Source organism: Emydura macquarii, unplaced genomic scaffold (assembly GCF_026122565.2).
Source record: "Emydura macquarii macquarii isolate MOO-44397 ecotype Brisbane River unplaced genomic scaffold, CSIRO-AGI_Emac_v2 contig_2636, whole genome shotgun sequence".
NCBI lineage: Eukaryota > Metazoa > Chordata > Testudines > Chelidae > Emydura > Emydura macquarii.
Genome location: NW_027132773.1, coordinates 26,298,328 through 26,836,938, shown reverse-complemented (window position 1 = coordinate 26,836,938; position 538,611 = coordinate 26,298,328). Strand labels below are relative to the sequence as shown.

The following is a 538,611-nucleotide window of genomic DNA, read 5'->3' as shown; positions in this document are numbered from 1 at the left end:
AAAGCCACTTCTGGGCTGTTTCAGTGAAATCGGCTGTAGTTGGAGACAACAGTCTGGCTAGGTGTGGTCTCTGAAGAGCTCTTTTAAAAGGGCGATCTGAATCGCACACTTTTATTTAATCAGTACTAAGATTAATGCTGGGACATGCAAACAACAAGACAAGGAAGAAGGCAAGGGTTGCACTCTGCATTACACACAAGGTCCCTGCCAAGTGGGGGTTATAAGGCCCCAGCCAATTCTGCAAACTGGTACCTACTGGCTAATCCAGTTAGTTGCCTGTGTAGACCCCAATGGTTTGTCCCAGTGAGTAGTTTGATCCTAGATAAACATTGCACTGATAAAAGTAGAGGAGAGTAACCAAAAGGTGGTTTTGCAGTAAACTTTTGTAAAAGTTTTTTGTAAAAGAAAAATAAAATTTACTTAAAAGCAACTGCTGTTTTTGTGTACATGTCTTTAAGGACCCAGGCACAGGTGTTTCCAGCCCAGTTTGATTCAGGGGCTGGAGGGAGATTTGTGCAGTGCTTGGGAGACACTGGGGAGTTATTGTTAATTTTATATTCCAGTAGCACCTAAAGTCTTCCACCAATTGGACTGGCGCCCAATTGTGCTGGGCACTGTACGGACACAGAATGGGAAAAACACCCCGCCCCAAAGAGGATAATTGAAAAAGATTGTGTAAATAAACAGATATAAACAAAAAATAAGTTGATTATAGTGAAAAGTTGTAATTTCCAGTAAAATTTCTTCCTACTTTTCCTGTCACATAACATGCCTCTTTTTACTTTTCCCCATCCCCCGACCCTCTTATTTTCCAGGTGTCAGAGTCAAACTCCTTCACAACTCCCCATTTCCCTGTCCATCTCCCTCCTTCTTCACACCACTTCTGTCAGTAATGTGGCTGCTCACTACTCAGATGCTGTTCTCTCTCACTGACCATCAGCTGTCCCCATGGTGCCTGGTCAGTGGGGAGCTGAACATTGATGACTTGATCATGTTTTTTCAGCAGAGATGACTGACAACTGAAGGAAAGGAACGGCTTAACAAGTAGCAGTGATCCTATGATCCTGGTTCAGTCAGGAAAGGCAGTGAGCAACTGTGTCTGATTCAGTGTATCTATTCGTGACAAAAATATCTTGCCACCTTCTTCCCCTAAAAAGTTATTGCAACATCTTCTTGATCTCTGTTGGTACTTCTCCTTTCTCTTTCCTTCCTGATGTTATTGTATTCTTCCCCCTTTGCTTCTTTCCTTCTTTCTATTTTATCTGTTCCTATTTCTCTCTTTTGTATTCCTTCTTGCTTTTTCCCCTCGCCTCTTCTCGTTCTTTTGCTTCCATTCTCAAAGGCTCCTGTAAACTCCTGCTTATGATTATTCATATTGTAGTAGCAATTTGGGGCCCAATTGTATTAAGCACTATACACAAATGAAGACTGTTTTTGCATCAAGAATCCTGCAATCTAAGTGCTTACAATCAAACAGTGAAAGTGAACAACTTTGGTAAATATCACTTTGCTGTAAGTGCAACCTTAGACCTTAGTTCCTCCTGTGCCGCTGACACATCAGGCTATTCAGTTCCTACATTCATTATAGTCGCTCACTAGTTGTAGTACATCTTCTGAGGTGATGGCAGTGCATTCAATATCCTCTGTGATTGTCTTCTGCCAGTTCTTCCTTGGCTTTTCTCGCTTTCTCTTTCCTCCCTTGGATACCCAATTCAATGCTTGCTTAACATGTCTCCCATCTTCTGTATGATGTTATGTCCCAACAACCTACGTCTTCTTTCTTTACTGTTATTTTCTAGCATGTCCTGCTCTGTCAGCTCCCTTACTCTTGCATTTGTTATTCTGTCTTCCCATAAAATCTTCCTCAGTTGTAGTATCTTCCTCAGACATCTGTGGTGGGCAGCTTCCAGTTTCTTTTTGTTAGCAACTGTCATTGGTCAAATCTCTGCTCCATACAGTAACATGCTCAGTATAATTGTATGTTATAATCTGACCCCTAGTTTGGGGTAGAGATCTCTGTCAGACCAGATGTTGTTCATCCTTCCAAAAGTGGTTTTTGCTTTTCATAATCTTGTATGAATATCTTTATCACAGCCACCTTCAAATGTCATCACACTCCCCAGATTGCAGAACTCTTCTACCTGTTCAATTTCTTTTCCATCAGTGTACATTTTTGTTGTCCAGTTTCCTGCCTTCATAATCTTGGTTTTCTATGCATTTACTTTCAATCCAATCCCATTCTACCCCTGATATAAGGATAATCCTTCGGTTCCACTTCATACTTAATAAAGCAATGTCATTGGCAAATCAAGATCATGTAACTTGTCTCTGCTAACCCATTTTACACTATCCATGATGCTTTTTGTTGCTTGCTTCATCACCCACTCTATTGCGAATGCAAAGAGGATTGGTAATAACGCACATCCTTGTCTGACTCCGCTCTCAATATTGAACCCACTCACGCAGGCCTGTATCTCATATTAATTTATATCTCCATCCATCATATTATGTTGCTAAGCTTGTCTGGTATCCCACAACTTCTAGCAATATTCCACAGGGTCTCTCTGTGGATGCTATTAAATGCTTTTTTAAAGTAGATGAAGTTAATTAAGATGTGGTGGTGTTGCCAACCAGTAGCTTTTTCAATGATCTATCTGTTCACAGCATGACCTACCTGGACAGAACCCACACTGTTTTTTGTAATACTTCATCCACTACTGTCTTCATTCTATTCAGCATAAAGGTAGCCAATTCTTTGCCTGGGATTGATAGCAGTACAATACCTCTCCAGTTTGTGTAATGAGTAAGATCAGTCTTTTTTTTGACAATGCCATGATTGTACCATCTTTCCAGTCTTGTGGCACTTGTTACTTCACCCATATTTCGCTACAGAGTTTTGTTAGTGGCTCAGTCTCCAGCCTTTATCACCTCTGTTTGAGATCTGTCAATGCCAGGGCCTTTCCCCTGTTTAAGACCTTTGATGGCTGCTTTAGTTTTATTAGATGTGTTTGGTCCCTCTTCTGTTTCTAATTTAGCATTGGCATTTCTCTCCAAGCTGTGTGTGATCATCAGCTCTGGACTGTTTAACATAGAATAGAAATTTTCTTTCCATTGGTTGCCTTTTTCTTCATACATTATCAACCCATGTGCATGAGAGTCCCTGATGGGCACCACCTGTGACAGTCTGGTTCTTCCTGAGATATTTTTCACTATTCCATGAACTGCTTGAAATCTCCTCTCTGTGCTGCTTTTTCTAGCTCTGCAGCCTTCTCCTGAACCCAGGCATTTCTAGCTTGCCTGCATCTCTTCTTTATTTCTACATCCTTTTCATTGTATCTCGCAACCTTCTCTAAGAGTTCTGCCTGTGTCTTGCACTGTTCTTTTTTTGCCTTCAGAGCTTTCAGCTCATAAGTCGCTGACCATGTTCCAGATGTAAGCCATGCATCTTTCTTTGAATTTCTGTGGTGGCCTGCTACTTCCTCTGCTGTCTCAACTACCATCTTTTTCTAGTTTGACCATCTGTCTTCAAGGCTTTCATCAGCCTGGTCCTGTAAAACACTGGAATGGTTGCTAAGTGCAATCTGGAATCTGATCTGGATTTCTTTGTTCTTGAATTTCTCTACTGGCATAATGCTCTTTTGTCCAGCTTCATAATCTCTTTGAGTTTAAATTGTAATGTGGCCACTAAAAAGTAATAATCGGAGCCAGTATCTGCACTTCTGCTGACTCTGATGTGCCTCAAAGAAGATGCTTATCTCTTAGATTTACACACATGGCCTGTCTGGGTGACAGATTGTTTGGTGATCTGCATGTGAGCGTGTCAATCCTCTTGTGGTGGAAGAGATTGCCTTCTATCTTTAGTGTGATTGTGCCACAGATATCCAAGAGCCATTTGCCATTATTGGTTCATATGCCTTCCGTTACTGTGCCCATGATTCCTTCCCAGCCATTAGAGTTGTTGCTGATTTGTGCATTGAAGTTGCCTATCGTCAGCTTGACGTCATGGTTAGGCATATCATCTGATACTTGTGCACCTGCTCCTAGAATATATTCTTTTCACTGTTGCCTGCTGAGTTTGTTGGTTCATATACTTGGATTATTGTACACTTGATGTGTCTCATTTGCTGCCCTGGCTATTACTATTCTGTCATTCACTGAATCCCAAGCCAGCAGGGTCTTTGGTGTGATGTTATCCAGTGTAATTCCTACATTTGTCCACATTTGTGTGTTCCTCTTCATGAGTATAAGATTGTAGCACCATCAGACTTCATCCTGCCACTCCCTGCCCATCTTGTCTTACTGATGCCAGGTATGTTCAGATGATATTTTTTCATTTCTCATGTGACCTATGCCAGCATTCCCATAGTAAACAAAGCATATACATTCCACGTACCGATTCTTGTTACAAATGTGGTCTTCCAGATTCAGTGTCTCAAGATCTCACCTTCCTTTCTGTTTTCACTGAGACCTTTTAGATGCACATGGAGCTCAAAACCCATTGTTCTCAAGTTTTGATTTGACTGTACTGTTTCTGTTGCAGTAATGTTTTACCTGAGTGGGTCGCAAACCCTGTAAGTGCAAAGCTCAGGGAAACTTCCCAACTGTGATCATTTTCACTGGGAAGTCCATTGCTTTGATGCTTCTGCAGCATCACAGGCTCTCCATGGTGGCATCTGAGCCTAGAACAGAGGTGTGGGGAGCCAGAACTGGCTGGAGAAAATTGGAGGCTAATTGGGGAATGGATCTGTAATATGGGATGCTATCACTTCAGGTGAGAGGCTTAGTAAGAATAGCAATAGAGTGGGGAAGAAATTAAAAGTTATAGCCAAGGGAGAAAAGGTTTATTTTCAATTTTGGTTTAAAATGAGAAAGTGGCTATAAATCGTGAATCCACTGCCGTTATTGGCATGATGTTGGTATAAAAGGGTGTAAATTGAAAGAGAACTGTCTCTGTGGAGTCACTGCAACAGAGACGCACATGATGTCTGTATTAGGCAGCAGCCACAGAAGCCACACAGGTGAAGACATTTGCGCCAGCAGTCGTAAGACTGTGGAAGCATAAGAAGCCTTAACTGGGGCAGAAGGCACCACCACTGTGTGAAAGTGATTCTTCAGTGCCATATGGAGGGGTTGTTATGCCACTTCCCCTTCCTGCAGCTGGGCTGCACTAGTTGCCTTTGAGCTATGTCACTGCTTGGTAGTTTTTTTGGCCTCCTATTGCCATAAGCCCCTGGTGTAAGCTAGAGCGGGAAGTGCAAAAGTGAACTTTAAATCATCTTTGCACATCTGCACCACTGGCCTGTGGTCGCTGCTGCTCAGCCTTATCCCAGGAACACTCCCTAAATTACAACGATATTTTTAATTAGTAATAAAAAAAGCTCCAAATCAGCAACATATATTTGACTTGTATAATCTTTCAATGCAAGCAGGCTGGTGCATATTTGCAGGAAAATATGCATAAAGCAGCTTAGAATAATTTCAGTGTAGGTATATGGAGTTTAAGCACCTTGCCAGTGTTTCTTTAGTAAACATAGCCAGTAAGATATGCGTAGAACAAACACCTACTTTTAAAAATGTTCTACATTTTGTGTGTGTGAATATAATTAAAATTCTTTTCATTGGCGAGCTGGTGAAACCTTTGTTTTGTCTGACTTCCCCCCTGAGCAATGTCACTGAGGTTAGATAATTCAGGCTTGCTGTCACTGGTGTTCTATTTGTGACATAGCTTGAAATTGGCTCTCAAACTCCACCTGTGGACAAGTTGATTGTTCTGTTCACCTTTTTGATAGTTGACATGGGTCCAGTCCTGTTCATGTGTAAATAGCAAGTTTGGAAAAGCAGCCCCACCTCTTTTCACCTGCTGATTTAGCTGTCAGACACAGGAGAAAGACAAGCTTTCTAAATTGTTTGTGGAGACACATTGTAAATTCATTCGCAGCCACACTAGAACAGCTCTGATATCCTTTCACAACATAGATTATTTTCCATGGCCATTCTCTACTGATAGCTGACCTGCTTGACTCCCTGTTTTAATTAACATGGAAACTATAGACCTTCTGACATTTGGCAGGTACTTTAGTACAATTTGTGTGTATAGTGTTCAATTAATTTTATAAAACTGTTTTTTAAAAGGTAGGACTCCAGTAGGATTGCTTTATTAAAATTAATGTACTAACAGATGATGGTATAGCTTTTATGGGATGAGTTGGCTACAGTTAAATCTAGCATGGTTAGAGGTGGGCTGGGTCACTCATTGGGTAGTTGAAGCAAGTTTGCTTCTTATTCAATTTTCAGCCAATCTATTATATACTTAAAGCATATCTAGAACAAATATATGCTTGTATCTGATTTTATAGTGAGTGTGTGCCCCTTCACAACACATCCCAGCACGTGATTGCTCTTTTTCCCATTCCAGGCTCTGGCAAAATAATTCCACCAGTCATTTATGTATTTATTTATTTTGGTTATTCAGGGGAGAGAGAGTGATGGTTGATTTGACAGTGAGGGATCAACTGAACCAACAGCAGGACAACAATTTTCACTTGCCAGAAGCTCAGAGTGTTATAAAGCAAAAGCTGACTCTTTCTAGTAGAGACCGTCCCAAACACCTGAGGCTAATTCTTGCTCTTTTCTCCTTTCATCTAAGTTACTATTACAAATAATGATAATATGCCCAACATTGTTGCATTTGGGTGCAATGACAGGGTAGATGAAATGCAAAACAGGCTTTTCCCAATAAGCAGCGGTACATACAGAACAAGCCCATGACAAGAGCAAATAAACTTCCCTGAAAGGACTAGGAATTAACACTGTGAGACTTGGGGAGGGAAAATATGTGACTGATATGCACCTCTATGATATCTGAGAAAGGAATGAGCAGAGTCACTAACATACATTATGTCCACCTCTGCCACATCTCGCAATCAAGTCATAGCATTTGTGCTCAACAGTATCCAGCTGCTGGCACATCTGACATTGTCTTCTGGTTAAAGGAAATCTATCACTGAGACTAATGTTATTGCTATATCCTAGCCCAGTCCTGAACCCGATTGATTAGTGCTAAAAAAGAGGAGTGATATAAGCTGCTGTGGACATTGGCACATTATTTAATCATTTACATTACAGGAACGGTAGCATCAGCGATCAGATCGCCATGATCCTAGGTGTTGTACAAATGGGAAGCAAAAAAAACAGGCCCTACCCCTTGAATTTATAATTTTGTGGCATGTCTACACTGCAGTTGCAGGTGTGATTGCAGCATGTGTAGACATATCCAAGCTAGCTTTGATCTAGCCAGTGTGACTACCATAGCAGCTATGGTAACATGGGCTTCAGCGCAGGTTGTACAAGCCTGCCCGTGACCTTGGATATTTATTTGGCAGCTGGCCTGTGCTGAAGCCCATGCTGCAGTGACGTCATTGCTGCTGGTGCACTATCTAGGCTCTGTCTACACCTGCTGCAGTCACATCTCCCACCATAGCGTAGATATACCTGTGGTTGTATAATGACAAGCCACAGCAAATAGATAAAACAAACGTGTGATGAAGGTGGAGAAGGATGTAACTACAAAATATGGTTTGCAAGGTAAATACGAGTCACACGTTGTTTGAAACACTCTAAAATACAGCCCAAAAACAAGGCCCATCAATAGTAAGATGGAGCATTTCCATTTCTAAAAAGTAACATACAGCTTTAACTATGTGAACATCCCTGCCGTCTCAATGCCCTTCTCCATAAAGGGAAGGTTTGCAAGTGAGCAATAGGTGGCAAGGTTGCTACTGACAAGAAATGTATATATTTTTAAAAGGGCCAGACCACAGCCTGTTGGAAGGTTGCCAGCAGCACAGAGGCACAAGTGGTAGATCAGAGATGTGGAGTAAGTACAGTAGCTCTCATACCTCCCTCTCCAGGTGCTGATAATTTAGTTTGCACCCCTTTACACTCACAGGGACAAGCTGTGTCAGAGGAAGGCTCACTCTTGGTCCTACAGGATGACACTGGGGAGATCAACTCTGCGCTTCCCGTGGGGTTCTGCTGGGGACGATAGCTATTAACTCTGGTCAGGACTCAGTAGTAGCCCCACCAGCACAGGCTGCCTCAGAGAGGTGCTGCTGATTCTGTACATTTCCCAGTCACACCCACTCCTGGGACAGCCCTACCCACTTTGCTTGCTGACCTGCCAACTCTGGACCCTGAAAGAGAGAGAGAGAGGGATGGGGTTTTGCAGGTATTTTACCCTACTGCACCCTCAATCCAGGCAACTGGCCACATGGGTTCTGCTGTGGAAATGAGGTGATTCAAACTCACCAGGAAAAGCAAACCCCTCCCAGCCCGACTGCTTAAATGATAGATTTATGTATATTTCCAGTCAGAACAAATTAAAGATGTACATGATTCTTACTGTCTACTTAGTTATGTGCTTTTAATAATGAGATTTTAACAGTGCATTTAAAGGATGTAGTTCTATTGCCCATATTCTTACATTTTGAGCTAAAAACATTTCAATAAATATAAAATAAGGCAGTGTCTTGCTGCATCATTAAAGGGTATTTCCTAGGTGTGAACTGATTTGTTTCTTAAAGGAGCTTCCTCTCCCCCCTTTGATTAGCCACATTCATAATCTTCCTTCTAGTCTACTTTTTAAAAGGCGTGTGTTTTTTAATGAATAGAACTTAGTTTGTCTGAAGGAAATAGAATTATTTAAATCAATATTTCTCCTTGTTTGAAAAATTAAACAAAATCTTTTTCTGCTGAAAAATCCTTTTCATGATGTTCTCTTCACTATTGTCTCAACCCTTCCATGCCTGAACTGCTGCCAAGTTTTTTGGTTTTGTTATTATTGTGACCTCTTCTCAGGGTCCTCTTATTCAGATTTGTTATGTAAAACACTAAGTACATTTTTTTGTCACTAAATAAATAATTTCAACACTACTTGGAAAGGAATAAATACCAGCCATCTGAATTCTTTTTATAAATTTGCATTTTATAAATCAATCTGTTTGGATGCTATAGTGACAGCCTATTGCTGACCTACAGCTGTTATCTACTGTTTTGTTGGAGGGACAGGCAGAGGAAATGAAGCCAATAGGATGGGTGGTATGTTAGCTGTCATGACTGATAAAACACACTTGTCTGTAAACTCTCACATATCCACTATCCTATCTTCCTTCAAACCCTGCCTTAGCACCCTCATCCACAGCAATACCTAAATGAAACTACCAACTGATAAAGGGATGGGTAGAAGCCTGGGGTGTTGTTATTTATGTAAATTATTTGGCATTATGGAGTTATACATGTCACTGGTTTATGCAACCCAACATTCTGATTGGTGTCCCACTCATCCTCCCTTCCTTGGCTCCCTTATATTTTTATTTCACTCATTTATTGTTTCTGTTTTAACTAGATTTGGAAGCTGGACAGGGCAGGAGCCTATCATATTATCTTTGTAGGGTGCCTAGCACAATAGAGGCTCAGTTCTGACTGGAGCCTTCGGGCTACTGTAAAATAAATGGTAATAGTAGCTCAGTACTAATCTACAGCACACCACTAAGAAGCACTATAAAGAATAAGGTGCTGCTGATCAGAGGCTGACAACTATGCCACATTATGTGGCAGTTATCAGACAAATAGTCACTAGAAACTAGGCAGAGACCATTACACTCATTTCACTTTTGCCTTAGTTCAGATCTTTAATTAAAAGGCTAGGAATTCTAGCTGACTAAAGCCCCAATCCTGCAAATGAGTTAATTTGACAATAATTGAAGCCAGTGAGTATACATGAAAGTAAAATTAAGCATGTGAATGTTTGCAGGATTGAGACCTGAATGACACAGTTTTGCTTGTTATAGAGACTTACAGTATAACAGATTGGATGTCAGACACCTCACAGTGCGTCCACTCCCTTCAGTGGAAATAGATTGAATGTCAGTTTGATATTTTATATCACAGCCGTAACAAAGTCACTGGCAGCTGCACTACTGTAGGTCTCCAACCTTCTTGATGTTAGTCTCACAAAAATCCTTACATTTTCATCTTCACCAGCTTACATTTAGTAATGCACATTGCACACTGGGTTGAAAACCAACATTACTACCTCATAAATGAATTACACTTGGTGCTACCTCTCTGTTTGGAAGTGCTGCTTCAAGAGAGTCAGGTTTAGTAAGCTGCAATATGCTTATGAGTGCTAGATGCTTGTTTCACATGGAGCACCTTGTCCCAATGAACTCTGCTGTTGCTCCTACCCCTGCTGAGAGAAATAGAGGTGCTGTAATTAGCACTTAGATTCCTAATAAGATTGACACTGTGACAACAGTAGGTTAAAACATTTGCTGCTACTAAAAAAGGATAGAATTTATCCAATGAACAGTGTTCAGGTTTTGTGCTAACAAACCTAGGTATAAAAATCTTTTCCAGAATGGAATTAAAAAAAACGAAAAAAAAAAACCCCAAGCATACTTGTATCTCCAGCACATTTTTCAGAGATTCATGAGTGGAGCCTGTGATTACAAATATTGCAAAGGATATTAAGGTCATCTTTGACTAAAGTTAAACGTGCCATAGGTGAAGATACTTTCTTCACAGATTCACATTTGGGCAGGTTCTGAGAATTAGAGGAGTGTGTATGTCCTTACAACCTAGAAATATGTAGAGGAAGGAAGTGGTTTTTACACTGAATGCTCTTCAACAGCTTCAAAGAGAGGGTAGAACTTGATCATTGAACTTAACTAATTGAAGAACACTTTTTCTAGTAAATGTTCTATCCTTAAACATTTTTTCAGAAGTATGAATGAGCCTGATCCTGTGAGATACTGAGCCCCCATCATTTCTTTAATCCCTTGCAACAGTTTAAAAAAAATGGAGAGGCCCTGCTTACAGGATGGGGGACTCTCTACTGGGAAGCAGTGTCTTTGAAAAAGATTTGGGGGTTGTGGTAGATAATCAGCTCCCAGTGTGACGCTGTGGCCACAAGGGCTAATGTGATTCTTGGATGCATAAACTGGAATCCTGAGTGGGAGTAGAGAGGTTACTTTACCACATATTTGGCACTGGTTCAACTGCGGCTGGAATACTGTGTCCAGTTTTGGTGCCCACAATTCAAAAAGGGTGTTAATAAACTGGAGAAGGCTCAGAGATGAGCCACGAGAATGATGAAAGCATTAGAAAACATACCTTAGAGTGAGAGAGTCAAAGAGCTCAATCTATTCATCTTAACAAAGAGAAGGTGAAGGGGTGACTTGATAACAGTCTGTAAGTACCAATGTGGGGAATAAACATTTGATAGTGGGTTCTTCAGTCTAGCAGAGAATGGTGTAACACCATCCAATGACTGGAAACTGAAGCTAGACAATCTCAGACTTGAAATGAGACATACACTTTTAACAGTTCCAGAGGGGTAGCTGTGTTAGTCTGTATACAGCAAAAACAACGAGAGTTCTGTAGCACTTTAAAGACTAACAAATTTAATGTCAGCAGGCATAAGCTTTCTTGGGCTCCAGCCCACTTCCTCAGATGCAGTTGGTAGAAATAATACAGCAAATATTGGCAACATATATAGGAGGCAATATATACATATCCAAAGGCATAGACAACAACTCTTTAGGGAGTTTATTAAGGCTGCCAAACAACTCTCAAACACCACATTCTACAAGCCACTACTGTCTGATCCCACTGAGGAATACCAAAAGAAACTAAAACATCTACTTAATAAACTCCCTAAAGAAACACAGGAACAAATCTACACAGACACACCCCCTGAGCCCCGACCAGGGTTATTCTATCTACTACCCAAGATCCACAAACCTGGGAATCCTGGACACCCTATCATTGGCGCACTCACAGCAGGACTGTCAGGCTATGAGGACTCTCTCCTCAGGCCCTATGCCACCAGCACTCCTAGCTATCTTTGTGATACCACTGACTTCCTGAGAAAACTACAATCCATCGGTGATCTCCCAGAAAATACCATCCTAGCCACTATGGATGTAGAAGCTCTCTACACCAACATTCCACACAAAGATGGACTTCAAGCCATAAAGAACATTTTCCCTGATGATGATATGTCACACCTGACAGCTGAACTTTGTGACTTTGTCCTGACCCACAACTACTTCAGATTTGGAGCCAATCTATACCTTCAAGTCAGTGGCACAGCTATGGGCACCCACATGGCCCCACAGTATGCCAACATTTTTATGGCTGACCTAGAATACCACTTCCTCGAAACTCGTCCCCAAACACCTCTTCTTTACCTATGCTACATTGATGACATTTTCATCATCTGGACCCACGGGAAAGAGTCCCTCGAAGAATTTCACCGGGATTTCAATAATTTCCATCCCACTATCAACCTCAGCCTGGACCAGTCCACACAAGAAATCCACTTCCTGGACGCTACAATACAAATAAAAGATGGTCACATTAATACCACCCTATACCGAAAACCAACTGACCTTAATATGTATCTTCATGCCTCCAGCTTTCACCCTGGACACATTACACGATCCATTGTCTACAGCCAAGCCTTAAGATACAACCGGATTTGCTCCGATCTCTCAGACAGAGACAAACACCTACAGGATCTCTATGAAACATTCTTAAAACTACAATACCCACCTGGAGAAGTGAAGAAACAAATTGACAGAGCCAGACGGGTACCCAGAAGTCACCTACTACAGGACAGACCCAACAAAGAAAACAACAGAACACCACTGGTTATCATCTACAGTCCCCAGTTAAAATCTCTTCAACACATCATTAAAGATCTACAACCTATCCTAGCAGACGATCCATCTCTCGCTCAGACAATGGGCGACAGACCCATCCTGGCTTACAGACAGCGCCCCCAACCTGAAGCAAATACTCACCAGCAACCATACACCCTACAAGAAGTCCAATCCAGGAACCTATCCCTGCAACAAACCTCGTTGCCAGCTCTGCCCACACATTGACTCTAGTGACAGCATCACTGGTCCTAACCACATCAGCCACACCATAAGGGGCTCATTCACTTGCACATCCACTAATGTTATATATGCCATCACGTGCCAGCAATGCCCCTCTGCCATGTACATTGGCCAAACTGGACTATCACTATGCAAAAGGATAAATGGACACAAATCAGACATAAAAAATAACATCCATAAACCAGTCGGAGAACACTTCAATCTCCCACGACACTCTGTCTCTGACCTCAAAATTGCTATACTTCTACAAAAAAAACTTCAAAAACAGACTCCAAAGAGAAACTGCTGAGTTAGAAGTTATCTGCAAATTTGACACATTCAAACTGGGTTTAAACAGAGATTTGGAATGGCTATCTCATTACAAGAAGTAATTTGCTCTGATCACCCGTTCTCACCTCCTACTCAATGGTTGTCATTAGACCTCAAGTACCTGGCTTTCATCCACCTACCCCATTGTTGTCTATGCCTTTGGATATGTATATATTGCCTCCTATATATGTTGCCAATATTTGCTGTATTATTTCTACCAACTGCATCTGAGGAAGTGGCCTGAAGCCCACGAAAGCTTATGCCTGCTGAAATTAAATTTGTTAGTCTTTAAAGTGCGACAGAACTCTCGTTACTTTTAACAGTGAGAGTAATTAACCAGTGGAACAGCTTACCAAGGGTCATGGTGGATTCTCCATCATTGACCATTTTACAATCAGGATTGGATGTTTGTCTAAAAGCTATACTCTAGGAATTATTTTGGGTCAGTTCTATGGCCTGTGTTATTCAGAAGGTCATACAAAATGATCACCCTTCTGGCCTTGGAATCTATGAATCCATAATAGGATTTTTAAAACTATTTAAATCAAGTAATTGGACCTCTTACCCACTGCTGCATAATGTACTTTTCATATTTTACCATTTTGTGGGTGTAGTTTTCCACTTTGATTCTGTTCTGCTACAAATTCCAAAATGCATTAGCAGCTGTCAGCTGATATTTAACCTTTGCTCTCCTCCTAGGAGTATGTGGAAACTCTGGTACATGATAATCAAGTACAGTGATGTGCTTTTCCTCTTCACTCCCCACAACTTTACTTCCGACTAGTGTGCCTGTAATTTAGAGATTTCTCTGGTTCATGTTTACTTTTGCTTTGGCTGTGGTATGTGAATTTCAGATTTATTTCTAACTCTTGGGATTTGGGGGTTTATGCTTTACTGAGTTGCTAATGCATATGGCACAATAGTCGAGTGCTATATACAAGCCTTGCAAGAAAAGCTTTATTTTAAGAAAAGGATTTTTTAAATAAATTACCATAATTGGCATTGCATTTAAAATTGATTAGCGTTAGAAATTTGATAGTGGAGGGCTCTTCAATCTAACAGACACAGGTATAGCAAGATCCACTGCCTGAAAACTGAAGCTATTCAAATTCACAATGGAAATAAGGTGCAAATTTTTAACAGCGAGGGTAATTAACCATTGGAACAATTTACCAAGAGTTGTGGTGGGAACATCACTGAAAATTTTAAAATCAAGATCAGATGGATTTTCTAAAAGACAATCTCTAATTCAACCAGAGGTATTGGACTTGAAGCAGGAATTAATTCAGGGCAGCCCTATGGCCTGTTATGCAGGAGGTCAGATTAGATTATTATGATTGTCTCTTCTGGCCTTAAAATCTATGAATATGCATTCTGTACAAAAATACATACATTATGTACAAAGGACATATAATTTGGTTGCAATAACCTGACTAAGCAAAATGTCAGGATAGTAAAGAACATACATACAGCAACAGGCTCCATTACTGCAAGTTATATAAACATAACTTGGGCCAAACAAGCAAACCAAATCAAATAAAATGTTCACCAGTTTAAAAAAAAAGAAGCATTATAAATATGCTCTGTTTTGTAGGTCTATTCTATTAGGCATGAAGAGACTTGCTTCTAAAATGCTTTCCTACGTCAAACAGTCTATTTTGGCTAGGCTGATAAATGATTTCTTCACCTGCATTCAAATGATAAGCATTGCTAGCAATAAATCTTCACACATATCTACTTCAAGGAGGTAACTCCCTTTCAATTACCCTGTCCTGCCGGTGTAAACTGATAAATTTATCACATTACCATAGCATAGGGGAATCTCTGACCTAAAACAGGAAAATATTTTGATTATTGGAATTTAAGTGAAGCCATAAGAAAATCCCTTGGTACCTTTTACAAAATATCTCCCAGAACTTAAAAGTCTGGGAAAAGAAGGTTGCATCTGAACTTCCGTTTATTTAGACATTCAGGTGAGATTATGACATTTTATGCTTGTGATAGTTGAGCTCACATTAGCCTTTACTTAGGATATTTTTACACTGCAGCTTGGAGATGTAATTCCCTGAGCAGCTAGACAAACAAGCACTTTCCATTGACTTCAGCAGACTTTGGATCAGGCCCACAGTGATTGCCTATGATTTCACATTGATTAAATCAGTCAGATTTGCTGGGAATGGTGAATTTTGTGTAAGCCACCCCAAATGACTTTCCTGACTGTGTGATGAAAATTATGACTGGTTCATCTCCAGAAATAGAATGTACTTGATCTACTTTATTCCTCTTACTAAGTAATCAATGTCTTATTGTCTTGAAACATTTTAATGTTGATTCCATAGCCTGCTGTACATCCCCTTTAATACCTAAGAGCGAAGAATGTCAGGGAAGGCATTTGGGGTGGCTTACACAAAATTCACAATTCTCGGCAAGTCTGACTGATTTAATCAATGTGAAATCATAAGCAATCACTCAATGGCCCTAATCCAAAATCTACTGAAGTCAATGGAAAGACACCCACTGCCTTCAATGGACTTTGGATCAGGCCTTATACACAGTGCTTTATGAACAAAAAAATCATGCATACAAACTATTGCCACGATCATATTCTACTGAGTCTCAGTTGGCTTAACACAAGCACTAGATTTGTTCATTCATCAGTAAAATTATAAAGAAAACAGGTTTTCACAAATAAAATGATATTGCTGCATCTGACTATTTACCATGAAGTGAATAAATACATACTTTCCCTTCCTAGAATTACTACCTCCTGTGAAAGTATAGTGTTCACATATTTTCACTTAGGTTAAGTCAATCATTAATAGTAGTCAAGTGCAATGGAAAACTAAAATTTCCTTTTGCTTTTTTTGTAGTTGTTTATTAAGAAAAAAGATCAAACAGCAAAAATACAGTGAAAGTAAACAAATGTATTCAAATTCATCAGCTGATAAAATAGCTGTACCATACAACCCAATCTAATGGCAAAATCATCACAGTAACAAACAAAGTAACAAAATTAATATAAAAACAAACAACCCCTCAAAATGAGACACTGACAGAATGACACAACGTGACAAACTACACAAAAAATGAACAGCATCTACTGGTGTTTGCAATTGTGAATCACAAAGGAATGAGACAGACATGGCCGTATATTAACCACCGACCAAAAGATGTTAATAATAATGTTCCTTTATCATGGGCACACTTCTAGGGGATAAATGAGATTATAGGGTTAATTCTTTAAGACATCTCGGCATCTGATATATCCTACTATGAATGAGCTTTAAATTTAGATCGTCTAGCTCTTCAGAGCCATTGAGCCTGGTAAAATATTGTTTAAAATGCAATTCCAATGAGATTGTGATACTTTGCTTTTCACAAATGTCCAAACTATTCTTAAACCTTATCCTTGTTTTGTTTTTTAATCTCAAATATTATGTTGGCATCGGATGGACTGACTGAAGGAAAATCAGAGAGTAGGGAGATGTTGCATTCAATGCTATGAGCTGAACACATTATCCCTACATTACAATCTGTGGTATTCTTTGATGAGGTTTCTGGAAAACTACAGAAATTCCACAAAGCATTTGTGGTGTGAATTTTTGTAATTTGTGTAAATTCATTAACGCAGTCCATAGTAGTATCAAAAAGAAACACTGTCTCTCAAAAACTTACACTCTGCAGTTTTAAAGACTGTAGGGAAAATAATGAGAGCAGACACTTTCAATGGCAACAGGACAAAGATTTATTCATTGACTTCCAACTGGTGTTAAACCACTCAAGAGACATCCAGCATGTTTATAAGACCACCACACATATGACTATATTTGCATATTTTGTCTAACTCACTACCATGCCCTCTTTTTTTTAAAGGCACTAGCTATAAATAAAAAACAAAAACCAGAGAAAATTAGAGTAATGGCAGGAAACAATTGGTTGCTTGTATGGACTTCTACTTTCATGTTTGCATACATTCGTGCTTTAAATGTACAATTTCAAAAAAAGTATATTCAAAATCATAAAAAGTTACCTTCATTTTTGGCATTACAACAGATAAAATGAAACATGCAGAGAATACAGCTAAACAGAACTCAGTGCATCATTTTGTCAGAATAAAGCAGTTCTTCATCACCTTTTATGTTCTGTGATTACATTCATAGTACAAGGCAAAAAACAAAAAAACAAAAAAAAACCACCCAACGGACAACATCTGGCTTCAGTATCATTTACCTGCTCTTCCATATCTTCTCCAATATCTTTGGATAGTAAAATATACTCTTGGGAACACAGGCTAAATTGTGATGCTATGTTTTTAACAGTCTTGATAGTGCAGCAAGGTAAAACATAGCTGGCTGTATTTACTGCTCTATTTCCAGGCTATCCAGTTTTAAATCAGGTGGTTTAAAGCTAATCACTTCTTCATATGTAATCTCTGGAGGGGACAAAAAAGAAAAATAGATATGAACTATCTGCATCTGAAATACATAGCATTTACATAGCGACTGCATGTGGATCTTTGGCCTAAAAGTAGCTGACAAGCATCATACGGCATTGATTTAAAAAGAAAAATATTCAAGGTAAAACAATTACACAGGTGCTATGAAATGGTTTGTATTTCTAATCTTACTAAGGACTGGATCAAAAGCCTGCTGAAGTCAGTAGGAATCTTTCAATTGGCTTTAATAGGCTGTGGATGAGGCTCTAAGATCTTATTATTTTATGACATATTTGCGTCCAGCATTTGACTGCTAAAACACACTAGCCCTATAAAGGAAATGCAGAGTATGCTGTCAAAGACTTGTCAGAATGGCTTAATGAAGGACTAAATATAATGTAACATGTAACCTGTAGAAAAAGGTTTATTTGAATGTACATTTTGCCATCACATTTCTTTAGCTGCAGAGTGTTCTTCATCCATTTCCTAATCCATTGCATTCAAACACAAATGAAACCCTTGAGCCTCTGCAGTTATGCTTTGTTCTTTGAGGGTTCTGCTGTAATGTATGTAGCTTTAAGGTGTTCTTACAGGATATTCGTTTGCTGCACAGCATGTTAGCTCTCAAGCCTGCTTGCACCAAGACTCGCCCAAAGTAAGCATGTAGTATGCACTGCCATTTGCCCTACTTTCTGCCCAGCCCCTTTTCTCTCCACGAGGACAGCAATCTCCCTTTAGCAAGCAGCAAGTTAGGTCTTTTAACTAAGTGACAGAAAATCACATTTGTGGCTCCTTTCTATTAAATGCACTTTTTTCTCAAACTGAAAAGAGACTTTAAGGCCTGATCCTGTCCACGCTGACGTAAATGACAAACTTCACACTGGTACAGGAACAGGTCTTCAGTCACTGGCCAGAGTTTAAAGCTGATTAACCTGCTCATATGAAGGGGGTTAGTAAAAAGATTCATGTACCGGGCCAATAAACATGTGTATGCACGTGCAGTAAATGTGTATGGCATTCCTTTAAAATAGCCTTTCAATGTAAGGTAGTCATAAGGCCAGATGCTGGCCCAGGCTCTAGCTGCTTTGTACTGCTCAGGTGGGGCAAAGCAGCCCTAATGGCAGCTTACCTGACTACCAGAGGATTCCCCTAGTTTAAGGGAAAAAAGAGCAGCCGTGAGCTACTGAGCCCTGCTCAGATGCAACCCGAGGTCAAGGCCTTAATTTCTCACAAAACTGGTGTCGGAGACTGTATTAGAAGGGGAAATTGTAGGTTGTGTATGCTATGCTTTTGTCATGATAAAGGTTCTTATTCTATTCTCGTGCCATCTGTTTTACTGAGAGTACAGATGTTGTGCCAAAATGAGTGGAAGAGCTGCAGTCTCTAAGGAAAGTTATTGCATAATGCATTCAACGCCAAATGGCCTGCTCTGGGCCTTTGCATTTTGAGATATTTTCTAACTGATTAAACAGCCAGGAATTTCCTGGTTGCAAATCTCAGCAATATGTAATGGAGACTCAGGAAGCGCTCTGGACATAGCCTCAGAGATGCCAAGCACTTGTAACCCCCATTAACTGTAGGTGCTCGGCTCCCCACTCAGGATCAACCACTTAGGGATTTTTAAGTTTGAAGAAAATGGGGAGAAATATGCTATCAATTTATTTTGAAACTGGGCCAATATTCCATTAACAACTCAGAGAAATCCTTAATGTAAATGGGGCTTTCAAGCTCTCCCTATTTCAATGTAGTACTTACTATGCTTGAAAAGCAGTCATAAATAATATTAATTATCATAATAAAACGTGTAGAAATTTCTGCTCGCAGGAAATATTCACAATCACGTTATTCATGGAAAGAGATATTTGTTTCTGTCATGAAATGCAGTCACTGTGGAAACGTACATGAGTCTGGAGTTTGTATGGATTAATGAGAGGACCTGCTCTCTGTAGTTGACACTATGGATTGGTTTCTATTGAAATCCCAGTTTTGATGACCACTCAATTTCATCTAACCTACATTTATCAATCTGAAACTTCTCTTGTGTTGTCCTGTGCCAAGGAAAATTCATTTAGGAAAGTCTGGAGGAAATCAGACAGGGAATTCTTGAAACAGTCCAGAAAATCAGCAAAGTGCACTTTTAGAAATCTTTCTTGGCCTTTTTTCACCCCCCCCCTCCCCCCACATCTCTCAAAAACAATTTGATCTATAAATTCAGAGTTGGTTTATCCTGCTTTCCCTCAAGAAGTGTTAACACTTTAGACTGCTTGAATGAAGATAACAGGATAAACATATGAATTAATGTTACTTTTCCTTTTATTTTTATTCATAATATAAAATAAAAATAGACTTTTACATTTACAGAATTTAATCAAAAGAAGAAAAATCAGCCTTGTTTCCCTTGGTACATTGTTTGAGTGAAAGTCAGTTTTTTAATACATATCTTAGTCCAACAAACTTGAGTCGACTTGAATATGAGTATTGGTTACCTGGCTGAGAGTTAAGTCATTATAAACATAAAGTCCCAATTTTGAAAGTCAGTCATCTGAATCCTGATTTAGGCACCTAAAAGAAAGACTGATCTGATTTGCAGAGCTGCTGAACTGGCACTAGTGTTTATGGATGGTGAGGGTACTCAGCACCTTTGAAAATCAGGCCATGTTCATTCAGGTGAATAAATATAGTTTTAATTTTAAGCACAGAACTTCATAAATTTTGACTGGAATGATCTTATTATTGGGGGGTGGGGGGAAGGAGGGAGGGAGAGAGGAGAGATTGTCTTCCTAGAAGGATTCTTCTATTGTCATCCATTTCATGTGTCCTGCTCTATTAACTACATGAATATAGTAGGACTTTTCTACTATTAAAATGGCTTTCATTTAAAAAGTTATGCATATGCTTAGGCTTACCCACTGGAGAATTTCTCACCTGAGAGTTGAATAAAGGAAGCCAGACACCTAAGCACTTGGTGATTTTCTGTCTTTGCTGTTTATGATTTTTTTTTGTTGTTAACTTTTCTGTGAACACTATTCCCCAGATTTTTTTATATCATGTATCAATGGGAGGGACTATCCTCCCCACTGCCCTGCCCTACACCAGCTCAAATAAACCTCTGTAGATACTGTATGAGTTGATGAATATTAAGGCAGTGTGCACTTTAAAAGATGAATCATTAAATGGCAGTCCTTGTAAAGTTACTAACATGTCATTAGGCAAAGTGCAATTTTTTCCCCAGTCTAGTCACAAATTTTGCTTGAAAAGCTTTATGCTCCTGGGGGAAAGAGCTCTCTGACTGAATGGGGCTGGGAGATGGCAGTGGGGAGACAAGTGTTAATAGGGAATAGGGAGGATTGTGTGAACTTTGGCGAAGTGGCACTCCCAGGGTACTTTTTGTACTTCCTCTCAAAATATCTTAGAACTGCCTGATCCTGAACATACTGACCAAAAACCAGAAGATTCTTCATGCACTCCCAAAACACACCTGAGATCCCTTGTCTAGGCAAGAAGGATAGCAGTGGGTAATATCACCCACAATCAAAATACCATAGCACAGTAATTGGAGCTGCTCACGGAAAAGAGGATTTTCCCAGACAAACTTCTCTTTTGTCAAAAAGCTTTGAAATTCAAAATGTTTCTATCAGCTCTAATAATAATTCATATGTGAAACAAGAATAACCACGCCTAGCTAACCTCACCCAGGTGTTTTTTCACTGACTTCAGTGGAGTTACTCTTGGTTTGCACTGGTTGGTGTAAGTGAAAAGAATATCAGGCTCTTCATTTCATTATTGTTGCAGCTACTGGGATTCTCCCACTGGCAGGAGGAGAAGTGAAGCTCAAGGGGCAGAATTAAGGCTGTTTTAGGTGCCTCAAAAGGAGTATTCTTTTCGGCAGTTAAGTGTTGAGTTTTGTATTTTGTTTTTCAATAACTAAAACATTTTAAATTCCAGACTTCTAACCCACCCCCACCACCCCTGATTTGAAACCATCATATTAAACATTGTTATAAAGGAATGGCTGATTTACAGTCCTAACTCTACCTTACCAATGTGTTTGGTTGGGGAACACAGTAAATACTGTGTTTGCTAATCTCTCCTTTATTACTGCTCTAACTACATGCAATACAGAATGTTCAAAATGCATTAATACAAAGATGTTAAAGTGACGTGGTGCTTCTACATGTTGCAGGATTCGTGTCTCAAAAAACAGCTCCTTCATGGAATTTTTTTCTTTTAAACAGACATGAGATTAGCTGTTTCATTTATTTCTGAGACCCTTGACAACCAACAAGGAATGGTATATTGTTATACCTCCCATATTACCCTTTCAATGTCCCAAAACTAAATGAAGTACACTCTACTATTCTGTGAATGTGCTTAAATAGAACGTAGCTTTTTCCTTGCAAACCAATAAATAAAAAAAATTCAGATTAAAATATATTTTTAATAACAGACTAAAAAAGCTACAATGCACGTCCTTCACCTAGTTATTTGAATTTTCCTATGAAGTTCCTCTCAAATGGAATAGAAATGTCTCTCACATATTAGATTTCTTAATCCAGTACTTTGGGTATAATTCTTCCATTGGTTGGGACAGGGGTTATTTCTATAAAAGCTAGAGAAGAGACATGCAAAAAATCATACAGACTGATGGGAAACCAGATTCACAAACTGAGCTGAGCAGCTGTGTGAAAATGTAGCTGGTAAATCAGGATTTCAATGGGCAACCTTCTATTCTTATCAAGCAAAACATGTTTTAACAAAAGCACATGCCCACTGCACTTGTCTAACTTTTCACTTCTTAAAAAATGACAACAATCAGTCGAGGAACTATTTGGCTAAACAACGGCCAAACTCTCTCCTTGTCTATGCCACAGGTTATGTGGGTATAAATTATTTCACTTAGGGATGTGAATAATCCACACCCCATGTGTGACGTCAATTATACTGACCTAGGTGCCAGTGTAGACAGGGGAGGAGTTATTAAGCCAAGGAGAGAGCTCTCTCCTGTCAGCTTAGGGCATCTCCACCACAAGCCCAACAGTGCTGCAGCTGCACCACTGTGTCTGTTGTAGTGTAGATGTAGCCTATAAATTAAAACTGAATTTTTACTGAAGATCTAGGTAACATTACTTTTTCAGTGACGTAAGCTGTGACTCTCCGATTCAGTTCCTATCTGACTACGTATACATTCAAAGAGTCCCTTCAAATTAAAAATACCAATAGCTCTTGTATATGCAGTGAAGTAGAACAACCAGCCCCTCAACACAGCAGTAACATTGCCAAGAGCAGTCTTCTAGTCTCTAGAGAAATTCTAACAAAAGAAAGACAAAAATACTACATCAAAGCTTCAAAATACGTCAATTTCTGGTAATACAGACAAACCTCAGCTGTGATAAAATTAGAGGACCTGCAACTTCTTCAGCTTTGTGAGGAATTTTCTAGTAAATGTCTGCAAGCGATCATGCACAAATGGCTCTATTCCTTTATTTGGAATATTATTCTTCCATAAGAAAAAAGGATAATATTTTGCCATGTTTTAATGTTCTTCTAGCTAATGCAGCAAAAAGATTATTTCAGTAGAGCCATTCTTTAGACTTACAAAGGAGTTAAGGACATATCTTTCTAAACAACCCCAAACCCTTGACTGTTTCCCCTTTCAAGAATTTCAACTAGGTTAGCCTCACTAAGGAATGCTTTTACCTGACCCTATAAAAGAAATGCTACCCAAACAAACCTCTCAAATAATTCTTATATAAGACTGCCTGTGCACTTCATTATTCAGCACATGGAATAAGAACACACATTTGCCAGAATGCAGCTTCTGAAATATTAATTGTGATTTTCCTCAGAGAAATCATTTGATCACCTAGAAGTTTCTGCTTCTATTCACACAGTTAAAAGTCAAAAATAATTAAACTGAAATAATCAGACTATAGAATTAGACTTAGTATTTATCTTATTGGCAGAGGTATTTTCAAGGGCCATTTTCTAATGCTAGGTGAAGTATGTAGAGAAGAGTGCTATATGTCTCGGAGTGAAATTCATCCCCATGCAGAGGGCCAACAGCAGCCTATGCTCTGCTTCAACCCCATGCAAGCCCTGTTTTGAAGGCTTATGTAGCCCAAAGGACTCGGGCTCTTTGAATGAAGGTTAATTTCACCATTATGCATAAGAAGGTTTTTGATGTAATGGAATATGATGCTGCTGCATAAAACATTCTTGCTTTTTTATAGAGAAGTTATCCTTACTTCCCAGTTTCAGCTCAGGAAGCATTAAGCCAAGTTTGCCCCTGCAACCATTTTAAAAGAGGCTTGCATCATGAAGAGGAATTAGTTTTGTGAAAAGGAAATTGTTAAACCTTCCTGTCAAGGGCTCGGCCATCTGAGAAAATAGCAGACAAACAAATTAAGCACCTGTACTAACAGCAGCAAATGCAGCATGGACTCATGTTATCCAAGATACATGCAAGGTGACATGTGCTTTCAGGCTTTGCTGCAGACAGATTTTGTGGCGAGAGTATCTGATGGCAATCAGCTCTCATCATCTATCCAGAGGTAGCAGGATTATGGGAGAGACCTCCTCAGGCAAACAGACAGTTGCTCCTCCTTGACTGGACGCTGTGGCCCATTTCCTGCCCTGCATTAGCATAGCTTTGTACCACGACTATAACGCAGCTGCTGTAGGATTTCACCAGTGTAGAGGGTTCCTTGGGTGGCACAGATATAGGCAGCCATTTTACAGGGACATGATTGTGGGGGGAAAGAGGAGGTGAGGATCCCTTAAGCACCAGTCATCTCTAGCTGCTGGAAAAGATCCTTGAAGCTATGGGTAAGAGTGTAATTTGGAGTAGTCACCTGTCTGCTCTCATTTAAAAACAGGGACCAGCTTCAGACCCGGGGGAATGTAAAGATCATTTACAGTTATCTTTGCAACAACCCCTTCTGTGCTGAGCATTCCCCAGCCATAGCTCAGATCTGGTCTAGAGATTCCTCACAAAGAACAATTTTCTCACTCTTTGGCCTCCCACTCAGAGAACCTGCCACTTTATGGCACTTGCATCAACACAACAAAACTCCCCAGAAGAGCATACAATGAACCAGGCTCCCCATAGCTCTACTACAGGCACAAATAAGCTGTATAAACCAGCTCTGGCAAATGCATTTTGTGATGTGGGAATTGCACAAAGAGGCAGGGCAGGATTCTCTGCTCTGCTATGGCCACTTAGTGCCACAGAAGCACGCAAAGTAGCTTTAAATTGTCTGGGGACAGTAGAGAATTCTTGCCCTCCCCCTTCCGCTAGTGTAAAGCTGGCAGAGGCAGCTTCATTGCCTCCTGTGCTAGCCGTCCCCACCTCTGGCATAAGGGGAAAGCGGTGGTGTGATGATGGTGTGACAGACTGGTGCTTCACTACACAGATTATCCACTGGAATCAAGTCCCTTATGCCAGTAGTACAGGTTAGTTAGAGTGGGCCCTTGCGCTGGTCAATCCTGAATTAAGGGCTGCATCCAGCTACCTGAAGCCACTAGTGTGGACCAAGTAGAGAATCAAGCCCTCAAAGTCTGGATGCCCATCAAAAACAAAGCAGCACAATCCTCTGCCCACAGACTTTCCACCTGTGTACCGCTATGATAATGTGAGGAACGTACCATTTATGAATTCTGGTGGATGTTATGAAATGGCTGTATTTCTGTATGCCTGTGTATGTGGAATACACTGTTTGCTGACAGGTCTCTGGCAGACCAGGGTAAATGGCTGGTCATTAGACCTAAAATGGTCACCTATTCTGGTGGAATTACTTTGGGAAAATGGGTTGGCTGAAGGTTGAAGAAGTAGTTTGCTGAAGGAAGTGGGAGTGAAAAACCTCCATCAGCAGACCAGAGAAACCAAGGTATTGATGCTGGCTTTTAAAAGCCACAGAGGTTGGGCGGGTCAGGGAGACTCAGGAAGGCTTTGGGCAAGAGAGAGTGACACATTTTCGTTGCAGGGGTGTCCTATTTAACAGCGGGACCAGCCAAAGTCAGAGAAAGCTAGCTGAGACAGAGGGAGAGAAGAGTCAAGTTTCTGAAGACAATCCATGAGCTACAGGAGAAGGATCCTGGACACTTCAAAGAACTCTACAGAGTGATAAGGAAACAGGCAGAGAAAATGCATATAGGTATGTTTCTTAGATCTGTGTATTCCTCATGGTAAGTAAAGAGTAACTGTGTCCCAAATCCTGTGCAAAAGTTGGCTTTCATTGTCATGTGTCCCTGAAGCGTTATACTGTAAAGCCACAGCACCCATGAGGTGGAATCCTGGGAAAGGATGTGCTTAAGCTACGGAGAGAGTCTGAGGGATCATCATTGGTCCTGGGGCTACACAGTCACATGGTGGGGTCCCAGCTCTTAGGAGGCGGTGCTAGACAGAGAGTGTGCCTAGAGAACCTAGCCAGAGGCAGTGATTATTCCTGCACCCTCTCCGACATACACATGGATAGGAGATTCAAGAAAGAATCAAGATGTCTTGTGTACTTCTCTTTATCTTGCCACGTTTTTCATTTCCTCCATCTCAAATGGAATATGTAAAAAATATTTCAAGAATATTGTGAGAGTTTCTTGTTTACATGTGTGTATTGAAAGGCAGAATCACAACAGACCTTTTTAATGGCAATAGCAGCTGGTCATGCGTGCATGGAGTCAAATTTCTGGAAGCCAACTATACAATTGGAACAAATAGTTTGGGCAAGCATTGGGGTTCAAATTCACCCTGTAGAAAAGGTGAACAAAAAGCACACCCAGCACTTCAATCCCACAAAATCCTTTTTGGAATTTAAGTAGTGCAAAGACCACAGGCTGGCTCTCTACACAGAGTGAACTTCACCCTGGGTGGACATTTACAGGCCGAATTTGCTTTAGCTTTTACTGTGAACGCATGCATAAGAAACAGTTAACAGGCCATTTGTGGACATGTTTGCTATGACTGCAGAAGAAGGATCAGAACCAAAACCTCCCATGTAAACTGGCGTAGTGCTATTATCCCAGCTGAGGATCTGGCCCACAAGAGTATACAGGAGAATGAAAGTATGGGATCCTTACAAGATCACTGGCATCTGCCTTCTGGTGGGACCATATGTGTTGAGCAAAATTCATTGATCAGATGATGGAAAGAGAGACTAGGACCAGAGGGGACAATACTCACAGATTTGCCTTGTTATTCTGAAGTTTCTGAGTTCAAGTCGTATTGCAATTTCTTGGGCAAGAAACAGAGAAAAACTGTTCTTTAAGCACATTCATTTTTGGCTGCACATTTGAACCGCTCCATACAATTCTCCCTTACCTTTCCATTCATCTATGGTTCGTTCTTTATTCTCTATTGACTCATCATATAGCCCGGCCTCAGGCTCATCATCAGGATCATGATACTGAACAAAGTAAGCATGTGCGAGTGCTTCTGAGGCAGTTATCCTTTTATCACTGTCTAATATAAGCATCTTCTCAAGAAGGTCTACAGCTAGGGCAAAAAAAAGAAACTCAAATTAAACGTAAAACATGTCACCTGGCTAAAGAGAAAGTCTAGAAGTAAAGGTATTATATAGTGAAGGTTTACAGACCACCTCAGAATCATCCCTTTCCTAGTTCTCGATATTTAATGCAAGATAAAGGAAAATTAATGGGAGAAAAATGATGCCAGAAACATAATGCGTCTGTACACACAGAGTATATCACCCTTCCTCCCAAGATCATGTAACAAGCATTTCTTTGCGCAATACAGCCCATGGCCTAAGAACATACATATTCAGGGTAAAATGTTCAGCCCTTAAATGGGCCTCTGTTTTGGTTGGTGCACGGCACAAGTTATAATGGGTGCAATTTAGGTTATTTTAGACATCTGAATCCTGATTTAGACTTCCTCCAAGGGGCCTGATCCTGCAAACACCTATGCACGTGCTTAATGTTAAGTACATCAGCATTAAGCATATGCATGTGTGTCTGCAGTATCAGGGCCTAAACTGTGAGTACAAGATTGCACTTGCAATTATTTGCGCCCATTAAAAAAAAAAAAAAAAAAAAAAGGTTCAAATGACGATTGTAAAATAGTCTTCAAGGGGACAGTCACATAATACCTACAAAATGTATTCACTTTACATTTGTACAAAACTATGCAATATTATACATGAGATAATTGGAGGACAGGAAGTGGTTTATATATTATGTTTTTAATATATTATAGTCTAGATTTTTTGTTAAATTTTTCCTCTTTAATGTATTATTTCTTATGATCATCTTTCTCAAATCACACTACCTGTTGCTTAAATTTGTTCTAGTGGCCCAGAGGAAGTGGCAAGATTTTGATTTAGACAGTTTATCTTTTAAATTAATTTGTATCAGAGAACTGCACTCCATTTCCTAATTAAATTGTGAGCTCTCAATCAAACTTTATCAATAATAATGTTGCTTTACTTTGGTACATTTTCAGACGAAAATACTAATTCTCCAAAACCTTTTCTACTTGACCTTTGCATGGTATTAGAAAAACTGACAAATTCTCTCTTTTAATTTTTTATTGTGGGTTGATGCAGAGTAGGATTAAAGCCCAGATTTTTCTACAGATTTAGTTACATTTTAATTTGATTTGAGTATTGAGAATGTTGCCTAATTCTCAGTATTTATAGATTTTTTTCTAAATGTGGGCCATATTTAAGAGGAACCCCATTTAAATAAAATATCGATGGCCTGGTATGTCCCATGAGAGCATTATAATCTAAGATCTTTGGTTTGAACGACACTGGAGCAAAAAGATGGTGGGTATTCACTTCAGATAACACATTTTCCATAAATCTTCTATTAGGCAGGTCCACATTTTCTCTTTGTTCTAACTCAGGTTATATTTCTATCTGTGTAGCCATGGAATATGTGACTGGCTGTTACTTTTTGAAAGCAGCCATTTGCCCTGTAATCCATAGATTGCTATTCACTGGGAGCCAGGTACCTATTCTTCCTACCAAAAAATGGTTCTGAATAGGCTTAATTGGAGTAGGCAGAATCAAAAGGTTCGGGAATGCTTACAACATTCCGCTGGATTTAGTACAGCACAGTAAAACTTGAGCTCAGAAGCTGGGGAAGGAACCTAATTACATCAGGCTGAAAACCCGAACAAATTCTTACCTAATGGGTTGGCACCACGAAATACTGCTTTCAAATCCTGTTGAGGCATATGTGGTAGAGATTCAATGTATTTTCTAGCCTGGGAATAAATCAAGGCACATATACAGATTAAACTTTTGCTCAATAGTAAGCATAGTAACTCTGCAAAATAAAAATCTCTAATTGTTATGCTTCCACATGTGTGTGTGTCTAGGTACAGTCGATCATCTTTATAGGTCTTATAATTATAAAGTCCACAGGCAAAAGAGTTTTAAAAGATGAATTTTCCCCTTAAAGTTATTTCATATGGAAACACTTGTTTATGTTTTCACCTACAAGCACAACTGGATTATCATCATAAATCCTAAAATAACCATCATATCTGCCACATGTGACTTTCAACCAGGAAGTCAGGCCTATATCACCTTTCAGTTACCATTGGCAAATAGGTACTATCCTTCTACCCTTCCCAACCAGTTCACCACTGTCAAATACTACTGTTTAGTCAATTAAGGATCAAATCCTGACCTACGATACCTCCAAAGTGCAGAGCCTCAGGATCTTTACAGCTTGCCTTGGCTCCATGGCTGTGGGGGAATCCTCAGAGCCCCCACCCTAGAGATGGCCACATAGTATGTACTCAGCTACCCAACCCACATATTGCAGTCAAGGTGCTGGGACTTGACATCATAGGAGACGTTGCATTTCTGATGTCCAAGCTGATGGGTAGGTGACCTGATTATGGGATGGTTATGGGACAAAAGAGAAGACTAACTGGGGATCTTGAGGGTAGACAGACAGACAGACCTCACAGATGAGAGCTCTGAAAATGGAATTGTCAAAGGAGAGAGGACAGGGCAATTCTGCATGCATGAAAGAGAGTTTCTGAGTAAACCGTAGTTCTTTAAGAAAGGTTGTTAATAATATAAGGATTTCACCCCTGACCATTTCTCTTCCCTATATATGGGTTATTTCCTCTCTTCATGTGTTATTGCAGGAAATTGGGTAACCCTCCAAGGCCCCACAGAAGACAGAAAGAGGGACAGAATATGCAAAGTGCTGCTGAAGGTGGTGGGAAGCTCATGACAGTCAACTCCATGGCTCCTGATCAAAAAGCAGGCACTGAGACTTGTCTTTTCCTTCTCCTCTGGACTTGACTAGCTTCAGGATCAATCAGCCCTGCACATCCTGGTTCACACAGTAATAAGAGGTTACTGGTATGTAATCTGGGTCAAGATACAACCACTGGAGAGATGGAATCCTGCTCCTTACCCAGTTCTCTCTGCATGACATCACATCACTGCCATTTCTCTAATTTCCCTGCAATCTTTTTCAGCTTTCCAATTGTTATGCACTAAAGCAAAAGATACTTTAAAATATTTTGACAGATCATTCCATGATACAGTCCCATTTCAAAACATATCCAAGTACAGGGTTAATTTTTAACTAACACGTAACAAACTTGTGAAACAGGAAGTAGAAATATATCTCTTTTTTACTTTCTACTTTACTGGAAAGCTGTCAAGAGGAGTCTGACAAATATGACTGTCATTACCAATTTACCAATTTTTGTTATGGAGGTTGGCAGCTTAGCATTCTAAAATTGTGATTGCTCTTACTAGCGGTAGCCAGTCACCTACAGAGGCCGCAGGTTTAAAGGACAAAGACACAGGATTCATTTCCCCCTTTTCCCCCCCATGAGAATACATCCCTGCAAGAATGTTGTGCTCCCTGGAAGATGCTGCCAAGCATCCTCTATTCCCATGGAAGTGGAGGCTGCTCAGCACCTCAGAGAATCAGATCTTTGGGGACATATGTTGATATAACTTGCTGCGCAGTTTTAAAATATATAGTAGTTACACTTTCTTGCATGAAAACTATGGGTTAAGGTGGAAATCAACCATTAATCAATATAAATCATCAGACGTGCGCATTTGATCAATCTGTGATGATTTATTCACATTCCAATTCCTCATTTCAAGAAGCCACCCATGATTGTCATGGGCCAGGCCTGTTTTGTCTTCAGGCCACCTCCAACTGAGATCAATATCAGTTTGACTCCCTCTTGTTTACTCACCAGCCTTTCCTCCATATCTTGGTCATTAAACCAGAAACCCACCCACTAGAGCCCAGAGTATTTAAATAATTCTGGATCTGGAAATACTGAAAGTGGGATCGTGGGTTTAGCCCAAATTAAGACCGCAGATCTGCAAACTAACTCACAGACATCTGAAACATCTGGTGAAGTTTATATAAAGAATTCTCTATTTTTTTCCAGTTCTTTAAATCCTCTGTTTATCACTGAAAATAAGTTTGGATTCTCCTTTTAAGTCTTAATCCTGCCTTGAGTGGAGAGCAGCTGGGAATGCAAAACTGTTGCTCTGCAGGACAAGTCTGAGTGGCAGCTACAAGCAACATTAAAAAGTAGACACAGTCCTCTGAGCAGAAGTTGAAAAGTAAAAAGGAATAGGATGAAGGAAGAGAATGGGCTTAATTTGAGGAGATGGGGAGGTAAGCGCTATCCTCAGCTTGCAAATGAGGTATGCAGTTATGCGTCAGTTTCCCTGGCAATTACTCCAGCCATGAGGAGGACGTAACTTGGAAGTCAGGTAATAGGACTCTCGTTAACTGGGATCTGTTGCACTTGGTTCTCCTGTACTCTCTATGCCGCTCAGCACTTTTTCACTTGTACACATAACATTTTTAACTTGCTATATGCAGGATGAAGCTATAAAGAAGTAAAATAAAACCTTCTACCTTACCTAGATTAAAAGCCCAACAACATGCTGATCCTTTTCCATATTTTCAATGTCTGAGAGAAGAGGATGGCCTTCCATTTTAATTTTGAGAGAGAAAGAGGGATTTTAACCAAGAGCCAAATATCCATTGTTTTGTCTGACCCATCAGGCTAAAAAACTCAAGGAGAGGTGCTACAGGCCAGATTGATCTCTGTGGTAACATTAGGGCTAGCAAAGGCCCTTATACTATTGCTGCTGCTGGTGCCCCAGTTGCAATATATGGCAAACCCTGGGACTGCTCTAATTTGTGCCTTCTGGTGCTATTTTCCCTGTTGGCCTTGCAGCTGTGAGGAATCACCAAGTGCAGGTCTGCCCTGGTCACTCTTCCATTCACCTCATTCCTTTTCTGATCCTCATTATGCCCCCCACCATACTCCAGAATTCCCGCTGAACCAAGGCTTCTATGGAGGTGGTATAGAACGGCTGTGCCCTAGGTAAAGGTGTGTGTTTTGCAGCAAAGGGAATTCACCAGAGGAGGGGGGAACTATAAGGGAGGTGGGGACTGTATAGACCCTTTGTGACCACTTTACACAAGCTAGGATATAATGCAAGAGGTGAGTTCCCCCTCAAATTCCCAATTGCTTTAGGAAATCAGACTTTTATTAATCAGGTTTTAGATCTACAATTATACCAGAATACAAAATTTTAAGCTTCTTAAACCTCATTTCTCATCACAAGATCTTCCAAGGAATCACAAAATACATCTTTGCAAAAAACCAATGAATTATAAAAAGGAAAAAAGAGATTCCTGGCATCGTTTATTAGACTGACTGTGCTTTAGCCAGTGAACATTTTAGAATATGCAATAGTTCGTTATTAAGCAAGTTTCATATTTGCAGATAACACAGTAAAATATTTGTGCAAAGCTCTGAACAGGAATATCAAACAAACAACATATGTGCAGGCAAACTAGTGCCCAACTGGGACTCGCTCACAAAACTAAACAGACTTGCCCTCCAGATAAGACACAATCCTAGGAATTTAACTTGTAAGGAAATATTACCACTAGAAATAAACCCACCCTTTGGGGCACGCACACATATACACACACAATCCGACTCATTAAGGTCTTTGAAACAAAAGAAACTAACTATGAAAAGATAAAAGCCACCATAACAGTAAGAAATCTACCCTTGACAGCCCAATCCAAATCACAACTCCTTAAGAATCCCTTGGGGCCTTTATTTTACTGCTTAAAAATCTAGCTTTTAGATTGGGGTCGGCAACCTGTGGCACGTGAGATGATTTTGAGTGGCACTCACTCTGCCATTGGCGCCAGGGTTGTATAATTTTTGGTGGTACCAGGAGCGGCTCCTGGCCAGGACGCTGGACTTGGGAGAGGGGCAGGGAGGAAGAGGCGGGGCTGGGATGGGGGAGGGGCTTTCACATGGCACTGCTGGGCCTACAACATGTGAAAGGGGCGAGGCTGGGGCCTTATAAGTGTTAAAATGTATTAACTGGCATGCAAAATCCTAAATTAGATTGACTGAATGAATGAAGACTTGGCACGCCACTTCTGAAAGGTTGCTGACCCCTGTTTTAGATTAAAAAAAAAATTAAACAAATTACTATAGATTTAATGGGAACCTCACACAAAGCGAAACAGCAGTTTGGGTGGAAAACATTTGTTTTAATGGGTTATCCCATTCATGCATCTTATGTGTAGAGTTATAATTATAAAATTATGCCTTTGGTGTTTCATAATGAAAGCTGATTCCATACAAGTAGTCAGCAAAGGTGAGTGCATCTGAATCACAAAACTGGGATCCAAACAACACAGCCCCACTCAGAACATAGGGGTGTATTTGGATCCAACATTTTTGTTTGGGTCTATTTCCAATATAGACATAAGTTGAAATCAATTGATAATAATAATCTTTGCTAAACATCTATTTTATTTATTTATTTTTTAAAGTACAACAGCAAAATAAAGGATCATCTGAATTGACTGTGAAATTCCTGACTACATTCATACATATTCAGCGATTGTTTTTCCAAGTACTGAAATTAACCATTACAATTTTCAAGAGCACCTAAGCAATTTAAGAGATAAGTCTCATTGAAAGAAGAAATCTTCCAAATTACTTTTGAAAAATGTTACCCCACTTGCTAAATGTTGCCACGAGCAGCAAGAAAGGAAAGATTTTAAACTGATTTTCTTATTTGGATTGAGCAGCATGCTATCTTAACAGAGCCAATCACATACCACACCAATTACTATGGAAAAGTAGATGATTAAATCATCTAATTTATGGAATGGTAAACTCACATGTTCCGATGATATTTTCTTGAGAAGTTCAGAACTCGGTGTTCCCACAACTTCCATTATTCTCTTTAGCTGGTCAATATCTGCAAGCATTTAAGAAAACTCCAAAAAAGATAGTAAAAATAAGCAACAGACAAGCCCTGCATGTTTAAATAAAACAAACTCCTGCACAGATGGTCAGATCCTCAGGAGAGGAAGTGACACAGCTCTATTGATTGCAATGGAGTAACACCAATTTATACCAACTGAAGATTAGGTCCAGGGAGTCTTATTCTCCATTGCCCTGAATCTTGTGTATTCATTTACACCTATGGAAAGTGAGTGTAAAATGCTACCACCATAGTAAATTCCCAATTCAACGAAGTCATACGCCTAACTTTGAGTTGGATGGGCCTTTAGCATGTACTGAACAATTTCAAGAACATTGCTGAACAGGGATGACCGCTGACTTGGGAGCTAAGTGAGTGGAGAATTCTGATCGGATAGTATATTACACTTACTTTGCAGTGAGGCAAAGGAGTGTAGAACCAGGCCCATAACCTTTAAAATGTACACTTTCTGAGTTAGTATAGGATCTGGAACGTGAATCACATTAACACTTCCTCTAGTGATTCAAGATTAGTTTAACGTCTCAGTGAAGTTGATGAAACACTATAACCTGAGACTGTATTTCATAAAATAAAAAATTGGTCAGTCTATATTATGCAAAAATATACTATTTTTGGAAACAATACACACCAGCTAACCAAATAGTCTGAACAGCAACTTAGTCGAGGGATGCTAAGCTCAAGGTATTATTAAGAATATTTAGGTGATGCCATGATGCTATTGGTGACAATAGAGTCTGACTGATTTAAACACTAGAGAAAAGTCAATGGCAAGATGTTACCGTGTCTTAGGCCTGGTCGACAAAAGTCAGCTTTTGTCGACAAAACAGTGCTGGTGTACACACTGTAATCAGCCCCCCACTGACAAAAGTGCCCTGGTTTTTTTGACAAAAATAAAACCACCTCAATGAGAGGTGTAGGGCTTTTGTCGGCAGAGCTAGGGTGATGCAATGTCAGTGGAGACACTGTGTCCCCTCATAGCAGTGGAGGGGCTGTCATTCTTGTCAATTTCCTCACTACCCTGGAGCAGGGAAATTGACACGAAAGCGGCTAGGAATAGGGCAAGAAGCCCCACCTGCTGCAATCCCGGGGCGGCTGGTTCTCAGCCAGGACCAGGCAAGCCACGGGCTGTTGCAAGCCCACTCCTGGCTGCTAGCCCAGCTCCTGGCTGGGAACAGGGAGGGGAGAAGTCCCAGCATAGCTGCCCCAGCTCACAGCTGGGGCCAGCGAGTGGGGGAGGTAGCCCACAGGAAGCCAACACTGCTTCTTAGGTCAGTGGAAGTGCTCCTGGTGAGGACATCTTTCCTGTTCTCCTATCAGTCAGAGAGACAACACGAGCTGCAGTAGAATCCATCAGTACTGCAGCATGAACCATAATAGTCCCACTGCTTTATGCTGGATTAAGGGATTTTTATGTTGCCTCTTCTGCCTATATACAAATGAAGAGCAGTTCTACAGCCGTAAGTGACATGCATATTAAGTCAATTTTAATAAATGCATGTTGTTTTTGAGAAGCTGCACAAATGAAAGAAACTAGGTCATTATTTAAATATCAGGCATAAAATAAAGATTGCATGTAGCTTCTTGTGGTTTGAGAAGATCTGTTATTGCTTTTTCTTCTGAAGGGTCTTATGTTCAGCTGTCATACATAGTAAATTGAACAATTAGCAAAGCTCTGTTTGCTGTATCGAAGGTTTGTTACCTGGCAAATGTAGCCATAAGAACATTTTGGTGACTGGAGAACAGGAAGAACGGCATTGCATTTGCAATTCGTGTAACTGCATTTTATGTTAAGGATACAGTCGTTTCCTGGAAAAAGAGCCTTGCCTTTTAATAGCTCTGCCATGATGCATCCCACTGACCAAATGTCAACTGCCAAAAATAAAGAGAGAGGGATATGCATGATAAACATAGTAAAAATGGTTAAATGCAGTTGCTTTTATTCCTGTTGTGATTATATTGTTTGTAGTTTTTTTTAAAAAAAGGACTTTACCTGTTTGATTATAGTGCATCCAGTTTAACATAATTTCTGGAGCTCTGTACCATCTTGTTGCTACATATCCAGTCATTTCATCATCAGTTTGTCGGGCTAAACCAAAGTCTAAAATCTACAGGAGAAAAAAACCCCAGATTTCTCATTATTTTTATTATAGGAGTTGATTTGTTCCTTCTTCTTTATTTCCAGCTTACTTCAGCAGTCTAAACATCTCAGTTTGCAATGAATTCAACCCTCAACATTTCACACACAGCCTAAATTTGCTTCCCCGTCTCGTGCTTTCTAATCCTAACACTAAGAAAGATGGACTCCTTTAATGACCAAGAACCTGATTGTGATGTCAGTGGACAGACTTATGCAGTGCCTCATTAAAGTCACTGGAGCTATGTGCTGGTGCCAGGGTCTGTCCCTGGTAATATGACTGTAGGGTTGGAGCTTCAGTGGAATTGGTCTTAAGTTTAATTTTCCTGTTATTTTGATAGCAATAATCACAGCTACTATATAAGAGCTCAAGAACATCAACAGGGAAAATCAAGCCTGAATTGTATATGTATAAAGTGCCAACCTCTCAAAACATCAGCTCATGACATGTTAAAAGCACCACTGTATTATTCACAATTGCCCCAATGTACCCTTGTTTCCTCAGCTCAGTTACTTGTGCTTAGGTATTGTAGCATAGACAGCATATATTCAATCATGCACATTTTGATATCACTAAGAGAAGCACATAAAAGCTACATAAGTAAAAGCCTATTGTGTACCATATACACCCCACTGAAATGAAAAAGGAGTTTTTCCTAAAAATATCAAACACATGTGATGGCACAATATTGCCCATTGAATGCCCTCCTTTCGGAAAGCTTATGTCCAACAGAAAGTTATTTCAGCTTTATTTTTCAGTTCATTTCTTTGCTTTAAGGTCTCTAATTTCTTCATTTGGACTAGTCAGCATCCTAACAATGACTGCTCTGTATAAACATTCCTAAATGCAGAGGTGCTGTTGGGAAACCATAATATAACATAATATAATATAGCTAGAATACTCAATCCACTGGGGTATCAGCAGCTTTTGAAGTAAGATGGGAAATAAAGGCGCCTAAATACTTTTAAAAATCTGGCCCCTACCACCTCTCTCTCAGGACAAGCTCAGCACCTTGTGTAATGGGATCCAATCCTGCTCTTGTGAAGCCAATGGCAAAACTCCCGTCAATTTCAATGGGAACAGGAAAAACACCTAGGATTTCACTCAAACGCACTAATGCCAATCCAGTTTTAATGCTACATTATGTACAAATACTTTTAAAACTACTTAACTAACCTGATTTTAATACATGAGATTAATATATATTAAAATGCCATCTTTACTTGTAGTACTCTTTCAAAATAACTTTTCTATTTATTCATTTTCTCTAAACAGGCAAATAATGAAATACAGCCTCTGAAGCAAGAGCCATATGAATTAATGGTTTGAATCTGCAACATTAGTACAAAGAGAGGGAATTTCAGCAATATGTTTTTACGTTTTTCTTAACTAATCATTTCCTGTTGAAATATGTTGGTTTGTTTTTTATTTCCTTTTTGGCTACTCCTTGAAGCACCACCAATTTAGATTTTGCCAGAACTGTTTTGCATCACACAAGGGAATGATGTAATGAAAATAATGAAAAATGGAATGTAACCCAGCCAAAGGGTGTGGGGAGGGAGGAATGTTGGATTCTAGAAAATTCTAGAAAATAAATTCTAGAAAATAAGATATAAAGTCTCCTTTATCACCTTAGAGTATAAAGAATGTAACGTGCTCTTATAAGAGAATGATCAAGCAAAGACTTCCCATAATCCCTCAAAAATGAGACTCCACATACAGGCATGAAAATATTAAAGGCCAATCAGGAAATTTGCTGAGCATCTTCAGCTTCCACTGAGGTGAATAAAAGCTGCAGGTGCTTTAATCCCACAGGTTAACTGCACTTTGCATTACCAAAGTACCCATTCCTATATTTCAGCTCAGTTTAATCATTGTTAACTTTATAAAAATGTATGTCCTGTAGATGTAGGGTAGTTGCTGTATATACTGCTTAATCTCGACACCTGGGGCCAGATCCTGGAGCCGTGTCACCAATCAGCTGCGAATCAGCTAAAATTTTGGGCCCATCAGCCCATTTTTTAGCCCATTCTAAGTGTTTCCTATTCTCAGTTTTAAGTATTAAGAGGATTTATATTCACAGTAAACAATTTGCACAAGGTAGCTGAAATAGTAATTAATGTTTGTGAGGATACAGATATTAATGTAATTTTTTCTATGCCAGTGCAGCAACAGTAACTAAATACATGGATGTGTATTAACATAAAAATGACAATTGATGTTGGCTCAGAAAAGTTCTAGTTTCAGAGATATTACATGAACCTTCATCACAATAGCATGAATCCTACCCTTAATTCACAGTCTTCATTTACAGCTAGGTTACTGGGTTTCAAGTCCTGTATCAGAACAAACATAGAGTTAGTCATGCACACCTAATAAGGTTAAATTAGTACCATAACAACATCACCACAGCAAGCCTGACACAGTGTACTGATTTGTATTCTGTGGCTAACTGAACTCACCCGGTGGATGATTCCAGCTGAGTGGATATACTGTGGAACAAAGAAGGGGAAAAAAAGAAAAAGATAAGAATGCAAGGTTAGAAGAAAGTGGAAAAAGGGAACAGGCACTTATTCTATTAATATTTTTTTCTCTGCTATGTTTGATGGTTTTATAAAGAGTTAAGATTTAGGTCAGGAAACATTCCTATTTGAGCAGCAACCACTCACTACGAACAATACTAACAGGCAGGTAACACAAATGTCACTGACTTGCTCCTATATATAACTGTTCTCTCTCTTTCAAATACAAACACTTCAAGAAAACTAACCATGAAAACCACACTGACATTCTCAGAGCGGTTACACTAGCCCTTCTATCAAAAATAGCGCTACAGAGTATTTGATAAAAAGACATCAATTTCATTCCAGTTTGGACTTCCATTTTGGACCTCCATTTTGATCATCTGGACCCACATGCTACCTTCTTATGCAAGTCAATGGATGCATACATGGCTAAAAGCTAGGCTCTTCTCACACAAAACAAATGGCTGTGTAACTGCATTTATATTGAAGAGGAATGGTGGGTTCGCTACAAGCAGATATTCATGTGCATATTTTAAAGGGAGTCCTTGCTTTTCACAAGAAACAAGAGGAAAACTCTTTTAGCATACTGATAAGATAAAGTGAAATCTGAGCAAAGACTGTTTTAAAAAGAATAGTTCTATATTTATGGTATAACTTACCTAAAGTTTGAAGAGCAACTCTATTTTGAAAAATGACAGTATAAACGGCACTTTGGGGTTTCATGTTTATTGTCTCTCAGTGTCTCATCAAAATTAGATACGTTTACATGTAAAAAGATGCATTTTTCTTATAATTTTCAGCCCTGTGAACTTGCATTGGGATATGAAAGTCAAGCTGGGTTTTTCCCCTTCTTGGCACATCAACATCAGTAAAGAGGGTATAATTAGGCCCAAAAAATCTTTATTACCGAGGCCAAAATGAAGAAAGAAATAACCTGATGTGACTTCCATATCCAAGGGGGAGTTTACAGCACCGACAACTAAAGAAATAGATATATATTTTACTTACAAACTGAGCAGATTAGATATAAAATTATTGCAAGTCTATAATCTTGTAATCCTACTATGCCATTTTTCAAATCATAGGCCCCAATCCTGCAAATGCTCACAGAGGTACTTAATTTTATACACGAGTAATCCCACTGAAATTAATAGGGCTACTCACGTGCAAAATCAATCTTATGTGTAAGTGTTTGCAGGATTGGGGTCTTGTCTTTAGTGCTAAAAGGAATCTGGACAGTTCTAAATTTACTATGTTTTATAAAAAATAAATCACCAGAGGTATCATGAATATTTGTAAATCTGTTCAGCTCTGAAAATGTATTTAAACATGGCCTTTGCAATGAAATACTCATTATTACAACATTTTGGTTGCTGAGTATAAAATAAATGCAATCATGCAGCTTGTACCTTAAGACCTCTGAGTAACTGGTATATGAGAAATTGTATGTGGTCATCTGTTAGCTTCTGGCATTTTACAATGTTATTCAAGTCAGCACCCATTAAATTGGTCACAAGATACCTGTAAAATAAAATAACTTATTTTATGACAAGCAGCAGATAAATCTATTTTGTTTAATTTCATACTAATTACTCACTTCCATATGTATTACTTCTCCATCCACCAATAGTGAGGTAAAAATCCCCTTCTTCCCCAGAATTAGGAGATTAAAATTTGCCAAGTTAAGAATAAATCCTTATAGCCCATAAGACATTTAATATGTTTTTTTTTGCCAGATAAGTTTGTACAAACTCAGTAAATTGGGCAGTTTACAAAAAAAATAAATAATGTAACAATCGTAATTCATAGCCATAGGTACATGGTCAGTGTATTCTCACTGCAACTGTAGAAAGCCAAAAAAATGATCCATAGAACAAGAGAACTGTTGGCCAGGAAGGACCACACTGTATCTATCTGGGTTCCCATCAGTTCCCACTGAAGTCAAAGGCAAATCTCCCATAAAAAAGCCAGGCCTGTTTTTGCTTGTAAGACTCCTGTTACAGATTCCCTTCAATGAGCAGAGATGGACAAAATGGATAAATTGAGTCCCAGGGGAAATTCCGATATTTTGAAATTAGTTTTAATCCTAAATTGAGATGAAAAGTCAAATTTTGCAGAATGGAAAATTCTGAAAAATTTCCATTTAGAAATATCAGAATGTTTTCTTTCTATATTTTTGATTGAAACAAAAAAAAATACACATTTCTCAGTCAAAATGTTTCATTTTAGTTTATCAACCAAGATCAAAATGTTTTGTTTTGACTCTGTTCAACACTGAACTGTGTCCATCTGAACAGCTATGGTGCCTCCTGGGAGCTGTAGCTCAAGTGCCTCATGCCCTTATTCACAGGAGTAATCCCATGAGTGATTTCTATAGGACTGAAGCGAGGAAAGTTTACATGATCAGACCCCAAACATCCAGGCTAATACCTATAAATGCCTACATTTTAAAAACAAACATTTGAAAGTCAGTTTTTTATTTATCGGCACTTCAAGTGTCCAAAGCACTCTACCAACTTTAACCAATTAATTTATTTGCTATGCCTCAGAATCTAGATTCTGTGAGCATAATCCTGGCCCCATTTGAAATCAGTAGGAGTTTTGCCATTGACTCCAATGAAGTCAGAATTTCACCCAGTGTTTTTCCTGACAGACTGAGGGTCTGATTGTTCTCATTTTAACCTGTGTAAATCAGGAGCAACTCCACTAAGGTCGATGAAGCTATACCCAGTGCTTAAATTGCAATGAAAGAGGTACTGGGGCTCAAGCAATTAGATGCTGGGACTCAAGCAATTTTTTTACTTTTATAACTGATGCAGCAAGCCTAGAGGTGCCAGATCTATGAACTGACAAGCATACAGGTGCACTCAGCCCTGGCACTAATTTAAGCACTGGCTACACCAATGGAAAACTAATGCTAACGGAGAGGAGAATCAGGCCCAGAGATGACATCACTCACTACAGAATATTTTCCTGCATTCCTTATGTTGCTGAAGCCATACACACTGGCTAGAATAAACATTCCACATCCAAAACAAGGTTAAGGTGAACAGACCACAAATTCAATGGGACACAGAAGATCAAATCATGTGCCAGACAACAGAGTGAGCCCCTGTGATCTATTAAGTACCAAGCCCTAAGGCCTTCGGGCAAAATCCCATTGTGAATCCCTCTTTTGAATAGGGGACCAAAGGCACATCACAGTCTCTCAAAGCTCATTTTGGCTGCAACTAGACTAGAAAATTGTGTATGTTTTCCAGCAACACTGAAGCATCTATCTTAATAGCTTATCAATTAGTCATATTGATGTTAAATTTTACTTACACTTCATTAAAATTTTCTATTGAAGTTGCAGGTGTAAAAACATCTAGTAATCCTATAACCTGAAACAGAAAAAGTGATCTCCTTTTTATTTCAGAAATTCATGATACACATCATTTATGCTAGCTATGCTTAAAATCTCTGAAACTATGAATATGAACATGGTTTCCACCCTGAAAACTTAGCAAAACCAACACAGGAGCTGGATGAACTTGAATGGAAATGGCTGCTGTTTTTTGTTTTGTTTTTGCCTCTAGAAAAAAGGTATCTAAGTGCAAACAAAAATTACATTGCTTTATGAAAAAATGGAACAAGACTTCAGAGGAATCAAAGTCAAGAGGAAGGAGACCTAATCTCCCATTATAGAACAAACAGACTATGATTAGGATTTGCTTCCATTGTACTTAAAGTTAAATTATGCTTTACGTTGTCTTGTATACATGCTTACTGAAATAAGTGTAACCTCCTCTCTCCACCATACTTTTCAATCCACTGTAATGCCACTTCTCAACTGTTAGTATTGCGTAACTGCCTGTCACAGGCGGCATTCTTTTTCGTTTTTGTTTAAATCTGGGAAATCAACAGCATTAAGGCCCCAATTCAGCAAGGTACTTAAGTGCATGCCTAACTTTAAGTATGCTGGTAGTCCCATTGAAATCAATGTAACTGGGCTTAAAGTTAGGCACATGCTAAGTACCTTGCTGAATCGGGGCCATAAATCCTAGCAGCTTGCACCCATGTCAGGGGCCAAACTCAGTATTCAGATGAACACATTATACTCCCACTAACTTCACTGAGAGCTGTATATATAAGAACAGAATCTGGCCTTAGTTGCGCAGTAGAATCCCAAACAGACAAATGCAGATTGGAGTTTTATTTAGGTTTAATGCTTTACTCTGCCCTTCTCTACTAGTGTAACAACACGCTTTCAACAAAAGACACCTTTGTTAATGTCTATTCACACATATTCATGTCAATGGAATTCTTTCCATCGACTTTAATGGATTTAGGGTCAATTCCTGGAAGAGCAATGGTTTCTTGTGAAGGCAGGGAAAAGTCACATGTCCTTTACCAATATGAGTGTAGGTAAAGTACGTTAAACTTAAGTTTACAAATTTTCATTTATAGAAACAATGGAAAGTACAAACTCTTCACTTACATTTTCATGTTTCATGTGCTTAAGCAACCTAAGCTCTCGATAGGTCCGTCTTGCATGAATAAGCGACTGAAAAGGTCTTGAAAGCTTTTTTACTGCCACCTTCTGTCTTGTTTTGGTATCATAAGCTGAGCTAAGAGAAAATTTTAAAAAATTAAAAAACATGATCTACCGTGGCATTGCTAGGTAAGGCCCTCATGATCTGTAACAGTCCAAAGTCAACATGAGAAAGTTTGAGTTTGAGATTCTATTTCATCCTGCTTTATTACTTGAAACTCAATAAGTGATCGCAGCTGGGAGAGCTATTTGAAGACAACCTCCTATATTCAAAGATAGCTCCCTTGCAATCTTCCTAACAAATTACCAACTCCTAATGATATTGTTCATCCATAGGTATTACCTGTCCCCATCTGGCATGGAAAATAACCAGAAAATTAGCTTCATTAATTTTGCTTTCCAGTCCCTGCCCAAACTCAAGGTGCTCCTAGGGAATATAGGGATTTGAATTCTAGCCCTTAGTGAACTGACTGGAGCCTTTAGTAATTATAGGGATGCTGCCACACTGTCTAGCAAATATTAATTATGTCTGGCGAGCATTGGCATGGTATATGACATCTTCACAAATCTACTGGTACCAAATTAAAATTTCAAAATAGCCTCTTTCAGACTATAGAAGTTGCCTCAGGAGCCATTACCATTAAACAAATCTCCAGTATAAATACACACACATGCAATTTATCTCCAATCCCACACACACATCTAAGTGTGCACTTAAGAGGATTGCTCAGGTGTATAAAATTATCTTCAGTGGGAGTCCTCAGATGCATAGAGTTAAGCATGTATGTAATCATTTGAAGGAATGGGGACTTAATTTCAATATAGTAACAAGTCTATATAACAAACAGCAATCCCCAAATAGATACTGCTCATTATGTTCCAAATGAGAAAAAAATACGTTATTTTACATTTTATTTTCTGACAATGTATAGAACATAGAACATTTGAAAACTACTTGTTTGGCTAATCAATAATCAAACTCTACCTCTACCATCTCTGCATTTTTACTTTCCCATTAAAATAAATTCAGTTCAGCTAAAAAACTGCAAAGTTGTCTACTTAAAGACATCTGCAATGTTGGCGACAGCATGAGCATAAAGAGATAATGTTTAACACATTATTGTGTATTATCAGTTACTATTTTAGTGGTATCCAAAATTGTGCTTGGAGCTCTCCCATAAAGACATATGTTTTGCCATGAGCAGTTTACAAACTAATGCGCTGTTTCTGCAATTGATGTGGCTGGAGCCCCACATCTGCATGGCACCTCACTGAACTGAATGGGGCTCTACTCATCTGAAGCCAGTTACAGGATCAGGAGCTCTTTTCTGACAAGATGCAAGAAAAAGGGGGCAAACAAGACAACAATAAGGTAAAGGAGGAAGAAACAGTGTAACGTCAGTAAGATTATACAGCTCTAGTTATCCTAGATTACATAGAAACTCAGCAAAGGTTAATGCAAAGCAGGATGGAGCAATGCATTTTAAAAAAAATTAATTACATTGAAAGAAGAAGTAAACTTAATCAGCACATTTTTTGTAGGCATTACGTAAGAAGTGAGTCAATCATGAGATAAATAAATGAAACAGAAAAGCAGATTACTTAGATAGTTTGTAAGCATCACAGATCTGGATCTTCAAAAGGGATTTAAAGGTGGAGAGGGTAGTGGCTTTGCAGAGCACTCCAGAAAAGACATTCCATGAGTAAAGGAAAGAGTGGAAGAAAGCACGGGCTGTTGCAGGAGAAGGCTGGCATCTCTGGATTAGGGGAGGAGCAGCGGAGTAATACAATAAGAGATGTGGTCTGACAAGTAGGGAGGGAGCAGAGTTATGTAAAACATGATGGTGCTAAGGCAACACAATCTGATATGTTGCTTGAGCAAGCAGAGGGGTTTAGACATGGACTGGTGTGATAAGAAGTACAGGCAAGGAAGATGATTTTACTGGCTGTTTTTCATGACTGGAAAAGGGGATGATGTGGACAACAGTAAGTCCTAAGAGAAATATATAGCCACATGCCTCATAAGCAAGATGAGGACTGGACCTAAAACCTAGACTGAAATCGTGACCCCACTGAAGTCAATGAATGAAATCTATTGATTTCAATTGGGCCAATATTTCACCCATGTTTCCTCAGGAATGCCTATTCTTCACTTACATTCCAGCTCTTTTAAACTCAGCACATTTGAGAGGAAGGGAAAGGATACACAGGTGGTTTAATGCTGCTCCTGTCTACTGCAGAGCACTGCCTAGCAACTAACCTTATTTGTGCAGATGCATAAACCTCCACTCATATTTTCATTGGCACATAAAAGACTTGCATAACCTGGGTGCTCTGTACAAGGACTTGGGAAGACTCGGGCCTTTAAAATCCCATCATTCTGATAAACATCTTCTCCCCCACTTCAGTTTAATTGTGGGATTCAGTAGCTTGATAAATGCTGAGCTTAGAGATGGATTGCTTTCTACCATCTGAATGAGTCAGGGTTTCAGAGATTTCAGATGGTATAAAGCATTGCTTTTTAGCCTAAGAAGTTTTTAAGACAGCAGGTGCTTTTAGACCAGACTGGAACAGAATGAGGGAGAAAAAATAAATAGAAACCAGAATTGTGTGACTTTTAAATGGAAACTGTGTATAAAATTAATGCCCAGATACTCGGCACAGCTCCTTTACAGTCAATGGACTGCCCAAAGTGATGTCCAGCTCATTATATTTTTGAAGTGTTCTCCTCACTTGCCTCACCAACCCCTTCCCCACCCCATTGGATATTAAAACTGAAATTTTTGAAATCTCGTTTCCTTTCCACCATTTATGTTCTTTGCATTTCATTCACCTTGGACAATGAAAATAAACTACTCAGTTTTGTTACTGTGTATTTTTAGTTTCACTTTCTGGTTCTCAAGCAGTACCTGGCTGCAAACACTGCGGAAGAACAGTTCTTTAAATGGGCTTTTTCCCCCGACAGAAATTCAAAAACATTAATTTCTTGGAAACATTTTTAATGATGTTATTTTTATAAAAGCTAACTCTGGGACCTTACATTTCCTTAGATTGACAGATGTGACTTCTGTCAAACCAGAACTCAGTGGTTATCAGCATTGGTTTGCTACCTGGAAGTGGTCAAGAGAAATCAAGTTTGAAAAACAGCCACTACTCTACTTGGAGCAATAGTGTTGCTTTAGCATTGTTCAAAACCCTCTGCTCAGTGTAATTTTCAATCACTGCTTAATTTATATAGACTGTTTCATTGTTTGCTGATTCTCTTGATATTTAGTGCTTTTCTGAAAGCTCCAGCTGCTTAAATCAAGAGATCATGTGAGAAGCTGAGCTTTCATTTTGTAAAAGAAGTAGCTTTCCAGCCTCCATGGTTGCAGAGAAAAGCTTGAACAATTGAAACAAGAGTAGCTTAATAGTTCAGAAACCAAAAGTCAAATGACAAGAACCCAAAATGTATTATTTTAAAACAATCTCATGATTTTCAAACCAATTTCATGATTTTGGAGGCCTGACTCATGATTTTTGAATGTTTGGGATTGGCAATACAGCTGTTTATACATAAAGTGTGGTTTATGTATTTTATGCTTATGAATTGCATTGTTAAAAATAATTACAATATATAATTTTGAATTTTTGGTTTCTTTTGGTGTGCTTCTGAATCAGGTCAGAAAAAGCTAATGATTTTATCTGATCTTATTTTATATCATTTACTTATATACATTTACTATTCCCAGTCATGAAATTTGGTTTCTGTACAGTTGTGATGAATCTTGATTTTTTTTTATTCGTGTTATGCCATAAAGGTGAATGCCAATGTCAATCATGCATTTATTTTTTATAACAACAAAACTACTAAATAGAGAAGACATCACAAAGTTTACAAACATCAATGTCTTGGAAAGGACCCAGAAGAGACTGCTCTTAAAGCAGCCACTGTTTACTGAATTATGGAGCAAAAAGCACACACGTCATCAGTCCAACGACAAAGAAATGTTCCATAAGAGCAATTGGCAGCATGGCAGGATCAGGAGAGAGCTATGTTGCAGTGCCAATGTAAAGAAGCAAGCATTTCCCATTGGCATGGCTTATCCAAAGCTGACAACAAACAAGATAAACAGACATACAAGAACTGGAATATTCCCTTCAGCTCTTACCCCCAAACATGCTTTATTTTTTATGGCAGTTCAAGGAAGTTAGTGAATGTAACTTTCAGAGAGCCAGACTTACCATATGAAGCACAGAGGGCTTCTTTGTCTACTAGGAAACACACACTTATGTACAGGGACATGCATAAGATTTAATCTATAAAAAAAAATATGAAAGGTAGCTAGACAAAAGGATAAAGGATGAGTAATGGTCTACAGGGAAACATATTAACCTCACTGCTACAGGAACAACCCTTACTTCACCCTACAAATGGTGATGCGATACTGCATTGTAAAACCATAATATATCACTTGGATATTGCTCTTACATACCTTGTAAGCATTATGTTCAATTGCTTTAGCTCCAGCACAAGCAATGTCAATTACTTAAGATGAATTTACAGCTAGCATCTGAATACCAATGCAGCAACCAGCTATTATATTAATTTACATTGCATATATTGTATTAAAAACATCAAACTGCACACATCTGCTTCTTACCATTTTTCCAATTAGTCATTTACAAGCAAAGAAACCTAGTTCTTAACTACAAATGTTAACCAATGTCAATCTAAATCTATTACCAACACAATTTATAAAATAAAAATAATAAATATGCTAACTATACTCATCCCTTGAGCTATGAGGGTAGGCCTCCAACCTGCAAACACTTACACATGAGTAACTTTACACAAGTAGTCACACTAAAGACTTTTTTGGGGAATGGATATAGAGATTATGGCTGAAGCCAATGGGACTAATCACACGTGTAAGGTTACTCATGTATGTAAATGTATGCAGGGCTATAGCCTTGGAATGGTTTGCTCTGTTAGTGCAGAGACCATTTGGAATTTGTATATTGTACAGCTTTTGAGTAGACTGCCAATGCTTAAATAACAACAAAGATCTGTCACTGTTGCAAAGCAGAGATACTATTGAAGATCAAGCTGCATTCTATTCCACCTTTCATCAAAAAAGAAAACTGTCAAGTCGCTATAGACTATGGAATAAGAAACTATAATTAAAACTATCAACTTCTGAACTGCACACAAAATTTACCTTTTAAAAAAAAATAGCGCCATCAAGATGCATGCAATAACCCAGGTATGCACAATCTCATTTATACTACTATTGTCTTTCTTTTCCCTAAGTCCTCCCATTTCTTCTTCTCTCTTTGCATAATGGTCAAAATTTTCAGAGGTAGGACTTGGGCTCCTAAGTCACTTAGGCACTTTTGAAAATCCCACACTTAGGTCTTAAATATGGATTTTGGAGCCTAGAAAATCTTGGGCATTAGTCTCAGGTTTAGGCCCTGATCTTACAAAGAGCTACATGCAGTCATGCATTAGATCTTAAAGGTCTTTGGAATGATGTTTTACTCTATCTGTAAATTGCCATGTTCATTCTGGCACTGTATAAACAATAACAACATTATTAATAGTTACGATGCTGGAAACAGAAAGGAAACTACTCAATTTCCAAATAGCAAGTTGAATTAACTGTACTCGCAGAAAAATGTGCTCATATATGGTTTTTACCTTTCCTGAAGGTTGTAACTATAAAAATGATGCTCTACAGAACTACTTTTTTCACCAAAAATACAGGAGGTCCTGCTACAAGCTATCCCTGTGCTGTCCCAGTGTCCCTTCTCTCCCACCCAGATCCTTGCAACCGTGCAACTTGGTTGTCTCCTTCCCCTTCCCTGAGAAAAGCACTCAAGCTGCCTGGCAGATGTTGTGGGAATCAGCATCAGGGAGCCAATTCTGACCCAGTCCCTGCATCCTAAGTACCTTCACAGAATTTTTCAAACTCTCCTCCCCTCGCCCAATCATCATCCATCTGCTGCTCACCCATGGCTCTCATCACACCCCTGGTGCATCATATCATCTATCCTCCTCCTGCTCTCCCCTCCATGTCCTCCCCCGACTGGCTCCATTTCCACATCCTTGTTACTCTCCCCCTCACCACATTCTTTTCTTCCCCTCTTCATTCCAATCTCCCCACTCCTCCAACCAGCACCAATCCAGATCCTACATCCACACCCTTCTCTGCCTCCTCTACCTCACACCTGGTGACATTTGCCCCAACCATGGCCCTCCCTTCTTCCCCACCCTCATCTCTTCCCTTCTTGTGCTACCATTCCTAACCCCATGCCCATCTTCCTCCCTCTCCTCTTCCTTTCTCTTGCTGTCTCTGGAATGCCCACTCCATCTCTTAAAAAAAAAAAATTCCCAGCCATCCCCCTCTTCATATCTTGCTCCCCACAGTTCCTGGCTCTCACAGAGACCTGGAGCCCTTCATCTGACACTGCCTCTGCAGTAGATCTCTTTTACAGAGGCCTCTCCTTCTCCCACTCCCCACCCTGGATCAGCCTGGGTTGAGGGGGGGGGGGAGAGAATGGTTGACTTCTCCTCTCCTTCTCCCCCTTCCCACTTCCCCTCCTTCCTCCTCCCCCTTCCCACTCTTTCTCCTCTTTTGAACAACATGGCAGCCAGCTTTCCTCTCCTCTTCCTCTCAATGTTGTTGTCATCTATTAACCACTGACTCCTCCCCATCAGCCTTCCTCTCTGACTTTTTCTGTCTTCCGCTCCTCACAGTCTTCCACACTCATCCTTGGCAACTTGAACTTACATGCATGTGACCCAGCCGACCCCTTAGCTGCATGTTTCCTTGCCCTCACCTCTTCATTTGACCTGCAGCCCTTGTTCAACTCTGCCTGTTGACATTCACCAAAAGGGCCATTCACTGAAGCACTTGGTCTTCACTAAGCATTGCTCTCTCTGATTTTTCCCCCTCTCTGGCCATCACCCAATCTGTTTTAGAATCACCCATCAGTGCCTCCTCCTCCCTCCCTCCCCCATCACTTGACCCTTCCGTGACTTCCAATTCATCAGGGTTGATGACTTCTCATCAGTTCTCGCTTGCCTGCCCTCTCTTCCCTTTCTTCCATTGATATGGCTGTTGATTATCTCAATTCTTCACTCTCCTCCATCCTTGACTCTTGTGCGCTTCCCTCCCATCACAAGCTTTGCCCTACCAACTCCCAGCCCTGGCTTGCCCCCAACATCTGCTTCCTGTGCTTCTGCTCTTGCGCTGCAGGGCATCTCTGACGGAAATCCCATGTCCAGCCTGACTTCCTCCACTACAAATTTGTTCTCACCTCTTTCTGGTCTGCCATTTTCCTAGCTGTAGAACTCTGCTTCTCCAACTTAATTGAATCCCATAGTCAAAATCCCAGCCACCTTACTTGCCACCTTTGATTCAGTCCTGAAACTATCCCTCCTGCCTCCACTTCTCTCTGCACAGGATCTGACCAATTCCTTCCAAGAGAAAACTGACAAACAAAATGCATCTTTCCTCTCAGCACACCTTGTCTTCCTTTGTCCTCTTCCCTCCTACAAATTGTTCTGCCTCCATGGCACAGATGCAGAAGCTCTCATGTGCTCTCCTTTTCTGACTGCTCTACTTGCCCCAGGAACCCCATCTCATTTCCTGATCTCCCTTGCACCCACTTTCATCCTCTCCCTCATTTTTCTCCTTCATCTCTCACTCTCCTCTGGCTCTTTCCCCTCCCAATACAAGCCTCTCTCATCTTAAAAGATGTCTTAGTCTCTCCCATTTAAAAAACAAAACTATACAAAAAAACCTACCCTTGAGCCACTGGCCTCTCCAACTACCACCCCATGTCCCTTCTCCCTTTCATTTCTAAGCTCACTAAACATGCTGTTTGCAATCGTTGTCTGGAGTTTCTCTCTTTGAATTCCATCCTAAACAGCCTCCAGTCCAGACTTTCACCCCTTGCACTCCACTGAAACTGCTCTCACTAAAGTCGATACTGACTTCTTCCTAGCCTAAGTTCAGAACCAGTGCTCCATCCTCATCCTCTTAGCCGCCTTTGAAACAGTTGACCGTACTCCTCTTCTTGAAATCTTGTCCTTCCTTGGCTTCCATTTTTCTGTCCTCTCCTGGTTCTCCTCAGACTTCTTTAATCACTCCAGCATGTCCTTCAGAAGATCCTTCTCATCCCCCTTCCAACTTTCTGTTGGGGATCCAAAGGATGCTGTCCTTTTACCTTTTTACTCCAGACTTGTCTCATCCTGTCCAAACTAAAATCTGAGCCTCTCTCTCGGACATCTCCTTGTGAATGTCTAACCATCAGCTCAAGCTCAATGAGGCTAAAACAGAGCCCCTAATATCCCGCTGCTCCCTCCAGCCCTCCATGCTATGTCTCTCAATCTCTGTGGATCACATCACCATTCTGCCAGTCATTCAGGTCCATAACCTCTAGATCCTCACACTCAGAATATGTCTTGTTGATTCTTTCTGCCTCTCTAAGATAGTCTTTCCTATCCATCCACACAGCTAACACTCCTCCAGGCTCTCATTATGTCACATCTCGATCTGCAACATCATTTACTCTGGCCTTGGGCGAATGTAATCTTGCCCTATTCACATCCATTCGTAATACTGCTGCAAAGATCATTTGCCTCGCCTACAGCTTTAACCATGTTACTCCTCTCTTTGCATCCCTCTACTGGCTCTCCTTTCTCTTTAGCATCAATCAAAAGCCACTTGTCTTCGCTTTCCAGGCCCCTTACAGCCTTTTCCCACCAGATCTATCATCTATTATTAGCTGTTGAGATGCTGACTTCCACCTCTGATCGACACATAACGCCAGCCTCCACAGTTCACTTGTTAAATTTTCAAACAAGGAACTTCATGCTTTCTTCCATGCTGCCCCACATGCTTGGGAGGAGCTCTCAGTGAAAAATGAATGCATTATCCCTCTTCCAATCCCTTCTTGAAACTCTCCTTTGCCATGATGCCTACAAAAAACATTGACAACAGTTAGGATGCGGGTGCATGATGACCACCGCCAATCATGCTGACCAATATTGTCTCATTGTTTCCTTGAGCACCCTGTCAGTCTGTATCCATCCGCTGTCTTGTCCCATATTTAGATTCCATGTTCTTTCGGGCAGGGATTCCTTTTTGCTCTGTGTTTGTACATTGTCTTGAACGGTGGGGTCCTGCTCATGACTAGGGGTTCCTAGGCTCTGTGATAACAGAAATGAACAAACAAACAACTATAACTCAAGGCTCCTAAGCAACCAGAATCATGCTGTGTTTGTATCAAGATTCACTGTGAAATGGGGGAGACTGAATGAGAGCAGTAGAGATTTTATCTAAAACCCAAAATGGTGAAGCTGTGAAAGATCAGCAAGAAGGCAGACTCTGCTTGGTTCATTTTTCATCTCAGGATAGCTGCTCGATTTCTACCTGGAAACAGAAATGCAAACTCAAGGGAACAAATCAGTCTTGAGCCTGTCTCCTGGCAGGGGTCCTTCCATTTTCTCTACAAAATATATTAGAAAAAACCCAAATCTCCAGCAGTAAGTCTCCCCTTGCTGCCAAAAGAGATGGTTTTTATATCTCCTTTGCCAGCCTTGCTTTGAGATCAGTACTCAGCTCCTATAAATAAGATCCATATCTTGTAATTCACTATAAAGCTTTGCGTAGTCATCTTCAGTGAGAATCATTGGCCTCTTTAAAACACAGACCTCATCAGAACCAGCACAGACATCAGCAGAACCATATTTAGGATCAAGTTCAGCCTTGATGTAAGCAGGTGCACCTTCAATGAAGCCAATGGAGCTAACCCACATCAGGGCTGACTGTAGGCCCAAATCCTACAAAGGGATCCCAATGAATGCACCCTTCAGACTGTGCAAAGCCCATTGAAGTCAACTGGATCTGTAAAGGCCCACTGATGCAGATCTGATTGCAGGATCAGGGCCTTCACGTTTACAGACCCTTCAAGTCTGGTTCTCAAATATATCTATATACAAAAACTGTGTGTATTACTATGAAGTATGATTGCTTCTGTACTGATTTAGCATTCAAGTAAGCAGGCGCTTTCACAAATGATACAAATTACAGTGGTGATGTTTTACTTAAAGTTGAAAGTATATATTTAATATCACTGTAATTAATGCTGTACTAATCTTTCCATTAGAAATACCTATTTGCCCTGGTTTAAAACTGCCATAAAAAGGTGCTGTGTGCTAAAAGTCCTCAAATAAGATCTTAGCTCAGGAGTGCCTATTTTTAGCCAAAGGTGATTTACATCAGTCTCACCATTTAGTATAATTTTAAAAAATACCAACAACCTCCCCCGCTGCTCCCCACACACTACTTAGTGGCTGTTTTGGTGCTCTTAACATTAAGACAATGTATAAAATGAGTTTGTTAAGCAATTGTTTTATACCTTAGGTCCCAGTCCTGCAGTTCACTGTGCCCCCAAGCTGATTTTAAAACAAGCAAAATCACAAGATCAGGGCCTTACATTTTAGAAGTTGGGAGCCTTGATCCTCCTATTGCTTCACTTTCCTTCTCAACTCTTCAAAATATAGTAAGACTCAATTCAGAAAGGATTCCATTTCAGAATAATATGTAAGCTTAACTTTAAGCACATGCTTAAGTTTCATTAGTCAATGAGAGGTGAGCATATGCTTAAGTGCATTCCTGAACCAGGGTTTATTTTATTATAGCCTGTGGAGAATGAGAGAGTTGTGTATTTTTTAAAACAAATATATGCACCTCAGTTTACCTGTGATATTATCGTACCTGAACATGTGGCGTTAAATCAAAGGAGGCTGCAAGAGGGTAACCAACAGGAAATAAAACAATGGCAAAAAAATAAGGTATTATCATAAATATCATCAAGGGTCCTTGAGGAAAAAAAGAGGAAAGTGACTGATTGCAGAATAACTGCCAGATGCCAGCTAGTCTGGCAAGGTGTACTCTTCCCAGATCTACACCTAGGACCAAAGGAGAGAGGAAGCTAAAACCTTAAGCATGCTGACCTAAAAAAAGGGGTGGGGAGAGTGGGTGATCAGCATGCTGTCAGAGAGACCCAGTAGTGGAGACAATCATAAAGAGCATGCTGCAGAAGGCAATCTATGTCTCTCCCAGCCAGAGATGGGGATAACTGGGCAAAGGAGAGCTTACAAAAGCTGGCAAGGAAAGATTAAAGTATAGGTATGGGGAAATATGCATATAGGCCTTTGTCACTTTTGCCCTTTGCTCTACGTGCTAGGTACTTTTGGGTGAATAAATAATGCTTTGTTCCGATGAAGCTGTTTTTCAGTCACTTAAATCAGCTGCAGTCACAGATTCCTGCAGGAAAAGTTTTACAGGTGGAAAACTCAATTTGGCCTGCTTGGTTAACAAGGTTGGGAAACTGGGTGGGGCTGCAACCTAGTCATCAAGTCTAAAGGCATGTCTGTACCACATTCCACTGGGGTCAGCGTGCAGGGTATGTGTAGCTACATGCCACAGTAAAGAGCAGGTTGTATTCACACTGCGTGTGTAGTTACCCACAGCAGTGGAAGGCTTTGGAGCCAGTAGAGACTTTCCATGCTGCCTCCCTGTGGCAGGGTATACCTGGTCTTTGCAGCTCTCTACAAGAGACCCCACTCTCCTACTAAACCCCAGCCCAGTCAGCACCAAAATGGGAGAAACAGAGTAGCGAAGGTGGATTCTCCAGGCCTGCCTTTGGAGCAGCCACTTTGGAAAAACAAGATTACTTACCAGTAACTGATGTTCTTCAAGATGTGTTGCTCATGTCCATTCCATTATAGGTGAGTGCACGCCACCGTGCATGGTTCCTGGAACATTTTTCCCCTTAGCAGACCCCATAGGGCCGGCTCTGGTGCCCCCTGGAGTCCCATGCGCATGCCTCGGTATATGAGGCACTGCCGGCCCTACGCCCCCTCAGTCCCTTCTTTCTGCCAACTCCGGCAGCAGGGACAGGGGTGGGTTGTGGAATGGACATGAGCAACACATCTCGAAGAACAACAGTTACTGGTATGTAACCTTGTTTTCTTCTTCGAGTGATTGCTCATGTCCATTCCATTATAGGTGACTAACAAGCAATACCTTGGAGGTAGGTAGGAGTTACAGTGAGCTGCTGTCAGCGCGGCCCTGCTGAATCCCATGTCCTCTGTCGCCTACTGGTCGATGGCGCTTGAGCTCTGGTTGGGCACTGTGATGGTTCCCGGAAGGGACACCCTCGCTGCTGGTCACAGAACTTGATGCACGATGTAACCCGCAAGGAGATGCCATCTCCTCTCCTCCTCCAAATCGTGCGGTTTGGAAAAACATGGGGAGAAATTTATTTTGGTTATAATGAAATTGGGAAACCACCTTGGGCAGGAAGGCTGAATGCAGCCTCAACTGCACCTTATCCTTATGGAATACTGTATAAAGGGGCTCCAAGGTCAAGGCCCTAATCTCAGAGATCCTCCTAGCTGAGGTAATGGCCACCAGGAAGGCTACCTTTCCTGAAGGCACGAGCAGGGGGCTTGAAGCCATGGGTTCAAAGGGGGGCCCTGTGCGTCTCGAGAGGACCTGGTTGAGACCCCAGGGAGGTCCCGGGTCACAGACCTGCAGGTAGAGCCTCTCCACCACCGTGAGGAACCTGACCGACATGGGGTGGGAGAGCAGCGGTCTCCCTTCTAGAACATCACCACCACGTCTGGGTGCAACGGCCAGTCGTGGCGGGGTAGGAACGACTTGCTGAGGCTACCTGCCTCGTCATTCCCCACTCTCAGGAGTCCTTGAAGAGGGCCGAGGGGTGCTCTCACCCCTGCCTGTCTATGCAAATCATGGCTGAGGTGTTGTCTGTCAGTATCTTCCCCACTCTGGCTGTTGGGAATCAGAGGGACACCTCATACGCTAAACGGATGGCCCTCAGCTTCTTCACGTTGCTGTGCAGGAGCTTCTCCTCCTCTGACCAGAGCCCCTGATTGCCTGGGTCGGCGCTGATGTTGGCTCCCCATCCTACAGTGGAAGCATCAGAATTTAGAGTGACCGACTGGACCAGTTCCTTGAATGGAACACCTTTCATCATTGCCTGGGGAGTCCGCCACCAGCGGGTAGGCCAAAGGGCAGGGATAAACTATTTACCTGTTGTCTGACCCCGTAGGGGACCATTGTTGGGGGGGTGAGGACGAACTGGGGGGTTGATTCCTACTTCTGAACCCCCTATTCCTGTCTCTATTTCCATAGGGTTGAAACGGCCTAGAGGGAGGCCTTGGCTGCTGCTGCGCCTGGGGCCATGCCTGCTGCCTGGTAGCCTGGGGTGTGTACAGGCCCAGGGAGCGAAGCGTGGCTCTGGAGTCCCTCAGACCATGCAGCTTTGCATCAGTCTGATCAGAGAATAGGGCCAACTCATCGAAGGGGAGGTCCTGAATTGATTGCTGCACCTCCTGGGGCAGGCCTGAGGATTGCAGCCACGAGCACCTTCTCATGGCAATGGCGGAGGCTACGGCCCTACCTGCCGAGTCAGCAGCGTCACTGGCTATCTGGAGCACTGCCCTAGCCACCGTGATTCCCTCATTCAGGATGGTGGTAAGGTCTGCGTCCTGGTCCTGGGGCAGGGCCTCAGCAAACCGCCAGAGGGAGTCCCACAAATTAAAATTGTATCTACCCCGGAGGGCCTGATGACTGGCAATTCTGTACTGCAGGGCTGCTGATGAATACATTTTTCTCCCAAACAAATCCAGCTTCTTGATGTCTTTGTCCCGGGAGTGGAACCTGGCTGACCTTGCCTGTCCCTGTGGTTGGCTGCATCTACCACCAGGATTCCTGGGGCAAGGTAAGTAAACAAATACTCAAACCCTTCAGTCGGGACATAATACTTTTTCTCGGCCACCTTTGACGCAGGGGTGACCAAGGAAAGGGTTTGCCACAGGGCCTTTACAATCTTGGACTGTCGTGGACTGGTAAGGCCACTCTCGCTGGGGCAGCCATTGCCAGCACATTGAAGAGGGTATCATCGGCCTCCTCTAACTCCTTCACCTCCAGCCCCAAGTTAGAGGCCACCCTCTTGAGGAGCTCCTGAAATCCTCCAGTGGCACCATATTGTCCGGGAAACTGCCTCGTCTGGTGAGGAGGAAGAGGACTGCCGAGGCGCATCCTGTGGGTGTTCCCTCACCTGACGAAGGAATGCAACGTAGAGGGTCTCTCCATGGGGTCCAACTCCTCGTCCAAGGAGTCGTGTGTATGGGCCTTCTCCTGAGCCGGAGGCATGGACCGAAGCCCACTGACAGGATGGATTGTAGTCCCTGTCCATCTAGATACCCTATGGGGCCCTGGGGCGAAGCTGGGGCTGACTGCGCTGCCAGCTGTGGTGCCTTCTGGGGGCGTCAGCTGTCTCGAGGACTGTCCCCCCTGTGGGACTCTGAGCTACTAGACCTGTGGTGCCGTGCATGGCCTCAATCCCGGGCACCACCCAGTGCCGGAGACTGTTCTCTCGATGCCTCCAAGCTAGAGGACGATGAGGACCACCTCCGTCGCCGCGAACAGTGCCAGCGAGTATAGGTGCGCTCTGAGGAGCTCGAGGTACCGAAGCGCCGTCTCGGCAATGAGGACTTACGGTGCTGCTTACCCTTCGGTGACTGAGACCAGCGCTGCTCTGAACTCCGCAGTGCCGAGCCTGACTCTGGCGACTGGGCTCCGCATCTGGGACTGCACAATGCAGGGTCTTCGCATGGTGACCGGATTCCGTGCCGCGGCGGCCCCTCGGTGCTGAATCCTCCGACGGTGACTGGGTTCTGTGCTGCCTCGGTGTGGGCGAACTCAGTGCCGTGGATGTGAAGCCGGAGGTGTCTGAGTGTTGCCTGGCGGACCTCGAACGGTGCTGCCTCTTGGCCTGCGCTGCCTCCAGTGCCGGGGACTGACATCGGCGCTGAGATGGAGACTCCGCATCCCAAGTCAAAGCAGGCCAGCTTGACGATGCCGACCTGGAGCGACTGCTGGGGGAGCGTCCTCACTCTACCCCCGGTAGCTGTCCGGTGGGAGATCTTCCTCCCCAGACCGGGAATCTCCACCGCCCTTCAGGGGGACCCAACGCAGTCTCGTCCGGGGACACTGGCCCCTTCTCCCTCGGTGGAGGTGGCGGCGGAGGTGGCGTGGGCAAGGCCAACAAGGCTCTTGCCGCCTGAAATGCCTCTGGTGTCGATGACGTCAGCAGGGGCACTCTCCCACTTCCTGGAGTCGGGGGAGGCACCGGAGAAGACTCGACGGGTCATGGCCGGTGCATCTCTACACTCGACCCTGCCCGTTCCGACGGTGCAGGGGAGTGTCCGCACTCTGCACGCTGCCTCTTCTTCGTCACTGGGGATGTTGCTCGGTGCCGAGTCGATCCCAGTGCGGGTGGTGCACTTTGCACCGAGGTGACACTCGGTGCCGTGGAGCGGGACAGCTTGGACGCCGGGCGTAGCACTGCCTCCATGAGCAGGGCTTTTAACCAGACCTCTCGGTCCTTCTGGGTCCGTGGTTTAAAAGCCCTGCATATCTTACATTTATCCTTCCTCTGCTCTTCCCCCAGGTACTTAAGGCACTGATTGTGGGGGTTGCTGAGCAGGAAAGCCTTCCCGCAGGAGGCACATGGCTTTAACCCAGGTGACCCGGGGCATGGCCCGGCCACCTTAAGCCCCTCAGGGACTTTCTATCTAACTACACTTAATACTACTTAAAACTAACTAAAGTACTTTGAATAACAAAGAGTTCAAACAAGGGGAATGGCACTTGCAGAGAGCAAGGCTAGTTCCAGCAACCTTCACGGGAGGAAAAAAGGAACTGAGGGGGCGTAGGGCCGGTAGTGCTTCATATACTGCGGCATGTGCACGGGACTCCAGGGGGCACCAAAGCCGGCCCTATGGGGTCTATTATGGGGAAAAAGGTTCCGGGAACCCTGCACAATGGTGTGCACTCACCTACAATGGAATGGACATGAGCAATCACTCGAAGAAGAACCACAGAAACCTGGTTCTCCAAGGGTTAGAGGGGCTAGCAACAGCCAATCAGGGCCTGGCTGGCTCAGACAGATGGAGCTACAGAGTCTCAGCAGGTCAGTTCCCGGGTGGGAGCGGAAGAGTGAAGGAGGCTGCTCTCTGGGCAAAGAAACCTGACAGTCAGTCAGATTTTATGGCTGAATTTACTCAGTTGGGATTGCAGAGAGAGAAGGACCTGGGGACACTGGTCCTAGAATATGGCTAGAGATAAAAAGGGCCTGGTAGGATGAGACCCACGGAAATAGCAGCAAAGGATTGTATATTGCAGCCCCATATTGCTGACTTCAGGGTCCCTGGGTTGGAACCCAGAGTAGCGGGTGGGCCTGCGTGCCTATGCCGGCCACAGGTAATGTGGTATAAGCCCCAAGGAGGAGACAGGGCTTATTTGGGATCCTGCACAAAGGGCTGAATTTAAGGTGCCAGAGTTGGGGCTGAAGATCCTACTGAGGGCAAATGGCCTATTTATTTATTGGACTCTTTAATACCCCAGAAGAGGTTTATTGGGACTTTGTAACTTGGCTAAAAGGCCAAACAACTGAAGACTTGGCAAGGATGGCCAGCAGCCCACAGGAGGCACCATGGGTGAGAACTGACTGTAGTACCACACCTAATCACTTGCAGGCACTCAAGGTGAAAACCCCTTTACACTTCCCCCTCCCCCCCATTTTCAGAACCTTTCATTGCTTCTAGAGCCTCTCTCTATGAGAGGGCGAAAGCAATGTGGGCTACTACTCTGCGAAACATAACTGTGTAGATGGGGGAGGCATGGCTTGGGTGTGTAGACAGTTGAGCAGTGTACATGCCCTATGGGTTCAGGTGTGATTTTTATCGTATTTACCTTAAATAAGTAGGGTAAAAATCACATTGACTCTGCTTACCATCGACACCACTATTTAGCCCTGTGCTAGGTGGTGCGCATACGGTACATAGTACATCCCTACCATGGGTATAAATAGCAGTGTAGATAGCTAGGCACTGCTTTGACGGGTCAAGTAAAAACATGCCTGAACCTTTTGGGTACGTACTCTACAAGGCTCTCTTCTCATCTAAGTGGTGCCTCCCCATCCACACCGCTATTTTTAGCAGTGTAGTTGCCCACTGCCACAGGGAAAAGCTCCAGCAGCAGGGAAGAGCTCCAGCAGCTCCCGCTAACAAGCCTTTCCCACCGCTTCCCCCCACCAGAGCCTTTCACTGCCTCTGTAGCTACCCAACTCAGTGTGGATGCAGCCTGCTTTTCACTGTGGGGTATAGCTACTCGCTGCCACAAGAGGTCTACAGTGTAGATGTAATCTATGGGTGTTTGGACCACTGGGTTCCACCCTTGGGAAAGGTGAGGGAAGCCAAGCCAGTCAGTTGAGGAGTGCACTCGAATGGGATAAAAAGAGATTGAAAACAAAGCTTGCCCTGTAATCATGACTTAGTCCAATTTTATTTTATTGGTCCTAGAACAGAAACAAGATGGCAACACAGATTTACCTCACCATGCATTTCACTGCACTTCTTTCCCATCTAGGTGGGCAGATATTATAATATGCCAAGGGTGGCCAAACTTACTGATCGTCTGAGCTGCATATGATAATCTTCAGAAGTTTGAGAGCCGGGTGCACCTGCCCAGGCTCAGGGCTTCAGCCCCAGGGGAGGTGCCACTTGTGCTCCAGTGGGGCTGAAGCCCCATGCGCCTCGTGAGGGACTGAAGGTCCTAGCCCAATGAACCCACCTCAGAGCAGAAGACCCAAGCTCCCCCGCCCCAGTCTGGTAGGCAGAGAATGAGAGGAAAAGGGAGGCTCTGTGAATTGGACCTTAACTGAAAAAGAGCTCATGAGCCATGGTTTGGCTACCCTGTAATATGCCTTTTGGAATACTGGGGAGGGGAAATATAAAGTTAATAAAAAAAGTGTAGTTTAAATCCAGAATGGTTTAAAAACTCACTAAGAGTAGGGTGAAATCTTGGCCCTACTGAAGTCATTGGAAGTTTTGCCACTGACTTACAGTTACTCTAATTATTTGTATTATGTCAGGAGTAGTTATAGTTAAAGGTTGCATAATAGTTTCTATTTTAATCTCTTATCTGTTACTTACAACTTCCAGAAATATTCACTTTCTGGGATGATATGTTTATGCTTCTTCTCTGCACAAAGAAATTTTGGGGGAAGTTTTAAACTAAAACATTGCAGTGATTTTTTTTTATATATTCAAAAACCACTTTTCCATTATATAAAAATACTTGCAATTTTTGAGAATTGCAAACAAAACCATCTCTCCAAGATAAATGGCTGGGCATTGAAAGTCGATATTTGGCATCATATAAATACCTCCAAGTGAAAAGAAATGCCGTGGAGTATTACAGTGAAATTTATTTTTTATTTGAGTAAGTTATGACCCTTTGAAGTTTATGGGACACACAAACATCATATCTTCAGAGCGTTTGGGGTTTTTGTTTGTTTGTTTTTGTGTTAAGCTTAAAGGACCTGATCCTGAACCTACTGAAGTCGATGATAGAACATCCACTGTCTTCAATGGGTGAAGGCTCAAATGCAAAGTGCTCAGTTAAGGAAGACTGTGCAGTGTACATCTGCAGAGTTAGCTGGTGAAAATATAGTGTAGGGGTGCAGTGCCTGAGGCAAGGACTCCACAGAAGTTCTTTGTGCAGTGTTTGTGGGCTCTAGAACATATGAACATAAGAATGGCCATACTGGGTCAGACCAACAGTCCATCTAACCCCGTAAGCTGTCTTCCGATAGTGGCCAATGCCAGGTGCTTCAGAGGGAATGAATAGAACAGGTAATCATCAAGTGATCCATCCTGTTGGCCATTCCCAGCCTCTAGCAAACCGCAATCCCTTTCCTGACTAATAGCCATTGATGGACCTCTCCTCCATTAACTTATCTACTTTTTTGAACTATAACATAGTTTTGGCCTTCACAACATACTCTGGAAAAGAGTTCCACAGGTCGACTGTGCATTGTGTGAAGAAATACTTCCGTTTGTTCGTTTTAAACCTGCTGCCTATTAATTTCATTTGATGACCCCTAGTTTTTGTGTTATGATAAGGAGTAAACAACACTTCCTTTTTTACACCAGTCATGATTTTATAGACCTCTATCACATCCCCCCTTAGTTGTCTCTTTTCCAAGCTGAAAAGTCCCAGTCTTATTAATCACTCCTTATATGGAAGCTTTTCCATACCCCTAATCATTTTAGTAGCCCTTTTATGTACCTTTTCCAGTTGCAATATATCTTTTTTGAGATGGGGCAACCAGATCTGCACGCAATATTCAAGATGTGGGTATACAATGGATTTATAAAGAGGCAATATGATGTTTTCTGTCTTATAATCTATCCTTTCCTAATGATTCCCAACATCGTGCTAGCTTTTCAGACTGCCGCTGCACACTGAGTGGATGTTTTCAGAGAACTATCCACAATGACTCTAAGATCTCTTTCTTGAGTGGTAACAGCTAACTTAGACCCCATCATTTTATATGTATAGTTGGGATTACGTTTTCCAATGTGCATTACTTTGCATTGATCAACATTGAATTTCATCTGCCATTTTGTTGCCCAGTCATCCAATTTTGTGAGACCTTTTTATAACTCTATGCAGTCTGCTTTGGACTGAATTATCTTGAGTAGTTTTGTATCGTCTGCAAATTTTGCCACCTCACTGTTTTTTCCAGATCATTTATGAATATGTCAAACAGTAATGGTCCCAGTATAGACCCCTGGGGGACACCACTATTTACCTCTGTCTATTCTGAAAACTGACACAAACCTACCCTTTGTTTCCTATCTTTTAACCAGTTACTGATCCAAGAGAGGACCTTCCCTCTTGTTCCATGACCACTTAGTCTGCTTAAGAGCCTTTGGTGAGGATCTTGTCAAAGGCTTTCTGAAAATCTAAGTACACTATATCCACTGGACCACCTTTGTCCACATGCTTGTTGACCCCCTCAAAGAATTCTAGTAGGCATGATTTCCCTTTACTAAAACCATGTTGACTCTTCCCCCAACAAATCGTGGTCATCTCTGTGTCTGATAATTCTGTTCTTTACTATAGTTTCAACCAATTTGCCTGGTACTGAAGGTAGGCTTACTGGCCTGTAATGGTTGGGATCACCTCTGGACCCATTTTTGAAAATTGGCATCACATTAGCTATCATCCCGTCATCTGGTACAGAAGCTGATTTAAATGATAAGGTTCCATACCACAGTTAGTAGATCCGCAATGGGGTATTGGGGCAGGGTTGCTATCTGCTTTGTAAAGTTTCCAGGAATGAGCCCTCTGATGCACCTTGAGAGTGAAGAGACTAATCTCTGGGTCAGAGATCATATTTTCCATATGGTACAGCATCAAAGCATGTTGTCAGCATTTAAATAGATACCTAGCAAAAGGGACTGCAAAATATTTGTTTAATAACAAAATCATTTTGAGCTATAGGAGCACAAAAACATCTGATCCCCCATTTCATTTCTAGCAACTTTAAAAATATACATGTAGTCATACAAAATTTAATTTAAAAAAAAGTCACTCCAAGGCTGAGATGTTGTCTGATAGAATATTTACTAATGTGTTTTAGCCCAACATATTTAATGCCACAATTACAACATTATGTTACCCAAATGTCCCTCACATGCAAGTAACAAGTTACATTAAAAAGAAGGGAAAGATTTGCAGAAAAGTTACACTGAATCAGAAAGGAGGGGAACATTTCACTATGAATAAAGATTTATTCGAGAACTGTTAAGAAACATATGAATCTATTAAAAACTTTGAACCTATTTCAAAGCCAGTGTTTGGATTTCCGACTATGGCTTCGATTCAGCAAAGCACTTACACATGTGCTTAAATGTCACTGACTTCAACAGGACTTAAGCATGTGTTTAAGTACTTTGCTACATAGGGTTGGGATTCATTATATAAGGGGCAGAATACATTAGTTAAGAGAATGACCAGTTCTCCAAAGTGAGACATACACTGGTTATCAACATATCACTGCTTCCACTCTGTGGAAATTATTCCAAATATCAATTGATATTCAGATTATTGTACAATGTTTTTCTTTTCTTTTTACAAGTCATATTATGAAACCCTTTCTAACAATGACAGGCTTTTGCTCACATCTATAATCTCACTGGGGTCAACTGGACTACTCATGTAAATAACAGTTTACTACTTTGACCCCAAAATGAATATTTCGGCAATAAGCCCTCACCACCACTTCCATTTCAGATGCATTTTGCTGCATTCTATGTCCTAATTTCTAAGTTTCCCCATTTGTCAACAGCTAGGATTTCCTTAGAATCGGGGAGGGGCAAAAATAAGTAGAAGAAATTGTAAACTCTACCACAGCTGAAAATAAGCCCGCTGCACAGCATATGAAACACCACGTTTCCATTTCCTTTATTATGCTTGAAAAGCTTTTTGGCATTACACTACAGATTTTTCTTAGAAATATTTGAGCTTAAGGAAAAAAAGACAGAAAAATCAGGTGCAATTGGAAAACTAAAATGCTTGTTTTCATACTGTAAACATATCATAGTTTGAGAACTATTAGGAAAAAAACCCCAAATACTCAAACTAAGAGTTTATGGTTTAAATAACTTAGGAACGGAGATATTCACATAATTGTGCCCTTAGCTGGAAGGAAATGTGTGAATATTCACACAGATTGTTTGTAGGAAAAACCTGAAGTCTAGTCAATTTGGGAAAATGAGTTAAGAGAACTTCCAGGTTCTGCATCTGCCCCGAGACCCTCTGCCAATTATTGTGGGGGGTTCTCATCACATTTTCCTATTTTAAAAGTATTTCTCTCCACCCTTGTGTGAAAGACACAAACAAACAAAACCCTCAGGAAACTGACAATATAGGGAAAACAGTGAAACTGACTATTCAGAAGATTTTGAATGCACAACACAAATCAACTGGAAACAAAATTTAGAAAACTTTTTCTTCATTAATGCATTTGATTAGACTTATGGTAGAGATTTTGTTGTTAATAGAAGGTAAAATAATTCAGATAGAGGTATGATTTTTAAATGGACAGTGACCTTTTAAAAGTTAAAACAGTTCTGAAAATGATTCAAAGCTTCTACAAATGTAGTTAAATATGAACGAAATAGGAAAGAAGTTTGATCCTGCAGGACTGTAAGCACAAAGTAAATGAATTATATTACATAGATAACTAAGCAATTATTAAAAACAGAAGTGCTGAATGGAAAGGACACATCATGGAGCAGTGCACAACATTAACAGTCTACAGTCTTTGGGACATTCTGCCCTGACTCACAACTCCACTGAAGTCAGTGGGCAAAATCCTGTTCTCATTTATACCAGTGTAAATCCAGAGTAACTCCACTAACTTCACTGATTTACACTTGCATATCCAAGAACTGAATTTGGCCAAATGGGGCCATATGGGGTAAAAGTCAGAGCAGAATCTGACACCATGTGCTTCTCCATATATCCTACTGCTCACCTCAAACACTGTTTATCACTATATCATTCTACTTAGTTGTTCTCCACTCCTATGATGGCACTCTGATTAACCTGTTTGCCAGGAACCATATAACTCACAGAAACGTGGGTAGCGGTATTATTTCAGACACAAATACGGAGCAAACAAGTTGCAGGCAAGACAATGGGTTTCTCAGTAAATCTAAAAGATGCATGACAGAATGCAATGAAGTTTCTCATTACATTAACAAGGAGAACTTTGCTATTTCATGCAACAACAAAAAATCTCTCAGGCCTAAGGTTCTTACACTTCTCTGCCTGATTCTGAAGAGGCAGCCAGGTTTCATTTCTGATTCACAGAGACAATGACACTGCAAGATCCCTGGCAATGTTGCAATTTTCATTGCACTAAAAGTGCACATAAAATGAAGGCTTCCTTGATAAACGGATGGACTCTGTAAACAAGCTCCCTCGTCTCCCTACACCTAGACACAGGTTTAAATGACGTACACTGAAGTGAAGGCTTACAATGATGCAACAATCTGTTACACCAACCAGTGTGAAGGCTACTGAAGGGGGAAAAACAGTGGTTCTGGTGATGTAGGCACCTAAAGTTTTGTTTGAAGAGAGCAATGTGAAGTTGCTCAAAAGGCACAGTGGGTCACTCCCCCCCCCCCCGCCCAGCAGTGTGAATAAAAGAGTTATCCTCGCAAACTTTAATCCACGCACGCTGCTCACTAGTGAGGAAGGTCTTAACGCTGGTCTAGGGGGACGCCTCTTTTCAGTGGGCCGGAATGACCCGGGTTACCCTTAGCAACCCCGGAGGAATTCCAGAGCCGCGCAGGCTGGGGAGAGCTCAGCTCCGGCTCCCTCCCCCTAACCCTAGTGCGGGGAGGAGGGGCGAGAGCAAGTCGCACACACGGACACAGGATACAGAGCGCTCCGACCGCGGGACAGGACCTACAGCACGCGGGCACAGCGGGGCGAGGTCCTAGGGCTGCACTGCACGGAAAGCCGCCCCGCCTCCGTCACACGCCCAAATCCAGTCCTATTGCAGGCGCCTCACACACACGCCCCGACGCCGGGCGTATCGCAAACACACCCCCAGTGCCGGGCTTGCCAACGCTAACCCGGGCCTAGCGGCTCCCGGTCCCCATGCACACGGCTTCCGTTCCGTGCATTGTTTGCTCCCAGCCAGTGGCAGGGGCAATTCCTGCCGGACAGCTCGGGGGGGTGAGGGGGAGCGGAGCTGGGGCGCTGCCCGGGGGGGCCCCTGCCCTGCCCCTCCGCCCGCGGCTTGCACCTACCAGACGGAGCCATAGGCTCCGGAGCCCACCGGGGTCAGGTTCTGGTAGCGCTGGGGAACCTCCCACACGGTCTTGTTCAATTCCTGCCGGTAGAAGCCGCCGCGCTCGGACATTTTCCGGAACAGCCGCCGCCGCCGCAGCAGCTCAGCGAGAGCGGTCCGGCTGGAAAGAGCCGCCACCCGGGCGGGCACCGCCAGCGCGGGCAGGGACTGGAGGAGGGACCAGGGGAGGGGAAAAGGGAGGGGTAGGCACTGGGGGAGGAGTCACCTAGCAGGGTAGCCAGAAATGCAAGCTCAGGGCCAGTGGCCACTGTCACTGCACCCTTCCCCCAGTGTGGCGGGCAGCGGCAGGGCAGCGCTACTCCCCGTCACCTGTCCCAACGCACCGAGCTGATGGACAGGGCTGGCCAGTTCAGAAAAGCCTGCCAGGGCACAGACTGCCTGCCGCAACCCAGAAGAACCAGGGCATCCCCCCGCCCCTTTCCAGTCCAGCGCAGGGGGAGGCCGATCTGGTGACCCAGTTTTGCCAGGTCCGCTGTTCACCTGTATTAGCGATATTAGGTCGAGCATGAACTTACTCGGGGTACGTCTACACTGGGGAGTGAAGTCGATTTATTCACCCGATGAATTTTAGCAGTCGGAGGAGCGTGATCACACCATGGTCCTTGCATCGGGGGATTGTGCCCCCCACTAGCCGTGCTTGGGTCGACAATCAAAGCAGTGCACCGTGGTAGCTAGGCCACAGTGCAACTAGCAGCAGAGGCTTTTGGGAAGGCTGTCGTCCTCCCATGGTGCAACATGCTTCCTCTCCCTCACTTCTTGTTCCAGTCCAAACAAACGGACTATCACCTTTTTGCACCATTTTTTCAAAGCCTTCACTCTCTGCCGCACGCACGCCCTTGCCTGAGAGGAATGGAGCCCGCTCAGCTCTGCGCTATTACTGTGAGCATCACAAACACCTCATGACTTATTCTGCAGTATTTTCAGGGGTGAGACAGGAGCCGCGGCGCTGAAAATTGCGATGTTACAGAGGCCGCCTTGATACAAGCCATAGAACGAAACAATTCTCATTTGCTGCAGGCTGTCACACACCAACTGCAGTCGGTGGAGCGCCACTTCTGGTCCCGGGAAACAAGCAGGGACTGGTGGGATCGCATCGTTATGAAGGTGTGGGATGATGAGCAGTGGCTGCAGAACTTTCGAATGCAAAAGGCCACTTTCTTTAAACTTTGCGGCGAGCTCTCCCCAGCCCTGAAACACATGAATACTAACTTGAGACCAGCTCTGACAGTGGGGAAGGGAGGGGCCATTGCTCTGTGGAAGTTAACAGCGCCAGACTGCTACTGGTCAGTTGGGAATCAACTTGGAGTCAGTAAATCCACCATGGGAGCAGCTGTGATACAAGTGTGCCGGGCCATTAATAGACTTCTGCTAAGAAGGGTAGTGACATAGTGGAAGGATTTTCCGCAATGGGGTTCCCAATGCTTAAGCACACCAAGTACGAGGAAGCACAGCCTCACTGCTACACACACCACTTTTACCGCCGGTACAAGATTCTGGACTGGGGATATAACCAAAGACATGCATTTTACTGTACATACTCACCAGATGTACTTTCCCCAGCATCCCGGTCAGTCATGGTTTCCTGCATCTGGGTGGGCTGCTCCTGTGTTGCAAACAGCTCCTGGCTTTCAGGAAGAAGGGATACCCCACTCACCTGCCCCCTATTCTCCTCCTCCTCCTCCTCCTCCTTGTCCACAGATTCGTTCTCATTCTTCCTGGCCTCAGATTCCCCCAAGGTATCAATGCTACATGGTGGCACAATGGTGGGGTTTCCGCTGAGAATCACATGCAGCTTCTCGTAAAAGTGGCATGTTTTTGGTGAGGAGCCAGAATAGTGGTTAGCTTCTCTAATTTTCTGGTAAGCCTGCCTCAGCTCTTTGATCTTAATGCAGCATTGCTGCACATCCCTGTTGTGCCCCTTCTCCAGTATGCCGCGAGGTATCTTCTTGTAGATATCCAAATTTCTTTTGCTTGCTCGGAGCTGAGCCAGAAAAGACTCTTCACCCCACAAACCGATGAGATCCAAGACCTCAGGTTGACTCCAGCCTGGAGTGCATTTGGGGTGTGCAGTCGCCATGATCAGTTGGGCTGGCAAGCTCTCTCCACGCTGACCAAACAGGAAATGGGAATTCAAAATTTCCCTGGGCTTTTGGGGAGGAGCTATTTCCTGTTTATGTGGCCAGAGTGCAGCAGACTGTGAATGTGCAGAGCGGTCAAAACAGAGCATTGTGGGATACCTCCTAGAGGCCAATGATGTCTATTTACATTGCGCTCTGCCTACCCTGACACTCATTCGACCCACAGAATTAAACTTCAGCGCTACGCCACTTGCAGAGGTGGTTTTATTAAGTCAAATTTTACCGTGATTTAGGTTGGCGGAACTGACATGCCAGTGTAGACTCATACTTTAGGTGATCGAAGTAAGCCGCATTACATCGACCTACATTGTCAGTGTAGACCAGGCCTGACATGGTAGGAGGCTGTTCCACAACCTCATGGATCTGGCTGTCAGGATGTTTTACCTTGTTGCCAGCTCTCGCAATTTTATCGTGAATCTCATGATAAATATTTTGTTTGGTTTTTTAAACGTTTTGTTAAAATGTTTTTTTCTTGAAGTCCCAGCTCATGGAATAGTTTGATTGTCTTAGACTTTCAGCTTCCATTTATAGAAGAGCTAAGTTTCTAGCCCTCAGGGTTAAAATGAAAAGCTTGAAAAACACAACTCTTAAAGGCTCAAAAACCACAACGCAAATAAAAAGGACCCAAATTTTTTTTTTTTTTTTACTATCTTATGATTTTTAGGCCAATCGCATGATTTTTGAAGTCACGAAGTTGGCAATGCTGCAATATTCACCCTTTATTTACCCACCCTATAGTTACTTCCCATTACTCATTATACCCCCTTGTGCAGCTCTAAATAATTTATCTTCATCTTATGTTTACATTATTTAAATATCTACAGATTCCTATGCAACGCTTCTCAATCATCATCACTTACACAAAGTATACATTTAATTTTTCTTCATAAATCCCCTAATAAGTCCTCATTTTCCCAGATCATTTTGTTGCTCTGCTCTGAAGTCCACACAGTTTGACAATACTATCACCATCCCACTGTCTGAAGGATGTCAATGTGAGTGTTGTGGTACATCAGTCTCTCCGACGTCTGATAGTGTGATGGGTGTACCGTGAGCTGGAAAGCAAGTGCTGGAGGCACTCCAAGCCTTGGGGACTTCAGGTTCTAGCTTTCAGCTGGGTTCCCAAAAAACATACACTTTGCATAACACAAGATTCCTTTACTAGGACTGCCAGAAATAAATAGTGCTAATATCCCAGGAACACTTGCTTTAACAATTTCAACAAAAAACAGCAGCAAAAGCTAAGCCCAACATTTTGCCCCAATTGGTTGAGTTGCTATCTAGACAAGCAGTGTGTAGGTAACAAAATCCAAGTGTTTTCTGGCACCAACAGGGTATGCCTGTATCCTACGTTTAGGCCCTCCAGCCTGCCTGATATTCAGACTTTCCCTCATAGCCAGCTCCCAGGCTGCTCATCCTTTCACAAAGCATCTCCATCTCTATCCTGAGCAGCATCCCCTCAAGAGCACTTCTCTCTTGTGCTGGAGGGATCATGGAGCCCTCTCCTGGATGGATGGGGAATTGAGTGGTAAGAATGCCCAATAATGAGCCAGCAGGTGCATTACAATAGGTTATTTTTCTCAGTATCACCTTTCTGGGTTTTTAATAAAAAATCCCAGTGTAGTCACACGAGAGCTATATAGAAAAGAATGATCACCTCATCAATCTGTGATGTGATTCTTCTAAGTATGCAGGCTAAAACCTTTTATACTGGCAAATTGCAAATCTATCTCATTTGCAGCCTTCTACCACACTTGAGTCTCTTTCAGAATTATTACCTTAGGAATTTCTCCCACCCATTAAATATTGGATCATTTGCATTTTTCCAAGCTGAATCTATCCTTGTTACTTTCTAATGTATGTTTCTAATCATTCAAAGGTCCCTTTGCATTAATTTTCTATCCTTGTTAGTAATTGCAATCTCCCTCACTTTTGTATTTGCTCTGAGTTTGTGTCAAGGTATTTATATTGCACTCACCACTGTATCTGTTTAATTTAATTAGCATACTGCTTATATGATGTTCTCTTCCAGATAATTAATGAAGATGTTAAAAGACTGAACCCAATACTGATCACTGCTATACCCCAGTAAACACCTCCCACCAATTCATTATGCTGAAATTTACAATTTCCCTTTGTTTATGGTCTTTCATCCACTTGTCCATCAAAATAAAGACATTTTTTTCCCACTATTTATGTTAGTTTTTTAAAGTAAGATTTTAGGAAACTAAAATCCAGAAATATTAAATCCAGAGGAGCAGCCATGTTCTAGTAAATAAAGCACATGGGACTCTGGAGACTCTGATGGACAGCAGATTTGGGCTGTTTCTGACCAATGTGGGGATCAAATTTAAAAGCAGAGGGACCCTAACAAAGAAAACCCTGCCAGCAGCTCTCATTCTATGTTGAGGGAGATCAAGCATCTCTGCTGAACTCAGCTGTGGTCAGATGGCAAAAAGGAGAGTGGTAGTTTCTTGAGTAGGCAGCTCCTAAGCCCTTTAGAGATCTAGGCCCCAATCCTGGATTTTTACATACATAAAGTTATGCATGTGTGAGAGTCTTTGCAAGATCAGGGCCTCATGTGTCAAACTCACACATTAAATTCAATTTGGAAACTTGCAGGCACTCAGAGCAGATAGTGGTGCACAAGAAGAGCCACTATATTGATGTGGAGGACAAATGTTTATTAAAAGAGTCATCCTAACCATAGTCTGCCAGGAGAACAGGTATTTCCCTCTTTTTTTCCCTCTGATATTTTGGTAAAAATCCTTGCTGACCACATTACAATTCCTTTGGCTCCCCATCTTTTCTGTCACAAGCTTTAGTATTTGGTTTTCAACTTAGAAATCACTATTTTAATATTTAATGCAATTTAATGATTGCAACATTCATAATAAATAAATAATAATAATAGTAATAAAAAGTATGCAAACTCAAAAGGAGGAAATAATGCTGCTTGAATACCAGAAAGATAGCATCTCTTGGTTGGAAATGGAATTATAGCACTATAATTCAGTGTAGCATTTTAGAGGGCAGGCCTGGGTGTCAGCAGATCTTGCTCTCAGTTACACCATTGTAAACCTGGTGTAACTCCATCTAAATCAAGGGATTTACCTCATAAAATCAATCTGATTTGGTTCTGTTTCCAGCTCTAATACAGACTGGCTTGTGATGTTGGGTGCATCAATTAACAGATGTTTCCATATCCAAAAATGGGGATAATTATATTTACTCTGGAGCTCTCTTACAGAAGTGTTGTAAGTAGAGATGTGGGGGAATAGGATTTTCCTTTCCATATAAAATTGAGATTTTGAATTTTGTTTCACTCCAAATTGGAACAAAATAAAAACAAGAATACCTTGACATTTTTCATGGGATGGGAAGGCAAGGGTGGAAAAATACTGTTTTGGTAGAACTGACATGGACATTTTCCAGCTTGCCAGCTTTCCTACATGTCTAGTGGATAGGCTGAGAATTGTCTGGCTCACCAGGCTCTGATGGCCACATATCTGGTGGGCAGGCAGGCTGTCAAGCTCCCTGGCTGGTCAGTGTCCTAGGCTGCTCAGGAGCAAGGTAGTTCAGGGAACCATCTAGCAGGAGAGCCAGGGAGCCCTGGGAACTGGAGAGCCCAGCTCCCTGGCTGTCCACGTGGCAGCCAGCTGGGGAACGAGGGATCCCACTAGCCAGGAAGCTGACCAGCCCAGCTTCTGAGGAGCCATAGAGCCTGGAAGCACTGAGAGCCCCAGCAAGCAAGGTCTAGAGAATACTTAGTCCTGCCTCGAGTGCAGGGGACTGGACTAGATGACCTCTCCAGCTCCCTTCCAATCCTACATGTCTATGATTCTATAAGCATTCTGCCTTGGGGAGATGGAGTTTCTGCCAGAGCTCCTGGGCATGCAGAATCTACACAGCCACTAATACTCTCATTTGTGGAGTACAGCCTTCTAACCCCACATGGGGGCTAAGCCATTGCATAGAGGAGGTATGCAGCCTGGCAGGTTCCCAAGGAGTCATAGAATCAGAGAAGCATAGGACTGGAAGGCACCTCGAGAGGTCTTCTAGTCCAGTCCTCTGCACTCAAGGCAGGACCAAGAATTATCTAGACCATCCCTCACAGGTGTCTATCCAACCTATTCTTAAAAATCTCCAATGACAGAAATTCCAGCAACTCCCTTGCAATTTATTTCAGTGGTTAACTATCCTGACAGTTAGGAAGTTTTTCTTAGTGTCCAACCTAAACCACCCTTGCTGCAATTTAAGCCCTGCAATTGTAACTCTGGGAGCTGCAGAGCCTAGGAATAATTTTCTGATGGGGTGGGGCAGGGGGAGAATAAGATTTTCCTTCAAGATTTTGTGGAAGTTTAATTTTCCATCAGAAAAAAATTCAAATGGAAAATCCCAACTAGCTCTCTAACTGTAAGGTTTTATTCATGAATGTTTATAAAGCACTTTGAGATCCTAGAATGGAATATGATATAAAACCACAAAATATTAAAGTTATGTTATTGTGGTATTTTAGCTACAATTATGCCCTTATCTGTAGGTGCTTGAAATTTCAGAGACCATATGTTACAAATATAATTTTAAAGTAGAAAACATGTCACCTTATACAATAATATAAAGGCTACATACGGGCAGCAAGACAGAGTTACTGGTGCAATAGAGACCATACCTTGGAATTTCTTGAATATAGGTGCTCAGACATGACATTGTGTTAATGTAGGAGTTTGCATATGTTTGTTTGTTTTGCAATAGTCTGTGTATCTTTGTTATTGAATTTCAAAATACTTGTGCGTAGGCTTTCAAGGTGGTAGCATTAGCCAACATTTCTGGTTTTAACAACATACTGACTTCCTGTTTCTTGCCAAGTCCCTATCTGTAACCTTACGTACAGTCCAAGGTCTACTTCTCCAAACTGAAAATGTGCTGTCTTATTACAAGTTAGTCATGTATGCTAGATACTGGAGAAACTCTGTTTTTAACGTTGTAAGGATCCCAGTGATTCTCTCTTGTAGAAAATTAGTCACTTAACACTCCTTTTGAACCTGAAATTTTGTAATTGAAGACACCAGCTTCAGTCTGCTGCCACTAGATATAGAGGAAGGATACTCCATTGGATAGAGTTCTGGCCTAGGACTTGGGAGACCTGGATTCAATTTACTGCTCTGATGTAGCTTTCTTGTGTGATGTTGGGCAGTCACTTTATCTCTCTGTGCCTCAATTCCCCATCTGTAAAATGGTAAAAATATGATTTCTCTACCTCATGGTGGTGTTGTGTGGATAACTACATTAAAAGATTGTGGTGTATTCAGATACTGTTAGGCGACCATATGATACCTAAGATTCTTGTTTGCAGGCATATGTGACAAGAGCCTGCACACCCCTCTTTAAGTTTGCTCCATAACATAAAATGTGGAAGTTTACAAGAATCCTATTCTCTGAATCTAATCTTGAAAAAAAAATTTACAACATCCTTATACACCATGTTCAATACCACAGAAATAACCCCAGCATCTCAACTCTGAGATCCTCCAGCAAATATGGAGGACAGTTTTGCATAATTCAAGGCAAACATATGCATGTTACTCCATGAGTATATTCTGCTTACAGTATTGACATTGTTCGTTCTGTGCTGCTATGTTATTTCAGTAATCTGTATTAGAGGTCTCCAGTATGTATTTGATCAAATACAGTATCCTGTTCAGTCATGTCAATGAGGTCCTCTCAGCATATCAACTTCGAGAAGGAGGCTGCAATGAGCCAAATAAATACACATTTAATGTAAGATAATTCCACATTAAATGAGACCCAGGTCAAGGCATCATGAAACAAGTCCAAGATAGGGTAATAACACAGGTATCCCACTTTTTGCTTTGTATTTGACTTGCAAGACATATAGTAATATTGCAATGCTGCTTCACAACACCGTGATATTGTATTCTCAAGCATGATACACCACTATTCTGACAATATCACAATATGGACACAAGAATTAGTGGATACCAAGGGCCCAGTCTTTGCTCCCATTCAAGTCAATGGCCACATTTTCATTGATTTAAATGGGAGCAAGACAAGATCCCTAGATTTTAAGGCCAGAATCAAACACTTTGAGTCTGATCTTCTACATAGCACAGATCATGGATTTCACCCAATGATCCCTGCACAGAGTTCAACAACTAGTGGTTGTTACATCAAAAGGCTCATCATAAATTGGGGGTCTACATTTTTAGGGTACAGGACTGAGACAAGCCTGTTTGACTGACCAATACGTTGTCTCCTTTGGCCCCCAAAAAGGCCATTTAGTGCCCTTCACAGAGCATACATGCTTAGCTGTAGGTCTGATCCTGAAGACCCTTACATATGTTATTTTTACTCATGTGAGCAGTCTTATTGCTTAAAATCATTCCCATGCATAAGTACTGTTGTGTCTATTGATCTTTTCACAAAAGCAATATGAAGAAACCACATGGGCTCAGTTGGGTCTCAACTAACTGTGTTTAATAAATGTACACATACATGCAAGGCCTAGCTACATACATACTATTGCTCTGACTGTCCGTTTCTAAAAACCCAGAACAAGGTGAGCACCAACTGAGAGCTTGTAAACTTTTTAAAGAGATACTACCTTATTTCACCACATACTCCTCCGTTAATGTAAAAGGATATACAGAGAGTTACAAATGAATGGCTATTTAAACTATTGTCACTAAATATACAACGTAACTACAAATTAAGGCTTCTCTCTGGATAGTGTCTCGTAGGCATCAGAACAATATCTGGAAGAGCATCTGCACTTTCTGGTGTAGCTGTATCAGCAATGTCTTCCTGCTCTGTAGTGTTGGATTCACTTGTAGAAACAGGGACATGAGGCTCACTGGCACTATGACAAGTCACTATCTGTGGCTGTACTGTAGGCTTGGTATTTTCAATAGGTGTCACTTGGAACTTGCACTTAAAAGCTAGTTTATGAGTCTTCTCCATTTCATGTTTGGTGCTACTTCTATCCAATAAGACAAAGGACCAGTCTGTGGTGTAAGCACCCTAGGTTTCATTCAGTTATCTCAGTAATCTCTAACCAAGGCTTTCTCCCCCATGAAAACTGCAGGTGTGACTATTGATCACACTGTTTCTTAGGAATGTTCCTCTATAGACGGGGCTTTAGTAAGTCCAAGAGAGACCTTAAATTATGTCCCATAAACAATATCACTGGTGTCTGGTTTGTACGCATGGGCTGCATTACAATAGACCTACAGAAAATTCCAAGTCTTGTGTTATAAGCTATCTTTATGTGGAGCCATAGCATGGATCCATTAGCTGAACATTTGGATAAACCTTTCTGTTATGTTCATGACATGCACAAAGAGAAATAGAAGAAAAACCATAAATATTCTTTCTGGAAGGTAGCAACATAATACCACTTTATTTCTTAGACTCTAGAACCCTAATACACAACAACAACAGAAAGAGATCACTAGGAGCTGTATATGGTCTTTATCAATCGGACCAAAGCCTTAGACGGTGAACCGTGAGGTTCTGTGGAAAATCATGTCAAAGTTTGACTGCCCCAGTAAATTTCCCACCACGGTAAGACTCCTCCATGACCAGATGATTGCCTCCATCCTGTGCAGTGGCTCTACTTCTGAACCATTTGCCATCTGAACTGGCATTAAAGCAAGGCTATGTCTGACACCCACTCTCTTTTCCATTTTCCTAGCATCTATAAAAATGCTAATCCAAGACCATCTTCCACAGGGCACTGGGAACCAATATCGGACTGACGGCAACATCTTCAACCTCTCTCACCTCCATGCCAGAATTAAAGTAACATTGCAACAATAACCGAACTCCAGTACACAGATGATTGTGCTGTAATTGCAAACTCAGAGGACGACCTACGAACAGCTCTTCTTCTCTGAAGCTTAAAAAACACTGAACAAAAGTTTTCTACCAGCCTGCTCCTGGTCAATCATCAGACCCAGCAGAGAAGATCTACACTGACAGAAAGGAACTGGAAAAGGGAGAACACTTTGCCTACCTTAGCATCCATCTCTCACAGAGGGCAAACACAGAAGTCGAGATTCAGCACAGAATCCACTGTGTCAGCCTTGCCTTTGGCAGACTGTCTTGCCGTATGTTCAACAACTACACCATCAGAACACACACTGGAATCTTAGTATACAAAGTGGTGGTAATTTCGACTCTCTTCTAGGCTGCAAGACCTGCACAACCTACAGAAAACACTGAAAAACCTGGAACACCAGCACCAGCACTTTCTCTGGAGGATCCTCAACATAAAGTGGGAGAATTGCCGCACTAACATGAGTGTTCTCATGGAGGCCAATATTTTAAGCGTTGAGGCCCTGATTATCCAGCACTAGCTGAGGTGGAGCAGGCACTATGCACATATGCCTGATGTATGCCTACCAAAACAATTGCTGTACACCCAACTCAGCAAAGAAGAAAAGAAACACTTTAAAGACATCCTCAAGATAAACATCAAGAGAGATGGCATCGACATCACACATGGGGAGACAGTAGCCCAAGACAGAGCTAACTGGAGAAGACTTGTCAGAGAAAGAATGACCACTTTTGAGGAAAATCGCCTCACCCTCTTCACAGAAAAACACCGGAAAAGAAGGGACAGACAACTGTCATGCAACACTTGTGGCCCAACTCTATCTCCCAACACCACCTGCAATGTCTGTTAATAAGTCTGTGGCTCAAGGATTGGACTCCTCAGTCATCAAAGGACCCATAAAAATAAAACATGTGAAAGAGATCATCCTCAACTTTGGAGATATCACCGACGATTTAGAGAATGTAACTTTGTAGCTATGTTTGGCAAGACCCTATGATAATAACTGATCGTCCCCTGAAAGGAATGTAGAGGAACATATTTTCACATTTTGTGGTTGGGTGTCTCAAGAACAGCTTCAACTTTCTCTGTGATTTATACAAGCCATCTTTGTCAGTGGTATAGCCATAATATGCAACCGAAACTTTGAAAATTTCATATTTTCTTTATTCTTTCTAAAACTGTACTCGGACCGATTTGCAAATACCTTTGGGAGGGTCTCATAATTAGTTTCCAAGACCAGTTTATCATCAAAGTAACACTGAGGGCTGGAATATCCTGTAAAACCCTGTCATTGCCTTACTCAAATAACAGGTGCAAATGCTATTCCAAACCCCAGCCTGATACAATGTTAAGCCCTTGTATGTGTTAATCATGAGGTACTTTTTTTCACTGTCTTTAATCTCCATTTGCAGATAGACTTTGGCTAGGTCCATCTTGGAGAAACATTTAATGAGGCAAATATATTCTGTATTCTAGGTAAAAAGATACCGATTGACATGCAATACTGGGTCAATAGCAATGCTGAAATCACCATACGCATGGCCCAGCTTCATTCTTTTTCATTATTGACACTATAGGTGTGCTTCATTCACTCCCATTAATCTTGCATATAATTCCAGAGTACTGTAAGTGTAAGTGCTGACGTTCTGCCTCTACCTTTGGCCATATAGCAAAAAGTACTGGATGAGCGTTGCAAAAATCAGCAATAGCTCCCTCTTGAAGCGGAGTTCTTGCTTTGATATGTTTTAAGGTTCCAGTAACATCTGGAAAGACATCAGCTGCGTTTTCCAACAGTTCAGCTATTTTTTGTGTTGACCAAAGCCCATAATTTTAAAAATCTGGATCTCTGTTATTCTCTATCAAGTATTGCTTGACCCCCAGTCTTCACAACATAGAGGTTTAGCATATGCTGTTCATCCTTTGATGTTATCTTCACTATAATAATGCCTAGGTGAATGAAGATTTCTCATGTATGTTTTTAGAAGCACTATGGTTTACTGCAACTTTATCTCTTTAAGTAGTCTCTGATAATTCTGCTATGAAATTACAGATACAACAAGATCCTGTATCAAGATACATTTTAAGTTTTATTGCACTCACTTATAAACAAACCCCCAAGCCCCTTTGCTTACTGTTTTCTAAATGAAACAGCTGTAGAGATGCTACAACATTCTCGTTGAACTGCACATTGCCATCTACAAGCTGATGAATCAGAAATTCTCTGGTATTACCCTCCTGAGGTGGTGATTTGCTTTTTGCACTGACCTGAATATTTGTTGTGTGCAACCTCAATTTGTTGAGGTTTATACAAGGTTTGTCCTCAAACCAGCAATCATGTTCATTGTGAGACTCTGCTTATGTTGCAGGGAACAGTCTTTGAGTGTTATTCATGTTGTGGCTTATGCTTGACCCCCCGTTATTTTATTGTACAGATCACTTAATGCTGTTGTAGCTCACTGGCATATTTAGTAGTTGTCTTCATTGACACAGCAATTACTAGTGTACAATTTAGGGTCAAATCAGTTTCAGTCAATAACCATTTTGGGTTGCTTCATTTAGCATAACACCTACTACTCAGCCTTTTAATGCATCATTAAATGATCTCCAAACTGGCAATGCTATCAGCTTCTTAATTCAGCCACATATTCAAAAGTTGTTTCACTCTTTTATATTCCATTTATAAAAGCAGAAATGCTTTGTAATCACCCATGGCTTTGGTTATAGGGTGTTTTGAAGAATTTGTCTCATGATGAAGACAGCTCTGGCACGTGTCTTTTCAATGCTGTGGGTATATTCTTCTTCAACTGTCTCTTTGCAACAGTCTGCCGGTTTCTCTTCTGCTCTGCACAGACCAAGGGAAGGGAACTGAAGCCATGAGGCCATTTCCCTGCTTTCCCCACAAACCAGAGGAGGTGGCAGCCAGGAGTCTTGAACAGGAGGACTGGCTGACTGTGACCCATCCATGCCTAGGGAAATGTCTGAAAATGCCAAGGTCACGGCAGGCTGTAAAAGGAGAGCAGATTCTCCCAACACTGGTGGGTGACACTGAAGTCAGACTTCCCAACCAGCCACAAACAATGCTTCTGATTCCCCACACTGGTTATCAAGAAGCCTAAATAGAAATATACACAGCCTCCCTTACTGCATTTCAGTCTCTGGCTCCCAATCAGCCATTAGGTCCAGTAAAGAGATCAGTTATTTAAAACTCTATGCTCTTTACCAAAAGGTTTATCCTGACTCCAAAGGATCAGCCACAGTACCAGATCAATATAAATTTAGATCTTACCCAAAATACCACATTGTCAGCCAATCCTTTAGTAAATAAAACAAGGTTTATTATAAAAAGAAAGAAACAAACTATAAGAGAAATGTTAAAGGATTAAAGCAATCAGATACATACAAATAACTGGAAAGTCCATATATATCAGGTTTCTAGTAGAACTGTGGAGTTTGCAGGCTTGTATAGTCCCTCTGGTGTACATGCAGTAACTGGATGGGTCTCAGTCCTTTGTTTCACAGCTTCAGGTCAGTTGTAGAAGAGTTGATCCAGAGGTAGGCTGAAGACTGAAGACCAAAGACAGAAGACTGAAGACAGAATGGATGTGGGCCAGCTGCCTTTTATGTCCTTTGGCCTTTGCCATGCTGCTTGTGGAAATTTACAGGAATAAGATGGAGTCCAGAGTCACATGAGTAAGTCCTGGTGTCTCATCAGATATATCCCTGGCTTCTCCGCCTGGGCCCATTGTAGCTGTCAATTTCCTTAATGGGCCATTAAGCAGGCAGTGCTGCAGCCAACCTGTCTGGGGTGTTGCCCAGAAACACAGTACAATATGAAATACAGGTACATCAAACATATCCATAACTTCCATTACACACAACACATGAACAAACATGATCATCTTACTTAGCACATTATAGCCTTTCTAACGGTACCTGACATGGCATATCTCACATGAATTATTATGATTCTCACGTATTGATGTTAAAAAGTATAATAAATGCCTCCTCCCCCCGCATCCAGCCAGCGTGACACTGACATTAACCGATACTGCTGTGCTACTGATCACATTAATTTACCCAAAATAAGCAGATGAGACCTACATTTTGCATTGATCAATTTGTCATGCTGGGTAGATGGGGGGAGCGCATTTGTCATATTGATTAACATCAATATGTTAAAATCATAATAATTCATGGGAGGTATGCCATGTCAGGTACTGTTAGAATGGCTATAAAGTGCTAAGTAAGATGATGATGTTTATATTAATGTGTTACGTGTGCAGTGGAAGTTTAGGGACATATTTGATGTACCTGTGTTTCAAACTATGCTGTATAAGACACACCCCAGACAGAAAGGCGGCAGGACAATAGCCCGCTTAATGGGCCATCAAAACCTTTACAGAAGCAAAGGGCCCAGGAAGAAACTAAAGGCATACCTCAAGAGTTACCAGGATTGGCCCATGTGACTCTGGACTCAATTTTAGCTCCTGTAAGTTTCCACAGGCCGCATGACAAGAGACAGAGGTTATATAATATCAAACCACATAAACCATTTTGCCTTTGTTCCTGTTCAGTTACTGACATATACCTGCCTCTGGACCAATTCACTTTGCAACTGAACTGAAGGACTTAGACCCATCCAGGTACTGGATGCATACCAGAGGGAACTATACAAGCCTGCAAATCCACATTTCTTCCAGAAACCTGATGTATATAGACTCAATCATTTATATGTATCTGATTGCTCTAATCCTTTAACATTTCTCTCATGGTTTCTTTCTTTCTTTTCACAATAAACCTTTAGTTTTAGTTACTAAAGGACTGGCTGGGAGCGTAGTATTTTAGGTAAGATCCAAACTTATATTGATCTGGTACTGTGGCTGACCCCTTGGGGTCAGAGGGAACTTTTTTAGTAAAGTGCATAGAGTTTAAACAACTGATCTCTTTACTGGACCTACTGCTGATTTGGGAGCCAGGAACTGGAATGCAACAAAGGGGGCTGTGGGCATTCGTGGACTGGCTTCTTGATAACCAGTGTGGGGAATCAGAAGCAGTTTGTGGTTGGTTGGGAAGCCGGGCTTCAGTGTCACTCACCAGTGCTGGAAGAATCTGTTCTCCTTTTGCAGCCTGCCCTGATCTTGGCATTCTCAGGTGGCTACCCTGGGCACGGATGGGTCACACAATTACTGAATCCTGATTTTGGTGCCTGATTCTGTGTTCCAGTGCAGCCACTTTGTGCCCTTTATTGATACAAAGGGGCCATAAAGTTGGAGGATCAGGCCAACTGGGAATTCCCAGATGGCACAGAGCCAGAGTAGTGTCTTTACAGTTCAGCTGTTCCCAGCTGCCTAAATGGCCTCTTACGGCTGTGAGTAGCTGGGCATACACAGTAGCAGCCTTGAACCTGCTCTAATTTACGTCTGGGCTGGATCAGCCTCTGGCCTGCCCCAAAATCAGGAAGCTACAGAAGTGATGTGAAGCTACTTTAGTTCCCCTCACCTCTTCATCTTTTACCAGGATTCTTGTGCATCATATGGTGTCAAAAGCAAAATAAATATTTCCAAAAATGGAGCAAAGATAGCAACCCTTATCTCTCAGTCTAGAGGATAACCTGCCAGAGATCTAGGAGAGGTGTTTGCAGTGCCTCCAGCTTTTGCTGGAAGCATGTTGTATTGCAAAGCACTCAAAGAAAGCGAAATCCTCTACACTGTGGCATGTGGCTGGCAACCTGCTATGGTAATAGCTGTCTTACTTCATAACTTTCATAATACAGGGAATCATGGTCTTTCTTAAACAGAAGATGTTAATTAAAGAACACAGCTACAACTACAGACACACAAACAAACCTCAGCACAGCCTGAGTCCCAGCTTTCTCTCCATTATTTACCAAAGACCATAACCTGCAGGAACTCCATGCAGCACACACAGATATCTAGTATCATCTAGTGAGAGGAAGTATAATGCAGTGGTTAGGATACTAGCCTAGACCCTGGGGACCTGGGTTCAGTTCCCTGATCTTATGCAAGTCACTTAATCTATGCCACAGATCCCTTTCTGTAAAATGGGGATAATAGCACATCCCTGACTCACAAGGTGTGGTGAGGATAAATGTATTAAAAATTACTAGGTGCTCAGATACTATGGTGATGGGGGGCCTGGCATGGGGTGCAGCAATCACTGCTAGTGTGGTGCTTCCTCCTGGGCACTCTGGGGATTAGCTCTTGAAGTAGATGCCCCCTTCTTCAGTTTGCACGCTGTCACTCCGCTCTGGTCTGCAGCTTCTCTCACTCCAAGATCCTCAGCGTCTCCTTTATGACTTAGCCGTCTAGCTAGGCCACACTTCCAGGGTACAGTCTATCAGCAGTCTTCCCATTCACTGCCTCAGTTCTATGCCATGCCCTCAGTGACTGATAGGGGAACCTGGGCCCACCCTCTACTCCAGGTTCCAGTCCAGGCACCCTCAGTTCAGCAGTTCTAGGCTCTACCCACTCAGCTTTCACTGCTCCTTCTCTGGACTGCTTCCTGCTCTTCCTGGTTCCCCCCTTCTCTGGCAGTACCAACTCCTTCTTCTCAGGGAGTGACTGCCCCTTCCCAGCAGCCCCTGTCTGTTGCCAGCTACCTGGCTTTATACAGGCCCTGTCTGTTCCTGCACAGCTGAGCCTGCTGTCTAATTAGTTGCCTCCAGCCTAAAGCTCCCCTGTTTGCAGCCTAATCAGCTAATTAGGCCCACCTGGCCCAACTCAGCTCTTGCAGGGCTAGTGTGATGAGCTCACCCCATCACTGGGCCACATAACCACTTTAGATAGCTAGAATTATTACAATATTACTTACAACAATAATCGGTTTTACAGGAGACGAATCACCAAAACCAATGCCACTGGCTTTCTATGACTTCACAAAATCCAGAATTCTGCAGGTTGTTTGACAGAAATAATAAAAGTCCACACAATCGCTGAATGAAGAACACAGGCTCCAGAGCCAAACAGACTATTGCAGTAGGAAGTGTTATGAGAACAAGAGTTGTCTGTTATCAGAAAGCCACTGAGTTTCAATGATAGCAGTTACGGATAGATGTCCACCAATTCTCTCATTTGCTGAGGAGGTAGATCAGTTCATCTACCCTGATTTTCATCTTAGATATCTTATTTGTTTATTTTATTAATTGGCTGTACTGGTTTGTGGATGGTGGTTTTGGTTTCTGTATTTTGTTGCATTTGATTTCTTTTTTTTTTAAAGGAAGATGTACAGTAAACAGCAGCCACTGGAGTCAGTTTCTAGAAACCCCTCATATGGGAGGGTATAACTTTTAGTAACTTTGAACTGTCATATGATTGGAACCAGGAAATAAAGACCACTCTCTGATTAGCACTTCTGCATTATTACACTAAGCAATTCATTTTTATATTGAGGTTTAACATACAGAAAACTTTCAACACATGCAAACATTTCCAACACTGAGGACAGTATCAAGGATTGGAATCAAATCTCCATTTTAGCTTTAGGGACCATCCCTTTTTATGCCTAAATCATCAAAACAAAAACATTCTTGAGTTAGCAAGAATAAGACACTAATTATGAGCCATCCACCATAACCTTTCAGCAAAGCATAACAAATGATTCATAGTGATATGAACTCCACTGACACAATGCACGGCCAAGACAAATATTATGGAACAGCGTGTTACGCTTGATTAAATGGAATGTTTGGGTACTTAACATTTGACAAGTGTTTGCATAAAGGAATTGTGTCAAACTATGCCTGTGAACAAGGAAAGTTTTAAAATAATGTCCCCCCAGTAGTGAGTGTTTACAACCTTTTTTCCCCTTTTACTTCCCTTCCCCTCTGGCCAGGGCAGTCTACACCACATGCTTTTTTTTAAAGGCATCTATCACCAAAGTACCTAACTGCATATTATATGTCTCAGACTCACATAAAGTGGGCCATACTTTTATCTCCCCTTCCTCAGCTATCACTGTATTACTAACATAAGGAGGAGACATTTCTAGGTGGAGGCCACACCGAGTGACATTGCCAGGTTGATTCTGAAGCTCTGTTAGTTGCCAACTTCATCAAAGAGATGGGTCTTACAGAAAGTGATAAAGTTTGGGCTCAGTAAACAATGTGGTGGCCCACAGGAGTGAACTTCACAGGAACAGACTCTCAGTTCAAAAACGTCTGACTCTGCCTCCACAAATTCCACCGTGGGGAATTCCTCACGGGATGAAGTGTCCCTAACAATTTCAGCTGCTGTGGTGGGGTGCAGAGGGAGGGGTAGTTTTATGATTGCCAGGCCCCAGTCGTGTTAGGATAAATAAGGACCAACACCTTGAACAGCTTATGACTCATAGATTCTAAGGTGAGAAGGGACCAATATGATCATCTAGTCTCACCCCCTGCACAATGCAGGCCACAGAACCTCACCCACCCACTCTTCTAAGCTTCTCTAACCTATGTCTGAGTTATTGAAGTCCTCAAATCATGGTTTAAAGACTTTAAGATACAGAGAATCCATCAGCAAGTGAGCTGTGCACCAGGCTACAGAGGAAGGTGAAAAACTCCCAGAGCCTTTGCCAATCTTCCCTGGAGGAAAATTCCTTCCCGACCCCAAATATGGCAATCAGTTAAACCCTGAGCATGTGGGCAAGACCCACCAGCCAGACACCCAAGAAAGAATTCTCTGTAATAACTCAGAACCCACCCCATCTAACATCCCTTCACAGGCCATTGGCATATCTACCACCAGTAGTCAAAGATCAATTAATTGCCAGAGTAGGCTGTCCCATCATACCATTCCCTCCATAAATTTATCAAGCTAAATTTTGAAGCCAGCTAGGTTTTTTGTCCCCGCTGTTCCCCTTGGAAGACTATTCCAGAACTTCACTCCTCTGATGGTTAGAAACCTGCATCTAATTTCAAGTCTAAACTTCCTGATGACCAGTTTATATCCATTAGTTTTTGTGTCCACATTGGTGCTAAACTTAAATAATTCCTCTCCCTCCCTAGTATTTATCCCACTGATATATCAATAGAGAGCAATCATATCTCCCCTCAGCTTTCTTTTGGTTAGGCTAAACAAGCCAAGCTCTTTGAGTCTCCTCTCATAAGGCAGGTTTCCATTCCTCGGATTATCCTAGTAGCCCTTCTCTGCACCTGTTTCAGTTTGAATTCATCTTTCTTAAACATGGGGGACCAGAACTACACACAGTATTCCAGATGAGGTCTCACCTGCGCCTTGTATAAAGGTACTAACACCTCCCTATCTCTACTGGAAATACCTCATCTGCTGCATCCAACAACTGCATTAGCTTTTTTCACGGCCACATCAAATTGGCGGCTCATAGTCATCCTGTGATCAACCAATACGCCCAGGTCCTTCTCCTCCTCTGTCACTTCCAACTGATGCGTCCCCAGCTTATAGCAGAAATTCTTGTTATTAGTCCCTAAATGCATGACCTTGCACTTTCTACTACTAAATTTCGTCCTATTTCTATTACTCCAGTTTACAAGGTCATCCAGATCTAGAACTGAATCTACACCTCTTAGCATTTTATAAATTTAGGCAAGAAATTATCTGCATTCTGAAGTATTAAAACCACTCATGAAAAATCAAACATTACAAGAAATTATGCCCTGTTCATAAATAATCTTTTCATTGGACTAATTTAGACTGTGACACATGGTTTGGCCATAGAGACCATGACTGGCTAGTAACAAAATATATGATACCCAAAGACTTAAAATGTGTGAGAAAGGCCTAAAGCAAGGGGCATGCACCAAATGGAGATGGAAGTTGCAATGAGGCTGGACTTGTAAAAATGCCAGTCCATTAACCAGGGCCATCACTAGGGGCCCAGGGCAAAGCACACTGTGTGGGCTCCCCACCCGGCTCCAGTGGCATACCCTGGGTCTCCGGCACCCAGGGGCCAAGCCTGCATTTGGGCCCCCCTCCCCTGGCCTCACGCCCCCCCCGCTCCTCCCCCCACAGGGCAGGAGAGGTCTCCGGCTCCCACAAGACAGCACTGCCCCCCAGCTGCCCCATGGAGACAGAGGTCTGTACCTAAAAGGGAGGGGAACATACCACTTACTTTCTCCTGTGCAGGGCGGCGTCTCCAGCCCGCACTTATCCGCTGTGCAGTGCCCGGCTCTCCCACTTCAGCCTTGCAGCCCAGCACTGGCTCGGATGGGGTGGCTTCATCCCCCCTAGCCTGGGCAGGGCCACTGGGCAGGCCCTTTATGACGTGCAGCAAGGACAGGGGTGCAGAAGACTCTGAGGAGCAGCGGGCTACACCCTCTGCCCCTGCTGTGCGTCGTGAAGGGCCAGCCCGGCAGACTGGTGCCCGGGGGCCTTGCCCCCTCAGTATGCAACTCTCCAGCTCACACCAGGTCTTGGCACGAAGCTGGGACCATGGCGGCAGCCGCCCGCCTCCCACCCAGTCCGGCGTGTCTAGAGCGGGGCCCCCCAAAGCGTGGGACCCGGGGTGGTTGCCCCGATCTGCCCTACCCTAGGGACGGCCCTGCCATTAACTTATTTTGCATAGTCTTCCATGTCTTCATTGTCTGACAAAAACTGAAGCTCATGGAGGTCTACACGTCTAAATTCACCAACAATTGGTTGGATGCTGTAGCTTCAGAGATAACATATACTATGCACAGCAAAGCAGGCCAGGAACTGCCACTGTTTTATCATATATTGTTCAGAATAATACACACAGCATGCCTTTACATCTCTTAACTTCAAAGCTAACAGTTCATAACCAAGCAATGAGCATTTCACAGCTGCTTTATGTTTTTTGTCTATCAGTAGTTGTGGGTGTCCCTTTCTGTGATCACAAATTATGGTTTCCAAATGAGAGGATGTATTTAACAAAAGGGGTGATATGATGAAATCTTCTATACGTACAGCTGCTAGAATTCAGTGAGAATGAAATCTCACACCATGTTATCTATACTTCTTACACAGCATTATCATGAACGGTCACCAGAATAATGCTTCTTTTGCTCCTTATAACTGCTGCTTGCATGCACTGTAACATTTGCATGTTTTATACTTTAATTCCAGGAAGTGTACTGTCTGCACAGGATTCTGCTTATGAAGAATGACGCTTTCAGCTTCAGATGTGCCATGTAACACTGCCAGAATTTGAAGCCTTGACATGCTGACAAAGCCCAATCTCGCAGGCTCTTCACAAAAAAACTCATTGAAGTCAAAGGAAATTTTGAACACGACCTTGAATTAAGGCTTCAGAGAGAGATGCAAGTTTACTCTTTTGCCAGATTTAGTCCTTAAAGATATACTCATTTTAAAATGCTTTATAGTTTTATTAAATGTAACAAAAATAGCAAACATAATCCCACCTGCATGAGAAAGAAAGACAGGAGGTTCTGCATGTGCATAATCAAGCAACAAAGTTTAAAAGTGTGTGATATCAGACAAACTGGAGCAAATAATGTAAACACTTATCTATCTGCTAAATCTTTAAATAGGATGTATTAATTTGATTAAAAAAAGGTATTAGAACAATTGATTAATTTCTTTTAACAGATCAGTTTCCTACTGCATACTTGCATTGGATACCTGTACCTACTAGTCAGGTATTAACATAAAGTCTGCATTCAATTTCTACTTAAATTTCTATTTATGGAATGGACTATGGATTCTCTTAAAAGATCTATTTCATTTATGAATGTCACATTGTCTGGAGTGGTTCATGATCATGACTGCAAAGACTGTCAAGAAGCAGGGCAGAGACACTCAACAGGTAGTGTGTTCTGTAATTAGATTTCACCAACCCAGTAACAAGTGTGAACTCCTAAAGCATTATAACAGTCTTACCAGGGAGTCACAGACAGTCCCATGGGCATGCCAGTCTATCTTGCCACCCAAGCAAGCTGGGCTTAGTGATAGTTGGTTGCTAAACACCAAAGATCACAAAATATTCAGGTTGCTTCCAGGCCCAAGAGACCAGTCACTTACCCCAGGTCAGTCTGTACTTAGATCTCTCACCAAAGACAAAGCTTGCAGTCAATCCTGTAATAAACTAACTAAAGATTTATTAACTAGGAAAAACAAATGAGAGTGTTATTACAAGGTTAAAGCAGGCAAACATATTTACACATGTAACTTTAGCACCCTCGTGGCCACGATGGAGTTTGCTCTGCAGGCAGCAGTGCCCAAGAAAAGGTGTGTGCAGAAATGCAGCAGGGAGAGTCCCTTCCACTCCAGGGGCACCTGTTCTAAACCCCCCAGCGTGAACACACACACACACCAGGATAGTACAATGAATATAGGAGAGGGAAATATTTATTTGCAGAGGGATGAATGGAGGAAAACAACAGAGGGAAAGAGAGGGGGAGCAGTAAAACGGGGTTACATTCAACACAAGGCTCCATTGGCCCAGTGGTACTACAGGGCAGTACTGAACAGGCAGACAGTGAGCAATGCGTCTGCACTCAGAGTTCAGGAGTCCTGGGCAAAGTTCCAGTCTAGTGGTGAGTCTTGAGCACTTCTGGTCGACTTCAGCGCCAGTAAGCTTTCTGCAACAAACCCTTCCGGTGCCCTCTTCTGCAAACCCACATAGAGCGACAGCCTCCCCACATAGCAAGCTACAGCCTCCCTCCTTATTCCCAGTGCAAAGTCACAGGCCCCAGTATTCACGGCCCCATGAAGCTCTGGGCAGCAGTGATACTGGGTCCAGCTCTGGTTTGTCCTTCTCGGGTGATTCCTCCCTGGCCCGGTGCTCTTCCTATCTCCTGTCTTGGGTGCCCCTGGTCGGCCGCTGCGCCCCACCTAGGCTTCGGGCAGGTTCTCGGCTGCTTCACTCTGTGAAGGCCTGTTTGCCATAGTCCTTCTGTCTGGAGCTCCGGACACACACCTCTCGCTTCTCTCACCCATCCCCCCAAAATAGCATTTCCTTCTTCTGAAACAATCAATACTTCCCCCGCAGGACAAAGATTGAAAGGGGCCATGCTCTCTAAACCCCAAAGGGGTTACACACCAATGAGTTACAGTCCATGGTTTTAAAAGGTGACAGAGTTGTAGAAAACTGTCAGCTCTGAATGTCTTTTAGGGCTAACCCAGGTTGACCCTGGGGATCTCTGCCTCTTGTTTCCTAGCTCCAGTCCTGTGAGAGTCCAAACAGCAAAAGATAGGTGACAAATTTTCTTGTCAGCATTTTTTATCTGCTTCTCCCAGAATTCAAGCTGATGGAACGAATCCTTTTGCATGTAGCCTTTTCATGTTTCTAAAGTTTCTGCTTTATAACTGTAAAAAATGTTTGCTCCGAAACAGTGAACCCAGTTAGGAGGGATTGTCTTCTAATCATCAAGAAGGCCTATCAAAACTAAATGAGCCATTGTAGGACATCACAATACTATGACTATGTTAATTGCCCCCATCACAACTTCAGCCAATTATTTACTGCACCTGGTACTAGGGTGACCAGATGTCCCAATTTTATAAGGACAATCCTGTTATTTAGGGCTTTTTTCTTAAATAGGCACCTATTACCCCCCCACCCCTGTCCCGATTTTTCCACACTTGCTATTTGGTCACCCTACCTGGTACCCAATTAACCTTGTTTTAGTTCTGTTACTTCAATCCAAACCTTAAATCAGATAACACTGATATTTCAAAGAATCATTATAAGTTTAAACACAATACTCTTATTTCTCATGATCTTGTTCCTTTTGCTCACATTCTTTGGGCCTATTGCTCGTGCTAATATCCCAACTCAATTTAAAACCATAGTTCATCCAAATCTAATATGGGTCTACATTCCTACACTGGTGTTAACCAGGAATGACCTCACTGATGCCAATGGAGTTGTACCAGTGTAGGGAGAGGAGAATCAAGTCCATTGTTTCTGTGCTATAGCTATAGCTAGTTGCTCCTAACAACACAGGCTAAGTCACTCTTACTTTTCCCCTATGGCATTTATGGACTATGGCCAATTTTATTTCATTTTTTTTTTAAGTTATCCTGCTGCTGAGGAAATCCGCTCATGGCACCACAATAAAAAGGGCTCTCCAAAGCTGATTGTGAACTGGTATTCTGCCAATCAGATGCAGAGCGCCTTCCAGGAAAGTGTCTTTTCCTAAAATATATGTATTTTTAAACATAATTAAATAAAAAATTGATGAAGATCCAGGATCTAATCGGGAGAGGAGGAGAGAACTCTAAAGTAAAGGAAAGTTTTCTTCCATTTAAGTGAGAAATCCAAATGCACAGGTGGAGAGAGCTGTCTACTGTAGGTTATCTAATATGTAGTTCTCAGAGTATGATCCATGGTTCATGTGCTAATGGTCCACAGAGAGCTGGCTGGACACACCGGTCTTTAGTGTCCTCTCATTTAGCCCAGTGTAAATCAGGAGTAACTCTGCTGATATCAATAGAGTTGCACTGAAGTAAGAAGAGATTCAAGCCCGTGCTGCTGGCTCTTTCTCCTCTTTTTTTAAGCTGCTTTTACGAGTGATCAGGTGCTCCACTGTGAAGGCCTAGATACCTATAAGAGCAGTTGGAATCAATGACTTAGCTTGCTTGCCTTCAGCAGAGACTGCTGTTATTATGCAAGAGGAGAAGAAACATGAGCTACTTTCAAGGACTTGAATCACCATGGCAATGGCTCGCTTTAGCAGGAAATAAATGTCAGAGGAGACGGGAACCAGGTAGCTGGCTGGGCACCATGTGCAGGACGATAGGAGGATTAGGCAGCTGGGCAGCAAATCCAAAGGAAAAGAAGTATCAAAGCTAGATTAGATGGTAGGGGAAAATATAATTGAACCCAAAAAGACAGCATATGAATAATATTTTTCAAAAACAAGAAAACACTGAAGACCATTAAAATACACAAATACTTCCCTGATATTGCTTCTCTGTAAACAAGTGCTGGGCATTGTAGAACTGTGAATGGGATTATTATGGGACAGCTGGCAAGGGAGATGATCTACAAGACAATCTCTGTATTAAGATGTAGTCCATGCTATTAAAGTCTGAGAGCCTCTGACTAGTTGATCTCCATTATTATGATGGATTTCAACCTTTTATTCCACAGCTGAGCAGGGCCACACTTTCAGTGTAAGGAATCAGGCAAGAAAAAGTGCAATAGGGAGGAGGAAGAGGGTCCATAAGAAATAGGTCCCAGACTGCAGCAAAGCCCCTCCAGAGCAGCTCTGTCCCATGCTGCAATGCAATTGTTTTAGGGCACTGGATCTGTGTGAGAATCCTATGACCTCCCCTCTGCTTTCCTCCAGCAGATCCCTCCATTGCATCTTATTCAGGATGGCACAGAGAGCATAGTGCATAGGCGGTGTGGAGAGCGACTGACCCACTGGATTCTCCCAGCACAACAAGTTTGTCAGGTGGAAGGCCTTGTGTGAGCCTCTGCCCTTGGGTCAGTTTAATCCTCAGTTCACTCACTGAACATCCAAGGGCAGATTTACTTTGTCATAGTGGGCTAATTTCATAAGTTGTATAATGCCACTTGGAATCAAAGGTATTATACATGGGATGAATTTGTCCCAGTATATATACTAGATTATGCTAATAATTACACACGTCATACTTTAGCAAATATATTCTGCTATTCACTACAAAAGGCTATTCAGAATTTTGCACCACTGAAATAAAAGATTATAGGTAAACAGCAAAGGGTGCAGTAGGGCACAGTTCTTGGTGTAAAGGCTGTATTATCTCACAAAGGAAATCAACAAACATTAATCCTTTTAAGAGCTCAGTTCCAGAGGGGGATATCATTAGACATGGTAGAGAATCAGAAATACAGCATATACTGTAGGGATTAGTCTGCACTATTGAGAGAGATGAACTAGGTGAACAGATTAATCATTTTAATTGCCATGATTCCATGTGAAATATGCTTTTTTTTTTCTCTTCTAAGTTAAATTAATTTTGAACAGCTCTTTGTATTCTTCTGATAACATTATGAAAGGCAATGTAATGATATTTGTTATAGATGTACAGTTATTATTTCAATACTAATATTTCTGTCACTTTATCATCCTTTGGAGTCAGTTTTAGGGAACCTTGTCATTTCTCTGGTTTAGGCAAGAAGTACAGTCAATTTATAGTTGTGTGCCATAAACATTCAGTTCTGTTGAACAACACCCAAGGCAACAGCTTTAGAGAACACAAAAACATGTCTCTGGAAACAATGTGACAAAGATGGCAATTTCCTGCAAAAGCTTGGGGAGACCTTACTGTGTTAAGTTTATTTATCATTGTGGTCCAGGAATTGTATCTAATTCCATGGGGGAGGGTAACCACAGCCCCTCCAGGAACTAAGAATAGTAGGGGGTCATTAGGCAAATTCACTCAGGTTACAATCTGAGTGAATTTGCCTAATCACATCCCACCATCCTCCACCTCCCGGGGAACCTCAACTATACTAGTTCATACTAGATTCTCCAAAGGCCAGCAGACAAAGAAAGGACTTTTGGATATACATCCTGAGTGTAAACTGACTTAGGGCCTTCCTTCTGATCCAACAAATGGACAGGACCTTTTGTTGAAGGGAAGCTCCAATCCCAGTCAGTGTGTTAGTTCTGAGCGAAAGCTGTTATCAGCTTGTGACCACAGCAAAACTCCTGAGGGACTTGTTTACTGGCCAGAGCCCTTTTTTGGAGTTGGGGTGATCTCCAGGAAGCTTATTAGCATTCATGAATGTATTGTTTTAGTATGTTTTCTCTGTAATGCTTTTACCTTACAAATAAATGTACTTGCTTAGAAAAAAGCTGCATGGTAACTTAAAACCATGGGCAATTACAGCTACTGATAGCCTCTGCAGAGAAAGCAAAGTATAGATTTACTTTGCTGGGGGATTCAGAGAGTAGTCAAGGAACTGTAGAGCCTGAATAACCCCCAGGCAAGAGGATGAGAAATGTGAGTTTCTGCCCAAGAGAAGTCATGGCTGAGGAGCTGGGAGCCTAGAGTGAGTGCCCTTGCAGGACCATGGAAGAGGAATTCAGGTGCAGTTGCCTTGAACTTTGACTGTTAGTATACCAGCATTGATATAAAATGAGTTAGGCTGCCCTTTTCACACCTGCCCAGACTCAGACATCTGAAACAGACAAGCCCAGCCTTGAACCTCTGAACATTTTTCCATTTCCCCCTGGTTGTAGTACTTACAGAAAAATGTTTGTCAATCCATCAGACCTCAAACTTTGCATAAAAACCTCTGCACAGTCTCAGGAATTCTGAAAGCACTAACCAGAAGGCAGACAAAGTGCAGTGTACTTCAAGAAGTTGATTAATTGGTTTTGTTTTGCCCTAAAATCAGATGGACAGAGCCCTTCCATACACCATTTGCTGTGCAAGACTACACTGTAGAGAAATGAATGGGGAGTCTGTTCTCTCTCTCCACTCCAAAACTAGGTTTATGTAATACAGTCCCTATCCACACAATGTTATGTAATCTGTTTCAGTAAAACTTTCCAAATACCAATATAGCCAACTATCGTAATTTTGTTTTAATCCACACATTGCACAGTTACAAACCATCTTTATTACAAATAGGCCAATAAGCTGTGCTCTAGCTAATTTAAACCACAGTTTCTTAACAGAGTTGTAACATAGTTTACAGCCATGTTTTGTGTGGCTGTAAAATAGATTACAGGGATGGCTGACTGTGTTTTTACAGTTACAAGCCACAGTAAGAGCCTTGGTCAGAATAGGGAATTGATGACATAGCATCCAGGAGAGGACAATAGTACATTTACACATTTCAGTACTTTATACTGAAAACTCTTTCCATTTGAAATTTACATTAAAAATCAATAAGGATTATGGCATTCTGAAACACACCGAGTGCATTTTGAAATGGACAGCATGGTATCAAAATCTAAACCTTATAGCAATTAAGATACACTTCTGGGAAGAGTGGTTGCTAAAGTATGCCATCACTGTTGACATTAAGGGCAATATACACTGGTCTTATGAAAAGCTCAGAATAAAATCCAACACCGCACCACGTTCACCAGGCTTTGGGTTCAGCACCAACTCAAAATTCAAATTAAGTTTGTCAAAGTGTTCATTAAGGTTCACAGATCTTTTAACCAACTTGGGCCCAATGTTCAGTCGAGTTTGGGACCGTTGTTCTAGGACACCATGATACTTTCTTTTATGAGGGGCGACAGAAATAAGATGTTTAACATGAGATAGCGGAATATGTGAGTTGATGGATTTTAATATTGTCATGTCTGCATTCAGTGGTGCTTGGTTATCTTCCTAACTGCATTTGATCTGATTTTTTTTAATCTAGTTTTTTCTGAGTTCTGTACACTGCATTTTCCTGATTAACTGACATTCTGCTGAATGTATAGATATATTTTAAGCAATTCCTTTATAAGAACAGGAGAAATGAGGAACAATAAGTCAAAGTAGCTAACTCTGTGAGCACCCAGCCAATTAAAGGAACAAGAGTAGCTGACCTTTAAACTACTTTTAAAAATAAATCTTCATTGTTGTTCCCTTTTCAACTGATTTAGGGCCAGACTGTACCAGACAGGTCTAAGCCCATGTGGGACTGTGCTGCCTTAGGAAGAGTGCCAGGAACAATTGTGGCTCAGGAAGCACAATCTCTAATCAAGTTCCCTGGTATGCAGGGGGAGTGTCCCTGCTTCCCTGTCCCTTGAGATGATACAGCCTGGCCAACTCCAAGGGACAATGTGGGAGGGAGGACAGGGTCATGACACTGCCTCCTTCCTGTCTGCTGCAGAATGTTTTGTAGGCCCTTTCCTTGAGTGCAGGGACTGGACTCGTCATGGTTAGGTGTGAGAGAGAAAGGTCCTTGCCCCAGCATCTGCACTAGGGTCAGATACATTGAGGCCCATAAGAAGCAACAATGAAAGGCTCAGAAGGGATTCACATTCAGCCCTCCAAAGAAGGATCTTAAAAGGAAGTGGTATAATCATAGGGACCTCCTGCCTCTGTCTGGTGCAGAGGACATCACAGAAGAAAAGACACTTCCAGCTTTATAGATTGCTTCCCCTCCCCTCCAGTGCAGATATGAGGGAATGAAGGGTTGCCACTAGGTGGCCATCAGAGCTAGTGCAAATCCCTGCTCCCTTCTAGTGCAGTTCAAAATGGTTTGCAGCAAGTATTTCTTCTTACTTAAAAAGAAAAGGTTTCCAGATGTTGGAGTCTACATTAATATAATCATGCCTGGGAGGACCTGATGACTCAGTGCAGGGGTAATAGGACATGGAGCCTTTTATTCCTAGGTCGCCAGTTCAAACTTGACCCATGGGTATATTGATTTTATTTATACAAGATCAGATTTTAAAAGATATTTAGGTACCTAAAGATGAAGCAAGGCCCCTAGTGACATTTTGAAAAGCACCGAGGCAACTAATCCCAGCATCTAGGCACTTCTGAACATTTCATTAAGTACCTCTTTGTATCTTTGGGCACTTAAATACCTTTACATATCTAGCCCATCATCACCGAAGCTGGGCAAACTGTTCAATATTTTTCTGCAGATTTCTTTGAATTTTTAAACAAATGCATTCTACCTGTGTTTGGACCCTTTTTCTGTGCATGTTTTCTGGTAGTACTTCAGTGAATGAATTACTGGTGTGACTATTTGCTGAAACAGTGAATTTTAAGAGACTAAACAGCTACAGAGAGGAAATTTCAAATTTGCAGTCAAAGCCCAGAACCTCGAGGGGATTTTGGTGCCTAAATACATTTGAAGATGTGAGCCCAAGAGTACTGGCACCAAAACTCTGGTACTGAGATGCTCATCCAATCAGGGAACAGAACTATCCTATGGCCTGTGTGCCCAGTGTCAACAGCTTCCATTTTGGATGTCACAAGGAACTGCTTAAGAAGAAGTTGCAGACCAAGAATTATTCTAATAATCATGAATAAGAAATCTGAGAACACTGGATTTGCTTGCATGAACAAGAAAAGAGGCAAAGTTTGTCATATATATTATTTGTTACAAATTACTCACCCAGCTCTAGTACTGAGCAAAAGTCCCCATCAGATGACTGTTCATTGGACTATATGAACAAAGCTTTTGATGTCAGTTCCTAGTGGATGGGTGTCAACATCAATAAAAAAAAAAGCAAAGAACACTGTAACTGAATTCCTGTTTGCAGGCTCAGCAGAGTATAAGAGTTGATTGGGCATGAATACTGAGCTCACCTAGCTCTCAAGAGAGGATCCCTTCCAGATCAGGGCTGAGAAAGATTGCTGGGGAAGTCTGTCCTGATACTGCCTGCGGGTACCTGTTCTGTAAATAAACACAGGGACCTATTACTGTCAGTTTGGCATCTTCAATGAACACAAAATTAACATTTTTAATGAAAGATCCCAACAGTAGGAAGGCATTCTCCTTCTTACTCTAGATTCTAGTGGCAATAGTGTTCCTCATATCTTGTGTAGCAGTAAGCTTTTAATAAATTAAATACTTTTCACATGAGCATTACAGCTTATAGTTGTGACAGCATTTTATTTTGCAGCGAGAGGGAGTCATTTCTTAACACCTGAAGAAGCGATTCAATCTGTAGGATTTCCAGATTTGTACTGGTGATGGTCATTGACACACTTTAGTATTTTTGTTTCTTATTTCCCCCCCCCCCCCTCCACACACACACACACACACTTTTTTTTTTTGGTTTTGAAGGTTTAGAAAGTGTGAACAGTTTATTTTACTCAGTGTTTGTTATACCTTTACAAGCTGCATATCACACTTATATCTGAGAGAAAATAGAAGGAAAAATAGCAAAGTTGTTGTTAGGATGGATAGAATCAGAATAAAAGAGAAAAGTCCTGAATCTCTTTATCTACCAAGATAAAAAAAAAAGGGGGGGGGGGGGGACACACAAGAAAAACAATAGTGCAGGAATGTTTAAAACTATATAAGGTTTTATTTTATGTTTTTAGCAGTGAAGGCCTCTGTCAGTTGATCCAGCCTCTCTGATATAAGTGGTCTAAAGTTAGAAATATGAGAGAACACTGAGTTTGTGTGGTAGAGAAGTACGTTGAGGAACATGCTTTGTAATGTGGGACACTCAACAGAACGGAAGCAATGATTTATTTCTTCTAGTTACCATTTTGCAGAACTTTCCAGGTTCTTTTGTATCGGCAAAAACAAACATTTTAATAAATTGGATTTATTTACAGTAACTGGTTTGGGGATAAAAATAACTGCCTTGGCACTGAAGCAAAGAAATGTAATTGTCCACAGCTGAGACAGACATTCCAGATGTGACGTGGGGCATTCTATTAAAGGTCAGCAGGCCTTTATTCTGATTTCAACTCACAGCTGGATTGGATTAGACTGTCACAGGAACTGCCTGGGTACAGAGGTAATATCTTGCAAAGATGTAGGTCAGTTCTCCCCAAATAGAGACAATATGTTGTTTTGGGGCAAATGGAGAAACAGCTTCATCCCAGCACTCCATTTAAAAGTAGGAAACTGATAGCTTCATGAGAACCCCTGCTCACAATACCTCTCTTTAATGAATTGTGGAGCTTGAAATTTTAGCATAATCTACCTAGCAATAAATTGTCATCTAGCTCCTCTTAGTGGATTACTATAGTGAGCGACTGTCAAATTAACACACACTCATGAATGCATCTACATTTGTGAAAAACACAGATCAAATATCAGCAGCTTTTAGCACACTGCTTTTCATATGAGACTGCAGATATTTTCAATTATTTTTAATATACTTGTGGCCAGATGGAGGTGTCCAATTTGGTCTGAACTACTGCATCTGCATATCCAGCTGTTGAGAGACAAAAAGACCGCTTCACCTTGAAATCCTAGGAAAAGTGCCATCCGAGGAAAGGGAGAAGGAATTTGCAGGAAAGCTGAGAGTTCAGTTTTCCCATATATTATCAGTGAGAGATTAGTGTTCTCATGAGCACTCACAAGCTTTCCCATGACTCCCCTGGCTTGTCAGCAGACAGTGCTGTGAATGTGACTGTCTATACTTCTCATTCATTCAAGGGAAATCACACTTACTCAGGGATATATTGTCACAGGATTAATACTCATTTTAAACTAAGACTAAAGGGACGTTAATTAAATTAATCAAATTGAAAAGCACAGCCTTTATAGTTCAGATGTATCTACTGATTTTGGGTGTCTCCATTTTTGGTTGGCCACCTGAACACATTAAAGGGGCTTGATTTTCAGAGGCCAAGGATGCAGTGAGTCCAAAAAACCCACACCCCTTTAAGAAGTCTGAAGTTGGGCACCCAAAATAACTATTTATTTTTGACATAGTGATACTGTACAACAGGCAGAAGAGGCATCAGAGGGCAGGGACAGGGCAGGGGTGGCTGTACTGTATAATGGACACTGGGGGCAGCAGCATGTGGAGGCGGGGAAGGGCGGTTACACTGTATAATGGTCCCAGTTAGAACAGCACTCAGCTCCAAAAGATGAGGATGTGTTTTAAGTTTTAGCAGAGGACATTTGTGCACAGAATTAGACGTGAGCCAGGCCCAGCACTAGGTCGTTGTGAAAGAAGATTCCAAGCCGTATGTCACTGTAAATACTTTCAAATGACTGTTTCCATATAATCGGTTACCTTTTGGTAACCTTTTGGTACCTTTTGGTACCTTCTTCTATTTTCCAAAGCCACACGGCGGGATTAATGCAAAGATTTCCATGTGTGGCAGGGTAGCTAAATGACACTAATCACAGGGCCACAGAACAGGGCTAACTTTAAAAAATTAAGGGAATTGGGTGGGGGAATGGACTGGACTGAAGAACTCATGGATCTAAAAGTGGAGGAGGCTTGGAGTTACTTCAAGTCAGGGTCGCAGGAACTATCTGAAGTCTGCATCCCAAGGAAGGGGAAAAAAAATCATAGGCAAGAGTTGTAGACCAAGTTGGATGAGCAAGAACCTCAGACAGCAATTAAGAGAAAGCAGAATGCCTACAAGGAGTGGAAGATGGGAGGGATCAGCAAGGAAAGCTACCTCTTGGCGGTCAGAATGTGTAGAGACAAAGTGAGAAATGGCAAAAGCCAAATAGAGTTGGACCTTGCAAAGGGAATTAAAACCAATAGTAAAAGGTTCGATAGTCAGACAAACAGGAGGAAAACAAAGAAAGAACAAATGGAACCACTCAGCACTGAGGATGGGATGGAGGGTGAGGAAAATAGGCATGGCCCAATATCTAAACAAATACTTTGCTCCGTTTTTAATGGGGCTAATTAAGAGTTTAGGGATAGCGGCAGGGTGGCTAATGGGAATGAGGCTATGGAGGTAGAAATTACCACATCCGAGGTAGAAGCCAAACTCAGACTGCTTTAATGAGACTAAATGAGAAGGCCTGGATAATTTACATCCAAGAACATTAAAGGAACTGACATGTGAAATGGCAAGCCCATTAGCAGGATTTTTGATGAATCTGTAAACTCAGGGGCTGTACCGTATGACTGGAGAATTGCTAACATAGTTCCTATTTTTAAGAAAGGGAAAAAAGTGATCCAGGTAACCGCAGGCCTGTTAGTTTGACCTCAGTAGTATGCCTGGTGTTGGAAAAAATTTGGAAAGAGGAAATAGTTAAGGACATCGAGGTTAATGGTGATTGGGACAAAATACAACATGGCTTTACAAAAGGTAGATGGTGCCAGATCAACCTGATCTCCTTTTTTGAGCAGATAATAGATTTTTTGGACAAAGGGAATGCAGTGGATGTAATTTACCTAGATTTCAGTAAGGCATTTGATACGGTTCCACATGGGGAATTATTAGTTAAATTGGAAAAGATGGGAGTTAAAGGAGAGACTACAATGGTTCATATTGAACTGTCAGGCTGGAGGGAGGTTACAAGCATCGTTTCTCAGGGATTGATCTTGGGACCAATCTTATTAAACTTTTTTATTACTGACCTTAGCAAAAAAAGTGGGAGTGTGCTGATAAAGTTTGCGGAAGACACAAAGTTGGGAGGTATTGCCAGTACAGAGAAGGATCGGGATATCATATAAGAAGATCTGGACGGCCTTATAAACTGGAATAATAGAATCAGGATGAAATTTAATAGTGGAAAGTGCCAGGTTATGCATTTAGGGACTAATAACAAGAATTTTTGCTCAAAATTGGGGATGTATCGGTTGGAAGTGACAGAGGAGGAGAAGGACCTGGGTGTATTGGATGATCACAGGATGATTATGAGCTGTCAATGTGGCCATGAAAAAAAGCTAATGTGGTCCAAGGATGCATCAGACGAGGTATTTCCAGTAGCGATAAGGAGGTGTTAGCACCGTTATACAAGGTGCTGGTGAGACCTCATCTGGAATACTATGCGCAATTCTGGTCCCCCGTGTTTAAGAAAGATGAATTCAAACTGGAAGAGGTGCAGAGAAGGGCTGCTAGGATGATCCGAGAAATGGAAAACCTGCCTTATGAGAGGAGACTCAAAGAGTTCGGCTTGTTTAGCCTAAGCAAAAGAAGGCAGAGGGGTGATACGATTGCTCTCTCTATACATACATCAGAGGGATAAATACCAGGGAGGAAGAGGAATTATTTAAGTTCAGCACCAATGTGGACACCAGAACTAATGGATATAAACTGGCCATCAGGAAGTTTAGATTTCAGATGTTTCAGAAAGAGAAACAATCGTGCAAACTGCATTGCAGAAGACGTTAGAGACAGAGAGGGGCAGAGGATTCAGGCAGCAGATGTCAAGGGGCATCAGCATCCGGGCTCCTTAGAAAGTCCTGCTTTTTGAGTGATGCCTTCCTCTCAAACACTACATTTATCCACTGTCCCCTTTACACAATGCCCTGTCAGTGGCTCATTGGATTGGGTGTTGAAGGGACTGGAAGAGCCAGGATCCACTTTAAATGGCTCAGCTACCCTGCTGGGACCCACCTGCTTCATTCTCTGTTGGTCTAGGGGTGGATTTATCCCCTGCGCTATGTACAGTCAATGCCTCAAGCCCCAGGGGAGTCTAATTCTGACAATGACTCAGTTTAATTCTTTCCCTCTCCTGGAGACATCGGGTGCTTCCAGCTGGAACGCCAATCAATGGCAGGGGGCACAGACCAGGGTCCCTGCAGATCTGTCTCTGTCATGGGAAGAAATTTACCCCAAGGTGAAATTATAGAAAATACTTGTTCAGAAGCAAAATTGCTTCCTGACCTTCTTCAGCTAATGGCTGGCTCCTGCCCTGAAGCATGAAGGTTTGTGTCTCTTGCGCTCGTTCCAATTTTGGGAGAATGGGTGTGCTGGGTTAGAGCAATGGGGGAGAGGAATCAGGACTCCTGGGTTCTCACTTGGGCCATGGGAAGGGAATGGGGTCCAGTGCATTTGAACAGGGTGGAGGAAGACTCAGGACCCATGGGTTCTTTTCTCAGCTCTCAGAGGGGAGTGGTCTCTAGTGGTTAGAGCAGGGCCAGCAGTAGCAGTTAGAACTCCTGGGTTCTATTCTCAACTCTAGGGCAAACGTTGAGGCTGGGTTTGAACGGATGGAGAACTGCACTGGAGAACACCATCACACTTCCAGCACGCTTGTGGAGTGGCTTGTGGTCGTCCCATCATCAAACTCAGACAACAACACAGTGATGGCTTTGCAAGTATCAGGCTTTATGGAGCACAGAGAATGGCGGACAAGAGGCAAGGTTTCAAAGTGAAGAAATGACAGTGAACTGGGAGGAATAGGAGATTTCCCACTACCAGGCTGAAGGCACAACACCAGCAAGGTGACATGGAGGGATATTTCTTAATGAAAGGACAGGTTTTTAGGTGGGCACTAGGCAGGGGGGAGAACAAGACGGGGACGGGGTGGCTCTACGTATAATGGGCACTAAAGGCAGCAGAGGGGAGTGGTGGAAACACTTAGACAACTGACGTACGTTCAGAGGTGGGTGGGGAGCTGGGGGCAGCAGCGGGTGTGGACGGGACAGAGAGGGGTGAAAGGAAGCACCAGGGACCCCTCCCTGCTCAGCCTGGGTCCTACATCTACTCTCTGAAGTACACAGCGAGCCTGTTCCAGCAGCCGATGACAATTTTCCGAGAATCGAATTCATCATTGGGGTAGGAACCGGTCTGGCGCCTGTATCTGCAGGTGGTGATGGGGATGAAAGCTTTGCTCTGATATAGGCCACCCCCGAGAGGCGTCCCATTTCCTAAGCAGATGCTATTGATGGATTGGCTTGGTTCGTGGATGAAGGTGTTGACCTGGGTCCCGTATAATCCCCGTTCTCTCATCACGAAGTCGCAGTAGCTGCCAATGAAGGGGGGTGAGGGCCGTGGATAGTCCACGTGGTGTTTGAGGAATATTTTGTGCAGCTCAGCCCACGCCTGCCCACTGGCCAGGGCCAGGCAGGCGGCCAGCAGGCCGAGGGTCAGAAGGAGCGTGGGGCGGGGTCCCCGTGGAGCCATGGCCGTGTCTGCTGCTGGATCGACCTGCAGAGGGGACATGGATGGAGACTTTGTGGGTGCTGATCTGCCTCCTCCATGGAACTGCCTGGGTCGAGCCCCCGCCCATCCCCCTCTGCCCAGTGCCTCTCCCATTACCCCTGCCCCATCGTGCCGGATGCTTCATGGGCCCTGACACACCAAGAGCTCCCTTGTGCCAGGTGCTGCATAGACCTCCACAGAGATAGGGACCTTCCAGCCGCTAGCCCATTATTCCCCACCCAGAGGTGGAGATTGAACCCAGGAGTCCTGACTCCCAGCCCCTCTGCTCTAACCACTAGACAATGCTGCCTCCCAGACACAAGCCCGGCCGTCGCAGCCCCACGTGAGGCTGTTCTCTCCTCTCCCCCGGCTGCTGGGATCTCTCGCAACTCACCCGAGTCCTTCTTTCTTCGCTGGTGTGGGAGCGACGGGTCCCGGCCTGTGCTGAGCTGAGTCTCACCCTGATCCTCCTCCCTGTCTTGGAGCATGTTATATAGAGCCCTGCCAGACGCGGAGAGGGTGGAGTGGAAGGGGAAATCCAGGATGTTAATTAGTTAAGCATCATTTCCCTAAAACTGGCAATTAAAAACAGTGACTTAGCAGGGCAGGGCAGGGGTGGGGAACTAATGGAACGTGTCATATCAGAGACCCGAGTGCCAGAAAAACCTCCCCGGGTGCGTCTACCCACCAAGCGAAGACGCGATGGTAGCACGGATGGGCAGAGCCATGCCAGCTTTCATCTGTCTAGTGTGGGTACCAGTAGCAGGCGGCACAGACCTCGCCACAGGGTAGCTGCCTTGGTCCCAGCCAGCCAGGGACCCTGGGTACCTTCCCTGGCTGCCAGCCCATGCCCCCACGCCCCCACTGCTATTGTTAGCCGTGCTGCAGTCACCCCTTCCTCAGCTGTGTAGATGCATCCTGACTCCTGACCCATGGCACCTTCCTAATCCAGTCCTAGCTTGGAAATGCACGGCTCTGCCAGTGACCCCCATCCCGACCCACAGCCCCGGCTGTCCCGGCCCTGGGCTCTGTTTTAGGAGTAGGATGGAATACCTGGGCCCAATGGGTCGATGCAGTTAATGTGACCCTCCCACTGTCCGAGATTAAACAGTGTTAAACTCAGCAAGCAGTGGACCTGGCCTTGTGCAGATGTCTGCAGTCGAGCCATGAGTCGTTGGTTGGTGACGGTATGAAAGAAATTGTCACTAAAAGCCTCAGGGGATTTAAACTCACGGCACATCTGTGCCAACCACCAACAATTCTACCTGTGTCTGCTGAAGTCAGCAGGATCTAGTCCACGGATTTGGTCTTGACACCTGTATTGTGGCGGTAACCTTCAAGTGCAGACCTCCTTCGCAGACAGGACCCAGGAGTCCAGGCTCCCAGTCCCAGCTCACTAGACCTTCCCCTCCCCCCAGAGCCAGCGATAGAACCCAGGAGTCCTGACTCCCAGGCCAAAATCCCCCCAGAAGCCAGAAAAGGAGGTTGGTTCAATTCACAGCCCTTCCCAGAGGAGATAAGGCAGGCACCTAGATCTCCCCCTCCTTGAATGGGGCCAATCATTTAATGTCTCTGGTCCCTGCGGCGTGGGCATCTCGTGGTCTCACTCCACTCACCGTTCTCATTCTCTCGCTTCTCCGTGTTCCTGCTGGGGCTGTTTTCTCTGACCCTCTTGTTCCTTTTTGCTAGTCACTGGGCCTCCATCTGCCCCTCCATTCATAGACTCCTACAAGATGGGGGTTGGAAAGGACCTCAGGAGGTATCTAGTCCAACCCCCTGCTCAAAGCAGGACCAACCCCAACTAAATCATCCCAACCAGGGCTTTGTCAAGCCGGACATTAAAAACCTCTAATGATGGAGATTCCACCACCTCCCTAGGTAATCCATTCCAGTGCATCACCACCCGCCTACTGAAAAACTTTTTCCTAATGTCCAACCTAGATCTCCCCCACTGCAACTTGAGAGCGTTGCTCCTTGTTCTCTCATCTGCCACCACCAAGAACAGCCTAGCTCCATCCTCCCTGGAACCCCCTTTCAGGTAGTTAAAGGCTGCTGTCAAATCACCCCTCACTCTTCTCTTCTGCAGACTAAACAAGCCTAGTTCCCTCAGCCTCTCCTCATAAGTCTTGTGCTCCAGCCCCCTCATCATTTTTGCTGCCCTCCCCTGGACTCTCTCCAACTTGTCTACATCCTTCCTGTAGTGGGGGGCCCAAAACTGGACACAGTACTCCAAATGTGGCCTCACCAATGCCGAATAGAGGGGAATAATCACTTCCCACGATCTGCTGGCAATGCTCCTACTAATGCGCCCAATACGCCATTAGCCTTCTTGGCAACCAGGACACACTGTTGATTCAGATCCAGCTTCTTATCCAGTGTAACGCCCAGGTCCTTTTCTGCAGAATTGCTGCCTAGCCCTTCGGTCCCCAGTCTGGAGCTGTGCCTGGGATCCTTCCGTTCTAAGGCCAGGCCTCTGCACTTTGGACGGAAGTCCTGCCCTTTTTCTGCACAGAACCTGTTTGCACCCAGTTCTAGCCGCTGGCGCACTGACTCTGGAGATGGGGCACGGAGCTGTGCGGATCCCTTTGTCTTGCTCTTTCCTTTGAGTAACCTCATTTTTGCTGCAGCTCTGAACCCAGCCACCTACCTCTTTGTCCTCCAGCTGGGCCGTTTGCTGTGCTTCCCTGCTGAAGGGTGGGGATGGAATCCCCTTCCTCCTGAGTAGTTGTGTGCTTGGTGGGAACAGACCGCCCATTGCAGGGGGTCCCGTTTTCTTTCCCGACATGGGTCGCTTTCAACCCATCCTTTCAGTGTCTCATTCATCCCGCACTGGAGATTTTCGTGACACACACACCTTGTGTCCCCCGCTGTGCCCCAAGAGCAGCCCTTACACTCTGCAAGGCAAAGCGCAGAGGGAAACCGAGGTGTGGATCGGCATCATGAAACGGTTACCAGCATTCCCACTTTGTCATGCAAGGCAAAACAGACCAGAGTGTCTCCCACAAAGAGACACACACGTGGGACATGGAAAGATGCAAAGAAAAAGCAAGAGTGCTTTCTATCCTGGTAGAGAGCCTGGTTATCCTGGTACACCTGCCCCACACTAGGGCTTCTGTTGGTACATGAACTGCTATCGCTCCATCCATGCGCCCCAGACACACTCATCTCTCTGTCTGCTGCCATCTGTTCCCATCCCATTGGGGGAGTCTCTGAAGCCTGGCAGCTGCTACTGGGCCATGGGAGGTTGTTATTACCCTGAGCATTCCTGGCAGGTGGAGGCCGTGTATAATTACTGTTCTAGTTGTCAGTCTAGAGAACTTGTTTACTTAAAAGCGTCTGAACTCACTAATGTCCTAGTTCTGTCAGCAGGTCATGTTGGTCCCTGTTGCACCCCTTCCATCCCAGCAGCTTTGATTCCATCATTTCCTCTCCTTGCTGCCAGGGTGGATTTTGGATCTGTGCAGGGGGTCTGAGAGCCAGGACTCCTGGGTTCTACCCCCACCTGCGGGAAGGAGGTGAGGTATAGTGAATTAGAACAGAGGGTTGTGGGAATCTGGAGTTGTGGGTTCTGTCCCTGTCTGTCACAGGGGAGTGGTTGTGGTGCTTGGGGAAGGGGAACAGAGAGCCAGGACTCCTGGGTTCTTGCTACATGTATCTGAGCACTGAGGTTTGAAGGGTCCCTCCAGCTGGTCATTGCCCCAAGTCAGCTGACATAAAAACAAATGGTCCCGGGGTGTGATGCAATGGCCTGGGGCACCCCAGTGATCTGGTAACTCAGATGTGTTGAGTTTAAATCCTGCTTAGGGCTCTCAGCAGCTTTTTATTTCACACCGTCTTAAACTGCAAGGCTTGGAGTTGGAGAGAAGATATCAGTAGCAGGTACGTTTTACCGGTTAGATCCTGGTTCCGGTGCAGACTTCTCTTGACCTCAGCTCTCTTCCTGTAAGTCCAGGGGACTTCTGCAGGCAGAAGAAAGGTGGGATTGCAGCACAGTTCCTCAGACTCTGCCAACCGCATGGGAGTTGCTGGTGTTCAACAAACCTGACCGAGTACAGAAAGCGGTCCAATTGCACTGGGGCCAGCACTGACTGTGAGGGGAGAGCTGCCCTCCTTCCAGACCGCTACCCTGCAGCACAGAACCCCTGAGCAAAGCCATGGGGTCATCACCCCTGACTGAGCATCTCCTCTCTGCACAGCTCTGTTGGCTGCCCAGGGCTCAGCACAATGGGGAACCCTGAGCGTGCCCTGCTGATTTATTCACAGGTGGTAAGCGGCTGTGGGAGAAGGCGGCAAACAAAGGCAAGGAAGGAAGACCATTCCCTCGTAGGTGCATGGAGTTTAAAGCCAGAAAACACCATTAGATCATCTGCTACATTGCAAAGGCCTTTAGTAGCTGGTAATTTCTCCTCGCAAAGGTTCTCGTACGCTCTCATCCAGTCCTCTCTGGATCCTCAGTTTGGGCATTTTCTCCAGCCCTTGAGTTATTTTTGTGGCTCTTTTCTATACCGTCTCCAGTTTTTCAAGAGCCTTGGGAAAAAAATGTGGATGCCAGAACCGGACACAGGAGTCCAGTGTCGGGCTCACCAATGCTGTATCATCACTGAAGGCTTCTTCCAATGCAGCCGTTCTGAGATTTGCCATGCGGGGCCAGCATGTTACAACGGACAAGTTCTGATCATCTCTTCTCCTCTAGGAGCAAAGAAATGGGTGAGTGTATAAACCGCTGACACCTGCTGGTGACACCTGGTTGGGAACCCGGGTTGCTGTGCACAATTAGAGCAATAGAAGAAAAGCAAAAAAATACTCCAACGCTCCACCTGTATAACACCTGTATCAAATTGTCAGCCTGGGTTTGCTCATCCATCCCTATGTCTCCTTTGTACCCTCTTGTCTCATACTTAGATGTGAGCTTTTTGGGGTGGGAACCATCTTCCTGTACTGTCTTTGCACAACGCGCTGCACGGCAGGGTCCTGGCCCAGGATTGGGGCTCTGATGTGTTACCATAATACAAATAATTAATAATTAACTGTCAGCGCGTATCCATCACTGGTCTCTGTCTGACATTGCTCAGCACCAGACGTATCAGAGGAATTGGGCTGTTATAACCCTGAATGGATTCCCCCTCTGGACACCCACTAGGCTGTTGCACCAGATCCAAACCTTGCAGTGTTGGGCACAGCTGACACTAGGTCTCTCTGGCTCTGAGTCTCCAGGCACACACTCCAGGTGCACACCACGTCTTGGCAATGGGGACTCCAGAGTCCATTCACGCAAGCCCTGAAACTAATCTGGTTCTCTTGAGTCTCCCCACAATCCCAGAGTCCCACCAAAGCTGCAGGACCCTCTGGTTTCTTGTCTCACTCTTAGGGGACTGTGTCAGTAACACACAGAATCTGCAAGGGAATTTCTGACACACACACACACACACACACACACACACACACACACACACACACACACACACACACACACACACACACACACACACACAACTCATTGAAGAAACACAAGGGAGAAACAGAGCAACAGAAAAACAACAAGACATACAGGCTAACCCTCCCTTCAGTGCCCTCACCCCTCCGAGAACCCCCTGGCCTTTGAAGGTTAGAGTTATACATAGAGTATAACAAAGAGTTATACGTAGCGTTCATACAATTAATCAGAATTCATGAGGTTTAAATGCATAGAGGCCACAAACCGTCACCTGGGAAATTATGGAAAATCTTTCCAATAGCAGCAAACTTCTGACAGGTAGAAATTAGACTTATGTACAGAAGCAGATTAAGCTGTGGTGACTACATTAACATTTTAAGGCCACAAGGTACCATAAATCTGCTGTATTCTGATCTCCTACGGATGGACAATCCACCAGGTTCCTTGATAAACTGTCCCAATGGATAATTCTCTTCCATGTTAAAAAACCACGCCGTCTTTCCACCTGGAATTTCGCTAACTTCAACTTCCAAGCACTGGTTCTCACTCTGCTTTGTGAAATTAAAGAGCCCTGTGCTATCAGAAATCTCCTCCCCAGGTAGGTACTTACAGACCATGAGCAAGTCACCTTTTAACTTTTTCTTTCACTTGCCAAGCGCAAAGAGCAAACCACTGCTTTTAGACATATGACTATGATGTGTACAAAGGAAAGTGGGAGGAATTTCAACATGGGGCACAAATGCCAGAGATCTCAGTCTGCGTCTTGCAAAATATCCTTGGAATTTCTCAAAATAATAGATGATAATCTTCACAGGTTCAGGTGTGGGCTCGTAGTTCACTGAGCTGAATCCAGCCAGGTCTGGGCCATCCAAGGCAGCCGGTTGTGCACCTAGGATGCCGTGGAGGATGCTGAGCACATACTGGCTGGTTGCTGTTTTCGTGGCGGGCTCCTTTCAGGTGTTCTGCAGCAGAACACTGTGTAGTTCAGTGGCCTGGCTGAAGACTATGTGGCTGTTTTCTAAATCTACTTGGCTCGTCTTACCCACACGCAATTGCTACGTGTAGCTATGGATGACAAAAAGGGCATCTTCTCATACGACTATCAAGAGCTCACGTTTCTGAAAGAACAGCAGATATAGAGGGGGAGAGAGAACTGTACGTCCAAACACACCAGGGGTTGAGATTTTGCAATGTGTCTAAAGGATTTGGACACCACAAAAATGAGAGGGAAACTGGGTGTCTAAATCCCTTTAGTGATTTGAAGGCTGCAGTCACAGCACACGTGTCTCTTGGGCCGCAGTGCTGTCAGCACAGGAAGAGAGGAGCTTAGCTGGCCTCTGGATTTCAAAGATGCATGCTTTAATTATGGAGCCATCAATGGAGGGCTGCACGGGGGTGTTACGCCTGGGATAGCATGACAAGGGGTGATGTGCTGATGTGCACTGCACATCCTGGCATCTAAGGGATACGTTATTCTTTCCCTGCGGGATCAGAGTGATCCTTTGAAGGCAGACAAACTGCCGTTGGGCGTCTGCCCTGCTTTTGAGGGACAAGGTGGGTGAAGTAATGTTTCTGTAGTTGAGAGAGACAAGTTACCATGGGAGCGACATGGCTACAGCAGCCCTGCGGGCCATTATTGTTGAGGGTCAGAAACGCGCCCTTGGAATTTGAGTAATGACAGAAGGTGACAAAGGAGGAAGGACACGAGGTGAGTGAGAGGTGGTGGGAGGAGGTGCAATTATTTCCTTTTGGGATCTAAGCCAGGTGCAGGGTGTTTGAAGGATCCAGGCTGGGATGGGTGACGAGTTTTGGCCGTAGGCCAGGAAAGGAAGGTGGCGTGTGGAAAGGGACACTTCGCGGCGTGCAGTCAGGGACACACAAAAGACAGAAACAACACCAGAGCCAGACTGGCGGTGACAGATATAAGCCATAGGAATAACGACACAGAAACACCAACAAAAGAGACAAACACACACACGAAACATAATGAGACGCACAGCACTCACACAAGCAAAGGGTTCACATACACTGAACACAGGCACAGGGCAATGCAGGAAACTCAACACAAGACTGACTCTCACAGACGCACACACAGGAGACACAGAAAGTTGTGATCACAAAAGTGAGGGTTTGGGGTTTTCCTTTTGGGGCAGTGAATACCGGTAGAAAAGTAGTTCTGGTGGTATAGCTTATTGCCATCAATAGCCAGGAACAAGCTATACTGGTTAAACTGGTATACCTGCATCCACACCGGCAGTTGTACTGATGTAAGAGTTGAAGGGGTATGGAAATGGCTCACATTCCATCCACCCACAGATACACAAAAGCTCTTTCTCTCTCTCTCTGGCTGTCTCCACCTGTCCCGGGACACACCCTTCTCTCTCTCCTGACATCTGTGCTCGTCCCACTGTGGGAATCGCTGCAGACTGGCCAACACCACAGGAGTGTGGGAAGTTGTTATTGCCACCCATGAGTGTAATTAATGGAGCACTCAAGCTGGGGATGAGGACAGGTATAATTACCATGCAAATCAGGAGTCTAGGGCCCTGGTTTCCTTAAAGGCTTCAGAATTAGCTAATGTCCTAGTTTCCCTTAGGACGTCGCTTCGGTCCCTGTTACAGTCTTTCACCTCTTCCCTTTCATCCGCTTTCCAGTGGCCAGCTCAGCTCCTCGCTTCTGGTGAGGATCTGGCATGTGAGGGGTGGGACTTGGCGCCAGGACTCCTGGGTTCTCCGCCAGCTTTGGGAGAGCAGTACAGGCTCGAGCAGCGTTTGCGGGGCATCAGGACTGGTGGGTTGGGCCTGGCAGTGAGGGCTCCTGGGTTCTTCCTCGACCGCTACAGCTGTCTGCACAGTGAGGGCTCAGCTTGAAGGTTCCCTCCAGGATACGGGCATCAAGCACTAGGCATGTGAGATAGATCCACACGGCTTGAACGTGAAGGGCTGGAATTATTGTACAGAAGCTCCGTGGGCCCATCAGTGGCCTGATAAACGCTCTGTGGCGAGTTCAAATCTCCCCTGGGCCTTGCTCAACAATCCCTTTCGTGCCGTTTCCAACCCAATGGCTTGCTGTGTGACCGGAGACATCTGTAGTTGGCCTGGAAACACCGAGGCCCAGATTCTCCAATGATTTAAAGAGTTCAGGGCTGGAGAATCTATGACGACCCTCGGTAATTTGCTGGTCAGTATTGTTGTGATAAAATATGTGTGCCAACATTATATATGAAGTTATAAGATTTCATTATAGGGTGTTATTAACACAAGTTCCAAACTGAAGTTGGCAAACAGGTCTGTCTGAAACAAAGGAATATATGCTCTGTTTAATTTGCTCTTTTGGCCCAATCCTCCAGTTTGTTTAGGTCCTTCTGTATCCTATCCCGATCTTCCAAGGTTTCTACCACTCCCCCCAGCTTAGTGTCATCTGCAAATGTGATGAGGGTGCAATCTACCCCATCCTCCAGATCATTAATGAAGATGTTGAACAAAACCGGCCCCAGGACCGACCCCTGGGGCACTCCACTTGTGACCAGCTGCCAGTTAGACATGGAGCCATTGATCACCACTTGTTGAGCTCTATGCTCTAGCCAGTTCTCTGTCCATTTTATAGTCCATTCATCCAACCCATACTTCTTTAACTTGCTGATAAGAATACCGTGAGAGACCGGAACCAGAGCAACAAAAAAGCAATTATTGAATACTGGAGGAAGAGGTCTTGAAATAAAAAATGTGGTCAGTAAGACTACTGAAAGCATGAGGTGAGAAAACTTTGCTTTGAATTTAAAGGAGTTTGTTAAGTTAGGCACCAGTTACATTTTATCTTTATTTTTCTTGTAACCATTTCTGACTTTGGCCTCATTATTTGTACTCACTTAAAATCTCTTTTCGTAGTTAACAAACTTGTTTTATTGTTTTATCTAATCCAGTGTGTTTAAACTGAAGTGTTTGGTAAACTCCATTTGGGGTGGCAAGTTGTTTGCATGTTATGTCTATTAAAGAAATGGACGTAATTTAAATTTGTATTGCCAAGAAAGGGCTGGTCAGTACAGGACATACACTTCTGGGGGAAAATCTAAGACTGGGAATGTGTTGGGGTCATCCTGCAGTATAACCAAAGCTGGTAAGAGCCATGGTGGCTGGCTGGCTGGCTGCAGCACACACAGAGACATACCTGGGAATGAATTATACTCTGGATGCTGTTTGCGAGCAGTCCAGGCTGGAGGCTACAGCAGCAAAGCACTGTAAAGCACACCCCAAGTTAGAGGGCAAGGGCATCACAGCTACTCATTAGTCTGGATTGTACTCTGGTATGTCACAACCAGCTTTTCCTATTGTGAAATCTTCAGTGCTGCTTTCTCTATCTCTGAGTGGTAAGTGCTAACAGAGATCGCTGCATTACAGAATCCAAAAGCAGTGGTAAATTAGTTTTATATAGTAAAGGAAGGCATCATGAGTAATTATGGTCACGTATTAACAAGAGGTCTCATGAAAAAGAAAGAATTCCTAAAGGAAATAGCCAAATCCCCACATTAGCCACCATAACTGATGATTTCTCCATTAATGGAAATGTCCAGCAAGTGGAGATTTTCCCTTAAGTATTTTTAAACATTTGCTGTCTGGCAGTAGCCCAAGTCAAGTTTTAAGGTATTGTGCAGCAAATTTCAGATAGATGAGGATGTTATGGAAAGGGATGGCAGGTTTTATCCTTGAGCAAACAAGCTTTTTCTAGTTTTCTCCGTAATGTGTCAGAAACAGCTGTTCCACCTTCTTGTGAGAGAGCCTGAACTCCGAAATAAGGATGTACCTGGGGACAATAAAAAATTATAGGAAATGGTATAGCCAATACAGCACAGAGGCAGAAAGTTATGTATAGTCTAGCAGGTGTGAGTGGGGACCATTATTGTCCTGTGGAAGACACATTAATTGTGTTGGTGTAATCATTTTTAGATTGTAAATATTTGCACAGCTAACTTTGTAGAATTTGCTTCCCTTGCTGATCTCCTCTAGCCCAGATTTGCTAGACTTTGCATTTCATCACTTTTTCTCCCGACATATGGGAAAGCGATGAAGGATGTGGATTTGGTTAGTGCTAGTGATGTTAAACCCATGATTGTCAATATTAGTAGATGGATAAATATATAGCTATGTGGTAGAAGTAATTCTTTGTTAAATTCAGTGTTAAATTGTGCAATGTAGCTTTGTTTAATTTTTGCAAAAGCACCCAGAGCAATATGAAATTTAAAAAACAGAAATTAACTAAATAATAAACTTGTTTAAACTGCTAATTTTGTCTGTCATACAAATATTGGCAACTACAGAAGAAAAAACAATAAAATATTGCATGGGATAGGAAGGGTAGGGAGGACTAATTCCTGAGATGGTGGCATATCCCCAAAGACTTGGGAGTGGAAAGAAGCCATTTTGGAACAAAACAGCATCATGAAAATACATAAACACGCTTGGAAATTAGACATGCTCCTTCCCCACACACCGCACATGGCGTATTGGCAGAATCTGTTTCTGTCTCTATAAATATACACACTCATGATGAACACAGCCATGAGATTTCTGTCAAAGAAATAGTAGTGACAGTGAAGCAGTCCCTATTGATCAAGAGAATGGAACTATGGAACACATTTAGAAGTACAGTGGAAAAAGTTAAAAATTTCCACTGAGAGTATCTCACTTTTTTGTTTTGTTTTATCTGGGCAGCTACAATGACTCTTTTCGCCATATTTGTTCTCAGTTTTGTCTGTGAAAAATAAAATGCATCTGTTTTTCCAAAACCTCAGGTGATGACAATGTCTGGATAGAAGGATATCAGTGCAAGAAAAACTCAAATTCTGTTCCTATACTCCTTTCTGTTAGCTGCTTCATGTTATTTTATTCTTAGTAAAGATATTTCTCCACAGCTATGATCCTGAGTGATAGACATCAACTAACATGAATTCAATTTCAGAAGACGGAGACAGACAACGTTTGTCTGTCTGATGCTATTGCACTTGAGACTGAAAATCATACACTTGAGAGATGGGGCTGGATATTACTGATATCTTACTCCTTTTTCTTCTGATAGGAAATGACACACATGGTTGGCAAAGCCACTCAAGATACTACTGTTGCAATGCTAGGTTATCAGATTAAATGTAGATGATGCATTTCTGAAATGCCTATCATCATCCATCAAATAAAATCGGGTCAGTGGATATAACAAATACATAGGAAGAAAATGTATCTAAAAAGAGAAAGTAATAAGCATATTAAGCAATAACATCTGATTTCATATATACACACTCTTTTTATCCCATTTCTTTGGAGATAAGGCATTATCAGCCATATGTACAGGTACTACCTTACACCAGTAATTCATATACTGCCTCGTGGTATTAGAATAACCCTGTAGAATTGTTTCTTTGAGGTCCTAGAGTGGACTAAATTCAGTTAAATTCTAGTGAAACCTAATTTTTTGATAATAAAATCCATCTCCAGCTCCTAGTAGGTCTGGGAAGCTCTGCTAAGCTAGCTGCAGACTTGATATTTTTACTTCACATTTTGTGTGGGAATATAATGTTCATTAAAAGTGCCAGATTGGAATCTGGAGTCCTTTCTTTATCCACAGAACAGGCTGGCAATGGTAGTGCAGGTTTTTACACAGTGCGCCACCAACATCTCTTAGTCATGACACTGGGGGAGCACTCCTAACAGTTAAAAGAACCATTCAAGCCCCATGACCAGTGAGTGTTGCACTTCTCTGCTGAGACTACCGAAGGTGCCTGTTATGGCATTGGTAAGTGGACACAGGAAAGCTGATTGTGACAATCAACTCATTTCCGAGGGGGACCTACCAGTCAGCTGGGAAACAGCTATAACCATTGACAGGCTGGTGATAAAATGTTCTGCATTCCATAACCAGTTCACCAAGTCCCCCAGTCTCCCAGCCATCAGGTGCCTTAAAGCAGAGTTTCCCAACCTTTTTGAGTGAAAGTCCCACTAATTAACACTAGGTGAAGCACGCGCCCCTCCACTCCCCTCCTCATCAGCCATAAACACATATAATGATAACAACACCACCACTAAATTACATAAATAATAATAAATTACTCTTACCTGAGTAAGAAGCTATGTCTTCCCTGGCACAGCCACCTCTGCACGCCCAATGTGGCCCCACCTCTTCCTGACCCTAATGGACTGAGGGTAATGGAGATGGGCCCTGGCAGGTTGGCCAGGGCTGCTCCAGGCCCCTACCGGTGCGGGGCTGCTCCTCCACTCCGGCTGGAGTGGAGCTCAGGGTTGCTGCTCCCTCGGGAGGGGAGAGACACTTCTTTGCTCTGGCCGGTATGGAGTTTGGGGGGCTGTGCCCATTGCGGAGCTTGGAGGGGGGGGGGGGGGCTAAATGACCTCATTATTACTGAAACCTCATGGACCCCCTGTAATCTTTAGCTTCCTCCCAGGGGTCCCGCACCCCAGGTGGGGAACCGTTGCCTTAAAGAACTGAGCTAGAGGAATATTTTCAGGAGCATGTCTGTCTTAGCAAGAAAGTCTCCAGAGTGCAGCAACATGGGATAATGGTCAATCTGGTCCGTGCCCAGCATAGAAATACAGTATTAAGGCAAAATACCTAGCTACTGATCGACAAGCTTCTCCACCTCCAAAGTTAAAGAAGAGGCTTTAATAACAATGGGAGATATGCTTCATAGAGAACTGTATGAAGGATTTGCACAGGTGAAGGACAGACTACCGCAGTGGTAAGGGAGATGGGCTGGGTGTATTGAAAAGTCCATGTTGGGCCTGGTAACATGATAGCTGGGGACAGTTTATACACACAAAGCAAACAAAAACATGGGACTAACAGCAGACAGCATATATATAGTGTGTGTGTATGTAAATGCCAGCCATGATCCTGTCCACTCTGCTTGTACATTTTCTTCCCTCCTGCCCCCTTCCCCCTCCCCCCATGTCTGTTTTTTGTCTTTTCAAACTCTTTGGGTAGAGACAGTGTCTTTCTGTCTTGTATGTATGTGTGGCACCTAGGTCCTGTTGGATACTAGTGTAATAGAAATAAATACTTCACTGCTAATAATCTGGATGGCTTTCCATGATGAAGGTCAGACCAGCTTTCCTTTCTTCAGGTTTTCCTTAAAAGAGGCATGGATTAACGCTACCCATGCAGCAGCTCCTTACTCAGGCACAGGGCTCACGCATAGATGGCCTGAGAGTTAGCTTTGCGCATTGAGAGAGGGATCAGGGCACAACAGCTGTGCTCACTAGTTCTTCTCCTGGCTGTCTTTTCCCCCCCACACACAAGAACCAGCAGAATTTGGCATGTAGATTTTTTTTCTCTCTATGAGTAGAGCTCAAGGACCTGTAGTGTCTCTTTGGGGTTGTGTTAATTCAGGTAGCCTTCTTTTCCTGTTCTCAGGAGTCCAACAGCCCTCCTTTCTGGGGCTAAGGTGATTCAGGGCAACTTCTCTCCTCTTTCCTTCCCTAGGCTGAAGGATCAGCAGACAGCACTACTTCCCTCAATGGTGTCTCCTCTGTCACGACCCAGGAGGCAGCATATATACTGCTCTCCTTCCCAGGGCTCATTCCATTGTCCGGGAGAGAGGGGAGCCCTGTCCCAACCTACACTACAAGGCACCTGAATGTAAGAACATAAGAATGGCCATACTGGATCAGACCAATGGTCCATCTAGTCCAGTATCCTGTCTTCCAACAATGACCAATGCCAGGTGCTTCAGAAGGAATGAACAGAACAGGTAATTATCAAGTGATGCATCCCCTGTTGTCCACATGGGTCCTGGGCCTTTAAAGAAATGGTAGCCTGGGTCACCGTCACACCCAACCCCCAAACATTAACTATTTCCTGGGTACCATCTTCCTCTCTCCCAGCACCTGTCTCTTCCCTACACTAGGCCTTCATCCAGGAACCTCAAAGGGACATAACATGGATCGGGGTGGACAGACCACTAGTCCCTACTATCCTTAAAGGGGGACAGTCCCTATTACACTCACCATTTGTGGCTGCTTGGAAAACCTTGAAAATGTAGACCCTAAAAACTCAAAAATTAGAAGGCAAATAAAAAGAACCCTGCATTTATTATTTTTGTAAAGTCCCATGATTTTTGAGTTAATCTCATGGTTAATCTCATGGTTTTGGGGGCCTGACTGATGACATCAGAACTCCTAGGGATGGCAATATTGCCAACTGAGGATCTAGCCCTTTAATTGCAGAAGTCCAGAAGTTAGCTTCACCCCCTAGCATCAGTTCCAGTAGAAATGGAGTTTTCAGATTGAAGTAAGATGGGCTTGAAGGGACATATCATCAAAGAAGCATAGTCATGTGTTAAGTGAGACAAAATTATGTAGAACTAGCCTGGTCAATTAAATTTAAAGATCATAGTATAAAAATCTAATCTTGTTTTTCCATTTTTTCTGAAAATGGTGTGTGTTTTTTTGAAATTCTCAATAGTGACTAGTCGTTCATGTATCAAGTTAAAGACTATTGCTTTATCTTCTAACTAAACATTAATTTATTATCATCATTATGTTGGGTACATTATGCATGTACTTGTAGTTTATGATTTTAACTGTTGACTTGCAGTGTCCTGAGTCCTTGAAAAAGGCCTTCTGGGCCTGTTTCAAGAGTCTCTCCTGGAGTGGATACAATTTTAAAGAAACAATATATGTAAATAAGCAAACTGTAAGCAAACGAAACAGAGCTTTCAACAAATGAGCGCTAGCATTTATTATTACTACTACTACTCCAGCAGAACCAGAAATTCTAAAGATAGGTTTCCTGAATTCGAGTCAGTTGCAAACAAAGGCAAAATTCCATCCCATTTTTTAAGTGAGCACATTCAAGTTTGTTCTTGACCTTTGATATTTTCCCTTTGGTCTGAGCAGATTACTGTGGTATCAGTGGAATGCCACAGATTGTAAAGGAGTCAAGGAGACATTTGAAAATAGAGTTCTTCCAGCTTGCCAGATAAACAGCACTTCTGTTATTGACAGAGTGGAAATACAGAGCCTGAAAGGAGTTTGTACTAAATATAATTCAATCTCAGTATCCTAATGCTTGACTAGAGCTTGTTTATTTACATATTTTGCTTATTTAAAATTGCACACTCTACGAGATCCTCCCTAAGCAGGTACAGAATGCCTGTTTTATAGGATCTATGATACTGAAGGTCATTATTTAAATGATATACTTCAAGTACATGTACAATCATATTTCTGGCTCATCCAGCATAATTATAATTTCATAAAAAAATCTTTGTTAAAAGAACAATAAGATTGTAAAGTCCATAGCTCAAAAGTTAGTAAATACTAGAATTAAGGTAGCCTGTGCAATCTTAATTTGACTTTCTTGTGGGTATGCATTATGGTACGGTTCTTAATTGCATGATCACATTCTACTTTTTCCACAGGACCCCTGCCTCATCAGGGCACAAGATGGGTGGTGCTCACTAAGGGGAGCTTTTTCAATATTTCATGTTAGCCTTCTCATTCAGTGTGTGGCCCCAGGCCTCAGATATTGTATACCATCCAAACTATGTCTTGAATACAAAGTTATTAATTTCCCCCTGGGCATTGCTACAGTGCACTCACTATACCATCAGAGTACTTCACCAATATTAATGAATTCATCTTCACAACACCCCTGCAAGGTAAGGTGGTATTGCTATTCCCTTTTTCAGATGAAGAACTCAGCCAGAGAGAAATTAAGACTACAGCTGTCAAAAATGTCCACCAGTCTTGGGTATCAACCTGGAGGATATCAACTAGGACCTGTTTTTTCAAAGTATTTAGCATTTTTATAACACTTTATATGTTCAAGTCACAGCTCTTATTGCAGTTGTAAATGCTTGTCTTGTTTTCCCCCAGTATGTCCCTGCTCGCACCCAAACATCCAAGTCAGGCAGCATCCGCCTTCTCCCCACCTTCTGCCTATTCTCCATTCTGATGCCTGGTGCCACAGTGACCTCAGTAGCCAAAAGGAGCAATTGCAAGAAAAGTCCTGCTCAGCCCTGGGTTAGAGCAAATTCAGGCACAGTAGGCAGGACCCCGCCTCAGAGGTCTCTGGAGTGATAGCTGGGAATCCTGAACTGCTGTTGTGTGGGTGCAGGGGGTTTGGGGCTTGAAGCTTACTAGATCTTCTTCTCACATCTGTGCTATACGGGACAGTTTGGACTCAAAAAAACATAGCAAGGCCCCTCCAGCTACAGGTATGGAGTTGTCCCAGGACAACTGAAACTCTTCTCATTTTATGCCATTCAGATGCACTCTGAACACATAGTGGCTATGATCTCATTTCCTGTCACTCCCAAGTCCTTTCCAGGTCCAGTTGCAAGGACATATACAGGTCTCTGCTGCTGACTGTTCTAAACTGGAAAGTGCATGGGGAATGGAAAAAGATGTAACTAAACGTCTGCACTAAGCAAAATAAAAATCCAGGGGGAAATGCAAGAGAGTTCCACAAGAAATGGATATTTCTGAAGTCTGCTGCTTGGAGGGGGGGCAGAGAGGGTGAGGGAAAGAGGGTCAGGAGGAAGAGAAGGAGGAGATAAGAAATGGAGATATGGGGAAATTCAGAGCCCTTCTTTAATCTACTAGCAGGGCTCTAAACTTACCTCCTAGTGTGATCTGGTCCCACTCTGATCTGGTCTCACCCTCAGTTGGGTTGGGGATGGCAGGATCCGTTCACAAAAGAACCTTCCACTAGGATGGCAGGGGAACCATCACCAGTCTTTGGGCAGACTTGAGAGCATGCTGTCCTCCAGCTGCAGAGAATGGCATCACCATGTGACTCCCACAGCCAGTGGCCCCAAACACAGACCTATTTCACCTTTTGGCTAATCTGACTTTGCTGTCTGTCTGCCTTTCCTTTTAATTCATTCCATTACTCTTTCCTAGCGTGTACCTCCTAAATAACTCTTCCTGCTATGTGGTGATTACATCCTTCAAAACGCTTGTAGTAAAGCTGGTCACAATCAGTATTCCTCTTACAGCATTTCGTGCTAGCATCCAGAATGTCTGTCTATTGGAGCATCACAAATCCTGCATTTCTATAACAAAGGGTAACAACAACCTACCTCCTGTACTGTAAAATTAAGAGTTCAATTTTGCATCATCAGACAATAATGAGTGGCACCATAGTCCATGGCAAACCCATTAATCCCCTACTAATCCCCACCCCCAATTTAATTTTTTTATTATATTAGTGATTGTCTGAGGATGTAAGTTTCATACTTAAAATCAAGATGTTGGGCCAAACTCCATACCCATGCATACACTGTAGATAATGGGCTGAATTCAGAAGCAACTGGCTGGTGCTGTAAACTGAAACTCCTTATACTAATTTAGATGTTCTTGTGCTCTTTAGACTCCCTTAGTCTTACACCAATTCTACTGATGTGTAAGTGAGTCTAAAAGTGTAATAACTTACGTGCCTAGAAGCCAAAAGAAAGTGTAACTTAAAATAGGCTCATTTACATAGGTGGAGTGAGCATACATAAATCTAAGGGAGTCTGAGCAGAAGGGAGTATAAATTAGTGGAAGAGAATGTAACTTACAGAATTTAGCACATCACTTCTGATTTTGGCACATTATCTGGAGCCTGTTTGTGTGTGTGTGGCGGGTGGAAGGGGTCTGTGTAATTCAGTGTTTCTCAATTAAATTTGGCCACGGAACCCTTTTGAGCTCCATAAATAATTGCGGAACCCCCCAAACTCTTAATTTGGTGTAATTTGATACAAGAGATATATAACTCTCGACATAGGTCAGTCACATACGTTTAATTATTTTCTTTAAAATAAAAAGTAGGCAACAGAATTTTCAAGACGAAGCTGTTCATATTTCATCTTCTAAAACTGAAGATCAGTTATATGACAAACTGGGTTCCATCTGTCAATTTATATGTGATAGAAAATAAATTGGGAAATATAGAATAAGAAAGTGTGGCCACTGTAATTTTAAGCCTGTGATTGAAAGAAATTGACCTGTTGACTAATCAATGAAGCAAGTGTGTGTCAGGACACATTGGAAGTACAGGACCATTGCTGTGTGTGTGAGTCTTACTCTGATGAGGTATAAACTAATAAAGGATATTAGCAGAGCTGTGTATGAATTCAGATAAGTTTCTGAAATTAACCTCGGAAAGAATAAGTGGCTGATGACACCTGGTCTTCCCAAGGAAATAAGTTGCCCAGCATGATGGGTGCATGCCCCACACTGGCCTGGAAAGGTTTAAGAAGGCCTTTGGAGAGGCTGCCTGAAAGGCAGCCAATAGGAAGGGGCTGCCTGGCAGCCAATCGGGGCCCAGGAGGCCAGTATAAAAGGGATCTGTAGAGCAGAGCAATGGGAGTGACACCCAGCAGCCCCAAGAGGGAGGACTGTCAGCACTCTGCACAGAGCAGTGGCTGGCTGCTGGGACTCGGCAGAGCTGAGTGCTCTGAAGCAAGGGTGGAGAAGATACTGGGATTGCAGAGAAGTGGCCCAGGGAAATCTACAGAGGAGTTGTGGGGGAGACACCACAAAAGGCTGCCACACTCAGGGTCTCTGAGCCAGGATCCGGAGTAGTGGGCGGGCCTGGGTCCCTCCCCCAACCCCCGATTGTCATAGGAGTGGTGGCAGGACTGCAGTGGCCATGAAGGGAAGTGGCGAACACAAACTACAGAATCCCCTGGCAAGTGGGGGGAGGACACGGATTGTGAGTCACAAGAAGGAGGGTTCAGTGGAGACAGGATGGACAGCGAGACACTGCAGAGAGGGGCATCTGTCTGGCTGAGAGTTGATTCCCAGATAGCCAGTAGGAGGTGCCAAAGCAGCGAATCAGACCACGTTACACCCAGCAATAATAGATGAAACCAGGACAATAGATTTTGGATGGCACAATGTCTTTTGATGCATTTATACAGATATTTCTGCAATGATATGAAACACAGAGGATGCACATTCATGCCTGGCATGATAATGACATCTAGATTTCACAGGGTTTGAAGCTATGTAACAAGGGAGGAAAAATTCATGGGTTGGGTCTCTGATGCTGGAGTAACAGGTAAGGCTAACAGTTGGAGAAGTCCAACAGGCTGGCTGTTAAAACAGAGAAGCCAAGAATGTGAGCACTTTCCTTTGCTATTTTCTTTATTATTTAATTACACTCACTGTCTGTTTTCTAGATTAACTGTTTTTCCAGCTCGGCCTGTGTATGACCGAATACCATTTATTTTAACTTGATATGTTAATCTTTAAAACATGGGGTTTAAACCATTGTGGAAACCCACACAGTCAAATAATACCTCCCTTTTACACAATGCTTTTCATCAGATCTCAAAGCCCTTTACAAGGAGATCAGTATCAGTGTCCCCATTTTACAGATTGGGAAACAGAGGCACAGAGAGATTAAGTGAGCTTGTGCAAGGTCACTGAGCAGGCTATTGGCAGAGCCAGGAAGAAACCAAGTGTCCTGAGTCCTGGCTGGTGCTCTATTCACTAGGCAACACTGCCTCACACTTTTGTGGACAGCTAAAGAAGGGTGTCTGGAATCTGCCTCTTGCTTGTGTTCTTGGTTAAGAGATTGGACCAAAGTGACCTGGTCTGTAAGGTGTGGTGGATGCCCTCAAGGCTGCAGACAAGAGTAGAGTTTGAAACACAGGTAAACCAGTTATTTTTGGAATTACAACCCTTTTCCTTCCTGTTAGCACCAATTCTGAATATCAACATGTAATTTAAAAGTAAATGCAAAGCATGCCAGGAATGGTATTGCAGTTAATAAACTGTCCCTACATTTAAATAATCAGATTGTACATTCATTACAGCTGTACTGAATTAAATGTTATTTGCAGAGAAGAGATCTTAATCATCAGCATTTCAATAAAATTTGTTGAGAAACCAGCGTTAGTCATCATGTTAATTTTAAAAGAACAACATGTTTACTCTTGGATTATTCTTCTGCAGCTGAAAATAAACCAAAGCTTTTTGGAAATTATACTGAAAGAGCTCAAAATTATAAACATGGAATCAATGCCTTAATGCTGTTCATTTCCAAACAAACAGAGGATGATGATTTCAGTCAAATCCTACTAACAATAACAGGAACCAGAGACCAATTTCTACATCCACAGCCCTAAATGCTGACTTTTTGTGACAGTCAAAGACTAAGAGAAGACTTTGAAGTCTTCCAGATGGACTATACCCAAAGAAACACTGTATATAGAATAGTAAGACCTCCTCACAAAACACTATCATGAAATGGCTGAAACATGAGACATCGTTGACGTTGCTGACAAAAGATGGGAGATATTTTTTAAACTTTCTCTGTGGCCTTCTGTACAATTGTAAATAATGCACCTAATCCCAGAAGGAAAAATATCTTCAATGATATTACTGCTCCTTCTTCTTTTTTTTTTTTTTTTTTTTTTTTAAATAAAAAACTATTTCTGATGTGATATCTTAATCTAAAATATTCTTAACTAACATGTAATAGATTTACAGAGCTGAAGGCCACAAAGAGACCATTAGACCATCTAGTCCGACCTCATGTATGGTACAGGCCATGGTATTTCACCCTGTTATCCCATAGTGAGCCCAATAACTGTTTAACTAAAGCATTTCTTCCAGAAAGGAATCATCAATCTCGATTTCAGACACTGAGCGCTGGAGAATCCACCACTTCCCTTGGCAGTTTGTTCCAATGGTTAATCATCCTCCCAGTTAAAAATGTGTGCTATATAGCTCATTTGAGTTTTGTCAAGCTTTAATTTACAGCCATTCATTCTTGATATGACTTTTTCTGCTAGATTAAAAAGCCCATTAGCCCCTGGTATATTCTCCCTATGAAGGACACTTAGACATCATGATCAAGTCACCGCTCACTCTTCTTTTTGTTTAGATAAACAGCTTGAGCTCCTTAAAATTCTCACTGTAACGCATTTTTTCAAGCCCTCAATTTTTTGTGAGTCTATTCTGTGCTCTCTCAAATGTTTCAATATCTTATTCAAAATGTGGACACCAGAACTGTCACAATATTCTATATTGGTCTCATCAATGCCATATACAGAGGTAAAATCACCTTCCTATACCTGTTTACTACTCCCCAGTTTATACATCCAAATATTAGCCTTTCTTGCAGAGCACTGCCATGTATGCTCATGTTCAGTTATTTGTCACTATGACCCCTAGAATCTTTTCAGAGTCACTGAGTAGATAGAGTATCATGTCCTTAGTAGTGGCTGGTTCACATAGTGATAAGAGCCTACTACTGTTACTAGCTAACCAAGTTACTCTTTTAGCTCAATTATTTGATGCCTGTGCCTTTTGTAGCTGAAATTCCCAGGTTCTGTGTGCACTGATGACAAAGTGATCATGAGCATCTGAAGTCCACAGGATTTCAAATTCCTATATATGCCACTGCCTTGAAATGACATCCCCTTCCCCACCGGGTCATGAGGTATAGAACCTGAGCACTTCAGCAGAGATTTTCAAAAGCACACGTCAGAACTGAAAGTCAATAGGTCATGGAAGACTAGCTCCTTTAGACCTTTGCCACTTCAGCTAGAGTCCACTGACCATACCTAGTTTCCACACCTTAATGACTGAATTTAGTCTCCAGTTTCACAAACTCTCTCTTCATAGGGTAATTCAATTTCCCATAAGATTTTTTTGTCAAAGATTTACTTGGCTTATTTAAACATAACCCCTTTTTGAAAGTCCCTGGGAAAATATTTTTTTTCAGACCCTTTGTGAGGTAACCTTAGGTGTCTGCCTATAGCGTGAGATAGCCTCATCTGTGCCCACCAGGGGAAAGTCTCCCAACTTTGCCAGCTGATGGCAACACAAGTGCGCCACTCTGGCTCCACAATCACTGCTGTTTCCCAGTGCAAGCTGGCGATTTATACATTCCACTTTGTTACATTTGAATACCCAGTCTCTTATCTTCTGGAGACACACAATGAACACCGAATCCGCTGCCTCCGTGGAAGCAGTGCATCCCAATTGACTGGGTTCACCCCAGTTCAACACTATTCTATTTAACAGGGCTTGAGATGGAGATTCAAATAAAACCAAGTATAAGGGTTTGAAAACATGAGGCTACAGGTAAAAAAACAACAACATGAAGTGCAATCTATAGCCTATATCTATTAACAAGCTACTGTGTAATAAGGTATTTCTCACCCAGTGGTCAGTCCATACAATGCTTGTCCGAGCCTGAAAGCTGGGATCCACTTTTCATGAAATAATCCCACTGATGGTGTCGCCTTCCCTGCAGCAAAAAAAGTACAGTCATTAGAACACCCTGAACTACACGCACATCTCAGGGCAGTATTAACATTTTGAACATACACAACAAAAAGCTAGTCCACTTAATCACCATAACCAAACCACTTTTCATAAAACACCCCACTGACAGTGTCTCCTTCCCCTGTAGTGAAAAAAGTGCAATCATTAGAACACCCTGAAACACACACACACACACACACACACACACACACACACACACACACACACACACACACACACCCCTACCTATCTCTCAGGGCAGTGTTAACATTTAAAACATACACAGCAAAAAACTATTCCACTTACTCACCATAACCTAGTTTAGCTATATAAAGGCAAGCCAATGGACTGTCAAATTCTGCCTTCACATTTCTAGTACTGCCCAGAAACTTTACCTTGCGCCAGATGCACGCCTCACATATACCCCAACCACCACCCTGACCCTGGAGAGCCAGGCTGGGCATCAGCAGGCATGGAAGTATGAGTTGGAGTGTGTGGAGGGGTAGGCAATAAAGTAGGACTGTGGGGGGCAAAGGGGGAGCAGAAGGTGAAGCAGGAGGAGTGGGATTTTATGGGGGCCAGGAGTGGGCTGGAGCCTTTTAGTGGTGGTGGTGATGGTGATCAAGGCTGCTCAGGAAAGCGAGGATGGGAAAAAGCACAGATTCTATCTATGAGGGTTTGGGTGCTCGAAAAGTTCTTCACAGTGCTGCTGCCAGGTGTGCAGGGGAATTAGAGGCAGAAGCACCCATGTATTGGTGCTCCCAGGGCTCCCCACAATACTGCTACCTCAGTGCCCCCAGCACACTGTGCTGTGGTGAACAGAGGGGAGGGTGAAGGGCAACCAGGTGGGGGTGGTGAGTTGATTGGGGATAGAGGAATGGTGGTGCAAGTGGGGCTAAAAAAGGAGCGAATGGGGCTTTGGGGAACCTGGGAGAACAGTGCTACAAAGGGGACATGAGTAAATAGACTTTGTGGGATGAGTGTGTGGGCTGCAGAGGGAGTGGGGGGAGAGTAAGAAGGGTTGGGGGAGTTATGGGGAGAAGCAGATGCTTCATCAACAGAGAAGCTACCACAAACCTCCTATGGGTTGCCAGAGGAGTTCTGCTATAACACACTTCCCATGGTCATCAGAAACGGGAGCAGTCTTCATGGTACATTTGAGCCTGAAACCAGAGACCTTGGTTTTGTTGGAGTTGCTTCATCACAATCTGCTCCATACATACAAATTGGTGAAATTATAAACAACATTGAGCAGATTTCTTAAAAAAAGATTTCTTAAAAAGGAGCCTAGTCACTTTGGGCTCTAATGCAGCAGGAAATTTGTGCTCACTAAGGGGATTCATTAACAATTCCCATCAATATGGGTTCCAGTTTTCCTCACTGTTTTTCATTAGCCATGAGGTACTTGGATTGTGGCAGCTGAGAGAAGGAAGCAGTGTGCCCTCAGGTGGCCTGCTGGCCAAGCCTGCTCACATCTCCCATCCAAGAAGGCAGTCTATCACATTCCAGGGTGCAATCCAGACTAGTGAGGGGTTGTGCCACCACTTGCCCTGCAACCTTGGGGCCTCACAATGGTTTGCTGCTGTAGCTCCCAACCTGGGCCCCTCACAAATGGTCAAACAGCATACAAGTCACACCTTGACTATCTATGTATAGCTGCAACCCTGATCCAGCAACACTCCAGTCACACTCTGGCTTCCACCAGCCTTGGTTACCATTTGCAGGGTGACCCCAACACATTCCCATTTCCAAATCTTCCCTAAAGCATGTGTTCTGTGCTGTCCAGCCCTCTTCAGGACAGTTCAGATCTAGGTCTCTCACCCTGGTAAGGACTCTATATTCAACAGTTTGGATAACTCCAGTTAAAGTTTAAACACAATACTGTATTAGTTTTGATTAAAGAATAAAACAAATTTATTTCACTACAAAGAGAGATTTTTAAGGGAGTACAAGTATAAAAGTCAAAAATGGCTACAGGACAACTAAAGATAAAATGCTTTCTAGTAGCTAAAACTTGAAGCCTCACGGACGCCTTGTAATATTTGGCACCTCCCTTTACCCACAGGGGCCCCACACTCCAGGCTGGGAACCGTTGGACTAATGGCACCACTTGAGAGCTCCACCTCATACCTCTGTATGTGGCCCAGCCACCACCAGATGGACTTATGGGCTGTCCATAACTCTGTGGAGACAGTCAGGTGACAGCCACACAGCATGGATGTTCCAGTCCTAGAAGGATTTCTAAGTATCAGGTCTCTCTCTTTTTTTCAGTTGTGTATCAACCAGTAAGGGTACTTATCTCTCCACCTCCTGAAACAGTCCAACTGCGTTTTCTAGTCAACTGGATGAACAGTAGGTGTGGGGCAATTCTCCAAAAAGAGTTGTATTTTTGGAGTTTAATGGACCCACCCTACACACACCCACACCATATGTCATTAGAAAGCTTATTTTATATACGTTTAGATGAAGTATGAGGTGGAGCTCTCAAGTGGTGCCATTAGTCCAACGGTTCCCAAACTGGAGTGGGGGCCCCCTGGGGGGAAAGGTGGACGCCAAATATTACAGGGCATTTGTGAGGCTTCGGTAATATTGAGGTCATTTAGCTCCCTGAGCCCCATGCTGGCTGGAGTGGAGGAGCAGCCCCCATGATCCCCACATGCCAGCTGGGTGCAGCCACCTTGAGCTCTGTGCCAGCCAGGCACCTGGCCTGAGCGAAGAAGCAGTCCCCCCAAAGGAGCAACAGGATGGGTGCTCGGCTGGAGTGGAGTAGCCCCGCACTGGTGGGGGCCTGGACTAGCCACGGCCAGCCCACCAGTGCCTGCTGCCTCCATTACCCTCCGTCCATGAGAAACGGTGGGGCTACATGGGGTGTGTGGTGGCGGCTGTGCCAGGGAAGGCTTAGCTTCATACTCAGGTAAGAGTAATTTATTATTTATATAATTGAGTGTTATTATTAACATCATTATATGTGTTTATAGGGGTTATATGTGTTTATGACCAGTGAGGGGACAGGGGCCGGGGCAGGGTCGGGCACGCACTTGTTTTAACCTAGTGTTAACTAGTGGGGCTGTCACTCAAAAAGGTTGGGAACCACTGCATTAGTCTGTGGGCCAGGTGAAATAGTGGTACCCAAAATAAGAAAGTGCCATTTCTGCACAGTTTCAGAAACACTGCCACATGACTATGACTTCAGTTTTTACTGTTTAAGTTAATTTCAACATCTTAATGTGTTGTGTATTGATCAAAACTACCAAGTGACAATCTACTAAAAGATTTGTATTAGTTTTGTGTGGGCAAGTTGTTTTTCCCCCCAAGAAATGATAAAGCTGTGGTAAAAATGGCAAAAATCAGCATTTTGCAATATACTAACGTGAAATGTTTTCACATCACCAATTCTTAATTGCCAAAATATCTTGTAAGTGATTAAATAGTATTCTATATTTTCAGCTGAAATTTGCTGACCAGATCAGTCTTATACTGAAGACTGTGCACCGGCAATATATTGTGCGCCCATATTTTATACTACGCAGTGAATAGATATAAATATATATGAATTCCTCATGTAATGCTTCTCCATTTGTAAGCTTTTGTGCATACAATGTAGTATCTAGTCTGCCTGGTAGAAGGTTTCAATTTATAACTGCTTATGCATGCAATACTAGCCTTTGAAACTTATGCACAGGTCAGTATTAATGTAAGAGATGACAATACATAGCTTCACATTATGAATATGCAAATGCTAGGAGAGAAATAAGTGGCCTAACAAAAAGTAGTGAAGACAAAGTCTACTAACAAGTCCTGGCATCTCCACTGAGGAGGGGTGAAGAACATGTTACAGCTCTTACCAAACATCATCATCAACATGACAAACCCATTTGATCCTGAAGCATATCCAGAGGTGCTCATCAATATATTTACTGGACTACGTGCAATATCAGGTGTACGAAAGTCTCCACTGAAAACAGCTGATGTTGGTGAAAAACAATCGGAGAGATTTGAGAGAGTTCCATCAGCCTCATCAAGAAATCTGGCATCAAAACATTTGATGACATGAAGACCAGGGAGGAACAATCACAGTAGCTATCAGTCTAGAAATTGTTTTCTGCTGAGCCATGGTTTTAGCAAGATGCAGAAATGATGTTTCAATACAACTGTTCTTAGGCACAGGTTCTATTGGGAGACTATGTTCCTCTACTAGCCTGATGGAATAACGATAAGAACAGAAAAAGCTGAATTAGGACATCAGATGGAAGCTCGGGCTGAGAGAATTCATGATCTAAGAATGTGAAACAAAGAAACCACAGTGTTCAGTGATGCCACTGCTGTCATACAAATGATGGCTAGAGACAAATTCCACACACTCAGTGAATTGGCTGCTGAGTATTTGAAGCAGATCCTAAAAGGATTTGACAAAGCTAATTCTATAATTGAAGTTTTTGACAGACATGACAATAGTAACTCTTTGACAATTGCAGAAAAACAGCACCAGAGACGATCTAAGATTGAATGCAAGAAACACCATGTGATTAATGGACACTCTGTGCCTTCATAGAAAAAGTTCCTAAATATGGGATCCCATACGCAGTCACTTGTAAAATTCCTCTATGAATATATGCTTCAATATGAACCTGAGAATGCAGGAGCACACCCAACACAAAAACTCCTTTCTTGATGAAACCTTTTCCAATGGTGAATTACCAAAGTCCATCACCAGTAGAGGCATTGAAGAAGTCCAAGACTTGTACAGTACTTAAGAAGAAGCAGACACAAGGATGCTTCTGCATGCTGTTTGTGGTCTCTTGGAGTCAAAGAACCATAGTAATAAGGTCACCTTATACAGATGTTTTGGTCCTTGTTGGTCACTACTTTCCAAAAATGGAACACATAGATAACATGTGGATTGAAACAGGCACCATTATCAGTACAACTGACAAGCGTTGCTTCGTTCCTGTACGTGCAATTTGTGACACACTCCCTCCTGACTTCTGCAACATACGTCCTGCTGTATGCACGTTAACAGGATGTGATGCTGTGTCATCCCTATTTAGTACTGGGAAAAATATCTGTGTTTAATGCTATCAAAACAAAGGGAGCTTACTGCTTCAGAGATCTTGCCAAAGGGGAGCGAATGAGGGACAAACTGCAATTTCTGCAGCAAGAAAGTTGATAGCAGTTCTGTATGACCAGGGAGAGAAAGAAAAGGAGACTCCACAGAGACCTGAACTGCTTGCACCTCAAACTAGCCATCAAAAAGGACAAGTCACTGGCCAAACTCCCACCATGTGCAGACAGTTCTGTTGAGCATGTCAAAAGAGCAGCTTGGCAAACAAAGATATGGATTGCATAGCACGTATGTAAAACACTGGATCACTATTGCAACAAGGTTGGAAAAATGTGGATGATGAACTAGTTCCTGAATTCTTCAAGGGTCCAATGGCATCTGAGCGTCTACAAGACCTTATTTGTGCCCATACCAGTATAGGGTCACTGCACAATCAACTGTCTGTAGTCAGAACAATATTCCCTGCACAGAGCTGTGCACATGCCAAGGCAATGAAGACTGTGGTAACCACACACTCTTGATGGAGATCATAATGATGAACACTATGATGGTACTGATGTTAACTACAAATGGCACCAGTGTGATTACATTTCAATAATACTGGTACAAATTTATTAGCAGATTTTGTTGCTGTGCTGATTTGAGGTCACAAAGTACTGTCTAAATCTATTATTAATATAAAGCGTGTTTAGGGTGGCACTCCCCACCAGCAATGCACCCAATACAGCTTAATTTGATTTTACTAGCCAATTAAAAAAAATGCAAATAACAATATCAGCCACCACAGTATCAGTCACTGCAGTAATTATTTGCTAGTGTAGACAAGGCCTTAGTGATCTAAATTGGTAAAAACACAGACTAGTGACATATGTCCTGTTCCGACCTGGAGCTGAACCCAATTTGATGGCTTGAAATAATACACATGTAGCCTTTCTTTTAATTTAAATGTAATTTTAATGATGTGAATTATGCCATCAAGGAATCAGCTGTGGTGGCCACAGTCTGAAGTTCAACAGAGTGACCTCTGTTTGGTTTAGATTTAGCGCTTATATAAACACATGTGCGATAGTTACACATAGCAAGTGATTGATCAAATTTATAATGCACCCCTGTTTTTTAAAAAATAAATGATGCCCAGTAAACAGGGTTCCTTCAGATTTACAAGTGAAAATATATGTATTTTTAATTCGTATTACTACTCGTTTAGATAACATGGCTGTGACCTGGTTATTTGCAAATGGTGCTAGTATCCTGGGTTATCCTAATGATAAAGGGGATAATTTAGGATTTTTATTATTGATTATGCTAATTGATGCCCCAGTATCAATAATAAATTGAAAAGGGTGGCGCCCCCTTATTAGTGCCAAGATTGTGGGGCTTCCATTTACATCTCTTCCAAAAGTGGCTACAGCGCTGCATGGGGTCTTTTGGCATCATGCTCTCTGTCCTTGTGAACTCATACTCTCCCCTCTTCCTGGCTTTTATACTCCATGTGTGGAGTTGAAATTCAGGACAAATGTTTAGTAGCTACTGTAATTGGCTGAAGAGGGGCATGTTGGCAATTTAAAATTCCAGAGTTTATCTGCTGCTGCCTTTTCTGCATTTTACACTTGTGAGAGTTTAGTGTTGCCCCATCTGGCAAAATTTTTGATGCTCATGTTTAGTTGGGATCTGGGGGTTGACAGGCTGGGCTTTTTGGGCAGGGATGATAACGAGTCATGTCAGGCATGAATTGTCTTCTGATTGCGGTTGGTGAAGATGGTAAGGGCACATGCCCTTACCCCATCATTCATGTTTCTAGGGTTATGGTATTTGGGAAGTCGTGATATGGTTCCCCCTTGGATTTGATTGATTTTTATTATTATTACCCAACCCTCCCGGACAAGGTAGTTTTTTTGTGCCAAACTTTGTGAGCCTTTTATTTAATTACTGGTTCACCTGAGGCTTTTTGAACAGTTGCTAAAGGAGGATGAACTCTCTTGGAACTTTTTCTGTTGAGGCTTAATATAACTATAATCTTTAGACAATCAGTTTAAAACTTTTGGAAAGGTACTTCTGTTGTGTACATGCATTACTTTGCCTCAAACTGCTGGTAAAGAATTGTTAACAAGGAAATTAATATACTGGGGGGGTCCTGTTTTTTCTTTCAGGCATTTTATTAGCTTTATAAGTGGCACACAGTTTATTATGACATTGATGTGCAGATTTTTCATCCCTTTGTCTCATTGTTAGCTACCAAAGTAACTGTCTGTCTGTCCTGGATGCATATTTTGTTTTAACACACATACATTATTTTTAAATGATTTTTTTGAGTGGAAATGTTGGTGGCAACATATTTTATAAAGCTTTGTCTACAGGTAACTAAAATCCTAACCAAATTTTTTTTATTTAGCTAAAATATTTTTACTACTGTTTTTAAGTGTGCTGCTTGGGCAGCTATTGGCCTTTTTTTTTTTTTTTTTTTGGCCCTACCATTTTTGCAATAGCATCTGAAGTTTTTACATTTGTTACCATCACTACTGGAGAAATATAACTACTGGATTCTGATAGTTTTACATTAGAAATTGATGCTTTTTTATTTTTTAAATTATATTGGGGAACCTGTGTTCCTCTTTCTTTAAAGGATCCTTTCAAGTTTGAGCCACTTTTATAGTAGACATTTTGGTGGGAAGTTTGGCTTTAACCCTTTGCTTTTTTTTTTTTTTTGGCTGGAGTAGGTGCCTGCACCTTAGGAAGGTCTGGCACTGGCAAGGATTTTTGTGGGGATTTTGGTTTTGGCTCTGAAGGGGCTTTGGATATAGTGAGTATATTGCATTTAGCATCAAATAGGCCACTTTTTTTTTTTTAATTGCTTTTGGCTTAATTAGCTTAAATATATTAGAATTATTTGCTGGAATTACAGGTTCCAGAGACTTTTTTTTTCTGGGTGGTATTGATATTTAAGATTGCTTTCTTGCAAGCCCCTACAGCAAGTTCTATAGTTTTCTGGTTTTTTTGATAATAAGTGGCACAGTTGCGGATGGGTCTGTGACATATATGGTTTTGTTTTGATTTTGATGAATTCTTTGTGACTGATTTTTTTTTCACTTTCACGACAGCTACTTATTGCTATGTGTTCCATTTTTTTATTTCAGCCTTTTAATATTTAACCTCATTAGATTTTTTACCAAGATTGCCTGTGACTTCCCCTCCCAGTTTACTGCTGACAGCTACTTTAGCCCCTCCTCTTTCTCCCCCCCAAATCTTTTGAGTCTATGTTTAACACTTCCTTTATTTCTAACTTCCCAGACTGTTCAACTTTTTTTTTTTTTGTTTGGTTTTAGCTAATAAGTGAGGGTGATATTCTCTCTCTGCTTATTGTGGGAAATTTTTTCCAGGTTCCACCATGGCTACTGAAATGTCTGGTATTATATTAACAACAAAAACAGGTGGCAACTTCATTTTTATACGAACATTCTTATTTTCTGGTATATCTTGGGGTTTTTGTCCAACCTCACCTTCAGTATTTATTACCTCACAGTACATATTTTCCAGAATATCACAGGTTTGTTTTAAAGCCTGCATTCTGTGAGCTAACGTCGCTATTTTTACATCTTGCCCAAATGAATACTTCTGCCCCATTGCTTTTTTCTTCACATAATTTTATGACCAGCTTTTTGTAATTGTTATTTATTGTACGTCAGGTTTTTTGCAAGACTCTGACAGAGAAGCATAGAATTTACTTTCCTTGTTTACCTCAGCTGTTTCTTTAAGCTCGCCCCTTCCAACTGTTCTACTTTTCTCTTTTACCACTTGATCTTTTTTTTCTTTATTTTTTTCTTTTCAAAGAGGGAACACATTAAAATCCATGGATATTTATGTGCCCAGAGGGCTCCATTACTTGGGGTATGTCTACACTGCCGCGGCTGCATCAGTGCTGCCAGATCAATACCATGGGATCGATTGAGCAGGCAGTGGAGATCTGGTCAACACTGTAAATCCACCCCCCCCCACAAAAAGCATAAGGCTGCATCACTCGAAGGGCATCTTCTGTTGGCACAGCACAGTGGAGACTCCGTGGTAAGTCAAAGTTAGTAAGTCGATGGCAGTGAAGACCAGGCCTTGGTTTTATTACTAATTCTTCCCCATGGGTTTTAATGTAATCTTGCACAAAGACTTCCAGGGTTTTTGGGATCTGTTGAGACAAATGTCTTACCAGAAACTTTATTTTGTTCCATACTTTTCTTAGAAATAAAAGGCGCTCCTTCCTTGCTTCCTACAAAATATATTTATGGGGATTTTTTTCTGCTGAGAAGTGCTTGTGGTGCTTACTTTTCCTTCAGCTGTTTACAGCTGAGGTACACCGAGAGGAGGCGTGGTGATCAAGGTACCCCACAAGGTTTTTTTCAATCCTCCATTGGTGGTGCAATCCAGAAAAGTCCAAAGTTTGAGTAGCTTATTAACAAAATTTGGGGAATATATTAATGACAGGGAACTTTCGACTTACTTTGCCATGTCTGATAGGTTTTCTACCCGTATGCGAGTGTTGGGACCCTCACACACAACTGCTATTTTCCTTTTGGCACCACAAAAACAAATTTCCTCTTACAGTTTTTACAAAATCACAGACAAACAAAACTACTTAAAATGAAAGCCAGCATAAGCGAAAGCAGGCAGTCTTTTTTTCTTGGTGAGCATTATACCTTTGACATATTTTTATCTTTAAATAAGACCTTTTTTCCCATTGGTTTTGTATGGCCTCACTAGGTGCCAAATTGGTAGCCTTTTATTTTTATTTGAAGTTAACTTTAGTGATGCGATAGTACACCATCGAGGGTTCGGTTTTGGTGGCTACAGTCTTAAGTTCAACAGTTACCTCTCTTTGATTTAAATGTAGAACTTATATAAACACATGAAAACCAAGGAAAATAGCCCAACAATTACAAGGATAAGGTTTAATATTTTTATTAGTTTTATTAAAGTTACCAGCATATTTAGGAATATTACAGCACATACAAATTGTAAATATAGTTATGCAAATATTATAGCTACAGTTATACTTTCTATTAAAAAAAAGTAAGTATTAGTGTTTGATGGGTTTTTTATGGCGTGATCATCAACAGAGGGAGTGTTTTTTCACAGGAAGCTTAATTTTTTCACTTCCCCCCTCCCCTTTTTATAATGTGATTTTGCCTTTACCTACATTTTGTGCATGTACATGAAAGTGTCAATTCTTTTTTTTTTTTTTTAATTGGTTTGGTGTTCCCTAGAAACTTAAAGTATCCTCATTTTTATAGGTTGTATAGGTTTTATTTATTTTTATTAGCACTGACACACAACCTGCATCCTGTGATTAAGACACATGTTAAAAATTGATGTGCCGCAACAGCATTTTTGTAATTTAAAGTTATTTTTTTTTACTCATTTTTCACAATATTACTCCTTGGTACCTTTTTTCATAATTTAAAGGCATTGTTTAGTTATTTATGTTATCATTTTTTATTTTTAAGGCCTAAAAGAGCTAAGCTAGAATTTTACAGGCCTCAGCCTACAGGTTTTTCATTTTAACCTTTTTTACTTAAATATCTAATACATAATTATTTATTTTAAATACTGATTAGTTTTACAACTTAACTTTAGTTAGCATATTATAATTATATATGACATGACATGTTAGTTAATTATAACATTACACAATAAATAAATGATAAAAAATAAAATTATTGGCTACGCATAGATTCGTTAAACTAAGATATGAATGAAAATATTTCAAAGTGGTCATTTAAACATGTTAATCATTGTTTATCCCTATTTCTATAGTAACAGCACCACTTGACAGGTCCACATCATAGCTCATCTTAAGATAGACATAATAGGCTTTCAAAAGATATATGAAGTGTGTGGGAGTAGAGAGGATACATTCATTTGATCAAGTTGCTGGGTGATGTCAACTCAGAAGACATTTTGTGTACTGTTTCTATCGGCCGTTCTGAAGGAACTATACTGAAGCCTTCAGAATGGCACAGATGATCAGAGAGAGAAACACAAAATTGTGTGTCCAAGCAGAGGCAGTCAGGTTTCACCAGGCTGCGCACCACCTGCATCCATTCTATTCATCCCGTCTTCACGGAAGCTATCACGAAGGAGAAGAATGACATTTTAGCTTCACCAGAACCATGGTGATGTCCCCCAGAGCCATGTAAGTGACATCTATGCCCCAAATGACTGGATTCGGTGCATACCTTCCACCACAAGCCCTCTTACTTCTTTCCCTCTCATTTCTTTGGTCATAGGCCATCGGCATAACATTGTGACCTGCATGGAGGATAGAGTGGTAGTGGGTGCTTTAGCTACTGTGGCTTGACAGAAACAAACAAGATAGTAGTAATGCCCTACAAAGTCATATACAATTAGTTTTAAATATTAGTCTTAAATATTATTTTTATTATTGCCTGCCACTTCCTGGTAGTTCTAATTCTCTATTTACAAATCCTGCTTGCCCCTGTCCCTTCTGCTATCCCATGGAGAGCTCTTTAAATTCAAATGGTTACACTTCTCAGTCTTATCTGATGCTGCATTAAAAAACTCACTCTTGCCTTGCCAGCTGTTTTGTTTTAACGCCTTTTCTGCCTTGTCCTGCAAATATATGTATACTGCATACCATCAAAGAATGCAAATGAAATGTTTAGAAATCAAATGGCTCTTGTCAAAGCAATTAAGACAAACTTTGGTGTCTAACATGCAAGTCACAACAGGAAACCCGTGTCTAAACATACTGAAGCCATGCTCTGACCTGTTCTGGGCATGTCTGAACAAGACGCTTCTGAATCTTAGCATTTCGGGACAATGCAGAATAAATCCATGGGGCTGCACAGAGGTGCATTTACTAGGCACACAACATGTAACTTAAGGCACTGAAGATATGGGTGGTATTTCTGCTGTTACACATCACAGTGTTAGGGATGCTCTGTGTAGCTATAAGTTGTGCCATGACTGTGTGGTTTTGGATCAAGGACCAACAATCCCACAGCCTCTCCCTCTGCACTCAGTCCATGTATTAACTGCTTAAACAGAGCTCTGACAGAGGGGAGAATTGATTCCATTGCCTCAATTTTTGGGCCACAATTGCATGTGTGTTTCTTCAACCCCTGGCCTGTGGCTGGATCAGACATGGGACTCAGAACTGCTTTATATAGAATAGCTGTTCATGAACAAATTAATTAAACATACAATGCTGGAGACTCTAGAAGCAAATTTCTTGGATACAGTTGTTCTGTAGAAAGGGGTTGTTTTAGGCACTTGCAAACTATTGATGGTGTCAAACTTTAGTGCATGAATTTTCCATTCTGAAAAAAGCGTTCACAAATCCAGTCAGAAAGATCTTAACTACTGAGTGGGAGCCACCTCCTGGCGGCATGACAGACTGCTATAAATGTTGCTAAATGCTTGTAGCCCTGGGTGTTGAATCCCCATTGTTTGCAATTTTTGGCCAGTAGTGCCTCAGCATGGGACAGGGAAACTCCTTCACAACAAATTGGTGTCCTTTTTATGTAAGCACACACTGAAATTTTGCTCTGAATCAAGGAGTTGGAGCAGTTTAAACACAGATTATATTTGCCAGAGCAGAATTGGCTTTCCATCCCACTCCTGTCTCTGGATGTTTTTGTGAAGCAAGGGAAGGAGTCAATTCACAGATTGCAATTTAGCTGACTCATTTTTCATCTTTCTGCGTCGGGAGGAGCACTGATTTCTCCTCATTGATGCTGATACCCTGCGAGGTGAGAAGTGAGCGGAGGGCTGCAATAGCTGCTGCCATCTCCATGAGGGACGGGGCCATCAACAGTCAATCACCTAGGTAGGGGAATACGAAGTACCCCAGCCAGTGGAGGTGTCTGTTACAACTGCAAACACCCGGTGAAGACCCTGGGGGCCGTGGCAATGCTGAATGGGAGAATCCTGAATTGGTAGTGGTTGTTGCCAACACAGAAATGGAGGAATTTGGGGCCAAGTGGATGTCAATATTTAAGTATGCATCTTTCATGTCAAGAGCAGCGAACTACACCCCTTGGGGAAGGGAGGGAATGATGGATGCGAGTGCCACCATATGGAACTTGGCCTTTCTGCTGAAGGTATTGAGCAAATGGAGATTGAGGATAGGGCAGAGGCCCCCACCCTTCTTCGAGATGAGAAATTATGGTGAGTAGAAACCTTTGCTGATGAAGGGAGTGGGCACAGGTTCAATTGCATCCTTTGTAAGGAGGGTGTGTGCCTCATGTTGAAGGAGAGCATCATGTGCAAGGGAGGGGAAGCTGCCAAACTCTATTGAGTAGCTGTGTTGTATGACCTCCAATACGCAGCAATCCATGATGATCTTGCCCCAGTGGTGGGTGAATATGCAAGATGGCCCCTTCCGGGTCTGAGCCAATTGGTCCAGCAGAGGGGCTGGGGTGAGATGGTGTGAGACTACCGATGATGGGTAAGTTGGTAATAAGGATCCCAGGTGGGCCATGGTTGCCACAAGGTCAGGTCCTGGTGGTACTGTGGGCCTCAAGGATATGGCTACCACCCTAGCAGGACTGAAGCGTAGTTCATCTGGTCAGGCAGGTGCTCTCAGGAGTCTGAACCACGCAAGGAGATTGGGGAGAAGAACGGCTCCTCTGCTGAGAAACCCTCTGAGTCCAAAGAGGTCTCTGGAAGAGATGGAGGCAGACCGGTGGAGGCAGGTCTTGACTGAGGAGGAGCGGTGCATCAGCTGGTGTAGGAGATTGAGGGGCTGAGAAGAACAGCCAGGGTGGGTACAGCAGTTCTAGATGGATCGCAGGGACCAGCAGTTCCGTTCAGCCCAGTGTCCAGGGCACATCCAAGGAGTATTCAGAGCAGAACCCTGAAAATCCTGCCACGACTGAGGAGCATGCATCGATGGGCTATCTCGTCCCTTGGGCATCGCTTCTGCTTAGTCTTACCCTGTTTTAGGGGGGGCTGCACGGTGGGTTCGTTGCGCAATATCTCACCTGACCAGGCCTGGCTTGGGGAGGGAACACAATGCGTCACAGCAATGGGGACCTGCTGCAGTGTTCGTGAGAGTGCTTGTGGCTCTCTTTCTTGGCCTTCTCACGTCTTGGCAGCGTTGGCAGATGCGGGGAGGTGGAGGGTTGAGCACTCACTGCTGGTGAAGGGCTGTGCACCTCCAAAACCACCAGTCTGGGATTGGACTCTGCTGAAGGCCAGACCACCTCCTCCATGAGAAACTTGCAGAGACACAGGTGGTGGGCATTACAGATCCTTGGAGGAAAGAACTTGCAAAGATCGCAGCGCACTACATGGTGCACCTGACTCAAGTAGTAAAGACAATGAGGGTGCTCATCTCTGACGGAGAATGAGCGACGACATGAGATGCAGTTTTTAAACTCTGGAATGCGGGGCATAATCTTCCAACTTGGTCTACTCTAACTAACTATGCTAGTTACAGGTTTATTAAGAAGAAAAAGCAGACTATGTACAAATGGACTGTCATTCTCATAGAGACTAAAGTGCATGAAGAGAGGCTTTCAAGTCCGACCATGTAGTAAGGGGAACTGAGGGCACATTGCTCTGCTTGGCCTCTTATAACCTTGCCTGGAGTACATGGTGACGAAGGACGGCTGCGCGGGTCAACCTGACACCAGCTCTGGCACACGGTGCCCATGGGTTTGGAATACAGATAGGGACTATCACTTGAAGAAGAATCTTTGGTTTTATTCCTAGCTGTGCCATTAACTCATTCTTTAACTTCAGGAAAGTTTCTATTCCTCAATTTCTCCATCATTAAAAACAGGATACTGCCTCTCAGTCATATTCTGAAGCTTAATTAAAGTTTGTAAAACACTGAGCTCCTTGGATGAAGCTACTATAATAATATAAATGATTAAACACAAAGCTCAATAATTACCGGCCAGCTCCATAGTATACCACATTTTGATTTTGTAGAACAGTCACCAGCCAATAAATCACAATATTTCCTGACCTGGGACAGGATGTATCTGGTCTGTTAATCTTTTCTTACCCCAGCAATCATCTCTCCATTGGTCCCTGGCATCTAGTTCAACCCCTAGCATTTATTACTCACACCTGATAATTCTAACAATGCAGATTATAGTAATTTTAGAGTAAATCACATAGAGAATGGGAGTGATCCAAACTGTACTGAAGTCAATGAAAGGACTCTTGCTGACTTCAGTGGGATGTGGATAAGGCCCTATAAATGGAAATTACACTATTATGATTAGTTAACTTTTCTATTGTGGTAACATTGAGAGGCGCACCCGGTTGGCGGGCCATAGTGCTAAGCACTGTATAAACATACAGTAATGACAAAAGTGAAAGATGTACCTGATCTGACTCCTCCATCTCCACCCCCACTTCTTAACAGTTCACTTACATCATCTTTCCATTGCTACAGACCCGTGTGACATGGTTCACAGACAGTGACAGGCCGGAACATACCCTAACTCTGCAGCTTGGGTTTCTCTGTGCTTACAATATACTTAAAATAATAAATGTGATTAAGAATCTGTATTGATATTCATATAAAATACAGTTGTGGGTAGTTTAACTTAAATATCATATTTTTCCATTTAACGTGTTAGCCTTTCCATCCCTAATAATTTTGGTTGTCTCCTCCATTTTAAAATCTCTTTGGGTCACATTCTTCAGTCTTTAAACTGAAAAAAACACACATGAAATTTAATGGGAAGTTTGCGCCATTGCGCAGTTTGATCCTTTTTTCCACTCGGCGGCAGAAAGAATACACACAGGCTCGTGATGCTGAAACAGCCTTCATTTATTGAAAATCATCAGTCTTCAAAGTATAAATGAATTGTGACTGTGAATTTACAATGTAATCATCTAGGTCTGTTATCAGGGAGTTGTGTGTAATTCTCCATGTGACTAAAGCTATCTCTACACTACCGGTGGCACCAGAAGTCCTAAACTGCAATGAAACAGCCCCGCAGCCCAAGCCCTGAGTCAGCTGGCATGGCCAAGCATGGGAATTTAACTGCAGTGTAGACATACCCTTAGGCTACCTTTCAGTTGTTTCTTGTCCCACCTCAAGGATTTGAGAGAGATTTTGTTTCATAGATTCAGGCCCAGATCATATAGATCCTGGCCCCAGGCAAGAGTTAGAGAGCTGACCTAAGAAGGCAAACAAGGGAGTGCCAGTTTGTAGTTTAAAGGCAGGTATTCCAGCTTTATGTCACCTGTTTCCTCCACCTACCACTTTCAGGCACAGGTGATGCGGAGGCAGCATGGTGGGGCAAGGCCAGAGCATGATACGTTAACATTAATCCCCAGCCATCAGAATAGTCCCTATGGGACCTCCCTAGCAGGCATAATTTTGAGCAGCCCTCAGATTGGCTGGCTCCCTGATCATGGAATATCAGAGCCCTCTTTGGGTTTTGCACTGAAAGCAGCTTGGCCACATCCTGGGATCCAGCCTCAGATTTTTCCTCATGACCCAGACTTTGCCATGAACAGATTTGTTCTAGGGTTCCCTACTTCCTGTAGATGGGCTATACACACAAAATTCCTTCCAAACAGGTTGCTCACAGAGATATTCCAGCCCACTAATATGCATAGTGGCGAGCGGTTCATGATCAGTGGGACCAGTCACTTCTGATGAATGTTCCAGTTACTGCATGCTTGATCTACAGACAGCTGTAGATCAAGCAATTATCCAGATTGTCTGCGTGTACATAATTCAGCAAAATGAGTTTGGTGGTGTCAGTGCATTTCCCAATGGACAGATGTTCACATCACAAATTGGCACTAACTGACAACCAATAAACGTCCGCTGGCAAATAGAGCCAAGGCTGGCCTATGTTTTCACTTCTGTACATCACAGAATCATAGAAGATTAGGAAGGGAAGGGACCTTGGGAGGCCATTTAGTCCTACTCCCTGCTCAAAGCAGGACCAACCCCAACTAAATTATGCCAGCCAGGGCTTTGTCAACAGGGGCCTTAAAAACCTCAAAGGATGGAGATTCCACCACCTCCGCAGGTAACCCATTCCAGTGCTTCACCACTCTCCTAGTGAAAAACTCTTTCCTAATAACCAACTTAGACCACCCCTGCTGCAACTTGAGACCACTGCTCCTTGTTCTGTCATCTGCCACCACTCAGAACAGCCTAACTCCATCCTCTTTGGAACCCCCCCTTTAGTAGTTGAAGGCTGCTATCAAATTCCCGCCTTACTTTTCTCTTCTGCAGACTAAATAAGCCCAGTTCTCTCAGCCTCTCCTCGTAAGTCATGTGCCCCAGCCCCCTAATCATTTTTGTTGCCCTCCACCCTCCAATTTGTCCATATCCTTTCTTTCTGTAGTGGAGGGCCCAAAGTTAGACACAATACTCCAAATGTGGCCTCACCACTGCCGAATAGAGGGGAATAATCACTTCCCTCAATCTGCTGGCAATGCTCCTAATAATGCAGCCCAATATGCTATTAGCCTTCTTGGCAAACTGCTGACATATCCAGCTTCTTGTTCACTGTAAGCCCCAGGTTCTTTTCTGCAGAACTGCTGCTTAGCCAGTCAGTCCCCAGTCTGTAGCAGTGCATGGGATTCTTCCGTCATAAGTGCAGGATTCTGCACTTGTCCTTGATGAACCTCATCAGATTTCTTTTGTCTCAATCCTCCAATTTGTCTAGGTCACTCTTTATCCTATCCCTCCCTCCAGGGTATCTACCACTCCCCTCAGCTTAGCGTCATCCGCAAACTTGCTGAGGGTGCAATCCCCCCCATCCTCATTAATGAAGCTGTTGAACAAAACCAGCTCCGACCCGAGGCACTCCGCTTGATACTGGCTGTCAACTAGACATCGAGCCATTGATCACTACGTGTTGAGCCTGATGGTCTAGCCAGCTTTCTATCCACCTCATAGTCCATTCATCCAACCCATACTTCTTTAACCTGCTGATAAGAATACTGTGGGAGACTGTATCAAAAGCTTTGCTAAAGTCAAGGTATATCACGTCAACTGCTTTCCTCACATCCACAGAGCCTGTCATCTCATCATAGAAGGCAATCAGGTTGGTCAGACATGACTTGCCCTTGGTGAATCCATGCTGACTATTCCTGATTACCTTCCTCTCCTCAAAGTGCTTCAAAATGGTTTCTTTGAGTACCTGCTCCACGATTTTTCTGGGGACTGAGGTGAGGCTGACTGATCTGTAGTTCCCCGGATCCTCCTCCTCCTCTGTTTTAAAGATAGGCCTTTTCCAATAGTACAAGATCTCCCTTGATCGCCATGAGTTTTCAAAGATAATGGCCAATGGCTCTGCAATCACATCAACCAACTCCCTCAGCACCCTTGGATGCACTGAATCCAGCCCCATGGATTTGGGCATGTCCAACTTTTCTAAATAGTCCTTAACCTGTTCTTTCACCATTGACGGCTGCTCACCTTCTCCCCATATTGTGCTGCCCACTGCAGTACTCAGAGTTGACCTTGTCTGTGAAGACAGGCAAAAACAAATAAACACTGAGTATTTAAGCTTTTTTCACATTATCTGTCACTAGATTGCCTCCTCCATTCACCAACAATTTCTCTGTTAAACCAAGCTGGTCACCTGCCATATTTGCTATTCTTTTCCCCAGGTAAGGGAAGAGGTATACTGGCCCAGCAGTGTTGGGAAGCTTGAATGGCTCCTGGTGTGGTATATCCATTTTGGGAACAAGCAAAATTCATCTTCTTGAGCTGTCAGTCCCACACCTTTCACAAGAACTAAATTCACAGACACAGAGACCTACAAGGTTAAATCCCTTAAATGTTTAAAATGAATAATTCAGCACTCTTTTTATTTTTTTAACTAGTATAGAATGTGTGTCCTGCTGCATTACTTCAAAGTTGAAACGAAATACAAGCACATGTGATGTATAGTGTAAATATTTGAAGCCAGATTCTAATCTTAGATTCATTATGTGTTTAGTCATCTCAAAAACCTGATAAAGAGAGACAGTGAAATTGGATTCTGGCTCTGTATTAAATATCCACTAGGCTATTCATATGAATGGTTAACCACATAGAAACAGAAGCCATAAATTTAAATGATAAGATGGTTGAAATGTTCACTATCACAACCTGGTTTAAGTTTATAAAGGAATAGCTTGAACAGACTTTCACCCCAATCATAGGAAACTATATTTCCTCTCTCTCTCTCTCTTTTTTCCCACAGAGATGCTGTGACACACTGCTCCCCGATGTTCACCCTTATAGGATAATTGTGTATTGTTTAATGCAAAATATGTCATGTAAGATGTTTTGGAATGCTCATGATGTACTGAACATTGTTATTATAGTAATATGTTTGTTGCAATGTCATGTGTATGGTTATGAGGCTTCGCTATGTTATATTCCCAAATATGCATCTCATGGCTTGAGACTGATCTAGGCAAAACTTTGCAGAGCTGAAGGGTCATTCACACCTCACTAAGGAATGCATAAAACAAATCCAGCTCTTCCAGGAACAAAAGACTAGCTGGAACATTAACAAAGGAACCATGCACAGACACTGTTTGCCACCTGACCCTGAAGGGGAGGGTGAGGCCCCACCGGGGGAGGAGGGGGTGAGGCCCCAGCAGGGGGCGAAGGAATATGTTATAAAGGGGAGACATTTTGCTGGTCTCGCCCTCTCTCTCTTCTACCTCCATCTAAAACCACCACCAACCAACTGAAATGATGACCCAGGGGAGCGCCTGGCTGGAGGCAGACCAGCCAGCCTGTGGTGAGAATCATCTAAGACTGCAAGGTTGCTGAAAGTGTTAAGCTTAGTTTAGACTGTGATTTGTCTGTTATTTACCTTTGATCAAATCTGACCTGCTTTCCTCTGACTTATAATCACTTAAAATTTTTCGGTACTTAATAAATTTTTTTGTTTATTTTACCTAAAGCAATGCATGTGGTTTAAGGTGTGTTAAGATGCTATTTGAAGTAACAAGGCAGGTGCATATCAATTTCTTTGGTAAATTGATGAACCAATGAGCTTGCAGTGGGCAGTACTGAACTATGTAAGACAGCAGCTCCTAGAGTTGCATCTGGGATTGGGGGTGGTGGCTGGGGTCATACCATTGCATAATCCCATGAGTGGCTGCACTAGCGGCACTCACTCATTGAGTTAAGAGCAGCTTGCTTGCTGTAGGATGTGCGTGGGTTGGCTCAGGAGTGGGGGTTCACACAGCAGAGCAAGTGTAAGATGGGCTCCAAGAGTGAGAGATTGGAGTGTCACAGCAATACACCAGTCCAGATTGCAGAGGGGAACGTCACAGCTGCATCTGAACTATTAACATTTTCCAGATAAATAACAAATGACACATTTCTCCCAAAGCCTTCCTTTCACCAGAGAGCTACAAATTCACAAGCATAACCCATATCAAAGGCTGGAGGAGCATTTCCACAATCATAATATTATAGTACAGATAGTCTGGTCAAAGAAGGCACAATGCATGAATGTTTCCAGACCTCAGAAAGAATGATGTCATAGGCTGACACTTCTCTAAAATGCCATTTTAAAGAAGGCAAATATACAAAGGTGTGTCACCATTAAGCACCAAAACTGTAATGACAAGATAGCTTTAAAAGAATGAAGGCTTCAGCTACAGTTTTTAACTTGCCAAAGCTCAAATGTAGAATTTCTAGCCTTTAAAATGCCATTAAGAAGAAAAGAAGACAGCAAAGCAAACAAGCAACCACTTTCATGAAGGAAAAATAATGAAGTTTGAATTACTAAGCAATACATCGGGGTAAGGGTACTATGAAGGTTAAATGGCTTGGTGCAGTCTACGGAATCTTTTCATTGACTTCAGTGGTCTTTGGATCAGGCCCTAAATGCTGAACTCTTGTATATATAGTATAGTTATACAGGTGTCCCTATGAGACTAATTTCAGTCAATCCAAAGAAGAGATGAGACCACACCTAAGCCTTATATCAAACAACCCTGAACTTTGGAGAAGTTCAGATCCGGATCCCAACGGTTCAGGCCTCTCTCTACTTAAAGGCAGATTTTACACCAGCAAGAATTTTAATGTATTTTTTTTAAACTCAGGATTGAAGCACTTCACTGGGGCTACACTGTCAAACCAACCAGAAACTACAAATAAGTGCAGAGGAAGATAGCTTATTTAGCAGGCAGTGTTTCACCCAACACCACAATACCTGTGCTCCATAATCTGCACTGGCTGTTAGTTGATTACTGGATTAAATATGTATGCAATGTTGTTGTAGTCATGTTTGTCTCTCTCGGATATCCTAAAACCAAGTGGGGGTGAGGTAATATCTTTTATTGGACCAACCACTGTTTGGTGAGAGAGACAAGTTTTCGAGCTACACAGAGTTTGAAAGCTTGTCTCTCTCACCAACATAACTTGGCCCAGTGAAAAATATTACCTCACCCACCTTGTCTCTCTACTGGGTTAAATGTTGGCTGTGACCTACAAAGTCCTAATCGGTTTAGCTCTCATCTCCTTTAAAGACTGCCTCTCTACTGCCGTGTTAGCTGTGATCATCCAAGTTCTGTAAGCTAAGCTAAATTTAATTGGATGTGGGCAGGCATCACAACATGCTCATAGAGAGGTTCTGGAACTTGCTTCAGTTCACTGCAGCCTAGCATAGATGACTTGCCAGCTTTCCCAGGCTATAGGGTGGATGGGGTAAGTTATGCAGGAAGCCATGAGGGGCACTATTCTGGATGTCAAGGGTGTTATAGAGGGTTATGGGGAGGATGGTTCTTGTTTTTAGATAAAAGTTGGACTATGGGCACGTCTACACTGGAAACTCAAGTTGACCTATGTTAGATGGACTTACAATCACTGCAGTAATTGCTGTGATGGTTCATGTACTCACTGCCCTCCTGTCGGTGGTGACGTGTACTCACCAGGAGCAGTTCCATTGCCTTAAAAGGGGTAATGTGGAGAGCGGAGAGCTTGGGCTTTTAGCTCTGCATGCAGCTCCCCACCGGGAGCCCGGCTGTCCACCCGGACTCTCAGCTCCCTGCCTAAAGTCCGGGCAGCTCCAGGGCTCCCAGCGGGGAGCTGTGAGCCTCAGTGCAGCTGCACTCTGGGCAGGGAGCCTCCAGGCAGCACCCAGGCTGCCCACAGAGAGTGCAGCAGCCAGGTTCCCAGCGAAGAGTCTAGGCAGAAGCCTGGCTAGGAGCAGAGAGCCTGGGCGCAGGCACCTGGGGGACAGCTGGCTTGGCTCAGCGCAGGGAGCCCATGAACAGTTGGGCTCTAGTTGGAGTCCCTCTCCTGCTGTGTGGCGACAGCCTGGCTTTCTTGTCAACTTTCACGGCTCCATGCTGGAGCCGAGAAATTGACAAGAATGACAGCCAACAACCATGTAAATAACTCAGTGTCTACATACACGGACACTGTCATCCTAACTACACCGACATAAGCCCTACACCTCTCATGGAGGTGGAGTTATGATGCTGGTGTAGTAGGGCACTTACATCAGCAGGAGCAAGGCTGTAGTGTGCACACTGACGTAATTAGGTCAACCTAACTCTGTAATGTAGACCAAGCCTTAGACATATGGGAGGGAGGTGTTTTTATATTTTATTAAGGATTGTGCTTGAGTGTAATGAAATCCACATCCAGAATCCTCCAATGAACTCTGCACTGGAGGTTCCCTGTGCCCACATGAACTTACTGCAGGGCCTATGTGAATAATGTGGACACCACCCATTGTTTGCTCCCCCAGAATTTTTGGAGGATGTTATTGTGTTATAGCAAATATCAGAGAAATGTGAGGTGAAAATCAAAGAAAAAAATCACTCAAAGGACAAGGAAACCGGCAAAATCCCTAACAATGAAATGTCAATAAACATCCTCAAGGCAGTCTTACAGTTGCCAGCATCACCACAGACCCAGACACAGCTGCAGGAAACATGCTTTTTTTTATCCCATGGACTGGCATCCATGCTAACTAGTGAGCACAACCTTCAGCTGAATCGGACATAGCAACAAGAGAAGAAAGATTAAGTGCATCAAAGGATATATTTTTCATTTCACTCCTTTCTTCTTAATAGATTAAAGAAAAATAAAGTTTCGTTCAGCATTCAATTTTGAGGAGAATTAAATAAGCCAAAAATATTGCTCAGAATTAGAGTACTGAAAAAGGGATTTCAAAAACACAGTGTGTGGTTTGAGGTGCTTTGTCATTTCTTCTTAAGACAAGCTATTGAAAGCTATATAGGAGCTATTGTCCTCTGCTGCACTGAAGAATTCGTTTCTCTCTGAAGTGTTCAATGTATTAAGAGATGCAGGCACTTTGAGATCTTTAAAAAAACCTCTCCTCTGACTGGTTCAATGGTAAGTCATTTGAAAGGCAGTAAAAAATATAGGAATATGTGAGCAAATTAAACGATGCTTAACCAGTTAGTTATTGTTGGTGTTGTTTCCCCCCCTCACGAACAACACATTTACTGTAGCCAGAATTGCCTGTTTTCGGGGCATTAGAAGGCCCTAAATGAGTGGAATTGCTGCAATGCTACAGCACAGAGCAGCAGGTTGTGACAAGGCTACTCAGAGGGACCCTGTGGTATGCGGAGCAGAACTCCATGTCACCAGCATGGGAGAAGGATGGGAAAATTACTGATGGGTAATTTTGTTTCTTGGAGTCCTCTTTTTCTCCCATCCTGCAGGAAATTCCAGACTCCAAGCATTATAGCACTATATACTAGGAACCATGGAAACAAGGAATAGCAAAAGCAGAGGCTATAAGGCAGACGCTGTCCACCAGCTCCTTAGTAAATTTGAAATAGAATCTCCCATAACTGAAAGGGAGGAAGGAAGGAGTGCTGTTATAGAAGATACTCTGACAAACTGAATTACTGAGAGTAATTTTTCCTTCTAGTTTGCTCCCTCTGCTCCTCATCCTGCGGGAAATTCCACACTATACGCGGATCTAGCAAGCTGTCATGTATTTCTTCTACATCATAGGTTGCAAGACTTCTATTAGCCTGTCAGGCTTCTGCACTAGATATGGACTGGCTAATGAGTTTCCTTCCCAAAGAAATACACACCAGATGTGTTCACTCTAAGATCCTTTAATGTTCTGCCAGCAATACCTGGTGTTAACTTAAATAGGTATGTTACACACATTGCCCTCTAGTCGCTGAACTGTATAATATACATTAGCATTCCAGTACATCTCTCTCTTTACATTCTACATTCCTACTATTTACAAACTTTACATTATCACACTATCTTTGAAGTTCAGTACGGAGCAGTCTGTCAAGTGTCTCTGAATCATGTTTTTTAATTACATGACTCAAACACATAAGTTGGTCATCTGGCTGTCCATTAGTTGTAATGACTGGCTATGGTTAGTTTGGAATCCTTGAGTTGTCTTCTTGTTCTGCATCTGCCATCTGTAGAGTTTGCTCTGTTGATTGTTCTTTCTGAGAAACAAACTGTGGATGTCGATGGTTTCTGTTGAACTCTCTACTGTCGGGCTCGATCACTTATGATCTGGGCACTGAATTCTCTCTCTTTACAACAGCTGGAGTTGTCCAGCCCTTTATTCTATCCAATTTGACACAAACAGAGTCATCAAGTTCTAGACCTGGCAGTTCTCTAACTTCAGTTGTAAAGGTGTTTGTAAACTCCTTTTGGCTTTGTATCCAATTTGGCTACTCTCTTTATGTCTGGCCACTTTGGAGATAGATTATTTTCCAAAGTTGGAACAGTAGGTCTGAATTGTTTTCCCATCAGGAGTTGCGCTGGACTATATCCAATAGCTGCTATTGGTGTTGATCTATAATTCAGAAGAGCAAGGACTTTCTTGGCTGTCTGTATAACTCTCTCAGCCTCTCCATTCACTTATGGGTAATGTGGGCTGCTAGTAATACGATCAAAATAATACTTTGTTCAGAATGACAAATTCTGACGCAGTGGATTGTGGTCTATTGTCTTCACTAGTTGTTCTCGAATATTGAAGTGAGCAAAAGTGCACTGATATGTTCTGTCTTTCAAGTACTTTTGTTTCTATATGCCTGGAAAAATAATCTACTGTGATCAGGTAATGATGTCCTCTGGATTCGCATAAATCTGCAGCTAGTCTCTTCCAAAGTCTGTCTAGAAAAGGTGTTTGTAAATTGTATGATTCAGCATGGTTTCTTAAGTTTATTTGTATTGGATCTCCTTTCAAAAGTCCAATATAATCAAATCCTCCATCGAGTTCTTCCACCTTTCTCACTAGGCCCATCCAGGCTGTCATGCTGTGGCTGAGAAGGTACTGGTCTTTGATCACATGCACTCTGAATGCATAACTATTGTCTTTGTAAATTGTTTCTATGGTGAACTGGCCCAGGTAGTTCAGAATATCTCCAGCGCTAGCTAGAGCTGTCTCAGGTGACTCCAGCTCTGGGAGGGGTTGAAGGTGATTGTAAATCCCTTCTGAGATGACGGTGACATCTGCTTCCGAGTCAATTTTAGTCAATAGTCTTTTTATCAATATTGAGTTTCACTCTCTAGGCACGCTGTATTATCACACTTGATGAATCCAAGTGTGATAGACAATGGATAATTGTCTATAATATGAGTCAACTCCCTGGCTGTTTTAGTGAGACAAACAATTACAGAACATCCATATTTTGTGCATTTATTACACCTTGTGCCTTTAGTTGGACATGCATTATCTCTTGGGTTATGAATTTTTCCACAACTTGTGCATTTAGGCTGCAAGAATTTTATGTTTGTCTGGAATTTATCCCTTCTTATCTTGTGCATTCTCTCTCCTTGCCTCAGAAGTCTTATGGTAATGACTTATAGCACTCATGCTGCATCTGCTAACAATGTCTAAGATAGTTTCTTGTTTTTCAAGTTTGGCAAGTTCTTGGTTTTGCTGCCTCACCAGCTCAGACTGCTTTGCTACTTGAAGGATTAAATCTGTTTCTAATTGTAGCTGCTATGACATATTTTTATCTGTTAACCCAATAAGCAACCAGTCTCTGATATTTTCATGTTTTGTTTCATTTCAAAAATCAGCCAATACATGCAGCACTCTTATGAAACATTTTCCCCCAGTCCTTGAATTCTCTGGTGAAAACATGCTCTTTCATAAACCACATTTAAATATATGCTTTGCCTGCTCCCCCATAGCATAAATTAAAGAACATACCTGTTTATCTTCAGTTTCCTTATGGCGTTTTGCAGCAATCCCATATCTTGCAAAATAGTGCTTCCAGTCTGTCCATTGTGAAGGTTTGTCAAAGCTGAAGGTCTCTGGGGCATTGAAGAGTGGCATGCTGATGAGATCTTGCAACCTTTGAAGCTTCCTCAAACTAACCCCCATCTGCAATCTTTGTTGCTGTTTTCCTTATGTGGCTGTTTTGCTCTGGCCCTAGTTTACTTCTGACTCCATTGTAGAACAACTTGAAGCGTTAGCCAACTTCGTCATCACCATCACCTTTCCCCTCATCTCCAGTGGCCATCATTCTGGCATGTCATGTACACATTGTACATGGCAGGCTGCAGAGCTGTTACTGCAGGTCAGGCTTCTGTACCAGATATGGACTGGCTACAAAGCTTCCTTCCCAGAGAGATACACACCAGATGTGTTCACTATAAGATCATTTAATGTTCTGCCAGGAATGGCTAAGGTTGGTTTAAATAATGTATGTTACAGCACCATTTAATGGCTGAACTGTATAATACAATTTAGTACACAAGCAGTCCCATAAGAGGAGGATGGCTTCCATAAAAGTAGCTTGGAAAACTTCAGGAGCCAAGTTTGACTCTGCTAAATGTCCCAGTACATCCATTTGGAAAAGTGAGATGAAATGGAGAGGCGAGAACTATGAATAATCCAACTGATTTCTACAGTGGTGACCTGAGTGCAGGACATAGGAATATCATGGCTAGATTGGTCTTTCACTAGCAGTATCATATCCATCTGCTCACAAATCAGATTAACACAAGACTTTAGCCAATGATTGATGGGGACATGGCTGCTAGAAACCTGGAGTTTTGGAAACAGACATTCCTCTTCTTCTAAAGGGCTATATACAAAGTACATAAAAATTAACAGCTCTCTCTGCATACACAGAGAGAGAGAGCGAGAGAGAGAGAGTGTAGGTCTTTTCAAGGGACATAGAGATTTAGACAGGTGGTGAGCAGGATCATTACATGAATGTCCAAAATCCTTTAAGGGCAGAACTCTTGACAGCTGGTATATCACAGTTTGTCAGATGAAAATATAAAGAATGAGGGAGTTAAATTAGAAATCTCCAGAATAGCGAACGGAAGTGTTGGCAATTAAATGAGCTACTTGCACAGTCAACATGTGCAGGAAACACTTCAATATCTGTCTCCCAGGACTCTGGGGTACAGCAGATCTGACCAGTTGAGGGCTAATGTGTCTGAAAATGGCTTCCTTAAGGAGGTGACTTGTAAAACTTGGAGCTATAAGGCATCGATAGCAAAAGCTCATCAGAACTGTGAAGTCTGAGACAGCTGAAAACCAAACTCAGAACTTTCAGCCTGACTACTGCACACACAGATGTTTGACAGTTTGAACACATCTGTCTATGTGAATTTATTTATTCCAATTCAAGCTTACCAACACTGTTTGTTTATACCCTTCCTGTTGCCTTTCATTGTATCCTTGCATCAGCCCTCTTGTATTAAGGGAAAGGAGTCAGGCACTGGGGGGTCTGTCCTTGAAAGGAACAGACATTAAAGACCATCAACAATTGAATAACTTTGCCCTGTGAGGACAATGGAGACTACCAGCCAAAGACAATTGACTTGCTAATGACTCTTATACATGGTAACTAACACAGGAAATGTTGAAGGCCATAGCCCAAGAGGGTTGGAGAATGGGGGGGAAAACAAACAAACCCAGGGGAAGGACAGGAAGAGTCAAGGTGTTAGAAGTTGCTGTTAAAAGTAAGGGAAGATGGTCTCTAGCAAGAGACACCGGAAGAGAAGACTGGGCAGGAGGATCCTGGACTCTCAGAAGGACACTAAGACCCATAGAGCTCTCAAGAGGGGTGTGGAAACAGAGACTTGCATGCAGGTGTTGGTTGTTTTTACATAGCTATGTCTCTCTTGTTCTTTGTCTAGGAGTGTATAATACTTTCACAAGGAGAATATATTAAATGGCTTTTTAATCTAGCTGAGAAAGGCATAACAAAAAACAATGTCTGGAAGCTGAGGCCAGACAAACTCAAATCAGAAAATTAGGGAATGCCTCTGTTGACATCGCTAATTTTGTTCTGGGCAGTGGTGGGGAGGGAAGACCCCTTTCCAATGGTGAAGGATGCATTTAATCTATGGGTTTATGCTGGCATAGCTACGGCGACATATCTATGCCGGTATAGGCTTCATAGCATAGACACAGCCTTATTCACAGCTGCTGGGACATAAAGAAAGGAAATAGGGAGCAGTCACATTTTGGGGTGCAATTCAGACCAGTGAGAGGTTGTGTCACAGCCTGCCTTGTAAATCCTAGGTGCTTTAAATGCTCTGCTGCTGTAGCTCACAGCCCACACAACAGCCGCCAGCAGACAAGTATGCAGGTCCTTGAGTGTGTGCGCGCTCTGCAGTCCTGATCCCAGCAGCCTGCCTACAATACAAAAGCCCCAACCAGGTCTCCACTAGCCCGGGCTATAACTTGGCAGGATGACCCTAATACACCTCCAGTCGCAAATGTCTCCAAATCCACCTGTCCTGAAGTGTCCAGCCCTCTCCTGGAACACTCCGAGAAGTGATAAAGTTAATTGTTCATTTAAAGAGACAAGCTCGCAGTTTATCATTTTGACAGGAGTTAGCAATCCTTTCAATTCAAAGGCAACACGGAGTTGGATTATAGTAAAAACAAAACAAAATTTTTAACAGAAGGACACGGGTTAAGTGATACCAAGTAGAAGGGACTGAAGGTAAAATGGATTACAAACTAACAGCAGGAAAAATACACCTTCTAGTGGCTAAAACTTAAGTTTACAGCCTTGGTTCAATGTAGATTTCTTACCAATCTTTTTCTTTCCAGCCATGGCTGACTTTTTCCTCAGTCAGGACCTTCCACAGAAGTATAAGGTGTTGATTCCCTTGCCTTCCTAGGTGAAAGATCTTTGCCTTAGCAGGTTTTTCCACATACATTAAGTTCCCAGAGACTTCAGCCCTCTTGGTTGAAGGACCCATCTTTGTCAGGTTGCAAGAACTCTGACCCTTTGTGTCTGTCCAGTGATGGATGCCAAGATGGCTTCTTTTCTCCCCTTCTATCTTCCTACACTTCCCATTTTTAAATCAAGGTTGGACATTTTTCTAGAAGCTGTGCTCTAGGAGTTACGTTGGGGAAGTTTTATGGCCTGTGTTATACAGGAGGTCAGACTAGATTGTCACAATGGTCCCTTCTGGCCTTGGAGTCTACCCAGAGAGAGCTTCTCAGTTGTGCATAGAGCTCTGTTGTATTAATTTAGATGGAATATATGGGTAAGTCAAAGGTGTTAACATGACCCTGTCACTATCCAACATTCAACAGTGCTAAATAAGGTTGCAGGTTTGGCATACGTCAGTCTGCTTAATACCATGGCAAACACATTATTAAAAATCTTTTAAACCTTTTAATTAAAGATGCAGGAAAAGAAGGAAAAACAGGTAAAGCATTTGAAATATAAAGTATTAAATAAAGCTTTCATTTAAACTACATCACTTGTTCCCTTTCACTGGAGACAGTTTTTAGATGGAAACTCCCCTCCACACTCTTACTTGACAGTCTTTTAGATCGTATTAAAATGGTAATTACTGTCCTTTTGTGGAAAAAATAAGTTAGTTGAGATGGGCTGGAGCTGTTATTACAGTCCAATCATGTTTCCTAGAAGCCAAAACAAGACGAACACTCACAAGGGAGAGAAAAGAACAGCAAAGATAGAAAATGCAGCTATCCTTTCTCTGGTATTGATTCTCAATTGCAACTTCACTGCTGGAAAAAACACAGACGTGGCACTTGGTCTTATTAGCCACTCTGAGACCTGGCAAACTCATACCAGCAACAGGTTATTTAGGGCATTGTTTTTAGCTGTCTTTTTTAGTCACAGGCTTACAGCAATGTTGCAAAATACACAATCTTGGCCAGCTAAGCCAGGCTGTTATTAGATAGAAAGCAAAAGAAGAGGGGTAGGAAAAAGAAATAAAGTGGAGACATGGATGCTGGCACAATTGTAAACCCTGTATATGATGGAAACCACTTCAAGCCAGGGAGTGCAGCAGCACTCCCCACACCCCTAGTTCCAGCTCCAATGGGTGGGGACACACAAGAGTGTGTGAGACAAAGTGTCATATCCCAGATGGTGTTCAGAATTAGCCAAAGCTGGTGGAGATGATGATGTTATCTGTGTTCTCTCTCTGGCCAGATCTGGTCAGAACATCGATCAGGATGAAAGAGGTCCGATGGCGTTACAGTAGATCTCAGGGTCCCAGGAGGCAACAGGTTTGGTAGTCATGATAGTAAAACTTGCTCCTTCAGTCAGCCAGCATCTGCCAATTTCCTCCTGCCTCCCCAAGTCTTGTTGAGAACCTCAGAAGAGAGTGATGGGCACAATAGCCCATCCTTTCATTATTTTGTTCACTAGTTAGCCCTAGTTTGTAACACACCAATTTTGGTCTATTGATTTCTAGTCCCACATTTTTCTTGTTTACCAAGCATGATCTTAATACAATCCTTGAATTTTAACAGTTAGCCTTTTTGTTTGGACTAATTCAGTCTGTTTTCCTTTTGCACCTTTTCTCATCAACATTTAGTGTTCTAGCTTACTGTGACACTTTATAAATGTTTACTCACTTTTCAGAGTTGTACCCACATGTAGGATAAATTTGTTGGCCCAATTATCACAACAGTTCCAAGAAGGTCTGTCTCCAAAAATCTCCATTATGGGGCAGCACAACTGGTGAGGGTGCTCTCAGAGATTCTTTAGCCACTGGAACCTGAACACCAGGTACTTAGTCATGGTCTTTTCTGACTGAGTCTTTCCTGTTCTTTGCACCCCTTCTTCCTCTCATTTCATAATCCTTTTCAGAAGTTACCAGAAGGGAAAAAAGGAGTGCTGGATTCAAAGAGCTAAGGGAGGAGAGGAAGCAAAGAAAAATGTAAGAGCTCATGGGTGGAGTCTCTCGTCTCCTGCCTTGCTCACTATTCTTTGCCTCCATGTTTCTGGTAAATGGAACAGTAATGCTTGGAACCTGGAAAATCCCCATCAGATGGGAGAAGAGCTGGCTGAGGACCTCACTGAACCATTAATAACAATTTTCAATAAGTCTTGGAACACTGGGGAAGTTTCAGGGGACTGGAAGAAAGCTAATGTTAAGCAAACATTTAAAGAAGGTGAACGGGATGACCTAGGTAATTACAGGCCTATCTGTCTGACATCAATCTCAAGCAAGATAATGGAGCAGCTGATACCAGACTTGATTAATAAAGAGTTAAAAGAAGCTAATAAAATTAATGCCAATCAACATGGGCTCATGGAAAATAGATCCCATCAAACGGAGTTTTATTTTTTAAATGAGTTTAGAAGTTCAGTTGATAAAGGTAATAGAGTAGATATAACAGACTTCTGTAAGGCATTTGACTCAGTACGGCATGACAATTTGATGAAAAATTTATAACAATAAAAATTAACATGGTACACATTAAGTGGATTAAAAGATGACTAACAGATAGGTCTGAATGTAATTGTAAACACGGAATTTGAATGGGTGTGCTTCTAGTGGGGTACTACAGGGATTGGTTCTTGACCCCATGTTATTTAACATTTTTATCCATGACTTGGAAGAAAACTTAAAATCATCGTTGATTAAATTTGCAGATTAAACAAAAATAGGAGGAGTGGTAAATAATGAAGAGGGCAGATGCATTGATGCAGAGTGATCTAGATCTCTTGGTAAGATGTGTGCAAACAATATGCATTTAATATTGTAAATTTAATCAGGCATCTAGCAACAAAGAACTCAGGCCATACTTACAGGATGGGGGACTCTATCCTGGGAAGCAGTGACTTTGAAAAAGATTTGCTGGACGTGGCAGATAATCAGCTGAACATGAGGTCCCAGTGCAACGCTGTGGCCAAAAGGCTGATGTAATCATTGGATGCATAAACAGGGGAATCTTGAGTAGGAGTCGGAAGATTTTTACCTGTTTTTGGCACTGGTGCAACCGCTGCTGGAATACAGTTCTGGTATCCTCAATTCAAGGAGGATATTGATAAATTGGAAAGGGTTCAGAAAAGAGCCACAAGAATGATTAAAGGAGTAGAAAATATGTCTTATAATGATAGACTCATGGAGTTATATTTACTCTTACCAAAGAGAAGGTTAAGGAGAGACTTGATTACAGTCTATAAGTGCATAAATAGAGAATGAATATTTGATAATGAGCTCTTCAGGCTAGTAGACAAAGGTAAAACAAGATCCAATGGGTGGTCATTGAAGCTAGACAAATTTAGACTGTAAATAAGGTGTACGTTTTTGACAGTGAGGGTAATTAATCACTGGAACAGTTTACTAAGGATCATGGTACATTCTCCATCACTTGCAATTTTAAAATCAATATTGGATGGTTTTTCTAAAAGATACACTCCAAAATTTATTTTGGAGAAATTCTATGGCCCGTGTTATACAGGAGGTCAGACTACATGGTCACAATGGTCCCTTCTGGTCTTGGAATCTATAAATCTGTGAATGACAGAGATGATTTGGGGAAGTGGCCAAAGGATCTACTACTATACAGATCGGTATACTATATGGATCGACTACTATACAGTACTACTATACTAATTTAAATCCCACATGTAAGGGAGATCATGCAGCCTTGGTCATCACAATAGTCTACCATAGGTGAGTGATGGTCAAGTGCAGCAGAGCAGCTGCTTTCCATTGCCACATAATTGGAGGGTGAGGAAAGAGAACACCTTCAGATTCCTTGAGCAAAGCCAGCACTTGCCAATTTGTATAAACTGGCTCTAAGTGGTTTTCAAATTTACTTTCAACTCCCTAAAAGTTTGTGCATCTTGTGGGATTTTACTACGGAATGCTGCACTGCATCCTTTTTTCCCCAAGTGTGCTCATTTTCTGAGCAAATGGCCACCACCTGCAGAATGCATTGTACCCTTCGTTACAGACTACAGGGGATGCCACTGTAACATCACCCTTTAGAGGAAGATCTGCATTATTTTAAATTCCCCCAAATCCCAACCTTGAGTCAGTAAAGATCCTGGGACACTTGCTGGAAAAAAACCACATTGTATTTGATTTACAGTTAACAGGATTTACAAATAATGACAACAAACAGATTAGCAATGAAAATAGGATGGATGCCTGTGTTGACCAGGAAGTAGCAGGCACGGCGTCTTTGATGCAGCATTCTTATGTACCTCAGTCCTAAGAAATGTAAAACAACTTATGTCCCAGCCATGCTGAGTAATGCCTATACATGGATGGAAAATGTCTAGTTTAAAAGAAAAAAAAAAAAAACCAACAACCCAGGATTGGGATTGGAGAATGACACTGCGACGAGGACTTTGACTTTAGAAATTTAGGGGAAGGCCATTCACAAGGTTGTGGATGTTTTCAAAAAGGATGAAAATCAAACCAAGTTAAACTCACTGTAGGACAGTTAATGGGGAAGGGAGAGATGGCAGCAGAAACTGCAGTATCTTGCCAAGAATCAGCAGCGTTCAAGTGCTCAGCAGGCTAAAAAAGCAATAATGAAAGGGAATTAGTGCACATGGCAGCACTACATTAAAATGCTACTTTAACTGCCAAAAAACAGTGAGACAAGAATGAAACAAAATTCTCTGATGTGCAATATAGCAATTGAAGAAAACGTACCTAGCTTTTCAAATTGTATAGAACTTATTTATATTGTAAACACACTTTTTGACAAGTTCTTTTAATTTTCAATGCTATGGGCTGTGATGTGTATTCGATCAAACGCAGCATTCTAAGGCTTGATTGAGTGGTATTTAGCTATATGGATATATGATTTTGCTAAGATCATTACTAGTATTTTACATCACAAGTACCATAAAAAACAAGTGGTAGTTTCTCTAAGAGTCAAATAAAAAAAATCAGAACCGTTCTGGTACAAGATATTATACATAACAATCATGTTAAACGGCACACTCTTGGCAAGCAAGTAATTACAGGCATTCTGCTGGTCATGTTTTTCACAAAAAAGTCATTCAATAGCACATAAATATCTTTTTCTGATCTGCTTCTCTTTACAAAACCATTCATCAGATTCACAGAATTAATACAAGTAAGGCACATTAGCATACATCGTAAAACTCACAATAAAAATAAAAGGTTGTAAAGTTTTAAGGGCTAATTTGCTTTGCAGTGATTTCTGAATCAAATTGGAATTTATCATCAGAACCTTTCTCCAGGGGTGACATGACTATTTTATTCCCATCACAATCAACTGTCCTGGGCACGATACCAAGCATTACCACGGCCAGGAGTAGTTAATTTACTGATAAATAGTAGCGTATGGTACCAAAGCCCATTCCAAGATAGTAAAGAAAAATTATAGCAGACATGTCATTTACTATGTTCATTATGAGCGTAATATAGCCAGTGATTTCAGAGCTATTAGGAAATTAATTTCCAGTTATCAACATAAAAGGGGATATTGCATTTGTTTCTCCAAATATGCTACCGTTTTTCCAAGTACAAATATTGCTTAAAAATAAAGGATGCTATAGTATTGAATTTACTTGCATAATGATTCTAAAAATGCTGCTGTTTCAGATTGTACTACTTGATTAACTGAATTATGATTCTCCCCCCAAGGACTCTTTCCCCACCTCAGATGATTCATTTACACACAACACAGATTTTAATTAGAAGCATAATTTACAGTAAAAATTCTTTACATTACAGCTCTGCTATCAAAAACATGAAATATTTCATTTAAAGTTGTAATTATACATTAAAAAATAGAACACTATTTCCTTAACAGGAAGAATGAATTTAAACATCTTCAGATCAGATTTCTTTATTGTGGCTTTTTAATCAAAGGTCAGTCACTTTATTCTCTAATGCAGCTGCTATCTGCTGTAAACGGAAGGCAAGCTGCATTTTTTGTGCAGCTGGGTCCTCTTCAAGTGCATTTATGATCTGGAAGAAACAAAAACAAAATGTTCAATACGAGTCAGTCAGCTACAAGGCTGCTACATCAAGTATTTAGCACTACGTTGGATTTCAGAGTGCAGGCATGTACTAAATAATTTTCCTTCATTGTGCCACCCTGCTCTGCTCTTGCAGTGAAGATTCTCTGTCTCCAGCCCTTTGTCCATATAGGTTTTTATGTCTCCAATCACTGTGGTATCTGAGTGACTTTAGAAAATAAAATTCTTGTAGATTTTTAAAACACTACCTATAAACAATGAAGCATTTGTTTAATAATGATTATTTATTCCCATAACAACTTTTACCTCTGTTGCACCTTTCATCCAAGGCTTGAAAAGTCCTTTACAAATATTAATTAATGTCCTTCCCTGAGAGTCGTGCACTACACTCTAGCTATTCCTGACTGTGGGATGGCTCAGGATGGCCATAGACAGCTGGCATAGATTAGAGAAACTCCAAGGCTGCTCTGACTTAAAGAAAGGAACACCACAGAACTGGCCAGGAAGTCAGGGAGCTATTGGCAGCTCTTTTACAGATTTTTCTGGATATAGCTGAGAATCTTGTTCAATGTCTTGTAGTCCAAATAGCATAGGGATTGTCAATGGTATTACAGTATTCTAAGAGTGGCCTGTGATATGCAGAACACATGCCATGGAAAGACCCAAAGAGACTAAAATTATAGATGTTTGAGATGGAAAAGGCCAACTAGGTCATTTAATCTATTCCACCTTTTGTGACAGGACTGTTCTTAAAATACATTTCCGAGGGCTTCTAATGTCAATTTTAAAATCTCTCAGACGCCATTTCCATCACATTCTTTTGGAAGCTTCCGCACAATCTAATAGATTTCATCATTAGGAGGGGTAATGATACATAGTTAAAATGTTTCTTTTCAAAAAATTACCATGTGAGTGTAAGTTGTAAACAAACAAAAACAAAAAGGACTTTACTAATGTTTCAATACCAGTTTATTAGAAGTGCAAGAACTTTAAAAATCCAGCGTCCTTGTCACTATTCATGCTTTTTATTTTCATCTGGTCCTTCTTTCAGGTTAGATAATGAAAAAAATCTATGAAAACAGTATCACTCTTGTTAAATAGTTTCACTTTCAGGGTTTAGTGTTCCTTGCAATGTTTAAGTGCAAAAGACTGCAGCAGATTTGTCTAAAAACAATTGTTCTTTAAACATTTTGTTTTAATGTGGAAACATTTCTGAGCCTTAGATTTTATAAACACTTATTATAAAATTTAAATTCAGACTAATTTAAGTGGACATTGTCCCTTTAAATTAATCTCTTTCCATCTAGTTTTAGCTCCTTGTGTCCTGGCTAAATAATTCCTGAATCTCCTTGGTGAACACACATTTCATATAGTTACGGACAATTATAATGTAGCCACTTAGTCAATGTCACACACTGCACAGATCAACACTGTGCACTGCATACTGGAAATGGCATTTTCAGTGCTAAGGATAAGGGCAGCCACAAAATACTGAAATTTATGCAAATTAAATTTTTCATAGAAATTAAATTTGCTTCATTTTATGCAAACTTGCTGCAGGCAGGCTGTCAGCATGGCTCTCTGGTAGGATACCCAAGGTATCATCAAATGCTGCTTCTATGCAGTTCTACCCAAAAGGAAATTCTCAGATCTGCTGTTCTGCAGCAATTTTAACCGAGGAAAGTCAGTAACATCACTAAAAACACTTTGGGCCTAATCTTCAGCTGTAGCCCAGGAGTGGAGACTGTAATTCAGGAGTGGAGGTAAGGGGGCAAGAAACAAACGTGGCTTTAAGCGTCATTTGTACCTCTTAATCCTGGGCTTTCTGTATAACTGGCCAGCCCACTGGTGTAACTTCGAATGCTGCTCTAAATGACAATGGTTACTAGTGGCTGAGCATTGGCACAAGCTGAACTATCTTGTACTTGATCATACACCAAGTGCACCCCGGGGGCTAGCATAGAAACTGCTAAACTGGTTCTATACCAGTGAGGGATCCCTGTTTTCTGAATTAACTGTCCCATGTCTGGCTATGCCAATTTGAAAGCTGCTTTAGGCTGGTGGTGCTGTGTAAAGGAGCCACAGTGCAGCTGAGGATAAGGGCTGTTGCCTTTAATGCTAAGGGTTAGTAAAACCAAAAACTGCATTTTGGTGTGTGGCAAATGGACTAGAGAGATCATGTGTGCTGAGTTCCTTTCAGATTCAGCATCTGTTCTTATTGGCTTTGATTTAATTCCAAGAGCTTTCTAGAGACATTCATCCCCATGGAAACCCATGAATGAAAGTTTCTCTCTCCTTTTTTGTTCTCAGAATAAAACTTTAGAGACCCGTAGTCCATCTACATCCCAGCTTCATTTGTGTGTGTTTTTTCTCCTCTATAAGGCTTCTAGGATCCAAGACAAATTTTGGATAGAATCCATGAGCATGCTTTGGAATCAGCCCATAGTCAAGAGCTATTCTGCTCAAGTTTACCTTGGTCAGGCACTTTGTTTGCAATGACAAAACAGAGATTGTAGCATGCATGTAAGTTACAAGTAGAACTTAACTAATAATAAAAAGGCTCTCTTCCATCTTTACATGCAAAATAAGTTTAATGGGCCATTCCTAATCTAAAGTACTGGGGTTTGACACTCAGTATGGCTTCCACAATTGCTTTTTTTCCTGTTGGCACTGCGAGGGTGGAAGTAGGATGTGAAGAGCACTGAACGGTAAACGACACTGTTAAAATACAATAATGCATTTGTAACTATCTTTACAACTGGCCAAGCTATCACTAATATAGGGAAAAAAGTATGTGATAATCAAAGAGTTCATTTATAACAATGCACTTCTGACCACTGAAACTGCCATGTCATCAGTGCAATTGAAAAGAGAAGTTGTGGGTTCATTGTTTAGCACTGCCTTTACCTGCTTTTCTGAGGCTATGTCTACATGGCAATTAATAAATCTGCACCTGGCCCATGCCAGCTGACTCAGACTCGGATTAAGGGGCTGTTTAATTGTAGTGTAGACACTTGGGCTTGGGCTGGTGCCCGGGGCTCTAGGACCCTGTGAGGTGGGATGGTCCCAGAGCCAAATGTCTTCACCACGGTTTAAAAAGCCCCTTAGCCCAAGTCAGCTAGCTTGGGCCAGCCGTGAGTGTCTAATGGCAGTGTAGACATATACTGAGGGTTCTCAAATCAATTATTTGACTTACACTGATTTTTAGCCATTACAACTAGTCTCTCATAGCATATTAAATATTTATATTATTTAAATACGGAACTTACCTCATCGTAGTATTTGTTAGTATACTGGTAGAGCTGGTGTAGTGCCACAAGTGTATTTAAAGAATCTGTGTGTGCCTATTAATTTAAAAGAAAAAAAATGTCAAACTAGGTTCTTGGCTATTTAACAATCATAACCAAACACATCCATAAATACTAGGTACAGTATAATCCTTTTTCCAGACTCAAGCTTTGGGTCTTAAAGCTTTAGAAGGAGACTGGATGGGTTGGAAGAGGGAGGGAGGATTAGAAATCTTGTTTGATGATTTTCAGCACTCCAATGTCGAGATTTTCTTGCTGCAGCCTTTCCAGCCAGCACATAACTCTCCCAAACATAGGAGATGGAAAAATATTTTGAGTTACAGTATTAGTCAAACAGATTTAGGCTCAGACACATCTGCTAACTATCTGGGCACACACTGTTAAAACAGTTAAAATCTATATAGAGCTTAAGGTACTTTAGGTTGATTTTGTCAGTGACATGCATTTGAAATCCTTTTATTTTAAGTTTTTTAACTGTTTGAAACAATTCACACTAAGCTATAGCAAAGATGAACTTCATCAAGATTTGGAGCACTTAAAAGAATCATTCAAATCATAAAGGCAGAAGGAGAGCTTCTAAATCATCATTAAGGCTAAGATTTTTTTTTTTTTTTAATTAAAAGTCATGGCCATGGCAATAAACAATAAATCACGGAAGCCTGAAACCCAGCTGGTTTTGGGGGGAGAGGAGGGGACCTGACAGCCCGGAGTCCCGCCAGCCAGGGACGGAGTCACGGAGGTCACCTAAAATCATGGAATCCGTGAACTCCATGATGGACTTGTAGCCTTAATCATCATATAGAAAGAATTTTACACTAGGTCTTTCTTAAAAATATAGCACCTTTAACCTCCTCTAAAGAACAGGTCACAATAACTGAAACAATCTCTTTCTCATCTAACACGTTAGGTTTGATTCTCCATTGCCTTTATACCCCAGTATAGTCATATACCCCTGTGCAAAGGATATGCAGAGGAATACTGCTACCAGTGTAAATGACTACCCCAGGTTCAAGGAAGTACCAGTTCTTTTTTGGATTTAATATTAGTGTCCCTTATTAATTACTTCTAGGGTTAGTCAAAACTTTTTAATTTTGCTGTCATTCCAATTTGGAACAAAACAAAAAATTCAACATTTCCCAAAGAACAAAAATTCTGCAAAATTTTTGTTTTGGGCCTGTCTAAATAATTCATTCCAGTTTCAACTTTCTTAGGTTACATCTCATATAAAAATAAATTTGAAAACAAAAACAAAGACAATCAAAACTTTTCTTCATTTTTTTCATAAACAAAATTTGGTGAAAATCAACACATTCTTGCAGAAAGCTGATTTTGATGATACACAATTTTTTTTTGATGGAAAAATGCTTCATCAGAAAATTTTTTAACCAGCTTTAATGATTTCTTAAGGTTATCTACATTTAAAGTTCCTTTAACATTTCTTTGGGAAGTAGATGTTTTGATTAGCTAGAAATGCTAAGGTTATTAAGCTCAGAAACCAGAGCTATGCAGTGATTTTAGGTGGTGCATCTTATCAACTCTTTTGCGTGAACTGAGAGTCATAGACGCAGATCCCATAGAACCCTAGAATCATAGGGACCTCGAGAGGTTATCTAGTCCAGTCCCCTGCACTTACGGCAGGACTAAACCATTTCTGACAGGTTTTTGTCTAATCTGCTCTTAAAAATCTCCAAAGATGGAGATTTCACCACCTCCTTAGGCAATTTATTCCAGTGCTTAACTACCCACAGAGTTAGGAAGTTTTTTCTAATGTCCAACCTAATTTGCCCTTGCTATCCTCAGAGGTTAAGGGGAACAATTTCTCTGCCTGCTCCTTGTAACAACCTTTTATGTACTTAAAACTGGTATGTCCCTTCTCAGTCTTCTCTTCCCCAGACTAAACAAACCCAATTTTTTCCATCTTCTCTCATAGGTCATGTTTTCTAGATCTTTCATCATTTTTGTTGCTCTTCTCTGGACTTTCTCCAATTTGTCCACATCTTTCCTGAAATGTGGCGCCCAGAACTGGACACAATATTGAAGTCGAGGCCTAATCAGTGCAGAGTAAAGCAGAATTACTTCTCGTGTCTTGCTTACAACAAGCCTGCTAATACATCCCAAAACGATGTTTGCTTTTTTTTTTTTGGCAAGCATTACACTGTTGATTCGTATTTAATTTGTGATCCACTATGACCCCCAGATCATTTTCCGCAGTACTCCTGCCTAAACAGTCATTTCCCATTTTCTGTGAGTGCAACTGATTATTCCTTCCTAAATTGTGTACTTTGCATTTGTCCTTATTGAATTTTATCCTTATTGAACTTCAGACCATTTCTCCAGATTGTCCTGATCATTTTGAATTTTATTCTATCCTCCAAAATACTTGCAGCCCCTCCCAGCTTGGTATCATCTGCAAACTTTATAAATGTACTCTCTTTATAAATGTACTCTCTAAGCAGTGGACTTAATGTACCTTGACTTTAGCAAAGCTTTTGATACAGTCTCGCACAGTGTTCTTATCAGCAAGTTAAAGTAGTATGGGTTGGATGAGTGGACTATAAAATGGATAGAGAACTGGCTAGATCATCGGGCTCAACGGGTAGTAATCAATGGCTCCATGTCTAGCTGGCAGCCGGTCACAAGCGGAGTGCCCCAGGGGTCGGTTTTGTTCAACATCTTCATTAATGATCTGGAGGATGGGGTAGATTGCACCCTCAGCAAGTTTGCAGATGACACTAAGCTAGGGGGAGTGGTAGATACCCTGGAAGGTAGGGATAGGATACAGAGGGACCTAAACAAGCTGGAGGATTGAGCCAAAGGAAATCTGATGAGGTTCAACAAGGACTAGTGCAGAGTCCTTCACTTAGGATGGAAGAATCCCATGCACAGCTATAGACTGGGGACCAACGAGCTAGGCAGCAGTTCTGCAGAAGAGGACCTGGGGGTTACAGTGGAAAAGAAGCTGGATATGAGTCAGCAGTGTGCCCTGGTTGCCAAGAAGGCTAATAGCATATTGAGCTGCATTAGTACGAGCATTGCTAGGAGATCGAGGGAAGTGATTATTCCCCTCTATTCAGCATTGGTGAGGCCGCATTTGGAGTATTGTATCCAGTTTTGGGCCCCCCCCCACTACAAAAAGGACATGGAGAAGTTGGAGAGTCCAGCGGAGGGCAACAAAAATGATTAGGGAGCTGGAGCACAAGACTTATGAGGAGAGGCTGAGGGAACTAGGCTTGTTTAGTCTTTCAAAAGAGAAGAATGAAGGGAGATTTGATAGCAGGGGATTAAACTACCTGAAAATGGGTTCCAGGGAGGATGGAGCTAGGCTGTTCTCAATGATAGTAGATGACAGAACAAGGAGCAATGGTCTCAAGTTGCAGTGGGGGAGGTCTAGGTTGGACATTAGGAAAAAGCTTTTCACTAGGAAGGTGGTGAAGCATTGGAATGAGTTATGTAGGGAGGCTGTGGAATCTCCATCTTTGGAGGTTTTTAAGCTGAGGCTTGACAAAGCCCTGGCTGGGATGATTTAGCTGAGGTTAGTCCTGCTTTGAGCAGGGGGTTGGACTAGATGACCTCCTGAGGTCCCTTCCAACTCTAATATTCTATGATTCTATGATCATCTAAATCATTGATGAAGATATTGAACAGAATTGGACCCAGAATTGCTATGCCCTTCCAGATTGACTATGAATCACTTATAACTACTCTCTGGGAACAGTTTTCAAAACAGTTATGCATCCACTATGAAGGAGAAAGAGGCAGAACAAGACTCAGAAGCTTTAAAAATGTAAGAAACATGTATACTTTCAATTCTAGGTCCTTTGTGAAATGAAATAAACTTAAGTTACAAAAATTACCATAACAACTTCATAACAATAGCTCTCAATTAGAACAAGACTTTGTTCAGGCTAAACAAAATATTTTCTGGCTGGGTAGGCCTCTAGAAGGCTTCCAAGCCAAAGATAAAGCAGGGTTCTGTCTAAGCTAGGCCTCCAAGACTTGAGCAGGCTTGATAACACCTTAAACCCTAATGTAGTAGTCTGGTCAATCAGTCAATCCCTACACTGGACTCTTAAAAAAGAGTTTCCCAACTGGTGGTAAATACTGCAGAACAGCTTGCCAAGTCAGCCTATTAGCAATGGCTACTCCAGTTTACCAATGCAGCATAAATTAGTAACACAAGCCTCTCTTACCTTGGAAACCCCTACATATATATAAAAATGTCAGTTCATTTCTGGGATCTTTCAATTTTGCTGTGGCATTGCATCATGAACTCACAATCATTGTGTTAGCCATCAATATCTCTAATACTACAAACAAAACCAATCCCTAGGAAATGCAGAGTGAAAAACCATTCAACAGCAAGGAAGGTTTCCCACAATAAGCATGGAAAAATCAAACACTCCTCTGTGTCAGAAAAATGCATTGGAGACAGTTACCATTCTTGATATTGTTAAAATATTCTTATAAATCAACATTTCAAAAGCCACATAAAGCACAATATTTTACATCTAAACAAGAGTGTTTCAGAGAGGTGTGGAACTATTCACCAGAAGTTAATGCACACGGCAAACCCATGAGAGAAGACAATGAAAACTAGCATTTTCAGGACAAGAATACTTGTTTCACACTTACCCTGGAAATCTCTGCTAAATGGGTATTCATGTCCTGGTCGCTCACTTGCACCATCTGACGAATACCTTTGTAGTAACTGCAACAAATTAAAACAAAGTTTCAATCGGGCACAATGGGAGAGCGGATGGAAGTGGGGGATCGAGGCCCACACTTTGGACCCTGACTGGAGCTGGAAATTTGGCCTGGTCACTCCCTCCATCATGACGGAGGGGCGGCCAGACCAAATTCGAGAGGTGCTGCAATTCTGTGCACTTGCTTGGCCCCATCTTTGCAGTTCTTCCAGTTTCTCTGGTCACTAGGAACCCCCAGACCCCAGAGCGAAGTGGAACAGGGGGTGGGTGGGACTGGATCTAGGCTTTTGGTGTTTGCTGGGAGGGTGAAGTGAAAGACCCAGAAGGGAGATGGGGTCTGGAGCTCCCAGACCTTTCTTGCACTGGTGGGGATGGTGCTCTTCAGCCTGATTTCCTCCCTAGGGAAGAGTTCAGGACTGAGTGTAAGGTGGGGAAACCACCGGTCCGGTGGGGGGGCTGGGAGTAGGGAAGAGAGCTTGGGTGCAGGGCAGAGGAGGGAGAGCTCTGGGTCCCCCCTTAGGAAGATTCTGTTTGCTCCCCGGCTTTCAATTAACATGGACTGCTCTTGCAATTATTTTAAACATGTTTCCAAATAATAATATAGGAGTTGCTCTACACAACAGACCAATGGTTCATTTACTATCTGTCACCCCTTGTCATTTGTGCCTACCGTATCAGAGGAAGGTGCACATGACAGAACACATTGCACCCTACTGTGCAATGCCCTGCCACAGGGAGAAATTTCTGGTAGCTGATAGTAATCTTATGCCTTGAAACTTTTGAAGACCTAGGCTCAAAGATCTTTACAATGACTAATGCAACTGCTAATGTTACACCCTTTTCTCTCTCTCTCGTTAAGGTAATTTAAAGTTTAAGTATTGCCAATAACTTATGAACACATACAGAATGTCACAATCATGTTTCCTTTCAACATTTACCAGATAGCATAGCAGGACAAATGCCATGATTCTAACTTTTTCAAGGGTATTTTATTTATCTATTTTTAGTATTTGACATTTAGGCCTTTCCTCCCCAACATTAATATTTTCCATGGTTAATACTGCTGCTATGCTTATACGCAGAAGCTTAAACCAAGGTGACCAAGAATAAACCCAAAAAAACTTCTCTATATACTTACTCTTCCACCATTTTCTTATAGTTAGAGATCTCTTTTGCGTAAAGTAATTTGTTACTTGGAGAATCCTGGAAAATATGTAATAGGCAGATTTTCATAGAATCATAGAATATTAGAGTTGGAAGGGACCTCAGGAGGTCATCTAGTCCAACCCCCTGCTCAAGACCCTTTCTAGAAGACCCTATCCTCCAGGTTTAGTGTTAATGTATGTAATACAACATAATATACCATATACAAGGCTTGTACATAATACGATAGAATATACCATAGACAAGGCTCATCCCTTTATACACTTACAAGTTCATGCACTTTTAAACTTTTTTTTTGGATATTATTCATACTTAGACCACTTTCCCTCAGCCCATGGATGGGAATATTTACATCATGAAGAGAATTAAGTTTTTCATAAGACATTAACAACTCAGTTTTAAAAATATATCTATACAACTGATACAAAATCTTCCTGAATTACGGGAGACCTGAAAAAACTGGTTCCTAAATTAGATTTCTCTAAAACTTTGGGGAACACCACCATGATCTCATGCACTTTATAAATGTCATTGGGCAAGGTAAGCTACAAATTTTTACTTAATCTGTTAAATGGCCAGATACTAACTGAGTTATAAACTTAAGGGGAGAAAAAAAAAGATCTACCCAGCATCTTCTCTGAATATGCACATTGTCTGTGAAGATGCACTTCATGTCTTGTCAAGCATGAACATAGCCATGGTGTGGAATGTAAATTACTTACTCTGCTTAATTTGTGCTCTGTTCTTGTGCAGGCATCCATGAAAGTCTGTGCAATGACTGACAAGGAAGCATCCACTACTTCATGAACGTGAACATCAAAGATAAAATGGGGATTTTTCAATATGTTTACCCAGAATCTAAGTGGCAAGCTGTGAAACAAGCGAAGAGATAAACACACGCTCTTACACAATGAAGATAATGTAGGAAACAGAGTTCAGAAAACTAAAATGCATACTTTGTATTTGATCTTCTAAGTACATTTTAGCTTGCTTATGCATGCAAACTCTTATAGGAACAATTACTTATTGTCTAGTTTCCATGCTCAAAAACAAAAGCATATATGTTTCTTACTTTTATAGAAAGAGAGGAGGAGAATGATTACACTTTCCAGAACTCCTCAACATGGTGTGAAAACATAAGTATAATTAGAGAATATATGTGTTACTTTTATACCCTTTAATTATCTGGTTAAAGTTTAGAATTTTAATAGTTTAGCACAGGTCACTTTGCCTTTCATTGCTGGCAACTGGGAGCACCATAGGAAATCTCCAGCTTTGGGTGCACGAGGGAAAGATAACAGATAAAAGATAAGAAAATAGAAGTTTTGCAGACAGCTACACTTATAGTAGCTTCAGCTCTATTTTTGCATATGGGTAACCCCTTTGATCAGTGTAAACACACTGTTTCAATTAAAGTGATTCTCAGAATTACAAATTTATTTCCTTTCCACTTTGATCTGTATTTAGAGTACCTGCATTTAGTGATTACAGTGCTGTTACTCTTAAGTCTAGTTACTATTTTGTTTGAGCCTTACCTATTTGTTTTCCAGATGTGAATGGTATCTTCATCCTTGAGCTCATGTTTTTCTGCTTGCTCATCAAGAAAGTCAAAGAAGTATTTCACAGCTGGTGGCACGACATGATTTGAGTTGAGTACACTGTGAAAAAAGTTATCTACAAATTGCTGAAGTGTACCCTGAAAGGGAATTTAAAAAAAGAAAAAAGTGACATTAAAATTCAGCCTGCAGTACAAATGTTGTGTTATCCTAGATTTTCTCTCCCCTTTACATTAACACTTTGTGTTCTGATCATAATCATTAAAGGCCTTGGACCAGAATACCCAGGACACATGATGACAAAGGCAGATTTCTCCTACAACACATTGTCCTTGCAAGCAGTTAAAATAGTAAGGGAGTTCAGAAAAATGATCATATGGTCTGTTTTAAAAGGGGTATGATTTCATAACTATTGCTGGGGAACACAGAAGTGTATACTCTGGACTTGGCAGATAAATGAAGGGAGGAACTAGTTGCTAAGCATAGTAATGTGTGAGTATATTTGCAGTGTAAGTTTCCTATACATATACAGTCATATACATATACAATCATCTGACAAATCCTTTGGTGACAGCTGCTTTGCACATCATCTTTATGACACAGCGAGAACTATGGTAGGTTACAGCTGTAATCTTACAACTCCAGAATACCTTATATTAGTAAAAGCATTTTAGAAACCAGCGTAAATCTACACATCAACCCAATAAAAAGAGCAAAGTAACAAAGCAATTTTTTAATCATATATGTCAGATAGGGAAGACAGGCATCTGGGAGCGGCGGGAGGGGAGAGGGGATTGATAATGGGTTAGAGATAAGAATAAGAGTCTGTCACACAGGTCATGAATTCTATGACTTTTCGGGAATGATGACTTCTGAGGTAGGGCTGAAGCAGCTGTCAGTCCGGGGCGGGTGGCCAGCCCCAGGCTGCAGGAGCAGTGGTCCCGCTGGAAAGCTGGGTTGCATCAGCACCACTGGAGCAGCAGGGCTGGAGCACCTAAAGCCCCCAGCAGTGCTCTGACTCTTTGTGTCTCCCCCCTGAGTATTTTTAGGAAAAGTAAGGACAGGTTGCGGGCTTCTGTGAATTTTTGTTCATTGCCTGCCATGCGACACTGATTCTTATTAAAAGTACCCATGATAGAATCTTAAACTGAGTTATAGATTACCCCCAGCTGCCTTTTCCTCCCTCCCTCCCTTTTTTCCCCCTTATGAATGGACCACTTCACCTTGAATAGCTAACTACTTATGCTAAACAAGCAGTTCCACCGTGTAGTCAGCTGTGACACTTTAAGGTCTGATCTACATGACAGACTGACACTGGTATAACTTGATTGCTATCGGGTGTGAAAAATCCACACCTCTGAGCGACAGTTGTACCAACCTAACCCCCAGTGTAGACAGTGCTATGTCGATGGAAGAATTTTTCCATCACCATAGCTACAACCTCTCAGAAAGGTGGATTAACTATGCTGATGAGAAAGCTCCCTTCTGTCAGTGTAGAGCATCTTCATTAAAATGCTGCAGCTGTACTGATGAAGCATTTTAAGTGTAGACCTGACCTCAGAATACGTTTCCCAGACCTGAAGAAGAGCTCTGTGTAAGCTCAAAATCTTGTCTCTCTTTCGCCAACAGAATTTGGTCCAATAAAAGATATTACCTCACCCACCTTGTCTCTTTAATAACTAATAACTCAGAATTTGAACCTCACAAAACAAGCTAACTAGCTTCCCTAAAAGAAATGCCTAATAATTTAATAGTGAAGCCTACCTTCACAGAGAGAAGCCTTGTCAGGTAGATTTCTGTAATAGCTTTGGTTCTTTCTTTTTCTTTCATACTCCCTCTTTTTGATTTACCTTCATCAACTTCATCTACTGGCCGAACTAGATGCCAGACCTTATTTTCATCTTCCAAAAGTGCATGCCCTAGAAACAGCAATTGTGATAAAAAATGTTAAAAAAAATAGCATATGTACATAGTAAGAAACTGAGCTCATTTATCCCACAGATACCTTGTCTTCTTCCGCGTGTGCAATATTGTTAACTCACCTTCCTTCCCATTCAGGGGATTTAGATGACTTCACTCCCACCTAACACACACAGTATTCCATATCAACCAAATCAAAGTGCTAAGTCTTCTATTTTACATGAAGTAAAAGAAGTGAACTGAAAGTTGCGAGGCACATGACCAGCCTTTATCCTCAAGAGAGAAGAATGAAGGATTACTCTACTCTGGTGTGTGTATGGGTGTGGGTGTGTGGAGGGGAAGGGACCACAAGGAAAAAGGAATTCAAGTTCAGTCATCTTTGCAAATACAGTATGGAAATCCACATACTGAAATACTGGAAATGTATCTAAGTTTAGTTCAAATCAGTACACAGCAGAATAAGTCTACTCTTTGTATTTAAAGCTGAGATTCTATGCAAACACACACAAAAATTTATGTGTCTGAGAATTTCTTGTTATATAAGTCAAATTGACATAGTGCAATTATTTAAATGTGCAAATTCCCTCTTAAAAAAAGAGAACTAACTCAGCGTAAAAATTTTATTAATGCACCATTATGTCTGAGTATTTAAATGCATAAATGTGATTCAAAATTATCCTTCCCAAAGCAGCTGTAAATCAGTTACATTGCACACATATATTTATATTAAGGAATAAAACTTAACAGTAATGCAAAATAATATGTGCAATGGGACTGAATTACAGGTTTTGTGGGAAGCATAACTTTGAATTTTTTAAGATTAGTAGTTTTAAATGCTCAGTTATGCATATAGGCCTGATTAACCACTGCATTACTCCAACCTTCCACTGATTTCAGAACATATGCACACTATTACTTTAACGGAACCTTAAGGATTCACTGTGGAAAAGAATTAGGAAATGCAAAATTAAGTTTCCTAACAGCTATTCTAACTCTGCAGTTTATGGCATGTTTTATATAACAAATAGAAATATAGCATAAGCAGAAAGAGAGAGTGTTCCATATGTGCAATCTGGCTAAGTTAATGCTGCTATTGGAACCTGAATGTATATATCCTTGTGTGTGATATTAGTTATACAATCAATGTTCCTTTACAATCATTTTTGCCATTTAATTTTTTCCCCATACTTAGTATTTAAGTAGTTTTAATTTTACTTTTAAATTCACATCACTGAGGTAAATGGGGTGACAAAGTATTCATTCCCACCTGGGGATTCATTCATTCCCACCTGGAGACAGCTTTTTCCCCCCTATCATTTTATGTTGCAGCAGCTGTGATTTCACAATGAAATGAGATAGGAATTTCATTATTTTCTAAATCTTAGAATTTGCAGAATATCAGAGAATTCAGCAAAAATTACTAGTGGGCCTCTAGGTTGTGATTTTTTTCAGTGCCTGTTATTTACTTCTGTAAATAGATGATAAAAGGCAGCTAAAATGAAAACTATTTTTCTACCTAAACCAGATGCCTGGGTTAATGCACATACTTCTCTATTTCCTCCCTATGTCCTCCTAACAGTACAGGGCCAAACTGAGCTTCAGCGTAAGCATGTACAACCTAACTGAGTTCACTGGGGTTACCTCCACTTACACTAGGACCGAATTTGACACATTTTCATTTAATGACATTATAATTGGTTGCTGGTGAAATAATTACTATTTCATGGAAAATTAGAGCTTCACAGAAATTAACAGTATAAGCAGATGAACTGTTAAGATACAAAGTTCCCACTTCATTGCTGAGGACAACTGCATGAAAGATGATGAGAAATTCAGAATATGGAGCAACAAAATACATTAAGATGGTTTGTAAATGGAGGATGTTTCATGAGATAGCAGTCGCTTTTTAAGTTCTCACCAATAATAAACTAACTAACTAAAGAAAAAATTATAACAAGAGGCTAATACTCCTTGCCTTCGCAAATAAGGTGGTCAAAAACGTCTCAAGATGTCAATAGCAACTCTTTTACAAAATTGAGGCTCCAAGCTTTACTCTAAAAACCCTTCTTTCCCCTCTGAAATTACTCCCTTTCCCTGTATAAAATAAAATTTCAGGATGACTAAGTACTCATGAGCATGAGGGAGCAATTACACTAGACTCACAGACTCTAAGGTCAGAAGGGACCATCGTGATCATCTAGTCTGACCCCCTGCACATTGCAGGCAACAGAACCTCACCCACCACTCCTGTAATAGAGCCCTAACCTCCACATTAGCATGAGCCAGACACAGTAGATGCAAGAGCTGTACAAGCTGCCCTGTAAAGATTGACTGTAAATAACTCTGCCCTGCAACTCTCCTGCTACTCCACATCAGAGTATGTCATGAACAGAGAGAGACAGTTTTGCCTAATTACCTAGTTCTGTCCTGTGCAGAAATAGAGCCTAGTATACCATCAAACTCATTCTCATTTTTGTGCCAAGATAGGAATTGCAATCCTATCTCCCCAGGTGAAAGACTTCTGCACTTAATTTACCCACAACAACCCAGCCCCCTCGTATTTCTCCTTATTACAGGCCAGGAAACAGAAAGGAATCAATGTCAGGTTTCAGAACATTTGGACACGAATTTATATTTTTATTTTGACAAAACCTATTTCTTTGGCAGAGAGTGGATGGCTTCAATCACAATGACTTCCAATGCAAAATGTAAGTTAATGTGAAACTCTGGTTAAAAAGAAAACCAGTCCTTTTCAAATAGGAAGGGGTAGGGTGTTTTATGTATTCAGGACGTGTAACTCCTTGACTAAGAGTGAGAGTGATCCCTCTGATCTCTTCCTCTCCTTTTTATGCAACACAGCATCTCACAATTCATTGTCAACGTGGGCTGTAGCTTTGTCCTGGCTTTGTTACATTTTTATGGCTTTCCAAACAAACAAGTTGGCATGTGGTATTTCCAGAAGACTTGAGCATTAATGAAAATGCACTAGTGAGGTATGAAATATCACCTTCCCAGTTTCTGCTGTAAGCTATTTCTTGTGTAGGAGAGGGCATGGGGTGCCTCCACTCTGGTACTTCACCATTTGAAACTTCATTAGTAGCTTCTTCTTCACATGACTGAGCTCTCCACAAAGACACGAGCAGGAGAAGTCTGTTTTCCTCTACCAATTAGAGTGACGTGTATGATTAAGTAATTAATCTTGGAATATGGGCCATTTATTTCAATAAGCTTCTTCCTCCACAACACCTCTGGATGTAAAGGCATAGCCATAAAGAAAAGGGTGCAGACTGGGATGTTCCTCTGCCTATGGTTTGGGAAATTAACACATCACACTTCTTTCTTTTGCCAACACAAACTGTAAGTTGGGGAAGGCAGATCCAAAAAGGCTTAACATCTACTCCTCCATATTTAAGAATTAAAAATAAATACCATATTATACTTCATCCTCTTGGAAGAGCCTTGTAGGAACCCTAAAAAACATTTGAATGAGAGTCCCAGAAGGAAGACAGTAAAATCTAATTGCATGTAGCTCTTCCTGGACTGCTCTTCTGGCCAGCCCTCAACATGAATAAAATAGCAGCTTGTCACACTTTTAATAAATAGCAATGTACTTCAAAGCTACCAGCTGATAGCCATTAGCGATCCCCTGGAAAGATGCACATATTTCCATTCCATTATACTTAATAGCTTTCAAGTGTTGTGTGGTCAAACTAAGATCAGCAGATCTGTTAAACAGATTAAAAAACTATTCAATGAAATACAGGGTTTAGCATTCAGTGACAGTCACAGAAGCACTTCACATCAGTTCAAAACATGAAGGAAGAATGTTCCTGGCAATTACTACCACACAAATCTAACTTTTACGCCTCATGAAATAATGGAAGAGGAGGAAAAAAGACACTGAATATTCAAAGTATAATAGACCCTGCACAACAAAAAGCATATGTTTACAAAGGGTCCATGTTGCCAAACAAACTTCAGTGAGTTTCTGGGTGGAGAGGGAAGGGAACTAAAATGATAAAGTACGTGGAAGAAAGGGAACACAACTGATGTAACACACTGAACTTTAGCAAGACATTTGATGCGGTCTTGTAAAGTCTTAAGTGAAAATTCAGATCAAACTGGCTTGGATAGGAATACTGTCATGTGGAATGAAAACTCTCTTTTAAAGCTGTAATAAAGGGCCATACGCTGACTTGAGGGAGGTGGGTAGAAGTATTAGTACTAGCTTTATGTAACATCTGCATTAGTGATCTGGAAGAAAGAATAAAGAACAAAGTAGTGAAATTCCTAAACTACATGAAAGGAGGTGAAGTTGCAAACTCCAGTGAAAAGAACGGAATAATAAAATAGGACCTAAAGAAAGTGGGCAGAAAAGAGCAAAGTGAAACTCAACTTTGAAAAAGTTAACATATCTGGTGAAAAGTTATCTGACATCCACTCACTGGGAGGAAGAAACCAGGCAGTAGTAATTTTGAGAAGAACCCAAGATAACAGTGGAAAGTGACCTACACGAGTTTGCCAAGCAATATGGATGTGAAAAAAGGCTGGTGTAATTTTGGGTTGCACGAACAAATTATCATGTCACGGAGCAAGGAAGTAAACAATCCCTTCCTGTACGTCTCTAGCGCAGCATGACCTGGAACCTCACATTAAATTCTGTGCAATGCATTCCAAGGAAGTTATGGACAATTTGGATTGTGTTCAGAGAACAGCAACAGGCTATAATCAAGGGACTGAAATGATTGACTCCTGAGGAAAGATTCAATGTAAGTAGTTTGACTAAGTGAAAATAAAGGGGGGATGGTGGTGCTGGTAGTGGGAAACATGGAAAGAGTCTAATAGTTTGCGAATACCTGAAGGTTGTAAACACCCAGGATGAAGGGGGAATAAAGTACTTGGGGAGTACACAATGGAAGGCCGCATGCAGGGTATAACTAGGAATAATGTGATTAAAAGAAAGACAATTTAGGCAAAACACCAGAAGTTTCCTGAGAGTGAACTTTGGTAAGCTGGGGAACAGTCTCGTAAGGACAGCAGTGAAAGCCGCATTACCTGAGGCTTTTAAAACTATAGTGCACAAGATGTACAGAAGAGGAGGACCCTGAATTAGCATGACATTACCAGCTAGGAAGTCTCTAGTGTCATCCCTGTCAAACAAGATTAGGCAAAAACATCATGGTCTATTTGTGCATTTTTTCTTGTACTCCCTTGGGGACGTAAAGATGCCCCATTGTACTTACTTTCCCCTGGGACATCTTGCTGATTATCCTCTGGCTGCTGGGAAATTCCCATTTTTGACAAGATAAGTGTGGCACCATCTCGGACCTTCAGGAACACGAACAAGAAAATTATTCCATGTAACATTACTGAGATAAGCAGGCTTGAACCTCACTGTGGTGGAGTCTTTCCCCACCTAAGCAGGCTTTTTATGATACCCACCAATTTTTTTACCCTCCAGTTAGGGCCTAGATCTTGAGAGATGCTAGACACATGTTGACCCCTAACTATCAGGTCCTTCATCCCCAGGACCCCCTCTTCTACAGAAGGGCTCAGTTCTGACACTTGCTAGTTAAGAGGGCACATGCAAAGCTTCCATCCCCGGTTGATAATGATGTTCGAAGCGTGTGTTGAGTTCAGTGGCTCTCAAACTATTTGCATGGGCCCTCTGCACAAGGGTTAAATTTCCCATAAAGGAACAGAGCTACCTGCCTTCTTAGAGAGTTATTCTGGACCACTAAACTCACAGGATATATGTTGTTAGGAAAGGGTTAGGTAGTATAAAGGGGAAAATAAATAAAAGGATCATAGGTGCTTTGATATCCATGACGATGAGCACAGCAAGAAACCTAGATAGATTATATAAACAAGAATTTCAATGTCCTTCCCCCCAGCGCTGCCAATTTTCTTTTCATATTTCATATATAACCTGAAACATTATGTTAAGACTGGTTACTTGACTGGGTGTATCAGGGGCTTATACAGAGGGTAAAATAGAGCAAGTTGCCCTTTTAAAAAAGTGCCTTTGTTCCATCTCAAGGTTTCAGGTTCTTAAACACGTCAGTGGAGCAGAGAGAGAGAGACAAATGAAGATCTAGAGAGAAAGAGCAGAACAAAGAACAGGCAACTCTCTGCTGGAGGGATTTGTAGGGATGGGGCAGAGAAGCAGCTTCCAAAACTGGAAGCGTGGAGTGAGCAGAAGAATAGGTAGGTAAGATGTCAGAAATACCTCCCAACATTTGCAATGGCTAAAGAGGGATGGGTCCTGCCTCCCAGAGTGAGTGGGTGGGGCAGCTGTTCCCAGGGGCTGGGAGGCCCAGCAGACTTGGGTGCTGCTGCTAGCGGGTGGGAGGCCCAGAGAGGGAATTGTTGAGCAAGCCTTTCCTGCACTTATCTCACAGTGGTGGCTCTTGTGGCTCCTGTTCTGAGGGGTTGCCTTGGCTCAGCTCCCGTTCTGGCCATTGAGACCTGGCCCCTGGTATGTGCCTGTCAGGGGGTGGCCAGGTCACATTTGAATGAGTGGCATTGTGACCCAGCCACAGTGTTGCAATGCTACTCCATGAGGGGTGGCCTGGCCAAATCAGAGTGTTGCTGTGATCCTGTGCACCAGGGGCCAGATGGCAATGCCTGGAAAGAAGAGCTGAGTTCAGCCAGCCCCACGGGACAGGAGATGCTTAAACTGGGACAGTGCGGGGGAGAGAGGAAGGAGTTGGGAGCTAAAGCAGGACAATCCCACGAAATCTGGGACAGCTGAGAGAGATGGAAACATAGGGTATAGCAAGTCCTTTTAAAAACTCGTGGGGCAATTTGGAATTGTATTCAGTCATGGAAAGGGAACCAGGGAGAGTGCTGGAATTCAATAGATTATGTTCTCACTTTCCAGAATTAGAAAGTAACATAGCTACGTTTTCTAGTCCCCTTGTTACATAATACAGGCCAACCTTCTCTAAAAGCTAATAAAAGTTTATTTATTACTAAAAAACAATTAACAGATATCAGCAACCCCTTCTTACATTATAATGCATCAGAGTATTGATACGTTTCCACCTGCCATCTCTTTGGGATGTTAAATCCAAATCTGAGAGGATCTGGGCAGTAGAACCTGGACGCCACTCTATGGAGTAATTAAAACGAGAAAAGAAACAGGTTTTATCCATGTGCAGATAAAACAGTACACCATTAATGTGTTTCCATTTAAAGAGCCAATGAATATTACAAAACTTATTTTGTTTCAAAACACTTGAGCTTTTTCTGCTTTCCCTTTTGTTTCTTATTAGGGAACTTTGTGTAAGTTTTGCTTAAGAATTCATGTGATTTTTCTGTTCATTTTCCACTTGAAGTCAAAATCCACATCTTAGGACACCACAATTAGTTGCTGTAGAAACTGCTGTGATGTCCCAAAGAGAGGACTGGGACTTCCTCTGGAACAGATAAACAAAAATCTGTTTTCAGGCAAATGCATCAAAGGAAAAAATAATAACAAACAGCACTTTACCCCTTAAATGATGGCATTGGTGGATGTGTCACAAAACTACTTTGCATAGTTTTCCTCAGAAAGCAATAGGGTTTTAAAATATTAAAGGCAACATTTTCAGAAGTGACTAGGGATTTTAGAGGCATCAGAGTTTGGGCGCCCAAGTGGAGACATCTCAAAGGAGTCTGAGAATGGGTGCTCAGCACTTTCTGAAAAATCAGGTCTTTACGTTGCCTCCAGTTGGGCAACCAAAAACTGACAGACCCAAAGTCACTAGTCACCTCTGAAAATTTCTGTCCTTACTTTTACATCAATTAATTGTTCATGTTAATCATTGTCACATGAATTAGCATCTGACACAATCAATGTTTCATTGGTTCTCGTAATAGATTTTACTGAGAGTAATTAATGTGCTCTGCATTTTTATGAGACCGGGAAAGAATGAGGGTTAGGAATTTTATAGTAAGGACAGACTTTATTTCACGATATAGCAAGTAATAGAAAGTCATGTTTAGTGTTGGATTCAGCATAACAGTTCAAGAACCAAACCTCTGAATACATTTTTTTTCTCTTCAATAATCACTTTTACTGAAACATTTTGGGAAAAGATAAGAGCATCAAATTAGTATTTTCCCTGTGATTACAACAGCAACAAAAATAACTACATACCAAGAACAACGCTGTCAGCTTTTGGCCATTGTGAACAAGGTATATTTCGGTAAACTTGGTCTATTATCTTTTCCTTTACTTGAGAAATAGTATCACAATTCAGCACTTTCACAGGTACAGAATCAGTGCCTCCATCTTGTACAAACACATTTACGGTCTACGAAAGAAAAAATTGTGCATTAGTTATTAAAAATATGAATTCCAATCTCTGTTTTTCTGGATGATTAAAATCCAGGCAGTGCCTAAGATTCACTGTGCAGTCTCTGTGCAATGTATTTTTGCAATGAAAATGTGGATTATCAGCAGAGTTCTTCACTATTATCCAGCCAACTGGCTATTTTAGATTTTTCCCATTATGACAAAAGAGAAAAGGCGCAGAATGGATGTTCCCCTTCTTCTCTGATATCTAATATGATACCTTTACTGAGTTGTGGATACTTACTAAAGGAAAGCTTTAAATAGAGACAGGCAAGTACTAAAATACCTGAACCATCTACTATTTGTGTACCACTTGGGTTATCTGATAATGCAGTACCCAAAAAAGAGTCAATTTACTATTTATTACTTGTCACAATAAGCCTTGATTACAGAGGGCACACATAAACACTTTATTCTGGTTCTCAAGATATCACTGGTTCTGTTGGTATTCCCCCATTTTATTTATACAAGAGGGAATCTCTTGGAATACCTCCAAACCCAAATTGAACTTTAAATGTGTCCACATTATAGAGATGATAATCTCAGTCCAGGTAAGACAAAAGGAAAGGATAATGTCCAGGAAGGGAGAATCATCTTGAGAAAAAGGCAGGAACTGTGGCCTCGCCTTCTATGGAGTGTGCCTGATCTCCAGCAGTCAAGGTGGTGCAAAAATCATGGAATCTTCATGGACTCTGCTACAGGGATGCACTGATAGCAGAAATGTCTAGATATGGCTTCTTTCCCCTTTAATTGGCTAATAGAACTTGCCTCTCTCTCAGATAAGGTCTTGGTCAAATGATCCATGCACTTTGTGTATTATTTTATGTAGTTAAACTATGCTGCAATGCAGTCAAATCAAATACGTTTTCATTGTCCCTAGACAGAACTTGCAGGCTAATTGTATTTCTTCTTCCCTTTCATATTTATTATGTTAATTATATATGATTTTGATGTCAGTTGAAAATGTAACGTGTCAGTGTAACAACTGATTAACAACATACCAATTTTTAAACAAAAATAATGATGGATGGATAAATACCATGTACAATATAGTTCATCTCTCAGTTTCAGGCAGATATTTGCAAATTAAATTTTGCCTTTATCTACCTAAGGCAGCAAGCGCTCCATAAATGTTTACCCAAACTTAGACACTGGCATAATTAGCACAATATTTTTTTTTTATTATTATAAGGCACGCATATAATCCCAATATTGCATAGCAACATTAACCCACTTTTTTTGTGAAGGATTTCTTTGTTATACATACCATTAATTAATACAATGAAATCTGGTCTAATGTTCAAAATAAAAATCTATGAGCATTATTTTTATTTGGCTCAGATTTGACTGCTTAATTGATACTAATTTAGAAGAATTACTGCAGTAAGTCACAAATGATGTATGATTCAAAAATATCTTGTTCATTATACACATGAGACAATGTAAAGTGTTGTCCAGTCAGTGTGGAAGTATTAGGGGTACTCTTCAGCTCAGACAAAAATAGAAGCCTCACTAAGCCCAAAAATCTACATTAAAAAGTTACATTTTCCCTTTATTCATCTCCCACCTCCATGCAGTCTGTTAAAGTACAGTCGCTGTAGGTTGTGTAAGAACAATTCATAAAGCAAGCTTCCCATGCTGCCCTCCCACCCAAATCCCTTTGGAATGTAACAGAAATATCCTTTTAACCAACATTTAATAAAGCCTTTTGGTAAGTTTCATCCGCATCACAGATGTGTCATTGCACATCTCACACACAGAGCCAAATGTAAAAAGCTGCTAGCTGTGTCAATAATAAAACCTGAGTAATCACACCAGAATGACTTTCAAAGCAAAGAAAATCCTGTGCAGCTCTTCCAAAGACATTTCTGAGCATTATGTATGTTTATTAGACCACGGGCTAAACAAAACAGGCCAAGAATCTCAAAAACAGATGACCAGATTTAGATTATTATGTCCATCTTTAGGTGTCTAAATAAGTGGCCTGATATGGGTCACGAGAGTTAGTTGTGTGAGAGAATTGGGCTCATTGAGTTTGCCTCAAACTTCTTCAGAAGTTGGGGTACTCATCCTAGGGACTTGGTTCTAAGCCCTTATATATAGTTCTTAGCTCTTTACCTATGCCCCACATTTCTTGGTTCTCGTTATTGAAAGGGTATACTGCTATAAACTTCCATTCCACAGTGTTCCGGAGGAAAAGTTTTTATATAACTTAATGACTTTGAGCAGATGAGCTGCTTACCAGCTGTGTGTACTCTACATCGTCTCCCAGTAACCCTGTGTCATTCAACGTATATTTGGCTTTCATTAGCACAGCATCCACTGGGCCTTTTTCCACCTGGTGTTTGATAGCCTTGAACAATTTATATAGAGGCTCCCCAGCATTGTCCTGTTTAAGGGAAAAAACAAAAATCAGAAATGGAAGGTATAATCAATGCCACATGTTTAAGTACTTCATGAAGGAGAAGCGTATGCATAGCTTCCGTCCCTTACCTTGAGGTACTGATATAAACAAATAGCCATCCAGTTAGACAACATCCTCTCCACAACAGTTTCTGATCTAAAAAACATGCATATTGAATATGTTTACTGACAAGAAGGCAATTTTTTTTAAAGTGTCGCCTGAAATAAATTATTTCTACATTAACAGCACTTGTTGCTCTAATGCAATAATTTTCCATAGGTTCTTTAAAGCGTGTGCTTGTATTAGATAATGCTTTGCACTGTTCAATATTCTTAGATACTTTCAGCTCATTACTCTTACTGAAAGGTACATATCGTTTATTCAAAATCAGAAGTTTGTTTCCATGCTGTAAAAACAAGTGCTTAAAAGAAATCTATACTTTAGTTACTGGGAAAAACTAATGCTACCAAAATATGCAAAGCAAAGATGAAATTCTGTAATGTATTTAGGAGTAAAAAATCAGACCTATCTAACTGAAGAAGATACATCAGAAAGTTGTTTAAGAGCATTCATTATGGAGACAATGTGGTGTGAATGTTTGATAATTTGATATAAAATTAGGTAAGAGGCATAAAAAATTTCAGTACTGCATTTTCTTCATGGATAGTTTGTTCCAAGCTCTAAATTTAATTATTTGGACACGACAAATGGCTCTAGTTGCTCTTAAAAAAAGGAACTTCTATCCATTTTTTGTTCCCTAATGTGATCTGGCATGTCATCATCATCATGATTTCTAGACAGTCGATAGCACAACACACACACACTGAAAAAACCACACTATAAATTAAAAATGTTGCAAAATACAAAGAACAATGAAAAACAAGACAGTGATTCAAACCTTCTGAGCATCAGCTTTGGATTTTTGGCCACAACATATTGCTCCATCAACTCTAAGAACAATGTCCTCATGATGTCAGTATAGTATTCTAGCTTTCCATGTAAAGCAACAGTCAAGAGGGATGCAAAATATACTTTTTCTCGGGCAGAGAACTCCCTCTGGTTCTCCAATGTGTGAATAAACTAAAAAAGAAAAAACAGACTTAGCTTTGAGTCTGAAATGATTCATGACAAGTTTCAAGAGCAGCTCAAAACATACCTGGCACTATAGGAGGGGAAAAAGCAAAACTCCTATTGTCTTAATGTTAGTCGTCTAAGTACAGAATGAAAAAAAAAAAACCTCAATGTTTTGGACAAATTACATAGAAATAAGCACTGTTTACAACTCCTCTCTCGCTCTCCCCCTGTGAGAGAGACAGTTTTAAACACACTGTCTTCAGGGCTCACTCAACTAATACTTCTATGTCTTCACTGAAGTATTAAGCAATATTTAACGAAAGATGTTTTCATTTAAAAATGCTCTGCACTGTAAGTTTAGAAAACAATCCCTGCCCCCAAAAAACACCACACGAAAAACCAAAAACAATCCCTTCCACTTCAATTACAAGAACTGTGAGCTAAATAGATAAATTCTAAGTTTTGGAATATACTTTCTCTGCCTCATATTGTGATACTATTTTCAAGTAACGAGCATTAAGGTCATGCTAAAAAAAATAGGTGCCTGCGATTAGCTTCTATAGTCCATATTTAGCCACCTAAAACACAGCCTGATTTTCAAGAGCACCAAGCACTCAGCACTTCTGTGGGAGCAGCTGGGTGCTCATCACTCTTAACATCAGGTCACTTTTTAGGTGCCTAAATATGGACTTCAGGAACGTTAGGCACCCATTTTTGGCTCATCTGTGCTAAAAAACATACTTGCCATTCTATGCATACATACATACCAGGGGAAAAGGCTTTTCTGAAAAGTACAAGGTGAGCTCAAAGAGACTTTCACTTCAATACTCACATTGATGAGAAATGATTTGCTATTCAGTAGATTAGAAAACTGATTTAGAGCCTGCTCCACAGTTTGCTGCCTAGCCTCTGGAATATCCAATTTCCCAGTAATCATTACATCTTTCTCTCCATCTTTTGAGGGCAAGAAGAAGACTCTGTCTGTGTACATTTTATAGTCCAGCACAGGAATTCCTGCTTCACTGATATCATTGGTCTGATCTTCCATCTCTATCATTAGATCTAGAACATACAATATTTCTAATTTTAGAGTTAGTTTTAGAAAACACAGTATCTTTTGCTTTCATCTGTCAATGAAAGCATTTTATAATCAAGGAAAAAAGTGATCACATGTATTCAGAACCCTTTCCCCTTTCACATCCATTCCACTTTTTCCTTACCATGTTTACCAATTACCAAAGCATGTTCCTTATAACCCAGAGTTTCTTCCCAGATGATTCTGTTGAGACACCGACATAGTGCTGTCTCTGAGGACTCACAGGGTATGTCTACACACCAACTGGAGTCTACAACAGCAAGTCACAGAGCCTGGGTCTACAGACTTGGGCTCCTGGGGATCACGCTAAGGCACTAAAAATAGTAGTGCAGACATTCGAAGCCTAGGAAAGGGGGTGTGCACTTCAGAGCCCAAGCTCCAACCAGAACCTGAATGTCTAACATGGCTTCATTTTTAGTACCATAATATGGACCTGAGTCTGTCAACCTGGCCTCTGACACTGGCTGCCACAGACTGCTAGTTATTGTGAAGATATAGCCACAGTTACCTTTGTTTTGTGTTTGTACAGTGCTTAGGAGCAAATGGGAATTGATTGATTTCTGAGGCTCCTACACAGCATCATACTACATATGCTAATAATCATCATCATTATCATAATATTTTCTATTACTGGATATTTAATGTCATAAGTGGAAGAATGTGACTTTACTGTAGAATCTTTCATTATTGAATGCTGGCCTTTATGAAAACAGCTCTTCTTAAAACACACACACGCATGCAACAGCAGCAAAGGGAAAAAGGAAATAGTGGCCAACTACTTTTTTTGTATTTATATATTTTCTATTCCTTTGAGTCCATGTCACTGTAAAAGTTCCCTTTTCTTTTCATGATAGCTAGGATATTGAGCCAAGGAGCAAGAGCACCAGGAAGTATAAAGAATAATCATTTTATTAGGAGAAGGGCAGGAAAGAAGAAGGAAAAATAGTTCATTGGAAATTATGAAAACACTTCTGAGAGACCCAAAAGCTTTCAAGTTCTTGACACAGAAAGCAATGAGGAGGTCACCCTTCAGCAAAGAGGTTATTTCAGCTGGAGGCTTTGCAGGTGCCTGATATTGCTGATCGACTAGAATACCATACTAATTAATATAATGGCCTGTCAGCTGAGAAATTTTTATTGACCACATAATTTATCCTGGGTCTCTTTATTCTGTAACACTCACCCAATTCTAAGGAAAAAAAAAAGTCTCATGGTTTGAAGCTTCATGCTGTGTGTTTTCTTCCACCCTAATCACCACTGTCTTTGTTATGATTGGTCTGATGCATTCAAGCAGACTCCTCCTCCTACACATACTATTATTATTATATGAATCTAGAAACTACCCTCAATTTAAGTGCTTTACTTTTCTGTTAGCCAAGACTACATGTATCTTATGTGCTAGACTGTCTCTAACAGGTGTAATTTGTGTACCCCCTATGCCCATGGAGGCAGCTGTGCTGGAGTATGAGGAGATAAACCCCCCACTCCAGCAGGCAGCAGTACTGCATCTCACTGGGAGTTCTGGCAGGGGATGGGCAGCTTCACATTGCAGAAACTGCTATGAGAAACCAAGTGCAGAAAAGAAGAGGGATTAAAAGGCCAGCTGGTGAGGGAGACTAATAAACAGAGATGGCTCCAAAGTGGAACCTTGATCTTCAGCCCTTCAAATTTCAGAATGGCCTTTGAAGTTGAATCCCTCAATCCAAACAGTTTCTACAGAGATTTGCTACTGGGTAGGGTCCAAAATTGGAACAGGCCAATTTTCTAGATGTGACTCAAATAACATAGGAAAAACTATTCTGACAAGATTTCAGCCACAATTGCAGAAACCTCAGGGTAACAATAGATTATGTGAGATTTCCACTACTCACATACATTCATACATACATTCACAGCCCAACAATTCATATATTTTTAGCTTTCCTAGCATTGTAATTTTTAATAAAACAAAATGTGTCATATTTTAGCATACGTATAGACTATTCAGTTACTTATTGTGAAACAGGTGTCTTTTCAGTACCAGAGGCAGCTTCTTAATAGTGATGATAAAAAAAACTAGTTTTTATTTCCATTTGCTGATTTAATTCCTTGTGCTTATTTTGTCTTTACCCTAAAAATATGTCTATCTCATTTATGGCTCTCATATGTAATGGTCAGAAGAATTTGTACCGTACATCCATGTCCACAATCAAGAGAAGTTATATGAGCTTGTAGTTACTCCCTGGAGACAGTTTAAGCAAGCCAGTGCAGTAGTTTTAGCCCATTTTAGGATTTTTCATTAGGGTCCATAAGAAATCAAACGTCAGTCATACCTGTGAATTCCTTTTTGCACCTATCTCTGACACTTTCTTCCAAACCTTCAAGCTGCGACTTGATTTTTTCATATTCACGTTCTGCTTGTTGGCTTTTTCGCCTTTAAGGAATAAAGGTAAGATTTTGAAAAGTTGTTAACTGTAAAAGTAAAGCATTTTGCAGTTGAAGGAAAGGCTGAGGGATCATAGGAAGACTGTTTCTTTTCCTCTTTACCCTTTAATAATGAAAGTGGAGGAGATAGTGGGTCAGATCTTCAGCTATCATAAATCGATGTAGCTCTACAATGGAACTGCTTATATAGATTGGTTAAGGATCTGATCCCATGATTTTAAACTTATTAAGCTACATTTGAAAGATCTGTGAGCACATTTTAAGCACAGTAACTTCACTTGTGTAAGCTGGACAGAGAATGCAATAAGTACTCACAGCATAGTCCACACTGGCTGCTGAGCCATGACTAAGGCCTGGTCTACAGTTAAGTTAGGTTGACATAGTTGCGATGCTCACGAATGTGAAAAATTCATACCCTCTGAGTACCATAGTTAAGTTGATCTAACCCCTGGTATAGATGTGGCTAGTTACTGCCACTCAATGGGAGTGAAGGGGTGGATTATCTACATTGCCAGAAATACCCCTTCAGTTGCTGCAGAAGCATCTATACTACAGCAGCATAGATGCAGTGTTGTAGCTGTGCTGCTGTAGCACCCATAACACAGATATGGCTTAAGCCAGTACATGCACAGGATCATACATAGCCCATTATGGGAGCCCTAAGGGAGTTTCAACGTTGTACAGGTGCAAACACTATAAAGCACTGTATCTCAGTTGTAAGGCTTTGCACCATTACAGTGAAAGCTACCCTTGTGCTGAGGGCCACCACAAGGCTTATACACTACTTACAGTTCACTTAATACCTCAAAATAGTGCCCAAGGAGGACTTAAGTGGTGTGCAGACCTGGCACTGGCCCTCCACAAAGGGGTTAATTTCACCATTAGCCATGAGATTTGTAGGTGATAACATCAGGCTCAGCTGAAAAGGCTGGAATAGCCACTCAGACAGTTCCAACCATCCAAGTCTACAGAGCGCTGACTTCAGAAGCTTAAACACTGAATAATACATATGCAAAACAAGCAATATTTTCACTTGCATGAGGGCACTTCACAGCTGCAATTTCAAGATTGTGTGTGAGCATCGTACCCTTCAAGTGTGCAACCTGAAAGCCTGGACCAATTTGTTTGTGCTTACATTAAAGAACGAACACTAGGAATACTGGCTCTCTGAAAGGGTCTATGTGAGGGGAATTATTGGCACAAATGTTTTCCAGCTACTTCCTTTAAAATGTTTAGTTTATTAAATGATCAAGACCATTTCTCTTTGCAGATGTAAACAGTTTGCTTTTCTGCACCATCAACCATCTCCTTCAGAGACTTGGGACAGCTATAGCATATGATGAATAAAGGAACACATCTTACCTGTAACAGTAGATAGAAATGATGATAATGGCCACCATAGGAAAAATTACCGATGGCAAAATCACATCCAGTGGTATGTCACTCACACGTGTGTCATATTCCACCCTTCCTAGGATCCATTCTCTGTGGCCAAATTTCACCTAAATAATTAAATACATACTTACATCTGCCTCAAAATTGTAACTAGAATGTGATTCAATAACTTAGCTGCTGTACTTTAGTTTCCTAGTAATCTTTATAATCTATAGAATTCCTAGTCCTGACTGCCCAACAGGTACAACAAACATTCAGAGACAAATTTTCTGCTAGCATAAATTGGTATAGCTCCACTGAAGTTAATGAATTAATGGAGTAGCACCTGTTATTCCAGCAGGTAATTTGGCTCTTACTACATAAAAGGAAAAGAAAAATCTATTACTATACAAAGGAATTTAAGGCCCAATCCTATAAGCACTTACTACCCAGAACAGTGTTTGACTGCAATGGGACAAATCAAGATAGAAAACCTTATGTCTAATTATGAGTGTGCATAGGACTGGACTCCTTCATAAAAATGGCAATCAACATCTTGTGATATTCTCTTTATCTGCAATCCTTTTATAAATAGCAAGCAGAATCTGGAGTGGAGTGCAGTCACAGGATAGTTTCCTTTAACAAATACACCATCGAAAAATAAACCCATGCAAACAGGAAGCTACTGTATCAGTGTCACAAACAGTACTCCATCCCCTCCTCTCTACATACATGTTATTAAAGACAACATGCAGGAAAGGTGACATACAATGAATTCAGGCAGGTTATTGATTGTATCCCTCTTCTGCCTTCTCTTTGGTTGAGGTTGTACTTCTGGTGGTTCACAATATAAGTCCTTTTCAGTCAGTGTTTTTATGTTGCAGGGTTCTGCACCTACAAAAGCTTCAGCCTCCTCTATTGTCATGGCTTTGTTCAGATTACTGCCCTACACAGAAAATATAAGGCTAAGTCATTTTAACTACAAAGCCACAGAGGAAACAATCCACAAGTTACACAATCTTTTGCACAGTTCATTTTCAACAGAAGATATAGTTCTGACATTGATGTGAAGGGGGAAGAAAAAATATCCCTGGCTTTTACATACAGAGAAAATCTATTAGTTCTATGGGAACATAGCAAATTTTGAAATACCAGATTTCAGCAGTGAAGGGCAGCATGAGATTTTCAAGGATAAAGGAAAATCTCCCATCTATATCATTGTTATAATGATAAAACTACAACCAGCCATGTCTTGTCAAGTTTACCTTTGCATGGATAAGTTTGTTGACTTGTTTTTTGATGCCATCTGTGAAGTTTTCAAATGTTGGATCCGCAACATATTTAAAGGGATCGTTGTTCTCAGTGCTTAGAACCAAATTGTAACCATCCATTTTAATAAGCGTAGTAATCTTAAAACTTTCTGGATCCTCTAATATTGGTGGAGAAGAGAAGACTATTGTTGTTTCATTGATTTTTGTTATATCTTTTCCTTCAAACTAAAAAAACAAACAAAACATTTTGGGGTTTGATTAGATCATGTGAATTGCCATTGAACATTTATCACCTAAAAATAGAAGGCAGAGCCTATGAACTAGGCCTTCTCCATCACAAACAAGTTAAAAAAAAAAAAAAAAAAGTGATAAAAGTGGTTCTCTGATACTTTTGTAAAAAAAGAAAAAATAATTGGATTAAAATAAATCATTGTTTCCGTTTGGATTGGCTTTCCAGCCCACAGCAAAACCCTAAGGTCTGAACATTCCCAAACGTGGCAGAAAGTTTGTATCAGTATCTGAATTTTGTGAGGGTGGTTTAATTTTGAGAACACAGGATTGATGAGGATGAAATGGTAACTCCTTAGCTTTAATCCAGACTATTTTTGACTTTTCTGCAACCTTGGGCACATCATTTAACTTCTCTGTTATTTACGCCTTGAAGAAGTAAGCTTAATATAAATGCTCAGTATCATTTATGAATAAATTACTTTAAGCACCAACCAGTCACCTTAACTCACAATAAACCTTAATCTTCAACCACAATGAATATTTATTTCTAAGGCACCAAAAACTTGAAAATGTCTAGATCCTAACAGTGGTTTTTATATATAATTTATTTTACCCCCTCCCCAATCCTCTGCACCAGCTCTTCCTTGATACATTAAAAAGTATAATTATACAAATAGTCTTCTTCAACTAATCATTAACATAAATCACAACAAAAAACAGCAGCTATCTTTATAATCTTTATGACTTCCCGGGATAGAATCTTCCCGTTCTCTTTCATTACAAATGCGACTGTCCCACTCTTAGTACATTTTGGATACTACCATAATATAAAAAAACGAAAATAAAATAATAAAATAAACTAAAAAGTAAATAAAACATTGACAGACCACGTATAGAGTGCCTCCAAATAGATGTTTTTTATACATCTGAATTAATGTATACATGGGGACAAACACGAGAATATTAAACAGAGTTTTGCTAAGGAAAAGTTTTTTAGGAGTTTAGTGTAGGTCTGATACAGCAGAACTTCATCTGTTAGCATATGTTGCAGTGATTGCAGTACATAAACTAAGATAGGTGCACATTTTTATTTTCTAAAGTTCCTGGGAGATGTGGGGGAGAAATTTGGATTTGCCACAGTTCAAAAAGTTTACAGATTAGAAAAAATGAAACAGATGGACACAGTCTTATGAAGAACACAAAAATTGTATAGATTCTTAAAAATTAAATTCTGTATTTGAAATTAGGACAGAAAATAGACAACAGGGAATAAAAATTAGTCTTAAAAATTTTTCCCAAATTTTGAACCATGTCCTCATCAGAGAACCATTTTTAGCTTCTTAATCAGGTGATAAACTGTGGTCTCTCTCAGAAATGGATTGAAATATTGCAGTTATTTGTAGTGAAGGGGTCTGCTTAGCATCAGATGCTGGAGGAGTAGTTTTTAAATTCCACATATAAGGATATGCACATGCTGCAGGAAGAATATGCCAGGGATGGACAAAAAAAGTAGGAACTTTTCTCTTGGCTTTGCAAAATCAAGGGATGGTTTGGATTTGGGTCCAATATTGACCAAATATCTACAACTCATAATGGAGGACAGGGGATAGGATAAATGATTCCACTTTGCACTTGCAGAAGAATTTCAGTTGCCCCATTCAGGGCTCAGTTCTACAACCCTTCTTCATGTTGAATAGTACCTTTGAGTCATCTCTTTGAAATCAAAGGGACTTGCTTGCATTGTGGTGCTAATCAACATAAAAAAAGATGGAAAGAAGCAGGCCCATAGTTTGCAGCTGAAAAAGTACAAATATTGACAAGGTTTATGTACCTGAGGTTTTGTTTAATCCCTGTAGGCCCAATCCAAAACCCACTGATATCAGTGGGCCGACTTCAATGGGCTTTCGGATCACACCCTGTTTAGACATCACACTGCTGAAGACAGCATGCCTGATACAAAATGAAGAATACCTTTCTGGAGTCCAGACTGTGTATTTGCCTCTTCTTCCTTCTGGAAGGCCCAAAATTATCAGCAGTTACAACTACGGTGAAACTCTGGATGATATCAAATCCAGTTCCCGTTAGAGTAATTCTTCTTCCTCCACTGAATAAACAGACACAAATCAAACCATCAATAAAGTTCTACAACCACACACTACCTTATTTTCCCATTTAGGACTTCTTCCACTTAAAATATTTTTGTGCAGCTTTGCACGTAGGTGCTTGTACAATAGTTAGGTATCAAAAGTAAGAACTTCCAGTAAAACCAAATATAGATAAGAAATATTAAAGTGATTCAGCTGCTCCAAACCCTGTGGCCTATTGGTGATTTTTATATTCACATTTTAAAATTATTTTAAAATGTTTTTCTCACCTTCATCACTTTTTTGGAGGGGGAAAACACTACACAAACAAACAGGAAAAACTAATGGTAAGTGGTTCCCACCAAGATGGCCCAGTGCTTCAATGAGATCAGCTCATGGATGAAGAACAGCTGACTTGAAAGGAAAGTCATGCCTGACCAACCTGATTGCTTTCTATGATGAGGTGACTAGCTCTGTGGATGTAGGGAAGGCGGTGGATGTGATATACCTTGACTTTAGCAAAGCTTTTGATACTGTCTCTCACAGTATTCTTATCAGCAAGTTAAAGAAGTATGGGTTGGATGAATGGACTATAAAATGGATAGAGAACTGGCTAGAGCATAGGGCGCAACAAGTAGTGATCAATAGCTCCATGTCTAACTGGCAGCCGGTCACAAGCGGAGTTCCCCAGGGGTCGCTCCTGGGGCTGGTTTTGTTCAACACCTTTATTAATGATCTGGAGGATGGGGTAGATTGCACCCTCAGCAAGTTTGCGGATGACACTAAGCTGGGGGGACTGGTAGATACCCTGGAAGGTAGGGATAGGATACAGAGTAACCTAAACAAACTGGAGGATTGGGCCAAAAGAAATCTAATGAGGTTCAACAAAGACAAGTGCAGAGTCCTCCACTTAGGAAGGAAGAATCCCATGCACAGCTATAGACTGGGGACCGACGAGCTGGGCAGCAGCTCTGCAGAAAAGGACCTGGGGGTAACAGTGGATAAAAAGCTGGATATGAGTCAGCAGTGTGCCCTGGTTGTCAAGAAGGCTAATGGCATATTGGGCTGCATTAGGAGGGGCATTGCCAGCAGGTCACAGGAAGTGATTATTCCCCTCTATTCGGCATTGGTGAGGCCGCATTTAGAATATTGTGTCCAGTTTTGGGCCCCCCACTACAAAAAGGATGTAGGCAAGTTGGAGAGAGTACAGCGGAGAGCAACAAAAATGATTAGGGGGCTGGAGCACAGGACTTATGAGGAGAGGCTGAGGGAACTAGGCTTGTTTAGTCTGCAAAAGAGAAGAATGAGGGGGGATTTGATAGCGGCCTTTAACTACCTGAAAGGGAGTTCTAGGGAGGATGGGGCTAGGCTGTTCTCGGTGATGGCAGATGACAGAACAAGGAGCAACGGTCTCAAGTTGCAGGGCGGGAGGTCTAGGTTGGATATTAGGAAAAAGTTTTTCACTAGGAGGGTGGTGAAGCACTGGAATGGGTTACCTAGAGAGGTGGTTTTAGAGGTTTTTAAGCTGAGACTTGACAAAGCCCTGGCTGGGATGATATAGATGAGGTTAGTCCTGCTTTGAGCAGGGGGTTGGACTAGATGACCTCCTGAGGTCCCTTCCAACTCTATGATTCTATGATTCTAAGACAGGGCTATGCTGATGGCCAGAGGAAAGCATTTAGAAGAATTTGTAACCAAGGAGCATTCTCCTTTGGTTGAAGATACACACCACAACTGGTCAATGCAGGCTGCAAGTTAAGAGTACTCTTGGATTCCTCCCTGATGCTAAGTTCTCACATAACAGCATCTGTAAGTGACGCTTTCCAAAATACTCCTCATTTCAAGGCTTGGGGGCAAAAATTGTGACCTTTACTCATGGGCCTCAGCTTAATATCTTAAACTTGCTGCCTAGTAGAGGACAGCATGGGATCTTCATAAACAGAGAGAGCAGAGGGAAAAATCCCTAACTTAAATGCTGTCACTTTCTGCCAAAAAACCTAAAATGAGATGATGACTAGAACAGGATCATAAAAGTGAAGTCAGCTGTGGCTTCTGTTTGTGAAACTGTTACCAAGCTGCCTGAACGTATCCTTTTACATAAAATAAAGTAATATTTAAGATTATTACCATTTAAGAGATTAGTGGGACAATAGATCTATTTTCTTTTTTGTTTACTTGGTACATTTGACAGCGCTTTGTAACCAATCTAGCTTTTCCCCCTTTATAGTCAGTCACTCCAGGGATTCTCAAAACTTTTGATAAAGTGGACCTCATTTTATTAGATTATTTTGTGGACCGTTTTCCCTCCCAGTCAGGATTATTGGCATCTTTGGTGGATGGCAATTTACACTAAGTGCTTTTCTAATTTTAATGCATCTTCATATTCTTTAAATGCTACTTAGCAACAGGAGGCAACAAGAAGAGTCAGCACTGTCTGACTTCTATTCTTTTCTATATAGGTTCTTTCATCACCACAGTATCAGAGCACCTTCCAGTAATGCAGTAAGCAACATGACTAATACGTCACGCGTTTGTGCCCTCATTCTCTCTCTTGAGGGAGAAGTGCTTGCAATGAAGTGTCTTGTTTTGGCAGGGGCTCTTTTTAATATGGGAGGACAACTACATAGGTACATTGTCAAATTGCTCAAAGTGGCATGTTGGGATTTCCTGTTTGTTTTTATGTTTAGGCAATTGGTATTTTTCTTTTCAGAAAGAACTGAATTCTCAGAGAGCAGCCACTAATCTGCCTGTAGATATGCACACACACACACGCAGTTGTGCTTTTTAACCAGCTACTACTCGCCCTACTGAAACAAAGCCAGCAAGTCATAATTTATTTTCTTTTATTTCCATTATACCAACACTTATTAAAAAATGAGCAAGACATGTTTTGGAAATGGATGGACACAGACATTTTGACAGCTTTATGTTACCTGCACGTGATGACTTCTGCTTTAATGGGAATAAAATTCATTTTAAAAAGTAAAGTAAAGCTAGTGTAGATTGACAGTCTCCTTAAATATGTCTCAATCTCTTTTCTTTTTCCTTTAAGAAATCTATATTTTAAAAGAAGCTAATTACTTTTCTGATTTCAAGATTTAGCCTTGAAAAGGGTATTATTGAAGTTTTGAGGTGAACAGAATATATTATTAAAATGTATCAGCAATGGTTTAGGAAAAATGTACAAGCTCGTATATTTAAACTTTCTGCATAGACAGTATAGTGGCTTTCATTTAAATAGTTCCATATGGAGAAAAACTACCACACATTCTAATCTATTAAGAATGAACATAGTTACAACAGAAACATTGCATTACCTGCTGAAGCTATTTTTTGGAAAGAATTTAGTGACCGTAGGATTTTCACTATATGTAAACCGTGGACTGTTTATTTTGGTTTCTGTCTGTCCATGACACACAGATACCTGAACTTCTCCAACTTGGTCATGTTGTCCTGTGATGCAGACTATTTCTTCACCAAAACCAGTGCTGAAAATGGGAGGGGAAAGAAAAGGGGAAACAAGGTTCATCATCTTAATTATGGTAGTGCCCAAGAGCCAACCAAGAATGGGGCCCCACGGGCTAGGCATTCAACAAATGCTAGCAGACAGTCCCTGCCCCAAAGAGTTTATAACCTAAATAGACAAGGCAGACGGGGGGGAACACAAGCCCAGTCAACAAAGTGATGGCTGCAAACATGTTAATCCCAACATTTTGGTTTTTTTTTGGCTGGGTCTAGTTAGAAGGGGATCAGGTAAATGGGGGAAAAAAGGGAAGGGAAGAGTAGTGAGGGGGACGAGTCAGTGGAGAAGAGACTAAGGAGAGGTGAGATGGAGTGAACTGAGATGAAGAGATTTTGAGGAGAGAGATGGAGCAAACAGCCAAATAGTCCAGGGTAAAGTTCAGTCAAAACCGAGTAAAGTTCTCTGAATGTCTGAAGGTTCCTGCTTTGGATGCTTCTGCAACTATTCCTATCTGCTGGATTCTCTGGCTGGCTCTTCTCTGCAGTTTACCCTCATGGTCATGTGGCCAGGAAGTGGTGGAGGGCTAAGGGAAGGCATTGTACTACTGTGTATTAGGGTCACAAAGTGACAAGTTTTAATAAGGACAAAACTTCATAAAACAATTAAAAGACAAGTGTTTCCTTCTGTCTTCCTGCCTCAGTCCCCATCTGTCATCTTATAGCTAATGTCCTCCTACCTTCCATCCTTCCCTGCCTGTCTCCTGTGACACACACAGTAAATAGAAAAACAAAAACCTACCCAAAAATTAACAAACAAACAATATCACGGCACTAACACGATGTTTAGAAACCATCACTCTACGTTTGTTCTGCTTCTGTGTTCTATTCCTTTCTCTCATTCTGTCTGTCTTATCCATTTAGAGATGGTAAGCCATTTGGAGCAGGAATGTCCTCTCACAACAGATTTGCACAATGTGTAACACAGATGGGCCCTGATCTCAGTTGGTGCTAGTGAAACACAAGTCAATACTGTGAATAGTTAAGTGCTGCATACGTACATGTTGCAGGGCACACCGTCGAGTACAACTCTAACATCTTTCCGGGAACCAGTTTTCAGATTGGTACCACTGATTGTAAGGATGGTCCCACCAGCTTTGGGGCCTTTTGTTGGACTTATTCCTTCAGGCTTAGGTTCCTGTAAGGAAGAAATGGCAACAAACTAATGAAACACATGGTATAAATTTTTATTTTACATAGGAACTATTTCTAGTGATTACAGACTCAGTTTTCAACAACTACTAGCATTTTTTGGATGCCTAACTTGAAACAACTAAATGAGGGGCCTGATATTTGGAAACAGAGTAATTTATCTGGAAATTGATCCCCTTAAAGGGGTCTCAAACTGAGGCACTTTTGAAAAGGACAGCCTCAATTATGGATGTGAAGAATTTTTTAAAAGCATTAGAATAATAGGGTTAGGAACCGATCTTCCACAACAGTTTATCCTTCATAAGAAAATGAAGTGATGAACAGGTCATGTGAATTTACTCACATTCAAGATTTCAAACTAGAGCATCCTCAGGACTCCTCTGGATTTAAAGACCCTAATTGCAATGTATAGACTGCATGCTAATTAGCTTTCTTAAAATTTCCCCTTGGACTTCCTATTTTCATTTATATTTCATGCTGCTTCTCCCCTCCTTAATGCTGAATCAGCCTTAAGTCTTCCCTGCTTCATGGATATTCCACCTCAGCTTCAGGAGAGAGAAAGCAACTTTTTAACATTACCAAAGATGGGGGGAAAAGGCAAGTTTCCATTTATAAGGCTTTTAAGGCATGACAAATGACAATCACGTCTCTGCAGTAACAGCTTGGAAAAACCAGAACACAATGGGGTATGTTTTGTACAGATGCTTAGAATAGGCACACAATATATAGATAGATATATAAACTAAAACAACTACATACATTTTTTAAAAAGTACCTGAAGTTGGTAGAAATATTGAGCATAATTTTCTAAATGAGTTTAATTTTTTTTCTTCCTGTTCTCAATTCAATCCTGATTTCTGTAATTGTATTTGTTCTTCTCATGTACAAACCAAATAATTTAAAGTAAAAGTTTTCAGTCAAGGGGCTGTTTACAAAGTATTCATTTAAACTATTTACTGTGGCTTTGACTTCGGAAAGCATTCAAGAAAGCACTTAAGTATTTGTCTACCTTGAAGATTGTACGTACATCCCACATGGTTAAGAGCTTTCTTGAATCAGGATCATTTGAGATATGGGGGAGGTAAATCACCTGGTGTTGGTTGCTAATCCCTGACCAGATGACAAACTTTTTAAATAGGAGAATGGTGAATACAGAATACTTTTGCTCATGTACATATATTCTTGTTCACATACACATATTCTTGATTTCATGTAAATATAGGTATTTGCGTGTAACAGCCATTACCCAAACATTCATGGGAACAAAATCCTCTGCTCATACATATTTGTAAATAGCAAAAAAAGTACTAAGGTAATTAGACTTAATGGATGTTTGGATTTGGAATAAATGTTCATGAGCTCTGTAACTTGTATTCAACCATCTGAAGATGTACATAGGTCGGCAAAAACAAACGAGATGGAGAAACTACACTAGCTGACTTGCTCCTTCTCATGTCCATGCTGTTAGCAGACATCTCACAGTATATTATCACACTGACTTGTGGCCATCTTGGCTTCCCTACTCAGATGGGGAGAATTCAAAATCACAGCGGGCAACAAATTACAGTTCCAGGGCTGCTTAAAGGGATGCCTTCTTTAGAAGCAAAGAAACCCAAGATGGCCACAGCTGACTGGAAAGTTAGACCACAGTGGGTTGATTTAAAACAAAGCAAATTTAAGTTACTGATTTTAACCATGATTTAAATCAGTAAGCAGGAAATCTTGATTTAAATAACCAATTTTAGTCTTGTTTTGATTTGTATTTTTTAGTTATTTAACCTTAAATAAACCTTAAAAAAGGTCAATTCTCCTTGTTTCATAACCACTGAAAAATTTTGATGAAAATATATTAACTAAATATAGCCTTTATACAAAACGCGGTGGTTTTGCTAACCAGGACACACTATATCTATACACGTTCATTTAAGCAATTATATAGCTTAATTTATATTTATTCAGATTTTTAATTTTTACATTTTTTATTATGTTAGAAAATACTGAATGCTCATACACAGACTGGCTGAGTGAGTTCTCTACTACTGCATTAGCAGAAAATATAATTAATTGAAATACATGGACAAAATACCAGAATGTTTGGTCATACATGAAACCATTTCATACGTTTGCAGATTAGCATATTTTAGTTCCTGGCACTCAGACTATGTTCTCACTTATTTATTGATTTAGTCACTTTACTAATTAATGTACTGCAGGAACTTTACTAGTTCAGGTTTTTTTTTCAGGATTTGCAAATAATCAATGTTGAACTTTATTATTTATATGCTATTTCCACTTTTTGTATATATTTATAGATGTTTTGTTTCATTATATGCTTATATTTTACTTTTTAAAAGTTAAAGAAAAATGGTAAATGATACATTTCTTATTTACTAGATGATTAATTGTTTACTTATGATTTGTATCACCTCTATTTGGCTGGAAATTAAAGTTAAATTAAAAATCAATAAAAGCAGCATTTTAAAATGTTTCTTTTAATTAGTTACATAAAACTATAAATATCCTGGATACATAAGAAAAGGTTAATCAAAACATGTTTTGCATTTAAAACCAAGTGATTTATTAAACACAGGAAGTATCTTCAGTTAGGGAACTAAAGTGATTGTTTCTGGTCATCATATCCTTCAGTATTTTGGAACTAATAGACCTCATACTCTCACATCGATTTTTTATTCATGTATTGGAAGTGAAAAACAAGTTTTCCTGTGTTTTCAACTTCCAACAGATTTCTTAACTTTGAACAAACTAGTCATTGAACTGAACTAGTTGAATAAACTGAAATACAGAAAATATTCTTTCTGTACCTGCAGAAGAGGCTTCTGCTTTCAAAAGATGGTTTAGCATTTCAGCAAACCCTGGTTCCAAGTGATTAGCCAGTGACTTCTACAAGTTTAGTGGTCTGACTTTCTTTAAAGTTTACCAGCAAACATGTACTGCTTAATATTTTTTAAAATTAATTTAAATGATTTTTACAAGATTATAGTAGACCTGAAGAATAACTCTGTGCAAGCTGGAAAGCTGGTCTTTCTCACCAACAGAAGATGGTCCAATAATATATATTACTTCACCCACCTTATTTTACTAGATTATAGTAAAATTAGGCTTTAGCATAGATTTAATTTGAAGCTTGAAATTGACAAAGGTTTATTTTTAAATAAACCAATGTTTACATTAAAAAATCAAATTTAAATATAAAATTTGATCTTTTATTTTAAAAGAAATCTATTTTTTCTATCCTTAGGTAGACTAACACTATAAACAGACACACAAAATCCCATAAAAAAAGGAAACATTTAAAAATATTTTAACACACTTCAGAATGTGAAACCCTGACATCATCCTTTCTTTGGGAGATACTTTTTCCCTTGTGTTTCACAGTGCATTCGAAATAGGGCATTATTCACTTATAATATTCACCTTGCTATGCTTTATTGCTTCAAGTATTTACCAAATGACATTTAGAGAAACTGTCTCCTGTCCCTGAACAACCATTGCTGTGTGGCAAATAACTTCTTCTCACTTTCTTCTGTTTAGGCATAGACTCATGCACTATATGTAACTTACAGCTACAGTAATGTTATATCATATTTTGGATCAAAGCAAAATGAGAAGTTGTGAAGGTCCTTACAAATTGCTGGAATCAGTAAAAATAGATTCAGTTGACCTTGTGGTTACTTCATGAATTTGTTCTACTGAAACGTTGATTTTACAGAATGACAAAGAACTACCACATGCTCTGCTGAAATATACTTAAATGTCTGGAAGTTGTCTCTGATAATGAATACAACCTATTTCAATGCAATTCACAATTCAAATGATTAAAATTTTACTTTGATGCTTGGGAGCTTAATAAATTTATAAAGCGTGTGCCCATGGGTTCTTTTTCAATATTAACTGAGTGTCAGATTGCTTTCCTCTCTTATGAAAAATCTGCACTAAAAAAACTGAAACCAACCAATCAAAACCTGGCATTTCTTCAGCATGAGGCCACACCGGAACATGTAGTTGTAAAGACTTTATAGAGAAGTGACCTAAGATCATTTCTAAAACCTGCTCTATACAAGAAAGGTTAATTGGTTTAACTTAAAGGTGTGGTTTTAAACTGGTTTACTTAAAGCTATTCAAAACCCTCTGTATGGGCCCTACTATTTTAGTTTAAGAATGGCTTCAGCCTTATTTTAAATCTGTTCCTCATCAACCTAGCTACACTTAAATAAGCCACTTAAACTCTTAAACCAAAATAAGGGGTTTGGAGCTGCTTAACTCAATCATATTAAAAATCACATCTCAGGTTAGACGGCTGCACTCTGGTACAGACACAGGACTTAGTTTCACAAAGAAGTTCAGCTCCATGAAGCTATATTATGTGCTTTTGAATTTGCATTACCCAGAGCCATGTTCTGACTTGGCCTTTGAAGTGATGTCATACCTACATTTATATCCACACAGAGCAATGTTATATCTAGATAAGTTAAATACCTAAGGAAATCAAGTGGCAAATCCTTTCCTCACTGGCCTATTGTTATTTTTAAATAAAAGGTTGGCTTTTTGTTAGAAAGGCAGATTCCAAGTCCACTGAGAGCTGAAAGTTAAAGTTTTTAACAAATTAACAGAATTAAAGTGGAAGTGTCTCAACCTGAGAAGTGCTGCTAAGTACAGCAGTTTCAGTGGGGGAAAATATGCCACAAAATTCTTCAGGCCCATCATTGGCAATATGGGCTCAACACATTTTAACTTCATTTGGGATAGAATTAAATGTTAATGACACCTAAGAATCCCTGTTGGAGCTGCTGTACGTGGCAGCAAAGGAGACAGAACTTGGACAGGAGTTGCATTTTAACCCCTATTTTCTCAACAGCTGAGCCTCATTTACTAAGAGCTCTTCACAGGATTAATTTAAAGACAGATAAATGGGGAAGCTGGAGATGAATACTCAATATTAAATTATTAAAAATAATATTCTAAATACAATGAAACCCAAATATATAAGTGCTTATCAGAGATGATCTAACAGCAAGTACTGAACTGCATACCTGTGATTCTTTGAGGTGATCTCTAATAAGGACCATCGCTTGCCCAGAGTCGTCATATTAAACCAGGCAGAAAAATGGGTACCTTGAATTTTTCCTCGCTTTCCCCCGCATCCTCTCTCTTGCAGGTGGATGTAGATTTGAGAGGTCCAGAATAAAATGGTTGTTTTAAATTAAGTGTCTATTTAAAAATTGTAATAACCATTTTATAGCAAAATTAAGGCACTTCGAAATGCGTTTCCCCCCCCTCCTTTAATATGTTCATGGGTGACTCAAGGCACAAAGCTGCCTCAGTGCACCTGAGGTGTTTGTTAAGTGGATCAATAAAAAAATATGCTCTAGGGCGTCTTAATGGTTTGACGAAAAGCACTTTTCAGAAACACAATCAGGTGGGCTGGTGAACGCTTGCTGAACGTTGAGATGGTTTCAAAACGTACTTTCAAACTGCGTTAGCCTTGTTTGATAATAAGCATCAAGTTGTCTGAAGAGAAAGCAGCCCGATACCACAGCTGATATCACAATGTGCGGGAGAGAGGTTGGATTCTTAGGCTATGTCTACACTACAGAAATTTGTTGACATAAGATATGTCGACTTTCAGCAACTGCTTTAGCAGTGGCTAATGTCTACATTGCTATCCTTGGGTCGGTGGAGTGCATCCTCACCAGGACCACTTCTCCCAACCTCAGAGGCAGTGTGGGGAGCCGAGAAACCCATCTCTCAGCTCCCTGCAGGGAGCCCACAGGCTCCTGGCTGCTCCCCCATCACTACCGATCCCAGCCTCTGTCTTGAAACTAGCACATAACTGATTTTGGTTGATTCTTCTTCTATCTTTCTTTGTTTTCTAGATTTCTGTCATGTTCTGATATTCTTGTTCAATTACCATATTTTCATGCTGCCAGGCTGCTCTGGTTAAGGAGTCAGCTATGTACATCTAAACTGTAAAACTGCAATTTCAGGAGCATTTATTGAAGGTGTCTTGGCATGGCTAGGAGCAGCTTTTAAAAAATGTTTAGTGGTTTATGGTCATTTTCTACTCTAATGGCTTGTCATCTTTAAACATACTGGTAGAACTTTTCACATACGAAAACTATTGCAAGACACTGTTTCAATTTGAGTCTTTTTTTTCCATTGGTGACAGTGACCTTTTTGTCCCTTTTGCAGGAGTGATATCCCAAGCCCCACTGGCATCACATTGTATAGTTGCCTCTTCAGTCATACCATAGTATTTCAGGACAGGTATTTGGTCACCAGCTTCCTGATACATGTGATGGTTGCATCACGATGAGGTAACTGTCATGCAAACTCTGTCCAGTAGTCTCCTGACATGTTTGCACACATTTGAGAGGCTTAGAAGAAACTGTCAGTACGCATATCTTTTATGCATGGGCATCAAATATACTGCTTAAATGTTTTCAAGATCAAGTCTTAGTCCTTGCGAGGTCAGTAAGTATCCTGTGCATGGTACAGCAGTCAATTTTCTTTTATTCAGTTTTAGATTTACTTCCCTGGCAATTTGTACCAGATAGAGGTTGAGGTTGTGATCTAGCACAGTTACTACCATGCTGTGTCTAGGTCTGTATACTAGAATGTCTTGAGCTATGATGCTGAAACTTTGAATCCTGTTAGTGTATCTTACTGGCGATGATGATATTCGTTGGCTTCAGCTTTGATCCTCAATGGCATTTTCAACCATCTGTATCTACCTGCTGGTGTCCAAAGTGTGGCAAGGTAGCTGTTTTCCTTATCCGGTAGCACTTGCCAATATCTGTCTTTGGCATCAAGTACTGAGAATATTTTTGCTTTTGCTACATCAGGTAAATATTTCTTCAACTGTAGGTACCTGGCAGTGAGCTCTTAAGTACCTTGTTTAAATTGCTTGTATCTATCCAAACAGCTTGTCTGGCTTCTCAGTGACTACCATTATGTTTATCCAACTTGTGGGCTCTGTGACTAACAATGATGCCTTCTTTTTCCATTTGCTTTACTGCTCGCATTTTTTCCTCTTTATGTAACGGGCACTCTGCAAGGCAGATGCTCTATTGGCTTGTTTTATCCATTACTAGGTGTAACATTCTTGAACAACTGAGATGTCTTCCAATACATCATGGTAATCTTTTAGCAGTTTTGTTTAACAGGGATGCCACAGTACATTGTCTACTCCGGATATGTGAGATTGCTCGTGTGTCTATTGGATGAATTGTTTGTTCCAAGTTTCGTGTCATTATGTTCATTAGTTCACTCGTTTTAGCTGAAAGTGGTAGCTTCTATGTTGTTTGTATTACCTGAAATTGCAGCTCATATACTTTTCTTTGGTATTCTGCTTGTAATTTGCATTGCCCTAGAGGTATTATAACCATGCAAACACACGATACACTGCAAAAGTTTGGAAGGAGTGGTTCAAACTAGTGCAGTGCCATGAACCAACAATACGCCCCCAGAAAGCTACTGCCGCACTTAGGACAGTACTGTGATAGTTTGGAGGCAGGAACTCAAGTATGGTTTACTCTTCCCAGAGCAGAGGCCGTCATTCAAGACTAGCTTGAGTGGAGTGACTTGAATGTAGTAACTTCAGCTAACTGTTGCAGTGAAGACTAGCCCACACAGCACTCACACTCCTGGAAATTCCTCAGCCGAGCATCAGCTGATCTTTTTGCTCTCACTCGAGAGTCCTTTCCTTCTGAACCAAGATGCAGGGGGACAGCACTCCCTCAAATCAAGAAAAAAGGCAGAGAGTGAGAAGGAGCACAACCTCCAGGGCAGGGGAAGTTGTGCTCCTTGCACTCCCCTCTTACTTTCTTCCAGTATTCCAAATGTTCGGGATGACTGGACACTGAGAAATTAGAAAGAGCATTTCACTTCCATTGTACCAGGAATGGCTATGTTAAAACTGACAGAGAGAGAATGTTCAAGTCACTGATAACCTATGGCCTGATTCTGCTTACACTGAAGTCAATGCCAAAGGACCAGTGACTTCAGATGAGTAGGGCTCCTAATAGTTTCAAATGGAAAGATTGGTAGTGATTTACAAGGCAGGGAAGGAATTTTACTGCAGCCAGCTGCATATGAAAGAATGCTGTAAAAGGGGAGACAGACTAGAAACATTTGACACAACATGCAAGCCTTTATGTACAACAGACTGCTGCAGAGGAAAACTGAACTGGTTTTTGCCGTCTTTTATTTCATATATTTCCTACTGTAATGTTATGCTTGAGTTCTCATGTAACCATACCATTTTTAAAAATTATCACTGAATGTTTAACTTTAATCTAGAGGTGCACTAAGTGGATCACAGACACACACTACCATCTTTCCCAGTAGGAGAGCAGCAGGTTAAGGTATCCAAGAAAGAAGCACAATAGAAATACGCAATAGCAGAAATAAATACTGAATAAGAGGTGTAAATTTAAAACAAAACAAATTTCTGTTTTTCTACTAACACACAGACTTACGAGTATTCTTGCAGAGTAGCTACCCACAAACAATGGACAAATAAGATCCCAAGCTGTGCCCAGGCAGAAGCTTTTAAGACCATATAAACCAAGGGTTCTCAAACTTTTTTTTGCTGGGACTCCCTTTGAAAATATTTCAGGCTGTGATGACCTCGCCCAAAAGTGATGATCCCCCCCAAGCCATGCCACCCTTACTGGCATGCATGGGAGCTGACAGCTCCATCCCCTTAGGATTCACAACCCCCAGTTTGAGAACCCCTGATATAAAGAGACTAGATTGTCGGCTTTGATCTTCTATTGCTATGCCAGAAGCTAGAAAGGACCATTCCACACTTGTGGATGTGTGCACGTGTGTGACACCTACATACTAATTTTATTCCTGCTGCCAGAAGCTGTCTGTGTTTCCTCATGGAAAGATAAGGAAGACAAACCAAATGAGAGGATGGCATCTCATCAGCTTTAAGGCATATAGCTCTACACTTTCAGATTCACTGCTACTTGGCATTGTTACACATTTTGTAAGTAAAGCCATTGTGGAGAGAGATGAAGCCCTCAAGTATTATTTCTTTTCCAATAAATAGGCTTGTTTTTTCAGTAGCAGTTTGCTCAGTTCTATCATACTTTAAAAAACCTAATCCCATAGCCCCAAAAAGACATAGACTGGGACAAAATCTGTCTTGAATTTTCAAAAACACACTGCTCGGCTAACGTCTATGTACAGATGGTTCCCTGGGAAATAAAGGCAGGCAGTCAAAGTGTGTCTCACTTTAGTACCAAAGATCAGAGGCTGCCCCACCTCCTCCCTCAGATCTGAAGAGGAGCTAATAATCAGCCATTCTGAGGAGACTGGAAGAAAGGTCTTTAAGCATAGGAGGATGGCTAAGACTCCCCTTTAAAAATTATTTTATTTTGCACAGTGTCTTCACACAGTCTACAACAGAATGCTTTTCAGTTAGAAGGATGGTAGAATTAGGGCAAAATCCACCCAACAAAATATGTTCTTGCCAAGCCCTCATCCTTTTTATGCACTTCTGACATAGTCCCTGCTCCAGAAATCTTAAACATTACAACTGACATAGAAAAACCATGAGACATGGCAGTTTTGGGAACTGGTGGAGCCATCTAGGTAAGGAGATTGATGATCAATACGGGCAAGTTTCATGGGAAAATGAGATATATGAAGACAGAGGGCCTTTTGGCAGTAAAAAGTGGGAGGCTATTTCAAGCAAAGGCGTGGTCCTAGAAGTGGGGGGAGGGGAGGGGGGGCTCTATGGCTAGTGAGAAGAGAAGCTGTGCTGGAAACAGAGTTCTCACCTGCCTTCTCTCTACAAGGACCCTAGCCTGCTCCACTGGCTGCCATTTTAGATTTGCCCCACCTTTCACAACTGGGTCCCACTCCTTCCCGCACATTTGCCCTGGGGTTCCTAAGAGTTAATAGCATGGAACTTACAATTGCATATGGAAGAAACCAAAAAAGACAGGAGTAAAACCAACCCTCCAGTGCTGTGTTTTATGGGCTTTACTTTTAACCTACCAAATCTGATGATAGGATTATTTAAATCTCTCCACTACAACAGATCCCCTATTATCTTCTAATGACCACACATATACAACTAAAGCCACTAGAATCTACAACACAGGCTACTAAAGCCAGAGGCTGCAACAACTGTAACTAAGCACCACATTGGGGCACAGCAATTAAGATGCAATACAGGACTTTCCTTCTGCATAGGTGACAATCAAAGTAAATCACATGTCTAATGTGCCAGCACGTTATGTTATCTGTGGCACTGCTTATTTCTGAGCATGCCATGCTTTTGAACAAAATGATCTGTTGAAAAATACTAGATTAAAATGTGCAGCATCATTACTTATTCTTCAGTGGCTATGCATTAATTCTCATGATTCAGAATACTGACTAATCTACACACAGTGATGAAAAAAGCTAGTGCAATTACCACATGTAAAGAATGCCTAATTTTTCAGTGCTGAGTTTTTTTTGTTCCACAGTGACATAGTACCTAGCTTCATACCAGATATTTCTTTTCTACCTTAGTTTTCTTCATTTGAATTGTAGACAGCATTGCCCTATTTCAAGGCGCTGTATCTGCTGCTCAGAGGGATCTTCATTGCTTCTCTTGTATATTAAAATCTTTGAGTGAAGTGTTTTCCAACACACTTGAATGAGCAAAGACCAATATTTCTGTTTATGAAATAAAATCTACAAAGTACAATCACTTCTGTTTGTCCCAATGGTAAATTAAAAACAAGGGGGCAGATAGAATAATGAAAGAACACTCATAAAACATACTTACTTGGTACGTAAATTGTTCTTTATTTGTTGAGCTACTTCCTTTTCTTCCATTTATATCAACTTCAATGTCACCATGTGTGAGTCCTGGGACGCTTCCGATTTCACACACAATCCTAATCAGAAATAATGCAAGTGTACCTGTAAGTTTATAACTTTCTCCATTTCATCTGCTGAAAAAAGTAGATCTTAATGCACATGATTGGCATCCCCCCGGACAACACTAACTGAAGTCTTTCTTTAGCTACCATATGGGGCACAAGCACCATCTCTCTCTGTGCCTTAACCCTGTTGTGAAGAGATCATTCCCTAAGCTCAGTCCTCTATCCATTAGGAACAAGCTTGGGCCCATCAACTCTATACACTGGCTACTAAGCAGCCATTAAATGCCAGCGACTTTTGATCACTATTGACAGCTCAAATTCACAATAGCTCTTTAGTGTGCTACTTGATTACATTTCTTGGTGAGTTTTGTTGGTTTCCCCCCCCTTTTTCAGTCTTGGGATGATTCTTCTTTTTTTAAACAATGTATTATTGTCTATTAAGAAAGAATTAAATAGGAAAATCACTCTTCCAAGGATAACGTACTTAAATTAGGGCCTAAATAAAGGGTTATCAAGTCTCACTGCAGATCATTCCAGAATTATCTGTCTGAGTCCTGGCACATGGACAAAATACTCCAAATTCCTGTAAGCCTTGGCTTACGTATTGCTGCTGTACCCTGCATTCAGTTCCTCATAATTTTGACTGTATCCTGGAAAGCTATGTCTTCTTGTCAGGCACAGACAGGAGGAAATGCTACCTTCAGAATAATATGCAAAATGTGTCAACTAGGATGTAGACCAGTCAGTATAGTATAAAATATGCAGTGGTGCTGTTAGTAATAGCAGGGTTTTTTTCAAAAATGGGCTTTGTACTGGTGTATAATAGTGCCTTACATCCGAGAATCAGTAAGCCATTTCCAAAGATGGGTAAGTAGAAGTATCCCCTTCATATTACACATGGGGAAACTGAGATGTAAAGAGAAAGAAAGTGTGTTGTCCAAGGTCACATACACATCAAGTCAATAGCAGAGTAGAAAGAGCACTCAGATCTCTTGATTCCCTCTTCTTCTCAACTAAAAAGAAAAGATTGTCTCTTAAAACATCTAATGTTTTACTAAAGAAAAGGTGAGGTAAAGGGAAAGATTAGATGCTTTAGAAATATTCAAAGGAAAAATGTAAAACAAAAAATGTGAAGAGAGACTGGAAGGTGGCACAAAAGGAAAGTTACAGGCACATGTTCTAACTTGCTTTTTGAATAACTTATTTTTTTCAATCCTTAGACACACCTAGATTTATCAATAAATTACAGTATGCAAGGTGTATACGTTCACTCCTCTTACCACACTGGCAGAGCTGAGCAAACTAGTAACATTGCTGTGATACAAGGACACAATTACCTAAATCCTGGCTTCTTTCCATATGTTTAAATCCCAAAACTTCAGAAAGTGCACAAAACCAAGGAGGATGGGGGAATTCTTGTGGGGCTAGCAGTATATGCTTGTGATGCTTCTGCAAATTCTTTGGGATGGGAAAGAAAGAAGTGTGTGAAAGGAGGATGTTGTATGTATATATACAGACTCCAAAAACAGCCACTGAGAAACTGGTGGGTGCAGGGATCTCTGTTCTGACCAAAAATTATTCTCAAGATTCTTGAGACCTCGGGTACATCTACACTTTCCCACATTCAGATTAGGGATGTGTTAATAGCAGTGCTCACGTCCATAATTGAAACTGTGGGGCACTGAAGACAAGCCCTTAGGCAGTTCCCGGAACTTCTGAATCCAGCAACTGAGTTCAGAAGAAACTAGCTACTACCTAAACATTGCAAAAGTTCCTTTTAAACAGATTAAAAAACGAGGAGTTCTCAAAAGCAGTAAAAATGACACAAAAGAGAGTCAAGTTTCAAGTGCATAGTTTTAAATGTCAAAAATGATTTTCAGTCATCTGTTTAATCGTATTGCTTGTTTGCACTAACACCACCACCTACTCCTTACGTAGCACTTTTCATCAGCTGATCTCAAAATTGATTTCATCTTGAAATTATTTGTTCGACAAGACTTTGTCAAGGTTAAATGGCTAAGATGCCTTTAATTTAAACAGTTTTGAGATATCAGTAGTAAATATTTATGACAGCTTCCCAAAAAAAAAAAAAAAATCAATCACAAACTCGAGAAAGTGCTCCTATTGTGACAACTTTGTTTCTGCCTATAAGTGCAAAGCATGGATTTGTATAAATTCTGAGAGACGTTGGTGCCAACCATTTTATGCACACTGTACTACTGCTTCGTATTAATGCTTCCTGGAAATTGCACAGAATTTTTCCCCCTAAAATCTCTCTCAGAAAACATCTGGCAAGTACCTGGTGGAAACAGAGTAGAACTCTTCTCTGAAAAGGCATTCTGTTCCTGCAACTGTTATACTTTTGACATCTTCAGCTTTTATACCCAAATTAGATCCCACTATGGTCAAAAGAATTCCGCCACTTAGTGGTCCAGTCTCTGGTTCAAACTGTGGGAGGAAAAAGAAAGCAAATTTGAAAATTACAATGATGGTGTTGCTCTTACATATGGTTTAAATCCATATCACCTTGCAGTCTATGCTTTTGTGTTAAAAATACAGGTTGATTTGTTTTTGTTTTTTTACAGGAGCCTTGTAGAAAAAAAAGAGGCTAAGAAACCTCTTAAGTTAAATGCTTTGTTATAAGTACAGAATTAATAGTAACCTGTTGTAGATTTCAAATCTCTAATAGCAATAAAATTCTATGAGACTCACAAGGTGGATGAGGTAATATCTTTTATTGGACCAACTTCTGCTGGTGAGAGACAAGCTTTCATGCATACACAGAGCCTCATCCACCTTTATTATCCTGGAACCAACACAATAGCACTGCAAACATAGAATTCTATAACAGTTTATTATAACAAACCCCACCCAGCAGTCTATACCTATTATAATATACAAATTCCTGGCTGGTATTTTATCCTGTTTATAACTTCGTTGTATTCATTTAAAGAATATGAGACTCTGAAAACTAATGTATTGAGACTTCTTAGCCTGAAAGCACCACTCTGAGAATTTTTAGCTAATTCAAGAGCATTTCCATCTATCCTTCCTGTTGTGTTTATGCGTGTTTGTTTTGTAATCCTTTCTGCTTAGGAGGTGCACAGATGCACAGTAGACTCTGGGACACAAAGAATGGTGCATAGAGGCCTATCACTGAAGCTTCTGCTACCTGCTATCCTTCTCTACTGTATCAGATGAGAGGAGGCAACGTTATTGATCATATTGGTGGTTGAAAAGGAGGACTGAAAAGGATACCTGTGGGAGAGGTGGATTTCCATAGCTCAGAAACATCTGAATTTTGATCACTTATCTGAACCTTCCAACATTTTGATAGTTCACCTACTCTACCAGTTTCTCTGTAGTAGTTCCAGAAAGCCTTTGCAGCTTTTTAACCTTCTAAGTACTAGAACCCATTGTACTGCATTTCAGACTGCTGCCCTGGCTGGGAAGACATTTAATACCTCATTGGAGAACCATTATTGAGAGCCACTGGGGACCATCAACTTTGAATGACAACTACTAGCTTACCCTCATGCAACAGTGGTTTTTCCATAAGGGGGTAATGGGGGATGGGGATGCCTGGTGGGAGATGCACCTTCACCATTGGAGCACATGGTGCAGAGATTGAGCCCTACATAAGAGCAGCTTTCTGCTCTGTGCAGAGATGCAGGGAGCCGATCATTGCTACATACAGGGCCATACAGGAAGAGGAGGGCAGGAGGGACTCAGCCTGGCCTGAAACACTGATGAACCACTGAGTCACAGAAGGGGTGAGCTCAGTCTTTTTGTTCATTTCAAAGAACTGCAACTCTTGATTGCTTCGATAGTAAAGTCAATGTGGATAAGAAATTCCTTTGCTAAGCCTGTGTTCCTTGTTTTCGTGCCATGCTGTCCCTGAAGAAGTTAACCCAAAGCACCCACAGCCTAGGTGGAGCTCTGTGGGAGCATGTGTAAGCAAATGTAGGGCGGGTCAGTGTTTGGGAGATCTCAGAGGTTGATTTCAGGGTTTTGAGTGGGTGAACAGAGGAGTCCCAGATCCAAAAAGTGTGTCAGACAAGAAGTCTATGCCCAGAAGCGTGCCCTGGACTCCCAGAACTAGAAACAGTGACTAGATTTCATCCAGACCCAGATGGCTTGGAAGCACGTATGACCCAGTGATCGGCTCTGCTTCAACAGACTGATGACCATTTATAGTGCAGTGTACTGGACAAGTCTGAAACACACGTAGTGATAGATATGACAATATCCTGGACAAACCTTATGGAATTAAGATAAACATTATTGAATTAAGTTTAATACTTTTGGGGTCCATTGTATGAAAAATGAAGCTGCATATGTAGTTTCTCTAGGATACTAATGAATGCAATCTCTGGGAGATAATGTGAACTTCAAAAGACTTTGTTAAACATGATTGATCTTTTGGGAGAATAAGTGTGAAGTGGAATTCCTAGGAAGTACTGGAGAGGAGGGTATTGCAAACACCAGCTATGGACTCAGACTTTGAACCCTCCACCTGGGGGTTAGGGTGGGACTTATGTCTGCTGATCCTGTTATGAACAAACAGACCAAAGACCCAGTCCAGATTCTCCACAGCAAATGAAAGGAATTTTGAACAGTCTGAGTTTTAGCTGACTCAGTGCCTTCCTCCTGATCCAGCACATAAACCTCTGGTCCATGAAAGGCCCCAATCTTTAAAGAAAGGGTGAGAAGGACTTGGCCTACTGAGGCCCCATAAGACGGGGTGCTCGTTCTGAACCGAGGCTGTTATGACCTTGTGACCACAAAAGAAATCCCTCTCGAAGGTCTGATGGACTCACTTGATAGAGCCCACATTAGAGACAGTTCAGGGGAGATCCCTGGTAAACTTATTAGCATGAGTGTAGGTTTTTATTGTTTTCAGGATGTTTTCTCTGTAATGCTTTTACCTTAAGAATAAAGAGGCTTGCTCAGAAAGTGCTATGTACTCGTTTATAACTGGAGGAATCACACTGTGTACTGTGTCTGAAGAGAGAAGCAAGCAGGCTTGCTTAGGCAGACTGTCTTTTGCTGGGAATAACACAGTGAAGGCAAGGAACTGTTCAGCCTGGAAACAGGGACATTACTTGTGGGTAGGGAGCTCCAGCTCCCCCTTGAGTTCTGTACAGGAGGTCTGATCGAGGACCACCTCCTAGCCCCAGGCAGAGCTCTTAACTGCAGAGCAGTCTGAGTGTGGAATGTGAGTTTGCTGCTCCCAGCCTGTGCCGCAGGTTAGGGAGTCAGTATTTTGTTTACAAGCAGAGGCAGGGTCTGGAAGTCTTAGATGAGCCCCTGAAACAGGAATATGGGGAGGGGGTTTCCAGCTGTGTTCAGGCCAATTCCAGAACAAAGAACAGAAATTGCATCCAGGGCATCCATAAAGTCGATGAATATTGTCATGATTTGTATTATTCACTGGGCACCATCTGTGTGCTCAGCACTGGTCAGAATATGCCAGAAAATACAGTCCCTGAGCCAATGAATATAGAATATATGAATGTAGCCCTGGATAAGATGGCTTGGATATTTAAGTATGAAGTGTATAGTTATTGAGCACGTTAATATCTGAGTGAAGGCACTGATGGCAATAGAAGTTTTACCTGATTAAAGTCTGGAAGATTTGACCCTCCAACTTTTTATCAAGAGGAAGAGCTGCCCAGAGTTGCTGTGCCTGTTTGTTTTCTTTTCCTGCCTGCAGCAGTCCTGATATACCTGAGAAGACTCCATTTTTTTCTCAACTTTAAAATATGGAATTTTCTTGGTGTTTGGTTTTAAATATTCTCTTGTGAGAACTGCAACTCAATCACTATAGTGTTGTCTTTAAGAACCTTCTGGAAAGTAACTAGCTTTTAAATAGAAGTGAAAACTGTGTTGCCAACTCTCGATTTTGTCATGAGTCTCATAATAATTACTGGTTTCCTTAAAGCCCCAGTTCCTGGAGTCAAGTGGATGTGTCATGATTTCAGCCTTCATTATTAAAGAATTCTAGCCCTCATGGCTATGGAGAAACCTTCAAAATGTGACCCCAGTATACCCTAAAGGCTCAAAAAGCAGAAGGCAAATAAAAACATCAAATCTATTATTTTTACATAATCTCATGATTTTTGGTGAACCTGACTCATGATTTTTGGTGAACCTGACTCATGATTTTTGTACATTTGGGGTTGGCAATACTGTGAAAGTGACTTGAGAGTGTCAGTTTCATTCCTGTTTAAAGTCAGTTTCTAGTTTATGATGTGTAATATGGTAACACCCCAGAGCCCCAGGCAGGTTTAGTATAAATTCACAGGGCCTTGCCCTAGCCTAGTAGGGTGTTTCCAAAAGTTAAACGATCTATTCCAAGCTTGGTGAATGGCAAAAAGTAAGTAACCTAAGGGACAAAGTAATCTAGATTCTTCTGCAATTGTTTTAATTGTTGTATTCCAGCATCAATAGCAAAGTAAAAATATACATTTTACATAAATGGTTATACTTAAACCTAACCAATGTCCCTTAAGTGACTTGACACCAGATGTCAGAACATGTTAGTATTAGAGGTGAGGGGGTCTAATATTTATTTAATTTTCTTTCTTTATATAGGAATTAGATACAGCTAATTTCTAAGTTGTTCTCTAGAAAAAAAAACACAACTAGTTTTCAGGCGAATAAGCCCCTGGAATGACGGTTAAAGTTGCCCCCCATCCTGAAATGCCCCCCGCCTAAAATGGCACCCCTGCCTGGAAATACGTTGGTCAGGAGGGAGAGACACATCGGTCTCCACCCAAGAAAGGCAACAGCTAGGGAGCCAGAAGCCTAAAAGTCAGTGCTGTAAACTGAATCACTACTAAGGGGAAATACAGATGCAGTTGTAGACTGACTATGCAGCAGGTACTAGGACAGCTTGTAACAAATGTTACAACAAAAAAAGATTCTGGGACCTCTTTCCCATCTAGCCATAAAAAAAAAAGAGTGGTCCATGACCTCTTGAAACATGTTCACAACTCTACTGAAGGGGACTGTCTAAGGGTGTAGGGAGTGGTCTACTTTGGGTAGCCCAACACTCCGATAAGAATAAATTCACACTGGTGAAGTAAATTGTATTAACTCCCTGCTAGCACCCGCTATGTTTAAGTAAGCTAGCATCGTTTAAACCACATTGTGGTAGATCGCTCTGTTGGCAAGCTTTGCAGACACACCATGCCAACACCATCTCCTGCCAGCTAATTTAGAAGCTTACTTAAATGCTTAGAAAAAGCCCTCTTTCAGCACGCAACGTTTTCAGATGCCTCTTCGTGAAAAGACAATACATTGGTAGGCAGAAAAAAAAAATCTTCTTACTTGAGTAATGAGTGGAGCAGGGCATGTATCAGTAGAAGCTTGACACCGGCTCTCATAAACACACTTGTTTGGCTTGTCCTCTTCACACCAGACGCATTTGTAGGCAGGATCAGCCGCAAGACACAAGCTACAGTCACTTCGGCCATAAGAGCAGTTGTACAAAGTCACTAAAATGACAAGTATAAAAAGATTTACAAGTGCCCAGTGTCAAGTCAATGATTGTTTCAAGGACATGCTCTCTTTAAACTAGATGGTGGGGAAGAAAAACTAATGCCCTGGCCATAGTCTTCCCATTCAAAAAGCCAATCCTGCCCAGAACATAAAGCCTTTTTGGCTTGAGGCCATAAATATCATTTTTACAAACCTGAAGGGTTACCAGTCTATCAACTCATAAAAAAACCATTGACCATAATAAACTATTGACCATAATAACCAAAAAACCATAATAAACTATTGACGTAAAACCATTAAGGACTACAAATCACTACATATTTAAAGTAAACATTTTGATGCTACTGTGCTCATTTTTACCTTCACTATTTTACACGTACAAATTACTCTCAGTATGTCACACACTCACAGACAAAGCACTAGTGTAGATCAGTGACTGTCACTACACAGTGAAGCACATGGCCTGGCAGCTAAATCACCGTGGATGGCCAGCTAAGTACAGGCCAAACTACAGGCATTGGATTTTAGAGTCCTGCCCCTCCTCAAGCATGGTAGGTCTCAGCTGCTCCACCAGCAGCCCCCCTCCTACTCCCACCCCACTGCAGCCAGATAGAAGTTCTGTGAGGAGGCTGCCTCCTTGCTGATCTCCCGCCTCCTGGCTGCAGCGTCCTGTGTGCGTCCTGTAGCCCTGTGTGCTCCAACTGGGTCCCTATTCAGTAGGCTCCCTTCTGCAGACGGGGGGGACAGGAAATCAGTGCTCCCCTCCCTCTGGCTCCAGCAGGGACCCCAGTGCCTATGGACCCAGGAGGAGCGCTTTGCCGTGCTCCCTGCTACAGCCAGGGGGAGGGGAGCGCTGATCTCCCGTCCCCTTGGGTGCAACAAGGAGTCTGCACCGGTCTTGTAGCCGCACAGCAATGCAATCCACCTGAGTCCTTAGGTGGCGGCTCCCTTCTGCAGCCAGCAGGAGGGCAGCAGTGGGCCACTTTGAAAGACCCAGTGGGCCACAGGTTGGGAGCCATTGGCATAGCGTATGTATCTAGCAACATATAAGGCATTTATTGAGAACCAAGAAGGTCTACTTATGCATTTACTTTCTGCCCATTTGGCACAATAAAAGCTTCCATGCACAAGCTTTGAACAACCTACCAAGTATTTAAAATTAGAAATTCAAATACAGTTCAATCTGTTCACCCATTGTACCAGCTCTTCAGATACTAAAACCCCCATACATCAGCCTATACATCTATGCAAAGGCCCCCTGAAACAAACAGGCTTTAAGGTTTACTGAAAGTCATTACAAACCCAGGCTATTTCAGACTGGAGATGAGAGGAGGGCGTTCCAGAGTCCAAAGTCTCAAGAAAAATTGTATTGAGGGTGATCTAGCAACATCAGCATCTCCGCTGATCACAGATGTATCAGTGTACCAGGGAGAGAGGCAGTCTCTCAGGTAGGGTGCTCCCAGGTCATTTGGGACTTTCTAGGCCAAAACCAACACCTTAAAAATCTCTCTGGAAGCATTCAGGTAATCTAGTGGTTTCTGTGTACCAAGGCAGCACTCATTAATTTCTGTAAATTCAGTAACTTACAGTTACTAACTTTCAGTAACTTAAGAGTCTCATGGTTTTCAGTTCTCTTTTCTTTCTGAGTTGCCACCCAGAAGTATGCACCCTCTCGTCTGCAAAAACTGCAGCTCAATCTCAGTGAGTAACCTAGCAACTAACAGAGCCAGAGACTGTAACGCTAGCTACTGAACAGTGCTCCTTCTATTGACCCATGCACCAACATTCCCAGAGAGCCAAAGCTTACCTTGGACCTTATGGTTGTCTATGCAGTACAGCAAAATGCATTAGAGGCGCGTGATTTGTAAACCGCTCTAACTGCTCTGCGTAGGCCCTGCTGGCACAAACTAAAAGGTACCTAAGTTTATGTTAAAGTACACAGAGTGCTCTACAAATCACACCCTCTAAGGTGCTTTGCCAGTGCCATGTAGATAGACCCTTAGTCACCGGTGTGATACATAATCACCATGCAAAATCACTGTTACCAGTTAAAGCTGAAGCCTAGCTACACAGCCAAGCATAACAGCACCATGAGAAAAGCCCAGGTTTGGAAAAGAACTTTTGGACAGGCACTTGATAGCTACTCTAGTGAAAACTGGATAGGTTGAAGAGGTGCCACACCATCTCAGGAGAGAAGGGGGGTGTAAGTAGTGCAAGCAGCCCTGCAGCTGTCTTTCTTCTTGCTAGTCAGTTTACCAGGTGGCATTAATGAAAGCACTGGAGGAAGGTTTTTCCTTAAAGTGACATGCAGCAAGTAAACATTGCTGAATGGAGGCTGAGAAAAGGAATTTGGGAGAGAGAGGAGGACAGCTGCATTTGGAATGCATAGGTTAAGTCCATCCTCAAAACGTCTGACTGAAAAGGGCATGTACCAGCCCTTCTTCAGCTCCTAGAGGATTAGAACTCTGGGTAGAGCACCACTTAAATCGCTCTCCAACTTCCAGCATTTCAGTGCACTTTTATATACTGGAAGACAATAAGAGAAAATATTTAATTTAATTGTAAGCATTTAGGCATTGAAGTAACAGCACTAGGTTTTTAATGCTAATTCCAAGAGGTGACCATGTCAGATTACTTTTCTAACTGAATAGTAATGTGAACACACATTTTTCCCACATTACTGTCCTCAGTGGTGTTGTCATTTCTTTGTTAGGCATGCACAATATGGTGGTGCCCAGTCCAGTCAGTCTCTCTGCAACACACATGTTGTTGAATGACTCCAGGATGGTTCTTCCTTGGAGAATGCCTTTTTAAAAAGAGCACTTCTAATCAGCAGATGTGCTTGCTGCATTTATTCAGAGCCCCAGCTGGTGACTTCAGTGACAATTTTTACCTTCATTACTGTGCAGCGTTAATATAGCTGAGAATGAGACATCTGGGTTTTATTCCTTTTGTGCATTATCAATGATAGTGTCTAAAGTTCAACCAGCGGTACCAGTGTGAACCCATTCAAGGTAATGGGGTTGCACTGGTAGTCTCTGGGTGCCTGTGGTGGGCTGCAGAACTCTTGATACTGCAAATGATGAACCAATAGGAAAAGTCTAACTTGACTGAGATCCCATGTTGAGTTTGCAGTGTTGAGAGTAATGGGAGGGGGTGAGGAGAGCTTCTTTTTTACTTGTACATTAAGCTAATTCGGTCTGAAAAGCACTCAGACAGACATGGAGCTCCACAGTCATGAGTCACCTTAAACAGAGTATTTATTTACTCATTCATTCTGCAATTTTAAAAAAAAGTTAATTTAGTGCTGGGGAAAAGGTGTCAGACTGACAACCCCACTTTAACAAGAGTTAACACTTCCCTTTATCCTTGACAGACAGCACAGGCAACAGCAGGGAAAGCTTTTCCCACATCACTGTGAACATAAATTTGCAATATGTAACAGATTGCTCTCCTAATCCAACACTTATAAATTGGTAATAGATTGTTGTTGCACAGGAACTTTAACAAATGGCGTTGTTAAATCCTCCCTTTGCCTCCACACACCCTGCAATCTCCACCCACACCACCACATGGCAACTTGGCAAAGCAAGGGAACAGATTTACTGAATTACTTTGTCATCCTTCACTGGCTGATAAGGGAGTCCCACTCCCTTTCTCAGTAAACTAAGGCAGCGCTACCAAATCTTGAAGTCCCTCACATCCAGAGGCATGAAAGGGGCAGGGAAAAATAGAGCCTTAAAGTGTTAAACAGTCCTTCACTCCCTGACCAACTCATTAAAGATAGGAGCAGCAAGCCACTCATTAGATTCAGACTTATCCATCACCTTTAGATCCCAGCTGTGGAGTAGTTGGTAACAAGGACAAAGGATAAAAGGGATAGATATATTGGATTTCATACTGTTCAGAACCCCCCAGGGGGCTGACATTTAAAATGGTATCATAACTTAATATTCACTTGTGTTATACAAAGAAGAGGTGGTTTTTTGTTTTTTTTTTGTTTTTTTTTTTACTGCAAAGTTCAAAAGTCCTGGAATTGAAATAATTGAGCATTTTCTGAGCAAAGTCCATTCCTTCACAGCAGTTCCTTTCAAGGTGCAGTGTGATGTTTAAAGACCATTATGCTATGGACTTCAGATGGTAAGAAAATTTTAAAGCAAGGGGGAATTTGGATAAAAACATTTATATGAAAGAGAGGAAAAAAAGGCATTTGCCAGCATTTTCCAGCCTTTCCTTTGTGATCATTGTAGATTTGTATTTGAGTAAGAGCTCCTTTAACATCACTGCTTCCTTTTTTCTTGCACCAGATCCTGTAAAATTCTTCATTTATACCACCACCACCAGTTTTTTGGAATGGGGACGATGCTGCTGCACCATTACGATGTGACTTCCCCATAAGAGGAGAAGAAATGACACAAGTTAACAAGTTATCTCAGCCTTGAAGAGGCAACATAGGGAAATCCCTCTAAAACCTCACTGCTTCTGTGTTGGCTATATGAAATTAAACAGTTTAATTATTATTATATGCCAGGAATAATGTATAAATATTTTATCTGAATGGGAACATTACTTATGAGTGGCATTATTGTCATTCATATTGACTCATAGTAACATGCACTATATGCAATAATAAGTGTTTGCAGGATCTTAATCCTAAGAACTGTTACTTAGGAGGATCCCAGCACTCACATGGAGCCCCACAGTTTTCACTGGGGCTCTGCCAGCACATAGTAGCTTATAGGACCAGGACCATAGATTTAATTGACATTTTTTGTATCATTATAAATTGAAATAAATAAGTATACAAATAAATAAAACTAAATAAATAAGCAATTTATCGTGGGGATCATGACTTTTTATTTGTGCCGTACAGCACTTCACATACTTTTCGATGTCATAGAAATAAATGTACGAAGTAGCAAGATGAAAGCACACTGAATACTTTTTTGGCTTTTCCTTGTGAAACAAACTGAAGACTGCAGAATCTATCACGGATTACATATGCCCCAGAACAGAATTTAGACGTCAGATCCCTGGTGAGGTTTGTAGAGATGGCACTAAGAAAAGCTGCCTTTTTACCCGTCAAGGGAGTAAATTTGCTATCAAATTATTGATATATAACAATGGAACCCCACAATGCACTTTTTAAAAGAGTTGATTTTCAGAGCAGAATCAGACTTGAAAATATTTTATATATTAAACTTTAACTATTTAAAGTTTTAAAGATGTTATCAACATTGACGTTTAATTCATGAGCTTGTAATTAATACTTTTGCCCTGTCAGATTTAATTAAATGCTTTACCAAAACCAGTAAAACTTGAGAAGGTAACATTCTTGGAGTCATGAAGATAAAATTATTATGGGAATAAATCTCAATGTATTGTAATGTCACTCCTCCGAGCCCCATAATTCATACTTACCCATCAGTTTACTGTCAATCTTGACCGTATCCGTTTTAATGAATAGATTAAATGGAACAGTTTCACTTGCAGCATAGGAAAACTGGAAAAGATGAAACAGGAAGACATTTGCATCTGCTTATTTTAATTCTCAAAGGTTAATTTTTGTGTCTCATAATTCTTAATAACACGATCTATGAGGATACAGAAACCATCTAAACATTTCAAATCTATGCTCTGTTTCTATTCCTAGCCATAGGTATTCACGGAAACTTTTGGTAATGAATTTAATCCATAGCAATAAGAACCTGTAAGGGTCAATGGAGAGCAGTACTGAATTGCCAGTGGATCATCAATTTTCATGATCTGATTTATATTTTGTGGTAAGTATCCAAGTACTTAGCGTATTGTTTTTAAAGAGTCTCAATAACTGCTTGAAAATTGCCAGCTCTAGACTTGCTAAATTGCTCTCTTCCAAGACAGTAGGGCATATGTTCCTGTCAGTATAGCATAATCACTCAATGTGGTAAGAAAAGGTCTCATGTCTCTTCAGCAGCATAGCACCCTCCCTCTCCCCAGTACACACACACTGGCTAACGAAGGAATAGCATTCAGAAGCTCTGAAACACAACATTCTTCTTGTATTTAAAAAGACGTGGCTATAAAATATGAGACCTCAAAAAGTAGGGGAGACGAAGAGAAAAACATCATATCAATAATGTAAACAGCTGTATAGACATTAATCAATTATTGAAAAACTCTTGTGAAGTGAGCTACTAAAGCCTTCAGTCTATTTACTCAGACTTGGTACTGAGCAGGATAACATCTATGAGCCTAATTTACAACTTGGTAAACAGAATAATAAACGTTGCATATGTTTTCTCTTTTCTGAAAAGGCACCCAGACACTAGGTGAACTTTACAATTATAGTGAATGACGACATTTTTTTACAGACTGAGAAACTAAACCACAGGAAGGTCAATGAGTCAGTGGCAGGGAAGAACTCAGGAGTCCCATCTTCTAGTCCAATATTCAATCAGTCTGAATCAAAAACATATAGTCCAGAGTTCCCACAGGCACAGTTTAATGAACGCATGAGCTGAATGCATGAAATAAGTGTTATCAGGAGGGGGAAAAAAAAAAAGAAAGACTATGGAGAATTCGGGAACCATAATTCTAAAAGTTGTAGGCTTTTGCCACTTCAGGCAAAAGAGAAAAATTTCCATTACTGGTCTGTATTAGGGTTTATCTCCTTTGCGGGCTGGCCAGCCATCATCGTCGTCATCGTCACCACCACTCAGACAGACAGGCCAAAAATGTGTGTGTGTGTGTGTATTTTTTATATATATATATTAAACATTTACCTCTTTACTTTGGAATGAGAAAGTTCCATCATCTGATTTGACAACAGGAGCCTCAAATTCAAACTGGTCATTTCCGATCTTAAAAATGTGATTCTATAAAAGAGAAATGTTCATCTTAGAATTTTTACCTGAGCTTAATAAAATGTAAATAAGCAATATGCTGCTCAGAGCTGATAATGATAATATCATCAGATGTAGAAGGCAAACAATTAAATCATCAGCTGAAAACAAAAGCTAAAGATAGTGTCAACAATAAATAAGTTGATCCAACACTTCTAACATTCATGTAAAGTTCCAAGCTTCAGAACAGCACAAATAAAGTAGGAGAGTGTCCAGCACTCACTTTCAGCAAGGAATAACAAAACTCGAAGTTACCCAGTGTATCTGTATGCCTTCCCATATCAGATGTATTGTGAACAGAGCTGTGTGAATCACATCCTTTAGGCTCATGGGAGTTTTATGAACCAAAGCAGGCAGGTTCTGTCTGCAGGGTCATCATGGGACTACATAAACCTGACCTCAGAAGTCCCAGTGAAACTGAAGACAACCTTTGCTAGCTTTGTGTGAAACCAGAAAGTTTCACTACTCCCTTTGCCTCAGCAGGGAGCAGGCCTCTCTCACTTTTGATGCCTTTGGTGAACTTGGAGACCTCATTCAGTGGTCTGCTCCTCCTTTCAGTCAGATCTTCATGACGCATTGGGAGCTTTAGCTCCTCATGTTGTAGTACATGGCAAGATGGATGCTTCCCAATGCTTTTACAAGACTTTTTCATTACTTTCCAGTCTTGCTGCAAGGGTAGGTAAACCATCTACTTCTGCTGCTGCGAGCTAAATCAGTTTGAGGCCTGAGAGATGCTCAAATTTGTTTTATATATAGCTGTGGCTCAGAAGCTGGAGTGATAACTATCCTGTGAGACAGCAAGGCTTATTTAACTAATAGAAGTAGCAAGAGGTAGCAAGGGTTTTCCCTTCCTGTTGTCCTTTCTCCATGACAAAATGGGCAGAGGATAGTCTTTCATCCAACAGAAGACTCACGGAGGGGCTAGGAGTGAGGATAAACACAGTCTTATTAGACAATGCCTTTCACTGCAATCTCCCAAGAGCATTGTTATATTATGAAGGGAGAAGGACCTTTTTCTTCACATAAGATCCTTAGAGGGAGGAAAGTGGGATACTGAGCTCCAAAAAGACTTCTCCTGAAGCTTTAAATAAATGAAGTCAGTCAGTCAAGCAGGAGAATGTTGCTGAATAGATCAAAATGTCTTCAGTATAGCCAACAAGCTTTATTTACAGAAACTAAAAAAAAAAAAGGCACCCTGCCCAATGCATTTAACCATCAAAGCTATGAAGACAAGGCCTCTAGCGCTGGTCTAAAATTTTCTGTTGAAACTGTTTTTTAAATGGAAAATTTGGTTATTGGTTTTTGACAAAATGAATTGTCATGAGAAGTGTCTGTTTTCTACCAACTGTGTTTTTAACAAAAATCAGACATCTTCTGAAGAATATTCCAACTCAAAAATATTTCCTTTTCCTCAAAATTTCCTGCAGTAAAAAAAAAATTTCTGACCCTCTCTAAAACCACCCCATGCCCTCAGACACCATTCACCATTCCACCAAATTATTGCCTCACTCCAAATTGTACAAGATTATCATCATCTTCCAATTTCTAAATTTGTTCAGAGATCTTCTTTCTGAAGGAACATTGCCTGACTCTTTCCTTACTCATCTCCACTTTATGTTACAACACACAGTACATTTTTTTCCCAGTAATCTTCAGTTTATGTTGCTGAAGCTGTATTACACCCACTCACATTCCTAATAGAACAACCCAGGAAAGGGCATGTGTTTATGTATATGTGATGGCTGCTATCTTGGCTGACGCCAACGACTAAACTAGGCACCTCCAGAACTAAAATAAGTCTCTACACTTTTGAGAAGATAACAGATTTTTTAGACAAAGGGAATGCAGTGGATCTAATTTACCTAGATTTCAGTAAGGCATTTGATACGGTTCCACATGGGGAATTATTCGTTAATTTGGAAAAAATGGGGATTAATATGAAAATCGAAAGGTGAATAAGGAACTGGTTAAAGGGGAGACTACAACGGATCATAATGAAAGGAGAACTATCAGGCTGTAGGGTGGTTACTAAGTGGAGATCCTCAGGGATCGGTCTTGGGACCAATCTTACTTAACTTTTTTATTACTGACCTTGGCACAAAAAGTGGGATTGTGCTAATAAAGTTTGCAGATGACACAAATTTGGGAGGCATTGCCAATACAGAGAAGGATCGGGATATCATACAGAAAGATCTGGATGACCTTATAAACTGGAGTAATAGAAATAGGATGAAATTTAATAGTGGAAAGTGCAAGGTCATGCATTTAGGGACTAATAACAAGAATTTCAGCTATAAGCTGGGGACGCATCATTTGGAAGTGAGAGGAGGAGAAGGACCTGGGCGTATTGGTTGATCATAGGATGACTATGAGCTGCCAATGTGATGCGGCCATGAAAAAAGCTAATGCGGTCCTTGGATGCATCAGATGAGGTATTTCCAGTAGAGATAGGGAGGTGTTGGTGCCATTATACAAGGCGCTGGTGAGACCTCATCTGGGATACTGTGTGCAATTCTGGTCCCCCATGTTTAAGAAAGATGAATTCAAACTGGAACATTTGCAGAGAAGGGCTACTAGAATGATCCAGAGTGGAAAACCTGCCTTATGAGAGGAGACTCAAAGAACTTGGCTTGTTTAGCCTAACCAAAAGAAGACTGAGGGGAGATATGATTGTTCTCTACAAATACATCACAGGGGTAAATACCAGGGAGGGAGAGGAATTATTTAAGTTCAGTGGACACAAGAACTAATGGATATAAACTTTCCATCAGGAAGTTTAGACTTGAAATTAGATGCAGGTTTCTAACCATCAGAAGAGTGAAGTTCTGGAATAGCCTTTCAAGGGGTGCAGTGGGGGCAAAAACCTAGCTGGCTTCAAAACTGAGCTTGATAAATTTATGGAGGGGATGGTATGATGGGACAGCCTAGTTTGGCAATTGACTGATCTTTGACTACTGGTGGTAGATATGCATATGGCCTACGAAGGGATGTTAGATGGGGTGGGTTCTGAGTTATTACAGAGAATTCTTTCGTGGGTGTCTTGCCCACATGCTCAGGGTTTAACTGACAGCCATATTTGGGGTCGGGAAGGAATTTTCCCCCAGGGCAGATTGGCAAAGGCTCTGGTTTTTTTTTTTTGCCTTCCTCTGTAGATGGGGCATGGCTCACTTGCTGGTCGATTCTCTGTACCTTAAAGTCTTTAAACCATGATTTGAGGACTTCAATAACAGTCATAGGTCAGGGGTCTATTACAGGAGTGGCTGGGTGAGGTTCTGTGGCCTGCATTGTGCAGAGATCAGACTAGATGATCATATTGGTCCCTTCTGACCTTAGAGTCTATGAGTCTAACTAAAGAGCCAAGCTGTTTTACTGAGGACCATCAGAGTCTCTAATCCTCTGTGAATTGGGCACGCAGGACCACACACACTGACCAGTTAGTTACATATGCATGTTTATAGAAGAGGATGGCACATCCAGTAAGAGAATCCTGTATCCAAGATTCTGATGGGGAAAAAAAAAAACCCTGAACTGTTTGTGAAGGCTAAGTAGCTCACCTTTAATGCTGGGACTTCAGATCTTCACATTATGAACCCCTGCCAGGCTTTTGAGGATTTAGATGAAATTTTCTCTTAGAATTTAAAAGTAAAATATCTGACCAGCATTCAACTCCCCTTCTGTGCCTCTCTCAGCTGCTTGTTCTGGTAGCAGTTTTCCCCTGATATGCTGTAATAGCTTGAATTTATTTTACCATCCTACTGAATTTTTTCAAAGAGAGAGAAAAAACAGCAGTTTCCCCATTTTAGAGGCAACCTAAAGGTCCTTGCATCTGACGAAGTGGGTTGCAGCCCACGAAAGCTTATGCCTGCAGAAATTAAATTTGTTAGTCTTTGAAGATCCATTGTTTCCTCTTCAACAAAAGCTTCCACCAGGAGCTCCATTTAGTGAGGAGTATGTGTCCTCAGAGCAAGAACTTTTTTTGTACAGATAAGAATACAAAATAAAAATCACATGCGACATGATTCACCATCCTCGGCCCTATTACAAAAATCATGAACAGCATTTTAAAAACTGTCCTCTTTCTTCACTCAGTGGGAGACAAACAGGCATCAGCCAAAAGAATTAAAGAGATCCCAAATCTTCCTCTTTTCTGAATGCACCTCCCTTCCATTCTTGTTTTAGATGGAGATACCTCAACTCACTCTGATGATTGGCACCTCAAAATACCAAAAACAAGAAAAAATTTCCTTTCACCTTTGGGGGACCTGTTATTTGTCACTGCAGTGAGATGTCAGGTAGGCAAGACAGGGAAACATAATGGATATCCATTGGGATACTAACCAATAAGAAAAAGAGTTAAAAAGTTCTGATAGATGCTAGGTCCCCATTCTGAAATTTTCGTCATTCCAAGCACCCCTTATGGCAGGGGTATCATACTCATTATCTGCAAGTGGCCAAATTATGGTCTCTGAGCCAAGTCTACAAAACTAGGACCATACAGTACCCTCGACCCACCCTGAGGTCAGTGGGAGGTTTACGCCAAGATCAGTGTAGAGTATGGCCCCTATTTAATAACTGAACTTCTAGTGAATAAAGTTACTACTTCCTCCAGCTTCATTCCTACTTCACTCACTAGGAATAAATAATGCGAACCATCTTTAGGACCACTGCTATTTTTGGCCCTTGCTTATTTAGTCATTTACATGTAGACATATAAATCAGTGCACACAAATATAATCAGTGCTCAATTATTTACAAGTCTAGATTTTTGTGTTATATAAAGGGGTAAATAACATTTCCCTATTCACTTTCTCCACATGGTTCACGATTTTATAAACCTCTATCATGTCCCTCCACCCCTTAATTGCCTCTTTTATAAGCTAAAAAGTCCTAGTCTTTTTAATCTCTCCTCAGGTGGAAGCGGTTCCATGCCCCTTATCATTTTTGTTGCCCTTCTCTGCACCTTTTCCAATTCTAATAGATCTTTTTTGAGATGGGGCAAACAGAACTGCACACAATATTCAAGATATGGGCGAACCATGAATTTATATACGAGTGTCATTACGAGGCTTTTCCCCAGCCCTAGTTTAAAAAAATGCTGTACAAATGTTTTAATTTTACACCAATTTGGTTCCATTTTGGCTTAGGTGGAGCCCATCCTTCCTGTATAGACTCCTCCTTTCTCAAAAGGTTCCCTAGTTCCTAATAAACCTAAAACCTTCCTCCCTAAGCCATCATCTCATCCATGCATTGAGACCCCATAGTTCTGCCTGTCTCACTGGCCCTCCATGTGGAACCGGGATCATTTCAGAGACTGCTATCATAGAGGTTCTGGATTTTAATCTATTACCTAGCAGTCTAAATTTGGTCTCCAGGACCTCTCTCCTACCTATCCCTATGGCATTTGGTACCTACATGTACCACAACCACTGGCTCCTCCCCGCTCCATTGCACATAAGTCTGTCCAGATGTCTCATGATATCTGCAACCTTAGCACTCGGCAGACAATTTCCCATGCAGTTCTCCTGGTCATCACTAATCCAACTATCTATATTTTTAATACAGTAGAACCTCAGAGTTACGAACATCCCGGAATGGAGGTTGTTCGTAACGCTAAAATGTTCATAACTCTGAACAAAACGTTATGGTTGTTCTTTCAAAAGTATCCAACTGAACACTTACTTACTACAGCTTTGAAACTTTACTATGCTGAAGAAAAATCCTGCTTTTCATCATCTTAATTTAAATAAAACAAGCACAGAGTTTCCTTACCTTGTTAAATTGTTTTTTTTAATTTTCCCTTTATTTTTAATAGTTTACATATAACACAGTACTGCACTGTATTTCCCCCCCCCCCCCCAATCTTTACTGCTGCCTGATTGCGTACTTCTGGTCCCAAATGAGATGTGTAGTTGAGCGGTGAGTTCAAAACTCGGTGGATTTGAGTCAAATCCACCATTACTGTTATCTGGCTTTTCCTGGTAACTGCGGTTCCCTCCCCAGGAGGGGTATCCTCAGTTAGAGAGTCATGGTATCCTCTTGCCTAACAATGGTTAAACTTGCTCATCAATAATACAGATATTCTTGAGGAGAAATGCATTTGTTAGCTTTTTCCCCCCCTCCTTATTAATACAATTTAAATGCTTGAGGTGAAATTCTGACTTCATTAGTCAATAGGAGCTTTGCTATGGACTTCAGTGAGGTCCAGACTTCACCCTTGATTTCTGAAAGCAGGTACAGAGGAAAAAAATGTATCCTGGCATTGTATGGGTTACTCATTTATGGGCTGCCTACAATAATTAATAGTTACATACACATTTTAAATGTGAGGAGTTTGTAAGTGGTAACATTACCCAGAGGAAACACATACTAATGCTGTAGGAATTTAGGATGAGCTCTGAAATTAAACTATATGTCAAATGACTGCTTGGAATTAATTCATTTACCTGATAATTCTCTAGATTCTTTCCTTTAAAATGAACTTCTGTTGGGTGCTCCATTGGTATTATTAGAGGGTTGGGATTTAGAAACTGTGGGCATTCTTCCTCCTGGGGAGATAAACATTTCATACATCATTTAAAATAAAAATCTTCCATCACAACAAACCTCAACAGCCTTTGGATTCTTTGAATTCTTGCTCTGAAGAACTCCACACTTAAAATACAGTGACAGATTTGATTACACCCTTTCAAATTAGACACTCTAAAAATGATTACAGCATATGCCAAAGCTGTGGATGATTATCTTTCCCAGCCTTGAAATCTTGTTCTTCCCATTAAAGCAAAACAGTAAAACGAACAAAAATATCCTCTAAGAAATTATTCTATCTGGCTTCCCCTCCCTACTCACTCCTCTACATTCCCACCCCCACTCAAAGTCACAAAAATTGTATTTCTAAAGTTAAATAAAAATCATGATTCTAAGGTTAAAACTTGAGACAAACCAATTGATTTGGTAACAATGCTAAAGAAAATATGCAAGTGTTCAAATAAAATCTGTTTATTCTAATTTTAAGTTTTTACCATATTTTGTTTTATCACATCCTGTTCTGAAGATGACACTTCACAGATATGTTCCTTCCAGTCCCACTGGCAATTCCATCTACTGCTTGCACAGGAATAGCATCTACAAATATAATGTGATGGGTCATGACAAGACTGATTTTTTGTCCTAAACATTCAAATTTCATTGACAAAAAAATCAACAAATTCCATTTTTAGTCAAGGAAGTAGAGCAATTTACTACAAAATCTTAACTATTCTAAATTCTCAACCTCATAGAGAGAATAATTAAAGAACCTAGTCTGGTAACTTCTTCTCCTAAACAGAAGCATGCATCAGATAATCACAATATGGATCACAGGAACTTTGAGCCTGAATCTGTGAGGCCTGAAAGCCCTAGACTCCCAGATAAGTCAAGTTTCTGCCTGCAAATCAGGTAATTTAGGTATCTGTGTCTATAGTTCATGAGTTCAACCTGCAAGCTGAATGTCAACAGGACCTACCTACAGGTATATTTGCATCCACAAAAACGGAGACCCAGCTAAGAACAGGTGCAAATGACCCTAAATTTTAAACCTTATGTCCATTAAAACATTTGCAACGGGATAAGTCACATAAGTAGTTGATTTGTGCACTTTAATAATTTTTTATGTTTCACTGAAATGTGAAGGAAGGATTTGGATATCACGGAATGCTGACTGTGCCAGAGGATTTGTTATTGAAGGGTTCAGATTCATTAACTGTTTAGTTCCGTTACCTAAAAACATATAGAATGATGCAACAATTGAAGTTAAGAAGCTAAAATACTTACGGCAGATTTTCAGAAAGATTCATCGCCTCTTTACAGTCATAGAAAGGATATGTAGCTGAAGCAAAAAACATCTTTTCGTCTCCAAAGGTTACAGTTAGTGAAACTGAAACATGATCTACCAAAAAAAGTAAATAAATTGTTGAATATTTTAACTCTTGTGGAGAATGGTGCAATGATGTTTTTATTATTTATTCAGGATGTAAAACAAATACCTAACTGGAATATTTGATAATCACAAGGTTAAAACTATCACACTCATGATCTGACTAATTTTATTTGTTCTTAATTTTCACTAAAATTTCAGTAACTGATGGTGCAAAGACATAGGATGGGATAAATATGCAACATTACAGAATAGTATTATAGTATGGAAATGCCTTAAGAGGGTACTGAAATGATGAAAACTGAGGAAATAAGGCAAATGTGATAACTGAATACAGAAGAAAATTGGTAGAAGAGTGTTATTTTTAAGAAAATACTTTCATAAATTATGGATATTTCTTCTTGTAAAATTGCTTGTACCACTTGTGCATCAAACGCTATAAACTCATATGAATTAGAACAAGTCACCCATGTACAAGTTATTCAGTAACCACTGTAATCCTTGAAATGTTAAACTAGCACTTTAGTTAATGTTAAACTAGCACTTTAGGACCTTTAGTTTGTTGTACTTAACTTCCCCCCTAAATGCATTTCTAATCTGGATCATTATTGAACTAAGAAAGGAAAACCTACCTTCAGAAATTAGGGCTTTCCGCAATGAGGTGCTTTACAATTCCTCTTGCAGAAATCATTAAACTTCTGTGAGAAGTTATTTCACAAGTTATTGAGCAATTTCAAACTCTGCTTTCCTCAAATAATTTCTTGAAAGAATGGTGGCAGGTTGGCTGTAAGACCACTTTGCCTACCACTGGTTCAGTGGAAAATTTCAGTTAGGTTTTTATCCAGCTCCTACTGAGGGACAGCTTAAAATGGGATCTGCAAATAGGTGTCCTTCCATTTAGAATATATCCTAGTCCTTTTGGAATTTATCACAACTAAAGCAGTGTGGATGACTTCAACTTGGTGGCACTTCTCAAGACTAAATGGTTGTGCTTGGATTTTTGTCATGTTTTACCAGCAATCATTCCACTGTCATTGGTTGTTTCAATTTGCCCTCTGCTGTGGTGCCTATGAGGCTTTTGAACATCTTTAATATTGTTTCTGAAAGCCCTGTGAATGGATTTATTTTGTGACAAATTCAGAGGTCTCTATTATTTCTAGATAGCTTGGTCACTCTAATTTTCCTCCTGCTAGTCTTCCCATATCATTTTATGTGCAGAATGGAGTCAAACTGCATCAACTTTATCAAAATGGACTTAAGTCTCTTCACATATTCTGCATTACAAAATATTTAGAAAAACTAGATTGCCCCCTAAATAATGGAGTGTTACTTTATTCTTTGTACTTGGCATAATCCAGGTATCTCAACATCTCTCTCAGCAGTTTGATACTTCTTTTCAAAGACAGTAATTAATTGATGTTGCTCTACTCTCTACTAATTGTCATCAGCTGAGCAATAAGATGTCTAATGTGCTTGCATATTGAAATTTTGTTCTGCTAGATATCAAGAAAACCACGTTTCATAGGTATCTCTAAGAAAAGAAACAGCATTTGAATACTTTAAAAATTATTATGTATTAAGGCAACATTATGAACGTAGAATAGAAATCACATATACAAAAATATATATTACATTAAAAATTATAGGATCTTAGGGGACCATTGCTATGAAGTCAAGCACTCAATGGCTAGGAAACACCTGAAGAATTACAATTGCTCCTGGAAAATGAATGCATATAAACAGTATGATATCATCTTCAATTATCTGACATGCTATTTTTTCCATAGGACCCCTATATAGTTTGTTACATAACTTGAAAGGTGAGTAGTGAATGAGGCAGGGAACTGTTGGAAGGAAAAAGATGGTCTGTGGTGCAGGAAAACAGGCAGGCAGAGTTTGAAAATGTAGATAAATTTAGAAGCAAGAGATCTACTGTGCAATTTTGGGGTCTTGATAACTCAGTAAAATCTAGCCAGATTTTCATGGGTACAGGAAAAGGCACGTCTGTCTGCTGGATACATACACCCTTCTGCCTAAATTCAAGTAACTGTTGCAAACTCTGGAAGTGCTAGAGCTCTTCAAAAATAATTGGAAAAATGTAACTTTGACTGAAATATTTTTCCACCAATCTCATTTATGGAAGTGACTGCACTGGCTTTTGCTGAAACTAGGAAGAGATCAAGAACAAAATAAATGCAGCCCAAAGGGTTGAACTTGAAAGAATTTATAAGCAACTGATAGATAACAGAAGATTAAAATTCTAGTGATCACCCCACATAAAATAAAGGGGAGGCATCAGTGTCCTTACCTTGACCTTTTGGAGTGGGAGGAATTGTCTGGGGATGATTACAACTAATAGTCCCTTCGTTCAACTCTGCTTCATTGGTTGTTTCACCAAACTGACACCAAAGCTTGTCCCCTTCAGTTAAAGATGGCAATGGACTTACAGTCAGTTCTACCTGGAAACACAAAGGGCATAATTCTACTTTACAAAAACAGTCAGTTATTTTGAAAAACAAAAAACCAACCAAACAAAAATTAACCAAAATCCCCACAAGTTTTATGATCAAAGTTTTCAATTGCCCTCTTTCCTGGCCATGGTCAAGAGCAGCTCTCGGCGAACTGTCATCACACAAAGATGAGATTTTTGTTTTGATGGAAGTGCCACAGAAGACGGTGCTCTTCCCCATCTCATTTTCTGTGTCTCTTCTTTCACACCTCCTTATCTCTTCTCTGTCTTTTTTTTCTGTTCTCTTTCCTGTCTATTATCACCTTTCTCAGGACTGGTCCACATAGTTAAATTAATACAAAAAATGTGTATAGACCAGTCCTCTGATTCTTTCCTTTTTGCACTTTCCGGGTCAGTACCAATAACAGAGCAGTTATATAAATCCTTATGACCATAATTAAAAAATATTAACCACATGGGGCAGACGGAAGACAATGTAAAAGAGCCAGATTGGCTGGGCTCAAGCAGCTGGATTTTGAAAAAAGATAGTTAGAAAAGCCAAATTTTCAAGACTCTACTCAGAAAAGGAAAGCTGGTGAAAATATTGAGGAAAGGATTTTTGAGGGACTGGTGTTGGTGTGGTGGGCTTGACAGCCTCAGGGAAGAAACAAGTGCAGCAAAAGTGATTATTATAGCAACTGTGTGTATACTTTAAGCATGCAATAGGCAAAAAGTGTATTTTTCATACTTTGACAGGGGTCGTGCGGCTCATATTTTGAGGGTGCGCACTGGTAATAGCCATGCATATGCCATCTGGACTCCACAGCCAATGGTTCGGCAAATTAGCCCTTTTGCAGTCTATCTTCCTTGTGCACCTGAAAAAAAGACAACACAATATAAATATCTAATGCAAAGCTGGTTAAAATCAGTATTCGTGATTCAAATGACAACTTCTTATTAAAATTAGGTTGAAATGATGGAAATGTTTCTGAAATAATAAAACAAGAAGACAGGTATTGACCATTTCACTTTCAGTTAGAAGGGTTTTTAATTATAAGAGAATAGTGGCTCGTAAGACATCTGGACGATAAAGCAAAAAGCATAACTATTTACTTATGGGCCATTTTACATTCCATAAACATAGACAATCCAATCCAGACAAACAGATTATCTTTAATACAAAGAATTCAGAGAATAAACCAGTTACCTGCAGTTCACCCAAATCAGAATTTGTTCCATCTGTGCCTTAACGTACTTTAAATTCCTTGACCTATGGCCAGTGTTCCGGTTCTACAGCTCAAATGGAAAATTTAGGTCTTTACTGGTGTGACCACAGGAGACACAACCAACCCATAACACTCAAAGAGCATCAGAGCTGTGATTGTGGGCTTGTCTGATGCCAGTGTTAGAGGGCTATTCATTACAACAGTGAATGAATTAATTAGCTATGACTCCTGTTTGAAAGATTCCAGTCCAGATCCCCATCCAACTTTCTTAGCTACTGTAGGGACCAGGGGCTGTGGAGAAGGTCAGGGAGATTGTCACAGCATGAAGGTAGGAGACAGGGAAGGTGTCATTGGTATGAAGAGGTGACAGACCTGCTTAAAGGTGGGGAATTAGCTGTATAGACTCCACAAAACTTTGGGTCAGCCTTGTATACCATTTACACACATTGCATAGTGCCCAGCACAAAGGAGCCCCAATCCTGATTAATGCTTCTAGACATTTACTGAAATATTCATATTAAAAACAACAGCATTCAAGTAACAATCAAATCACTATACAGTTCTAATAGCCACACTACCTTCTGAATATGATGTAGATACACATAATGTGTGTGCGTACATACACACACTACCAGTGAAGTGCTGTGTCTGACAATGAGTTACAACTGGGTGTAACTACGTAAAACTTATGAAATTAGTTCTATATTTTTCTTTATAAATTAATAAAATACTAGAAAATGTACAAAATATATGTTTGCCCGTGTCTCACAGAGACCATTAATACTTCGCAATATTGAGATCAGAGGTTATATCAGAAACCTGAAGGGCAATCTAGGGAAAATTGCCATTTGTATGGTATATGACAAAGCCTTCAGCTTCCAGTAGCCTAACAGGAGCTCAGGTCCAACTTGCTCATGTATTCTGAATCCCCAGGTTTGATATATATGCTAACCCAGTGGTTCCCAACCCGTGGCCCGCGAGGGCTTTCAAAATGGCCTGCACTCCCCTTCTGCTGCTGCTGCCTGAGGACCCAGGGAGAGCGTGTTGCCGCGGGGTTGAAAGACTGTGCAGGCTCCTTGCTGCAGTCAAGTGGACGGGAGATCAGCACTCCCCTTGGCTGTAGCAGGAAGCATGGCAAAGTGCTCTGCCTGGGACCCTAGGTGCAGGGATCTCTGCTGCAGCCAGAGGGACAGGAGATCAGCGCACCCCTCCTCTGGTCCTAGCAGAGAGCAAAGCGACCTGGGTCCCTAGGTGCTGGTCACTGCTGGAGCCAGAGGGAGGAGAGCACTGATCTCCTGTCCCCAGGCTGCAGAAGGGAGCCACTGCCTAGGGACCCAAGTGGAGCGCAAGGTTCCCTGCTGCAGCCAGGGGGACGGGAGATCCTCCTCGTTGAACTCCTTCCCTCTGGCTGCAGCGGGGTGAGAGGGGGGCTGCTGACAGAGACCGGTGACCTGGCAGGGTTATAAAAATCATATTTGTGGCCCGTGAGCCAAAAAGGTTTGGAACCATTGTGCTAACAAATGACTGATAAAGCTATAGCGTATTCGACAAACCTGTGTGGAATGTATAACCTTTGCAGTTCTGCTTCTCATCAAGCTTGTAACTTAATGAGATGGTTCAAATTTTTAAAAAAGGAAGCAAGAGGCCTGAAATTCATCTGCCTGCCATAATTAAATAACCCCTTTGTGCAGGACAGCAAGCACTTCATATCATGAAACCCCAACTGCTTGTGTCAAGTGGTTAATTAACCTAGCAGTCAGAAGCAGAGCTCCAGAGGGGTAGCCATGTTAGTCTGTATACAGCAAAAACAAGAGTCCTTTAGCACCTTAAAGACTAACAAATTTCTGCGGGCATAAGCTTTCATGGGATGCAACCCACTTCATCAGATGTAGAGCTATAAGCCTGTAGCCCCCTATTCTGACCCCATCAATGCAGTGTAAAAAGAAGAGACATTCCAATATTGCTCAGCACATTCACAGATTACACATTTCTGAATATTAATTAGAAAAGTCAGTCAACTGCCAGTTCCTATGCTCTTGTGATTAGCTGTTAGCTCAGTATGCTATGCCTTGCACTATAGAGCAATTCATAACAACATTGTGTTTGATTGATTTATATTTTATGGGTATTAGCAGTTCTCTTTATTGTTATATTACATGTTTGCCTGCAACACCCAGCCATATTCTATGCATTGTACTTTAAAAAGGTGAGATGCCTTTAATTTTTAGGAAAATGTTGAATGTTTAGTTCAGACTTATAAAATATGCAGTCATAGGACGTATACTGATTTTCAGAAGCATAAAAGAAACTGTTTCTTCAATGTACTCAAATACGTAAATAAGGACTTGTTTGTTTTATAAAATTAATCAGCATTGGTCAGCACACCCTGAATACAAGGACCTTCTCTAAGATCAGTATCAATCCATGCCACACTACACTACACACCACCTGCAAACTATCCACAATACTTACTTCCCCTCTATTACACACCAGCCGCAGTAAGGATCCTGTGCTTGAGTACACAAAGTACAGTTTGAGTAACTAGCACATTCCTGGACAGGGAGGCGGAACACCTAGAGAATGAAGATGAAAAAAACCAAACACAATGTGAATGAAGAAAATAAGGATCAACATAGCTCAACTCATTTCTGAAGAAAGTATTCCACTTGGTTTCACCATGACCACAGAGACAAATGAACCACTTCCCTAATCCTTGACTTTGTGAATGGAGCCCAATTTCACATTGTTTTTCTGCTCTACTGATAAAGCCCTGCAAATCCATGGATATCCACTTTATTTCTGTGAATGTCCACAGGCCATTTTTTGCAGATGGTGGATCGGACGCGGATCTCAAAGGCAGGGAAGCAGCCGTCTGAAGCTCATAGCCTTTGAGGCTGCTTCCCCGCCTTGGAGATCCAGGAGTAGGGGCTGGCTGCAGCTGTTCGGTGCCCCCCGCCGCCCATCAGCTGTTCGGTAGCAGCCTGGGGAGGGCTGGCCGCAAAACAGCTGATTGGGTGCCCCAGGGCTGCGGGTGCAGCATGGATGTGGACAGACTTAAAAGACAGATTGTGGATGGCGGGTCAGATACAAGTTTATTCTGGTGGATGCGGATTAGATGTGGATCCACATTTTTGCATCCACGCAGGGCTCCATCTATTGCATTGCAAGTTTCATTTAATTTTCTGTCCAGTGTAAAGTGGTATTTTTGGTTGTGCTAGAAATGAACCCTTCCATCATTTTTCCCAGATTATGCAGAGGTACCTTCTGGAAATCCCCATTATAATGATTCCTGTGGGGCAGAAACATTAGACACTGCACATATGTCTTTTCAATTCTTCAAAGAATAGCTGCTGTAGGATGGGCATTTCCACAAGTCTATCTTTGAACTGACTGGCAAACATAGCCATTCCGGTTCCCTTTATAACTAGAATACCTTCCCATTATAGTTGGTGCTATCACCCAGTGCTTGGAAATATATCCAGAAGTAGTATTTCTAGCCGGCAGCAGTTCAGCATGTTCAAAAGCAAGTGAATTTTGGAATCCCCATGGGTACTGCGTTTCTCTATTCATATCCCTTGTTGCCATACAACAAACTGAAGTGGAAAAATTGAAATAAGCAATGTAAAACTGTGAAGGAAGCAACAGCAGAGAAAACTGCAGCAATGCTACTCATACCGCTAGCAAACACATTGCCTCTGCTTTTGATTTCCTGTTGTGATGGGTGTAAACAACCTTGTTTTCCTTCAGTATATGACAAAGTGAGCCAAGGCACAGTCAGTCCTTTTTTAATTATGCTGCTGAAATTGCACAAATGCTCTTGAAGGAAATGGGACATTCTTCTTTCTGTCACCACCGACCATCAAGATTTACTTCTGAAGAATACAAAACCTTTGACAATCATAACTCAAAGTCTTTTTTTTTTTTTTAAAGCAACTGACAGCTCACTAAAAAATTACTCTGAAAATCCAAAATATTGTTCTGATTTTGCACATTAGCAGAGGCCAAGATATGGGTCAATCAAAAAAAATGCTTCAGTATTTGTTCCCACCTATTGAGATATGTGTTGTCCTCACTTTTTCATACTGTTTTTTCATTTAGATTTTTACTTAAATGGAGTTTGGATCCTGGGACACTCTCTCGCTAATTGGTACAGTGCTTGTGAGTAATAAAATATTAAAGGGATGGCACTCTTGCTCTCCCTTATGTCAAAGTATTTGTTTCATAATCCTGGCAGGCAAGCCCTAGAGATATTGCTTCTACAAGTTTGATGTAAACTTAATGGATTCAAAAAATAGCAGCTCAGTTTAGATAGTGTGATTCAGCTTTAAAATGCAGACAAGCTCATTTTAGAGATTTTCTGACACTTGTAATCAAAGAGATTGGTAAAAGCTAAAGAGGAAACAAGCCAAATATAATGGTAAGTTACTGCCCAATATGGTAGCTAGCTATCATGCTGAATTTGGAAGTCTACCACTTGTATATACTTTGAATGAACCAAATAGGCATGGCAGGGTTGACACAGCCTTTTCTAATTTGCCAGTGAAGCTGCAGGGGGCTTCTCCTGATCTCTGCAGGAGCTCTGGGAATTGGGTGTGAGGGGGCTAGACTTTAAAAACATTTGCTCCAAACCACTCACTATTTATTTACACAACAGAAGAAAACACTGAACAGATGGGGAGGAGAAGTGAATCAGGAAAGCTGGAAACTGTATCTCTCTCTGAGTTTAATCTCTATTTGCTTCTTTACCATCTTTCCGCCAGTTCTAATGTTTTAAATTAGATACACCAAGCTATCTCCCAGCACAACACTACCTACTATGTTTGCCTTCACTCTGCTAGAGCCCAGCACTTGATCTCTTAGTGACAAAGTTCACTACATCTGACAGCTGCCATTTAGTGTTCAGCACAGGGATAGGGTCCTCAATTTGTTTACTTTGGTTTAGGGTGAGTCTACAATTTGCAACTCTGCACTGGATTCTCTGACATACTAATTTCTGACTCCATATCCAGATGGTACACTAAGAGTACAATTTTCAATATTTGTTTCCCCTCCCTTCAGTTATGCTCTTTTATTTCTTCATGCTATTCAGACTTTCAGTCTCCCTCAATTTATGTCGTTTTTAAAAGTAAGTTAGATTGTTTGACTGTTTATTGTGATTAATGGAATTATGTTACTTCCGCCTTCCATATTTACACAACACCTACTGTTATTAGTTGGAATCTAGTTAGTTAATTAAATATAGCAGTGAAGACATGGCAATGTGGGCTTTTGTGTGGGTTGTACAAATTCTCCTGGCCCAACCATGTAATCTCCTTGCTATACTGTTCTACACTGAAGCATGACCACTGCATCCCCACTATTTTTAGTGAGATAGTCAGAATAAAGCTAAAACCCTGTTGCCCCTGTTGGAGTGTAGAGACAGGCTGAGATTCACAGCATTCCAAATTTGTAGTCTACACTACAGCTGGTCAGAAAAACACTGATGAAACATTTTTTCAATAGAATCTCCTGATTTGTTGAAATTGGGGTGTCCTGCAGAGACAGTTTCTCTCTAGAAACCAGGCATGGATCTGACAGAACCTAGCCTACCACAGAACTTTTGAAACCTGATTATTTTCCTGCCATCTTGCCTACTCAACTACTCGAGAGCTCTCCTAGCTGTGTGCAAGGCTTCCAGGTTTTGTGGTTCTAGGGGGGTCTTACCAGACAGACTGCCCCAGGGCCTGGGCACATTTCCCTTTCACAAAGAAGTCTGGAATTTTGGGGGGTTGTTTTGAATCAGAATGGAACCAGATTTTGGAATATTGCAATCTTCTGCAAAGCAGAACTACCTTTCTCATAGTGCTCTAGTCTACACATTAAGTACTTCATCATTCACTGAACTGGCTCATTTCCCCCTGTGGCATCTCATTTTAAAGCTCTTATCTTCCACAGACACTCCCCTCCTCCTGCCCACCATCCTAGTCCAAAGTGTCCATCCTTCCCCATACCACTCTCTCCTCAGAGACCACAGCCTTTGTGGCATTACCCTGCAGCTCAACCTCCTACCCATCGTTAGTACCTCTGCAGCATTCCTCACCTCCCACTCTCCCACTGATTCTGTTGATGTTAGTTAATGGCAAACATGGCTTGCCTGCCCAGGTGGGCTGGTGAACCAACATCTGCTGCTCCCAGGCTGGCTGCTCCAGCAACCACCAAGAGAAGTGGCAAAAAAGGGAGGCAGGTAGTAGCCAGGTGAGGTGAAGGAGCTGCCAGAGATTTGGCATCCCTTCCTACCCCCTGCTGGTTCTCCGCTCTCTTATGGAGCTCCAGGCTGCTAGACAAGAGGGGGAATCCCTTAGCTTAGAGACTGACTGTTCCCTCTATAACAGAGGCAGCTCCTCTACTGCTGCCCGGATTCCTTGGGCCCCAAGCTGTACAGGGACTCCTGGAACAAAGTATCGCTACCCTCAACTGTTCGAAAACATGCATCTGGCCCACCAAAAAATTAAATAAATAAAAAAAATCTGGCAGTTCTTCTTATTTGCCACTTTGTTCCTCAGCCTTTAGGGTGCATTTGTGTCACGTTTTCAAGCTTTTCTTTGTAACCTTGAGGACTACAAATTTTTTTTTTTAAATGAAAGCCAAGATTCTCACTTTTTTTTTTTTTTTTAAAAACTCCAGCAGCTGGGAACTTGAAACCAAATATCCCAAGACTCGCCATTAAAATAATGAGGACTGTTGACACCAGGAATGCAATTTACACCCACTGTCTTTGGTTTTATAGTCTCCCACCTTCCACTTGCCCAGCTGCTCTTCCCTGCTGGCATGAATGCACAGTAAAGAGAAGATGAAGCAGGCAAAGGAAGGAGCAGACACAGTAGCCACCTTCTCTCTGTTCTGCGCTATGCCCTGAAACATTTTTCATTTATTTGTTGGAAACTAAGAAACTAACCCTCTTTGGCGGTAAAAGCATGTATATGGACACACATGGAGAGGTAGCTGAAATCATACCAAATGTGAAGGCTCATGAGAATAATTGTGAATTATAAAAATATAGTCGCACACTTCAAGTTTTATGGACACCTTCCCAAAAAGCAAGATACTGTACCGTGGTTGTGGTCATCACGTATAGGTTCTCTTGGCTAGCATCAAGGACAAGGTCATTCTTTATGGGTTTGTTTATTTCAATGGGAACAGAGCTGTATTCATTTGCAGGAGTCCCCAGGAACACCTATTTAATAAAAGACAGGTGCTTAATACTGCTATTTAATTATTTCAATTTACCTCTAATGAAAATCCTGTGTTTACTTCAGTCTCTCAAATGTGTGTTGGGGAAAACATTCTAATTTAAAGCAACCTACTTCCAAAGCAGGAAATGGATCACAAGGCATGAAAAGAAATCTCCCTCCATTTCAAGTATTTCGTACTTGTATTGACTTTTTACCAACTTATCTTGTTTAGACCAGTTAACTTAATAGAGTCTCTACTCCATGCTTTCACACTTAAAACACATTCATGTTAGTTATTTACTCTTACATTATCCAATGGCGTTTGCTCCAAATTTCAAACTATTTGAGATATTCCATTATCATTAACATTCAAGCAAAACAATTTTGCAGGACTTCCAAAGTTCAGATGATTCCATAACACTATACATGTGCATGAAGGTTCACCCTGCCTCCCTCTAAAAAAACCCAAACCCTAAACGCAACAACCTTCAGTCACAATTTACAAGAGCTTTGTCTATAGCCCGCATATTGCCTTTCAGGTTTCTACAGTCACTAGAGGGCCAGATTATAAGATGAGGATGCAGAACTACAGCTCTAAGAGTTGTTCTTGAAGTAACTTGCCTTGAATGGAGATAAGACTAAAGATCTTTGCTGTGCTCACCATATAAAGTGCTAATTAAATGGTAGGCATACTATTTATTGCCCTTACTAATATCTTATGAATGAATGCAGTCTGAAATAGTCAAAACCTGATGACTTTTCCAGGTATGCTGCAAAAGCTATGCATTTGGCAGGACTTTTGGGGAAAGCCGAAGGTGGATCTATGAGGGGTGGTAGGAAGAACGAAAGGGAATATTCTGCTGCTTTAATTTACTGGCAGGACTAATTCATTCATTGTGTGTGTGTGTGTGTATCTTGATTGTGGTTATAATTTGCAATTGTATGTTTAATTGTTAGAGTGCCTAATGCTGTTTGTTTTTTTCCAACAGTTATTTTCCCCTCTTTTTTCCAATACTTCAAATGATGTCATACAGACAGGGGATACTAAACAAAACAGCACATTGGAGGAGCTGGAGAAGTGGTTCAGAAATAGCCTTATGTACTCCTCTTTAAAAAATGTGAAGTGCAGAAAGAATCTATACCTGAAACCCTGCTTTATCTTTTAAAAAGCTATTTGTCTTTAATAGAGAAGCATGCTACTGCCACAACTTGAAACATTTTAAATGTGTTCTAGTCCTTTAAAAATCAGAAACATTACCTTAAGAATTCTACCATCCGAAGTTCCTAGGAATGCCACTGTATGCCCATTCTCCACTGTCACAGTAACTGCTGTTAGGTTCATCCCCTCTTTCTGTAACAGTGGGTTCACAACAATGCCATGTTTGCTCCCCAAAGGATATGGTAAGTGTTCATAACCACAGGGGAAATTTTTGCTTGTATTCTAATAATGAATGGAGATATAGAATGATGTTAAAAATTCAGAACTCAGAACACAATGCAACACTATTATCATAATATAACCCTATACAAGGATGATTAGCTGAAAATTGTAGCTGTTCCTGTAAAAACTACATCCCTGAGCAATGTAAGTTTTGCTGGCATAGGACTTGTGTAGACAGTGCTATGTTGGCAGGAGACGCTCTCTTGGCGACATAGCTACTACTGCTTGTTTAGGTGGTTTTAATATGTTGGCGGGAGAGCTCTCCCATCAACGTAACACAGCTACACAAGTGCTTATGGCAGCAAAAATTATGTTGCTTGGAGGTGTGTTTTTTTTCTCCACACACCTCTGAGTGACAAAAGTTTTGCCGGCAAAAGTGCTAGTGTAGACAAGGCCTTAGCCTTCCTACTGAATCTGGTATTATAAGGTTGCCAGCTAGTGACCTTTTACCCTTTAATACACACCTCCCCTTCATTTGTGTGAAGCCAAGAATTGTCCCCTCTGATCACCATGCAGAATTCCTAAATTTGATTCTCATTCTCACAAGTCCAGATACCACAGGAATCAACTCCTCACCCAGTAGATCTTTTTGGCTTCTTAGGCAAACAAGGCTGGGAGTGTCGCATAGGCCATAGTTTCTCAACCTGTGGTATGTGCACCCCTGTACGCGAGACACAAGCAGGGGTTACCCAGGGGAAAAAAGAGTGAAGGGGAGGTGTGCAGCAGCCCCCAGCTTCTGGGAAAGCGGGCGGCAGCCCCCTGCTTCCTGCCCAGTCACAGCTCCCAGCTGGGAGGCAGGCAGCAGCCGCTACAGTCCCAGGGAGGTGGGCAGCAGCTGCCCGCTTCCTGCCTGGGGCCAGCTGGCAGGCAGGCGACAGCCGCCAGCTTTTGGGGAAGACATGCGGCAACCGCCCACTTCCCGCCCGGTCACAGCTCCCAGCAGGGAGGCAGGCAGCAGCAGCTAGCTTCTGGGGGATGTGGGCGGCAGCCACCTGCGTCTCACGAGCTGGGCTCACAGCTGGGTGGCAGCCACCCGCACCCCAGCTCCATGCCAAGGGACAGCCTCCCGTGCGCCGGCTTGAATACGCGCAGCAGCCGTCTGCCCACATCCCTGCGTCCCAGCCGGCACGGAAACCTCCTCTGCCCCAGTTTGGATTAGGTGGCAGTAGCCCCCCTCCCTGGCTCAAAGCCCAGTGCCCAGAAAACGTGTCAATTTCACTGCTCTAGCTATGACAGACCCTAATTTTTACCAGTTACCTTCTTTTTCTGTCTCTCTCTCTCTCTCTCTCACGCTTTCCTCCTCTCAAATCGACGGCAAAAAATTTGGCACAGTGCTTTATATTCCCCAGCATTGGCATGCCGCTCAAAGCCTCTTAGCTTTGGCCAACGTCACCTCTAGCCCAGATACATACTTGAGTTGTGCACCCCTGGTGTAAAGGTGGTAATCCAACCCACACTAGATCACGGCCATATCATGGACTTATATAGTCAGCCCTTCTTCCAATATATGGCTCACATTAGTCCGTAAATATATAGAATCCCGTGGAAACTTGAGTGTTGGGGTGCTTATTAACATTTTCAGAAGTTAGGGGGTACTTGCTACTTAAAAGGTTGAGAAACACTGGCATAGGCAACACCCTAAACCCCAAGAGAAAGAGGAGGGGAGAAAGGGACTATTTTTAATAGCTATATTGAAGACTCTCCAGACAGTGATGCAGTGTTATTGACAGGCTGTGAAAGAAAAGGTTGACCACCATCATATGGAAGTATCTGGGGCCAAAACGCGGTGGTCATAGTCTGGGAAGAAGAAATATTCAGGCCCTATGCTCAAAAATTAAGAGTCCAGTTGAAAAACAACATTAAAAACACTAGAGCACCCAAAACACCAGTCTCAAGTTTTTAAAATACCATTTCAAAATTAATAGATTCATGGATTTTATGGTCAGATGGGACCACTATGATCACCTATAGCCTGACCTCCTGCATTACACAGCCTATAGAATTTCACCCAATAGTTTCTACACCGGAGGAAATTTTTCCCTGCTGCGTAAAATAACTTAGTTGAGCCCAATAGCTTGTGATAGAATCGGATGTTACTCTAAAAGATCCATTCTAACACCAATTTAAAGGCTCCAAGTGATAATGCCTTTACCACTTCTCATTGGCAAACTGTTGCAATGTCTAATTCATCTCTTTAAATCAAATTGGAAATGAGATGCAATTTTTTCATCTCATTTCAACTTCCTGTCACATCATCTGATTATGCCTTTGTCCAATATATTAAACAGCCACTCTGTATCAGATGCCTTATTAGATTTCCTAATATTTTATTTCCCATCACAGAAAGTCTTAAACAGAGTTTACAGCTGAGGTTCACATTACCTGTCCATATGTTCCACACTGAACATCTGATAAAAAGGGTTTATAAAACCCTTGCACAGTTTTACTGTAGCATTCCTCCCGATAGTCTTCCATCTTTTCATTGATCTGTTTCAAGGAAAACATGCACATGGCTGATTTGAGAGAGCCATTATCTTTGTTGAATCTGCTGAAGAGCGCAAGAAGTACTTTGTCATCTGATGGGACACTATCCTCCTGTCCCGGCTGGGTTATGCTCTTAACCAACTCTTCTCCTGGGGTTGTGACATGGACAGAATGACAGTGGTCATAAGTGCTGTCACCGTCTTGACAGCTCAGGTTCATTTCAAAGTAAGAGTAGTAATGGTCATCATCTTTGCACAGACGTGCAATTAGTGTTCGGTTTATAAGGGGCTGTTTCTCCTGCTGATTAAAGACAAAATAAACATATTTATCATGTTCAAAGACTGCCACAAACTGCTGCGTATTTGAGGAGTGATATACTGACTTAATAGCTGTAGAGTCTGTATAAGTTTCAAAAATGTCTTTTCCATCCTCACTGTACAGCTGCCGAGTGCTAATTATTATCCCATTATCATTTGGTCCATTCCCTTTCCCAACAAACAGCACTCGGCCTTTGTCCAGGGAGGTGATTAGTCCCACAGTTGACACAGCCTCATCGTTGCTTGCCACAAAGGACTTTTCCCCACCACTGTCAACGTAATAGGTTCTGTTTTCAATTTTCTCCAGCTCCCGGATTGCACAGATTCCCTTAAAAAGGCTCCCACACACAACGATTTTTCTCTCCGATTTATCCAGCAAAAGTAACTTGTTGAAATTGTCAGTCTGTGTTGCTTCATTGCACTGATTTTCAATGGGAGGGGTGCACTTTTTGTTATCCATTTTTGGACCAGTTTTTACAAACACCAGAACCTTCAGGTCTTTTGTAAGCTGATACAGGAAATTTACTGCTCCTAAATAGACAGTCCCAGTATCATCATTCACTGTAAGGTGGTTTAACTCTGTGGGACTTGGAAAAGAATCCAGTTTCTTAGCCTTGAATCCACAGCTGACACAAAAACAGCTCAAAATGCTCAATGTCCAGATCCATAAAGCCATTTCTATGTAATGCCTAAAAGAAAAAGACAGAAAATGTAAAACATGGGGAAAGTAAAGTTTAACCTAACTTTATTAACCTCAGCTTTAAAAATATTGATTTATAACCAAATAACCTCTGAGAATTACTGGGGTTTTCTGATGAGTGTAAAATGAGACCAATTGTCTTGTGGGAGAGTTTGGTGGTGAATTTGAGTATGGTCACATGACTGGCGATCCAAAGGCTGTCAATGGAGCACTACATGATGTGTGGGTAGGGTGGGAGGAAGGAGAAGTGCAGCTGCTTTGGATGATTTTGTGTTCTGTAACTCCTGTTATTGGGCTTATAAAGATAAGCCAGAAGCTCCCAGAGCTTCAGATAGATGCTGTTTGGTGTGGGCCCTAATTTAGATTAAAAAAAACCTAAACAAATACAAAACTTTCAGTGTTTTTAAACAGCAGAATTCTGGGAATTTCTGAAAGTTTAAGCACCAGCTAAAGATCATATGGCAACTTCTTTGAAAGTATAAAGAAGATCAGACTTTTTACATATCCAATAACTGTAAATGCAGCATAACGTAAGATTTTAATTTTTTTTCCCATTACATATTAGCAACCATCTTTCTAGCTGAAATCTTTACACTGAAAGCTACTGAATTTTACCATTTCTGTGAGGCCCTTCCAAACATTTGTTAGTTGAGGAGCTGGTGAGTCAGAGGAAGAAAGGAAAGAGAACTGGAATACCTGCATTAATCCAAAGAGCAACAAACTCTGTCGCTCCAGGAAATCCTTCTAAGGAGTTAAAAATTATAGCAATCATACCAAATTGCTGGGGGGGGAAGACACCTAATCCATTAACTTCATTATTTTTCAGTAAAGTTCATTTGGTGTTTAAGCATATAGGAATTAGGTAATACCCCATTAAGTAGTTCGTGAGTCCTCTAATGGTGCCCACCACGTTCTAGGTTCTAGTAACCAGCCAGACTAGCAGTGTATATATAGTTAGGCCTTGCATGTTTGTAAACACAGTTATTAGGAACTCAGTTTTGCCCATGTGGCAACTTCATATTATTACTGTTGTCAAAGTGCCCAAGACGCAACAAGTGTGTATCTCTTTTCAGAACTAAACTTTCAGGAGCTAGTTTTATTCATGCCTAACTGCATGACAAGCAAATGTCTGGTAGATACATCAAGCTTATCTTCCAATAACTCTAAGAATGAGATATGTTACAGCAATTCCTAGAGTACAGCATTCCTGGAAAAGCCAAGCCAGCTTTATTAGGATGGCCTGCTGGGGGAGGGTATGGCTGAGAGTTGTGTATGTCTTTTTTTAACCCCTCTAACTCTGTCTCTCCCTTTCACCAGTCCATCCGCTTGCAACCCCTTCCTGCCTTAACAATGACTTGGGAACCAACTGTCTGTATGCACATCGGAGCCAATCTGACTGATCAATTAATTCGAGTGCACTATAGCTACAGCTGAAGTGCTTCAGGGACAGCCTAGTCTCCAAGGTTAACACAGTACACAAAATCAGCACTAGAGCAGAATGACAGATCACACTTAGGCAGTGGTTGAAGCTCAGCACAGAGGCAGGAACGGGTGCGGATTTCTACAGCAGGTAGGGAAGGGTACTGGGAATGAGTTTGGGAAAGTTGCCAACCGCCTGTAAATTTAAGAACAGTCAGTTAAAAAAAATGTAAAAAATGTTAACCCTATCAGTAAATCTGTAAATAAATGAAAATGTCCATAAAATTGGGTAGAAATAAAACATTGTATTCTGACATTGATTGTCATCATTCAGAATCACTTCTTGTATCATAAAACTACACAGATCATGACTTTATCAATTTCCTGTTTTCTATTATTGCACCCGCCCAAAGAACCCGATTGCTCAATTAACTGCAACTAAAACAATTGCATAATTCCAAATTCCTATGTACAGAATATTGCGAGTGAGTACACACTTTTGTGACATTATTGCATTGTTTATGGTATTTTTAGTGATGTCAGTGAAAAGTTTACCATGTCAGTAAAAATAAATCAACTTCAGATCTTCATTTCAGTAAAAACTAAAATGCAAGGTTGGCAACCCAGCTGGGGGACACACAGAAGGTTAATCATGGAAAATAGTCATGAGTGACTTTGGTGCTAATCTACACACAATATGTCATCAAGATAACAAAACTGGTTTTAATTCACAGTACCTCTGGTTATTAAAGTGCCAGTTTGTATGTGACTTTCATGTTGATTTAGCTTACATGCCATAAAAAAGGGTGAAAAAAAAAGTAATTTAAGGCATTCTTAGACCAAAAGAAGAGAGACTGTCCGTGCACACAGTCTTGCACCGAAATAACAAAAAGCATGAATTAAAAATCAGTTTAGGTGATTGGTGAAAGTTTGCATAGACAAGCCCTTTAGTGATTTTATGTCAGCTCCCCCTTTGAGTAAGGGGCAGCAGAGAGCTGAACACAAGGAGGGCATGTAAATCTGTGGGTTGGGGGGGAAGCTCCCAAGTGGAGGACAGTGGCAGAGCAAAAGCTACCAAGGCAAATGGGAGTGTGAGGGCACTCAAAAATCAAGCCCTCAAAAATCAAGCCCCAGAAAGCCATAAGTGTCTTTAAAATCATGCGATTCTTGTCTGCAAACCCCAAGCGCATACATTTTCAATCTTTTCTTCATAATCATAAGGGCCAGACACTCAAAATGAAATCTGAAATTTCTCACAAATTAATGTCTCCAGGATATGGAGCTTTAAGAAAAATCACAAAATATCATGAGATTAACAATAAAAAAAAAGAGTTGGCAACAGAGGGTTGCATGGGTAAAGAGAAAAAGGGCATGATAAACTATGAAGTGGAATCTAACTTCAAAACTTGCTTGTTGGCCAATAACAAATTATTAATGCTGTGCTCATAAAGGAACTGATCCAAAGCCCTTTGACTCCAGTGACCTTTGGATCAGGCCTTTCAGGTGTTTAATGGCAGCCACTGTACTTTTATTTCCCACAGGTGTGTCAGTTGGTGTGCAGAATAGGCCTTAACTTTTCCTGTGACTGCTGATAATGTGTCATGGTCTTAATACTCAACTTTGTTTCCTTAAATAAAATATCAAAATTGAATAGTATATAATTTGTCTTTATGATGTCAATTGGTTTTAGAATTCTCTTGAAGTTATCTGCACTTTCACAAGCTAATTGCATTTCAACTTTTAAACAGACTAGCTGATTGATTGAAATTAAATTAAGGCCCTCGCAGACCCCTTTTACCCATGACATTCAGGCTGGCTTCCCAAGTGTGAAACATTTCGCAGACTTGCAAAGGTAAGTTATGAGGGTGGGGAAAGGAAAGCATGCATGCCTGAACATGTAGGTATAAGGAAAAAAAAGTAATACACAGAGAGAAATCTGGCAAACTAATATTACCCAGTTACTCTTGCTTTGAAAGTTAATTGTGTGACTGTCTAGTACCTGCCTGATAGGGGAAGGACTATAAGGGATCTCAAGTCAAATCTGAAAGATCTGAGGCTGTGAACAGAAATGGGTCACCAGAAAAGAGAAATAATTTATAAACAAAAAGTTATTTAACAGCGGAGTGCCTTGTGGGAAGGTGCAAACAACAAAAAAGTGCCAAAGCAGAGTAGGGAACTGAAAAATCCCCCTTATACCTGTGCCAAAACAGACGTTACAGTTGGCAGCAACAGCAAACTCCTTTATGGGAGCTGAAAGGGAATTGCCTGAATCATCATTTGCACTGAAGAGCAGGACAACAAAGTCAACATCCAGTCTGTAGAAACATTTCAACCTGGGAGGGAAGAACTCTCCTTGCAATAGTAAACTGTGTGCTGTGCCCAAGACCCACATTGGCATTTTGAATCATTTTAATCTCTCTTTATATTCTCTGTATTTTCATGGTTCTAGGCACAGGAGGAGCATGAAGTCAGGAGGACTGTTTTCCTTAAGTAGAGCGAGTCTGCCTTTTTTAGACCCAGTTTAGTTCAAAATAATAAAAAAAGAGCAAAAAAGACTAACCCCAATCCTTTTTTCCAAATTTCCCACCATGGGCCAAACCAAGCAGTTAACTGTAAATAAAGCAGCAGAAGAGGCAGTGTCAGCTTGCCTCTTGATAACAGGGTGACCTCGTATACCAGAGCAACCAGGAAAGATTCCAGAATTATACCGCATTCCTGATGAATGCAGTCTTCGATGCCTGCCGTGACACAGTGCAACGAAACCCTGTGCTCCTCCCCAGTTCTATTAACTAACCTCTCTCCAGGCCTCAGAGAAGCTCTGCACTATGTTATTTGGAGAAGACTCCTCTCCCCTTGCTTCCCCACCATTCTCCAGGAGCTTAGTGTTCCAATCCAAACAAGCCATCTCCCCTTCCGTATTTCAGTGATGGAACAACACGAGTCATAACACTTTAAAATATGGTCCCTTGTTTGTGCCATCTTATCTGCAATGAGCTGGAGAAGCAGGCGTACTGTATTATTTCAGCTGTATTATATAACAATCATATCTAATTCTACATCTAGTGCGTAAGGCAGATCTAAGGACACAGTGAATGCAGATAAGCTCAGACTCATTTGTTTATTCTCTTTCACCGGAAAGGGAACATATATAAAATGATACTATCCCAAGCTTAGCAACAGGAGCCAAGAAGTGACTTAGGGCTAGTTTACACTTAAAACTTACAGCAGAACAGGTGTATCAGTACAGCTGTGCTGCTGTAAGAGTGCTTGTGTAACTGCTTTACGTCGATGGGAGACAGCTCTCACACCGACATCATAAAACCACCTAAATGAGCAGTGGTAGCTATGTCGGTGGACGAGTGTCTCCTGTCTACACAGCATTGTCCACACAAGCGCCTATGCCGGCAAAACTTACGTCACTCAAGGGTGTAGCTTTTTTCACACCCCTGAGCGACAAAAGTTTTGCGGGCATAAGTGCTAGTGTAGACGAGGCCTGATTTACTGGATATCCCTTAAGGAAAACTGCGGCAATCTCTTATACCAGTCTAGGCAAAATACTGCCCTCAGTTAACACCCACATAAATCCATTTATATCAAAGGGTTTGCAGAGATGTAACTGAAAGCAGAATTTATCCCTTTACGAACTGGATATTTATTGAATTGGGATGTAATTATTAGAAAGGAAAGGTTTAGAGATACCCATCACTGCTCTGATCTCTATATACGGCGTTTGTTAGGGGCTGTCATCTTGATACAGGCACCGTACATCCAAGCAGGAGGCTATGCCTCATCAAGAGGAAGTATGGCCCTATTACAGCACTGGACTGGGATTTAGGTGATCTGGTTTCAATTCCCAGCTCTGTCACAGACTTCCTGAGTGACTGCTTTCTCTCTCTGTGTAATGTGGGAAGAATACTTGCTGTCTCCCACCCTTTGTCTGTCTTGTCTATTTAGAATGTACACTCTTCAGGGCAGGGAATGTGTCTTACTGCATATGTATGTGCAGCACCTAGCACAGCAGGGCTCCAGTCTCAGTTGGGGCCTGTAGATATTTTGATATTTACATCAATATCAGGATGATGACAGTTATAATCTTTATTAGGAAGGGTCCTTATACCTAAGAAAATTCAAGTCCCATTAGAAGCCATTTAAAAAAATTTTTTTTTTCCAAAGCAGTTCAGTTAAATTCTATAAATTACAAGTTTCCAGTTAAATTAACCGAAATAACATGCACATGCCATAAAGCTTATTTATTTTGGGGGGGCTTGCCTATATATTTTTTTTCAAAGCACTAGGCCTAAATTATCTCAGATATCCATGCAGGATTACAGTCCAGTTTATCATATTCACTGGCTTCATTTTTTTCCCTTCCAAGAAAACAGTAAACAAAAATTAAATGTGCCATGGAAAAGATCCAGAAGCAAGCCCCCCCGTGCACTTTTAAAAGTTTAGTTCTGATCAGGCACATTGATTCAAGACTTACATTAACACACAGTGAACAAAATGAAATCAGATGTGCTGTACAGATGTGCTGTAATCATTGTACACTCTTACATGAACTCAGCCTGACAGAGAATAAATGCTAGAAGGATTTTGCTGTTTTATTATTTGTGTTATGGCAGCACCTACAGGACCCAACTGACTTGGATTGCCTATTGTCCATCACTGACAATTTTTAAATCAAGACTGGATGTTCTTCTTCAAGCTATGCTCCAGGAACTATTTGGGGAAGTTCTATGGCCTGAGGATCACAGTGGTCGCTTCTGGCCCTGGAAGCTATGAATTGTGCTAGGCAACTGTACAACATAGCAAGAGATAGTTCCCTGCCATAAAGAGTTTTATGTTCTAAATAAACAATCCAGAAAAGGTGGGGGAGAGAGAGTATTATGTCCATTTTACAGACAGGGAATCCACCAAGTAAATAAAAAGATTCCACAATCTGTTCAAAAGCATCTGGCGGTCTGGATTTGGTCCGTGGTCCACCTATTGACTACTCTGGCCTAAGTCGTTTGCCCAAAGACGCTCAGTAAGTGACTTATTTAGCACCTGATCCTGTGAGGTGGGCGATGAACACCCAGAACTCTTACTGAGTTCAGGGAGTTCAGCACTACACAAAACAGGGGCCAAATGGAGGCTCTATTCAGCACGTAAATGAAATTGCCTTTTTCATCCTCAAATTCCTGCCCGTCATTTCTCTCCCGCGCCTGCTATCTCTATCAAAATCCTCCTCTTGCCCAATCTGTCTGTCAGGGTTAACTGAATTGCAAAACCACTTGCTTTTCTGAGCCACCGCCCACACCAAACCTCCCTCACACCCCCTGCAGGAGCTATTCTTACTCTTTTAAAATTCAGTTTCAGTCCCTTTCTTTAATAAGGTGGGGAAATCTTATGGCAGCAATAAATTATAGAATAAAAACATTCACAAAGCACTTTATATATACTGCTAAAAGGCCCAAATGAAAAAAAAGAGATAGGGAGTATTCAAACCCACCAAAATCCAAGCAGCTGCCGGCAGTACTTGGAGACACAAAAAGAGGTGTGTAATACAAGCAGGAAAATTGTTTAAAAGACAAGGTAATTGGATCACAAATACCTTGTTGTCATTTACAAAGCAACATGAGATCCCAGAAGTCACATGTAGGAAGGGCAAAACACAGTAAGTACTTGGGAAGCCACTTTGGTTACGAAGATAAAGCGATTTTTAAAAACAAGGCTAACAGCCACCTCTCTCTCTCTCTCTCTCTCTCTCTCATTGGATCAATTTTAATGATCTAAGTACATAGTTATATGCTTTTATTAAGAAAGACCAAAACCCTGAAAATATCAATCAAGTCCTCAAGAGACAGAACTTCTACAATCCGTACTCAGACACACACATTTTCAAATTGCCTTAATGCGTCTCTTGTAAATATCCTGAAGAACATGTCTAGCAGCATTTATTTAGCTTGATACCTACAGGATGTTTACAATTTTTCCTCCTACCTTACCCAATCTTTTTCTGAAAGTGTCTGCATAAGCTTTGACTCCCTCATCATCCTAAAATGATGTTTCAGAAATACTATCCCTTCCCATCTTCAGAGATGGAATAATTTCAGTCATTTATCTTCAGGGTGTTTCGCTAACCCATGTCAACATGCTGAACTAAACTTTGGTAACGAAGTCAGACACACAAAAAAATGTATTTGGAGGTTTTCTTTCAAGAGGAAGTTTGCAAACCTGGGCTGATATGGTTTTGGGCTAAGCCATACAAAAGATTATGATTTCCTGCCCAGAAACCAGAAAAACCTAGGAAGTTTTTGCTGAATTTCATTTTGAGTTTTGGGGGTTTTATGAATCTGAAACGGTGTGTGGAATGTCTGGAGGCATGAATCCACATAAGGGGAAGGGAAGAGATCCCACAAACTCTTACAAAATGATGTTACCAAGTTTCTCTTGTTCCTCATTTTGAGGGACATCACTCATTTTAGGCCCAAAGTTACTTAGGTTCCACGCAGCATTTGGTATTCTTTCACTTTTAATTGTTGAAAATTATTTACATCAGAAATGAAGAACACAAAGCTGAGGTTATCGTCATATCATTAAAACTAAAGGAATGTGTCCCACAGCACTGTAAGTTTTCTACATGAATAATTTTTGTGGCCTCTGATTTGGCCTTAGCAGGTTGATAAGACTGAATATGAGCAGCAATAATCCCAATTCAAAGTCCTCTGCAGCCTGCAACTTGTTTGGGAGAGGGGTTTCAGAACACGAACTCCAATCCAGTTCTACATTTCACAACTGGTCTCAATTTTGTAGTAGGCCAAACTACAACTCCAGGTCCAAATTTTGCAATATTTGAAATTCTGAACCAGATTCCCAAGTCTCTGGTTACAAGCGTCTAATAACACGATCAACTCCTTTATTATTAGGCACAATGAAAAACATAACTTAATAAACTCAGGTCAGTATCTACTAACCCTCTGACCTCTCTCATCTGCAGCCACAACTATCTTCCTTTATCCTCCTTGCAGAGCTCATTATTAACTTGAAAGGGAAGTGGGAAAATTCTTGGTTTTATTAGATTCAGCGTGTAGAAAGGCAGTTCTCATAGGATTAGAGCTGGTCAGAGAAATTTTGACAGAACCATGTTCTGTTGGAATACACACTTCCGTTGAAATAGAAATGGCTTTGTGACATTGGTTTGATTGAACTGGAAGTTCATTTAGGAAGAAAACCAGAAATGTCCTGACAGTGTCAAAACATCCCATTTCTACACTTTCAGGAGAAAACATTTTGATATTTCAGTTTGAAATGACTTTTGTTTTGAAATTTTGTTATTTTGAATCAATAATACAAAATAAGTCAAAATTGAAGTGAAACATTTTGATTTTGTTGAAACAAAATGCTATATTTTGATTGACCTGAATTTTTTTTTTTTTTTTTTTTTTTTTTTTTATTTCCTTTCCTTCAAAATGTTTGGTTTTCACTCTGATTCAGAATGTAGCCAAATTTTGAAATCTCAAAATCCTTCATGAAATGGACCTTTCATCCTTCTCACAGCTCTAATGATAATTAACCTTCTAAACCTTTGGGGCAGAAAACCTATGCTCAGCCTAAATCAAAAGAAAGTAAAGCCAACCCCATGACCACTTTTATACACTGAACCTTGAATTTTGGAACCCTCACCCCAACTTCTAACTGGTGAAATAGTGGGAAGCACTCCACCTTTGAAAACTTGTTTAATCCAGAAATTTTCAACATACATTTCATTTGTTTTCACAAAAATGTTTTTTAAAAAACTAAAAAAAGGCATATTACCAGACAAAAGAGATGAAGTGGGAAATAAATGAGAGGAAAGACAACTAAGAAAGAAAGAGCAAGTTGCTATGATGCATTGAAATGTGAATGAAAGAAGATTGCGAAGTGTTCAAGGACTGTCTTACCATACAAAAATGTAGATGTCTATTTATAAAAAAACAAACCCTATCCAGAAGACCTCATTGTCTCTCTGATAGATTCTTGTTTTAAAAAATCTGAGGCAATAATGGAGATTATGAAATAGAACTCATTTAACTACCTCAGAAAGATCACCAGCTACCGAAGATGCTGAGAGTTACCCTCTGGGCTAGCTAAACTGAGGACCTCAAGAAGGGCAAGGTAGGAGATGGAAATGGTAAAACATGATGGCATGTACAAGACCATCCAAAAAGATTTTATGGACTTTTTGGCGGATGGGGTGGAGGGACGGGCTTCCGTGAGGGGAAGGCAGCTACCTACAAGGTCCTCCAGGCTCAAACTGTGTGTACAGATTTCCCACAAGTTCAGAAGAAGGGTGATTTGGACACTGAAGCTAGTCATGCTCCCTTAGAAAATTAAAAACAGTCATGTTTCTAGATTTCCACAATAATTTCCGAGGAAAAAAACAAAAAACAAAAAACAACAGGGCATTTCATCCAGTTTCCCGTAGTTCTGGCAACAACTCCAAGCAATACTCTCATACACAACAGCATCAGCAAGATATAAGACAGTGTCAACCACCAGTCACAAATGAATCCCCTGCTTAAAAAGTGTTTGGCTGTTCGAACATAAAGAGATTAAAGTTTTCTTAAGACTCTGTCATAGAGGCCTTAACAGCAGCAGTGCCGCACAGTTCTATTAGAGGCTTCAGACACTGCAGCTGGTAGGGACAGAAGCAGCGACCACAGGGATTCCTGCACTTGTGGGAGAGTGGCAAAACAGGGCTCACCATTCCCCCCAGCATTCCCATGGACTCAGAATGGTGCTGGGGATGACCCTCATTCCCTCTGGGATAACTATGACCCAGATGGCATTTGGGGAAACCCAAACAGAGGGAACCAGCCAGAGACTCCAGCTGGTAAGAGCAGAAGTAGCCAAAGCAGGGACCTCTGGACAATTAGAGGTTTTATGCAGTTTTGACTGGACTTTCTATGTCTTGTACTGATTGGCTGTTTGCTCCAAGGCCCCCCCCTCAGTCTCTTCACCTCAGTTTCACGCCACATCTGCCCCTCTTCCCCTCCCCCCTTTTCATTTTTCTTTTCACTTAGCTTATTCCACTTCCAAAATAATCCCGCCCCACCAAATTAAAACTGACACACGTTTGCTGTCATCACACTGTTCACTCTGCTTGTGTGTTGTGTATCCTTTCCCCAGACTGTATCTGTCTTGTCTCTTTAGAATGCAAGCTCTTTGAGGCAGGAACTCTCTCTGTGTTTGTACTGTGCCTGGCACAACAGGACCCAACTCCTGGTTGGCTCTGAGGCATTACTGTAATAAACATGATAAATTATTATTAATATTAAGCAGTAATTACATAATCCTGCAAGGATCTCTGTAGCGGCTAACTCCTGGGTCTGCTGCAGCCCAAGAAGAGTTGTGTGAGAGTTATATGGTCTGAGCAGAGCAGTTTGCAGGACCAGGATCCACATGAACAATTGTAGCATTACCTCAAAGCTGATTAATGATTTTTACATTAGACTGGCCCAAATCAAAATACTGCCTCCAAACCCACCTGGACTCAAGAGTATTTAAAATTCTGATCCAGATCCAAATTCAGACTCGAGCCAATAAGGGGTAGAGGGAACTCTTATTTTTATAGCAACCAGCTAATTAGACACAGGCAATATACATGTAGTTAAATATTTTGCACTCCAATGAAAGGATTTCCACTAATGTGCTGCCTTTGCCACTCTGATGCTGGCAGACCAGGTGCTAGTTCGTGCCAAAGATCCCAAGACCTCATTGAACACTGACAAATACATAGCTGGAAACCAGACTGGCTTCTCTGGGGGTTAGTATAATTAAAACAAGTATTAGTGTTATAAGAATGTATTTAGACTTTATGGAATACTTGTAGGGTGCCACATGTATTAATTTTACTTAAAATGTCTATATCCCATGGTATAAAGTTACATTAAGTGTTCACATTGTAAGCCTCTGTCACTGTGTAACTCATCACCCAGGAAAAGCAGCATTAACTGAGGTAAAATGCTCATCCTGCACGCAAGGTGGCCCACTGAAGGCAAATGAGGCATGCGTAGTATCAAAGGACAGCATTCCTCACTGTCTCCATGAAGGGGAAGTCAGTGCATGAACTCATCCCATCAGCTTGGATTCTGGGGTGAAGAGGATAAAAATCTCTGACAAGGCAAAGATTCCTAATCATAAGTAAGAGATTCCTGTGCTCCTTGGCATGGGTCAAACCTAAAGGACATAGAGAACCGCTTATTATAGAAGCTTATATTGCCTTTTTAAAAGCTGAAACAAAGGCTCTGTCTACACTGACGGCTGCATCAAATCGACTTATCTGGATCGACTGAGCGGTCAGCGAAGACCCGCTCAGTCAATCCAGAAGTCGACGTACTAAAACCACCTCAAGTGGCATAGCGTTGCGTCGACGGGAACGCAGTTCCCGTCAGCACAGTGCAATGAAGACGGCGCACAGAAGAGAAGCTCAGAAGTCGACGGGAGTTACGCAAGTTCTTTGCGTAAGTCCCATCAACTGCCGAATTGCTGAGGTAAGTGTAGACCAAGCCTAACTCATTTGTGCATGTTTGTTTCTTGTTTTAACTTTATAAATAACTCATTTCTTTTCTTAGCTAATAAATCTTTAGTTAGTTTATTACAGGAAAGGCTACAGACATTGTTGTCTTTGGCTTGAGATGTGAGTACAACTGACCTGGGGTAAGTGACTGGGCCTTTGGGACTGGGAGTCATCTGAATATTGTTATGAGTTCTGCTGTAAAGTGACCATCTATCACATAGCTCAGCTTGCTTGGGTGGCCAGACAGACTGGAATACCCAAGGGGATTGTCTGTGAGTGTAATACTGTTATAGTGCTTTAAGAGCTTACACTTGTTACTGGATGGGTGAAATCTAATTATAGAACATACAACCAGTTTGGGGTTTCTGCCCTACTTTTTGACAGTCTGCTCTGAGGCCGGCACTCATGGTCCTGAGCCACTCCAGACAGTGTGCCAGCAACATCAACAAGTACTGTAAACAGAGAACAGCAGAATTATATAAGATTTATATATAATATAATAGATTTGTAGATTTATACAAGTTCTCAACAGCAGAATTGTGCAACACAAAATTGGGCTCTAATGAACTCTCTTGGTTTATTACAGCCAGATTCAGTGTGGTGTTTCATTTTTTAAAAACATTTAATCTTTTCTAGTGTGGATTGCCAGGCTAAGCCTTTTTTTGGGGGGGTGGGGTGGGGTGGGGGGCAACTCTTTTAAAGATGGTCAACGCATGAACTCCATAACTGAGAGCTCCTCTAAGGGTTCAGAGTGTCAAACGCCTTTTAAGATCAAGAAGAATAGTGATCAGTCCCTATTGCATGGCAATAGACACCCGTAATTACTGTAGTGATATTACTAGATATGAAACTCTCTTTTCTGAGATACAAATAGTTTGTGCAAAAAAGGATGCTTCAGAATCCACATTTATGTTTATTATTCTGTTGATTGTTAAGAGACAAGCATTCAGATCATAAAGCTTATGTAGTGCGGCCATCATACACTCTCACTTCCAATCCCCTTGATACGCTCTTATCATCTCAGAAGGAGAGGGAAAAACTGGGGCATGGATGGGCCTTAATTCTGCCTCTGAAACTGCCTTTTCAGGGTTTGGATCTGTAGTTTGAGTAAGGGCCTCTCCATTTAAAGCCATTCATCTTGTTGTAGCTTACTCTGAGGAACTCAGCAGAGATGATGTACCCATTTATTTGAGGCCTCTTTCTTTCTCTTTCCCAGTTTTTCCAGAATTCAGTTGACTCAAACAAGGTGGGCAAATAACTTGGCTTAAATTTTATACAGTGAGCAAATGACTCAGCATGAATTTGAATCCAGAATCCCCCGGGTTTCTAGCCCTTTTTCTCTATTAGACCACATGGCCTCTCTCCATAAAAACACAGTTTAGGGGGCCAGATCCTAAGGCCTAGGCATGCTATGCTGAGTGGAGGACCTGAGGTTTCTTAAAAGGTAGCCCAGAAATGGTTTACAGACACTCCAATCCTGCCCCCCAATCCCAGGAGCAGCCAAGGACTGTTTTGGCCCCTGGGATAAAAAATGGAGGTTTAAAGGCTACTTCATCTTATCTTGACTGACTAGTGATGGTTTCCTGGGGTCTGTTATGATGCAGGACATGACACGAGTGCAAGGTGCTCTGGCCACACCTCCCCTCTCTCAACCCGCCTCCAAATAGTGGGGGAAGAGGCCAAGAGCAAATGATGTACAGCCATGGTATCCAGTTCTATGGAAACCAGCGACTAACCTTATGCTGGGAAAAATCGCCTTCTGCACCATCAGGACAGCTTTCCGGTCCCTTTTAAACACGGAATTAGAGAAGGAACCAAAGATCTGGCCCATGGACAATAGCACTATAGATTTAGAATTACTTCAGTTTCTCTGTCCCTCCTTTCTTTAAGAAGGATATAGCTGTTCAAGAGAAAAAAATGCACTTACACAGATGGTAAAAAGGACTCTGTCACTGGTTTCACACTGGAACAATGAAATGCTTGTTTTCAATGCTAAGGTCATCTTCACGGACAGATTTTGGACTTCCCCGGGAGGAAATGAGTAGGAAGGCAGAACTCTTCACAATGCAAGTGAATCTGAGTATGGCCATGTGAAAAGAAATGCAAGTAAACTGTTCCAACCCTCCCCCCTTTTTTTTCCACCAGAACTGTCATTGCATGACATGGCAGTCATGCAAATCAGGCTCAAAGGGTCACACAAACACAGGCCATCCATTTTTTTATGTAGCCATCTTTCTAACAGCAGCAGCAGCAAACTGCACTCTGGATTTCAACAGTAAAGAGCTACAGCTTTCTATAGTACCCATCCCACTTGGGTGATAGTTATGACAAGTAAATACCCTGGGCTGACTCAGGCCTAACAAGAAAGAATGTGTAAACAGTCAGGAATTTCCCCATTCTGTTATAGTTATGTGCAGAATGGCAAATAGATTTTCCAAGCTAAGTGGCACTTTGGCACCAGACGGCCCCATAATTTTCCCCATCCCATTAAAATATGATTATGAGGCTTAATAGAACTGTTGTATATCAGCTTAAATGCTAAGGCTGTGTACATTTATTAACTCATAAATCACTATAGCATTTATATAGTGAGCAGTTTATTAAGCACCACATAACAAAAGCATTTTCATTAAGAAATCTGCCCCTTGTCTGATGGCGCTTGCTCTATGAATATCTGTCTCATCTATTTCAGTGTTCTTCTGTTTCTCATTATTTTGCTTTCCCATTTGGCTTTAACGGGTCCTTCGATTTTTCACTTTAATGTCATTCTCGAGCTGTGTCCATCATTTATCTGGGAAATGCCTAGCAGTGGGACAGAAACCAAGCAAAGGCGGCAAAGCTGTGACCCAAGCTAAATAGAGTACCATATTATGCTGTACTTAGGCAGCTGATAATGCAAACCACAAAAGAGAGAGATAGAAGAGAGGGAAAAATTCCTTGGCTAGAAAGTTATTGAATGTTTAGAGCCAAGAAACACATAGTTGAGGGACAGAGAATTTTGCTGGCTTCCTCCCCTAAAGATAAATTGCAGGGTTTTGTCTGGTCTATCCCTCATTAAATCTTTTAAAAACTTTCATTTGGGGCTTTGTAAGTCTTCAGTTACGTTGCAAGGTTTCATTCCTCTGGAGGTTTGTTTGCTTTTTAAATTAGTGCTTTCTTTACACCTTTGAAATGGTCACTTTAATCCTCCTCCCTCCACCCCACAAAAAATCATAATTTTCTAATCTTGAGACACAGGCCCGTTAAGATTTCCGCCCCTACTGCTATCGCTAGTTCAGCCTGCCTACTTCTGAGAACAGACTCTAGTAGTAGAGGAGGAGAAAGAACAAGAACTTCAGGTGGTTTTCAGCCTGACGTGGAAAAGACAGACCGAGACACACACACAAACAGCCTCATTGACTTTCCACATATTTTCAAATCTGGTCTGAAAACATTTTCCCCTTTACCTACCCCCTGCAGTTTCTGATGCTCGGCAATGTTTTATTTTTAGCTTTGTAACTATTTAACCCCATGACATCAGATTGTTGTTTTTAATGGTCACAGTGGGAAATCAGATGAGTGCTTGCTCCAGCTGGGAGGTGCACCGGCGGCAGGTAAAGGGCAATGAGCGGGTAGTGGCAGGTAGGTGAGGGAGGAGATGGAACAGTGAAATATATGGGTGGAGGTTGGTGCAACGGAGAAGAATAGTATGGGAGGATAGTGAGAGAGCGGCGAAATGGTGCAGCAAGGAAATGTGAGGAGCAGCACAACATGAGGGAGATCCACAGCAATGGGGCAAAGCAGACCAGAGTAACTAAAGCAGCAGAGGGATGAAACGGATCAGTGGAGGAATATCTGGAGAGGTTTGGGGATTGTGGGAACATAAGTGGGGGAGGATTCACAAGTCAAAAGGCTCGCAGCAAATCAGACACACTAAAATGACATGCAAGATAAAGGGTTAATGTAAGTATTGTGGGATACAATTTGCTGAAAAATGCTGTGGGAAACAAAGTTGCATTTAATTGTATTTACTTATCTGTTAAATATTTGTCCATCAGGACTTTCCATCTCCAGTGCAGAGAAAAAGAAAAGAAGAAAAAAGCTGCAGTGTTTTGACTTGTATTTACCTTTTTGTTTTTAAACACACTAAGAGCAAGGAAATAAGTGGAATGTTCGTGGACCTAATGGACTGGCAGCTGCTTGTGCTGATTAAATTTGCCTGTGCCAGAGCTGGGTGCACTTGCTCCACGCTTCAACCAGCAACTTGCACGGGTCTAACAGTAGCACCACCCGTGCCCATCTATTTAATGGTCTGTCAGCACTGCGATTATAAAATCATTTTTTCTGGATGTGTAATTTGGCCATGAAATGTGTTTCCCTAGCTTCAGAGTTGTCACCAACAATTGCAGCCTGAGGAGCATTTTTCTTTTTAAAGGCAGTAAGACTTGAGTTGTAAGAATACAAAATATTTCATCCATTTGTAATGCTCCCCCTACCCAGTCAATGACTGCAGCACGCCTCAGTATTACAGGATGGCTGAACCCCACTGAATCAAGTTGCCCCTACTCTCCAGGCTGGATCCATTTGCAGGTGGATGAAAACGTCAGATCACTGAAGTGCACCAGGTTCAGTATACACCATACAGTAAGTAAAATTCACCGCTGTGCAGAAAGCCCATACAAGATCTATCCACCGCTTAAGTCCTATTTTGAAGGCTTTAATGGGACTTAAGTGGTGCCATAGACTTTCTGTGGGGTTTCTGCACAGGGATGGCTTTCACCGTTTGAGACTGTTGCCTGAGAATTGTGAACACATTTCCCTTACCCTTCCTCTATTCCCTGCAAGGATTTGTAGGATCAAGACCAAACATCTGGAAATTTAATCTGGCCCCCAATTTACTGTTCCCTTACTTTATCACAGTGCTGCCAACTCCGAGCATGAGTCAGACCCCCAAAGATCATGAGTCTGGCTTAAAATCCATGAGAGTGAGAACACACACATTTGGGGTATTTTTTAATTGCCTGTGGTTTGTGAAGCTTTAAACCACAATCAAGCTGTATTTTCAAGCTTTTCTCAATACCTGTAAGAGCTAGAAATTTACCTTTTTTTTTTTTTTTTTTTTTTTTTTTTTTTTTTTTTTTAAAGACAGATTCTCATGTATTGATTGCCCTTTAAAGGAAACCCTCTGTAATCACAAGACTCAGCATAAAATAATGAGAGTTGGCAACACTCCATTTGATTACATCTGGCTATCGCTGTGCTAAGGAACGTGTCAAGTCAGTTTTTCAAACTGTAGGAATGCTTATTTAAGCAATAACTTGTGAATGCATTACAGTGCCCCACATGATCCTGAAGTGTCTCAGCATAAACCCACACTACAAGATACGAGCACTGAAATTAAGCTGTGCAAACCCTTGGTTGTTTCTGCCTCAGAGAAGTGCATGCCAAGATTTTCTCCTGTTTGATACTCAGAGTTCCCAGCTTCCAAATCAGGAGTTTCACTTTGATTTTCAGGTGTGAACAAAACCCAGACTGCAATGTGAAATTCAGTTAATATTAAGTCATTGCACCATGTCTTCTGTTGAAACCCCAGACTCCCTGTGATTTTGACATAAAACTCTAAGTGAGCTCATGTTCACAGAGCTCCCTACAACGCTGAGGCCTCGTCCTCATGGGGATTTCTGTTACTCAGGCAGCAGAGAGATTTTGAACTGGTATAGCTTACACCAGTTTGAAACACTGTTGAGGAGGCCAGAGTATGTAATGAAACCCAAAACTAGGCAAGTTTCTCATGTGAACACACTTTTGGTTACAAAGGCCTTTGCAGCTGGATGTTCAACAGCTGGCAGCAGTGTCACTTTGTTCAACCTCTTTGGAACATCCTTTGGAAGCACAATTTAGCATGGCCAAGAAAAACTAGCCCTACTGTCACAGGCAAACAAAGAGCAATGAAAATCCTGCTATTCGCATGACTAGTTCCATCCTTCATGCCTAATTATTCAGGCAGTCTCCAAAGATTTCTGGTGGGCAATGTTCCGTCATACACCCTCTTGACTCTTAGGTTACATGTTTCTTTTATGGCGCTCATTGCAATAGTTAGATCTTTTTCACGTCTCTTATATAGTATGCTCTGCATATTAGGTACTTTTGCATATAAAAGTCTCAACATTAAATTTAGAATTTCTGTTCAACATATTTTGGTATTGTGTACAGTGGATAAATCCCAATTTGAAACAATCAATCAGCATGTATTATAATGCCACATGCGTATACAGGAACTATTCTAAGAATGATAAACTTTCTCTTAATTTGTCTGAAAGCAAATCAAATGAAAACTGACAGGGCGCAAAGTTTATGGTGGGAATATATATGTTTTAGGAACAGCAATATACCTAAAGCATGACAACATTTGAAATAGCATCTGCATTTCTCTGCTATGGAATAGAATGATTATCATAGCCAAGACATTTAATATTTGGTTGGAGCCAGTCATTGAGATGGACTGTTGCGAACAACTTCCTAGTACAAGTGCTGGAGGAACCAACTAGGGACCATGCTCCTCTTAACCTGCTGCTCACAAATAGGGAAGAATTGGTAAGGGAAGTAGAATTGGGTGGCAACCTGGGCAGCAGTGACCGTGAGAGTTGAAGATCCTGACAAAATGAAGAAAGGAGAACAACAGAATATGGATCCTGGACTTCAGAAAAGTAGGGAACTGATAGTCAGGGTCCCCTGGGAGGCTAATATGAGGGGGAAAGGGTCCAAGAGAACTAGCTATATTTTAAAGAAATCTTATTGAGGGTGCAGGAACAAACCATATCGATGTACAGAAAGAATAGCAAATATGGCGGGTGACCAGCTTGGCTTAACAAAGAAATCTTTGGTGAGCTTAAACACAAAAAGGAACTTACAAGAAATGGAAGCTTGGACAGATGACTTGCGAGAAGTATAAAAATACTGCTTGAGCATGCAGAAGTGATATCAGGAAGGCCAAAGCACACTTGGGAGTTGCAGCTAGCATGGGACAGGAAAGGTAACATTTATACAGATATGTTAGCAACAAGAAGATGGTCAGGGAAAGTGTGAGCCCCTTTCTGAATGGGGGAAGCAACCCAGTGACAGATGATGTAGAAAAAGCTGAAGAACTCAATGCTTTTTTTTGCCCGTCTTCACAGACAAAGTCAGCTCCCAGACCACTGAACTGGGCAGCCCAGAATGAGGAGGTGGTAAGCAGCCTCAGTGGTGAAAGAACTGATTCAGGACTATTTAGAAAAGCTGGACATGCACAAGTCCATGGGGCCGGATGCAATGCATCCAAGGGTGCTGAAGAAGTTGGTTGATGTGATTGCAGAGCCATTGGTCATTATCTTTGAAAACTCTTGGTGATTGGGGGAGGTCCCTGATGATGGGAAAAAGCAAATATAGTGCTCATCTTTAGATATTTAAAAAAAAAGTGGGGGGAAGGAGGAGGATCCAGGGAACTACAGACTAGTCAGCCTCACCTCAGTCCCTGGAAAAATCATGGAGCAGGTCCTCAAGGAATCCATTTTGAGGCACTTAGAAGAGAAGAAAGTGATCAGGAATAGTCAGCAAAGTTTCACCAAGGGCAAGTCATGCTTGACCAACCTGATTGCCTTCTACGATGAGATGACTGGACTGTGGATGTGGGGAAAGCAGTGAATGTGATATATCTTGACTTAAGCAAAGCTTTTGATATGGTCTCACACAATATTCTTGCCAGCAAGTTAAAGAAATATGAGTTGGATGAATGGACTAAAAAATGGATAGAAAGCTGGCTAGATCATCGGGCTCAATGAGTAGTGATCAATGGCTGTCTAGTTGGCAGCTGGTATCAAGTGGAGTGCCCCATGGGTTGTTCCTGGGGCCAGTTTTGTTCAACATCTTCATTAATGATCTGGAGGAGGGGTGGATTGCACCCTGAGCAAGTTTGCAGATGACACTAAGCTAGGGGGAGTGGTAGATACCCTGGAAGGTAGGGATAGGATACAGAAGGACCTAAACAAACTGGAGGATTGGGCCAAAAGAAATCTGATGAGATTCATCAAGGACAAGTGCAGAGTCCTCCACTTATGACGGAAGAATCCCATGCACAGCTACAGACTCGGGACCAACGAGCTAGGTAGCAGTTCTGAAGAAAAGGACCTGGGGGTTACAGTGGATAAGAAGCTGGATATGAGTCAGCAGTGTGCCCTGGTTGCCAAGCATATTGGGCTGCATTAGTAGGAGTATTGCCAGCAGATCGAGGGAAGTGATTATTCCCCTCTATTCAGCATTGGTGAGGCCGCATTTGGAGTATTGTGTCCAGTTTTGGACCCTCCACTACAGGAAGGATGTGGACAAATTGGAGAGAGTCCAGCAGAGGGCAACAAAAATGATTAGGGGGGTGGAGCATTTGACTTATGAGGAGAGGTTGAGGGAACTAGGCTTGTTTAGTCTGCAGAAGAGAAGAGTGAGGGGTGATTTGACAGCAGCCTTTAACTACCTGAAAGGGGGTTCCAGGGAGGATGGAGCTAGGCTGTTTTCAGTGGTTGGCAGATGACAGAACTAGGAGCAATTGTCTAAAGTTGCAGTGGGGGAGGTCTAAGGTTGGATATTAGGAAAAAAAATTTCACTAGGAAGGTGATGAAGCACTGGAATGGGTTACCTAGGGAGGTGGTGGAATCTCTATCTGTGGAGGTTTTTAAGGCCTGGCCTGACAAAGCCTTGGATGGGATGATTTAATTAGGGTTGGTCATGCTTTGAGCTGGGGATTGGACTAGATGAGGTCCTTCCATCCCTAATCTTGTATGATTCACTCTAGAAGAACTAGAATGTATATGCTAATGACACAAGTAATGCAAAAGATTTAGCTGGGGTAGAGGTAAAGCATAAAGGACAATAAATATTGTTTTTGTAAAAACCAGGGAATATAAACTTTTGTTTGTATTATATATTTCTCTGTATTTGTTATTCTGTAGGATCCAATACAGACAAGCTAATTTGCTCTGAGATATTGCTCCCTAAGATATGCAAAATATGCTTCTTATTAATCCTCCCCTTGGCAGACATTTTTGTAATTTAACCAGCTGACTCTGAACATTTCTGCTGTTCATTATTAGTTTTAAGACGATCTAGTCTAATGTTTATCAGTTTCTTTATAATTGTTTGCCCAGAACAAAATGTGCACATTTGATCTGGTTTTGTAAAAGTCAAGTTGCTACGCTATAAACGTCTCACCTCAGAAATGTCTATCGATATCTTCTACCGTGTCAAGCACATTCTTGGCCCTTTTTAAAGAATAACAATGACCTGCTCACTTAGGTGTCACAACGCATCCACCTCTCACATAGGGTGAAGTTCTGATAACTGAGTTCCCCAGACTTTCACTCAGGTATTATTAGTCTTAGACGATAAGTGCTCTGATAGATGCCTAACTATGGTGCATGCCTTGATTTGCATCCACACGAATGTCATGCACTATAAATCAGCAGTTGTTTGGCAAGGATTTGTAAAGACATTAGGTGTTTGTAATACCCTAATAATAACTAACCACTGACATTGGTCTCTTCAGAACCACAAGAGTTCCTAAATACATTTTGTTAAGATGCTGGTAATTTTGTACTTTTGGAGCACTCATACTTGTAATGAAGCAATGTAGTTTATCCAAGCGCAGTTATGCTCATTCATCCAGCTCACAGAACTGTGTGTGTCTATATACTGTATATGGGTATGAAGATCATAGTGGTGGTTAACTACTGAGGGGGGTAGCCCTATAAAAAAAAAACATACTGTGAGACTTGCAGAACAGGTGACAGGTTCACATGCAGGAACTGCCTTGCGTGAAGAGGTTGCCCTTCCAAAACTAAACTGTAGGCCAGTCAAGAGGTCCAAGTTCATTTCAACAACTATGCATTGTTTCTCAGTGTGCTATACATATGTTTTATATATGCTATATATACACATTATGGGTGTGTGTGTGTGTACAGCTAAGGTTATAGGTGTGTGTGTATACACCCACCCACCCCATGGTGCTATATATACACATTTTGTTTTGCTTTTAAATCTATCAAATACATATCACCTCCCACTGAAGTTAACGAACATTGCATATGTATTTCTGAGGGCAGTTTTTCTGTATCCAGGTGACTTAGGAAGAGAATGATGTAAGAAAGAGTGGAAGCCATATATCGAGCCTCTGTGAGGAGAACTGCACAAACCTATGATTCAAATGGCATTTGGTGGAAGAAGAGTAACTATGAGCCAGAGGCTGCACTACTGAAAGATCCACAGAGCATCTCCTGAAGTACTGAATGAGAGCATAAACATGGTTCTACTAGTCATGGAATTCCCAGAGCAAACATTTCACTGTTTGCTAGTTTGCTCTGGGAATTCCACGACTAATAATTTCAGTTGCTTCTGTCTTGGTCTCTCGACTAGCGCCGTATTAGCATCTGTAATCAACTGAAGTTTATTCAGACTGAGTAATCTGTCATTTGATATTGTTAATGTGATCAGAAAGTGGATTTCTGCTATTAACTCCAAGCATAGAAACTGGGCAAGAGAAAAGGTTGGTACAGTAATGGATCTGTTCTAGGTAACATGGTCTGATGGATAGAGTACTGGACTGCAAGTTAGGACACAGGGCTCTTCTTTCTGACTCCGCAGCTCTGAGCAAGCTACTGCCCTCAGTTTCCTCAACTGCAAAATGGGGTTAATGATGCTTATCTTTCTTTGCAAAGTGTTTTATGATCCATTCATAAGAGTGCTACATAAAAAAGTAATGTTCTCGTGACTTTTTTTTTTTTTTTTTTTTTAAAGAATCAAGTATGCTGTTGAAAATGTAATTGCTCTAGTACTCTAGTAAATTATTCCCAAGGCACATCTCTCTCTTTATGCTGTACCTAGGTAAAGACATGCCTTTTAATTAATTACTGCATTTCATGAGGTAGTTCTAGATTGTGCCTTGCAGACATTCTGCCATGTTGGTGGTGGGCTAGGAAGGAGGATACAGGAAGGCCTGAGGCACACACTACAGTGCTCACAGCTCTGTAGCTGGTGTGGAGGATATAGCTATAGCTCTGTCATCACCCAATCCCTCTTCCTTTGCACTGGCCATCACCATTGCTGGCACTAGCATAGAGCAGTGGCTTTGCTTGACAGCTGCATCGTGGCTAGCTCTGGCACATGGACAAAAGCAAGATGGGTGAAGACCTCTTGAACCCTTCCTTGCATCCTGCTTGTATGTCTATACTGACCAGCCACAATCCATCCTTCAAAACTTGTTGAAAAATGTTAAAGAAGATCACGTCAATATATATACCTGCAGGAAGAACTGCAATTCTGCAACAGAGACAGATAAAGGCTGAAACATACATATCACAGTACACATCCTAACAAATGAAAATGCCTGGGGGTCTCCCTTGGTATTCCATTTAATGAATGGAAAGCATTGCATAGTGTGCAACAGCAGAAACACCAGACTATCTTTATACGGTCTGATCCTGCATCAAAGTCAGTGGAAGCTTGCCAATGACTTCAGTGAGGGCAGGTACAGGGCCGTACTAAATAAAGACAGTACATTATTAAGCCTGGCCTATGCATGAAGTTGCACTAATTTAACTACTGGTGTAATATGAAATTGATTGAAAACTGGTGCCACTCTATTTGGTCACTCATCTTGTGAGGCAAACCCACAGCCAAACCAGGGCTATTCACACAGCTGCTATGACTCACCCCTCGACCTGAACCTGCAGTGACTCATCACTCAGGACATGTCTACACTAGAAATCTAAGTTGACCTATACTAGGTTGACTTACAGCGACCACAGTAATCACTGTGATGGTTCATGTCCACACTGCCCTTCTGTCGGTGGTACGTGTCTTCACCAGGAGCACATCCACCAACTTAAGAGGGGCTCTCAGCTCCACACGCGGCTTCCCACTCCCTGCCAGGAGCCCAGTTGCTACCCTGAGGCTGCTGGCTCTCTGCTGGGAACACAGCAGCTGCCCAGCTGGGAGCCGAGAGCCCGGGTATCAGAGAGGAGAGAGAACATAGCCTTGGGGTAGCACATGGGTTGGGAGCAGGGAGCCTGGGGCAGTCAAGCTCTAGATGGAGCCTCCAGGCCTCAACTTTCTTGTCAATTTCACAGCTCTACCATGGAGCCATGAAATTGACAAGAATGACAGCAAACAGCCAAGGTAAGTAACTGCAGTGTCTATATGGGCACTGCATCACCCTAACTACACAGACATAAGCCCTGCGCTTTTCGTGAAGGTGGTGAAGTTGTGAACGTCGGTGTAGTAGAACAAGGTTGTAGCGTGTACACTGATATAATTAGGCTGATGTAAGCTTACTTACATCAATCAATTGCTGCAGCGTAGACCAAGCCTCAGGCATACTGCAGCAGTCCATCCCTGAGCACAGCCCAGGCCAGATGACACCCAGGCACCAAGTATTTCACTCACCCCACCAAAGCTGAAGTTAGTCCATTCAACAGTACTACCTGGCCAGGAACCCTCCTGCTGCCTCACAGTATATTAGACTTCCTAAGCTTCTAGCCTGCCCTTGAACCAGTTCCTGTTCTTGTACCAGCCTTACCCATGCCCTACTCTGATCTTGCTCCAGCCCTCTTACTGACTCTCTCCAGTCCTGCATCTCAGATCCAGACCCTCAGACTGACTCCAACTCAGCTTCAACCCTTGGCCTGCATCTGGACTTTGGACTACAACGCTGATTCAATTTGTCTACAGATTGTGACCTTGGTTCTGATCCATCCCCTGATCCTGGTTTCAATGCTGCCCTCAGCCTGGTCCCAACCTTATGTCCAGCTTTGACCACCGCTCCAACCAATAGGCCTGACTGCCCAGAACCGGAGCCTGACACACAGATTTAAACCTGTTGTGACCCTTCTGTGCTCAGGGTAGCCACCTGAAAATGCCAAGGTCAGGACAGGCTGCAAAAGGAGAGCAGATTCTCCCAACACTGGTGGGTGACACTGAAGTCAGACTTCCCAACCATCCACAAACTGCTTCTGATTCCCCACACTGGTTATCAAGAAGCCAATATACAAATATACACAGCTCCCTTCACTGCATTTCAGTCTCCGGCTCCCAATCAGCCACTAGGTCCAGTAAAGAGACCAGTTATTTAAACTCTATGCTCTTTACCCAAAAGGTTTCTCCTGACCACAAACAGTCAGCCACAGTACCAGATCAATATAAGTTTAGATCTTACCCAAAATACCATGCTGCCAGCCAATCCTTTAGTAACTAAAACTAAAGGTTTATTCTAAAAAGAAACAAACTATAAGAGAAATGTTAAAGGATGAAAGCAATCAGATACATACAAATGATTTGAAAGTCCATATAGATCAGGTTTCTAGAAGAATTGTGGAATTTGCAGTCTTGTATAGTCTATAGTCCCTCACAGCTTCAGTAGATGAGTTGATCCAGAGGTAGGCGATGACTGAAAGACAGACTAAAGACAAAATGGATCTCGGGCAGCTGCCTTTTATGTCCTCTGGCCCCTGCCATGCTGCTTGTGGAATTTCATAGGAACCCAAATGGAGTCCAGAGTCACATGAGCAAGTCCTGGTTATTCATCAGGTATATCCCTGGCTTCTCCTCCTGGGATCTTTGTACCTGTGAATTTCTTAATGGGCCATCAAAGCAGGCTTTTGTTCTGCAGTCATCCTGTCTGGGGTGTGACCCAGACACAGCACAATTTGAAATACAGATATATCAAACATATCCATAAATTCCATTACACATATAACACATGAACATAAACATAAACATCATCATCTTACTTAGTACATTATAGCCTTTCTAATAGTACCTGACATAAAAACGAGAGTTCTGTGGCACTTTAAAGACTAACAAATTTAATATTTGTAGACATAAGCTTTCAAGAGATTTCAGCTCTCTTCTTCAGCTGAAATCTCTAGAAAGCTTATGTCTACAAATATTAAATTTGTTAGTCTTTAAAGTGCCACAGAACTCTCGTTGTTTTTGCTGTATACCGACTAACACGGCTACCCCTCTAGTACCTGACATGACATATCTTAACATGAATTACTATGATTTTGACATACTGATGTCAAACAATATAATAAATGATCCCCTCCCCTCCTCCCCCCATCCAGCCAGCGTGACACCCCCAAAGCGAGATTGGTGTAGAAGGGAGTAATCAGAGTTCCTGAATACACCTCAAGGGCCCCCCTAACCCAGCCAGTGTCACACCTCTCTTATACTGGTCTAGTTTGCACCTGTAATTTACCAAATTTGTCTTAACATCAGACCGTTAGCTAAACCAGTGCAAGTTCTGTATCTATAGACAAGCCTTCAGATGGACAATTTAGCAAGGAAAAACTACCACAAATATATATATATATATATATATATTTATATGCATTGTGTAAAAAGATTCACAGAGGATGATGTGACTAAAGGAACTAATTCACTGTTCAACTGTCTTGAGAGGCTGATCATAGTCTGGAACAGAAAACAAAAAAACTATCTGCCCAGGAATTGCTTATCAAAAAAATTGCCTTGTCTTATGCATATTAATTCACTGAAATAACTGATCCCATGTGATAAAGAGAGCAACACTGTGGGACTTGACTAGTCCAGACTTTAATGAAATGTCTCTCTAGCAGTGGATTTAAAGTATGTGCACTCCCATTGCATTATGCTTTGAGCCAAAAAAACAGTTAGTGGTTTAAGATTAAATATAGTGTTTTGATTAAGGAGGTTATCATTCAAAGACCAAAACTAGGTCACCTTGCTCAATCTTTTCATTTTATAAAGTATGATTACTTAATATTGGGAAAGAGGAGTTAGAAGAAAAGGTCAGATTCCTGTTTCTATGCTTTAAAAAAATCCAGGGGAAAAACAAAGCTGAAATGCTCAGTCACCTATTTCAACACAGGTCATTGTTAGGCCTGAGCACATCAGGAAAAAATGCAACAGGTCAATTAAGTGATTAAACAAACTCCTCCCCCGACCTTAAAAATAGCTCACCAGGAATGTTTGCTTATCTCAAATGGTTTCTTAGCTAGAAAGCCTATGAGTTGTCCTTTTATATCCTTCCAGCCAAGTACAAATCCAGTGAATAAATTCTAATTCCTAAAAACGCAACTCAACATGTCTTTTTTTGTTAGATGTCTTTAAGTTCCATTTGTGCCATCTATTCAAAACTTCACGTTATAAACATGATGGAACATGCTGGAGCAATGGGGCTCAGCTATACTGCAAACACTGGTTGCAAGTATGCCAGTGGGTGTGCTAGAGCAGTGGTTCTCAACCAGGAATACACCTGCCGCTTCGGTACGCAGAGGTCTCCTGGGGGTACATCAACTCACCTAGATATTTGCCTAGTTTTACAATAGGCTACATAAAAAGAACCTTAAGTAAAGTCAGTGCAAACTAAAATTTCATACAGACAATGACTTGTTTATACTGCTCGACATACTATATACTGAAATGTAAGTACAATATTTATATTCCAGTTGATTTATTTGATAATTATACGCTAAAAATGAGAAAGCAAGCAATTTTTCTGTAATAGTGTGCTGTGATTCTTTTGCATTTTTATGTCTTATTTTGTAAGCAAGTAGTTTTTAAGTGAGGCAAAACTTGGGGGTACGCAAGACAATCAGACTCCTGAAAGGGGTACAGTAGTCTGGAAAAGTTGAGAGCTATTGTGTTAGAGGACTTTGCTGAAGATGATAAATTTAATAATATATGAGGATTTGTTTATATTAGCCTTCAAGGGGCAGTGAAAGAGACAAAACGTAAGGGTTTGAAAGAAGCAACATACCTTTTCCTAGTAACAGCCAACAATAGTTCTTGTCCAGTCCAACCCTGCCTCAGTACATAATCACAGAAGCCTGCGGCAGGCAGCTGGTCTAAGTTAGACAGTCAGACTGCACTTAATTTTCACTTCAAGCCAATCACTTCTCTTTTATACATTCCAGTGTATTAGAATAACAACCATAATGACTACTATAGTGGTCTTGTTAGTCTGATAATGATCAGCATTTTATTAATCACCCTTTGTTTAAGCCTATTACTACTGCTCTTTGATTTAGGACACATCTTTTGCACGCCTCAGAGTGATTTACACTGAATTACAAACTATGATCTGCATAGAGGAATTGCTTCGCCCTGTATTGAAATCAGTGGGTGAAACACAGCAGCCATTGTACCGGCACCAGGAACCTACACAGAATCTTTTGGGACAGGACCTTCTCCAATTAAATAAACAGAGCAATTTAGATCAGCCGAAGGCAATTACCAGAGCTGGAATTTGGCCAAATCACTGAAGCAAAATACTATTCTTAGAAAAAGCTATAAGGAATTTTTAAAGACTGGAAGCACTCAGGATCTTTGTCTTCCATTTCATGCAAACAAAGGCACCTCCGACAGTACAGTGCTCCTTCAGCAAGACCCTGGGTATGATGGTGTATGCTATTATGCACAATGCCTCACTTCAAAGGAACTCTTGAAATTAAGGGGGGGGGGTTCTTCTTCTCCTCTCCTCTCTTGCCCTCATTTCCTATATATTATATACACACTAATATTATATATATTATTTAATACCAAGAGTGGGCACTAAGGAAGTCAGGACTGAGGTTTCCCACTTCGGTACGTGCGGTATCTTTCCCCACTCATCTGATTACCAGCAGGAAAGCAAACCTTACATTAAAATCCCTTATTTGTGGGAAAAGGATCTGATTTTGCTTCTCTGCCCTGTGGTTTCTCTGTCAGGGCCTGCATTTATTTTAGGGAAAGAATGCAAGATGGATAGCTTAGAGTTAGACTCTTAGTTAATGCTTCCAGAAGCAAATTATTGCTATACACCAATTAGATGCAGAACTGTAGCACTCCTACATATATGCAATTGTGACCTTGATGTTGTGGAGTCTGGGGTGGTTCTGGGGGGAAAAGAGGAGCTGGAGAGATCCAGGCTGTTGATTTCAATTAGTTTAAGATATTTATTCTTTTTACATAGTTAACGTATAATCTGTGCGCTTGCGCCACTGTCTATTAGTTTTGTTTGTTTATTCACGAACTTGCAATCAGTGTCCATGTTTTACAATAAGATACACACTGCTGCATAGCACTACAAAAATCTGCATGCTGGATTTTCATTGACCTTCCGCTGTCTAGCAAACTGTGCAATAGACGTTGCAATTTGGTTAATATCTAACACAGAAAAAGAAAACCACTGTAAATTACCAACACTTCTTACAATATCTTTCTTCCCTTGGAAGCCTCATATCAAAATATTTGTCTATCTGGCAAGATCTAAGGCTATGTCTAAACTACAGCTTATGTTGGCAAAACTGATATTGCTCAGGGGTGTGAATAAACCACTCCCTAAGCGACATAAGTTACACTGACATAAGTGCCAGTGCGGCCAGTGCTATGTGACAGCTACTGCAGCTCCTGGGGGCTGGCGTAGTTAAGCCACTGGGAGAGCTCTCCCCTGTCAGCTCAGAGCATCTACATTAGAAAGCTTACAGGGGCACAGCTATAAACTCTCTAGTGTAGCTGTGCTGTAAGAGGTGATGACATGGCTTTAGACAACAACTGTGGTAGTGAACAGAGTGGATCCCAATGTAGTAAGAGGCCCACCATGCTAGGCACGGTAAATTGCAGGTAGACAGTCCTGGCTGAAGAGTTTACAGTATAATCCAATTTGTTCCTAATTTTTTCCTGTTGAAATATTCATTGGCCTGACCCTTCTTCAAATAATGGTGAAGCTTCCACTTTATTTAATGACATTATAGCATAGCTGTCAAAGTAAACTATTACAAATTCCAACTCTGAAATTATTTAAACTCCCCTCCCTCTCATTAAATGTGTATTAAGTTAGGATTTTAATAAAATGAAGGCTCCCTTCCCAAACTAAGAAACAGTTCTTCCCTTGACTTTTAATCTTGAAAAATATGCACTTTTAAAAATATCTGTTGTTGACTTTTACATTGGATACCAATCAGGATTCTAACCCTAATTAAACACTGATATGGATAGAATCTTTTAAGGGTTTACTAACAGTACACTGGTTTCCACATGGGAGCTGAAAATTGACTGGCTGCTTGAAGTTTGACATTTTAAACCACTGCTGTGTGGAAATGAAGCAGAATTACTGAATAATTATTTTTAAGTATGTGATTGTGGTACCATAAAAGCCCCATGAATAAGACCAATTTGAGCAGAGGAGAAAAAGCTTCCACTTAATTCCCCCCCCACACACAGTTGGATACCCATTGCCTGCTGTTTCCATATTTTTCATTATGCTTAAAAGAATTACCTACTGCATTATTCTTTTCAAGGCCTGGATTTTAGAAACTACAGGAGGAAAAATTGAGAATTCCACAACTATGCAAAAACAAAGAAAAAAATAAATAGCATTTCTTCTGAACAGTATTTTATAGACTAGAAATTGGTATTCTATAGCACTGATCAAACTCAAGTTATCCCTGTGTAGTGAGTTAGTGCAGTGACGGCATACCATAGGCAAGTAAAACTACGATGATTATAGTAATCGGACAGACAATTTTAGATACTAAATACCTATTTTATTCTCAGGTCAGGAGACCAGGGTTATCACTTACTCTTCTCATAAAAGGGCTAGCACCTATTCTTCACATTAACCCTTTCCTCTGCACAGCTATCAGGGATAGATAGGTAAGACAGACATTTAACATTTCAACAGAGCTAGAGTGCTGGGTCTTGGCAGTGGGAATTAACCAGAGTCCTAAAAATTGTGAGCTGAATCTCTTACTCTCCAGTGCAGAAGAAAGAACATTCACTACCTCTGTCAGACCTCTTATTCCAGCAACCATATTTCACAGGTACAGTTAATACGTTGAATTCCTACTGTGATTTGTTTGTTTCTGGCCCTTTCCTTTCTGAGCATTAAAGTTTAGAACAAGGTAATGGCTACTAAATAGTTTAATTATTCTTAACATAGTAAAGGAAGATGCATGTGCTGAGTTACATAAAATGAATGGTTGACTAATGCTGAAGCTTGGAGATGCAGTAGGAAGCCAGCACTCCTTAAGGACTTTTCTCCTTGAGATTCCACAAACTTTTTGTATGTTGTTTACTTTGGACCTAATAGTACAGCAATGACACACCTGACCATGATATTTATTTTTTTATTTATGTAAATTCTCTTATTGTTTACCTGTGACTACAACTTAAGAATGTTCAGGTGATAATTTTTTGATATATGGGTTCCTAATGTAATGGCATTTGGAGTCCAATGATTGTCTGGAACTGCAACGCCATCAATAAATATTCATTACCATCCACCACTGATGTTTTGAAAATTTTATAACTGAGATGAAATCCTGGAATCCCCCAAGGCCTTGTATAAGTTTACCATTAGTCAGTGTGCTTTTTTAAAATTAATTTTAGTTTTATAAAGACCAACAAAAGTAAAAGCAATACATTTTTCCCTCTTCAACCAGGCTCTCAGTCAAGCCATTGTGCTTTTTATTTAGGAGAATATTTAAAATTAAAATATTTTAACTATTTCTCTGCTCAAGTGTTACCATCCAAAGATGAGTTCTGTTCCTCACTTTCAGAGGTGCATTTTCATAGATTCCAAGAGCAGAATGGACCATTACAATCATCTAGTCTGACCTCCTGTATAACAGGACAGAGAACTTCCCCGAATAATTCTTAGAGCATATCTTTTAGTAAAAAAAACATCCAGTCTTGCTTTTAAAATGGTCAGTGGTAGAGAATCTAGCACAAGCCTTGGTAAATGGGTAACTTAACAATTTACACCTTATATCCAGTCTGATGTCCACAGGTATTCAAACATCAGTTGTTTTATTTCAGTGAGGTTTTTTTTTTTTTTTTTTTAAATGAAATATCTTTTTATGGAAAAATGCTCTTTTATTTAATTACATCTTAGGATGCACTATTTCCACATACAGACACAAAGTCTACTGGACTGGAAATTATAAAAAAATATCTCCCTGTATTGGAATATTTTTGTATGGCTCAAATCAACAGAAGAAAACAAAGTTCACTGTAAAAACGAGAGTCCTGTAGCACTTGAAAGACTAATAAATTGAATTTCTGCAGGCATAAGCTTTCGTGGGCTGTAACCCACTTCGTCAGACATCTCTCGTTGTTTTTGCTGTATACAGACTAATACAGCAACCCCTCTGGAAAAGTTCACTGTGCCACTGTTAAAATACAACCTAGAGTTCTTAATTCTTTTCCCAGGTGGCAAAGTACTAACATTCAACTTTAAATCACTTCCCATAGCTGGATGGAACCCATTCTCTCTGCCAACCGGCTTCTTTAAGGTTCTCTGGGAAATAGCAGTGATGTGAGCACTCATTCTTAAACTTGATATCATGACATTTGTGGTCAAATTCTTAGGCTTTACCTCCATAACAATCTTTTCCTTTTCAATGGCTTCCATAGTATCCCTGAGTGGACATGAAGAGAGCTCAGAGATAACAAAAGACACTAATGTTAAAATTATGTGGAATAAAAACAGAGGGATTAATTTATGCAGGAGGAAGTCGCAGCAGCATACCATGAAAATGCTAGATGCTGCTGCTGTACATCACTGAGCAATATCAGCAGAGTGCCTCAAAAATTACATGTGCAAGGTTTTAATGTGCAAGTTACACACCACTCTCTTATTTTACTTTCCCCCTCCCCACCTCCATTAGCCTGGGAAGTCCACAAATCATTAGAGCTCACAGGGATAACAGAAATGAAGGTTCAAGTCTGCAGTGTGCATTTTTCTAAACGTTGCCATGGTGACCTCCAGAATGTTGATCCCCAGAGAGATCAGTGCAATATTCTGAGGGAACCGGAGCAGGACAAAGAAATGACACCCACTGCAAAGGCAACAGGAAATATATATTCCTGAAAGCATGTGTATGAAGGAATTAGTCGGAACTGAGTGCTAACGGTGTTTTTATTAAATAAATGTAGCCTTCATATTTTAAACTTCAGAGCAATGTGGTCTAGTGGACTAGGCACAAAACTGGGGGCTGAGAACTCCTGAGATATAACCCTCCATTCATCTAGTGCTTGGCCTTGGGGAAATCACTCAGCTTCTCTATGTTTCAGTCTCCCCATCTGTGAAATACCTACAGGGTAGTGAGGATTAATCAATATCTGTACATTTCCACAGAAATTTAATACTGTAGCACAATAGTAATTACTAAATATAGGTAGGCCCAATATTTGACGTATTTACTTAATTTAACAGGACTGATTTCACAGAATAAAGAAAAACAAAGAATTCAGTGGATTTGTGCACTACTGAAATTCTCACCAAGTACTTAACAGAATCAGTAGGCCCCTTAGGCAGTTATATTCTCTTAATGCACTACTCAGGAAATCAAGGGAATTAAATATCTGTCCCAATCATGTAAAAGTAACAAAGTGCCAAGCAAGGTACAGTTTCAATATATTTTCTAGGGGAAAAAAATAGAATTCCTTCTTTTAGCATGCTACGTTTTGTGTAATAGTAAAAATTGGCAGGCACCATGTTATGACCATATACACAGAAATAAACCATCAGTTTTACTTGACACCAATACTTCTGTTTCCAGGCCTGGTCCATGTCAGATATTTAGTGTTCGTGGGCTGTGGTATAACATTCAATCAATATTTTTGCCATCAGGCAGCACATTTCAGTCAGAACTTATTATCAGGCTCTGGCAGACACTTTTGCACACAAAGGAGCTCTAAAATCAGTTAATCCTACATAGCTTTATGTTCCTCCACTCAAATGTCTACTTGCACACTGCAGTTTCTTTGCCCAAAATATGTAGAATGTGACCATATATTCCATTCCTATTTAGATTGCTACTACTGAGTGTTATCACAATCCTTGAGGCATTCCATAACTCCTACACTCTCTATGCCCCCACCTACCTCAATCCTCCTCATACATGTCCAATCTGTTACTAAAGGTGGTTTCCTTAAACCTAAATCTAATATATTCTGTCAGGTCAAATCTGTCTCCCACCCAGGGTGTGTACAAGGGGAGGCAAAGTGGGGCAAGAGGGCCCCCCAATAAACGGAAGGGACATGGAACCCTGCCAAAGCCCTTGGGCCAGAGCAGCTCTGGGACTCTGCGGCGGCCAAGTACTTGTGGATACATGTATTCAGATGGCTCTACAGTGCATGGATTTTTGTTGAAATGGTGAGAGCACTGCTGTCTATTTCTATGTATATGGTGTCCGCGCGCGCACTATGCCCCTCCAAAAGAAGCGGTCAAATTTAAATTCCTGTGCACGCCCCTACTCCCACCAAATCTTTTCAGGTTGTTAAGATACTAAAAATGTTGACAGGCTTGTTCCTTTCCCATTTACCAACAGAACTTTACCCATTCATTAATTAGTCACTGCGTGACTGATCGCAGGCAACACTTTGTTGAATATCACCTTTGTACTTCGCCTTGAGACTAATGACTAGCCCACCTGTAGAGGTGATGTTCAAAAGTAAAGCCCCATTTTTATTCAATATACAAATTCTTACTGTTCCATTAACAACAATGAAAAATGAAGAGGCAGGGAAGGAGAGTCTACTTTAGTGTAAATTTGTAAAAGGATACCCACTATACTTCATTTACAGTTTCTGCAATGGCCTTTAACAACTTGTGAACAATGGGTTTCCTTTAATCAGTCCACCATCACTGCAGTCCCACACATATGCTGCTTATCAAGAAAGCATTGTAAATATATATCTACATGTTGCTTAACAGTATAGCTAATATTCTGTGCTGAGGTGCTTGTAACAGTGTAAACTCTTCTCCCAGGATGTTCAGACATCTTAGATTCACAGACCTTGGATAAGCTTCCTTTTATGTTCTCTAAGTGATCTGTTCTTTAGCAGTCCATTGTTCCAAACCTAAGAGAACTTTGTAATAGAATCTCTACCTCGCCTGCTACGCTGCTCTCTCTCACTAGGGATGTCTTGGATGGATAAGCTATTGAATCAAGAGAAGAGACAAGGAGCCCTCCCTTAGCTCATGTCAAGCCTCTGTTAAATCTCTCATTTTCCCACTCCAAAATCACCGAAAGATTCCCCTGTACCTCCAGACACTGACAGCTCCTAATCACCATTATGTTTTTCATAGACAGCAGGTTTCTTAACTTTAATATATATTTTTAAAATCTAGCACTAGCTCCCTTCCCCAATGCTCCCAAAGATGCTATTGTCAGTCTTGAGTCAGTTCTCACCATGGTTTGAATTTGTATAACCTCCCACACAGCTACAGACCAAAGAGCTAGACTGCGCAACTGTGCTTCCCATCCCTTGCTAACAGAGGTTTCCTTACTCCTATTACATCCTGCAAGCCAATGGCACACGGTAACAGTTTTCTTCCATTATGCTAAAAGGCAGCTTTCCCTTGCAGTCCCTTAGAGAGAGCAAATGATCCACACAACAGGACAGCAGTGGCCCCTTACTACTGATTTTCTGTGAATTAGGCTCTCCCATCAGCTCTAACAAAGTCTCTTTCAGTTATCTTTAAAACAAAGCCAACAACAGAAAAAAAGAACATGATGTCAGCCAGATCAATCTCCTTCTGCTACCACTATCTATATGAGTCATAAATGCCAATAGTGAGTGATCAGGCCAGGCTAGTGACTCTCCATAGGCCACAGCATTCCAGTGCTCTGTAAACAGAACTCCCCGAAGACATGGGCAAGCTCTCCACCTGCAAGTGCATGTGCATCACAAGCTTTTTACAAGCCATTTACTCCAGAACCAGAGTGCTCTAGTTCTAGGGCACCATCACTCTTGACTCCCTTTTAATCCTTTCTGGTTTGGCTCCTGTATGTATATTGCCATTTTGGTCTATATAGGTCTTTAATGAGATCCCTATAAAAATAATTGATCGGAGAGGAATGATATTTACCCTCTTGAATCCTGATTTCTTCAAGGAAAGCATTTTATTTATGAAGGATGACAGACAGCTCTCTAAATAAGAAGCACAAGCCAGAACATTTCTGATAATTCCTGGCAGCTGCATTTAACAGTTCAATTTAGTCTTTATTCAGATATGTAAAATAATCTCACTCAAAGTAAGCAGGACTGTCTTGTACAAAATCATTTGGTAATCTAATTTACAGAGACCCCTCACACATTGACAGAGAAACCATTTTAATAAAATTTGCACTTGTGTCTTCAATTTGTACTAATTTACACCTCTTAAAAGCTTATGCATTTCCCAGTGCAAGTGAATCTTATGAAGCGAAAATGAAGATTTAAGAGATGTCTAACAATTGCAGTTTCACACAGCTCCATGATCTGATGTGTACCCCGAGGACATCGCCTTAAGCAAAGATTCTACTCTCCTAACTCTTCCAGGCTCCACGATCACAACACAGCATGCTGTTCATCTGCAACAGTACTATAAATACAAACTGCAAACTTCAGTGCTGGGAAATGTAAATACTACCCATGCAGGTTACCAGACTACTTTCCTGGGCAAAGTTAATACATACAAAAAATTAAAAATCGTGGTTTATTTAAAAAAAAAAAAAAAGTGGGGGGGAATTGTGGCAGAATAAAGTTGCAAGTGTCTTTTCAACAAGCCTTGCATCAAAGTTAAAAAAAAAAGATGTATAATAAGATAATATAACAATCGGTTACTGAGCCCTCTCTGTGACCACAATGGCTTTCACCAGCTTTTTTGTAGTCTCCAAATGAATGTTGCAGCCTGCCACATACTTAGGCTGAATTACCTTCACTTTCCTCTACCTTCCCACAAGGTCAGAGTTTTGTTTCTTCAAGTGAGTCAGGCAGCAACTTGCCCAGCGCCAGCACAGACACATTTTCATTCTTCTTAAAACAAACTGGTTTTATATAGAATTTTACCGAAATGAGAGCAAATGATAAAATGAATATACTTAAACACCTCCATGCCTAACATTGCTAGAATTACATTGCAATTGAAGTTACAGACTATTAGAAGGCTACCAGGATTTAGAGCAGAAGTGTGGTCTTTCACTCTTGTCAGAGAAAACAGCTAAGTGCCATATTCCTCCATTATATGCCCTCCTTTCATGGGGAGACTGCTACCTCCGCATGGGATGGTTATTTCCTTGGTGCTATATTCACTTACAGTGAGATAAAACACATGGTTTTGGACATTTGTTTCTTTTAAACAGTGTCACATACGTACATGGACATTAGGAAACATTCTACAAAAGCATCAGTCTGTTATCCCCAGTTTATGCCAGCTACTTGTTCTCTCCTCCCTGGTAGTTGGCACCCTTCCAAATATACATTTCCCTTAGTATATCTAGGGGTTTTTAAGGCCCCCATGGCTGTTCTATTTCTCCTTATACATGTCTCCATTAACTGACCCTTTGTAGCGCTAACTACTTAATATGGAACTTCTTTGGTAATACTTTATCATGTAATCAGAGGTAGACCTTTCCCATGCAACATATCCATGCAAGAGGTACATACCTATTTAAGAAGTATAAATATAAACCCCCTAGTTATGAAAGTCACCAATAACTATACAGCAGCAAAAATCCATGTCAGACATGGATGTCATCTGTCACAATTATATCATCTATTAATTTAGTCAGTTCAAGGTAAATTTAAGTATAGGGCCCTGATTTGAATTAGCTGCGAATTGCCTAGGAAAGCAGTGAATCAGCACATCCTTCTGCTGCTCTGAGCCCACACCTTCACTAGTTAGCTTTGGCCAGCTGTAGCCCCCTGAAGCAAGGGTTGAATTACTTTGTTCCACTGAAGATTCCCTGTGGCTGTCTTTCTACCTTCAGGGCCTCTGTGATGAAGCCTGTACAGAGCAGAGAGTCAATCATGCCCAGCCAGTTTCTAGTATAAATGGTTTGTTTATTACAATGAAAATATTTCAATTTGAGGGCATTTGACCACTAATCATCAAGATTTATCATCAAGATAAAATAACTGGACTTCCACTATACCTGGACAAAACTGCATTAGTCAGGAGGAAGAACGTTTATCAATTTTGATTAAACAAAGGACTCCATCCCTTCCTCTCAGATTAAGAATTTGCCACTTTGAGTCATCAGGGCTAGATTACAGTTGCCCATTACCTAGATATGAATAGAAGTGCAACTATAAAACTGCAATTGGTCAAGCATGCAGCTGCAGCACACAAGGTAGACAAAAAACAATATTTTTAAAAAAATGTAAGTTAAATACAGTGGGTTTTTTTTTAAATAAACGTATTCAAAATTAAATTTGAAATTGACAACCTTTGTTAAACCCCAAATGTATTTAATCTATTAAAACCATTTAAATTAAATACCAAAAATAATATTAAAGTCGTACATGTTTGGTGGAAAGTCAGACCAATAAACTTAGGGAAGTCACTGGCTAATCACTTGGAACCAGGCTAATCACTTAATGAAGTGCTAAGCCAATGTTTGAGAGCAGAAGCCTCTTCTGCAGGTGAGGAGACCATTTTTTTTTTGTTTCAGTTTCTTCATCTAGTTCAGCTCAATGACTAGTTCTTTCAAAGTTAAGAAACCAATTAGAAGTTGAAAGCAGGAAAGCTTGTTCTCTTCCTATCTATGAATAAAAACTAGGTGTGAGAAGATGAGATTTACTAGTTCTAAAATCCTGAAGCACATGGTTAGCAGAAACAATCACTTCAATTCACTAACTACAATAATACTTTCTTTGTTTAATAAATAAGTGTTAAAGGAAAAAAACATGTTTTGATGAAGAAAAAAGTTGGTATCCAGAACATAAGGAAGATTTTTTATTAAATAAAAAAATTATATTTTTGTGCATTCTTAACTGAATTTGAATTTCCATCCAAACAGAGCTTCATACAAATAAAACACAAAACAAGAAATGTATTATTCACCATTTTCTATCATCATAAAAATTAAATCTGAATAAGTTTTAGTTAAGCTATGAAACTGCTTTAATAAATACATATAGATACTAGAGCGGCCAAACAATTAAAAACTAATCATGATTAATCGTGAGATTAAAAAAATAATTGATTAATCGCAATTTTAATCCCACTGCAAAACAATAATAAATACCATGTATTTAAACATCTTTGGATGTTGGGGGGAAGCGTGAGAGTGAGTGAGACAGCATGCTGTCTCTTTTAGCAGTGCACTCACCAGCCTGATGCTTGTTCACACAGCAGCAGCCGCTGGCAGCTCCCATTCCTGACCCAGAGGCAGAAGCACAGACAGGGTCCCTGTCTCCCTATCCCAGCTCAGCAGAGACCAGGTACACAGACAGGAGGATGGGGAAACCCCAACATCAGCCCCTCCCTCACTCTGCACAGCAGACAGGAGGCTCCAGTCCAGGGCAGTTTGGCCAGGGTGGGTCCATGGGGGAGGGAGGAGAAGACAAGAGCAGCAATGGAGCAGGGCAGTGGGAGGAGGGGCACCCATGCCTTGGAGGCACGCAGTGGCAGTCCACTGAGCACAGGGCCCTGGTGTGTGATTAACATGTTAAAAAAATAACATTAATTTGCTTGGCATTAAACGCATGGGTTAACTGTGACTAAAGCCCTAATAGATCAAATGTACCCTCCTGGCTAGCAAAAAGAAGCACCAAATTTATAAGGTTATATTTAGTTGCAAATCAACATGCTTTAATGGTTACCAACCAATAAAAATCAGTCTTTCTTTAGGGAAATAACTAAAAAGTACAAGCAACAAATTAAAAACTCAATTAAAATTGCTTATTTAAATAAAAAAATTGCACCTTGCTGATTTAAATCATGATTAAAATTGGTGATTTAAATCAGCTCATCCTGGCAGCAAACCTAATGTCCAAAAAAGGCAGATGTGAAAACATGACATCAATGCTCTATAAACATCACTGGCTATCTATCCATTTACAGACGGAATTTCATACCCAGTCCTGACCTTACAATGCCCTTAAATCGGACAGAACCAGGCTCTTGGGGTATGTGTACACTGCATCTGGGACTGAGCCTCCCACGCCAGGGAGACAGACTTGGGGTAGCTGAGCTCCAGCTAGCACACTAAAAATAGCAATGTAGATGTTGCAGCTCTAGGCTTGAAAGAAGAGGAGTCTCTACTGCTATTTTTTAGTGGACTAGCGTGGACTTTGCTCACATTAATTTGTCTCCCCAAACTGGAAGGCTCACTCCCAGATGCAGTATAAACATACTATCACAGACTGCCTGTCCTAGACAAGAGCTAAGGTACACAGGGCAGAGCTTTCTTAGTGGTGGTACCCCAACATGGAACACTGCATTCAGGTCTAAATCCCACACCTATTTCCTCAATAAGGCCTTCCCTTAGAAATGGTATCTCCATCCTTTGCCCTCACAGGAGCTAGGAATTTGGAGAAAGTAGGAGAGAGAAATAAAAAAAAGAGCCACCTCAAGACAAGGGATGAGGATAAAGAGAGGAGCAGGAAGTCAGAATATAGCCCCCTCATAGGCATGCTTAATTCTACTGTAATTGCTGTCCAGCACTTACACAATCATAGTGACAGATGCCATAATTTGTGAGCACATTTCCACAAAGAAATTTCTTTCAGAAAGAAACCTAAGTTGATCACCACTCCATGTAAGATAATCAGCCATGGCCCCAAACCTATCCATTCCTTCAAGCTACTCCTACACTGAAACCCTCCTTTCCTCAAGCTGAAAAAAACCCAAGCAACAAATTTAGTTTTACCCAGCCCTCACATGTCTAAATTTCTAGACATATTTTCATAAACATTTTGTAACATGGTAATTTGCAACTCAAAAGTTCCTACACGCTGATTCTACTCTGTGTTCATCTGAGCTAGCCACAAAATAGAAAAGACGGCTACTTACCTTGTAATTGTTCTTCAAGATGCGCTGCTCATGTCCATTCCATTTGAGGTGTGTGCGCGCCCCTGTGCATGGTTACTGGAAATTTTTTCCCCTTAGTAGTACTCATAGAGCCAGTTCTGGCGCCCCCCTGGATCCCCGTGCACATGCCGTGGTAGATGAGGCGCCGCCAGCCCTACTCCCCCTCAGTTTCTTCTTGCCATCAACTGCGTCAGTGGGGCAGGAGGCAGGTAATGGAATGGACATGAGCAAAACATCTCAAAGAACAACAGTTACAAGGTAAGTAACCATTTTTTCTTCTTTAAGTGCTTGCTCATGTTAATTCCATTCTAGGTGACTTCCAAGCAATACCTTGGAGGTGGGATTTGAGTTCATTGGTGAGCCATCTGCAGCACTGCCTTGCTGAAGCTGGCATCATCACTGGCATTCTGAACGATGGCGTAATAGCAGGCGAAGGTGTGCACCGAGGACCAGGTAGCAGCCCTGCATATGTCCTGAATGGGCACCTGAGCCAGAAATGCCATCAATGAAGCCTGTGCTCTGGTAGAATGGGCCATAACCACCCCCAGGAGAGGCAACTTCGCCTTCTCGTAGCAGAACCTAATACAGGAGATTATCCACAAGGAGATTATCTGCGCTGAAACAGGCAAGCCTTTCATTCTGTCGGCCACTGCCACGAACAGTTGTGTGGACTTATGGAATGACTTCGTCTGCTCTATGTAGAATGCCAGGGCCCTCTGTACATCAAGCGTATGCCAATGGCGTTCCTCGGCCAAGGCATGCCGAGTAAGTCCAGCTTTTTGTAGTCTTTATTCTTCGGCATTGAGCCAGACTGCCTGCTTGTCCCTCTCATTTGCAGCTGCCACCACCAGGGAGCCCAGTGATGGGTGCATGAAGAGATACTCGAACCCTTTTACAGGAACGTAGTGTTTCTTCTCCCCCCCTTTTGGAGGTTAGTGGCAGTGATGACGGTTTGCCACAGGCCCTTAACCAGCTTAAGAACCCCATCGTGCACAGGCAGGGCAACCCAGGCCGGTGCCGTGGCTGCCAGGATGTCAAAGAGGCTATCCGAGGTCTCTGAGCTCCTTCACCTCTAGCTCCAGATTAGGGGCCACTCTCTTAAGGAGCTCCTGGTGGGCCTTAAAGTCGTTGAGCGGGACTGATGGATTCGCTGTGGTCGCCTCATCCAAGGATGAGGAGGACTGCACCAGGACAATGGGCTGCTTTCTTTCCTGCTGGGTCACTGAAGTCGAGGTCCCCTCCAGTGGATCTGAATCCTTGTCTGACCCCTGGCCCTTTCCGGCACTCCTGGGGCCACTGCTGTCTTTTCCGTTGTCAGGATGGAATGAGGGCCTGCCACCACAGGAAACCCCCATGGGTTCCAATATGGCCATTGTGCGGGCCACTGCCCCTGGGGCCAACTTGATGGAGAGGGTCCTGGTCCCTGATCCAGAGGTTTTGGGATATGGCGGTGGCTGGGTCGGCCAGCAGATTTTTCCTCCTCCGAGTAATAGGAGTTGCTAGCTGAGGACCACAGCAGGGCTCCTTCTGCCTCTCTCCTACCACCCTGTGGTGACTCATGTCAGTGTCTGGGGGACGGTGACCAGTGCCTAGATCCCTTGGATATACTATGGTTGACTGCATGGTGGCTGGTACGGGGCATCAAAGAACGCAACCTTGAGGACTGGTGCCAGGAATGCACCACATGGTACTGTGGAGACTCCCACCGAGAGGTCAAAGAGCATCCCGGTGCCGGGGAACTGCGGCGGTGCTGATCACATGCAGGTGAACCCAGCGCCAACAGTGACTGGCTTCGGTGCCTGGTCGTTACGGGGGAGACCTTTGGTGCTGGGGAGGTGGAACGGCTCCGCCCCCACAGGGACCTCGGTGCTGGAGACTGGTTCGGTGCCAGGGGAGCGATCTTTAGTCCAGGCACTGTTTCTTCTGCCTCTTTTGCAGAGAAGGTGGCCGGTGACACAATGCTTCCGGTGCCGACGGGGCGCTCTGCACCGACAGCTTGGCACCAAGGCTGAATGTGGTGGCTCCAAGACCGGTCTCAATACTGCCTCCATAAGAAGGGCTTTCAGGCTGATCTCCCTTTCTTTCCGAGTCCTCGGCCTGAAGCCCTTGCAAATTTTACACTTGTCCTTTCGGTATGACTCCCCCAAACACTTCAGACAGCTCTCGGTTGGGAGGGGGGGGGGGGGGGGGAAGGGGCTGAGCGGAAAGGGTTTGCTGTAAACTATGCAGGGCTTGAAGCCCGGTGAGTGGGGCATGCCCCACTCCCAAGTCAAAGTCCCTAACAGGACTAACACTTAACACTAACTAACTACTAATAACAGCACTTAACTAACAAAGAACTACTTAATTAACCTAATTACTAAGGAAAATAGAACAGGGAAATTGAAGTACTTGAGATCGCAAGTGAAGCAAGGTTCCAGCAATCCTCAGTGGCGGAAAGAAGGAACTGAAGGGGTATAGGGCCAGCGGCGCCTCATATACCGCGGCATGTGCGCAGGGCTCCAGAGGGCACCAGAGTCAGCCCTATGGATACTGCTAAGGGGAAAAAATGTCTGGTAGCCATGCATGGGAGCGTGCACACATCTAGAATGGAATCGACATGAGAAAGCACTCAAAGAACTGATGTAATTCTGTGGAAAGCAACCAAATGTAAACAAGATTATATATTATGTATCTTTTTAAATAACTTAAAAACACCGTATAGGGGCTGACCTATAATAAAAAGACTGGTATGTAAATCTAGATCTTTACTTCCTGTTTTGGGGTCATTATATTACCATACTTTGCAAGGTCAAATTAAAGGTTCTAGTAACGAGTCAAATATAAAAAACAATGTACAAAAAGTATCTAATTTCAAACACAGGATCTTTTGTATGAACACATTAAAGGTCAACATTAAATGAGTTACTTGACTGGTACTTACCTTGAGTTTGCCATACAAATTACGAAGGAGACTAATATTATTTAATCCCTATTTCTTCCCTAAAGCAGTGAGGATTTTCATTATTAAATGTAATATGAATTGAACTAATGTTAATATATTTCACAGGTCATAAATACTAATTTTCAGTCTACAATTGGGGAAAAGAAAATAACACTAGCTTTTAAAAATATATTCATACCAACAGCATAAAAATCCTGAGAACCCAAGGGATTTTTTCCATGTTGGTTAGCACAAAAGTAGTGATAAAGGTGAAGAGCGGAGGAGGTGGCAGATTGAAAACAAATTGACATGTTAATATAAGGTGTTTTGATTTATAATTACAATATTTCAGTTCACTTCTGCTCATCTCAAACAATCGCTTAAATCACTGTACTAAAACAAAAAGGTGAAATACACTGATGTTCCAGAAGGCCCACACAAGACTTGCTATAGCACTTAAACTGCCAGATTTAAGTGCTTGCCATAACTCTTTCGTATCAGAGGTGGTTTCTGCACCAAACACAACTAGATTAGGGGCATGAGCATTGGAATTTTGTCTAGGTGATTATATCGACCAGGTGTGGCCAAATCACGGCTCTTTTACAGTTAAAATGTGGCTTGCAGAGCACGCTACGCCTCCTCTCCCCATTCTCCTCTTACCAGACTGAGGTGGGGAGCTCAGGGCTTCTGCCCAGTGTGTGTGTGGGGAGGGGGGAAGGTGAGGGAGTTTGGGGCTTCTGCCACACAGGAGGTATCTGCCAGGGCTTGGGGCTTCAGCAGTAGCAGGACTGAAGCCCCAGTAAGTGTGCCCCATGGGGCAGAAGCCCCAAGGCCCAGCAGGCATGCCCCCAGCTCTTGAACTTCTGAAGACTGTTGTGTGCGGCTTAGAGGGTCAGTAAGTTTGGCCAACCCAATACAGACCCAGTGGTCTGAAAGCCCCACATGGGGAGTTACAGAGCAACAGTGGCCATTATTTCAGTCTGTGGGCTGGTATAGAAAGTCATGGGGGGGAGGCATGGGAAGGGAGGCAGGGTGAGGGGAAAAGAGTCTACACTGCTACCTCAGCCACTAGAGAGATCTGCACACAAAGCCAAATGCCTGGAGTTCTGTGGGCAGGGGGGAAATCTCAACACCGAGACCCTTTATAATCATCCATAAGTAATTTCACAATCGCAGCAGGCACTGCATGCTCACAAACTTCACCTACACCAGTCAGATGAATGTTATAGGTAGTTTCCTTAAGCAAGAAAAGCAGCAGACCTGTATCAGTGCTTGCTCACACCTGCGGTGTTTAGGTATCTGAAACAAAAACAGTCTGGTTTCACTCTGACCTAACTGCCAGTAATCATATGGGAGTGCTTTCTTTGCCCAATAGTTAAAAATAGGTGGAGAAGAAAAACTGTGTAACATCTTAAAAAGAAGCTGCATAGAGATTTAATCAGAATACTGAAAAGATTATGTACGAGACATCTAAACAGGTATCAGATATTGAATAGGAGTGTGGTTTTAAATCAGGAAGAAAAACACCAGACAAATGCTATTGCATTGGAATTGGCTCTGGGAGCCCAGATTTTCTAAATTTGCACTGTAACCTGAAAATGCCAATCTTTCAAACACATCTATACATTAGGGCTTTTTTTAAGATATTTTCAAGATCTAGAATCAATGTCATCAACTATTTTTCACAGACAGACTCTTTAAAGGCTGGTTAGCTACATTCGGTACTTTTTTTAGTTTGTTATTGCAGTACATTTTTTTTTAAATTCAGTAGGTAATCAGAAACGTGGTGTCAGTAACAGGTCTCCTGTTGTCTACAGATTATTTTATGGCTGATAAGAACAGGGTTTTTATTCACACACATTTAAGGAAAAAGGAAGTATGTGGTGTATTAAATAGAAATTGTTCAGTGAAGCCACAAGAAAATGAGATAACCAGAAAAGCTGCAGTTCAGCTTTAAAACTGTAACCTACAAGACTGATCTTAAATTCTATTCTAGTGTACTCAAAGTTTTCTAGCTGGTTCCATGAACACTATGGAGGCTTTATTTTGCTTTGTTCCTTTCCAAATATCCCTAAAGGATGACACACTTCTGTCCAAAAATAAACTACAGTTTAATTTTGCTTCAGCATTCCCCTGAAGATGCCTGCATTCTTCGGTATCATTCCACACCCAGCCTACACTGAACATTTCAAATGATTAGCTATTTATAAAAACAGAACACATGGCCATCAGTGGGGGACCGCTGAGTGCTCTAATGGGGATTGGGATGGGGGGATGGGTAGGTGGGTGAGTCATTACTTCCCCTTTCTAGTCCCCTCTCCCTCTGTTTTGGGCTTTGTTCCTGGCAGTAGCATTTATTCACTCCAAATAGGGCCAAAGCAGCAATAGAGTCCTCTGAATCTGAAATCCAGACAATGCAGACTATTACTTCAGCTGTACGGGCCTGCTCTGTGCTGTTCAATCAGTCAAGACCCTTTCTTTGTACTGTAGATTTTCCCCTCCCGTAAATGACAATCCCTATCAGCCAAAAGCTTTTTGCTGCAGTTTTGTTTAGTTTCCCACCTGCTCTGCAGTAGTGAGAATGGAATGCTGTAGCACTGTAAGCTCGGTGTGTCACTCAGCAGTACAAAGGCTGTATCTTGCACAGAATTTCAGAAAGCAAACAGGTAACAACCACCATTTACATGGCATAATGCACTTGAAAATAAATACCACATATTAACTAAAATTGTGCTTAGCAATACATTAAACAGCATACCTAACGGGACATATTGCTCATTTAATATCCCAATGCTCCGTTTTCTGTTATGACCAAACAGCATGGCAAATTTGTTTTCCAGCCCAATTATGACATTGTGCTGACTGTGTAACAGAATGGAAATAGAGGAGCAGAAAGTACATCAGAAACAACAAGATAACTCACATTTTTAATTAAACTCAAAGTGGGAGGTAGATGAATTACCTGTCATTATATTTGTCTTCCAACTTCAAGCTCCTTTTCCTCTCTACACAGCCCTCACACACACCCTGCTGAATAAAATCTTCAAAGGAAGACCCTCCCAGGCACATTCCTCATTCCTTTTGCTCCTCCAACAAGAAATAATTCTTTGCCTGAAGCTATGAAGGGGGTGCGGGTCCAAAGTCTTAGCTTCTGACTGGGAACCAAAAACTCCCGAACTGCAGTCTTGGATCTAACAGGTTCCCCCCTCTTTGGCCCTTGTCAACATTCTCAAACTTGGGGGCCTCAGGTTAAGAGCCTAAATTCATATTAAGGCATCAAAGCAACTGGCCTGAATTTCCGGAGTGCAAAGCTCCAGCAGAAGTCTACGACAGCTAAGGGTGCTCATCCCCTCTGACAATCAGGCTAGTTAGTTAGGTGCCTAATCTTCAGTGCCCAATTTTGAAAATGTTGGCTTTCCATTACTCATCTATAAAATGGATATATTATTTACCTGACAGGTGTGCTGTGCGGATTAGCTAGTATTGCTAGAGCCCTCTTGAAGATCAAAATTTTATTAAGTGTTCTGGTGGGCTGATATTTTGAAGTTGAACTTGATGCCACAGCTCTCCTAAAAAGCTAAGAATTTACCATTACTGTCTCCTCTATATTAGAGCACATATGAAACTGGAGTACGCCGTGGTAGGTTATTCGGCAGGAATGCCAGAAAGTAAAAGATTAATGTGCACATCTTCTACATTTCAAGAAAGACAAATGGATTCCTTACAATATAAAAAAGATTCTGGAATCTGAGTTTCTACTCAGCAACATCCTCAATGGACCATAAAAACAAATTAAATGGAACCTCCGCTCCAGGGTCAAATGTGACCGATCATGAAAAAAAAACCCTGCCCTTCACAACTTTCACCACTTCCCAGTGTTCTATACATGGTATTTCTCCAAGCATGTTCAAGGAGTTCCTAACATATTACAGATGCTCAACCACTATATTCAAACAGGCAGAGGTGTTATTTTCCCAGGGAGTGAGAGACATGAGCCAACACATATGCAACATGTATTACATTTTCATTTGTAGTTAGTGATGTGAAATATCTTTGAAATTGTTGTAATAATTATGTTACACCAGTCACCCAATTATACAGGTGGTGGGTAACAATATAGTGCCAGAGGTAGCTACGGTTGTTTGTGGAACCTTAACTGCCAGGTATTTCTTCCTAACCACAACATAATTGTAAGCAAAACGTATGTTAAAAATTCTTACAGCTGTTTAGATGCAAAGCCCCAGCACCTCCATGTTTTGGAGCAAGGACTTGAAATTTGGACTTTTACTGCCCCCAGGACAATCTACCTAAAATTTGGCTGAAATCTCTCTCTGAAAATTGCCTTTGCATGTGATCAGTATTAAGGGATGATAGCAAAAAAAATCTCTATATATTCCACCTGTTCCAAGCAAGCTCCATCCTGGAGTCTGCTGACCAGGGCTGTCCTGTAATTGTTTCTCCTGGAGGACAGAGGTTGCTGTGGTGCTGGGCACTATAAATGAGACCAGGGAGATACTTTCACTCTCTCTCTTGTACTGCCAATGCTCCCCTTCCTGGTTGCCATGCAGTACAGAGGAGGAGGAAGCTGCTTTATTCAAATGCAGGTGGGTAGAGGGAAGAAAGCAGTCAGAATGGGACAGGTTGGGGTATGTGTAAAGGGATGGGGCAGAAGGACCTGTAACCACTGGAGCACCCTCCACTTCAAAAATTGGAACAGAACCCAGAATTCTCAAATACCAACATTGTTTGCTATCAGCAAACATACGTGAAACCCATTGGCAAACTGTGTGTCTCCTCTACTGCCTGGTCCACACAGCAGTAATAGGCTGTTGCCCTCTACCAGTTACTTTTAACTTAAGTGGTAGAGGTCTGTGCTGTGGATCTAACAGTTCCAACCCTACAAATGACCCTATAGAGTCAATATGATTTCACATTATGGAATTTCTGTGTTTTTTCAGTTTGCTTTTTAAAAGAACCTCAAAAACAAAATGCTAAAAACACACTGAAAGCATATTATAGTTGCAAAGGAAATCACTCAGAAGTTGGGAAATACCAGAATTAAGGTTGCCTCAGGCAACTTTACTTCAGGCCCTCCTGCATTATGATACAATTGTTAATTACATGGTCCTATACTATTTTTCCACAGGTTCCCTGCCTCATTCAGTGTACAGACCCCCACTAAGCTTAAGAGCCATCCAAGTCACAACATCCATGCTGCTATTTTTAGCATGCTAATTCCAGCCCCATTAGTGCAAATTTGTCTGCCCAGGCAGGATAACTCACTCCCAGCTGCAATATAGTCATATTAGCATAGTGCAGGGCAACACTGACATTCTTACCAGGTTCTTCATGGGTGCATTAATTAAATAAATAATTTTATTTATTATTAAATAATTTGTTGGGAGCAATTAGCAAAAATGCCTACATTAAGTATGTGTTCTGTCAACCTCAGATTATTTTAAATAGACAATAAGAGTCAAATTCAAGTATCATTTTGCCTCTTCCCTCCCTACCCCCAATACAAGGTTTAAACTTAGTCAGTCAGTCTGTGCTCTTTTGGCTCCTTGCACGCTTTCTGCTTACAGCCTCATATACTGTCCCCTTCTGTCCTCTGACATTGACAACCCCATTCCCCCTGCATAATTAGCATGTCCCACCACAATTACCACTGTTCTTTCCCCTCCTGCCTTTCCTTCTCTCCCCCACACACCTAGTTTTACTATAGCTGCCCTTCCTCCCTTAATACCTCCCAACTCTTCCTTCCACCATCTAATTCCATCCTTCTTACCACCCGCAGAATTCAGTTGTGAGGGAAAGCAGTGAAGCAACATTTCTCTGTGGTCTCCCGCACCCACCTTTTGGTTCCAGCTCGACTAATAAACATTTGGAAGCACAAGCTGAAAGGGCTTAGAAAGGTATTTTCGGAGGTTTATTCTACTCTTAGCAGTTTTAAGAGTAACTGAGTAACAAAACCATTCAACCACAAGGCCAAATTAATATAATGTGCTTCAATCCTGATGTATTTCATATTGTTTTTCCACATTTCTTAGCCAAGACAAAATCATTATTATTGTACAAATCCATTTTGGATGTGCTGTACATTAGAAAAGATGATACAAGAGGCAGAGTGTCCTAGTGAAATGGGAACTGGATAGGTTCTTGGGATCCTATTCCCGGCTCTGCCATCAACCTGCCACGTGTCTTCTCTGTGCCATTGTGTCTCCTCCCACTCTGTTTTGTCCTTACAGACTGCAAGCTCTCCAGGGCCGGACCTGTCTCTCTGTGTATGTGCAGTGCCAAGCACAATGAAATATTGATCTTGCTTGGGGCCTCTAGGTGCTGCACTATTAAAAATAGTGGCTATAAAGAAGCATAGACTCACTCCATATATCTGCTAATCCAGAGTTATCCCACCATTTTAGGATATGTCTATACTGATGGCAGCAAAGTCGCTGCCATCAGATCGATTTTTCTGGATCGATTGAGCAGTCAGTGTAGACCTGCTCAATCAATCAGGAAGTCAATGCTGGTAAACCACTCCCTAAAGTGGCATAGCGCTGCATCGGTGGGAACACAGTTCCCGTCGTTGCAGCGCAGCGAAGACTGCGCGCAGAAGGGAAGCACAGCAGTCGACGGGAATTATGCAAGCTTGAGTTGACGGACACTGAATCTCCAGGTAAGTGTAGGCCAGGGTTTAATTAATATCTGACAAAGAACTCAAAATTTAAGAAGATATGCTTCTAATTTTAATGCATTAAAAGCACATATATAAATTTAAAATGATGTTTCCACTCAGGGCTTTAATCTGTATGTTCATAAAGTTAAAGCATCTGAAAAATAATACATATTGGAGATTACATTAATTCTGCCACAAAGGATAAAAATGTTGACAGCAATTTATCTAACTGCTATGTCTTTCTATTGAAATTGACAGGAACATACACAGCAAGAGATTTGGCCTACACTGTAACCACCAATTTATAGTGGTTCACTGTATACTCTGAATCTCAATGTGTGAATAAAATGACTCATTTCCTGAACATAAGGTTTTATATATTTTAAGGGCAATTTTTAATTTGAAAGCTATTTTTTAAACTAAAATCCTATACTAAAGGTCTCATTACGCTGCTGCATGTTTATTTCTGTAAAGATTCTGCTTATGCATAAACATGAGAAAACAGAAGAAAAAAAATGTGAAACAGGGCACTAAGTGACGCGAATTATATGAAAAATAACTCAGTCGATCATAATGCAAATGTGCTGGTTCAAATGCTATACAAGAGTGCTCGCCACCCCCCGTGCCTTGCGACTTCATACAGTTTGAATTTAGAGTTATTGCCACATGTCCATTAAATATATTTACTTTGGTGTTTCTAAGACAATCGCTAAGGTATTTAGGTGATGAGTCTTAAGAGCAGAGTTCTATACACAGAACTCACATAGGTGCTTAGGTTGTCAAAAAATATCACTGGCTAACTCAAGGTCATTGTAATGTCTTAGGGACATCGTCCCTAGACCTTCAGGACTTTTGAACAACCAGTGATAGCTCCCCAGTAACCCTTCCAGATTTTAACTCCACTGCATGCTAGGACACTGCATGTTTTTACGCTTTGATGCTGCAACCATCAACTTCTCTAATAATTGACAAAATTTATCACCGATGACAAGCAGAGCAGGCACCAATTAGCACTGTATGGACATTCATTCAATGCAGACATGATCAATAAACCTTTGGCTTATATACGTTGCTGTTGCATCCCAGTACATTAATTTAAGTAGATCCCAATAACTTCAGGACACAACAGTCCCATAAGCCAAAAATGTTTTACAAGCTTGCTCTCCCACAGATGGCTGATGGTTTTTGCACTATTGATTGTCTAGTAATTTTATGAGTTCACAGAAATCTGCAGCCATGGAAAACAGGAGGTAAAATTGTTGGGAAAATGTAGAAATAAAAAATACTGGAACAAATCTGTGGCAACATGGTTATCACTAACATAGCCATTCAACCTCCCATAGTGACAGCAAAGATATAACTCACTCAGATCTTTCAGTTTCTAAAGCACACTTGAGTAAAAGCTGCCACTAACTCCATTAGTAGCAGAGTCTATGACAAAGATAACCCATTCTGATTCTACCCATTAAAAGGCATCAGAGTATCTTTGTACAAATGTACTTTAACTAACAATATTATCAAACACTTCTAGAGCAAGGGGGAGTAAAATATAGATTCAATAGAGATTGCAATAAAACTAACAGTTGTGAAAGTTTTCAATTATGATAACACATGATAATGGGTTACTCACTGATGGTGATGTAATAACATTTAAAAAAGGATTTAACATATAAACTGGAGTTCTTAGCTTACTGTTAGAAAATAATTATTTCTAGATCTGAAAAAATGACTTCTAGTGGGCAGTAATACTCTCAGCCTGAAACTTCAGGCATCGTAATAAAGTTTTCAAACTGCAGTATAATGTTTTTCTATTATAAATCCAAGCCTTCAGTCCAAATATACACACAGCTATAGATACTATATACAGGCTGCATTATACAAAGTAAGCCTAAATCCCACTTGAAATGGAAAAGATGTCTACAATACAGGACTCTGGGCTCCAAGCTCTGGTGTTTAAATAATTTTTTTTTTTTTTTTTTTTAAATAATTGGTAGTTACTAACAGCCCAAGGTTGCCTCTTCATTTCAAGTAGGCAAATTAATAGTTTAAGATATGTACTGCCTACAAATGCACGTTTTTTTAAAAAAAAAGTTGGTCCTTTTACAATGAATAAAAACACAAATCCTGATTCAGCACACCAGGAATGCTCAAAGTTAATACTAAGCTTGACAGGAGTATTAAATGTACTGAGCTTTCAAAATTAGGCCTTCATTTTGGCATAATCTGCTAATTTAAAATAATTTTTATGGTTTGTGATGATAAAGCACTAGCAGTTATAAACTAATCTGTGAAAAACTGAAATACTTACATTCACTTTTTCACTAGCTTTTCTTTACTTCACTTAGTTATTTTCAGAACAGTTTTCGATCTTCTCCTTTTTCACCTTTATCTATAAAAAATGAGTAAAGGGATTACAAAAATACCCATTATATTTATTCTTCTTTTACTTATTAACTTCGGACTACTTATTAAACAGAGCACTGATCCAGGTTACATTTTCAATACTGATTCAGACAAGTCAGACATACAATCAATTGCAGACATATGACTAAGGAATTCAGGACTCATATGACAATACCTGAAAGCATGTATGCTTTATATTAAGGACTGGGTTTTGTATGTTTTGATTCCACTCTAGTGAGAACATGAGCACCCTCACCTTCCATTGCCTGCAGTGCTCAGCATTTTGCAGGATCAGACAGCTTCAGAACACTTTACAGAGGTGAAACAGTACCTCGGCAACTAAGGGCAGATAAAAAACTGCCTCATTAGCACTCAACACCACTGCTCTATTACAAATATGATTTCAAAAGGCAGTAAATCTAGGTTGTTCAACTTGAATATGAAGAGGACGACTGTCTGGAAAAAATCTCCAGCAATGGATACCCATCAGTAGGCAATACAACACTGGTTCTTACAGGTACCTTCCGTAAGCATGTACAGATTAGTTGATGTCCCTCTAAGCAGTGTACTATGTATGCTAACATATGCATTAAAGGATTGTGAAACTACAGTTCCTAGCAGACCTGCTCTTAGATCTAAACCAGAATACTAGATTCAAACCATTCCCCACCCAGTTCAGCTCTGGAAGTTCACATCTAGATCTGAGTTTGCAACTATGGCCTGACCCTGCCTGCCTCTAGCTGCCTCAAGGACCATGGACGGAGTGTTAACTGAAGGTCTTCACCTTTGGAATTCATGATCTATGATGTTTTGTCAAAAGCAGAGTCTAGCATGCTTCATGGTACCCTAAGGCCTATTTATTTTGTCAAAAATTTGACTGAGTAAGTTTTTTTTCCATTTCATGTATCTAATTGCCATGGTAATAAGCACTCTTTAAGGGTACATATCTTCATCTCTTCCCAACCACCCTCTTCCACGCTCAGATAATAATTTGCTCAGAGCTATACAAGACAAAGGAAAATCTGGTTCCTGTCTGAAGAAACTTGCAAATGAAATAAACAAAGATCAAACACAAAGATGCATTGGAGAACTCAGGGTGCTGAGTCAGGGCACTTTTCTATAGCTTCGGTGTTTGAATCTGAAGGAGACATTTGACAGAAGGAAGCCTGATGCACTGGGCTAAAGTGATCATTCCAGGCAAGAAGGGAGCATGGAACAGAGTGGTACAGGGTCCTTCATTACAGCAAGAGGGCAAAGGAGAGGAAAGGCAAGAATTGAGAAGAGATGTTGGCATGGGCAGAATGATACAGTCCCTTCAAGGAGGGGAGGAGAATTTTGAACTTTACATAGAGATTTGAGGAGGCAAGTGATGTGGCAGAAGGGATTGGCAAAAAAGTTTTTAGATGTTCTGAACAGACTGCAGTTGAGTACAACAGAAATCAAGAAGGACATAACAGAAGAAGTTGCAAGCAAAGGCAGAAGCTAAGTAAGACACTGACAAGTGTTTTAGCTTCAGGGACTGAAAGGCCCAATTTTAATATCTTGTGGAGAAAAAGACCAACATCTTGAATGTGTGAAAGAAGGGGAGAGAGAGGGAGGAGTAAAAGGGAGGCCTTGCAACTTTAGTGTAAGAATCATGTGGAGGATTGTGGTGTTAACAGAAATCAAGAAGGAAAAAAGATGACAGGATTTGTGAGCAAACAGATGGTCTCAGTTTTCATCAGGTTGAAACAGAACTCACACTTTGCACTTACATGTCTTCTATTTAAGGATCTCTTTACAAACATTCATGAATTTAGCTGTACAATCCCTCATGAAGTCGGTAATAGACAGGGGAAACTGAGGTACAAAGATATTAAGGAACTTGCTGAAGGCTACACTGAAGTCTTTGGTAGAGCCTATAAATAAAACCCAGATCTGTGAACTCCCAGTTCTCCTGTGCCTTAACTATCCTCAACGATAATTCATCGCACACGCACACGCACCATTTCTTAAGAAAATCCCTCTCAACACACCGAAAGAAACTGACATGTGGTAAGCAGACTGCAAATGTATCGACTATCACAGGAATGTAACAGTACATATCAGGCAATCAAGCGTTTTAGTTTGTATTTGCTAGCTAGCAGTGCCAGAGAACATCGCCACCAAACTGTAGGTAATTTAGTGAGCTATAAAACAAACAAGAAGCCTCTTTCATAATAGGCTCAAGGTTTATGCCAGATTGCTACTCCTCACTCCCTCCTTCCTCAAACTGAGTCATCAGGTTTCCAGCCTTCTCCACTCTCAGATGGCAGATTGTTTTGGCTGGATTTAGTTGGGTACAGGTGGTCCCATCTGCTGCAAGATTTTTTGTTTAGCTCTTGTTCATGCCGCAATAGCTCTTTTTCAATATCTTAAGAGCAAGTGACACTGGGGGGGGAGAGGGGAGGGAGAGAGGTTGGTTGGTCATTCATACTACGATTTCAGCCTCCAGCAAGTAGAGGTATGTGAAAGGCTCTCAGCTGTGGATATGGTAACATAGGTTCCCTGCTGGCTATGGGCTCTTATTACCTTGCCCCTCACAAATACACTAAGTACTACAGTACATAGGGTCTTTGCAACCATTTTCCAGAAACCAAAATCTACGTGCCAATAGCATACCTAAGTGCTCCCAGTTTTGCATCCTCCATGATGAAACCTTTGTCCTTTCTATCAAATGAGTTTTCTCCAGGACATCAAAAGATGAAGATCACCACACATGGTAGCATACTTAATACTGTCAAAATGTATATGCAGTCCAAGAGCAATTGCTGTACTATAAAATACCTGGCAGAGTAACTTATTCTAGAGCTGCAAAATAAGATGCTCTTGGAGTTGAAGCATGGGCTGATAGATCGTGCCAGAGCAGAGTTCTGCCACAAGCGACTTTCACTGGGACAAAGCTAAATCTTAGAAGGAAGGCCTCCAAAAAACTGTTGCTGGAAGTTTGAAAAATGGTTTCAAAGAACACAAGGAGCAAAATGTGGAACTCTGCCTACTAAATCGTCGACTAATGTAACAATGAGTGATACCAATAGATTATATACAGCACTTTTTATTCATAGACCTGAAAGCAGGCTATAATAGACTTTAAAAAGATGAGGAAACAAGACATGGAGAGGTTTAGTAACTTCCCCAAGGTCATAGAGACTTTTACACTGTTTTATAGCCTTTATCTGGCAATTTGGTTAGTGTGCCTGGTACACTGAATGATATTGGTAGCTTTCCACATACTTGCCTATTCTTGAGCACTTGGTTCACTTTGAACTAATGATCTTCATATTCAGAGAGACAGGAAAGCCCTGTTAGACTGAGTCCATGTCTGCTGAACATAGAATTTCCTAAGAGAATATATCAGACATTGAGCTGATATTAAACTTGAGCTTAGCCAAAAGGGCATACACAATATATTGTATTTAATTTTCTAATGAACTTTCTACTAAATAGCTATACTTCAGCACACTTCAATACTTCAGCTATACTTCAGCACACTGTTCCAAGCTGCTCTTCTGACTTTCAAGTTTCAGTTGACCTGTTTTTCTGTTCTAAGTTTTACTGAACTCTGATGAGTTTTTGAATCTGTCTTTTGAATTCATAGCTAAGCCACTCAAAATCAAAATAATGAAATTCTGTTAAAGAAAGCCCAGAATGTGCCAAGACAATGTTTTTTGTCTGACTGGATAAGATTCAAAAGTGCAGCACAACCACCTTAACTCTGCCCTTCCATTCTGCTCTCTCTATAGTTTGCAGCACAGTTTACTTTACTGCTATTGAATTTCAGGGTTTTCTGTTTTTATTTATTTATTTTTTACTGCTCCATTTATTTCAATTCTATTGGTTTCCCTTTACTGTCACAGAGACTTGTAAGACCCAACTCCGAAAAGCAGTAATTCTCTCTGTCAAGGTACTTTCATTCAGTCTGAAGGACACTACTCAAATGAAATTACATCATTTATTATCATTAATAATATAGTGTCTAGGAGCTTTAGTCATGAAAATGTACATGAAATCACAATGGGGCTCATGAATCTAAAGACTAAAGTCAGTATATAAACTCTCATGGAGGCCCTAGATAGATCCAGCCAGCCAGTTTCCATTGATACCCATACCAAGTGTATTACACATTACGGTTGGGATTTTGAAAGGAACTTAGGGGAATATGGCTTCTAATTCACAATGTATTCCAATGGGAATTGGGTGCCTAATTCCTTTCGGTTCCTTGACTTATGTATTGGTGGGGATTTTGAAGTGGGTAGGCACACAGTATTCTAATGATTCATATATAGAAACATAACCCCCCTCAACACCCCACCCCATAACCCAAATGTGGTAGTGAGATCTATGGTGAAAATTATATTTATTGTGCATTTTTTATCTGCTCTCCTGACCTCTGCCCACTACTCCTACCCCCCTCATGGTTACTTTACATTCCAAATCACTTGGAAGCTTTCAGACAGGCGAATTTTTGCCTTCTTCCCCCTCCTCCGAGAAATTCCTACCCACTCCCCGCAAAATTACACCGGTGTAAGACGGAGGACCAACAACAGGCTTACAATCCAACATCTTCTGAATTATCAGGGCTAAGAATAAGGGCTTTATATCAATGGAAAGGAAGTGGGAATCATTCCTTTCCAATAGGATGTAGCACTTTTTTCTAGCCTTGGCAGATAACAAACCTCAGAACAGACACTGGGCCAGATTCTCCACCGCCATGTCCCTCATGTAGTCATTCACACCTGTGCAAAGTGAGTGCGAGGTGAGTATAAAATGCTGCCACATCATAATTTTTCCACTCATCGAGCCAGTGGAGTATCGACTTTGCACAGGTGTAAATGACAGAGCAAAGGAAAGCAGAATCAGACCATGTATGATTTACAAACAAGCTATTTTAGAAACTCCTAAAATCAATTTACCTTTTCCTCCAACAGTACAGTTGAACATGGGCAGATTTACTTTACAGGTGGAAGGATATCATGATACGGTATAATTTTAACCATACTAGTGGAGCACTATAAAAATATGAGAGATGCAAGTTTTCAATGCTATTAGTGTGTATGTGCATTTTGTTGTGACAGAAATGGGCTTTGCAGGTCTGATGCTAGATTCTATTTCAAGTTGTTCCTAGTTTAGTGACTGTTTCTGTAATGCACTATGAGTGTGTTACAGGTCCTTTCCCTGTGCCTGATTAGAGTATGAGAGTCTGTTACAGCCTTAGCACTCTAGGTCATGCTGTAGAGACCCATGCTTTTCAGGCCAAAGGTCCACAATTCAATCCTGAATGTGTCAGCCAAGATGATTGCCACCACATTGGCCTAGAGTACATTGACTGTTGCTTGTCCCATTATTCTGGTGGCACACACATGGGAGACTTCTGCTTCCACGTTGTTCCTGTATAACTGGGGAACTGTCCAGAGGGTTATCCCTGAATGAAATTTTACAGCTTAATACAATTTGTTACCATGGGGCAGAATCATATTCTCTTGTTAATTTTATAAACTCTGTGTGGTTTAAAAATTACAAACATACTTGATTTAAAAATAGCTATTAACTCATTACCCTAGCTACTGTATATACATATAGCAATGATCAAAATGACTATTACAAAGACTCTCTCTTTATAATATCCCTTTTCAATACCCAGAAAGATAATGGAGCAAATAAGTAAGCAATCAAGTAGCAAATACCCAGAAGATAAGTAACAATCAGCATGGATTTGTCAAGAATAAATTGTGTCAAACCAACTTAGCCTTTTTTTTTTTTTTTTTTTGGGGGGGGGGGGGGGGGGACGGACGGACAGGGAACAAGCCTTGTGGATGGAGGAAAGTGGCAAATGTGGTATATCTTGACTTTTGTATGGCTTTTGATACTGTCTCATATGATCTTTCCATAAACATAACCTAGATGGAGCTACTATAAGGTAGGTGCATAACTGGTTGGAAAACCATTCCCAAAGAATAGTTATCAGTAGTTCATAGTCAAGCTGGAAAGACATATCGAGTGGGGTCCCGCAGAGATCAGTTCTGATCTAGTTCTGTTCAGTATCTTCATCAATGATTTAGAAAATGACAGAGAATATACTTATAAAGTTTGCAGATACCACCAAGCTGGAAGGGGTGCAAGTGCTTTGGAGGAAAGGATTAAAATTCAAAATGATCTGGACAAACTGGAGAAATGGTCTGAAGTAAATAGGATGGAATTTAATAAGGACAAATGCAAAATACACCACTTAGGAAGGTACAATCAGTTGCATACATACAAAATGGAAAATGCCTGCCTAGGAAGGAGTACTGTGGAAAGAATCTGGAGGGGGGAAGTCATAGTGGATAACAAGCTAAATATGAGTCAACAGTGTAACACTGTTGCAAAAAAAGCAAACAATCAAGGGATGTATTAGCAGGAGTGTTGTAAGCAAGACAGGAAGTAATTCTTCTACTCTACTCTGCACTGATTAGGCCTCAACTGGAATATTGTGTCCAGTTCAAGGTGCCACATTTCAAGAAAAAGTCCAGAGAACAACAACAAAGATTAGTTAAGGTCTAGAAAACATGACCTATGAGGGAAGATGGAAAAAAATTGGGTTTGTTCAGTCTGGAGAAGAGAAGACTGAAGGGGGACATGATAACAGTTTTGAAGTACATAAAAGGTTGTTACAAGGAGGAAGGAGAAAAAATGTTCTCCTTAACATCTGAGGATAGGACAAGTAGCAATGGGCTTAAACTGCAGCATGGGTGGTTTAGATAGGATATTAAGAAAAAATTCTAAACTGTCAGGGTAGTCAGACACTGGAATAAATGGCCTAAGAAGGTTATGATTCTCCGTCATTGGAGATTTTTAAGAGTAAGTTGGACAAACAGCTGTCAGGGATGATCTAGAAAATGCTTGGTCTGCCTTGTGTGCAGGGGAGTGGACTAGAAGATCTTTTGATGTCCCTTCCAGTCCTACGGTTCTATACTAAAGCAGTTGGTTCTTGTGATGTCAGTTGATTGGGAAGAGCTCCCAGTTAGAATGAGGACATGAGACAGAGGAAAAGATACAGCTCTCTGCCTTCTCCTTCCCTGTCATATGGAATTGGGTAGAAAACTGGGACTTCCAAAGGCACAGCAGAACTGATAACCCTCTCACTTAGGATTCCGAGTGTTCTGATTAATAAAGACAATATGCCTGAAAACAGGAAGCAAATTTGTGCCTGCTAAGTACACACTTAGCACAGTCTTTTATTACAGCAGCTGAATGTTCGGTATCAGAATTTATTGTAAATGGACTAATTAGAAGAGCAGAGGTGAAATCCTGGGCCCTTAGAAAGCAATGGGAATTCTGTCATTGGGACCAGGATTTTTATATAGTTGGAGTATCTAGTAACAGACAAAAAATCCAGTGTTGTTCCAACAAATGTTCTATCTTGTTCCTATGTTATTAGCATGGCTGTGTGTGTGCTAAAGGGAGACTAATTTTTCTAAACTGATATGACCACTGCTTTTGATCTCAGTCTCTATATTCTTTGTAGTGACTGAGCACGTAAGATTTTAAGGGATCTACGTGGGTACCTTATGATATTCTAATGTACAACTATAACATGCCAAGCCATGGCTAATGGCCCTGTATAAAATCCTGAGAGAAATCCTAGTCACCTACACAATTCAAAACACAGCCTCCTGAAGCCTTGATGCCTCCAGAAAGGAAAATTTTAAAAATAGCCAAGAATGCCCTAGACAAGTAACGAAAGTGGCAGCAACAACAACACTGTATATGATCAGTGGTTTCCATCAAAATTTTCTATGCATTCTTCAAGAGCAAATATTACTTTCCATTTTAACAGATGGGGAATGTAGCACAGAAGTTAATTCACTTGACCCAGGGTCACGGATTCCAAGACCAGAAGGGTCCACCTTAACCATCTAGTCTGACCTCCTGTAAAACACAGGCCATTGAACTTCTCCAAAATAATTCCTAGAGCAGATATTTTAGAAAACATCCAAGGTCAGAAAATGAGTGGCAAAGCTGGTAATAGAATACAGGGCTCCTGGTTTTTCAGTTCCAATACCACTTTCCAGTTCTAACCATGGAACCATGGTTCTGGAAAGTGGTTCTAACCATGGAACCATGTTTGATCATCTAACGTTTCTCCTCGCCAGTGCAGGTTTAAACATTCACTAGGATTTTGCCTAGATGTGGTTTAAATGTGTTAAGTGACAGGACTTCCCCCTGAGGTCATAATTCCAGAGTAGAACCAAGTTCACCATAAGCAAGTTTTCTTGTATCAGCATAAAATTGGCAGACATCCAAACCTCCATGTATTCAGAAGTACCTGAAGTTTGCCCAACTGGTTTATATTTTCTCTCACACCCATACACTCTCCCATTCAATGATCTGAAATGATACTGCAGTTTTCCTCTGACTCAGCTATTATACAAGCATGTTTCTCTTTTGCGTTCAGGGAGATAGAAACGAGGGCAGGATGACAGGGAAACCACACAACAACCACCTTGGATATTATGATTCTAACTCAAAGGCATTTGTGAAAGTTGAAGAAACTGTGTTGCCAAATAAATTTGCTGAAGATCACAGGAGCTGATGTAATCTTGAATCAAATTATAGACTAGATTAGATTCACCCTACATTTTTCAAAGTAATAAAAATATACTTGATCTAACAGTGAAGTTGCTATAGGCACTTTTAGATCACAAGCATCACTGTGCATCTTTCACTATTTTAGCTGTGTTCAGACTTACAAGTACCTCTGTTCTTTCCATAAAATATCCTGCCATTGCTGTCTGGCTGGTTTGAAAAAACAGCCATTAACTGCTACCCAAGGGACACAAAATACACCAAAATTGTTCTGTGATCATTATTGCTCCATCAAGGTAGATTGTGCAACACCCAAGGACAATGTTTCAGAGCTTCCACCTCAAAAAGAAAATCAGTATTTGCTTTATTACACTCTCCTCCTTTCATCTTCCCATAGGTGAAGGAATTTCACAGACAGTTTTATTTCAGTGTGCGCTGATTTTCTATTGATCTGGACTGACCTGGATTTGAAATAGAATCCTACATGAAACAGAGCCTTTGGATGCCCAAACACGCTCAGGCTTGTAGACAAGGTTAAAGGAAAAAAAAGGATTTAAAAGTTTTTAAATACACAGGGCTTGTAAAAACTAATTTTAAAGTGCTCTCCGTTTCTCTAGACAGGAAATAATATATTACTTCTATAGAGCCTTTCCTACCAAGCCCTCAAACTGCTTTATCTATACAGTGGCATTGGTGTGCACGGTGCTTCAGAAACATGAATTTTAATGGCCAACCAAAGTGATTCAAACTACAAATCTAATTAAGGTGGCTTAAAATTGGCTCTACAAGAGGACTTTTATCCTGCCCCAGAGATCTTACAACCTTTGTGCCCAGTCCTGCAATCCCTTAATCACAAAGCCAATGGAAATACTTGCATAAGAGTTTGAAGGATCACTCCATAAGTACACAGACTGCCTTGTGTGAGTAAGAGGAAGGCAGACAGGTGGAGAGGCAGAGAAATCTTACAAATCTAGAGGCATAGGTAGCCTTGGAAGTGGAGTGAAGTAGGTGAGTGTGGTTAGATGAACGTGACAAGGAGGAGATAAAAGTGATGAGGGAAAAGGGATATAAGGACTTGGCAATAGTGAAATGGAGGGGAGAGGAGGGTGTAGGTGTGGAGAACTCTTCCTGGATATTGCAGGTTTTTGCCTTTCAATAAACTTGCAAGATGCCGAATGAACAGGTTAGTTGGGGTTGTTCCTGTTCTGAGCAGGGGGTTGGACTAGATGATCTCCTGAGGACACGTCCAACACTAATCTTATATGATTCTATGAGAGGGGGAAAGGGGTTAAAGAAGGCAACATTGAGGAAGGAGTTCAGAACTTTACAGAAACTATTTCATCTTCATGATGCCCGTATACAGGATCACTTTCCCCCACAGAAATTCATGAAATGTAGCTTCCTCTGGAGTGGAGCACAAAATTCAATGACACTTCCTGGCATGACAAGTCATACAAGTGTTGCCAAAATACTTTTAAAAAAAGAGAGAGACTGACCCTTTGGGTATCTGTCTAAGATAGGTAAGATCTGCCCCAGATAGAGCTACACAATGGGTTTGGGGTTTTATTCCCTGTGCACAACTAAACTATGCAAAAACAAAGCCATCACAACTAAAGCTAGTTAGAAACTTTACTGAAATCTAAACATTCCATGGAAATAATTAAATTTCAACCAAGTTCCATTGGAAACCAGGCAAGTTCCCAATGGAATCTTGCCTGCCAGCCAGGTTTCGAAAGGTGCCTTGTTTCCTGCCAGCTCACCTGTCTCACTTCTCAGCAATCCGCTTGGGGGGGCCTTTGGGGAGTCAGGAGCCTGGAAGCCCTAGTTCCCAAACTCTCAGTCACATGGCTTCTTGGCAGCCCTAGCTCCGGGCTCCGGTGGAGCTGGGGCTCCCCAGACCTATAAGTTTCCCATCTGACTGGCTAGCTGGAAAGCTTGGCACTTGTCCCTCTGCCTGCTTGGCTCCCTGGGCAGTCTTCATGGAGGACAGGCAGGTGTGCTGCCTGCTGCGCAGCTGTTCCACAGGGGATGTGTGAAAAAAATCAGATTTTTTTTTTCATTCTGCTAGGGAACACTTTTTCCTCACACTCCCAAAATCTCAGAGTTTTTCACACAATGGCAAAGTCCATTCCAACTCAGGTGTAATCACCATACAACAGTTGAGGGCATGGGAAAAATATCATTCCCAATTGAAACCGAAGGAGCTAATTTTAGGTAGGAAAATTAATTACCCAAGATGGAATTTGACCTGCTCATGAAGTTAAAACCCCGTTTCTTGTGAAACACCACCATGAGATCTTTAATCATCAAACCAGAAGGACCATTATTTTATGCCCCATGCAAAGAGCATCCAAGCAGCACCGTGCCCCTTGAAAGAATTCTGACTCAAAGGGGAGAATGCCATCTACTGAATCTAATACTGATCCAGCCCAGAACTGACTGGCTTCTGAGACTGAAATGGGATCACAAAGCGGAAGTATGATGTTCCCTAAACTGTATCCCCTTTTCAGTTTGTTCTAAACTCAACTAAAACTGTTTGTAACCATGTCATTTACTATTTAACCTTTTTTTGGCTATATTATTTAATGTTTTTATACCCATGTTTATACAGCACGTGAGTCAGAAAAAATTGTGTAGATCAATTCAAACACTTTCCTTGGGAACCAAGGAAGCTGCTTTGGCTTCACATGAAAGGAAAAGTAATGTTTATAAAGGAAGTTCCCAGATTTTCTGTTCAAACCACTCATTCCTTGCTGTTTTTGTAATTAAAGTGCTCCCATAAAGAAGAAAAAAACCCAAACCACTGATCACCAGATTTCTTTTTAAAGCTGATCACAATGGAAGAGCACGCTCCAGAAAGCAAAGGGTTAACCACGTGGGTTGGACTTTCAAGTTCTCGTTAACTAAATTTATTTTTCCTGTAGGCACGGAGGAAATCCACTGTGGCCACAAACATTCCTGTTTCGTTTCAATGCTACTCTTTATGAAATGAATTTTAATGGCCAACCAAAGCAATCCAAACCACAAATGAAATGAAGGCTGTTTAAAACTGGCTCCACAAAATGTTGAGAACTTTTCTGAACTCCTTGAAAGTTTTATTTTTTGCTTTCCACCAGGTGGCTCGTTAATCTTACTCCCTTCATTTCCACTTTCAGCTGGTGAGCATGTCAGCAAAAACAACTGTGAAAATGGGCTTCCTTGCAGATTTGTACCAGGTTGTAGAGGAGTGCATTGGTTAGCAGTTTGCTGCCACAGCAATCACCAGCAGCTTCCTTATTTATCATCCATGGAGTAAGTAAATAGTTATGCTCTCATGTCAGAAGAGGAGGGAAAAGAAACCTTAACCAGCAGTATCTGTGATGTCAGTAATGCAGCTCACGTCTATCCATTTGAGTTCTTCAGTACCCAGTGCTTGAGAGAAGGGCCAGCAGGGGAGAAGACCTAGCCTCTAAAAACATGCATTGTCAAAAATCTGTGGAAACAGAGGCCCTCCAGACCTCTGCCTCACTGTGGAGATTCCAACAATCCACCATGCTTCCCTTCTCAATGCTGGCAGCACATCCTACACACTCGTTGTGCTTCCATTGGCTTATCTGCTGTTGCCTGTGTATGTAAGGGACAGGAATATGACTCTGAGCAGCATTAGTTTCCACACTTTTTACCCCCATCTTACATCCTGCCAGTCAGACTGGGACTGTTAGCTAGACTAGCTGCTGTATCACTGAGACTTCCAACAAGTCTCAATCACGCTTTCTATAATGGTATTAGAAAAAATTCTGTCCCACCTACACTAGTAGTTGAGTTTTCAACAGTATGTAAGGCGCACGGGGGTAGGGACATTGCTGACAATAGCTGTCAGCAATGGATCAGCTTTTTACTATAAGGCTTTTGAACTATGTCATCTCAACTTTTTGCCATAGTGAGATGCAAAATGAGTTAGACCAATCACTGGTCTATTGAAAGGTGTGTAGCTGGGGTATACTTATTCAAAACCTATCTAGCAAGGGATATTTTTTCATCAGTTGATATAGTGTTCGTCCAAAGTAATTGAAATTATCCATCTAATTCCCAGTATACCTTGTTGCAAATATATCATTTACACTTCCACATTTTTGTGGTTTATTTGTATTTGAGACGCAAGGAGATTTGATTACTTTAGCCCTGAATTTATGCCTACTGTGAGCTTTCAAACGTTTAGTAAACAGGGGTGGGTTTTTTTTTGGCAATTTTCAAATGTTTATTTTTAGAATAGTACAAACATTTGGATTTGGACTTCTTTTGACCTTGAGTTTCTAGCAAAATTTACTGCTTTAATTTATTAATTTGATTTGATAATAACTACAGGGAAAAAAACAGTCTTTTCAAAATTAAACTTTCCCTGAATTTCTTTCCTTAAAGTCAACAGACTATAACAAACAAAAACAAACAAACACACACACTTGAAATACCATGAGTATTAGTTCATACAAAGAGGGCTATAAATCCTAAACTGAGTTAGTGGGGATAAGAAATTCATTGGCTGCTGAATAATTAATGTATCCCTCCATTTATTTCAACTCTTGTATGATTTGCCAAGTAGTAAAAAAAAAAAAAAAAAGAAAAATATCATTAATATAAATAGGTTGTCATGCCATCATAATTGCAAAAGTAGGGAATTACTAACCAAAACTTACTGACATCACTAAATAGCCTTCTGTGGGAAGTTTGGCAAAGGATGCAGGTAAGTCTTAAAGGGGGCTGAGATGCACAGTATTGTAGACCTGTGTGAAAGAGCTCTGAAGTGTTTCCGAAGCACATCTGTTGCTGGTTAGGGGCAAACTATACTATTGTCAGGCATTTCTTGGGCACCACTTTCGTCAGGCTCTTAGCCAAGAGCCATGAAAGGAAAAGGCACTGACTTCCTGGAAAAACCCAAAACCAAGCACTATTTGCCCTGATATCCCCATCTGCTTTCATAAATGGACATGGCTATTTCTCTCTCTCACTCTCCCCTTCCCTACCACCACACACACATTTTGCTCTTGGACAGGAAACAGTGAGATACAGGCCTTCTTCATTCTGAGGTTTCACAGAAAGGCAGACATCTGCAGAGCTGAAGTAGATTTGTTTTTATAAATAACTTGCTCATGCTGCTGTCCATTGTAATGATATGGGGGATTGCCAGGATCATCTGTCACTTGTTAAAGGGCAATGCAAGGAATTGATAAGATGGACATGAGAAAGGCAGCACGTGTGATTCACTGTTGCACAAATAAAACTTCCAGCAAGTAATTTTTAACTTGGTTCTTCACTCTGGTGTTCTTTGGGCTATAGCAACTGGAAATCACTCAAACACTTGAAACAAGCTATAAAGTAACTAGCATGTCACCTAACGTGCCCCTCTCTTTGTTCCATATTTCTTCCCCAACTGTGAAATCATCAATTCTGTTACAAAGGACAGTTGAACCTTGTGATGTTTGGGGTTTTGAGAATGTCTCTGAATACTTCAGGGGACTGCAAAATTAACGAGCTTTTGCAACATTTCTCTCTCCTTCAATCCTAGAGTGATTCAATATCTATAAAAGTTGATAAAAATGACTTTTTAGGACAGGGCAGAGGTGCTTTACCTGGGGTTTCAGCAGAGGGAGCTGCCTGCATGCTGTTTGTTACCATTTCTGTTCAAGGGAACAGGACCTGTACAGACACTGGGACTGCCACACCAGAAAACATCTGCACTGCACATCACCCATTTCTGCTCCAAATAGAAAATCCCAAAAATCTGCTTCCACTCAGCACAGGTGTCACTAGTAATGTACACTGCATTTTGCTCATTAGGATACCTTCTCTATTTTTTCCATCAGATTTTTCTGTCCCCTCTCCTCTCCGCCTGTCGAAACAGAACTTACACCCAATAACATGAAAGCTGAATTTTCTACCTCATGATGATTGACTGGGCTCGAAATCACACAAAAGTTGTTCCATTCCTACTTATCAGCAGTACTCATGTCTCCAAATCGTGATCCAGTACTGGATCACAACTATAATAACTGAGCTTTCTTTAAATGGCACTAGTCCAACGGTCTCACACAAAGCTTTCTTCATTGCTTCCTTACATGGCACATACTAGCAAGAGCAGACAATAAAGCCACAAAACTTCCACTTGCAAATAAGGAATGCGGTAGTTTCTGCAGGAAGAGTTCAACAGTTATCAATTCAGCAGCACATACCACTTGTACTTCTGCTCATCTCCTTTAGCACCTCATGAATGTTTAAAGAGAGCTTACAACAGTTAACGCACTGGAAACACTTATGTGACCTCATAAAAGTTACGTAATGTGAAAAAAAAAACCAAAAGCCTAAGCTTAAACCTTTACAGGCTTCCTGGACCGTATCTAGCTAAATACATATTCTTTAACTAGAATGAAAGAAGCGGTATTAAATATTTTGTCTGAAACAGTTGGACCCAAACCATGTTCCCTTGACCTTCATTGAATTCAGTGGGAACTGATGGCAGTTGGCTCATAAGAGGATCAAGTTAATTAAATGCTGAAAATTGGAGTTTCTTTCTCTTATTTAAAAATAACCAGTTATGTTTAAAGGTTGGCTGGTCAGCCTGCCGTGCTGTCTCTGTTGTTCTTGAAGAGAATGTGAAATACATGCCAGCTTGGCATTTACAGCCCAGTGGGCCAGGATTTCATCCCAGAAGCCAGTGGCAAAATTCCCATCGACTTCAGGGGGGCCTGGATTTCATCCCTAGAATCTTAAAATTGAACCTGCAGAAAGGGAATGTAATTTTAACAGGAATTCACCTTGCAGGGCAGGAAATTCCTTGTAGGCAGTGGAATTCTAAGGCTTCAGATCTGTATATTACATTGCTTCTCCAGTGTTTCCCCCCCAAATACTTATGTTTGTGGGTCAGCCATGCAGTTGTGGCCACTTGCCAAATGCACAGCATCTCAGCATGCTTTCTAATCAGTTATCCACTATCAAAATACCCCCTGGCCAACCAGCAGTTCCTTTCCTTCTTTTGTACAAAATGAATCATTTATAGTTTGGAATGTCTCAGAGAATCACCACAGTAAACTTTCACAAATTCCTAAGACTAGCCCTGTGCACAAAGGTATCATCATAAAGGCAGAGGTCCATTACTTTTGCAAGGTAGCAGGGAGACCAAAAACAAGTTTTGCATGCCCTCACAGAAGTGCTAAGGCTGGTTCTGCTTTTGAAGTGGTGAATATTACTGTACAATAATGTTTCAGTATTCAAATAATATGACAAACTTCTCAAAATGCAGTGCTAATTCTGTCCTCTTCAGCAGGAAAAACGTTCATAGCTAAGAAATTCCGTCCAACTCTGCACCCAGGCCTCGTTCACTCTGTAAAACTCTTGTAGGCACTGGAATTACTGACTTCCTAAAAAACAGGTGTAAATAGAGTAGGGTAAAGTGTTTTAGCTGAAACATTTTTGGTGAAAAATGCAGATTTGGTGACACCAAAATGTTTAGCAAATCTGTGTTGATTTTGTGGAATTGTTCGTGTAAAAAAAATTTCTGAATAAGTCAAAATGCTTCATTTTGGCATTTTCTAAATGAAACATTTAGATTTTTGGGAGGTTGGAATTACTTGTTACTTCAAATAAAATTGAAGTAAATTGCTAAGAATTCAAACACATTCAAAGACACTCAAATTTGAAATAAAATATTGTTTGACCTGAAATGGTTTTTAAAAACTTTTACATTCATTAAAAATTTCATTTTCAGTTCAAGAAACCCCCTTCCCGCTCACATCAGTTTATTGAACTGCCAGTGAGCTGAAAAATCGGTTATTCACACAGCTCTATGTATAAGCAAATCTTGTTTTTGCTTCCAGTACAGAGGGCTGTATTGCAACAGTAACCCAGGTGAATTCTGACATGTTTACCCTGTGATGAAGCTGTACAGTGCTCATTTGCATTTGGACAATAGATTGTAATCCAGTTCAGAATACAGTCTACTTTCCCATGCTGTATGAGGCATGCTGTCACATCCAAGGCATTAAAAAAAAAAAAAACACCAGCCAAACAACCCCGCCCCCAGCACACCTGATTTGTAATCGCCTACCATATCCAGTTACTTCACCTTTGAATAAACAGAATAAATAAAAGCATTAGTCCACATTTTAAGAAGTCAATAGTTATTTAAGCACAAGGTCAAGTACTTAATGTGCTGTCAATTTCAAGCAATCTATAGGCTCATCTTCCTAGTTTACTAAGTTCACACAGCTTTTGATGGACTGTAGCTTATTTTGTTTTCCAGACAAAGTACTACCAGGGTCTGAGCTACAGTGACTGCATTACAAATGTAAGCCATGGTGACACATTCTGGCTTAATTTATTGCAGAAAAGTGACCACAAAAAGTTAGTTTACATAGCATGCCCAAGTTAGAAGCACGCTAAAGATGTAATCTGGTCTAGTAGCAGTTTTATTTTATCTCAGAATTCATTTCAAGAGGCTTCACTGCAGTTTTTAAATGAATCCTACCATCAGTATATGAGTTGCCAGATACCTCAGAGCAAAGACTATTTTGTTTAAAGACTGTGACACCCTGATATCAGTAGTATGCATAATATACAGCTCTGACAAGGCTATTTCCACACCACACATCATGGACTGAGCCCAAAACTATACACTGGAGTGCAAGGAAAACTTTGAAAGTTCACAAAAGTCTGCAGCAAACATATGAATAGGAAAAGACATTCCAGGTCCATTAAGATACAGCCTGCTGTGCATAGTTTCTTCTGAACAATCTCATAAAACCGAAGCATTTTTTCCAAACAGATCACAGGTCACGTAAGTTTCCCAAAGGATATATTGGCTGCAGATGTCTTATGTAATAAAATATTCCATTCAACTGCAGCATTTCTAGCTGGAAATGCTAAAGTAAAATAACCCTTATCTAATGGTTATGTCCCCGAGACATTAAATTGTAACTGCTCATTCCCATGAATGACCCAATATTTCATTCATTACCATTTAGCTCAACCTTTCCAGACTACTATACCTCTTTCAGGAGTCTGATTTGTCTTGCGTACCCCGAAGTTTCACCTCACTTAAAAACTACTTGCTTACAAAATGAGACAAAAATACTAAAGGGTCACAACACACTATTACTGAAAAGTTGCTTACTTTCTCATTTTTATCATATAATTATGAAATAAATCAACTGGAATATAAATATTGCACTTATTTCAGTGTATAGTATACAGAGCACTATAAACAAGTCATTGTCTGTACGAAATTTTAGTTTGTTCAGACTTCACTAGTGCTTTTTTATGTAGCCTGTTGTAAAACTAGGCAAACATCTAGCTGAGTTGATGTACTCCCTGGAAAACCTCTATGTACCCCTAGGGGTACACATACCGCTGGCTGAAAACCACCGATATAGCCAACATAATACTTATTTTCTTAAAAGCAGAAACATGCCACAAGAACAATACACTTTCGATTTTAATTCTCATCGCAAATGTCAGGTTTAAATGTTCCAAATAAACATTTCAAAAGTAACTTCCCCCTCACCTGTTTGAACTGGTAATACTTACTTGTCAGCATTATCATGGACACTTGCATTTAATAGCTGCCTTGCTTTCTTTTAAGGGCTGTTTAAGAATCAACTCAATTTTTTCCAAGGTTTTGCTTCTTAAATTTGGAATTAAGCCTTTTTTTTTTTTTTTTTTTTTTTTAATTACCCATTGAATGACTGAATGGCTCAGAGGTTGATAATAAAATATTGAGTTTGACTCCAGTCTAAGTGAAATAGTAAGCAATGAGTTATTGCAGTGCTATAGATGAAAACATTCAGTCCAATTTTTAGCAACAGAGGTCTAACATTGTAAAAACCACTGATTGTTGTAAGATTAACAAGGAGCTCAAGAACGGAATAGACTGAACTAGCCCCTCCTATCCCAAGGGAAGATCCTTTCTGACTCATGGTTCTGAAATATTGGTGAAGCATTTTGGGGCAGTTTGCACTGTCACTGTCCATGCTACGCTGAGTCTGTAGAGAAAAATATTTCAGGCTCTATTTACAGACACACCTTCCCCAACCTTGTTAAATTAAACCATTGCTCCCTGACACATCACAGTCCTCTCCCAACTCAAAAAGAATTTCAGTTATGGTCCTGGAGATGTTAGTCCAAAATTGCTTCAGTGTGATATGACTGATTTCTCTGGTGACACAAAGGGATGAATTTGACCTATTTTTATTTTTTTTTCTCTTACATTGGAAAATGTAGTGGAAACAAATCACTCTCTCTATGAAAGGGAGGGTGTACATTACTTTAATGTACTCCAGTTTTATAGTATCCACATAAGACTGAACTAGAGCTGACTGGAATTTTTTTCAACCAAATATTTAATTTATTTCCCCCAGAAATGTCTGTTTAGACAAAAAATTTCTGAGGTCCAGAATGGAATTTCTTGTCAAAACCAGCATGTACAACCAAATAAGTGAGAGTAGGGTCTTGAACCAGCATCTCTCACATTCCAGGTGAGTACCCTAATCACCAGGTTATTGGCTATTCTGGGGTGGCGGTATCTTGAAATTTTCAAAACCTTTTTCATTATTCATCAGAACAAAACCAAACCAAGATAGAAACCACAAATCTTTTTGCAGAATGGAATTCTTGTTTTCCGTCCAGATTTAGAATCAAACCACTCTGAGGTGTTAGCGAAAATGGTTGTAATTTCCAGGTAGCACTTTTAGAAAAGATCAAAGAATGCATTTCCAGAAAACTTTACAAGTATCCAGTATTCAAGGATCCAAGTATTCAGTATAAAGCGTTACAGAAATTAAGCAGGGTATGCAATAAAAAACCCCAACATTACCACCTGTTCTTTTAGAAGTTGACAGTTAAAGTGGGTACATTACATATTTACTTTCTTTCAACAACCACTTAAAATGTTTAATGTCAGTAAAATACCTTTTACTGTCAGATCCAGTCTGAATTGTTAACCATGATAAATTAGTTTTTCAGTTGTCAGAAGTAAAATATGTATGTCTTGTTATGCAAGAGTGTAACACCGTTTCCCACCCCTGCAAAACATCTGTAGTAAGCTTTGGAGTTTCATTCCCAGAAAAAAAAAAAGGGGGGGGAGGAGGAAAAATAAAAGTGACAGTTTGTAATTGTTCACTGCTGCCTCTTAAATTTTCCAGGGCTGACTTTGTCCCAGTGTCTATTCACAGTTGCCACAATTCTCTATTTATCCAACTACTGCTAAAGTGTCCATCATGATATTTTTTCAGGCGCACATATAATTCTTGGAGTGATGAAGTATTTAAGATTTTCAACGTGTTAAGGATGCAACTAATAGCTTTTTCAAATAATTCTGGCATTCATGAGTGAAGTCATGGAGCACATGAAACATTAAGCAGCAGTAGCAGAACAACTATCAGGTCTAAAGATAACTTTCGGCGAGGAATGATAGCTTGGATTATGATTACTCACTTACTTGGAACCCTGTTTTTCCAAGCATATGTTAACAAAAACAGAAGCTCATTTTACTAATATTTGATTTCTGATATTTTACAGCATTATAAAAAGTGTTATGCTGCTAAGTCATACTGAAAGCAATGGCTGCTGTTCATGTGAGACTAGATTTTAAAGTTAATCCACAAAGATAGACTGGAATTTACACTATATTTTGACCCATTTACTTAACATTTTAAATGTCAACAGTATGCAGACATAACTCATTTAGGATCTTGTGCATGGAAAAAATCACCAGATTTCTGGAATTGATTAGTTATTGGAATGAGTTTATAAGCAGTAAAAAAGAAAAAATCAGTCTGAGTTATATATTAGTTATAATTATTTTCTTGGACGGGGCTCATAAATTATGTCACATCTAATCACCATAACTACAGTTGTTCGCAGCAGTCAGCTGCTACCAACTACTCTTTCTTCCTTTCTACATGGAGATGCACTAACTGTACAAAACAGCATGGCAAATTCTCCTTTCAACTCCTGGATGACATTACTCCCTATGCAGTACATTTCCATTGTACTTCAAGGCACACTGCAGGTAATGTAAGTAATGCAAATACCATAGCCTTGAAGTTGAGCTATGGGGAGGCCTAAGCAAAGGAGAACGTATCACGCTGCTTGTTCTGTTACAGATTCATTTACTTGAAATACTGGAGCATGCAAAACTATTATTTGTATCAATTTTCAATTGGTTTGGTTTGATATTAACTAGGACAGTCTTGTCCTGTTAGGATGACAGTAATTAGAAGGCATTAACTAAATTATTTAAGATGCTATGTAGTCTAATTAATTCACCTATTACCTTCTCTCTCACCCCCCCACGGGTTATACACTTTCAGCAATGTCTCAGAGAATCTAAAATATTCAGTAAAAGATGGCACGCTTTGAAAAATGCTATCCAACTACCCTCCACCCTTTGTTTTAAATTGCAGTATGCAGCAAAGACTACAAGTTAAGGAGGGATTGTCAGATATTTTAAGATGTGTGCTTCTGTTAAAAACAAGTTTTACAAAACCTAAAATTAGAAATGTTGATAATTCTTTTTCTTGACAATTTTTTTTTGCTTGAATTTAAACATTCTCCACAAACCAATTGTAGTATTATACTACTACATGAGAACCACAAAGTTAAAGTTACTAGCCTTTTTTTCTGCCCATTGTCCACTGTCACACAATCACACTGCATTAAATGTGAAACCTGAATGTTTCTATATCTACCATCTAAATGGTGCTAGTAACAAAATAGACAGTAAAAGATGGCTTTTTAGACTCAGATCTAAATGTGGCACATGGATGAGTTTCCTGTGAGGTTTCACAGGGATGCATTGTTATCCCAATAATATGCAATAATTTTATCAATTATCTAGAAGAAAACAGAATTATTGCTGGTAAAGTTTTCAGATGACAACTGGTGGAGTGGTGAATAATTATAAGGATATATCAGTTCTACTAGACAGCATGGTAAAATGAGCTCGCTTGAATATCCGTTTTAATCCAGCTAAATGCTAGGTCAAACATCGAGGGACAAAGAATAAAAAGTCACACTTATACGATGGGGGACTATCGATTGGAAAGCTGTAACTCAAAGAATGACATGGAGTGTCATGGTGGATAACCAACTGAGCACAAGCACCAGGAGTGTTGGGATGGCTAAGAGATCAAATGGGATCTCGGATCTATAAACAAAAGAAATATTGAGAAGTAGATAATATTACTAGCACTTCATACGGCATTAGTGAAATCATTGCTGGAATACTGCATACTTCTAAAAGGATGGTGGGCAACTAAAAAGAATTCAGAAAAGAGCTACAAGAATGATTCATGGTATGGAGAACATGCTTACAGTATGAGACCAAAGAAGTTCATTCTACTTAATTTAAAGTGAAAGAGTGACTTGATTACAGTCTAGGAGTACCTCTCAAAGAGTAGAGGGCTCTTTAACAGATAAAGGCATGACAAGATCCAACAGCTGAAAGCTGAACCAAGACAAAAAAATCATCAGAGTAGAAATAAGCAGCAAATATTAATATGAGGGTAATTAATTATTGGGATCACTTACCTAGGAATATGGTGGATTTCCCACCCCATGAACTCGGTAAATCAAGATTACAGGTCTTTTTAAAAAAAGATATGCTCTAGTTTAGACAGAAGTTATAAACTTGATGCAGGAATTACTGAGTGAAATTCTATAGCCTGCGTCATCCTCGTGGCTAATCTCTAGATGATCTTAATGGTCCTTAATGTCCTTGAAGTCGATGAATGTGTGTTTGGTTGTGGTGCGATTCAATTTTCCAATTGAATGCAGTTTGTGATACCCCAGGGCTGCTGACGCCAAACTCTAACCTGGAAAAGAGTTTGAACTGGATATGTTCAATGTGGATCCAGACCCATCCTTCCTGGGCATCCTTAAACAGTAATCCAAATAGAGTCTAGAAGTCTACCTACCTAAGGCTGCACATGAAGAGCATATGGCACAACGCAGAATGGAAGCGGAAGGTAGGCTTTAAGTCACATTAGTGCTCCCCCAACTCGGAAGCTGGTGAGTGTTGGGCTGCTTCCTAGGTGTCATTTAGAACAGCAAAGGGCTATTTCAGCAGCTAGAGCTAGTTGGAGCATGAGGATGTCCCAACCTCACACTTTTTCCTGGCTCTCTTCTTTCTGTCAACAACAGAGCAAGGCAGGGTAGGAGCTGCTACAGTGCTCTATACCACCCAATGAGTTACTCATACAAATGGCCGTATCTGCCAAGTTTACATCTGCTTTGCAGTAGATGAAAATGGAGCATATCACTGAAGAATTGGGGGCGTAAGCTAGATCCTGACTGATTGAAATCAAGTGCAAAGCTATGAGGACCTTAAGTCTCAATGGTCTGAACTCTCAACACCGTAAGAGTGATACTAAGGTATGACAGCAGTTGCTAGCACTGAGCTTGTGAAAAAATTTCTCTAAATGGATGAGAGAATCAGGAAAAAGGTACCCCTTCCCACAGTTGAGAAAGGTTCCTTTGTTAAATAGTAAGAGTTTCACTTTCTTCTCTCTAGCAAGAGAGCATTTACTGTTCTTATGATGCATTAATCAGAAGCAGCAATAACAATTTCTGTTTTTCAAACTCAAACTCTGCGTGGCATTAAGAATCATTACATCAATAACCAGAATGGCAGAAACAGATGATCACTAGCTTTTTACAGGTATTCAAAGAGATTACACTACTTTTATCATGTCTTTCATATAAAGGTGTCCCCCAAGTCTAGTATGGAGAAGACTGCTTGCTCCTTTAATACTGATGTGAAAATAAATCTTGAAGAATACAGTGAGCATTTCGATAAAGGGTTTTTCAACAGTTTCTGTCAGGAAAGATTACTTAAATACACCATTTAACCTGCTCTTGACCTAAAACCCAGTTACATAAATGTTTCAGAATTACTCATCTATCTTCAGTGGATAAAAGTAATCTACCAAAGTCAAGGATAATGTAGAAAGTCCCTTAATAACGGCTGCATTCCTCACAGTCTACATTAGCATGGGATATTTTTCTGCTGGCAAAGCAGATACAAATTAATTGCAAAAGTAATGGCATGTTGTAACTCTTGCTCTTTAGAAAGCATTGGGGAGAGACCATGAGTATAAAGAAAACATGAAGACAGACTAAACCTTTAAAAGGTGTGCCAGTGCTTGTTTTTAATTCTTCACTGCTTGTATTAGCTGTTTGTTTTGCCATTCTTCCATCCTTTTTTTTTTTTTTTTTTTTTTTGGTATTTTAAACAGTATTCAAATTAACAAGGCCATTTTTAACTCGACTGCGAAGAGTGACTTATGCCAAAAACAAAGGGTGCGGTCATCTGAAAGTTGAGAAAAATGTCGCACAATCAAGCAATCAAAGAATCATGAACCAAATTCTATCTTATCCAGTGTAGATACACTAAAGGAAGACCGGATGCAAGAAGCATTGTTACCACCCCAGCCCCAGAATATCCATTATGTGGGCAGCCTCAGTCAGGCTACAGGGAGCTTGGACAGTATAGCAGAAGTGAAGGGTTGTCCAGCTCTCCAATGTCCAGTGTTGGCTCCTACAGGGGAAGTACTGGCTGTGCCCAATGATATTTGGCAGGAGGAACTTGCCAGGATGTTCCACCCTAAATGCGTAAGTCTGGTAGGCACCTGTGTCTGGTGATGCATTTCCTCCCTGCTGCAGCAAAGATTACCACTGGGAGCAGCATGGGCTAAGACTTGTGTCTTTAGCTTAGGACATCCCCACCATGACCGGCATGGTTACCAGTGTTATCAGATAGCTGCATTCAAGTTGGATGAAGAGAGGGTCTATCGGTTGCCCGGTCAGACAGAGCCACATATGGTATTATGGCAGAGCTAAGGACCATCAGAGGACATAAGTATTAAAAAAAAAAAAAAAAATAGAAAGAAAATGAGGCACTTCGGCCTGCTCCTGCAGCACTATAATCGCGGGGGGCGAGGGGGATATGCTTTCAACAAACAGTGGATTTTTAATCCACAGCCACAGGAGTAAATTTACAGTTGTTGATTGAGCAGCTGTTCTTTCTCATCCCATGCCCCGTTTCCTCATTCCCCCTAGTCTGGTGTCCGGGGGTAGGCAGAGGGAGGACAGCAAGAGGGGTCAGAAGGAGATGCTTTTACTATCTATGCATGCCGAGGAATGGGAAGATGGTGGATGTTTAACCTTCCTCAATACAGGGTAAATGCTTCTTATGAGGATTAATGTGCTGATGGGCCAACTAAATTGAAGAAACTTAAAAGAATGATAAGAAAGAGTAAGGACTGACTCGGTCCCAGGAAAGAGTCATTTTCACTTTGCAATCTTTGGTGGGCATACTTTACTTTGTTCTAATCTTGACAATTATACTAGATGCAATTTCAGTACTACTTTGGAACTTCATCTGCAGCCACCACACTTATTAGACCAGCAGCAAAATCTTTAGATGCAGGATGAAGCTGCTAATTAACATACAAAGGAAAGACCTAAACTCAAACTGCAGTGGCATAAATCATGGTGCATGCCACTACAGCTTCTTTATACTAGGGTTTGCACTGCCCTTCTGCATGGAATTGTTATGGAGGATTAACTAACCTTAATGCACATAACGTAATCAACGAGGACCCCACTTCCTTCTGCCATACTGTTTATCTTCTTTTGTTAGCTTTGAGGAGAATGAAAAATATATATGCAAATCTTGGTGGCTTCATTCCTTCAATGCACAAGCTTGCTGTGTGTGTTGACAGTCTTGGCATTGTTAACATTGTTTGTGGAACTTCTATGGCCTACAGTTGTACCAAATACAGTTGCAAGAACAGAGACCTTTTCTAGCTATAAAGATGTTCAGATATGGTGATGAGAACCATATATGAAGCATCTAGATAGACACATACAATTATTTTTAACTTCTATGCCCTTAGGGACACGTGTATGTTTTAAAAAAACCTCAATAATACATATTCTAATTGAAAGAATATATTTCCTCCTCTTGAAGAGTGAAAATAAATACGTTTTTTGATACTTCTGTCAATAAAGAATACACTTAAGATCAAAGGAATATAAATGTTAATTATGTTGTGCACTGTTTGTAACACCTGTCTCTGGAGTCAAGAGTTTTGATTAAGCTAACAATCCTGCTAATTATAATGCTATTCAGTGCAGCTGGGGCCAAAGTAAAGCTGCTTTATATGAGAATATGAAAACACATCACCATCTAAACAATTGTGGTAGATTTAAATTCCAAGAGAAGCTTGCTCTGTAAGTTGCAAGCAAGTCATTGACCATTTTACTTCAATGTCTAAAACATGAAATCCATCATAGCTTATGTTTTAATGTCCTTTTTCACTGACTAAAATTGGGGTTGTTTATAAAGCAATTGTTTAGCGTGCCATGTAACCATGAAAAAAAAAAAAAAAACACCAAAAAACAAAAAAACAAAGTCAGAAGTTTAATGCACAGAAATTAATTCTAGCAGAATGCAAGCCATTATTTACATTTTTGTCTGCTTTAAAAGGATGTTCACTACACTGCAATTTTTCATTAATATTGCAGTGAGGAAAAGTGTTTTGGTGAAAGAGGAAGGCCTTTAGGTGCTCTGTATTTTCATTTAGAATGGAAGGAAATAGCATGCAATTTTGGGCAAAGTAACTTACTACGTTTCAGACTTGAAAGTTGCCATACTTCAACAAAAAAACTTCAAAAACAAACTCCAGCGTGAAACTGCAGAGCTGAAACTCATATGCAAGCCTGACACTATCAGACTAGGTCTGAATAAGACTGGGAGAGGCTAGCCCACTACAAAAAATAATGTTCCCTCTTTTGACATTCACACCTTCTCATCAACTGTTGTGTATGGCCTCGTCCACCCTGATTGTATTAACCTCATTAACACTCGCGCCCTCCTCACTATGATGTAACTCACCCATTTTTGCATGTGTATATACACCTACCAAACTGAAGTTTCCACTACATGCATCCAAAGAAGTGGGTTTCTGCCCACGAAAGCTTATGCCCAAATAAATTTGTTAGTCTTCAAGGTGCCACAGAATTCTTGCTATTTTACTACATTTCAGTACCTCTCCTTCACTATTTGGGGAGCTAGAGGTTGGTACTGATTGACAGAGGAATCTAAATGAAAGTTAATTCTCCATACCAATCCTATGGAGAAGGGGGAAAAAAAATATAACAATCAATGAACCCCTGGAGCTCAGAAATATTGCATCTTTCATAGAAGCTTAAAGTTCCTGTTGTGCATGCCATAATTGGGGAAAGAGAGAGTTTTAAATGGTTGTGCTATTATAACCATGCTTTTCATTCATCATTTCCCCCCTGTAGAACTTCTCTACATTTACTGGCAGTGCTTTCCATTACACCTGATTAAAGTGTAAATAATGCTAAGAATTGCAGTGAAAAAAGGGGGACTGAATGGGTATGTAAATAACTTTATAGCATTCACTTTAATCAATATAATGTTCAACTGAATTATTGTTTAATGCTACTCATTTCCCTTGGATCTTGAGTAGCAGCAAATGAAGAGGCATATTTTTCAGCTTCATCATGAATATTCAAATATATAATTAACTGTGCTTTAAACAAGTCTTCTAAATCTGGGGGTGGGGGAGGGAGGGGCTGCACTTTTCAAAACATTTTACCATTTTAAGGGCCAAATTCTGCCCTCACTGGTTCACTTATGGTGCCACCCCACTAACTTTGAGGGTGTAAGTCAGCCCAGAATTTGACTCATGGTTGCCTTTATTTCTAACCTGTAAGTCATTGTAAATATCAGTCAAAATTTCTATTATATGCCAAAAGTATAATGGATTTTTCAAAAACCTTCCGATAAACATTTCCTGCAATTTATTGGCTCATTTAATCAGCAAAAGAATGAACGTTTTATCAACATCAGAAATAACTAGGACAACTAACAGATTGACATTGCTTGCTTAAATATCTCACCCTTTTAACAGGTTTTGATTTTTCTGAGAAAGGGTTAAGTGGCTTCTGCTGACTCACCAAGCCATGGAGGTACAAGTGTTTTTTCTAGAGAGGAGATTTAGAGCAGTAGCTGAGAAAAAGAGAAAGGAACGCTAGTAGAAGCTGACACACCGGCTGGATTAGGGGGACCATCCATGATATTATTTAACATCAATATGTCAAAATTACAATAATTCATATGAGATATGCCATGTCAGGTACCATTAGATAGGTTATAATTTGCTAAGTATGATGATATTGTTTATGTGCATGTTTCACATTTGCATTGGAAGTTATGGATAGGTTTGATGTATCTGTATTTCTACTTATGCTGTGTTTCTGGGCGACAGGATGGCTGCAGCACTAGCCTGCTTACTGGCCCATTAAGGAAACTCACAGGTACAATGGGCCCAGGGGAGAAGACAGGGATACACCTGATGAGTCACCAGAACTCACTCATGTGACCCTGGACTCCATCTTATTTCTGTAAATTTCCACAAGCAGCATGGCAAAGGCCAAGGGACATAAAAGGCACCACATCCATTTTGCCTTCAGCCTTCACCTACCTCTGGATCAATTCATCTGCAACTGAAGATGTGAAACAAAGGACTGAGACCCATCCAGGTACTGAACATACTCCAGAGGGAATATACAAGCCTGCAAATTCCACAATTCTACTGAAAACCTGTTATATATGGACTTTCAAACCATGTGTACGCATTGGATTGCTTTCATCATTTAACATTTCTCTTACAGTTTGTTTCTTTCCTTTTACAATAAACTTTTAGTTTTAGTTACTAAAGGATTGGCTGGCAGCGTGGTATTTTGGGTAAGATCCAAACTTATATTGATCTGGCAACATGGCTGATCCTTTGGAGTCAGGAGTACCTTTTTGGTAAAGAGCATAGAGCAGGGGTGTCAAACATCCAGCCCGCAGGCCGGATACAGCCTACCAACCTTTTTGGTCCGCCCTCCGGCGGCAGCACGCGCTGCCGCAACATCTCGCAGCTTTGTACTCTCTGGAGGCGCTGCGCGCTGCCGCTAGAGAGAACAACGCTGCGAGATGTCATGGCAGTGCATGCTGCCACGAGATCTGCGTACTCTGGTGACAGCACATGGAGCGCTGTGTGCACGAGACACAGTGCTCCAAAAGGCAGGAGTGGGACAGTGTGGTCTTGGGGCATCGCCCAGTACTATAATTTCTAATTGTTGATCGATTCTTTTAATCATAAAACAGTAGTAGTTGTAGAAGTGAATTACTGCAGTTTTTATATCTCGGATATCTAGCAAATAAAATATACTACCACACAAAAATGGTTGTGCCTAGTATTTCGATTTATGGTATGTATGGCCTACTTGAAGTACATTTAATTCAAATCTGGCCGGCCATAGCAAATGAGTTTGACACTTTTGGCATATAGTGTTAAATAACTTCTCTCTTTACTGGACCTAGTGGGTGATTGGGAGCCAGATACTGAAATGCAGTAAATGTATATTGTGGGTTAGCTTCTTGATAACCAGTGTGGGGAATCAGAAGCACTGTTTGTGACTGGTTGGGAAGTCTGACTTCAGTGTCACCCACCACTTTGGGAGAATCTGCTCTCCTTTGGCAGCTTGCCCTGACCTTGGCATTTTCAGGTGGCTGCCTCAGGCATGGACGCCTCACAGAAGCCTTGCCTGGGGAGAAGATTTAAGCTCAATGGCATTCTTTTATTGTTAATTATTTATTATTTGTATTTTTTGCCAAATTAATTTCTCTCTCGCAGGCTTTTTCCATAAGGGCACTATGCAGGGGCAGGTCCTCCGCCCAAGCAAGTGAGGCACAGCCTGACCAAGAATTCCTCAGTGCTACAAAACACATCCTGCATATTCTTTTTTATTCAATTGATAAATACATACAGCTGTAAGGACAAATTGTGACTTTATTTGAATCTTTCACCTCCCTCTCAACTTTCGGGCATTCATTTCACTACTGAAAAGAAGATAGGGCTGCATCTCGGAATAGTGAGTAGTGCCTCAAGAAGCTGTCCTGTTACCATGGCAGCAGCTTACCCCTCCCTCACCAGACATTTGATACGGGTGGTGAGGCCACGGCAGAAACCTGAAGCCCAAGTTATAAGCACCCCCTTCTGCAGGGCGGGCCCATGCATGTGCATGAGGAGCCACTGACAAACCCCAGTCCTGCCTTATGCTCCCCTGCCCACCACTACCACCAGCCTGGGTAGCATGACGGCAGCTCCAGCTCCCGGGTCCACCTGCCGCTTCTTCACTACAAAGAAGATACATTGTTACTAGCTTGTAAACACCACATTGGGTGGGGGTGAAAAATAACTATTTTGTGATTTGTGCCTCCCCTGTCAAAAAAGTCACAAGCCACCACTGGTACCATCTGACCTATAGGAAATGGCCACAGTAAAAGGCAACACTGTGATATGCTATTTGGTTACTTGTATTTGTCTGCAACAAATTAATGTGAAAAGCAGTTAAAGCACTAGCTTACTTCGATGCTTTGATCTGATTAAGTTTTAGGCGAGTAGTTACATAAAGTTTAACTCTGAAAAGAATAATGTCATTAAATGATATACATTTCATGTGGGAGTTCAATGCTGAAAGTAAAAGCTGATGTCTGACAAACAAAGTAATTTCATATTTGAAGCAAATTAAATGAATTTCCCAGATGTTGCTACGAGAGAGAGCGCGACACACACACACACACACACACACACACACACACACACACACACACACAGAAAGATGAAATGAAAGTCACCATCTGATGTGTTCTTGGGAACTCTGTGACTGGGTCTCAGTGACATTTTAAGAGGAAACTAGGAAAAGGACAAACCTAAGGTGGCAGTTTTGGAATTCTTTTCCCTTGACCATGTTCATTTGAAGCACAAAGTAACAGGTATATTTTCAAAACTAGTTGACTAAGTTTAGATATATAAATAGATATTAAAAAAACCTAAATAAAAGTTACCCAATTTTCAAAAGTACTGAGCACCTGAAAGTCCTACTGACCTCAAATCTGAAAAATATCAAAAATATCACCCACTTTTATTTAGGCACCAAATAAGGATTTACAAGTCTAATTTTAGTAATCTAAGTTTGAAAATTCTCGCTTCTTTCTTTAAAACAAAAGGGTTTTCAATACATCCACTTCACACAAATGTATGTTTTGTCAAAATGGATGTTAAGGGCTAGCAGTATCTTTTTGGACAAAATCCCAAAAGTATCACACATTATTATTAAATGATCCCACTCCATGCTGGGAAATGAATGGGAACTGGAGCAGCAGTAGTGGTCAAGCAGAGGATCATGGAAGATTAGGGTTGGAAGGAACCTCAGGAGGTCATCAAGTCCAACCCCAGCTAAATCATCCCAGCCAGGGCTTTGTCAAGCTGGGCCTTAAAAAATTCAAAGGATGGAGATTCCACCACCTCCCTAGGTAACCTATTCCAGTGCTTCACCACCATCCTAGTGAAAAAAAGATTTTCCTAATATCCAACCTAGACCTCCTATACTGCAGCTTGAGACCATTGCTCCTTGTTCTGTCATCAGCCACCACTGAGAACAGCTTAGCTTCAGCCTCCCTGGAAACCCTCTGCAGGTAGCTGAAGGCCGCTATCAAATCCCCCCCTCACCCTTCTCTTCTGCAGACTAAACAAGCCCAGTTTTCTCACTCTCTCCTCATAAGTCACGAGCTTCAGCCCTTTAAATCATTTTTGTTGCCCTCTGCTGGACTCTCTCCAATTTGTCCACATACTTCCTGCAGTGGGGGGGTCCAAAACTGGACACAGTACTCCAAATGTGGCTCATCAGTGCCAAATAGAAGGGAATAATCACTTCCCTTGATCTGCTGGCAATGCTCCTACTAATGCAGCCCAATATGCCGTTAGCCTTCTTGGCAACAAGGGCACACTGTTGACTTATACCCAGCTTCTTGTCCACTGTAAACCCCAGGTCCTTTTCTGCAGAAGTGCTGCCTAGCCAGTCAGTCCCCAGTCTGTAGCAGTGCATGGAATTCTTCCGTCCTAAGTGGAGGACTCTGCACTTGTCCTTGTTGAACCTCATCAGATTTCTTTTGACCCAATCCTCCCGTTTATTTAGGTCCTTCTGTATCCTATCCCTACCCTGCAGCATATCTACCATCTCCTCCCCCATCCCAGCTTAGGGTCATCTGCAAACTTGCAAAGGATGCAATCCATTCCATCCTCCAGATCATTAATGAAGATGTTGAACAATACTCGCTCCAGAAACAACCCCTGGGTCATTCCGTTTGTTACCAACTGCCAACTAGACATCGAGCTGTTGATCCCTACCTATTGCGCCAGATGATTTAGCCAGCTTTTATCCACTTTATATTCCATTCATCCAACACATACTTCTATAATTTGCTGGCAAGAATACTGTGGGAGACCATATCAAAAGCTTTGCTAAAGTCAAGATATATCATGTCCACCGCTTTCCCCACATTCACAGAGCCAGACATCTTATCATAGATGGCAATCAGGTAGGTCAGTTATGACTTGCCCTTGGTGTATCCTTGCTGACTGTTCCTGATCACCTTCCTCTCCTCCAAGTACTTCAAAATGGATTCCTTGAGGACCTGCTCCATGATTTTTCTGGGGACTGAGGTGAGGTTGGCTAATCTGTAGTTCCCCGGATCCTCCTCTTCTGCTTCTTTTGAATATAGGCCCTATATTTGGCTTTTTCGAATTGTCCGGGACCTCCCCCAATCGGTACAAGTTTTCAGAGATAATGGCTAAGGGCTCTGCAATCACATCAGCCAACTCACTCAGAATCCTCAGATGCGTTGCATGCGGCCCTATGGACTTGTGTATGTCCAGCTTTTCTAAATAGTCCTGTACCTGTTCTTTCAGCACTTAGCACTGCTCACCTCTTCCCCATTCTGTACTGCCCAGTGCAGTAGCCTGGGAGCTGACCTTGCCTGTGAAGATGGAGGTAAAAAAAAAGTATTGAGTACTTCAGCTTTTTCCACATCATCTGTCACTAGGTTGCCACCCCGTTCGATAAGGGGCATACAGCTTTCCCTGATCATCTTCTTGTTGCTAGCATACCTGTAGAAACCCTTCTTGTTACCCTTCATGTCTCTTGCTAGCTGCAACTCTAATTGTTCTTTGGACTTCCTGATTTCACTCCTGCATGCTCAAGCAGGATTTTTATACTCCTCCTTGGTCATCTCACCAAGCTTCCACTCTTGTAAGCTTCCTTTTTGTGTTTAAGGTCACTGAAGATTTTTCTGTTAAGCTATGAGCCATTCTATTGGGTGGAGGCAGGATTGATGGCATAAGTAAATAATGGGGAGAAACAATCTCCGTAGTCCTTCTATTGCTGCACTGTAGAGAAGCCACATATACTTCCCTCCTCTTTGGTGCCCATGGTAGATGGAAGCACATGCATAGTGGAACTAGCTATGCCTCCCATCCCAGCAAATCACATCCCACTGGGATCCTGGAACACTTTCTAAATCCATGCACTCATACTGCCCAAGAAGTAGTACATTAGGTTTTCTAATCTACACAGATTCTTAATTCACACTCAATGCTGTGGTATCAGAGTCTGGATTTCTGTCCAAATGCTTCACTTAGGAAGTGAAGAGACTCTCTACACCCTCTACTCCATTCCCACAGACTAAGACTGGACAGGATTTTGCCCTAGAAGTGGCTTCACAAGACTGTGAACCTACCTCAGTTACAGAGAATCCCAAAGATGAAAAAGTTCCCTGGCTTAATCAACGTTTTCATTGCATTCATTTTCTCTTTACATCTTTTAGCATATTCTACTAAATTGTTTCCAAATAAACTGGAAAAATACTTAATTAAAAATATAGTGATAAAAAAGTAGTGATTATTTCAAGTTCACCCTTTTAGGATTACAGATTTTCTACAGTTTACCCAGATACACTTGGAAATCTGCTTTAAAGTGCAACAGATGTTGACTTCACGCAAGACTAAGAAAAGCCTCTATCCCATTCCCATCTGGAGATCACAGGCAATAAATAAATAAAATAGTGAGGGGGGAGGGGAAGAGCAGGAGGACCCAATTGCAAACACACACACACAACAACAACATTAAGTGTCATACATGGAAGAGAAAAATAAAGGAATCTAAACAAGTCACCAAATCTTTTATAGCCATGTTAACCAACTCAGTATTTTGGTTAAAAATGTTATATCATTACAGTAAGAATGCAACAACTTCAGGTTCTTAGAACGCATTGTTTTTACTTTCTGGGCAGTTGGAAGACAGGCAACTTTCTTGATTTTGTTTCTGCAAGGAAAGTGTAACATGATATTGACTCATATGTAAATTCCAAGCATTTTAGTTTGGTATGAAGGTGACAAAGACCCTCAAACATTTTTACTATTTTATCAGACTACACTTATTTTCCATGTTCAATTAATTGTACAATAGCAACTGCAAAATTGTAATTTTGCAACACTATACATTGATTTTCCTCATCTCAAACAGAAAGTATTTCTAGTAAGAAAATAGTTTTGTTCTTACATGAATGCAAAAATAGGAAATCTCTCCAAACTCAATACCTATCAAAAGTCCCGTGCATACTATTTGTTGTATTGTGGTATTGCCTACAAGCCCTAATCATTGACCAGAGCCCCACAGACATTGCACAAACACAAAAGAAATTACTGCTATTTGCAACAAAATTTACTCCACATAAACAGGCAATTTTATAATCTCATAAGATGGTAGAGCTGTGCATTCCAATGTCCAATGTTAACCCTTATGTTTATACTTCACATTCCTCATGTTAGCCTGCGAGTGGATTCCAAATTTATTTAACAGCCTACTTTGCAAGAAACAAGACCCAGCCATATAATATTCTATAAACCACCTCCGTCTCTGCGGCTTTCTGCACATTAACATGCTTCCTGAGTGAGCTAAGCTAGATGCTTTCCAAACATTTCTTGCCTACAGATAACTCAGGATGAACAACATATAAGCCATTTTCCCTAACACAGTGTTGGACTCAAAAAGAATAATTTCAGACTTGGACAACAAGACAGAAAAAAAGACTAGTTCCACTAAATATAGTGGAAGTTTGGTTTGGTTTTTTTAAATTTAAAAAAACCCCTAACTGTTCACCACATCCACAAAACGTGGAATTGTCTTTAGACCCAGCTATCTAGACGATACTTTCAAGCACTGCTGCTCAATAAATTTCAGCCATATATCAATCATGCATCCATGCCAATTTAAAGTACATGTAAAAAACCAAAACATCCTAGGCTGACGTTAATGACATCCTCATCTCTCTCTTTGTGATCTCATAGGAAAAATAATCCCTGATGAACGAAGATACAGAGCAAAATATAAATGTGAAAGTAAGCTTTTTGAAGTGATTTTTTTTTGTTTAGGTGACGATGCATTTCCTCTCATATTCAAATTCCTATCGCTAAGCAGATATGAATGTAGCACTGTGCTGGCCTTTGCTTCAGTGAAAATGGAGGAAACAAGAGTACTTTGGACTTCAGTAGTGAGGCCTGCAATAGATTTGCTTACTTACAGGAAGACATAAGAAAGGTTTCAGACACAGACACACACACAGACACACACACAGACACAGAGTGACATTCTTCATTACCCGATAACTGTAAAACCTGGCAGAAGCAAAGCAAATGGAAACTGTAAAAATGTTTGTTTAATAATTTTTTTTTTGGTTCTTTTTTGTTTTTACCTCCAAAGGTTTAAAATCACCAGACTAGTGCAATAGATACAGTTTACTACCATATGGACAAAGGAATGCACCACAAAGTAAGCAGCTGGCATGTATAATGCTTGAGTTCAATTGAGTATGAAGAATGAAATTACCCTCAAATATGAGCAAAAGAACAACCTGATCTCACCAGGCTAGAAGTACAACTACATTCCAAGAACAATGTGTGACAGCCTACAGAATGCAAGTTTCAATTTACTGTGGAGATAATCTGAACACATACAAAACCCTATATATTGTTCTCATTAAAAATACCTCCAAGTTTTTAAAAGAGCACAGAACGATATGGCTTCTTACTCTTGTATAGGAGAAATAGCTATTCTACTATTAGCTGTGTGCAGGGTTGCTATTCCTGACTCTTGGATTTACACCATTACACTGTTATTTTTCTGATCTAAAGATTCAGTCATTAAGATTTTCCCTATTTGAAAAAAGTTTGCTGAAACGTCACATCTTGACAATTATCTGAAAAAGCAAAACAGAGCTTTGCTCAAAGAAAGCAAACAGCAGAAACTAACCGCCTTCACTAAGAAAAATCAGATGCACACTATATTTAGGTTAGCTTTAGATTTAAAAAAAATGGTTTTAAGCCTTTGATGAAGATTATGCTGTAGTAATGCAGTAGGTTTCACAAGCTAGCTGATTAAGGATTGGTGTCTTTGGAGTCTGGGTTCAGTGGATGTTCCAGGGGCACATGTTTGTGCTGCAGCTTTTCTCTCTGCTTTACATACTGTCTGGCATCTTCAGATTTCTTGTCAGTGAAGCCAACCAAGTCACAGAATCAGTGGCTCATCTGAGCAATCCACGTGCTTCACAGACTACCGTGCATTGTAAAGCCAATTATGCACCAATTATGACAAAAATCATGTTGGAGAATTACTGTTTCCACATTTGTGAAGTTATTCTATTCAGTACATTTAAAGGGAGATTTGATCATAAATATACCTTGTAAGAACCTATAAGGCACAGGCTACATGGAGATGTCTAATGTATCTAACAAGTTCTTCCACAATTAAGCCAAAATTAGGAGAACTCAGAGTGGAGGATGGGGGAGAAGAACGTAATTACTATATTGATTAAATAAAGTAATACTGCTTGAGCCGTTACGGGAAGTTCACTGCTGAAAGGTTTCATATTGGAACCCTGTTTTGTTTTTTGTTTTGCTTAGATCACGTGCTTGAAATATCAATCTCACTAGGATGCACCATATTCTATAAATTGCTGATTAAGTCTGGAGGCCTATATTGTGTGTGTGTGTGTTTTTATACAATATATCATTGAGGAGGTGAGTACTGAAAGGCAGGGTCTAAGAAAAAAATATGATAAATCAAAACCAGCAAAAGCACACACATAATAGAAGTAAAAATGGTAAATACATATCAGTTATAGGTGTTTTTAACGGAAAATAAATTAAAGTGTGATGCACATTATATGAGAAGTATTTCTGGTCAAGTCATAATTAAAAAGGAAACTACATGTTTTATATTTGCTTATAAATTACGTAGATACAATTCAGACAGACTGTTATAATTTAGCTAATTAAAACCTACAGATTGTATTGCTTTGTGACCATTAGTATGAATCACTTAAAGAAAACCTTGTGTAATCAAAGTTTTTGCTTTCTCACCGTTTCCCTCCAGCAAGCTTAGTTCAAACACTATTACTTGTTTCTGCTGACAAGTCATGTAGAAGTGGGATAGAATGAAAAAAAATATTTTGCAAGAATACTTAGTAACTGCTGATTTTAACTAGGCTAAGTAAATGCATTTCTAAAGTGATCATTTACTTAGTAACATATTGCAACAGGAAATATTTCAGCATCTGGAGCCTGTAACAAAGTAATTAAGAAAAAAAATCCTTACTAAAATGATATCAGTCCACAGTGGTACTATTTTTATGACATTTTTCTATGATAGAGAAACCTATTTACACCTATTTTTTTCTGAATTACATCTGCATGATGCAAATATGTTTCTGAAACTAGCGTGTAAACCAATGCAAAGAGAAACATCAGTTTTCTATTTAGAAGGATTGTTCTTACATAGAACCATGAAACTCATCCTTCCATCGTTTAGCATACCCAAAAGCAGAGACTCTGGCCAGACCACCTATCACTGGCTTTTTAGAAAACAGTTCTTGAAATCAAATTACTCATGTGTCCACAAAGATGCACTACACATCTCTTCAAAAAGTGATTTACAAACTCTGTCCTCCAATAGTTAGTCCACTGCAATAAACAGGACCCAGAAACAAAACAACATAGGCATAGGAAGATAGGGAAGCCAACAAGAACTGCTTTAGGAAATGAAGGGCAACTAAGATTTCATGCTGATGAAATCATTCCTTCCTGCAAGTTTACAACAGGCTTCGTCTTCTGACTTTTTTTTAATTTTATTTTTTAAACAGCCTTCCCCTTCATGTGTGCGCCTTTAGAAAATGCACTTGCATTCCAAAATGTACTAAGTGCTTTATAAAGGAGAGAGAGCACTACTCTCTGTTTTCCTAGTAAATTATTCTGCATTCCAGATCAGAGTTAACGATTCAGAGAGATCCCTTTGTGCTTGAGGGTTTAGCAGAAAACCAGCATTCACGATATAAAACAGATGTGTCACAACACGTTTTGGGTGGAGAAATCTGTTCACTTATGGTATTAAAATGCTCAGTAGGGACTGACTGTTATGATACAAGACAGTAGAAAATTAGGAGAGACAGGAACAGTCTTGGCTAAATCATTCAACACTGGGGGCTTGATGCTGACATTCCTTGAAGGCTATCATCTCATGCTGTCACATACTGTAATAAGAGGGCCATAAGAAAATACAAGGTTCTTGTTTATACTTATCTATGTTTTGCTGTTAATAGTCACATGGATCCCAGCAACCTTTCAGCTTTCATAAGAGGGTGGATGGAGAAATTAAAATTTAAAAAATGGGGATAAATTCACAAAATCTTCCAAGTTTTAATTGTTCCCCAAAAACATGGCACAAATTGAAGCTCATCTTGGGCAGATTTTTTTCATTTGCTAAACTGATTTTGCTAAAACAATTCTACAGACAGACAGACAGACAGACTCTATAGCCTGATGGTTCAGACGCTCACCCCAGACAGGGAAAACCTGGGTTCAAATCTTTGCTCCAGAGGAGAGATTCAAATCTGGACCTCTTACCTCTGAGATGAGTGTCCTAATCATTGGGTTATTGGCTATAAGAGAGGAAGCGCCTCCTCTTCAGTTTTGTGACTGGTATTAAGTCCTCTTGTGAATCTGGCCCAGTCAATCAAAACATTTGTTATGGAAACAACATAAAACGATTCAAACACTTCCAAAAAAATATTCTGATTGAAACAATTAGCCAAAAATCAAACAAAATTTGAAAAATGTGTCAGTTGGTCTGAATCTGTGTTTTTCAGCAAAAAGGTTTTGGCCAAAAAAAATTCATCTAACTATATTCATTAATAGTGTTGCAAGCTTAGAATCCTGTTTTGACTCAGCTACTTCGCGTGTGTGTGTGTGTGTGTGTGTGTGGTGGGGGTGTGAGGGGAACGAAACATGGACAACAGGGAGATGAGGAAGAAGACAGACAAATTCTCTCATACAGATGGTTTTGTGGTGAGAGAGCTTGGATGTGGAGAAATATTAGTATTCACTAGTACACATGTTCACCCTGGATGTGCTGGTTGGATCATCCTCTATTCACTTGCTTTGTGAGTGAGAGTATAAGAGGAAAAGAAAAATAATGACTCGGAGGGAGGCTAGTTTGCAAAATAGACACTCTCTCTATTAAGATACAGGCCAAACTCGGACAGTGTGTTGAGCCCTTGAGGTACAGGGCATTTATCCCCCCGTTACACCATTACCAATTCTTCCTTTTATTTACATACTTAAGAAAACCAGTAAATCCGTTCATAAGGAAGTAGCAGCAAGAGGATACGGTCACTGGATGTTTACTGGGAAGCCTATCAATTCTACAAGAGTAAGAAGAAACTCTAGCAATGGGTTGGTGCTGATTGGGATTGTTTGGTTGAGCCTGTTTACAGCAGTTCTGTAAATTTAACTGAGTTCATATGGTGACAGTCATGTTTAAAAAATCTAGAAGCCAGAGGTAGCAGTGCGAGGTGAATGGTGGGAAACAGTTTGAGGGCACTTGCCAAGAGGAGGAGTGATGTACATGTTCACATTCCTGGCTTATTACTTCATTGGGAAGCTTTGAGTAGGAGTCCTGTGCTCAGCGCTAGCAATGGGCCATGGCAAGAACAATACAGTAAGGAGGATTTAGAAGGAAGTACTGAGCTTGGGATAATTAGAGAGATCTGTGTTATTGAGCACACTGTGGTTCCTTTGCTCTCCACACAATAAACCAGAACCTTTGGAGGTCAGCCAAATACATGCAGGTAGCTGTTGGCGTGGTGCAGTTCCAGCTAGTGCCATGCTGAAAAGCTGGGCCTCTTTTAACCCCAAACAAGGGCTTAAGGTCAACTTCTTTGTTGGTTCTGCCAATCAAGCCACATATTAGCTGGAGATTAAACTAACAGATTCCATGTTGCCAACCCTTATCATTTGATCATGAGTCTCGCAATATTTTGTTTCTTAAAACCCCAGCCCCAAGACACGTGACCAGGTCAGAATCTCAGCTTTCATTTACAAAAAAAGAGGATGGTTCTAGCCCTTGTAATTGCAGGAAAAAGCTTGAAAACAAGATTGGAGTGCAAACTAAAGGCTCAGAGGCCAGAAGGCAACCAAAAAGAACTCCAAATTTATTATCTTTAAAATCTCAGGACTTTTAAGCCAAATTCATAGTTTTGGTGAGACCTAAGGAATGAGATTTAAAGGCTTGGATCTGGCAGTGCTGCAGACTGTGCTTGGTTATTTGTAAGTAAAAGTATTATAGTTAGAGTGCGGGAGGGGGAGAGTAGGAGGGGAGAGAGGGAAGTGACCTTTAACATTAAGTTTAAAATGAAAAAACCCAACTCGCTCCTAAAAGCGGGACAGACCAGGCTATGTCATGCATCCTGGATCAGGTGCTTGGATTTCTAAATGAGGTTCTCACATCTCTCTGCACCATGTGTCTCTAACTTAACCAACTCAGTGATTCCAGGTAAGTAGGAAGGAGAAAACAAAGATGGGATATTTGCTTTTGGTGCATCCAAATCAGCTTCAAATGCTGACTTAAATGGTGACGGTAAGGATAGTAAGGATTAGGAATCATGGTTGGTCCCTGGCACTGTATGATACCAGATTCCTACTGAGGACAAGCAGTAAATGGACGGAACGGCAGGAGGGAAACCTCCTGCCATCACACTGCTGTGATGCACATAGCATAATGGTTGCCCTTAAAAACATGCTAATTTCTTTAGTAAAGGGAAGTCATCCCATTATATGAACAATTCCATACAGCAAGGAATATTGAATATTTGAAGGTAAATTCTTGTATAGATAAGATGCGGGATCTCCTGGGGGACTCTGAAATCTTACATATACTACTAATATAGACTGGACAGAAGTAGATTAGGCATCTTGTTTATGTCAGCACTACAGGAAGATTATTAGGGAACAGAGCCCCTTTGGGGATCAAGAGAATGCTTTTATTAAGGATGAGCTTCAGGTGAGCAAGATAGGGTCTTGGCTCCTCGCTATTTAGGAAGATTACACATTTCCTACAGTTGCAGATGGCCCAGGCATAGTTAGAAGATGGTCCTTTTCCATCTTCAGTATTTGTCATCAACAAGGTTTAACATAAAAAGCGAAGCTCAAATATCACGCATAATAAATAAATCAATGATCACACTGGCTGGTCTTGTACCCTCAGCAGAACCCAGAGTCTGGGGCAAGTGAAGTCCCACCTGCATTGAGACTCTTCTCTTTCAAAGATTGCATTCCCATTTCTCCTCTGTATTCATATGGACTAGTGCAGATTATATATCTGGGACACAATGAAGAACAAAACCCTACTATTTTTTTTTTTTTTTAAACTTCTGTACAGAGCACCCCTCACAGCAGCAGATAGGCCCCCTCTTTACAAAGTTTGAAATTGTCACATACGCAACTCTATTCACAACCACCACCACCAACAGCCAAAAGAAACATCAACTATCATGCTGTGTCATTGTGTCAGCAACAAAAAACCTGAAATAAAAATACATACATACATACTCTGCAGGGACTGTAGCAATGGCGCTATAGCTTTGATGGCACAACCCCATAGTGTAGACATGCCCTCTGGCAACGGAAGGGTGAAACTAGGTCCCCACTGATGGGAGCTAGACTGACCTAGCTGCATCTACACTGGTGGTTAGGCTGGCATAGTTACATTGCTCTGGGGTGTGGATTTTCCACATCAGAAGGCTCACGCTCTTGGATGGAATTCTGTGAGAGGGCATGGTTTAAGCTAGGAGGTTATTTTGGGAATCAGAGTTGGACTATGGGGTAACAGACACAGTTGGTGCTCAGAAAGTGAGCCATGGAGGCCAAGGGAAGAAACACTGCCACAGCCTGCTGAGACCCAGGCAAGCTTAAAACACATGGGAATCCTCACAACCATCTGGTGAGCTGCTGACAGGACTCCCGACCAGATCTGTGATGACCCAAGAAATAGCCTGTCTGTCCCTCAGTTAATCTTTAATTGCTGTTATGGGGTATAGGACGAAACGGTGCCTGAGGTAAAATTTTGCGTTTACATAGTATTGTACATATGAATACAGCTAGAATTATGCTGGACTGCAAGAAGAGGAGAGGCTATCATGCACTAGCGATACTAGACACTGACTCAAGTTAGAAATGCAAATCAAATATTCTCCTTTTGCGCACAAGAGACTTAATGGCAGATGCGCCATAAACAAGTTATGAACAATGGTAGAATGTGTAAGCAAAAAGAGGCATGTAGGAAGTGGTAGAACAGGTAAAACTGTGTCCACAGACAGTTTTGTTTGATCAAAAACCAGTAGATGGAAGATAAACTTCGGTAGTTGAACATAACATGTCCTTTTACTAAGGACTATTTCTCAGGGAATTAACATGTTAACTGTTCACTCTGCCATACAGGTGGCTCAGTAGTTTCTCAAGCAGATAAATAACTGTTTAAGGTGTTTAGAAAGCTGTCACATTTGTCTCTCTATTCCTCATCAGCAAGATGAAATGATTAATAATCCACAACCAAATCATAGAATATTAGGGTTGGAAGGGACCTCAGGAGGTCATCTAGTCCAACCTCCTGCTCAAAGCAGGACTAACCTCAGCTAAATCATCCCAGACAGGGCTTTGTCAAGCCTCAGCTTAAAAACCTCTAAACATGGAGATTCCACCACCTACCTAGGTAACCCATTCCAGTGCTTCACCACCCTCCTAGTGAAAAACTTTTTCCTATTGTCCAACCTAGACCCCCCCCCCAATGCAACTTGAGACTGTTGCTCCTTGTTCTGTCATCTAGTACCATTGAGAACAGCCTAGCTCCATCCTCCCTGGAATCCCCTTTCAGGTGGTTGAAGGCTGCTATCAAATCTCCCCTCATTCTTCTCTTTTGCAGACTAAACAAGCCTAGTTCCCTCAGCCTCTCCTCATAAGTCTTGTGCTCCAGCCCCCTAATCATTTTGGTTGCCCTCCGCTGGACTCTCTCCAACTTGTCCACATCCTTTTTGTAGTGGGGGGGCCCAAAACTGGACACAATACTACAAATGCAGCCTCACCAATGCCAAATAAAGTGGAATAATCACTTCCCTCGATCTGCTGGCAATGCTCCTCCTAATGCAGCCCAATATGCTATTAACCTTCTTGGCAACCAGGGGACACTGCTGACTCATCCAGCTTCTTATCAACTGTAACCCCCAGGTCCTTTTCTGCAGAACTGCTGCCTAGCTCGTCAATCCCCAGTCTGTAGCAGTGCATGGGATTCTTCCGTCCTAAGTGGAGTACTCTGCACTTTTCCTTGTTGAACTTCTTTTGGCCCAAACCTCCAATTTGTTTAGGTCCCTCTGTATCCTATCCCTACCTTCCAGGGTATCTATCACACCCCCTAGCTTAGTGTCATCTGCAAACTTGCTGAGGGTGCAATCCACCCCATCCTCCAGATCATTATTGAAGATGTTGAACAAAACCGGCCCCAGGACCAACCCCAAATCAGTACACTCATTTAATATTTCCTTGGCATATGTTTCTGAAGGGAAAGTCATCACCCTATTGGTTCATGTAAAGACAGATAAATATATCCAAAGTACATACTTGATTTTTGTGGACCACCCAGATACCACAGTGGTGAGAAATGCATAAGAACTCAGCAGTATTTAAAAATTCAAGAAAAAGAAAACTGGGATGGCAGAAAGATACCCCCCCAACCACATGGATCAAAGAGATCAAATGGGAAGTTCTATCCACACAATCTCAGAATTGGTTTTATATCCATTTACCTCAAACAAATGAACAATACAAATATTTTGGGTTTAAAATGTATTTCATGGTGCAACTGTTTAGTGTTTATAAGAGTAAGGGATGAGCTACAGAAGCCAAGACCAATATTTACCTTGAAAAGAAATGTTATGCACGCTGGAGTGACTTAAAAAACTGCCTTTTCAGAAATTGTTCTAATTTCAGGTCTGTAACAGAAAGCTAATCGTGCCCTTCATTGTTGCGTTTCTAGTGTTGTTCTATAATTTAAACCGACTACCTGTAAAGGCTAAGAGGTTTTTAAATCAACAAAGTTCTTTAATTCAAAGACCAATCATAAAACATAAATGAAAAGCAGTTCTGGTACTAGTCTCTCCAGCTGCTTTTCAACTGCACTTCTCCTTATGAACAAATCTGACCGACCTAAATGAGTTTTGGCCCACACAAGGCAGGTAAATCGCAATTCATCAAGTAATGGCATCAGAAATGGCATTCAGTATAATGCACAAGTTTGCTGCAGCTTCTAGTTTAATCATATTGAATTTTTTTTAGGATTCCTCTGTTGTTGTGTCCCTCAGTGTTGACTGGTTTGTTCAAAGCTTACTCCTATTGGTGATCGCTGATGTAGGGTATGTCTACATTGCCCTGCAGTTCAGATGATGCGGGTGCGAACAGCAGTGCACAGCAAAGTGCTGCAATGTAACTCCCCACGTGGCTGCAGTGGAGCAAAATAAACAGCTCCTAGTTCACGCTGAAGTCGTCTTCTTCAAACAGGGTTATATTAACACAAACCAGGAACCTTTCAGTTCACACCCATGGCATCCACAAAGAGAATTTCAAGGCAGCGCTATGGTGCACACTGCTATTCACACCGCCCTAGTTCAAACTGCAGGGCAGTGTCAATATGCTCTTAATCTCTCTTGAGTGAGTGTTCATTAGTGTGAATAATGGTTGCACAGTTCAGCTCTGAGAGTTTATTATATAGATTTTAGTATTGGGAGGCTAAGATGTGCTTATTTAAGAAGGCAGTTATAAGCCCCTCAAAATAAGTAAGATTGGAAAGGTATTGTGTAACCAGACTCAACCAGATTTACCTCACTCCATCCCGCCTAATAGCTATAACAAAGCATTTCAAAGCCTAGTCTGAAACTGCCATTTATTAAGTCAAGGCCTCTCCTAAACAGAAATTGTTGCAGTGAAGTGTTTTGGGTTTTTTTTTTCAATTTAGATTTTCATCCACTAAGCGAATAAAAAATAAAATCTCCTTTTCTGAATCAAATAGGATTTGAACATAGGCCTTGTGAATTGAAAGGCTGGTACATTATAGATCAGTACCAGCTAGAGTGACCCCAAAGCAGAGTTTTAAGACAAATGCATACAATCATCTTGGTATAAAATTTATAGTTCCATCTTTCTATTCACATGAATGATAAAGATCAATCATGTAACTCAACAACTTAAGTGGAAAAGCGTATTCAAAAGAAGTTTTCCATTATTATTACTGGGTACAGTATTCCTCGGGAAAAACATGTTTGATAAAACAGAAAAGAACTGCTGGCTCCAGATATCTTTCATAATGCAACTGTTGATAAGTAGGCTTGGAAGGACTAGATTTTTAACTGGCAAATGTTGGTAAACACTAATTTCACCAGACACAAACAAACCAATGTTCAAAACATTTCCATCCATAACAGAAATTTACAGATAGGGAATGTAAGAAAAACGCATCTTGAGAACTTACTGGAGTTTGATTTAAGGATATTTACTTGTTATATTTTGACATGTGATATTGACAATTTGTGTTTTTATGCTTATAACTAACTTTTTGAATCTCAATGTCTACTATCATTAAGTAATTGTCTGACCTCCCTCATTCAAAAAAATGCTTGCTCACTGATTATCTGTCAAAATTATACAAAAAATAAAAACTAGATTCTGTGGTTTATCTAGAATGCCACTGCAGTCCATATTTATTCAAACAATGTGCTGATGCCATTTTTTTGGCAAGAAAATTAAGAACTGTATATTAAAGCATATCAGTACAACTCAGTCTCTCTCATTCTTACATCTCCTATTCAGTCATGGAGTAAAAAAAAAAAACCTATGAAATTATCTAGTTCTAAACAAACACATCCATGCAATTACCTCATGGCCCTACACATTTTATTACATACGAAACATCAAAATAAGTTAAATGCTTTCTTTTAACTAGAAGTTACCAAAAACTTATCCATGTATTTTATACATGAAACAAAGCAATGTTGCTTGATCATTATAAAATGCAAAGTTTCCACAGACAAAATGCAACATTTCCGTTGACAGAGACACACTCTCTCTCTCTCCAAGGTTAGAAGCGAATAAATTATGACACAGAACTGCAAATGAAATCATTATTTGAGTAAGGAATATAAACGCACTAGTAAGCTCACACTGCTTGCTTGAAACAAATTAGCTTTCCAACCACTATATACAGACATTAAATGAAACTATTCTAGATTGTAGTAGACCATCAGTGATGCTGATACACAAAGAAATAAGAGAAAGATACATTTCTTAAGTGCAATAAAAAAATACAGGTGGGAGGGGGGAATAAAATGCTGCTAGAGATGGAAAGAAGATACGTAGAAAATGGAAAACTATACAGAATAATTGACAGTGGTATAACATGTAATGCTACACAGTATTCTTAAACACTTTTCTCTTCTATTTTCATGTCAAATCTGATAGGGAGAAGCAAGAGAGTACGCTACTGCTGTTTATGTAAATGCGAGATGTATGCATTTAAAAGTGAAGTTCCCTGCCTCAATGCAGATTAACCACTATAGTTCTGATACTCTCAGGAATAGTGGATTGAAAAAGAGACTCTGCAGCTGGTAGGCAAGGCACAGCTGTGCTGTGCGATAGCTCTGGGAAGCAGGTAAGGGGGTAGCCAGGGGTTCTGCAATTACATAGTTCAAGTGGCCTCAAATTCTCATTTTAAGCTGTAGCCTTTTTATTCCACCCTAGCAGTAATCATGGAGGTGCTGCAGAGCTCCATCCACTACCCACAGGCTGAAGTATAGATTCTGCCCTCATGTCCTTAATCTCCACATAGTTCTCCTGCACAAAGTATGTTTATTCAGGCTTTGTGAATGAACTTTGTAAGCCCCCAGAGATAGGGCATGCTGTTCTTCACAAAGCTTCTTGCCATAAAATGAACAAAGAACACTAATTTGCCCAGTGTCTTAATACGTAGTATAGGTGTATTAACCTAATAGGAAAAACACCTGCTCATTTCTGCTTTAAAAGCAGGCGAATCTGAGCTGTTAGGCAAAACTCTTCCTTCCGAGGATAATATGCAGTGCAGAAGAGGCTCTCTCTCTGTCAAAGTGTCTCGGAAGGTAATTTTCAGCAGCTATGGCAGCTCTTAACAAGGCATGGTTCAGTTTACATTCTGAAAGCAGCGAATGATTAAAGTCATTTGAAATGTATCAAACCCATGGGCCATTTAAACATCATAATGGAACTGGTATACTAGGTCAAATAACTTGGTTTAGCAAAAACAAGCTGCAATTTAATGGACCCCCCCACCCCCACCGGGAAAAAACAATTCTTCGTTTCCCTACAGAAAAGCTAAGATCAGAAGCTCGAAGACAGTGGGGAAAGAGGTTGGGGGAGAAAGGGAAAAGGTCCATCTCAGGAATATAACTGCAGCATCCGTTACACTCGAAGTCATGATGTGGTGCTAACTGAATAAAATTTGTAAATGTATTCTATGGACTTGACCAAAATGCAGTTTATTTCAGATACATTTTGCCTTCATGTGCACAGGTGGAATTAGCCCTGCTGAGTTCTATGCCCTACATAAATATGAGAAAAGGGTCAGTATGGTTTGCTACACTACAGCTTCTTACCCACCACCTCCCTTTGGAAATAGTGTCACCATTCAACAGGGATGGTGTCTATTTGGAGGTATATGAGTTTTTTTGCTGCCTCTAAAGATCAGACAAAATAATGATAGTGACTTAATGTGTATCTACTGACAGGAAGCCTGAAAGACTCCCAAATTGCTTTCTGAACAACATTCTGTATGTTCACACATCTCTGAGGTGAAAACTGACAGCTATTCAACGGTACACAGAAACACCAAAGTTAAGGGCAAGTAGTGAAAAATATAGTTATATAAAGGCAGACATTTCCAGTACAGAATGCAGAATCAGGGAAGAGTTATTGATGTCTACATAATACCAAACAAGGGAATGAATGGAGGAAGTACCTTGCCCTCTATCCACATACAGTTTGTTTTAATTCTTTAAGACAGATGTATGTAAATGTGATTTTATGACAGGCAGCTGCAGCTAGCAGACTTAGCAGAGACTGGGACTACTGTCTGTGTGTGGGAACGTGTATTTTTTTTTTTTTTTTTAACAGGCCTAGAGGACCCAGTCAAAAATTGGGACACTTGTGCTAGACAATGCACACACAGTCCTGTTATATCCCTGCCCCAAAGCATTGTCAATTTAACTAACCAATCAGGGAGTTCTAATCCCAACTATCATGGTCTTGAGTAAGCCACTTAATGTCTGTCCATTTTATCATCAAACTTTTATTATATTATTTCAGTGATGAGTGTACTTGGCACTGTACAGGGGAATATTACTGGCCTACCTCAAGGGAGCTATCTGATGGTTAATGGTAAGTTAATGTTTCTAAGCCACTCTGAAGATTTAAAGTGCTAAGCACGATTATTAATAGCACCAATTTGGATAACTGTGTCCACTTTAACATCAGTCATCATAACACTCCATCACTGAGGCCTTGTCTACACTACAAAGATAAGTCGACCTATGTTAGGTCAACTTACAGCCACTGCATTAATTACTGCGTGGCTGAAGTTCAGATACCCTCCTTTGGTCAGTGGTTCACGTACCCCCCAGGAGCACTTCTGCCGACCTAAGATGGGCAGTGTGGGGAGTTGAGAGCCCAGTTTATGTTCCCCGCCTGAAGCCGGGAAGCTGCTCTGGGCTCCTTGTGCCCACCCACTCCCCACTGGGGCAGGCTTGTCAATTTCACAGCTCAGCCACGAAATTGACAAGGCTGCCCCAAGCTCCTAGAGGGGAGCAGGGGAAGAAGCTGCCTGGGCTTCTTGCCTCCCCATTCTTCACCAGGAGCCAGGGGAAGCTGCCCGGGGCTTCTCCCCTCCCTGTTCCCTGCCAGGAGTGGGGTCCAGCTTCTCAGCTCTCCAGGAGAGATGGGGCAGCTGGGCTCTAACTGCCTGGTTTTCTTGTTAATTTCCGAGAATGACTGCTAACAGCCAATGTAAAGAAAGCAGTGTCTACACTGACATTGAGTCGTCCAAGCTATGCCAACAGAAGCCCTCCACTTCTTGTTGAGGTGGTTTTAATATGTCGGCCTAGCAGGGGAGTTACATTAGTGGGAGGAGCATTTCAATGTATACATCTCCACTATTTTGTTGACAAAAGTCAGCTTTTGTCGACAAAATACTCTGTAGTGTAGGCCAGCCCTGACAGAAGATTAGGGTTGCACGCCACGGAACAACATTTCCTATTGCTGGCAAATATAAAAGCTATAAACTAACATGACGGAAGAGTCAGTTTTTCACCATGTATCCCAAGTACCTGTACATTCAGCAGCAATAGGCATAATACTTGAGGGGTCAGTAACATATAGGCTCTAGTCTGGCATTTTTGACCTGCTAGCTCTACAGGTTTGCACATTACAAGTCATTCTGCATTTGCTTGAATTGACTGTTTTTCTTTAAAAATAAAATTATGAACAATTACCTGATTGAGACACTACTATAGTGGTATCTTGAAAAGAAAGTGGACTCATGACAATACCCCATTCAAGAGAAAATGCTACACTTTGCAAGGAGGGCATTGTAAACGTGCCCTTCTGGGGGCAGCGTCAGGGTTTCCCCTCTGAGTCCTTTCTAGAGGGGGACCGCTCTTCCTGACTCTCCCCAGCGGGTGGAGCCTAGTCTTTGCACCCCGGCCCTAGGCAGGGCAGGCGAGCCAATAGTCTTTTTGCCCGGCCCTAGGCAGGGCGGGCGAGCCAACAAACAGTCTTTCGCCCCGGCCCTAGGCAGGGCGGGCGAGCCAACAGTCGCCCCGCCGGTAGGTCCTCTGGGTCCCAGGTTTGGTACTGCTTGGGTCTATCCTCCTCTGGTTCCCTGGCAGCGGGTAGCCTGGGCGTCCCCTCCTCTGGCTCCCGGGCAGCGGGTGACTCAGGTAGGTTCTCTGTCAGTCCCCAGTCTAGGGATGAGACGGGTCTTTCCCCTTCAGCGTGGGCTTCGGGCCTGGTTCTAGTGTGGAGCCTCCAGGGAGAGGCATCCTTCTCCCTTGGCTGTCCCCGCCTGACTGAGCTCACAGGCCAGGGTTTTAAAGGCCTGGCCCCGCCTCCCTGCTTCCGGTCAGGTGGTGTCCGCCCAGCTCCTAAAGGCCTGGCCCCTCCTCCCTGCTTCCGGTCAGGTGATCTTCTGGGCTCTAGCAGCCAGGGTGGGTTTGGTTCTCACTCTGGGTCTCTCTCAGAGGGGAACCATCCCTCCCGGCTACAGGCATAAATACAGAAAATAATAAAAGAAGGGGAAAATGGAGATCTAGAATGATGAACACTCAGATAACTACAATGACAAGAGCTATATGAGCATCAAATAAAGAGAATAATTTAGACTTGGAAGGAGAGAAAGAAATGGAAGAAGGAAATAATCCAGAAAAGACACCTTTTAGCCAAGTTAATTAAATGAGATTCTGCTCCTTTGTTTTACTGCATTTCCTTGTCAGACATGCTTCGATACCTCTAATTTATAAGTCAAAGGAATGAAATAACTTTTGTGCTTTTGCTATACATTAATATTTCTGGCTGCTCTGGATTCTGTATTTAAGTGAGTTAGGGCACAGAAAGAGAAGGAGAGGAGATAAAATAACCTGGTATTCCTGCAATTCACTCAAAATATTACAGTGGCCCCTAGATTACCGGTTTATTTAGGAACTGGGAAAGTTTTGTAAACATGTTAACTAGATATTAGACAACATCACAAGTAACTGGGCTCCAGCTGTCCTGCAGGCAAAAATTCCATCCCTTCCTCAACAATACATTATACAAAATGGGTTAAACAGGTTATCTGAATCAGCATTACCTCCTCACTGACTGTCCTGTAAGATTAGGCAGTTAAATTTGGAGTTGTGTTAAGGAGAGGAGTGTTTTGTAGTCCACCTAAAAATGCTACAGTCAGCTCTGATCTTATAGATTCATAGATTCCAAGGCCAGAAAGGACCATTGTGATCATCTAGTCTGACCCCTGTATAACACAGGCCATAGAACCTCCCCCAAAAAATAATTCCTGGAGCATCTCTCTCAGAAAAACATTCAACCTTGATTTAAAAATGGTCAGTGATGGAGAATCCACCATGACCTTGGTAAATTGTTCCAATGGTTAATTACTCTCATCGTTAAAAACGTATTTCTTACTTTTATGCCTTACTTCAGTCTGAATTTGTCTAGCTTCAACTTCCAGACATTGGACTGTGTTATACATTTCTCTGTTAGACTGAAGAGCCAGTTATTAAATATTTATGTCCCTTGTAAGACTGTAATAAAGTCACCCCATAACATTCTCTTTGTTAAGATAAATAGATTGAGCTCTTTGAATTTACCGTTATAATGCCTATTTTCTAATCTTTTATCATCCTCATGGCTCTTCTCTGAACACTCTCCAATTTATCAACATCCTTCTTGAATTGTAGGCACCAGACCCAAACAGTCTTTCAGCAGCAGTCACACCACTGCCAACTATAGAGGTAAAATAACCTCCCTAGTCCTTCTTGAGATTCCCCAGTTTATGCTTTCCAGGATTGCATTAAGTCTTTAGGCCACAGTGTCACACTGGGAGCTTATGGTCATCTGATTATCCACCACAGCCCTCAAATCTTTTTCAGAGTCACTGCGTCCTAGGATCAAGTCCCCCATTCTGCAAGTATAGCCAACATTCTTTGTTCCTACATTTACATTTAGCCATATTAAAACGCTTGTTTTCTTGTGCCCAGTTTAATAAGAGATCCAGATTGCTCTGAATCAGTGACCCAGCCTCTTCATTATTTACCACTTGTCCAATTTTTGTGTCATCTGCAAACTATATCACTGATGATTTTATGTTTTCTTCTTTCATCTTGATGAAATAATTCACACCATTCCAACACAGGTTAATTCTAAAGGCCTACAGGCATGAAATAAATAGTTACAGTTTCATGACAATAGAAAGTACTGTACATGGATAGAAAGCATTGAAATTACTCTACAGCCAGCTAAAACTTTTTGTTCCCTTTTTCAGCAGAACATGGATTTTTAATCTGATGAAGGTGGGGGAAAGCCTAATTAGAAAAGGTTTCTTCAATATCGCATCATCACAAAAAGTGTCTAAGAACTTCTAAATTTCACCACCTATCACTGTAGACTCCTCTCATTCTGCAGAGACAGGTGAATGCAGCAGATCAATAGTCATACCCCCCTCCTTCCCCCGTTAAATATAATGAATGTCAACAAATAATGAAGGTGGCATACTTGTATATGTTCCTGGGAGATTATGCTCCCTGAAGACAATTATGTCTGGTCAAGCAATTTTAAAAAACACTCAATTAGGTTATCTTTAGAAGAGATTTGTCAGCTTTTGTATATTAACTCCCTTCAGAAACACAGCGTTCCCTCCCCCCACCCTTGTGCTGATCATCAAATCAGTTGACAGAAAATATTCTCCCAACTATTTAGTATTCTTGATTGTAGGACAGCAGAGAAGGGAAGTTTAGTTTTGCATAGGCAAAACAGTGTGATGTGTTGCACCTGTGAAAGACACAAGATAGGTACTGAGAGCTTATGCAGTTAGAGAGTTTGAGGGAAAAAACCTGTCCTTTCACAAGTGCTAATGAGAGACCAAGATGGAATAAAGAACACATTTTAGATGCTGCCAAAGTTCATACTATTTTCAAAAAGCAAAAAAAGTGTCCGCACAAAGGTATCTTAATAAAGATTTTATTTTATATTATATTTAATTAATAAGTACATAAAAAGAAGGTACTTATTTTGCATGTTCCCTAGATTACAAGTGTAAAATCAGTTTACTGAACCCAATTAGACAAAAATCATTTGCTTTTTTTGCCTCTAAGTCTCCATGTTACCAAGGGTCCAATTTAGCAAAAAGAACACCAGCCTTCCAGAGTGTGTGTGTATTGTCTAATGAAGCAGCGAACTATTTTTCTTTCCACATCAACCACTTAAGAATTAGAAGTTTATTTTTTGGAATAATCTGTACTTCAATCTCAATACACACATAACGGCTGAACATATTAAAGAGACTGACAATTATGCTGAAGTATTTATGAAAATCAATATTTGTAGCACTTATTTATAAAAACCAAATGGTTCCATTGATGTTTCAATAGTAGACATTAAACAGAACCTAGTTTTCCAAAGACTAATGTGTGATGAACACTAAATATATAAATATTTTATACAGAACCACTTAAGCAGTATGTGGTTTTCAGTTCATTCTAAGGAAAAGAATGGCATGTTTAGAGCTGACCTGTAATGATAAAAAATGTATATTAGTGCTGGCATGCATTGTTTTTAATAGCATTTTCAGTCTTCTCTTCTGGAATAGTTGCTGATGCAAGTTTCTAATGTGAAATAAAAAAAGACTCATTCTGTACCCACTTATTCATAGACTTGTCGTCATGAGGCCAGATCTTACTTTGAAGTCTTATTATTCCACTTTCATTTCTCTCTTTCAAGCACTACTAAGAATAATCTGCTCTTAGTTTTCACATCAGTATTTGTATTAGGATTCTGCCAGCCCACTGAGAACAGATTATAAGGCTAGAAATAGCTCATCTGGGAATACATTTAGAACACTGAATTCTGACGTGCTCATTATTAAAATTATTTTGTATTCTATTAATAAGAGAAAAATAATCATACCAAAAGCGCTAAATCTAACCTTCACCAGACATATTTGGCTTCATTTGTACAGTGCCTATAGATCACAGATTGAAATCGATCTGATTTAGCCTAAAACACCAAGAATTGCAAATACTTTCCTCTACTATACGTAGTATACACTTCCCTCTGCCAACAGTCCTAGTTTAACAGCGACTATCTCAAATTTTGGAAATCCCAGCTAATGTCTTACGGACTACACCTAACACTGCAATTACACAGCAATGGCTATAGCCTATTCTGTGTTGCCAATTCATAAATTGGAGAATCTGCAGCTCCTACAATCAGATGATAACACGAGGCTATCAGCTTTTAATTTAACAAAAGTGTCTAGTCCTCATGGTTCTGGAGCAAAGTTTGCAAACAAACTCTAAAGGCTTTAAAAAACAAAAAAGGTAAAAATAACCTTACATTTATTATGTTTTACAATCTCATGATATTTTTAAGCCAAATTCATAATTTGGGGTCCGATTCATTATTATTGACTGCTCAGGCTGGCGATACTACTTAAAGTTTATTTTTTCAAAATACTTGCACATAAACACACACACACAATCATAAAGGTATTACTGAGTTTTGCCTAGAGAATTCATTTTAAAATATTTCTTTTGCCTTTGAAGATCTGAACATCTTCTTGAATGTAGAGTGCTTTCCTAAAGAATGTGAGAGAGCCAAACCATGGCAGACATTTAGGATTGCTTACAATGTTTAACCAAAACAAGTCTGTTTTAAGCATAATGTTTACCTCTTAATATATGGAAAATTTCACTGTGTGTTGAGGTCTGGCCCTTGAAAGTAGTCAAAGTAGTTGTCATATAAGGAATCTGGCAATTGTTCAGAATTCTTGTCTCTATCAGCAGCTGCATTTCAAAATGTCATTTTATAACAGGAATCCTGCAGACTCACCATAAAAGTTTTTAAAAAATCAAAATGGCATGTTCTTTAGCATTAGCTGCCTCAGCTAACAAGCTAACATTCGCTTTCAATAAATTCTTTAATTTGCCCAGATAGTTAGCAGACACATACTTCTTCACATTGCCTGAGATCACTTTCAAATCCTTCCTTTATATTTATGCTCTTTAAATCCAAGCATGCCAGTTAGCTGAAGTCATATTTAACCATTTGTTTTCATTTTTCCAACTATTTAAATTTATATTTGCTAAATGAAATCAACTGAGAACTTTATTCTTAATTTCAGACAACCAGAATACAATGTGTTTTTACTGCAATTTACTGAAATCTACAAGTATTGATCTATATCAGCAGAAATATTTGGAGACCAATATCATAGACTCTCAGGACTGGAAGGGACCTCACGAGGTCATCTAGCCCAGTCTCCTGCACTAATGACAGGACCACACATTATACCAAGTGTTTTGTCTAACCTGCTCTTAAAAATCTCTAATGATGGAGATTCTACAACCTCCCTAGGCAATCTATTCCAATACTTAACTACCCTGCCAGTTAGGAAGCTTTTCCTAATGTCCAACATAAATCGCCCTTGCTGCAATTTAAGCCCATTTCCTCTCGTCTTATCTTCAGAGGCTAAGGAAAATAATTTTCCCCCCTCTTCCTTGTAACAACCTTTTATATACTTGAAAACGGTTATCCTGTCCCCCTCAGTCTTCTCTTCTCCAGACTAAACAAACCCAATTTTTTCCATCTTCCCGTCTAGGTCATGTTTTCTAGACCTTTAAGCCATTTGTCCACATCTTTCCTGAAATATGGTGCTCAGAATTGGACACAATTTTCTAGCTCAAGCCCAATCAGCATGGAGTACAGCAGAGGAATTACTTTGTGTGTCTTGTTTAGAACACTCCTGCTAATGCAAAATATCTTCATAAAAAATCTATTTGCAAATTGTCATTTATTTCCTTTACAAATATTAAATTTGGCCAAAATATATTAATTTACTTCAATACCAAAATTCATCTGCCTACTGACAGACTCAAATTTCCTTACAGTTTTCCTGTGGCAGATATATTGTTTACTCCTCCCCAACACTATCATGCAGAGCAAGTTTGAAACAAACTCAGTCATCCCTGAAAAACCAGGTCATTTATGTGGATTAATAATCTCGGAAATACACTGGTAAAATGGAGATGTTCAGTAGTGCACCCTGGATATTGTGAGTTCCTTGCCTCACAAGAGTGCTCCATCTTCAGTTATGAAGCAAGCCTTCAAAGTCAGTCAGTCAATCATAAGATGTTTAACCCATTCACTGTGAAATGACACACAAAGAAACAAGACACTTCAGTATATCAAGAGGAAAAAAGCCTTTTTTGCCTCCCAGGTAGCTTGCTATCTCCAATATTTGGAGGAGCTTCTCCTCTCAACTCACATTGATTAGCTCCTGGGTGTTTTTTTTTTCCCCCACGGTGCTTCGGTGCCTCCACTTGAAATGATTCCTCACTGTGCCAGACACACAGAGGTGCTGTCCCTTCAGAAAATCAATAATAATACTACTAGCTAGCAAGCAGTGTAAAGTCGAGGAAATGGGACAATAAAGTAAAGAAAACAAGTAAAGGAATGCCACCTGCCACATCAAAAAACAGTGTAACGGAGGGAGTGACTTTGCTGGGAACAGGACATTAGAATGTGGGGAAGGAAGGAAGCCAATTTCCCCATCTCCCTACCCGGCATCATGTCAAGGAAGATAGTAGGCAGAGGCTGAATGTCCTAAGATGGAGAACCGCAGTGTTGGCCAGCTCAAACAAAAGTCAGTTTACTTTTTCTTCACCCCTGAGAGGGGAAGGGTCCTCTCCTGACTCCAACCAGGCTCACTGTTCCCTAGTCTAGAATCTTCCTAGGGTCTTGGGTGGCCAGATTGGCTCTTTTCCTCTCTCTGGAAGCTGATCCATACAGTGCTGTCTAATCTCTGCACCAGAGCCTCAGAGTGGTGCTACGCCCTTTGGGGAAGGGGGAATTTAGCAGGAACTCCTCCTCTATTTCCCAGCTTCCAAACTCAAAAAACCCTCTCTTTCTCAGGCTGTTCTCCTGTTAACTGGTCACCAGGCCAGTGCACTGCTCATTCCAATCACCCAGGCAAAACCTCCCTAATTGGCTCAAGCAGGGGTTTCTAGTTTCTTCTGTCCCCACTCCTGACTTCAAGCACGCTGGGAATGGGGGCAGAAGGCTTTGGTGGCCACTTTATTTGTAGTCCTTTTGGTAGGGTCTCTTAGAGGCTCAGAGCTCCAGGAGCTGGACAACTCCAAGTGGGGTTGCATGGACACTGTAGCTTTTAGCGATCAACACAATTTTATTTAAAGAAAGCCTTTCATGATAACTTTGATTAATAACACTTATGCTTTCATCTAAGGCCCTATATACCAACACATGGTGCAGCCACCACTGAATTCAGCCTCACAACACCTTTGTGTGGTGGGTAGATTTTGTTTCCTTTTTAAATTCAGGCAGATAAAGGCTACAAAGTTCAACCTGGTACAGGCAGAAATAAAATCCAGGTCTGTTGGGTCCCCACTTAACTTACAGACCAACCACCCAGCCTTCCCATAACCTCTCTCTTCTGCTGTGAGGTAAAAAAGCAAAGGTTTAAAAAGGTAAAAAGCAAAAGAGGAGAGTAATAAGCAGATATCAGCTGTACAACTTCTTCTGCTTGGATTAGGCAGGTGTTAATAATGGGTCCATTGTTAAGTTTCCATCCAGCTTTTACTTTTTCGTGAGACCTTAAAAATGTCTCTGGAGCTGACAGCAGCGTGCTGCCTTATTGATATCATTTTAATCTGGAAATTAGATTTATCTTGGTATAAAAAATAAATGACACTCTACCAACAAAGAGTGCAGAATACTTTAAAACAAGACATGCATACTATGGCAAAAAAACATTTTTTATATGATCTCTGGATCGGATTTTTCCCATCTTTTGAATATGGCAACTACACACCGTTGACTTTGCTACCAATGTTTCTAACATGAGAAGGTGTACCTATTTCCTGTCACTTTTGTCAGTGCAAGGGATGCGATAGTAGAAGCAAACCGTTTTAAAGGAAATGTAAAACTGTAGAGATGTGGGGGCTGCCTGATGTTTAAGGGATGCTCTCCTGAGGAACTAGTTCACCAAGCTGACAAGAAGAATGGGCCTCTCCCAAGTGGCAATCACTTTCTTTTCCTAACAAAAATACACAATGAATGATTTGTCTTATCATTGTTCAGGCCCATAAAATTAAACTTCATAGCATCTGATCATCTTCACAGGCCTGCAGATCTGCTTGGAAGGCTGGGCTCTAAAATAACCCAACCCACCAAGGACCAGTCTTACCCCATCCCTCCATACGCATTTCACAGTTGTTCACCTCATCCCAGAGTCCCCTCCTCACTTTTGTTTTCTTTGGGATGACAAAGGGTTACTCATCCACCCAACTCTGATCTTCTGTATCTGGGCAGCCTCTTTTGTCCTCATACAGGGTGCACAAGGCAGGCACTCTTCTAGTTGAGCCTTCACTGAGCCACCTGATAATAATAATGCCTATTTCTTATCTAGCACTGTGATGGACTGACAATAGTTCATAATATCCTGAATGAACTTTACTGAATTAGAGTTAATACCTTGTAGGAGAAATGCCTATGTTTATGTGCTGATGTGAGATTGCATTAACCTTGTTTTCCTATTTAAGAAATTCCATACAATCTCTGGACCGTATGAGGAAGTCCATTGAAGTGAATTTTCTAGGAAGTACCCTGAGAAGAATGGAATGCAAATTCTACCCTCTAATACCGATCTTTTGAAGATATGTTCTGGAGAGAGAGACCTATTGTGTACTAATTGACTGCTTCTGGAAACTCCAGATCAAAGACCCCTGATCTGCATAAAGGGTGGACAACTTATCATGAGTATGTTTGTTCTGAGCTGAAGCTGTAATGAACTAGTAACCGCAAAAATTCCCCTGCAGGGGAGGTTGGGGATTGAAGGACTGCTCCTACCAGAACCCATGTTAGGGCTGGGGTTCATTCTGATAGATTCATGAACATGTGCATTGGTTCTTATATTGTTTTTAATAGGTTTGCTCTATAGTGCTTTTTAATTTAAGACTAAAGCAGGTTTGCTTAGAAAGATCTAACTGTAGCAATTACACCTGGTAACCATCTGTGACACCCTGGGGTTCAACCCAGACCAGAAAGAGGTTGTGTCTCTGCCTCCCCACCACTCTAGGTGCTTTAAATGCTATGCTGTTTGGCTCCTAGCCTGGATACCAGCCAGCCAGCCTACAAGGAGCAGGTCACCTTGGCTTCCTCCATCCATTTACTTTTTGCAAGGTGACCCCCAATGTCCTCCCAGTCCTGAATTTCCCAAAAACTGTCTGCCCTCCCCTCATACTGAATGCTCACAGAAGTTAAGTGCACTACTCTTTTAAAGAGATAGTACACTACAGCTTATTAACTTAACTGGGGTGAACACAGCCTTCCTTTCAAACACAGAACTCAGATGGTTTATAGTAAAACAAGTTCATTTGAGAAAACGAACCAAGATTGAGCAACACCAAGTATAAGGAATAAAGACAAATGGTTGCAAACAAGTAAAAACAGGCTACAAAGAAAAATCTTTGCCTAAGCAGGTTTCTCACCTAAACTAAGTTCCCAGGGACTTGACTGAAGGATCCAACGTACTGTGGATCCAAGATCTGGCCCCTTGAATCCCTCAAGTGATGGATACCAAAATGGCTTTCCGTTTCTGTTTCTATCTCCCAAAAGACATCATGCTGTCTTCCCGAAGTCTTCCCCCTTCAAGAGGCAGAAAGGCTTCATGGAGTGCAATATCCATCAACTGTCAAGAGTATTAAGTATTCATCTTTCTCCTCTTGCTCTCCTGATGGGTTTGTTTACCTTATATGTAAATGGATCTGCATTGTGTCTGCCTGACAAAGAGGTTAGTCAGACAAGCAAATCTTTTGTCTCCGCCCAAGTGAAACTAGGGAGCTGGAAACAGAGTGGGTGTTCTTGTTGGGCTACAAAGGAGAAATACAGATGCAGTTGCCCTAAACTCTGATAAGCAGTTTTCATCAGTAGATCTCAAAGTGCTTTACAATCTTTTAATATATTTATCCTCACAACACTGCTGTGTGGTAGGGAAGCATTATCATCCCCATTTTACAGATGAGGAACTGAAACACAAAGAAGCTACGTGACTAGCCCAAGGTCACACAGGAAGTCCATGGTAGAGCAGGGAATTGAACCTGGGTCTCCCACATCTTAGGCCATTGTCCTGAACACCGGACAATTCTTACTTCCTGCTGTTCTCCCCAGTCGATGGATGGCATGATAAAACAGGATGCACAGGTCCCTACAGTATAGTAAGAGCTGAGAAACCCAATCTCAGCTCCTACTAGAGTGGTCACTAGTTTCCATGCACAGGCAGACACACCCCATAATCACTTTCCTAATGTGCAATTCCTAGGGGCTATGGGACATCTATTTCTGAGCAGTGTGTGTACTTTGCAGCAATAGTGTTCTGCACAAGCTTTCTTACCCTTTACCTTAAATTTACCTTTTGCCATAGAAGTAATTTACAAACATGTTCATGATCACATCTATAAATTAAGTAAACAGCTATTGTAGATATAAGGGTTGGTATACAGATAGCTACGCAAGATAGTGTTATTCACACTTTGTTTCTCAGATATACCTACCAAATTTGATAAGTATCCACTGATATAAAACATTTGTCTCCCTACTGGTGTATTTCAGAATAAAAGCTACAGAGAATTATCCATCTCTTGAAATACTGACAAAAATATAAACAACCTAATTTGTACCTCCCTAAGGAATTCTCTTTCTCATCCTCCTGCAATTGTATATCCTCCTCCACTCATCCGCTTCATAACAAAAAAGGACAGCTGGATTAAATTAGCAAGCATCCAAAAATATCTAATCCACAGGCCTCAACATTTTTTCCTGTACATACAGGAATGCCTCTGCTTTGCCAAGAGAGGGGCAATAATTTTAATTTCAAAGAAAGTATCTCTTGTTTATTCAAATTAGTATCTTTATCCTAGGAAACAAAAATAGATGAAAATGCAATTGTATCATGGAATTCACAGATATTATTACAATCAGATGGTTGCCATCATTACATGTCCCAAAGTCCTTAAATTTTTACTCAGTCCCTATTCAGGCAAACATCCAGGGCAGATAGTGGAACATGCCTCAGTAAAATAACATTAGGAATTAGCCCAGTTTATAGAAATGATCTTTTAGACTTAGCAGGTTTGAATATTTTCAACTTCTAAAAAACCCCATTGAAATTGCTCTGGAATATTACCAGTGGGTAAGAGAGCAGTGAAAAGTTGATATCAATAGCAAAAGTGACTTGGAAAAAACTATTCAGCTGACAGCTTGAAGTGACATACTGTTTATGGGAATGATAAAATATACTTTTATTAGTATTCATTACAGATTTAACTGAAACTCAGAGAAGCTATGGTAGTTTGCTTGTTGTGGAATGTAGATTGCCTAATAAGAAGGGGGAAAAAAATCTGCAAGGAGTAAAGAGATGTAGGGAATCCAACTTCAATGTCAAAGAAAGCTGGTCTGGCACAATATCAGGGGACTAGTGAACCCATATTTGGATTACCAGGCCATCCCATTAAAGCAATAATGTAATGATAAAATGCTGAGAAGTTTCAAGGATCCTTGAAACTTAAAGCAGTTGGCAACATCACATCTATATTCTTCTGAAGAGAGCTGACTTGGGGCTACAGACCAGAGTCATTTCACAACAAAAATCATTTTCATTGACTTCAAAGTGAGTTAGACAGTCCATATTTATGCCTACCAATAAAGGAGGCTCATAAGAACAGGAGACAGAACTTTCACAGGGGCTGGGCAAAGACTATGGAACTCTCCTTTTGCAGGGGACAAGAATGGCTATCAAACTAACCACAGAAAACTAAGTGCAACACTCATTTCTTTGGAGGAGACATCTCTCAATTTCTACATACACACAAACAATCACACCTACAAGAACTCAGGAACTAAGAACCCTATAAAATCATGCTATTTCTCATACTGATGGGGAAAGGAGATGGACTGGTCATTTCTTTCTTTAAATATTTGTTTGATGCTTAGACACAATGGTGATGAGATCATTATAAGTACCTATTAAAGACAAACAGACCATACGTAGACGTTGACTTAAGGACAGCGTGTTAAAGCAATGTGAATTCTCCTTATATAAAATAGCAGTAATTAGCAATAATAATAATAATAATAATAATAAATGTTACAGAGAAAAACCTAACCTCAATTGGCCCATTTAAAAAAACCTGGAGGAAAATAAATCAGACTAGTGCAGTACTCTAAACAAAAAGTGTAAGGACCTCAGAATGCTTTTCCTTCAATATTTTTTTAAATGATCTTATAGTTGCTTAATCTAAGTTGTGCCAGTTCTATATTATTCTACTCGGTATAGGTTCTTGTAATGCCCTCATCACTGTAACATTGAGCTCCTTCCAGTTGTGCGATAAATGGCATGATTAACATCTATCATGTTTGGTTTGTTCTCTCCCCTTTTTTCCCCACACCCTATCTCATCTTCCCAGGGGGAAAATTGTGTGTGCAGTATATATCTAAAACACTACCAATACATTGCACTGCTAGTGACATCATCTCTGGCCTGCTGGGTAATAGCATAGTGAGAGGCGAAGGTGTGGATTGATGACCACATTGACACTCTAGATGTCCTCAATTGGAATCTGGGTCAAGAAAGCTGTGGAGGATGTTTGTGCCCTGCTGGAATGGGCCGTTAACCTCGGAGCATGCACCTTCGCCAAGTTATAGCAGGCCCTGATACATGAGGTGATCCATGAAGAGAGCCTCTGAGAAGAAACAGGTAGCCCTTTCATTCTGTTTGCCACTGCTACGAAAAGCTGTGTGGTCTTCCTGAAAGGTTTGGTTCTTTCGATGTAAAAAGCCAAGGCATGCCTGACATCCACTGAATGCAGTCTACGTTCCCAGTTCTGGGGCGTCGGAGTATGACTTTAGCGTGGCTCAGGAGTTCTTTGAGCTATGGAACTTAGAGTTAGTCTGTGATGAGAAGAGGGCTGGCCCCTCAAAGGGAAGGTCCAATATTGCTTACTGTACTTCATGACGGAGGCCTGACGCCTGGAGCCAGGATCCCCTTCTCATTGCTATGCCCAAAGACGCAGTCCAAGCTGCTGCATCTGCAATGTCTAAGGCCGCCTGCAGTAAGGTCCTTTCCACTGTCTTACCCTCCCTTACCAATGCGCAGAATTCAGTACCTTTGGACTTCAAGACTGACTGTGAAATTCGCCATGGACTGCCAGGAATTGAAGGCATATCTGCTAAGGATGGCTTGCTGGTTTGCTATACGAAGTTGAAGCCCCCCCCCCCCAGTGTAACATACCTTTCTACCAAAGAGGTCCAACTACTTAGCATCCTTGGCCTTTGGCATGGGACCCTGCCGACCTGGGTGCTCAAGCTCATTGGTGGCTGCCATCATGAGTGACTCTGGTGGAGGGTGGGTGTAAAGGTGCTTGTGGTCCTTTGAAGACACAAAGTACTCTCTCTCTACCTTCTTAGAGGTGGAAGTAGAGAAGACGGTGATCATCATAACATCATTTTATCTCGAATAGTTTTTATTAATGGGAAGAAAACTCTAGAGGGAACCTCCAGAGCCAAGATGTCAACCATAGGGTCCACTCCCTCAGCTCTTGGTGTGCTCAGATATGGTCTGCTATAGACGTGGCCACAGCTTCCACCACCATTTCATTGGGCGACAAGGAAGATGATGCTCTGACTCGCGCTGATGTTTCCTGGCCTTCTGCTCCAGAAGGGTTGTGCAGTACCTGTCCCTTGTCCTCAGCATGGTACACCCACATACACCATAGCTGCATGTCACGTTATGCCATTAAGCATGTATGTTGGAGAAAACAAGTTGAATTAGTGCACCTTGCATTTGAAGATGGAGGTTGTGAGGTTCATGATAGTTCTGATGGCTAAGGGACTATATCTTTTCTAACTCAAGTACTGCCTAAAGACCAATTTCTTACTCATATCACAGAAGAAACTGAAATAGAAAAAACATACAGTATTCATGGCTGTACTCTCAGGGCTCTTATCTGGTTGCATGCCTTTTAAGAACTCGACAGCATCAGAAGTTGCTTTGAGGCTAAAGGTTTAACAATTACTAATTTGAGTCACCAGATAACATTTAAACTGCTGTATTTCTGGAAAAGCTGTTTTCTAGTCCTAAATGAATAATGATATTGTCTCTGAAAATTGTTAGTTGTTTATAATTAATTATTAATCAAACAGAAGCAATGCAGCTACGGAAAACTTCCATGTCAAGAGACTGAAAAGACTGGGATTGTTTACTTCACAGAGGGGGGTGAATCAGATGGAAGGTATATTCAATAATAAGCCATATTGATTGAGCACTTCTACTCATCATCTCTCACAGTACAAGAGCAAGATGACATGAAACAAAGTCAGCATATGTAAACTAATAGAAGGAAATATATTTTATACAGTGAACAATTAGACAGCTCATTGCGAAAAGATATAAATCGAGTTCAATGGTTTGGCAGGACTGGGGAAAGGTCTGGACATTCATATAGATAACAAGCACATCCAGAGTTACAACATCAAGGATTAAAACACAAACAAGGAGAGTTTAAAGGCTATAATCCCTCATGCTTCAGGGATAAACCAACCTCTAATTAGGCACTAGGAAGAATGAGGGCAGGTTATTCTGTAAATGCCTATTGCAGGGTCTCTTGCACCTTTATACTAGCCACCATCAATGACAGGACACTAAAGCAGATCGACCACTTGTTTGATCTGGAATGGCAGTTTTTATATAGCATATTATTGATTTTACACACGCACACGCACACCCCTCTCTATTTTTCAAGTTTTAGGCTTTTCAAAAAGATAAAAATGTCAGTGTCTAAAACAGGTCTTCCAACTTTGCTGAACAAAAGCTCTCAAAAAGCTGTATTACTTAGAATCTCCTGCGCCTACTTACGCATGAGGCAACCCATTTCTCCCATTGCTTTCTGTCCACAGCAAGGTGTTCAATTCTATCATAAGTTGTCTCCATAATAGCAGCATTCTTTTTCTCCATGCCTTCTCTTCTCTCCAGGTGGAAGTCGATCTAAGACTTACCTTGTGCTTGTGTCACAGAGTTGCCTGATGACATGGCCAAATCATTGTAGCCGTTTTTCTCCAATTATTAAGTCCACAGCCTGCTGACCTATGCAGCACAATACTTCCTCATTAGCTACATGACCTCTCTAATGAATTCTCAAGATTCTTCTTAAATAATGATGGTGGAATGCATTCATCTTCCTGTTGTGTACTTGCACCATCTGCCATGTTTCTGAGACATAGAATAGTGTGGGAAGGACAATAGCATTGTACAATTTAATTGTCGTGTGTAGATGCATCATCTTATTTTCCCAGATATTTGACAAATGGAAACATGATCCAGTGGTTTTATCAATTCTTTCCTTCTTTAGCGAGCTGGCCATTAGCAGATATTGTACTTAGACATCAACGCTTTTGTACTCTTCCCTATCATTCGCACATCTGCCAGCGTTGACAGCATTCTCTCCTGCCCCCATGGTATTGGTCTTCTGCATGTTGATACAAAGTCCCATTTTAGCAGCTTCTGCTTTTATGCTCAAAGAATCTTTTCATTCGATCCAAGCTGGTATCCAGTATGACTATCTCACCTGCAAAATCTAAGTCTCTCAGCTTATCTCTTACTCACACAATACCAGTGGCCTCAGCAGCAGCCATTTTCATCACTAAGTCTATGACAGTGCAGAAGAGAAAATGGCAATAGTATGCAACTTTGCCTTACATCAGTGATTATCTTAAAGCATTCTGTATCTCTGCTCTCTGTCCTGATGCATCATACAGACTCAACATACAAAGCTTTTATCATATTAATCTTTACTGGAATGCCATAGTACCACAGGATCTTCCAGAGAACATCACTGTGAACACTATCAAACGCTTTCATAGAAACAAGGAAATTAATCGTTTTCTGCTGGTATTCCAAGATTAGAATAGCAGAAGGCTATGCGCAGGTCTAAATAAGGATTCAAAGGGGTCAGAAATCTAATCTGCCTTGGTCTTTTGTGTAGTACCCATTTCCCAGTTTATATAATTAAGAATGAAAAATAAATTTGTTCCAACAGATTGATTTGCACAGAATTCTCCAGTCCTGCAGCGGAAGAGTAACATTAGAGAAGCCCACTTTGCTTACTTTTTGCATTTGGCAGTATGTTGTGTGTAGTCAGTTTCACCAGTTCCCCTTGTTTGTGTGCATGTTTCACACAGCAACCAAAGACAGAACACTTTAAAAAAAAAAAAAAAAAAAAAAACAGAAACTAGGATTACATAAACACAAAAACTGGCGGGGGCACAGCAGGACAGGTGTGGAACTTGTCAGACTTTGAACCCATGAGCTGTTTTCAAAGTGTCTCTAACATTTTGAAATGATGCAGTTTTAGAATATGTTGAGTGTCAGCAACATCAAGATATAACTGGACAGCAAATGGACATTGGGACATGAACAACTAATATTAGAGATGGTGCACTCCCACCAGGATCAGCTGCAGCAGAAGGTGGACTATAAAGTTAAAGGTTAAAAGGTTAAAAATAGACTTTTATGGCGAAATTCACGAGAGCAGAGACCCAACATTGGGGGAAGAAAGGTCCTCACAGACCAACTCTGCAAGCTGAAGTAGGGCCCTCTATGTGAGAAAGTACTCAGGTTTTAATATGGACTATTTATTTAAAGGAAGGGTGAAAGAATCACAGGTCAGCCTTTAAATACCTTCAGATATAAGAAAAGCTCCATTGTGTCATCCACAGAGAAAACTAACAAACAAGCATGAGAGTTTATGTACACACAAAAAATCACCCACTAGTTTCATGATCTAATAGAGGAGTTTTACATCTCAGGAAAGTATTTAAATGACAGCAAATATATCCTATATCAGCAATAAAGTATGGCAAGAATTTTTAGTTTATGAAGCATTTGTTTGGAAATGTACCCATACCTAAATATGTATTTCTGAGCAAGAATTATTCTTGCTTTGGGATCCGAAAAGGAAAATCTGGTAGCCAGGGAGGAACGGAGGCAGAGGAGGTGGGAGCAGTACTGAATAATGGAATGCTTGCTGCAAGACCATAAAAGTAAAGAGGGAGTGGGTTGAGGAAGGCTTTAATATTTCAGTGTCACACAACTTACAATCTAACAAGCATGGAGCACTATTTACCTAACAAGACAAATATACACTATGGCCTAAATATTCTAAAGTACCTAGTGATTTTGGGACCTCCATTTTTGGGTGCCCAATTTGGTACACCTTAAAGGGCACTGATTTTCAGAGGGTGGATACATTAAAGTTTCAATGCTGGGCACCCAAAAATTGAAGTATAGCAAATCAAGAGTCATTTTTAAAAATGTACTGGTTTTGCATGCGTGCAACTGTTACACTGTCTGAGATATGCACTCATAGTTGTGACCCACTCCAGATGCATCACAGTAACCATTCACAGTTTACTGGGGCTGTTACTCATATCCTTCAAATTAATTGGACTTCAAGTTTATCTACAAGCATCAGCTCATTTTTCTTTTTAAAATGATATTGCCACTGGTTTCAGAAGAAAGCAGGACACAACATCCATGTCCCCCAGCTCAAGCCAAAGACTTAAACCATGAAGAGTTGTCATGATGAGGTCCCCCAGACTCCTAAAAAAGAAGGTGGAGCACACCATAGTGTCACCGGCACTTCCCATCCTTCCCCTTTGGATATTTTCTGAACCATTTTAGTTTTCTTGGTTCCCAGTGCTCTAAGGTAGATCACATTTGGGATCTCAGGCAGCATAATGGTAAGTTACACGTTGCATGTATAACCCATTAGTCAGTGCATAGTATCTCCCTCTGTGCCCCATCTAAGGAGCATGTAGGTCTTTTACAGCCCAAGTTACAGAGCCTGGATCTTTAGCTCATGCTGTAGACACTCATGGGGTACGTCTACATAGCATTCTGGAGCAAGCCTCCCAGCCTGGGTCGACAGACTTGGGCTAGCAGGGCTCATGCTAGTGCTCAAGAAATAGCCGTGTAGACAAAGTTATGGGTTGGGATCTGAACCCTAAAGATGGGGGTCGGCTGTTGAGCCTGAGTTCCAACCCAAGCTATAACTTCATACGTTGTCTATACAGCTACCGTTAGAGCACTAGCGCAAGACCTGCTAGCCCAAATCTGTTGACCCAGGCTGGGAGGCTCACTCCAAAATGCTGTATAGACATATCTATGATTTCAGCCAGGGAGCTCCAGTTCAACGCCAACATTGGGTAAGATGCGGCTGTACCACATGAACAACTTGTGATAAATTTATTTTGCACAACGGATACTTGTGTTGCACGGGTATTCTCTATGATGTGGTCAGTGGGAATAATAGACTTGGGCAGTCAATCTGAAAAATTGTGGCATGGCAGCAGCTATTTTAAGACAGTCTCTGTAGTTTAAAAAAAAGTCCAAAAGAAGTTTGTTGCAGCTTTGAAAGTTCAATTTAAGCCAGCTTAGATTTCAAACGAAGGTGACAAGCTTGGAAAGAATCAATCAGTGACAGTAGAGAAGAGCAATGAGGAATGTTAAAATCGGTAAAATGCCTGGAGTTAAAGCACTTATTGGTTGAAAATGCTTTTCACACTGTCAAAAGGGAGGGAGGATTAATTTCAAGACAGATTTGGAGCGTACAGAAATACATATTACATTAAAAATGGCTGACTTTGGAGTAGACTACTGATTTCTAATCACAGCATCTCTTAGGCCACTCAATGTCCTTTGAGCAAATTATAGCCTAGTATTCATGTATTCCATATTTCATGTATAAAAGACCTCAGTATAGTTTAATTCCCTCTCAGAAAGGAAGATCTTTAATTTTCTTTTTTCAGCGAAGTTACATTCTTGGTCATTAGCCAGGGAATCTGTTTCCCATCTTGGCTTAGACATTTACCCTTGGCAAATAAAAATCTTTGCTGTATATTTTATATATGTCAAATGTCTTCCCATTTTTAGTTGTTTTGAAACAGAAATTTACCAGAGAAAATTAAAAGCCAGACAACTGCCCAAATGGCTTGCTGGCTTACGTTCAACAAAAGACAAGGAATCTAAGCTTTCTTCGGTTAGAGCTTTAACATTCATAATCCCTTTACTAAGAAAAGATAAAGGCAAAGAAATCTCATATCTTGTCAAGACTCACAAGATCTATATATTTAAAGTAAATATTTAGTGTACAGAAATGAACAGATGTAACTAAGTAATATAATGGATTTGTACTTTTCGGGTCCTTCCATAAATAAGAAAAATGTTCATATAGATCACAATATTTAGGAAGGTTATAAAAGTTTGTCAATTGTTTTTGTTCTGATGCATTTAATTGTATACTTCTCCACAGGTGTCTAGGATAGATGACTGGGTTCCCTAGTTATTCATTTTTTAATGTAGCTTTCTCACTAGACACTAATTTTTAAACACAACTTAGCACAGTTAAACTGTTTTACTATAGGGAAATTGTTTTAGAGATTGAAATCGACATGGCCTCCATTTTGATGCTCATATATGACAGTAGTGTACATATGGCAGAGCAGGAAAGCAATGACAAATGGGCCAACATATACTACACAATCCTAACTCTGCCTATATGCAAAAGAGAAGTCATGTTCTCTGAGAAGCCTCCTCCTGCGTGATGCATTTAGGGATATCAGTTCCATGTAGGGTGACCAAATAGCCAGTATGAAAAATCGGAACAGGGGTGGGGGGCGAGTGAGAGGCAACAGGCACCAATATAAGCCAAAGCCCTAAAAATTGGGACTGTCCCTATAAAATCAGGACATTTGGTCATCCTTGTTTCAGGCATGAACTCTGTCACCATGAAGAAATGTCACAGATAATGGATTGGGACTTCGAGAAATGAATGAGGTAAGAGGACTGCTGTTTAGAACAAAGATCCCTTCTTTTTAATCCATCGATACCTTGACAATGACAGAAAGGGGCTGTGCAAGGAAAGTTCATTTCAAATTAATCATATTTTGATAAATATCTTATTTTTATATTCTCTGTTGTGTTTTTAAAGATTGTCAGAATGATGGTGACATTCTCTAACTCGGTTTTCTGGTATTGGTGGGTTTGAATCAGGTCTCAAAATTTTAAGCAATAGGAAACAGTGTTTTATATGTAGTCTTCTAGCTCCTCAGATTGTCTACTCACCCTGAGAGAGATACTCCATAGGAAAAGGACTTTGCAGCTGAATTGGGAGTGATTGACTAGGAGGCATATGGCCACATGGGAGTAAGAGGGGGTTGAAGAACTCTCCAGGAAGGGTCAAGCAGCTGCCATCTCACAACTCTTGTGCTTTCCTCACCTGCACATGGCCTAACTCATTCAACAATAAAGTCTGATTGTTTGTGCCTTTAGAGTCCCAAATGGCAGCCTCCTACCTTCCTCTGTTACTAGTTTTCCCCCTCACCACCCCTAGATAAGGTCATCACTGGAGTCAGTGAGGCCTTTCCATGTAAATGAATGTGCATGGTTGGGTGGGTGGGGAGAGAAGGATGAGAGGTTTCCGCATAACTTGGGTTTAATGTGCCACATTGTTCAAGGACTATAGTCCTTGTCTATATTTAAATTGTAACCCTAGAGTCACAAGCTGAGAATATATAGGACATAATATTAAAGGTACAGTGACACTGAACAAAAAGTAAATAATTATTTAGATACAACAATGGAAACAGTTACAGGTGGACAGAGTCAGGAAAAACAAAATAAACTTCTAACTCAAAAATTAGTCTATCAGGTATAAGAGGCAGACAAAAGTTATACGAACAAAGAAGCTTTTTAAACGGTCATTTAGGAGACTTAATATTGTATTTCTGCCACTGCTGTGTTGGTTCTGACTAGTACCATCAACAGAAACATTATGTAATTGTCTGGAGATCATGTTGACTAATCTTTAGCAATGAAAATGGTAATTTCTTTAATGTTTTTTATATTCAGGATGGAAGCTAACTGAATGGTCTTGGACTAAAATGGTGGTCTCATTACTTTGTATTGTGTCAGTGATGTTTAAGATATGGATTACTGATGAGTGTGTTCAGGTGTTTTGTCAATATGTTGTGTTATGGGGATCAATACATTCCTCTGATGGAACCTGTACCAGCTCTGCATGTAAATAAGCTGTTTCCACTGATATTTCATCAGGTTCCAGCTTCCTTGAAATCACTCAGAATCTGCATAACAAATTAACTTTTCATAATATTACCAAGAGGTGCCTGATGAAATACATGAATATGTGATTGTTGTGTGCACTGCTACTACATTTGGGGTGACAGTATCAGAAATCATGGTGACAAAACCAGAAGTCATTGGTGGTCAATGCTGGAGAATAACTGGCTTATTTTAACTTTAACACTGGCTGTTCTTGCTCATTAGCCAAATGAGTGAAGTTCTGTAGGAAAAATCCTTTCCCATTCAGTTGGCTATTAAAAATGTGATAATTACAAAAAAACGGTGGCCTGTAGCAGAGTCTATATATATTTATTACCACTTCAGAACCTAAACAATGGAAAGTGTTACAAAAGGTATCTAGCCTGTAGTTACATTATCACAAATGCACCACATCAGGGTATTAGCAAAACATTCATGCAATTGGTGTGTAAGAGGAGGTGGAGGGAAACAGATAATAACTCGTGCCCTCTCAAGATTATGTTGCCAAGAAACAAAAAATGTGCAAACCTTCTCTGTGGCTGTTCTACAACATACACTGAAGTTTGATTGGCTGGATAGCACGTGCACTAACCAATTTTTTTTTTTTTTTTATAAAGAAGAGGAAACTGAACCCTGTAATCTCGTTATCACCCTGTCAAGGAGTTAATGGTCGTTACCATGAACAGATTCTTATATTATCAAGGAAGTCAGGGCATCACTGGTGCTTTTCACAGGATAATAATGAGGTTTTACACTGCAATTAAATCAGTACAAATTTGCAGTTCAACTATAGATTCAGCTGCAACCTTTCACTCACAAATACCACATTTTCCTATTGGGAAAAAAAACCCCCACTGGTGTAGGACCATCCTTTGTACATTCAACTCTCCATTTCCCTCTCATTCCCCTCAAGAGAGTACCAAGGGTTTGAGTGGGAAACAATACAGGAAAGTGATAGCATAAAACCCCCTTCCTAAACATAATGTAACACTACCAGCCATAGCTGAGTAGCATAGCTCAAGGAAGGGCTTACCACGTGTTTTCACTCAAGATTACCAAAATTCCATTCAAGGCCACTTTTCTTTATCAGCACTTGAAATATTCTAATAAACATGCTTGTGTCAGCAGTAAAGCCATAAATATTTTTCGAAAAGAAAAATCTCCCACAGCACTTCATGTTCATTATCAGCAAGAAAAGTTTTGGAACACTTGGCATCTGAAACCCCAAACAGAAGAATAAGTTCTTAAATTTGCAGAAACATTTCACCTCTCAAAGCATAGAGAACAAACTCCATTCAGCTATGTCATGAATCAAGCAAGGGCTGTACTTCAATATTTCAATTCTTGATAATGTTAAACCAAAGTCAAAGTTATTATCAGGTAACCTCAAAGTTTTATAGCCTTTAAGGCCAGAAGGTACCATTAGATCTAGTCTGACTTCTTGTATGTGACAAGCCATTAATTTAAACTCAGATACTCCTATATTAAACCCAAAGTCTTCAGCAATGCCCAAACAGTCCAGTCCTCGACCTCTGCAATGGCAGGGAATTCTTTAGGCGAGATATACCCAGATGAACTCAATAGGCAAACCACAACCTATACTGCAGAGGAAGTTGGAAAACTTCCAAGGTCACAGCTAATCTGACCTGGCAGAAATTCCTTCCCAACCCCAAATCTGGTGATCAACATAACCCTAAACTTGTGAGCAAGACACATTAGCCAGGCATCTGAGAAAGACGATTTTATGTTCCACCCTAGAACCAGTCCTCCACCACAGCCCATCCAGTGTCCTGTCTCTTGCTATGGCCAATCTCTGGTGCTTCAGGGGATGACAAAAAATAAAAGTAAATATAAACAGCCACATCAGCCAATTATGCATCAGTGAAAAAAATTCCTTCCTCTCCCCTACAGATGAACGGCTGAAGCATGATAATTCATTATAATCCTTATATTACTGCAGAGCTGCAAAAGTTCTAAGCAAGTTGAGGCCAATGCAGATGATCCCCGGTTGCTTTTAATTTTGTCACTAAACAAGAATAAAATTAAAGCTCAGTATGCACATGCATGCAAACACAGTTCAGATTGTGCAGCTCAGTGTTGATCTGACCCCAGAAAGGAGGTTTATCACATATATTATCTTCAAGGAGTCCTTCCACTTCCCTCACCTGCCAATCAATGTGTAATCTTGGATGACCTAGTGCATAGCAGAATAAACAACAGACTCAGGTCAGCTTCCATGATACTCCAACACAAGGTATGCCTGACAATCCCCCAAAGGGGTGGGGGTGGGAAGTGAAGAGAAGTGAAGTAGGGAAACATGAGGGAGTATCGTGACTAATCTCATAGAACTAGTGGAAGCTCACATTTTCTATTTTGTTTTATTGATGTCCTTCCCAAGTTATGAGACTCCAACAAAAGTGCATAATGTACACTTATTAAGTAAATATGGGGGTTGGGATGATGCTGAGAACACTGGACAGTAAACTGAAATGATCTATTTCTCTTTTGCGGTAGCAAAAGGGCAGCAGCAGCACAAGCCCTCACCCTAGCAAGAATATTAGTGGTTAGGAAGGACAAGGCTGATAATTTTCTGATGCAAAACAATCCTTGGCCTCAAACAGCTGGCAGTAGTTGCCACCTATGCTAAGAATTTCTTTCCTAAATATAGACACCAAGAACAGAAGGGAGACTAATAATTCACACACTGTGGGCTTTCAAACATCCATATACATGAACATCTGTGTCACATCTAACCTGGGCCAAATGGAAGCCTATGATCAGTGAAGAAAGGCTCTCTACTGCAGTGCCATTCTCCAGAGCCATCTCACTTTATGAAACCACATTTAATTGGTTAATTTAATTGGTATGAAATAAGGTATTGCCAGCCAGCAAGACAACACATTAACATCCCATATGGTAATTGTCTGCATTTAAAAATAGGAATTGAAGCCAAGATTCTGAAATGTGATTAATGATATTTGGTTAACCAACTTGAGACACTTTGGAGAAAGTGCTGAGCTCAGACTCTAAAAATCAGGCTTTTTTAAAGGACTATAAAGATGAGCATCCAAAAATTATCAGTCACTCTGAAGATCTTGGCTGGAGGCTTTAAGAACAGTGCACTGGGAAGTGAGTTAATCTATAATAAACTATGTTTAAAACCCACAGCCCATTTCAATTGGTTTCTAAACTCAAATTAACTTTAGCCAGCCAGTCAGAATAGAGCAAAACTGTATTTTAAAAAACTAATGTTCTTTCTTATGTGCAGGAGCATGGGTTTAGACCCATAGTTGCAACAATATTGTTCTAATTTGGTTCAGCCCATACTACACATTAGGAGGTGAAAATGTGTTATAACAATATTTGGTCCGGAGCTGTTCCGTTAAGAGTTTAACGCACAGATTGGAATCATCCTTCCTAATTTCAGGTTTAAATTATAGGGGTAACTCATGCTCCAGGCACAATGGACTGAGAAATGGGAATAGGGAAGAAAAAGAAGGCTGCTAAGGTAGAGCTCTGTACTGCAGCCTAGGAGGCCTGGTTAGATCCTCTTTCTTTTGCCAACAGGCACTGAAAAAAAAAAAGATGGAAGGAAGAGTGCCCAATTCCAGGGGGCAAAGACCAGAAATAAAGACCAACAGATTCATGTTGTTTAGTCATGGATTCATTAAGGAATGGTTTAGACCTCCTTTCCCAGTTCTTCTTTGCTGGACTGATGGCAACTGTAATAAGGGATTTGGGGGCGTGCAGGAGAGGCTTCCTTAATGGAGTGTATTGAAGACTTTCAATTTTTTTATGTAACCATTACATAACCAATGCAACAGCAACCAGAGTCTGGTGCCAAGGGCAGCCTCCCACTCTGCAGGCTAGAACCCCATCTTCCAAAATGGAGGATGACCTTTTGTCTCTGCAGCCACATGCACATCATTATAACAATAGCAGCTACTCTGCATGGTTCTTTATTGGCCTATCAGTTGCAGTTGGTGTCCTGTCACCTACCCTGACTCTTCAAAAGTGTGCTTTTGCATGATAGAATTGTGTAATGCAGATCAGCCCAAAGAGTTTTCCCTCTTTCAACTAGCAGCACTTTAGTCTTACCTGGTTTTAAGTTTTAAGCAGCTGATCTAACCCAGGCCTCAATATATTTGATCCCTGCCCACAATTTAACTATAGCTCTAAGTGCCAGCCCTGTATAAGTATATTTTTATTTTGGGGGGCTGCAGCAGAGATCCCTTATGGCACTGAATTAAGCCCTATGGAAGAAGATTCAAAGTGTTTTCACTGAGCCACACCTCTGGGGTTTTAAATTGACGTGTCTGAATCAGCCTTACTTCTATGTGGAGCCGAACAGGTATCCCAACTGCCTCCCATCGCTTTCCAAGCAGTTTAAGGAATAGTTCTCGCATAAGCCAGGATTACTTTGAGCAACGGTTCAATAGCATCCTTGCTGGTGACCAGGTGTATCGCAGGTGACCAAGAAAGGAGAAGTGCTGGCTGTACTATTTTCTCCTGCCCTGATGGGCTTTGGGACCTCCAAGGAGAGAAGGATAGGAGCCGTACTGATTTTGCCTGAGCCAGAAGAAGTGTCTAGCAAATGCTATTTCTTCTTCCCTATACAGCTACCCCTAGGGCAGCTGCAATGGAGGAAAAAAATGCTCAGGACCAACCACTACAGACAGCTCTTTGACTCTCTGTTCAAAGGCTGCTTTAATGTCCACCTACTGACAATGGATCACTAAGGGGCATATGCCAGATGGGTACAGTGTGAGCACTATGCATACCAGCCACTTTCTCTCCTACCATTCAACATGACCCTGACTGTTGTTTGGGAGGTAAACTGCTGGGAATACACCCAGGTGAAGGATATCTGTTGCAGGGATCTTACAAGTCCCTTCCACCCCCTGAGTGCTGTCAGAGCAACTGAAAGGGAGAGGAACAAGGCAGAGAAATCTACCCCAAATAGATTATAGCGCCTTGATATTTTTGAAATAAGATGTCTAGCCTTTAGACTAAAACGATTGGACACCACTGAACTAAAACGACCCAACCACACCACTCTTCTACAGAAGCAGAATACAAATCACTATCTGCTCATACAATGGACATATTCAGAATTAAATAGCAGTACTTCATATTTTTTGTTATAGATGCAAATGAAATGGAATTTGCAGACTCATCATTTCTACAGAGAGTTTCCACCTAGAAAACGTTTTGTTTGCCTACTGAATTTTTCCTCTGCCATTATCATCTGCTATCTAACTAGTACCGTTTAGGACCTATATTCTCTTATTAACAAAAATAGTCTGCTAGGTGGTTCTACATATTAGGAACAAAAACCTATACCTGGTATAGAATGGTAGAACCAAGGTAAAATCTAAACTCTTTACAAATGTTTAAGTGTTAATGTACAGTGTTAAAATGTTTATGATGCCAAAATATTCTGAAAGTGAATAGATTTGCGTATGAACTAGACAAGACTTAATTGAACAAGAAAGCTCAGAAGAATAAATTCATTTTGTCTTTTTTTTTTTTTTTTTTTGGCCAGGGTGGCTTCCATCCCACTAATATTCCCTTCACAATTCTCAGATATGATCTTTTATCAGTGACCTTTGGAATTTGAATGCATCTTTAATGTGTCATGACAGCAGTTAATGCCTACATGCTATCTTGTATGCCAGTGGGCACGATATTAACAATAGCCCTACTATCAACTGTATGGCTTTAACAAGTAAAAGTATTTTGTTCATTATAGATTCTGTTAAATACTCCAATAGGACAGTCTTGAAAAGGTAGCTGCCTTTAAAAAAGTTGATCTGTGATTAAGGTTTCCAAAGTTTGATGTTTACTTCTTATAATGATTTAGATACCTCAGTGTAAGTATACTTTGTTTCTCCCAGTCCTTCATTGTAGGTCTGCATTATGCACACATCAAGGTATTTCAGCTATGTTTAATTATGTTTCTTAACATAATGCATTCATAATGATGTATGGATACAAACACTTTAAATTTTCAAATAGTATCAATATTTGCTCTTGTGAAGACTTGAGACAGGCACCACTGATAATTCAAAGTTTTCCTTGAAGAATTTATAGTCCAAGGTCCCAAATCCTGTAATTGGATATATGCAGGTGCACCTATGTGCCACATTCGTGCCCCCCCTCCACCTCTCCAACTTCATTGGAACACCACATGAGCATCTATGCAGATCCAATTGAAGGAAGGATCAGGGCCAGAGTTATAATAAAAACAGAAAACATAGGGACCAAGCGTTTTTTTTGGTGAAGAGAAGGGATGAGCATATGAACTGAAGACAATCAAATCATGCAGTCATTTAGTAAAGTAGTGAACGTGTCTTGAGAGTTATGTAGTCCAGGTTTTGGATTTGCAAGATTATAATTCAAGGACATCCTTAAACAAGTGGGTTTTGGGAAGAGATTTAGGAGGGAAGATTGACAGGGTGAGAAGTGGGCACCAGGAATAGGGGCTACATGAAAAAAGGCACTGATGTAGATGTGAGAAATGGACACAAAGGGGGAATTCACAAGCAGTTTAGGCTGAGTGGATAAGGTGTAGGAGCAAAATACCAATGAGAGTAGCTGCCAGGGATTTCAGTACTTCAGCTTGATACAGCCTTGGCACAGATCTACCCTATTGATTTCTATGAGCCTTTTAATTTAGGTGGTTTTGTTTTATTTGCTCCAACTCCCATAAGAATGAGCTGTGACTGATGTTGCATTCCACCTAACTTTTTCTCTGTAGGTGGGCAGCTTTCAGTGCAGAGCATACTAGAAATACAGATTCTTTAACAATATCAAATTTTGCTTCAGATGATTTCTGTCAATGGCTGAAATACTTCTCAGGCTCAAAATGAAATGATTTCCTGCTGTGATACTTCTTTAGGGACCTAAGTTACCAGGGAGCTGTTTTTCTCAATTCAGTGGAGCTGCTGTGAACTATCCTGTAGGCAGTTCTATGAGCTGCATGAGATCAGGTATCTTGCCATTACCAAGCATAACAGCTTGTTCTCAATGCATTTAGAATTATTTTGCACAAAAGCACGAAAATGATGCCATTTAAACTAGAGACGACATACTCCTTTGCAAATGTGCAGTTTGGACTACTGCCTATATAGAACTTGGTAGCAGAACGATTAAGTGAATAATGCCAACTGAAGTCAATCAAAAGACTCCCATAGACTTTAATGGGTGTGGAGCAGGCCTTAGTAAACAAGACAGATACAACACATACATTAATATAGGTTAATACGTATAGGTTAATCAATATTTGGGGCCTTGCCAGGTTGTTTCCATTAGGAGAAGTTTATTACATGAGCAAGTTATTTCTTTGGGGCAATCTTGTTTATTTACATACAATGTACACAAAGCCTTGTTTCTCTGAACACAGCAGAAACAGATAAAAGAAGGAAGTTTCCTTGTTCAGAAATCCAAGTCTGCCTTTTCAGCGAGTACTTTACCCAAAAACAGTGCTCGCTCGCGCTCTCTCTCTCGGCTTTTTCCCAGGGCCATGCACCACTGCTTCTCTCTATCTGCTCACTTTCACATTCCTTTCACACACAGTTGCAAAGGAATCAATGTCCCAGACAGTTTGCTATCAGTTGCCAGGGAAACCACTCAGGCCACATGGCTTAGCTTTTACTCTGGCCTTGTTATGCTGAGCTGTACGTTGGGCAGTGGCTTCTATTGTTTCAGCTATCACTGAACAAAAGGGCATTTAATTTCTCCTTCATATAGCCTGAATGAAGGGAGTTTAGTACACCCATTGGCTTTTACCAGTTCTGCATTGATGGCTACCATACGACCTTCCAGCATATCATCTTTGTGTGTAAGAAGCTTGATGTGCTTTTAGAACACGACACACCACTGTACTAACAACACACCTAGACATGTTCTGGCATTTTAAAGACAGGATCAATTATACCAATGTGAGATGAATTTGCCAAAAATGTTTATGCTAGCCACTGGAAAGGGAAAGAAAAACAGTAGAGAATCAGAATTTGAGAATGCTCACAAAATTTCACAGGAAGAAAATGTAACTAGAAACTAAAAGAGGTTGTTTCTATGTCTGACAGAGTTGTGTATATTACAGAACAGTTCTGTGAAATGGTGTATTCATAACCAATTGTATAACCTAGAAACATTTTTTAAAAAAAATCAGATTTACACAGTTCATAAACTACTAAAAAAAATAGGACAAAAAAGTGCAAATCATCATCACTTTAATACACAGAGGTCCTGATTCACTAATGCCTTGCACTTTGTGTTGTAATTTACACAAATGCAATGTGGATGTAATGCAATATTTTGATTTAGGCCTGGTCTACACTGACTGGCAATTTCATGGCAGTCGACGTACATAGCTTGTGTAACTTACGTCACCTTCCTAACTTCTGTTCTACGTGCTGTCTCCATTACACTGCACCAATGGGAAATGCGTACCTGTCAATGCAGCGCTACTTTTTTCTGGAGGTGGTTTTAATAGATCAACTTCTGGATCAATTGAGCGTATTCTTCACTGCAGTCAAACCGGATTAATTGATCTGATGGTGGCAAATTTGCCGCTGTCAGTGTAGACATAGCCTTAGTGATTACACCACTTTGCACATGTATAAATAACTGTACAACGTGCAAGGAGGTGGAGAATCAGCCCTCTAAACTCATTTCTCTCTCCTTTGAGCATTTTCTACTGTTAACATAAGAATGAGAACAGTTAACATGCACATTTACTCTCCTACAGATCCCTTAGAGTAATGATCCAGATATTCTGAAGCTCGATCCAGACTACTGTCTATGGATGTTTATTATTTAACACATTTTATTATTATAAAACACAAGGATATTAATCTCCCCTTTCAAGAAAGAGAACTCAACTAAATAGCTACCAGCTCAGTTAAGGTTTCTGAAAAAATAGAAAATTAGTCTTCAGTCCAGCTATTATTTGGAACTTGCATACTAATTCTGGTAATGGTCTAACATGTCTCTAAATTTTTAAAATCTGAGCCTTTACAATGACTAAACTTCAATCAGATAGAACGTCTTCGATGCTTAATATCTTCCTCTGTAATCAGAGGAACCAGGAGTCACCCAATGAAATTAATAGGCAGCAAGTTTAAAAAAAACAAAAGGAAGTACTTCTTCACACAACACACAGTCAACCTGTGGAACTTATTGCCAGGGGATGTTGTGAAGACCAAAACAATAACTGGATTCAAGAAAAGAATTGGATAAGTTCATGGAAGATAGGTCCATCAATGGCTATTAGCCACGATGGTCAGGAATGCAACCATATGCACTGGATATCCCTAAGCCAGATCTGACTGCCAGATACTGGGACTGGACAACAAAGGATGGATCACTTAATGATTGCCCTGTTCAGATTCCCTTTGAAGCATCTGGCATTGGCCACTGTTGGAAGACATGATACTAGGCTAGATGGACCATTGACATGACCCTGTAGGACTATTCTTATGTTCATATCAGATGTGTCAGCAAATCCAGAAAGGTGTCAGATTTAGTTCTGGACTATTATTCCCAGACATACAAGATGAAAATTGAGGGACCATGAAAATCAGAAAATGGAGAGCCATAGCCAAACTACCAATCCATAGCACTGAGGTATCGTGGCTCAAATAGGCAGACCTCTGCTTTGGGTAAATGCAGGGTTAGGATACGAAGCAAGGAAGAATCTCTTACCTGATTGAAAACTACAAGGAAATTTTTAGCTTCAAAGAATCTAATCACCCTCACTGGAATTTAACCAGGATATGAATGTCAATACTCCCCATTCTGGCAGTGGAAAGCAACAGTCTTTAATGGTCATGAAATAGAGTTTATATTCCATTGCTTTACCTAGTATTGTGACAAGGAGTGAATTAACTCCAGGAACCTAAGTTTGCTAGTCTCTGACTTTAAAACAGAGCATTAACATTTTTCAGCTGTTAGTAAAAGTTCACTTTTTTTTTTTAAAACTAAAAATAGTTCGGCGAGATGCCCATTACATTCAACAGTTTCTTTTAAAATATAAACAATGGTGTGCAGGATAATTTAAAAATATCACAAGAAAATTAGTCATCATGTACTAACATTCACCTTATTCTGGACACCCCTTAGACCCTCCCCCCCCCCCAACACACACATATTTTAACCTAAATAAAATAGTGTCTACTCTAAAATTCTTTCCTACAGTCAGAGAAAAAAAATGATTTTTTATAACTGGTCTACACAGTTTCAATTCACTCTGCTGTAAAATTATATGCAGATGTTTTCTTCTAATAGTTCCTAATAGTTACATTGCACCATCTGTATCAAAAGAAGAGATAACAGCCAGTTATCAACTTAGTGAGAGATACACTTGCTCATTAAAGATCAATTAGGACAACTTTCCTAACTTTGCATCTGTGTTATGCTTGTTTTCTTCCCCATTTTGTTATGTTGTAGTTTCTTTCAAATTAATGCAGGAAATATTTAAGAGTTTGTCTTTAAGAAAGGCTAGGTCTGTTATCTTTGGAAAAGTACCACTTATGGACAATTATTACTGGTCAGAAGAGATCAACATTTGAGCTACACAACTGATACAAAAATAGTTACACACCACATATTTCTTTCAATATGACGTAAAACTTGAAATACCTCTCCAGAAGTCAGAACTTGTAGAAATGGTCAAAATATTTGGCAGGCTCTCTTTACACGGTGTCAAGTCAGTTTGCAAGTAAAAGGTTCACCAAGAGCCATGTACGTGCAATCTACTGTTCAACAGTAACCTTATGTCTCTTAAGACAGTGCTCCTCAATGACCGGTGCTGATCCCTGAAATCTCCCCGAACACTGTTTAAGAAGGCAGCAAGCTGGTCCCTGCCCTGTTATCAAAAAGGTTGAGAAACACTGTCTTAAGACACTTTACAATGAAGCAAACTCACACTGGGAGGAAGAGACTGACTGCAGTACAGTCTCTGCTACAATTCTTGCCAAACCACTGTTCACTAATCAATGTGAGCACGCTTGATAGCAGAACAATCCTAAAGCTATTTGTTCACCCCCAAGGACACAGTCCTAACTCCGCACCTTCAAGACTAACTGCAATCACATTGTCCATTTAAGTCCATTACAGGAGGCTCAGAATGAAAGCACAGAAAAATCTAGAGTTAACACATTAACGCTTTAGTAAGTTGTAGCATGTTGCTGATATAAGCACAAACCTGTTCTAGTAATAGACATGTGGATTTATGGATACTGGAACCTCTATCATTTTTTTGTTTTGTTTTTTTAAACACTACCCTCACAAAAATCAACTCCTAAAAGTTTTATCTCCATTAATAGCAATAAAAATCTATGGTGGCTCCAACGGTATTTGGAAGTTTCGGTGGCTAGAAACATACCTCAACTGTACTGGCCTCTGAACCGTAGATGAGTACTTGAGGAGGACAGAACAGACTTCAGGGCAAAATTGTGATCTCTTGTTTGCTTAGAATAAAGTATGAGCCATTACTTTATATAAGTTGACAAGAAACATAGCACAGTATTTTCCATTTAAAACATCTACTTCATTTATTAAAAGTAAGTTTACTTACCTGTAAATAAATTTAATCTGATAATATGTCCACACACCACTGCATAGAATATGACAATATGCTCCAGCTGGGAATAAGGAAGGATATGGGATGGTGTAAGTATTTTGCCTCTTAGAAAGGTTTTTCAGCTGAGCTCTAATGGACCAAAACAAGCTCTAGAACCTTGGCCTGGCTTTCTGAATCTGCCTACCTGTAAGGAAAAAAAGGAATACTTAGCCTCCTACAACATAGATGTGATGAGACATTTTGGAGTTAGACATCTGAACACACTATAAATTAAAAATATCACTATGATAAATTTTTAGTTTTGTTTTCTGTTTAAACAACACAACTTACCATAGATTCAAAGCAGCCATTATTAAGGGTGATACTAGTGGATCACGATTTTGACTCCCTCTTCTCCCCCCCCCCCCTTTTTTTTTTTTAAAAAAGATACTTTTCCCTTTTAGTTTTGAGTAGATTTCTGTTTTTACGATGTGCAGAACTTTTACAAGACAAAAGGACTGAAGTTCTTTATTTATCCAAAGAACAAGAAAACTTTCCTTCTGCCTGTGTGTCTCTATCTTGCTTGGAGGGGCTCTTTCTAAGGACAAAAGGATATTTGCATAATCTTTTTGAGTTTGATAATATTACTATTTTATCCCAGTTTGTGATACTGCATGTGGAGTTAGACCAAAGTCACCAACTCCTTTCAAACGGTGATGAATCTTGGATCACAACAAACCGGAGCAACTTTTGAATCATGACCTAACAAGAGAAGCTCTGTATATAATGACTATCGCCTTGAGCCATCTCAAAAACCAACCGCTTTTCTAATCTGTTTTTGCAACGTAAGTGTACTATTTAGGTGGGCCGAATTAAGTCTTTATATATATATATATAAATAAATGTACCATTTAAATGGGCCAAGATTTTCAAGAATAGATACCTAGAGTAAGCACTTTACTAAGTGGCCTGATTCTCAGCACCTCCAGCTGACTTCAGGAACTAACTTTTAGGCACCGATTTTTGAAAATCCCCAACCTTGACCTCAACTCCCATTTATAGAACTATAGAAATGTAGGTTTGGAAGGGAACTCAAAGTCATTAAGTCCTGTCCCCTCTACCCCCGTGTGCTTTGATAGGACCGAGTGAACCTAGACCATCCTTGACAGGTGTCTGTCCAACCTGTTCTTAAAAACCTCCAACAAGAGTGATTCCAACCTCCCTTGGAAGCCTGTTCCAGAACTTAACTACTTGTATAGTTAGAAAGCATTCCCTAATATTTAACCTAAATCTCCCTTGCTGCAGATAAGTCTTTTACTTCTTGTTCTACCTTCAGTAGGACATCATCACCAACTGAAAGAAAGTAAATAAATAAAATGGCTGGCAGAATTTGTCCCAATGCGGTTTTCTTTCCAAATGAAAAAAGATGGTTGAAATGCTTTCCCTCCCTTTTAAAGTAAGTGCCAGCAATGTAGGGAAAATGAACACTCCCTACCATAACATATCAGCAAGTGCCTATTCCATTAAGGAAACAAATTCCAATTTGAAAGTTTCCAAAATGTGGATCAGGAATTTTTTTTCCTTCAGAAATTAAGAAAAAATACTTTGAGGAATATACAGTAGCTTATTAAATGTACCTTATTAGAGAGTCGGATTTTGTATTAAAATTAAACAAACTCATCTATATCTCTGTGAGTATAGAAATAAAAGCCATGTCTTTGTGCAGCAACATTTGTCTTCTCCATAAAGCACAGGGAGGGTGAGGGGGGGAGGGAAAAAGGACTAACCTAGAACAATTACAGCCGTATGCAAATTTTTTTCCCCATAATATTCACTGACATTTTTACTCTATGCATTTTCCTCCAGCACAGATTCTCACAGGAAATTTATACACCAAGAATTCTAGTTACATCTAAAGACCACTGTTATTTTTGGCCTTAAAAACAACATAAATGTCTTCTCAAACTGAAGGATTTTAATGAATGAATAGGGAATTAACTCAAGAGGAAAACTAAGGAAGAAAATTTTAGGTCCTTATATAGGTAACCTCCGGGAAGAATTTGAAAATTATTATTATGCTTCATAGCATTATAAAGCTTACTAATATTTGCAGTATAAAATGAACTATTTTCTCAGTAACACTTATGCTTATCTGTGATCCTTAATCCTTATAAATTAAAAACAAAAATCCATCTCTCTTAGTTCTCATATATACAGCTGTCACACCAAAGGCTTAAAGGAAATTGAATCAGTGATGCTCCTCTTATCCCTTGCTTGCAACAGAGTTTTTTCTGGGTATGTACACACTGCTAGCGGCAAATTCGTCACTGTCAGATCGATTTATTCGGATCGATTGGGCGGAAGTGAAAACCCGCTCAATCGATCTGGAAGTTGATTTAGTAAAACCACCTCCCCAAAAAGTGTAGCGCTGCGTCAAGTGGTACACATTTCCCGTCTGTGCAGCGTAGTGAATACGGCGCGCAGAAGAGGATTAGGAAGTCGACTCTATGTAGCTTGTGTGACTCCTGTCGATTGCCGCTGAATTCCCCCACAAATATAGACCAGGCCTGAGTAATTAAGTATAGACCAGGCTTTCTGTTCCACCCTGTGCCAAGACAAAGGGCAAAAGGCTCAGGGGTCACTCACAAACCTACATAATAGCACACAACAAGCTAATGAGTCATCGAGTTTTGCCTTGGCTTGATATTTTGCATGAAATGAATTATTAGATTGCTCTTTGGCAGGTTTATTGAGCACCTAAAAGCTTCCTTTCTGAAGAGACACTAAGAAAACAAAGGTCCTTGTGAACCCTTTTTGCAATCCTTAGACAACTAATATATTTATGCCTGATTAAAAATGCCTATGAAGAGCTTGTGCAGTGCAGAAAGAACCTCTAGAGTACCTCTTTTTATTAGAGAAGAATGGATTTTTCCACTTTTCCAACTCTTCCACCTCCCTTCTACTGCAAGTGCCTCAGATGTCTCTAGTATTAAACATGTGGAAAAAGTGCACATTCACTCTTTCAAATTCTAATTTAGTCACATTCTGTTAGCTCTGCTCAGGAGCACTGATACGACAAGGGGAAGAAAAAAAAAGAGATATGTTACAACTATAGGAAGAGCTGATTTTGTCCAGATTCAGTTATCTTGGGACTATTACACATTGTTATTGGTCTTGGGTTAAACCATTTTCTAGATTCACAGGGACAATTCAGCCCATTCGCAGACTGGTCCAATATAACTGCTTTATACCATAACATTCTATCACTGGTATTACAAAGTTTTTAGATTTGAGTCTTGATTAAAAACAGTTACAGATATTCAGAAGTCTGATGAAAGACTATCAGAGAAAGATTTTTTATATCCCATAGACATTTGTTACTCAGATTATTACCACCCAACATGCAGTAAATCAATTGTAACAATTTTTTAAATTCACTTTAAATATCAGCCAATTGTCATCTCAAAATTGGCAACTACTGTGACATACTCCATTATGTATGTATGTTTTCTCATTCTGCACAAAAATTCACAGGACATGAGCACTCCTAAATGCATCCCCTATAATGCTATACTTGTGGTAAAAAGTATTATGTGGAAAAGAAATAGGAAACTAGCCAAAAGTTATTCATGTCAAGTCAGCATGACTAAATAACCCCTGCTCGCTTTACTAGAAAAAAAGAGGGGGCTACAATGGTGTAACTTATCAATGACCGAATCTATAACCCTGCAGCTTCAATTAGAAGATCATGTAGGTAACAGGACAAATTTGTGTTTTATCTTATGACACTGCTTTTTAAAATTAATTAAGGAAAGTAAGAACTATTACAAATGACAACCAGTTTTACCCATTCCCATTTTTTCCTTTTAATTATACAGAGTTGGCTGTAGAGGCAACAAAACCTGTCAATGACTACTGCAACATGTCTCAGACCAGCTCTTTCCTATTATTCCAACTGGACTGGTGAAGGTCATTGACACTGCTAGCACCTCTGACATTTTACAATCGAGGGTATTTACAAAGCGGAAAAAAAGCACTAACACTGAGCATGCTTTGAAAAGTGATAGATAGAATTTTCTTCTTTCCATAGTCTTGTGTGCTCTCTCTCATATTTGGGCCTTGTTTATGTCAGAGAGAGAAACAACCTAATAAGCCAAATTCCAGTGGGTATTTTTGCTTGACATCCAGTTCCATATTCTGTTTGCATACAAACAATCATACTGGATTTGCCACTTTTACATGACTGCAACGAGTCACCATGAGTCAGAAGTAAGGAAAAGCCACTATGTATAATTAAGTTCTCAAACTCTCACATTTAAGTGGTAAGACAAACACGCCATATCACCCATGGTCGAACACTTTTCACCAAGTTATCACTCCATATCTGACTTCTCAGTCTGTATCCCTAAAGGAAACCCTCCCCCCCCAACACTTTCAAAAGATGAGCGTGAGAACTTACATTCATAATTTTGCTAGACACTAAAAAGTGCGGACTAAACAGACACACTGGTTTTATGGCTCATAACAATATGTAACACACTCTTCTGCCTGCTAACCCTTAGTTGCCCACTTCATTTAAAGTGGTCTCCCACAGTATGGGTGAACCCTTCATGCTTAACAATCTCTCCCAACTTGTATTTAACTCAGACACTCTGGTTTCCCTCCACAGACCTAAAGAGTTTATGAAGCTCAAAAGTTTATCCCTTTCACCAACAGAAGTTGGTCCAATAAAAGATATTAACTCACCTACTTTACTGCTCTTAATTAAGAAGCAACCCACTTAATTTTTAGAATCTCTTGAAAGTACAAGTCTTCAATCCTCCCTACTCTAAGTGGTAGATTGTTGATAATTCACTGGTCAATCATATATCCCTGTTACACACCACAGATCTAGCCTTTATTTCTAACTCTACCACCAGCAAATCTGTCTGCATATATGTCTGTAACTATATGCAAAGCGTACCTCAGCTAACTTATTGTGTATTGTGCAAGTGTTCTGTACATTTTAGATCCGGAGCATAGAACAAAAGAATACTTCAGTATGTTCTCTCTTTTCAACCATTTTCCATTATTATTTGTTCTATTTTTGTAACTGAGATGTTTCTGGGTGCCAATAGTGGGGGGACAAGAGGGAAAACCTTAGTTTTCTTGATCATCACCTTCTGCCCTTTGAAAGCACATTGTACAGTTATACTGTGGGTTGAGGAGTGGGTAAGAGACCGATTGTAAAATAATGCCTTTAAAAGAGTCCACAAGCCCGGTGTGATTTACAAGCCGACAATATGCTGGATGAATTCGGCAGCTGGGAAGTCGAAAGCTCTGGCCTCATTCAAATGTTTGAAGCAATCATTCAGAATTAATAGAGGGCCTCAGAGGATGGGGCGTTATCTAGCTTAAGACCTTATAAAAACCAGTATTTCAGCCAACAAGATTCTTGGTCCTAGGAGTCATACTCCTAAGTCCCTAATTCAAAATATCAGAGAGTCAGCACTGCTTATCACGAAGGGCTGAATGCCATACTATACAGTGTTTGTGTCAAATACAGCCGTTGAACAAGCTTCAATTTGCACTGATAATTGTCATTGAAAAAGGAGAAAATAATTGTATATTTGTTAGAAAAGAACAATTTCCTAGCATTTAGCATAGGCAGGAGAATAGCAGCTTCTTGGCTCCGCGGGTACCACTAGTGGGTGGTAAATGAGAGTGTTGCAGACAGGACACATATTCTTCAGAAAAAAGAAGGTGGGGGAGAGTGCTAAGATAGGCACCCCGATGCGGGGAGATTTATGCAGCCACACTGATGTCAGTCTAGGAGTAGGTAATCATTAGGCAGGCCCAGCTGCAGGGCTGTGTCTGGAAAAATTAGAAGGCTAGCAATGAAATATAAAGAGGGAGAAAATGACAGTGAGTGAAAACCCCGTGATAAACCTACTTAGGCTCTCCTCTCCCCAGGACCGAAGATGAAGCCAAATCTCTCTGGCATCTACTCTGGCTGAAGTTCAAGTGCACGCCCCCTCCCACCCTCCTCCTTCCACTCTCAATGCCTACAGCAAAGAGATAACAGAGCCCTTCATTTATTAACTGTATAAAGCACTATGTAAGGTTCATGTTTAAAAAAATGTTTAGATACACCATTACAGCATCTGCTATTTATTTCCCCCCAAAGATTATGCTCCTCATTTGAAAGGAACAACATTCAAGATAAATATATTACAGTGCAAAGATGGCATTTAAACGTCTTCTATCGGGGAAGCCTTTGCGAATATAACTGGGGAGTTATTTCCTTTTGGCTTCTTTGCACACTGGGAATGACCTCGCCACTAATGTCATAATGTACTTTAAGACTAGGCCTTTCCCAGCAACTAATCTCTTTGTGGAATTATCTGAACATACTAAAATGCTTTCGATCATAATGACTGTCATCTAGGACAGAGCACCTTCTTTGTGTAAATACTTTACAAAGAAATCCCTTATGTTCAAATACCTCCCAAGGGTGAATGAGATGACAAAAATGTTAGAAAAAGAGCAATCGAGCCAAGCCTATCTATGTTACTAGGTGACTTTAAGACAACTTTTCAATGTCATGTGGCAAAACAGGTACAGCATGTGCCTGAAGAGTTTCTGGGTAAGTCAGTCTAGGCCTGCTTAACTTCTGGTCCCAATTTAAGATAGTTTCTCCCTTCATTTATGCAGGCCAGGAAACAGAATACCTTAAATATTTCGTTATTACACTTGTTAACAAAAACAAAGCTGAATCAGACACCTGGTTCTTGGTGATGTGACTCAGCCAAAAGGGGTGGGGAGCGGATGAGAAGAAAAGGGAAGAGGGGTCTTTCAAAGGCTGCCACTAGTCCTTTGTTAAATTCCCACCATGAAAACTGAAAGGGAAGCTTCAGTTGGGCATAAAATGCTTTCAGATCAGAATACAGGTGTTTTACACTCTCTTTGCATGAGTGTAAATGGTGCAAGAGAGTGGAGAATCAGGCCCTCTGCTGAATTTAAAACTCAGTACAAAAGAGTGGCTCAAAAAACCATACAGCAATAAAATAAAGATTTAAAAAAAAAAAAAAAAAAAAAGATGTACTTGCTCAAAGTTGAGCTGAAGATACAGAAAATAGAAGGGTTATCAGACGGAAACAGAACAAACTGCCAGATTGCAATGAGCCACCAGTACTTTAAAGGCACCACAGTTGTGTGGGTGTCCCTCCAAAGAAAGGTAGAACACATTCATTATCTTAATATGAACTGCATTTCCAGCATTGATATCAGATATATTCTTACAGAAAAAAAAGCAAATTATTATTTACCTACATTTGAAAACAGCACAGTCTTGGGTTAATTTAAAATTCAATTGGAGTTTGAAGCATTAGGAGAGAGGATAAAAACTGTTTGTACCATGGACTGTAAATTAAAATCCTATGCCAATCAACTGGTTGTGATACTGCTACAGGTACAAAGCCAGACTCCGGACACTTCCTTCAGAAGAGCTAGCTGTGAGGCTCTAGTGAACTAGGCTAGGAGAAGTTTAATTTACTATGATGTAATTAACCTTTTCCTTATTCCATTACTGAATATAAAGTTGATGTTACAGTAAGGGGAGAGAACTTCTACAAAGACAAGACCCATACAGATAAGCAGAGAGAAAGCAAACTTCCTGCAAGTCACTGACAAGTTTTAAATAACAGTTCGTCCATCCTTAGGGCTGGTCTACACTACAGACTTTATTGACAATCCTCCTCGCCCCCGCCGACCCAATTCCCCTGATTTTGTAACAAAATAAAACCACTTCGACCAGAGGCATAGGGCTTTTTGCAACAAACTTTTAGCGACAAAGCGTCGGTGCAGACACCGCGCTTGGTTATGTCCCGACTCCTGTTCTGATTTAGAGATCATGGTAAACGTCATGAGTAGCCGCGCTGCGTTCAGAACACTGACAACAGTGGAACGCAGTGCAGGATTCATCCTTGCAGATAGAGATGGCGGGCGCACAGCAAACTGGGGCTGTTGAAAAATGCTGTGAAACAGACAGAAGCCCATGGAATGATGGGACAGAAAAAGCTGCATCACCTCCTCTCCACCTTCCCACAACTCCTAGCAGCAGAAAGTAGCGAGTTGCGAAGTGTGATAGCTGTCCACAATGCACTGCTCTCACTGTCAATGCTAGAGCACCAACTGGGGACGCACTTCAGTAACATGAGTAGTGTGTGAACAGGCACAAGCATTGTAATAATAGCACTTTTGTCATCATTGTAACTTGCTTCGACAACACTCTCTAGCGTAGACAAGCCCTTAGAAAGAGAGACGAGCCATCACTTCTGTCCACAAAGCGGCTCCCAACAACTTTTGGCTCTCTTAAAAGAAAGTTTACAGAAGTTGGTAGAGTACAACAAGATCTTGGATTATTACAGGAAAAGTTATGCATTTTACAACAGAGGGTCAGGCTCTCCTCCCAGATTCTATGATGAGGACGCCCCAGTAAGTATCAAGATAGGCTACATTAGACACAAGCTCTGACTATAAATACATTCACAGCCTTCCCAAGCAGGATGCTTTTGACAGGGATGATACAAAACAGACTGGCGTGAGAATAAGGGCATCTTGGATTTAAGATGCTGTTTCAGTGGGCACTCTTCAGCAGTGGAACATCTCACTGAAGGAGATCATAGTGAGGTGTACCACACACGGGTCTAAATCCAAGCCCCTCCTCTAATAAGGCATCCTTAAGACCTCTTTCCTTGACTGGCAAGCCACAACTGGAAATACTATAGGAGAGGATGGCATACAAGGTAAGGAAAAACTACATAGCCCAAAACAAGAACATGTGGGAAACTTTCTCCACTTAAGGCTCACTCAATACTATTTTTTAATTACTTATATAAATACGTTTAAACAACACTGTGATAAGCACTTTGCAAAAGCTTACACGTAAACAGATAGATTAGCATCTCAGAGAGATTTTGTTTGACAGAAATTTGCTTTTAACATAAGATGAGTGAGTTTAGTTCTCAGGAAAAATTCAGTCCAATATCTTAGGAAGCTAAAATCCTCCCTCAACTGCACTGATATGCCATAAGCAACCAGCAACAAGGACAGCTCCCACACACTGTTCCAATGTGCATTTATCTTGAAGGGGAGGAACACAGGTTTTGTAGATTTTGAGGACAGCTGATAATGTTCATCCTATGGATGTTTTCATATTCAGAAAGAATTTTTTGTCCTGATTTGGGATAAAACCAAAGTCAAAGTATCTCAACTTTTCAGAAAGTGAAAGTTCTAAAAAATACAAATTTGCAAATGTTAAAATGAAATCTTTTGTTTTGAAATTGTATTTCATTTTGCTTTTTGGAATCCATTAGCTTCACATTGCCCATTCCATTTTGGGATTTGGGGGGCCTTCTCCTGCATTTTCCCCCCCTTCCTTCCCACTGGAAAGAAAGGGACGAAAGTAAAAAGGTATGATAAAGTGGGCAGAAACACCAATTTCCACACTTGTTACTGTTTCTGGCTTCTTCCAATTACAATAACAATGGGTGAGAGTGAGTTTCCCTCCCACTTTATCATACTTTTTACCTTAGCATGTATTTTTGGATTTGCAGCCTTGAAGATTTTTTTCTCCCCTTTGCTTCCCTACTTGACAGCTGACTTAATAAGGAAACATTTATTTTTCACCTAAACCTGATCTGGCTTGTGAGGACACAATGTGCTAAAACCACCTCAATATTTACACAGTTGGTGTTAAATTATTTATTACAATCATTTACTTTGATGTACTCTTTCCTTACTTCCCCTCCAGTAAAAAAAAAAAACAGGAGAGTTGAGGGTGATAAGGTGCTTTACTGATATTGTCACCATGCAAAGTCACAGGTCAAATGAAGTGAGCTTTTACAATTTGGATCACCCATTGCTAACTAAGTTGTGCAAAACAAGCCATGCCATAGCTTAGATTTATATGGAAACAAAGGAATAGTGTCAAAACATGACCCAAGTAAAAACACCACAAATCACAGCTGCTAAAAAAAAAAAAAAAAAAAAAAAAAAAAGTGTAAAAACAGAAAGGCTTGCACTCTTCCTGGGCTACCCATTATACAGCGTGTGCTTCACAGTTTTTACTATTAGTATTTAAATCATTATTAAACTACAACCAGCGTACCTGAGAGACTGCCTGTTGCTTAAAGTCTTGCAACACCAATAAAGAATGCTGAGGCTGGAAAGACCAACTATCCGTAGGTACAATCTGATGAAACCCTGGAGGCAGGCCCTTTTCCACAGAGGGCCTCTGATTCTGGAATGCTCTTCCTCTCACTGAATGCCAGATCACATCTGTAGTATTCTCTGCAGGAACGACTCATGGCTTTGTTTCTTTTTTCCAAGCTTGTGAGGGATGGGAATGGATCATTTATTACATCTTGCAGAGAAGTTTATTTCATGCTTGGCCACTATTTAATATAGGCATACATCTTTTGTTAAGGTGAAGAAAAATCTTCAAATATGGCACAAACAATGAGTGCTGAAGTCTTAACACAGAAAGACAGATCATATGGTCAGAGAAGGTATCAAGTACTCGGACAGATGAATTGACAGTGGTGGAATGAGATGGGGGAAGTAGGAGAAACTGGGCAAACTAAGAGGGTTTTAGGATCTTATTTTTAATACTTTCATCTTAAAAAACCCCAAACAGCTCCCTTTGCATTTTTTTTTTAAAGTTTCAAATGCTTTGCATGCAGATGATAAAGTGACTACAAATCTCTCACCAGTATGCAAAGAAACCTTTATATTTTTCCTCAAATTGGAAATACTTTAGGAAAAAGAGATTTCCTACATATACACTCAACTATTTTGAAGTCACTCTCTACTCCACAAAGTGATTTAAACTAAATGGAGTACTGCTCATTTAATCTTTTTAGGCCTAGATCATTTAAAAATGACTGAGGGCCAGGATGCATTATTTTAATATAGATGGAGCACTTCATGAGATCAGACTAACAGGGTTGTAGAATTCACGTTGTTTGCAGATTCAGAATTAGAAGTGACTTTGATAAACAGAAAGACTGCTTTTCACCGGTAAATGAGCAGATTATAATTTTAGTCACTGTTGATAAAATACGGCAATCACCTTTTCAAAATACAGCAACATGCCATTGCCAAAACATTCCAGTCCTCAAAACATTTCAATAGACAACAAAATGCATACAGCCTCTGAGTCAGTTTTTCCACTTCAGCTTGCATACAAGATTCCCATTAAGAATAAACAGGAGTGAAGCATCCATGTCACAGAGAACAGGTTCCTAGGTTCTGACAGTTAAAACTTTTTATACAAGAAATAAAATCACTCTCATTGTTATGCTTTCAAGGAAGGCAAGCGGTGTTCTAACACATTTAACATAAGAAAGGCCATTCTGGGTCAGACCAACAGTCCATCTACCCTGTCTTCTGACAGTGGCCAATGCCAGGTGCTTCAAAGGGAATGATTAAAAGACAATCATCAAGTGATCCATTTCATCGGCCATTCCCACCCTCTGGCAAACAGCAATTCCTGGCTATCCTGGCTAACAGCCATTGATGGACCTAACCTCCATGAACTTACCTAGTTCTTTATTTAACCCAGTTATAGTCTTGGCCTTCACACCATCCTCTGGCAAGGAGTTCCACAGATTGACTGTGCATTGTGTGAAGAAATACTTCCTTTTGTTCACTTTAAACCTACTGCCTATTAATGTCATTTGGTGACACCTAGTTTTTGTGTTATGAGAGGAGTAAACACTTCCTTTTCTTACTTCCTCCACACCAGTCATGATTTTATAGACCTCTATCACATCCCTCCCTCAGTTGTCTTTTTCCCAAGCTGAAAAGTCCCAGCCTTATTAATCTCTCCTCATATGGAAGCTTTTCCATACCCCTAATCATTTTTGTTGCCTTTTTCTATACCTTTTCCTATTCCAATTTCACTGATCACTTATACACAGACTTCATCCACTGCTCCAATAAGCCAATACAATCTTTTATTAAAGAACCACACAAAGACATTTGCAAAAAACAAAATGCATCCAGAGGTTAAGTTCCATGCACATGTATAACTATGCAATTGTCTATTGCAGGCAACACGTCACAAACTAATACAGCAACACTTGAACTGTTTTTTCATACAGAAATGCAATAATTAGCATATTTATTAAAAGTTATTTCTGAAATGCTCTTTCAATGGATGCAACTGCTATGACCACTCAATTCTTTTTATAGGAGTTAAATTCATTTTAATATTGTGGTGTAGGTTTCAGAACAATCAAAAACTGCCATTATGCCTCATTCTCTTGACCGGTGAAGTCATCTTGTAGACACTGATGGTCAGGGGCTGCTCCTCTCTCTTTTTTTTTTTAAAAAAAAAACAAACAGCATATAGAAAAAGCCACTTGATATTTCTAGACCCTGGTCTACAATTAAAATTTAGATAGATCTCGCTATAATCGCTCAGGGATGGGGGGAAGGGGACAAAAAAAATATCACACCCTTGAGCGTTATAGTTAAGCTGACCTAGCCCTTGGTGTAGACCCAGCTAGGTCAACGGAGGAATTCTTCCGTCGCCCTAACCACCACCTCTCAGGGAGGTAATTACCTACATCAATGGAAAAACCCCTTCAGGCAATGTAGGAAGCATCTACATTATGGCGCTAAAGCAGCCTACTTGCAATGCTGCCGCTGTAGCACCCATAGTGCGGATAGGCCTTGGGTTACTGCGGAAGTCTTCCCAGTCATGGAGGCACTGAATCTCCTTTTCCATAGGTGGAGCCAACTAAGAGGCTTGCTGAAACTCTCTTTGGGTTTTCACTTTATCCCATTCATCTTTACTCCTCTCCCTCCTCTAGGATGGCTGTTATTCATCTGGTCTCTGACCTGGAAATGTAGCATATGGCCTCAGATGCAGATGTCAATATGTCTCTCTCAGCCACGTTACAGAGGGTGGGTCATTTAACATCAATCCTCCTAGAGCACAATGGCTTCCTATGCTAGCCTGTGGGAGAGAGAACACCAATGTTGCTCCCAGCATAGGTCTAGGGCCACGTTGTCTTGCCATGTATTAACAATGTAGACTCAACATACTCAAGAATTGTAAGGAAGAGAGACTATTCCTCATGTCAAAACACTAGAACTAGGAGACTGTGTTATGACTGGATACTATTGCTCAGTCAAACACACCCACACCCAACCTACTTCCGCAACTGGATTATTTAAAATGTATTCATTTAACAGCAGTTACATACTACTGCAATGGGTGCTATAGAACCCTCAAAAATAGGAAATAGGGGATGGAAGATCAAAATGAGTTAGGCTCAACTTCTATTTAGACTTCTAATTTCCAGTGAAATGAATGGAAGTTAGAATCCTAACTCCTTTTGAGCATTCACAGCCCCAGATGTCTTCTCTTGCTGAACACATGAGGAACTGGGGTGTGTTTGTGTGTGTATCCCTTGCTGTCACTTGACAAACTACTCCTCTGTAATACGCAATGTGTCAGGAGATAATAAATAAGTCAAATAACCCTACTGGCTTTGATGAATGCATGAGGAAGGTCTCTCTGATAAAAGTAGGGTGTAATCTATCTAAACAGCTCGGATGCAAAACTGAAAATTGAACAAAAATCAATAGTGGGTGTATGTCTGCTGTTGGCTAATTTGATTTGGAAAAGAACCAAAAGGGATAAGGAGAGTGGAGGGGGGGGAAGAAATACTTAAGAAAATGTGTAATGCTTCTAAATCATTTTGCCCATAAAGTCAGTACAGGGGATTCAGCACAGGAGTAAGTTTTAATTAACTTGTTCTTATTTATATCTGTGAAATCAGTAACAGTTGCTAGTAATGATACATTCAGGCAAATCTTCAGTGAACCTGGAAGCATCAAGAGGATCTCAAAGTAAATGAATATTTATGAAAACAATTGACTTCGAACATCTGTTCTGAATGTTCATAAATCACACACACACACACACACACACACACACACACGCTCTCTAGTTAGTGCAGAAATTTTGCACAAATTTGCACTTGGGTCAGCTTTGCAATAGCATTCTTAATTTGTATTGCAGTAGCACCAACAGGCCGGTATCAGCGGTGGAGTCCCATCTGACCCTAGCCCACCAAGATTCAAAAAACCCTGACTTTCACATTCTGAAAATATATCTACCCACTCCTCCAAACATTTTCAAGGGACATAAAAAATGCAACTTACGTATGATTTAGAAGGGGGGGAAATCAGTAACTTAATGCATACAACATATTGGAAAGTGTCAGATTCTATTTATAATATTTTCTGCAGAGAGAGAAAATTGATAGAACACAATTATATTTCTGAATCTGCATTTGTAATGCTATGTCACATCCTTCCAGTGCCTGAGCTGTCAAAGTGCTGTATAGTTGGAGAGAATGAACTTCCAACATTTGAAAGGTTGACAGGGGCCTAGAGGGTTAAGCAGGCATGTTAAAAGTGTGTGAAACTTTACTGCACTTTCCTGGCCTGTCAACCTCCCTCTTATCCCATCTGAGCTCTTTTGAAGCACAAAATGCATGCTTTCCCATAACAGTCTTAGAGGAGGAAAAATACCTCAGTGCTACCAACACCAAGTCTATAATTTATACTGTACTAGTAGCAGCAAGGGTGGGTAGAATTTAAAACCACAACAGCAAAATTTAAAACATGTGTCAACAGAAAGTTAAATATGTTCTTCATACATTTAAAGGGATTGTCAACTAACAATAGGGGGCATTTAGCAAAACACGAGATTTAAAAATAATCACCACTCTCAATGGCCAAAAATCATGCTTCATATTAAGTTAAAGTAGCTGGGAGATCAACCTTTTCCCAAGCAAAGCAAATACATGGTAGGCTGGCCAAAATATACAAGAGAGAGTTTTCAGATTCTGACTAGTACTTTTTTGCCAGCAATAAGTTTCACATTCCTTAAACACTGCTTAGTCACTCATAAATCCTGAGCAGCAGCCTTGTGGATACATATCCCTCTTGTGGTCCAGACAGCTTGAACAATGTACCTGACAGCTACCTACTCAAGGACTAAAGCAACCAATCTGGCTGACACACACCTCTACCAATATACCCTTTGAGGAAAGCCTCAATCCTACAATTAAACGCAAGCATAGGGACATCTAGGGAACATAAATGACTTCTGTGGGAATTCTCCCCCGCCCTCCCACCTTGTGTTTGACAAAGTCGCACTGTAACTCATACGAAGATGCCATGTTACCCTTCCCCAACTAGTGATGTGCTATTAAAATTCTCAGTGTTTATTTAAAATAAAACCACTGGAAGTGATGGGGATGAGGAGAAACAGATATGATAAAATTACTAATTTTTTATATAGTAACAATATTGAGGTCAGTATTTCCCTCCTCTCTCCATGCTTGATTTCCACATATGGCTCCTTTAAAAATGAAAGCGTTCTTTTTCAAGTGCACCATTTCTTTCTGGAGAGTTAGACAAATTCATTTTCAGTGAAGGAAAAAAAAAAAAAAAAAAGATTCCATTTTCTCTAGGTAGCTGAGAGCACAATTATCCCGGTCGCCTTGCAAAATCAGCAATCTCTGCAAAAGATGGGCTATAAAGTTCCCCAGCTTTCCCTGGAGGCACATTTTTTATTGAGAAGATCTATGCCGTTTTGTTTTCCATGGCCTGTGTACCTCAGTTTGAGTGAATTCACATAAATGAATTGTCAACAAGATGTAAGAAACCCGTAATTGAGCAGTTGATTCTTAATGTAGAAAGAAACAAGACTTTATACACACATGCAAAGAAAATGTACATATATAGATATGCAATCTGTTTGTAAATATACACACAATATAATTATTAGTCATACACAAATATTAGATACTATATTTATACATGCAAAAATCTATTAATGCAACATTAATATGGCAGAGTTAAAATAAAAGTCAGGACTGCAAATATTTAAGGTGCCTACAGCAACGATAATGCTACCGGGTTGTAGATCTTGTGTATTTTATATATATATTTCTGGCAAACACAACTACATGAATAGTAATAGATTAAACTACAAGTTTAGCCTCTGAGCCTCCAAACACTAATACATGGTTTGGGTAAATTTCAAGCTAAATCAGACCACAAGGGATATGAATTAACAAAAGTAATTGAATTTAATAACTTCAATTATGTGAGTAATCCTAAATCCAGTGTGGCAGGATCAGAGCCTCAATCAGAAGAAAACAGGAATAAGAAATAAAGGAGCTTAATTTGCAGCTTTCTATTGCTGTACTGATTGCACAGTGATAACAACAAGGCCACCTTAAGTCAGTAGTGCCTCTTTCTGTTTATTAACACACATGTACAAGTTTCTATTTTCATATATAAAACCATCAGTCTATGATGCATGCACAGAGCATCTCTCACATTTCCTGAAACATTCGGTGTATGTCCAGTTTGTAATTTTCTAGCATTAGCTATTAATTTTCATCTATATTTTCCCCTCAAATTTAAGAATAAGCTCAACACTGGTATATCGCAGTGCTTGAGCTTTGGGCAAACCTCAATGCTTTATCTTACAGACATACACTTCAATGAAAACTATTTAGGTTGTAGACTTCTCTTGGCAAATACCATGTTTGTCTGTGAAGCACAATGCAAACTTCTGGCACTGAAGTAAATCAAATATTTGAAGACTAAGTTCCAAAGATCTAATGGTTGGACCATAGTTGAAAAGAACCATAGCAAAGAAGAATGGGAAGTGACTTGCCAAAAAATATTTATTTAAATAATTTCAAAAAATCACTATTTGGCAGAAACTAAAAGCTTGGATGTCTAACCTTAAACGCAGGCCTCCAGAAGTGCAGAGCACCCATCCTATGAAAATCAGTTGGGCACTTCTGAAAATTTAGAAGTATTTGTATTGGCTAGGCCACTACCTTGTTAAATTTCTCTTTAGGCTCCGCTTAGATATGTGCACTCCACACATTTCCTCCATAAGGGCAGTACAGGCTGCAACTGCAGGTTGGTGTCATTTATGAGGAAAGCAAGACCATTTCTGTTTTTCAGTCTCAGCTCAGACCTGCCAGTCAGTCTGTGTACACAGTATTTCAAGTGGTGATCAGAAGCTTGTGTGTTATAAGTAATTAAATTTGTTTTACACTTGTCTGGGCAGTAAGTAATTAAATTTCACATGTCCAGACTGAGATTTGCACTGACCTGGATTGACTGACCATTGGATTTTTCTCAGCCTGATATATTGCCAAGCAAACATTGTAAAATTATCAGTACTGGTCCTATTGGAATTCTACAACAGCAGCATGCTAAAAGGGTTAAAAAAAAAGTGTGTTTAAGCTACTGATGCACTTAGTGATTGAATTAAAAAAGTTAAGACATTTAAAACTGATTGATATAAATTTACAAAACATATTGATTTTCCTCATCTTGGAAACAAATGGTAAAGCAACATTCTAGGTATATTATTAAAACTGAGCCCAAATTGGAAAATTCACATCAGGAATATTTTCTATATCTGAATTTCTCTATAGTTTGGGGTCAGATTTTCTGCTTCAAATCCACCTCTATTTCATAGAAATCTGGAAATATGAAGAATTTGGCTAATTCACGCTAAATACCATGAAAATATTTGCAGATTATTGAAATGTGCTTATTTGCCAACACAAATAAAGGATTATGCATCCAAAAATTCCTGCATTTCACAAGTGAAGGTTGTATTCAATTATTGATAATACTTCTCCGTATACTAATAAAAGTGTTCTGTACTACATTTTGAAAAAGTTATGAAGTCTGTATGTGAGAAGCAGCTGTGGTACTGAGAGTCATTAGCTGCGCGGGTAGTTCTACATCAAGAATCAGCCTTAAGCCCAGAAATTTGTGATTGTAATGGACACCTTGACACAGGTGATGGGGAGAGGCTCTACGCAGTATGCTTTTTGCTGGTGACATGTTGTGTCATGAAGATAAATGTGAACTGGAAAGAGAACTGGAACTATGGAGAGTGGCATTAGAAGAAAATGGTTCATGAATCAGAGGACAAAAGAATGGAATACATATGATGCTTCATTGAAAGGAACAAGAAGTAGTCAGTAAAAGTAGATGGTGTAGCCTCTCAACAATTTAAATATCCTGGTTCAGAGCCATGATGGGCATGTGGATGAGGACGTTAGGAGCCACATGAAGAGCACTTGATGTAAATGGAGGAAATTGATGGGAATTCTCTGTGACAAGAATATGCTAACTAAAAAATAAAGGCTATAATATGATTAGGCCAGCCATGACATATGGGTTGGAATGCTGGCCAATGAGGAAGAGAGCACTACTTCAAACTACTAAAATGAGAATGGTCAGGTGATGCTAAGTAAGATAAGAGCTGATAGGCTGCACAATGAAATGGTACCAATGATGTGGGTAGTCCCCATCACGGAAAAGCTGAGGGAACACTGACAGATGGCTGGATCATATGAGACAATGAGCTATGGGATATGTTAGCCACAGAGTTCCAGAACTAGTGGTCACAAGACAAAGATCACAAGGAAGACCTAGAAAAAGATGGTTCTAGATGCTGATGGAGGACAAGAAGGTTGGTGTCAGGTTGGAAGACTCACTGACAAGAACGCTTGGAGATGAAGAACAAGAGCCGTCGATCCTGACTGATGGAACAAGACAAAGAAGTAAAAGAAGAACAATGAAATGTCTACAGTACTCAAATCTTAGTTTAGAAGTAGAGAAAGAGATCCATTTTCTGGGTTTGAATTATGGTGCAAAAATTAGTTAAATGTTTATTTGAGAGCGTCTATGTAAATCGACTTTAAATTGGCATTGGAGTCTTCATTTTTTTTATGGAGAGGCCAATGACCTTAGAATTTTAGAACACAGAATAAGATATACTGTATCTTATTTTCCCCTGGAAGGCATCCCATATCAAGTTTTAGGAAAAAGAGGGATGGAATAGGTATTTTGAGAATCTGCTTTTACATTGCTGGAGACTCTTTCTACAATTAGACAACTTAAAGATACCATCATGCATGCTGAACTAGGGGTTTTCTCTGACATTCAGAGAAATGTCTCAAACTTTTTCCAAGTTTTTGTAACTATGCATACGCCCCAGAAGAAGCAGTCCAAGGACTCCCCATCACTAGACTTAGGGCTGGTCTTCATTAGGAACTTACATTGGCATAACTACATCTCCCAGAAGTGAGAAAAATCTACGTATTTGACAGATATAGCTATGCCCACCTAACCTCCAGTGTAGAAAGTGCTAGAATTCCTAGAATGGAAGAATTCCTCCATAAACCTACAGATTCATGACCTCTCAACACACTTCCCAAAAACATGCATGTTGCACCGGAGATTAGATACTTTCACATGCTAACGCTGAACAACAGTCAAAACATAGTTTAGTCATCACGCAGACACACATTCAAGGGACAGATTAAGTGAAATTTACAAAGGAAACTTTCACACTCAGGTGGAGACCAGGTGTGGAAAATGTCATGCCCAAAGCATTCCTATTGTGCTGCTGTGAAGTACTCCATATTTCCAAACTATCCCCTTAGCAGGATAGGAGACAAGGCAGGAACTGGGGAGGGGAGGAATTAGTTAATTTATATACAAATTCCATTCCTTTCTCTACTTTCTACACCCATTCTTGAAAGTTTAATCACTTGTTTATCTCAGAATTATCTGTGTCTGAAGTCTGGACCACATATCAGCATCAAAATTCTGAAGAGAATACAGCATTAGTACAAGAGTTGTGTTATGATGCTTTTGTTTTCAGATTATATGAAAGTCTTAAATACAAGTATGAAATCCATACCATGGACTCCTATATGGTACAGTAAAATTCCTCTTGTGCCTCCCACTCATTTAATGGAATAGTCATTGTGCCAATTATTGAAGCCATTTTATTTTTTGTTTTTACAATCAACGTAGTGTTTGCGAATAGTGTTAGCCAAAGCCTGGAAACTGGACTGCTTTGTTTATTCACACAATAAATCCTCAAATACAACTGACTGATGTTTAGGGAAATATCTGGCACCGTTAAACTTCAACAAGTATTTAAGATGAATTAGTGCAGGTTTACCATACAATTACTGTCTTACTGAATCAAAATGAAGTGATACTAGAAACATTAATTCATTGTGTAAAAAAAGTCAGTATGGACTTTACTTTTTTGGATATAATATTAACATTTATTTTTAATCTGTCTTTACTGGATTTCAAATATGCACATGACCTTTTGTGCTACAATCTTGAAATGTGGTACATCTATTCATTATGGACTGCTAATTACAAAAATAAACATTGAACTTTGACACTTATGTTTGTCCCTAGATGATCACATACATTTACAACAGTTATATTAGTATTTTTTTTTCCATGAGGTCTGATGTTGCTTAGGCAGTTTCCAATCTGGATAACATAAGGTCAGCCAAGGTCACCTATTCTATTTATTGGATTACATTCAGCTAGTATTCTATACTGTAACTGGTCTCAAGGTGGCATTAAAAAAACAAAGCCATAGGATTGAAGGATTAAGAGGACTGTCTCTACCTAAATTCCAAATAATTCATTTGATGTTCAAATGCTATTTTAACTGTGATAAATGTGTTTATTTCAACCTGCAGAGCACCATATTAAATGCACACAATTTAAAATATTTAATTAAAACATGCATATGAAATCATAAATATCATTGCTTGTAAATGACAGTTTCTTCCAATGTGGATCAAAGGTTTTGGTCCTCACAGACGGGGAAGTCTATGACAAGTTTGAAAAACAACATTTAAAGTTTGAATATTTGAAAAGTTTAATTCCTGGAGCAAAACCCCCCACCTCCATTCCTGATCATGTGTTTCAGAGAGAGTTATATAAGATTCTAGCCATACTTTCAAGACATAATGAAGCACCCTCTTTTGTGCAGAAAATGTACGGAACATTTGAACCATGTGCCCCAACTTTCCAGGAGCAAAAAGATGTTCATTTTTGAAAACTTCTGCAGTGAATCATTTGTTTAGCATTAGCCAAGATGTAATTTATTTTAAAAAGTGATAGCGCAGTTAGAAACCTTAAAATTGAATCCTATTACCCTGCTGCTTGTTAATGCAGTATGTTAGGAGTAGAAAAAACGGATTTTAATTCATTTAACAATACCCAAAAAGATTAGACTGTTCTAGTGTGAACAAATGCTTCTAAGATTTTTTTTTGCCAGTCCTGTTTCCTCTCCAGCTGGAAATAAAGATTTCCCCTCCCCCACCCCATTAATACAAGTCAATCATTCTCTGCCTTACAAATTCATCTTTGATGTTTCCAGTGATCTCAATGTTCCTTTTATGAACACATTCCTTCTTAATATTAAAAAAGGACATTTTTAATTCATATTTATGGACTAAAGTTTAGAAAACTTGAACTACGAGTTCGATATAGAATGCCTCCCCCCCCCCCAACCAAAAAAAAAAAAAAAAAAAAAAGAAAAGAAAAAGATGACAGCACTTATACACAATGTATTGCTTGCCTATCTGGAATGTATTTCGGTAAGTATCCTTAAAGGTAACTTCATTCCACAGCTGCAAAATATACATCCCTCTAAAGGGCTCATATGTCTCTGGTGATGTAAATTGTTCTATGTGATGCACTGAGACAAAATAAGCAGTGCTAAAGAGAGGTTTTAAACTTGAATCTCAGTCAAAAGTGGTTTCTGAAAGGAAACGACACTCACACTGTGCTCCACAGTGACGAATGGTGCACACCTACCTGGGATAAAGATAAATGCTGTCCAAAATAGAGCCATCAGGCAAGAGCATCAGGAATAGCTCCGTTTTGAAAAGATAGATCTCAGACGGTTGAAGAGAGGCCTCTTCTTCAGAGTCTGTCTCACTGTCCCTATTCTCAATTCTTGCCTCCATTTCAGAATGCTCCTACTAAATCAGACAAAGGTGGTAACAAAGATGCCTCCTGCTATCAGCATCCCATCTGATTAACAATATAACAGAGATCAGAACTCTGTCCACAAACCATGGTTATAACCCATCCCTGTAGAACAGTCTCTCCTTTCTACACCTTCTCCAAAACTCTCCTTTGGGAAGGAAAAGAGCTGCCCTATTTCAACCCAACATTAGCTTGTGAAGCATAAAAATATATGAATATTATTCATATAATAAATATGAAGATGAGTTGAAATATCTCATTGATTAAAAAACCACACAGTAAGCTTGTCACATTTCAAGGTATAAATTGCCTCCTGTTTGGATAGAGCTCAGAAGCCAGTCCTCCAACTACGGATATATTTTGAAGATGTTTCTCAGACCACAGCTACTTATCTGACACCAACTTGGTAGCCTGGAGATCACTGCTGAACTTAAGGTTAGAAATTAGTATTAGAAATCATCCTGCCCCACAATGAATCTGGAGAAAATGAAGTATCTGCACATCTGGAAAAATGAGACTTTGTAGCTAATGCTGCTATCTAGTATATTTCTACTAGTTCTGCTGACTCTTACTGAGACAGAGCAAATCCTAGGATTTTTACCATATCTTTCACAATACTTTAGTTACTGCAGAATGTCTTCTTAGAACTAAAAGCGAGGGTGCGCAAAAGGTAAATGTGGACAAAATATGATGTTTCACCCATATGAAGTATTTTGCGGAACCATATCTCTTTCCATGAAACTTTCACTGGGAAGGAGGGGTTTGTGTGGGGAGGGGAGTTGTACCTTTTTGGAGATGGGGAAAATGGGGAAACTACAGCTGGTTGGTTCTGGTACTGTCCTGGGATGAGAAAATCCCTGCTCTGTTTGATTTGAAGTGACCTGGGATTTGAAGTGACTTGGGAGTCCAGCATAATACAAACATGCAACACTAGTCACAAACATTAAAGAGAAATGGCAACAATATAACAAGTCGAGAAAAATTAAAAATTGAAAACTATCCAGCATAGACCATTGTTACCAAGTCTAAAAAGAGTGGAAGAAAAACAAACTAGAAACTGAAAGGATCTGTGTAATTCCCTTTCTAGATGTAGTCTATGAACATTCCTGTTCATTTCTCTTTAAAAGGCTCTAGGCCTGATTCTTTTCTCTCTTGCACCAATATAAATTAGGAGTAACCCCATTTAATTTATTGTAGTTACGTCTGCTTAAAGCTGGTATAAGAGAGACTAGAATCAGCCCCCAATGCCTACCTGTATCTCCAAGAAATGGAGATCATATGATAATAGTAAAGAATCACAGAGTACCTTTCTTCCAAGACTGAACTAGAAAAATTATTAGAATTATCCTTATTATCCTTATCCAGTATTATCCTTAAGGTGGTTGGTCATTCTCCACCATAAAGCTGTGCCTTGAATGTTCCCCAGCCCTCCTCCTGCTGTTTTGGAGAAACACCACATTCTCCAAGAAGGGGATTTGCCTGAATGGGAGGTTTAGTTTTAGAATAATAATTGTAGTTTATGATTGAGGTAAACTGATGATAAAATACTCTTCATTAGCAAAACGTATGTGGACACTAATATAGTTAAAATATGAGGGAATAGGAAAAGCAAACGAAACAGCAAATAATCTATCGCATAACTTTTGTGCAGGGTTAAATAAAAGCCTAATACTTCCCCTAGTTTCTTTTTTTGGAAAAAAATACAATGGATAAATTTTCACAGGCTGCTGCAGGCTAAAAATGACACACAGAGACATTCTTAATCTACATACTACGAAGAGCTACACTTCGCTCTATGAAAACGGCTCCTGATTATAGTATGGGTACAACACTGCTGCGCTTGTCTACCCACCCACACATGATGCGGAACAGTGTGAAAAGGCCTGCCAGAGCCAGTACAATCAGGGGAGTGGCAAAGGCATAAATGAAGTCTTTTCAAACACAGGGCTTTTCTTTTCAGGCTGCAGGCCAAGGATTCTAATGGAAAACTGTGAAGGAGGGAGGCTGATCTGTGATCAATTATGAATACTGTGTAGGACCTGGTTTTGCAGATTGTAACTGTATAGATGCAGTGTGTTATTGAAGGCTTACTGTAAGCATATACAAAGTCAGTTCAATAGCAGGGCTCTTAGGGAACTAGCAACACAATGTCTCTAGGTAAGCCGCATCCTGATAAACAAGGCAGGGGGTCATTAAGAAACAATGCCAAGTTAAGCTGTGAAGAGGCTGCTGCTTTGGCTCTGGCCAAAGTTACACAGCTGTTTTGCCAAGGGTGGGGACAGATCAAAAAGGACTTGACATGGTTACAAAGTGACTTGCCAGAGAGAGAGGGTGAGCAGTTGTCAGGGTTGTTTGAGAAGGTACCAAGCGCTCTCGCTCTCACAAACCCTGTAGCGCAGAGATCCCTGAACTGTGGGTAGGGCATCCCTATGGGGAGGGGGGGGGCCGGGGCAGGGCCTTGACTAGTGCCCACAGGAGGAAGGAAGGGAGCACCAACCAGCCCCACTCCAGCTGCGGCCCCAGATCCACTTCTGGCTCCACCCCCAGCTGCAGCCCTGGCTCAGAGCCCCCGGCCCTGACCACAGCCCTGGCTCTCAACCACAGCTAGAAAGAAAGTGGAAGTGGACAGGGGCGGGAGGGGGGGCATGAGGTAAAAGGTTTGGTGACCACTGCTTTAGGGGGGGTCTGAAACAGTTGGGTTCCTTAGCTTCCAGGCGATGGCAAGGCTTAGGGAAAATAGATTTGAGTACACACAGTTTTACTGGTTTAAAGTCCTCTCTCTCAAGAAGCTTTGCTGTGCTAATATTGTTAAGATTTTACACTACTTTGTTTTAAGAAAGCTGCCTGGTCTCTGTATTAACCACCGGTCACAGCTCCCGAAGAGAGTCCTGCCTGCACCAATTCCAGTCAGGCCCCGGGTTCAGTACCCGGGGGGCTGTAGCCCAAGACCCAGTTTAGGAATGGGAGAATCACGGGATTCCTCCTCCCTAGGACAGATAAAAGCAAGAGGTCTAAGCACAGAGGCCAGAAAGGGTCAACAGTGCAGCTAGCTCTGTAAGAGTGGCAATTTCTGAAGCCTCAAGACTGGTTACACTTCCTTGAATAGAAATAACAAATGCAAAAAATTGGAAGAAAATGACAGAGTACTAGACTTGCAATCTCTACTCCTTGCTCTTGCATATTTGAGTCAGACTCTAAAAGGTAACTAGATATTTTTTATCTTGGTTACAAAATAGAAGCACCGGGTAATGTAGGTTTAAAAATTCTCTAATTGCTCTATCTATTAATTCTACAGGTAGGAATTGTAAGAATTTCAAAATAATAAATGTAGATTGATAGCAGTTAAAATTTAATATCTTGAGACATTTTATAAGCGAGGTCTAAGAATTTTCGTTAAGAAAATTCACTGATCCAACAACCCCTAACAGTTGCAAATTGGCTCTAAAAATAAACATTTGTGCACAAAAATCCACTATATTAATATTTTGCTAAGGCTGAGGTGTGTGTTTGTCTCAAGATACCAAAACTTGCAAGCATAGTTTGTCAAAGATGTCAAACTACTGACTTTCATGGGAAAGATACCATGTAATTTAGAAAGTTCACTCCAATTTGGGTTACTGAACATAAAGGTAACCGGCAAAGGAAAAATACAATAGTTTGCACCTCTTTTGATGCTGTAGAGTGAAGGCTAGAAAAGTGACCACTCACCCTCTGTCAAAACCAAGAATACTGCTAGGTGTTTTACATAAAAAATTGAGATCTTTTTTACCATGGAAGTTAACGGATGACTAGAGAATTGGCAACTGAGGATACCAAAAGCAGCAAAATTTCTCAATGTCAAGGTTAGTAACCATTTAGGCACTAATTATGTCTCCCCAATCTTGGCTGCTGTCTTGGTTCCTTCCCTCAGAACCTGTCTAGCCCAGACACCAACTCCTTTGCTTGGCAGATACTCAATGTCAGCGGTAATTAACTTGCAGCTCCCTCTTCTAACAAGGTGGAGTAAGAACAGAATCCTGCCACTCTGCTCCCAGAATGATCTTGGATGTCCTGGGGGCAAGCTTGGGTTTTGGAGGAGAAAGTGAAGGAAGTAGTATTTCCTAGCAGGTTGATTTTGTTTAAACAAACAAAACAGACAGCTGTTTGAAGCCGCTAAGGATTCTCCAACTTTTTTTTTTTTTTTTTTTTTTTGCTGGGATCCCCTTTGAAAATATTTCAGGCTGTGATGAGCCCCCCCATAAAAGTGATAACCTCCCTTGCTGGCATGCCCAGGGGGCTGACAGTTTGAGAACTCCCCCCCAATAATCTCACAACCCCGAGGGGTTATGTCCCCCAGTTTGAGAACCCCTACAAGGGTTGGAATGTTAGAAGCAGTCCCAGCAAGACAGATTAATGGGCCAGTAACATGGTGACATGTATCAGATGGCTATGACCACAGTACTGGCCCACTAATAAATGTGTCACATGGATATTGCCTTCACACATATAGCATATTTGTAGCCTTTATGGAAATACACACATACTCTGTACTCACAAAGAACAGACTACAAAGCATGGTGGAAGCCAACGGAATCTTGCTGCTACCGAGAACTTTTTAAGAAACCTCTTTCTATCTCTCTACATGGCCAATGTATCATATCATGCTTCTAAACCACAATGCAAACACAAAATGCCTCCCCCACGTACAATCACATAATTTCAATCTGAAATGCAATTAGTAAAACTATACCCCCTCATCCACCTCAGCTCTCCAAAAATAGTCATTAGCACAAACATCACTGGCAAAAGAGATAGGAGTTACAACAGAAAACAAATTACATCTTCTGGAAAAACACTGAGCCCTTAATGCTAGGGAACACAGCTGTCAAGCACTACCTGGAGTCATTCAGCTGTAAAGCTCAAGTAGTTTCAATTGGCCAAGCCCTCAAGAAGACATTTACACCCTCTAATCAGGATATTAAGTATCAAGGGCTTCCCAGGGTTTGTAATCTACATCATTACTCATGCCCAGTCAAGAAACGCAAGGCTTATTTGAAGTAGCTTTTATTATTATTGGCATTCCTTAAAAAAGGACCCCTTTTGTCAAGGGCCGTAAGAAGTCATAAGCTTATGTTTTCACATGTTAAGCCAAGTAATACCTCAAAATTGATGCTGTGCTGTCCAATGAACACGTATCGTCACAATTTAGAGTCACCAACCTGTGTAGAGTGAGACAGATGAAATATGCCCTACAGACACAATGGGCTCAGCCGCCCTTCAAGTGAATAACTGCAGAGACGAATATGAAAGTTTTTTGAAAGAGTAGTACCAATTAACAAGGGAGAAGACAGACATGCAAATGAAACATTGCAAAACAGCACTTCCTATGGGCAACACCATCCTAGAAAACAGAACAGAATACATGAACAAGGTCATCTCCACCTGAGTTAGGATGGGAAGGGTGGTAGATAAGGTGAAAAATCACAGAAACTGAACTTCCATGTAGATTACCACCAGTCTCTGGACTGGAGATCTAATTAGCAGACATAAGAGACTTAAGATTCTGGCTACAATAAAAGACAGTGTTTGGTAAGCAGAACTTAAGTATAAAAAACCTAAAAATATAGGCAAAGATAATTTTCCTATTAGGCTAATTTGGGGAAGAACAGATAATAACTAGGTAACATTTCCCCCCCATAAGAACAAGGGTCATTAACCAAAACAAGTTTAATCTTCCTAGGTGAAGCAGTCTCAAGAGGAACACAAACTGAGAAAGGAGAAAACGGAACAGTCCCTGTAGGCTCAGCTGAGTAATAAGCAATTTTCTTGAGTTTGAAATTAAGCTCAAACCTCAGTTATATCGAACACCGGCAGATGCTTCAGCAAACAACACAGGAGATTCATGGTTGGGACCCCAGAGGACATTCAAAAATTCTCCAAAAAGGCCTAACAGGCAGAGAAGTGGCCTTTAGAATACAAAGAAAGCAAACTATCAATCTCCTTATGAAGCAAGTCCAAAAACAAAAGGACAAAAGAACATTTTGATGTATTCTGACATTTAAGGGAACAATGGGGCAGCCCTACTTCCTCAGATTGAGATATCATTATAAAAGCAGACTCAGGCCTGATCATTATTTGAGTAAGACCCCAGTGGAACATTCAGGTCACTAAGGGTAGTAATAATAATGATTCATTGGAAGGGTTTCTCTCCGCAGAGTCTATCAAAATGCTGTAGATTGGCCCTGGAGGCCTATCTTCCAAAGGAAAGATGTAACAGAAAGCCTATAAACACTTTTTGCAAGTGTCCTGACTGAATTGTCATTTGATAATTATATTCTACATATCCAGAAGTTCTCCATATGGTTTTAATTAGATATGGTATTATTCTTTACTTATGTCCTACACAGTTTTGTTGCCACACACACTATTAAATAGTTCCTATGCTCCACTCCAGTGTTGGCCCAATCCTGTTTTTAAGAAATGCACAAAAGAACAGAGCCCTCCCCTCCCCCCCCCCCCCCCACACACTTCCTACCAAGAGGCGCTTCAGCCTGATATGCTATACCTTTAAATAAAAGCTAAAACCTCAACTGACTCTTATTGTTCTACCCTTTGAAATGTTCACTTCAGTCATTTTTAAAATATTCATTTACTGCATATCATTGGAACAAGAGATCCCAGATTTTTGTCTAAGCTAGTCTCTAAGTCCTACATTCCAGTTTGACATGGTTCCAAATGATATTATTTAGTAATAATTCAAGTCTGTCTTTACTTAGAATAATTCAATCTGTTTTAAGACTTGTAAAACCACTTCACTGACAATTTTATCTGTTGATTTTACCCACTTTCAGAATATTTGTAAAAATCCTATTTTATATGTGCTTAAGTCAAAAATGAAACAATGTTTGCTTTAAAAGACATGTAAGTTCTTCAGCCAGGAGTTTGCACTGCGTGATTGAGCTGTGAATGACTGAGCAATTGAGGTGGGTGTAGACAGGGAGAGTGATTGAACAAGGGATGTCAAAACATGATGAAGAAAACACCAGCCTCACCTCAAAAGTTTAAGGGAGGAAGAAAGGAGCGAAGATAATTTTTACCACTCAACTGGCTGAAAAGGAGTCCACCCTGATAATTTTGGAGTCAGTCCACTTCAAAGAACAAAATCTGTTCAGGATCACACCAAATGCAGATGAAGCATAGAATCAGAGTTGGAAGGGACCTCAGGAGGTCATGTAATCCAACCCCCTTCTCAAAGAAGTACTAACCAGGACTAACCTCAGCTAAATCATCCCAGCCAGAGCTTTGTCAAGACGCAGCTTAAAAACCTCTAAGGATGGAGATTCCACCACCTCCCTAGGTAACCCATTCCAGTGCTTCACCACCCTCCTAGTGAAAAACTTTTTCCTAATGTCCAAAGTAGACCGCCCCCACTGCAACTTGAGACGATTGCTCCTTTTTCTGTCATCTGCCACCACTGAGAACAGCCTAGCTCCATCCTCCCTGGAACCCCCTTTCAGGTAGTTAAAGGCTGCTATCAAATCTCCCCTCATTCTTCTCTTCTGCAGACTAAACAAGCCTAGTTCCCTCAGCCTCTCCTCATAAGTCTTGTACTCCAGTCCCCTAATCATTTTTGTTGCCCTCTGCTGGACTCTCTCCAACTTCTCCACATCCTTTTTGTAGTGGGGGGCCCAAAACTGGACACAATACTCCAAATGCGGCTTCACCAATGCCGAATAAAGGGGAATAATCACTTCCCGCGATCTGCTGGCAATGCTCCTATTAATGCAGCCTAATATACTATTAGCCTTCTTGGCAACCAGGGCACACTGCTGACTCATATCCAGCTTCTTATCCACTGTTACCCCCAGGTCCTTTTCTGCAGAACTGCTGTCTAGCTCATCGGTCCCCAGTCTGTAGCTGTGCATGGGATTCTTCCATCCTAAGTGCAGGACTCTACACTTGTCCTTGTTGAACCTCATCGGATTTCTTTTGACCCAGTCCTCCAGTTTGTTTAGGTCCTTCTGTATCCTATCCCTACCTTCCGGGGTATCTACCACTCCCCCTAGCTTAGTGTCATCTGCAAACTTGCTAAGGGTGCAATCTACCCCATCCCCCAGATCATTAATGAAGATGTGGAAGAAAACCGGCCCCAGGACCGACACCTGGGCACTCCGCTTGTGACTGGCTGCCAGCTAGACATGGAGCCATTGATCACTACTCGTTGAGCCCTATGCTCTAGCCAGTTCTCTATCCATTTTATAGTCCATTCATCCAACCCATACTTCTTTAACTTGCTGATAAGAATACTGTGAGAGACCATATCAAAAGCTAAAGTAAGGTATATCACATACACTGCTTTCCCCACATCCACAGAGCCCATCACCTCTTCATAGAAAGCAATCAGATTGGTCAGGCATGACTTTCCCTTGGTGAATCCATGTTGACTGCTCCTGATCACCTTCCTCTCTTCTAAGTGATTTAAAATGGATTCCTTCAGGACCTGCTCCATGATTTTTCCAAGGATTGAGGTGAGGCTGGCCGGTCTGTAGTTCCCTGGATGCTCTTTCCTCCCTTTCCTGAAGATGGGCACTATATTTGCTTTTTTCCAGTCATCAGGGACCTCCTCCAATTGACACAAGCTTTCAAAGATAATAGCTAATTGCTCTGAAATCACATCAGCCAACTCCCTCAGCACTCTTGGGTGCATTGCATCTGGCCCCATGGACTTGTGTGTGGCCAATCTTTCTAAATAGTCTTGGACCTGTTCCTTCCCATTTTGTGCCACCCAGTGCAGTAGTCTGGGAGCTGACCTTGTCTGTGAAGACAGAGGCAAAAAAGGCATTGAGTACCTCAGCTTTCTCCACATCCTCTGTCACTAGATTGCCTCCCCCATTCTGTAAGGGGCCCACACTTTCCCTAATCTTGACAAAACAAAAACCCATAGATTTACATGGGATCTTTTTCCTATAAAATGGGACAGAAAAATGAAGAGTGAAGGTTCGGTCTACATCACCACACCATCCAGGAGTATGGATGCACATCAGCAGAACCTTGCTCCTCACCCTCATACTACAGTCACCTGACTAGTGACTACCACAAGCACCAAGAGGCTGGTAACTATAACATCTGTGAGACCCCTATGTATGTTTATCTGTCTCTCTGTCTGTGAATGCCTGTCTGTGTGTGAGTGTGAATGAAAGTACCAATTGAAACATGTCAATGAAGTATACTTTATTAGCAAGAATCTCTGTATTTGTAATCACTAGGTAAAGCACAATATTGATATTGTTACAATGTTGATACTGTTTTCCTAGTATCTACATTATTGATACTATTTCACCAAGTAAAGCACAATATTGATATTGTTACAGTGTTGATACTGTTTCCCTGGTATTTGCATTATTGATACTACTTACCAAATTTTTGTATTCACAATAAACGTGGCTTGTTGCCTTATGCCCTGAAAAAGATCCTGTGATATTTGTTATATGAATAACACCAGTACTGAGCAAGCCTGAGGCAAGTGAAGTGATGCATCTCTCTAAATTAGGCCAAGTAGATACTCGAGAGTTAGTCCAACCTGCCTACGTCACTGAGGGGTTTGAAAAATCCACACCCCATGAGCGATGTAGTTAATCTGACCTAACCCCAGTGTTGACCAGACACTGCCAAATTCCCACTTCAACTGGGCTTTTAGTCGAAAACTCGATGCCTGGCAACCCTACAACACAATATGTCCCTGCAGCATGGGGAGGGAGGAAGCTTCTGGCTAAACCCGTCCCCTGCCACAGAGGGATGCTTCACCTTCCTTGCTGGCAGGAAACACTCTAGCAGGGCTCCGTGGCGCCCTCTCCCCCGCAGCCGGCCCCACCCCTGCAGCAAACTTGGAATTTATCATCACATAGTCAGGCTGCAGCTAGATACCAATGGGGCCACAGGTTGAGAACCACTGGGCTGGAGGTAAACACGTGCTTCCCTAATTTAAGGAATATACCCCTTACATCTTTAGTTAGCAAAGAAGTTCCCCATTTCACAAGTCACAAGATTAGTCACAGCTTGTGAGATGCTAGCAGACCAGATGTTGTGAAGGAAGACCAGAGAGTAGGAGTTCTCCTCACCCTCCACAAACACGACAAACTTCTGAAAGAGGAGTCTGTCAGCCATAACCAAGAAGTGATTGCAACATGCTGTGCATCATGTCAGCAAACATGAATATACATTTAAATGCCAAGGCTATGAATTAAAAGCACACGCAAGCCAGGAAGTTAGAGGTTTTCACAGCAATGTCTCCCACAAAGTGTTCATATTCAGTAACAAAAGGTCAGATTTTAAAAGGTTTTTAGGTGCTTAAAGATACAGATAGGCACCTAGCAGGATTTTCAATGGCATCTTTAGGTGCCTAAACTCCTTTAAAAGTCTGGCCCAAAGAAACTGGCTGAGTAGAAAATTATGTATGTGCAGCTGCACTAAATCTTGCTACGAGACCGTTTCACCTTTTAATTTTCCAACATGTATACATTTACATTCACCTTTGCTTCCATGTATTTTCGCACTTAATTTATTTTTAATTTCAAGTAAAAAAGTAATGGTGTCAGCATTTTTCTTCAGTGGAAGCTTGGATGTTTGCTTCTGACTGAGGTGAATATGTTGGGGAAGGAGCAAGCCCACACCACTGCCGTCGCTAGTCCTAAGGCTGGGTCAACAGGGCAGGAATCTATTTACATCGTGGCACTGTATCACCACCCCTAAAAGAAAGGTTGCTGAAAGCCACACAATCGTATGTCAAGTGTAGAAAACTCCATACAACATGCACCTCTCCTTTTCCCCGACAACGAAGGACCAGAACAGCTCTGGATTTCTTTCACAAAGCCAAAGCTAACGCATAGTATTCTAACAAACAGCCCACATTCCCCACCCACACTTACTAAGTCTGTGAATTAGGCTACATCTATACTTGAAACACTACAGCGGCACAGCTCAGTGCAGCATAGACACAAAGCTTGTCTACATTTGAAACACTACAGCGTAGCTAGCTTGACAGTAGAATTCTTCCATCAACCTAGCACTGTCCACAATGGGAGTAAGCTAAGACAACCAATGTCTCTAAGGAGTATGTCCATTTTTCACACCCGATACACATAGCTATGCCAAAATAATTTTTCAGTGCAGACCAGCCCTTATTCTAATTTTCCAATTATGAAGACTAGATAAGGGCACAGCTGTGATACACACACACAAATGCACATGAATATATTTATTAGAACACCCCTTTTAAAAAGCCACACACACTACCACCCTTCCCCACACACCACTGCCTTCCCTACCAATACTTCGAAGCAAACAGCAGTTGGCACAGCCCAGGTATAAATACACTGCATTTGATTTTTATTGAGACTCTCCAACATGCAGTAGGAGCTCCGAGCATGGATTGGAGCAGATTGCAACAACCTCTACAAGAAATCAGAAGATCCTTTTGCTGCGTGTGTGTTGTGGTCACCTACCTGCTCTCAACTATGCAAGACCAAGATTTGTATTCCAGGGGGGAAAATTAGACGTAGGCAGGAATACCGGATTAAGAGAAACTATCTTTGTAAAACCTACTTGTTAAAAATTTAGCTAGTATACAATATATTACTTCCAAAACTCCTGTAAACAGAGATGTTTGCATTTAAATGTACAGCATGAAAGATTACTGCAGCTACTTTTGACAAGCTAGCCAGCCACTTGATACATAGAAATTATTTGAGCTAACATCTTTGATACTAGCACTGGACACAGATATATTGAAAGATTAGTGCTTGTACATTGGAGACCTGTGTGTGGATGATTTTGATCATTACAGAAAGACAAGTAAAGTTATTCAATCTAGAATATAAAGCTGATCAAAAAATGAAGCCACCAGGCAACAATCTCATTAAAAATAGGCTTTTAAAATTGTTTTCCACTAATTAAAATATATTTGCTTCCTTGACTTCATTTTAAATTAGAAGGAAAACACCTAATTTCCACTTCGCAGCAGAAGCCTAGCACAACCATTGGATTTAAAATTACCATCTTAAAGCAATTAATTGCAAAGGAAAAGTTGCAGTTGATGTGGAAAATATAATCTGCTTTTATAAAGAAGTCTTCTGGTTTTAAATGCTGATTTTACACTTCATTTCAGGAGGTCTGACAGTTCAACTTATTAGCGGTTTTCTTGGATTTGCAGCAAACGTTTTTCTTTTTAAATAACCTTAAAAAAATGGGTCTGTTAAAATGGAGAGGAAACCCTGCAGTGTTTTTGATTTTTGAGAACTGTACCATAATTCAGATCCCTCCTCTGCACGCGCATGTGTAATACACAGAGATACAGATACACGTCATTGCTTAGATTTTTAGAATATTCATCATTCTCTTCTACATTTAGAGGCACCTTCCCTCTACCCCGAAACTATAGCTTATTAAGGCCTCAGCCATCCCAGAGAAGTCCAGTAAATATTTGAACTCTAGACTAATAATGATATAATCTGAGCTTCATCCTCATTCTAACATGCTTGTTATGCAACTTCAATAATTAGAGCTCATGATCATGTATTCTTGTGTGTTAACTCCCTGGAATACCCTGGTTAATATTTCTTAGCAGAAATTATCCTTGTAGGGTTCTATTCTTCTGACTGGCAGACTTATTTGAAAAACATTTCCACAATTATATTAACATGCCCAATTTAAGCTGTCAAGTCAGGAAAATTCACACCTAAGCCTAGAATTTCCATATTTTACCCACTTTTCTGAGGCTAGGAATTGTTGAAGCTTTCTCCCCAAAATCAGAGATTTTATTTGGCTGTTGCAATACTTCAACACAAATAGGAACAAGGATATGCTCGAGGTTTAAATCTGTGACAGTGTATGGGCTCCTTGGCACTGCCTTGTTTGGATTTCTTTTTTTTTTTGGTATAGACATTAGTGCACACCCTAGTGCAACAAGGGACATGCATCAATGTGCCTTACATCAGCATTACTTAAAGCAGAGTATGTCAATTTACACAGGGGGTTTTCACACCAGTGTGACCTCACTGAGAGCTACACTGATACACAGCCTTCGTGCAGAGGCGCTGCACCAGCACAAAACAAGACAGCCCTCTGCCAATTCAAAGTCTTTGACGTATTAACAGAGAAAGCTTCAACAGTCTACCTGCGGCTTCCGCACGTATAATCCCAAGTTTTAGAATCTACCTAATAAACAGGGCTTTATTAATTAATTAATTAAAAAGATGGACTATGCAGAGGAGGTCAGATGGGAGGCAAGGTGTGTGAGGAAGTGGTTTCACCAACAAAGATCAAGGGCAATATCTTAGTGGGAAACTCAGCTTCCCTTGCCATCAGCTACCAGGAAAGTGCTGGGGATTTCTACCAGGTTGCTGTCTTTGGGCCCCATTTGGAGACTTCATCATTCCTAGCCACTTTGTGCTGCACCTTTCTAACTGGTACCTAATAAGTTTAAAGATCCACCCCTCCTCCAGCTGCTGGAAAAGAGGAGCTGTTTCTTCTCCTGCCTCCACAGCCTCCTGATGATCATAAAGATAGAGCAGCGGTTCTCAAACTTCATTGCACCTCAACCCCCTGTGGACAGCAAAAATTATTACGTGACCCCGAGGGGAGGGCAGAGGATGGGGGAGGACCTGAGCCTGAGGCCAAGCCCCACCACACCTTGCGGAGGAGTGAGGGGGTGAAGCCAAAGCCCCTAAGGGCTTGAGCCCTGCCACCACTCAGGTTGAAGCCCTCAGACTTGAAGTTCCAGACAGTGGGTCTCGGACTTTGGCTTCAGCCCCAGGCCCCAGCAAGTCTAACGCCAGCCCTGGTGACCCCATTAAAATGGGGTCACAACCCACTTTGGGGTTCCGACCCACAGTTTGAGAACCGCTGAGACAGAGCTTCCATTATTCCATGACCTCCACACAGCCTGCCAGTTCACTTAAACGGGAAGAATCTTTGCTATTCTATCCCTTTCTGAGCCTCAGATTTTTTATGGGAGTCATGTCCAGAGAATAACTCCTCTTCCAGTTTCTGCCTCTGGCTGCTGCTTCTTCCAGATAGGAGCAGCATGTAACCGACATGGTTCTTGCCAGTTTCACTGCTGCAGGCAGGGTTTCACATAGCAGCAGTCAGACTGATCAGCTTTGTAATCCTATCTATCGGCTCCTGGCTGTGAACAGCAGCAAAGTGACTGGAGCTAGTTGCAGGCTCAGGAAGATGGTATGTCTGTAATCTTACTCTACACAGCATTAAGATTTGGAATGACTGCTTCACAACCATAAAGACTAAGGGGTTTTTAATTTTGTTTTGTTTTTTTAAATGAAAACTGATTCTCCAGAAGTTGATGATTTAGGTTTCCCACTTGCCCCAGACAAGAGATTTTTCAAGCCCAGATAATAAATAATTTTTTTAAATGTAGTCAATTTCTTAAAATATGAAATTGCTAGACATGGGGAAACCCTGCCCTCATTTATAAAGCTCATTGTCTGACTGTTCGACATGCAACATGAGATGTTGGCCTAATCATTTGCATGCTGAGGACCAGAATGTTTTTCCAGTTCAGTTATTTCACAGTATTGCTGGCTGTCTCATCACTGAGAAGAGAGAGATTTGGAAACACTCAGGTGTGAACAGATTTCTTCCACCCCCTCCAGTGAGTTTTGCGGGGGGGGGGGGGGGGGGAGGAGGAAGAGAAGAACAGGACCTGAGGGCAAAGAGACAAAGGAAGGGAAGATAGCTCAGAAGTAGACATCAGAAAACACTTGAAGATACTGTAATGGACTGAATAAATATGGTACGTCTCGAGGACTTGTGCATGAACAGTAAGAAAAGCCAGTAGAAGTCCTTATGGAATTTTACTGAGAAGTGGTTAATGCACATGCCAAACGCATTTAGCATTTGTTTGTTTTTGTGCCTGTGTCCCTTGTGGCTCTCTTCATCCTCAAAGCTATGAAATTCCCCTCTCCTGGTTACATGCTGGCTTTGTTTTTAACCACTGCCTGGCAGCCCTGCTACTCAGACTTCTTGCTGCACCTTCCACTTATGTCCCATCACACTCCAGCCTGAATCCAGGAGGCAGGGATGGGTGTGGAGCTCCGAGCAGCACCAGCGTCCCAGGGACAGGAGAGAATCAGCATGGAGCCACTTTTTGCTTATGCCCATGCATGGAGATTTCCAGGAAGAGCTGAGTAACTCCATGTTTAGACAAGCCCTTAATCCGGCAGGGAGGGTCTCCAAACTCTAGTCAGACAAGTGGGCATGCCCAGTGTGGACTAGGTATTTCCAAAAATGTGAGTAGCCTCAATCCTAAACTGGCTACCTGTGCAGTTATTAAGCCAGCCTCACTCCTAATTGCTTATGAAATGTTAGGGATAGGACAAGAAGGGCAGTGTAGGACAGAAGACTGAGAAAGGAAGAAGCAGAGTTGTCTGGTCTCCACCTTGGGACCATGTACATGCACACACACTTTTAGGGAGTAAGACCATTCAGGCTCATTGTTAAGGCTGCATAAAGCAAGTGCTGCCTTCTTCCAGTCCAGAGATGGTACACGCCAACTTTGCAGCACTTTTGACCTCTGCAAGCCTGGAGAGCATGAAATCAAGATCAGAATCCAACCCAGATGCCTTACGTGACTGTTTATATGAGCAGTCTGGCTCATGAGCCTGACCATTTTCCATACCAAAGGCAAAACAGAGCATGTTATGCACTGATCACTGCCCAATTTATTTTTTAGATTCAAAGAGTATGAGTTATGAGCACAAGTATATCTGTGCTGGAATTAAAAAAGCCTCTTAATGGCTAGTTTCTTTAAAAGTCTGCGCAAGAAATTTGATCCTTCTGTACAACACAGCCCAATATGCCAAGATTCCATGAGACTATAAACCCCAGAAAACAGAGGGTAAGGGTTCATCATCAACATGGTGACAGACTCCTAATTATAGTGGTGCTATCAAGCATGATAAATACTTGTTGATGTTTTATATTATTTTTAACTCATCCAAAGGCTTGTTAGTCCCTGGATTGGCTCATCTTTTCACTCCTGTTGGATTGCCATATGCTTCTTTTTATTCTTTATCTAGTATTTGGCAGGAGTAATCAGTCAATGTTAAAAGAAAACCTCACTTGTTTTTCAAGAGCCTTAACTCCTCGCTTATGAAATACATTATTGTTCCAGCTGCAAAAGCCTCAGACACAGTATTTTCACTTTCAGAGCAACAACAGATGAGAAAATGCCACTATCAGAATATGAAATAAGGACATTTCTTTACCATCGATACTAAGATGCACTACCATGTCACCTTTGGTAGCTTAAAAGAAATACTATGTCTCAAGTAAAACCTGCCATGACATCTCTTCCCTTTCTGTACTAAATCTGTTCGATTTCTTATGCACATTATGAGTCTTTGTAAACAAAATCATATAGACTGTAGCAATTTGCCACCAGATTTGATTAATTTATTCACTATGACCATCCTCTGACATGGTCACGAATGTCAAAGTTACACAGCACAATGCAGGGGGATAAAAACTAAAAATTGGTACAAGTGCAATAAAGACTCTTCATAGGCATCTGTAAAACCACTCTTTTAGATTAGTTCCTAAAGACTGAACTGTAGCAGGAAGGAGTCCATCTCTGTATGGAGTGCCAATCTTTGATCCCAGGAATGAGAGCAAAGATTCTTTCTGTGAAATAAACACCACCTGTATAAATGCAACATTGAAAGCCCATATCCCCCTGGACTAGGGCATTTGCTAGACCAAAAAAAAGAAAAGCCCAGCCAACTGATGACTTATCTCAACTTTTTCTCAAAGCTGAAGAAAACTGTAAAGTATCTGAATGACATTTAAAATGTGAGCAGGCAGGAGAGAGTCAACGTGCCTGGCATCACCTGGACAGATTATATGAGCCACTGAACCAATTACAGGTGGCTCAACTCTACAACAGGAATGGAGAAGGGGCCTGGTCAACTGAGCTCCTAGGATCAGTGCTCCCTCTGCCCTTTCCCACTCCTGCGATTTACTCTGCTTCCCTCACACCAGCTCCCCACTGCCTTTCTTCATCTGCTGTGAGAGTAGTTACCTTCACTGGGGCAGTGGTTACAAGCCTCTATTCATAGGCAGCCACTGCTGCTGTAGGTACCGTTGCTGACCATGCACCCTCGGGATGATATAAAGGAGCTTTCAGCAGAGAGTGAGGTTTATGCTGGGGGGGGGGGGGAAGAAGAAGAGAAGGGGGAAAGGAAGGCCCAAAACAAGACCAAAAGTGAATGATTATTCTTCATGATCTTCACTTTTCTAAAAAGTGAAGTCAGTTGGCACAACTGCTATTCAGTAAAATCAAACAGTGGTGCTGTTATATCCTGAAGGGGACACCATCCACTTTAAAAGCAACCACTTCCGTCTGAAAATGATTTTACTTAGTAATACCTAAGATAATCTTCTTGATGTGGTGCATTTGACAACACTTCAGGCGTAGCACATTTGTCTGTGGTGTAATTTCCCCTATTTGTGTGGGTCTTTCATGCAGACAGAGGGGGAAAACCTTTTTTAAAAAAATAGGAAAGCATGACTTTGAAAATCACAAAAATGAGCAGGTGTGATACTCGAGAGATAATGTGGTTTGGAGTGCCTGAACTCTGCATTGCTATAAATTTGGTGGGGGGTTTAAAAGTTCAATCACATTTTTCAATTTTCTAGATTTTAATTTTTATTTTTAAGTGCAAGTCTGTTCCCCGCTTCACCCACGCAGAGTAAGCTTAAGTATTTACAAACTTAAAGCTAGTTTAAATGAAGTCAGCTTTCATCAACAAAACAGTGGATGTATACACACTACAATGCTCCTTCCACAGACAAAAAACTGTCCTGCTTTGTTGACAAAAGAAAACCAACTCAACAAGAAGCACAGAACTTTTTGTGGCAAGGTTATAGCGACAGAGTGTCAGTGTAGACACTGCGATTGGTTATGTTGCTGTAAATGGTCTCCAGGTGGTGTCCCACAATGCCCATCCTGACCACTCTGGTCAGCAGTTTTAACTCTGCTATCTTAAACCCAGGAATGCAGGCATCTCCCCCTCCCGCTTTAAAGGCCTGGGAATTTTTGAAATTCCACTTCCTGTTTGTTCAGCATCTTCCCAGCTGACCATGGCGATTTCACACAGCAAACGCTCTCCCACTTGGAGCACACCAGAGCTGCTGGATCTGCTGAGTATATGAGGAGAGGAGGCTGTGCAGTCCCAGCTCCGCTCCAGCTGTAGGAACTTCAATATCTATGGTCAAATTTCTCATGATATGTTGGAGAAGGGCTACAAATGGGACATGCATCAGTGCCATGTGAAGATAAAGGAGCTGAGGCAAGCATATCAAGGGCAAGGGAGTCAAACCATCGCTCCAATGCTGTGCCAAAGACCTGCTGCTTCTACAAGGAGCTGGGTGCCATCCTTGGCAGCGATCCACACTCCACTGCCAAGAGCCTCGTGGAAACTTCGGCAGGGCTGGAGACAGCGGACAACAGACTCAACCCAGAGGACAAAGTTGTGGACAAGGAGATCAAGTTGGAGTATGAGATGGGACAGGCAACAGGGTTGTCCAATACCGTAGGGAGCCAGGTCCTCTTCTCTACCCCGGAGGGTTCGAGCCAGTCCCAGCACCCAATCTCTGGCGTGTATGATGCAGGAAAGGGGAGCTCTGGTAAGTGATTTTTTTGAGTTGATGCTGCTCAGTTATATGAGGTAGGCTGTCCTTTCCTCTGTTACATTCTAGAAGTGAGTGAAGGGATAGAAATGTACAAGACTAGCTATGTTTAAGCATGCTTCACATCCCCTGTGCAGTTAAGCAGTACAGCAAAAAAGTATGTTAATGCACATCAAGATTTTACGGGAATTCTCCAACTTTCCTGGAGATACTCGCCAATCCTCCGCCGAAGGTTCCTTGGCAGAACTGCTTTGTTTCTTACCCCATTGTAGGAAACTTTCCCACATCAAATCGGCAATTACTTGTGCAGGGGCCAAAGTGGCAAACAGGCAAGCAGCAAAGGGACCTGGTCTGAAGCTGCACGCATGCAGGAGATGCACCTTTGCATCCTTGCTTACCTTCAGGAGTGAAATATCAGCTATAATGATCCCTGCCTGTGAAAAATGGTGGCAGAATTTACAATTTAGTCCTTAGCTGCCTGCAGTGATTCCCTTAAGACACACCTAGACCCTTTGCCCCATCTTGAGCAGCCCCTACCTCCCCACCGGGCCAAACCCACCACAATTAAGGCATTCGCTGAGCTGTGTGAATGCCAAGGGAGAGTGAGAAACGGATTCATTTTTAAAAATGAGGTGTAATTTTACTACCGTTATTTGATGCTGTGAGTGCACTAACAATCATGCTCCTATTTATTGTTTCTTGTGCTTCTGTAGATGTGGCCTTCAGGCAGAGCGTATCCGCCAGATAAGGAAGCAACCAAGGAGGAGCAAGGAGGGCATGTTTTTCAGCCTCAGAGTTGGCGCACCTCTCAAAACAAGAATGCAGGGCACTGAGAGAGACTTTAAATGAAAATTATAAAATAGAATGGCAAGACAGAAAGGAGAGCCAGGAGCAAATTTTAATGGCCCAGGAGCGGATGATAGAAGTGATGGAGGACCAAACGGAGATGTTCAAGTCTCTAATCATGCTGCAGGCAGAATTCACGTGTGTTTGCCCCTTGCAGCCTATACAGAACTGCTTGCCATGCCCTCCCCAAACTCCTCCCACACATTCCTTCCAACCTCCCAGCCTGTCTCAGTATTCCATTCACTCCACCCCTTTCAGACCATTTCCAAAATGATAGCCAGACTGACATACAGCTATAAGAGCCTACACCGCCCTTCACTGATATCTCCCTTCCCGCCAAGCATCTTGTGCGTGCTGCTAATTGGTATTTAATAAAAAAAAATACTCTGAAAGATAATTGTTATTTGTTTCCTACACAAATAAAGTGTTGCTGCTGAATTTAATACGCAGGGGCAATCAAATCATTTGCAGACTACAAATTGTGGTCAAGAAACATCAAAGTTTTCATGTACGGTGGCAAATTAACAAAGAATGGCAGAATACTGTACAGAAAAACACATTACTGGTGCTCATTGTCAAAATGGTGCCTCAAGAACCTCCTGATTAAAATAGCCACTCCACTGTGCCCCTCTAATAGCCCTAGTATCTGGCTGCTCAAAATCCACCGCCAGGCAATCCGCCTCCACACTCCACCCCAGGGGAAACCTTTCACCCATAGCCTCACATTATGGAGTGCACAGCAGGCTGCTATGACCATGGGAATATTCTCCTCATTAGGTCTAATCTGCCATAAAGACAGCACTAGGGTGCTTTAAATCTGTCAAACACACATTCTACAGTCATTCTGCACCTGCTCAGCCTATTTTTGAAGTGTTTTGTTGCTGTCCACATTTCCCGTATAAGGCTTCATGAGCCATGGGAATAAAGGGAATATTGGGTTTCCCAGGATCACTATGGGCATTTCATCATCCCGCATTGGAATCTTCTGCTCTGAAAAGCAAGTCCTTGCTTGCAGCTTTCGGTACAAGCCAGTGTTCCTGAAGATGATCATGCACAGTCCCTGACCACTCCGCATTAATATCAGCGAAACACCTAGGGTGATCCACAAGCACCTGCAGTACCATAGAGAAGTACTCCTTTTTCTATTGATGTACTCTGTCACAAGATGGTCCAGGGTCAAATTTGGAATATGCGTGCCATCTTTCACCCTACTACAGTTATGGAATCCCACTGCCGCAAAGTCATCCACTATTTCATGCCCATTTCCAAGAGCCACAGTCCTTTATAGCAGAATGAGATTAATGGCCTTGCACATTTGTGTTAAAACAGTCCCAACCGTGAATTCTCCAACTCCAAACTGGTTCTCAACTGACTGGTAGCAGTCTGGAGTTACCAGCTTCCACACAACAATTGCCACGTGCTTCTCCACCAAGAGGACTACTCTCACTATGATGTCCTTGAGCCGCACTGCTGTGGCGCACTCCGTACACAGTTCCAGGAAGGTGGCTTTTCACAACCAAAAATTCTGCAGCCACTACCCTTCATCCCAGACCTGCATTATGATGTGATGCCAGCAGTCAGTGCTTGTTTCCCAAGCCCAAAAACAATGATCCACCATGGAAAGATGCTCTGTGAATGCCAAAAGTAATCTGGTGGTATTTCTTTCCATGAGACACAGCAGGTCAGGCACCTCTGATTCCTGTTCAGATTGGGAGTTCTTGATATACTGCATGACCCTCCATGAAGTGTTCATAACAGTGACCACAACAGTGGAGAGCAGTGCAGGTTCCATCCTTTCAGAGATGGTGGGCACACAGTAAACAGGGGCCGTTGAAAAATGCTGCAAAACAGTCGGTAGCCCATGGAACTATGGGACAGAAAAAGCTGCATCATGGGACTTTGAGCCTACACCCATGATGTACTGTGGTCCACTGTGCCTTCCCACAACTCCTAGCTGCAAAAAGTGGCGAGTTGCAGTGTGATAGCTACCCACAGTACATTGCTCTTACTGTTGATGCTACAGCACCAACTGTGGAGCCACTCCACCGACAGAAGGAGCATTGTGTGAACATGCAATGTAATTTTAGTGCCTTTTGGTCTTGGCATAACTTCTGTTAACAAAACTCTGTAGTGTAGACAAAGCTTAACTATGCAGAAGGGACAGTCCTCTCTTGTCGGCACAGAGCGTCTTCATTAAAGCACCACAGCAGTGCAGCTGCATGGATGCAACATTTTCAGTGCAATCTTGCCCTGTGCTTGAATGTTTCTTTACATTTGTTAGTCTTTGAAGTGCCACAGAACTCTCATTGTTTTTGCTGTATACCGACTAACACGGCTATCCCTCTGGAACTATTCTTTAAATTGTGTTTTCAGTGAAGGACTGGCTGAGGCAGACCCCATATCAACAGATAATCCAAGACCAATGGCAAATCCAATCACCAGGACATTGACACCTAGCAACAAATGACCCAGAAGGAGATGGATTTCCCCACCTCTCAGCAGAGAAGCTCAGCACAATTCTCCAGCTCCAGAGCAAAGGACTGGGAGGTGGGAGGATAAGAGCTGGCTGCTGGAAGGAGTCTGGGCTCCCACCTAGGAATGAACCAATCAGACAGAGACTCAGAGCTTGAACAACAGGGTTCTCTGGCTGGGCTCTGGGCTAACCAGAATACTCTGTCACCTGCCTTGTTCTTTGCTACCTTAAGAAATTCCTATGCTGTGCTCCAGTTGACTAATAAACCCTCCTGTTTTGATGCTGTTTGAGTGTCACTGCAAATGCTTGGTGAGGTGCATTAATCCTTAAAGAGCGCATGAGTCTCTATAGAAGCCTCTCTCAGCTGGATTCGCTGAACAGAGCTCACAATGTGAAGCAGGAGTGCTGGTGCCCCACAGGCACAATGTAAGGAGATGGTGGAGGTGGGTAGCCTATCCTGTGCAGGAATAATGAATCCCCTTGGTGGTCCAGCACATTGAAAAGGTTCCTCCTAGAGATCGTTCCAAAGCTGGAGGAGTAGCACCGATCTTGTGGATCCAGGACACCCTTATCCCTCCATGTCCAGCTCTTGGCCCCTCTGCATTCAAATCAGGCAGCTTCCTCGGGCCAGTATGGGGAGGTCACTGACAGCACAGGAGAGACTGGTTCCCTATTCTCAGTTCAGGTGCCCAGACCCAGACTGAGCAGAGCCAGAGCTGCAATTCCAGGGGAAAGTCCTGCTCAGCCCCATGCTGGAGCATGCCCAGTGTGGATGGAATCTTTAGGGAGTTTTGCCGCTCAGCTCAGTCTCTACTGAACACAGGTGAACTGCAACTCTCCAAAGGCTTATAACTTGGCCAAATTTGGCAGATTTTCACAGGAAGAAAGAGGTAAATCCCTGACACAAAGGCCACCCCAGCCAAATTTTCACATCCTGGCTCTAAAACATGAGGGTGCTAGAGCTTTTCAAAGAAAATGCATTCAGAATTTAATGTACAAAACATTTTTTCCCTAGCTTCGCTCTTGAATACAACTGAACCCTTTTGGCCTAAGTTTTTTCAAAGAATAAGACTTCAGTCTGAGACAGACACCTGGCATAGGAAATTTCAACCCAGGTGGTTAAAATTTGGGAGAGTTACAAGCAAGTGGAAGCAGGGTCATATAGTGAGAAGTGTCAGGCAACATTAAGTGTTACCAGCCTGACTTATAATTCTGAATTGTATTACAAAGTTAAAAATGCCTGCGCTCCGTTTATTCTACAGACTCCACTGACCTCGTGGGATCACATCTCACTTGATCTGACACTGAAAGGCTAGCTCCACTTCTCCCAGCTGCAAAATGGTTACCTGATCCATCAGGGTAGGGCAGTCAAAGTAGTCATCCCATGATGCTGGCCACATCACTCCCTTGCATACTATTGGCTATGAAACTGATGTGCCTTAACCATGTCAACCCAGTGAGCCACAGGCTTGGGGGAACTTTGTCTTCTGACTCCACCATTGCCATCATTGATGCAGCTGCGCTGATAATGAATTAACAGACCCTAGTTTCCTCATGTCCATAAAGTCTCAGTTGTTTCTGGTCTTCTGTAGTTCAAATAGGTTAATCTCCCCAGATTTTAGAGCCAAGCATGTGGCCATTAACACATTTCCCAGATGGCTACCAATTGTGACTCTCTGGTGGAAGTATCTTATAAAGACAGAAGACACACATGCACACACAATTTCACAAGGGAGAAAGGGGAGAAGCATTTTCTATTTTTGTTCCTTCACATGAAGTAAAAGGTGAAAGGTCAAGGTGAAGTTCGTGTTGACCTATTTGTCAAAAACAATGCTACACATGCAACATCCAAAAAGGTAAAGAGTGCTAAACAAAAGGACTTTTATGAAGTTGGAGTTTAAATTTAAAATAAACTTGCCAGTTGCTACCACGCTTCATAAGAAAGTATTATATTCTATCATCAGCCAGAAATGCAGCAAATTACATGGTTTTAAATATTCCAAAATCTCTTTAAAAGCAATTAAAATAACAGTTCAAATAGACCTTGAAGAAAAGGGCTAACCTTTAGTCAAACCACACCCTGCCAGACTTTGCTTCCTCATTACAGAATTTTCATTGCCTAGCAAGTGCATGCAAAGACAGACTGTCCAGATTCAGCAGCACACAGAATGAAATTTAAAATGTGGAAGGATCAGGGAAGCATAACAAACAGACAGCCTTCTGTCAGGTCCCTGTTTGGTCCCTGTGGGGTCTCTCCTGGCAAAGTCATGGCAGAGTGCTGAAGGCAGGCACCAGCATGACATCAGATTCATACAAACAGGGACAGTAAAGGGGAGAGATACCATGAGAAAGAAGTGGATTTATTAAAGGTTATGAAACCCAGACATAGCATGGAAATGGAAGGTCTTGGGGCAAATCCCAAAGTATATAGTTTGTAACCTCTTTAGGGCAGGGACTGTATTTCTTGTGTGTTTGTACAGTGCCTAGCACAATAGGATCTCCTCCTGAGTTTTTTTCTTGTTTTCTCCCTTTTTTGTCTGTCTTATCATTCAGGCTCTCCTAATCCCTTTACTCTGCCTCCACAAACCCCACTGCAAGATGAAAGTTAGTGTTGTGGTTAAGGCACTGGGTTGGTGCTCAGGAGATCTGGGTTCTATTACCACCTCTACGACAGATTTCCTATATGACCTAAGGCAAGTCATTTAACCTCTTTGCACTTCATTTCCACATCTCTAAAACTGATAAAACTTCCCTATCCTACACCAGCATTGTAAAAACATGCCCTCAGCTATTATGGTGATAGAGGCTATATAACAATCTCTACACCAAGACAGAACTCTGCATTCCTTTAGTGCAGATGTTAGTGGCATGATGGAGAGAAGGACATGCTACTTCCAAGAACACACAGTACAATCTCATCTGCAAGAGTTTTAGAGGCTGGGTGCTCAGCATTTTCTGAAAATCAGGTCCCTCGAAGGAGTCTCAACTTGTGCACCCAAAAAGTCACTTTTTTTTTTTTTTTTTTTTTTTTTTGTCTTGTCCTGTTTGGATAAACTTTTAGAAGTTTGGGTAACGTATATTCAACCATGTTAGCTTTCTTCAGTTTCCATTACAGGCCACTCGGCTTTATCCAGTATTTCTCTTCCTTCCCAGAGATCAAACTCCTAATCCCTCAATAGCCTCCCTACCTTTGAAGATCCAAAAGCAGGGCTCTCTCTCTAACCACTTCCACACATCAGCAACATTTATGGAGAGATGGGAAAAGAGAAGTGTCTCTCTTCCCTCCTTCAGGGAGAAGCTAGCAGCTTTCTTGCTGGGCCCTATTGCCACCGAATTAAGAGTGTGCTAAAACCTCTAGGCCTCCTAGAACATGCAAGGTTTTAATTCAGAGGCAGGGGGTGTGGGGAGTGTCAAATCGAGAAGCTGCTGGATGTTCAGAAAGATCACACACGTAGGAGACAGCAAATGGATTAAAATAAGTGCTTTCCAGCAGGATATATGAGCAGGTGATGGTTTAAAAAAAAGGACCAACTGCCATGTAGCATCACCTCATCCAGTTCCTTCCTACCATTGGAGATAGCAAGAGGATTCTTTACTGAACTTTTGTGCTATGGTAGGGAAGAAATTTGTGTGGAAACTGTGCTTTTTGAATCTTACTTTGCCTAAGCATGTTGCACATCAGTGGTAATAAGAGCAGGACTTGTCACTGAAACGTCTAACGTGATTAGAAATCTAGCTAGTCTCAGTTTTTCTTTTATAATTCCAGGGTTTAAGGCTTTTGCAATACAATAGCATGAGCAATGGTTGGTAACCACCACCCAGAAGCCAGGCTTCTCTAGATGTTGCATACCAACACCACTCAGCACCCCTCTCCCTTTTCAAAGTGCTTTATAAGAACAATGAACTGCCACAATAACCTTGTGTTGCAGAGGAGTGAAGAATCTGCCTCATCTTCTAAATGAGAAAACTCAAACCAGAGCGATCAAGTGCTATGACTAAGGCCGCACACAGAGTCCGCATTGGATGGGACCCAAGTGTTCCTTGCATCTAGCCTCGGACATTTAGCCGGGGCGCTCATCTATATGCTTCACAGCAAGGACTTGTCTATGTTCCTGTGATTATGAAATACAGAATTGTTAGTGGATATTATGTAAGATACAAATATAAACAGAAGTTAGCCATCAACCATATCAGTGTGCTCTGAAAAGCTGTACGAAATTAATCTCACTCAAAATATTAATGTTTCCTTGAGCATGAAGGACAACATATTAATCCTTCTAATTCCCTAAAGCTGAATTTACTTTTGGTGAAAAATGTTTCTTGTTTACAAATTTTTTTTTCCTGCAATAGGCTTTGAAAGATCAGGTACCTTAATATTGAAAGTGATTTTGCTTGGCAACATACAATATTTACTTTAAGATGGCAACTGCTAATTAGCTTGGAAGCTCCTTGTTCATCTATGTTGTGCCTTCCACTTGGTACTCATACTTGATAAGTAATAGCATAATTGCTCTCCCATATTGCTCTGCTCTAAGACCATTTTATTTTCTCTCATTCAAAGAATGGAAGGTAAACAGACAGCGGGCTCTTTCATACATTAGCCACAACAACTTTTACCTTAAAAAAACCTGTGCTACAATCAGATTGAGTAGTTTAGGTTTGAATTATAGCTGGAGTTTAGGAAGGTTGAAAAAGAGGGAGATTACAATACAACCACCTGCACTAGATTTAAAACAAAAGATGTGGCATTGCCTGTTTAAAAATGTAACATGAATAACTATTGCTTCTTTAAGGAACTGGAGAGGGATTAGACTAGAGTGAAATAAAATGCTGTAATAAAACCCTGCTGGAGAACGCAAACCAACTCACAAAGGAACTTTGTTGTCTAAAAACAGATTCAAGTAGGGGAAAGCAGCTTCCATCTTCCCCCAATGGGAAGCAGGGCTACCTCACAGCTCCTCCTCCTCCTGGGTTGATGTGTTGAGAGCTCCCTCTTCTCCTTTTTTAACCCATAGATAGGTAAGAGGGCAGACTGCCAAGCCCTTAACTAGGATGGTCTGGATGTGGCTGGAGGGGAAAGAGAGAGGTGCTTTATTGTGGTGCTAAGATAGTGTGGGAGTTCCTTGTAATTATTAATTTCTCATGTGGGAAAGAGATCAGCTCATGCAAAGAAGCTGGACCCTGTGCTGAATGACAGCTGCTGCTACATCACAGGATGTTTAAAACCACCAAATGTGAACAGCCTTTATGTGCTTGCTGGAATCGCTCCACTGGATATCAGGAGAGTGGTCACAAGCAAAATGGAATGATTACAACAGATTGAATATACAAGACATCTGCTACATGTCCACACTGGAGCAGTTAGCAGCCTGAAATAGAAGAAAAGCTACCTAGCAGTAACAGAAGCACTTAAAAAAAGTCACTGACAGCTATGTGACTGGAAATCTGGCTTAAAATACTTAATGATGTCAAAATATGTTGCCGAATGATTTCCTGCAGGTTCAGATAAGGATTCAGTCTGGAGGTGTTTAAGTCCCCTCTGAACAACAGCTGGTCGGTCAAATGTCAATATATGGACATAGGGCTATTCCATCCCAAACACCTGTGACTGCAGTGAAACACAAAACCACAGAACATCTCTTGGTCTGCTGGTTTCTGGAGGAACCACTCACCATGGAAGATCTCGCCAGGGCTACAGACCAGGCCACATGATGTGACCAATACTGAAAAAAATATGACTGTGGTGGAAAGATTGAATTATTGTTGTTTTGACGGTTAGAACTGGTGCAACATTTTTCAAAAGGCAGCAGGGCCAATTCAGTTTTTCATTTCAAACCCCTTCTTCTTCATCCCAGTTAAACAGTATGAATCATGAACAGTAATGGAAGAAAAGCAAGAAACTGAATACCTACATTGATTTCTGACAACAAAATATTACTTATCAATATAAATAACACCATTCAGCTCTAACGGCTGGCTGAAGACAGCACATAGATAAAAAGCATCTAGCAAGACTGAAGTGAAGCTGATAGCAAAAGGGAAGCACTTCAAAGAACTTTATAAATATCCCTCAGTATTAAAGACATCTGATGCAATTTTAATCTGAGGCCAATCAACAGCCATCAGATTCCTTTTAGACTACAAAACAATTGGATGTATAAATAGCAATAGCAGTAACAGCTTTTTGACACAGACCTGGTCATAGTGATCTACTTATTCATTATATCTAGATTTTGTTATTGCAATACCTAAATGAAACCATACACCTTGAAAAGCTCCAACTGGTACAATATGGTTGCTGTGAACACATCAGACTGGCATTCTGGTTTCTGTTCTGGCTTCCCACAGGTCAGTTTTGTTTGAAATCTGTCCTGATATTCTGAGTCTTTCATGGGGCTAGCTCTAGCTATCTGAGCTTCCTCCATGACCTCAGTGACAGCTAGGCTCCACCAAATGACAAATCCGTCAACTGAAAGGCTGAGGTTTATTAATAGAAACAAGCACTTTCTATTCCCACAGTATCCAGAGAAGATTTTAAACAGGAACTGCTGCATTTCAACATTTTAAAATCTTCAGGAAGAGCTCATTTGCTCCCAAAAGTATTGAAGGACTAAAATTAGGTCTGTTTGACAATAACCTGGATCTCACTGTAAACTGGCCTCACTTGTACAACATATAGTGGATACTTGTTTACAGCAACAGTTTGTAAGGAGCAACCGCTGCTAATGAGCAACATTTCCCCACTTTCGCCTATTATGAATTGTTGACACTCCCCATAACAGCAACAGTCACTTAGGAGCAACATAGCAAAAGGCACCAACATATTACTACTAATGAACGTCTACTTTCTTGTTATGCTGAGAGGTAATGGTGACTGCATGAATCACAAACCTCTGAGATGGAGTGCAAATGCATCCTTCAATTCATACAACTGTCAGACTGAGATAATCAGAAGCAGAGTACATTTGTCTGTCCGTCCCCTCATTCAACTGGCAGAGATGGAGGAGCAAGAAGAAAGCCAACGAGCATCCTGTAAGCACGGAGCGATCCCAGAAAGAGGTAGAAAGCATGCTTTCAGATCTCTTGGCTAATGAGGATTGAGGCTGTAAGTTAAGAAACTGCTCCTTCTGTTCTTGGTTCCCCTGCATTCAGACAAGCAGGACTGTGCATTAAAGAAAATACCAGACTCCACCAATTTCTACTTCCACCTGGAACATTTTCAGGGCCCTGAACTTTGATTAGCCGTTCGAGTCCAAAAGGGGCAACAATATTAACACAACTATTAGGCAGAGATATATATCTAGGAACCAAGAACATAGGTCACACTTGCAGAATGGGTGACTGATTTGGAAAGCAGTAACTTAAAAGTACTTCAAGACACTGGCAGACAGTCAACTGAACATAAGTTCCCAGAGCAATGCAGCGGCTAAAAGAGCAAATGCAATCCTTGGATGTATAAACAGGAGTACCAAGCAGAAGCTGAGAGCGTAGGGAGACTATTACTAGAATGGTGTATCCAGTTCTAATGTCAGCTTCAAATAGGAAGGGGACAACCTAGAAAGGGTTCAGAAAAGAGCTACAAGAGAGTGATCTGAGGTCTGGAAAACCTGCCTTACAAAGACTAAAGCGGCTCTATTTGGTTATCCCAATATAAGGTTAAGGTGCTATTTGATTCCCATCTGTAAGTAGCTACATGGGAAGATTTCTGATAGGAGCTGCTTTAACCTAGTAGACAACAGCACAAGATCCAGTGGCTGAAAGCTGAAGCTAGATAAATTCAGACTAAAAAGTGCACATTTTTAAACAATGAGGATACCCTTCAAGTAGGATGGGGTAGATTCTCCATCACTCAAAATCATTAAATCAATATTGGTTGCCTTTCTAAAAGAAAAGCTTAAGCTCAACCAGAAGTTATGGATTTGATGCAAGAATTGCTTGGTGAAATCCTATGGCCTGTATTAAGCAGAAGTTCAGACGAGTGGGGTTTTGTTTTTTTTGTTTTTTGTTTTTTTTAAAAAGGCTTGAAGAGACCACTATAAACAAAAAACACTACGAATGTAGGAGACAATTTTCACTGAAGCTCGACTTAATCATTTTAAGAACTAAATAGAAAATTCCTTTATTCGATTGACAATTTTCCTCCAATAATTTCTTCACACACAAGACGGTAGACTAATCAAGCTGTATCTCCTACAGGCTGGTAAAGAAGAAAGAGAATGCAATTATTTCTATTTTTAATACTCGGGAGATACTCAAAAGATTAGATCGATAGATATACCATATTAGAGACATAGTAATGCAGTCCAAGTTGTAAGAAGAAAGCCGAAGACATGTCTTTACAACTTGATCTCTACTGGAATAGGGCACATTATTTTAATTATAAACGCTGCTATGAAGCAGTAATGAGAACTAGTTGATGACTCAGAATAATAATTACTAGGGGGTGCTATCATGAAGGTACAATTTTAGAAGCCACGAAGGTGTTACTTTCCTGAAAATTATAAGCAGCCAATCCTCTAGTTAATTGCACATGGAAGCTACATACATTTGAAATACCTTTCTAAATGACCAAAAAGGGGCACACGAGGAAGTTTTATTTTAACACTACTAAGGTGACTGGTTGTCACTGTCCAGAAATAATTCCCCCAGTATAAAGATTTTTTTTTTAGTGAAGTGTCTACCTATTAAAAGATTAAGTTGCTTTGTCTGGAGAAATAGATTTCAGGTTCATTTCCATCTAAGCCTCCCACAGCCCGCATTTCAGAGTGTCAGTGATTTGACAGTTGGCAGCAGCAGCTAGCAGAGAATAAAGGTTTTTAAAAATATAGGGGTTGGACATCTTTTATTTTGAGGAAGGGGAGTTGGTGTTTGGAAATCGCAACCAGCCCTAGAAAAATATGCAAAAAAGGGGAACAGAATTAAGTTTCAGTAACTCTCTTTGGAAACCCTTTTATAAAAACCTACCTTTCCTCTTGCACTCCTCCTTCCCCCTCAACACGCCCACCACAAACCTGAAATCTTTTGGTGAATTAACACCTCACAATACCTAGTATAAAACCAAGGATCTGAGGATTCTCTCTTTCAGATTTGTATTACAGTGAGTTTCACTGCTGACTGTTTGAAACAGCAATTCCAAGGTACTGACGTTTTTCCGTTTGAGTGTTTCTCTTTCAATTACTTATGAAACAGCTGAATGAGGGAATTCGATAGGGTTTGGTGTGGGAACAGCAAGTGTGTACATACAATATACAAAACACGAGGCTTTTAAGCATCTAACTTGCACATATCCCCCCACGCCACTTGTATGTGTTTAATTTATTTAGTTAAGTGAGATTATGTTTGTTACTTTTTTAATTGTGAATTATGTACTAATAGGCTAAATGAATTTGAGTGAGAGAAATTTCATTTGCAGCATGACGTGTTTAAAAAAAGATTTGAATGGAGTCAGTGGTATAAGCAAGCAGCAACAGAGCCCTGGGTGGGTGTTGATGATTGAACACACACACACCTTGGGTGTGCCAAGAATTCCTCAGTGCACCACAGGCATGCATATCGAGTGATTAATGCATTCACACCCTAGAGTCTGAGATCATATTTACCTGATGGTTATGTCATTTTTTTTTCAAACATCTAGTGGCACGTATTAAATGACCTCCTGCACATTTTAAGGCCTGATGTAGAGAGAACATTTTGCACCAGTGTAACGAGACTGTCTTAGTACACCTGTGCAAACCTCTACTACAATGACACTGTACCAATGCAGAGTGGGACTTAAGAATTAAGATTGGAAATAAGGAGTAAATTTATGATAGTGAGAGCAATTAATCATTGGAACAATTTGCCAAGTGTTATGGTGGATTCCCCATCAGAGACCATTTTAAAATCTAGATTAGATGTTTATTTACAAAGACATGCTCCAGGAATTATCTTGGGAAATGTGTATGGCCTGTATTATGCAGGAGATCAGATCACAATGGTCCCTTCTGACCTTGGAATCTAAGGAAAAATAAGCCAGTTGAACTTTATTCATGATCAATGCAAGTTCTCTTAATATAAACACAGCTCAAAGTATGGTTATCGCATGTTGTCAATGGATACTCTCTTTTTTAAAAGTGGGCCAAATTTTCTCCTAATTGACACCCACACAGCTCTCAGTGGGATGCAAGGGTACCAGTGAGAGCAGAAATGAGCTCAGTTTACTTTTTAAATGAGCATATTTAAAGTTTTATAGTTCCATTTCAGCAGTCTAGTGTCCCAAATAAGCCTGCTGTTCTGATGACACCACTCCATGTGGGAGGTTGTGGTGAAGCAGCTGACATCACTAAGCAAAGACACTTTTGGCCTGGAAACCTCCCGCCCTGCTAATTCATGCGCTCACAGCGACTTTTCCTTCCCAAGCCACACAATGCTTAAAAACTGTCTGAATTCCTGCCTGACACTCAGTTCCAGTGTCTCCATGGCGTGGCTGCTACTGAGCTGGGCCCTTTGATACTGAAGCAGCCATCTACAGATATAGCTGCTTTTAAACAGCCATGAAAAATCTGCAAAAAAATATAAAATAAGCAGAGTCGCATGACTATCTAAGAGACTGGTCTGACCCAGGGGGGTACTAGCTGGGACATGTTAGTGCTGGAATCTCAGACCAGGACTCAGGCAGTACTGTACATCTGGAATGAGGATAATAGTTTTAGTAGTGAAAGCAGGGAGGGTATGGGGAGAAGTGGAGATACAAGGCAAAAGAAAGGCTGAATACAACACCCACATTTCAAATGTCCAACCTCTCTCCAGTTAAAAGTAAAGGGGAAAAAATAGACACTAACTGCAATGGGGGTTGAATCGGGTATTCAGTCATGGAATGGCAGCAACAGCTTGAACACCTAGGAGCAGGGGGGAAAGCACAAAGGAAGCTTAAAAACAGCTTAAAATTCATCAAACTGATGTACTTCAACTGAATGGCACCGTGGTGTGAATATTACCAACCTCAACATGTTCAATCATCACCATAGGATTGGTTTAAAATCACGGGATTTTAAGAGGTAAATATATTTGGAGTTCTTTTTCATTGCTTTCCAGAATTTGGGCTTTCCATTAAAAAAAAGCCCTAGTCTTTAGAAGCTACGTTTCTTTGGGTAGAGAGAGAATCGCAAGACTTGTGATAAAGTCCAGAGACTGCATCCACAGGGAGATAGTTCCATGGGTGTGGAATTCTCTTCCACCAGTTGTTTGCAGCTTCACAGAAGCAGTGTTATAAATGTACTTGTCCAAGCATTGTTCAATACAATGACAGTGTGGAGCAGCCCATATTTCCAACACTAGTTTATTTTTATAATATTCTTTTTCTCACAGAAACCTGCAAGTCCGAAAATCCAGAGTACTTTGGATTATTTTCAACAATCAGATTCCCAAACAAAGAGTTTAATTTACAATTTAAGTTGTAATTTACTGCAATAATTTGAATGCCATCAAGGTATAATTTTACTACTGCAGTTATAACACCATATTTGGAATAATTTTCAGGAAGCTAGGAAATTGTAATCACACAAGGTTATTAATTCTTCCATCTGCAAGAAAATCAGTTATAAGAAATTGAATTGGTAAAGAGAATTACACAATAGATTTCTTTTTTAAAGCAACTACAGGAATTCTCCCAATTCATTTTTGCCAAGGACCTACCCAGGACAGCTTTCCAACACCATGTTACGATTGCTTCGGTAGAAAAGTATCGTATCAGTAGATCAGGAACAGCAGCAGTGCTGTGGTTTTCTTCCCTCCTTAGCATGACTTGCTATGCAACAACTTTTCCATTACGCTCTATATACAAAAAGTCTCCTACTCTATACAGGGAGACCCAGAACTGTAATTTTCTTCTACTGATTAATATAGAAATGAGTAGACAAAGCAGATGTGCTTCGATTATTCTATGAACAAATGAACTGCTTGATGTGACAGACAGGTAACATTCTGTATAAACAGGGAAAGATTAGTTCAAAAGTACAACGTTTGACAAGCCAGCAGAAATCACTCCCACCCAGCTTGTAAAGTTTGCAGACTAGTGTTGGCCCTGTGCGTTTTGTTACCAGATTTGCCCTTCACCTTGGGGTATGCTCATTTATTAGGGTTACCTTCCTGGAAGGGGGGTGTGACTCTAGGGGTGTGATTCTACTAATGTACTGCTTGTGTTACTTGTGTTTTCATAGGGCTACAAGCCCCCTCCCAATGGAGATATCCTGCAGGACCTAAGGTTTTCAGGGCTGGGTTCCTCCAGCACCAGATTCAAATAAACCCCCCACAGATACACACACACATACACAGTTCAGCTCAACTTAGTGCATCTGAGTGGACCGGGCTATCAGCACTCTCAGCCGACCCCTTACGTGTCCCTGAATTCAGCAGGCTGGGTGACACCACACTTTCAGTGGCTACCCTTATATGCCCCTTAGCCACGCACCAGAATAGAGCACGCTAGATCCAAACAGCACCTTTTTGGCTACTTCCCTTAATTGCCCCTTGGAATCAATCAGGCTGGGTCAAACAGCACTTGAGCTGCACCCTTAGTTGCTCCTGGACCCCATAGGCTAGGCAGAGCAGCACTTCCTGGCTGTCCCCTTCATATGCCCCTTTACACCACAATTGTTCTAGCAGTAACCCCCTTGATGAGCAAACCCCATAGGATTTTTGGGCACTCCAGGGATCTTTGGCTTAGATAAAAGAAGCATTGCTACAGAGCAAGATAGGGACCAAGGACACAAAGGAAGAAAATAAAGTTGGGGGGGAAGAGAGAGAGAGAGAGAGAGAGAAAGTGGCAACCAGCTTGATTATAACAGTTATTTTATTGCTAGGTATATAAAACTTATGATACTAATAGTAATACCATATAAGGAGAGAAAAACAATCAAATGTTTACAATACTACACAATTACAGTTGGGGTATTGGAGAAAGCTAGCCCAGGTTTGATTACAAAAGTAGAAAGTTATACCTGGAATAAGAGAGAGAGAGAGAGGGGGAGAGAGAAAAGATCTGCTTGGGGAAGAAGAGGGTGGGGTTGATCTCACCACTCCATGCAGTTCAGAGGTTTCCAGGAACAGGTTTGTCATCTTAGGGTCTGGAGTGCTTTGAGTCTGGCAGAGCCCCCAACACAATCAGTCAGGAAGAGAAGACAGGTTACAGTGGAACTGATGCAGAGTTTGGATCCAAGCATCAGAACAGAGGTTTGAGCTGTGATAGGGGATTTTTGTAGACCTCAGGTTTGTTTATGGATAAACAATGTCTGGACAAAAAGAGCTGATCATTTCTGGAAGGGCATCCTTCCTGAGAGAGAGCTCACAATGCAATCAGGTTTCAGTGTTTTGCATATCAATAACTAGAATGGTCTGATAACTGCGGAGCTGGATGTGTACAGGTGTTAGTTCATTTACATCAAGAACAGGGATTTCCTAACATGCAGTGCTTCCCTGCTTCAGCAATCCCAGAGTTCAGTGCGTTCCCTGCTGTACCAATCCCAGAATTCCGTGCGTATTCCATCTTCGATGTAGATGAAGCTTCTGTTCTCCATTCATGTGCTAACTGAGATGCTTATGAGGCATGGGGAGTTGTCTCACCCTTGATGGGAGGGTTTCAGTTGTGTCTCCTGCCTTTTCATATTGAGAATGTCTTTGATTTCTGGTTCAAGCAGCCTGCAGTGTGGGGTGGGGGTATTCAGGTGAGCAATTGGGGTTTTGCACCCTGGTTCCCCCAAAACACAGAGCTGCTAGGTAACAGTTTACAGCTACACACTTCTATTAACTGAAGACAATCCTGGGCTTCATTTTTCTTGTTAGGTCCCAGATATAATATTTTTGTATGATACAATCAAATATTTGAATTTTTTTCCTTAATGGCGGAAGTGAATGTGTCACTGTTACTTGGAAACAGAGAAGTGTAAAACCATGACAGGACGAGCATGTTCAGGACGCTGGAATGAAGCTAAATGCATGTTTGGATTCTTGTAGCCCACTGTTAATGAGATTATTTCCAAAGCACCCTCTCCCAGATCTCTCTTCCTGCTACAGACTCCACCTCCTGCTGATGATTCATAGATGAAGGTGCCCATTTACATTTTTATTTTCATTCAACCTATAAATCAGGAGTTGCTTAACATTTCACAGAGCTTAAAGTGGATAATTTGACTTCATGGGCCTGCGGAGCCAAGGGCATAGTCTTTACAGCTTCTCATTGCTTGTGAGCAAAAGCTAAGAACACATGGATCTTTCTACTCAGACTGGGATATGACTAACACGCTCAGAGAGGACAGACTACATTAAATATCTTTTCAGAGTCTAGCTTCTATTTCTCAGTGGTGTACAGAAGGTCTCCGGTGCCCGGGGCCAAGCCTACATTTGCACCCCCCACCACCAGGCCTCATGCACCCCCACCCACTTGCGCAGGGCAGGAGTAGTCCCGGCGCTGCCTGCTAGCTGCCCCGGGGGGGAGGGGGAGGGCGGGGGTCTGTACCTGCAGAGGGGGAGGGGTGAGGCTGCGGGGGGAGTGGGGGGGAAGGGGCAGATACAGGCTTGGCTTTGCTGCTCAACCCCCCCGGCCACACTTACCCGCTGTGCAGTGCCCGCCTCTCCAGCTCAGACAGGGTGGCCTCACTCCCCCAGACTGGGGGGGGATAAGGGGGGTGGGAGACTTGGGCCATCCCCTCTCAACATGCAGAGGGAGGGGGCCTCCTGCATCAGGCGCCCCCCACCCATTGTGAAGGGCCAGCCTGCCCCCCCCCGCCCCCCCTTTCCTCAATGCTTACCCACTGCTCCAGCCCTGCAGCCTAGTGCCGGCTTGGACAGAGCAGTCTCACCCCCCAGCACCACCCCCCAGGCTGGGGGGATGACACCAGGCTGGCCCTTCATGACGTGTGTGGGGGAGGCGCTGAGGAGCACCCCTCAGAGCCTCCTGCATCCCCCACCTCCTGTACATGGTGAAGAACTGGCCCAGCACCCCACCCCCTCCAGAAGGCCGACACCCGGGGGCCTGGCCCCCTTTGCTACGCCACTGCTCTTTCCGGCTTTTATTTAAGCCTCCTGACTGGGGTGAGGCAGGAAAGATGTAATACCTTGACTAAAACCTCCTCAGCAAAGCAACTGTGTATATATGATAATCTTTTTAAGACCATAATAAAAGTATTTTAATGGTCAACTATAAATCCACAGCCAGTTGTGTGTGTGTGTGTGTGTGTGTGTGTGTGTGTGTGTGTGTGTGTGTGGGTGTGGGGGGGGGGGGGGGGGGATATCAATTTTAATTGAGTAGAGCCGAGAAACTAATTACAGTAGAATCTCAGTTATGAACACCAGAGTTACAAACTGGCCAGTCAACCACACACCTCGTTTCGAACCAGAAGTACACAATCAGGCAGCAGCAAAGACAAAAAAAAGCACAGTACAGTATCGCGTTAAACATCAACTACTAAAAAAATAAAGTTTAAAAAAAGATTTGACAAGATAAGGAAACTGTTCTGTACTTGTTTTATTTAAATTAAGATGGCTAAAAACAGCATTTTTCTTCCGCACAGTAAAGTTTCAGTGCTGTCTTAAGCCAATGTTTAGCTGTAAACTTTTGAACGTAACATTATGGTTCTCTCAGTGTTATGAACATTTCAGAATTACAAACAGCCTCCATTCCCAAGGTGTTTGTAACTCTGAGGTTCTACTGTATTGTAGGATACTGTTTTGAGAATAGCTGCTTTCGTTTTAGATTACTTAGGAATTACCATAGCAAGATTGACTGTTGATCTTTCTACTGTTGATCTAGTGTTCCTCTTTCAAAAAGGAGCCTTTCCTTCAGGGTACATCTGGACCAGGGCCCTGTTTATACTGATTTATTCTGCGCAGAGTATAAATTTACACTGATATAGCTACACTGGTATGAACCTCCAGCATAGATGCACAGCACTGGTGTAAAAACTGGATTTACCACAATAATTTGCACCAGCCCATACTCTTATCTGGAATCAGTGCCACGTGTCTGTCTACATGAGGGATTGACATCAGAGATGAGTGGGAAATGGATTTACAGGCCAAAATTTGAGATTTCAGAAGTGTTCCAGTTTCACATTGGGAAGAAACCGAGCCCATTCAAAGTGTTTTATGAAAAGCGAGAGAAAGACACCCTCAACCCCTGCCCCACAGAACAGCCAACAGACAATGCATCAGGGCACTCACCTGGGATGTGGGAGACCCAGGTTCAAGTCTCTGTTCTACCAGATTCAGAGCAGACACTTGAACTCGGGGCTCTCTCACTCCAGGGTATTGGTTATTCTAGGGTGGGGACTTGGTCTTTCTAGAGACAAAGGGAATTTCACTCCCCTCTTATTCTAGTCCAGAGTGACTAAAGGTTCGTTCAAACTAATAAATTCCTGCAAAATGATTTGGTTTCAACAAATCAGCATTTTCGAGGAAGTGGTGGAAAGGAAAAAAAAGAAAAACACCCTAAAAAAACCTGTGTTGTCACAAAACTCCCAAATAGCTTTCATTTACACGAGTGTCAGTAAATCAGTTTAATTACACCACCAAAGACTTCCCTGATCTAGACAAGCCCTAAGAAATAGCCAACACCTTCTAACTGACATTTTTAAAAGCTATTTTGCACCTACAGTAGCAAAGTGATGTTTAAAAAGTCCAATTTTAAGCATCACTCAGGCTTTGGATCAATGAGGAATTAAAGGTGCGATATTTGCAGGGATTAGAGCCTGGGGTTAAAGAAGGGGAGGTTACTTGACCATTTTAACACACATTGATGGCAGCGTGCCTTGTCTATATTAGACATCTAAAATTATTTATTTGTACTCCGGTAGTACTTGAAGATCACACTCAGGGCTAGGGGCTCCTTGTGCTAGGCACTGTGAATACATATTACTAGGGCAGGGACTGTCCTCTGTTCTAGCATTGCCAAATCATGAGTCAGGCGTCAAAACGTATCAGACTGACTTACAAAGACAGGAGATTTTTAAAATAATTAAACTGGTGCTCTTCTTATGGAATAAACCCATGATTTTTTGCAGAGTGGCTGTCTCCCAGATTTGCTGTGGTGGGGGTAAGGCAATGATGTGAGGTTGTTTGGGGGGGGGGGGGGTAGGAGAGGCATGGAAGGTGGGAGAGATATACTACTGAGGTCCACTGCCCACCTCTGTGCCATTACTAGTCACTTCAGTATAGTATCTGCCTGACTTTCTCTATGCCCAAAATCAAGTAACATGGCCCTAAACGTAGTTAGGAAGCTTCTAAGGCTGTATGTTTCTTAGACAACATTGCTCTTGCAAATACTTGCCATTGCTTGTGCATTTCCTGTTTTGTTTGACTCAGAGGGAAAAGCCTGAAGAGCTTCAAAAGAATTCTCATGTCTGATTGCCTCAGCTTTATTCAAAGTAACTGAGCCATTGATCATCATCATAGGATATATTCTCAGGAGAAACAATATCAGTTGTAGACAGACAAGTCTTTGAACACATACTCCACAGGCCCTGGATAACCAAAAAACAGTCAACAGCTACGAGGAAAGAACCTGAAATGATCATTTAAAGCAGTGGTTCTCAACCAGGGATACACATACCCATGGGGGTACAGAGTGGTCTTCCTGGGGGTACATAACTCACCTAAATATTTGCCTAGTTTTACAACAGGCTACATAAAATGCACTAGCAAAGTCAGTTCAAACTAAAATTTCATACAGCCAATGGCTTGTTTATATTGCTCTATATACTATAGACTGAAATGTATGTATAATATTTACATTCCAATTGATTTATTTTATAATTGTATGGTAAAAATGAGAAAGCAAGCAATTTTTCAGTAATAGTGTGCTGTAACACTTGTATTTTTATGTCTGATTTTTTAAGCAAGTAGTTTTTAAGTGAGGTAAAACTTGGGGGTATGCAAGACAAATCAGACTCCCGAAAGGGGAACAGTAGTCTAGAAAAGGCAAGAGCCACTGATTTAGAGATACTGACAAATGAAAAGTTACAACTTTATACACAGAAATGCAACCGCCACACTTTTCTAAACAAGCGAAGTTATTTCCCCCTTACTCCTCCTTTCCCTCAAGTCTTCAGCCAATTTCATGCTACTCTGTTTTGTTTTTTTTAAAATGAGAAAAGACAGGAACGTTTATTGAAGCAAAGTTCACACACACCCCAGCTCGTTCTACTCCAAATCACTCTACCAACTCCCATCTCCACATGGACACTGAGTGGTACATTGCCCACAGGCTGGCAAGTAGCACTGCTGGCTCCTTGCATTCAGATGGGAACATTTCTCACCAACCAGTTAATATACACCTACATCCTCCAACTAATATGTTTCCAGTGCTGATCAAAAGTTCGAAGGCAGAAGAATTTCTTAACAGAACAATAATGTCTGTGAGAACTCAAACTGCTCTCCTTCCATCCTCACCCGGAAGCTGCAGAGAAACAGGCAGACAGATCTCAAAGTACTCAACTAGATTCTTTAGAATCAACAATAAAAATCAGCACTATGCTTTTAACTAGTAACAGCGAAAAATACTACATACTATATATTAAAGAATCCACCAATTACACTGCTCATTTTTAAAGGGCAGCAGATGCCTATATCAAAAACAGGTTTGAAAACAAGGAGGTTCACCCCACCTCAAGTAGAGCATCTTCATACAAAATATCATAATGTTTCATTTTGGAAAGCTTAACTGCTGATTCTCATGGGAGTGACGCAATGTGGTGAATAGGGGGCTGAACTAACCGGGGCTGCTGCATACAATGAAGTGACTGCAGACTACTTTGCAATTCTATTTTCTGAAAAGGTTGCTAATATGAACAATAGATACCAAGGTTCCCAATAACCCTGACCAAAGAACTAAGTTTAACGGATGTCGTCACACACGGATACGGACATCCTCTCAAATTCTGTAGATCTCTATAGGATAGGAATTTGACACCTAACCCAGGTTGGCCCCCAAAAAGCACACCTAGCTCAAGTCCTGGTATTCTGCAATCACAATCCTGGAAGCTCCATCTTTAGAAGTGATGTTTCTCAGTCAGCCAGAGTGACCGTCTGCTTCAAGAGTTCCAGAGGGGTAGCCGGGTTAGTCTGTATACAGCAAAAACAATGAGAGTTCTGTAGCACTTTAAAGACTAACAAATTGAATTTCAGCAGGCATAAGCTTTCGTGGGCTTCAGCCCCAACTGCATCTGAGGAAGTGGGCTGAAGCCCACGAAAGCTCATGCCTGTTAAAATTCAATTTGTTAGTCTTTAAAGTGCTACAGAACTCTCGTTGTTTTTGTCTGCTTCAAGAACAGTAGCTACCCTAGAAACACTATTTGGGAAATGCTTCTGAAAGAAACAAACAAACCCTGCACTTGAAATCTCAAATATGTCAATTAGCCACCAAGTCCTAGCTGACTCAGTGCTCCCAGCTAATTCAGGTTGGTTAAGAAACATACAGTAGGCCCACTAGTAGTTTACTCACACACCTTTTAGAAGTTGCACACACCAATTAAAACCCCTAAACATGTGGAGGAGAGAGAGAAAATGGAAGGTGACCACGTGGTTCTTCAAAGGAGGGACTCTGTGAACTGACAACTTTTGGGCTGTGCTTTACTCCAGCACTCTCTCTAGACTGCCTAAAGCAGTGGTTCCCAACCTGTGGTCTGGGGGCCAAAAGCTGCCCACGTGGGCTTTCAAAGTGGCCCGCCGCTCTCCTCCTGCTGGCTGAAGAAAGGAGCCGCTGCCTAAGGACTCAGGTAGAACGCATTTCCGTGGGACCAAAAGACTGGTGCAGGATCCTTGCTTCAGCCAAGGGGACAGGAGATCAGCGCTCCCCTCCCACTGGCCGTAGCAAGCAGCATGGCAAAGCGCTCTGCCTGGGTCCATAGGTGCTGGGTCCCTGCTGGAGCCAGAGGGAGGAGAGCACTGATCTCCCATCCCCCTGGCTGCAGAAGGGATCCACTGCCTAAGGACGCAAGGGGAGCGCCCAGGGCTAGAGGACGCGTGCAGTTCCCCTCCTGCAGCCAAGGAGACAGGAGATCAGCGAGGAGGCAGTCTCCTCGCTAAACTCCTTCCATCTGGCGGAGACCGGTGGCCCTTCAGGGTTGTAAAAATGATATCTGTAGCTCTTGAGCCAGAAAGGTTGGGAACCACTGGCCTAGAGCTCCTTTGAAGTATATGTCCATCAGTATAGACTATTCTGCAGTATATGCCTAAAGGTCAGCAGAAAACTTTACCCCTAAGGGAATGGGAGTGGGTGAAGTGCATAGCACAACTCTTAAGCACCCACAGCAAGAGGAGAGAATAAAATAATTGGTATATATAAACATGTTTCTAGTTCCTTCGATGAGGGTGGGGGAGACACTGCAAGCTGTCTTATTGTTTCTCTTGCTATAGATTCAATAGCACTAATGTGCACTAATTATGACTGTTTAACAAAATACAGTAAACCTTTCATGGCTTAGGACATCAGGTACAACCAGCAAATGCACTTAACCAGCATGTACTCATGATACCCTGATGTTCTGTGTAGTGTATATATACACACACACAATTAAAGGTTAAACAAACAAACCAAGTCTTGATTTAATTCAATCCACACCAATGAGGAAAGAAAACAAGTATTATTGGTATCAGCTTTTAGGAAAGCTAAAATATTTCCTAAACTGCCATCTTTAATCTTTTATTCAAGCTTCATGGGTATATTACCTCAAACAGGAGGAAACTTAGCCATTCCCAGATAAAATTAACAACATACTTGGGCTGACTCATCACCCATGTTTCTCCTTTAGAAAAAAAAAAATCTATGAATATCTTTACACTCCCCCCTCCCCCGTCTGCATTTAATTTTGGATTGTACCATCACCCCCATACTAGTTCTTCCTCCCCTCCCCACTGTCCACCTCCTGCTAGGAAGTAATCACTTTGAAGAATGTGAATGGCTTACACATTCACAAGCAGGATAACTGCTCCCCAGAGCTAAGATACCTGCTCATTAAATGCAGAAATCAAAACATTTTTTCAGGAGCAGCAGATTCCTAAAACATCCTGTGTAAATCACACCTTCAGACTTCTCTCCTAACAGCAACCCCCAAGCAGTGCAACGCCAATATTAGACCAGATTCTTAACCCCTTACCCACTTTCAACAGCACCCTCCTTCACAAGTAGCCTCATCGACAATAATGGGATTACTCCTGTGAGTAACTGCTCACTAAGGTTAAATCTTCACCAGAAATGCTTTAGCTGCACCGCTCTAGCGCTTTAGTGCGGACATTAACAAGAGTGACGAGAGAACCCCTCCCATTGTTGTAGTTAATCCACCTCCCAGAGAGGCAATTCTTCCGTCAATCTAGCGCTGACTACACCAGGGGTTATGGAGGCTTAACTACATTGCTCAGAGGTCAATCTAACTTTTTAGTGTAGACTGAGGGCTTGTACACACTAGCCCTCATGTCGGTATAAATTATGTCACTCAGGGGTGTAAAGAGCTTCTCCCGCCAACATAGCTATCGCCACTTACTGAGGTGGAGTAGTTATGCTGATGGGAGAGCTCTTTCCTGTTGGCCTAACTGCTCCACCTCAGCAAGTAGTCGGCATAGACCATCTGCACTAGCAGCGCTACACCTGCATCCATGCAGCTGCACCACTGGAGCGCTTTTAGTGTAGACTAGCTCCTAACCTCAGAGGAAATAGGAATCCAGACTTCATAATTGGTCCTTCAACAGCATCTGTACACCTACAAATCTAAAGTTTTCCCTTTTTTCATTTTAGGTATGGGTGTGTCATCTGCAATACCAGATCTTAGTGTCAGTCTGTTGTGGAATGGAGGTGTATAATGAGTCACAGTGATTCTTTAGCCTCTCTTTGTATTTAATTGGATCCAATTCTTTTTGGTAGGTTGACAGAAACAAGATATCCTACATTAACAAATGCTGACCCAAATGCACATTGGAATGGACCAAAACTCAAAAAAAAAAAAATTCCTTACCAGGGGTGATTTTATTTGCATTTATTTTCAAACAAACAAACAATCTTGAGTCCCCATATCCCAGATTCTAGCCAAAACACTGGATGGAGCAGAAATGGGTTAACATATCTTAACATATTTTGTTATGGGCAGAAATAAATGCGCGCACACACGCCTAGCACACTCTCTCTCTTCTGAATGCCATACACAAAGCCAAGGACAAGAAAAATCAAAAGAAGGGTGAACAAGGATGACCAGAAATTGATTGTCTTGCAATTTTAGTGGAACAATTGGAATAAGAGGCTGACTGCACCTGAGCTGAAAATAGATGTGCATAGCTAGGTTACTCATCTACTGTTAGACCCAATTAAAGTTTTCTTCCCACAGGCAAGGCTGAAGCGTTCAGAAGCACCATCATTTATAGTTCAGGACTGTTTGGGAGAGAGCTCTGCAAAACCACAATTAAGGTTTTACTTAATGGGCAGGAAAAGTAAGGAATGGTAAGCTTCATTTCATTTGAGCTATTATAGGAGATGTGATACAAAAACCATGTAGGCCAGTAAAATAAGCTGATTAATTGGGTGTAACACAGGAAGCCACCTTCAGAATGCTCTCTCGTGGCTAGAGGTTGCTCTATAGCATCCTACCTCTGGTTTTCCCCCCTCTTTAGGGCTCTTTAAGAACTTACTCAATTCAAAGGCAGCTCAAACAATTCCCTCCTGGGGTCCAATTTATTGAGCCTTTTTGGCTGGGCCTTCAGGTATCCCCTGTTTGGACCAGGTCCCTCCCAGGCCTCCGCATTCTCTTCTGAATCTTGAGCTTTTCTCCTGCTGACTCAGAGCTCTGCAGGGATTTTCTTGCTCTCTGCAGTGTCTCCAATCCCCTGGGGCTTCCTCCTTTCATGGTAACTTCCTGCCCTTTTTGTACTAGAACCACCTGATTCCCCTGTAGGTGTGGCTCAGAGCTGGCTTAGCCTCAGGCTCACAGGGCATGGGGCAAGCCATGCCATTACATTGGATGAGAGATGAAGTCACTTTATTTACTCCTTTTCTAATTATGAATCTACCAAAGAGAAGATTTCACCATTATCAGTGTTCATACATAACACAATTGGAAAAAAGAACGTAGACCTGAGTGGCCAGGAAGTTTATTGTAGCAGACATTGACAGAATGTCAAATTCTTAGTAGACAAGGCAATTCTATGCATCAGTCCTGAAGAGCCCCTCCTATTGTGAAACAATGTATTTCTGTAAGTATATAGCTAACACTTTCATCTATATGAAGTATGAAAAGGGAATGTGTAAGGCACTGAATCACTTAGCGAAGCACTGCAATAAATCTTTAGCTTTTCCAGGAGTGATCACATTTTGGATGGAATCCCATTTCTAACAATTTATGTTTCGTGTCTGGACTAGGCAATATTACTTCAATACAATTTAATCTCTCTGCTAATAGATTTAGCCCTTATAGCTGATATACACAAGCTTAACAATAAGGTTAAATTACCCGAATACTTAAGGTCTATGAAAATGTGTTTGCTGGCTTCCATTCAGGACAAGTAGAACCAATTGGTCTGAAACACCTCAGATGGGAAAACTTTCAACAGCCACAGTGACACCTGCCAAGAGGATGCATTGTTTCTAATAGTATACAGAGAAATGAATTGCCTCAATAAGGCACTGATCTCATGCTGACCACTTTGCTTTCCACACATATATTTAACAATCATATATTGAACCACCAACAAAAAGAGGTATATGGGCTCCTCCAAAAGACCAGGTACTAAACAGAATCCAGGTGCTCCAGTGACCAGACTGTAGTGGGCACACTGGGGGAAAAAAACTCCTTGAGTTGATTTTGGCATTTAAAAATTAAAAAGGGGTAAACAGGAGGCATCCTTTTACCTCTTCGTCCCCAATCTTAAAACTTATTTGGATAAATAAATAGAGGTTTCCTTATTCCACACTGCTGCTACATTTGCCCATTGTGTTGTAAATCAACCAGAACAAACAGAGAGAAAAGCCCTCCAAGAGAGGGACTGGCATTTTGTTCATACTAAATACTAAACAAGGGAGAAAAGCATAGAACTCCATTTATAAACAGAGCCTGGAAGCAAATGTTTCTTTTTAAACACGAGAGGTTTTGAAAACTTAGTAAGCTAAGCTTGCCAGTTATTGAGTCCATTAAATTGATGCAAAACCAAGTTCAATGATTTAGAAGTCAAGTACAGTATTTCTTTTCTGAAAATGAAGAGCAACTAAAATGGTTTAAAAGCAAATTTTATCTCATTTTCAAGTGTCTGAAAGTTGGCACACATATTGCAAAAATGGATTTTAATTTTAAAAGGAAAATGGGTGACTGATCATGAGTCTTTCACTTGTAGGTTACCCGTTCAAATTAAGCCCAAGCTGAAAGTGCCTAGAAGCCATTATCCTCCAATCGTTGGTTTGCTGGTTACGCAGAAGGCAGCTGTCTCAATCCAGTTCTCAACAGCTGTGTCCATATTGCAAAAATCCACTATCAACATTTGTTGATCTTACTGGACCAAAGAGACTGAATGGGCACACAGAATGAATTACCCAGGTTGTGCCTGCAGTTCAACTCAAGCACATTCATGGGGCAAGCATGCACAAGCCATGCGAATGCTATACACGTCCTATGAATAAAAACATCTCATTAACCAACACAATTAAAAGTTAGTTTCTTATGGAGGGGAGGAGAAGGAGAAAATGTTAATTTTTGACTCAAAGACCACTTGTCTGAACTGCCCCAATAGTAGGCAAAATGTTTTTTTACCTTAAATCAGTTTCTCCAAAATATGAATCATGTCAGCCATCTCTGGCATACAGGAACAAAATTGTACAATAGCTGAAGATAGGTAGCATTGGTCTTTCAGCTTTCTAAGGAGAAGAGACATTTAGCTAGACAGATGGTGATTATTCAAATTCCAATTTGCGTAGGACACTTATAAGAATTGCTAAGGGACCTTTAATGGATCACTAGCGAACATGTACTCTGGTCAAATCCAGACGATAGAGCTTCCAGAAGTACAATGGCTGCTAATACCATGCTGGTGAATTTCTTAAGCACTAACAGCATCTTCTGCTTAACCATCTACACCATTTCCTGAAGTACATGAGATTTTTCTTGGTAGCACTGAACCACCCTGATCCAATTACAACCTGTGAGTGAGCAATCTGACTGAGGTTACAGCCTGAGACACAGACATGCGCAGGCAGGTATATTACCCTTGTCTCTGACCATCTTCTCAATATTTCACCAAAGGGTGGTCACGGCCAAAAAGCTAAGAATTAGCTAATGGTCATGGTTATTGTGTGACGTTTGTACAGGAAATAATTTTATAGTTTATGTAACATGTAGAATAATGAGTTTCAAAACTGTTCAAATGAAACCTAGCACCTGAGGCGAGGCAGATCTCAGGGATAATTCAATCAAATGTGGACAACAAAGAACATCCATGAAGCTAAACTATGTCTGAACCTGGTGCAAGCTTAAGGATTTAAAAAGACAAAAGAACCCCAGACACAAGCATACAAATAGGCAAGAGGCAATAGCCTGCAGAAAAGAGATGCAGAAAAAGCACAAGTTGCCATCCATTACAGAGGAGACATTCTGCCAGCCTAGGTGTCTCATGAAAAGTGGATCCCTGCTTTTTGGACTGGACAAGCACTGCAAGAACTAACCATTGGGTGAGAAATACTTTATTAGAGAGGAAAGTAACTTGCTAATTAGTATAGGCTATACACTGGTTTTATAACCTTTTGTTTCCAAATCCTTGTTTAATCTGAACCCTACTTTAATCTAAACCCCACTTTAATCTGAAACTCTATCTTAAACTCCATCAAACAAACTTCAATTTGGTTTTACCCTAGACGTGTTTAAGTGCCTTGTGCTAAGGAGTGTTGAACTGAGGTGAAACCAGTCAATTGAGGTGCACTGCTTCCACAGAGGCAGCAGATTGATATATACTGCAGGTGTCCAGAAAACAAGGGACTGGGTATTCAGGTGGAACAAAGCAGGGAGTGTAAATTGCTCGCCTGCATTGGGCAAAAGTAGGGCTTACAGAGCCTGAAGCAGACCACTTGTGTTGCCAGCAGTGGCTAGTTGGAACCAGTGGACACAGGCAAAGCCCCCTCCTGCTCTGAGGAGGTGGTAGTGGTTTACCCCAGATACCTCAGGTAGCCCTGAAAAGCATCACATGACCCAAGGAAGCATGGCATCAGCCAAACAGTCTTACCAAGCCCTGAACTCAAAAGCTCAAATGTTACATCAGTACAACCTTATCTACCACATTGTACTATATTGTTCCATCCAGGACAGAACATTTTGTCTGTTTCTAGAAGTGATCCTGCTTTTTATTCTATAGCCCTAAATTTTCATGCATCATCAACACATTAACCAGAACTGAAGTTGGAATCCTTCCCACGCTATCAAATGTCACGTAGGGCACAAACAGGGCTCTGTCATCCCAGTCTACCCTAGACTGTTCTTTGCATGTTCTCTACATTGCTAAGTCTCAAACATTTTCTCTCTAAGTATTCTTTCATGGGTTCAGCCCCTTTTACAAAATAATCTAGAGATACAGAAGTGGGAGTGGCTGAAGAGGAGGAAGACAAAGAATCTAAAGTGACCGTGACCTTACCTGAAGCTAGATCAACATTTAACTTGATCAAACACGGCCATTTCAAGAAGGGGTATTTAAGGGTGAAAAATAATCAAATATTTATGGTTTGTAAACCTTGTAATTTGTGAACTGGAAAAAGATTACAGCCCATTTGTCCTAGGCACTATACAAAGGAATATATAGTAATGTTTACCTACGGAAAGGGGAAAGCAAATAAGCAAAGCCAATTTATCTATTTGTGTGTAACAACTTGTTTACATAATTCTACTATAACTGCTACAAACCTTGCAAGAGAGACAACTTGATCTGGTTTTCCAAATGCAGTGTTTGGAACAGTATTTACTTGGCATTTTCCAAGATTTAGGAAGGACCCAGGCTGTTACACCAAAAGCTTATCACATAAAAAAAATATTTTCCCACTTGCAAGTGATACCACTGTAAAAACAAACCCATAGACCAACATTAGTCCCATGTATTAAGCATAAAAGTGACAATTCCAGATTAGCACTCTATTGGTGCTAAAAGCTACATGAAAAATCCTACTGGCCTTCAAGGAAAATCTTACAAAGCAAAGATATGGGGACAAATTCGACCTAACATCATCCCTTTGAATAGCACTAACACTTTGATGAGCTACCTTCAGATTAGCACATTAAACAAGTAATTTAAGATGTATTACTAATATCTCTACAATGGCTAGTAATGATGAAGAGATTGTAAGAAACTGTTTAACATAAAACTTATTTTTGTATAGGAAGATTTTAGTCATTAAGAGCATTAGTTTACTAAAAAAGAAAAATGTAGTAATAAGTCTCCGCTTTGTTTTTTAAAAGAAAGCAAGCACTGTGGATAGAGGGATGGAAGGCAGAGAGAGAAAGAAAATGACCATCAGGAACCTGTTAATGCTGTAAGCAACAGTGAGGTCTAGAAAAGCCAGCAAAGGATGGGGAGGTAGTCAGGGGAAGAACATCCAAATCACTGACTCAACATTGTTTTCAACAAATTACTTTAACCATTCTGGGTCTTGGTTTCCCCATCAGTAAAGTGGGGATAATAGTATCACAGGGTTATGAAGCTCAATTATCTTATATCTGTAAAGTGCTTTGAAGATGCAGCAGGTGCAAAGTATTATTATGCAAATAATACTATTTAAGAAAATCAAGAGTTCTGGATTAATTAAATACTGATCTCTTTGATATTGAAAGGACACATTTTTCATATTTTGAAATAGTTACTGTGTATGTTATAGCTTTCTATTCATTCTGCAGCAACAGTTTTTAACCTTTCCCTTCCATGAGGCAAAACACATTAGACTTCTCTGCAGACAGCTTTCTGAAATCTAACCCACTTTCATGGCTCAAACAGTTGAAGTTATACACTTTGATGAATTAGATGCCTACATTCCATGGAGGAACATTTCCCACAGGATAGAATGTCACAGACAATTTATTGTAACAAATTTTGCAGCGTGCTAAATTCATATATAGAAGCCATTTTTAAAGTAACTATATAGCCTCTCTATAATTATACTCATTTTGTGAGGAAAACAGGAGTAGGGATAAAAGGAGAAATACTATCCTTAATCATAGAATCCAGAACACAGAGAAATGCAACGACCTCATTCAGTGTCAGCTTTTAAACCAAGATGTCATCACCAGAGAGGATCAGAGAACTGTAGCATCTGCTCCAACCACTCATTACCTCCAGAAAGCCATATACACTACTTCTTCGCAGAACATCAGCAGACATGAATTACACAAAACATATCTGATAATGGCCATCTCCACTTTCCCCTCCAGCTCACGTATCCTGCTGTGCAGGTTTCCACAGACTTCGAGATGGGCTGTAACTGTGTATTTGATATTTGCTGCAGAATGGAAATACCTTCAACACAGCCAGGTGAGTGATGTAAACAAAGAATAGTGGGTGGTGGGAATAGTTATGTTACCAGCGCTAGTAAAGCTGAAAAGAAAAGGGAGTACGACAGGCTTTCCCTTGAGTTTCCTGCCTTCACGTGCAGCAGGCCTCTCTGAAAGCAAGATCTCATTCCCAGTGAATAAGCTCTCAGCACATCAGACATTTCTACTACTGTGTTCATTTTCCTATGAGGAAGCCTGGCTTTTGTGCCCTGCCCCATAAAATTCAGTCCAAACCAGCTGGCACATTCCAGCTGGAAGTCTGTAGAATTTCTGGCATTCCTATAAATAAAAAGAGCTTAACCCTAGTCCTCTTTGGAATGTATCCCTGAAATTGACATTAATAAAACAAGTTCAGATACTAGTCTTCTAACAAATGTCCTTCTCAAGCTGTGCTATTGTGTCATCAAATCCATGCTGGACTCCGCATTTAAAATCACAATTGAGTATGACTGTTTAATATTAGACATGGGAGAACCTTGTCAGAACCTTCTAAAATATATAACTAAGTTTACAACTACCAACAGAAGAGCATCTATTGAAGCCATCACTTTGAGAAAAGCAGCAATATAGAGAATAGCTATTCAATTCAGTGATATTGTCCAAACCAGTTATAATTCTGCCCCCTCTTTTTTTTTTTTTTTTTAAATATGGTAGATGAATGTGGATCCTCTTGTAATGACAGGATGGTATGGCATGCTAGCTACAGCAATCATTTGTAAGCTTCCCTAAACAGTTTTGGACCATTTACTTCACACATCTATTTTCTTGAGATCCACAATATATACCATTTTACCTCAAATCAGCCCTTGCTATGCAAATTCATAACTCAGAAAACCAGGTTTCTATTTTATTGATTTAATACACACTTGCCAGTAACTTGAGTGCATCAGTTAAACTGTACAACCGAACCAATGAATAACTGATGCCTTAAGAAGGACAAAGGCAGCGTGGCCTAGTGAACAGAACACTGGGCTGGGATTTGGGAGACCTGAGCTCCATTCTCAGCTCTGCGACTGGCCTGCTGGGTGACTGTGAGCAGATCACTTTGTGACTTGGTCTCCCTTTCAGTAAAATGGAGATAACAGTACTCACCTCCTTTGTAAAGCACTTTGAAATCTACTCATGAAAAAGCCTGCATAAGAGCTAAGTATTATATATAAAAAAATAACTCCCACATCCAAACAGAATCTCACACCACTTACTCAGAACATCTGAACGATCGTATAGGGCCCTGAAAGCATCCCAAAAAGGTCAAGAAATCCTCAGACCTTTCTGGACCAATGGAGAAAGTAATTCCTGCATCAAGGGCCCAAACTGAATATGTGGGGTGATGTTCTGGCTCTATTAAAAATCAATGGAATTTTTGCAATTCTTTTCAGTCAGGGCCAGAATTTCACCCATCTCCAGCCCCCTCAAGTTCAAATCTGGATATGGTCAACTAGAGCATCATGGCTGAATCACTTGCCAGATGATCTACAGGGAGTGTGGCAGTCTCTAAAACAGTCAGAGGCCACACCATTTGGGACTTTACAGACTCAAACGAACCCCTTTTGATACTCCTGAACAATATTGGAGCTAGCATAGATGCAGTTTATTGAGCGCAGATGTCCTGTACTTATTCCTCTCAGCCTGCTAAAGGCCAAAATTTGTTCATATAGAAAGCTTAAAATGCTGTGGGATTAATTCATTTGGGGGTAAAATCCTCTCCCTATAGCCTCAGCTTCCCAATTCTTTGTTTCTGATGTAAACAGTTATCAGTAAGGAAAGAGCAGACAGCAAATTTGTGTGAAACAGAAGTAACTCTGGGACTAATACAAGGTCATACACCTGACCTCTGATGCGATGAAACAATCAGGGGACATCACTGCTCCCTTGCCACAAATCTTCTCAATAGAGAGATTAGAGACAGGGCACTAGTTGTCTGTCTTTGTCGGCTTGTTTTGTGAACATGCTTTGAATGACTGCTTGTTTAAATGAAGCCAGCATCTTGTCTTGACATAACGGGCTGTTAATTTCAAGGGACAGGTCCATCTCACACACTTTAGGCTACAGGTTCAAGTAGTTCCCGATCCAGGAGGGAAATGGTGAAAATGCACAGGGCGTTATGTTTGCTACCTCTTGACATAGCCCTGCCACTGCATCAGCACACAATCCAACCCTAATCAGTCTCACCTAGTTTGTCCACAAAGCAGTCACTAGGAAACATCACTGGGAAGAATTTTCTGTCAGACAGATAGCTCCCACTAACCAAGATGGTCACCACCAGAGTAGTTCTGTTGTTCAAGATTTCACAGGTGCTATGGTGGAGGAAAAGGCAGCTCTCTTGGCTTTCACCACAGCCCCCATATAACACCTCAAAAAATTCATGACTTAAATGGTCAGGCAGATTTCTATCACTGGGCTCTGCTTTCCTTTAAGTAGGTTTCATGAATATACTGGCCACCTGTGAGGATGAGAGGGATGGCAGGGGAGGGAATCTGAAGAATGTTCTGTAGCCATAGTACTGATGACAGAGGACCAGAGATCATTGTAACGTCCCACTTGGCCATTGAGGAAGGGGACAATACAGTGCTGCCAGAGGACTACTTGAAGAGAGTTTGGAATCTCATCTGAATCATTAGTCGATAAGGGCAAGACAGGCCAGTGTGGTGGGGCCTCTGTTCCACTAGATGCTGAAGTTATCACCCCAATGATGAGAACTGCAGATTATGGCAACAAGTGTATACTGAGAAACATGACCTCTAGGATATTTCTATGGTTGGCAGGACATCCCTGAAATCCCACATCTAGTCATCTCATGGATTTAATTGTTTTAACACACATTACACTGGCAACATTTATAAAATCAACTTTAATCTTACTCCATGCTTCACACAAAGTGGACACACATTCAGATTTGAGCAGGAGCTACTGCATCAGACATGCATACAAACAGAACAGCTACCCCACCTCCCCATCTCTCTCTTAGGTGAGGCTGAACGGAGTACATATAATTTCACTAAAACCAGTTGAGCTGGTTTTTAGTTGTTTGAATTAGAGAGCAAGAAAATAGTCTTTTGTGATTTCAAATGTCTGGCTTCATGCTTCATTACCATTTAAAAAAAAAAAAAAAAGTATTGCAGGCACACATCATCCTTACTTTGTTTGTGACTGGTATTAAAAGATTAGTGATTGAAAAATTAGTTACTTCACTTGCATAGAAATATTTTCCCTCCCCTCGGTAATATAAGAAGAATTCAGGATTGCATTTATCTTAAAAACTCCTGCACTCTAAACAGCAATGGTCCCCAAACTGGAGGGCACAGAGGAACATTCGGGAGGCACATTGGGGCATGGGCCATCCCCCACAAGATGCAGGGAGGGAGCGCCACCCAGCCCCGATCTGCCCCCAGCTCCACTCCAGCCCCACTCCCAGCTGCAGCTCTGGCCCCAGCCTTACCCCATGGCTGCAGCTCTGGCTACAGCTCAGCCCCTGTGGGGGAAGGGAGGAGGGCGCAACTAAAACTGTTTGGGGACCACAGCTATAGACTCTTTGTACGTTATCACTAGTCCCCTGCATTTCTACCCACTGCTTCATTTTTGGCACTAGAACAGCAGTAATACTCTCTAGAAGACACCAATAGTAAGATTTTTTTGATTGTGACTGTGCCAATCAAGATATTCTAGAATGCTTGTTGCTGTGTTTCTTGAAGGAAAGTTGTTAAAGCAATAGGAACTTCAAGATACACATGTATCTCTTGCCTTTAATGACACACATGGGGAGCCAAACCAAGACCTCGATTTCCTCATAATCACAGCTCTCTGACACTGCAGACTAATCCCCAGATCTTCTCATATTATGACACTGTTCTTCCCACCTGCTCCAACTTATTCCTCCACCATTCAACAGAGCTACACCTAACATAGTGAATGCAGCTGGAGCACATGCTGAAAATTCTTAACGCCTATTGTCAGCTCCAGGTGGGTAGAGTTAAGGCTGCATGTGTTTACCTTCACTCTGTATTTCCTGGTTCTTAGAGATCTGAATTTTGCTAACTCGACATTCTGGAAGGAAGTGAGCTATTATGTTTTTTTGCCATTTAATATATTTCAAGTTTAACCATAAAAGGTGTTTAGTGTTAACTATTACTTTGTCTGGTATAGTTCCTTAAGAGTCAGATTTTTACAGCTGCACACACTTCACTTTCATGTGCGACCATTGTGATAGCACATAAGTAACCACCTTGATGTCTAGTTGTGCATCTGCATATGCTATCACTATGCATTCAATCAAGAAAATAAATGCGCAAATTAGGTACCCACAATTCTACGGATCCAGCCCTACATTTTTACTTCATTAGGTCAGACTGGCATTGAAGGGCAGGCCTCCCAGCCTGGGTAAACAGACATCAGCATGCTAGAAATAACAGTGTGGATGTTGACACAGGTGCCGCCTAGCCAACTCAGCACAGACCCATGGGGTCAGGTAGGCTTGTACTCAGGCAGCTAGCTCATGCCACAACATCCACATCACTATTTTTAACTTACTAACTTGAGCAGAGCTAGTATGTTTGACTACCCAGGTTGGGAGGCACACTCCCAGAAGCTGTGCAGACATAACCTGGAGTACTTTTAATCCCATGGTTGTTCCAGGATCCCCAGGTAATTAGGGATAGTTTACCACCGTCCACCCTGAACTCACAGGTGGGTAAAGATAATCTGCTTCACTACAGAGAAATTTTTAAAATAGAGAGGGAGGAAGAAAAAAAAAAAAATCTATCCATAGATTTATATTCCCCTGAGATAGAAGTTTAAGATAACCTGTGATAGACGTTAAAGTTGAAAGCACAGGAAAAAAAGGAAAATACTTGTACTTTTGTTACATAAATACTCAAATAAAAGAAAAACATTTCACACGTTTTTCTAAAGCTGCTTAGGAATAACCTGTGCAATGGTCTCCTTAGATTAAAATGCTGCTTCAGTATTACAATCTCACTATCACACTTTTATTCATTACTTTTTTTTTTTAATTGAGTTAACAGATGTCCTAAGATTTGAACTGCCTTGCAATATGAGAGAAACTGTAAGACTAATTTCCTAGCTCCTATGTTTACTTTGCATACCCTCTGGGCAGGAAGTCGGCAAGAAAATTTCTGAGCAAACCATCTCAAGTTATCACCCCATTTGCAAGATTCAAAAGCAAAGTCTTACATAATGAGGTAAGAGGAAAAAAGGAAATGACTATATATACATAGTTAACACTATACTATTAGCTTGACTTACTGCTAGCATGCCATTAAGGTAGTGAACAACTAAGGTCAAACCTGCAATTGGTGTGAAGGCTGGCCTATTCTCTCATTCCCTCTTCAAGCACTTCTGAAGCAGGAAGTGTGGCATACATAAGCTGGAACAGCCATTGAGACTAATGGCAGTGGAACAGTGACATGGCTCCTGGGGGTTATAAATCTTGATGGGAACTCTTGTTAAAAAACCACACACCTCTAAAAACAAACCACTGGAAAAAACAAATTTAAGGAGGTAGGGAGCTCTTCACCAAGTGTGCACAGGAACTGGGGATGCAGTAGCATGCGCTAACCCTGCTACTTTTAATTCTACTTATAGTGTATATCAACTTCATAAGCAGATCCCAAAGTAATCAGGAAAACAGGCATGGACAGTTGAAGTAATTTGCCAAAAGTCACATAGGTCAATAGCAGAGGTAGGAATGGAACCTAGGGCACTGGACCCTACTGCCTTCTAGATATAAATCCAGATGTGAAAATAGCCCTGCCTCCTTTGTAAGGCTGCTTTCACAGGCAGATTAAGTGTGCATGTCAAGTACTACTATGCCAGCTATAGGAAGAGTTGTTAGTGTGGTGAAGTACTATCAGGACTTTAGATAAAGGAAGCAGCACACACAAGCAATAATACCAGAACTAAAAATAAAGTTGGCTCTTGCACATGGAGTGAGTTTGTTATAACAGATGAAGACCAGGATAATTTTGAGGAAATGGAAAAGCAATATAGAAGTATTCGGCCTTTGCTAACAGCTTACTAAGGCTGTTTACGAAACAAAGAGATAAGTAATGCCAAGGGCATTCCACATCATCAACTCTCACTGTTGGCTAATTTGAAAACTTCTGATTCCAAGGTTTCTAAACCTACTTCTGACATTAGGGCTGTCATTCAAATGGATTAATTATGCCACTGCTGACAAAAACTGGCTGCCTTTTCAATATATCATTGCTCTAGGAGAAAAATATCACCGTCAGTTTGGAGGTTGTTTACATTTTTTAAATGTACTTATTTATTTACAGACCTCAAGATTGAAATGAAAGGAGAGTGACTAATTGCTACAACTGGGAAAAGTAAATTGGCAAATCCTACTGAGTACACCTGCACATGCTAATCTTTAAACAACAGTGGCACGAACAAGGCAGATTGCAAAATTATAATTAACAAATATTATTCTGCACTTGAGTTACTCTGTTTTGATAACCAGATTACCTTGGAGATGATTTATACTCACAAATTACTTGATATCAAATTACAACACACACTAGCACAGAACCAGACTGAGTGTCCAAGAGAAGGAAGACATTTCCCATACTGCTGTATAAAATTGTTGCATTTAGTTTCAGGCTTCATTACTTAACTTCATGCTTGGGGCATGAAAGCCCCAGAAGGCCATCTCTGCTGCTGGCAAAGCAAGCCAACCCTCCTCAGTCCTGTGCCATTTTGTGCCATGCCTGAGTAACAGAGCCAATCTGGAGGGAGGAAAATGAGGAGAAACTCATGTAAATGAACTTCCTATCCATGTAAGCAGCACTACCGCTTGAGCTTAGCCACCTCCTTTGTGCAAGGAACATGAGCCATTATAGCTGTAGGATAGTGGTCCCTTTTGCAAGGCATTGCTCCACAAGGGGAAGAATGATGAAAGAGGTTTCTGCGGTCTATTGTCCATTCAGGGGTTATGGAAGGACTATCAGTGCCAATGGGACCAGCCTTGGCCTCCGTTCCCAATTGGAATGGATACGTTGTCATTAATTCTCTATCACTGACCATTCTGAAATCAATATTGACTGTTTTTGTAAGAATATGCTCTGGGAATTATTTTGGGGAAGTTCTGTGCTTGGTGTTATACAGGAGGGCAGACTAGATGATCACAGTGATCCCTTCTGGTCTGGGAATCAATGAATTTATGGGAAGGGAGGGAGAGGTCAGTTGCTGCTGTGAACCAAGATGCATGTTAAAACTTTTCAAAGCTCTTTTCTTTTACACCCTATTCCCACAGGACTGGGAAATAGAAGAGGTAAAGCAATTGTTTTTATTGGCTTCATGTTCAATAGTCCAAGCATTACATTTCTACTCACTCAGGTTAATTCAACCACATCACAATCGTATCAGACAGGTTTTAACATACATTGTGGAACCACATGAAAAATGAATAATCATTTGCTGATGTATTAAAAGGGAGAAACTGCAAACATTGGCCTTTCAGCTGTGGTGAATGTAACCAGATCCAATCTCCCACAGCAAATTAACTGTTCCCTGTTTTAAGGTTAACAACTGGGACAAGCTTGAGGAGAAAGTACTCTAGTTTAATTTTACTTCACTCAAAGATCATCTTCACAGAAGATGAATGGCTAATATTTACCAGGTATGCTTAGGTCAGTGGCACATGCTCTCACGCACATGTCCAAGGAGAAACGTATCAAAGTTCTTATCACATTCCTGACAGTTTTAATCTTTAACAAGCTTTGGAGACTTCATTCTGTTTTTTTGTTTTGACCCCTGAGTTGTTTAAATTTTTATCAGTTTTGTATACACTAAGCAAATCAGAACTCTGTGGAAAAACTTTGGCCTCAAACATTGTTGCTTAATACACCTGTGCCATATGGGTTTACACCTGTTTAACTAAATTAATTTTAAAAACACTTCCATTTAAGATGGTGAGAGTTTGGGTGTAGACGTGGTAAAGGAAAGTCCTGATAAAATCTTTTGTTTTCATCAGATCAGATAATTTTCTCCTTTTCTTTTTCCTGTTGCAGGGCACTTTTTGAATAGTTGTCATTTTTCACTCTAGAAATCACTGTACTTCAGGGATGGATACAACAGTAATCATATGGATGGTGAATGTAAATTTAAGTTAATAAAATACCCTCCGATGATATTATATACATTTATATTTTTCTATAGTTTAAGCGCACGCGCGCGCACACACACACACACAATTATTGCCGATACAAAGTTACGATAAATGTGGAAGGTCATGATTTGTACATTACTTCTGCAAAAGAGGCCCAATTATTTGCTTCTTCAGACACATAAAGAAGGACCTTCAGGATTATCAAGACTTTCCTCTATCACATCTACACGCAAACTCACACCATCTTAACTAGAAGTGTTTTTAAAATTAGTTTAGTTAAACAGGTGTAAACCCATATGGCACAGGTGTATTAAGCAACAATGTTTGAGGCCAAAGTTTTTCAACAGAGTTCTGATTTGCTTAGTGTATACAAAACTGATGAAAATTTAAACAACTCTGGGGTCAAAGTGTACACACAAAGTGTTGAGAGTGAGAACACATACAGACATCTCATCTGCTGAGGAAAGTGAGCTATAAAGGTCACATTATCCATAACTAGTTTACTAGAAACTGTCAACATCAAAGTGAATTGTATTCTTCATGTGTAACCATACTACAGAGATGTTAACTACCAAGAGGAGGACTGGGACACTGGAAACAGGATTTTAACTTAATCAAACAGATCTTTTGAGTTGTGCACATGTAGCCCCAATTCATAAACAAAGTTAGTTGTTCCATGCATTGTAAATTGTTCCAGCTGAGAGGCATGTCCAGCATGAAGACAGAAACTTGGAAGCTAAACACACCCATGAAGCAACACAGGAACAGACTTGGAATGTGTTGGACGGACTATGCTAGCCACCTGTGCTACCAGAGACCTTGGAATTCCAAACATCACGATCCATTGTAGCTAATTACTAAGTTGGTCTGGCACCAGGGGTTGGCTTTTCAGAAGCTGTAATTCCAAAACAGAAGTATATTGACATAATCAGCATTCTTCATATTCCTCACTCTTATTTACTTGAATTCCACTGCTGCTTACATGAGGGGCCAAATCTGCTCCTGATTACATCAGCGCAAGTCTGAATAATTAGTGTGGTCCAGAGTTTTAAACAAACACTGTTTATGAGAAGTCAGACTTCAGTTTCTGGAATTAAAGTTACTGATCTTGAATCAGGTAGAGAGATCTGTGCTACCTCAATTCAAATAATAATTTGAATAATAATTTCCTTCCAATCATCTTCACACAGACACACCCTTATTTGGGTGGAGGGAGATGATAAAGAAAAATCAAATTCATTGTAGAAACAGAAGCTCTAAACTTTCAGTTTAGAAACCTTAACTACAAAGCCATGAATGGGGAAAAGCATTCTAGGTTTTGGTACACCACTATACTACTTGTCAGACGAAAAAGACTGATCAACAACTGGTCGTTTGGTAAAATGGCTATTCTTCAACTTACTGTTTCCACTTTGTCAAAGTGAGTTTTGGCCAAATAAGGTCAGGACTCTCTGTATCCAAATATTAGATTTTTTTTAAAAAAAGTACACACACCTGATTTCTAAACGGACCTATTCAGCTACCCTAAATTCCTTTATTTATTTTAGCAAGGCGTTAGAGGGCCAGCGTCAAGCCCAAGGTGGCCTCATTTAGGTTTTTATATAAGTAAGCGTCCACAAAACCTAGCTACAACAGAAGTGTTTTCGCTTTTAAAAATTCCAAAGGAACCATTATTTTAAAAACACAATACTGTTGTGCTGCAGTATTTGCAAGCTAAACCTGACAACTTTGTGATACTGCAGGACAGAACCTGTAAATAAAATTATTAAACAAAATTTAAAAAAAGTAAGTTCAAATAAAAGGCAGGAGAAAAATATATGTGGGTTGGGACTGTTTTTTTTGTTGTTGTTGGTTTTTTTAAATCATCTGTGGTCCTGATCCTGCAGACACTTCTGCATGTGTTCAACCTTTATTCATTGGGTACTCCTACTGAACTTGACAGAACTAGTCACGGAGTAATAGTTAAACTGCAAACACTCATGCATGTGCTTAAGAGGCTACGGAATTTAGGATTATTGTTTATTTTAAGTATGTTTAACCAACTGTGCGTTGGAATATACTCATTCTAGTTCTGGAAAAGTGATGAGCACTTGCACAAGAGGGAATTCCAAACTATTCTATAATATTAATTACATGCCCTCAAAATTTTCTGATTTAAAGAGCCGACTGGGAAGAGGAAAGTGATAGTGACATAAGTTCAGCAATTAGCTTACTATCATTTAATGTTGCCATTAAATGTTTGTTGGCAACGCTTCAAATGTTGCAAAACTTAAATTAAGCTTGGTACACTAAGTTTTTAAATTGACAATTCAATATTTAAAACATCAATGGCACAACAGTCGAATTACTATTATTTCCAACTGTTAGGCATTTAGGTTTGTTCAAATTTCCAGTACATAAGGGCTTATGTTAGCTATAGAGTGATCAGAACCAATAAGAGTGATTTCTCCTTTGTCACCAACATCCTTTTAAAAGAAAATAAGAGTGTTAATCCTTTCCTCAGCCCCCAAGGCTAAGATCCAAACAAGTTTCAACATAATGGCCACAAAGTCATTGTTACTTATTTAAACAAATTCTTGAAACATGATGGTAGCTCAACTTCATAGTATTTTGGTGGATTTTATTTTGTTTTCATCTTTTTGGACAAACTTCTGTAAAGTTAATCCAAATTTTTAAATAGATTTTAGGCCTTGATCCAACTCTCACTGATATCAAGGGAAAGATTCACTGTGGGCTAGATCATACCACTAATCAGCCTTTTTTTAAATTTCAGAGGTTTTAAGAAGTTAAACCTTGTTTTGTTACATGTACTGGGTGCATTTTCTAAAAAGTAAAAATATATTGCTTGTCACTGTCCAATATGTTAACAGTAAACTGCCAAAACCAAGGACTCTTCAATTAAGTTTTCCAGTAGTTTATTTTGAAACATAAGAAAGATTCAGCTTAGCAGTCAAACAAACTGTTACAACCAAATTCACTGTAGTATCTTCCCAGTGGGAAAATAACTCATTTCAGTATGTATTAACATTTACTAAGAACATTCTGTTTGGAGCAATATTTCCCAGGGTATGGTACTTGAATGTCTTCTTATATTGCCTTTCCCAAGCTGGTAGCAATCTTGGGGTAATTGACAGGTCTGTTAATTAGCACATTTCTAATAGATTGTCAGAGTGTCCAAAGCTTTGGATAGGAGCTTTTTTACTACTCTACAATAGACTCCAGCTATGCAGAATTAATTGGTGATCCTAGAGCAGGTTCTTGTGAGCATGTCTGGATCACAGAAATTGGCTGTACACAGGGCTTCAGTTTCCAGAAATACAGCAATTTTCACAAACAATGCTTTTACTTAATTTTTGTATTACTTTAAATGCTCTTTTCTTGACAGGAGAGCACCACACTGATTTCTAGTTCATACTGCTCAAGTTAAGATCCCATGAAGTCCTTCAGGGATAGAAGCATTCATACTGGATGAGGTCAAGGGTGGGTAGGCCTAGGATTAGACTTCCTGTGTTAGCTTTGTTTTTGCTTGTGGTTGCAGGCATGCTCTTCTGTTCTATCTGTTCCATTCCAGGAAGCAGGGATGGTACTGAAATTTACAAGCAGCTGGCTCTCTCACAACTGATGAGGAGGAATGCAGAGTAAGGATAACCCCCTTTTTGCATATGTAATTATTCTCACTCAGTACCCTAAATTCATCACTAATGGGTCCCCCACCTGATTTCTCTACAACATTGTACACAATTCTTATCCTGGAAGGCTGATAAAAGGAGGAAAAGGAAAAAAAAATCAAATTCCGTTTTGGGCCTGACAACCTTAGTGTCCCTTTAGAGCAACTATAGAGAAATTCCTAGTAAATCCAAGATCTTAATCCTTTCCTATTTCTAAGCCAACTTTAAATTGGGCACAAATAAAGAAATGGATAATATTTCTCTTGTATGAGTTACCTGTTATATGCAGTTTAGAATAAATTAAGAAAAATCTTTGTCAGAAGAAACAAGAATTATCACATTGAAGAAAACATTAAGACAGTTACAGAAGGAGTAAGTTACTTTTAAAAAAGTTCTCATTCAAATACCATAATTCACTATTATGGATGGCACCATAGTATTCTAGTACTCAAGGAATGAACTAGTAATTTTTGCCACCAGTTTGACAAGAGATAATGAAGTGTAACAGTTAACCTTTTGGGTATATGCCCCAAGTCTTCTGTTAACCCAGAAGGTATTTTAATTATTGTTATTGTTTTCCACATAAGCCTTCCACAGAAATAGACATTACAGCAAGTTCATAAATAGTGGATGAAGAGACAGTAACTTGAATTACTGCATAACCAAATGCAAAAAAGGCAAAGTTTTTGTGCAGTTCCAAAGCAAACAGTACTAAGAGTCACAAACCCTACAGAGACTTGCCTTTTCATTTGCCTACAGTGCACGCATGCAAAATTACGTTTTTTAAAAGAGAGGTTTGGAGAGAAAGTTTAACCCCATCTTTTTAACAAGGTAAAAGATGTTTGCATTAAAATCCAAATTAGATTCTGAATTGAAGCTAGTGGTATGAAGAACTCAAGTGTCAAAATGGCCCTTAACCAATTACTATCCACATAAGAGGGAATGGGTTATCAGTGAATGGGTTTCAATTATCCGAGTCACGAAACGGTGATTATAAAACTCTTGAGGATAATGAACTATAAATCCAGCGCTATATCCTGGAAGATCGAGCTAAAAATCTCCGGACAAAAGGATGTTTCTCAACTTTCTGCTTAAGATCAGAAAGCGTTTGTGTTGGTTTGTTTTTTAAATTCTCTTACCTGAAAATTGTGTTTAACTCTCTGACGCTGGGTTTGATACAATCAAAACCAGGCAGTTCACCACATCGGCGTTTCGAAAAGGAAAGTTTCAGATTTTTTTAGCTTGTAATACTAGGAAGCACAATCGAAGTTCAAAGCGACATACTCTAGGAAGCCCTGGGTTTTCCCTTAATGAAAGCCATATGCTGTTCAGAGCGGGGGGAAGAACATCCTCAAAAGCTTATTTGAAAGTTTCTGACTCGTTCCGATCCCAGTTTCTCGGGAGATTCCAACTGGGTCTGATCCGAGAGCGGTCTGCGCGTTTAGTTCCACGCCTGGGCTCTTCGACCCTTTCCTGGGGGCGTTAACCACATGCTCACTAGAGAACAGGGGACGCTGCCACCACACGGGCAATTAGGAGGAAGCGCTTTCAAGAGGAAAAGCCGCAATATTCGCTTCAGATTTGTGTATCTTTCACCCTCGCACAAACAAGCCTGCAGGGGCCCCGCTGCCTTCAACAGGTGGAGCCACCGGGGGGGAGAAAAACATCCAACTTACCCAAGTTGGGACGCAGCAGGGCTGGGCAGCGCCTGTCTGTCTGTCTGTGCGTGCGCCCTGCTGCTCGGCCGCCGATCCCTTCCTTCCTTCCTTCCCAAGCCCAGCTCAGGCTGCCGCCGCTCCGGCTCCGCCCATCTCAGCCAAGCAGCCCCCCGAGCCACCGCGCAGCAACAGCGGCCAGCTCGCTGCCCATTTCCCGAGGAGCCGCAGCCGCCCAAGTCGGACTCAGAACGGCCGAGAGCGGAGCGAAGGAAACCACACACCCCCGAAAAACCCCACCCAGCGCCCGTGAATCATCACCCCAGGAGCCTCCGCCTCCCCCTCCACGCTCCGGCTACCGCCTGCGCCGCCTTTCCACTGGGGAGCCAGGGGCGCGGCGAGCGAGAGACACACCTGTAGGTGCTGCACATATCCGCCGTGCGCACAGGGCGAGACAGGAAACTGAAAAAAAAGGGCCCGGCGAGGGAGGGGGACAGAGATTGAGAGAGAGGCTCCCCCGCTCCTCCTCCCCCGCCAGCCCCGGCCGTTCCCACTCCCCGCCTCTGCTCCGGATCCGCTTCCCCAGGCCTCCCCTCCCGGGAAAGCCAGCCAACAAATCGCCCCCGCTTCTGCCTCCCTCCGCTCAGCGGTGTCTGGCAGGGACAGCCCGCCACCACCGGGCTCCCCCTGAGAGCGAGGGGCTGGGCTGGGCTGGGCTGGCAGCGCGGCTGGGGCTGAGCGTGCCCGGGCGAAGAGGGCCGGCGTTAGTGGCCGGGGCTGCAGGAGGGTGGGTGGGAATCTCGCCGCCCACCCAGGGGCTGCCGTGGGGGGGGGCTCAGTGGTCGGGGGGTATTGCAGCGCCCTGGTGCTGGCGGGGAGAGGAGACGGTGGAAGCCGCTTTCTCTCTCTGTGGCCGTGGGTCCTCCCTGCGGCGGGTTCCCACGCCTTCCCCCTGCCGGCGGGTGAGAGCGATTTGCTTCTTGCGAGTTGAGGCGCGCATTGGGCTGGCCCTGAGGGAAGCCGCGAGCCGGCCGGGCTCGAGAGCGGAGCCGCTGCCCGCTTCGCTTTCACGCGCCCTCCCGGCGGGCAGAGGCGAAAGTGGGGTGGTGCATCCCGCCAAGCTGCTGGCACCGTCGCCTGCCCAGCGGGAAGAGCACCCCGGGATTCTTGGGAGCCGGCCTGCTAGCTAAGCCGGGCCGGGCGGGGCTGGGAAGATGAAAGCCCTGGAGCGTCGGTTGCACCTACAAGCAACATGTCGCCGTGGGGGTCCCTCAGTCTGTGAGCTGTGTCCGCGCCGCTGCCAGGTCTGGTGGGGAGCCGGGGACTTACATCTGTCTAGACACTCCCTTGGGGTATGGTCTGCTCCCAGAGGCTCTCCCACACTAAGCAGGATCTATTAGGGTCGAGGTGGGATGGGAGACTGCCTTGCCTTGCCTTGCCTGACCTGAAGAAAAGGGAGGGTGATGGGGGGGGGGGTTGCATTTGTTTGTTTCTTTCTTTTTGAAAAGAGCTGAGAGGTCACCAGAAGGATACCTCTTCACAAAATAAAAAATCCCTTTTCCACCTTTTTTGCTTTACCTTGTGACTCTGGCAATCCAGCCCCAGAGAGCAGGTAAGGGCTTAAGAGTTTTGCCTATTTAAGATGTGTTGATTAATCATGTTTATTACAGAAGTGCTGGAGGGCCCACCAAGAATGGGGCCTCATTCTACTAGGCACCCCAAAGCAAATAGAGGGTGAGGGAAGGGCTGGAGCACACAAGCGGAATGAACAATGTATTGGCAACAGGCTTGTTAGTTCCACCAATCTTTGGAGGGGGAGGGGAGAATGAGAAAGTTACTTGAAAGAAAAGCTTTAATCAAACGAGTAACAGAGGAGAGGCTAATTACCATGAGAAGCCTAGCACAAGAACAGACTCAGTGGCCAGCAAAGTGTGGGGGGAGTTGCCGACCTTGTCCCACTACTGATCCTTTTCGTACCATAATGTCAGTAGATAATATTTCTCCTTGAGTTCTCCCTTCTGGAGCTTGTGTCATTGTCCAAGAGTTCCATCTAGAATTCCAACCCCCTCTTTTAGCTTTGCTTTTTTTTTGACGAGCCTCCTACAAAGTCTGCTCTACCTTTTGGCAGCTTTTCTTGTCGCCTTGCTGTTTCTGTCACTGTTTCCTCAATTGCCATCCCCTTCAATACAGCTGTTGGCAGGGCCTCTGGCTTGTTCAGCCAACTTTTTCTATTCCCGCTCTGCTAGTCTTAATTGCTGCCTGTACCTCTTCCATCTGCTGGTGTTCCACTGTCATCAAAACCTGTTCTGATTTTACCAGGGACCTGATTTGTGTCTCCCTAGTACAATGTTCCAGCCCAACTTCAGGCCCTGGTTTTGTGGAATTTCCTGCTGCCTGAAAGATAGCCAGCTGCCATTTAAACTCTTGGCACCATTGCTTGTCATGCTCCAATTCTACCTTTGTCCAAACCAAATCTTGCTTTAGCTTTTCTGCTGCCTTATAATTTTCTGCCAGGAGCTATTTACTTCTGCCAGCTCCTGGTTAGCTTCTTACAGATGTTCTTCCAGGCAGTGAAGACATCTGAGTTTCTTCTCTAGTTTCCTCAGCAGCCTCTAGGCAATCTAACAAGTCCCTCCAATCCTCTTCCATGTGCCCATAAGGGCTGAGTATCACTGACCACAGCTCCAGGACCTGAGTAGGTTTCTCCTCTGCTGACTCAGGTATTGTCCTCTCTCTGGTGCTGGGAATCCTTGCCAGTCTCTGCCGTGGAATGCTCCAACTCTCACTCAGCCATGCTGGCCTTGTACTTCTCACTCCACCACAGTCATTGTGTACACTCGAGTCTCTCCATGCAGGCAGGATATGTGGACTGACTGTTGCTGGTTTATCTGACCAGATGGAAGTCCGCTTCTCACCTCCAGCAGGGAGATCCACATCTGGAATCTGCCATGCTCCCAGCAGGGAGCAGGGAACCCGGACTGGTGGCCCAAGCCAGGAGCTTGGGTGGCAGCCCAGCTTGGAGCAGAAATCAGGCAGCAGCCCAACAGGGAAGCCTGGCTATTTTGTCAGTTTCAGGGCTCCAGCAGAGCCTGAAATTGACAAGACAGCCAACGGTCAATGTAAGGAACACAGTGTTCATGTGGACACTGCTTGACCTAACTTCACCGACATAAGCCCTACCTCTCCTGGAGATGGAGCTATTATGTTAGTGTAGTAGGGCACTTACATCGGCAGGAGCAAGGCTGTAATGTAGACACTGACCTAGTTAGGTTGATATAAGATGCCATATGTCGACCTAACTCTGTAGTGTAGACCATACTCCTCAGCAGAATGGTTCCATTCTAAAGCAGTGTTGATAGGCTTCAGTTGTCAGTCCCAGTTGATCTAAAATAGCTTCTTTGATCAGATACGATCTTGCCAACTCATCAGAGAGGGTGCTTGGGCCTCTGCTGCCAGAAATGGGGCTAGCCGGGCTGCCCAGGATGCTGCACTTGCTACTCATTCAAAAATATGTAAGAGTCTTTGGTCTTCATCTGGCCCTAACTCTGCTATCTCTGCAACTGGCTGTCTGGGATCTTCTTCCCAAAGAGCCATTCCATTCCCTGGGGTCCATTTTCCCATGCATTGCAGGAAATATTCCTACTGCAGCTGCTGGATTTCCTGTTGTCCTTGCAGCAGCTGCAGGAGGAGAACCTGGGTTTGCCTCTGCTGTGCTGACAACAGGCAGACTACTTCCTTCATTTTTCTGCTTTTCCTTATTTCTCCTTTCTCTGAGTGGGGTCTCAGTAGATCCTGGATGACATCCCCTCTGTGGCAAAGCTGCAGTCCCACTACATCCCCTCCTGGTTGGCTGTGGCACTGTAGCAACTTTAGCCTCAGTTTCTTCCTCCCCCCCCATCTTTCAGCCTACTCCAGCTGCTGGAGCTAGACCACTTTACTGAGTCCAGCCCCTTCTAGGGCCTCAGAAGTAAGGAAGTGGTAAATAATGAAGAGGGCAAGTCACTGATTCAGGGCGATCTAGATCACTTGGTATACTGAGCACAAGTCAACTGTGTGTTTCAATATGACTAAATGTAGATGTATACATGTAGGAACAAAGAATATAGGTCATACTTACAGGATGAGGGACCCTATGCTGGGAAGCATTGACTCTGAAAAAGATTTGGGAGTCATGATGAATAATCAACTAAACATGATTCTGGGATGCATAAACAAAGAAATTTTGAGTAGGAGTCTGGAAGGTATTTTACCTCTGTATTTGGAATGTGTGCAATGGTTGCGGAAATACTCATGTGTCCATTTTTGGTGTCCACAGTTCAAGAAGGATGTTGATAAATTGTAGAGGGTTCAGACAAGAGCCACAAAAATAATTAAAGGATTAGAAAACATTCCTTCTCGTGATAGACTCAAAGAGCTCAATCTATTTAGTTTAACAAAGAGAAGGTTAAGGTATGTCTTGTTTGCAGTCTATAAGTACCTACATGGGGAACAAATATTTAATAATGGGTTCTTCAATCTCGCAGAGAAGGGCATAACACCATCCAATGGCTGGAAGTGGAAGTTAGACAAATTCAGATTGGAAATAAGGCATAAATTTTTATCAGTGAGAATAATTACCCACAGGGACAATTTACCAAGGGTCATGGTGGATTCTCCATGATGGACAATTTTAAAATCCAGATTGGATGTTTTGTTGAAAGATATGCTCCAGGAATTATTTTGGAGAAGTTCTATGGCCTGTGCTCTATAGGAGGTCAGACTAGATGGTCCCTTCCAGCCTTAGAATCTCTGGACAAAAATATCACATCTTCAGGCCAGCTAGGCTCAACAGGCCACCACACCTCATTGCCTCTTTTCCCCACACCTCATGGCCGTGTGCCTCCAAAGACACCACTGTCCAGGGGCTGGCACACTCTTCTCCTCACTCAGGCAGGCTACAGTTCCTCAGAGCACCTGTCTCCAGTCTTCCAAGCTCACCCCTGAAGAAGCCTGTCTGTTGTCCTCAGCCTTCTTTCAGGATGCTTTCCAGACAAAGGGACCTCTCCACCTTCTGTCCTCTGAGTCGTCTCCTCCTGCAGGCCTCACCCAGCTCATTATGGAAAGAAGCCCTGCTGTCCCCAAGTGAGGCTCTATTACTAATTAGTTCTGCTTCACCCTCCAGGTGAAAGGAGGCAGGTTATTGGCCTTTCAGGCCCATATTAACCCCCTTTTACTATTTACTTCTTCACACCCCATCACATGCTTCCTTTCCCAGTGTTGTCAACTCTTGCAATTTTATTTCAAGCCTGGCAATATTTAGTGTATTTCTTAAAGCCCTACACCCTGGAGGCATGGGAATATACCAGAAGCTCAAGTATGGGCTAGCCTCCTGTTCTGGGAGGCTAGTCCATGGCCCCACCCCTTCCAACCGCGGACACACCCCTTCCGCCTCATCCCTTGCCAGAGCCTGTAGCTCCCTACATCAGCTTGAGGGGCCCAAGCCGCCAGCCAGCCTGAGCCACCAGCCCTGTCCCACCCGGAGTCCCAGCCACCAGTCGGCCTGAGTTGCCATCCTAGTCCCGGGCAACCTGAGCACTGGGCAGCCCCAGCCCTGGAGCACTTGCTGGGTATGGCCCCAGCAGCCCTAGAGCACTGGTCAGGTGTAGCTCCAGCCCCAGAGCACTGGATGGCCCAAGCACCAGCTCCAGCTGTCCTGATTCCCAGAGCAACAGCTGGCTTGCTCCAACCTCGCTCGCTTTGAGGGACAGGCTGAGGAAGGGCAGGAAGAGCTTCTGCAGCATGCCCGCCTACCTGGGCTGGGGTCATGGGGGGAAGAGCAGGACACAGCAGAAGAGGACTGGGCCCCAGTGCAGAGCGTGAGTGGGGCCATGCCTGGCTGTTTGGGAAGGCTAAGTCTTCCCAGGCTTATGATGCCCACTGCCCATGTCAGGTTTCATTTAAAAGAAAGTACACTCCTAGTCCCAATGGTTATTGAGATAAGCTTGAAACATTGAGGTTCAAAAACCAGAAGGCATATACAAATAATCCTATTTTTTATTTTTAAAATCTCATGATTTTAAAGCTAATCTAATGTTTTTAGGGGACCTGACTCATGATTTTTGGAGACTGACAACACTGCTTTGCTTTTTCTTCTCTTTCTGTTCCTGCCTGTTTAACAGCAAAGGAATTAAAATAATAAAAAGTTATTTGCAGAGGGCTTTCAATATCCGTCAGTTCAAATGGTGATTCAAATAAGGCCATTGAAGAGAAACTAAATGAATTCTTTGCATCAGTTTTCATGGCTGAGGATGTGAGAGAGAGTCCTACACCCAAGCCATTCTTTTTAGATGACAATTCTGAAGAACTGTCCCAGATTGAGGTGTCGGAGGTTTTGGAACAAATTGATAAATTAAACAGTAATAAATAATTAGGACCAGATGGTATTCACCCAAGAGTTCTGAAGGAATGCAAATGTGAAATTGCAGAACTGCTAACTGTGGTATGTAACCTATAGTTTAAATCAGCTTATGTACCAGATGACTGGAGGGTAACTAATGGGACACCAATTTTTAAAAAAGGTTCCAGAGGTGATCCCGATAATTACAAGCAGGTAAACCTAACTTCAGTACCAGACAAATAGGTTGAAACTATAGTAAGGAACAGAATTATCAGACACAAACATGATTTGTTGGGGAAAAGTCAACATGGTTTTTGTAAAGGGACATCATGCCTCACCAATCTATTAGAATTCTTTGAGAGGGTCAACAAGCATGTGGACAAGGGTGATCCAGTGAGTTTCAGAAAGCCTTTGACAAGCTCCTTCACCAAAGGCTCTTAAGCAAAGTAAAATGTCATGGGATAAGAGGGAAAGTCCTCTCCTGGATCTGTAACTGGTTACAAGACAGGAAACAAAGGGTAGGAATAAATGGTCAGTTTTCAGGATGGAGAGAAGTAAATAGTGGTGTCCCCCAGAGGTCTGTCCTGGGACCAGTATTGTTCAACATATTCTTAACTGATCTGGGAAAAGGGGTAAATGGTGAGGGGGCAAAATTTGCAGATGATACAAAACTACTCAAGATACTTAAGTCCAAAGCAGACTGCAAAGAGTTACAAAGGGATCTTATAAAGCTGGATGACTGGGCAACAAACCGGCAGAAAGAGTCAATGTAGATAAATGCAAAGTAATATATATTGAAAAACATAGTCCTATTTATACATATAAAATGAAGAAGTCTAAATTAGCTGTTACCAATCAAAAAAGAGATCTTGGAGTCATTGTCATTAGTTCTCTGAAAACATCCACTCAATGTGCAGCGGCAGTCAAAATGACTAACAGAAAATTATGGGAATCATTAGGAAAAGAATAGATGATAAGACAGAAAATATCATATTGCCTCTTTATAAATCCATGGTACAGTCACATCTTGAGTGTGAGCCTGCAGATTTGGTCACCCCATCTCAAAAAAGATACTGGAATTAGAAAAGGGCAACAAAAATGATTAGGGGTATGGAACAGCTTCTATGTGAGGAGAGATTAATAAAACTGACTTTTCAGTTTGGAAAAGAAGACTAAGGGGGAAATTGATAAAGATCTATAAAACCATGAATGAATTTAATCAAATGAAATTAATAGGCAGCAGGTTTAAAATGAACAAAAGGAAGTATTTCTTCACACAACATTCAGTCAACCTGTGAAACTCTTGTCCAGAGGATGTTGTGAAGGCCAAGACTATAACAGGGTTAAAAAAAGAACTAGATCAGTTCTCAGAGGAGAAGGTTCATCAATGGCTATTAGCCAGGATGAGCAGGGATGCAAAACCATGCTCCTAAGTGTCTATTGCCTCTGTTTGCCAGAAGCTGGGAATGGGCAACAGGGATGGATCACTTGATGATTACCTATTCTGTTCATTCCCTCTGAAGCACCTGGCATTGGCCATTGTCAGAAGACAGGATACCGGGCTAGATGGTCTGACTCAGTATGGCCGTTCTTATGACAATATGTAAGGTCATCCTCATTTCAAATAAAGTAGGACATTCTAATGAGAAAGCTAATAGTGCTAGAACAGGGACACAACACAAAGGGTTCTGTCTTTTGGATGAGACATAAAACTTAGGCCCTGAATGGTTATTTATCATGCATCGCTTCCGCTGGATAAACTATTTTTTATGTTTCCTCCTAAGATACAGTGGGCGAATGTTGCTGGGGTTAACTTGGCACAGCATTACACTTCTACCGGTCAGTGGCAGTATTTCAGTGGTGAGTGAAGTGTTCCATATATACATATTTATATTTTCACAGTCCATAAATCATTTTGGGACTGGTTTCTTCTGGATGAAAAGTGCTAGATACATTTACGGTATTATTATTAGATTTATGAAATATCACTGTGCACATCTTTAGTTTCCTGCCCTTTGTACTTGTGATCCAAGAACCTCGGAATGTCAAGTGGCAAGGGTGTGCAAAGGGATTACAGCAATCTCATGAGTCTGGTGCATACGTTCTGATTCACCAAACAATGTCATGTGAGGTCTCAGATGAAAGCCAGTTTTACACTGTGTGACAGATGGTGCCTAGGGCTCCCCCGGAAGATGAGGGGATGTCAGTACAACTCCTGTCCTGTGCAGGCCCTGAAGAGTCATGCTTGGCCTCTGGCCATCTGCAACACAACCGTTCGAGAGCTTCCCAGGTGCAGGTGGGGCCCAACAACCCACCTGGACTGAGCAGGAGGCAGTCCTGAAGCCCCTTGGCATGGCAGGCTCAACAAACAACAGTGTTGAGTAGTGAAGCAGTTCTGAAGTCCCTCTGGGTGTAGCTGAGCTGTGTCCCTTCTGGTGGGCTCTAGGAGTGAGTTTCTCCTCTATTATCCTGCCCCGTTGAGGCCTCTCTTGGGATTTTCTGCTCCACTTTCTGCCAAGGCACACGCAGCATGTGTGATGAGGAGGGGCTTTCCTGGCCCATAAAGAAGCTAAGGTATCCCCATCTGATGGGAGGATGACACACCATCACACACTGGTTATTCATATAATTGTGAAATGTATATGTAGATACTATGAAAATGCATGTACAGATACTATGGAAGGAATTATATATTAGTGAAAATATGTTCTTATAATCTGTCTGTATCAAGGTATTAGTCATCAGGGAAGGTGGAAAACAGATTTTTCTGTCAGACGAGATGTTTACCTCTCTCTAGGTCAGTATGCAAATTAAGCATTGTAAGCTAACACAGTGGATGCCCATTTACATACAAAGTCAAATAAAAATGAAGAAATGTGAAATCAACAGGAAAGGAGCACACAGTAAAAAACAAGCCATGAGGAGTTACCTGTCTTCAAATAAAGACAATGAATTTGGGGAGTGTGTAGGGGGGGACAACTAGAAGGCAACGAAGATACCCATTAATCTTCATCTAGGAAGTAAATGGACAGTGCAGATGCATTCATGAAAATGGTATCTCAGCCAACATTTGTTGAAGATGCTGCAGAGGTGAGATAAACATCTTTAGACAGGAAGTTAACCTGTTAGTTAAGTTTAGTCTCTAGAAAGCATGTTAGGCTTTTGATTTATATGTAACCATTTGTTTCCAGTATCTCTACTCACTATCACTTGAATCTCTAGTCGTTGATAAGAAACTTATTCCTGTTTCATTATAAATATATCTCAGTGCTGTGGTGTTAAGCCAAGTGGTGGTCCTGAGTTAAACCTTAAAAGCTGGCATGTACTGTTCCTTTGGGAACAGCAGGCCTTGTACTTCTGTGAGGGTTCAATAGATAAGGGGCTGGACACTACAGGGAACATTTGGGGAAGGTTTGGGGGTTGGTATCATCCAATAAACTGCACAGAGGGAAAGAGGCCTGCAGAGGTCTACAAGATATTGTTTGTACTGTTGGTTTCAGAGAACTGAGCCACAGGAAACACAGACAAGACTCGTACTTGCTCAGGGCAGGTGGTGATGAGGTCATGACCCTGTGGAGTGTCACAGTACTGAACCCATGTGGCAGGGCAATTTGAGTATATTTGTTTCTCTCTCCTGTATTTGACAGACTTCTGTCACTTTTGACACTCCCCTCCCTCCTGCCCATGCCACGACCCCCTCCATTTTGGAGAAAACTATACTGCTGTAAAATAGTTTAAAGAAAACTTTAGGTTGCTCTTCTCCATTTCTTCCTATGCAGGCAGAGATTAGCTAGTAATACATAAGCAAATGCATAAGCAATATAAATGTTGGCCTAGTTTTAAGTGTGACCTTTGAATAACTGTTTTGGGGAGGAGTGAAAACAAACCCTTTTTGGCTCACTAAATATCTTGTAACTTAGTTTTTGGAATATCCCTGATTTGGGTACAGGAGAAGGATGAAATTACTGTGATCTACTAGATATAATCTGGATAAACAAGGGAAGTCCCAAAAGTCGATAAAATTGATAGTTCTGTTTTTCCAGAATGAGTAGATAAAAATGTTATAACCTAGTGCATAATATGCAGTTTCATATTTGGTCACAGATATTAATGATTGTTATATAATGAATCAGAGGAGGTGTTGATAAAAGTAGGGTGTCATTTTGGATATACAAAGATTGTGGTCAGACTTATGCTTTGCCTTTGTGTACAGCCTTTTGTGTGTGTGTATGCAGCCAATCCATTGGCCAGATATCCCCAGCTGATCACTAGGGTGTGACATTTTGTACCTATGCTGAAATAAACCTGTTCCTTGGATCTGAACTTGGAATTAGCAATGGTTTTTGTCTCCTGCAGCAAGTAGTGGTTGTCTTCTTTGCTAAGATTGTACGGTAACCTGTGGGCCTGGGTTGTGGTCCTGAAGCATGCTTTTACATGTAGATTGCTTATTGTTCTATAGGATGTTTTTTCAGGAATGCTTTTGTCCTAATAAATGCATTGTGCTTTGGGAAAGCTGGATGGTCACTGATAAATCCTGTCTTAGCCCCTGGAAGGGAGCAGAACTGCAGGTGCTAGACTAAAGTGGAGAGTACAGTGGAGAGGAGGCACCACAGGAAGTACTGCCCAGAGTGACAGTATCCTGATGCCCTCTGATTGGCCAAGTGCCCCTACTTTACCCCACGAGTTGCCCTAGGAAGTTGGCTGGGCAATCACACAGATGTTGGCCTGCTACAACGCCACTTGACTTCATCTCATGATCTCTGGCTCCAACCTGACTTTGACCCTGATTCCTGTTTCTTGATTTCTAACCTGGTACTGCCTCTGATCTCTGGTCTCTGACCCCAGCCTGACTTTGACTCTCATTTACAGAACCTGGATTTGTGATTTGTCTAACTCTTGCCTGGTGACTCATGTCCCTCGTGACCACTAAGCAAGGCCACCTACGCCCAGGTCCCTTACAAAACCATGGAGAGGACAGAGGTGCAGTTAACCCTGGAATTGTGACAATAGTTAAGGCAGAAAAGGTGTTAAAAATACTACAGCTAATACCCAACAAATATAATTAAACCTTTTATCATGCACTTCTAAAGAACCACCCAACCCTAATTGTTAAAGTCTGGAAATATCTGGCTAAATTATGTAGCCCATTCTCTGCTGTCACGTAATAAGTAACCATTCATTTAAGCCCAACTGTTTCCTGCTGCATTCAAATTTACTGCTGCCCCATTGATTGGTTAATTAACATGTGAATATATATATGCTGTTTTAAAAGATCTATATTGTATTAAAATTAGTGGGATCTCAGTGTTCAAGTAATGTTTGTATGAGTTTTATTATGGAGTGATGTGCTGGCGGAAGGGATGATTACTAATACGTTAAAAGAATAGGATTTGTTTTGCATTAATAAATTTGTTAATTGTATGATGTAGTTGAAATAAAAAAATTGACTTTGTAAATTTTATGTAGGAAAAATGTGTATTTTCTAATGATAATCTTGGGTAGTGTGTAATTGACATATACAATTTGTATTTAATTTTAACATAATATATCTGTCTTTTAATACCCATGTGTGTTTGCTGTATAGCTTCTGAATATAAAGCCAGAACAGTAGGAGCATAGTTCTGTGTAACAGAAATGGAGAAGCATTTATTGCTTTGCTAGAAAGTTAGCTCAGCGTCACTACTGACATTTTCAATTAGGGCAGAAAATATAGTATTGATTGGTAACATGAAGGCTGCATTTTACATTTGGATTGCTAGGAAAAGTTCTAAGATCTAATAAGAGCATTGTAAATGACTAGCTGAGCTTTGTTGTATGATGGAGCCTAATCGATAAATCACATGTCATTTGTTGTGGTTCTGTGTGTTGTTGCATTTCAGTGTCCATATTTAGTGCTTGAGTGGTTTTTGTTGTACTTTTCTACCTCATTGACCTTGGGGGTTTTTGTTTTTGTTTGGTTTTTTTAGTGATTATTCTTGGGTCATGGTAACTGGGAGAAGATCAAGCTATATTTGTTTCTGCCAAAAAGAAGGAAGTGGAATGAGGTAATCAATGGGAAATTTCATTTAACATCATTTTTTGCTCTTTTTTGCTTTGCTAAAGCATCTTCTTAGGAGCAATGCACAAAGTAAACACGCTGCCTTTTCTGTAAAACATGTGGATACCATGTTGCTCTTGGGAGATGGTAACTTGACTGTTTTTGAATGCCACTTTTGTCATCCACAAATCAAGAGCTTTGTACTGGTGTCTGGGATGTCCAAATAGGTATGAAAAAGACTTAGTGAACAAGCATGTGCAAAAGAACTATTAGAATAATTTCCAGTCCCCTGTCACTCTGTACTCTTTACCCCCAGAATTCCAAAGCAATCTTGTTTTGCTCTTAGAAAACAAGCACAAGTTGTGACCCAGGGACCCCTTGTCATCACCTGGCAGAAAACATAAGAAGTGTCTAGGGGTTTACAGGGATTGCCTGGGTCTGATATCTACACAGTAGATGGGTGGCATGTGAGGTCTCTACCAACAGCCAGTAACACAATGGTCATTCTAATCACTGTGAGATGTATGCACAGATGATATTTAAGGAGTTATGCATCTATATTTGAAATTACATTCTTAAAGCGTTGAAGTTAAAAGCAAGTCATCAGCAGGTGACAGGCCTTGGACAGATTCTGTTCAGGCAGGGGGTAGAAGAAACACCTCTCTGTTTGGTCAAGTGTGTATCGTGCCTATCCGCATGCAAAGTTTTCAAGAAAGAAGCCTATGGGGGAGGGGGAACAACTGGGGGAGAGACATCCAGTTTTTTGAGGAAAGACAGTGGATTGCTGGTATATATCTAAGGGTACAGAGGTATGCCTGGTATCTTTCACCTAGGGTACAAGCTGCCAGCACGCCTTTCTTATGAATGGAGGATCACAGCTAACTGGATCTTTAATATTGGGAGAAAAATTTTGGGTGATGTAAACATTCCCTGGCATGGTGGCCCTCCTTCACCATCAAGCTCCGATGGAGACCACACCTCCCGGCCCCTATGCCTTGTGGGGAGTTCTAACAAGAAAGGGGTGGAAAAGTTACTGGTTCAGGGCCTCTTCGGTCCGCTGGGCAAATTCCACCATCCTGGGCTCCCTGCCAACCCTCAGGTGGCATGATCCAGTAGGTTGGGGCCCAAACCCACAGTCGGGGCCGGGCAGGTCAGGTAGGAGGCTTCTAGCCCTTGGCAGGGCAAGCACACAGTTCAAAGCTCAGGCCTTTACGCTGGGCAGGGCAGGGCAGGCAAAAGGGGGCAGTCTCTAGCCTTCGGTAGGGCGAGCAAACAGTTCACAACCCAGGCTCTCCAGCAGGTCAGGGCCCGGCAGCCCTGGGAAGGACAAGCAGGTCGCAAACTGTCCATCTCCGAGGGAGGCCACACCTCCCAGCCCTTACAAGTGAGCTAACATTGGGACTGAAGAATGTCTTGTTAGTTCAGTTTAGGCTCTAGAAAGTATGTTATGGCTTTATTTAATAGGTAACAATTTGTTTCCATTAATTCTACTGATTTGTTTTTGAATCTCTATTCTTTATTAGATATGTTTATAGTTAAAGTATAAACATATCTAGGTGCAGTGAGTTGAGTGAAGCGGGGATCCTGAGGTGTAACCAGTAATCTGGGCTGTGCTGTTCCTTTGGGAATAGCAGGCCTGTGAATTTTGTGAGTATCCCGTGAAGCAGGGTCTGGATATTCCAGGGGGATGCTCGGAGGGCTCAGGAGTTGGAGTGTGCATCCTGCTAACCGGTAGAGGGACAGCAGAGCCTACGTGGTATGAGAGTGGCATACTTGTGTTGCCTGTGGCTGGAGGAGTCAGGGTGCTGACCCCTGGCAGGCACAGATGAGGCTTCCTCTTGCTTAGATCAGGTGGTAGCGAGGTGCCTTCCACCCCTGAGTACCTCAGGAAGTGTCGCGCAAGTCAGTAAGCAAAATAACAGGCTAATTAAGGTCCCAGTCTGTATGATTCCTGGACAGCAGCATTCTAGTTCCAAACTGTTAACCTTCATTGTTATCTTCCACTCAGTCACTAACCACGTTCTGAGTGGAGTAAGAAATTCCAAGGAGAGTGGGACTCTTATGATATAGTCACACCTCTGAAATGGATAATCACTTAGGTTTTATCTTCAGAGGGAAAACTTGTGGCATTTTCCTCCACCAATGCAACCAAAATGGAAGCTGTAGTGTAGACATTTTGACACTAGATCTAACTCTGCATTAAACAGTGTATCAAACTGTACTGACCCTTGAAAGAGCAGGTGCTGCCAGACTGACTGTTACTGGGGCTTTAAAAGCTTCTATAGGGATGATGAGATTGAGAGGGAACCATATGGCTGTGGATGGGTCTGTCTACATGAGAATTATACCACATTAACTAGACAGATGTAACAAAAGTGGCATCCTGCCTCCAACACCCCCCCCCCCCCCCCCACCGGTGTGGAAACAGTTGTATTAGTATAAAGGTTCTTATACCACTACAGCTTATTTCCATGACTTTAGGAGTAAAAAACCCACACTTACAGAAAGTGTTACCTGTTTTTACCATAGAGGTTAGCTAAAACTTTGGGGTCTTTTGGGCAGTTTACATTGGGAAGAGAAATTGGTGATGCAGTCTGTTGTTTCTTTGGTGCAATCCTGTTACTTTACAAAGAATGCACAAAGTCCTGTTTCCCTGAACACAGTAGGGATCAAACAACAAGAGAGTTTCTTTGCCCAGGCTTTTTTCAAGACTTGTTCAGGCTGTTCCTTTGGCTTTTCTGCCCATGCTGTTTTCTCTTTCAGCTTCTCTGGTCTTTCAGTCTTTCTCTCTGGTTCTTTCTGCCTCTCTTTCACAGACATACAAACCTTCACAAAACAATAGCCAGCAGAAACCTCTCCACCTAAATGGACTGTGCATATGCCTTCGTTTTGGGTGGTGACATAGGTATACTAGTACATACCAAGTCTCAGATTGAGAGGAGATCTGGGGGAAATATTCTCTAGAGAGACCAGACCTGGTCTGGAGCTATCCTTAGAGTCAGCTGGGGAAGCACTGAGACTAGGAGGTGGCTGTAGGAAAGGCCAGTGAGAGCTGGCGGTAGCACACAACAACTGAGCATTGTGCAACTTTTGTGTATTATTCCTGTGTTAGCTATTTGCTAATCTTTCTTGAGAGAGCGTTTTCAAAGCCCTTTCTTTAGTGGGAAAGTTAGTTAGTATGGAACTTAGTATGGTTAGTCAGTTGTTAGTATGGAAAAATTACAGAAAGAAGATTCTAGCTGCTTCGTCTTTATTAAAGAAGTACAGATTACATCACACTAACAGCACACAGGTTTCTCCTTTGTATTCCTGTATTTTCTCTTAAAAATGTTGTTACCCTTCCCTTTTTTCTCCTTCTGTGATTTAAGTAGATGGAAAAGTTTAATAAACAACATTACAAATGAGACATTTTTGTTTTACTTTTTATTTTTCTTAGAGAAAAGGAATCTCATACTTTACAGTGAAGAAGCCTTTTTTTTCTGTCCTCAGTCTGTGCTTCTGTTTATTTTAAGGTGCCCAAAGTCCAGGCCCAGCACTATAGTCCAAAATGTGATAGAAACTCTCAGCCAGTGAGCTTTCTGCACACCAGCTATAACAGAGTGTAACAGCTCAGTGTACAGCCTCCTGCAGCCATCTGCCCCTGTTGTCCTCATGAATTAAAAGGGGACAGAGACAGCAGATGGGCCTGCACAAACTGGAAATAGTGGAATATGGGAAATAGCAAGAGAATTATAGCTGAGAAACAGAAGGCTGTGACAAGGCAGATAAGGCTTCCTTTCAGGTTGCCTTACTGGGATCCTATCATGCCTCGTATAATGACAGGCATGATATCATCTAAGCAATACTATATGACCAAGTGCAGTGTGTGGTTATTCCAGATACCTGAATACCTTTAGCATGTTTTATTTCTAATAACCAAGAAGTGTAGATATTCTGCACTTCTACAAAAGTTCAGTGATTATCACTAAGAAATCAACATTTGCCAGCCATAGCTTTTTCCTATTCTAAATACATTTAAATACGTTTGCCAGCCACAGAATAAGGAAATGTATGATAATTATTAGCAAATGTTGCCTTTTTTTAATAGAAACCATTGTACAGCAATGTATGTTATTTCTCATCTAATATGTTCAGCAATGAGGAGAATCCACTTTTTTAGATTTGTGGAATACTGCTGAGTTTGCCTTTGTTACTCAGTGAATCTCAGATACTGCAGTGGGTGGGCACCAGTGGAAAGGAGTGGTGTAGCAGGAAGGAATTTCAACAGGTATGAGGCTATGTTGTAGTGGGAAATGCATCATACTTTAAATGGATGCCAGTACGTGGTATAATAATGTATTTTAAGTATTGAGGATTCAGATATAGTATTTCAAAGTTTGGCTACTCAGCATATTTTAAAGGGGCATTTATATTTAGTTGTTGTTTTTTTTTTTTTAATTGAAAAATAGTTTCAGGTACTACACCTGCTCCTGAATCTCTTGCCAATTTTTGTGACTTTACAATCACACTTCTCTACTTAAAAAAAAAATAAAAAAATTCTGTCCCCTGTAGTTATGTGAAAGATCCACATAAATAGGGGCCCCCTGCTCCTGAGCTGACTACACATGAAAACTGACTTTAATCAAGTGTGCTGTCAAACATAGCAACAAAATGAAAAAATAAAGAAATATTTTGTTTCTTAATCTTTTAATGTTAGTTACTTTGGGCATGACTTGCAACAACAGTAAATAAAACAATATAAAATAAAACTTGTCTGAATTTTTTTCCCAAAGTTTGTGTGCCTTTAGTATTTATAATTCTCTGTCTTAGTGTGTTGTTCTACTTTGGTGGCTGGTACCCAAGCAGAATATGGCCATGATCTTTCAAACACTTACACATATGCTTAACTTTAAATACATTGTTAGTCTAAGGCTAAGCACACATGTAAATGTTGGCAGGGTTGGGCCCTATGAGCCTACTACTGCTACCAACTGATGGAGTTGTCCTTTTAACTCAAGGGGTGGAGGCCTGTGCTTTTGTTACTGAAGGTATAATCTACACTGACAACTGATGATAGTGGTTGTTTAGTAGTGAAATTTGTTTACAGATGCAGTTTCACCTGAATATGAAGGTCTTTAAACAGCAGATGAATTCTTTGCACCAGTCTTGACTGCAGAGGATGTGAGGGAGATTCCCACACCTGAACCATTCTGTCTCTGATTGAGGTGTCAATAGAGAGGTTTCGGAACAAGTTGATAAATTAAACAGTAATAAGTCACCAGGACCAGTTGGTATTCACCCAAGAGTTCTGAAGGAACACAAATATGACATTGCAGAACTACTAACTGTGGTATGTAACCAATCACTTAAATCAGCTTCTGTACCAGATGACTGGAGGATAACTAATGGGACACCAATTTTTTAAAAAGGCTGCAGAGGCGATCCTGGCAGTTATAGGCCAGTAAGTCTAACTTCAGTACCAGGCAAATTGGCTGAAACTATATAAAGAACAGAATTATCAGATGCCTAAATGAACACAGTTTGTTGGGGAAGACTCAACACAGCTTTTGTAAAGGGAAATCATGCCTCACCAATTTACTAGAATCCTTTGACAGGGGAGGGACAACAAACAGACAAAAGTGATCCTGTAGATATAATGTACCTACACTTTCAGAAAGCCTTTCAGAAGATCCCTCACCAAAGGCTCTTAAGGAAAGTAAGAAGTCATGGAATAGGAGAGAAGATCCTCTCATGGATCAGTAACTGGTTAGGAGACAGGAAATAAAAAATAGAAATAAAAGGCCATTTTCAGAATGAAGAGAGGTAAACAGTGGTGTCCCCCAGGAATCTGTACTGTGACCAGTACTGCTCAACATGTTCATAAATGATCTGGGGAAAAGGATAAACAAGGAAGTGGCAAAATTTGCAATCGATACAAAATTACTCAGGATAATTAAGTCCAAAGCACACTACAAGGAGATACAAAGGGATCTGACAAAACTGGGGAAGGGGCAACAAAATGGCAGAAGAAATTCAATGTTGATAAATACAAAGTAATGCACATTGGAAAATATATTCCTATCTATACATACAAAATTAGCTGTTACCTCTCAAGAGAGAGATCTTGGAGTAACTGTGGATAGTTCTACGAAAACATCCTCTCAATGTGCAGCAACAGTTAAAAAGGCTAACAGAGCATTTTGGGAATCATTAGGAAAGGGATAGATAATTAGACAGTAAATATCATAATGCCATTATATAACTCTATGTTACACCCACACTTTGAATACTGTGTGCACTTCTGGTCATCCCATCTCAAAAAAGATATGTTAGAATTGGAAAAGATACAGAGAGGGGAAACAAAAGTCAGTAGGGGTATGGAATAGCTTCCATATGAGGAGAGATTAAAAAGACTAGGAGTTTTCAGCTTGGAAAAGAGATGACTGAGCAGAGATATGATAGTGGTCTATAAAACTATGAATAGTGTGCAGAAAGTAAATAAGGAAGTCTTATTTCCTCTTCACATAACACAAGAATCAGGGTCACCTGATGAAATCAATAGGTGGCAGCAGGTTTAAAACAAACAAAAGGAAATACTACTTCACAGAATGCACAGTCAACCTGTGGATCTCTTTGCCAAGGATGTTATGAAGACCAAAACTATAACTGGCTTCAGAAAAGAATTAGATAAATGTCTGGAGGATAGGTCCATCAATGGCTATCATCCAAGATGGTCAGGGATTCAACCCTATGCTCTCAGTGTCCTTACTCTTTGACTGCCTGAAGTTGGGAGTGGACAATAGGGGATGGATCACTCAATAATTATCTTGTTCTGTTAATTCCATCTGAAGCACCTGGCATTGGCCACTGTTGGAAGACAGGATGCTGGGCTAGATGGACCATTGGTTTGACCCAGTATGGCCGTTCTTATGTTCTTAGATATGTAGAGCAGCATGTGAACAGGACACCCATTGCTCTCTGAAATGTTTGCTATAAAGTTACATACAGAAAAGCAAAACATATTATAGTGAAAGAAACTAATGTAAAGCATAAAAGGCATCCATAAAAATATGTTTTTCAGAGCTAACACTAGCTACAAAATGGGAAATGACTGCCTAGGAAAGAGTTCTGCAGAAAGGGATCTGGGAAGTCATAATGTATCACAAGCTAAATATGAGTCAACAGTGTAACACTATTGCAAAAAAAGCAAACATCACTGTGGGATGGATTAGCAGCGGTGGTGTAAGCAAGATATGAAAAGTAATTTTCCATTCTTCTCATTGCTGATTAGGCCTCAGCTGCAGTATTGTGTCCAGTTCTGGGTGCCACATTTTAGGAAAGACATGGACAAATTAGAGAAAGTCCAGAGAAGAGCAACAAAAATAACTAAAGATCTACAAAACATGACCTATGAGAAAAGATTGAAAAAAACTGGGTTTGTTTAGTTTGGAGAAGAGAAGACTGAGAGGATACATTATAACAGTTTTCAAGTAAATAAAAGGTTGTTACAAGGAGGAGAGAGAAAAATTATTCTCCTTAATCTCTGAGGATAGGACAAGAAGCAATGGGCTTAAATTTTAGCAAGGGCAGTTTAGGTTGGATATTAGGAAAACTGTCCCTAACTGTCAGGGTGGTTAACACTGCAGTAAATTGCATAGGGAAGTTGTGGAATCTTCATCATTGGAGATTTTTAAGACCAGGTTAGACAATTACTTATCAGGGATGGTCTAGATAATGAATGCAGGGGACTGGCCTCGATGACCTCTCGAGGTCCCTTCCAGACCTACGATTCTATGATTTTAGCAGCCTCTTGTATCCTATGCCTGCGGACAGGGAGAGAAAATTTCTCCTTTTCTAGCAAGAAAATTGCAATGTTACTCTAAGACAGGGAGGAAAGAGTGGAGTGGAAATAAGTGCTGCTTTTTTCACATCATTGTATTCCTTTCTAGCTTGTGAACCAGCCAAGTGAAAGCAATTAATGTTCTTGCTGGCTAGTCTCTTTGTGCATTAGGCAGAGGGGGATACCAGCCTGCTGCAAAGAAAAGGAACAGAAATCACTGAAATTATTTTATCCTAGCCCTAAACAATCAAGGAAAATAACAACAGCTGGACACAGTGTGAAGTGTTGGCAATAGGCCAGAGCAGGCATGAAAATTGAATGTGATAACCTCCATCTGTAATCAGTGTATGGCCCAGAACAGACTGGCCACCTCAGCTTTAGTTAAGTATTCACACCTGAGTCAAACAAAGGTTGATAAAATGTGAGAGAGGCATTGGGCTGTGTATATAATAATACATTTCTATACAGGACATATGAGGAGAGGCTGAGAGAACTGGGCTTATTTTGTCTGCAGAAAAAAAGAGTGAGGGGGGATTTGATAGCGGCCTTCAACTACCTGAAGGGGAGTTCCAGGGAAGATGGAGCTAAGCTGTTTTCAGTGATGGCAGATGACAGAACAAGGAACAATGGTCTCAAGTTAGAGTAGGGGAGGTCTAGGTTGGATATTTGGTCAAACTTTTTCACTAGGAGGGTGGTGAAGCACTGGAATGGGTTACCTAGGGAGGTGGTGGATCTCCATCCTTAAAGGTTTTTAAGGCCTGGCTTGACAAACCCTGTCTGGGATGATTTAGTTGGGGTTAGTCTTGCTTTGAGCAGGGGGTTGGACTAGATGACATCCTGAAGTCCCTTCCAATCTTACTTTTCTATCATTCTATGATTATCTTCCAAGTGTTGTACAAAACTAGCCAATTCATTCAGATGATCACACCCACCAAATGCCATAAAAATGCTGGAATCACAGCCTTGAAAAGGGACGTTTTCTATCTGTCATTTGAATAGGTACAGCAGCAGCATTAGCCATTTTGCACTGATTTGCCCTTCTGTCTCAATTGTATCCTGGAGGAATATCCTGGAGAGGTGAGCAGCTAGTTCAGTATAATGCTGACTCAGGCCTGATCTTGCAATGAGAGGCATGTAGGTGTGTGACAGTGTATTCCATGTTACCCCTTGTATCCACATATTCAACACTGTTATATGATTATGATATCCTTTGTACAAAGTATGCCTTGTGAGATATTATTTGAAAAGTCATGATCTGTTGAACAATGGTATCCTGTATGTGTGTATTATCATTGTACATGAAGTTATGAATCTTTGCTGTTTGTATCTCAAACATATTGCATCCCTGGGTAACACCCACAAGACAAATTTACATCAAGAGTAGCCAGACTTATGTTGATTGCCCATTAAGGAGAATTAAATCTTCCAGTGGGCCTCTCCTGAAGACTCCTCAGAGAGCACGTAGACAAATGGCAGCCCAGTGACTCAGCAGAACATGTGATCCCTGACTCCATGTTTGAGACAGTATTTTTCCATGCACATGAACTGGGGGAGGGGAGGTATAAATTGGAGACAGTGACATCAGCCCTTTGCCTCTCTCCTCTCCCATCTCAACACCTGGAAGCAACATCATTTGGAAGACAAAGGGAAGCTTCTTTGAACTGAGGAGAAGGGATGTTTCTAGCTAGAATGCTTTTTAGGTAGTATGAAATGTGAACTGAATTTTGCCTGCAACATTCAGTAGGGTGAAAAAAACTGTTTGATTCAAATCTTGTTTAGCCTGATAAAGTTTAGGATTTAGAATGTGTGTTTACTTTTTATTTCTTATATAATCAACTCTGACTTTTCTGCCTACCACTTATAATCACTTAAAATCTATCTTTCTGTAGTTAATAAACATATTTTACTGTTTTATTTAAGATAATGTGTTTTTGGCTGAAGTTGGGGGAATCCCTGAGGTTACAAAGGCTGATGCATGTCCACTACCCGTTGACGGAATGATGCACAAATTAATGAGCTTATCCTGACCAAGAATGTCTTGAGCAGTGTAAGACAGTACATTTCTGGGGTGCGAGGATGGGGCTGGGGGGATTTGCTGGTGTCTCCCTGTGTATAGTCCATGAGTGGCTGTGAGAGCCTGCATGTAACTTTGGGTGTGCCTTCACATGCTAATGGCTGAGTGAGAGCAAAACTTGAAGGGGCTGCTTGTCACTAGCAGAGCAGTATGAGAGGTACCCTGATCTAAAGAGTTAAATAGGGCACAGCGGTCCTACAGTCCAGGTTGTACCACGGGAGGTATCATAGTCAGATGCTCTGTGAAGTCATTCTCATTGCATTGTACATATCTCATTGCTGGGTCAGGGCCCCAGCCTTTGACCGCATAAGATGCTAGGTAAAAGTTTTTTTCTTGGTTGGTGGGGTGGGGGAGAAGGGAAAATATTTTCTCTTTTGTCACCTGGATATCTGTCTGTTAGGAACTAGAATTAGACAATCAATCCACTTCACCAAATTGCTTTTGGATGGTACTCGCTAGTAATCACTTTCAATCTCTGGTAGAATGGTCTGAAACACAAATATTTGATCGGAATATCCTCACTGCCCCAAAACCTCTGGATGAAATGGAAGCTAGATCTAAAGCATACTTGTTTTTGATTCTGCAATATTAAACCACAGCCTTCTCTATTCTTTAAGGGCTGACTCGTATTGACTTTAATGGACTTTAGATGAGGCCCTAGCTTTTGATTTGGATTCCAACCCACAACATAAAAGAAAGAAACTATTTATTACCTATCCCCTGAGGCAGCCAGTTGACCTAAGTCTGATTATTTACAGAAACAAAACATGTAGTTAGACTACTCTATATTCCCTAATACATAGATTAGGAGAAAAGTCAATGCTGGCAAGAGAACAGCTCAGAGGTGAGTTCTGCTATAAAGAAAATACAGAGGCAGCTCCGATAGCATCCACCAGTAGTGTCATTCATTAACCAATAATCCTTCCCCTTGTTATCCACAAAGCACATTCACTTCAGTCTGGATGTTTAAATACCAAAGCAATCAACTGTGCAGAGATATTGGCAGTCCATTTAGTTAACAGTGCACCCTTCTTAAAGGACAGCATTGTACAAAAGCTAGAAAAGGAGAAGTCTATTAAACTCCAGGCCAGCAGAAAGGTCTCATTCTTATATGATTGACTGGGTTCTTCTAAAAAATCTAAAGACTGGGTGTGATGAGGTGTATAAACCCCACACTGGAACTGAAGGGATTAAGGAGCAGTTCTGGGACCAGGTGACTCTGCGATGCTGGCAGGCCAGATGCCAGCTCTTGCCCAGGCTGCAGGCCTTAACTAAGAACTGACGACCTCTTAGCTGGAGACTAGACCAGGTCACCTGTATGTTGGTTTGCTTAGAATAGATATTAGTCTCTTAAGAATGTATTTAGTGCTTAGATTCTATGAAATGCTTGTAAATTGCTTCATGCATTAGTCTCACTTGTAATGTCTTTAGTTCATGCTATAAGAAAATATTTAAGTTTTACTTTATAACTTTGAAAATGTTTTCTCTAAATTTGTGAACTCGGGCACAAGAATCATCCTCCCTGCCCATCCTGAAGGACTATCAAAATCAGATGTGTCATCAAGGATCATTGCAATACAAAGGATTGGTTAATGGCCCTGTCACACCTGGGAACTGCTACTCATCCTGTGGGTTTGGAAGCTGAAGGAAGGAAATGAAATAAAGCCACTGGACAATTGTCCATCTTTTTGGCTGTTTGAACTCTGAAGGGCCAGACACTCTAAACTGAAGCCACAGATCCCCAGGAGCTACCTCCTGGGGCTGCCCTGAAAGACACTTTGAATTGACAGATCACTACAACTCTGTCACTTAGCATTTAGAGAGTAACTCATTTGTGTGCATATAACCTGTAAATCTTTTATTTCTTTTTCCTAGTTAATAAACCTTTAGGTAGTTTATTACAGGATAGGCTACAGGCATTATTTTTGGTGTAAGATCTAGGGTACCAACTGAGCTGGGGTAAGTGACTGACTGATCTCTTGGGACTGGAAGGGACCTGCATATGGTGTGATTTTTGATGTAAGTGACCATTTATCACTAAAACCTGTTTGTCTGTGTGGCAAGATATACTGGAAAGTCTAAGGGGACTGTCTGTGACTCAATGGTAAGACTGTTACAGTGATCCAGGAGTTCATATTTGTTACCGATTTGGTGAAATCTAATTATAGAACACAACACCAGTTTGGGGTGTCTGCTCTGTTTCTGACAGTCTGCCCTGAGATAGTCATTTGCAATCATGAGACACTCCAGATAGCGTGACAGACTCTACCCCTCCACACCTGTAGAGTCTGCTCCAGATGAAGGAGGAGCTTAAAAGTTTGCCTAAAAGTTCAGAAGGCAGCAGACAGGAGAGGAGGTCAAACCTATCCTGAGGGCTCCTGAAGTAGGGTACTGCAGCTGCTGTTGCTGTCAGGGAGAGACTACCAGTTGAATCCAGATGGACTGAAGATTCCGTTATTTATTTATTTTTCTATCTTATGTTGGACTTTGAGACTTTTGGGGGAAGCGAATGGTAAAAAGTGGCCTAGGGAGGCAGGCTAGAATACTCCAGGGTGCTTGACATTGTTGCCTATCACAGGGCCTTAGGCTAGAGTCCAGTGGAGTGGGCAGACCTGGGCTTCTTCCAACCACCCTTGTTATGGGGAGGGGACATAAACCTCCCTTCTACACACACCTGTTCAGAAGTAAGAAGAGAATAGAGAAGCTGAAAGCCCTGAGGGTAAGGCAAGCGACCTTCAGGGATCAGGAGGTGGACTAAAGAACCTCCCTGCTGCAAGGATGTGGGACTCTTGAACTCTGTTACCCTGGAAGGGGATGAACTAAATTGGTGACTCAGCTGGAGGGCTGTCAGAGTGTTGAAGTTGTTGCTGGAAAGAGGCAGCAAAGATGGGAGGAGAGGAAGTGGAGGCCAGCAACTTAACCATTAGGCAATGCCACCAGTAACTCCAACTTCCCTCAGCACAACTTGGTGGAGAATGCAGGCAGTGTCCCAAGTTGGCTGTAAGTCCTAGAAAAAGAAGAGAAGAAGAAAAAAAATGATCACAAGGGGGAAGAAGAGAAAGAAAAGGAGATGGATGTGGACAAATTGTTAAAGTGGCTGATGACCAGCCAACAACATCAGGCAGACCAACAGCAGCAGAACTAGCTGTTACAACAAATGGCTGCTCAGCAACAACAGAAAGTGGTACAACTGCAGCTGCTCACTTGGGAGTTATCAATGCAGCAATAACAATGCCTGGTCCAGAAATGGTGACCTTTTTACAACCACAAGGGATGAACACAAACCTTGTGACAGGGCCCCTGAACCCCACTCCAACCCCATCCATTGCTATGGATGAAGCTAGGCTGTTCTCAATGGTAGTAGATGACAGAACTAGGAGCAATGGTCTCAAGTTGCAGTAGGGGAGGTCTAGGTTGGATATTAGGAAAAAATTTTTCACTAGGAGGGTGGCAAAGCACTGGAATGGGTTACCTAGGGAGGTGGTGGAATCTCCATCCTTAATGGTCTTTAAGCTGCGGCTTGACAGAGCCCTGGCTGGGATGATTGAGCTGAGGTTACTCCTGCTTTGAGCAAGAGGCTGGACTAGATGACCTCCTGAGGTCCCTTCCAACTCTAATCTTCTATGACATTCTGATAATTCACAAAAATGATAATAAAAGATGATAATTCACAAAGATGGGACCCAGACATGACCGGAAACCTTCCTTGTCAACTTTGAGTGGGTCGCCACTGTGGCCTAATGTCCACCAGAACACTATGGGGCTATTTTATTGGCATTCTACCTGACAGGGCCAGTCCAAGGTTCATATCAGGGCGTGAACACTGTAGTCTCACAAGATTATACATGGATCAAGGCAGCCGTCTTAGACAGCACAGCTAAGACCCAGTGACAGCACTTTTGCTGGGAAAGATACCCACTGGGTGCTTGACCATGAGCAGTGGCCCAAAGCCTTAAAGAATATTGTTAGTAATGGCTCCAACCTGACAAGCGAACCAGGGAGTAGGTGGCAAAGCAGATCAGACTAGAACAATTTACAGATCCTTCGTGTTGGAGGATGAGAGTGGGTGTTCTAGCATAGACCCAAGATATTGGCTGATCCAGGGAGGATGATTGGAAAATTATGTGTCAGCCATAGACTCAGACTCTGGAAGTCCAAGGTCCGAATTTGCTCATTCCAGAGGATGGCTGTCTGCAGATCTATGGGCCAACCAAGGACTGTGCCTCTGGAAAACCATAATACCTAGCCTAGGTCCGCAGACCCTCAGCAGCTACAGCAAGGCCATGGAGCCTGGTCCCACATGAACCAAAGGGCTGAGGAAAAGCTCAAACCAAAGAGAAAGTCCTCCTTGGGCACTAAGACCTAAGTCAGAGGATGGGGTGGTTTCCTTGAACAGAAGCTGTTTTTCCTATGAACAGTAGGGTCATTTCCGCTACAACTGCCCCTTCTTGGACTGCAAGTATAGGCAAGCATGGTCAGTAGACACCAGGTCTTGGAAAAGAGGCGCAGCTAAGATGTTGGTGCTAGTGTGGGTCAATGGGTAGAAGTGCTGGGGCTTATAGACTCAGACTGCAGCCAAATATTAATTAGGGAACACCTACCAGGCACAGGAGGCACCATCTACCTTCAGGATGTACATGGGGATGTATGCCTATATCACACAAAGCAAATGCTGTTAACTGTGGGAAATTGCACAGGAAAGGTATGAGTGGGTTTGGCTCCTTCTCTAACTTACCCAGTGATCCTGGGCTGAAACTGGAAGTTTTTCAGAGAGGTCATAAAATCTTGGGGTGACAATACCCTTGAAAGAACTGACCGTCCCATAGAGGCCCCTGAAGAACCAGTAGGGTTAGCTGGGGTTAAGGAGACAGAAGGCCCTCATGAAGGAACCTCCTGGAAGGAACCAACCACCGCCTACCCCCCGTAATCAGGAAAATCAGAGGACCTTGCACAACCTGGATCTAGACCTGGACATAAACCTATTCACATTAGGTGTAGGTCTTGTAAGCTAACAGAAGGATGATCTGATCTTGGTTTGACCTTGAATTGTATGAACAACTCGCTTGCGTGAATGGCAAAGTAATCGATTCACAACTGATGAAGCAGTAGCCCCAATCTGAACTGGGAGAGGAGCAGCTGTACCAGGACAAAGAACCTCCAAAGCCGAGAAATGAGGGTACAACTCCTGGTCCCAAAGAAGTTCCTCAAGGAAGTACGACAGTTGGCCCATGCAGTACGTTGTGGGGGACATTTGGGGCAAGAGAAGACACTTGAAAGGCTGTCCCTCAGGTTTAAATGTCTGGGCATAAAGAGATTAGAGACTACTGTATACAGGGGTGCCAGAACAGGGAAGGAGAGTGCTCAGGGGGCCATGCCTGCCCACTTTTTAACATGTGTGTAATTTGTGGGGGCAATGTGGTCCCCTGCTCCCACAAACTGCAAGCCTCAGGCAGGCGTGGAGTGGGGAGGCAGGAGTTGCACTTTGCAGTGGGGGCTCACCTGCCATGAAGCACAGTCCAGTGGTGCCAGCTTCTTTCTGGTGGGAGGGTGAAGTGGGTCTTAGTCCCCGCTTGCCATGAGGCCCGGTCCCTCCCAGTGGCCCCGCCCCTGCTCCTCTTCCCCCTGGGGGCCTGCCCTCTGGCCAGACCAGAAGCCAGAGCCAGGCAGTGGTAAGAGCCGCCTTAGGAGCCCGAGCCACTGTGGGGAGCCCTGGACCCTCCATTTGCCCTGGATGGTGGGGACACAGGCAAGGGGCTGCTCTTGAGCACCCCGCCCAGGGCAGGTGGAAGGTCTGGGGCTCCCCACAATGACCCGGACTCCCTCAGAAGCTCTTACTGCAGCTCGGTTCCAGTGCCAGCCTGGCCAGGGTGCAGGGCCTCAGAGGAGAAGAAGAAGAATGGGGTGGGGCCACAGAGAGGGGCGGGGCCTTTGGGCGAAGAGGCTGAACAGAGGCAGGGCCTTGTGCCTCCTCCACTTCTACCGAGACTCCAGTGCTGTTGACTATATGTTATGCCCTAAATGTCAGTGGGCGGGGCCCAAGAAGACCACCAAAGGTCCCACTAGTCCTCTCCTGGTGGTTGGAGTACTCAAGAGGACTGGTATGGACTTGGTGGGAGTACGGGAAAAGAAATGCAGCTGGATATCAACACATATTGGTGATACAAATTATGCCACATGGTACCACGACACCATATCCCTTCACTCAATTACTGCACTGACCATTGCTCCTCTATTGATAAAAATTGTTGCTCGTATGGGAATACTGAAGGAAATACTGACTGACCAGGGAACTAGCATTCACAGGTAACGAAGGCATTGTGCAGCTTGTTGAAAATCAACATCTTAACGATGTTGGTTTACCATCCTCAGACAATTGGGCTGGTAGATCGCTTTAATAAGATGCTGAAAGAGTTGCGAAGGTTTGTGGCCTCAGATTTCCCATCACTGGGACCGATTGCTCCCACCCCTCCTATTTGCTATCTGTGAAGTGGCATTAGGGTGATCAGATAGCAAGAGTTAAAAATTGGGATGGAGATGGGGAATAATAGGCACCGATGTAAGATAAAGCCCTGAATAATGGGATTGTCCTTATAAAATTGGGACATCTGGTCACCTTAAGTGCTGCAGGCATCTACAGGGTTCTCCCTATTCAAACTACTGTATAGGAGATAGTCACCTGTCCTCCTTCATATGTGGCAACATCAGAACCCAAAAACAAGTGTGGTGCAATACGTGATCCATTTGAGGGAAAATCTGGAGATGTTCTGGGCTTTTGCAAGGAAAAAATCTGCTGAAGTTGCAACAGAGACAGGAATGGGGCATATGACACAGGGTCCAGCCTGTGAGAATTTATGCCTGGAGATAGGGTATTATTATTGTTACCACTTCCTCACCTATAAAACAGGGGTAATAATACTGCCCCACCTATGTCTGAGGTGCTCATGGTGATGGGGACCATATAAGTACCTAGACAGAAAATATTACAAATGTGACTTAGTTAACTTAGCTATGGGAACTAGAATCTTTTACGTTTCCTGATTATTGTAGCCTAAAATTCTCAATCTCACCATTTCACTAACAGTAAAATATATTATTTACAGAATTAATAACAAGTACAGTTCTCAATATCTTCCTTTTTTAACCTGCTGCATTTTTTCACAGATACAGCCTCTCTCTGTTTAGACATGAACTGTAGCCCACAGGAGGTCACAGATACAGGCTATTTTCCCCTCTGCAGCTCACGAGGAATAATGCAGCCAGATGGATTTGTGGCTATTGATTCCAAATAGTGTGACAACAGGATCATGACATTTCTGTTTTTCAATCCTATTGCTGTCCTTTTAGGGATTAATGGCCAAATTCGGCTATCTTTATACAGGCCAAACTCCTAAGAACTGCAATATTCACTTACTTTATTGTTTAAATATAACGGAAAATCTTGACTATTCAGTACAGATTTGTGTATGCTTTTCTCCTTGCCAACAATGTCCCCTCTGACCCAGGAAGTATGTATGTGGCTCTCTCCACAGAACATTGTTGCTCTATGAGTTTAGAAGTGTTACTTGTGACTGATTCACCTACATGGACCCCCCCTTCCCTCAACATCTAAAGCCCCATTCTGTAAGGTGCTGAATGTCTCCTGGCCCTTTAAACTTCCATGGATTTGAAATGTGTCATGTATACTTCACAGATGGCACCTGATAGAATCAGTCCTTCAAAGTTTTGCCTCTTCAGAGTTCCCCATTGACTCAAGACCTGAATTTGAATCTGTCACATGATGGTATTATTCCAGTCCCCCTGCCTGATAGAGTTGCTATCCTTACAATGACTTCTCTGCAACCATAAAGACTAGACATTTACTCTTTAATGAAAGCTGAGATAAATTTTATTTTTATATTTTGACAAAATGTAAAAATATTAAAAAGTCAAAAATCAAAACTAAACATTTTGATTTTATCAGAACAAAAAGTTGTGATTGACTCAACACGATTTTTTGGAGGAAAATTTGTTTTATGAGATATTTCAAGTCTTTGCTCTAATGGGAATGAGTTATTTTTTTGAAATGTCAGATTTTCCCTTTGAATGGAAATTCTGAGTTTTGACCTGCTCTAAAACATACCAAATGTTGCAAAGCTCTTGATAAAATTGTAGGTTGACAACACTAAGGTAGCTATCCAGCCCATGTCTAATGCCAGCCTTTTTCTGTGAAAAGAAACTGCTTCAGTGTTCTTCGAGTGCCGCAACGGTTTGAGCTCTTTAACGCATTGAGATGAATAAGTTAAGAATATTGGGCACAAATCCAATTTTAGGCCTCAGTGTGGTTGATTCATTTTTGTACACTGCTTCTATTTCCCTGCCTACATCCTCTAAATGAATAGATTTTAAAAAGTTGAAAATTTAAAGGACACCACCATGAAATCTAATCAATGCTAAGGTAGTTTCAGATGCTGTACCTGCTACCAAATCCCCCTGCCAAAGTTTGTGGTTTTACATTCCAACTTTCCTTTTCTTCTTAAAATGATGTTACATCTCATGTGTTTTGCAACAGATCAGCACAAACAGGGGCAGCTGCCTAACTAAGAACCAGATCCTTCACTGAAATATGCTAGCATCCCTTGTGCCAATTTCTCTAATTTTTTAATTATAATCCCTGTTGATGCTATTGTAACAAAAATATGTTGAAAAAAAATCAGATTTTAGATTATGTTGGCAGTATCCCTTTAAGAGCAGAATATTTTCATTTATCACATTTTGAAACAAATCACCACAGGTTCAAATATCAGTTTAATTAGAAAATGTGAAAATTAACCCTTTGACGTTGTGGGGCATCAGCACACGTCCAACATTTAATACAGCCTAATGGCCACATTCTGTCCCCATCATAGCCTAGTGCAACCCAAATGAGGTCAATATCTGACTCTAAAAATTCCCTTTCAGGTACCAGAGGATGCAGAGCTCTGAATAATCACTGGAGTTCCTTTTTAAAAAAGTGTTGTCTAAAGTCCACCACTGATGTACCTTCTCATCGCTAGACTTTACTTTATTGCTGGATTTCATTTCTTGGTAAGTGTGATGGGGATATTTATATCCAGTTCACTTCTTGCGTCTCAATAAGCAATACAGAAGCAGTGAGCTTCAGGCTATTCCTTTGATAGATGTCCCAGTGTGCTATGAAAAGAAAAACACTTGCAAAACCTATTTAAAACACAGGCAGCTGCTTTTTATTGTGAAATATTGTGACACTTATCAACAAAGGTTAGTGCAAACTATTTCTTAGCAGAGCCTGTGAGTGGGGTGAAATTTGCAGTAAATATAAGGAAGTCCCACTAACAGCTTCACAAAATGTTATTGCATTCAGACATTTTTGCAGGGAGCTGAGTTAGTGTACACCGTGCTGAATATTACCGGTTGGTCAGTCTAGTCCAGGGCAAATCACATTCAGTGCTATGTCACCTAACCCTGCTTAAACTTACATGATCATTCTTAACTACACTTTTTGCAATCATGTGAGACTATAACCATAATGTAGATCTAATGCTTGATTCCTTCAGATCACTTTACAAATTCTATCATTTCTTTTGCCTAGATTTTTCTCACTTTCAGACAATCCTAAATTTTCAAATTAATTATAACAATGTATATGTAGAGTCTTATCTAATAAAGCCTAGTGTGGATTGGTCTCAGAACAGAAACTGCATAAACCTGAGATTATTAGTGCTTGTGAAAGGTGCTGTATTGACAGTACTAGGAACTGAAGACCTCTGTTATCCATGCAACAGGCATAGTAGGTAACAAGCACTGCTATGCTCTACTAATGTGCTCCAACCCTGATTTGGTAGGACCATCTCTACAGAAGAGATCTCCTTTTCATAATGGTTTCATGACTGATCTAACACTGTTGTTTGTAATGTGGACACCACTCAGTTGCAAATGGCCTGAGGCAATATATTTATTTTACATAAGCCACTGAGAAACAGCCCCCAACAAAAAAAAACAAAACAAAAAACAAAAAAAACCCCCACAAACAACAACATTTGGTAACTACCAACATGAACCAGTTAACAAAGTGGTGACCGCGGGAGAAAAGCTTCATAGCATAAGAGTTGCAAAATGACATGAGTGGAAAGCTTGAGAAACCAGCAACTTTCAATTATTCACAAAGCCAAAAAACAAACACACAAACATAAAGAACCAATCACCAAAATCGGTCCTTTTATTATGTTGTGGCTTTCTTCTTGTAATATAGAATAAAAAAATAAAGTTCCTATCCTGCACCTGTTCTTGCAATAAATGGCTTGTTGGTTACAGGAGCACAGACAGAGAAGACCAATTCGCCCTGTCTCTATAATGGGATGCCATATTCTATAGAACTATATACTCCCCCTCTTCCTGCACCTCAGCTTAACTTTTTGTGGAAGCACAGGCAGAGTTCTTCAGGAGTTTTCAGAAAGCATTACACAGAGTTAAACCTTTGGGCTGTTGTATGTAAAACCCTGATAAATAGATGTTAATAGTTTCCAGTCAATTTCAAAGAGAAAGTACCACACTCTTTCTTAGTAATACAAACAGTTAATGCACACAAAACACACTGTAAATAATATAAAATATTGTAAATAGTATGAGAATACTATGAACAACATTTAAACAAAAGCTATTAAACAGTAAATTTACTGGTGTTCTGTATATACAAACACCCCCTTTTTTTACTGTTATAAAACATTCAAATATATTAAAGGTTTCAACATAAGATATTCCATACTTTATCACACACACCTCAAAACACTTTTCGCTCTCATTTTCTCTCAGAGATGATTTCTCAGTTTGCATAGTCTAACCATAGTGTGTGTGTGTGTGTGTGTCATCTGGACTCTTCAGAGCTTCAGAAATGGCAGCATCTAAGTCCTTTCAAGCACTTCAGAACCCTGTCAACAAACAGTCTGGGGTCTCCACAGACAGCAGCATTCCTGCCCTTGGGGTAAGAGCTGCCTGGTTCTCTCAGTTCTTGTGAAATAGAAATCTGTAGCCTGTATCCAAGGTGGATGGGATCAACATATAAAATATCCATTTCCTGTATCTCTATAAGGGATATCCCACTGTATCCAGCACTGTCTTCTCCCCAAAAGCCCAGCTAAATCAGGCAAGAATTCAAACCCTGTACTGACCCGTTCTCTCTTTTCATGAAGACAGGATCCCAGTTCGGTGCAGTGAGCTGATGGCTAATGGTAAGTACCACAGGCTCTGTAGCCTCTAGGGGTAACAAATGCTCCCCATCCTCCCACCCTCCCTCCAGGTCCACAAACCACACCACAGTGGACTAAATGCTGTTCTACTAGAAGGCTTCCATAGTAAATAAAGCAGGAATAGCACTGTCCTGTATCCAAAGTGGTAAAGAGATTGGCACCCAGCCCTCACAGAAGCCACATTTTTTGGTCCTGTGTCCATGAGCCACTGAATCCACAGCGCTGTCTGTAATGCCTGTATTTATACCTTCTCCCTTGTGATGGGCTCAGCTCTCAGACAGTGAGTGACTGGTGGGACCTGCAAGGTGGATTACCTACATTGAAAAATTTGTACGCAGCTACTGATCATGTCTAGTAACTGCCACACCCTATTTCTGGATGTTTCTGTGTCCTTCTAACTGACTTGCCCTGCCCTGCTCAATGCACATGTGAAAAGACACACAGTATCCAATTAAAATCCATGTCCCCTCCCCCAGAGAAACAGAGTCAAATGCTGCAGTATAAAGCCTGTGGGTTACATCTTCAACTGAAGGAAATAGGACTAGGTGTGTGTATCCTACAAAATTTATCCGATGATTCCCACTTAAAGCCCTAAAGGGAAGGCCATCATTTGTTGTGGACCAAGGGGGATAGTTGACCCCCAGATTTTTCATAGGTCCATATGCTTCATAATGTCTTCCACTTTTCCTCCCCTGGCCCCGACTTTTCAGATATAATATACTTACATATGATATTGTATATGCTCTAGTGGTCCCTCACTCTCAAGTGGGGAGGGAGGCCACTCTGCCTTGCTGCGTTGGGCAGCAGCAGTCAGACGCAGGTCCCACCAGTGGGCTGAGCAGCAAGTAGTCTACAGTTTGCAGCCCCCCCTAGCAGGGCAAACAACAAGAGTCTGATGCCTAGCCCCCTTGGTGGGACAGAGCAGTCAGCAATCTCTGGCCCTGCCCAGAGTCTCCTGGTTAAGGCTGACATCAATCAAGAGTCTATAAGAGAGGCTCTGGCCCCCTGGGTGGCAGAGAGCAGGTGTTAGCCTAAGCCTCCGGGCTAGGGCAGCCAGCAAACACACAGTCTAAGGCTCTTGCCTTCTGGCAAGGGCAGAGCAGGGAGCACCAAACAGTTTAGGAGCTCAGGCCCTCAGGCACTGCAGAGCACCAAACAGTAGACTCTATCGCCTGACATCTTGGCTCAGGCAGACAGCAGACCAACACAGGTCTGTTAGCCTAAGGTTGGGAGGCTGCCATCTCCAAAGGGGGGTTGGTAGCAGGGGGTTGGGGGACCTGGGCCCATCCTACTCCCCTGGGCCCCAGCTAAGGGTCAGTGGGAATCCAGCTGAAAAATGCTGACTTGTGCTCAGGCAACAAAACTGAACTAAAGTCAGGTTTCCCTGGGCTACTTCTTACCATAGTCTGGATGGGGGGTTCCATAGTCCAAGGGTTGTCTGTCTCCTCACATTATGCTGCAGACAGCAGCCCCAGCAACATTTCTCCAGGGTCAGTCTCCTTCTGAGGTAGGGTGCTGCACAGTGCTGGTTAGTACTGGAGTCCTGCATCAACTGGAGAAATGACTCCCACCCAACTGAGCTGCAGGGTCCTCCCTTTATACTTCCTGTCCTGCTTCTGGCAAGGGGGGCGGGGCAGGTCTGGCTCCGCCCACCAGGGGGAGTATAGTGGTCCCTTCCTTTCAAGTCCAGGGGGAGACCACTCCGCCTCAGTACATATTCTTACACAATTTCCCTCCCATCCCCCAACTTTCTCTGGAATGTTTCTCTACCTACAGGAAGTGAAAACTCTCCTAATGTTTCTGCCAATATGCCTCTAGGAAAACATTTATATTTGATCCCAAATTTGATATTGGTTTAACCCAGTGCATGTGAGCAAGAATTGCCATAATCAACCAACCGAAGGGCTGCTATTTAATTATAAAAAATAGAAGAAGAAACAAGCAGCACACCTGTGTAATGAATCCATCTCCTGGTCCCCAGTGCTTGGTGTGTCTGAACCATTGTCTATGTTTGCTTTAGATTGTAACATTATCAGGGTCTAAGCAACCGCCGTGTTCTGGACAGTGCTGAGCATGCAGCCTGTACTCAGCAAGTAATACATAAAAGTAGTGTTCAAGTAACTGACCAATCCTCTCTCAGATCCCAGCATGATGATTTCCCCTGCTACATCATTCACCAAGAAGGAATGTGCCAAAACAGCACTCCTGGAGATTGTTGGCCATCACCCCTTGCAGGCCTGCTGCTGCTTCTGGGCATCTAGTAACATTCCAAATAAACTCCTTCCTTCAACCACCACTGATCAGCTGAATGCCTATGTTAGTGTCCCATCCAGCTGGGTCTTGGTCAAATCTCTCTGCCTATTTGGTTTCACATACTTCCCCCATCCATCCCTTGTAGTCACACTGCTTCCATCTCTCCGCTGCTGTCCTCTTCTCTGCCTATTTTCCACCAAAAACTTGTAATCCTCACTTCCTTCTCGTATCTTCTCTGGTTCCCCTTCTTACCTCTGCTCCTGCTCCCTCTATCTTCTATACATCAGTACTCCTATCCCACCTCCTTCCCACTATTCTTTCTTCCAACCTTCTTCCTGAGGTGCTTCAATCACCACCCCTTGCTGATCAAGAACCTGCCACTATGTCATTACCCACCAGATCATCTCTTTCCTGACAACCCTACTCATTTACCTCCCAGTTTCATTCCTCCTCTCCTCAAAATTCAGAGATAAAGAGGAGTGCAGGTATTAAAAATCTGTTTTTTCTAGTTCATTTCCAGCTGTGTCCATATGTTATTCAATTGCTTCTTCTAATATTTCTTCTTCTAACACTTCTTCTTGCCCATCTGTCTTCCCATAAGCACTAATACACAGCTTTGTTTCAGCATTTAATCACCTGCCAAAGACATTGATTGTCTTGTATAATCTACAGCCATTAATATAATTCCTTAAAGATAACTTTCCAATTCCTTCCACTTGTGTATTCTCCTAATTTACATTATTTATGTAAATTATTTATTAGTTACCTCCTATGTGAATAAATTGCATTGCCAAACTAAGAGGGTTCCAGTGGGACAGCTTTTTGGCAAGAAATAGAGACAAGACAGACACAAACTCTAGGTGATCAGTCTGCAAGAACAGGATGTAATTAAGGGAAATAACAAAGGCAGTAAAAGAGAAAACAAAGAGAGATTGCTATGTTTTGGCTGAGGTAAGTAAGCAGCGGAATTGAACTGCATTCTGTATTCAAACAAGCTCACACAAATATAACAGCTCAACTCTCCATGTTAGTTACACACCTTGGCTTGTTCCATCCTCAAGTATGTATTGCAGATAGTCACTCACCTTTTCAACTAACATTAGAAACAAAGAGAGATGTGAGAAGCAACAGAAAAAAGCAAAAGAAAGGAACAATATTGGTAAAAGATCTGATTCTGAACTTCTGAGATTCAATTTCTGTTTGGCTCTGGCAAAAGTGTGATTTCTAGGCAGCTGATTACTTTTAAAAATTTTAGTTTCTGAGTTGTACTAGGAGAAGAAATTATTTTAAACCTGTTTTCATTTGCTTAGAATTGCAATTAAAAAAAAATCAATTGGGTATCCTAGTGATGGGCATTACACAAAAACAAAATTATCCCAAGTGAAATCTGTGGTTTAAATTAAGGATGAAAATTATATATAATATATATAAGAATTGGAAAACCCCAAACATAAAAATTCTAAACTTTTCACAAAATCCAAAATGCTATCAGGTTCACCCATTCTTAGGCTCATGTGAATTAGCTACTAAAGGTAGAGAAGAAAAAAGAATACATGATTAAAAATACAGAACAGACTGTGTTTGCTATTTTTTTATTTAGCCACTAACACAGCTGACTTTCATAGCCATCAGTCCATATCCCAGCCTTGGGCCAGAACCTTTCAGTCTTTACTCAGGCAAAACTTCCATTGAAGGCAACAAAGGCACTGAGAATTTTGCTGGAGTAAGAACCTCAGGCACTATGTTTTTGCAGGATTTTTCACTTTTATGGCACAATAAAGATTCTCCATTCTGTTGAATGTTGGTGTAAATCCCATTGGAAATCAATGACATTGCCGATGCAAGAGTGAGGAGAATCAAGGCTGCTGTATCTTGGAATAGCATAATAAATATATCACTGTATAATATGCCTTTGGTATACTTGGACGAGTAAATAGGATTCAGCAACAAATAAAGTTAGATATTTGATGATGGATTTTAGTATGAGAAAATAAAAGCTCAAATACAGTAAGAGGATTTATTTATTTATTTTTGCCTACTCTCCGTAATCACAGAGAGGCAATGTTTTCTGATGAGTTGACTTACTGCCCTAGTTCACAAGTGTCTACATGAGGCTGCGAGATGGAACATCAGAGCCTTGCACATGAAATGTTTTTTAGTTGTGGTTATAACACCTAGATATTATCAGGTGTGCTTTAGAGGCCAAATTGTATACCACTGAAGTTGATGGCAAAACTCCCATTGAATTCAGTAGTGCGGCATCAGCAGCCCTTAGAAACTGATGGGGATGGGAGAGAGAGAGAGATTATATAACTGGACGGGCAATAAAAGGTGATAAAATAATTATGCTGGTGTTGTAAATAATCTTTTCACTTTTAGAACATATACAGGCTCTGATTCTGCAGCTGAAACCAGGAGGGCAGACTGCTTTGCTCATGGTTGCAGTAGTCTGCTCAAGTGCTGTCATTGTAGAGTAGGGGAGCCAGGGAATGCATAGCAAATAAATACACATTTGTAGGCCAGATTAAGACCTGGCGTAAACAGGTGCAAGCCTGTTGTCTGATCTTGATGTATTTTCAACACATTAACTTTGACTGCTCAATCTTATAGGAGTCATTTAGTAATAACTTATACCAAAGGTTTTCATTTCCTCCACCTTACCGTGAAGGAACACTTGCCAAAAAAGGTACAAAAGTACAGAAATAACTCAGGGATTTAAACCAGGAAGAGTTTTTTTTTCTGAACCAGAAAACAGTGGACAAATGTTGTTAGGAACAAAAAGGTATGTTTTGTTTGTGTTTGTTTTTGTTTTTACAGTAATCAAGAGTAGGACTTCTAGGAGATCAGATTCTACACTAATAGCCATATAAATTGATTATTTAGACAATGTGGTAAGAAGTCCAGTGCTTGAATAAGGGGAAGAAGAGAGAAGCTATATATAGAGGTGTCATTATAGAAAAATTAAGGAGGGACAAAGTTATGTCAGCATATAGAACATTACCTATAGTGAATAATTTATATCCTGCAAAGTCAGTGTGGGGGAGGAGGGGAAGTGAAGCATAAAGACCGCTGAAGAGTATAGAGGGGGCGGCAACTGTCCCACTTGCTCATAGCAGATGAGGTCCCCTGGCTATATAGTATATGATTCAGTTATAACTGAACCATAGTTAGTATTACTGAAACCAGGCACAAAAGCATTTTGCAAGAGCTGGTCTGACATAAAATTAACTCGGGTGCTTGAAATTTCAGTAGCAATTGTGGTGTCAGATTGTTGATGTGCATCACATTCTGTTTTTCTTTATCATCAGCTATAATGGAAGGTCTTGAAAAGCCACCTTTAAAACTATATTTTAAAGAATTCAATCTTTTGATAGAGAACTCTTTAAATAACATATCCTGAATCTTTATTTTTCAATTGTTTACATTTTTAAAGATAGAAACATGACTTTCAAATTGACTGTTTTCCTTTAAAGATGTACTTTCTACTGGTGCTCTTTAACCTCTCTGAAGGGAGCTTTTAAAGAAGTACTTTCATCCTGAGCCATGGCGCACACATTCAGCATTTATTTAATCTGATGAAGTAAACAAAGTAGATTCTTTACTAGACTGTAGATTCCTTACTTTTTTTGTCTGTTATGTTTCTGTAAGTAAATAAGAAAATGCTGCTAACAATACTGTGAGAATCACTTCTATCAGCTAACAGAGGAAATCAGCTCTGACACTCCCTGGCATGTGTTTTTAAATGTGCATGTGCTGTGCTAATTATCTGTCTATAAGAACTGCAAATCAGTATCTGGTGTATTTTAAAGCATTTCAACTCCAATAATTAAAAATTTCCTTTGCAAAGGAAAATAAAGGATAAGAGATGCCCCCAGAAATCTTGGGCTGCATTTATTCCATTGTCAGATAAACAAACATATAGAAATTTGCTCATTTTGTTCTGATGTTTTGTTAAGAAAGAAAAAATAGTCCAATTTTACAGTTTTACCTCACTGGCATCTTGTGCTACAAGGGCAGAGGGGAAATAGCTTCCAGGAAAAGAGGCAAAATCACAGTCAGAGAAAAAGCTAAAAGCTTTGGAAAGGGGGCAACTGTTAGTAAGGTCAGATGAAACTAGAAAAGATATTCTACATTCCCCAGCCCTCCTGAGGCTCATATTGAACTGAATAATTTCCACAAGACAAATGGGCCATTAACAGCTCTGCAGTGTCATCTAGACAGTTTTTGGTTGTTCCTGCAAAGTCAGAGGCTTTGTCCATAATCAAGCCAGGAAAGAGAAAACCTTGTTAGCTAGTGATCTTGCATGAGCAAGAGTTTAAGGATCCTTATCAACTGATGTCCAGGATTGTTGAGATGAGACAGCAGCCAAGATCAGGGGATCTGACATTAAAAACCACACATCTAGTCTGTGCTTTACAAATAATCTTTTAGTATTGTTTCCCCGTCATACCATCATTACAGGGATTGAAGGACATGAGAGTACATATAAACTAATATGATTTAGATTGTGTGTATGTGAGAGAGAGTCTGTTTACCTGTTGTGAAGATGTGTCAGCTTTTGAAACAAGAAATATTCAAAAGGTTTCCTGTAAGCAATGCAATAGCATTATTTTAGTAATAAAACTCTTAAGCTATGCATATGGTATAATCACTTAGAAAGGGAGCATAGGAGGTACTTAGCATCTTGGAGGACTGGGTTCTGGGTCAGATGGTGTCTCAGTAATGAGCAATCTGTCTGATGTAATAAGCTGGCTATGAGAGTATCTGGCATTCCCAGCTATTCACCTAACACTGTGCTATCCTGGAAAATAACAGTTTTGTTCAGCTTCTTTGGCTTTTACAACTGCATTAGTAAACACGGAGTGACAACTTCAAGCTGTTTGCCCAGAATAGCCAAATGGTCGGCGTAATGGTGTCTGTCACATTAATAAGGAAATATTGTATTACCTTATTGAGTTATCATTTCAGATAATGAAATCCTGCCCTGTTTACAGTAAACAACAGTATCACAGGAAGAGAAATTGGCACAAACACATTTAAAGGAATGTGTGCCATTAACTAAGGACAACTGACATTACAGAACTGTACAAAACATACAGTTAATCAGACTCATGAAAATGTGACAGTTATCAAATGCAGTTTAAATGACTAGAAGCAGCAACAAAAAATGAAATTATCAGAGCAGCATTAGCATTCTGAAGAAAGATTTTGATGACCTGAAGCAAAGCTGTCCCCATGAGATGAGCTGTTACAGAATGTGAAGGAAAATTCGGTAAGTCAATGCCTCATAAATCCTCCTTTATTACCTGTGCAAAAAGACTCTCTCAACAAGTCTGGAAATAGAAGAATCACTGTTGGCCAATACCACATTCAAAAAGAGGAAAAGATGCAGATTGCTTTCTAACATATGGGCAATACAGGCTTCTTGGGGAGAGTGAAAAGTGTCAAAAGAAAGTGTGATAGTGATTAGAGAGAGCAACATAACGAAGAAATTAAGGGAAACATTTCCATATGAATTTAGTGGATATTGGCATGAAGTGTGAATGAAAATAATTGACAGAACCTCCTTTTTTTAGACACTGTGGCTGGATAACAAAACAGGAACCAACAAGTGTTGTTTTTTTAAAACGGTTGGTCTACTTCAGCTCTCAGTGAGCGATGAGAGGACATACAGTGTGAAATTTAGAACAAAGAGGAGAGCAGACTGCAAATTCCTGGTAATAGAGCATCAGGGGTTCAAGTAGCAGCAGGTGGTTTAAGAACTGTGTTAATATCAGAAGATAAATAGGAAGTTATGATAACTACGAATACCAAAGGGTAAAAAGCTTGACAAGCAGGAGTGTTTGTTCAGGAATAAAAGTGAAAACAAGTTCTTGTCTGCAACCAAATTGGAGAAATCGGATGAAAGGATTGCAGTTTGTGAGGTTTCTGTTCTCTTTCCCATTTCTGGTGCTTTTTATTGCTCTTGTTTAAAACACATCTCATGCTCCAATGCTTTCTTATTTGTGTAAAGATTTTGACCATGCCAGTGTGATGAACTGAGAGCTATCTACATTATTTCAGTGAAAATCATGGGTGACTCGATTTCCGTGTTCAGTTTTGTAGTACTGCTTGCCTGAATGCATAGGGTTAAATCAAAGGAGGCTGTAAAAAGGGGTGTTACAGAACTGAATAGGAAAGGTAAAACAATGACAGCCTCAGGTATACAACTTCACAGGAGTTACAATACCAATGGCTAGAAGGAAAGAGTCTTCAGCTCAGGTCCAGGCCTCTGTGAGCTGTGCACTCTTGCCTCAGGGCTTACAATGTCGCTATCCCTTTTAGCTTCAGGGATGAAGGGGTTTGTTCCCCCTTTGCAGGAGGGAGGTTGGTAGGGGAGCCTGCACCCTCCCTCTCAACTGGGCTCTAGTCCAGAGTCCCACCAGAGACAGCGATATCAGACACCAAGGAGTGCTTCAGAGCTGCCTTTCTGGGCCACTTCCTACCACTTACCCAACCAGTCCATGGCGTGGTTAGAAAGCATCACAAGTGATCTATCAAACAATGGACTGAAGGGTTCCCTAAGGCTAGGGAAAGGCTAGGGGCTGGGGTAGCTGCTTCTTGCAGATTTCTCTCCTCTAGCCAGGGCTCCAGCTAGGCCTTTACTCAGGAGGAGCTTTCTGTCCTCCTACCCTGACTGCCCTTTTCTGAGCTGTGTAGCTCACTTTCAAGCTCCTCCAGCTGGAGCAGGCACTGCAGGTTCAGCAGGGCAGAGCCAGAACTGTTCCTTAACCCCTTCTTTCCCAGTGTGGGGTTTATACAGCCCATCACAGGGAGGAAAACTGATCCCTGGAGCTAGAAAATAGCACTGCCAACACCCAGCTCATTTCTAGGGCTGGTCGTAGAAACGACAATTCCACTCTGAGGTTTCGACGAAGCAGCATTTTTTTTTCCAATGGAAAAATTGTTTGTCGAAATTTCTCTGATGAGCTCTACTCATTCCATTATGGACATGTGTTACACTGATTCAGAGTTTCCTGAGGTGTGGCTGGCATAGAAAGCCGTTCTGCCACACAGTTCCTTATTCTTAATGCAGCTCAAAGTGCAGTTCTTCTTTGAAAAGTGACTGTAGAAAATCAAACTTACTCAACAGACCTACTCAAGCTGACTTTAGAGGCAAAATGCAATTATTTTCTATTTTTAACTGTAGTCAACCTTGCAAAATCTGGGAGGGTGAATCACATTCTTTTTTGGCTCATACATCAATAGAAATAAATTCCAGCTGTAGGGCCCCCATGTGCCCCCCTTGTCTTCATGTTATACCCTCAGCTATCTCCTTACTATCTCACTGAAGGCATTTGATTACAGAGGAACATATGGGGGAAGTATCTGACCTGTAGAATCTCACCACAGATGATGGTACTTGGGCCAGAAGCTATCCAGGCATTTATCACTGTAGTGCCAGTGGAAGAACCCAGCTTGCTCTTCCATGTCCAGGGACAGTGGGCAGAGCTGGAGACCCCCCACCACGCCCCCATTATCTCCTTCATCATTTTACTTGCAAACTAAACAAATGTGACATGAAAAAATAAATGAGACAATAAATGTGGGGTCCTATACCATTGTTTTTGCAAAGTCGTTTAAACACTCATGTAAGGGTTAAAAAAACCCCATCTAAAATGTATTTCTTTTAAACACACAATTGTAAAGCCTTCTATATGTGCATAAGGTGAAAATAAGCTGACACAAAATATATTGTAGGTGTTCAGACCTATATCAAATGGAAATATGCAGGAATCTCTGAACTATAAAATCTCTCTGATTAAAGTGTGGTTCTATGCAGAAAAGTGAGTATGTAAAGACGGCTCTTGCTTATGCAACAAATCTGTTTGCTCCAGTGATAAAGTTTTCACAACAATCTTGCTGTACCTCAGAGGCAACTCAGATACAGATGAGTGACTTAGATTTTATTTTGGCTCCTTTATCATCAGAATTGTTAATTAAGTTCCAAATGAAGGGTAATACTCTGCTCTCAGTTGTTGCTGCTGCCATTTATTTGTATTGCAATGGCATCTAGGGACCCTAAATAAGTATCAGGGTCCATTGTGCTAGCCCTTGCCCTGAACTGCTCACAGTATAAACAGGGTGGGAGGTGAAACAGAGGCACTGACAGATCAAATGATTTGCCCAGCATTACACAGCAGTTCAATTGCACAACCAGGAGTATAAGTCAGATCTCCTGACTCCCAGCGCAGTAACCTATCCACTGTGAAACACTGCCTCCTGCATATGTGTAATAACTAGTTAGTATACTTCTACCCGAAACTGCTTACACTCTATGTACGGGAGGAGAGAAAAAATGGTGGGGAAAGGGAAGACAAGATAACAGTTATACAATTTTTTGGGTCTTGGCATTCCCATTGCCTAGCCACTGGTGCACTGTAAAGACAAAGGGCTTGCAGAGGTGAAAGGCTCCCATTCAGGAAATCACTCAAGCTCATCGTTAAACCCATCAATGTTCAGGACAGCAATTATGCGTATGTTTAACTTTAGTGCATACTGAAGTCCCATGAGACTTAAGTGCATGTTTAAGTGTTCCCCTGAACAAGGATGCTTTCCTGAATCGAGGCTTAAAGAAGACATGAATGGAACCAAGAATTATTACTGTTAGTGATGATGTGTGGGAATGAAAAGAGCCAACTTTTACTTTCAGATCTCAGATCAGGCTACAGATATGGCAGTTAGTTACAGCATCTTGTAAAATGAGCGTATTTAATCTGGAAGTCACTGAGCTGTACTGCCATTTAACCACACAATACCATTTTTACAGTCACTTTTTACAACATATAAGCACTTTAAAAGTATCCTCTCCACCTCTAAAGGATTCTGATCAGTGGGGCGTTAGAGCTTCTATATTCAAGGCAACTGGCCTGTAGCTGGAGCAGAGAAATTTCTGTATTGCTCTTATCCTCAGGTTTAACGGGATGCTTAAAGTGAGAGTATAAACTGGGCAGCTGAGAAAGCAACTGGGAAATGTTCTTGAAGTGACAAACCATGTAGCAGCTGAGGAAATAGGCTTTTTATACAGAGAGAAGCAAGTGTCAAACCAGAAACCACACAATGCTTATTAAAATCTTGTTGAGTGTTGGCAGTGAATAAGTGCAGATGGCTTTTTGAAAGCTATTTCCTGACAGTTCATAGAGAATGGAAGGTTAAAATAAAAATAAAAAAAAAAACCAACAAAAAGCCAATTAGAAAACTAATATGACTGAAGAGAGAGAACTGGAGGAAATGGACAAATAGAAAATTCTGTGTGTCAGGAAATTTTGTTAACAAAGGATGAGAGAGACCATGAATTTTGACAAATCTGCATCTTATAAGGTCTCTGAGGCCACCTAGCAGAAATGAAAGTAGTACACACCTGGCTAATAAACTGAATTTGTTCTTGTTTGCTCTTGTTATGAGTAGTGTTGGCTGAACATGAGCTCTGAAAACAACCTAGCAGCTTTCACAGCATATGCACAAGTTTCCATATGAGGAGGTTACTCTATTTGCTTACTTGCTTCTCTTCTTTCAAACTTTTGACTGGATATGTTCCTGTATCAATGCTTCAGGATCTGTACTAGCTCAATCTTGACAGATCCAATAGATATCTGATGTTCTCATGAATTCCCCACATCCCCAGGGACTCCCCATGATATAGAAATTCCCTATGTATCTCAACATGTCATAGATTTTAAGGTCAGAAGAGATTATTATGATTATCTAGTCTGACCTCCTGCACAACACAGGCCACAGAACCTCACCCACCCACTCCTGTAATAGACCCCTGACCTACAACTGAGATATTGAAGTCCTCAAATCATGGTTTAACCAACCTAGCTCTTTTGCTCCAGAAAGGAAAAGACTCCATTTATGCATATTCACATTCCTTAAATAAAATCCCAGTTCAGTTCTATACCTCCTGTGACAAAGTCAGACCTGACAACTAAGAATGGTGGAAAGCAGGCATGGTAAAGGCCCATTTCCCTATGAACTGAAAAGAGGTTACCTCAGGTTAACTAGACATCTGATTCCAGTTAAGGCAGAGGTCCCCAAACTGTGGGGCACGCCTTCCTAGAGGGGTGTGAAGGAATGTTCTGGAGGATGTGGCAGGGCATGGGCCAGTGCCCATGGGGGTAGTGGGGAGGGAGCACCACCCAGCCCCACTCTGCCCTGGCACCGGCCCCCCAGCTCCAGGCCGCAGCTCTGCTTCCAGCCCCATTCCCAGCTGTAGCCTTGGCCTAGGCTCCTGGCTCCTGGTCCGGCCATGGCTCTGCACCCACTTACGGCTGCTGGCTTGGCTGCGGCTCCGCTTCCAGCCACGGCTTCAGCCCCGTCCCTGTCCCCAGCCTCAGGCCCCGCCCACAGCCGAGCTGCAGCTCTACTCCTACTCCTGCTCCCGGCCACAGACCCAACCCCAACTGTGGCCCCAGCCTCAGCCCCTGGCTTCCAGCCTGGCTGCAACTCTGGCCCCAACCGTGGCCCACCATGGCCCCACTCCCGGCCCCGACTCCCAACCATGGCTGAGGGAGAGGGGGACATGGAAAGGGGTAAGGGGTAAAACGTTTGGTGGCTGCTGATGACCTTTAAAAATCCCTCTTCTGGTGAGAGAGAGAGACAGAGAGGCAGGAAGGATGAGAAACAAGCTGCAGCAGGGAGAAAAGGTTGCTTCTAAGTGGAAGGCTGCTTTCCTCCCTTTAGGAGAAATAACCAGATTAACCTCTGTGTGGGGAAGAACTAGAAGCCCGTGCAACCAGAAGCCCGTGTAATAAGACAATCTCTGGGGAGACGGCAGGGAAATGGATTTCTTTCATGCTGCGAGCTTGTTTTTGCTTAAGAGAACTACTTGGGCCTATCCAGAAGCCCAGTTTGTAAATACTGTAAAATAAACCAACGCTAAGAATTAAAAACAACCCACAGAGTAGGACTGATTTACTCCTGGTCCCCCACCATCAGAAGGAGAAATGCTGAGACTCAAAAGGAGAAGGAGGTGCCTTTCCACACCACCTCTTGACTCTCTTTACCCCCCCCCCCCCCCCCCCCCCCCGTAGATAGAACTTTGATACATGCTCACACCCTATCTTTACAGATCCCAGTATGCAATTCCTATAGCTCCATTATGTTTACACCACCTGATTCACTCCCACTTCCCTGCATGGATCCTTCCCTCTGCTCCTTCTCTCCCCAACCCAGCTCTTCATATTTTCATGCCCAAATTGTACAATCTGAGCCATGTCATACTATGTAAATGCTGAAGTCAGCATGTTGAATATCTCATGTGGTGCCAGCAAAATCCCCCACTTATCTACCAACTAATATCTCTTTTTTCTTTCACAGGCTCAAGCATCTGCTATTTACTTTATACCTTATGAGAATACATTTTAACTAGGTGAAAGTGAAGGAATTTTATTGCTGTTGACCTAGGACCAGGGGTGCTTCTGTCCCAACTAGAAAAGTAAAGTATAATAAATATGCCTTTGCTGTAGTTCTGTGTGCCAATCATAGAGGCTACTCTTGCAATTCAGAGGTTCTTAGCATGCTGAAGAGTAACAGCTCCAAGCTGTGTAGCACACTCTCCAGGAGGGGGCTCCATAGCAGCATCCACTGCAGAATTTAGGGAAACTGTCTGTACTTAGTAAACAGCCTGGTTGCAGGCACAGCAGAGGTAAGGGGCATTTCTGGTGAGTGTATTTAATGCGCACACTGTGGGTCAGGAGGATTAGAACAAAAAATGAGATTTAATAGGCAGACCACACCTAGCATATGGCGAGCTCCGCCACAATACCATCATAGGGCTCCACCTAAAACATTGATCTTGAATGTAGCACTGGTGAACTATGATCTCTGTGAGCCGTTAGCCTTATGTGCATCCAGCCCCCTTTGAAATAATCTGTCTCAATTAAATTATGAATAATTGACCAGGGCTGGTTCAGACAATGCTGCCATACCTGCAGCCCTTAGGCCATTCTGGTCAGAGGTGTGGTGCTCAGTGATCACTCAGTGCATAATGAGCTTGCAAGAGATAAGTTTTATTCTGCATCTTGCTCTAACTGGCTGTGCGTAACAGCAACAAGAGCTCTGCAGAGCCCTGGCCATATTTTATCTGGTGAGCTCAGCTCTTAAAGGTACAGCCCCATATGCCACAATAAAGACCTCATGGTTCAGTGCTTACCACTAGCATAAAAGGAAGAGAGCCAAGATAGTGCATTACAGTAAAACCTCAAAGATACAAACACCAGAGTTATGAACTGATTGGTCAACCAAATACCATGGGGAACCGGAAGTAAGCAATCAGGCAGCAGCTGAGGGGAAAAAAAAAGAAAAAAAGAAAGCAAATACTATACTCTGCCTGCATTGCATCTTAAAGGTTGGCATGTAGAACAGAAGCAGCCTGGAGTCTGTGCTGTTTCCTGTAAACCAAGAATGTTGTTTCCCCCCGCCACCCCACCCCACTGGGAGGGGGAAGCTGTTTTCACCACCACCCCCTGTTAGGAGGGGAACAAGCAGCCCAGGAAAGAAGCTGCCACAGGAAACTACTGAACTGCTGCTGTTGCAGACAAAATCTGGCCTGCAGCTGGAGTGGGGAGCCAGAGACCGAGGCTCAGAGCTTCTGCATGCACACTGTGCTCTGGAGAGTTTTAAAGGGCCACAGCCTGTGCACTGATGGCCTGTGGCCGCACTCCTGGATCCTGCCAGCACCTCTGGGAGTGCAAGGGGCAGGGGAGGGAGGGGCATTGGCAGTGGGCTGACACCGACCCCCTGCCATGTGCTGCCTCTGGAGTGCAGTGGACAGGGCACAGAGCACAGCGAGTCCTGGGGAGAGGTGGCTTAAGGCTGGGGCTTGTAGTGCCACAGGTGCGGGGCAAGCCTCCCCCAGTTCAGCCCAAAGGCAAGAAACAGGAATAGGGCAGGGAGCTGTTTGCAAACCAGGCGGTGTGGCCAGGTCCCACCTTTGCAGAGATCTCTCCCAGCCTGAGCTGGAAGACACTGACTGCAGGGGACTGTACCATAATGTTTTGGTCAGAGTTACGAACGTTTCAGAGTTACAAACAACCTCTCTTCCCGAGGTGTGCGTATCTTCGAGGTTTTACTGTATTCAGGCTTTATTCCTTCCCTCACATATACTATGCTCTCTCATCAAGCCCTTCCTGAAAGTGGAGTTGTTCTCTTTCCTCTACATATGTTATAGCTTCTCCACTACTAGTGTGATGTTTATTATTCATGGCCCAGTGCTGTGTGGCATGACGTATGGGCTACTTCATGCCACTGCAGCTCTACAGTGACAACTTGAGCCCTTTGGGGAATCAGTGAGTCCCTTTTTATCATGACCGTGACAGAGACACAACGGAGGTCTCCATGCTTCCTGTGTAACAGGAAAACTCAATTTGCTATTCTTTATCAAGTCTTCCTCCCAAAGAGACTGAGCATCTGACCCTCTCTCTCTGACCACACATCTCATAGGCATTTGGGCCAGGCAGAGGAAGTCACACTGAATGTTAGACTTTGCAGACAGCTGCCACAATCATAGACAACTTTTCAAGAGGTCCCAGATCTGCTTTACTCAACCCAATTAGTAAAGATTTCAACACACACTTCAAAAGGATTTTTATAAAGTCATAGGTCTATGAAAAATAATCTTTTCTAGCTGTGGTCTGAAGCTATTGATGTACAAACTAAAATTTTAAATCAGATTGTTGCACTAACACTTTCCACAAAGATGTTGTAACTTTTAGACCTGATGTGATCAATTTAACCTGAAATATTTTTGTGTAGTATGGCTGGTACCACATATCTGCAAAGCTAACAGACAGCAATGCCATCCTGTTGAGTGTTGTGGCAGGCAGTTTGGAACTTACTGTGTTTGCAGAACAGAATCGTGGAGATAACAAAGAAAAGAAAAAAGAAATAGAGTTATTGACTTTGCTCCTCTGACTCATTCACTGTGCATTTATACTTCATTATTAACCATGCATACTTGTGCCATAGTCCAAATGTTGCTAAACTGTTCATACCCGTACTGTGAACTCACCACAATGCTGTTCTCAGAAGCTAATTACCTAGTCAACTCAAACAGAATAAATGTCCACTGGACTATTCAAGAGCACTTTTCCTCGAAGAGGACTATTCCCATGTTAAATTAAAACTTATGATTCTCAGCTATTGCAGGACTAGACCTGTTCAACTAGAGGTTGAAAAAAAATGTTAATGGGGAAATTTCCTTCTTCCTCTACTGTCCTGTTTCAAAAAAGCAAACCATTTTTGCTGAAATTTAAAATACATCTGTGTATGTTCAGGCAGGTCACTGTTCCAAGGCTGGAAAATTTCAGCCCCCAAAGATAAGATTTTCAGAATGTTACAAGTCCTGAATATAGGGGTTTGGAATAGCAACACGGTAAGCAACCTCTATGAGAGCAGTGGCTACAGCCTTGAAACAGTCAAAAGAAGTGGGAAAACATCACCCCATAAAATAATGTTATGTGGTGAAAGAGAGGAAAGTTGGAAGACAAGTGGGAGGCAAAGAGAAAAAGAGATCGCAAATTAAAGAGAATTGGAGGCATGATTGTGATTTATCTGACATCACTATACAGCAGTGGATGATTATAATATGCATGCAAAACTGAAAGGCTTTATTTTTTCCAATTGTTCTGGTAAAGCTTTTAACATTATATACTGCATCATCTGGATAATAAACTGGAAGTTTTCCAGCTTTTTGCGTCATGAGGAGCAACACTGAAGGAAGGAAAAATAGAAGCCCATTTCAGATCACAGGGACACAAGAGAGGATCTTGCCAGAAGTCAGGGAAGAGACTTAAAGACCCTAAGATTCTCAGCTGCATCTGAGGAGCACACAGAATATTTTATGGAAGGTGGCTTTAAATGTGGAGCAAGTCTACTGGAGCCACTCCAACTTGTCTAGACTAGGATTTCAAGTGTACATATTAGCTGTCATATGCTAACATCAGACTTCTAAAGCCTAGCCTAGACAAAAGCAGAACTTGGCACTTTTTTATGTTGATATGTTTCTGAGCAAGACCATTCAAGATCTTATTAGATAAATGCAAGTGTATTCCAGTGACATCAAGACTATTGTAGAGTATGCCCCGCAAAGCAAATAACAATGGATTTTTTTTTCATATGATGCCATGGTTATCCTAATATTCTTACTGTTCTCTGAATCCAATTTTTCTGAGTTAAGTTTCTGCACAGATAGGGATATCTGTTTATCCACCCACACATCAGAGCTAAAAAAAGTTTCATTCCATAGTTTTGCAAACTTGACTCATATCATGGTTATGAGTCAAGGTCACTGTTTATTCTATTCTCTTTTTTAGCTTTTGAAGTCTAACCAAGCACCACAACAAGAAATGCGTCTTTATACTATGGAGCTGCTGAATCAGCAGACGGAAAATAGGATTTTTCTTTATCCTGTTAAAAACTAGCAGTCACCAGAAACATTTTGATAGAAAATATAGGATTTAGTTCAAATTTAAATCCTCACTTTCTTAGGAAAAATCTTCCTGACATATTGCAGAAGGACAAATTTGCAATTTAATACAGTATTTTTGAATTACTCACTCTAGTTCTCTTCCATCTATTATTCTTACATGGGAAAGAGCAAATATGTTCTCATTTTAATTTAGAGTGACCAGTGTAATCAGAAAACAAAAACAACTATATACAAAAGGATTTGACAGAATAGCTGGATTTTGCTGTTTCTCCACCTTGATAAAGGTGTTGGAATCCTTCAGAGAGCAGGGGAGGCTCGGCTCATTAAACTCCACCCTGCATTTAAAGGAAGTGAGAATAGTTTTCTAGAGAGAAAGTTAGAGTTTGGGATACGTAGGTCCTAACAGAGGAACTCTAGAGCAGCAACCCCTGGGGAGATGGCTTAGGCTGGAATTTATGTTTCATTTGAGTTACTTTTGATAATCAATCCAAGCTCCATGGTAATTTTTGACATACTTCTGATACATACTTTTAAGTGTATGTATCTTCTGGATGTAGCAAGATAGGGACACTGGGATAATGAGCCTGATCTAAAACCAGTTTAAATCAATGAGAGTTTTTCCAGGGACTTCAGTGGGCTTGGGATCAGGGCTACAGGGTGTTCTATATGGATTATCAACAGCGAAAGTCTTGCAAACTATCATATAAAATATTTTGTATTAGTTATGTCAATTGTAGTAACCTGCTGCAAAGCAAACTTTCAGTTCCGGAGGCCCAATAGGATGAGAAAAATTCCTCTGACTTCCCACCCTTCTTTCTACTCTTTAATCAGGGAATATATTTCCACATTTTCAGAGCAATCCTTCCCGCCACTGAAATCAAATACTTAAAGGGGAGCATGGTTGGGTCCACAGTATCCTAAATTCTACTCTTGCAATCCATGTAGTGGATCTATGATGTCACAATGTGTTATGGGCAGTGTTATAGAAGAGGGTCAATGAAGTACAGTACGTACTTTGTATATTTGGAATAAAGAATCTAAGACCATTACACATTTCTTGGCAGCTGAGGATGCTGGTAAGACATGTAATGTGCTGTGGATGTGCTAGAGAAAATGTTTAAATTACATAGATTCCATTTGAGAAAAAGGACTCAGTAAAACTCCCAGCTGGAGTCTTGAGAAAATGTCAAATCTTCTGCTCCCATTGTGGAGTGAGGGCAACAACCCTAATCCCACTCCCAGAATGCTGCTCTTCAAACACAATACATATTTATGAGCAGCCTGATACACTACCCAACAGGATGACCCCATGCTGGGGGTAAGCTCTTACTTATTGACTGTTTTCTTACTGAGTTATAATAAAGCAAGAATGCATGTAGAGAAATTGATCAGAGCCAGTCTTTCAATTAGAACATCTTTGTGCGGTTTCTGAATGTAGCAATCTGATTTTAATTTTTTAGGATGTTAAAGTCAAATGTCCTCAGTCCACAGCTGGAAGCCATTATTTCTGATAGATTTTTGGAAAGTCATTTGGTCCATTTGTACATCTGAAATTATCGCTGGCTCATAAATAACAAGAGAAGACTAGGCCTGCACATAGCAATTTCCTAGGACATTGGACAGATTGGCTGGAAATGTGGGCAGTGGTACCACAAATCTTCATATGCACTCAACGTAATGTACAATACACCCGCTCCCAAAATTCCTACCTCAGTACTGGTTACACTTACCAAATACCAAGTTACGAAGCAGAAACTGACTCTGACTCCTCACATTTGGAGATTTACTCTCCAATTATTTTTGCATTTTGGAGTTGCAGGTGTAGCCCAGATTCCTTTACCTCTTAACAACACCAAGCTGTCCGTTTGCAGGAAGCATGTGGCAAGAAGAAGAGGCAGCATAAAGAAAGCCAATTTTATCTCCTCTACAAAGCTCTGGGATGAGGAATCATCTGTGTGACATAGAGACACAGATGCTGACTGGAGAGGTGGGGAGCTATTACCTCAACCACCTTATCTGTCTAACATCCTGGGATTGACACAACTACAATTTCACTGCATACAACAGATGCTGACACACTTTCATCAAAAACTGTAGAAGATTCAGAGAGTTATAAATAGCTTCTACTACATAACTTGATATCTCAAAATTTCAAGCACAGGTATAGGAATTTCTACAATGATGTGAAAAGAAAGATCATGTAGAGTTGCCATATTCTTGAGAGTCTGAGAACCACAAATCCCTGTATTTGTCGTAAGAGACTAGATGGTATTCTTTACTCTGACAAAGGCAAAACAGAGAGACAGGAAGGAGATATCATCTGTTCATCCCTGGAATGGTTCTTTAGATTATTTTTGATGCTGAAATAATTCTGCATATGTGAACCCGCTGTTAAATTGATATCACATTGGGAAAATGTGTGTTGGGAATTGACTCTAGTGAACACATAGCAATGCTGGATTCTTGAAGACTATGAGACCTGATCTGAACATTAATAACTTTCTTCCCTGTAAATTAATGACCTAACAGAAGAAACAGTAATCAGTATTTAAAATCCACTTAGTCATGAACATCTGTTGCTGACCAAGCAACGTTAACATCAGTGAGCAGTTTTTTTTCACCTTGTGCTGAGTGAGGTTCAGTCATAATATAGCTTACAGTTCATAGCCAAGGTCACACAAAGAAGGTAAAGCACATAAGAATTCTACAGTAAACACTCTAAAAACATTCAAGGCTGTGCCTATGAGCTTTACTTGCAAACATTAGTCCAGTCTCTAGCCTGGAGAGAGAGCACATTTGCAGCACACACAAGGAAGTATTAATATAGCAACAGGAATATAACAAAGTTCTGCTGTTTATTCTGAAGATGCAAGCATTACAGAGAAAACACAATAAAAGAACCTACACGCATGCTAAAAAGCTTACCAGAGGTCATCCCATTTCCAGCCTCAGGCTCTGGTAGGATTGGGGTCCCCCCTTGGACAGAAGGTCCTGTCCATTTGCTGGATCAGAAAGAAGGCTTGGATTCAGTTTAAACTCAGGATTTTTAAGCCAAAAACCCTTTGTTTTCTAATGTCTGGAAACCCAGTTTGATCCAATATATGTGAAGCTCCCCAGCGGGTGGTGGTACGTCACTGGAACTGTTCACAATGTGAGTAATTCACCTTAATTATCTTTCACTGGTTTTAGTCGTGGAGGATCTGTAGTAACCCTCCCCATTGAAGTTGCAACAATCCCTGACTCACAGTGATACATAAACCACTGATACACTTAATACAGTATGGTCACCAAAGATACTGCATGTGGTTGCAATATTTGTCATATCTCCCCTATAAAGCAGTGACTATAACTAGGATGTTTGACTAGCGACCAAAGGGAACCCACAGATTTATTACCTGGATGGCGTGATTATAAATACCTTTTATAATTTCAAATGACAACAATTCACATAATAAAAATTCTTCCTCAGAGCCCAGTTCCTTTCTCTGTCCCACCTCCTTGGAGGTCAGGGCCTGAGGATCCCTGTCACAGAACCTCAGCTTCTCTGAGGGGAGGAGGAAGAATATTGAAACCCAACCCTCCACCAACACAGCTGGGCTCATTTTCCCTGCACACTGAGTCAAGGTGAGCAGCAGTTCCTCCCTCATCCAGCTCAGGGTCCTTTACATTTTCACAGACCATTGGGTAGTCAGACTGGAGTGGGAGGAGAAGTTGGCCTTCCTTCCTGACTGGGGGGATCTATTTGCATTCTGGCTGACACCTCCCTCTGCACATCTGGAGTCCACTGCGGGTGTCTGATTCACCCTTTATGCCTCTCTCAGAGAAAAAGTTGCATTTGGTTTTAAAACCCCATTTTCATTTCCCAAAAATAACACGACAGGACAGTACCTCCCATATTTTCACAGTCAGACTCCCAGAACCTTCTTTGGTATCCATATTGACTCAGACCACAAGCAGAGCGCTGGGGTTCATCACACCCACATCTGTTTGCCTGCCAGCCCCTGATTAGGTACACCTTCACATCTCTCTTCCATGGTCCCACATGCATCAGTTGACCATCTTTCTTTCTTTCTTTCTTTCTTTCTTTCTTTCTTTCTAAATTACGCTTTTTTTTTTTTTTGTTTGCATGTGGTAGAGTCCTAATAGGACCAGTTGGGAGATGAGCAGATTAATGTTGGATCAATGTGTTTAGGGTGCCTTGGTGGTGCTGGCAGCCAGAGAGAGGAAAAAATGAAAAGGCAGAATGAGCAGCAGCAGCTGCAACCCAGGCAAGCTACCAAAAGATGCTACAGATTCTTTTGCTCCTTCTTTGTGTCTGAAGGGGATGACCCATTGTTTTAAGCACCAACTGCCCCAGAGAGATGCAGTCACTTGCACTCAGCTCAAACAAACATACAGGGCTAGCCTCACTCCAGGGTAGCAAGGCACATGGCTAGAGGGTGGGTTTTGGAAGTATAAGGCTTCCAAACTGTCCTCTGCCAGGGAACCAAAGGGATCCAGAGCATCCTGAAGCGTCGGTTGTGCTGCAGAGTAGAAGTGTGTAGCAAGGGAGGCTGGAGCAGGTTTTGTTTCAGTACATCCCTTCAGCAGCTGTCATCAGCACGATGCCTGTGGAGCCTCAGCTGCAAAAAAATGCTGCCTTCACCTGAAGGCGCTGGTAGAAATTCCCCAACAGTGAATCCCTCCCCCCAGACAGTACAGCCTGTCTCACTAGTGTCAGAAGCTGCAATTTCTGACCCAGCACCAAATGGTATAAATGTAGCTCAAGGAATGAGGGCCAGGCTCAACCTGAAGCACATGGGTGCATTTCCCTTGCTTACAGAAGAGTTATGCCCACATGCCTCTGGCTGAATTTGCCCCAAAATAGTCAGTAATGCTATTCGGCGAGGAACCTGAGAGGACTATATATTAGGTGCACAGGACTCTCATTAGAGCATAGATTTCTTCCGGGTCCTCTCTTGTATTCAGGCTCTGGATGTTGAATTTCTGGCTGTGTTAGCTACTTGGAATTGTCCCACCATGGCTGATAAGATGCAGATGGTAGCCAGATGGCTATCGTGTGAATCAGTGGAAATGCTGCAGCATAGCAGGAAGGAGAATTCCAAATATAAATCTGTCAGCATGTCCCATTTTGTTCACATAACTTCTATTAATGGCAGTGAACATAGGTTACTGCACTGTAGCCCTTTTGAGTGGTAACAGATTTTGGGGATTCACAGATTGGTTTTCCCTTAGAAGAGAAATTTGTGACACAGAGGTTTGTTTGTGCAACTTGTTTTCTTACTTTATATGCCGGAATCTCTGAACAAAGGTGGTCACAAATGGCATGCAGGCAAATCTCTCTTTCAGGAATCTCAGCTCATACATCAATGTCTAGTTTCCAGGAAACAACGGTGCCCCTAGAATTGACTCCAGTTAGGGAGACTGAAGAAGAAAGCAAATTCTTTAGCTGTTTGGAAGTGCTCCCCTGAAGAAAGTGAATCACAAACTAACAACAATACAGCATTTCTTCAAAGACTGTACACTGCTCACAAGCTAAGAAAAATAACTTTTAAGATGATGTGTAACACCACCGTCTGCTCACTCCTGCTAGAATAGTATTTTTCTGGTTGCATTTAAAGATAAGTCACTGATTCAGTTGCTTCTTCAAGTTATCTTTGCTGGGGACTTTTGGTCTGGGTAAATATAGATTTTTTCCCCCCAGTTACCCACCCACCAGTCATTGCCCAGAAAGTAAGAAAAAGACCTTTCACTAGGCAGAAGGTTTAAATGGTGATTTAGTGTCACCCTGCAGTCCTAGATTTGTTTCTCCTCCCTCTTACAGAAGTGTAGATTGCTGTCAGTGGAGATACAGCATTGTAAAAGCAGGGTGAGTGGGAGGAGAACAGGGACGAGAACTTGCACTGAAGTATCCTTGATCTCATAGCACTACAGTGGCATTCATTAGAAGTTAACATTTTCCAGTTCCTAGTGGTGTGGCGTTACCATGGAGTTACCACATTTTTGCAATGAGTTCCTTTTCAGTGAATTCGTGAGACCGTATGTGGCTCCAGCTAGATCACATTGTCTCACTCTGTAAATAGTATTTTCCCCCCCTTAGTCAGCATTTTACCACAAAATTCCTGGTTCACCTTAGTTTTGAGATTCCCTGTCACAGTCATCCCTGCTGTAATTTTAAAGACCACAAAATGCCTTCACGCTGATAAGTTATCAACATATCCAAGTTCTTGTAAGTATCAGACAGTGGTTGCTCTATGACTCATAAATGAAACTAGCTGAGCTTTATATACAGGAAACAGGGGTTATTTTCTTGTAGTTTTGCACCTTTGATAGATGTTAGGGCCATAAAACAGTTTACAGTGGATTATGTGTGTATATGTTTGTATTTGGATTGAGGACCTGGGAGACAGTGGGATGGAAGGGAGACGATATGTAGAGAGGGGTTTAGATTTAGACTATTCACACACAAGAAGGAATGATTCTCAGTCTGTGTCAAATAATTTTGTAAATAATATCTCTGTTATTTTAAGGGAGAAGAGGTCATGCAGAATTATATTCACTGCATCTTACAGTTTTCATGGGAGTTCATTAAGGTCTCTTTAAATACTCATATTTTTCTGATCAGATAGCTTGAAAATGTACATTCTGTTAAACAACCTTTGACAAAATGCTAATTACTGAATCATTACACAATTTTTAATATTGCATGTTTTAATGATCTTTGCCTCCTTTCTGAATATTCACCCTCTTGGGGTTTTCACTAGAAACCCATCCTGAATTTTAATTTTGATGTGATTTTAAATGATAAGGTTTTTTTATTAAAAATGCAGTCAAATGAAAAATAGAGAAGTGCCAACAAAACTCTGGAAAGTCCATTTGGAAATGTTTTTCCTGTTTTCTCACTGCCCTCTAGTGAAAATATATTAAACTACACTTACTAAAAATCTTTGGGCCTAATTCTTTAGTCGTATCTGGTGTCGTTATTTTATACCTGTACAAAGTGGATGATAGCCCTTTATACCTACATGTGTCACTGATTACACAAGATGCAGGGCAAGAGAGAATCAGGCCATTTATGATTATTTTTCAGTACTATAGCAAACTGATGCTGAACAAATAGAAATCTAATCTTCTATGTTGAACACTCTTAATGTGTATGCATAATGGCACTTTACATGTGCATTGAGAGGAGACTAGACATCATGGGCTAGATGATCAGCTGAGTTTCAATTGGTTTCAAAGGAGCTATAAGGATTTTCCCCATATGATTTGGTTCTTAAGCTATTTATTTGCCTAAAATAAAGAGTCCTGTTTGTGACAAACATTTATCTGAGAGAAATGTTCCCATTTTCACCAAACACCAGGAAAACATTTGCTATGAAACCATGAAGTGTGATCCAAGGCACCTCTATGTTCACACCCTATACATTACTGTAATAATATTTGTACAAAATATGCCTTGTGGGGCATCATATGAAAGCTAATAATATGCTGCTTATTAATATCATTGTAAAAGGCCTGTTAACCTTACAAGTGAAGTTATGGATTCCCTCTGTATAACGTTGTTAGAACATGGTGAAGACAAAGACAGCCTAGCTTAGGTAAAGATGATAAATAGGTCTGTCCTAGGCAAAGGAATGTGGTTTTACCTCAATTTACATATTAGCTGTAAACAAAGCCATCGAGCAAAAACAGTGAGTGTTACATTGAGCCTGAACTCCAGAATCAGAAAATTAACATGCATTCCTGCACCCCAGAGAGACACAGGAGGCTGAATCCCCAGGCAGCCTTCCTGACTTGTAAGACAAAGATAATCTCTTTGGGAATATAAGGAACAGAGAGAGACTCCATCTTTATCCTTCACATTAAGGAGACAAAAAAATCCAAGTGATTTGATCGCTGTGATGGGCCCTGGCCAGGTCAGCGAATAACAAGCTGGAAAGACAACTGTGGGTGAGAGAAAAACCATCTTGAACAAAGACTATATCTTGTAGATTAAGTTTTAAACTTTTATTTGTTTGTAACCATTTCTGACTTTATCCCGTATACTTGAACGCACTTGTTCAAATAACGTTGTTTTAATTTTATTCTAAATCAACCTATTACTACTGAGTTTGATTTGAAGTGATTATTAACCCAAGCTGCCGTGCTTTTGTCCCTTTAAAGGAACAACAGATCTTAACACTTTCCTGGATGTTCAGAAGAGGACTGGTCATTTCAGAGCAGACTGTTTTGGAGAAATTCTGTAGTAGGGGTGTGTTGGGGATCACTTGGCTAGTAGTGACCAAGGCTGCTGGAGGCCAGAGAGTGGCTGCGATGTAATAAGCCAGCTACTAGAGTCAGAGTTGCTGATCCAGGGCTGCTTATCACACAGACACCCAGTGCATGCTTGTATGCTGGCTATGAGAGTCCAGACAGAGAGCTACAGAAGTGGAGCATTTTAAGGCATTCAGAGTTACAGGAGAAGTGGTGACAACCCCTCATTGGTCTGGGTTGAACCCCACCACATGACGTGAAGATTTGGTTTATTTTCCACTGTCTTTTCGATGATTAAGAACAGATCCCTAAAAGCAATGATAATGGTGTTTAGCATGCAAATGTTGAACATTTATTTTCATGTTTCATGTTTCTTCTTCACACACTCCTACTCCTGTTTTGCCATTGTCTTCAATGGGCTAGGGTCAACCCCATCATCACTGGCAGTGATTTTGGGTGCCCAACTTGAGAATGTCCTAAAAAGGCCTGATTTGCAGAAAGCAACGAGCACTTGCCCCACTGAAAGTCAGGCAAATTTAAAGTGCACATGAGGATGCATATGCTCAGGGGTTGGTCACAATGACAGCTCTTGTAGTCCCCTGAATGCCATGATGCTTCGCAGCCTAGCACCAAAGGGGGCAGGTCATTGATACGTTTTGCACATATCTGGAAGGAGTAGAGCCTTTCCTACATGCAGCAAGGGTGCTTCTAAACCCAGTGTTGGACCCTGGCTCTTTTTTTTTCTCCTGATGTATCATACAGTAAAGGCCTTCAACAACTGAGCTTGCCAACGGAAGAATGCTAAAAAAGGAGGCATATTCTAGATCCTAAATTACTATTGCTGTAACAGAAGGACCTGAATTTCTAAGCCACAGAGCTGTTCAATAAATCCTGTTCACATTCTTATGCCAGAATATGGCCACTAGAAGACAAAACAGAGAAAGAAACCCAAACCTTTAACACCCCATTCTGTTATCACAGTTCAAGCAAATGACATCATATAAAATATTTACACAGCAAGAGGCAAGAGCAATTCAACCATGTTCAGAGTGATAAAAACTGAATATAAGGTTAATTCAGATTCCAAGAGTCCACATCTCCAGCAAACTATAGAATTTTTTCATTCCAAAATATCTGACAACTTCCAAAGAAAAAATGAAAGGGATGTGACCTCAGATTTCCACCATCACTCTGTCTTTGTGGATATTAAGATGTTCAATTCCATCTCTCAATCAAAACCTTTTCTTTGTCTAGTCTTGCAAGAAACAGCTTAGCAAAACCCAAATTATTTTCTTGCCTGGATGCTTTAAGAACTTTCTTCTTGTCTCAAGCACTGTCACGAGTAATTGGACTTTATACAGACATAGGTCTCTGAGTAGATAATCTTGCAGGACAGCCTAACAGGATACATCATTATGATGTAACATGTCAAAGATCTATCAGAAAACTCAATTGACTGACACAATATTGATTGCAAGGGATTAACTTCCAAGAGGAAGTTAACATGTATCATTAAAAAACATTGGTGCCAAGATTCGGGGATAAGTGGGAAAATGTCAAGCTATGGCACATTTCACGTACTTCAAAATCCATAGCACATCTTGAAATAAGATTGCCCATTGATAATCTCTGGTCCTGCTTTTCCCCCATTAAACTGTACTTCCCTCTACTTCAGCTATTGCATAAAGAGAACTTACAGTCTAGAAGCCGCATGCTCGGAAGAGTTCCCTCTCCCTGCTATTTAATAATCAAAACAAATTTTGAATCAGATTAACAATTTACAGCAGCCACTTGAGAACGAGCATTTGTTCCAGAAGCTTGCCTAAAAAAGGCAATTTTTTGGAATTTATCCTTGTCATTTGCAGACGGCAGACATGGTTCCTGTGAAGTAGCAAAAGCTGATCTGCAGGCCAGAGGTGAATTGCCATACGGCACCTGAAAGGAGTATGGAGGAATCTCTACTTGGCTGACTGGACTCTTAGGACAGACACAGTCCTCACAAAGCTTTACAATTTTAGAATAGTCTGTGGGGACTATTCTACAGCAAACCTTTTTTGGTTCTTTTTAGTCTTGCTTTTGAACTGTGCAATGTCAAATATGTGTGTTTAATAGACATCTAGTCATGTCAGGATGGATCTGACTGTAATTGCAGAATTAAGGAATGCTTTACCCAATAAAAATTGGGTATCACTCAAACATGAGAGCTGTGCTATTCTTAGGTGGTTTAAATGTGTGTGTGAACGCGTGTATAGCTACATTTCAGAGAACTCAACTTCTATTTAGGCACCTAATGAAGTGGCCATATTTTTCAAATGTGCTGCATAGCTCATAATTTCCACTGTTCCTGATGGATGCTGAGCATTTATGAAAACCTGGCAACATATTATGAACCCATAATGGGAGCTGTTGGCAAGTGAGCTCTTTTGAAAAATCTGGCCCAAAATTTCCAGGGATAATCCTTATTCATTGCCTCTCTCTCATTTATTTATTGAATCCACTGCCTGTCATGCTGGCTAGTATTGTTTCATCATTTCCTTGTACTCACTTGTGAGTCTGTCTGGGTCCAGCTGCTGTCTCTTGTCATACTCAGAGTGTAAGCTGTTTGGGGCAGGGACCATATTTTTCTTCTGTGTTTGTATAGCACCTTGCATAATGGTGTCCTCATCCATGACTAAAGCTCCTATGTACAAACCCAGTACAAACAATATATAATCTCACACGTACAGCTAAGAAAAGAATGTTTAGCAAAAAAAAATTAGGCAACAACTAAAACATTTATATACATGACACCATGCCTAGTTAGGACCTCATTCTCAGCTCTCTCAGGCTGGTTTTCCACTGCTGTAACACCAGTGGTTTCTAAAGAGTTGCTCCACATTTACATAAGTGCAAATGAGGGCAAACTTATGCCCTATTAGTCTTTTTTCAGGCTCTTTTACCACACCCATTTCTACGTTATCTGAGCACCTGGTCTGCGACACTTTAACATAATCTATATTGTTGTTTCTCAGCCATGCATGATGTAGCAAGGTACTTCTGAGACACAACAGATATTGTCAGGCCATATTCATTTATCGCCAAATTCACTTGCCAGACTTGTTACACAATGTAGAAAAACCACCACTGTACATGGATTTACAGTGGGACTTGGCTGAATTATTGTACACAATGGTCGGACTTGCACACAATAAAATCAGGTGTGGGGAGAGTCTCTGGTCATACACCATTTATTACAGTGTGCATATACAATTCCTTAAAGGCCAAGTTAATCATAGAGGGAGAGCAGAAACATAGCCTGGTGAATCCTCTGGCACTGGGGTCCTTCTGACAGGGTGGGATTCCACAGGGAAGGGGGAGCAATTCAATCTGGGGGTCATATTTATGATGGTTTTTGTGGTACCCAGGACTGAATCACCTTGTCACCTCCCTGACGCCGATATCCTTACTCCTTCACACTTCTGCCCCGAACTTACTCCCAAAGTCCTCTGGATGGGGTCCTACTCCACCCACAAAGGAGAGAGGCCCAACCCAAACTCAGCCAATGTTAAGTTTGGATGTGCTTCTGCCACTTCCCCGCCTTCTCCAGGATGCACTTCTTCTCAACATGCCTCAACACCTCCAGCTCCTCTGGGGAAGCCACATCAGAGGTTTCTTCTGAAACACTACCTCTTACTTCGGCTTCTGAAGGATCGTACCTAGGACCATGCTGATGAAATAAGGTCTCCCCATCCCATTGCCGACATGCCAGCCCTGAAAAATGCCCATATCACCATTGGGCTCTCTCTTGTCCTAAAATAACTGGCACTTTCAGCATCCTTGCTAATCCCACTGGGGCCTTCTGAGCCCATGGATATTCCTCCAGTGGATGCTCCAGAGTCTCCTGGAAACCACCTCTCCCAAACACAGCTATTGCTGGGGACACACCCAGTCTTGTTTTTTTTACAAGGTTTTCCATACTTCCCACCCAGCCACTTTACCATGGCAAAGTCTCCAGGCCATCTCTGTATTTTATTTGAGGCACTGTGTCTTTGAGCAGCCTTCTACAAAGTGTTCCTCAGAGATATACCTATAACAGGTGTGGGGCTGCCCCACATAGTTAAATTAACTTCTTTCCCATATCAACTCTGGGCAAGTGTACTAATCCAGGGGTTCCCAAAGGTGGGCTGCAATAAAGTCGCAAGTGGTCCGCCATCATGGGTGGAGTTTCGGGTGGCGAGTGATGATGTCAGATGCTCTGTGCATCCAGATCAGTTTTCCCACATGGGCTGGGTAACAGCTATTATGCCTTCCAGGCTCAGGCAGGTTTAGTTCTTGGTGCCCACGAACCACTGGGTGTTGGTGGCCACAGTGACCATGTAGGACGGCATGGCCCAGCCGGCATGCGCACACAGCCACAAGGAGGGGAGCTGCCCTCATTGTACCAACTGGGGACTGAGAGCAAGGCCAGGCCATGCAGCAGCAACACCCTCTCGGACACAGCCCCTCCCCGTACCCTGAGCTACACCCCTCCTTGCGCAGAGCCCCTACCTATCCCCTGACAGCACCCTGAGCTGGCTGAAAATTGAATCAGGTTGAGCTTCACTAACATATGTCCCCAGCTGGAAAATCTGCAAGGAGAAGCAGGCACATGTATCCCATTAAGAAGACTCCTGGTCTGTGAGTTATTTTATATTCGTATTTACAATATTTGGTTCTTTTCTAATTAACAGAGAATAGGGTTGGGTCTTTACTTACATAACACAGAAATTCAGATTTTACACTAAAAAAACCTGAAAACACAATATAGTGTTCAACGTTGGACAACTCTTTTGTTTTAAAATCAAATAACACGCTGTTTTTTTAAACAATTTTATTAACATTGTTGTACTGCTTATTGTTCAATTTTATACAACATTGTGTTTTTCCTGTTTGAACACCACATTTTGCTCTCAACACTTTTTTTAAAGTATAGTTTCACTAAAGGTTTCAAAGATCTTGAAGCATTTCTTTGAGTGCATATGGCTAGGGATTTCTATCATAACTGTTTTTATTTAAAAGGAAAAGGAAACACGTTATATGTTATGTGTATGTAACAACATATATGTGTTATATGTAACAATTAAAATTAATAATTTTCTTCAAGAAGTATTAATAGGGGGCCGCAGTGCCTATTGCAGCTGCAAAGATGGGCCTCAGGGAAAAAAGTTTGGGAACTCCTGTACTAATCTATTATCTATGGAGCTCCTCCTCAACTTAACCATAGAAATGTAGTCTCCCGTCCAAATTTCCAGCCAGCTGGAACTCTTTTTTTCCCTTGGCAGTATTGTTGTTTCCCACCTTAACCAATCCTCAATCAATTCCTAAGGAACTGTATTGTTTCTGAAAAGAACTGTTACTTTCTTTATGTTAGGCGCTGTTAAGGAAACAGCCACTACACATTGCCAGTCCCCTTTACTTTGTACTTTTCATAGTGCTTCCAAAAACTCTCCATCAGAGAGTTGTTATGAAAGCAGAGGTTGACCTCCCTTGACTCTGGCAGCTGAATTGTCGCTACAAGGTCCGAAAGCACAAACCCCACTCCTTTCAACATAAGATTCTCTATTAAGAGATCTCTTTCTGGCATTGGTGTTGTTAGGGAAAGGTATCACAAACAGACCCATACCTCTTTACCCATCTCCAATTAGTTGTCCCTGTAACTCGACTTCCCTTCCTCCCATCACTTGTTTCTGTTCCATCCCACCTCCCAAACTCAGACTCCTGCCCTAACTGTTGGACACCATCTCTTCCTCCTGATTGCTTGAAGGCCTCTGCTTAAGATAGCACCGCCCCCACAGCACCCCATTTAGTAGTGGGAAATGCTGTGTCTGATTGCAGCCCCTTAGTTGCCATTGTTCTTTTCTGTGCTAGGGGTCTCAGCTCCTGAGAAGACCCAGGCAGTTCCTTACTCTGCTGCTGTTGCGTCCATACCACACCGACTTCTGCAGCCGTGCCATTGTCCCAAAGAATCTGAGCAGGAGAATTGCCTGTCTCATCCCCATCTTCCTGAGTCCTCAATTTTTTAATAATCCTCCCCTTTCATTTAGGAGACTCTTGTTTCCCAATCAGGGAGATTATCCTGTTTGTTCAGTTGATCCGCCTTCTCCAATCCCACTCATTCCTTCTCCTCCACTTCTGTATCCACTCTGGTTCATCCCAACACGCTCACTTTCCTCTGCTGCATGTCCACATCCCTCCTCAGTGCAGCCCTCAATCCAAGCTTCATATAAGTAGTGACTGCTTTCACCCCTTCCCCAAATATGAGGCTGGTGACTCACTGGGTACCTGGGGTACCTTTCTGCTGGCACTGCAAACTGGTCTCCTCTACCATCACATGCCTCCTGCTTCCTTTATCATCCACAGCAGCTGCTAATGTCAAACCCCACGACTCAATCTCCACCACCAAGGGTGAGAGAAAGGGGCTTGGCTTGTGCCCCTGTTCTTCCACACTCCCTATCTCTACCTGGGTCTGTTGCTGCTGCTTTTCCTGCTCCAATATGGAATTTGCTACAGCCACTGTACTGAATGATGCCTGACCAAACCGTGTGGCTGTTACTGCTCTGCAACTCTGCTTTCTCCTAGTTTTTCCCCCCAACCTCGCCAAACTACTGGCCCTCCTCATCCCTAACATCCTCCTCTGTCCGGCTCATGGCTCTCAGAAGTCTTCTGGTTTACTGGTTGCAAGAACTCCTCCAGGTGGGGCAGGCTCCCCAGAGAAGCCCTTTTCCCCACCCCCAGACTTGGGAGACAGGCCCCTTCTCTCCTGCCCCAGCTCTTCTGGACTGTCCTAAACTGCTGTCTATAACCTCCTTCTTGGACCCTTCCACTACTGCAACCCCTCCCAATGACTCCTTCTGTCCTCCTCCCTTTGACTTCTTCTTCCTCCTCTTCCTTTCTCTCCCCTTCCCCTGAATGAAAGCCTTGCAGGAGAGAATCAGACCTTCCCTGCTAATCCTCTGGACTTGCAGAGTAGCTGCAGGTGTTACTGACTCAGCAGCCATCTTGCTCCTCTCACCCGAGTGTTCGGGGTCTGTTGGCCCCTTACTGAAACTTAGCGGGGGTCTTTTGCTTGGCTCTATCCCTGCATCAAAAAAAAAAAAAAAAAAAAAAGGGGAGGGGGGGGAAGGGCTGATGAGAAGTCAAGACCCTGAGACTGACAGTCCTCAGGGCCAATGGGGAGAGGCCAATGCTCCATTTCAGTCTGAGTGACAGGGCAGGCAGGCCAATGTGGGAGTCACGAGCCTGAAGTCCCCTCCTCTGTGTGAGCTGGAGCTGCCTGGGCCAGAGCAGGGCGAACTCAGGAGAGAGCAGCAGCCTGAGCCACAGAGAAGCAGCCCATGGAGCAGAACTGGAGGCAGGGCAGCAGCAGCAGCAGTGCTGAGGCAGGATGTAGCTGGAGCAGTCCAGAGCCGAGGGCGGGGAGCAGCTAAGGAGAGTGAGGGGGACTCTGAGCAGAGGGCCCAGTGCAAGCAGATGCCACTAGCCAAGAGGTCTTGCAGACTGGACTGGGAGGGGGATCAAAACCGGGGGGGGGCGTGATGCTAGGACGAAGGGTCCTACCACCTATGGCCTGAGGGCGTGTGGCCACCACCAGAGCAAGTGTCTGACCCGTGGCATTCCTGCAGCACTGCCAGGGCCTGGGAAGGAGGCCTGGGACACACGAAGAACAGACTGTGAACTTTCCTTACATTCCAGAGACGCTGTTTGTGGTGTCCCTGTGCCCAGGGGGAGGGGTTACTTGTTTACCTTTAACCTTTCCCATTTTTTCCTTATTTTTTATTATTAGTTGCTGTTTAATAAATTGTATTTGCTTTGAATTATATGTAACAATCAGTCGGTGAGGGAGGCATCTGGTGTGGGAGAGTGGGGACCCCAGAATGGAGACACCCTTGCCCCTGTTCTAAGTGACCCCAATAAGAGCGGGAATCGAGCCCTGCAGGCATCCTGAGCCCAGCCTTCTTGAGGTTACAAAGACTCTGGCACATAGGGCTGATACAAGAGATTTTTAAGATGTTCTAATTCATACGAGATGCTCAGCACCAAAGACAGTGTTTGATTATACAGCCATACACCTAGAAAATGCAGATGGCGAGGAGCAAAACTGTTGAAGATTTTGTCTGTTTTAGTCAGGGGAATAAAAGTAGTGATAGTATGATAATGATTAGCCATGAATAGTTGTATAGTTAGTTGTAGGATTATGGTTTCTGCTAAGAAGTAACTAATGATAGTTTAGGTTTTTAAGTAAAAATCAAAATGGTGGCTGATGATGTCATCAGGTAGAAAGGGAGTAGAAAGAAAAATGGAGTTACTGAGAAGCTGACCAATAGCAAGAAGGCACAATGGGGTGAGATTAAATTCACTTTTGAAGGGAGGGGTCAGCACCTGAGAGGGTGGATCTGGGTGAGTCAGGTTTGAAGTAAGCAAGTGATCTCCTCCCTTAGCTGATTGGTTAAAAATGATTTCACTAGGTAGGAGGAGCAGGGAGAGGTCCAGGCTTGATTAGCATAGTGGACTACGGATTGGCTCAAAATGATCTCATCCCTTGGTGGGAAGGAGGGGTTGATGGACATTGAGAGAGCAACCAATCAGCAAGGATCTCTAAAAGTCAGAAAAACTGTATATAAGGCAGAGAGCTGACAGGCTTGGTGTGTGTGAGTGTGTGTGCCCTAGGCAGCAGTAAGAGAAAACAACAACAACAACAACTACTTCTTCTGGCAATAGATTAGACGGCAGGACTGTAGATGAAGCAGAGGAAAAAATCTAGGAAGAGTGAGTAGGCCCTTTCCTTAATAATAAGGAATGTATGGGAATGATTGTAAATAAAGCTGGATGCCTACTGCTTGAGTGATCACCCCACCCATTCTATGACTACCTGATCAACACTCATAGACCACTAGTTAGTTTATTAAGAATATTATTGTAATGTAACTATGTGTATTTATTGCCCGCCACATTGTAATCTTTGAATAGTGCAGTGTACTAAGGATTTATACATAGGTATGCAGGATTTTCCTATGTTTCATGCTGTTACTTTGTATTTGTTATACTGTACTGTGGTTAAGTATTCATAACACTGTAACACCATATGAAGAATTCTTATACCATATAACTTATAATATTCTGTACCACATTAAGCAGTTATTTCTGTTCTACTGTATTGACTTTCAATTTAAAAACCTAATTATATTAAAGTTAGTTAATAAAGAGACATTTTGTTTTTGAAGAATTTGCTGTTTCAGTGTCAAACCTTTGATCGGAGGGCTGTATCTGTGTGCCCTCTTAAGGGTAAACTGAGGCAGGCAGGCCAAGGGAGTTCCTCGGTGATTATAAATCCCCCATAAACCCTTATAAATCCTGTAGGGCAGAGAACAGTAATTACCCCACAACAGCACAAATGGACAGCTGAGACCTTCTACCAAGCATGTGCAGATTTTATTTGGCCTGCAAAGAAATAGCTTGGGAGGCACTAGGACTTGGGTGCCCTTGAGGGATAAGTAGCAGCAGATTAAACACAGATCCTATTGATCTCTGGATCATACAGAGTGGCAAAGGGCCCAGAGCCCAACAGAATATTGTTTCAAAGATCCAGCAGAAGAGGCTCCTGGCTTCAGAAAAGTCCCATCACTGGGGAAGAGCTGGGCTAGAAAACTCTGGACAGTGATTCTGTCACTGTTGTGTTCCAATCAGCATACCTTGCCTGGCATGATCCAAGGTGTCCTGTATTGTATTGTATTGCATTGCCTGGTAGCATGCTTTTCAAACAAAAATGGAACAGCAAGACCACAGCCCATGTTGTAGACCAGGGGTCTCCAAACTGCAGTCCACATCCAATCTGCTGACACATTTTGACCAGCCCAGCCCACACCTTCCCTTCCCCTTGACCCTCTCCCA

At 41.2% G+C, this 538,611-nt stretch overlaps 3 protein-coding genes and 1 long non-coding RNA gene across 12 annotated transcripts; 1 reads left to right on the top strand and 3 right to left on the bottom strand.

The window, feature by feature from the left end:
- Window positions 1-16,995: 16,995 nt before the first annotated feature.
- On the bottom strand, window positions 16,996-67,156 carry MAPK11 (mitogen-activated protein kinase 11). Of its 6 annotated transcripts, none has more exons than XM_067564331.1 (13): window positions 66,963-67,025; window positions 47,423-47,497; window positions 43,145-43,274; window positions 41,989-42,047; window positions 40,074-40,185; window positions 38,602-38,631; window positions 38,428-38,475; window positions 35,995-36,109; window positions 35,802-35,873; window positions 33,898-33,977; window positions 28,852-28,930; window positions 27,023-27,196; window positions 16,996-17,706 (listed from the first exon to the last, which is right to left on the bottom strand). In XM_067564331.1, the coding sequence occupies exons 2-13, from the start codon at window positions 47,485-47,487 to the stop codon at window positions 17,633-17,635; spliced, it is 1,038 nt and encodes a 345-aa protein (XP_067420432.1). In that variant the 5' UTR covers window positions 47,488-47,497; window positions 66,963-67,025; the 3' UTR covers window positions 16,996-17,632. The 6 variants fall into 6 exon arrangements, with proteins under 6 accessions (XP_067420432.1, XP_067420431.1, XP_067420434.1 ...); XM_067564330.1 differs by lacking the exon at window positions 66,963-67,025 and adding an exon at window positions 52,231-52,385; XM_067564333.1 differs by lacking the exons at window positions 47,423-47,497; window positions 66,963-67,025 and adding exons at window positions 46,239-46,308; window positions 52,231-52,240.
- A 35,668-nt stretch (window positions 67,157-102,824) lies between these two features.
- LOC137163695 (ribonuclease-like) lies at window positions 102,825-103,858 on the bottom strand. Its single transcript, XM_067563984.1, has 2 exons — window positions 103,799-103,858; window positions 102,825-103,410 (listed from the first exon to the last, which is right to left on the bottom strand). Exon 2 carries the CDS (start codon window positions 103,384-103,386, stop codon window positions 102,964-102,966), a length of 423 nt encoding a protein of 140 aa, XP_067420085.1. The 5' UTR covers window positions 103,387-103,410; window positions 103,799-103,858; the 3' UTR covers window positions 102,825-102,963.
- A 55,548-nt stretch (window positions 103,859-159,406) lies between these two features.
- Window positions 159,407-469,978, bottom strand: PLXNB2 (plexin B2). Of its 4 annotated transcripts, none has more exons than XM_067564325.1 (38): window positions 469,203-469,978; window positions 383,293-383,482; window positions 300,670-300,750; window positions 246,857-247,964; window positions 244,292-244,474; window positions 242,913-243,035; window positions 238,295-238,395; window positions 235,345-235,471; window positions 234,456-234,606; window positions 232,045-232,159; window positions 231,255-231,357; window positions 230,679-230,780; window positions 224,116-224,208; window positions 222,773-222,854; window positions 217,181-217,347; window positions 212,145-212,293; window positions 209,746-209,857; window positions 198,782-198,918; window positions 197,579-197,749; window positions 194,149-194,281; window positions 191,941-192,171; window positions 191,445-191,621; window positions 190,664-190,803; window positions 189,190-189,290; window positions 186,614-186,843; window positions 185,606-185,787; window positions 184,797-184,863; window positions 184,546-184,692; window positions 182,106-182,262; window positions 180,976-181,076; window positions 179,206-179,290; window positions 173,807-173,961; window positions 172,022-172,182; window positions 171,209-171,356; window positions 170,461-170,525; window positions 169,252-169,327; window positions 164,581-164,655; window positions 159,407-161,300 (listed from the first exon to the last, which is right to left on the bottom strand). In XM_067564325.1, coding segments are annotated over exons 3-38 (5,562 nt in total). In that variant the 5' UTR covers window positions 300,672-300,750; window positions 383,293-383,482; window positions 469,203-469,978; the 3' UTR covers window positions 159,407-161,195. The 4 variants fall into 4 exon arrangements, with proteins under 4 accessions (XP_067420426.1, XP_067420427.1, XP_067420428.1 ...); XM_067564326.1 differs by lacking the exon at window positions 469,203-469,978 and adding an exon at window positions 468,666-469,146; XM_067564327.1 differs by lacking the exon at window positions 383,293-383,482.
- A 30,526-nt stretch (window positions 469,979-500,504) lies between these two features.
- Window positions 500,505-516,444, top strand: LOC137163694 (uncharacterized). The gene is made up of 3 exons (XR_010922789.1): window positions 500,505-500,550; window positions 502,671-502,709; window positions 516,339-516,444. It is a non-coding gene; the product is annotated as an uncharacterized lncRNA (long non-coding RNA).
- Window positions 516,445-538,611: the final 22,167 nt, after the last annotated feature.

What these genes read in the sequence shown, in the direction of transcription:
- PLXNB2 (XM_067564324.1), bottom strand. Translation starts at nt 294,754, where the DNA reads ATGTGCCTGGGAGGGTCTTCCTTTGAAGATTTTATTCAGCAGGGTGTG. An exon ending in ACAGTCTGGACTCCAGAAAG is followed by an intron (nt 192,172 to 194,148) that starts GTATTCTTCATT and finishes TTGTTTTTTTAG; the next exon opens with TTTGAAGGAAAAGATATAAC. An exon ending in CAGAGCACAAATTAAGCAGA is followed by an intron (nt 170,526 to 171,208) that starts GTAAGTAATTTA and finishes CATATTTTCCAG; the next exon opens with GATTCTCCAAGTAACAAATT.
- MAPK11 (XM_067564328.1), bottom strand. Translation starts at nt 67,075, where the DNA reads ATGTCCGAGCGCGGCGGCTTCTACCGGCAGGAATTGAACAAGACCGTG. An exon ending in AGCACATGAAACATGAAAAT is followed by an intron (nt 42,048 to 43,144) that starts GTAAGTGAAGAG and finishes TTTCTGTTTCAG; the next exon opens with GTTATAGGATTACTAGATGT. An exon ending in ATAGAAAATTTTAATGAAGT is followed by an intron (nt 40,186 to 41,988) that starts GTAAGTAAAATT and finishes TTTATTTTACAG; the next exon opens with GTATCTTGTGACCAATTTAA.
- LOC137163695 (XM_067563984.1), bottom strand. Translation starts at nt 103,386, where the DNA reads ATGGCTCCACGGGGACCCCGCCCCACGCTCCTTCTGACCCTCGGCCTG.